General features: G+C 49.2%; 11 protein-coding genes, 1 long non-coding RNA gene, 1 other non-coding gene and 1 pseudogene across 40 annotated transcripts; 7 read left to right on the top strand and 7 right to left on the bottom strand.

Moving 5' to 3' along the window:
• Nucleotides 1–7,337: 7,337 nt before the first annotated feature.
• On the bottom strand, nt 7,338–32,194 carry CALR3 (calreticulin 3). Of its 2 annotated transcripts, XM_086408626.1 has the most exons (9): nt 31,800–32,194; nt 31,484–31,585; nt 25,653–25,856; nt 17,096–17,190; nt 14,092–14,280; nt 12,907–13,014; nt 12,696–12,824; nt 11,760–11,852; nt 7,338–7,515 (listed from the first exon to the last, which is right to left on the bottom strand). In XM_086408626.1, the coding sequence occupies exons 1-9, from the start codon at nt 32,014–32,016 to the stop codon at nt 7,372–7,374; spliced, it is 1,281 nt and encodes a 426-aa protein (XP_086264752.1). In that variant the 5' UTR covers nt 32,017–32,194; the 3' UTR covers nt 7,338–7,371. The 2 variants fall into 2 exon arrangements, with proteins under 2 accessions (XP_086264752.1, XP_086264753.1); XM_086408627.1 differs by lacking the exon at nt 14,092–14,280 and having other exon boundaries at nt 31,800–32,167.
• TRNAG-CCC (transfer RNA glycine (anticodon CCC)) lies at nt 20,619–20,691 on the top strand. Its single transcript has one exon. It is a non-coding gene; the product is annotated as a tRNA-Gly (tRNA).
• Nucleotides 32,156–55,483, top strand: C7H19orf44 (chromosome 7 C19orf44 homolog). Of its 5 annotated transcripts, none has more exons than XM_086408617.1 (8): nt 32,156–32,239; nt 38,524–39,268; nt 41,289–41,595; nt 46,207–46,280; nt 47,626–48,046; nt 50,394–50,489; nt 52,099–52,265; nt 54,182–55,483. In XM_086408617.1, exons 2-8 carry the CDS (start codon nt 38,525–38,527, stop codon nt 54,251–54,253), a joined length of 1,881 nt encoding a protein of 626 aa, XP_086264743.1. In that variant the 5' UTR covers nt 32,156–32,239; nt 38,524; the 3' UTR covers nt 54,254–55,483. The 5 variants fall into 5 exon arrangements, 4 of the variants coding, with proteins under 4 accessions (XP_086264743.1, XP_086264744.1, XP_086264745.1 ...); XM_086408618.1 differs by having other exon boundaries at nt 35,619–39,268; XR_015166534.1 differs by lacking the exon at nt 47,626–48,046.
• On the bottom strand, nt 36,584–37,081 carry LOC147368178 (large ribosomal subunit protein uL11 pseudogene; annotated as a pseudogene).
• CHERP (calcium homeostasis endoplasmic reticulum protein) lies at nt 54,726–74,014 on the bottom strand. Of its 7 annotated transcripts, none has more exons than XM_086408609.1 (18): nt 73,924–74,014; nt 73,443–73,616; nt 68,735–68,946; nt 67,534–67,671; nt 67,135–67,286; nt 65,421–65,565; nt 65,229–65,318; nt 63,767–64,016; nt 62,552–62,727; nt 60,454–60,889; nt 59,374–59,612; nt 58,385–58,518; nt 57,637–57,723; nt 57,147–57,290; nt 56,947–57,063; nt 56,364–56,458; nt 55,906–56,095; nt 54,726–55,284 (listed from the first exon to the last, which is right to left on the bottom strand). In XM_086408609.1, the coding sequence occupies exons 1-18, from the start codon at nt 73,946–73,948 to the stop codon at nt 55,209–55,211; spliced, it is 2,880 nt and encodes a 959-aa protein (XP_086264735.1). In that variant the 5' UTR covers nt 73,949–74,014; the 3' UTR covers nt 54,726–55,208. The 7 variants fall into 7 exon arrangements, with proteins under 7 accessions (XP_086264735.1, XP_086264738.1, XP_086264736.1 ...); XM_086408612.1 differs by having other exon boundaries at nt 65,421–65,532; XM_086408610.1 differs by having other exon boundaries at nt 68,735–68,919.
• A 4,842-nt stretch (nt 74,015–78,856) lies between these two features.
• SLC35E1 (solute carrier family 35 member E1) lies at nt 78,857–97,664 on the bottom strand. Of its 2 annotated transcripts, none has more exons than XM_086408633.1 (6): nt 97,133–97,664; nt 96,658–96,728; nt 94,240–94,377; nt 92,982–93,107; nt 82,353–82,598; nt 78,857–81,889 (listed from the first exon to the last, which is right to left on the bottom strand). In XM_086408633.1, exons 1-6 carry the CDS (start codon nt 97,557–97,559, stop codon nt 81,659–81,661), a joined length of 1,239 nt encoding a protein of 412 aa, XP_086264759.1. In that variant the 5' UTR covers nt 97,560–97,664; the 3' UTR covers nt 78,857–81,658. The 2 variants fall into 2 exon arrangements, with proteins under 2 accessions (XP_086264759.1, XP_086264760.1); XM_086408634.1 differs by having other exon boundaries at nt 94,240–94,348; nt 97,133–97,334.
• A 2,276-nt stretch (nt 97,665–99,940) lies between these two features.
• MED26 (mediator complex subunit 26) lies at nt 99,941–140,644 on the bottom strand. Of its 4 annotated transcripts, XM_086408623.1 has the most exons (4): nt 140,312–140,644; nt 137,232–137,326; nt 103,337–103,411; nt 99,941–102,662 (listed from the first exon to the last, which is right to left on the bottom strand). In XM_086408623.1, exons 2-4 carry the CDS (start codon nt 137,265–137,267, stop codon nt 101,010–101,012), a joined length of 1,764 nt encoding a protein of 587 aa, XP_086264749.1. In that variant the 5' UTR covers nt 137,268–137,326; nt 140,312–140,644; the 3' UTR covers nt 99,941–101,009. The 4 variants fall into 4 exon arrangements, with proteins under 4 accessions (XP_086264749.1, XP_086264748.1, XP_086264751.1 ...); XM_086408622.1 differs by lacking the exon at nt 137,232–137,326; XM_086408625.1 differs by lacking the exons at nt 137,232–137,326; nt 140,312–140,644 and adding an exon at nt 121,670–121,802.
• A 15,750-nt stretch (nt 140,645–156,394) lies between these two features.
• SMIM7 (small integral membrane protein 7) lies at nt 156,395–168,936 on the bottom strand. Of its 4 annotated transcripts, none has more exons than XR_015166535.1 (5): nt 168,282–168,571; nt 168,130–168,182; nt 165,785–165,878; nt 163,882–163,972; nt 156,395–157,489 (listed from the first exon to the last, which is right to left on the bottom strand). XR_015166535.1 is itself a non-coding variant. In XM_086408636.1 (5 exons), the coding sequence occupies exons 2-5, from the start codon at nt 168,365–168,367 to the stop codon at nt 157,474–157,476; spliced, it is 246 nt and encodes an 81-aa protein (XP_086264762.1). In that variant the 5' UTR covers nt 168,368–168,715; nt 168,798–168,857; the 3' UTR covers nt 156,395–157,473. The 4 variants fall into 4 exon arrangements, 3 of the variants coding, with proteins under 3 accessions (XP_086264762.1, XP_086264763.1, XP_086264761.1); XM_086408636.1 differs by lacking the exon at nt 165,785–165,878 and adding an exon at nt 168,798–168,857 and having other exon boundaries at nt 168,282–168,715; XM_086408637.1 differs by lacking the exons at nt 165,785–165,878; nt 168,282–168,571 and adding exons at nt 168,674–168,715; nt 168,798–168,857.
• Nucleotides 168,937–170,106: 1,170 nt separating this feature from the next.
• On the top strand, nt 170,107–205,743 carry TMEM38A (transmembrane protein 38A). Of its 4 annotated transcripts, none has more exons than XM_086408629.1 (6): nt 170,107–170,307; nt 189,277–189,433; nt 189,658–189,842; nt 192,277–192,364; nt 194,203–194,320; nt 204,306–205,743. In XM_086408629.1, the coding sequence occupies exons 1-6, from the start codon at nt 170,184–170,186 to the stop codon at nt 204,363–204,365; spliced, it is 732 nt and encodes a 243-aa protein (XP_086264755.1). In that variant the 5' UTR covers nt 170,107–170,183; the 3' UTR covers nt 204,366–205,743. The 4 variants fall into 4 exon arrangements, with proteins under 4 accessions (XP_086264755.1, XP_086264754.1, XP_086264756.1 ...); XM_086408628.1 differs by lacking the exon at nt 204,306–205,743 and adding an exon at nt 195,089–196,682; XM_086408630.1 differs by lacking the exon at nt 194,203–194,320.
• A 28,586-nt stretch (nt 205,744–234,329) lies between these two features.
• On the top strand, nt 234,330–316,551 carry NWD1 (NACHT and WD repeat domain containing 1). Of its 2 annotated transcripts, XM_086408607.1 has the most exons (20): nt 234,330–234,539; nt 235,860–235,993; nt 241,680–241,765; nt 244,191–244,307; nt 251,012–251,309; nt 257,638–258,910; nt 264,223–264,426; nt 266,029–266,188; nt 268,227–268,344; nt 269,700–269,858; nt 277,964–278,161; nt 281,107–281,229; nt 288,486–288,694; nt 295,712–295,984; nt 301,806–301,896; nt 305,086–305,240; nt 307,158–307,434; nt 309,102–309,652; nt 312,714–312,819; nt 314,380–316,551. In XM_086408607.1, the coding sequence occupies exons 3-20, from the start codon at nt 241,682–241,684 to the stop codon at nt 314,679–314,681; spliced, it is 4,698 nt and encodes a 1,565-aa protein (XP_086264733.1). In that variant the 5' UTR covers nt 234,330–234,539; nt 235,860–235,993; nt 241,680–241,681; the 3' UTR covers nt 314,682–316,551. The 2 variants fall into 2 exon arrangements, with proteins under 2 accessions (XP_086264733.1, XP_086264734.1); XM_086408608.1 differs by lacking the exon at nt 235,860–235,993 and having other exon boundaries at nt 234,425–234,539.
• A 10,690-nt stretch (nt 316,552–327,241) lies between these two features.
• Nucleotides 327,242–371,486, top strand: SIN3B (SIN3 transcription regulator family member B). Of its 3 annotated transcripts, none has more exons than XM_086408605.1 (19): nt 327,242–327,372; nt 327,614–327,720; nt 329,018–329,171; nt 336,432–336,632; nt 342,246–342,389; nt 349,898–350,020; nt 351,330–351,416; nt 351,847–351,965; nt 356,714–356,921; nt 359,169–359,285; nt 360,321–360,559; nt 361,181–361,364; nt 363,704–364,310; nt 364,460–364,629; nt 366,639–366,812; nt 367,099–367,191; nt 368,323–368,417; nt 368,620–368,824; nt 369,637–371,486. In XM_086408605.1, the coding sequence occupies exons 1-19, from the start codon at nt 327,265–327,267 to the stop codon at nt 369,865–369,867; spliced, it is 3,366 nt and encodes a 1,121-aa protein (XP_086264731.1). In that variant the 5' UTR covers nt 327,242–327,264; the 3' UTR covers nt 369,868–371,486. The 3 variants fall into 3 exon arrangements, with proteins under 3 accessions (XP_086264731.1, XP_086264730.1, XP_086264732.1); XM_086408604.1 differs by having other exon boundaries at nt 351,327–351,416; XM_086408606.1 differs by lacking the exons at nt 327,242–327,372; nt 327,614–327,720; nt 329,018–329,171; nt 336,432–336,632; nt 342,246–342,389 and having other exon boundaries at nt 349,900–350,020; nt 351,229–351,416.
• Nucleotides 371,487–374,570: 3,084 nt separating this feature from the next.
• On the top strand, nt 374,571–378,736 carry F2RL3 (F2R like thrombin or trypsin receptor 3). Its single transcript, XM_086408603.1, has 2 exons — nt 374,571–375,026; nt 375,315–378,736. Exons 1-2 carry the CDS (start codon nt 374,921–374,923, stop codon nt 376,346–376,348), a joined length of 1,140 nt encoding a protein of 379 aa, XP_086264729.1. The 5' UTR covers nt 374,571–374,920; the 3' UTR covers nt 376,349–378,736.
• Nucleotides 378,081–477,627, bottom strand: CPAMD8 (C3 and PZP like alpha-2-macroglobulin domain containing 8). 3 transcript variants are annotated; one of them, XR_015166530.1, is made up of 42 exons: nt 477,327–477,627; nt 471,707–471,858; nt 469,754–469,776; nt 464,051–464,216; nt 463,920–463,972; nt 462,037–462,054; nt 461,561–461,615; nt 459,980–460,093; nt 458,332–458,416; nt 457,168–457,276; nt 454,375–454,602; nt 451,953–452,123; nt 448,930–449,058; nt 443,527–443,710; nt 441,949–442,121; nt 441,217–441,366; nt 440,682–440,843; nt 438,632–438,774; nt 434,826–434,888; nt 431,524–431,755; nt 423,632–423,785; nt 423,100–423,230; nt 417,602–417,653; nt 412,115–412,413; nt 411,276–411,501; nt 409,505–409,681; nt 405,208–405,289; nt 396,960–397,116; nt 396,756–396,830; nt 393,206–393,371; nt 391,436–391,522; nt 391,225–391,361; nt 390,674–390,829; nt 390,490–390,552; nt 389,464–389,648; nt 387,175–387,262; nt 386,340–386,414; nt 385,242–385,347; nt 385,043–385,153; nt 383,978–384,187; nt 383,337–383,449; nt 378,081–379,128 (listed from the first exon to the last, which is right to left on the bottom strand). XR_015166530.1 is itself a non-coding variant. In XM_086408601.1 (42 exons), the coding sequence occupies exons 1-42, from the start codon at nt 477,557–477,559 to the stop codon at nt 379,107–379,109; spliced, it is 5,520 nt and encodes a 1,839-aa protein (XP_086264727.1). In that variant the 5' UTR covers nt 477,560–477,627; the 3' UTR covers nt 378,081–379,106. The 3 variants fall into 3 exon arrangements, 2 of the variants coding, with proteins under 2 accessions (XP_086264727.1, XP_086264728.1); XM_086408601.1 differs by having other exon boundaries at nt 383,337–383,454; XM_086408602.1 differs by lacking the exon at nt 390,490–390,552 and having other exon boundaries at nt 383,337–383,454.
• On the top strand, nt 476,946–498,660 carry LOC147368167 (uncharacterized). Of its 2 annotated transcripts, XR_015166532.1 has the most exons (3): nt 476,953–477,077; nt 481,837–482,105; nt 498,277–498,660. It is a non-coding gene; the product is annotated as an uncharacterized LOC147368167 (long non-coding RNA). The 2 variants fall into 2 exon arrangements; XR_015166531.1 differs by lacking the exon at nt 498,277–498,660 and having other exon boundaries at nt 476,946–477,077; nt 481,837–482,711.
• The last annotated feature ends 15,532 nt before the right edge of the window (nt 498,661–514,192 follow it).

The following is a 514,192-nucleotide window of genomic DNA, read 5'->3' as shown; positions in this document are numbered from 1 at the left end:
CAAGGTCCCTTAGCCCTCCAGGTTCCTGCTGAGTCTGGGCCCTCTGCAAGGGATGCCGTTGCCATTCCCGTGCGCCTGGCAAAAAGGATCCTCACGCTTCCCAACAAGGCGCCCTGTTCCTACGATAGGGTGTGTGTGTCTGTGTGTGTGTGTACACACCACCCTTCCCAACAAGGCGCCCTGTCCCAGGATAGGGTCTGTGTGTCTATGTGTGTATACACACCACCCTTCCCAACAACTGTTCCTAGGATAGGGGTCTGTATGTGTGTGTGTACACCACCCTTCCCAACAAGGCGCCCTGTTCCAGGATAGGGGTGTGTGTGTGTGTGTGTGTGTGTGTGTGATATGGGTGTCAGCTAAACTGGGCTGCAGTATTTTCACCTCTCTGCACCGCAGTAGCACCCGCAACACCTGGAATTATTTCCCCACTGCCACCTTCTTGATGTGTGGCCTCGGCAAGTAGCCTCTGCACCCCCAGCCCCTCTTCTGAAAGGAGGGAATGGTAATATGTGTTTGCTATCCTTCCACCTCTGCACTGGACCCTGCACAGAGCAGGCATTTGGTGTTTGCCGGAGGACCATTACTGGAGAGGCATTTATTTCTTTAGACATGTGTTGCCTTCTTTTTGCTATGGACACCTGCTCATCTGTGGCTCAAATGGTAAAGAATCTGCCTTCAACACAGGATAACGGAGTTTGATCCCTGGGTCGGGAAGATCCCCTGGAGGAGGGTATGGCAACCAACTCCAGTATTCTTGCCTGGAGAATCCCATGGACAGAGGAGCCTGGTGGGCTACAGTCCATGTGGTCACAAAGAATCAAACACAACTGAGCGACTAACACTGTCTTTCCACTCATCCTTAGCCGATTTCCACTAAAAGGATGACAAAGGAAAGTTCCACTGGGTACTGACCACAGTGACACAAGGCTTCTTCAGCACAGGTTCCCCTTACGTGGTCTCTTTTGTGACAGTGGCACTTCTCAGGCAGTCAGGCTGGAAGGTCGAGCAATCCTGAGGTAGTGAGGGCACAGCTTCCAGTCCATCTCCTCTACTCTGAAGTCTCACAAGCTTCCTGCTCCTGGGTCTTCAGCAACTTGATGTACCTCGTGCCACTCAAATGAGCACAACATGCTTTGTGACTCATTCAACAAACTATTCACAGTCAAGTGTTCACTGAGCACAGGTGCTCTGTTGGTGAGCTGGGCAGACACACGCTGTCCACAAATAGGTCTCACCCTGGAGCTACCCAGGTCTGCTAAACAGACTGGGTCTCTGATTCTGATTTATAGCTCTGGGTGGGACCTTAGTCCGTTGGGCTGCAAGGAGATCAAACCAGTCCAACCTAAAAGAAATCAACCCTGATTAGTCACTGCAAGGACTGATGCTGAAGCTGATGCTCCAGTACTTTGGCCACATGATGCAAAGAGCAGACTCATTGGATAAGACCCTGGTGCTGGGAAAGACTGAAGGCAAAAAAGGAGAAGGGGGTGGCAGAGGATGGCATCACTGACTCAGTGGACATGAATTTGAGCAAATTCCAGGAGACAGTAGAGGACAGGGAAGCCTGGGGTGCTGCAGTCCATGGGGTCAAAAAGAACTGGACATGACTTAGCGACTGAACAACAGCAAACAAATCCCCAGGAGGTGCTGAAGCTGCTGGTCTCAGGCCATTCCCCTGCCCCTGCCATTGTGAGAACCACAAGTCTAGAGGGGGAAAAAAAATCCAAAAGAAAAAAAAAATCACGTGAAGAAATAGATAACTATACATAGTGATAAGTGCTACATCATAGTCCAAGGGTGTGACACTTGAAGATTGAGGGTGCATTCAGTGATGGGGGGCGGCTGGGAACCACCACAAGCAAAAAGGAGCTGAAGCGCAAAGAAGCATATTTAGACTGAGACGCTGGAGCTCAGAGAGCAAGACAGAGGGCCTTGAAAGTGAGAGTGAAAGTCGCTTAGTTGTGTCCGACTCTTTGCAACCCAGGCCAAAATACTGGAGTGGGTAGCCTTTCCCTTCTCCAGGGGATCTTCCCAACCCAGGGATCAAACCCAGGTCTCCTGCATTGCAGGCAGATTCTTTATCAGCTGAGCCCACGAGAGTCTTGAGACAAGGCCAGATCACGTATAGTCTGATCGGACAACACTGTGGATAGAGCAGTGAAACAGGACCATATGTGATTCAGCCTCGTTTTGAGACCATCTTGCTCTCTGAGCTCCAAGTTCTCAGTCTCACAGGATCCTTCACTTCCTGTGCACAGAGAAAGGGGAGGCCCCCAGACTGTTTTGCACATGATCAGCTTTGTGTTCTAGAACAGTGGCTCTGGATAAGGCGGGCAAAGTGGATGGAGAGGGTAGAAGCAAGTGGAACAGCTGGAAAGATGCAGCAGTGGTCCAGGCGGGGGTGACAGAGGCTGTTAGCTGCCTTGGGTGCTTTATCAGTCCATGTTCCATAAGGAAAAGAGAAGCCGGCAATATCTGTATTTCAAACAGAAGGCAATTTGATACAGGAGATTGAGTACAAAATTGTTCGAAAAGCAGAGGGGAAGGCAAGGTTACCGAAGGTTAGTAACATGAGGAAACTGCTAGTCTCTTTAGGGTTAAAAGTCAAAAGGGAAAGGGTGTTATGCCAAAACCCACCACCACTGGGCGCTGATCAGGAACCCGGATGCCGGTTTCTGCCATTATTGCTTTCTGTTTTGGCCATGCCACACTGTGGGATATTAGTTCCCGCATCAGGAATCAAACCCACGCCCCCTGCGTGGGAAGCTCAGAATCCTAACCATTGGACCACCAGGGAAGTCCCTCTGCTGTTGTTGCTAAAGTCCTTGTTATTGTCTCGACTGACTAAGGGGCGGCCAGGAGCCTGGAAAAAAAATGGCTTCTCCTCTCTGCCTGTCTTCTGACGTCCTTCTCACAGAACATGACGGGACACTAGTGGGCAAGGGTGTCTGGGAAAGGTGTGCAGGCTTCCAGCCTGTCAGGCATCTACAAGGGCGACAACCACACAGAGACTCTGGCCTGGTCTTGACTGGAATCAGAGGCTCCATGATAAGAGTCCCACCAGGGCACTCCCTCTACTGCTGTGGTGGCCATCCTGGGCTGTGATCAACCACCCTGGGGTCTCTCTCACCAGAGTCTAGAGCTGCACCATCCAACACAGTGGCCACTCCACATATGGCGACATGCGTGCATGCTCAGTTGTGTCCGACTCTTTGTGACCCCATGGACTATAGCAGTCCAGGCTCCTCTGCCCTCCACTATCTCCCAGAGTTCGCTCAAATTCATGTCCAGTGAGTTAGTGATGCTCTCTAACCATCCCGTCCTCTGCCTCCCCCTTTTCCTTTTGCCTTCGATCTTATCAGGGTCTTTTCCAATGAGTAGGCTCTTTGCATCAGATAGCCAAAGTATTGGAGCTTCAGCGTCAGTCCTTCCAATGAATGTTCAGGGTTGATTTCCTTTAGGATTGACTGGTTTGATCTCTTTGCAGTCCAAGGGACTCTCAAGAATCTTCTCCAGCACTACAGTTCAAAAGCATCATGATGAGCTTTGGCGCTCAGCCTTCTTTATGGCCCAATTCTCACATCCGTACATGACTACTCGAAAAACCATAGCTCTGATTATACAGACTTTTGTTGGCAAAGTGATATTTCTGCTTTTTAATGTGCTGTCAAGGTTTGTCTTGAGGCTTCTCTGGTGGCTCAGACAGTAAGGAATCTGCCTGCAATGCAGGAGACCCAGGTTTGATCCCTGAGTCAGGAAGATCCCCTGGAGAAGAGAATAACTACTCACTCCAGTATTCTTACCTGGAGAATTCCATGGAGTGAGGAGCCTGGCAGGCTAGTCCATGGGGTTGCAAGAGTCGGACATGACTAAGTGACTAACACTTTCAATTTCACTTCACTAGGTTTGTCATAGCATTTGTTAGCCATAATGATGTCATTTTAACTTGATTACCTCTATAAAGACTTTATATATTTTTTAATTTTTATTTATGTGTTTTTGGCCACAAAGTATATGGGATCTTGATTCCCCAACCAGGGATTGAACCATTCCCTGAATTGGAAGCTGAGAGTCTTAACCATTAGACCACCAAGGAAGTCCCAAGACTTTATTTCTCATTTTAAAATGTATAGAAATACTGAATCACTATGTTATGGAATAGGAATTAACATAGTGTTGTAGGACAATTATACTTCAAAAATAAGCTCAGAGAAAAAGAGATCACATTTGTGGTTACCAGAGGCAGGGGGCTGGGAGAAGGAAATTGGATGAAGGCAGTCAAAAGATACAAACTTCCAGTTATAAGAAAAATAAGTACTAGGAATATAATGTACCACAGGATAAATATAATTAACACTGCTGTAGGTTATATATAAAAGATGTTGGGAGTAAATCTTGTGTTCTCAGTGCAAAGAAAACATATATTCTTTCCTATTTCTTTAATTTTATATCTATATGAGATGATGGACATTCACTGAGTTTATTGCAGTCATCCTTTCATGATGTGTGTAAATCAAATCATTATGCTATACACCTTAAAGTTACACAGTTCAGTTCAGTTCAGTTCAGTCGCCCAGTCGTGTCCAACTCTTTGTGACCCCATGAATCGAAGCACGCCAGGCCTCCCTGTCCATCACCAATTCCCAGAGTTCACCCAAACTCATGTCCATCAAGTCAGTGATGCCATCCACCCATCTCATCCTCTGTCGTCCCCTTCTCCTCCTGCCCCCAATCCCTCCCAGCATCAGGGTCTTTTCCAATGAGTCAACTCTTCGCATGAGGTGGCCAAAGTACTGGAGTTTCAGCTTCAGCATCAGTCCTTCCAATGAACACCCAGGACTGATTTCCTTTAGGATGGACTGGTTGGATCTCCTTGCAGTCCAGGGGACTCTCAAGAGTCTTCTCCAACACCACAGTTCAAAAGCATCAATTCTTCGGTGCTCAGCTTGCTTCATAGTCCAACTCTCACATCCATACATGACCACTGGAAAAACCACAGCCTTGACTAGACAGACCTTTGTTGGCAAAGTAATGTCTCTGCTTTTGAATATGCTAACTAGGTTGGTCATAACTTTCCTTCCAAGGAGTAAGCGTCTTTTAATTTCATGGCTGCAGTCACCATCTGCAGTGATTTTGGAGCCCCCAAAAATAAAGTCTGACACTGTTTCCACTGTTGCCCCATCTATTTCCCATGAAGTGCTATATGTCAATTATATATCAGTAAAACTGGAAGAAAAAATTAATTAATTACAATTAAGTGAGATTAAAAATTCTCTCCTCTGAGAAGGTACAGCACCAAGTGCAAACCCTAATGCACAGGACGGACTCTGGGTGATAATGATGCATCTGTGTAGGTTCATCAATTGTCAGAAACGAACCATGGTGGTGTGGGATGTCATTGTTAGGGCAGGGTATACGAGTGTGGGGACAGACAGTATATGGAAACTCTCTCAGTTCTGCTCAGTTTTGCTGTGGATTTAAAACTTCTCTAGAAAATGAAGTTTATTAATTTAAAAAATTATTTTATTTTTATTTTTTTGGTTGCACCTTGAGGCAACCAACCTTGAGGTGGGATCTTAGTTCCCTGAACAGGGATTGAACTCACGCCCCCTGCAGTGGAAACATGTTTTCTTAAACCACTGAACCACCAGGGAAGACCCAGTGAAGTTTATTAATCAAAAAAAAAATTCATCTCTCAGTCCCACCAGGCACATTTTAAGGGCTCACATGTGGCCAATGGCTACTGTATTGGCCATGAAGACGAAGAAAGTTCTCCAGGATTGTGCTGCTGCAGAAGATGAGTCCTGCCAGGTCTGAGCCGGTCTGACCCACCTTTGTTCAGCTGTTTCTGGCATTTTCCCTCGAGTTCTAGCACTGCTTCTTTCCTCATTAACTTTTCCCTTGTTTAGAGTTTTGAAAGGTGGGCAGTGTTTGAGTCCCACCCCTGCGCTTCCAGGGAGTGAGTCTTTAGCTTCTGAGACTGGTTCGTGGTTGTCCAGTTGCTATTAAGTGCCCAGCTCTTTGTGACCCCATGGATTGTAGCCCGCCAGACTCCTCTGTCCATGAGATTTCCCAGGCAAGAATACTGGAGTGGGTTGCCATTTCCTCCTCCAAGAGAACCTCCCAACCCACAGATTGAACCTGGGACTCCTGCATTAGCAGGCAGATTCTTTACCACTGAGGCACCAGAGAAGACCTCTGAGACTGATAACTCCTGATTACCTGGGAAGACCAAAATGATCTGGGAGCCGAAAAAATTCAAGGTCGCAAGTCTGCCAACTTCAACCAAAGCCAGAACAAAACTTGTCCAACCTTTACTTCCTGGTCAGACTTTTCACACCAATCATTTATCCACATGCTGTGTATCATTTCCAATTTTATTTGGCTTCCTTGTAACATGACTAAATTCCAAATTCCAAAATTGGTGTATTAAATTTGATTATTCCCAACACAAATTTCTGTGTGAAAACAGAGCTCTTCAAAACAGAATCCTCTATGTGTGACTTTTTCAAAGCAAGTCATTTGCTTTAAGGGAAAAAAAATTAAACTGCAAAGTAATCACTATTTTCACTTGAGAGAATGGATTTCATTGCTCTGTTTTACAGAGAACCAACGACCACAGAAGTGGGCCACAGAGTGGGGGGAAAAGCGTCACCTTCTTTATGGAATGTTAAACGTCTATACACAAGGCCTGGGTTCTCTGGAATAACCAGCATGCAAGGGAGGCATGCAAAACCTTTCCAGACCAAGGGTGCTGCATAAAGAGCCCATACTGGAAAAGTTTCCCACGTTATTAGGATCTTCCCAACCCAGGGATCAAACCCAGGTCTCCCGCATTGCAGGTGGATTCTTTACCAGCTGAGCCACAAGGGAAGTCCAAGAATAATGGAGTGGATAGCCTACCCCTTCTCCAGCAGATCTTCCCAACCCAGGAATCAAACCAGGGTCTCCTGTACCAACTGAGCTATCAGGGAAGCCCCAGTAATTTACAACCCAAAGCAATAAAGCATCATTTCTCCTTTCTCAAAGTAAGTTTTACTACCTTTTTTTAATAAAACATTTGAGGGGGATTAAGAAGAGGGTGTGGTGTTTTGGGCCAGAGTCTCACTGGCCTCGGGCTTCCTCCAGCACTTGGGTTTGTCCAGAGGAAATGTTTCTGGGTACCAGGATTGGGGGAGGTTGGAACAAGGGGGACCTGTGGGGAGGGGAGGGGAGGGGAGGGGAGAGGAGACTGCTCAGGGAGAACCATACCCACCCCACGGAGAAAAATAGGAACATTTTTCAAAGAAAACTAGACAATGACACTTTTAAAGGTAGAATAAAGTAAAGAAACAAGGTTTTTCCAGTCATCTTTATCTGGGGTGGGGATGACTAAAACTCGTTCCTTCTGTGGAATCCTTTGAAGCTATTTTCTCGCCCACTGAACCTGCCCATCAACATGTCGTCCTCATCTTCCTCCTGGGCCTTCTTCACTTCTTCCTTGGCCTGTATGGCATCCATCTCCTTTTCTGGGCCCTGGGGAAAAAAACAAAGAACCCGGTGGCCGGGGATTAGGCTTTCTGAGGGCTGACTGGGTGTCAGCATACAGCCTGCCTCTGCCTCCTGGAAGCCTCCACACCAGCTGGGGTCTGAAAAAGAAGCCCCCCCTAGGATATTCAAGTCCTCATTCCTGGAACCTGGAAATGTAACCTTAAATGGAGTAGGAGAGCGCTTCCCAGGTGGCGCCAGTGGTCAAGAGCCCACCTGCCAATCCAGCATATGAAAGAGATATGGGTTTGATCCCTGGATGGGGAAGATTCCCTGGAGGAGGGCATGGCAACTCACTCCAGTATTCTTGCCTGGAGAATCCCATGGACAGAGGAACCTGGTGGGCTACGGTCCACAGGGTTGAAAAGAGTTGGACACAATTGAAACGATTTAGCACGCACACACACTATGTAGGGGGAAAGAGCTTTCCAGATGTGATTAAATTAAGCATGCTGAGATAAGGAAATTCTACTGGCTTACCAGGTGGGCCCTAAATTCTATCACAGTGTTCTCATAGGAGAGGGGCAGAGGGAGATTTGACACAGAGACAGAAGAGGAGATGGCCATGTGAAGATGGAAGCAAAGATTGGAAGGATGTGGCCACAAACCAAGGAGCACCAGGATCCTTCAGAAGCTGCAAGAAATGAAATAAGGGTTCTCCCCTAGAACCTGTGGAGGGAGCAAAGCCCTGCTGATGCCCTGATTTCAGCCCACTGATATTGATTTTGGACTTTTGGCCTCCAGAATTTGGGAGAATACATTTGCCATGGACCTTTTTGTTTTTGACCAGCTTCATGGCATGAGGGATCTTTGTTCCTTGACCAGGGATCAAACTCACCCCCCTTACAGTGGAAGCTCAGAGTCTTAACCACTGGACCGCCAGGGAAGTTCCCATCTGTGATGTTTTAAGCCAGCGAGTTTGTGGTGATATTGTTATGGCAGCCCCAGGAAATAAATACCCTCTGCTTCTTCCATTCCCAGAGCACCTGGGTCTGTCTTTCAACCAGCTGACCAGTAAGGGAGAAATGAGAAGAGGCCTCAGAGCCTAAATGAGAAAATCCAAACTTTGGTAATTAAAAGAAAGTCCAGGACTGAGTGCAGATACGTCAAAGAGGTTCCCGAAGTCATTGCCGAAAAGAGTTTAGTAAGCCTTTGCGGCAGAAATCAGATTCAAGAAGAAATGGCTCATAAGAAAAATCCCTTAGTGATAACCACCTTTCATCAGTGAAGGGGAAGTTTCCCCCCGAAATGCCATGAAATGTTAAAAGTTTAAGCACCCACTTTGCAGCTGGTCCCAGGGTGATGGACATGACATGTTTCTATTGCTCTGACGTGTGGGGCTCTGCTGACCCAGGGATGGATGGATGGCCCTTCCAAGGGGACTGAGTCTTAGAGTCAATGCCTGAAAGAACTCCTTTCATATGCAAGCTACATCCAGAGCTCACATCCCTAACCACCTCAACTACTGGGCTTTTTATATTCAGGGCTGATATCTCATCTGAATTATCCCATTGCCAGGTGCTAGAGAACTAGTGCCCCAGGGCCCACAGAAATTCTTTAAACTAGCCAATCCTAAGCCTGTTTATCCTGCTTCATCTACTCCTTCCTGCAGAGACCAAACCAAAGTTTTTTGCTCACATCTTCCACCCTTTCCCTCTGCCTCCTGACCAAACCTGGTGCTTCCCCATATGGCCGTGTGGCCTGGCGTGGCCCCTCCTCTCAGGATCTGTTAGTAAAACAAACTATCTTTTTTTGATGGTGCCCACTTCCTGGTCTGGGAGTCCTGCCATACCTGACTAACAACAAAACTTACATCTTAACACACAGGTATTACATCTTAACACACAGGTATTACATCTTAACACACAGGTATTTCGGACTTCCCCGGTGGTGAAGACTCTGGATTGCCAGTGCAGGGGGGCTGGGTTTGATCCCTGGTTGGGGAAATAAGATTCCTCATGCCATGCAGTGGGGCCAAAAGATTTTTTTTTTTTTTAATTTAAGAACACAGGTATTTCACAAATGAGGATATCCAAATGGCCACAAAAGCCATGAAACAGTGCCCACGTCCATTCCTCATCCAAGAAATACACACAAAACTAGAGCGAGATACCCCCGACACACCTATAGAAACCCACGCTCCCCAGTGCTGGGGAGACTGGAGGAAGCGCAGAACAGTGCGGCCCCTCGGGAAACAGTCTGGCAGTTTCTCATAGAGTTAAAGACACATCATGCAGCTCAGCAAACCCCATCCTGGATTTTAACCAAAAGAAATAAAAGCGCTTATCTACACACACACACAAACTATATACGAAATTGTTCACAGCTTTGATCATACTGTGAAAAACTGGAAACAACCCAAATGTCCATTAGCTGGTGAGCAAATAAACTTCTCAGTGAGATGGAGAAACAAGGTACTGATGAAACCCCAGCAACATGGAGAAATCTTGGAGACACTGCACTTGGTGTGGAAAGCAGACTCAGAAAGACTCCATGCCTCCGGTGGTTAAGACTCCATGCTCCCAGTGCAGAGGGCACAGGTTCAATCCCTGGTCAGGGAACTAAGATTCCACGTGCCGCACAGTGAGGTCAAAAAAGAAAAAGACAAAAAAAGAAGACCCTATACTACATGATTCGATTTATATGACATTCTGGAAAAGGCAAAACTATAGGGGCATAAAAACAAGGACTTATTGTACAGCACAGGGAACAACTATATTCAACATCTTGTAATAACCTATAAGGAAAAAAGAATCTGAAAAAGAATACACACACACACACACACATATATATATATATAGAGAGAGAGAGAGCACTTTGCTGTATACCTGAAACTAACACATTGTTAATAAATTATACTTAAAAAAAAATCCAATAGGGACAGATATAAGATCATCAGTAGTTGCTGGCATAGGGGAGGGCTTGGCTACAAGGAGACTTCTGGGGGTGGTGAAATTGTTCTGGGCTTCCCAGGTGGCACAGTGGTAAAGAATCCACCTGCCAATCCAGAAGATCCAAGAAAATCAGGCTCGATCCCTGGGTTGAGAAGATCCCAGGAAAAGGAAATGGCAACCCACTCCAGTATTCTTACCTGGGAAATCCCACAGATAGTAGAGACTGGGGCTACAGTCCATGGGGTTGCAAAGAGTCAGACACGACTGAACCCACACACACAAAATTGTTCTACATCTTGATTTTTAGTGGTGTTTTCATAACTGTACGTGTTTGTCAGAATTCATGGAACTGTACATTTCATGGCATGTAAGTCAGCCTTCAATAAATCCGACTCATCAGCAATTGACAGTAACGCCTAGCATGGCCGAAGATTTGCATTCCCTCCTGCATGGAAATTCTCATCTGTGCAGAAGGGAATGTAAATAGGATGACACGCTGGAAACCGTTTGCGTATGAACTGGTGACTGCTCTGTCTACTCCTGGGCATGCGGCCACTGAAAGACAGGTACGGGAGTGATGGTACAGGAATGACGGGAACCAGCTTATCCCTGAGGCCACAAGCTGGAAGTCTCCCAAAGCTGTATCCACAGAGAACAGATGCATAGCTTCTAGAATATTCACAAAGGAAAGACAAGCTACTGCTCTATGGGAAAATACAAATGAGCCTCACAACATGGCCTGAATAAATAATGGGTAGCTACATTGATACAAATTTCAAAAGGAGGTCAAATCCATCTGCAGTGATGGAATAGTGGAAATGCCATTCCTTTGGGGATGAGTGCCGGCTGGGAGGGGACATGAGGAGGCTCCTAGAGCTCTGGTGACATTCTATATCTTGATCTGGATGGGGTGTTTATTATAGAAAAAGTGAAGCACCTTTTTCTATATGTGAGACTCAAGTATGGAAATAAATGAATAACAAAAGCAAAGTTCATCATGTTCATGGGCTTCCCTGGTGGTCCAGTGGTTAAGAATCCACCTGCCAATGCAGGGGACACAGGTTCAATCCCTGTTTCGGGAAGATCCCACATGCCGCGGGGCAAATAAGCCCGCGTGCCTCAGCTACTGAGCATGCGCTCTAGAACCTGTGCTCTGCAACAAGAGAAGCCACTGCAATGAGAAACCTTTGCACTGCAACGAAGAGTAGCCTTCACCAACCAAAAGTAGAGAAAACAAACGTCCGACAGTGAAGACCCAGCACAGCCAAATACACACATAAATAAATAAAGGGCTGTCTTCTTTAAAAAAAAAAAAAAAGTTCATTGTATTCATCGTACCTTGGTTTCACCCCAGGTGGCCTTGCCAAAATTCTCAGCATACTCTTCGTCATCTGTGATCAGGAAGTTGTCAAAGATGGTTCCGGATCTCACCTGTGGATGAAAATAAGTCCTTTGATACTGGTGTGGAAAATGAAACTTTCCACAAAGTAAAAACTGCTGTGATTTATTCAGTACTGTCACAGAGATTAGCTGTCGACATTAGCACATGCTGAAACCCTTTTCTGGAATGTCAGTTCCCTCCAGAGCACTGGTCCTCAAACTTGGCTGTGTATGGGGACCACTGAGAACATTGACAAGACTGCTGATGCCTGGTCTCACTCCCAGGGATGCTGGTTTAGCAGGTCTGGGGCATGACCCGACACAGAGGCTTTGACGGTCTCCCCAGGGACTCAAGCATCCAGTGATGTTTGAGAACCGTGATTGAGACCCTGCCTGGGCAAAGTGTGAGCCATGGATGGGCAGCATCAACATCACTAGGGATTCAGGATCTCAGGTTCCACCCTGGACCCACTACATCAGAACCTGCAATCTTATCCTAAAGCTGATAGGCACCACAAGGTCAGCTCCAGGCAGATTTCCAGGGGGTGTGGGGGGCAGACAAGAAGTGTCCAGCGGACAGGAAGGATGTCCATTTTACCTAGGGCTGTAAGTTTTGGGTCTGGGTAAGGGTGCCAGGTGCACGACAGGAGCAGGAGTTCAGGGTGAAGTTCAGAGTTACTAAACCAGAGCAAGTTTAAAACCCGGCGACTTGCACATCCCTCGCAGACCAGCGACTAAGAAGCCACCTGCCAACGCAGGGGACACGGGCTTGACCGCTGGTCCTGGAAGATTCCATACACCTCAGGGCAACTAAGCCCCTGCACCACAACTACTGAACCACACATGGCAACAGAGACCCAGTGCAGAAAACAGCAAAAAGACAAAATGAGCGACCTGCCAAAGCTCCAGTCCAACGGCACCAATGTTCTCAAATTCTGAGAGATCGTATTCGGTCAAATAGCTGTTTTTCATCTTCTGATGGAGCCAAACATCTTTGTCTATGCCCTCAGGTTTCAGGCCATCCTGCAACAACAAACCATATGTGCTGGTCCCCGGGGACACGGGTGGGGAGGGGACTGGCAGGAAGATGGTGCCATATACACACCTGGTATGGAGGCTTCTGGAGCATGGCCGCCTGCCAGTCCCCGTCCAGTTCGCCCTTCCAGTCACTCGGCTTGCTGGCGCTGGCATCCAGAAAATGCTTCTCCCAGTCCTTCAAATGCGTGCAGGGGGAAAAAGTTAGATTCTCAGCTTTGAGAAAGGAAATCTGCCGAGAGGCAGAGGCAGGCCTGTGACCCCGGGTGCCCTTTTCTCCTCCTCAACTTGATGGTGGAAGGGCTGAGTGCTGGGGTTCCTAACTTCACCAGGGGTTTCGACCACAGCCTGCAGTTTGAGGTCCTTTTGGTTAGACAGCATCACCAACTCAGTGGAAATGAATCTGAGCAAACTCCGGAAGGTAGTGGAGGACAGAGAAGCCTGGTGTGTTGCAGTCCATGGGGTCGCAAAGAGGGGGACAAGACTTATTGACTGAACAACAAGAGGAAACTAATACGCAGCTGTTACAGTCATGGATGCTTGGCTGCTGGTTACAAGCATGATGCTCAAAAATGCTATGTTCAAATGCAGAATGAAAAGAAAATCATTTTTATAAAGGTTGCTGCGGCATTTTCTTTTTTTTGGAAAAAGACATTGGTTTGGAACTTCTCTGGTGGTCCAGTGGTTAAGACTCCATGCTCCCATTGCAGGGGCCACAGTTTGATCCCTGGTCAGGGAACTAAGATCCCACATGCCGCAACTAAGGCCTGGCACAGGTGCAAGCATGCTCAGTCGTGTCCGACTCCCTGCAACCCCACTGACTGCGGCCCACCAGGCTCCTCTGTCCATGGGATTGTTCAGGCAACAATACTGGAGTGGGTTGCCACGCTCCCCTCCAGGGGATCTTCCCAACCCAGGGATCGAACTCAAGTCTCTTGCAGTGGCCAGCGGATTATTCTTTACCACTTGAGGCACCTGGGAAACCCAAGACCTGGTGCAGCCAAATAAATAAAGATTTTTAAAATATCAGTTAAGAAAACAAACCCTTCTTGCTTTCATCTCAAATACTTCTAACTCCTTCACAATACCGTGCAGTATGCAGCTGTGTGGCTGGTCTCAGCACATGCACTCTAGGGAGGGCTCCTTGTTTGACTGTTAGCACCATCACTACCAGCCAGGCAGCACTTGCACGGCACCTGGGCACTCACAATCTACGCTTTACACCTTCTAGCAGCTGTGTGGGAAGAATCCACACCTGGGATTTGTCCTTGGCAGCCTGGTCCCAGCCCTCAGCCTCTGCTGATGCCTTCTCCATTTTCTTCAGTGACGTTAACTGCCAGTCATACTCGATGCTTCCGGATTCAATCGACTGACCATCAATTTTCACTTCGTAAGTGAGGTCTGGTCTTAAAACCAGAGTGTAGAGGTGTGTAAAGCTATCAACCTGCGTGTTTTGTGGGGAGAAGAAGAAAAGAATGAGACCCTCGATGTTTCCTAACACTCTCCTGATGAGTTGTCCAACAACTGAAGCTTGGCTGGGGCAGGCCTGGTTTCTTTCTTGGGCATGGTTAAAAGCCCAGACTGGACATAAGGAAAGCATTTAACATTCAATAAAGGAGGTCTGGAGACTTCCCTGGTGGTCCAGTGGTTAAGAATCCACCTTGCAACGCTGGGGATGAGGGTTGATCCCTGGTCGGGGAACTACACGAGAGGGAGCGACAAAGCCCATGTGGGGCACAGCTACTGATCCCGGGTACCACAACTGGAGATCCGTGTGCCGCAATGAAAGATCCCAAGGATGCAACTAAGACCAATGCAGTCAAATAAATATATTTTTTAAAAAAACAAAAAAAACTCTGTGCTTCCACTGCAGGGGGCATGGGTTCAAACCCTGCTTGGGGAACTAAGATCCCTTCAAGCCACACAGTGCGGCCAAAAATAAATAAAATAAAGGAAAATTGGAAGGTGGGTGGGAGGGTGCCTAGGGAAGCTGGGGGTTCCCAGGACATGCCTGTCACCAGCAGAGGAGACCCCAGCACCATACCCCGGCAGCGTCAGTGTCACTGGGGGTACAGGGGCAATGCTCATTCCCAGGTCAGCCCTGATCTGCTGCGTTGGAACTCAGCCGACCCTCTGGTCACTTTCACAGGCCCTCCGGGGTCTCTGATACCACTCAGGTTTGAGAACCACCACCCCGGCATAAAGGCCCTGCCAGGAGGAGTCTCTCCCTGCTAAAAGCCAAATCCAAACACTTTCAGGGGCTTCCCTAGTGGCTCAGTGGTAAAGAATCCGCCTGCCAATGCTGGAGAAATGGGTTCAGTCCCTGGTCCAGGAAGATCCCACATGCTGTGGAACAACTAAGCCCGTACGCCACAACTATTGAGCCTGTGCTCTAGAGCCCGGGAGCTGCAGCTACTGAGCTTAAGTACCGCAACTATGAAGCCCATGTGCTCCAGAACTTGTGCTCTACAATGAGAGAAGCCACTGCAATGAGAAGCCCGTGAACCCCAACGAGAGAGTAGCCCCCACTGGCCGCACCTAGAGAAAAGCCCACCCAGCGATGAAGACCCCGCATGGACAAGAGTAAATAAATACAATTAAAAACATTTTTTCAGTATCACTCTGATCTGCCATACTGTGTGGCCGATAGCTCTATCCAGAATCGGCACTACAGTCTATTCTGTGTCCCCCTCAACCCTTGTGGTCCGCTCTGACAGCTGAAGGCATGATTCTTCCAATGCTCTCCCCCTGCTCTCTGCCTGCCTCTGTCTCCACTCACCTTTCTTAGCTTAGAGTTTGAGCTGGCTGGCAATGCAGGAGACCTGGGTTTGAACCCTGCTCAGGAAGATCCCTTGGAGAAGGGCATGGCAGCCCACTCCAGTATTGTTGCCTAGAGAATCCCAAGGACAGAGGAGCTTGGCGGGCTGCAGTGCACAGGGTTGCAGAGAGTGGGCACGACTGAGCACGCATTCACGTATGCTCCCTCTCCTTGCTGTCAATCATCTTGCAACACACTGGCCTCCTGCCCAGATTCCCAGAGGCTATGGGTGCTAGGGATTCCTCAGGGGCCAAGTCCCTACTTCCTGGTGCTAACCTTCAAAGTGGGGGCTGCACACTGGGGAGGCTACTTCTTCTTTCTAGGCCCAGACACCAGGGACTTAATGCAAGCTGCCTCTTTGGAGGAGCCCGGCTCAGGATCATTGAGTATAAACAGGCCCTAAGACCTAAAGGGTCATTTTCACAGGATCCTCTGGGTAAAAACGTCAAGGATGTATGCATTCATTTTAGAAATATTCCCATTTTAAAATGTTTTGGGGGCCTTCCCTGGTGGTCCAATGGCTGAGACCCTTTGCTCCCAAAGCAGGGGGCCTGGGTTCAATCTCTGGTCAGGGGACTAGATCCCACATGCTGCAACTAAGACCCAGTTCAGCCAAACAAATAAATATTTAGAAAAAAAATTGTTTTGGTATTTGGAAGATGAATTCCTCCAGAATGATTTTTCATCCTGAATACTTCATTCCTTAATGATGTGCATGCGTGCTAAGTCGCTCAGTCTGTCCAACTCTTTGGGACCCCATGGACTGTAGCCCTCCAGGCTCCTCTGTCCATGGGATTCTCCAGGCAAGAATACTGAAGTGGGTTGCCAGGCCCTCCTCCAGAGGATCTTCCCGACCCAGGAATCGAACCTGAGTCTCTTGCATCTCCTGCACTGGCAGGTGAGTTCTTTACCACTAGCGCCACCTGAGAAGCCCAATGATGATGGAGGCTGAAATGCCACCATTCTGCTATAACCATTATGAAGCAAATTATAAATGGGTGTCACAGCTCAGGGTGAGATGTAAGTGTGCCCTTCTGGTGGGAGGGGAGTTTGGGGGAGAATGGATACACACACACACACACACACACACATATGGCTGAATCTCTTTGCTGTCCACCAGAAATTATCACAACATTGTTAATCATTGTTAAACTATATCCCAACATAAGATAAAAAGTTTAAAAAAACTGTAAATTTAAAATAAAATAATTTTTCATCAAAAAAAAAAAAAAAACCCAAAAGACTTCAGAACCCAATCCAATCCAAGTTGTGGACAAGTGTCTCTAATGGGCCTGCTAAACTGGAAAGTGGGGACAGGAGAGACAAGGCTCACCCCCATGGTTCCCTTAAATATTTTAAGGTCAAAACTATTTTCTACAAACTTCCATTATCATCTTTTCAAGAGTTAACACGATCACCAATTTAATAGGAAAGCATTTACCTTACACCTGATTGATTTCTTGTTTGCATGATACTGATTCTTGAAATGTAAAATAACATGAACTGTCTTGATGTCAAATCCACAAATATCAGGTCCTACAAACAAACAAACAAAAATTAACCGCTCTCAAATTCCTTCCGTAATACATCACCAAAGCAATATCCCCACCGTTCTCCTGAAACAGTACACAAGACACAGGGAGCATACGTGTCTGGGAATAATTAGATGCCCCAGGGAGATTTTTTAAATGGACGGCGACATTCAGTTCAGGTCATGGTCACCGCAGCCACTTTGAACTCAAGGGTAAGCCAGCAGGTGAGGAAGAAAAGGAAGGTCTAACAACACTCTGGTAAGCGTCCCCGCCACATGCAGTCTGAACTTCAGACCCTCCCTCGGAAGCTCTGATCAGGGCTCCTGTACCCACAGGAGGGCTCCAGAGCTGGACTGACTGGCTCTGATCCCAGCCACCTTCCATGTTGAGACGTATTTGCAAATAACATATTTGCCTCTCCCGCCTCAGTGTCCCAGTCTCTAAAATGGGGGTGTTAATCTTGACTTCACAAAGCTAATTCAAGGGGCTAATGTATGTAAAGCTTTTAGTATGGCAATGCTCAATATTTGTTATTATTGTCATGCTCCAAGAAAATATACACATATATAGATATTCTTTCTTAACAATATCCCCACATCAGAAGCAAAAGAGACGTTAGGATCAGTATGTAGATTCTGCTGAATGGTGAAGTCTGTAAGAAGTTCTATTTAATGATTTGGGGATTTCCCTGGTGGTCAAGTGGTTAACACTTTGCCTTTCAATGCAGGAAGTGCTGGTTCCATCCCTGATCAGGCCAAAAACCATGGCCAAAAAACAAAGAAATGTAAAATGGAAACAATATTGTAACAAATTCAATAAAGGCTTTAAAAGTGGTCCACATTAAAAAAAAAAAACCCTTAAAAAAAACACAACAAAGTTAATGATTTTTAAATTGGTATGAGATCAAGTTTCAGTCACCAAGGAAATGGAATTCTGTAGGATACTCTATGGAGAAGACAATGGCACCCCACTCCAGTACTCTGGCCTGGAAAATCCCATGGACGGAGGAGCCTGGTAGGCTGCAGTCCATGGGGTTGCTAGGAGTCGGACACAACTGAGCGACTTCACTTTCCCTTTTCACTTTCATGCATTGGAGAAGGAAATAGCAACCCACTCCAGTGTTCTTGCCTGGAGAATCCCAGGGATGGGGGAGCCTGGTGGGCTGCCATCTCTGGGGTCGCACAGAGCAGGACACAACTGAAGCGACTTAGCAGCAGCAGCAGCAGCAGGATACTCTATTCCTTGCTCAAAGACTAGGAAGTTCTGAATATTCTAAGCAAGGTTTACAGGAGGGATCTAGAAAATCTGTCAAGCCTTCTGAGAATGTCTGGAATTACCCAGCTGTGCCTTCATTGACTTGAAGCCGTAGGAATGCATGAGAGTGTCCGCGTGTCTTTCTGTCTCAAATAGAACTCCATTACATCCACAGACCCAAAACTGTACCTACCCCCATGAAAAAACTCTGTAAACACAGCAGATGACTGCGATTTCTTCTAGAATCTGTAGAGATGAACCTCCAGATTAAATAAGAGATAACTAGGCTGCACATAATTACTTAAAGAATATTAACAATTTGTCAGAGTACATGCGACGTTGAACTTAGAAATAGCATCCTGCTGCTGCTGCTGCTGCTAAGTCGCTTCAGTCGTGTCCGACTCTGTGCGACCCCATAGACGGCAGCCCACTAGGCTCCCCCGTCCCTGGGATTCTCCAGGCAAGAACACTGGAGTGGGTTGCCATTTCCTTCTCCAATGTATGAAAGTGAAAGGTGAAAGTGAAGTCGCTCAGTCGTGTCCGACTCTTAGAGACCCCATGGACTTCAGCCTATCAGGCTCCTGTGCCCATGGGATTTTCCAGGCAAGAGTACTGGAGTAGGTTGCCATTGCCTTCTCCGAGAAATAGCATCCTACAGGAGGACAAAAAACACCACATCTATCTCCCAGTGGAGTTCCCTGAAGATGTGTGGTTTATGAAATTCTTTTATTTTTTTTTGTTATTGCTGGAAAAGAGTTTAATTTTTTAAAAAAACAAAAGCTATGTGAACTATTTGTATGAAAGTCTATTACCTTGGATAACCTCACATATGCAGATGACACCACCCTTATGGCAGAAAGCTAAGAACTAAAGAGCCTCTTGATGAAAGTGAAAGAGGAGAGTGAAAAAGTTGGCTTAAAGCTCAACATTCACAAAACTAAGATCATGGCATCCAGTCCCATCACATCATGGGAAATAGATGGGGAAACAGTGGAAACAGTGTCAGACTTTATTTTTTTGGGCTCCAAAATCACTGCAGATGGTGATTGCAGCCATGAAATTAGAAGACACTTACTCTTTGGCAGGAAAGTTATGACCAACCTCGACAGCATATTAAAAAGCAGAGACATTACTTTGTCAACAAATGTCTGTCTAGTCAAGGTTATGGTTTTTCCAGTGGTCATGTATGGATGTGAGAGTTGGACTATAAAGAAAGCTGAGCACCAAAAAGAATTGATGCTTTTGAACTGTGGTGTTGGAGAAGACTCTTGAGAGTCTCTTGGACTGCAAGGAGATCCAACCAGTGCATCCTAAAGGAGATCAGTCCTGGGTGTTCATTAGAAGGACTGATGCTGAAGCTGAAACTCCAATACTTTGGCCACCTGATGCGAAGAGCTGACTCATTTGAAAGACCCTGGTGCTGGGAAGGATTGAGGGCAAGAGGAGAAGGGGATGACAGAGGACGAGATGGTTGGATGGCATCACTGACTCAATGGACATGGATTTGGGTGGACTCCGGGAGTTGGTGATGGACAGGGAGGCCTGATGTTCTGCGGTTCTAGGTGAAATTGCTTAGTCGTGTCCGACTCTTTGTGACCCCATGGACTGTAGCCCACCAGGCTCCTCCATCCATGGAATTTTCCAGGCAAGAGTACTGGTGTGGGTTCCCATTTCCTTCTCCCATGCTGCGGTTCATGGGGTCGAAAAGAGTCGGACATGACTGAGTGACTGAATTGAACTGAACTATTACCTTGGAATTGGAACATGAAATTTATTTTTCCCTCAAAATTGGTCAGAAATTTCTTCTCTCTAAGTACCTACACGTTTTTACTATTAAATTCAGCTTCAGAATGTGCCTAGATCTGACCAGAAAAATCTGGACTTTTTCCATTAACAGCAATCATAAAATAATTATGCAGGAGTGGATTTTTGTAAAAAATGGAAGCATATGGGCTCTGAAGTGGGGCTGACCTGACTTTTGGGCAAGTATTTTAATCTTTCTGAGCCTCAGTTTCCGTATTTGCAAAATGGGGGCCACATTACCCATTTCTAGCATCTTAAACATAATCTAAGATCACATAGTTAAGGCCCCTGGAAGGGCCCAGTGAAACATACTCCTCTCTTCCTCTTCAACACCTGCAAGCTGCTCTCAAACCAAAAACTGCAGCTAAGGGGATTTCCCTGGTGGTCCAGTGGCTAGGACTCCGCACTCCCGATGCGGGGGGCCTGGGTTCAATCCCTGGTCAGGGAACTAGACCCTACATGCCAACTAAGACCAAATGTAGGCAAATACATAAATAAATATTTTTTAAAAAAAAACTGCAGCTAAGAAATCGCAGGAAGTGTTTTAAGACTGACACAATGGATTTGAGTGAAATGTAACTGATTTTGAGTTAAAAACAGTTTTCTGTATTAACAGAAAACTTTAAATATCTTCTTTACTCCAAAATATGCTGCTTTGCAATTTACATGTAGCAGACATGTTGAGTGTATTTAAAGGTAGTATTAGGTAGATATTTGCAGTTATTTTGTTTACCAAATCCAACTAAATCAAATATTTGTGAAATCATCTTTAATTCAACAGGTGGTAATATTTTTTTGCCAGATATCTCTGCTATCCTGTCTTGAGGGAATAATTACATAACCCAAATTGAGCCACTTAAAATTGTTTCTTAATCTAAAGAAAGACCTTTTTCATTCCAGATTTTAAATTCAAGAATAAATGTGAGACATGGCAGCATACCAGGCTTCCCTGTCCATCACCAACTCCCAGAGTTTATTCAGTTGAGACAGTGATGCCATCCAACCATCTCATCATCTGTCATCCCCTTCTCCTCCTGCCCTCAATCTTTTCCAGCATCAGGGTCTTTTTCAATGTGTCAGCTCTTCGCATCAGGTGGCCAAAGTATTGGAGTTTCAGCTTCAACATCAGTCCCTCCAATGAATATTCAGGACTGATTTCCTTTAGGATGGACTGGTTGGATCTCCTTACAGTCCAAGGAACTCTCAAGAGTCTTCTCCAACATCACAGTTTGAAAGCATCAGTTCTTTTTGGTGCTCAGCTTTCTTTATAGTCCAACTCTCACATCCATACATGACCACTGGAAAAACCATAGCCTTGACTAGACGGACCTTTATTGGCAAAGTAACGTCTCTGCTTTTTAATACACTGTCGAGGTTGGTCATAACTTTCCTGCCAAGGAATAAGTGTCTTTTAATTTCATGGCTGCAGTTACCATCTGCAGGGGTTTTGGAGCCCAAAAAAGTGAAGTCTCTCACTGTTTCCACTGTTTCCCCATCTATTTGCCATGAAGTGATGGGATCAGATGCCATGATCTTAGTGTTCTGAATGTTGAGCTTTAAGCCAACTTTTTCACTCTCCTCTTTCACTTTCAGCAAGAGGCTCTTTAGTTCTTCTCAGCTTTCTGCTGTAAGGGTGGTGTCATCTGCATATCTGAGGTTATTGATATTCCTCCGGGCAATCTTGATTCCAGCTTGTGCTTCATCCATCCCAGCGTTTCTCATGATATATTCTGCGTATAAGTTAAATAAGCAAGGTGACAATATACAGCCTTGATGTACTCCTTTCCCTATTTGGAACCAGTCTGTTGTTCCAAGTCCAGCTCTAACTGTTGCTTCCTGACCTGCATACAGGTTTCTCAAGAGGCAGGTAACGTGGTCTGGTATTTCTTTCTCTTTGAGAATTTTCCACAGTTTGTGGTGATCCACCCAGTCAGAGGCTTTGGCATAGTCAATAAAGCAGAAATAGATGTTTTTCTGGAACTCTCTTGGTTTTTCGATGATCCTACGGATGTTGGCAATTTGATCTCTGGTTCCTCTGCCTTTTCTAAATCCAGCTTGAATGTCTGGAAGCTCACGGTTCATATACTGTTGAAGCCTGGCTTGGAGAATTTTGAGCATTACTTTACTAGCATGTAAGATGAGTACATTTGTGCGGTAGTTTGAGCATTCTTTGGCATTGCCTTTCTTTGGGAGTGGAATGAAAACAGACCTTTTCCAGTCCTGTGGCCACTGCTGCTGCTGCTGCTGCTGCTGCTGCTGCGTCACTTCAGTCGTGTCTGACTCTGTGTGACCCCATAGACGGCAGCCCACCAGGCTCCCCCGTCCCTGGGAATCTCCAGGCAAGAACACTGGAGTGGGTTGCTATTTCCTTCTCCAATGCATGAAAGTGAAAAGTAAAAGTGAAGTCGCTCCAGAGTTTTCCAAATTTGCTGGCATATTGAATGCAGCACTTTCACAGCATCATCTTTTAGGATTTGAAATAGCTCAACTGGAATTCCATCACCCACACTAGCTTGATTTGACTTCACATTCCAGGATGTCTGGCTCTAGGTGAGTGATCACACCATCGTGATTATCTGGGTCGTGAAGATCTTTTTTGTACAGTTCTTCTGTGTGTTCTTGCCACCTCTTCTTAATATCTTCTGCCTCCATTAGTTCCCTACCATTTCTGTCCTTTATTGAGCCCATCTTTGCATGAAATGTTCCTTTGGTATCTTTAATTTTCTTGAAGAGATCTCTAGTCTTTCCCATTCTATTGTTCTCCTCTATTTCTTTGCATTGATCACTTCGGAAGGCTTTCTTATCTCTCCTTGCTATTCTTTGGAACTCTGCATTCAAATGAGCATATCTTTCCTTTTCTCCTTTGCTTTTCGCTTCTCTTTTCACAGCTATTTGTAAGGCCATTGTTTCTCTTCTCCTTATGCAATTCCCACAGTGCATACGTTGGTTTGTTTGATGGTGTCCTATAGGCCCCTTAGGCTCTGCTTGCTTTCCTTCAGACTTGTTTCTTTCTGCTTCTCAGCCTTAATCATTTCCACTAACCTGTCTTCAAGTTCTTGGATCCTTTCTTCTATATGCTCAAACCTGCCTTTAACTCTTCTAGTGAACTTTTCATGTCCGTTGTACTAACTCCAGAATTTGATTTTGGGTTCTTGTTAAGTTTACCATATCCTTGGCTTTCTTTCTTTCTTCTTCTATTTTTTTTTTCGCTTTTTTCCTATCTCCTTACTGTATTTCCATTTTCTCATATTTTTGACTTTCACTACATCTTCATTTAGTTCTTTGAGAGTCATTCAGACAGATATTTAAGTCTAACAGGTCTGTCATTAGGTCTTTTTACCAGGGACCGTTCATATTGATTTTTTTTTTTTTCATTTGAGTGGGCCATACTTTCTGGCTTCTTTGTATACTTTGTGATTATTTGCTAAACACTGGACATTTGAGGCTAATGTTAACTCTGGAAATTGGATTCTCCTCCTTCTGTAGGCTTTGCTTTGTTGTTTTTGGTTTTTTGCTTGATTTGTTGAAGGCTCACTCTGTACCAAGGGTCAGCCTGGGACATAAATAGGGTTTTCTCAGGCTTTTTTCTGAGTGTTTTCCTGGGTATGTGCAGTCACTTTTTAGTTTCCCTTGCATATGCATTTGTCTTTTTAATGTCCTAATCTTTAACGCCTAGTTTCCTAAAGGGGGAAAGGTGAAAAATGAAGAGTGGGAGGGGAGGGTTCTAGCCCTTTTAGTCCCCTGAGATTCATTTCAGGGGGAAGAGGAGAGGCTTACAACAATGTATGGAGATGTAACAACAATGGCTGGCCATCTGTTTTTCTGTGCCTCTACCATCAGAAGCAGGAATCAGCCATTGGACCTCAGATCTTTGTTATTTGGAGGACAGGATCCTTTTTGCCTACCCTGGTCCCAGTAAAAGCTGCTCCAGGAACAGGGTGCACAGCTGTCTGTCAGCCATGTGGCTAGAGGTGGGAGATGGGTAGGTACTACCAGGCAAAGAACTGAAATTCACCGCCGGTGACCTCCCCAGTCTTCTGCTGGGAGGTGCAATACTTCCACTGACTGCAGAGTTCCGTGATAGTTACATCAGAAAGATTCTGCCAGTGCAACTGTTGTCTAGGTGGGGAGACAGATTCCTGGTGCTTCCTTTTCCCCCATCTTCCCAGAATCCTCATTCTTAAAGGTTTTTGAATCCACACACTTCAGTTATGTCTGGTTCCTATAGCCAAATGTGGTCCCTTCCCAATTCCAGCACAGATGTTAATTACTCCTGGTGTTATGAGACATTTAATGTATTCTAGCAGTCACCACAGAGAAGGCAATGGCACCCCACTCCAGTACTCTGCCTGGAAAATCCCATGGACCGAGGAGCCTGGTAGGCCGCAGTCCATGGGGTCGCTGAAAGTCGACACGACTGAGCGATTTCCCTTTCACTTTTCACTTTCATGTATTGGAGAAGGAAATGGCAACTCACTCCAGTGTTCCCTTGAGAATCCCAGGGATGGGGGAGCCTGGTGGGCTGCCGTCTATGGGATCACACAGAGTCAGACACGACTGAAGCAACTTAGCAGTAGCAGCAGCAGCAATCAACAAGCTTTTTATGTAAGGAGCCAGACAGTAAATAGTTCTGGTTTTGTGAACTACATATTCTCTGTCATGACCATTCAATTCTGCCACTGCTGCTTGAAAGCCGCCATAGACAAGATGTGAATGAACAGAGTGAGGCTGCATTCCAATTAAGACTTCACTTGTGGACACTGAAATCTGAGTGTCTATTATTTTTATGGATCAAAAGTACTGTCCTTTTTTTAATCATTCAAAAATGTTAAAAACCTAGGAGTTCCTTGGGGACCTAGTGGTTAGGATTCTGGGCTTTCATTGCCGTGGCCAAGGTTCAGTCCCCAGTTGGGGAACTGAGACCCTGCAAGCCATGCAGTGTAGCCAAAAAAAGAGTTAAAAACCCATCCTTAGTTCACCAGCCATAATACACACAGGCTTTGGGCTGACATGGCCCATGGTCAAGGTATACATTCCTGAGGCATTCAAAATACCTGGGCTATATAAATGTTGGATAAATAAATTTCTCCCCAGAACAATAGAATGGTACAGTTGCCTTTCTGCTATATTAATTAAATCTGTGTGGGGGCATGCTAAGGTGCTTGTCATGTCCGACTCTGTGATCCCAAGAACTGTAGTCCGTCAGGCTCCTCTGTCCATGGAATTCTCCAGGCAAGAATACTGGAGTGGGTTGCCATGCCCTCCTCCAAATTAATTAGGTTTAACAGCACTAAAAACCTTTAGTTAGATTTTCTCAACACAACTTGAGCAAAGTCGATCTAAGGATCCTATAAGTGGAAAGGTTTTCAAAAATCACCAGAAATGGTTGTCAGTACTATCGAAACTCACCAAACATAATATAGTACTGGGACTTCCCATTCAGGTTCTTCTGATCCACGTCTGCAGGGAACAGCTTAATGTAGCCCCCTCCGCAGTCCATCTTCTGCTCATGTTTCACTGTGTACTGAATGATCAGAGTCTTCCCCTTATTGCTAAATGGTTTGAACCGTGCAGAGATGGCATAGAATCGGCTATTTTGCGTGGTTTGCAGACCTTTAAATAAAAAGTACTCATGAAGGAATAGGAATGACACCACTCAGCAAGACAGGAATTAAATGGCTATCCTCCCCTACCTAATAAACCTCCCAACCATTTATGTTGATCCTGAACCTATAGCACATCTCTACAATAATATGCAACGGGCGTGTCACTAACAGGCTCTCTGCTGCCACCGAACTTCTATCTCACATACCCATGTGTGTGTTTTTGTATTTAATATACCAGTTAGGTCTTAAGTTATAAAAACGCTTCAGTTCTCACTGACAGATATGCAGTCTAATTACAAATAAAAGATTCATTTTGCTTCCCTTCATTTTCCAAGGGGTGGGAATATACAAGGAAGCTTTGTAGCAACTGGGTTAAAAAATGGAGCATTCTGGGACTTCTCTGGTGGTCTAGTGGTTAAGAAACTGCCAGCCAGGGCAGGGGAAATGGGTGTGACCCCTGATCCAGGAAGATTCCTCATGCCGTGGAGCAACCAAGCCTGTGTACCACAACTACTAAAGACCGTGTGCTCCAGGGCCCACGCGCTGCTGGAAGAGAAGCCAGCGCCACGAGAAGCCTGCGTGCCACGACCAGAGTAGCCCCCACTCGCCACAACTGGAGAGAGCCTGCGCACAGCAACGAAGGCCCGGTGCGGTCGAAACTAACTAATCTTCTAAAAAATGAAATAGTGCCATCTGCAGCAACACGGATGGACCTTAGACTTACTAAGTGAAGTAAGTCTGACAGAGAAGAAGAGATGTCCTATGACAGCCCTTATATATGGAATCCATATTTTAAAAAAAAATCATGCAAATGAATTTACAAAACAGAGACTCACAGGCTTAAGAGAATGAATTTATGGCTGCTGGGGGTAAGGATATGGGGAAGGGATAGTTAGGGAGTTTGGGATGGACATGCAGACACTGCTACATTTAAAACGGATAACCAACAAGGACCTACTGTAGAGCACAGGGAACTCTGCTCACTGCTCGGTGGCAGCCTGGATGGGAGGGGAGTCTGGGGAAAAACAGATACTTGGGTATGTATGGCCAGTCCCTTCGTTACATTGTTTGTTAATTGGCTATATCCCAATACAAAATACAAAGTTGAATAAATAAATACATGGAGCAGTCTACTTCTTTACCTTAATTCTCATCATAAAACAGCTACTTTAGAGACACAATAGCTAAAGGAGAACAGAGTGCTGATCTGGAAAAAAAAAAGGTGCTTCACCACGTGGGGTGAGTTGGTTCGAGGTGTCACCTGTATAGCGGCTCTTTTTATGAAGACAACCATCCTTTTGTTGTGTGAATCATCTTATACAAGCCTAGTCATTTACTTCAAGACCAAACTCCCTTTTCAGCAGCCACATGGCCCTGAACCAACTCCTTACCTTTTACTGGGCTATAAGACAAACCTGACCACAAGGACCTACTGTAGTAGCACAGGGAACCACACTCAATATTTTGTAATAACCTATAAAGGAAAAGAACCTGAAATATATATATATATATATATATATATATATATATATAACTGAAGCACTGTGCTGTACACCTGAGACTAACATGATATTATAAATCAACTATCAACTGTACTTAAAACAAGAAAGACAAACGTGAAAACAGCCAGTCTTATTATAACCTACCCTTCTGTGCAACATAATCCTGTCCCCATGATTGCCTCTGCTGAGAGCCATCATTAATGAACCTGGCATTCTACATCAGTATGTCTAAGCCTGAATTCACCATTGACTTCCCACTCCCACACCTACTTCTCTCTTCTCCATTCTCTCCCCCCTCAACCTCTCTCAGGTGATCTGCAGTCCCTCCCGCTACCATCCAGGCAATTCTAAGGCCATCTGGTTATAGCAAACACCCTCTTCCAACAATACAAGAGATGATTCTACACATGGACATCACTAGATGGTCAATACCAGAATCAGATTGATTATATTCTTTGCAGCCAAAGATGGACAAATTCTATGTACTCAGCAAAAATAAGAACAGAATCTGACTATGGGTCAGATCATGAACTCCTTATTGCCAAATTCAGACTTAAATTGAAGAAAGTAGGGAAAACCACTAGACCATTCGGGTATGACCTAAATCAAATCCCTTACAATCATACGGTGGAAGTGGCAAATAGATTCAAGGGGTTAGATGTGACTGACAGAGTGCCTGAAGAACTATGAACAGAGGTTAGTGACATTGTACAGGAGGCAAGTTCAGTTGGTAAAGAATCCATCTGCAATGCAGGATACTTCAGTTTGATTCCTGGGTTGGGAAGATCTGCTGGAGAAGGGAAAGGCTACCCACTCCAGAATTCTGGCCTGGAGAATTCCATGGACTGTATAGTCCATGGGGTCACAAAGATTTGGACACGATTGAGCGACTTTCACTTTCAGAGATCTCTTCAAGAAAATTAGAGATACCAAGGAACATTTCATGCAAAGATGGGCACAAAAAAGGACAAAAATAGTATGGACCTAACAGAAGCAGAAGATATTAAGAAGAGGTGGCAAGAACAGACAGAATTATACAAAAAAGATCTTCACAACCCAGATAATCATGGTATGATCACTCACCTAGAGCCAGACATCCTGGAATGTCAAGTCAAGTGGGCTTTAGGAAGCATCACTATAAACAAAGCTAGTGTAGGTGATGGAATTCCAGTTGAGCTATTTCAAATCCTAAAAGATGATGCTGTGAAAGTGCTGCACTCAATATGCCAGCAAATTTGGAAAACTCAGCAGTCGCCACAGGACTGGAAAAGGTCAGTTTTCATTCCAATCCCAAAGAAAGGCAATGCCAAAGAATGCTGAAACCACCGCACAATTGCACTCATCTCACACACTAGTAAAGTAATGCTCAAAATTCTCCAAGCCAGGCTTCAGCAATACGTGAACCGTGAATTTCCACATGTTCAAGCTGGATTTAGAAAAGGCAGAGGAACCAGAGATCAAATTGCCAACATCCTCTGGATCATCGAAAAAGCAAGAGAGTTCCAGAAAAACATCTACTTCTGATTCATTGACTAAGCCAAAGACTTTGACTGGGTGGATCATGATAAACTGTGGAAAATTCTGAAAGAGATGGGAATACCAGACCACCTCCTGAGAGGTGCCTGCCTCCTGAGAAATCTGTATGCATGTCAAGAAGCAACAGTTAGAATCGGACATGGAACAACAGAGTGGTTCCAAATTGGGAAAGGAGTATGTCAAGGCTGTATATTGTCACCCTGCTTATTTAACTTATATGCAGAGTACATCATGAGAAATGCTGGGCTGGATGAAGCACAAGCTGGAATCAAGATTGCCGGGAGAAATATCAATAACCTCAGATATGCAGATGACACCACCCTTATGGCAGAAAGCTAAGAAGAACTAAAGAGCCTCTTGATGAAAGTGAAAGAGGAGAGTGAAAAAGTTGGCTTAAAGCTCAACTTCACAAAACTAAGATCATGGCATCTGGTCCCATCAATTCATGGTAAATAGATGGGGAAACAGTGGAAACAGTGTCAGACTTTATTTTTTGGGCTCCAAAATCACTGCAGATGGTGACTGCAACCAAGAAATTAAAAGACGCTTACTCTTTGGAAGAAAAGTTGTGACCAACCTAGACAGCATATTAAAAAGCAGAGATGTTACTTTGCCAACAAAGGCCCATCTAGTCAAGGCTATAGTTTTTCCATTAGTCACATATGGATGTGAGAGTTGGAATACAAAGAAAGCTGAGCACCAAAGAATAGATGCTTTTGAGCTGTGGTGTTGGAGAAGACTTTTGAAAGTCCCTTGGACTGCAAGGAGATCCAACCAGTCCATCCTAAAGGAGATCAGTCCTGACTGTTCACTGGAAGGACTGATTTGAAGCTGAAACTCCAATACTTTGGCCACCTGATGTGAAAAACTGACTCATTTTAAAAGATTCTGATGCTGGGAAAGATTGGGGGCAGGAGGAGAAGAGGACAACAGAGAATGAGATGGCTGGATGGCATCACTGACTTGATGGACATGAGTTTGAGCAAGCTCCGGGAATTGGTGATGGACAGGGAAGCCTGGAGTCCATGGGGTCGCAAGGAGGTGGACACGACTGAGCCACTGAACTGAACTGAAGGCCATCTGACTCACCCCACTCCTCAGCCATCACCATCACCTCTCAGCACCTCCCTTCTCTGTCTAGTTAAATTCTGTGGATCTTTCCATCCATGACTTCTATGTCATGATCCTGGGAGACCACAATGAGGGGTGGAATTAACCAGTATACTCAGTGTCTTGCCTGTATCTGCTCTCAGTAGACACGTGCTGGAGTGAATGAAATGCAGAGTCTAGAGCCTCAGCATTCCAGGTTGGAGGAAGGAAAAATATTATGGTGGAAAAAAACAAATGACAACTCTGCTCCTTAGACAAGCTTCATAGAACTTGTCATTTTCAACTCCATTTTTTCCATTACAGCCTGACAATTTGTAGCACCATGTATCTATGAAACAATACAAGTACATTCCAAAACCAGAGGTTGCCGGGTTTTAGGGCAACATTGCTGTAACAGGGCCAAGATGGAAGATGAATGGAAGGTGAATGGAAGGTGGTAAAGAGGGGAACTTTTCATCTAAATCAGGGGTTGGTAAACTTTTTTCTGTTAAAGCCAGGGAATAAACATTTTACACTTTTGAGAGTCTGAACTACTCAATTCTGCCTTGAGAATTGTAGTCCGAAAGCAGTCACAGACTGTATGCAAATAAGTGAGCATGGCTGTGTTCCACTAACCCTTTATTTACAGACTGTGAAATTTCAGACACTGCATGGAACGCTTCGTATAACTTTAACGCATCACAAAATACTATTTCCCTTTCTTTTTCCTCCAACAACTAAACAATGAAGAGGGGACTCCCTGGTTCTCCAATGGTTAAGAACTGGCCTTGTAATGCAGGAGACAGAGGTTAAGCTCTGTTCTGGAAACTAAGATCCCACATACCGCACAGCAACTAAGCCAGGGTGACACAGCTAGAGAGCTCGTGCATGGCAAGAAAAAGATCTCCTCGCCATGGAACGGAAGCTCCCGCATGCTGTGACTAAGCCCTGAGGTGGATTAAAAAGAAAATTTAGAAATCTAACTGGGTGTATAAAAAAACAGGCAGTAGTTTGTCTACTTTTAATTATTAGGAATGAGAAGCCAAAACGGAGGTTATTCTTGGTACCAGAAGGCTACTGACTTGGGGCCGGGTGGGGGTGGGGGATTTGCCTCTGGGGGTGGAAGTGGGGCCTGAAAGTTCCTATCTTGATCTGGGTGTGCAGTCATATACTATATTCATTCTACTGGACCCCCTAAGATCCATCCACTTGACAGCATATAACTTTTACCTTAATTTTTTTTTTAACTTGAAAATAAAAATGAGAAGTATCTTCTAATCTTTTTCCTTCTGGAGCGTAAGGCCCTCGGGTCTCCAAACCCATCTGACTAGTGCTTGTAAAGAGGCATCATCCTGGTCTCTTCTAAAGAGAGAAAAGACAAAACAACCCTACCCAGGCCTGTTTCCCGAATTGTGAAATGGGTTTTGGGGTGTGCCACACCTACCTTGAAAGGTTTCTATGAGGCGTTTAATATTCATTTAATTAATTTCACGTTTCCTACACTAACCTTTGTCTTTCTCTTTATGACCATAAAAATTCCCGGACGAAAGTCTAAAATGCCCAAATTGTGAGTCATTAGTGGAATGCACCCATCGGTTCCGCCAGCGCTCTGTAGGGGGTAAATAACACAGGTTAGGGCTGAAAACTGTTAATGTGTGTCGTAGGGAGAATGATGGGGACGCTCAAGGCTTCGAGGCTTCAGGGTTTTGATACCACCGATCCTTCGTCTAAAGGCCGGGCCAAATGGCAACTCAGGCCATCCGATGGGCAAACGGGGTATGCGGGAGCTTACACCCCCGCCACCATCGGCGTCGCCCCTTCACCTCCATCTAGAAATTCCTCTTGGAAGTAGACGGTGGCCAGTGCCACCCGCAGCACACAGATTGCCCAGAGCGGGACGCGAGCCGCTGCCATGGACCGTGCGGCACCACTTCTTCTCGTAACTGCCCCTTGGCGCGTCCAGCGGTCTCCGCGGCCCGCCAGGCCAGTCCCGGAACTACAGCTCCCGTCACGCCTCGCGATTATGACCCGAGAGACCATTGGGCTCGGACGCGCGGTGCACACCAGGCCCGCCCCAAAACTACCACTCCCATGAAGCCTTGCGATTGTGATCTGAGGCGCTATTGGTCCTCAGGGCGCGGGGTGACCCGGGAGATGTAGTCTCTTTCGCCAGGGCGCTATTGCCGAGGGCAACGGTCCCCTCTGGCACGAGTGTTCCACAGTGAGCGGCGGCAGCCTCCGCGGAAGGACTTCGCGGGAGGAGGTTGGCCGGGTTGGCTGGGCGGTGGCCGGGCTTGATGCCTGGACTCGGGAGAGGAATTGAGGGGAAAGGGGCGCGCTCCAGAGCTGAGTAGGTCGGGCAGCGGGAGGGCGGTTCAGGGGCCTGAAGCCTCAGTTTCCCCGTCTGAGGCGCACAGGAGAGATGGTCCGATGTGGGTCGCTCCAGGCCTTGGGGGAACAACCCGCTGGTCTGAAGGGCGCCCCTATTTTCAAAAATTGGTTTATCTTTTAACAGCTTTATTGATAACTCATCTACATACGGTACAATTCACCCTTTTAAGCTTACAATTCCCGTTATTTTACTAAAAATTTACCAAATGGTACAAACATCACCACCATCCAGCTTTCGAACCTGTGGGTCACCCGAAATGTATCTCTCCATCCCCGCTACCACCCGCAGTCCCAGGCAACCACCGATGGGCTTTGTGAGTTTGTGGACTTGGCTTTTCTGGACAGTCCTTGTAACTGGAATAACAGGGTGTGTGGTTTTTTGCATCATCTGGTATTTTCACTTAGTGTGGTGTGTTTGACACGTGTGCGTGTTGTGTGTATCATTATTTGTTCTTTTTTATTACTGAATAGTTCTCATCCATTCACTGCTGCTGCTTCTGCGTCGCTTCAGTCGTGTCCGACTCTGTGCGACCCCATAGACGGCAGCCCACCAGGCTCCCCTGTCCCTGGGATTCTCCAGGCAAGAACACTGGAGTGAGTTGCCATTTCCTTCTCCAATGCATGAAAGTGGAAAGTGAAAGTGAAGTCGCTCAGTCGTGTCCGACTCTAGCGACCCCATGAACTGCAGCCTACGAGGCTCCTCCGTCCATGGGATTTTCTAGGCAAAAGTACTGGAGTGGGGTGCCATTGCCTTCTCCGTTCACTAGTTAATGGCTATTCGGGTTGTTGCCACTTTTTGTGTATTATGAATAAAAACTGTTACGAACATTTGCATCCATTTCAGTTATCTTGGGCTGCAGGGGATTGAAATTGCTGGGTCCTATGGGAACTATGTTTAATTTTTTGAGGACCTACCAGACTGTTTTCCAGGTTGGCAGATGCATCGTTTTACAGTCTCCTCCAAGGGGTATAATGGTTCTATCTAATATCTTCACATCTTCACCAACCACGTGTTCCTTTCTGTACTTTTGATTACAGTCACTCTAGTGGGTGTGAAGGCAATGGCACCCCACTCCAGTACCCTTGCCTGGAAAATCCCATGGATGGAGGAGTCCATGGGGTCCCTAAGAGTCAGACACGACTGAGCGACTTCACTTTCACTTTTCACTTTCACGCATTGGAGAAGGAAATGGCAACCCACTCCAGTGTTCTTGCCTGGAGAATCCCAGGGATGGGGGAGCCTGGTGGGCTGCCGTCTGTGGGGTCACACAGAGTCGGACACGACTGAAGTGACTTAGCAGCAGCAGTGGGTGTGAAGTGGGATCTCATAGTGGCTTTGATTTGAATTCCCCTCATAGATAATGTTGAGCATCTTATTACATGCTTATTGGCCATTTGTATATTTTTTTGTGTGAAATATCAGTTCATGTATTTTGCCTATTGGTTTATTTTTAATTGTGAGTTTACAATGTATTTTTACAAAAAATACATGTTTCTGAAGCTAACACAATATTGTAAATCAACTATACTTCAATAAAAAATTTAAAAATACATATCTATTTTAGTTGTGGTAAAGTGTACATAACATGAAATTTACCCTTTTAAACATTATTATTTTTTTTTAATTCTTTTTTTTTGCCTGATCTGTGGGGCTTGCAGGATATCACTTCCCAGATCAGGGACTGAATCCCACCCCCTGGAATCCTAACTACTAGGCCACCAGAGAAATTCCCCCCTCCTTTTTTTTTTTAATAAAAAAATTTTTTAAATTACTTTTTAAATTTATTTTAAACCTTTCAGAAGAACTAGATGCCAGAAAACCTGGCCTGGTGGTCAGACTTGCCCTCTGACCAGCACGGAATGGCCTGGAGTCTTAACTACAAAAATATTCACAGAGATAGCTGTTGTTGTTCAGTGCTTTCTACTTCCCCTTCCCCATGTCCTTGCAGCTAAAAGTTAGCCCATTATGCAGGTAGTCCAAATACTGTCATTGTTATCATTTTGTTTAGTTGCTAAGTCATACCTGACTCTCTTGCGACCCCATGGACTGTAGCCTGTCAGCCTCCTCTGTCCGTAGGATTTCCCAGGCAAGAATACTGGAGTGGGTTGCCATTTCCTTCTCCAAGGGATCTTCCCCACCCAGGGGTTGAACCCGCATCTCCTGCAGTGGATGGCAGATTCTTTACCACTGAGCCATTTGGGAAGCCCCCCAATACCATCATGACAGCTATCTAAATTTTATTGTATGCCGTACTGAACATAGGATTCCTATGTTCTTATGAGGAATTCCTATATTCCTATGTTATTCCCTTTTTACAGATGACCAAACTGAGGTACAGAATGGTTAAGTAATCTGACCAGGGTCACTCCCTCTAGGAATTCTGCGTGGTTTCCCATTCACTGACCCCTGTGGTCAGGCCTATGCTGGGCACTCTTAGTGTATGAATTGTTAAGATGGGGATAAGAAAGCAAGCACACTAGTCAGAGAAACAGACAATAAAATAATAAAAATAATTCATTCTTCTCCAGAATCTTAGGGACTGGGTTAAATGCTTTGCCTAGCACAAAATTTGCAACCCACTCCAGTATTCTTGCCTGGAAAATCCCATGGACGGAGGAGCCTGGTAGGCTGCAGTCCATGGGGTCGCTAAGAGTTGGACACGACTGAGCGATTTCACTTTCACTTTTCACTTTCATGCATTGGAGAAGGAAATGGCAACCCACTCCAGTGTTCTTGCCTGGAGAATCCCAGGGATGGGGGAGCCTGGTGGGCTGCTGTCTATGGGGTCGCACAGAGTTGGACATGATTGAAGCGACTTAGCAGTAGCAGCAGCAGCAGCACAAAATATTTGAACTCAGCTTTAAAAGGTGTCTAACATGTAGAGTTGCCAAGTTAAATCAGAATACTGGACACCCAGTTGAATTTCAATTTCAGATGAATAATTTTTTAATATGAAGATATTTGGAACATAATGCTTTTTAGTATAAAATGTTCAGAACATTAGCTTTTACCATAAAAATATTTGTGTCATACTTAATTCTTAAAAATTATTTGCTGTTTGTCTAAAATTCAAATAACTGTCCTCTGTTTATTCTGGTAATCCTAATAAAGTAGTTTTCCAAGTGGATAGAGAGGGGGAAAAGGCTTTTTTGGGTCTCACAGTACTTTTTTGTTTTTTAATAAAAGTAACATATATAGTCTTGGTAGAACATTCAACAGTATTTTTTTTTTTTTTGGCTGCACTGTTCAGGATGTGGGATTTTAATTCTCTGATCAGACATTGAACCTGTGCCCTCTGCATTGGAAGCGCAAAGTCTTAACCCCTGGACCACCAGGCAAGTCCCACCATTCAAACAGTATGGAGCTGAGGCATGGTTCTACATCTCGTCTTTCCTGCCTCACAGACCATTATGCTGGAGATGTTACGCACACAGATTTCCCCCTTCCTTTAATGGCTGCCTAATATTCCACTGTGTGCCTGTGGTTGTCTGGACCTCACTGGGCCTCTGTTTCTGATTAGTACAAATAATGCTACCAAGACATTCCTTGGACATCTCTATGTGCCTTTGAGAATGTAATTGTAGGTAAATTCCCAGATGTGGAATTGTGGGGTCATGGTTCTGTGCATTTCATTGCCATTGCCAAGTTCACTAAAGGGCCTGCAGCAGACACCCACCCATGCCATACTTTTTCCAAGTCTTTAAAATCTTTTGAAACCTTGGTAAGTCTTGCAGTGGATTGTTCCTATTCTTTTGGGGTACACGAGAACTCTGAGAATACGATGAAAACTCAGGCCCTTCTCCCCAGAAAAATGTACGCTAGCACACACGCACAACACATGGCTGGCATTTTGTGCAGGATGGGAGGAGAGGGCAGCCTGTGTCTGTCCAAAGGCCCCAGTCCTGCTCCCGGGGCAGAGGTTCTTACACTAAGTAAAATAAGATTTCTGGGGAGCTCATTAAACATATAGATTGAGTTTCAAAAACAGCTTTTTTAAAAAAATAGTACAGCCAGTTTTTAAAACTATTTTTATTTATTTAGCCTCACTGTGTGGCATGCAGGATCTTAGTTCCTTGACCAGCGGTTGAACCTGGCCCTCCTGCATTGGGAATGTGGAGTCTTAACCACTGGACTACCAGGGCAGGCTCTCAACAGCTCTTTTTTTGGGGGGGGATTGTCAAATAATCCTTTATTTTTCTTTTCCCTTTGCCGTTCTTAACTGGCTGGGCACTCCACTGCACCACTGTTAATACCATCTATGATGTCATAAGGGTGGCGGCCATCAACATTGCAGCCCACAGACTGGGCGGTCCCCAGGATCTCTTTAATGGTTCCAGAAAGTTCCCTAGCTAGAGACCGATGCTGCATCTGCCAGGCAATGTTGACGATCTCATCAAAAGTGATGTTTCCACTGTGCTTAATGTTTTTCTGCTTCTTTCTGTCTCTTGGTGGTTCCTTGAGGGCTTTGATGATCAGGGTAGAAGCAGAAGGTATCACCTCAATCTGGGCTTGTCTATTCTGAATGGTCAGTTTCACTGTAATCCTCAGACCCTTCCAGCCACCAGTTGCCTTGGCAATGTCATCACCGACCTTTTTTGGAGACAGACCCAGGGGGCCAATCTTGGGGGCCAGGGCAGACTTGGCACTGACCTCCCCACCAGTGCACCTCAGGTACACGACTTTAATCTCGTTGGGGTCGAGCTTAGGTGGCATGCTGGAGGCGGCTGGTGTCAGATGAACCCAGATTCGGGACTATTGAAGAAAGTTGCACTTTGGCCTCCTCTGAGCCAAAAGCCGAGAGCTCAACAGCTCTTTTTTTTTTTGAGAGAACTGAAGACACTTGGATAAAGGCGGAGACTGGACTTGGGGTGCGACTGGGGAGTAGGACTGACTTGGAGTTGAAGTGGGGCATCTGGAGAGACTGTGAAGAACTCTGGGGGTGAGCGAGATCTTTGGAATCGGCCTAAGCTCCGAATTTGGCTCTGCTACTCACTGGCCATACAGACAAAGCTATGGTTTTTCCAGCAGTCACATACAGATGTGAGAGTTGGACCATAAAGAAGGCTGAGCGCCAAAGAGGTGATGCTTTTGAACTGTGGTGCTAGAGAAGACTCTTGAGAGTCCCTTGGACTGAAAGGAGATCAAATCAGTCAATTCTAAAGGAAGTCAACCCTGAGTATTCATTGGAAGAACTGATGGTGAAACTGTAATACTTTGGCCACCTGATGCGAAGAGCTGACTCACTGGAAAAGACCCTGATGCTGGGAAAGGTTGAGGGCAGGAGAAGGGACGACAGAGGATGAGATGGTTGGATGGCATCGTTGATTCAATGGACATGAGTTTGCGCAAACTCTGGGAAACAGTGAAGAATAGGGAAGCCTGGCGTGCTGCAGTCCATGGGGTCTCAAAGAATCAGACACGACTTAGCAACTGAGCAACAATAGCAACTCACTGATCAGGATCTAACCTGCTGCGGCCTTCATTTCCTTCCTCTCCTTCTATGAGAGAGGGATGACAATAACCAACTCACAGGGTCAAGTGAGGGTTAAATGAGATACGGCAGCTCTGAATGAAGTACTGGGGCTCCTGCTGGGGCCTGAGAATCGCTGACTTTTGTCTTTATTATGTAACGTGTCACTTAATACCTGGCAATTCAGTGTAATTGCCAGGTAATTCAGTGGTAACATACCAGGTATCTTATTTATATATTTTTAATTTATTTTTTGGCTGCCCTAGGCCTTAGTTGCTGCTCCAGGGCGCTCTCTAGTTGCGCAAGCGGGGGCTACTCTTTGTTGCGGTTCATGGGCTTCTCATCGGGGTGGCTTCTCTTGTTGGGGAGCACGCACGCTAGGGCACGCAGGCTTCAGAAACTGTGGTGCTCGGGCTTAGTTACTCTGTGGCTTCTGGAATCTTCCTGGATCAGGGATCGAACCTGTGTCCCCTGCATCGGCAAGCGGATTCTTACCCACTGTACCACCAGGGAAGTCCCAGGTGTCTTATTTTCATGGTGGTCATCGGGCTTGGTGGGGCGGCTCTGGCCAGAGGGCAAAAGGGAATGTGGTCTCTCCCAAGTGGTGGGAGCTGTTGAGAGATTTGAACTGGCAGTATGAACATCAGATGTTCTGATTCTTAAGTTTTCTGTCTTTACTCCCTAGAATGGCTTCGATAAGAAAACCCAGCCGTCCTGTGCGTGACATCTTTGGCGACCTCAGTGATATTTCCTTAGAAGATTCAAAGTTGGGGGACATGTGGAACTCTGATATCAGTAGACATCTTACCAAAATAGCACCCGGTCCCAGCAGATTTTTAAAAAGAAACCAGACTCTGGGTGGAAAACACTTCCTGCCAAAAGAGAACGCTGTCCTGGGGAGCGAGCACTGGCACTCTTCAAGTAGACCGTCAACCACTGCCTCCAAGGTCAGGGCCAACGCGGCGCTCACGAAGCTGGCACAGATAGAGACCAAGATCAGGAACCGGAAGGTGCGGGTGGATCCATCGGACGCAGAATCTGAGGACTGGCTCCCTAGCAGAGCTGAAGAAACTCCCCCTAGGAGGACGGCTGACCTTTCTTCACAGAACGCAGGACAACCCTCCCAGGAACAGGCCCTTGAAATTCCTGTCCCTGAGACAGACATGCCGAGTGGGAAGGTCAGTAGGTTTCTAAAGAAGAGAGAAGCACAGGTGGAAAAGATACCCGTGGAAGCCCAGGTTGGGAAGGAGAGGGATGCTCAAAGACCCAGAGAGAAACAACCTTCTAGAACACTGGATTCACCAGACAGTGATGAAGAGGAAATGAAAAAGTTGCTGGGGAGCTTGACAGAATCTTCTGGGGAAAAAGAAACAACCACCAATCAGGGTTTCACCAAAGCCACTGAGAAAGAACAAACAAAACTGGTCTCGGTAAGGTTTGCATGTATTTATCCATTTTTGTTTTTTATTTGTTTATCTGGCTGCACCGGGTCTCAGTTGTGGCCCGTGGGATCTTCCCTTGTGGCGCAGGGACTCTCTAGTGCCAGCACACGGCTCTGGAGCTCCTGGGCTCAGTAGGTGGCGACACAAGTTGCTCTGTGGCACGTGGGATCTTAATTCCCCAACCAGGGATCGAACCTGCATCCATGCCCTGCATTGCAAGGTGGATTCTTAACCACTGGCCCACCAGGGACATCCTGCATTTTGCACTTATTTATTTTGTACTTGTTTGTATTAATACTTTGCATTTGTACCTTTGTGTCATAGCACTAGAGTCTTGAGGAGTGCCATCACCTGTGAGCTCCTTGAGAGAGTGTTGGATGAGGAAGGGCTGGGTTTCAGCCCATCACGGGGCCGCACTCCTGGCCTGCTCTGTAAGGGATCGGGTTTGGACACGGCAGGTGTTTGCACCGTGCGGCACTGGGGACTGTGTACCCCGCAGGACGGCACTTTGCATGACTGAGGCAGCCCCGGCCGTGAGCACTGCCGTTAGTGACCCGTGCCCGCTCGCTGGTTGGACCATATGGGAATCACTAACTTGGGAAGGCTCCATTTCCATTTTTTTTTTAAATTGAGGTGAAATTCCTATAACCTAAAATTCCTAATTAACCTATTAAAAATGAACAATTCAGTGGCATTTAGTACATTCACAGTGTTGTATAACTGCCATCTGTCTCATTCCAAAACATTTCCATCCTCCCAAAAGTAAACCGTTACTGATTACTATCAGTCTTCCTTCTTGGCTCAGTGGTAGAGAATCTGCCTGCAATGCAGGAGTCACAAGAGATGCAGGTTTGATCCCTGGGTTGGGAAAATCTGCTGGAGGAGGAGGGCATGGCAACCCACTCCAGTATTCTTGCCTGGAGAATGTTGTGGACAGAGGAGCCTCGTGGGCTGCAGTCCATAGGATCACAAAGAGTTGACGAGACTGAAATGGTTTAGCACGGACACGTGCACCAAATAATCACTCCTTGTTTCTCTGTCCTCCAAACCCTAATAATCACTAATCTGCTTTCTGTCTCTGTGGGTTTGCCTGTTCTGGACATTTCTCCAGTGGAATCATACAACCTGTGACCTTTTGTGTCCAGTCTCTTTCCCTTAGCATGATGCTTTCGGGGTTCACTCACATTGTAGCATGCATCAATGCTCCATTCCTTTTTAGGGCTGAGGAATATTCCACTGCGTGGATGGACCACGTTGTGTCTATCCACTCATCCACTGATGGACGTCTGGGATGTTTCCACCTTTTGGCAATTATGAATAGTGTTACAAGTATCTGTTTGAGTCCCTGTTTTCAATTCTTTGGGTTTTTCCTAGGAGCAAAACTGTTGTGTCTTATAATAAGCCTGTGTGTAACTAATTGAGGAACAGACAAACTGATTCCCACAGTGGCTGCACTGCTTTGCATGAGGGTCCCAGTTTCTCCACATCTTCACCAACACTTGTTATTAAGGGAGATTACAGTAGAGGTACTTTGGCCAATTTTGCTTAGTCACTCTTGTGACTAACTTTGTCTGACTCTTTGCAACCCTTCTGGACTGTAGCCCACCAGGCCACTCTGTCCATGGGATTTCCCAGGCAAGAATACTGGAGTGGGTCGCCATTTCTTTCTCCAGCCATGCAGGCATCGTGGGTTCAATCCCTGTGTCAGGAAGATCCCCTGGAGAAGGAAATCGCAACCCACTCCAGCATTTTTGCCTGGGAAATCCCATGGACTGAGGAGGCCAGCAGGCTACAGTCCCTGGGCTTGCAAAGAGTCAGACACGATTTGAAAGCCAAGCAATATTTCTGAGTATTTCTTATTTATTTATGAGGGGAGAAGAGAGAAAAGGGCTGAGAACGGTAACGGTCATCATGAGGCCTCACACTGTCCACCAACCCCAATGTCGCTTGATCAGGACTTACTTAGCATGTTTGGTTAATTTCCCTTCTTTTGTTTCTGCCCACGTAGGGTCAAATCCCAACTCCACCAAGAGCCCTTTCACGGCCCAGTAAAGATCTTCCCAGCTCAAAGCCATTCGCCACTTCATGGCCGTCAACCTCACGGTCAGCAGACGGGTCCCTTCCCGGTGCCGGCTTGAGAGCTCCCTCCCCACAGACGCCTGCCTCCCGCATCGTGTCGCATTCCATCCCTGGTGCCTTTTCGAACTCAGCGCCCTTGACCTCGGGGGCCGACGAGCTCTCATCCTCCCTGAGAAGGAGCGAGCCTGGGCCTCAGGAGGAGCCTCCCTCAGAAGCCACTGATGACAGTCTGAACGGTAGCCTTCATCCCTGTGCAGAGTTGTCACCCTGGGCAGGGAGGGTGAGACTGCCTTTAGAGTCCCCAGCATGGTGGTCACAGGGTATTATCATGAGGGGTGCAAGGCACCCTCGGCTTTTCCACACCCTCTTTCCTAGTTGAGGGGCCAAGTCAGATTTCTTTTTCCCCTTGGGGACTGTGGGCTCTTAGTTCCCTGACCCCCTGCATCTCTGTGTCTGAAATGCAGTCTTAACCACTGGACCGCCAGGTAAGTCCCTGTTCTGTCTTTAAAGTCTTCATCTAGTGACCCTGCCCAGTGACAGAGCAAAGGCAAACCCTTCTCGAGCCTCATATGAGAGAAAGTTTTCCTTGTTGTAAAAGAGAAGTGTATTTCCTTTCCTTTTTAATTGCAGAAAACAAAACCAACCTCTAAGCAGTCACAGACATTTTTATTATTTCACCATCATTCAACATGATTTTTTATGTACTTATTTATTTTTTATTTTTGGCTGTGCTGCAGTGGCCAGGGTCTTAGTTCCTTGACCAGGGATCGAACCTGCATCCCCTGCCCTGGAAGCCAGGGTGGATTCATTTTTTTTTTTCTTCTCTTTATTGAACTCCCCAGATCTTTTCTTTTTAAAAAAGAGAAAATTTTTATTTTGTATTGGGGTATAGCCGGGAAGGAGGATTCTTAACCACTGGGCCACCAGGGAAGTCCCCAGCATGAGTTTTAATATTGTATGTATTTAAGAAAAGAACAGAAAAAGAAAACATGGATTTCTCCCCTCTGCAGTTGCCTTGCCATCAAAACCCAGTTAAATAACTGGGTTGAGTACCTGCTGTTTGCCAGCAGGTGCCAGGCGTGGTGGTGTCAGTCAGGACCACAATGAGAAACAGGCAAATCTGCCCTGCCCCGGCCCTAGTTCCCAGGTGCTAGGATGATCTTTAGCCAGTGAATCAGTGGTCAGGGAGGAAAAATAGTTTTTTCCTTGTGTCCTTTTAACTTCTCAGCTGGATCTCTGTAACCAAAGACAGGTTAACAGGAGAAAAGCATTCTGAGATTCAATAAAGATTTCATAGAAGTTTTATGTGACCCAGGAGCCTTCATAAGGAAATGAAAATGTAAAAGAATGGTGATGCCTCCTGCTAGGTGTGATGAGCAGTGGAGAGTCCTGGGAGAGTGTGATAGAAAAAGGATAGGAGTAGATGAGGGGAGACAGAGCGAAACCTGCTGGTGAGGGGTGGCTCAGTTCCCCCCATCCTGGGCATAAGGATGCTCCTCTCCCCCAGGTAAAGGGAAGGTGAGTCTTACCTGAGGGACAGCCTGCTTCAGAGGAGGTCAGGGAGTCCTTGCAGCCCCTTCTGTGTCTCAGATTCCTGCAGCTAAAAATATTCAAGATGCGGACTTCCCTGGTGGTCCAGTGGTTAAGACTCTGCACTTTCACTTCAGGGTCACAGGTTCAGTCCCTGGTCGGGGAACTAAGATCCCACAGGCTGCGTGGTGTGACCCTACCCCTGAAAAAAAATCCTAGATGCTAAGGCACCATGATGTAGGGGCAGGGAGGGGAAGCACAGCTGACCAAAGTCCCCTCCCTGTGCAGGGGGATGGGCTTGAGGGTGCGAGAAAGCCCCCTTGGAGTCCCCTCGGGGGTCACCACACGTGCCACGTGGCACCTCACTGCTGTTGGCTCGGATCTTCAGGCCCGAGGAAATGGTGATGGGTGTCCTAGCCAGCCTGGTGGGCGTGGATGAGAAGGTGGGCATACCTGCACGGGAAGCCTGTGAGGGTCAGGGTTGGCTGACGTGACAGCCGACAGGAACGCCAGACCTGGGTTCTGGCCCTCCCTGACTGCCCCTCCAGGCTGCGCCTCAGCCCCCTGCTGCTGGCCGGGAGGGGTCCCCTCTGTGTCCAGACCCCACCTTCCCCTCCAGATGCAGCTTCAAGAGAGGAGGGCAGCAAGGAGTGGCAAAGACAAGTTTGAGTTTGGGGGGTCCAGCCCATCTGGGGTGGGGGCTTCCTGGTGGCTCAGACAGTAAAGAACCTGCCTGTGATGCGGGAGACCCAGGTTTGATCCCTGGGTTGGGAAGAGCCCCTGGAGAAGGGATGGCAACCTGCTGTAGTATTTTTGCTAGAATTCCATGGACAGAGGAGCCAGGCGGGCTACAGTCCACGGGGTCGCCAAGAGTTGGATAAGACTGAGCGACTAACAAGCACACTACCTGGGGTGGACACGCTTGCCCTGCCGCCTTCTGGCCACACGGCCTCAGGCTCTGTGTCTCGGTTTCCTCATCTGTAGCGTGGGGCAGAGCTATGACAGTGAGCTAGTACACGTGGAGGGCTCCTGCACGGTGAGCCTGTGAGAGGCAGGGTTGGCCGACATGACAATATTACTAGTCCACGGTCTCCTGCTGTGCCTTGGCCCAAGCCAACCGTGATGGCTTAGTTCAGAGGCTTGTCCGTGAACGTATCTCAGGACCTGTGTGCCACAGGCATGCTGGCAACTGGCAGTGTCGGAGGAGTTCAGAGGCGGGGTGAGCCCTTAGCACTGAAGTGCTGAGCTAGGTTTTCATTTCCATCTAACATTGCTGGGCAGCCTGGCGTTTGGGATTGCACTCAGCTAGCCTTTCCAGGAGAAGGCAATGGCACCCTACTCCAGTACTCTTTCCTGGAAAATCCCATGGACGGAGGAGCCTGTGGCCTGCAGTCCATGGGGTCACTAAGAGTCGGACAGTACTGAGCGACTTCACTTTGATTTTCACTTTCATGCGTTGGAGAAGGAAATGGCAACCCACTCCAGTGTTCTTGCCTGGAGAATCCCAGGGACGGGGGAGCCTGGTGGGCTGCTGTCTCTGGGGTTGCACAAAGTCGGACACGACTGAAGCGACTTAGCAGCAGCAGCCTTTCCAGGAGGAGTGAGCCGCTTGGTCTTCCATCTCCCATTCACCCCCAGCTCTGTGCCTCCCACGTGGTGGGCGCTGCTCCAGCTGCCCCCGCTGACTGCCCCCTGTCTGTTCCTGGAATTGCGGGCACATCCTGCCTCCTCTGGGAGGCTCATCCTTCCAGCCAGCCAGGCTGCTCGGCGCCCCCTGTGGAAGCCCCTAAGACACCTTGGAGGCCCCACCAAGTGTCCACCCAGCTCAGCTGGGGTTGCATGCACCTGCTGGGGCTTTGAGGTCCCACAGGTGGACACCCCCGTCCCCCTAGCATCACACACACCCAACCTCTGTGCTTCAGTCATGAAGTGAGCCATGTGGTGGAGTTGCTCCTCACCCTGGCTGCCCGTCAGCCTTCCTCCTCCCGGGGAAGAGCAGGCCCACATGTTGATGGGGCAAAACCTGCTGGGGCACTGGAACTACGTGGAGCCTTCCTCTTCTAGTAACCTGCACTCATGGCATTCAGGCATTGGCAGCTGGCTAGCTGGCACCACAAAGTGGAAGTTAACCTGAGCTAGAAACGAATGTGTTAATCACTCACTCGTGTCCAATCCTTTGCGACCCCATTGACTGTAGCCCACCGGGCTCCTCTGTCCATGGAATTCTCTAGGCAAGAATACCAGAGTGGGTTGCCATGCCCTCCTCCAGGGGATCTTCCTGACCCAGGGATTGAACCTGGGTCTCCTGCATTGCTGACAGATTCCTTACCGTCTGAGCCCCCGGGAAAGACCCCCTGTGCCCTTAACTTGCTTTAAATGAGAACCTAGGATGAGGTGCCCTCTCCCAGTGGAGGGCCGGCCCCTCCTACCTCAAGCACGCTTACCACTGCGCTTCCCTCTTTGCATTGTGAGCTGCTCTGTGGAGGCCAGGGGCTGGGAAGCTTCTGGCCTGTTTTTCTTTTTTTCCTTGCTTCTCTATTTTTCAGATCTTCCTGAAAAAGGAAATGGCAACCCATTCCAGTATTCTTGCCTGGAGAATCCCATGGATAGAGGAGCCTGATGGGCTATAGTCCTTGGGGGTCAAAAGAGTCAGACACAACTGAGCAGCTAAACCACCCCCACCACTACGTTTTGGATCTGAGTTCCCTGACCAGGGATTGAACCTGGGTCCTTGGCAGTAAGAGCATGGAGTCCTAACAACTGGACCGTCAGGGAATCCTCCCATTGTCTGTTTTTAAATATGTATTTATTTGACTGCCTCAGCTTTTAGCGGCCACGTGCGGGATCTTCGCTGCAGGGCAGGGGCTCAGTAGTTGCAGTGCCTGGGCTTAGTTGCCCCACACCATGTGGATCTCAGTTCCCTGACCAGGGATCGAACCTGCATCCCCTGCATTGCAAGGTGGATTCTTAACCACTGGACCACCAGGGAAGCCCTTCCCATTGCCTGTTTTTATAAGTAAAGTTGTACTGGGACACAGCCACGCTCATTTGTTTATACACAGTCCTTGGTGGCTTTCCCATCATCACAAGGGCAGAGTTGACCAATGGTGAGAGAGACAGACTAGCCTGAAAAAGCCAGACTATTAATACTTACTACCTCGCCCTTTAAAGAAAAAGTGCTCAGATGCCCGGACTAGCTTTCTGAGGGCACTTTTGCATCTTCCCATCCCTAGCTCTTAGCCCAGTTCCTTCAACAGGATGGTCAATACCTGTGGAGTAAATGAGTAAATATTGCCATGTTACATTTTTAATTACAGATTTTAGAATAAACATTTTATCCCTGGATGACCTGGCTCCAGTTGTCAGTGAGAAATCAGACTTGGAATGGGAAGTAAGTACAGTGAACCGATTTTTTGTTTCTTTTTTTAAAAAAAGATTTATTTAATTACTCTGGCTGCGCCGGGTCTCAGTTGCGGCCTGCGGGATGTTCTGTCTTCATTGTGGGAATCTTCGGTTGCAGCATGTGAACACTTAATTGCAGCATGTGGGATCTTAGTTTGCAGACCAGGGATTGAACCCGGGCCCCCTGAATCGGGAGCTTGGAGTCTTAGTCACTGGACCATCAGGGGAGTCCCTGAACTGATTTTTCACTTTAGATCTTTATGCAGAACGGTTTGCAGCCATGGTGCTTCATTTAGGTCAGCGATTCTCACCTGGGAGCACTTGGCAATGTCTGGCAATATTGTGGTCATAACTGTGGTGCTGGAGAAGGCAATGGCACCCCACTCCAGTACTCTTGCCTGGAAAATCCCATGGACGGAGGAGCCTGGTGGGCTGCAGTCCATGGGGTCACTGGGAGTCGGACGCGACTGAGCAACTTCACTTTCACTTTTCACTTTCATGCATTGGAGGAGGAAATGGCAACCCACTCCAGTGTTCTTGCCTGGAGAATCCCAGGGACAGCGGGGCCTGGTGGGTTGCCGTCTATGGGGTTGCACAGAGTCGGACACGACTGAAGCGACTTAGCAGCAGCAGCAACTGTGATGCAGGGTGCTCCTGGCATCGAGTAGGCAGTGGCCCAGATGGCGCTCAGTGTCCCAGAGTGCACAGGGTGGCCCCCACTGCAGGGAATATTTGTGTCTTGAATGTCAACGTGTCAATGTGCAGCGACCCTGATTTAAGATGACAAGAGAGGAGTTATTTAACGTATCAGACAATTAGAGCAGGTCCGACTTCAGCCTCCCCACAGCAGTTCCTGCACTGACCTATATTTATTCCAGCGCCCTGTGGTGACTCTTGCTGTATTAGTAACCACCTCACCATCAGCATTCAGGATTGCCATGCAGGATCACCAGGGTTCCCCCACCAGGGTTCCCTGACCAGGGTTCGAAACAGTGTCCCTTCCAATAGAAGTGCAGATCCTTAACCACTGGAACGCCAGGGAAGTCCTAGCACAGGTTTTAATGGTACAAAAATGACACACATATTTCACCCACCTGCTGCTAACACACGCTCACACCATCATTGTTAAGTGCAGCAGCTTCGTGCCGAAGGGTTTCAAGAATTCTGCTCCCAATACTTGGCCTGCCCAAATCTAGAAAGGACCGTGTAGACCCTCACCTGCCGGGTCCCTGGGGCGCCTTCACTTCTAATGCAGTGGTATTTTGATCGTGTATTTTGATTGTGTTGCTCATTTGAAAATACTTTCCAGTTGCCTCTGCCATCCTTCATTTTAGAAAGAAGGTCAGGGGGGCAAGGCATCCAGCAGAAGGCCCTGGGCAGGGGATCCCCCCTCTGAGAGCGAGATCTCCGAGCGCCTGAGTGAGCCGTCGGCCTCGTCCCCTGGGCCCCAGGGCATTTGTTGCCTGGGGCCAACGTCTCCGGAACCTATGGCCAGCGCGGTGAACTCGACTTACTCAGAAGATTTTGAAAAATCCCCCAGTCCCACAGCATCCGAGTCAATGGCCCCTTCAGAGGAGTCTCCCTACAGGACGCTGGCCAGTCGGCCTGAATTTTCTGCAAGTCTGAAGTCAGACTTCCCTCCCTCAAGTCCCAAGTCCAGGAAGAAGCGGGCCAGGGGTGGACACCCAAGAGTCGTGGTGAAGGAAACGGCTGTGCAGACGCCCGATCCTGCCTTCACCTACCAGTGGGCTGAGGGTAAGGACGTGGCCCAAGGGTCGGAGGAGGGAGGGGGAGGCCTGCGGCTGGTGGGACCTCAGGCCCCTGCTTCCTCTTCCACAGAAAAGGGGAGCTCCCTGGGTATTCCCCACTGTCTCCCAAGCTTCAAAACACTGAAAGGTTTCAAACCAAAAACTAAAGCAGTGGTTGTCAGCGGGGCTGATCCTGGCCCCAGGGGACATCGGCCAGGGTGGGTGACTGACTCTCTGGGTGGAGGCCGGGCTGCTGCTCAGTACCCTGCAGTGGCCAGGAAGGCCCCACCAGAGTGCGACCCTGCCCGAAACATCAGGTGTGACAGGGACCGCCTCTAGGACAGCGCATCCTCAGATGCTTTGGGGTCCTTGAGCATGGCGGCTCCAAGAGCTGCTGCATCGCCGGTCCAGCTGGTGGTCTGCACTCGCCGAGTGTGTTTGGTGGATTCCCTTCTGGCATGCAGCAGGCACGGCTCATCATTTCTCTTGTTCTCAGCATTGGCCCATGTGGACGGAAAGGTCGCTTTCTTTTAGTGATTCCCCTTCTTTGTTTCGGGGCTTCCCCAGTGGCTCAGTGGTAAAGAACCCACCTGCAAATGCAGGAGACACAGGAGATGCAGGTTTGATTCCTGGGTCAGGAAGATCCCCTGGAGGAGGGCATGACAACCCCTTCCAGTATACTCGTGGAGAATCCCATTGACAGAGGAGCCTGGCGGGCTACAGTCCATGGGGTTGCAAAGTGTCAGATGTGACTGAAGCAAATTTCCATGCACACATGCACTGCTCCTTTTTCTCGTCAAGACCAGGGGTCCCCAACCTCCAGGCCACAGACCACGATGGGTCTGTGGTCTGTTCAGAACCTGGTTGTACAGCAGGAGGTGAGCAGGTGAGTGAAGCATCTTCTGTATTTAGAGCTGCTCCCCATCACTCGCATTACCGCCTGAGTTCCGCCTCTTGTCTGATCAGCGGCAGCATAACAAACGTAATGCGCTTGCTGCTGCTGCTGCTGCTAAGTCACTTCAGTCGTGTCCGACTCTGTGTGACCCCGCAGACAGCAGCCCACCAGGCTCCCCTGTCCCTGGGATTCTCCAGGCAAGAACACTGGAGTGGGTTGCCATTTCCTTCTCCAATGCATGAAAGTGAAAAGTGAAAGTGAAGTCGCTCAGTCGTGTCCGACTCTTAGCAACCCCATGGACTGCAGCCTACCAGGCTCCTCTGTCCATGGGATTTTCCAGGCAAGAGGACTGGAAAGAAGTTCAGAGTACTGGAAGTACTGGAGAAGGCAAAGGTGCCATTGCCTTCTCCGCTTGAGTCATCCCCAAACTGTCCCCCCACATCACCACCCCCACCCCAGTTGGTGGAAAAATTGTCTTCTGCAAGACCAGCCCCTGATGCCAGAAAGGTTGGGGACCAGTCGTCTAGACAACACCCACAATGCAGACAGAGCTTGTTCCCGGGCTGTGCACTGGGGTGTGATGCCTGCTTTTTAAAATTTACTTATTTATCTTGGCTGCATTGGGTCTTTGTTGAAGTGCATGGGCTCTTCATTGAGGCAGGTGGGTTTTTCTCTAGTTATAGCACTCAGGCTTAGTTGTCCCATGGCACATGGGAACTTAGTTCCCGGACCAAGGATTGAACCTGCCTTGGAAGGTGGATTCTTAACCACTGGACCATCAGGGAAATCCCTGTGGTTCTTGCTTGATCTGGTCCTTTGGATCTGGGGCTTCGTGATACTTCTGTCCAGACCTCGCACCTGTCCACGGGGTGTGACTGCTCTGTTTTGCAGGGAGGCAGGTCAGTCAGATGGGCCCAGCTGAATCACTGGAAGGTGTTCAAGAGGATTTTCAACTCTGGCTCTGTGACTCAGAAACCTGAGTCCCTGCCCATGTCTTCCTGCTCCCTTTCTTGCAACAGAGCCTTTGGGCAGCAAATGAGCACATGTCTGTTTCCTTCTTTGCAATTTAGAGATGCTTTCGTAAAACATCAGTGGTGCTGATTTCCTAGATTAGGCCTGACATCGAAAGGAGAGAGGAAAAAGGCAGCCTCTGAAGCTCACAAATGGCTGTCAGAGGAGGGCCCATCCAGGGAAGGGTAGCCGCCCTGAGCTGAGTGACTGCTTCAGCCAGCTCACCTGACCTGTGTATTGAACAAGGAGAACCTACCAGAAAGATGGAGGCAGGTTTGGGGAAACTTTAAGCAGCGGAAAGATTAAAAAAAGCAAGGAGAGTGGCCATCACATTCAGAAAGAGAAAAAGACAGACTCACATAGCCTATTTCAGCATCTTACCTGTTGATGAGAAGCTCATTGCTCTGGACTCTGCCCACTCACCTCTCCCCCTGTGTGTCTGGAGCAGCGGCCGGCATGGCGGCCATTGGACCAGCCCTGGGAGGTGCCTACGTGGACCCGGCACCCATCGCCAGCCATGTCATCGGTGCAGACGCCATAGAAGGTAACAGCCCAGCCCACCTTGTGGGTTCCTTTAGGTGAAGCAGACACATTTTACCTGCAGTTTCACATCCACCCTTGGAGGCGTAGGGCCACCCCTAGGTGCTGGGTTTGGAGAATCTGTTGGTGGGACGGTCACAGCCACAGGTAACTGCCACAATTTCTGGGCTCCCAGATGACAGACTGGGTGTCCCAGAACCTTTTCTGTCTTGCAATAGGACACCCATGTTGGAGAAAACAGGAAGGTTGGCAGGGACACACTGCAAGCCTCCTGCCCCGACAGGGCCGTCTTTATGTGTTCCCTCTGAGACCGTCTCTCCAGATTTCATAGCTGCTTTCCTCCAGCAGGCGCTCAGCCAGTGCTGAGTGGCCAGTCCCGTGGACACGGCCCTTGCCTTCTTGCTGAGTGTGGAGGGGTCACGGGGCCTTGGGGAGGCCCCGCCAAGCCTGGGGTGAGAGGAAGGTGCCAGTGAAGAGGTGACGGTCACTGTAGGAAACCCAGTCTGTGCCAGGTCCCCATGGGGCCACTGATGGCTCACACGACAGAAGCCGGGGGGCGTCTGGAACCTGTTCTTTTTCTTACCGTTTCAATTTTCTTACCATTTTTAGAAGATGAAGATGTTAAAATGTATTGGTTATAAGTAAAATGTTTATATCTTTAAAAAAAAAACACCCTCATCCTTTTTTTAAACATAATATTGACCTCAGTGACTTTTCCATGAGTATAGTCTTAGTAATGATCTTTTTTATTTTAGTAATGAGCATTTTTAACCATTGCAGTTATTTTTAATTGTACTTTTATTTTGTTAAAATTATATATAAATATTTAAAAAAAAATTTCTGGCCATGCCATGTGGCATGTGGGATCTTAGTTTCCTCCCCAGGGATCAAACCTGTGCCCTCTGCAGTGGAAACTCAGAGCCCTAACCACTGGACCATTAGGGAAGTCCCTAAAAATTTTATCTTAATTGCATTTTAAATTATTTTAATTACGTGTTTAAACATGCATGCGTGCCTGCTCGGTTGCTTCACTCGTGTCTGACTCTGCAACCCCATGGACTGCAGCCCGCCAGGCTCCTCTGTCCATGGGATTCTCCTGGCGAGAATACTGGAGTGGGTTGCCATGCCCTCCTCCAGGGGACTTTCCCCACCCAGGGATAGAACCCGTCTCCTGCATTTCAGGTGGATCTTTACTGCTGAGCCACCAGGAAGCCCCACATGTTTAAACATACGAAGTGTAAAATTTCCACTCTTGCTTATTTTGAAGTGTACAATTCAGGAGAGTTAGACCCACACCATGAGGCTGCACTGTCTGGAGAGCCACGTCGCTGGCCTTCCTCCCTTGTGTTGGACACTGAGGTTGAGGCTTCCAGTGGTGCCTGGGGGCCGATGGTGTGAGACCCACACACAAGTCAGAGAGCGCAGTTCATCTACCGCTGAGCAGAAAGGCACAGAACGAGGCGAGGCGGCTGCTGCTTCCGGAGGGGCAGTACCTGCGGAGAGCATCCTGCCACAGCCGAGGGGTGGGGGTGCAGGGCTGGCCGGGGGGTGCGGCGAGGGCTGGGGGCTGGGGCCCCGGGGGGCCGACAACTGACCGGGAGCCGGGATGGCAGCCCTGACTGCATACAGCCCGGCCGTGTTCGCACTCAATGATGTGCTGAAGCAGCAGCTGAGCCTGACGCAGCAGTTCATCGAGGCCAGCAGGCACCTGCACGCGTCCCTCCTGCGCTCCCTGGACGGAGACTCATTCCACTACCACACCCTGGAGGAGGCCAAAGAGGTGACCGCGGGCTGCCCCACTTCCATGGGGGGAGAGGGCAGGGGGCTTCCAGGGTCAAACCAAAGAGGTGACCACAGTGCTGCCCCCACTTCCATGGTGGGGAGAAGGCAGGGGGCTTCCAGGGCTCCCACTTCCATGGTGGGGCGAGGGCACGGGGCTTCCGGGGCCCCCACTTCCATGGAGGGGAGAGGGCAGGGGGCTTCTGGGGCTCAAACCAAAGAGGTGACCACAGCGCTGCCCCTACTTCCATGGGGGGAGAGGGCAGGGGGCTTCCGGGGCTCCCACTTCCATGGAGGGGAGGGGGCAGGGAGCTTCCGGGGCTCAAACTGGGGTGCTGGGGATGCTGGGGCCCAAGCCCCCTTCGGTCCTGGCCAAAGGAGCCCCTTTCTCTCCTTGGCTGTGACCAAGGCTGGGGCAGGGATGCCGTGTGACGTCAGAGCAAAAGTGCCCTTTTCCTGGGTGAGGGCCCTGCCCCTCCACAGACCCTTCCTGAGGGCCACCAGTCCCAAGGGCTGGCGCTCCGGGGATATCACACTCATCTCGCTTTTTCCCCTGCAAAATTCATTTCTTGTCCGATGACAAAAGGACATTATTTTATAAAAATCCTGTTGGACATCTGTTACTTATAAAGTTCTCCATAATTTCAGGGATAATTATTACCAGCTTGATATATATCCTTTAGATTTCTATGTAATATATAAACTGTTGAGCATGTATACAATATCATGTCACATATCCTATACAACGTATAAAATATATAGAACAGGTGTAGTGTTATACGTGATGTGACAGGTGTTTCTTTATAGAAATGGCATCCTACTATATGAATTGTTCATTTTTAGCATTTCAGCTACATATATTTTAGTACGTATTTCTTAAGAATAAGGACTTTAATAATCACAATACCACTGTAATACCAAAACCAAACTGACTTTTCTCAGTTACCATTACTAGGTGTCCAGTGTTCAGATTTTCACTCATCTCATAAAAGGTGTACATTTCATTCCTGTTTTCTTCATGTGTATCCAGAGTCCTACATCAAATTTACTTACTATTTTTTTAGACTCCTAACCTATATATATCGGAGAAGGCAATGGCACCCCACTCTAGTACTCTTGCTTGGAAAATCCCATGGACAGAGGAACCTGTTAGGCTGCAGTCCATAGGGTCGCTAAGAGTCGGACACGACTGAGCGACTTCACTTTCACTTTTCACTTTCATGCATTGGAGAAGGAGATGGCAACCCACTCCAGTGTTCTTGCCTGGAGAATCCCAGGGACGGGGGAGCCTGGTGGGCTGCCGTCTATGGGGTCGCACAGAGTCGGACACGACTGAAGTGACTTAGCAACCTATATATATAGCAGAGGTTCTCAGCCCTGAGCAGTGAGACCCCCGAAGGCCTGACCACCTGGTTTGCCTTGGCGGTAGGGTGGGCCTGGGAGTGGGTGTTCCTCCCATGGGCCCACTGGGGACCCACTCTGAGAACCGCTGCTTACAGGCCACCCCACCTTCCCCACCTCTTGTTTCCTTAAAGTTTATTGGTTGGAAGAAAACAGGCTGTCCCACTTTCCCACGTTTTGGACTTGGCTGATGGCACCCCTGAGGGGTCCTTGAACTTGTTCTGCTGTTGGACGTTGTTAGCTGAATGCAAGCTGAAGTGATCTGATTGCTTCTGCCTACAGCCCGAGTGGCTGGTGGCCTGCTCTGCTCCAGGCCCATACCCTGAGGGTGGCACCTGAGCCCCTCTCCCCAGCCTGTATCCTCTGGGCAGCCGGGTAGCCCTGCCCCTGTCCCCTTTACCACAACCCCTCTTCCTCTTAGCCCCTGGAGACAGACAGGTGCCATCCCCAGGCCCCAGGACCTCAGTGCACGGAGGCAGCAGCGGTGATGGCTTCCTTGTGTCCTCTGCCCCACAGTACATCAGACAACACAGGCCCGCCCTGCTGACCATGGAGGAGGCCCTGGAGGAGGTAAAGAAGGAGCTATGAGTGCCAGGAGAGATGGGCTCGAGTACCTGAGGAGCTGGTCCCGTACACCGGCCGTGACACACACCCCCGAGACCCCAGGGGGCATTCGGTGGTTGGGGTGCTCATCATTTCCAGCTGAGTAGCCATCTTGTTGGTGTGCCTGTCGTGGGAGAGGACACCACAGGCCAGTGAAGTGGAACCAGGTGGAGCCTGTCACCACGCGCACAGGATGGGGATGCCAGCATGCCAGGGGATGCCACGTGGAGTGGCTCCACCGGGCAGGTGCTGGCTTCTCAGGCTCACGAGACGGTGGGGGTGAAGAGCCCCCTCAACTAACGAGGGAGCAGGGCCACGCATCCATGCTGGGGACCCCCGTGAGACACCCAGGCAGAGCTCCGACCCAACTCCACGATTCAGACAGTCTGCACTCAGGACGCACCTCCGCCCTCCTCAGCCTGAGTACGCTTCTGATTTAAACACAGGGATAAAAGTCTTTAAAAAAAAGGTCTTTATTTGAAGGCAAAACAGTAAAATCCACAAGAAATTGTTAACAACACGTTTACATTTTATCCTGAATCAGACACGTTTGAACAATTCACAGCTACAGGAAATCTAGAACAAAAATCAAACAGTTTATCCTATCAGGTTGAAAAGTTGGAGAGGATTTTGCATCTTATTGAAAAGAATTTTCCAAAAATGTTTCTGTACAAATAAACGGCACCGCACCAAGCTGCCCGGGGATGCCAAGGAGGGCGGATCCCAGGCGGCTCCTGGCAGAGGCGGCCCCCTCTGGCCTTCCCGCCCTTTGGGGGCAGGCGGGGACCCGCGAAAGAAGTGACCGAGCAGGAGGCAGGGCCAGGGCTCGCGCCCCACACTCTGGATGAGAATGGGCCGTCTCACACGAGTGCTGGTGTGGGGGTTCCTCTCAGTGAAAAAAGCAAGTGGAGACGCCAAGGGTGCAAGTTCTCCGAGGGTGTCATTGTTCCGTGACCTGAAGATGCCTCAGGTGAGTTTCCTCAGAACTTTTTGTTTCTGCAGGTAACAGCAAATGGCTAATGTTCAAAAAAAAAAAAAAAGAAAAAAAATCCTCAACTTAAACAGCTAAGTAACTGAATTAAGGGCTGGTATGTCTCAGGGGAAATAGGTTTCAAATTATGTCCCTGGGGATCAGCCTAGATCAGTATTCTTTTTTCTAAAACTAAACCGCTTGGAATAAAAATGAAAACCCCATTTAACTCTGCAAATCAAAAAGGTTCTGCTTTTTTCCATTTTTAACGAGTGAGCAGTAGCAGCGCCTGGCCTGGCGTGCGTGCGCAGGGCCCGTGCACACACGCCCCCTGGTTTCAGAGGCTCAGGCTGAGGGGAGAGTGAGACGGCCGTGCCTTCAGACAGTGGGAGTTTTTATCCAGGGGTCTTGTGTCTCTTGCTTCACTGTCCGGGGAAATAAGCTTGTGGCCGCGTGGGCTGGGCACCCCTCGTGACGCCTGCTGCTACGTTAGAGCTGGTGTGCGGGTGGGGCCTGGGCCTTCGGCACCATCCAGCGTGGCACTGGTCACGAGACCCGCGCCCGTCTTCCTCCTCCTGTCGCTCCCACGGGCAGAGCCGAGGGGAGCGGGCTGCCCCTGCCATCCTCCACCAGCAGTGGGCCCAGCAGCGGGGCTCTGCCGGCCTACTTGCACTCCTCCCGGGCCTTCATGCGGGCGATGAAGGAGTAGCTCTTGTTCCTGCGGTAGTTCTCGTAGGGGTCGTCCAGGGCCACGCCCACACCCTTGTACTGGTCCCACTTGTCCCGCACGTCCCCCCCCTTGATGGGGTCCTGGATCCCTTGCTCCTTCACGCCGAGGCCACCGGATCCACTCCAGCCTGAGAGAGAGACGGATGAGTGGTTACGACCCAGGGGACCCAGGGGAAGCCCGAAGCGTTGCGCCTTTACCCTGATGTGAAGTTCAGTGCAAATGCCTACAGGGAGTCCACGACACGCAGGGCACACACTTGGAACTAACGCGGTGAGAAAGAGCACCGGCAGAAGCCCTGCAGGTTTCTGTTTCCAAGCGGGAACCTTCTGACTCCCTCAGCCCCCTCAAACCCCGAGTGCCCAGAGCGGGCTGTTCTGTCTTCCCCGGAAACTTACCCATTTTCACCAGCATCTGATGTCCTTTGTTCTCTTCCCCAAGCCTTGAATCAGGTATAGGAGGTGCTGAATTAGAACCCAGACCAGCCGAGGAACTAAAATTAAGACAGGTAACGTCTTTTACAAAAGAGCGGATACATTTATTGGAATGAAAACTTAGAGTATTACAGCATGTGGCTTCTATGAAGGGTCGCCAGCGTGAGATGGACACACACACACACGTTTCGGGTCTCTAGCCGCCTTCTTTATCCTCTTCGCCGGCCAGTTAAGGGGGTCCCCTAAGATGACGGTCCCTGCCCCACACTTGGTGGCAACGGCCGGCCACACCGAACCCGTCAATGGTTAGAAAACAGAGCCCAGCCCTGGCCTTGGGCTTCACAACGTGACCGCAGAGGTAAGAGCGAGGAGTGAGACGCGATGCCACCGTCACTGCGCTAGCGAGCGCCCAGGGGCCCCCAGGTGCCGCCTGGGCGCGGGCCGCCTAGAGAGGGTCTTCTAACGACACGTTTCAACATTCACAGCAAAGCATCAGAGGGTTCCAGTGCTACCAGAGATCATTGGACAGTTAAGACAGAAATCTTACGGCGGGGTGGGGCTCCTGGACCGTGACCGGTGCCTCCTTCCTGGGGAGTAGGACTTGGACCTTGAGCGCGAGCGGGAGCGGGAGCGGCTGCGAGAGGAGCGGGAGCGGCTGCGGCTCCTATGGGCCGGGGAGAGGGAAGGGTCAGTACGGCCACCGAGAGGCCCCAGGCCTCACACCCCGTGCAGCGGCGCCCTGCTCACCTGGATCTAGAACGGGAGTAGGAGCGAGAGCAGGAGCGGGACCGTGACCTCGAGTAGGAGCCGGACGACTTGGAGGACCTCGAGTTGGAGCGTGAGGAGGAGCGCCCTCGGCTTTTGGATCTGCTCCGAGACCTTGAGGGTCCACTGCGGGGAGAGGCCTGGTGAGCTGGAGGCACCCCCCAGCCCTGCCCTAGAGGACCCAGAGGAGCCCAGTGCGGGGGCAGACACACCCCTTCCCGCATGCTGCGCGCCAGCCGGTGCGTCCTGTCTTACTCTGGCCGTGTGGGCGGCGGCTCCCGGCACCCTTACCGTAGGGTGCTTCACCCAAGACCCAGGCAAAGACCAGAACTAACCCCATCCCTGCCCCTCGCCTTGGGCGTGACACCACAGAGAGCCCGTGGGCCATGGTGGAGCTGCCTGCAGGCCGCCCTGGGACGAGACTGTGGAGACTGGCTCTCCACGGGGGACGCGGCGGGCATGCGACTCTCACCTGTTCCTCTTCTCCTGGCCTTTCCTCCGCCGGGCCCGCATCTTTGCTCGGAAGAACTCGTAGAGACCGTTCTGCTCCCAGCCTTCGCTGTAAGACACAAGTGTCCCAGGGCTGAAGGGAGACCCAAGTCTCCCTCCTCAGGGACCTTCTGCCCGACAGGCCGTCCCTCTTTTGCTTGGGATCCTGAGCAAGGACCCAGCACGAAAGCCCTTGGGGGCTTGCCTCGACAGGCTGCCCCTTGGAGGAGGAGCCAGGCTGAAGGGCGGGCCAGCCCCAGGATGCGCCCCCAGCCCTGCATGGCTTCCTCGCCTTTCCAGGCTGGGGTTTCTCTGAACAGCTGAGCAGGTTACCATAACGGGGGCTGAGGCACTCTGATGTAGGCAGGTAGGCCTGTGCCCTGCCACACGGCAGGGTAACCACTGAAGTGAGATCACCAGGGGAGAGGCTCCTGAGGGACGCCTATGACAAAGCCTGCTGGGCGGCAGCTGGCCGTCTCTGAAACACACCTGCCCCGAGATAAGCGCTTGTCTGATGTGATAAAAGCTTTCTATCGAGGGCACTGCACGTGTGACATGCGAGCTGGGGGAGAAGTGGGCCCTCCTAGTCAGGCTCCTCACGCCACCCCGGGGCACAAGGTGTGCCTGCTGTGAGTTTCTGGTGAAGAAAGACCCGGGAGGACAGGCCGGGAGGGGACAGCAGCCTCCCCTCCTGCTGCCGGCCCCCCGGCGGGTCTCCGGGAGTGCCATACCTGTTCCTGGGCCTGTCATGGGAGGGAGGGCTGTAAAAGGCCTCCACGGCCGCCAGCAGCCTCTCGCTGGGTGGCATGGGGGGTGGGAGGCGGATGTCTTTAGGATCCAAAGGCTTGTACTCGTGGTCTTCCAGCTGCAACAGAGAACACGCTGTCACCACTCCCTGCCTCAGCGCCCCAGGCCCATCCCATCCAGGGAACCGAGGGGCAGCAGACAGCTGTCCTGGGCATCAGAGTGCCTCAGGCGGCCCTTCTTGGGAAACCCCATACTCTTGAGGGCTTTAACCACACCAATGACTCAGTAGCTACAGAATTCTCTCTCTACCAAAAATGCAAAGACCCTGATTATCCAGACCCTCCGTGGACCCCAGATGCCCTCACTTGCCGACCACTGAGCTGTGCCCAGATGCCCACCTCCGGGGCCCCGCTCTGTGCCCCCTTCTCTGCTCCAGCCCCTACCCCAAGGGCAGCCCCACTGGCACCTCGACCTTTAGCTCTCCATGCTGCCCCCGTGTAACCTGTCTCAACTTCCAGGGAGGGGCAATGACCAGAGTGCCCTGAGCCCTGGCCCTGGCTCCCTTCTGACCCCCTTTCCTGCCTTGCTTGATTGGTTGACCACCCCTTTTCTGAGAAACCCCTGTCCTCAGTCCCTGGACAAGGGGCTTCCAAGTCCAGGACCAAGAGGACCCCCCTTCACACCCAGCCTTCTCGAGCAGTACCAAACCTGCAGCCCAGGACGGACGCTCAGAGGAGCAGAGGGACATGGGCCTTGCTCACGGCCACGTGTGAGCGTGCAAGGTAGGGTCGTTAACTGAGGCACACCCTTAATGACAAGCTGATCAAGTTCATTGGGGTGCAGGAAATGGGGGGGACAGGGGCCTGGGAAACAACGTCTTGCAGCCAAGTGGGGAATGGATCCTACCCGTGACCGTCCCACCTGGAGGACAAGCATGCGTGGCGAGGCCTGGCGCTCAGCTCTGCAACGTTACCTTCACGAGGGGGGCCATGAGCCCAGCAGGGAGGTCGAAGTAGGGCACGTTGGGGACCAGGCTGGGGTCGTCATGGTTGATGTGCGGAGGGCCCTGTCGCCGCATGTGCGGGGGCTGCCCGTTGAAGCCGTGGGGTGGAGGGCCGAAGTCAGGGTGCTGGGGCCCACCCCAAGGCGGATGCTCGTTGATCCCAGGGTGAGGCATGCGGTGGCCGGGGTGGTGGTGAGGGGGTCCCATTTCTGCAGAACAGAAACTGCACTCAGGCCTGCTGGCAAGTCAAGAGCTGGGCAGTGCTTCGTTCACAGCCCCGAGGAATAGCTGGGGCTGGCAGTGGCCTGTCCTGCACACACAGCCGCACCTAACAGACCTCCGGGGTGAAAGAAGGAACCACAGGGAAATCACATAACCTTCAGAGAGCCATGTTATGAGCTCAACTGTGCAAATTCCCCTGCAAATTCACTCCTAGTCCTGAGAAACTGAGGTCCTGTGAGTGGGCCCTGATCCAATACTGACTGGTATCTCTGTAAGACGAAGACACTAACACATAGAGGAGACGCGGGGAGAGGTCGGCCATCTACAGGCCCCCAGGAGGCCTCAGGAGGCACCAAGCCAGCTGACACCCTGATCTCAGACCTCCAGCCTCCAGAACTAACTGTGGAGAAATCCTTGCTGTGGGAGGCACCCAGCCCATGGCCCTGTTACAGCAGCCCTAGAACACTTCACATAAGCAATAAACCTACTGGTTTCCCAGCTCAATTTATAGTCAAGAATGGATGCGAAAATCCAGGAAGAAGCTACGAGTAAAAACGAAATTTTTTTAGAAAACACAGAATCAGCCTGCCCACGTGTGGGAGGTGCCCACAACAAGGCTGCCAGTGTGCGCTCACCTGCCCCCTGTCCGGGCCTGGGCCGGGCTTCCCTGTCACCCTACAACCCCTCCGCCTGCCACCCTGGCTCAGGGCATGCCAGGTCACATGGCAGGCTGGCGAGTGAGCTGGCCTCGGGGATCTCGGGACAGGTGAGGATGTGTTCACTGGCCCCAGGACAGACCCCGCCCCCCAAGGCTGATCTCACACTCACCCGCTTGAAAGTCCCCTTGAGGGTAGTCGAAGCGGTGAGGGTAGGGCGGCCGCTCGAAGGGGTGTCGTGGGGGGAAGTCATCCTGCATGAAGCGGGGTGGGAAGCGGTTGAAGTTGTGGGGGTGTGGCGGCTGGTTGAACTGCGGGTGCTGCTGGTGGGGCGGGAAGGGCCCGCGGAAGTGCGGCGGCCGCTGCATGCGGAAGGGCGGCTCGCGCTGGCCCCCGCCCCAGGGCGGCTGCTCGTGCTGGCTGTTCCAGGGGCCCTCGAACTGGCTGTTCCAGTTGGGGTCAGGTTGGCTGTTCCAGGGGGCGTCGCGCTGGCCGTTCCAGCCGGGGTCCCCGCGCTGCTCGCCCCACATGCCCTCGTGGCTGTTGTTCCAGGGTGGGCAGTGGGGCGGCCCGCCCTGGTGGTGTGGGTAGGGGGGCTGCTCAGGAGGCTGCAAGGCAAAGAGCAGAGGTGAGTCCCGGCCCGTGCCGGGCACGCGGGGTGCGCGGCAGCCACCTGCCGACACTGGTGTCTGGCTGCAGGGTGGGCGGCCGTGAGCCCAGCACCTGAGCTGCAAGCCTACAGTCCAGCTGGGCATGACCGCCTTCACGTCACTCTGACCCGGGCGGAGGATGTGAGGTGCCTGCCTGCACCCCGGGCCCAGAATCTCAACTGCCGCACCCACATCAGGGCCGGGGAGCACCCCAACCTCATGCCTGACAGAAGCCGTGGGATGAACACCCGTCCACGAGCCCCTCAGCAGCACAGGGCAGGGGTGCTTCCCCAGTGCTCCCCGGGTGTGCAGGCTGAGCCATGGGGCCCCTGACCACACCCCTGCCTGCCTGTTCCCCCTTCCGTCGCGTCTCTCCCCAACACGGTTCTCTCATCCTGTCTCAGTGTCTGCTATGCCACCAGGAACTGTCTTACCATGAGTCGAAGACAGTAAGTTCCAGAGCCTGCCTGGCTGCTGCTCTCAACACTCAATTAAACAGGACTGCAACCCAGACTCAGGACCAGCATGAGGCTGCCCAGAGGGGCACCTCCAGGAGCAGGGCTGGGAGGCCAGCTCAGGCCACCACACCCTCAGGTCTTTCAAGAGAAACCCCAAAGCCAGATTTTCAATATAACAACTATTTCAAACGCATAAGATGCCACATGGGCAGGCCAGGCCGTGGTGTCCTACCGTGCATGGTAGGCACACTGCTAGCCTTCAGTGAGGGAGCCCCACTGTTGTGAGCCTAACCTGCTGGTCCCTAGAAAGACTGAGCCAGGAGACCTGAGGCATGTCTGTTTCCGCATCAACCGAATGCGCAGAAGCGCCTCCACGTGAGAGGGTGCCCATGACCTGGCTGTCACCGCAGGCACCCACAGATGGGGGCCGCTTTGTGCAGACACCCAATCCTTTGTGAAGCTGAGGGTAGGCTGGGGGAAGGGGGGCAAGTCACAGCCACAATCCCTTACTCGTCAGCCCAGAGCCATCTCCCTTACACACCCCGTCCAAACAGGATCACAAGGGAGGGCCACACCCAGCACAGCCGGCCCACAGGCAGATGGACGCCCAGAGCTGGACCTGGACGCTCTGACCAGGCCCAGGCCTGGACAGCAAACTGTGGGCTGCCTGCCAGTCATGCTCTGCCTGATGAGTTGCACCCGCCCTGGCCTATGAGTCTGACTCCAAGGAACCTGGAGGGAGGGACGGACCAGTGTCCCAGCCCCAGAAAACGCTGCCGGCCGAACGCTTTTCACTTCCTTCCCTTTCTAAGCACCAGGTTCTTTCTAAGGTGATGAGATGTTGACACTGCTGGCCGAACCAGTTAAAAAGGGAAGGAAGCACATCACCGCACTATACTCAACACGGTGAACCTTCCGAGCATTCACGTGAACGTGCGGCCTGTGTGAGAAGCCCAGGCAACCCAAGCGCCCAGGAAGGATGCAAAGGCCCAGCTTTCCTCCCCAGCTCCGTCCCCACACCTTGGGAAGATGACCACCCTCTGGCCGCCCCTGCCACCCCGTGCCCTGCTGCAGAATCAGTTAAAGGCCCATGAACCCACACAGGCGCCAGCACCCACCTGCCTGCCATCCACCTACCCCAGCAGCAAGTTCTAAGAGATACCTGCTGTTGGCCCCAAGGAGCAACGGGGTGAGGCTGGTCGAACCAGGGGGGCTTGTTAGGTGGGATCTGGTCATGGGGCCCAGGGCCACGGGGGCCGCTGGCGGCAGGGTCCTGAACCCCTCCTGAGGTGTCGTATTCGGAAGACCCGGGCATCTGGATGGGAGGCTTGCTGTCATCTAGAACCAGACAAAAGAGCAGTCAGAGAAGGGGGCGGCAGGAAGCACCACCAGAAATGATCTTCAGCAAGCACCCAGGGCCTAGCCAGGCTGGGCTTTACCGCCCAATAAACCCTTCATTTTTGACCCCAAGGAAAACTGCTACTGCCTCGGGGAAGGCAGCACAGACAGAAGACTTGTTCGGGATACACACCTCTCTTCTTTGAAAGCTTGACAGTAAGTATCCTACTTATTGACTGCTATACCATATGGACTTTAGCTTACTCAAAAATTTTTATCCTCATTTTATTAAATACACTTACTGCATCTAGCTGAAAAATCATTTCTTCCCAACTGTTATTCTGCTAGATTTTCTGGTATTTACAAAAAAAAAAAAAGATTTTGAATTTAGTTAGCTGTGCCGGGTTTTAGTCGCAGCATGTGGGATCCAGTTCCCTGACCAGGGGTGGAACCCGAGCCTCCGCATCGGGAGCACAGAGTCTGAGTCACTGGACCATTAGGGACGTCTCAGATTTTCTAGTATTAAACCACCCTTACGTATTCCTAAAACATACCCTACTTGATCATGATGTACCTTTTAAATCCTCGGCTAGACTTCACTTGCTGAGGTTTTATTTACTATTGTTCCATCTCTGCTCAGAAATGACAGTGGGTTAACATTTTTCTATATTATTACCACAACAGACCCAGATCTTCCTAGATTTTAATAATTCCTACTCTGTTGGCTCTCTTAGGTACTTGATATCTTTCAAAAAAATTTCTTTCCCTGCTCACGTGCATCTTGTATAAGTTATCCTGGCCTAGAAAATGACTTGGAGAGCCTTCCTCTCCATTCTCTGGGATGGTTTGTATTCAACTGTCTCAGGTGTAAGGGCTGGGTTGCATGTACCCGTGAAATCACCTGCCTGGTGCTTTTAAGTAGATTAGAATCTGATCCTAGGATTGGACCTGAGACTACAGAACCCGAGCCCTTCCTGAGGGGAGAAGACTGCTTTCTGGAGGCTGCCTCCGGGGGGTGGGTGCTGAGGAAGCCACGTACCAGGCTGGGTGGTTGGCGGGATGGCCGGGGCGGGTGTGGGGGCTGGGGGTGGGGCAGGCGGCGGCGGTGTGGCCTTGACGTCAGCTTCCATTTGCGGCATCTGGATCTGCTGCTGCTGCTGCTGTTGCTGCTGCTGCTGAGTCAGGCTGTTGACAAACTCCTCATGCTGGGTCTTGAGGGTCTGGATTTGCTGCTGGAAGGCCAGCTGCACTGGCTGGACCACTGAGGAGTATTCAGTGATGAGGGTTGCCTGGGGGAGAGCATGGAAGCCAGCGCTCAGCATGTGGGACTCAAGGTCCGAGACCCTCTGGAGCAGCACAGGGACAGCACCCAGAAGGTTGGGGCGACGCTGTAGACAGCAAGGTCCAGGGATCCAAGGCTGGCGAGGGATTGTCACGTAAAATAATCAGCTTGGGCTTGACAACCACAGAGCATCTCAATCTAGCCAGATTTGGTAAAGAACAGTGCTGCAGTAGCTTAGAATTCCCTCACAAAGGGAATACACAAGGACGGCCGTGCCCTGGGCTGACACACACCCTAGGACGGGCTCACAGGCCATATGGCTTTGAACAAGTCACCACCTCCCTGGGGCCTCAATTTCTTCATCTGTAAAATGGGACGATAACAGAACCTACCTCTGGGGACTAGGAAATAACACAGTGAACAGGACCAGGGCGGCTCAGTAACCATGAGCTACTGCCACCAACTCAAGAAAAGAAAAGCAGGGAATATCACTGTGGTATGGTGATGTGAGCCCGTTCTTATTTAGCAACCAAAAAAAGTGGGTAGAATTTTTTAAAAGCCTGAGATGCACTCTCCTCGTTTGCCTCTCTGAGCTCGAAAGCTTCTCCCCTGTAGGGAGGGCGGCGGTCAGGAGCATCACAGGGGCAACAGTCAGCATGTGGCTTCTGACGCTCAAGCTTCTGACACTTCTTGATGTGCAGGAAGACGACACCTCACGGCCTGACAATCAGGGGTGTGAGCTGTGTCTTTTATCCAGACAGCTGTTGCTGGGGTGGCAATGCCAGAGCCACGGCAGAGGGAACCAAGGAGATCTGGCCCTCCTCTCCCTGCCCTGCAGCCCTGTCCTCTGAGCAGATGCCCCCTCTGAGAAGCACACAGGGGACCCTGCGCCCAACACAATGACCATGGCAGCCTACTTAAGGTTTTACGCACGTCCCTATCATGCCTGGAGGACCAGGGCAGACGGACCAAAGACATCCCTGAGAGCAGGGCCCACACCAGGTAGCTGGTCATGGCAAGCCAGGAGACACCCTGACGGGCTCCCTTAGGGGGAGCTCACTGGCTGTTGTGGAGGGGGTGGGCCCCAGTGCTGCTCCTCAGACCCCGCCTCCTGCTGCTCACCACCACACCAGGGCACCCCTGGGAGTTGGGTTTGGAAGATGCTACCAGGACCCCAAGGGCACCACCCAGCCCCCCAACCTCAGGGAGCAGCGCCCACCTGGTACTGGCCGAGCCCCAGGGCCGGGCTCTGTAACTGCTGGATGATGGAGTCGTCGAAGTAGCCGTTCTTCTCCCAGAGCTGTAGGAGCTGGACGTGGAGAAGGGAGAGGCTTGTCAGGGGGAGACAAGCACACACGCCCCCAGCGTCTGTCCCCGTCCCCGCCCCGCCCTGCCCGGCTGTCCCGCGTACCCGGGCGATCTTCTGCTGCTTGTCCTCCTCCACGGCCAGGAAGCTGGTACAGTAGATGGGCACCACGACCTTCTGCAGGGCGGCCAGCAGCTCCCGGGCCTGCTTGCGCTGGCTGTGAGGGAGAGACCTTCCGCGCGTCAGGGCCCTGGGGCGGGACCCAGCCACGCGCCCGTTACCATTGCGGCTCCGGCCACAGCCCCCTCTGCCTTCTTGGGAAACGGGCCCCCAACCCGGCCAGGACAAGGGCTGGGCCCCCAACAAGAGCCGTGCTGGCACCTGGGCCCGAGGGACAGACGGCAGTGGGAAAGAACACAGCCCTGGGGCTCTCAGAGCACGGCCTGTCCCCCCCGGTCCCCTCCTCAGCACCATGACCCTTCCCTCCCAGAGTGGCCTGAGGACTGCCAGACATGGGCTGGTGAGAGCCCCTGCTGCCCACAAGGGCTGGGCTGGTGCTGCTGTGGGTGTGGGGCCTAGTCCCTGAAGCCTCGCTCAGCAGAGCTACCCTCTCTGCACAAGGCAATCTGGGCTGGGACCCTGCCTTCCACGAGGGAGCACGTGGGCTGTCAGGGGGCCTAGCAATCAGGTCCGCAGGATGAGGTGGCCTTTCAGCGGGGGCAGGGCACAGCTGCGGGTATACTCTGAGCGTGAGTGAGTATGGGGACTCCCCAGGCTGTACGACGAGGTGTCAGAGCCTGGGAAAGAAGCAGGGCAGCTGGAGCCCCTCCCAGAGGCGAGCCCACCCCAGGGAGCTCAGAGACAGCAGCAAGGGCCTGAGGCTGGGGGAGGGCAGTCCAGGCAGGAGGACAGGGCCGGCGGCACTGGGCTTCCCAACAGCGGGCTCAGGAAGGGCATGGCTGCAGAAGTGCCAGAAACAGGGCTGTCTCTGCCGAGCCGCCCTGAGTCCGTGGAGCGGCTGGTGGAGCAGAAGGGCACACAAGGTTCCGAGCAGCTGCTAGTTTCCCAGCGGCAGAGAAATAAGGGAAGGTGAGGCAGGGAGCGCGAAGTGGAAGCGGAACTGCCCACGTGGCCCAGGAAGCAGGGAGTGGCGGGCCAGCTGCATGCGGGCGCAAGTGGGCAAAAGCCGGGTCTGAGCCTGCTGCCCTCATGGGAGCTGTCTCTTCAGCCGGTCAAGTTCAAGGTCAAATGTGGCAGCCAGTCTTCACAGCGACAGGCTAGCCTCACTAGCCCCGTGAGCTTCCACCTGTCTTTGGCCCAGGGATTGGTTTCCCGACTTAACCTTTGTTGTAAGACACCAGAAAGGCCATGAGCAAGTACATACTGGCCCGGCCTTAGGATGGCTGGGTGGAGAGGGGAGGCAAGTCTCTGGGCTGGGACACAGGATTAGCCAGGAGGCCCTATGGGAAGACTCCTGACGCAGAGTGCATTCAGGGCAATGGAGTGTGTGTAGATCAGTGAAGAAAGGAAAATGAGTGGCAGGTATGAACAAGGCAGCCAATGGACACTGGAAAACACGCAGAAGTTGCCCTGAAAGCAAGGCGCAAGGGGACAGTGGCCTTGGGGGGACGCGGGGTCCAGGGTAGGGGCTGAGGGGTGTATGTGAGGGGAGAGGGGGTGGCTGTCCTCCCCGTGGGGGCTTGTGGTTCAGACCAACCCTCAAGAAGAGGGATCCCAAGACAGGCCGGGCTCCTGCGGGCAGAGCAGTGGCCGGGAGGGGGCAGAGGAGTGGGGGATGGAGGGGCTGGCAGGTGCTCACCAGTGGTGCAGCACGTCGTTGATCAAGTAGATGAGGTGCAGCCGCAGCTCGAAGTGCGCCCCGTCGGCCGTGATGCGGTTGCGGAGGTGGCCCGCCATCAGTTCGCAGTGCGGCGGGGACTTGGCGTTGCTGAACATCCAGTTCTTCCCGGCCTGCAACGGCCAGGACAGCAGGTGAAGCGGGGCTGGCTTCCCCAGGCCCGAGGGTGTGCGGGTACCTGGAGTGCCCAGGAACCTCCACCCACCTTCCCTCTCTCTCTTGGCGGGAGAGCCCACGGAAGTACTCAGGCAGAAAGCAGAGGGAGAAACGGGGTGCCCCGAGAGTAGCCCCAGCCCAGACCGGCCGCCCACCTCGTCAGGAGCAGCAGATTCTGGAGCACGCCCCGCCCCCGCCCCTCACCGAGATGGCGTCCTTGGTGCAGGTGTCGATGATGGGCTGCAGCAGGCTGTCAAACTCGTTCATGTCCAGCTGCGTCTCCTCCAGGAGCTTCTGCATCTGCTGCTCCAGTGCGTGGGCCACGGCTGCCGTCACCTGCTCCTGGAAGGCAAGGGGACGCCAAGACTGTGTGAGGAGGGACCCCGGCCCAGGCACACCCAGGCTGGCCCATCCGTGCCCCGCCCCCAGCATTCACACCGGAAGCCTGAGACACGAATTGGAGAGTCACGCCGCAGTACAAGAGTAGGCAGCGGGGGTAGCCAGGCAAGACACAGGGGGAGACATTTCCCCCCGAGAGGTGACAGGTGGAAACGTTAAGGCCCAGAGGAACAAGGAACCTCTGCACGTGAACTCACCAAAAAAAGAAAGAAAAATGAGTGGCGGTGTGAACAAGGCGTGGGGAGGATGCACATAAACAGACACCAGTCAATAAACGCAGGGCCATAGTGCTGGCAACCAGGAGTCCAAAATTAACACGCGGTGCCAGACTTCTGCCCATTAGACTGGCAGACTGAAGTATGGCTGAGACCCAGCACTGCAGGGGGACAAGCGGTCAGCCCAGGGCTGGCTGAGGCTGGACTGCTCGGTTTGTGAAGAGTTTCATGTGCAAACTGAGAGTGAACATTCTGGAGTGTCTTGTTTCCAATACATCAATTTGCGTCTCAACTCCAGTAATAAAATTGGGGCTGGTGTTTCAAGTGTCCTTATCCACCTTGGGTTTCCAGCAGTTGATCCTACTGTATCTGGCCAAAGTACCAGGCTGTGATGGACTGGGACAAAAGGGTCCACCTCACAAGAGCCTCCTCCTAACTGGCAAGAACTGTGCGAACGGCACCAGAGGCCACCTGGCGTTCTCTGTCACACCATTTCCGACGTGCAGGCTCACTTGTCACACCTGCTGCAGCATGATGGGGGCATGTGTGTCAAAGCCTATGCAATGAGCTCACTGGGAGGAGACCCAACCTTAGGGTCCGGCGTGAGGGGTTGAGCTAAACACAATAAAGGCGGTGGCAGCGCGGGAGGAGCGACGACTGTCTCGCTCCAAGCCCTGGGCAATGGGACAGCCCCGTCCTTAGCGCCAGTGCAGACGTGAAACCCGAGGCACAGAGGTGAGTGCCAGGTGCCCCTCGGGAGGAGGGGTGGGGCGGGAGGAGCGGGCCCGTACCTGTCTGAGGGCCAGCAGGTGCTGCTCCTGCTGCTGCAGGTTCCACTGGCTCTGCTGGATGAGCTCGTCCATGGATGGGGTGCCCTGGGCTGGCGCGACGGGTGCCGCAGGGGCCAGCGGGGGCTGGGGCAGGGGAGGCAGGGTGGCAGCCGGTTCCAGCTCCGGGGCCTGCTGCTTGCAGATGACTGGCAGGAGAGGAGGAGAGGCAGCCCCTGTGAGGAGGCGGCGGGGGTCCAGGTATCCCCTTGGCGGCTACTTGGGCAGCTCCCCTCCGTATACTCACCCCCCAGCAGAGAACTCCTATGACCTGTCCCAGCTATGTTCACCCTGTCTCATAGGGCCTGGCCCTGGGCCCTTTCCACTTGCCCTCTCCTCGGAGACCTTTGGGATGGTCTCCACTCTCCAGCTAACACCATCTGGCCTTGCCCACAGTCCATTAGCCCAGAAGCCCAAAGCCACCCGCTTCCACCCTCACCTGGGCCTGAACAAACAGTCCCTCCCCAAGGGGTTCTCTTGACTCCAAGCATCCTTGCCTGCTGTCCCCCAGTCTACTCTTCCCTTCCCAGGTAACAAAGCTACCGAGCCTCTGGAGGGCCAACCAGCAAGGCCAAACAACTGTGGCCCTGTGGCAGGAGCGCGGCAGTGACCCGACACACGTGGTGGCCTCTGGACACTGGGCCCCTCGCCTTCCCTTCCACAGACTCTACTCTCCTGTATTCAGGGGTCAATCCAGATTGAGGCAGCATAGGCTGCCCCATCCTGCTGGCAGGAGACAGGATGGGCAAGTGCAGGCCCCGAACCTTGCCAGGTAAGACAGGAAGGGAGGACTTGGGGAAGGGTCCCGGGACAGATGGCTGCCCTCTCTGCCTCTGGGCCTCATCTGGTCTGAACAGGACCATACTCTGCTGGAGCCCTTCTGAGTCCCACCCTCAGGGGGCCCAGCCAAAGAAAGAACAATGGGGTGGAGTGTGCTGCCCAGGGCCCGCCAGGGCGCCTAGGTCTGAGGTGGGCCTTCTGGTCCTTGCACCCAAGGGCAGCCCATGGGACCACCCCGACGTGCAGTCTGGATCGCGCCCCTCGATGCTTCAGCACGTGTCGCCTTGCTGTCTTTCATTTTCTGTCTTTACTGGCTCCTCCCATTAGCATCTAGTCATGGTGGAGTCTTCAGTCTTTACAAACTCCCCCTTCAGCCTGTGCCTCCCCATCCAACAATTTTAAAGCCAAAGTTCATCTTCAGTTCTTCTCTCCTTTATCTCAACCCACAGAAGCCTGGGCTCTGCCTGCCCACCCCACCCTCAAAGCCACTGCAGTCATCCCCACTCAGCCAGATGGCCCCGTCTCAGCTCCTTGTCGCATGTGGCTGGCGTGGCTGTCCCCTTTCTCTGTCCGACTCTTACATGCTGGAGGCCTGGACTGTGAACTAAATGCTCTTCTCTGAGCAAGCCTCTAGGGGAATGTGATGTATTGCTGTGGCTGCAGTTACAATCTGCACTCTACGACAGGGAGCCTCCAACCCTTGGCCTGTGAGGAAACCAGCTGCACGGCAGCAGGTGAGCAGTGAGCAAGCGAAGCTGCATCTGTATTTACAGCTGCTCCCCATCGTTCCCATTATCGCCTGTGTTCTGCCTCCGGTCAGGTCAGTGGCAGCATCAGATTCTCACAGGATCATGAACCCTACTGAGAGCCACGCATGTGAGGGATCCAGGTTGCGAGCTCCTTATGAGAATAATCTAATGCCTGATCTAATTATGGTGAGTTGTGTAATTATTTCATTATATATCACAATGTAATAGTAATAGAAATAAAGTGCACAAGTATAAGGCACTTGTATCATCCCAAACCAGTCCCCCCCTGCCCCCACCATCGTCTGTAGAAACGATTCATTCTGTCTTCCATGAATCTGGTCCCTGATGCCATAAAGTTTGGGGACCACTGCTCTATAACCCCTAAATCTACCAGTGGCACCCTGGATTCCTCAGGCTTTAGGTCTTAGACCAAATAGCCACTGTTTTCTGCAGATGCCCCAAACAGGTATGGTTTCCTCTCGCCCTGTGCCCCACCCCTTCCAAAGCCCCACTCCTGATCCATGGCTGGCACAGCCACGCCCACTTACCCAAGCCAGAAGCGAAGTTCGTGCACCTCTCTCTCCCTTGCACCCCACACTAACCAGCTGCCCCACGTAGTCAAGTCACCCTTCTAGATCACACACCACTCTGCGCGGCCATCACTGCCACGACTCTGGCTTGACTCGTCACCTAGGTTTCCCTGCGCCCAGTCCTGCCCCCTTTCTTTCCTCTTCTCTACCCCATGGCCGTAGTGCTGCTGATCCAAGTGGGGTCCAAGGGGCCAGCCCCAGGTGACACCGAGACAAGCACAGAAACAGCAGAGGAGTGTTTGGGCGCTTTCATGGCAGTTTGATGTTTCATGGTTTACATTTTTGGGGGGCTGTGCCGTGCAACTTGCGGGATCTTAGCCCCCTGTCCAGGGACTGAACCCAGCCCCTGGCATTGAAAGCACTGAGGTCCTAACCACTAGACCACCAGGGAACTCTCATAGAAGTTCACATTTTTATTGTACTTTGCAAAACTGTACTTTCTGCAACAGATTGGAGGGAAAAAAACAAAACCAGTTTGCTGTGTAGGGTGTAGGAGTTTGTAGGGTATAATTCCTGAGTGGTCCCGGAACTCAGTCTTCTCAAACCACCAGGCTGGCTACAAAATGGCTAGCCCTGCTCCAGAACACAGTACCAAAACCCTTCCAGAGCTTCCCTAGAGCTTCCAGAATTTCTAAGTCCTTTGCAAGCCAGCCCTCCCTGCTCTGCACTTCTGGCCACTCCAAGAATCACTCGTTCTCTGGGGTTTGGGAACCCTAAGCTTCTGTTCCCACTACTCCTCAACCCCTCCTAAGGTTCCATCTTCTGTCTGAACACTCTTGTCTCCTCAATTCCTACTTGGTTAACTCTGTCACAGACTTTAATGGCAACGGAGATACTGTTACCTGCAGAAAGGATTCCCTGAGCCCCGATCTTCGCCTGCTAGAAGCACCCCAAGCTCCCCACATTATGGCACCAAGTCCCAAGCCACCTCCTACTGCTGACCTTCCAGAGTGGGAGTGGGCTCCCCTTGAAGAAGTATCTCTCACCTCACGGTCACTCAAACCGAAACACAGTCCTCCCTTGCCTAGTTACATCACCCACATCAATATCCAACTGGCATTTCAGTTCATGTATTCTACCCCTTAACCCTAGCTGTCCCCAGGCCCACTTTCTCTACTCTACTCACTGACTTAATCCAGACCTCATCACCAGCTGCCAGCCTCACTGGTCCTGGTCTCCATTCATGCTCCCTCCAGCCTGTCTGCCACATAGGCCACGCAAACCCAATCCACCTCTTCCTGTTTCAGCCTCTCTAGTGGTTCCCTACTGCCTATATCAGGGGTTTCAAACCTGATGGGCTGAGGCGAAGGAATGGTTTGCTCCAGAAACACATAGGTAAGTGAGTACATTTTGTCTACAATTTCAGGCAACAAATCTCCCCTAATCACATATCTAACCTAAATAGGCAAGACTTCCTTGGTGGTCCAGTGGTTAAAAATCAACCTCCCAATGCAGGGGATGTGGGTTCGATCCCCAGTTAAGAACTAATATCCTATATGCTGCAGGCAACTTAAGTTCTCACAACACAACTACCGAGCCCCTGAACTCTGGAGCCCATGAACCACAACTAAATAAATATTAAAACAAACGAAAAACCTAAACAGGTACCAGAAGAACCCCTGAACAAAGGAAGAAAACCCAAACTTTCCCCTTGGAAACTTTCCCACTCCAGAGCAAACTCTTCTGTCTACACATGTCTAGGTGCCATGCTGGATCTCTTACGCTTTGGTTTCTCTCTCGGCTCTCAAAACACACTGTGCCTGTTCAAGCCACTGTACTTTTGCCATAAGAACACCTATTACATGCTGCCTGTTAGGCACAATAATGTCCCAAACAAGGTCTGGTTGGCCTCGAGGAGCTTGTAGTCCAGGGAGCATTCACCTTTCAATGTCCAACTGCTTGGCAATCTGCAACACAAAGGTATCTAGAAGCTAGGGATTTGCTATTGAACAAGACAGACGTGAGCTCAGGGACTATCAATCTGGTGTTTACATTTGTTATTCATAGGCTAGCTGTGATAACAAACTCCATCTTAAACTCTTTAAGGTCAAGGCCTGGTTTCTGAAGCACTAAACCAGTGAACATAAACAGTTACCAAGTAATAAAGTCCACAGGACAATTCATTTTGATCTGGATTGCAACCACCAGAAATGCACAAAAACCCTGCTGGACGCCCCAGAGAGCCCGCAAAGAGGGCTGGACGGTATTCATCCGGAGGGTCCCACTCAGGCTGGCTTCTATCACTTCCTCTCTGTAAAACACTGAAGCACTCTACTCGGTGACATCAGTCATCAAGTTTGCAAAACAACAGGAATCCTTGATTCCGAGCCCAGAAGGAAGATCAATAACCTCGTTCTCCGTAACACTCGGACCCTGCAGCCTCAGGGCTGCAGGACTCCAGGAACAGCGGGAAAGATCATACATGCCGAACTAACCCATTTTCACAAAGAAATAGCATGCGACCCCAAATAAGGCGTTTAGTGGTAGAGCCCGAGATGGAATCGGAGAAAGGAAGGGCTAGAGGAGGGGGCCCGAGAGCTGGAGAGGACTCACGCTGCTGCTGCTCCAGCGCCAACTTGCACTTGTAGTAACTGTAGAACTCGCCTCCGAACAGAAAAGAGAATTTCGGGTTGTCCTTCTGCTTCTCCATCGTCATCTTTTCAAACTCGGGCCCGTTCCGAGCCACGAACTGGGCCAGCTTGTCGATGACATTTCGGAGCTCCTGGTCTGGAGGACGGAGAAAAGGCCACACGGGGCATCAGCTAGGACCGCCCAAATCCGGGGGCCCTGGTTTCCCAGCCCGCGTCCGCCGGTCGGGTCCCTAGGGGTGGGCCCCGGAGAGGCCGCCCTTGTACGGGTCCCGATAGGGGCCAGAAGCGCGCCGGGAATGCGAGGACCCGCGGGAGAGGCCGCGGGCAAACCCGGGAGGCCGAGCCCCGCCCCTTCCTAGGCCCGGGGACCCTAGGAGGCGGGGCGGGTCAGCTGGGGGTCCCGGGGAGAGATCAACGGGCCCCGAGTCAGGGCTGGGCCTCACCGTCTGGCGGCAGCGGCATCTCCATGGCTCCGGCCGCGGGGAACGTCCTCCGGCGCCTCACGATCGCCCACCAGGGCCGTCTGCGGAAGCCGGCCGGAAGTGGCGCGAGGGAGCCTTTTACGGCTGGCCTCGCGCGCTGCTTCCGCCCGCCACTTACGGCCGTCGCCAGGAAACCCCGGAAGTGGGGGCACGGGGTGGGCGGGAAGAAGCCTCGCGTGGCTGAGCGCGCGGGAGGGGCTAGCGATGCGTACGTGCGATGGCTTTTCCGCGCATGTCCAGAGTGGGCTCATGATGCGCGACGCCGGGCAACGGCTGGAACGGCGCAGACGACCGTTAGCCGCGGGCGTGCTTGTCCGCGTTGCAGTCCTAAGGCTTGACTGGCTGAGTTCTCTGCGGGAGTAGGGAACCTGGGGAATTCCTGCCCATGTCAGGGCCTCTTTTCTCCTCGCGGGGCCACGGTGAAGAAAATACGAGGTGAGGTACGTCCGGGAGGCTCCTGGACGCGGCGCCTGTCACATCTCCCCGGGCCCGCCCGGAGGTAGAAGCCGAACCGGGAAGCTACGGGCTTCGCAGGGATGGAACTGGCTTTTTGAGGTTCAAGAGATCTTCAATTCGGTTTCTTCTTCTCGATCCAGCGGTTTGATAAGATATTAAGGCGAGGGAAACCCCTACCTCCGCTAGCCTCCGAGTGCGCCCCTCTGGGGCTCCCGTGGCTTTTGTGCAGTCGTTTAAGCAGCGGTGATCGAGCGAGCGCCCAAGACCTGCGGGTGCTGGGCCCTCTACACCGCGCGTCCAGAGGCCACGGCGCCATCCTGAAAGATGCAGTTACAGTGCTTCCAAAACGATGATGTTAATGTATGCCAATTGTGGGGAAAGGTAACAAGCTGCAGTATGCATTAGACATGTAAACTGTGGACTTGCCCGGTAATCTGACGCTGAGATAGCTTTGTTCACATTAATACTTGGTTGGCTATACGGTATTTTATTTTATGGAAATGGATGTCTGTGTGTTTAGATACGTTTCTTTTTTGTTGTTTCGTAATTTCTCCCATCTGACGCTTATGGTTTGTCTCCTGTACGCGAAATATTGCCTTAGACCAGAAGCCGGCAAGCTTTCTATAAAGGGCCAGATAGCAAGTATTTTATAGGCTCTGATGGCCAAGAGCCAAAAACGAGGCTTTTATGTAGGTGCTTATATAACCAAAGATAAAAACATCCAGAGTACTTGTTGGTGGAATTTAAAATATAACAATTGAGTACAGTTTTTAAAATATAGGTCTAATGAGAAGAATGCAGTGCTGTTTTTGAAGATTGCAAGTCAGTCTTTGCTGTCCTCAGTTGATTACAAATGTTCACCTGTAAAGACCATCCTTGGCTCACAGAAAGGCAGGTTGGATGTAACTTGTGGATGAAACAGTGAACAAGTCCAACCTAATCTCTGCTCTCATGAGCCCACTGCTAAGATAGGCAGACCCCATAAATCAGTAACAAATATATCACCTCAAAGGTGTTATTGAGGAAAACCAAAGGGTGTGAAGACTATGAGAAGGGAGAAGGGCAGTGTCTACACTGATAAGGTTATCTGAGAAGGCCCTTGGGAGGTAAGGTTTGATTGAGATCCCCACTCCGAAACCAGCTATGTGAACACTCCAGGCAGAGGGACTGACTATCAAGGGGATGTTCTGTTTCTTATAATGCTCAGAAATCTAGATAGTGTGATTGCTCTGTATCGGTCAAGATCTGTATCAAGTAGCTTTAACCTGGGGTTTCTCCAGTGGTCCAGTGGTTAAGAGTCCACCTTGCAGTGCAGCAGACACCGGTTAAATCCCTGATCTGGGAAGATCCTACGTGCCATGGGGCGGCTACGTCCCTGTGCCACAACCACTGAGTCCACGAGCACTGGGGCCTTGCTCCACAAGAGAAGCCACCACAGTGAGAAGCCTGTGCACTGCTACTAGAGAAAGCCTGTGCGCAGCAATGAAGACCCAGTGCAGCCAAGAAGAAACTTAACCTGTGATCACCACAGCTGGACCACAGAGATAGCCCTGTTGCACACATGTATTTTCGTGAGATGAAAATACTCGGCACTGACCAGATTCTTAACAGGATCTCTGAACCAAACAAATTGTATCCTTTTTTCTTTGGTTGGCTGCACCTTGGCATGTGGGATCTTAGTTCCCCTACCAGGGACTGAACCCGTGCCCCTGCAGTGGAAGTGCAGAGTCAAACCACAGGACCACCAGGGAAGTTCCCATGTGGTCATCTTTAATGACTGCATAGGACGACGTGGTGTGGATTTACCATACCTTAGTGAAGCCAGTCTCTGGAGTCTCTTGGGTTGGTTGTGCTTTTAAACCACTGTTAAAAGTTTTAGCTTGTGCACAGGTGTTGAGGTCAGAGAGTTTGCACTTTCAATGCTGATGTTGCTCAGCTACCACCAAAAAGGTTGTATACCCTTGACCAGTGTGTCGTACATTCATCTCATAGTGTTTAAAATGCTGTTTGAGACTGAAAATTTAAGCATTACAAAGCCTCCCCCAGGCTTATTTCAGTGGGCCAAATCAGAATCCACTTGTCAGGAGAAAGCAGGAGAGAGTTGCGAGAAGTCAAGGCTGCTGCAGACAGAGATGATCTTCAAGGACCTAGAAACAGAACTCTTTAAGAAAACAAGTAGAGTGCACACTCCTTGGTGAGATGAACTTGCCGAGGGGACCATGTAACAAAAAGGCAAGAATTTAAGATCCATGTGCATGCCCATTTTTGTCCTGCAAATGTGCTGGAAGGAATTTATCCTAGATCAGAAGCGCGTGCAGCGTTGTGCACTGCAGACTTATCCCATTAAAATAGTACTTAAGATGCAGCAATAGGGGTTGGTTAATTGTAGCACATCCTCTAATACCATATACAGCAGACACAGAATCAAGGAAGAATATTTAGTAACACGAGGAAGTGTTACTAAAACGCAGCTTACAAAATATTATGGGCAATATGCCACTTTTGAAGAAAGTACATATGTCCTTCTTAAAGGCAACGGCTATGTCTAGCTTCTTGTGTACCTTTTCAGAGATCAACTGTTCACAAGCACCTTTATATCTATATAAAACAAGTTGTTTTCTCTGTCTCTTTCTTTTTGACCTCTGTATATTTGGCTTTAATATTTTTTTCCAAACTTAAAAAATTATATGTAGACTATAAAAATTGTTATTAAAAAAAGTAGTGGCTGACTGAGGAAGTCTAGGCCCATCTAGATCCATGGTTTCAATAAAGCCAAAGCTTTGTGTGGCTATAGCCTCATCTGCAATAACTGAACGCTGTGTGGTCAACAAGCTGAAGCCACGGCAGGAAGAATGTCTTGTGGGAACTGAGAAGATCCTTTCATGTCCTAGACAATGAGCATTCCTTGGGCCTGATTGCCTGTCACCAAACCAACCTCTAGTCACAAAGGAGCTGCCCTGGGGTGACAGAGGAAGATTCCAGTGTCTGAGAGAGGACATCTCTGAAGAGGGGTTCCAGCTCTGGGGTCCGAGCAAGGAGGCCATCCTTGAACCTGGCTCTGCCTGACTCACAAGACGGTGGCACTACACGTGGAACTGCAGCAGACAGCTGCCAAGCTGCGTGGTCACCTGGCCATCAGGGCTCCTCCAGGGTCTTCCTGTCACAGGGGGCCCAGGCGAGCGAAATGAAAGGATGTACCTTTGACTGTGTGAGGCAAAGGTGACAAAAAACAGAACTGCTCACTTACTGAGGCTGTTTTGCAGGGCAGAGGGCCCTGGGCCTGGAGTCTGACACTTGGGTTCCAGCCCTGTTCAGTGGGCCAAGCCTGACTTTCTGTTGCCATCTCCCTCTGTAGAATGGGGCTAATATCTGTCTTTTGGGTTCTGATAGTTAAATGAGACGTGTATCAAAAAATGTGTGGATAAAATATTCTATGAATTGAAAATGTATGTCAGCACATCCCCACGTGCCCCTCAAATAACCCTGCACTTTAGCATTTTCTCCCCCACCTCTAACACAGCACCTGTGTGCTCCTTAGTCACACATCTAGAAATTGAGCTGAGTGCTCAGAGGGCAGGAGGCTTATTTGTTTCCTGTTTTGGGCACCACCTAAGCACAATGGCACCCGACTCCAGTACTCTTGCCTGGAAAATCCCATGGATGGAGGAGCCTGGAAGGCTGCAATCCATGGGGTCCCTGAGGGTCGGACGCGACTGAGTGACTTCACTTTCACTTTTCATTTTCAAGCATTGGAGAAGGAAATGGCAACCCACTCCAGTGTTCTTGCCTGGAGAATCCCAGGGACGGGGGAGCCTGGTGGGCTGCCATCTATGGGGTCGCACAGAGTCGGACACGACTGAAGTGACTTAGCAGCTTAGTAGCAAGCACTCAGTAAATCACTGAACAGAAGGATGTAGGCAACTGTTTTAGAAGAAACTTACCTATCCATTGCGATGAAAAGAAACTGTTGGCAGTGGTTTCTGAGTGATATGGGGGGAAATGCAGTACCTGTGTGATCCTGGACAAATTACTTAACCCGTCTGGGCCCCATTTTCATCTGTAGCAAGGCAAAGGGTAACTGTTTGTGGAGTGTGTATAAAAAGCCCACATGTATCAGGTACTCACTATTATTCCTTCACACAGATGCTGGATAAGCATAGCTGTTGCAACATTCTTGGATTTTCCATGTTACTCTGTTCAATAAAGACACGTCATTAACTGTGATGCTGTGATTTCTACTTTTATCCTACTGTCTCACAAATCCATAAATCACACATCTAAATTTGGGCTCAGAAAAAATAAAAAGGTTGCAGTATACCTGGATGTGGGGACCAAGTTGGTGTGTTCTTTCTGCCTCTTACACATTTTGTGGCTGGACACGCTGATGACAGACTGACTCAGAAGGGGCCCTTCACCGACAAACTGGGACCAATCTTAATTCCCTGGAGACCATCATTTATTTTTGGTAAATGCCATCCAAGAATATACACAGTATCATTCCTGCAGAACAGTCTATAGCATGAAAAGTCCTGAAAACACGGTGACATAAAGAGTTCACGATTTTCAGATTCTTCAATAATGTTCTCTGCCTTAAGGCTGTTAGACCTTAAGGGATCCAGGTCTGGTTATGTCCCAGTGATAACACAGGACCTGCTGTGCGATGCGTGCCACATACACAGCAGAGTTCAGAAATTCCAGGTGCTTCTTCATTTGAACCTGTTTGACTTCTCTCCTTTGTAATAGGGGTTTGATTTTTCCAAATAATGAATGACTTAAAATAAGGTGCTTAAAAATTCTACACTGAGTCTCAAGATAGTGAACAAACACTATTTAAAAATGCCCTCTGAGCCTCAGTTTCCCCTTCTGTAAAATGAAGGGGTTGGGTTTGAATTAGTTTTGCAGACCACACCGTGGATGGGTGAACTAAATTTGCTGTTACAAACCCCAGCAGGGAGGAGGGTGAAGCAACCCAACTGCAAATGTGGATGTGAGATGAGGAGTAGTGGGGGCTGAGCCAGGGCAGCAAGTGGCTGGAAAACCAACCTTCAGGAGGTCAACGTCCACTCTGAACTTTCAAGTCTCAAAAGTATGTCTTTGTCTTCTGATCTGATCGAATATGATTGTCTCATTCCAGTGTATGTACTCACTGTAGATTTCTGTACAGAACTAAATATTTGTTTATTCATTTATAAACCGTAAAGAAACCAGTCAGGTATCTCCCCTCACCAGCAGATCTTGCTTTAGAAAAACAAATACACAAATTCCAGCAACCTCAGAAATTTCATTAAACCTGCAGAGAAGCATAATTCATTTTGGAGTTCAATTTTATGTTCAAGGAATCAGTTCCTATCATAAAGACAATTACTGTAATCTCTTTGCCATGCAAAACTATCTCCATTTATTGTGGACCAACTGCAGGTCCAACTCCTGCCTCTGGTGAAGGCACTCGGCAAGTTCACGAAAACATCCTTGAGGACGGCCCCTTCCTGTTTCGCACAACGTAGTCTCAGAACTTGAGGCCAAAGTAAGGAAAAAGCAAGCCAACGCCAAATGGGTTCTCCTGAGGCCAGTGGTACTAAACAAGCCAGAAGGCGACCTCATGACCTCTCCAGGAGCGGCCCATCCAGGAGTGACAAAATGTAACCTCTAGGTACAAAGTTCCCATCATCAAAAACAAACAGGAGTCGAGCATAAGCCATGGTTGGCACTTCCTCTCGGAGCAGAGAACCATCTCACATGCCAGAAGGTAAAAGGTGACCCGAGGTCCCATCTGCTGATCAAGCCAAGTGCCTGTTGAAGAGGCTAGGTGCAGGGCAGAAGGAAGAAGGCAGCCAGCAGTCAAGGGAGGGTCCTCTCTGAGGCCACAATCTCTTATGCCAGTGTCCCAACCTGGACCTCAGCACACGGGTTACCCTCGGAGCTCACATAATCTTCCTGGTGATGTGATTCTGCTAAAACGCAAACTTCTTGACCAAAGACCGATTTGGCAAACCAAATCCTAGCCTGGTGCTTGCCCCTTCCCTGGGACATGATTCATATCCTGACGGAAACATCACTAGAGCAGCTAACAGAATCAGAGCGCCAAGCTCTGTGACACAAAAGTATGGAGATGACCTTGATTAATCTCACTTTCAGAGGTTGTGGTCACTAGAAAAGCGCTTCAGAACACTTCATTCCTTCCTACTAAATGCAGACATGTGCTGAGACAGGCATCGCCAGCAACCTTTCTTGTTTTTAAACGTTTAAAAACCAAAGGGGTTTCCAACCATAAGCCAATCTGCATGCATCCTGCATCCCCTAAGAGGGGGGTGAGGGGTGGGGGACCGAGGCGAAAAACACAGACAACTACAAAATATGCCCTAGAAAAATGCAAGATCCTCATAAAACCAACATCTCACCAGATACCCTGTTAAGCACAGAGTGTTGAAGGCTCATGAGAACAAATTGAGTATTGTGGTTGAGCTTGAAACGCTGAACATGATTTCGAACGATCCTTCTCGCTGCTCCGAGAGGAGGGTCGTTCCACTCCAGCAAAGGAAGAGAGTCAGGAGTCAGCAGCCGCCCTTCCCTTTCGGTCGGCACACCATCTCTGACTTGCGGGTCAGAGAATTAGGCTGTAAGGATTCAGTGCTAATTGCAATTGCTCTGCACTGAGGGACGTTGGCCAGAATTGCAAACCGTCATGGGGCTGACCCAAAGCTGAGTCTACCTTTGTGGCTGGAGAGGTTTTCGTAACCCTTGCACTCCTCTGCTCCACACCTGCTTCAGTCCTGTGCCTGCCTGAGAAAGTGGCCAGTCACAAAGCACCACCCTAGGGTCCTTTCCTTGCCACCCTCCCTGCAAAGCACACTTCGCCCGCTCTGAGGTCTGTGTCCTTTCCAGAGAGGGTCCTGGCTGGAAAGCAGAAAAAGAACTCTGAAGACCAGACTTGGGGAAATAAGTCTACACAGAAAGGTAAAAACCTAGACAAGGTTTCCAGAGTGACGCCGCCCTCAGAAGACAAGGCTCCAGGAAGAAAGGGCGTGAAACACCGGAGCTCAGGGGTGGTCCCCACGGCAGGGTCTGCTTCCTGCTGCCCCTGGGCGGGCTGGGGGCCAGGGACCCCAGGGTCTTCTGCTGGTTCCGCACCATCCCCCCGTGGCTGGGTTGTACATTCACTGGTGGTCAGGAGTTTCTGATGCTGCTGGGGGCGGGGATGGAGGGGAGGACTGGCAGAACGTCCTGCCCAGCTCGCTAGGCTCTACACGTCATATCGGTTCAAAGTATATGAGTTTGGGTAGCTCGGCCGGCCGTACTGGAAGTGATCTGTCAAGATGTTGTTGCGGCCGTACTGGTAGTCACTGTGCGGGGGAAAGAGCGTGCCGTTGTGGGGCTTCTCCAGGGGGCTCCGGTGGTGCTCCTTACTGCTCAGGTCCCCTGTCGTGACGGGGAGGAGGTGCTTCCGGGCTTGCTGGTTCGCGTCATACTTGGTCTGCAAGGTCAAAAAAGCAGTGACGCCATCAGCTTCATGCCTGGGACGCAGAGGACACAGCGGGGGCTCGAGATTCATGGCCAAGAGGCCTTCAAGGTGACACAAGTGTCACCCCAAGTGGAGCTGGGGCACGCTCACTGAACGGTTAATGGAGCAGCCCTCCCTGTCAGCCATCCCGCAGCTTCACGGGAATACACAGAACCTTCGCAAGGAAGGAGTGAAATTCCCAACAGAGCTGCGGTAGAACTGAGCCAAAACAGAGTGAGGCGTGAGCCTGGGGCATCCGTGAGGGAAAACGGAAGCCCAGGGTGGAGGGAGCGGAGCCAAGACCGTAAACCAGGCAGTGGCAAAGCTGGGAGCTGGAACCCCTGCCTCTCAGTTCCTGGTGAGGCTCCATCCTCTCCACCAATGCTTGGTGCCTTCTTGGGTGTCAAGGGGACACCCTCCCCTAGCCCAGACTCACCTTGTTGTACAGAAAGACTCCGAGGATGGCCGTCAGCATGCCCAGGACATTGGTGCTGGTGACGGGGTTCCGCAGCATGATCAGGGACACTGTGATGACCATGATCCGCTTGGTGGCGTTGGCAACTGAGTAGCTCAGAGGGCTGATGAGGTTGAGGATGCTGAAGGCGATGACGTTCTGGGCAAAGTTACAGAAGCCGCTGACGGCCAGGAGCAGGAGCGTCCAAGGCCACTGGGACACATAGGTCTGCAGAGACGGGGGAGCGAGAGCAGCACTGAGGTCAGAACAGCACGCCCGCCCTGGGGGGTGACACACAGTGGTTTCTCGGGGGCCACACTCCCGGTGAGGGAACAGGCCCGGGCAGGCCATGCTGTGATACCAGGTGCTTATACGTACAACCTCCGTCCTTCACGACGCTCTGCACGGCACAACAATAATAATAATCACCACCCGTCCCTGCCAAGGAAGTGGAGGTTCGGGGGGGACATCAGGTATTTAAGGGGTGCAGAGGACATGAACCAGAGCTTTCCCCTGTCCCTGGGCAGGGAGGGTTGGGGCTCTGGGTTAGCAGAGCAGGGTCTACATACTGGACATCACCTGTTTGAGCTGCTGTGACAAAGTACCACAGGCCAAAGGGGTTACCAAAAAATGTTGATTTCTCACAGTTCTGTGGGTTGAAGTCCAAGATAAAGGCGCTGGCAGACTCCATATCTGGTGAGCGCCCTCCTGGTTCAGTGGGTCTCACTGGGTCCTCACAGGGCAGAATTGGCAAGGGAACTCTTTGGGGTTTCTCTCTTTTTAAAAATAATTTTATCTGTATATGTATTGGCTGTGCCAGGTCTGCACTGCTGCGTGGGCTTTCCTCTATTTGCAGGGAGAAAGGGCTACTTTCTAGTTCCAGTATGTGCGTTTCTCTGTGGTGGCTTCTCTTGTCGTGGCGTGCAGGCTCCAGGGCTTGTGAGCCCTAGAGTACAGGCTCAATAGCTGTGGTGCACGGTCTTAGTTGCTCCATGGCATATGATCTTCCTAGATCAGGGGTCAAACTCCCATTTCCTTCACTGGTGGGTGGATTCTTGATGCTGAGCCACCAGGGAAGCTCTGGGGTCTCTTAGAAGAGCACGAATCCCATTCATGATGGGCCCCACCCTCATGTCCTAATCACGTCCAAAAAGCCCTGTCTCCAAACACCATCATGTTGTAAGGTTTAGGTTTCAACATATGAATTTTAGGGGACACAGACATTCAAACCATGGAGACATTTTGCATTGTAGCAAATGGGGAAGTCCTGGGGTGGCAGCCTCTGGGTGTGTGAAGAAGTTCCCCCACAAGGCAGAGAGCCCAAGGCTCTAGTCTGCCCCATCACTGGGAGTCCCCAGGCAAGCTGCCCAACCTCTCTGGCTTCATCTCTGCAATGGGGAAGATTGATCCTGATGAGTCTGTACAACACTGCTGCTGTGAGGACCAAATGCAATCATGGTTTTGAAAGTGCTCTAAAACAATCCCAAGCCAAACGAACAGAAAATGATGTTATCATCAAAACTTTAGTTGCTGACTTCCCTGGTTGTCCAGTGGTTAAGAATGCACGTGCAGGGGACACGAGTTCAATCTCTGGTCCAGGAAGATTCCACATGCTGCAGAGCACCCATCATGGCAAGGAGCTCGGCATGCCACAACTAGAGAAAGTCTGCATGCAGCAACAAAGACCCAGCACAGTCAAAAATCAAATAAAATTTTTAAAAAAGGAAGTGAAAATCTTAACAAACAAAATTTTACCATCCGACTCTCGCCAGAATGAAGCCACCATAATAAAGGGGGCCTAGAAGTAAAAACTAAGATCACAACACCCAGCCCCATCACTTCATGGCAAATAGATGGGGAAAAAATGGAAATAGTAACAGACTTTATTTTCTTGGGGTTCCAAAATCACTGCAGATGGTGACCAGAGCCATGAAGTTAAAAGACATTTGCTCCTTGGAAGAAAAGCTATGACAAACCTACACAGCACAGTAAAAGCAGAGACATTGCTTTGCCAACAAAGGCCCATCTAGTCAGAGCTCTATTTTTTCCAGTGGTCATGTATCAATGTAAGAATTGGACCACAAAGCAAGCTGAGCACTGAGGAACTGATGCTTTCAAACTGTGGTGCTGGAGAAGACTCTTGAGAGTCCCATGGACAGCAAGGAAATCAAACCAGTCCATCCTAAAGGAAATCAATCCTGAATATTCATTAGAAGGACTGAAGTTGAAGCTGAAGCTCCAATACTTTGGTCACCTGATGTGAAGACTCAATTCATCAGAAAACACTCTGATGCTGGGAAAGACGGAAGGCAGAAGGAGAACAGGGCAACAGAGGATGAGATGGTTGGATGGCATCACCAACTCAATGGACGTAAGTTTGAGCAAACTCCAGGAGATGGTGAAGGACAGGGAAGCCTGGTGTGCTGCAGTCCATAGAGTCACAAAGAACTGGACAAAACTGACTGGCTGAACAACAGAAGAAACACCAACTAGCAAACATTAGGACCACAAACTCTTCAAAGAGCCTGGGCTGATCTCAGGCCAATTCCCAGACTGCTCTGACCTCTCACACAGGAGGACACAGCTGGATCTCTCAGACAGTGGGGTCTAGTGGCCTTGCCAGGAAGAGAGCTGCAGCAATCCTCGGGCAGTGGCCTGATTATATCTCCAGCACCTTCTGATAGGGAAGGATCACATAGTCCTCTTAAAAGTGAGGGAGATCCAAGTAGGGACCTGCTCAGAATTACCTTCAGGGTGAGCTGGCCTGTTCCCCCAGGAATTCTTCCCTGAGGTGACCCACAGGGACTTACAAGCTATTTTTACAAGGCAGCCTGCTTGCAAAGCAACCCAGCCAATCCAGCGTTTTAAAAGAACTGACATACAAAAAAGTTGAGTGTTTCTTCCTTCTGGTGGATAGCTCCATGTGTATTAACACACATATATTGATTTGTGTAGCCAATACCACAGTCAGAGTTCAGAACAGCTCCATCACCCCATGGCACTCTCCAGGGCTTCTCTGTGCACCCTCCCTCCCCCACCCAGGCAACCACTGAGGTGTTCTCCACGATAGGTTTGTCTTTTGGAAACAGTCCTCTAACTGGAAAGATGCAGCATGGAACCTTCTCAAACAGGTTTCTTTGATTCAGCATAATGCCTGTGACATCCACCCAACTTGTAAGGGATGACAGTTGGTACCTTTGTTCTTGCTGAGAAATATTCTGCTGTACAAACGCATCGAAGTTTCTTTCTCCATTCACCTGTTGAAGGACATCTGGGTTGTTTCCAATACTCTGTGATCATAAACAGAGTTGCTAAACATTTGTGCACAGGCTTCTATGTGAACCTGAGTTCCATTTCTCTAGACACCCAGGAGTGAGACTGCTGGGACATGTGGTCAGTGTATGTTTAACTTCAGAAGAAACTCCCAAATGTTTTCCAGAGTGGCTGCGCCATTTTGCAGTTGCTCCAACAACAGGAAAATGCCAGCTGTGCCCCATCCTTGACAGACACGGTACTGTCAGTACTTTTCACTGGAGCTATTCAATCAGATACAGAGCGGAATCTCCTCATGGTTTTAACTGGCTTTTCCCTAATGACTAATGATGTTGAACATATTTCACATCTGCACAATCTCAGTGGTGAAATTCAAGTCTTGGGCCTATTTTTAAACTACTGTTGAGTTTTAAGAGTTCTTTATATATCCTGAACACAAGTCCTCTGTCAGTATCTCAGTGGCAAGTATTTTTTTCCCAGTCTGTAGCCTGTCTTTCTTTAGTAGTATTTTGGGAAGCAAAAGCCTTTAACTTTGATGAAGCCCCCATTTAGCAATTTTTTTTTTTAATGGACTGTGCTTTTGGTGTAATGTCTACAAACTATTTCCAAGTCATGAAGATGTTTCCTCTGTTTTCTTCTAAAGGTTACCATTTTTGCTCTTATATTTAGGCCTAGAATACCTGATGAGTTAAATTTTGTATAATGTGTGAGGCTGAAGTCAAGGCTCAGATCTTGCATATGGATGTTCATTCGCTCCCACACCATTTGTTAAAGAAACCATCCTTTCTCCATGGAGTTGCCTTTGAACCTTTGCAAAAAATCAGTCACCCGTATCTGTGAGTATACTTTCATGCTGTCTATCTGCTCACTGATGGACGTCTTTTTCCACCAATATCCATAGCTTTATACTAAGTCTTAAAATTATGTGATTCCTCCAACTCTGTTCTTCTTTCTCAAACTTATTTAGCTATTTCAGTTCTCTTGCCAGTCAATGTAAAATTTCCAATCAGCTTTTATTAAACAAATTTTAATATCTATAAATATCTATCTCCAAATATATACACATAGGGAGATAGTTTCTCAACTTTTTTTCATTAATGCCTTTGCCCAGCAGAAGTTAAAATTTAAGTAATGATTTATAGCTGAATGTAAGAAGTATAAGATTTTGTTGAGTAGAAAGAATTTTATTTCTTCCTTTCAAATCTATTTCTTTACCTTGTTTATTGTTCTGGCTACGATGTTAAGTATCATGGGGAATGGGCCTATTGAGAGTGAACATCTTTACCTTATTCCTGAATTTAGGGGAAAAAACTTTCAATTTCTCATCATTATGTTAGCTATGTATGCCTTTGGTCAAGTTGAGGTAGTTTCCTCTATTTCTAGTGTGTTGACTTTTTAAAACTCATGACTGGATGTTGCATTTTCTCAAATGCCTTATCTGCATGAGTTGGTATGACTATGTGTTTTTTATTAGGCTATTACAGTAGATTACATTGATTGATTTCAAAGTATTGAATTAGCCTTGCTTTCTTGATTTAAATCTCACTTTTTCATAGTGTAGTATGTTTCTTAACATATCCCTGCATTTGATTTATTCTAATATTTTATTATTTATTTGATTCTAATATTTTATCACAATAAACTGTGGGAAATTCTGAAAGAGATGGGAATACCAGAGCACCTGACCTGCCTCTTGAGAAATCTGTATGCAGGTCAGGAAGCAAGTCAGAACTGGACATGGAACAACAGACTGGTTCCAAATAGGAAAAGGAGTACGTCAAGGCTGTATATTGTCACCCTGCTTATTTAACTTCTATGCAGAGTACATCATGAGAAACGCTGGACTGGAAGAAACACAAGCTGGAATCAAGATTGCCGGGAGAAATATCAATCACCTCAGATACGTAGATGACACCACCCTTATGGCAGAAAGTGAAGAGGAACTAAAAAGCCTCTTGATGAAAGTCAAAGTGGAGAGTGAAAAAGTTGGCTTAAAGCTTAACATTCAGAAAATGAAGATCATGGCATCCGGTCCCATCACTTCATGGCAAATAGATGGGGAAACAGTGGAAACAGTGTCAGACTTTATTTTTTGGGGCTCCAAAATCACTACAGATGGTGACTGCAGCCATGAAATTAAAAGACGCTTACTCCTTGGAAGGAAAGTTATGTCCAACCTAGACAGCATATTCAAAAGCAGAGACATTACTTTGCCAACAAAGGTCCGTCTAGTCAAGGCTATGGTTTTTCCTGTGGTCATGTATGGATGTGAGAGTTGGACTGTGAAGAAGGCTGAGCGCCGAAGAATTGATGCTTTTGAACTGTGGTGTTGGAGAAGACTCTTGAGAGTCCCTTGGACTGCAAGGAGATCCAACCAGTCCATTCTGAAGGAGATCAGCCCTGGGATTTCTTTGGAAGGAATGATGCTAAAGCTGAAACTCTAGTACTTTGGCCACCTCATGCGAAGAGTTGACTCACTGGAAAAGACTGATGCTGGGAGGGATTGGGGGCAGGAGGAGAAGGGGACGACAGCGGATGAGATGGCTGGATGGCATCACTGACTCGATGGAAGTGAGTCTCAGTGAACTCCGGGAGTTGGTGATGGACAGGGAGGCCTGGTGTGCTGCGATTCATGGGGTGGCAAAGAGTCGGACACGACTGAGCGACTGAACTGAACTGAATATTTTATTAAGGACTTTTGTCTCTATTCTCACAAGGGATATCTGTCCTTTTTATGGTTTGTTAATATGAACCAAAAGTCTTCTTTTCCACTTGTTTTCCAGAGGAGATTGTGCAGAACTGGTGTTTATTTTTCCTTAAATGTTTGGTAGAAATTACCCATAAAACCATCTGGGCCTGATGACTTCTTTCTAGGAGGCTTTAAACTATGAATTCAATTTCTTTAATAGTTATAAGATTCAGGTTATCTTCTTCATCTGGAGTGGGTACATTCTGATACTGTGTGGTTTATGAGGAACTGGTCTATTTCAGCTGTCATTGATTTTATGTGTGTAGAGTTGTCAGTAGTATTTTTATGGTTTTAAGTTCTGTGAGTTTTGCAGTACTGCTCCCTTTTTCATTCCTGATTATTTGTATTGTCTTATCCCTCTCTCTTTTTTGGAAGGGTCAGTTTTGCTTCAGTTAAAATTTTTTTTCTTTTCCCTTGAGACTTCCTCTTTGGTCCATGGATTATTTAGAAATGTGCTGTTTAGTTTCCAAGTGTTTGGAAATTTTCCTGTTACTTCTTTGTTATTTACTTTTAATTTTATTGTTCTCTTAAGGTTTTTTTGACATACAATATGATCTATTTTGGTGAATTTCCACATATACACTTGAAAAGATGTCTATTCTGCTGCTGCTGGGTAACATATTCTATAAATGTCAATGAGATTTCCAGTTGGTTGACAGTGGTGTTCAATTCTTTATTCCTGATCTATAGACCCAGTGATTTTGGAAATTCTATATTTGCTGGATATAGAATTACGTGTTAACAGTTCTTTAGTTTTAGTACTTTACGAATGTTATTCTACTTCATGGTTTCTGATGAGAAACCCACAATTGTCCAAATTTCTGTTCTCCTATAAATAATGCATCCTTTTTCTGTTTTCAAGCTTTTTTTGTCTTTGAATCATTTTCTTTCTGTGGCTCAAAGTAGACACCTTCAGCTGACTTATCTTCAAGTTACGGACCTCCCTCTGTCATCTCTATTCTGCTACTGAGTTCATCCAATACCATCCAGTGAGTTTAAGTTGTTTCTTCCATCCTGAAATTTCCACTTGGTTCTGTCTTCTATTCTTCCCATTTGTGTCAAGAACATTCTTGGAGCATGATTATAAATAATTGCTTTAAAGGCTTTGTCCAATAATTTCAATATCTGGGTCATCCCAGTACTGGCATCTGTTGATTGTCTTTTCTCATAAGACTTGAAATTTTTCTGTTTCTTTGTATTCCCAATAATTCTGGATTATATCCTGGACGTTTAGAATATTATACGACTGTGCTGCTAAGTCACTTCAGTCGTGTCCGACTCTGTGTGACCCCATAGACGGCAGTCCACCAGGCTCCTCCGTCCCTGGGATTCTCCAGGCAAGAACACTGGAGTGGGTTGCCATTTTCTTCTCCAGTGCATGAAAGTGAAAAGTGAAAGTGAAGTCGCTCAGTCGTGTCCGACTTTTAGCAACCCCATGGACTGCAGCCTTCCAGGCTCCTCCGTCCATGGGATTTTCCAGGCAAGAGTACTGGAGTGGGGTGCCATTGCCTCCTCCATACGACTGTAGGTCCCATGGATAATGTTGATACTTGGCTTTAGCAGACTCAGCTAGGTTCAGGCTACAAGCCTAACCAGCCTCCAGTGGGCTGTGGTTCCAGCACCAGCTGTTTTCAAGCCTTTCAGCGGCACACAGCAGCACACAGTGACCCCACGCAGCGGTCAGCCACGGGCCTGGGCAGTAGACTGTTCTGTCTTTGTGTGCTGTTAGGATCAGATCCTCACATGTGCAGCTCAGAATTTTGTTGTTTTATTTTTAAAATGGTAACTTTGTCTTTCCAACTTTAACTGAATTTCAGATTTCTGCTTGCTTTTCCATTTTGGCTCTGCCTTTTTTGTGTTTTTTTTTTTGGTTGCACTGCATGGCATGCAGGATTTAGTTCCGTAACCAGGGATTGAACCCATGTCCCCTGCAGTGGAAGTGCAGAGTCTTAAGCACTGGAACACCAGGGAAGTCTCTTTTATGGTGTTTTATGAGATCATTTCCCCCAGGTTCCTTCTTTCCATGTCTCCTTGGTATTTTCTGGTTTCTGAGGTCTCCCTCTTTCAATTATCCACTTAGAAAGCTGGACTTAATAACCCCACTCTGATTCCTTCCTACAACTCTACCTCCATTCGGGGCCAAGCAGTGGGAGGATGAAGAAAAGAAAAAAAGTGCAACAGGGGCTAATCCTGTCCTGCGATTGCAGAGGGAGGTTCCCACCTGAGCATCTCAGGGGCCTATGGGACCTTGCTGCCACCACCAAACGGGACTGCTGGGGGCCTGGGACGTGAGAGGACAAGGGAAACAGAAACAGAGGATTCCCCCCGTGCTCTCAGAGCACCACGAATCTCCTTTCCCCTCAGCAAGCCAGTAAAGAGGGCTTTTCACTCTCTTCCTCCCCCAGTGCCCACTTCTGTGTTTCCAGATGCTTTAAGTCCAGGCTGAAGACACAGGAGGCAGAAGAAAGCAAACCCACAGCTGGCTCAGTGGTGCTTTGTAATCTGGTTTCTCCATCAGCCTGCCTGTCCCCATTTACTTTTCAGTTCTCAAGTACTGGCTTCACCCATCCTGTCCAAGCTTTAAAACTGGGCCACCTGCTTCAGAGTCTGGAAATCCATACCTGGCTACAGTTGAGCTGTTGGCAGCAGGTCTGGATATGTCTGGGAACTGTCTGCTGTAGCCTTTGATTCTTGGAAACATGGTGAGTAGCAGGCCCAGATGATGTGTCTCCAACCTGAGCTTTCTCCCTTCCACTGTGGAGCACAGCACCAGGACACACCTAACTCACCTGGCTGCTGCGGGAAGACACGGGAGGGCGGGGGAGCCCCACTAGGAACCCCACTTTTGGGGGCAGCAGTGTGGAATACTGTGCGCTGCTAGGGCTGCTGTTAAAACACACAAGGGTCCCATCAAGGCAAACAATATACGGCTTCAGGGCTTCCCTGATGGGCCGATGGTTAAGAATCCACCTGCCAATGCAAGGGACACAGGTTCAGTCCCTGGTTCAGAGCCCACGTGCTGTGGGGCAGCCAAGTCCATATGCCACAACTGTGGAGTATGCATGCCAGGGCCTGTGAGTTGGCAACTACTAAAGCCTGCACACCCTCGAGCCATGCCCCGCAGCGAGAGAAGCCACTGCAGTGAGAAGCCTGCACACCACAAGTAGAGCAGTCTCTGCTCACTGCACCCAGAGAAGGCCTGCATCTAGTGACGAAGACCCAGCCCAGTCAAAAATTAAAAAAAAAATGACCTGACGAGAAAAAGAGATCACCAATGGCAATGGAAGTAAGTTTATTACTAAAAGAAAATAAAAAAATGTCCTAAATGCAAGAGAAAGCAAAGCAAAGAGAGCAAGGAGAGAGCAGAACACAATCTACACATGCCTGTTTGTGAGTGTGCACAGAGACACCAGTGCGTCAGAGCAGCGTAGCAGCGCTGACGCCAGACCGACAGGCAGTGCGAAGCAGCAACCAGAGGAAGGAGGACCTGACAGGCCAGTATGGAACGATCCCCACGATGCGTTATTGAGTGAAAACCTTTTCTCCCTTTTCTAAATATCTAAAATGTCTAAAAAGTCACTATTTGTATAAGGAGGGTGGAGGAATGAACACACTTGGCCCTCAGTACCTGTGGGGGATTGGTTTCAGAAGCCCCCAGATCGGAGGATGCTCAGGTCTCTCATATAGTAAGATGGGGTAGTGCAGGGACTTCCCTGGTGGTCCAGTGGTTAAGAATCTGCCTGCCAATGCAGGGAACACAGGTTTGATCCCTGGTCCAGGAAAATTCCATATGCTGTGGAGCAACTAAGCCCGTGAGCGGCAACTGCTGAGCCCATGCACCTAGAACTTGTGCTCTGCAGCAAGAGAAGCCACTGCAGTGAGCAGTCTGGGCACTGCAATCACGAGCAGTCCCCACCTGCTCCAACTAGAGAAAGCCCAAGCAGCAATGAAGACCCAGCGAAGCAAAAAGTAAAATAAATTTTAAAAATAAGAATTGATACACTGATCTTTAACAGAAGAATCCAGTCAGACCTCATTAAGCCCTACATTGACTCCATCCAGCTCAGACCAGGAAGAACCATGCCCACCTCCTTATCACTACTGCTTGCATTGGTTTCCAGTACCTTCTCTGGAGGCTGGTCCTGTAGGCCGTGGGTGGGAAGATGCTCTCTCCTGGGCTCAGCTCAGAGAGCTGTGGGTACATCTGGAGTCAATGGCAGTACAGACAGAGATGACACCAAGAAAGGACTTGAGCAGTGCAAGCAGAGTTTCTAAAAGGCCAAGTGAGACCTGAACCAGACCGTCAGGGTGGGAAAGTTGCCTGTGCTGGCATTTTTTCTTCCTTGAATGCACTGGCACAAATGCAGCAGTTATCAGCAGCTGGGATCTAGCACGACTGAGAAGAAAACGCATAAGAAGCCGACTTCCTTGACTGCACTCAATGTTGAATCATCAAAGAGCTGAGAGCTAAAAGGGCTGGCAGTCAGAGGCCCGATGCCCCAGTCAACACAGAGGCATAATTCCCTGACAAAGTACCTACTTCGGAACCAGCTAAGAAAAGGGCATGTTCTTGGCACAGGCCAACTCACCAGGTCGCTGCTGACCAGGAAAGCCGAGAGATCTACCAGGACCCACGTGGGGATCATAAAAAAGACGGCATGGCAGCCCAAGATGTTCAGCAGCCGGAGATGGTGGATCCTTGAATCTCTTAATACCTGAAGAGAGAAAACCTCTTTAAAGGCTGGTTGTAACTATAAGTGGCAAGAGGGGCTCCGCTTACCCAGGCCCGAAACATGGTGGCTGCACATTATCCCTGGTATCTGACCTTGACTGCCAAACCTGCAAGTGCGCCCATGACGAGACACACAGCCCATGGTGAGGCACACTGCCCATGACGAGACACACGGCCCATGGTGAGGCACACGGCCCCTGATGAGGCACACGGCCCATGACGAGACACACAGCCCATGACGAGGCACACTGCCCATGACCACAACAAGCGCCGTGTTTCATATGCAAAGGACCGAGAGAAGAAAAAACAAAACCCAGCAACACTCAATTGCTGGTAAAGCTACAGTGAAACAGGCACTCTGAAATGGTGCTGGTTCGTGTCTAAACTGGTATATAGTTCCAGAAAACAAGCAGGAAAAGTATATCAAAAGCTGTAAATATCTCATACCCGCTGACCCAAGAATGGTAAACTCATCAAAAGGAAATAACCCGAGAAATAGAAAAATGTTTTGCACAAAGATGTTCATAAATTGTATTATTTGTAGGGATTAGTTGGAAATAATCTGCATGTGCAGTACGGAAACCAACTGTGTTAATTATGGTACCTGCAAAGAATGTGATTATTATGAGTTAGGAGCAATAATTTTTAATGATATGGGAAAATGCAATGTTAAAATAATAAATGAACAAAGCAAAACTTAAAAAGTATGTGTAATATTGCAACTCTAAAAACCATGCAGGAAAACCCCCTAGCATTAACAGTAGGGAACAGCACTGCGGCTTTCCTCAAGAAAGAGGAAACCCTGAGCCAGGGGGCAGGTCTCTGTTGAGTCTTGGGCCCCAGCACCTACTACAGCGCCTGTCACACAGTAGGTGCTCAATAAAATTTCTGATTTCTTTTCACTGCGCTTTTCTCTATTTTTTCACATTGAATGTAAGTCAGCTTCCTATATGATAATAATAAAGCTATTTATAAAACAAAACAATAGAAAAGCAGCAGAAAGGCGACAGGATGTTTTTGTCCCAACACTGAAGAAATCGTTACCTGGCTGCTTTCTTAGACGCCACCCACCCACCCCAGAAACAGCAGGTGCACCCTGGACAGTGTCCCAGTACCTTTTTGGAGAAAATGTTCTGAAGCGAGAAGCACAGCGTGGCCGCAAGGGCGCTGACCAGCCCCCACATGTCGAAGGACAGCTCGGTGACGGTGGCCAGCAGGACGCCGCTGATGATGGGGATGAGGGACAGGTACACCTGTGAGAGGACGCAGCAGTGGCCGCCAGGCCGGGTGGAGCTGGGCCGCCCAGCGCTGACGCCTGGGGGGGCCCGACTGCTCTCTCCTCCCCAGAGGGGCACCACCTGCCACTCTGCATGCCGGTGTTAGCTGGGACCGTAACACTCTGGGGGGTCAGGCAGAGGCAGATGGTTCTCAGAGTACCCGAGGGCAGGGCCGTGTCACTGTGGGCGCCCCAGCCATGCCAACACCCCCATTACATTAAGAGCCACAAGCCAGGGCTGGTCCTAACAGGATCTACCCAGCTGCCGCCACCAACACCAGGATCTGAAACTGTAAGCCTCTGATGGGCTTCCTGGGTCCCTTTTATTTTGCACTCTTCCAACATGCAGTTATCCCTAGTGAGGACACTCCCCCTACACCTTCTTCAGCTGGAGATCTCCGTTCCCTTCAGGGGTCACAGTTCACAAAGGCCAAGAACTTTCCCTGACCCAGTGCCCCCTAGACAGGGTCAGGTTGCCCAGCTGTGTGTTTTGGGAACAGCGCTCTCCACCCACTAGAAGCACCCTTTACATCGTCTGCATCCCTGCACTCCTTTAGGGCAGCTCTTTGTTCACTGCTCTATGCTGGTACCTGGCACTTAGCGGGCACCCAACAACTGCTGGCTCCAAGAACGAGTAGTGAGTGCTGTGACCGGGGTCTTCCAGAAGGGTCAAGCATTTCCGGGCCTGGAAAGTCCCTGGAACTCTCACAGCTAAATAGGCTCCCAACTTCCAGAGAAACAGGGTCCGTCCCCAACATTTGGCTTTCCTTACTCCTGGCTCATCCTTCCCCTACAAACGATACTCATAAAGCACTCTGGGGACTTCCCTGATTGAGACTCTGCTCCCAATGCAGGGGGCTGAGGTTTGATCTCTGTTCAGGGAACTAAGATCCCACATTCGGCACAGAATGGCCAAAACAAACAAAGAGATTAAAAACAAACAAAAAAATACTTCAGAGATTTGGGAGGGGGTGGTGAAGCTCCACCCCCATCCCCACATACACAGGGTAAGAGAGCTCTGAAGTCCAGAATCCCTGCCCCTCACTACTGGCTGGTCCTCAGGCTCTTCCTTTTGAAGGCTCATTGCTTTCCCCGAGATGAAATGATCACCAGCCTTACCTGGAAAGGGTGGGGCCACAACTTAATCTGTCGTCATCACCATTAGTCTCCTGCCTAAGCCATTCCCCTGTCTCTCCTCCCTGTGAAAGGTTCTGGCTCCCTGCCCAAGCTGGGTACAATGACCCTTACCACAGGAAACCTGATAAACACAGTGTGATACTGAGAGAGGCAAGACACACACCTCCTGGCCAACTCCGACCTGGGGAGACCAGGCACATCTGACAGCACCTTGGGGGTGGGTTGCAGGGCACACCAGATCTGGCAGGGGACAAGACTGACCGAAAGCAGACACCAGCCAGGGGTGGCCCCATTTCTATAAGCTGATCCAGGGCACTGCCATTCTAAGTTACATAAAATACAGGATGCCAGAAACCAACCACATAGAGAAGAGGCGCTCTGTCCAGCATGAAATGGATTCCAGCTGGGACAACAGGAATCCCACTTCCACTTAAGGACACAGGGCAAGGCTGTCTCTGGCTGAAGCCACAGCTTCTCTCACTCCAAGCCAGGAAATACCCTGGCTTGGCATCTCGAACAGACCCTGGATTGTGCCCAGAGCATCTTCCCCATGCAGCCCTGGGCTCTGCGGGCTGCCATCACTTCCATTTCCAGACATTCACAATTCCTGGCTGTTTTTATTTCGAAGACTTTGCTGGGCTTTGCCAAAATCAGATTCCTCTGACTAGCTTCTCACTTCTGACCCCAGAAATCCTGAGCCTGACCACTATCTCTTACAAAGATGTAAAACTCTGTCAGAGTTCCGTTCCAGCAAAGAGTCAGATGTTCCAACCCTCATTCCACTGGAGGGGGTGGTCTGGTCAAGATGGGACCAAGTTATCCAAGTTGCCTACCAGCAACCCCAGGATGGGAATCCAAACAGGGAGGAAGGCTGGATCTGAGATGGGCAGCAGCATCCTGAGGCCACACATCAGAAACAACTCAGGAACACACACCCCACTTGCTACTGCCCCGGGGGCTGATTCCAGAACGTTAGCAGCAAAAGAGGTCTAGAAGATGACTTCCTTATTTGACAGGAAGCCAGGCAGCCTGCAGACCAGGAACCTGGACCACGTCACCAGCTCAGCAACAGCTGGGAAGCCTCTGGGGCCCCCACCGGCCCAGAGCCCGCCTAGGTTACCTTGGTGCTCTGTTTCTCCTTCATGATGATCCGGGACAGGAGGACCACCCAGATGGGCATGGTGGCCTTGACTGCAAAGAGAGGGTAGGGGTATTCAGGGAGCTGCGCTAGTCCCAGAACCCACTCTGGGACCTGTCCCAACCCCACTAGGGGGGAGGGGTGAGAAGGCTTGGCTGCCCCTCAAGCCACTTCAGCTCTTCTCTATCTGTGGGCCTTCCCCGAACCCAACACTTATGATCCGCCCTGCTCACTTCCCAGCTTTCTTCTCAGTCCCTTCCCTCCCGGAGACCCCTGTGCGTGTCCCTCTCTTGCTAAAAGCTTTGGCGGCCTCCAGCGCCTTCTGGACTGAAACGGACTTCTCAGCCAGACATTCCAGACCGTCGAGGGCACCCCAGCCGGCGCACTCCGACCCAAGCGTCAAAGCCCCAGGTGGCGTGCGCCAGCCGCCGCCCCCTAGGCCAGCCTGGGCACCCACCGGTGTGCGCGTAGGACACGGGCACCTTCCATATGCTGACGTGCGCGGACACTGATGCGAAGTACTTGCCGAAGGCGAGCGGCAACACGTAGCGCGGGTAGAAGCGCGGCGGTAGCAGCGGGCCGGACGACTGATGCGGACCCGGCCCAGGGCCCGAGACGGGCGGCGCCGGGGGCACGCGCCAGGCCCGGAGCAGAGGCGGGAGCCCCGCGCACAGCGCCAGGATGTGGCACAGCGACACGGTCACGGGGAATGGGAAGGCGCTCAGGATCACCTTGTTGACCACATTGCCGCCCGCGCTCAGCGCGTACCACAGCAGGCACAGCGCTGCCACCCGCGCGCCCTCGCGCGCCCCCCCGCCGCCGCCTCCGGCGGCTCCCGAACCCCCGGCGCCCGCGCCCACTCCCACCGCCGCCGCCGCCGCCATCCTTCCCGAGCGGCCGCCCCTTCCCGCCTGTCCGACGGCCGGACGCCGGGCGGGGGCGGGGCAGGACCGGGGCGGGAGCGCCAGCCAACGCGGCTGCCTATTAGCCACCGGCGCTTCCGTCACCGCCACGCGCCGGCCGACGCGCCCGCCACCACGTAGCGAACGTAGGCTCCGCCCTCCTTTCGATGGGCTTCCTGGAGGGCGGGGTCTATCCCGGAAGCGGAAGGAAAGGGGACCGTGAGCCCCGAAGGGCTCTGAGAGCAGTAGGCTGTCCTGCTGCTGCTGCTGCTGCTGCTGCTGCTGCTGCTGCTGCTGCTGCTGCTGCTGCTGCTGCTGCTGCTGCTGCTGCTGCTGCTGCTGCTGCTGCTGCTGCTGCTGCTGCTGCTGCTGCTGCTGCGTCGCTTCGGTCGTGTCCGACTCTGTGCGACCCTAGAGACGGCAGCCCACCAGGCTCCCCCGTCCCTGGGATTCTCCAGGCAAGAACACTGGAGTGGGTTGCCATTTCCTTCTCCAAGTGGGCTGGCCTGAGGGAGCCTAACTGGGTCCCGGAGCACAGACAGGAAGGGCGGGAGGGACCGCTATGTCGGTGTCTGTGAGCGGGCGATCGAGTTCGCGGGTCAAACCTCGATATCCGGGCTTCATTGGCGCCCTCCAGCCAGATTCCTGATGGTCGGAAGACAAAGGTAAAAGACTAGACCTTACGGGAAGAGAAACCGAATGGTGAAAACCTCTCCATGGGCTAAATTCTTTCTGCAAACCGGGAGCGAACTCCCGTGGCCGCACTCCAACAAAAGGACCAGCCCAGAGCGCCCTGGAGCACGTTCTGGGAACGCGCTGTGCGGTATTACTGTCTTCATTTCACCGACTGATGGACCGAAGCCCAGGGAAGGGAAGCGACGTGGCATGGGTCCTCTGGCAAGTTTGGGAGTCGCAGTAATGGCAACCTCCTCGGGCACCTGTCTCTAGGGATCTGCAGGAGGGAGGGGCGTGGTGCTGACCCCTACTGCTGATGCTCAAGGACCGGTTGGGATAGAGCAGCCCAAAGCCGCAACGGAAAACAAAGTGGTGTTTTCAGCAAGATGATCTTACACTGCAGGACTTTGTTTCAAAAATCATGTACTTCCAACTTTGGGGGCGATAGGGAGTGTAAAATTTTCCTTCTACTCTATCTTTACTTGGCAAATTAAAAAGTGGCAACCCAACTTGATCCGCAAAATGTTGATGGGAAGTCACAGCTTAACCTTGTGTTCTCAGTCAGGCAGTATCTGTACCCTAGGGCTTACTAGATACTCAGACACAGGAGAGGTGGGGCCTGCAGGGGGTTAAGGAGCAGTGACCTCCCTCAGAGCCCAGGTCTGAGAAAAGGAGATGCTCATGGGGCGCCAACCTGCACCTTAATAGCTTCCAGCTGTGCCTCTGACCCTTTGTCGGGAGGATGTCATCCTCAGGATGCCCACATGTCAGCTGGCCACAATACATGTGAGAAAACAGGCACAGTGGACTGAGGAAACTAGTTATTCCCCAGCACAAATGGTCCTGATGACAAGCTTTTTGCCCCCCCTCCCCACCGCTAAATTTGGATCATATAATTTAATCCTCACAGCTTTGGGGTATCATTTATAGCTCCCAAATGGGGACAGGTGTATAGGAGTAAAGTGATTAGCCCAGCTCCATACAGGTGGTAGATGGCAGGGGCTGCCCTCAAAGCTACTTCACCCTCTTGTAGGAGAGGGTATGCCCTGCACCAGGGCTATGTCAGAATTCCCCAAGGCTCTGCAACTGTGGCTCTGGGTTGATTGCATGTTTCTGGACCTCCTGATTTGCCTGGTGGGGCTGCTCCTCTAAAGGGGGAGTTGATTCTTCATCTGACATCAAGTAAATATGGTCAAGATGACTTATTATTCCAGACTGAAAAAAATAGAAAGCCAAAGCTTATGGTTTCAGAGATGAGGGAGAAGAATTAAAAGATCATCACTTTATAGTTAAGGAAGAACTGCAAATATTTCAGGGGTAAGACAAGGTCACTTGAGACCTGGGTTGTGGAGCCTGCTTGGGAGGGCAAAGCTGTTTCTAGGGAAAGTGAGGTCTGGAATGGAGACAGATGTGGTCTCTCCGACTCTGTCACCCAGAGTTAGCAGATGACTCTGGAGGTGGGAGAGGCATTGTGACCCTGAATGAATGAAAGGCAAGGTAGAGGTCAGTCTCCATGCAGAAGGCTAATAGGCTGGACTTGGTGACTGCCCTGCCCACCTCCCCACAGCCTGGCTAGCTATAGGGCCTGAACCTTGGATATGGGGTCCAGGTTGTCTTGGCTAATCCAGAATCCAGAGAGGATGAATGTGGCTATAAAGGACCAAATTAAAAAACAATTCTCAGACTGGTTTGTGCAAATGTTTTTTTTTTTATTATTTCCACATTTATATCACAAGGTGTCCACTTACTGGACCAAATAGCAAAGTTGCTCCCTTCTGCGTCCTGAGAACACAGAAGTCTAGGTACTGTACATTCACTAAGGCTCCTTGTTTTTGCAAATCGCGTTTATGACAAATAACCATAAGGCAAACGAATCTAAAGGAATGGTTATGAGTGTTTCCAGCATACAGACAGGTCTCTTCTCGCCCAACAGTACAGCTTACACACCAGTAGCACCCGCGGTTACTTTTGTGTTTTGAAGGGAAGGGAAGTCTAGAAAGGTGAACTTTTCTAGATATGTGTGGGAAGGGGAAACTGAAGAGGGAAGAACAAAAGGCAAGTTACTCGTCTGGTGGTCAGATGGAAGAGGGGGCAAAATAAACTTTAGAAAACAAATTTCTGCAGCATTTCTTTAAAAACTGGGCTGTAACTGAAACCAGATACAAATGTGTGGACGCCCAGGGAGCATGGGTCGAACTGGGTGGCCAGCCGGCCTGCCTGATGCCAGCAGCTCACTACAGCTGAGGCACCGTGATGGGAAAGCTGGCCAGTGGGGTGCAAACCGAGGCCACAGTACTGCCCACTGCCTCAGACGCTTAGGGCCATGTTAAAAACAGAAAATGCAAAGATGAGATGCGTGCTTCTGTCACTGTGTTAAAGGTAACCTCTCCCACAGGTTTTCTGTGCCTGCCTGCAACTGAGGTCCCAGCTCAGCAGGGCTGGGAAGCATCCGCACCTCTTCTGGGGTGGGAGACTAACGCTTTTTATAGCTGGTTTGCTATAGAGTTCTGAACTCACTTTGCTGGCCTTCCTTTCACGCGGTCCTTCCTTTGCAATTTTGTTAGTAAACTGGTAGCAGCATTTCACAAAAGGAGAATTTAGAGGGACGAGTGCAGAGAGACCTAGAGACTCTCGCCCCCTCCCTCCCGCCCCGGGCCGGACCCCCCGGATTCCCAACCACTGGAGGCGGCGGGCCCTGGCGCCCGTCCTCCCTGGCTGACTGCAAGGTGGGAATGCACTTAGAGCCCGAAGGGCCGGTCAGTCCAAGCAGACATAAGGCAGAATGTTCAACCGCCCGTCGTCGCCGTGCGGGTCGAGCGATATGCACTGCGTCCAGTCATACCAGTTACCCTGTGTGTCCTGACACCCGTTCACCCCTGGCCACTGGTGGGCCTGGATTTTGTCCAGATCGTCCCGGGTGACCTCGCGGCTCAGCCCGGGGAAGTCCGTGGGCGGGCCATGAGGCACCAGCACGTGCGGCTTCCGGGCCCCGCGCCGAGTGCTTTCCTCCTGCTTCAGGTACTCAGACATGAAGTGGTGAGCGCCCGGGGTCTGTGCGCCCGACGACGAGAGCAGGCTGCTCTGCCGGCTCAGGTAGGACTGGATGATCTCGTTGCGCGACAGTTCCTTCCAGTTCGTCTGTTCAAAAGGGCTCTGGAGGCTGGCCTTGGCCTCGGGCTTGTCCAGCTCTGTCCTGGGCTGCTCCGTGTGCACGGGGCTGTCGGCCCGCACTGGCTCTTTCTGGGTCAGAGGTTTGATCTGTCTCGTCATGGGGTCAAAGGTGAGCTTCCGCTCTTTTAACCGGACAGGCTTGACACCAGCCTCAGCCACCTGCCCGTCCAAGTTAACCGTGTAGTCACGAGGCCGGTACCTCTTCTTCTTTTTGCTGTCTGACCCACCGGAGGAGGCAGCATCGCTGTCCGCCTTGGAGGAGTCTGGGGAGAAGCCTGCCCGGGGCAGGAGGGGCTCGGCCGGCGGCAGCCCCGCCTTGCAGCCCAACCCTGCAAGCCGCTGGTGGCCCTCTGGCTGCTCCAGCCAGCGCACAGGGCTCTCTGCGCTGGGCAACAGCTCGAGTCGCCGCACAGGGGGTGTGGACGGCTGGGCCAACGGAAGCGGTGATGGCACCTGCGTGGCATCCAGCGACTGGGGCCGAGGTGACGGGCTGGGCAGGGAGCCCTTGTATGTGTACGGGCTCCGCTGCCGGGCAAAGGAGCCCTCGTGCCGTGAGTTCCGGGAACCAAGAGAGCAGCGAGGTGGCCCCTTGGGGTGGGGGGGCCCTGGAGTCTCGTCCACCTTGTCCAACTGCTGCAGCACCACAGCCTTCGTCTGCAAACAGGGCCCGGGGGGCTTGCCCAGGCCTGGGGAGCTGGTGTGCGGCCTCACGGCATTGACGGGGATCTTGCCACTGTGCTTGTCGTTCTCGCCGTGCTCCAGGCGGTTACCCTCAGGGCCCACGTGCCCACTGCTGTCCAGGGGGCTGGGGAAGCTCTCGGGACTCCCGCTGATCCCATTGGTGGGGAGCGGGGATGAGTTGGGTACCAGGGAGTCATGGCTCGCCTTGGAGACCTTGGGAGGTGGCCCAGGGTGACCAAGGTCACGCTGGTCTCCCCGGCGCTTGCGGCTGCCCAACCTGTCCAGCCGCTGCCCGCACAGCCTTGGCATGTCATTGCGGTACTTCAGGTCGTGGACACTCTTAGGCGGGCCGGCCGCCCCTGCCTCTGGCCGGCAGTTATGGGCACCGCCGTTGGCCGAGCCAGGGGCACCCGCCAGCCCCCGCAGCGCAGCCTCATTCTGGTGCACGGGCTCGATGAGCTTCTGCCAGCTCCGCAGCAGCTTCTTGGCCCGCTTGGCGAGCTCCTCGTTCTTGGTCTTCTTGCGGACGTCGTTGATGAGCTTCCCAAGGCGGGTTTCCTACAGCCAGAGAGACACAATGACACGCTTTTAGGACAGGGACACCCCGTGAAAAGAGAGCTGGGCAGAAATGGAGCTTCCCATGGAGCTGGGGGAAGGGCTCCATATCTTTGTAATGACCCCACAGGCCCCCTAAACCACTGGTCTCCCAGACACAAAACCTATCAAGATTTTGGGTCCCATGTGACATTTAAATTCTCAAACCCAAGTCCTCAGATCTTACAGTCCATGGGACAGACAGGGCATTCTCAGAAGCATCATCTCACAGGTTCCCAGCTCCTGAAGGCCGCGGACCATTCACGGCCACCGCGAGGACACTTTGCCAGAGGAGATTTCTAGGTGAGAGTACACTGTGGCAAAGGCAACAGCACACGGGACCTCGAGCCAGCATCACTCACTGGAAGCCCTGCTGCGCACTGCAGTGTGCAGGGCCTCCTGCAGAGAAAGGGGCCTCAGCTCTGAACTAAAGCCTCGTATTTCCTGCAGTGCCTGTGTGCTGTGGACTGGCACAGTGCAGGCCAGGAGGGCATGCCCCCCTCACTCTTCCCTTTAAGGCCTTGCTGGGCCAGTGAGCAAAGTCTCTGAGGCTCTAAGAAGTCAGGAAAGCCCAGGGTTGGGGCAGCCCAGGCCCCGCCCTCACTGCCCGCCCTAGTGCTCAGACCTGGAACGCTCACCTCCAGTGCCTCTTTGGTAATGGGGTATTTCTCCAGGCTGGAGATGACTTCCTGCACCGCCACCATGTTCCGGATCTGTAAAACAAGAGCCACTGTCAGACCCTAGGCACCTCTCCCTTTCCCAAGAGCCAGTGGGGCCAGCATCACCAGAGACCCACCTCCTGTAGCCTCCTACCTGCTCCCAGGGGCCAACACGACACCTAGTGCGCACCCTCCCATCTGCCTCCTCCAGTGCACGGTGAACAGGTGACTGAGTCTGTCCACGGACACACCCATCTGCCCAAGTGGCTGCGCACAACTGAAATTCACATTTATGAAACAAGATTCACTCTTGATGTGGGAAATGCACTTAAGTCTGCCATCTGACAGGAGGTTGACTTATTGAATAAAATGCGCCACGTTTAAAACAGCTGTGCATAATAATCTAATCAACTTAGTTGCATTAACAAGATCTTTATAGAGTTCATCTAAAGACATCACAAGGAGAGCAGAAGTCACAAAGTGGGAGGAGATCAATGCCACAGGCCCCCCCCGGTCTGTGTTTGAGCCCACAGAGAACACGGGCGGGGAGACACTATTGGGGACTGGGCATGACAAAAGATCGTGCAGCAGTGCTCAACTCTCCTGGCCATCAGGCGAGGCAGACCGAACCCACAAGCGGCTGCAATGAATACACACCAGACTGCTGGAAATGGCATCTGACAACACCAGGTAGTTCTGGGGTGCGGCCAATTCTGGGGAGCACTGGGCTGTGTCTGGTCAAATCAAACACTTATGTGTCTTGTGACCAAGCAATTCTATACCCCGGATGACACGTGCTATGAGCCAGGCCCTGTTCTACCAAGGTCTGTTTCCATACAGCACCACTCCACTGAATTATCACAACCTCAAGTGGAAGGTGTTAGCTATTATTACATCACATTTTATGAATGTGATGTAAAGGAGTGGGTCATGTGGCCGTATGTTGTAATGACATCACTGTAGTCCAAAAGCTGAACAGACTAAGAAATTCAAGAGCTCTAGAAATGAGCACACTGCAGCTTCAGTACATCAACAAGATGAACTTCAAACCACGGTGGATGAAAAGTCACAGGAGATACACACTGGGTTGATTCCAACTACACTAAGCATCACAGCATACTCAAAAATTAAAATGAACCCCAGATCTAAATGTGAAAGCAAAAACTCTAAGGCTTCTAGAATAAACAGGAGACTATCTCTGCAACCCTGGGGTAGACAAAGACTTTTTTGGAGCCCCAAAGCAATGATGTCTAAGAAAATATCCTGACAAACCAGGCAGTGAGGAGGCTGGTCCCACAGGAACAAGGCCACCTGCTCCCTGTCCCCAGCCCTGGGATTCTGGCCCTGACAGGGTCCTGGGCTTGCCACATGGCCTCTCTCCACCCCAGTGACCTCACCCTGGTATATTTAGAGCCCTGGGTCCCTACACACTCCTGAACCAGCAGTGCCCACAGAGCGAGCCCAGTGGCACAGAGTGTCCTTGTCCTTGGGCAGACGCTGTCCTGCTGCCAGATAGGAGGGGGGAGCCAGAACACCTGAGCAACCCTGGGGGTTGGAGCAAGCTGGCACTGTAGACCCTCGCACAGCCAGAGACCCTCCTGGAAGCTGCACAGGGTGGGGCTGGGGAAAGGCCTGTCACCCCACCGTCACAGCCGAGCAGCCCCTACACTCAGGCAGGTATCCAAAGAGGCTTTCGGCTTTGAGGAGGCGCTCAGGCTCTCCGCGCTGTGGAGAGCACTGTCTGCTGCCTTCCTCAAGTTCAGGGCCGCCCGAGGGCTCATCCCTCTGGTTCCCCTGCTTCAGCCATGCTAGCAAGGGCACTGAGCCTGTGTAGGGAGCATTATCTGGGCATCTGGAGGCAATCAAGCCCTAAGGACCAGGGAGCAGGCCAAGTTCTGCCCTCACCACAGCTAACAGGCAGGTGTCCTGGGCTCTATGCAGTGCGAGGTTGGGCTTTCAGCCTCAGATCCAGCAGACAGTAATAGCCTAGCAGCCTGCAGCCCTTGCCTCCACCCTCAATGAGAGGGCCCAATGCACAGCAGAGACGCCAAGGCTCAGATATAACCAAGGGGAGGCTTCTAGCCAGGCTCCAGGCCTGTGAAAAAAACCCAGTACAGGACTGCTGGGGCAGGGAGGTAGGTAGGCGTCAGGTAAAAGGCAGGCCAGGGGTGCCTGTGGTGAGAGCAGTATCTAAGCTGGGCCTCCAAGGTGGACAGCAGAAGCCTCAACACATCCAGAGAAGGTGAGATGGTATCAAAGCCCTGGAGAGGGGAGAGAAGTCCAGAGCAAAGACCTTGGCGTGAGCCAGGATGCCAGCAGGAAGAGCAGACCTGGGGAAAGCAGGCTGACTACACAACGGCCTTCCATTAACCTTAGCCACGGTGGGAGCCAAACTGCTCCCACTACCCTAACAGACCACCCTGTTTTTAGGTCCTGCCTGGCACCTGTCTGTCCAAAAATACATTCACCCACCATCACAGTAGAGACAGTATGCCACTGTTGCGCAGGAAGGAAGCCTCTGAGCCACTCCCAGACGCTGACCCCAAGGGGGACTTTGGGGCAGCTCTACAGGCCAGAGAGCCCAAGGGTCATTCACAGCCTCCTGCTCTCAGGAAGAGCCTGGCACATACATGGCCTTTGGATATCTCCCCTGGAATTCATTGCCATGGAATGAAACCAAAACAAAACTACTAAACAAAAAACCACCTCTCAAAACCACTTGCCAAACAGCTTTCCCAAAAGGAGCAGAATTCACATGCAAGGGACGTCTGAACACTTGCAGCCTCATCTTCTCATTAGGACTCCTTCAACAGCTACAGATTCATCTTTATTTCCTTAATAATGAATGAAGCCAAGTGCTACCTACCCTTTCTACTAATGTCGACTTTTCCTGTAAGTTGTTCACTGTCCCAGCCCACATATTTTCATTATTTGATTGGCCTCTTTATTGCAAGTAAATATCCTTCCAGGTGATGATGTCTGCCCCTGTGCATGGGGATGCCTAAGTGTCCCCAGGGCAGGCGCCAAGGAGCAGTGTCAGGAGCAGGGAGGGCTCCTCTGGAGAGGCAGGCATCAGGCGAGGTGGGCCAGGCAGCAGCGGAGCACTCCGAGGAGCAGAGGCAGGGCCGGAAGTCCGTGGGAGTCAGCGGGCAGCCCCGGGCGAGGCCCAGGTGAGCACGGTCACTTGGTGACCAAGGGTGGAACTGCCTTCTCCTCTACCGCGCCAAGGGCTTGCAGATTCTAGACTCGTGATTCACGAGGGATAACTGGGTATCCATGGTCAGACAGGAAAGTGAACCAATATCCATCCTAGGCAGAAAGGAGGGGAAGCAGCCCCCTAAACTGGGTTCCTCCCAGCCGGGCTCAGGCAGGGAGAGAAAGAACCCTTCCCAAACACGTCCCCATTTACACCTCAGGGACGCCCCAGGGCACATGCTGGCAAGCGAGGAGGGGACCCTCCTTACCAGCACCAGACCCCAGGGTTCTTATGCGGACCTCCCGTCGGGAGAGGACCAAGAGCACAGGGGAAGCAGCCAGGCCTCCCTCTGGAGAGCCCCGCATCGAGTGCTAGGTCACGACTGCAGCCAGTCTAACCCACATTTGCTGCGTGACTCACAGTGAATGAGGAGGAGGAAGGGGCACTGGCTGCCCACAAGTGACAGGACCAGGGGAGGGCGGCGGCCCTCACAAGCAGCTGGGTCAGAGTTCAGACCATCTAGTGCAGGATGTCACTACCTCCTCGGCACATGTCTGAGAGCTGTTCTGCGGCTGGGTCACTGCTCTGCATCTGGATCCATGTGCGGAGGTGGGGCCAGCCCAAGGGGGCAGATTCACCACTGCTCAGCCTCCTGCTAGCAGTAATTCAGGGCAGAGGTAGGTAAACCTCAGGCCCTGAATAATTACCGCCCTGTGGGGGATTTCCAGCCCTGATGTGAAACAAGGAACTGAGACTTCTTTGGCGTCTATCCGCTCACTGCTCCCTTTTCTCCACGCATCAACGGTTCCCACTCCACTCGAAATCCCCAATCTCTTGGCAGTGCAGCTAGATGTGTGCAGCCCTGGTGGCAAAGGGGAAACCCTGTACTCCCCAAGTTCAAGAACTGGTGAGACCCAAAGGCACTAGAGTAAGCTAGTAAGGCATTTCAGCCTGACTCTCACAGGACCACTCCTTGTTGGGTTCCTGCAGGCACCGAAGTCTCTAGCTTCTCTTTCTTGAAACTCCACTTTACAGATAAGAAATCTGAGGGTCCAGAAAGGCAACAGAAGCCTAGTGCTCACCATGCAGCTGAAGATGGAGGAGAGTGGCTTTACACTAGCCTGGCACGGGGCCTGCCCACCATACACAGCCCAGCTGGTGCTTTACTGGGGGGGCTCCCAGACACCACCAGGCTGGTGACAGCCTCCCACCCACATACTCTCATCAACCTGCCACAGTGGGAAAATGGACAGGTTACAGAGTTCCTGGTAGCCACACAGGGTGGCTTCGTGCCCAGAGCACCAATGGATGATGGTCTCTGGGCTGCCTCTGTCTCCCACCTAGGGTGCTCTAGAGCTGAGAGGTCTCCAACAGCAGGGCCTTCAGCCCATCCCCAGTGCTTGCCCTGAGCTGCAGACCACTTGGTAAATGACAAAGGCACTGCAGTCTCCCTGCCAGGGCCTGAAATGACACACACTGAGGTGGGACTCACCCCGCCTGTCTAGCCAGCCCGTGAGCACACTGTGGCCCTGCACCTATGCAGCACAGCCCACACCAACTCCTTCAGGGGCTTAAAGCCCACCACGTCAGTGGTAAAAGCTAGTTCACTTTAAAACCAGCCATGTGGAAGTCACACTTTTTTTTTTTTTAAAGCAGAATAGTCTAGACTAGAATTTACAAAAACCAATTAGCTCAAAAGGCTTTGGAACTGTTCATCAGCAAGCAAGCTGTCCTTCCAAACCAAAACACGACACAGATGGCACCCAGAAGCAAGCAAACCTCGAGCTTTTCGACGTGCTGAGCATCCTAAGGTCATCCTTGGCTGAGTCACCATGCCCTGCCAGCCCCATGGCAGGTGTCAGTCGTGTTTGCTGAGGGTGTGCACGCTGGTGAAAGGGGCTTTGCCAGGCGAGTGTGTGTCTGTGATTTGGTCCCAGCCTCACTCTTCAGCCACAGCAAGTCTTCCCGCTTCTGATGAACTTTACACGTTCCCAAAACGGGTGCCGTTCTGTGACTCAAACTGCCTCTACCACAAGTCAGTGCAAGAGCTGAGCCTGGTGGTGACCAGCGTGTGTCCCACCCCACTTTCCCGAGTGAGGAAAACAAGTCGATGTGCCTTGAGTCTACCTCTCAGCTCTGCAAGGTGCAGCCTCCTGGCTCCGCTCTGCCTTGCTCTGTCCCACAGCCAGGCAGGCGCCAGGGGAACCTTCCTCAGGCAGATGCCCTGTCAGCGCCCTGCCTGGCTTTCAAAGGCGCCTCCTTCTGCCAGGACCCCATGGGAATCTCACACCCACAGGAGCTAAGTCACTCTCATTCACGGCTGCTGAGAGGAAGAGCGACACTGGGGCGGGGGCTGTGTCTCAGCCGCAGTCGCCAAGCTCACCACTTGCAAAAGCACAAAAGCACTTCCTCATCAGTGGGGCCCATCTGCTCCCCGGGAGCGTCCACAGCTGGAGGGTGGCCGCTGCCTGCGTGGCCCTGCCTGCTGTACACTCACAGCCCGCAGAGCACCCGCGGCCAGAGCAGCCGACTGCAGCTGCGACTTGGCCCAGGAAGCCGGCAGAGAACACTGCCTGCACCTCATGAGCAGCCCAGGAAGAGGGAGCCCAGGGCCGCTACCATGAACGGCGGCCAACCAGGGGACCTCTGTGAGAGGCTTGCGGAGGTGAGAGAGGCTTGCAGACAAAGCGGGGGAAGTGGGGGGAGACCAGCACTTCTCTCCACAGTGCTGGCCCTCAAGCCCTTCTCTCATCTGTCCCAGCAGCGCTTCCCAACAAAACCACAAGCTTCAGCTCTCCTGACCTCTGAATCAGGTCAACGCACAATTCCTGTTGTAACTTGGCCCTTTCAGAGAGTGTAAGAGCTCTCAATGTGTCGTATCTGGGAGTTGGTTCATTCCTACAGTTTGCAGTTGCAAAGTCAGAAAGCCAAGCAGAGTGTTTTCTATCTGCATCCATGCTTGCAGAAGGGTCCGGTTGTCAGTGCCTGTGACAACATACAGCACACCATGTGGGTTCCTCCCTCCCAGCCGTGCTCTCGTGGAAACAGCCAGTAAGAATACCAGCTGTGTAAGACGAAACGTCCGATGCCCGTGGGAGGGGCACACAGTGCTCGGCCCACATACACCCAGAATACCGGCAACCCCAAATGAGAACCAGCCAGCTTTTCAGGAAGCAATGGGGCCAGCCTCCGAGAGAAGGCTGAGTGAAGCCGCAAGGGGACGGCAGGGCACTCCCGCACTGCAGTGAACCCCACTGCAGCTCAGGGCAAGCACCGAGCCGGGCAGAGAAGCAGCCGGGCCGGACCTGGCTTCCAGTGCCGGCCCAACCAAGACTTGAAGCAAGACCAGCCACCAACCCGAGCCCAGCTCTCCTTCCAGGAGTCAGGAAGCCTGCGTGGAATGTTGGGAAATTCACAGATCATCTGTAGACATTGAGGCACGCTGACTACCCTCTAGGGAGACTGTGCCCACGGGGGTCAGGCCAAGCTGGTCCTATCCACTGCCCACCAGGCCATTCTGTGGTTTCTAAGATCCTTTCAAGACAGTGCAGTGCCCAATGTGCCATGCCAAGAGTCTGCCAGTCTGCTCACCTGGGCTGCTATGGGAGTCCTGAGAACAGGGGAGAGCCTAAAATTTCCCTCAACAAGGCACCAAACACAGGCCAGGGAGATAATAGGAAGGGCTGGTTACGGCCCAGTGTTGAGGCATGGGTAGAAATGGCCGAAGGCAAGGACAGAAGCAACAGGTGAGGCACTGCAACTGAGGCTGAACTGAGCCGCCAGGAACACCATGGTGGCAACACCCAGCAGGCTCCTTTACGACATCTGAAGGACTATGGAGAAGAAAGCCAAGGCCGTACCCCTTCTCAGAGGGCCTCAAGCCCAAACTAGCCCCAGAACCTGAGGCTGCACCGCTGACGACCAGGCTGCCTGGGGTAAGCACTGAGGGTGAGTCACGGACATGCGACAGACACGCAGCCCTCACCTTCCTGGGTACTCCACACGGGGTCACCATGTCTGTTCTGAGAGCAGAGTAACAGGAACTGCCAGTGCCACAGCAGATACATCACTTGGCAAGTCACAGGTTAGGTATAGAGGAGCCCTCGTCTCCTTCCACAGAACAGGATCTGAGATCTGCAAACTCACCAGGCCCTAAAGGTAACTGAGGGTTGGGTGAGCCTGTCCTACGTGATACAACAGCCACCAGGCGGGACACGGCCTAATGGGCTGCACCACACACTCCAGGGCAAAAAGCATGAGCGAACACTGCACACGGGAGGTGAGCAGAGAGCTCCGAGCCCACCCACCTAGCTCACTCAGTCATTCCTTCAGCCACGAAGTGGGAGGATGACAGAAGTGTCCTACAGGCTCCTGGGAGGGGAACAGGAGACACACACGAACACCCAGGACCTGGCCTGACTGGCTCACAGTAAGCACTCAAGAAAGGGGATCACCACGGAGCCGTCATGGGACTACACTTGAGAGGGGTCAGGTTCAAGGCCACCTCTTTCCCCCACCTGCTGCCCTGAGCTTTGTGTGGAACCAGAAGACCAGCAGTGGGTGTGGGGACTTTCTCAGTGGGCATTCCTGCAACAGGGGAGGCATTCCTGCAACAGCCGCTGTGGAGAAAACCAAGGACATCATCACGTGGAGCACGAAGGGAAGTCTGTGCATGGTATCAAACACCATGTAAGGATGAACATTCACACCCCAGGACCCAGCAAATCCTACTCTGGGGTAGGGACCAACAGAAACCTGAGCACATACGTGTCGAGAATGGTCAGGGCGGCCGTATTCAGAACAGTCCCATCTGAAAACCATCCACATGGCCACCAACACTAAACAGATGATGAAGTCACGATCCAGCTGTTCAATGTCAAATGAAGACAGTACTGCTATACATAACATCGAAGATAAAACCTCAAAACAAGTCGAATGAAAGACTGGAAGCTCAAAAGCTGGCAAAATTTGTCCATGGTGACAGAAGTCAGGGGAATTGGGGGTGGGGAGAGGCTAGGAGAGGGAAGAAGAATGGCTTCTGGGGAGAAGCTCTGTTCCATGACCTTGGTGGGAGTTACTGGGGTATGTTCACTTCACAAACACGCACTGAGATATAAACTTAGAACTTACGCACTTTTCTGGGTATATGCTATACTTTTAGGAAAAACTGGTCTGAGAAGCCATCCCATCCTAGAAACAGATGCCAGAGCTACTGGAGTTGAAGAGGAGGGAGAGGTACTGTCAAGCCAGCCCCTTGCCCCCCCATATGGGGGGCAAAGACCCTCTGAGGGTCCCATAGAACAAGGTCTGAGAACGTGGACCAGGAGCCCAGGCTGCCTCTGAGATACCCAGCATGTGCTATGTTTCACAGCTCACAGAGAAAGGCATCCACACCACTCCCACCCCGGGCAGAGGCCAGTCTGGGGAAAGCAAGGGCATTCTGAAGGCTCTACAGCAGGAGCACTGAGCAGGCCAGTGTTCCCAGGAAGGAGCAAGCTCTTCAGTTACTGAAGAGAGGCAGGCAGGCAGTAACCACTACCTGGGCATCACCAGCTGGCACCCCGGTTAGGTGGGCCTCTGGCTCCTACCACTTAGGTTCTCTCCTAAGAACACAGACCTCCAGAGGAGGTGTTATGCCACTTCCCCAACGAGGAAGCCAGGGTGCCCGTTATACACCTGGCCACAGTTTCAATACTAACCTAACCTTCTAATCCTGTGCAGTTAGCCCATGTCTGCCTCCACTCAATGGGCCACCAGCAAGTCGTATTGATGCCAGGAACAGAGAGCTGGCTCAAGGGAGGACAGTGCAACAAATCAGATAAGGGAAATTCCACATGCCTACACCAGGAATGAAGACAGAAAACAAAGACTAAAAATTAAAGTGGGGAAGGCAGATTAACATTCAAAAATCAATGTAATCCTTTTCTAAAAAGGAAAAGCCCATGATCATTTCAACAGATGTAGAAAAAAAACTGACAAAATTGAACATCCATTCCTGATGAAAACTCTCAGAAAGCCAGGAACAGAAGAGAACTTCCTTGGCCCAGCAACACCCACAGCAAACATCACACCTGGTGGCGAAGAGTCGAATGCTTTCCCCCAGGAACAGGCACAAAACCAAGGATGTGTGTCACCACCTCCACTCATTTTTGTCAGGAGATTCCACGTAGTTCAATAAGGCAAGGGAAAGAAAAGGAAGAAAGAAAAAGAGGGAGGGAGGGAGGAAGAAAAATCCATCTAGATTGGAAAACGAGAAGTAAAGCTGTCTTTATTCATAAATAACAGAACAGTCTATATGGAAAATCTTAACACAAATTCTACAAAAAAAGTGAGTTTAACAAGGCTGTAAGATATAAGTTCAATATAAAATTCTATGATATTCCTATACGCAAGCAACATTCAGAAATTGAAAAATTTTAAACCAATTCTATTTACAACAGCAATTAAAAGTATGAAGAACTTACAGATAAATTTGACAAAAGGCCTCAACACTGAAAACTACAAAACAGGGCTGAGAGACATTAAGAGGGGCATCCGTTAATGCAAAGATGGCTGCTGTCTAGTCGCTAAGTCGTGCCTGACTCTTGTGACCTCCATGGACTGCAGCCTGCCAGGCTCTTCTGTCCATGGGATTTCCAAAGCAAGAATACTGGGGTGGGCTGCCATTTCCTACTCCTGGGGATCTTCCTGACCCAGGGATCCAACACGCGTCTCCAGCATCAGCAGGCAAATTATTTACCACTGAGCCACCAGTGAAGCCCAATGGAAAGATATACCAAGATAATAGCTTGGAAGAGTTGATATTGTTAAGATGTCAGCTCTCCCCCAAACTGATCTATAGATTCAATGCAATTCCAAATGGAATTCCAGCAGGGTCTTTGGGAGAGATTGACAACTTGATTCTAAAATTTATACGGAAACATAGAGTTCCTAGAAAGGTAACAAACTTGGAGAAAAAGAAAACTGGAAGCCCGTATTACAAGTGTGGTACTGGTGCAAAGACAAACTGACCAGAGCAATGGAACAGAACAGCCCTTCAACAAACCCACACGGGCAGCCAGCCGACGCTCAACGAAGATGGTAAGGCAATTCAGTAGTGAATGAGTAATCTTTCAACAAACAATGCTGGACTAACTGGGTAGCCATAGGCAAAAAACAACACTGAAAGAAAATATCAAACCTTGACCTCTATCTCACAAGATACACAAAAATTAACACAAAATAGATCATAAACCTAAGAGTGAAACTACAGAATGTCGTCTTTTCTACAGAAGAAAACAGGAAAATCTTAGTGACCTTGGGTTTAAAAGGCAAAGATTTTAGTAATTATACACAAAAAGCACAAACTACAGAGAAAACAAACTGAATTTCATCAAAATTGAAAATAATTTGCTCTTCAAAAGATGACACTGCTATGAAAATGAAAAGGCAAGTCACAGACTGGGAGAAAAGATACACAAATCATGTATCTAAGAAAGGACTTGTCTCTAGAATATATAAACACCTCTTTCAATAATTACACAAAGAACCCGAGGGAGGGAGGAAATGGGCAAATGATGTGAACAGATATTCAAATCTTTCACCAAAGAGATACGCATGGCAAACACAAATACTTCAAGAGATACTCAACCTTATTAGTCATAGTGAAAGTCGCTCAGTTGTGTCCATGGAATTCAGGCCGGAATACAGCAGTGGGTAGCCTTCCCTTCTCCAGGGGATCTTCCCAACCCAGGTCTCCCGCATTGCAGGCGGATTCTTTGCCAGCTGAGCCACAAGAGAAGCCCAAGAATAGCCTACCCCTCCTTCAGCAGCTCTTCCTGACAAATTCAAATTAAAACCATCGTGAGATATCACTATACACCTATTAAAATAGCTAAAGCTAAAAAGACTGACCATACCAAGTGATCACCAAAGTGTGGGACAACTGATACTCTCATACACTGCTGGTGGGTGGGGTGGCAGTATAAAATGGTATAATCACCTCGGAAGACATTCTGACAGATTATTAAGCAACCCAAAAGTCCATCAACACATGTATGATAAATTTTAGGATACTCATAAAATGAAACATTACTTAGCAACAAAAAAGAACAAACTATTGATATACACAACATGCATGAATCTCAAAATAAGAAGGAAAGAAGAGCCTAGATTAAAAAAAAAAAAGAGTACACGATTTTACAAAATTCTAGCAAAGGCAGATTAATCTACACTGACTATAGATTAGCAGTTGCCTAGGGATGGGGGTGGGCTGAAGGGAAGATTACAATGGGACAAGAAAAAACTTTTGGAAATATGTTTAATACCATGATTGTGATGATGATTTTTCAAGTGTATTCACAGATCAAAATATATCCGATTGGGTACTTTAAGTGTGCACAGTTTATTATATGTCAATTATACCTCAATAAATTTGTGAAATGACTATGGAGGCAGATGACAGATGCAACAGGTCCTGGAAAAAAAGGAGAGGGTGGGAGGCAAGAGAAGGAAGGCTTCTTTGTTGGAGGTTAGCTCCCCCTGGGGTGGAGGGCGCAGCATGAAGGCCTTTCTCCCTTCAGGAAAATGAAGAAGGCTGTCATGCCCAGGCCCCTCACGGGTATCATAAGGCCTGTGTGACAAAGGCACGTGTGTGTGATGCACTCCTCATAACAGACTGCGCTCCAGTCTGCCTAGGCATTATCTCAATCCATATGCGCTGTGCCCCCCCGCCCCCACCCATTCTGCTTGCCCTGCAACACCTGTGCACCAGCAGACTGCACAGCCTGCCTGCGGGCCGGGTAAAGGCGCAGCAAACGCGCTGTGGCTGGAGCTGGGTGCCGGTGTCTTACAGGTTGTGAAATGACAGGCTCACTAGCTCCCCGGGACTGAGCTTCAGGACACGTGCTCTCCTCAGCCTGCCTGTGGGGTTTTGTCATCCTTCAACTGGAGACCCTGGCGAGGGAGCCAAACTCCTGTCCTCACATGGGAAAGGCCAGTGGCCACAAACATCTACAGAACGTCTTAGGTAAACAGCAGTCTGTTCTCCTCTCCAACAGGTGGTGTGAGTGATAACCTATTTCCATCCTCCTGACGAGAAAACAGCCTCTGAGCATCTGACAGCTTCTTTCTCCCCCTCACTCTTCAGTCTTCTCCAATGTATTAAGCTCCTGGGCATGAAAATGTCTGAAATCCTGCCCTCCCCCTCCCCCGAGACAGCTGAGCTAGACCCTTACTACTCTCAAGCGTGAGTGAATGAAGGACAGATGGATAAATGAAGTCCCACCTTACTGTCCTCAACAGCTGGCACTGTGTTAAGCCAATGTTATAAACTTCTCAGGGGTCTCCCTCTGTAGCAAGCTGGGATCTGCAGTCACCAAGTTAGCATCTGGAAAGCAAACAGGCCTTTCCTGTTGCCAGCTGTCACCTGCACCAGCCGCCCCACAAGGGTCACAGGGAACAGGGAGGTGACTCTCAGTGCCGCTCACACACAGCCCCATGGAAGACAAGAGGAAAAGCACCATGCCTGGGTGGCCAGCAGAGGGAAGGCTGGGACAAGAGCAGCAGAAGGCTATGACCAGGGTCGCCACGTTGGTCAGTAGGACCCAATGGCTTTGGGGAGAGTCTTCTATTTTAAACACAGTGGTCCTAGAAGTTACCACAATGACAAAGATTTTTTCCAAATTACCTTGGCCACCATGAAATGATTCCAAAGGATTACATAAACAGGGGGAAGGAAAGCCAGGTGAGGTTTTTGCGAAGGCAACATTAAAGCAAAGGGGACGTCGAACACCACAATCCAGTGTGCTAATGCAGTGACGGCAAGATCTGCGAGGTGGTAGCCCTGCCTGACATGCAGCTGAGCGGAAGGCTGCTGGCAGAAGATTAGGGCGCTGGGGAGGACCTCGACGGCTCCCGAAGCCATCTACTACCAAAAGCCAAATCAACTGCTTCCTCCCAACCTTCCCTGATGGGGACCCTTGGGAAAGCCTGACCACTCAACAGTCGTCCCCACTGGGCTGGTGTGGACCCCATCAGCACCATCTGCCTCACCCCAAACCACCTGCATCCCACAGGGGAAGGGTGGTAAAATTGATCCCGAGGATGAGCGCCTACCCCATGGCTGAATGTCAGAGGACAGCCCTGCAGTGAGACATGACATCCCAGTCATCAAACATTTGAGGCAAGGTGGGACCCAGCTCCAGGAGAAGCACCACAGCAGCTTTTCCTTGCTTTAAATGTACCAGGCAAAGAACACTGAGGAGAACTGGGAACACAGAAGACTTCGCTTTTTACTGTATTTCCCTCAGTATATAATTTTTCTATTATTATTTTCTCACTACTTTAAACCAGTTTTTTAAAACTTTTTTAAAAAGTTTATTTCTTCCCTTTTCTGTAGCCACCATTACAGGTGGATACCAAACAGAACTGACAAGGCAACTAGGTGAAGAAACAGCACAAGTTTTCACTAAAACTTACATTAACACTGAAACGGAAATTGAGAGAGAGGTCTAACTGGGCCTCCCAGGTGGCGTTAGTGGTAAAGAACCTGCCTGCCAATGCAGGAGACTGAAGAGATGCAGGTTCAATCCCCGGGTTGGGAAGATGCCCCGGAGGAGGGCATGGCAACCCACTCCAGTATTCTTGCCTGGAGAATCCCATGGACAGAGGAGCTTGGCAGGCTATAGTCCATGGGGCTGCAAAGAGTCAGACCTGACTGAGCATGCAGGCTGTCAATGCACCCAAACTGCTCTGCCCAGGTAAGTTTTCACCAAAGTCGAGGACCTTTCAGCCCTGCCTTGCCTCATCTCTTGGACCCTGGGCAGATCCTGACATCCCTCTGCATTCAAGACCTCTACATCCTCCTCTCAGAGCTCTTCAAGGCACAATCTCAGTCCCTTTCCTTCTCTCACCGCACTTCTCCACTGCCTGAGTAGTCCCACCCCCAGGCAGCATCACAGCTGCATCTGGGGCCCAGGCATCACCTCTGGATGCACTTAGAGGCACTTGTGCACTTGACAGGTACTGAGGCTTTCTAAGCACCACCGACTGACTCCACTGCTCCCCGCCCTCAGAAGTGGGCTAAGACCCTTGGTGCAGGCAAGCCTCCCTTTCTCTCACCTCCAAATAAACCCACTCACACTAGCCCCATTAGACATATGTTCTTTTTTAAAAATGTATTTATTTTTAATTGAAGGATAACTGCTATACAATACTGTTCTGGTTTCCGCCATCCATCAACATGAATCAGCCATAGGTATACATATGTCCCCTCCCTCTTGACCTCGCCCCCACCTCCCTCTCCATCTCACCCCTCTAGGTGGTCACAGAGCACTGGGTTTGAGATCCCTGCTTCATGCAGCAAATTCCCACTGGCTGTCTCTTTTACATACGGTCATGTATGTTTCAATGCTACTCTCCCGATTTGCGCCCCCTCTCCTTCCTGCCACGTGTCCACAGTCTGTTCTTTATGTCTGAGTCTCCACTGCTGCCCTGCAAATAGGTTCATCAGTAGCATCTTTCTAGATTCCATACCTATGCATCAATAGACAGTATTACTTTTCTCTTTCTTACTTACTCCACTCTGTATAATAGGCTCCAGGTTCATCCACCTCATTAGAACTGACCCAAATGTGTTCCTTTTTATGGCTGAGTAATGTACGTGCCACAACTTCATTATCCATTCAAGATGTTGATAGACATCTTGGATTTCTTCCATGTCCTAGTTATTGTAAATAGTGCTGGGATAAATACTGGCGTACACGTGTCATTTTCAAATATGGTTTCCTCAGGATATATGCCCAGTAGTGGGATTGTTGAGTCATATGGTAGTTTTGGAGAAGGAAACGGCAACCCACTCCAGTATTCTTGCCTGGAGAATCCCAGGGACGGGGGAGCCTGGTGGGCTGCTGTCTATGGGGTTGTACAGAGTCAGACATGACTGAAGCGACTTAGCAGCAGCAGCAGCAGCATGGTAGTTTTATTCTTAGTTTTTAAAGGAATCTCAATACTGGCTGTATCAATTTACATTCCCATCAACAATGCAAGAAGGTATCCTTTTCTCTACACCCTCTCCAGCATTTGTTTGACGATGGGCAGATCTGACTAGTACGAAGCGATACCTCACTGTAGTTTTGATTTGCATTTCTCTAATAATGAGTGATACTGAGCATCTTTTCATGTGTCTATTAGCCATCTGTACGTCTTCCTTGGAGTAATGTTCGTTTAGGTTTTCTGCCCACTTTTTGACTGGGTTGTTTGTTTTTCTGGTATTGAGTTGTATGAGCTACTTTTGCATTTTGGAAATTAATTCTTTGTCAGTTGTTTCATTTGCCATTATTTCCCCCCATTCTCAGGGCTGTCTTTTCACCTTGTTTATAGTTTCCTTTGCTGTGCAAAAGCTTTTAAGTTTAATTAGGTCCCACTTGTTTATTTTTGTGTTTATTTCCATTATTCTAGGAGGTGGGTCATAGAGGATTTTGCTGTGATTTATGTCAAGTAGTGTATTGCCTATGTTTTCCTCTAAGAGCTTTATAGTTTCTGGCCTTTCATTTAGCTCTTTAATCCATCTTGAGTTTATTTTGTGTGTGGTGTGAGGAGGTGTTCTAGTTTCATTCTTTTACATGGAGCTGTCCAGTTTTCCTAGCACCACTCACTGAAGAGGCTGTCTTTTCTCCACTGTATAATCTAAGGCATGTCTTCTTTGGATCCTGATTTCAACCCTGATATGGTGGACCTGAGCTTACCTTCTAGCCAACTTGTGACGGTTGCTTTGTCTGAGCACGCCTAAATCCAGCCCCATAACTTTTTACACAGACTGACCAGGCTCAGTGATGAGGACCTGAGGCTTGATGGTGCCCAAGCTCCTCACCCTCAGTTCTGGAGTTTTCCTCCACCCACTCTGGTCTTCCTTTCCTCTGAGAACATCTTCTAGGCCACTACCTACATCACTCTTGAACCCCAACAGCCCCAGGAGGCAGATAACAACAATATGGCTCAGGTCTGACCTCAGAGGCTAAGTTCTGCCTTAGCCCCTCAAGCCACAACCAGCATGAGCCACGGCAACGTTTCTCTGGGTGACTTTCCTGCTCTTATCCAGAGTTTGCAACAATTATGTAGTTGAAACTGCATCACAGATACTGGTTTTTCTTTTTTTCATTGAACACTTCTTCCTGTTGCTGCATACTCTTCATAATGGTCTTAACAGCTAAACATCCCATTTATGCGTCATAATTTCCTTGACTTTCTCCACTGCTGGGCATCCCATCTCCTTCTGGGCTCTCCTACTGCAACCAATGTTGTAATGATCATCTTCACAACTTCCTTATCTCATTTTTCCCTAAGAAATAAATTCAGGTGTTCAACTCTGCCCTAGGGGTCCAAATACTTTTATGGCGACTGGTACTGCCTCAACTGGTTTTCACTCTCACCCTGGGCAATGCAATGACCCCACTACAAAGAGGAAGAAGAAAGCAGAGCCAAATCTGCTGTACCCTGCACAGGGTCCTGAAGAGGCAGGCCCAGCTGTCTGGCAGACTGGACTCAGATGTCAGGGCTGTTATCTTTTCCTGCCTTCGTCACCTATTCCATGACTCCACCAGCAGGAAGGGAGAGAGCACCCAGTGCACACAACTCTCCAGGACCAGCACTAAGGCTGCTCTGCCCCCGCCGCACCCCACCCCCCCACCAACTCCAAGGCTGCTGAGAAGACAGGTGAGGATCAATGGGACCGTCACTCTACCTGGGGAGATCAGCTGGGATAGAAGCAAATATGGCATTAATCTTGCTGAAACCTAGAGCAATTTTTACAGCTCAGTGGTGAGATTATCAAGAGTAACTGAGATCTGCCAGGAGAACACAGCCAGAAGACAGAGCTGCCACTTCCGAGGAGAAAGGTGCCCTGCATACAGAGATGGAATGGCTGTCTCCAAAATCAGGAAAACCGTGGACGTGGGAGTCAAAACCATTCAGATTGCATACTGAAACAGCTGCAGCTCACAGAGAGAAGACACCAGAATTCATTCAGTGGCTAAGCATTTACCAGGAAAATCAAAATGTGTTTGTGCTGAGGAGGAACTCAGGGAGCAGGGGGAGCTGGAGAGACTTACAGTCATGGCAGGGAAGAAAGGAGACTGACAAGGAAACAGGACAAAGTGACTGTATGCAAAGCTATGAAGAAAATCACCAACGCAACACACTAGAGGAAGGCTTCCTCCCAAGCCCTGGGCCAAGAGAGGTGGTCACCTCAGCCTGGAGTCCCAGAGAGAACCCAGGGAAGCAAAGGGTCTGGAGCAGAATGCTGGACCCAAACCATCTTCAGAATAGCTGGCCTCCAAGACACTCCAACCAAGAGAACCATCCCAGGAGTCAGCTGCAAAGGCACTGACGCCATCTTGGACAAGGAGCCTGCGGCCCGCAGCCCAGATCCAAGCAGGACAGGGGTAGGGTCTCAACCCCAGAGTGTGCTGCATTCAGCTCTCGCCAGCCAGCACTCAGGAACCTTGGGAGCCAGCTGTTATACACAGCCACTGTTAAAACATGCGATGATCAATCACTTGTGGTACAGTGGATGAGACTCCATCTGCCAACGCAGGGGACACGGGTTCAATCCCCGGTCCAGGAAGATTCCACATGCCTTAGAACAACTAAGCCCATGTGCCACAACTACTGAAGCCTGCGTGTCTAGAGCCCGTGCTCTGCAACAAGAGAAGCCACTGCAGTGAGAAGCCTGTCACTACAACGAAGACCAAAAAGAAAATAAGTAAATTTTTAAAGAAATGCTACAATAAGGGAGTGGTTGGGACTGCCAGCTGAAGGCTGCTGTGGGCAGGCAGTTATCTCCTGCCTGGTAGCATTCTAAATTTTCTAGAAAAGTCACATATCTGGATTTTTGTAGGAAACCTCCATTTGTATTTTTGTGGCTAATTACAGTTTTAAAAATACTGTACTAGGAGATGTCACAAATCCTTGAGCTCTACCCAGCTCACAAATCACCTCTACTTATGCTCAGTGTCAGGTAGACCGCAGACGCTAAGAGCGATAAAACTGCACAAGCAGGCCTGTGTGTCGGGTGGACACGACATGTATTAACTCAGTGAATCCTCAAAACCACCCCAGGAGATAGGTATTACTACTACCTCTCATCTTCTGCATAAGCACAGTGAAACTCCAAGGTGTTAGGTAACTCGCCCAAGGCCACACAGTCACGGAGCCAGATCAAGTCCAGGCAGTGTGGCTCAAGTTGGTGCTTGTAAGCTTTGTTTCTAGTTCCTGAAAAACAAAGGCACCAACATGCATAACAGAGACAGTGTCTAAGGGAGTAGGGAGGAATGAGTTCAGAGCTCCTCTGACAAACACTCTGGTGAAAATAGATATCACTTGAGATGTTCCTCTGAGCAGCAAGGATGGATGTCACCTCTGCGTTACTTCTGTTGTATTCCTGGGGTCTGGGGTGACTACTATCCTAGATCACTTGAGTTCCTATCTGTTTTATAGCACATGTCCTGGATTTAACATTTTTTAAACAAAGTTTTAGAATTTCATTAAGACTAGCTTTTAAGTGGAATCTTTATTGCTTCTTAATTTATGGTTTAAAAATGTGTAACGTAATTTACTTTAGCACTCCCTTTCACTTCTACGGGATATCTTCATTTGGATAGCTTTTTTTGTTTTTAATTGATGTCTAGTTGATTTACAATGTTGTGTTAGTTTCAGGTATTCAGCAAAGTGATTCAGTGTTAAAAAGGCTGAAAGAGACAAATATCATGATATCATTTATATGTGGAATCTAAAAAGTGATGCCAATCAATTTATTTACAGAATAAAAACAATTCACAGACATAGAAAACAAACTTACAGTTGCCAAAGGGAAAAGGGGAGGGATAAATTAGGAGTCTGGGATTCATATACACTATGACATAAAATAGGTAAGCAGCAAGGACCTACTGTATAGCATAGGGAACTATACTCATATTCTGTAATAATCTATAGCGGAAAAGAATCTGAAAAGGGATATATGTGTATGTGTGTGTGTGTAAAATTGAATATAACTAAATCACTCTGCTGTACACTTGAAATTAACAACACTATAAATTAACTATACCTCAATTTTAAGTGTAACGATTTTTTAAATTTGAAAACAAAGGTGATGAAATACTCATTTTTCCCCCACAGTTACTATTATTTGGGGCTTCCTAGGTGGCGCTCATGCGAAGAGTTGACTCATTGGAAAAGACTCTGATGCTGGGAGGGATTGGGGGCAGGAGGAAAAGGGGACGACAGAGGATGAGGTGGCTGGATGGCGTCACTGACTCGATGGACCTGAGTCTGAGTGAACTCCGGGAGTTGATGATAGACAGGGAGGCCTGGCGTGCTGCGATTCATGGGGTCGCAGAGTCAGACACGACTGAGCGACTCAACTGAACTGAACTGAGGTGGCGCTAGTGGTAAGGAATCCACTTGCTAATGCAGGAGATGGGGGTTAGATCCTTGAGCTGGCAAGATCCCCTGGAGAAGGTAATGGCACCCCACTCCAGTATTCTTGCCTGGGAAATTCTATGGATAGAGGAGCCTGGCGGGCCACAGTCCACAGGGCAGTGAAGAGTCGGACACGGCTGAGCACAGCATTATTATCTGGGTTTTCGAGTTTGTTCATGACTACCATATCTTGGCCATGTCTACTACTGCAACATGTCTTCCCAACTTCACGTTGGGTGACATCATGCTAGTAGCTTGAAATCAGACACAGTGAAAGTATTTATACCATGGAAACCGGCAAACACTACAAATCAGGGCTTGATTTATTCTCAAGTTGGTGGCCTCTGTAGAGTCCTGGGCTGCATCCAGACCAATGCTTGTTTTCATAAAGAGTTTTAAAAGTTTCATTTTATATATTTTTTATTGAGGTGAAATTCACATAACATAAAATCAGCCATGTAAATAAAGTTTTAATGGAATACAGCCATGTTTGTTTGTTTACAAATTATCTGTGGCTGCTTCTGTGGTATGCATAAAGGCGGAGTTGTGACAGAGACGGTATGAGCTACAAAGCTGAACTGAAAACATTTACTATCTGGTCCAGAAACAGCTCACCAGCCCCTGGGATTTAGACTTAAGAAAATACTGATTATGCAGGTTAAACTTCAAAGTGTGCCGCCGGGAGGAATAGCACAAACAACTGAGGAAATATTCTTCCAGTATTTGAAAACTATTATCTGATTTTGCAAAGATGTTACTTCACTCACTAACATAACAATTATCAGTCAGTGTTCATGTCAAAATTAAACTCTTAAGTTAACTATGGATACAAAACTTCAACAAAATACAAGCAAAGCAGTCTGGGTGAAACAACTGGCTACATCGAACTGAAAATAAAGTGTTGTGTTTCATGATTACTTGTAAACTGTCTGCTACCTATCCTTTCTATGAGTATATCATGTATGTACATATAAGGCATTTTTCCTGGAAAGCCAGCTGTCAAACATTTATAAGCACACCACATAGAGTAAATTAGAGTTCCCTATTACTTCAAAGTGCTTAAAATAAAGGCTGAATAAAACTAAAATCCATTTGCATTACTATAATTCAGCATAACATATAAATGAAAAGAGGAAAGAACCTGCATTCTTTAGATGCTAACTCTTATAAATTATGGCGTACTTAAAAAATGGTTCTAAGTTTTATCATCTCTGCAAGCAAACTGAACTTCTCCATGGTGATTATCAATGTCAAGGAAAAACAAAAAAACCCAGCTAACACATAAAAGTTGTGTTCAAGGACACAGTGCTCCCTTTTAGGAACATCAATAATGTTACTGGGAGATTCAATAAAGTTCAATATTCAGCACATCCCCTAACACTTTACACTTTATTTTTCTCAAAACTATACTGAAGAAACGAACTGCTCGCCCCTCATTCCCAGCTCCAGTTTCCCAGTGCCCTGCCTGGACACCCTATTTCCTATGTGTTTCGTGAACTGACAAGAGTCTGGAGACAGGCAGTGTGACAGCAGGGAGGGGAGGGGAGGGAGCTCTTTACAAAGGCTGGACAAGAGAAGCCTGAAGGAATCTGAGGTCAGATCTAGGGAGGTGTCCTACACAGCCATGAATGAGGGAGAGGGAAGTAGAAATGAGACAAGAAAGGAAAGAAGGGGCCAAGCCATACAGCACCTGTCATTGTTATTGTTCAGTCGCTAAGTCGTGTCCAACCCTTTGCAACTCCCTGGACTGCAGCACACCAGGCTACCCTGTCCTTCGCTATCTCCCGGAGTTTGCTTAGATTCATGTCCATTGAGTCGGTGATGCTATCTATGGTGTACTTATCTACGCCTCTGTAGGGCGTACATCTCACCCTCTGTCGCCCGCTTCTCCTCCAGCCCGCAATCTTTTCCAGCATCAGGGTCTTTTTCAATGAGTCAGCTCTTGGCATCAAGTAGCCAAAGTGTTGGCGCTTCAGCATCAGTCCTTCCACTGAAATTCATCGTTGATTGGTTTGATCTCCCTGCTGTCCAAGGGACTCTCAAGAGTCTTCTCCAGCACCACAACTCAAAAGCATCAATTCTTCATGACAATAGGAAAGGGGATGCCTGTTCTAATCACAGAGGATCTTAAGCCAATGGTGTGATCTGATATCAGTTTGGAAGGGGCAAGACAGAGAAAAGATGATGAAAGGAGAATATACATTTTGGTAGTAGAGTTACCAAAGTCATCTGTAGGATTTGCAGGTGGATTGGGCGCATTAAGGTAGAGAAAAGCGTGGCGCACAGATGACCCCAGGACTTGAACAGAGCCACAGCTACTGCGGCACTGACTGCAATGAGGAAAACTTCATACACGTCTTCTCTGTCCTGGTGGGCTGGACTCCTGTGCTCTGAGAGCATGAAAAGCATGATGGGTGGGCTTGACTGGGGTAAGGAGCTGCACACTCCTGTTCTGAACCTTCCAAAAAGGCACGAGAGAAGAAAATAACCCTCTTCTCGCCGCTGGTTGCAGTACACAGAGGCCCCATGATCCACTCCACATCTTGATTGCTCTCAATAGTTTAAGTACTCTTCAGGCTAAATCAATCTACTTTTTCTTCTTCTTCTTTTTTTTTTTTTAACTGTTTAATTGAAAAAAAACAATAGGAAAAGCAAAAACAAAACCATTCCTATTGCCCCAATACAAATGCCTCCCATTTTACCCTAAGTTCTAGTTTTTGTGCCTTTCCTAGTTGTGCGATGCTGACCAAGAAAAAAAAAAAAAAAAGCCCCTTTTCTTCATCACGACAAAGCGTGTCCACTTCCCTGCCATCTTCAGGGTCAATTTCCACAGCTCTCTGCTGTCTGACTCAGTGGATGCACCATGTTTCCTAAGCCTCTCCCATGCCATTTAATTAATGATACTAACAATTACTATTGGATAAATATATTCACTAACATTGTTATTAAAAATGATCATGTATCTGTAAATAAATTTCCAAGAGTTAAAAAATGTCTAGATCAAAGGACATGACCAAAGCTACACCTCCTGTCAATAAGTATTTCTCAAAAGGAAGAAGTATAAAGTTTTCCTGGGTCCTGCCAGCGGGGCTGGGTGGGATGAGGGGGGAGAGTAGGAGATGTAAAATAGCAACAGGACGGTTTAACGCCCAGTCTTGCTTACCTGCCAATGCCATTTTACCTACATATTTGAGTATAAGGTATGCATTTCTCAGTTATTCATCACATTAGTATTTCCCTATCTGGTAATGTCTCTGGGAGGTTGTGACTGTTAGCTCTGAGTAAGTTCTCCACATTTAAAGAACACTGCTTAGTAAATTAGGCGATTTCACACACAGAAATCTGTATTTTGATCCCTTCCCTCCCCTGGTCTGCACTGCAATATAGAGGGATTCGGAGAAGTTCAGGCAGGTGATAAGTCCGGTTGGGAGTTCCAACCCTAGCACTTCTTCTAAAGAAGTGTGTCTTTCCGTCTACAAGCCTGAGATTTTGTTCTACAACCAATTTCTTCCCACTTCCCCCCAGGGAGCTTTCAGAAATGTGCAAAATTATGCAATGTTGTCTGGTAACTGCTCACACTAAAACGAAGACTATCTTTGGGAAAAAATACCATCTGTGAAAACCAAAGTTAAATATCTACAAACTCATCCAGGAGGAAAACTGGCCCCAGCCCCACCCGTCAAGAAAAGCAGGGGTGGGGGCATGTACTTGCCTGTGTTCAGTGTCTCCGATGTACCCAGCGACTCCCTTGGGCGTTACTTACCCTTTGGCGGGCAGGGTCTGTCTTCACTTTACAAGAGGACAGCAAGTCTGACAGACTGTCCGCAGTATCTGCTGCGATTTGCCCAGAGACAAGCACCGCAGAAACAGAGCTATATAGATTTGAACCCAGGTCTACCTCCAAAACCCCTGCATAGGAAATACTTTTCTTTCTATCTGCCCATCCATTCGTCTTTTTCATTTGGCGGGAGGCTCAGACAATTTTGCACCCATCAACCTGTAGTTAAGAAAAGGGAAGAAGGCTTTCTTCTCCAAAAGACAAGACCTCATGAATGGCACTGACACGGCTCAGAGGGCCCAGAGATACCAGAAAAACCAGGAGGTGCGAGGGGGTGGGGGTTGCTAGGAGGGGACGGGGGCTGTGCTCTGCACCCTTAAGCTACCCCATGCCCCATGTGGAAAAACACAGCAAAGGCCTCAGTTCTTACCCAAAGCACAAGGGATGAGGCCCAGAAGCGCACTGGCCAACTGAGGTAGGCATTAAAATTAAACCCACATCAGGCAGGTGCTCCCGAGGCACATGTGGCTGGGGTTGCCACATGCACGGGCAAGCAGAGACCATCTCCATCAGCACCAGTGCTCTGCCAGGAAGCAAAGAGCTCCACAGGGATTCTCACTGTCGCCTCCCCTCCTCGCAGAGGCTCTGAGGTCAGTTGTGCGGTGGCCAGCTACTTACCCTGGCTAAGCCTGAGTCTCATCTGTTAGATGGGATACTATCTATCACAGAGTGAGCGTACAATGAGTTGCTACTGTCCTGCTTCTGTTATAGTCCAAAGATAAAGTCCTTACAAACATACAACCCTTAAAAGATGACATCAAAAGACACTGAACACTTGGATTTGTTAAGTAGGGTTGCTTACTAGACTGACTGAGATTCAGTCCCTCCAGGCTGACTCCACCTGCAGGTCTATTACCCACTAATAGAATGAAAAATCCGCTCTCTGCTCCTTCCAGCTGCAAGGCCTCAGGTAAGAACAGGCTCCCTCACTCTTTTCCTCATCTTTACCACAGAAACAGCAGCAGCTCCCGCCCTCCTCTAGGTGACTAAGCCCAAGTCAGACATTGCACCAAGCACCTAACACACTCAACCCCTCAGGACAACACCGCCAGGTGATGGCACAACAGCCACACATCACAGGTAGAGAGACTGAGGCCCAGAGGCTTTAGGTGATTCACCCTGAGGCCACTCCGGCAGAAGCAACTGAGGAGGACCTGGAGCCACTGCTCTTACAGCACAGCAGGGCTTCAGGGTTCAGAACCCTCTTCCAGGGGGAGTCCAGGTGGCCCAAAGGAGAGAGGAGGTATGCGCACTCCTGGGTGGGGGGTTGGTGCTGGGACTGAGGGATCATCACACCACAGAAGAGGCTAGGCAAGTGCTGCCAGACCAAAACTGCCCACCTTCTCGCCTGTCCTGTTTCCAGCCTCTAGAATCTCCAGACTCCCTAAAACTGAGCGGCACACACAAGACACACTCAATGCCTGAGTGCTGACCATGCCACTATGGCTAGAAGGGAACTGACGCACCATAGGAGGACCCCAAACAGCTGAGGTCTGGAGAGGGCCAAACAGTCAAAGAAGAGGGCTGCCCTTTGGGGAACCAGCCACCCCAACCCCAGTGCTTGTGAGCCAAGCAGCTGCCCTGCCCAGTCCCCACCAAACCTGAACTCTTTCTACCCTGAACCCAGCTTGGTGCTGCCAGATTAGGCAATGCTTGTGCTCACCCACAGCTTGAAATCAGAGATGGACCCACAGTAAGCTGGTCATTGGCCCTAAAAGAATTAACTATATGCAACAGCAAGAAAGGGACCAAAGCAGAAGGGGACACAGGCACGCCAGACAGGTTAAAGGTGGGCAAGATCAGACCAGGGTGCCAGGAAGAGAAGACAGTGCTCCTTGGACAGCTGGCAAGGGCCTTGCTGTGGGAGGAAAGCCGCACCTTGAGCCCAGAGAAGCAGGTAGGAAGGAAAGAGAATGGAGGGCAGACTATCCAGGTGGGGGTGCAACAGCAGGTCAGGAGCTGACAAGCAGCTGAGAGAGGCTGGAGCAGGGCAGGAGAGAGGAGGCCAGAGACCAGACACTGTGCTCAGCTGGCTCTCTTGGTTGCAAGTGACAGAAAGGTCAGATCAAATAAATGGACTTCACCAAGAAAAGACGCCACCAACTCACCTAGGGCCAACTGAGCCCCAGCAACTTATTCCTCCCCATCCCTCTGGGCCAGTCTTACTCCTGGGCAGGCTGTCCTCACGCAGCAGACCCTAGCAGCAACCTGTTCACATCCTTCCCATTTAAGTCTCCCCCAAGTACCCCAGCAAAGCATTAAAACTTTCAAATGGTCACAGGTCCGTCCCTGAACCAATCATTGGCCAGGAAAGATGTAGCCCCATGACTGGCTAGACCTCAATCACCAAGCACCCTAAGGACGTCCACCAAGGGATGGAACCTGGGTGAGCTGCCCACCGACAAGTCTGTGAACTGTCAGCTACCACCCACACATCAAGACCCAGGATGCTTCAGGCCAGGGACCACAGCCCACTCTCAGCAGAGGATGTCCCACTAGCACATCCTCCAAGGAAAACTAAGGCTGCAAACCTAACTTCATCCAAAACTACATGGTGAACAGCAGAGTCACAGTGCCATCTCAGTTCTGCCCAACTCTAAAGCCCAAGTTTTCCACCTGGAGAAAGACTGCCTTCTTCACTATGTCATCTACAGAGCTCCCACGCTACCCAGTCAGCCACATGGCCCCAACAGAGAGAGTGAAACATCCCAGTCTGTTTTTGAACACTCACTCTGGGGCTGGCACACACAAGAGCTGGATGCAGAAGACTGGCTGGGAAGAGGCTACATCTCCCTAAGGTCCCATTCACAGGAATGGGGCGACCAGGGGAGGCAGCCAGCAGAGCAATCGATTGTGGCACCACCAACCAACAGCACAGCATGCCGAGGGCAGTAGCTGGCTGGCCTGCAAGCGCCCAGGGCTCACCGGAAACCATGGTGAGACATCTGCAGAAAGTCTTAAAGGCCAGACAGGGGTCCTCAAAGCAAAGTCAAATATTCGAAGGCAAGGTGGTACAATGAGGTACAAGGAGGTCTGGAGAGAGCAGAAAGGCCAGTGCAGTACAGTTCAGGGGCCCAACCACAGCAACTTCTAGCGTTAGTCCTCAGGCTTCCTGAGTTCCCAAGCAGCTGCATTCAGCACTGAGCCTGCGGTGGGTCACTAAGGACAGCATAACACCCAGGGAGACGGCCTCAAGTGACAAGTGTCAGTAATGCGTCCTCATGCCCAAGGCCAGCTCATCTCACAAAGCAGATGATGCCACTTCCTATTTCCTGACTTGGGGGCGCCCACCACCGACAGGACAGAAAACCATGCCGACTACACTCCTGACAAAGGAGCATCATCCCCAGGGCAAAAGGCAGACGCTTACTCCCCTAACTCTGAGGGGGGCCAACAAGCAGGTCCACCAGCAACCCAAAGACAGCCCCTACCTCCTGGTCCAGACCAGTGTCTCACTGTCTCTGCCCTGCCACACGGGAGGGCTACAGCAGTCAAGGGACACCTGCGGCTTCTGTCTGCACAGCAGAGCTGCTGCTTCTGCAAGCTCCTCCCCGACTTCCTGTGGACATTACCATTTTCACCCCACCCCCAAGCCAAGCCAGAGTTAAGTCTCCAGGAGTTTTCAAGCTGAAAGCGAATCCAACCTTGTCCAAGCCTTCAACAGTTCTAATCCCAGAGCTACTACGTTTCCCACCACGTGGAACAAGTCTATCCACATAACACACAGATGCACGTGGTGTCGAGGACAAAAAAACAGAACAGTTTCCCTCTCAGTGCTCCCACTCCAATTTTAATCCCAAACAATATTTTGACTCAGTGGTGCAAGGAGAAACCTTACAAACAAATGCAGGATGAGCTCACCTCATTAAGGAGGGTGATGGTGAGAAGTGAAGCTCCTGCATGCAGCAGCAGCAGCTTTGGCTTGCTGACCAGCCTTCAAAGGGAGAACTTTAAATGCTTAAGAATAAGAAGCTCCTTTAAAATAGAAGCGAAAGGGAAATGTCCATTCACAAACCTCTCTGCCCCCAGACACACCTCAATCTTAACACGTGGCCCACATTTGCCACTGCCCAGATGCCAGCATCCAGCCAAGGGGGAGCAGACATCACCAACTTTGGGTGCTTGTCAGAGCTCCCCAGACACATAGGAAGGGGAAAATGAAGGGCCGTGAAAGATCACCTGACCCGCTCTATCTCAGCTAACCTAAGTGAAAGAAACCAAACTCTGAAATGCAAGCAGGTACCAGCTTCTGTTAAGCAGGGGAAGGGGACAGTTAAGAGGAAATGGACACAACAATCAGCTGTGACCAGACCTCCCAGGAGCCATCCATGCTGAGCCTGAGAGAACACAAGGCTGGAGAGCTCGGCTGCTGCTTGGCCATAGGCACCGCTTCCTCCCACCCAGCCCCACGCAGGCAGGAGAGGTGACGGCGTGCGGGACACAGCACAAGCAGGACCGTGCTGAGGCTCCCCTGGACTCCCAGAGGGCTCCTTAGCCCAGGATGGGGCCAGAAGCTGCAACCAGGCACCTGCGCTAATACAAGGCACCCAAGTGTGACTGCAGGCAAATCAGAGTCTGCAGTTCAGCCAGAACAAAGGGGTACTTAGAACCCCATGCTGCGATCTGACGCCATGCAAACCACCCGTTGCTTACTCCAGAATTCATATTTCAGTTATGTCCATTCTGTTACCTGGACCCAATCCCGGGCCCAGCAGAACACTCAACTACTTGAAGGCGCGATCATATCAAAATTTTAATTTAAAGAGGTGACGAAAGCAGCACCTCAAAGGCATCACCCAGGGTCACTACCAGGCAACTCCCACCCTATTCTCCCATGAACAGTGCCCTAATGTTTCTTGGGGACACCTCCTCTACTCTGGGTCAGTCCACCATGTCCTGATTTAGGGGTGAACCAATCAACACAGTCTGCTAATTCAATCAAAGTCCAGACAAATTCAATCAAAGGACCAGAAAACGTCTGCTCGGCCTTCTGGGGAAGAGGTACCTTCCTCTTCTGCCCTGGATGATGGTCGGTAAGAGTGATTCCCAAAGCTACAGGGGCTGGGGAGACGATACCCACTGTGCAAAGGCAACACAACCAAAAACAAAACAGAGAGATGGAGTAAAGCCAGGGTGTCACCTGAGAAGAAATCCACTTCTGGGCCTCTGTGCAACACAAGCCAATGCAGAAGTCATAAAGGTGCTTTGCCTGCAACTATCTAACTGAATGCTTGAAGGAAACAATGTGAAGTAATTAGCAGAAACCATTGTTCCCATTTTACATACCTCCACATCAGTGTCACTCACCCCCCTCCCCCCCACAGCACTAAAAAGCTGGCTTGCCAACTATCTGCCTGGCACAGATCCCAAGGCACACCAAGGGGGTAAAAAAAAAAAAAAGCTGGGACGTGTTCACTGGAAATGGCTTTCAAGAAGGACTGGCCTTAAGGACACAGATAGCTATGTTGGGGATCACCCTGTGGCCACCAGCCCACCACTCACCCCAAGCTGGACCAGGGACCTGATGGCAGAGGGGTCCAGAGAGCTAAGCTGGAATAGGGGAGGGGGGATATCCAAGTAAGGCATCGTAGGGACAAGGGAACCCCAGCCCGCAGGTGTGTGCCAGGAGAGCCAAGGCCAGCTTAGCAGGCCAGGTGCTCTGCAGAGCCAACTGTGACCGGGGAGTGTGTAGGGGACGCAGCTGAAGGTACAAGCAGGAGAGCGGGGCCACTGGCACCTGGAAGAGGACAGCCAGGCCACCAATGGCCTCTCGGTGTGAGCCATGGTCACGTGCAGCTGAATTCTCCATCAGTAACTCTCCTGACTCCACCACAGAACCCCCCGGGCACAGAACTAGGGCCAGCCACCTACAAAATCACTTTGCACACAGTGGACAAGTGGACTAGAGTCTCCATAGCAGCCACCAGGCTGGCCTACCATGAAGTGTGGCCTGGAAAAAGCATCACCCACTTTCTGGCCCTGAAGAATGAAATCTGTGAGGGTAGGGGGTGGGGGTGTCCAGAAAGGGTTTGGTTTGTCAATGTCAATGATCAAAAAAGGCCAAAGAGTCTCTAGGTGGCATTTGATCAGTGTCTCTAGGGATCACATATAGACAGGGATCTAAGATCGAGAGCCACCTTCTCTATCAGGGGTGAAAAATGCCAGCCAAGAAACAAAAAGTGAAAAATACCTTTTTCTCAGCTGATTCAAGAGAAAGCAGAGTATCCAGGTACAACTTTCCTGCTGAATAAGCATAAAAATGCTGCACAGAAGAATCCAGCCTAAGGATCCAAATCTAGGCAGGAGAGTGGACTGCCTGCCCTGTATCCACTGCCCTCTCCCAAGTGACATGGGAGGCAGCAGCAGATGGGTGAGGACCAAGTGGGGAGGTTCCAACCCGAGCCATCCCTTCTAGCACTGTGTCCACGGAGCCCCAGTTTCTACACTGGTACCTGCCTCACCAGGTTGCTGTACTGCTGTACAGGTTAAATGTGTAAAGTACTGGCAACCTGCACCTACTCAGTAAATGCTGACAGCTGGCTCTGAAGACCAGCCCTTTCACAAGAACATCATCAAGCATCTGAGCACCCACTCACTGAAGAAGTTCTTTATGGATACTTGGGGAATAACTCTGGCTCTGTTACCAAGGAACTTGCCATCCCATGGGAACAGATCTAGTCTCAGCAGGAATGTAGAATTTTTAAGTTCTGTTAGGTGCCTGAAGGAGACTGTCTTGGATTAAAGTGGGAAAGGTTTCTGGAAAAGGGAAGAGGTAGGGATGACAGGAGGCCCCAGCCAGAGGCAGTGCAAAGGGTCCGATCCAATGTGCCACACACAAACAGGGAGTCAGCTTGTAGGTTTCCGTAGATGCTGTCTTGATGACAAGCTATAACTTTACTTCAAAACATTACTGGATTAGGAGCAGCTTCTGTCCTTGAATTTTTTTAAAACAAAACAAAACAGTACACCTGATCAGTGTACTGATGGCATCAGGTGGACGTTCCTGAATGTTTCTGATCATAAAAATGGAACTTGATATCCCAAAAGGTTAGGAGCCAGTAGGCCAGAAGATTTTTAGGGGGGAAAGGCTGTAGGAACTGGGAAGAAAATGGAAAGGCAAAGCTTAACGTTTAAAAACACTTCACATTTAAGGTAAACCTCAGAAGATGCACTGGACTTCAACTTTCATTCTGGGCACTGCTTATGTAACAGGTTGTTAGGCCCACTGGCTTTGGAGCCAACCAGCACTGAGTTTGGGCATCGAGCTTTCCCATATCCACCTCTGTGACACTGGAAAGATCCCTCAACCTCTGCTGCTGCTAAGTCACTTCAGTCGTGTCCAACTCTGTGCGAACCCACAGACAGCAGCCCACCAGGCTTCCCCGTCCCTGGGATTCTCCAGGCAAGAACACTGGAGTGGGTTATTTCCTTCTCCAATGTATGAAAGTGAAAAGTGAAAGTGAAGTCGCTCAGTCGTGTCTGACTCTGTATGACCCCATGGACTGCCGCCTACTGGAGTGGGGTGCCATTGCCTTCTCTGCCCTCAACCTCTGCTCTTCCCTAAAATGAAGATGGAGCATCCTTGTGTAAGAGTGGTTCAGAGAACCACCCAGGATGCAAAGCACACTACACATCCCTGGCACACAGTAAGTGCTAGTAAATGGCAGCTCTTCGTTTTATAGTCACCAATGGACGAATTTCCAGGAAACTCTGTTGCAGTCCCAGGAGCATTTGAAGGCTTTTAACCCCACCCACCTGGCTGGGACACATCTGACATGACCCTTCATTTTAACAGGATCCATATATAATCACAGAACCTCCAGGAACTCACAGGTCAAGAGTCTGAGTCCTGACCAAGGGCCCAGTCCTGTGCGACACCCTCCTGGCACCCTGGCCCTGGACCCTTGAGCCAGGTCTGATGATCATCAAGAAGAGCTCCCCCGAGTCCAACAGCACCTACCTCCCATGAACTCCTGCCTTTCGAGTCCTAAGTTTGCCTCCAGAAGCCACACAGAGCCAACCTAAACCCGTACTGTAAACCAGCCTCCAGGCCCTTCACCAGCCTTCTTCCTATCCCATTGCTGAGAGGGTAAACTGTTCAATGACTTGCCAGTGATTCCTCCAAACACTCCATTCCCCTCAGGTCAGAGACAAACCAAGAAATGACTTCCTTTTCCTTCTGAAAACATAAATGATGGAGGAAAAAATGATTCCACAAAGTCATTTTACGTTCTTGAGAATTCTGAACCATCTCTGAATAAGACACATGAAGAACTGTTCCATTTGGATCTAAGAGCTGTAGCCCTGTGAGGCTGCCCCAATCCCAGACCATCCATGCGCACACTACACCTGCTCCAGGTCCCTGCAGGGTAGTGGCTGGGTATCCCCAGGTCTGCCCCCGCCACAGCCAGCACCATAAACACTCACTAGAAGTGTTTACTCCACAGCTCATCCACTTTTTCCAGTTTTATCATATATCTCCATAAACAGCGTGAGTCGAGTTGATGATTGAAATGTAGGTGTACTGCCTCCCAAGAACTGAAATTCACTCGGAGTGTACTTTTAAATCCAGCATGCGGAATACTGGTAGGCCCTCCTTATGCAGGAAATGCTCTCCAATTCATGGAATCCCTGTGTCAACACCTGCTCAGTCTGGAGAATGAAAAGGAGCAGTGGGAGAAGGGGGTTCTAAGTGTGGGCACTCACAAGGCTGGACTGAAAATGCACTGCCTATGCAGCCAGCCACTGAGCCACAAACTCAGGCACCCAACCTGACAGCCAGCTATGTGGGCCCCACAGGCACCAGGCAGACTCAGGACAGCCACCACCAGGAATAAAGAGAAAAAGCACGACTTCTGCTGAGAGACAGAGAGCCCCCAGCTTCCAGAAAGCAGCTGACAGTGGTGGGGTGGCAGGAGACCACTGGAGGCAGTCACAGAGAGGTCATGAAGGGTTAAAATCAGTTCTGGATAAACCAGAACTCCATCTGCGAAGACAGACACATGGACAAATTGAGGCAAAGTGAGCAGAGCGCTCCTCCTTCACAGAACGCCAAGCCTGGCCCCTTGGAGGGCATGGCCCACCACTCAAAGCGGTGTTGTGAGCCCACATGGCCACAGTGCCTGTGCCTGTTTGTATCTGTATCAGGACAAATGCCTCTCCCCTAAGCTGATCTGAACTGTCTTCCAGGCCTCTGTGACCTGCAGCCAGGACAACATCCCCTGATGAGAGCCACCTCTGAGGACCTCCATGAAGACAGAAAGCAAAGTCCACCTTCTTCTGAGGAAGAGGGCAAGTCACAACAAGGACTTAAACCTGATGACAACCAACACTGTCACCTGTCCACTTCCCAAAGCCACAAAATGCCATCCTGCTGTCCTCACACATCCTGGCCACAACAAAAAGAGCAAAGACAGGAAGGCTACTGAATCTGGGCCACCGGCGTGATCAGGAAGAGTCCACATGTTTCGATTTCATATGTTCTAATATATTAATGAGAATTGGAACTAACAGCCTTCCATTTTAGAACTTAAAAGATTCCTCTTTTCTGCAGGATCAATGGTGTTTTATAAAAACACCAGAAGTGCTGAAATCTTGAAGCAGAAAAGAAAGCTGGAACACCAGACCCACGACAAGTTCCACATCAGTTGGCAGTTACCACATCACAGTGTGGTCTGGCCCAGGATTCTGTTCCCCGGACAGAAACCTTCAGATGTTTCCGGGACAGGTTGTCTAATGTCATCATCCTGTTGGATCTATCACAGGTAAAGTTGTAATCTCTTATAAACTTGTGTGGGAGAGAAGAGGCACCCACATCTTTTCTTACCAGCTCAAGAACACTGCCCTCATGGCCTCTTCTGAAGCCGTCTCTCCATATTTGAGATCACTACAGTGCATTTAAAGTTGGAAACATTATCGCTTAATAACTCTGGGTAAGTCCCTAACTTTAGGGCAGTCACCTCACATTAAGTCAGTAGGAAACAAAGGCATTTTGTCCTCTCCAGACCATGGAAGACACTAAACAGCACCTACTGTCATGATGTCGGCTTCTGCACCCACAGAAAGGGGAGACTGGCCACGCACCCCACCTCCCTTTACAGGCTGTTAGAAGAAAGTAGGAGATTTTGCTGAAGTGTTGCACAAAGTCAGATAAAGCATACATCTCTGTGCAGAAGTGTGTTAGTATTTGTTATTCAGAAAATTCACACAATAGATACTGCATTAAAAGACAAAACTTCTCGAACAATTCACGTTAGCGTCTGATGCCCAGGTCCAGAATCTGAACCTGGATCTAGAAGGAGCTTTATGGGGCAAACACACCAGTCCCCAGTCCCAGATTGTGGATGAGGAACCCACAGCCCAAGGAAGCTCACTGGTATCCTCACCTTCCAATTCCTAGGTGGGAAAATGATCTTTTCCATGTGTCTCTCTGAAGAGGCCCCTTGGTCATCTCCCCTTGGCACCTGAAGTCTGCAGAATACTGAGGAAGAAATGTAGTCCTGAGATTTCCTGCTGGAGAACCCAAGAAGGAGTCTAGGGTTCAGTAGTTTAACCAGCACTTAGAAAGTACGCCTAACACTTCTGCTCTAGACAGAGCAGACAGAGAAACAAACTCCTCCTGAAGGCTGTCCTCTGGAAGACAAAGCCCGAACTTTAGCAAAATAAGGAGTGTCCAATACAAAAGGGAATCTAATCACTTGCTGATGAGGAACCTAATCACTTGCTGATGAGACTATGCTTGAGTGGACTGACTCCGATTTCTGGGCAGGAAGAAGACAGTCCTCCTCAACTTTATCCATGACAAAACAAGATTAACAAAGGCACACACTGCACTTCAGAAAGATTTTTAACACCCTGGGCTGCCATACAACGGTAAGAGTAAGGCTTTCACTGTTCTAAACAACTTTTAGTTGCTTCTTGAAAAGGAGTGTACAGAATTTTTTTACTGAGTTGGCAAAAATTATTAAATCAAAGCCTGATGCTATAGATATTCAAGTACTCCAGAGGCTAGAATTTAGAGCAAAGAAGTTTCCTCTTAAGAACCCTCTTTGTCAGTGAGATGATCAGAAAATGTTACTTTGTTACTTCCCTAACTTTTTAGATACTTGTGGATATTAGGTCAGCTCCCTGACATTGACTTTTCAAGCAAAAGTTAAGTTTGTTATCATAATTGCATGCCCATAAAGGTAAGCATTAATGACACAATTCTCTATTGCTTCTCTCAGAAGAGGTTTAATTTTAGTGTTGGCTCTTCAACAGTGTCCCCATTTTTATTTTCCAGGAGCATCTTAAATATGTGTCAACTAACGATGCAGAAGTGGAGTTTCTACTTGGTTAAGGCAGAGAAGAGCATCTGTGTGATGGCAATGCCTTGATGAAGCCACCTAGCTCTCACCTGAGCCCAGTTCAATCAAGAGAAACTGCAGAAATATGGTCACACCATCTCTACCAGCAACCTATTCCTCCACGGCTCAGAGTTTCTCTGTGGAGTTTGCTCCAAGCCACACTCCCGTCAAACGGCTTGTAACAATACTCAGGAACATCACTGACAACAGCAGCATTTAAAGGAGGCACTTTCTCATCACTCATATTCAGAGACAATACCCTGATTTCGTCCACTATACTTACATCAGTATGACTCTAAGTCATCCCAGATAACCCACGTGAAATGTGCACTCCATGATACGTAACACAACCATAGGCTTGGACCCTCTTCCTCTTGTTCTCCTAGGAACCCTTTAGAGTCTTACAAAACAGTGGAACCCCTGAGGTCACCGCCCCACCTAATCTACAACATGGTGACTGCCTGTTAAAGCGCCTCCTGATCCCAAAGCTCTCCTAGGTGGTATTAGGATCAGGGCTAATATCTCAGCAACCATTCAGAATCTCTGGAAAGCAAACAAGCACATGGAATTCAAGAAATTACACTCTGAGGTGAAAGTCACCAAGGCTCATTTTTCATTTCACTTGTTTTATCCTCTAATTTTTCAGTCTTGGGAATTGCTGCAGCACCAGTTACTGCAAACATTCTGCAAGGTTTTATATAGCTTGTGCCTACTCCACCCCCAAAGTCATAACAAAAATGTATACATTTGTTAAAGACAAGTACCACCAAGTCTATCTTCATGGGGCCTGAAGACCAGGAATGACAGAATTACTTATGATACAGAAATCGGTCTCACAAAGATCACAACTCCTCTCTTTCTACCAAATCTGTACAATCCAACCATGAATAATTCCCAGAGTGCTGGCTAAAACCTACTGCTAAAAGTAATCCGCAAAACTCATGTAAAGGAAAAGCAAAAGTCCCCACAGTGACAGAAACCTAAGTTACCTGGCCAAGCCAAAGATGATTTCTTCCATCCCCAGCACATTAAAGTGGTTTCAATGGCCACTTCCTGGTCTCCCAGGAAATGCAGGGACTCACTTCATACCTGGATGCTACAACATCTTGCCATTGCTGAACTTACTCTGGCCACAAGGGAAAATGACCCCTATCACGGACAACCACTCAGAGAAAACATGAGAATATAATGACTCTTTCCCAACACACTCGGTGGGGGGCAGGGGAGATCCCTCCACAAACAGCAGCCTCGGTGGAGCACCACCTGAGAAAGCGACACCCTGGGGTTAACCCTGACTGTCTAGGTCACAAACCAACAGGCTAGGGCCCCACGTAGGGGGCAGACGAAGAAGCGCTCTGGGTGGAATGGGAGAGCACACAATCACCTCTACTTCACTGCCAAAAAGCGGGGCTCTGCCTTGGTCTGAGACGCAAGGAGTACTTAGGCCCAGAAAGGTAATAGGAAGAATCCCACTCTGCACAAGATTATCTTCCGTCGGCAGCGACCCCAAGAGAGACCCAGCGAAGGCAAGTCCACTCTCAGAACCGAAAGGGACTCTCCACGCGCCTTGGGCACCCGGCTAGGTGTAAAGGAGGCCGGGGGGGCTCCCTCCGAAGCCAGAAAGGTTCTTCCAACCGGGAGGAAAGGTAAACAAGACTTCCCTCATCACCGAGAAGGCCGAGACACCGGCGGCACGGGCTCCCCGAGTCCTACCCCGGACACCAGTTGCTCACAGCCTTTCCCCCTCCCCTCCCCCCCGCCGGGAGGGCTTCCCGGGGGTCGCGGGTCCTATGGTAAGGGCGAGGCGGGGAAGCACCGTCAGGAACAGCAAGGGTCGTAGAATTAGAGTGGATGAGGGGGAAAAACTCTAGTCTCAGCTCCCATCTGCTCCCTTCGCCCAGGCCGCACGAAAGCCTCGGCCTCACGTACCGAGCGCTGCCGGGCTGCCCGACCAGCCCCCGGCCCGGGCCCGGGGGAAGAGAGACAGGGATGGCAGCGGCCCTCAGGGGAAGCTGGGTGTCCGGGGGATCCTTCGGAGCCCGGCGGACGAGGAGCACTAGGGAGGGGGAGGGTCCTGGGCCCACGCGGCCTCCACCTAAACCCGTGTGAGGAGCACTTACGTTGCTCTGAGGGTCGATGGCCTGCAGCAGCCGGTCCCTGATCTGCTGCGGAGACGGCGGAGCCGCTGTCATTGCCTGGGCGAGGCGGGGGGGGAGCGGCCGGGCCAGCGGGCGGGCGGGCTGAGGCGGAGGACCGGGGTCACTCACTCGCCGGCCTCCGGGAGCGGAGCCTCATGTTCCCCGCGGCGCCGGGGAAAGAGGGGGCGCGCGGGGTGACGGAGAGGTGAGCCGGGGCCGGGGCTCAGGCCCGGGGCGCCGCCACCACCAGAGGAGGAGGAGGAGCCGCCGGAGCCGTCGCCGCTGCTGCCGCCGCCTCGAGAACCAAACTCCAGTGAGCTACCCCCGCGCGAAGCACTCTGGGTAACCCGCGCCGCACGCAGCGTCGGCGCCACGCTGAGGAGGTTGGGAGATAGGGCGGGCAGAGACGCCGAGTCTGGGCGGGGCCACTTGCAGGCCCCGCCCCTAGACTCCACGCATGCGCGCGCAGGCGCAGTCACCCCCCACCTCTGTTCCGCCCAGTCGCTTGGCCCAGGGAGCCGTTGGGAGGCGGTTGGGCGGGGCAACGGCCGCCGCCTGGAGGCCCCGCCCCCACCCAAGTCGGGAGGTTGAGGGGGTGGCGGCCAGAGGTTTCCGACGGAAACGCTAGGTGAGCGCCGAGTCCTTGAACCCTGGCGCTCTGGGCGGACGCCCTCAGGGCAGCGAGGCGGAGAGGGCAGATGAAGTACCCCACTCCTAGGGTAGAAACGCTTTCCCCATTCTGACGAAGATGACGGGAATCGTGGGCGGGAGAAGCTGCCAAGTTTCCTGAGCCCCGGGGTCCTTCCCAGCTCCTCTGCGTTCGGGGAGGCCAGGAGGCAGACGTCCACGTTGTAATTCTGTGCACCGAAGGGTCAACTGAGGAGCGCTGTGGGACGCTCCAGAGGGGGTGGGTGCGAGTCGGGGGTCTGCAGCGCCTCGGGCTACTATCCCCAAAACATGAGACAGCAAAGTGTCTCACGGAGGAGCCGCTACCGCAGCTAGGAAAGCCCCGAGGCCGCATGAGTTGACACCAACGTTGCAATCCTGTGTCCACGCGTTTCTCAGCCTGGGCACCAGTAACATTTGGGGCTGGATCACTCTGTCCTGTGCGTTGCAAAATGTTCGGCAGCATCCCTGGTCTCTGCCAGTAACACCCTTTTCCTGCAGGGGACCAGAAATGTCCCCAATCACTGCCAGAGGTCCCCTGGCTGGTAGACTCGACCCCTGTTGAGAATCACTGGTTTAAAAAACCCTCCCACCCTGCTTTGAATGGTGGTGCTGGAAAACTGAAACGCCCTTACAAGGGAGGAAACTGAGGCCCAAGGTCACCCAGAGTTATCGGTCGAACCCAGGACTGTTAAATGTCAAGTCTAAGGGCTTCTCCCCGCCCCTAGCCTCATCATTGCCTTCTTTCATTGCCGGCTCTCTCCGTGGAAGCTCTTGTTAAATATACGGTTATGCAAAGGGGTAAAAAAGGCAGGCTGAGTGGATCATTAGCCGCAGCCTCGAGAGAAATAACTTTTCTTCTTGTTACAGGAAGACCTACATTTAAAACAGGAGAGAGGCAGCTGATGAGAACCACATGCGCGCCTCGGCTCTGTGCTACACCTGTTAGTCTTGCATTTGTCATGCTTCTGGGAAGCATTTTTATTTGCAAAAAACGGCTGCTTCCCCACGTGGTTGTGGTTGCCTGCTCCTGCACGTGTGAAAAGTTTTACATCACACTTGTAGGAGAAAATAAATACGGGCAAATTACCTCTCTTTATTCACTCTCCCTCCTAGAATGAGGTGCTTTGTGTACATGGTGTCCAGGTTGGAAACCAGCCCATTTGGAGATACTTTTTATCTCACTACAGATAAGCAAAAGAAACAAGCCCTCCCCCGAGTATATTCGGGTTCTGCCATTATTTTTAACCTCAGACTTGTCTTTTTAAATCAAGGTTCCTTAGAAATAAGCTGCTCCCCCCCACCCCCAGCATGATTCAGATTGTTTAAGAAAAAAATCTAGAAAACACTCCATTGACCTGCTCTTAGTAAACTAAGAAGAAACATTAAGATGACTGTGAGCTCTGTTAAAGGTACGGATTCTGTGTCCCCAGTAGATAAAAGTGCATGTGGATGTGCTAAGTCGCTTCAGTTGTGGCCAACTCTTTGCCACCCTACGGACTGTAGCCCACCAGGCTCCTCTGTCCTAGGGATTCTCCAGGCAAGAATACTGGAGTGGGTTGCCATGCCAGTCCTCCTCCAGAGGACCTTCCCAACCCAGGGATTAAACTTGTGTCTCTTATATAAGTCTCCTGCATTGGCAGGTGGGTTCTTCTACCACTAGCACCATCTGGGAAGCCCAGTATATAGAAGTGAAGTGAAAGTTGCTCAGTCATGTCCAACTCTTTATGACCCCATGGACTATACAGTCTATGGAATTCTCCAGGTCAGAATCCTGGAGTGGGTAGCCTTTCCCTTCCCAATGCAGGGATCAAACCCAGGTCTCCCACATTGCAGGCAGATTCTTTACCAGCTAAGCCACAAGGGAAGCCCAAGAATACTGGAGTGGGTGGCCTATCCTTTTCTCCAGCAGATCTTCCCAACCCAGGAATTGAACTGGGGTCTCCTGCATTGCAGGCAGATTCTTTACCAATTGAGCTATCAGAAAAGCCCAGTAGACAGAAGAGTCCTTATTAAATACATGTGAAGTAAGTGAATGAATGTCTCATCCAGATACATGGTGGTTGTATACACACACCCAGACATATTTATGCAGATCTGTCACACAGTGGAGGATCAAATATTTAATAAATGAAGTATTGCATTAAATATACACGAGGATGAACATGGGCACACACAGACGTATGGAGAATATGTAGTTACCCATTTGAAACATTTATTTGGCTGCGACCGGTCTTAGTTGTGGCACTCAGGATCTTTTGTAGCCATGAGCGGGCTTCTCTTGTGGCGTGGGGGTGAGCGCTTAGGTGCTCTGCAGTATGTGGGATCTTAGTTCCCCGACCAGGAATCAAACCTGCATGCCCTGCATTGGAAGGCAGATTCTTAACCACTGGACCACCAGGGAAGTCCCCTGTGGAGCTAGTTTTGAAGCCAAGTCCTAAAGACGGGTTAGGGGCTCATTAATACAGTACCATAATTGCACTGTCCAGGCAAAGCGTAGCAGAAGCACAGGGAGGGGAATCCTGAAGTAACAGGATTGACAGACGCAGCATGTCAACTGAGAGCTACACATTCACACCCCCTGACTCAGGATTTTGCAACTTTTAGAAATGTATCCAGAGGAAGCAGTCAGATACAAATGTGTCCGTACAAGGAAGATCAACGCAGCAGCATCTTTATAAGGGCAAAAGGTTGGAAGCCACCTATGTGTCCAGTAATAAGGTTGTATATAGATAAACTGGGAATCATTTCATGAAAAAGGGATGGTTATAGACTAGAAGAGATCAGAGGATCCTGTAATTCCATTTGGGTGGTGGCCTTGTCTTATGAATGTGTGCAACATGTAGAAATTCACCAAGCTGTGTCATTATAAACTTTCCAAATTACTAAGTAAAAGGACATAGAGCTAGCTAGATCATGTAGCCATTATAAACCAATACTGAATAATATGGGAAAATGCTCCTAATTTAATGTTAAATGATAAAATGCAACATATAAACTATGTATCTTACAATCTAGTTTTATTAAGATATGCAATATATGCTTACACACATAATTCATGAAAAAAATACTGGAAGGAAAGAAACCAAAGCACTTATCTCTCACAGGTGCTTTTTATTCTGACGATTTTGCCTGAAGTTCCACATTTTCTGGAATGAATATGGGATGCCTCCTGATGATCTTGTCCAGTGCTGGTGGTCACTGTGACCTCTAGTAGCCTCTAGTTCTCACTTTCCGACTCAAATACTGTTAATCTGTAATCATAATCTCCAAAATCCTGAGGACGGATCTGCTGTCAGGCTGACTGATGGTTGTCAACCTAAGTCCTGACAGTTTGTTTTCCCTATGGGCCTCAGTTTTGTATTATTCTTAGTAATCAAGAGAATGACAACAGGGAGTATGTAATATTTATCAAGTACCTCCTATGTGTCAGGTTCCACTCTGAGGGCTTGACATGAGGGCCCTCATCAAGCCCTTTGGACAGTCAAGACCCTTGTAAGGCTCTTCTCCTTGACTCTGTGTGGAGGTCTGCAACTCACTTTGGTCTAGGGGATGCAGTAAAAGCCACACTCTGCCTGATCCAGAGTAAACCTTTAAGAAGGTCTTAGTTACTATATAACTCAGCAATTCCACTCCTTCGACCACCACAGGAAAAATGAAAACATACATTGGCATGGACGTGTACAGGTAAATGTCTATAATAGTTCTATCCTTAATAGGTTCAACATGCAAATACCAAATGCCCATCCACTGATGACTGGATAAACGAAGTGGATGGCTATACACTGCAATATTACTCAATCATAAAAAGAAGTGGAAGGAGGGCAGTATAGGGGTAGGGGAGTGGGCAGTACAAATTACTGGGGATAAGATAGGCTACAAGGATGTATTGTACAACAGGGAATATAGCTAGTAATTTTGTAAAAGAAAAGGAACCTTTAAAAGTTGTATAATTTTTTTAATCTTATTAAAACACTGTTTAATCTATTGAAATGCTCAAATAACCTCATCTTTTGACTGTGATGATCGAATCATCTGTTAGAGTGAATTAGAGGCTATTCTTTTGTTTACTATAGTTTCCTGTTCTCTCAATTACTTTCAGGAACAAAGAAACAAAATCAGTCACTCCACTAATTCTCCAGTGAATTGTTTTATTTTAGTGTCTACAAAAGTAAAATAAGTTCAGTGAAGGAACTGCAGGATAAAGGATAACAGTATTGTAGCTTTTATCCATGATTGGCCTTTTCTACTCCAGGCAGCTGTAACATAGGGTTTGAATCTTACTGTTCTGCCTGCTCTAAAAATGCAGTGGTCTCGTAGTTCATCTTGCCTAAGTCCTTGGCCTACTGAGGTCCTCCTATCACACACCACATGTCACACACTGGTACACACCATACACATGCATTTCCCATGTTCCTGGCCAGCCTTATTTCTCGCCATCGCTAAGTGGGTTTTCTCCACTCCTGTCTGTCATGCTGGTCACCTAATTCTCCAACTGGGTGACTTGGCTCCTCAGAAGACCTGGTCAGAGTCATGTGGCTGGACTGGGAGTGAGAAATGGAGTAGTCCTGCCATATCAATAAACAAGGGGGTCACAATCAGTGAATTTCTGAACCCTAAGGGCAACCAGGAAAGAAAACAATACCTGTGACCCTGCAGCCATGAGGCAGCACTGGGGAACTTGGAATGTAAAAAAAACATAGGACACTGGCCCCAGACAGCTGAGACACATATTCAGTTCAGTTCAGTCACTCAGTCACGTCTGACTCTTTGCGACCCCATGGACTGCAGCGTGCCAGGCTTCCCTGAGATACTTAGAGAAGGCATGATTTCAGTGAGCCCAGACTCTTGCATCTTCCCCTTCATAGAAAAGCGCTAAATTCCTTCACTTTAGATAGCAGGTTTCCTTTAATTAACAATAATCTCTTTATGTTCAGGCTACGTGTCCATTGTTGTACAACTTCATAACCTGGCTCCTCCCCTTGCTTCCCTGGAGCTGCTCTCTCAGGGTTTCTTGAGAGGCTGTCTCCCGGGCTTGAAGTCCTAAAACTTCCCATTGAAAAAAACATAACTGTCAACTTTCAAGTTGTGACTATTTTTAAGTTGAGAGGGGCAAGATGATGACTGTGGTCCAGAGCTCAGGGTTCCCAGACTCATGGGGAAACACAGGAACCTAATCAGGTATAAGCCATTTCCCTAAAGAGCAGATGACGGTCAAGGGGTTTTGTGGAAAATCAAATGAGGAGACTGACCTCTGGGGGTGGGGCGGCAAATGGAAGCAGATGGAAGCCAGGAGGAAAGATTCCCAATGTAACTTCTCAGAAACATACACACAAAAACACATGCACAGGACCAGGTCATTTATCAAAATTTCTTCTGGCCTTTCCTGAACCTTCCATGCACTTTTCAGCTTTTCAGCATCGCTGAATCACAAACTCCCAAGTGAAAGTACAATTTTGATGCAAAGTGGTCAAACCTGGGATCACCCATCCCCCATCCCCACCCACCATCCAGGCAACTATAGTCTACTTGCCTTAAAGCAGAACTGAATTATTGCATCAGATGGCCCAGACAAGAATCTCTTATCTCAAAGCAACTTTGAGGGGGAAAGGTCAGGGGACAAGCGCAAGCAGGTTCTATTGGAAGGGTCTGACCTACCCAAACCGATATGATTTGAGATCTCGCTTGCCCTGAGAACGCCTGATCTCTGCCTACCACTCAGGCTCACGGGTGATGACTGCAGAAAAGGACGGAGGTTCTAATAAGCTCTATTTGCATCTTTTTCCTTTTTAACCTCAAAACGCAGTGTTGGTTTTCCTCATGTTTCCTGGATGCTCGGATGTTTACTTCTTTGTGGTTTTTCTTTTCTTTCCTGATTACACGAGTAATAGATATTTGCAGTATAGACAATTAGTCAAGTACAGCAAAATATAAGAACGACTTAAAAATCATCCCCTGATGGGTACACGGAATCTCTGCATTGGTCTACTTCTGTGTGCATTTGAAATTTTCCATGAGTTTAAGACAAAAAAAGGGAAAAAAGAAACCACTCACCCAGGCCCATGTGTTTGTGTGGTTTTGTGTGTGGCAAATGCAAGTTCTGTAGTTAAGAGATGGTGTTGTCTGCAAAACCAAAAATTTTTACTGTCGGACAGAGTAACACCCCATGCCTCAGGCCCCCACTGATTTGATGTGATGTGTTCTGTCTGAATCCTTTACAAAACCCATGGATGGTAGCGCCTCTGTCCATGGAATCTCCCAGGCAAGAATACTGGAGTGGGTTGCCATTTCCTCCTCCAGAGGATCTTCCCGACGCAGGGACTGAACCTGTGTCTCTTGCATTGGCAGGCAGATTCTTTACCGCTGAGCCACCTGGGAAGCCAGCCCCCAAGACAGCCCTGTCCTAATCCCTGGAACTTGTAAATAGTGTTTGATGTCCAGGGAGAATTAAGATTGCAGATGGAAGGAACGGGGCTTCCCAGGTGGCCCTAGTGGTAAAGAACCCGCCTGCCGATGCAGGAGACATGAGAGATACAGGTTCAGTCCCTGGGGCTGGGAAGATGAGGAGGGAATGGCAACCCACTCCAGTATTCTTGCCTGGAGAATCTCATGCACAGAGGAGCCTGGTGGGCTACAGTCCATGGGGTTGCAATGAATTGGACACGACTGAAGGGACTTTGCACACATGCCTAAAAGGAAGGTTGCGACTCTGCTGACCTTAAGATGGAAAGATGTTCCTGGTGTAGCCACAGCCGTCTTAAATGGGGAAGAGGGGAGGAGAAGAGTCAGAATGAGAGAGAAGGCATCATGAGAAAGATCAGACCAGCCCCTGCTGGCTGGGATGACAGAGGAAGGGGCCATAAACAAGGATGCAGAGAGCCTATAGAAGCTGGAAAAGGAAGGGAAACAGATTCTCCCCTACAGCTTCCAGAAAGAACCAGCTCTGCCAACACCTTGATTTTAGCCCAGTGAGATTCATTTTGGACTTCTAACAACATTCAGAAAACTAAGATCATGGCATCCAGTCCCATCACTTCATGGCAAATAGATGGGGAAACAGTGGCAACAGTGGCTGACTTTATTTTTGGGGGCTCCAAAATCACTGCAGATGGTGACTGCAGCCATGAAATTAAAAGACGCATACTCCTTGGAAGAATAGTTATGACCAACCTAGACAGCATATTAAAAAGCAGAGACATCACTTTGCCAACAAAGGTCCGTCTAGTCAAGGCTAAAGTTTTTCCTGTGGTCATGTGTGGATGTGAGAGTTGGACTATAAAGAAAGCTGAGCACCGAAGAATTGATGCTTTTGAGCTGTGGTGTTGGAGAAGGCTCTTGAGAGTCCCTTGGACTGTAAGGAGATCCAACCAGTCCATCCTAAAGGAAATCAGTCCTGAATATTCATCAGAAGGACTGATGTTGAAGCTGAAACTCCAATACTTTGGCCACCTGATACGAAGAGATGACTCATTTGAAAAACCCTGATGCTGGGAAAGATTGAAGGCAGGAGGAGAAGGGGACAACAGAGGATGAGATGCTTGGATGGCATCACCGAGTCGATGGACGTGAGTTTGAGTAAACTCCACGAGTTGGTGATGGACAGGGAGGTCTGGTGTGTTGCGATTCTTGGGGTCGCAAAGAGTTGACCACAACTGAGCAACTGAACTGAACTGAACTGAACTGAACCTCCAGAACTGTGAGATAATAAATGTGCTGTGTTAGGGCTTCCCTGGTGGTTCAGGGGTACAGTCTGTCTGCCAATGCAGGAGACATGGGTTTGATCCCCAATCCAGGAGGATCCCACACACTGTAGAGCAGCTGAGCCTCTGCACCACAAGTTCCGAGGCCTGTGCTCATAAGTGTGAGGTGATAACCTCACTGTAGTTTTGATTTGCATTTCTCTAATAATAAGCAATATTGAGCATTTTTCTCCCATGTATTTATTAGCCATCTGGATGTCTCCTTTGGAACAAAGTCTGTTAAGTACATCTTCTACCCATTTTTTGGATTGGGTTGTTGGTCAACACACCAGAAAAACAAACCCAAAAAAATTATTTAAAAAAAAATTATTATTTTTTTTAATGCCTCAAAGCATACTATTTTAGCCAAGTAGATGAACTAATAGCTGTTGAGTATCTACTACAGCCCAGACCCTTGACCATCTATTATGGACTGAATTGTGCCCCTGTCCAAATTCATGTTAAAGCTGTAAAAGGCTACGTCAGGACACAGCAAGAATGTGGCAATCTGCAAGCTGAGGAAAGGGGCCTCACTGGGAGTAACACTGCTGACATCTTGCTCTTGGACCTGCAGTCTCCAAAAGCTATGAGATAAGAAATGTCTGTGGTTGACGCCACTCAGTCTGTGATATTTCGTTACGGCAGGGAGAGAAGACAAAGACCTCATCTCAATTAAGCCTTACAAAACCCTGTTGAGGATGTCTTTTAATAAATGTACTGGACTTCCCTGGTGGTTAAGAATCTGCCTGCTAGTTTAGGGGACAATGGTTTGATCTTTGGTCTGGGAAGATTCTACATGCCGTGGGGCAAGGCTTTGTGCCACAGCTACTGAAGGTCAAGTATCTAGAGCCAGTAAGAGAAGTTACCACAGTGAGAAGCCCACTCCCCTCAGCTAGAGAAAAGACCACTTGCAGTAACAAAAACCAAATTAATACATAAATATTAAAATGATTACTTAAAATGTGCTGGCCCTAATGAAATGACCACATCATTCCACTGAGTGCCTGCCCCACATCAGGCAGGTTACAGACACGTGTCAAAGCTCTCTCCTTTGCTGTCTCCGTATCACAGACAAGGACGTGGGGGCACAGAGAAGCCAAGATGCAGCCCCGAGTCACGGTCTGTCAGTGCCAGAGCCAGGGGCTCAGCCAGATCTCCACCGTGCTTTCCGCTGCAACCTTCGTTACCATCTTGTTTCTGACTCACACAATAAACTCTAACTAAATGCACCATGCTTTACTCCCCCTAAAGTAACTTCTACAACCTTTCCAGCACAGTCACTCTTGCAGCCCATGTGTGCAAAGTCACTTCCGTCATGTCCAGCTCTTTGTGGCCCCCATGGACTGTAGCCCGCCAGGCTCCTCTGTCCATGGGGATTCTCCAAGCAAGAATACTGGAGCGGGTTGCCATTTCCTCCTCCAGGGAATCTTCCAGACCCAGGGACTGAATCCAAGTCCCTTACGCCTCCTGTACTGGCAGGTGGGCTCGTTACCTCTAGCACCACGTGGAAACCATCTATACCACTAACAGCCACTGACACTAATGCAGACTAGACACAAACGAGTAAGAGCCACCCATGATACATCCTTTTTGTTTTTAATTGTCCAGTCCCGGGACGGGCAGGCAACCCTTCTGTAAATGGTCAGCCAGTCAACATGTTCAGTTCTGTGGGTCAAATGGTCTCTGTCTCAAGGACTCAATTCCGTCCTTGCGGTTTGAAAGCATCCACTGATGATACACAAACAATTGGGTGCGACAAAGTTCCCATAAAACTTCATGGATGAAAAAACATGAATTTCCTTTCCATTTCCGTCTTGATTTGCTTTTCAACCACTTAAAAACATACGATTCCACCTCCTAGACCACGAAGAGACAGGTGGCGGGCAGCAAGAGGACAGGAGGGAAGCCAGGTGTGGGAAGCAGCTTGCCAAGCCCTGGCCCAACCACAAACCAACCAACTGATCGGAAAGAAAGCCATGGGCCGACACTGATGAGCTCTTGCTGTTTTTTACTGAAAAATGTAGATTTTGAATTTCCAGTTTGCTACAGATCCTTTCGCCCAATTTCTCATCCAGGAACACTTGCTATTAACCAGACTCCTTTCCAGGAACTCTCAAGTGCCAAAAATGGGCTTGAAGGGGATAAAGTGCCTTCCTCTGCATAATGAAAATCAAGGGAATGGTGAAAACAAACCCCCAGGTAGAATTTATATCTTTTCTTTAAAATATTTATGTTTTATTTTTATTTATATGGCTATGCTGGGCTTTAGCTGAAACATGTGGAATCTAGTTCCTGGGCCGGGGATCAAACCCAGGCCCCCTGTGCTGGGACCATGGAGTCTTAGCCACTGGACCACCAGGGAAGTCCCCCCCCAACCCCTTTTTTTAAATAGCATGCTTTTTGCTTTATACACAAACAGCACATGTCTTGCATCAACATAGGAAAACATCAGGTAGTTTGTCAAATCTTTCATGAACTCAGATTTGGTTAAGAAGGAGCTAGTGAAAATGCTTGACATGAACAGGAAATGCCTCCCTGGCTTTGCAAATCTAACCACTTCAGAGGAGGGCCAATCTCATTATCACATCTCCTGCAGCTGCTTAAGAGGAATCCCAGGGAACCCGGCAACGATTTACCCCCTAACTATCCAGGGAACTAAAATTGGGTCTGCTCTGTGAACCACCAAGGGAATATTTCATGTAAAGATGGGCTCCATAAAGGACAGAAATGGTATGGACCTAATAGAAGCAGAAGATATTAAGAAAAGGTGGCAAGAATATACAGAAGAACTGTACAAAAAAGATCTTCACGACCCAGATAATCACAATGGTGTGATCACTCACCTAGAGCCAGACATCCTGGAATGTGAAGTCAAGTGGGCCTTAGAAAGCATTACTACGAACAAAGCTAGTGGAGGTGATGGAGTTCCAGTTGAGCTATTTCAAATCCTGAAAGATGATGCTGTGAAAGTGCTGCACTCAGTATGCCAGCAAATTTGGAAAACTCAGCAGTGGCCACAGGACTGGAAAAGGTCAGTTTTCATTCCAATCCCAAACAAAGGCAATGCCAAAGAATGCTCAAACTACCACACAATTGCACTCATCTCACACACTAGTAAAGTAATGCTCAAAATTTTCCAAGCCAGGCTTCAGCAATACAAGAACCGTGAACTTCCAGATGTTCAAGCTGGTTTTAGAAAAGGCAGAGGAACCAGAGATCAAATTGCCAACATCTGCTGGATCATGGAAAAAGGAAGAGAGTTCCAGAAAAACATCTATTTCTGCTTTACTGACTATGCCAAAGCCTTTGACTGCATGGATCACAATAAACTATGGAAAATTCTGAAAGAGATGGGAATATCAGACCACCTGACCTCCCTCTTGAGAAACCTGTATGCAGGTCAGGAAGCAACAGTTAGAACTGGACATGGAACAACAGACTGGTTCCAAATAGAAAAAGGAGTACGTCAAGGCTGTATATTGTCACCCTGCTTATTTAACTTATATGCAGAGTACATCCTGAGAAATGCTGGGCTGGATGAAGCACAAGCTGGAATGAAGATTGCCAGGAGAAATATCAATAACCTCAGATATGCAGATGACACCATCCTTACGGCAGAAAGTGAAGAACTAAAGAGCCTCTTGATGAAAGTGAAAGAGGAGAGTGAAAAAGTTGGCTTAAAACTCAACATTCAGAAAACTAAGATCATGGCATCTGGTCCCATCATGGGAAATAGATGGGGAAAGTGGAAACAGTGACAGACTTTATTTTTGGGGGCTCCAAAATCACTGCAGATGGTGACTGCAGCCATGAAATTAAAAGACGCTTGCTCCTTGGAAGAAAAGTTATGACCAACCTAGACAGCTTATTAAAAAGCAGAGACCATTACTTTGCCAACAAAGGTCCGTCTAGTCAAGGCTATGGTTTTTCCAGTAGCCATGTATGGATGTGAGAGTTGGACTATAAAGAAAGCTAAGTGCTGAAGAATTGATGCTTTTGAGCTGTGGTGTTGGAGAAGACTCTTGAGAGTCCCTTGGACTGCTAGGAGATCCAACCAGTGCATCCTAAGGAAATCAGTCCTCAATATTCATTGGAAGGACTGATGCTGAAGCTGAAACTCCAGTACTTTGGCCACCTGATGTGAGGAACTGACTCACTGGAAAAGACCCTGATGCTGGGAAAGATTGAAGGCAGAAGGAGAAGGAGACGACAGAGGATGAGATGGTTGGATGGCGTCACCAACTCAATGGACATGAGTATGAGTAAACTCCGCGAGTTGGTGATGGACAGGGAGGCCTGGTATGCTGCGGTCCATGGGGTTGCAAAGAGTCAGACACGACTGAGCGATTGAACTGAACTGAACTGAACCGAGGATGGTTAACTATCAAGGCAAAGGTGGAAAGCCAGCTGGTATGAGGTCAGCTGCTGTTGCCTAAGACAGTTATCTGGGTGGAGCTGAAAACCTCATCCTGGCTCACAGATTAAGCAAATTTAATCTGCTTAAGTGCCAGACACTGCTCCCAGTCACAGATGACAGGGACTTAGAACCAAGTTCTTTGGTATGTATGTTAAGTATTATGTATGTATGCATAAACAATACATACCATAGGAGCAAATGAATATTAACAAAAACAAGAAGTAAGGTGCCTAAGATGCATTTCTGGGGGTGGGGGCGGTTCTTAGCCTAAAGCTGTCAAAATGTTTGTGTTTTTTTATATGTAAGTTGCAGCAGTAGCTATAAGTTTAGTCATTTTACCATCCTATCTTTTTTGATATCTGGGTTTTTAATTGAAGCATAGTGAATTTATAACGTTGTGTTAGTTTCCAGTGTACAGCAAAGTGATTCCATTATATATATATTTGTGTGGTTTTGTATGTGTATTCCTTTTCAGATTCTTTTCCATTATAAGTTATTACAAGATATGGAGTGGAAATTCTTTTTTAAAGTGACTCCAAAAACCCACTAGGGATGATACACTGAGATGTCCACTGCTGTGTTATTTATAATACTCAAAAACTAAAGACAACTCAAGTCTCCATCAGCTGGGGACCAGTTAAATTAATTATGGTATGTCCACACAATGGCTTACTTACAATTAATAAGAATGGTATCATGGGGAAAAAAATGCAGAAATGTGGTCATATTATTAGGTGAGGAAAGCAGGCCAGAAGATACACAAATAACCATTTGTGTAGAGTAAAATGTATCCACCATACCCAATGCACATGTGTGGAAAAGGAGCCAGAAGAATGCATACCCAGAGAGATACTCCCTGGGGGAAAGTGATTATGGGTGATTTTTCCCCTTATAGCAAAGCTGTACTTCATAATTTTTCTACAATGAACGGGCATTGGGAGTAAGAAACTTTAAAAGAAAATAAAACAAACAGAAGCTATGGTGGTGGCACCTGACAAGGGAGCCCTCCTGGGTGCTCTGGGAATTAGCAGTGAGAGAAGCCAGCAGAGCCACAACAATGGTGCCCACAGTGGCGTTTATAACGGCGGACACAGCACAAGTTCAAAGTACATGTGAGAGGGCCAAGGTTAGAGAGATTTATTGAAGCTCCATGGGAATTAAAAACGAGAACAATGAGACCTCTCTGGCAGCCCAGAAAATATGAAGGAAATGATGCTGAAATGAAAACAGCAGAGGCTCAGAGATACAGAAAACAGAATTATGGTTACCAAGGGGGAAAGGAATTAATTAGGAGTTTGGGATTAACAGATACATACTACTATATACAAAAGAGATAAATAACAAGGCCCTACTGTATAGCACAGAGAACAACATGATGGAAAAGAATCAGAAAAAGAATGTATAGATACGTATACAACTGAATCATCTTGCTATCTACCTATAACATTATAAATCAACTGTACTTAAAACAGCAGAACCCAAACTGCCTTATCCACTGTAGAAACTACCAATATGTATAAGGAAAATGCTAGAAAAGGAATGGGAAGACATAAAAGGTCTTCCATGCTGGACGTTGTTCCCAATTGTTTGAAATCATGTGGGTGCTCTTTTCACAGTCTGTGTGGGGCTGTCTGAACGAGACAAGAAGGGGGAAACTCAGGCGGCGAGGGCACACGTGTGCTGAATGCCGACCGTGCCGCCAGCCCAGCACTTGGCCCACCTTCAGGTCGACCGCACCTGACAGCTAACCCGAGAGCACACCGCATGGCTTGGGGGACCCGCGTTCCCCAACTAGGGATTGAACCTCGGGGCACAGTGGTCAAAGTGCTGAAAGTGGTCAAAGTGGTGAAATCTTAACCACTAGACTGCCAAGAAACTTCTCCCCCTTTTTTTTTCCCCCAAAGCCCATTTTCAAGATGTAAAAACTCTTTAAAATGGCTTAAGGGAAGGCTTACAGGCAAGAAGCAATCAGTCAAGGAAGAAGGAGCTTCCAGGGAAGCTTTCATGGAAGAGGCAATCAGTCAAGGTCCCGTTAGCAAGACACAGAGATTGGATTTGAACCCACATCTTCAGACTCAGAACACCAGCACTTGCATGCTGTAGGGTCCTATGCATCCTAAACTCAAACTCAGGTAACCTTTGGTGCTAACGTGGGTTCCTGAAAAGCTTCCTGAAGATACAGATCCACGAGCTGCCACTTTAAAAATGTATAACAGCCTTTGATGTGCGTCCCCCAAAGCTCCATTGCTCATAAGAACTGAACAATGAGATAATAGTTCTCCAGAGAAAAATACAACTATTGAAGCAAAATCTCAATGACAGCATTCTCTTCTCTGAGTTCGATTCATCTCCACGATGCACAAATGCCTCGCTTCATTGAAACCTCAGCATCGGGTCTGAATAAGGCAAAGAGGTTTCCTCGCACCATTCATATGGCTTGAGGACTGACCAGCCAAGATCTTGGCACGTCTGTTCCTGCTGACGAGAATACCAGCCTGGGTGAAGCTCAATTCAGCAGCCCCATTCCCCGCAACTTACAAACCATGGGATGATGCTCAGCCTGGATTTGATCAGGGAATAAATGACAGAAGCAATGAAGTATTGAAAGTGAAAGTGAAAGTGAAGTCGCTCAGTCGTGTCCAACTCTTTGCGATGCCATGGACTGTAGCCTACCAGGCTCCTCCCTCCGTGGGATTCTCCAGGCAAGAGTACTGGAGTGGGTTGCCATTTCCTTTTCCAAATGAAGTCTTGGGATGGCCAAAAATGAAGTCTTGGGATGGCCAAAAAGTTTGTTTGGGTTTTTCTGTAAGATGTTGTGGAGAAACCTGAAAGAAACATTTGGCCAACCCAACAGAATGAATTAGCTAAGCAACAGAATAAGTGATTGCGACCTGGCCTAGCAAAACCCCTCCATCATCTCTCACTCATTCTACTCTTCCAGGTGCAACCCATCAAAATCTTAATCGCCCAATTCTTGCCCAACATATACTGAACAAAATCTGAAAAGGAATATCTAACGATGCTTCTCTAACTTTTTGAAAGCCTCCATAATAAAACAAACCATAGGTGTTTCCCAACAACTCAAACTGAAAGTCAACTTCTATAGTAGAAATTAATACAACATTTTAAATCAACTCTACTTCAATAAAATAATTTTTAAACAACCCAGTGACAGTGACAAAAAAATAATGAGTAAAATACAAAAGTCAACTTCTTGGTTAAAAAAATGTATAAACAAAAGGCCCTTTTTAGAAATGAGCTTTATTTTCAATCCAACTTAGTTCTAAAAGCCTGCATATTTATTTTTTCCTCCCACCAGGTTACCTAGAAGCTTGGATTTCACACATCACAACAAATAAATCAAACACCTGCAGGATCCAGGTGCTGACCACCAGACAGCCATGTTGGTGATAAAATTCGCACTCGGATTCAAAGAAGCTTCTGTGCAAAATGCTGTATTTCCTCAAATGAGGCTTATAGTTTGTCAATCTTGATATCATCCACTTAAAAAGCAGACCCCCCGAAACCAAGCTTTCAGAACTGGATCCCAGTACCACCACATAAATCACTCTCATTCTAAAAACTCTACAATTAATGGTCCCCAAAAGTTACTTTAATAGAGGGCTTCCAGGCAAGGCAAAGTTTCTCATAAAACCCCCATCCACCCTGCCAACTGCTCTGCACCTCTCTTCCATGGGAACCAATAATACTTCACCCTCGAAGTCCTGGGGCAACCTTAGTGGTACCATGTGGCTGAGTACGTCGAGCACAAACCATTGTGATGGGGAAGGAATCTGGACACTGACCCAGCAACAATGAACTTGCTCAGTCATCACAAACACAGTCCAATAAGAGGCTGCATCAAACCGAAAAGCGAACCTTTCTGCTTCAGATCCCTGGTAAGAAAGATTTTTACAAATCCATATAACTCGAACCAAAAAAGGATGGTTATTGAAAATAAACCAAGAAAGACACAGAAACGGGTTTCCAGGGAAAGCCTGGTAGAAGAGAGATTCTGCTCTGATTAAATAGGTTCTTTTATCTTTGGGGAATGCAACATTATCCCAGCCCTCTACATACACTCTCCTCAGACTCCTTAAGTAGACAGCATTTCAAGGCAGCGATCAAAGAAAACATCTTTGTAAAGAAAACAGCGATGTGGCTGGGAAACCATGAGCATCTTGGCGAACATCTTTTCCACCCACCACAAGCTTGGACTTTCTGGGAAGGTCAGTCGGTTTCTGGTCAGAAACATTCTTGAAGTCGTCAGGAACGGAGCAAGAGAGACTCAGAAGGTGTGTTCTCGGTTCTGCATCTGGAGCTCAGGAACCAAACAGCCTGGAAAAATTAGAGGGCAAACCTCCATGAGGATGGGAAGCTGTAGGCCTGAAAACGCTGTCAGGAAATATTTTCTGGTTACCATTACTATGGGCTTCCCAGGTGGCACCAGTAGTAAAGAACCTAGCTGCCAATGCAGGAGACTCAGAGAGGCAGGTTCAATCCCTGGGTTAGGAAGATCCCCTGGAGTAGGAAACAGTAACCTACTTCAGTACTCTGGCCTGGAAAATTCCATGGACAGAGGAGCCTGATGGGCTACAGTCCATGGGACCGCAGAGTCAGAAACACACTAAGATTATTTTATACCATTTTCTGATTTTACAAGTAACTCTATTACACAACAATGTAAACACACTTAACACTCAACTGTACACTTTAAAAAAAGTAACTGTTCTAAAAAGTACCTACATTTTATTTGAGCCCATGCTCTATCACTGCAAGTCAGTGGTGACTTTCATAAATGAAAAAGACCTTTGAGTAAACAAGTATTAGAGAACTGTTAACTGAAAAACTCTGGAACAAGAGACGCCTAGAAACTGTATAAATGTTCATGAAGTTTGAGAATGGGTATATAGGTTATGATACAGGCCTACAGGGGAAAACTACAGAGTTGTTAAAAATATACACAGCTGACTCTTGAACAACACAGGTTTGAACATGTACCAGACCACTTATACGTGGGTTTTTTTTTTTCAATAGTTTCAATAGTTTTTTTCAATATTGTTTTTTTTTTCAATAGTAAATTCTGCAGTACTCCAGGATCTAAGGTTTGGTTGACTGGATTTTTCAACAGGAAACACTGCACTGCTACATGACCCAAAGCTGGTTGACTGGATTGTTTTCAACAGTAAGGACTGCAGTACCACACGATCCAAGGTTGGCTGACTGTGGATTTTTTTCAACTGTATTACTGCAGTACTACACAATCCAAGGTTGGCTGAACCTGTGGATGCAGGACTGCCGATATGGAGGGCCAACTGTAAAGTTACACTTGGATCTTCAACTTCGAGGACGGTCAACTCCCCTAACCCTTGTGCTGTCAATGAATAGTATAAGGGAATTCTCTGTATTATCTTTGCGACATTTCTATAAACCTAACTCTTTCCAAGATAAAATGGTTATTTGAAAAACTAACAGATGGGGAAGGAACAACTGAGTCACACCACATACAAACGAGAGCAGCTGGATCCCCACTCCACACCATACACAAAAGTTAACTCAAAATGGATCACAGACCTAATTATTAAAACTATAAACGTTTACAAGAAACTTGTAGGTGAAAGTCCTTGTGCCCTTGGGTTAAAAAGTGAAGTGAAAGTAGTATCTGACTCTTCTCGACTCCCGGACTGTAGGCTCCTCTGACCCGCCTCTGTCCACGGAATTCTCCTGGCAAGAATACTGGAGTGGGTTGCCATTCCCTTCTCCAGGGGAATCTTCCCGACGCAGGGATCGAACCAGGTACCCCGCATTGAAGGTGGACTCCTTATTGTCTGAGCCACCAGGAAGCCTTGGATGAGGCAATGACTTCGAGGCTATAACACAAAAAGTACAAGCGACAAAACAAACAGACACGCTGCTGCTGCTGCTGCTGAGTCGCTTCAGTCGTGTCCGACTCTGTGCGACCCCATAGACGGCAGCCCTCCAGGCTCCCCCCTCCCTGGGATTCTCCAGGCAAGAACACTGGAGTGGGTTGCCATTTCCTTCTCCAGTGCATGAAAGTAAAAAGTGAAAGTGAAGTCGCTCAGTCGTGTCTGACTCTTAGCGACCCCATGGACTGCAGCCCACCAGGCTCCTCCATCCATGGGATTTTCCAGGCAAGAGTACTGGAGTGGGGTGCCATTGCCTTCTCCGAACAGACACACTGGACTTCATCAAATTTGTAGAATTTTGCGCTTCAGATGACACCATCAAGAAACTGAAAAGACAATTCACCAAATGGGAGGAAATACTTTCAAATCATTTACCTGATAAGGGACTGGTATCTAGAACGTAAAAAGAACCCCTACAATTATAACTTTAGTAATAATCCAACTAAAAACTGGTAAAAGATCTAAACAGGCATTTCACCAAAGAAGATATACAAATGGCCAATGGTTCAATGTCATTAACTGTCAAGGAAATGTAAATCAACCTTCATATCCATTAGGAAGGCTATAATCAAAAAGATTGACAATAACAAGCATTAGCAAGGTCATGCAGAAATTGGAACCGTCAGACACTGCTAGTGGTAATGTAAATTGCTGAGCCACTTTGAAAAAGAGTCTGGCGGTTCCTCAAAAGGATAAATATAGTTACCATATGACCCAGCAATTCCACTCCTGGGTATATACCAGAGATTTGAAAACTTAAATCTGCATAAACACTTGTACACAAATGTTTGTATCAGCATTATTCAAAATAGCCAAAAAGTGGCAACATCTCAAATATCCACCAACCGATGCACAAACTGCGGCATCTCAATACAATGGACTATTATTCAGTCACAGAAGGAAATGAAATAGTGACACACGCTACAACATGAAGAACGGAGAAGACGTTATGCTGAATGAAGGCAGCCAGACACAGACAGCCATAATGACCCCACCAGTGTGAAATATGCACGACAGGCAAATCCAGTAGAGACAGAAAGGAGATCAGTCGCTGCCTAAGGGTGGGAAAGGGAGGAATGGGAAGGAACTGCTTAATGGGCAGTGGGTTTCCCTTGTGGCAGGTGAAAACATTCTAGAATTAGAGGTTATGGTTGCACAACCATATGAGAGTACTACCAGATACTGAATTGTGAAGACTGACTTCCACTTTTTACTTAAAATCTTTTTCCATGGTTTGACACTTTCCTTTTCTCCCTATCTTCCCCTGCCCATAATTTTTTTACGAATATTTCAACATAAAGAAGAGTTAAAAGGACAGTTCAGCAAACACCCACAAACACACGACCTACATTCTGCAATTACACTTCACTTTACCATGTATCTATCCGTTTATCTACCCAATTATCCATCTACATAATTTTGGATATGTTTCAAAGTTGCAGATATCAGTGCCCTTGGTCTCTAAACATTCAGACACCTTTCTCCCTGTGAAGTGAAGTGAAGTGAAGTCACTCAGTCATGTCCGACTCTTTGTGACCCCATGGACTGTAGCCTACCAGAGCTCCTCTATCCATGGGATTTTCCAGGCAAGAGTCCTAGAGTGGGGTGCCATCGCCTTCTCCACTTCTCCCTATATTTCAAGCTTTTTGTTGTTGTCGTTCAGTCACTATGTCATGTCTGACTCTTTGTGACCCCATGGACTGCAGCACGTCAGGTTTCCCTGACCTTCACTATCTCCTGGAGTTAGTGCAAACTCATGTCCATTGGGAAAAGGCAATGGCACCCCACTCCAGTACTCTTGCCTGGAAAATCCCATGGGCTGAGGAGCCTGGTAGGCTGCAGTCCATGGGGTTGCTAAGAGTCGGACACGACTGAGCGACTTTTCACTTTTCACTTTCATGTATTGCAGAAGGAAATGGCAACCGGCTCCAGTGTTCTTGCCTGGAGAATCCCAGGGACAGGAGCCTTGTGGGCTGCCGTCTATGGGGTTGCAGAGTCGGACACGACTGAATCGATACAGCGGCGGCGGCAGCAGCATGTCCACTGAGTCGATAATGCCATCCAACCATCTCATCCTCTGTCGCCCCGTTCGCCTCCTGCTCTCAGTCTTTCCCAACATCAGGGTCTTTTCCAGTGAGTCAGCTTTGCGCATCAGGTGGCCAAAGTATTGGAGCTTCAGCTTCAGCATCAGTCCTTCCAATGAAAATTCAGGGTTGATTCAAACTTTTTAGGACTTTTAAAAAATTTCCAACTGAGCTCAGCTCCAATAATTACAAAAGTGAGTGCACAGAATACTGAACCATCCCCTTGGACCCGCTGACTTCCTCAGCAGTCACAGCACGGTTACCTCAGTGGACAGGCTGGACTAGATCCTTCCGATTCCTCACTGGCAGTTGCTTCCCCCACTCACTCATTCAGCATTTATTCAGCGTTACTGTGTGCAAGTCACAATGCCAGAGTGTGACGCTAGAGTGTACCTACAGGTGATATCCCACCTTCTTTACTTTCTAAACATTTTCCTGGGTGTGCGTGTGGGTGGCAGTGGGGAGGCAGAATTCCCTGACAGTCCAGTGGTTAGGACTCTGCACTCTCACTGCCGAGGGCCCAGGTTCTATTCTTGGTTGGGGAACTAAGATCCCACAAACCATGGAGCATGACCAAAAAGAAAAAAGAAAATTCTTTGTAGACATGTTATCAATGATGGTGTCATCACCATCGGTCATATGAGTATCTTTTGAGCTACCTGACTCTTCTCCTATTCTTGGAGATTTAGGTGATTTCCACTTTTCAACATCCTGGAAAAGCTGGTCGCTACCTCCCTGACAGAGCCCTTTCTGGAGAGAAGCTTCCCTCACTCAGAGCACAGGCTGAAAAGAGTTGGCCTAGGTCAGGGATCTATAAAAAGCCACAATCAAAATCAGGATCCTGGGCTACTGGCTAAGCTAGCCTTGGGCTGAGCTGAGAGGTTACAAAGCCTAAGGCTACCATCCTGATGGTCACAAGCCAGCAGGCAAGTAGTGAAGAAAGCTGGTCAGGTAGGAAAGGACGATGAAGCCGATGGACAGAGAAAATGATGAGAACATAGTGAGCTCTCTTCTGCCCCAGAACCTTCACATGCTACTTCCGGCACTACTGTGCCTCTCTCCAGCTCTGTAAATGGCAGGTTTCCTCTGGTTCTTTAGGTCTTGATTTCAACGGCATCTTCTTAGCCTCTCCCTGACCATCCTAAACCAGGAGCCTCCCCCTTCAATTCTCCACCTCGTAATTGATTTTTTTCCTATTTTCTTGCTATGCCCCTGTTATTCTGTGCATTCGCTGAAAGAAAAATGTTAGTCGCTCAGTTGTGTCTCACTCTTTGCGACCCCACGGGCTGTAGGCCGCCAGGCTCCTCCATCTGTGGGACTTTTCAGCACGAATACTGGAGTGGGTAGCCATTTCCTTCTCCAGTGGATCTTCCTGATCCACAGTTTGAACCTGGATCTCCTGCATTGCACGCAGATTCTTAACCATTTGAGCGACCAGTGCGTTCACTGAAGGCAGGGACTGTGGCTGTTTCGGTCTCAACTGTAACCCTGGAGCACAGCCCTCAACAGACACTTGTGAATAAATACTAATAAATGAATGAAGGAGGAGCTCCCCAACACTTCTACTTTCTGTGAGAACTTAGTTATACTTCCTACACTCCTGCAAATTCCTTGATCTCTTCATGAGCCCTCTTTGTACCCAGGTAGGCCTCATCCAAACTCCCCAAAAGGGTCTTTCCAAGCATATTTTTGGGCTTCTCTGGTGGCTCAGACACTAGAGAATATGCCTGCAATGCAAGAGACCCGGATTTGATCCCTGGGTCGGGAAGATCCCCTGGAAAAGGGCATTGCAACTCACTCCAGTGTTCTTATCTGGAGAATTCCATGGACAAAAGAACCTAGCAGGCTACAGTCCATGGAGTTGCAGAGAGTCAAGACACAAGTGAGCAATTAATACTTGTCAGGCATACTTTACAGTCCTCTTTCTGGCCTCTAAAATACTTTCTAATGCCACAGAAACCCCTGCTCACCGGACCTCCTACACCCTGGAATCATCCCCTTAAACAGCTACTTGGTTGACACAAGGACCACCCAGCAACCGCAAATTCAGCATCTCAATGACTCAAGACAGCCAACTTTTCATTCTCTTCCTCTTTAGAGAAAGGACACAGGGGTGGGCCCAGCATGCCCCAGAACCCCTGATTCTCTTGTTTTTTTTTTTTTCCCTTGAGTCTCATAATTCATTAACAGCAGTATTGGAATTATGGCCCTGACACTGACAGGAAAACCAATCCAACTGGATATTTTTCACCTAATGAGAAAAATATAAATAGGCATAAAAAACAGAAATAAATTCTGAATACACTTCTGCTGGCTTCCAGCAGGGTGGGAGCAAAACCCAGCAGCACACTGGTCTCTCAAGCCATATTTTCCACTTTGGCCAACGCCAAGCATAGGCTAAGCACAACAGAGCTGGCAAGAGGTGACGGAGCCACAGGCTCCAGGGAAGGCATCTCTTGGCAGCTCCCGCCAAGGCCCCGGGCATAGCCAGGACTTGGAGAACGCCATGTTCTAATCAAAGCTTCAGCCTGGACTGCAGGGACATAGTCTAACTCGTGTAGACCCCAGTTCCCTCTCAAGCATAGACAGTTACTTTGAAAGCACAAAGTATGACACAGAAGTGCAGACTGGGAGGACAGAGAACGACCATCAACGGGATCATTCTAGAGGACGACACTGAGGACAGTAATGACAGAGGAGACAGGCGGGCTGGACTTACACGATCATGCAGAACATCATGAAGACATTCCACAGGGCGATGAAGACTCGAAAGTATCTGAGGCTCAGCAGGAACTCCCGGATGTTGTCACCTGGGAAGTCAGAAAGCATTTTCACAAGCAGTGCTAACACTTCTGTTTTCACCACTGCAGTGTACTTCTGGGGTCCCTGCCCGCCCCGCACCCACTGCCCCCGTATTCCAGCAGCAGCATGGCTTTTCCTTTGGGCCACCTCTGTTCCCCAACCCTGAGCATGCAGGCTATAGATGCCACTGACCAACCCCCAGAGAGGACCAAGCCCCCAGCCTCTGAGTGGCTCAGGGAAGAGCACATGACCCAAATCTGTCCAGTGAGAGGTGGCCCTGGGACTTTGGCCCCAACTACTGGGAAAGAGGCATCTGCTTTCTGCCAGGGTTGCTGGGCTGTGAAGATGGAAGCCCAATTCTCTAAGGCAAGGGTTGGAAAACCATGGCTGGTCCACAGGCCAAAACTGGCCTCTGCTACCTACTTCTGTATAGCCCATGAGTGAAGAAATTTTTTTTTTTAATAATTAAAAAAAAAAATCAACAAAGCGTTTAGTGAGACACAAGAAATTACATGAAATTCAAATTTTCATGTCTGTAAATAAAACTTTATTAAAATACAGCCATGCCTATTTATTTACATATTGTCCACGGCAGCTTCCAAATCACAGAGGTGAAGTGTTGCACCAGAGACTGATGGCCCACAAAGCCTCAACTGTTCATGATCTGGCCCTCCACAGAAAAAATGTGGGTCAAGGGTCATCTTTATCAGCACAAGCCAGCCTGAGAGTAAAACCAACCCAGGAGGAATAAGAGCTGGGGAGGGTCACGTGCTACAGGTCTGGTGTAAGCCCTGAATACACATGTGTCTGAAGACCATGCTACCCTGGGATGTTTCAATTCGATTTACACATTTTGAGCTGGTTTCCAGGATTTACAACTGAAGTGATAGTGTTAGTTGCTCAGTCATGTCCAACTGTTTGTGACTCCATGGACCGTAGCCTGCCAGGCTCCTCTGTCCATAGAATTCACTAGGCAAGAATACTGGAGTGGGTAGCCAGTCCCTTCTCCAGGGGATCTTCCCAACCCAGGGATTGAAGCCTGGTCTCCTGCATTGTAGATGGATTCTTTACTATCTGAGCCACCAGGGAAACCCCTTACAACTGAAAAAGCATAGTAGTTCAGGCAAGTAAAACGACAGTTCTGCTTTGGTGACGATTTACTCTAGTACACACTGATGCCAAGGAATAGAAACCACTCCAAGGTGAGGGAATTTGGTACATGAAGACTCCAGAGGGACTTCCCTGGCAGTCCAGGGATTAAGAATCTGCCTTCCAATACAGGAGATGCAGCTTAGATCCCTGGTTGGGGCAAGAAGATCCCACATGCCTCAGGGCAACAGAGGCCGTGTGCTGCAACTACTGAGCCCATACAACACACTAGAGAGAAGCCTGTGCACAACGAAAGATCCCACATGCCACAGTGAAGACCTTGTGTGCCACAGCTAAGATCTGACACAACTACAAAACATAAATATTAGGGGAAAAAAAAGATTCCAGAGATCTGGATTCCAGAACCTTCCTCTGGGGTTTTGAGTTGATTACCCAGCCTCTTAAGGCCTCCAGAATGAGATGAACAGATCCAGATGAGGTGCTCCACAAGGGTGGCACCCCAAGTGCCATCCATAGATCAGGGCTGTCTGGGAAGTATGGAATACCGGGCAGGAGCTTGGAAACTTCCAGAGCAACCCAACATGATGGCCACTTCGCGCTGCTGCACCATCCAAGCATAGAAGCAGCACAAGGGCTTGCTCAACATAGTTTAGACAAGTCCAGCACCGTCCAAAGGGGCTTCCCTGGTGGCTCAGTGGTAAAGGACCTACCTGCAATGCAGGAGCCGCAGGAGACGTAGGTTTGATCCCTGGGTGGGGAAGATCCCCTGGAGGAGGGCATGGCAACTCATTCCAGTATCCTTGCCTGGAAAATCCCATGAACAGAGGAGCCTGGTGGGTTGCAGTCCATGGGGTTGCAAAGAGTCGGACCCAACTGAGTGACTAAACAACAGTGTTGTCCAAGTCATGGGGTTAGTGACATGAAACACACCCTCCATAGTGTTGGCCCAGCACGGACTGCAAATGTCAGAGACAGGTCCATCCCCAGGATGTCTGCAAGGCAATGCTTGGTGAGGCCCTTCTCTGAGCCCAGGATCATAAAAATGGCCTCTATCCCTCTCAACAAAGGCTGATTAAAGGCTACTAGTCTAGGGGGTACAGGGAGGAATGAGACGGGTATCCCCGCCCCAAGGACCTCACAGGTAGGACAAACACTAAACAAGTAACCACATAACTGATAATTCACTATGAGTGCCGTGGAGCTATAATGGGGTTCCCAACCTGACATGCGTCAGGAGGGGGGTGGGGTCAGAAGTCTCACTGAGAAAGTGTAGAGGCTCGGATGTTAAATATGGGCAGAAGTTTGCTGCCCTTCCGCATAGGTGACTTGGGCCTATGTGTGCCCCAGTTTCTTCCAATGTAAATAGGGGTGATGCGGGACTGGGAAGTCCACTGCACAGTGCCCATTATATAGCATGCTCTGATAAATGCAGTCACTATGATATCAGGGGTCAACCAAGCAGACGATGGAGAGAGAGGAGCATTCTCTGTGGGGGCAACAGCCCACACAGAGTCCTAGCTTGAAGGAGCCTTGCAAGAAGCCCCCAGTCAGAGGAAAGTCGCTGTTCTGACCATCCTTGTCATCAATGCTCCTGCTACCTCTAAGCTAGAATAGTGCCTTCCACGTAGTGGCGAGCAACGTACACAACTGCTGAATGAATGATGCATGTATGAATGACTGAACAGACGGACGGTCTAGTGACTGAGGGGACAATCTCTGGAGACAGAAAAACCCAGGCTCAAATCCTCATGCTGTCACTGATTTGCTGGGTAGCCACAAAAAAGTTGAGCTACACTTCTGAGCCTCAGTTTCCTCATCTGTAACACAGGAAATGCTCCTTGCCTTTTAGAAACAGAGGTGGAATGAAATACCTGTAGGAAGAACCTAATAAGGCGGCCACCACCAGGCAAGCCCCCGATAAAGGAGAGCTGTCAGACTGTCTGTTCAGATTCACAGCTCCTCAGGGTTCCTGCTGTCCCCATGCAATGCTCCATCATAGCACCCATGACCTTGGCTCCACACAAGGAAGCTGGAGCAGCAACCCCATTGCTATCCTACATCTTCTCCTTTACTGTCTGTTCTTTGTTGAGGAACTGTTTGTCCCACTCTGTGTGACCACAACCCAAAGGCAGGAATTACCTCTGTCTTGTTCCCTGCTGTGTTCCCAGCATCCAGCACAGTAGCTAGTATATAAGAGGAGCTCAATAAATGCTAGGTGGATGAATGGATGAATGGATATAACAGTCAGGTACAGGTCCCATTAGACTCCAAAGTTATACGAGTCATTTTAGCTGCAAGTATACATTCGAGGACCACCAGGGGCCAGGTGGGTAAAATGCTATAAAGATAAGGGGCGGAGGCTGGGATAAGCTAGAGTCCACAGGCCCCACTTCGATGGGGTCCTGCTTCTCAACTCCCATTCAACAGATGCCAAAAGGTCTCTTGATCTCCAAGTAGTAGAATGTTCTGATTTACATTTGAATTTTTATATGATATCTCCTGGCTTATTTGAAAGCTAATCTACTAGAAAATTAATCTAGTTGAAAATTAAACAGGTCTACAGCATTCTGAACCCACTCCAATATTCTTGCCTGGAGAATCCCACAAAAAGGGTCTGTGGGGGCCCTGTGGGGGCTCTGGTTCATGAGGTTGCAAAGAGCTGAACACAGCTGAACGACTGAACAATAACAACAGCATTCTGAAGGTAATACTTATTTGTGAGGATATTCACTCATTCACACTGGAATGTTGGAACTTCAAGGACACAAGGAAGCCAAAACAAGCTGGAACCTCTTTTCTGGAGCTTAAGATCAAGTGTGAGAAGTAGATATTAGCCAGATGATAGCACAGACAGAAGAAAATTATAATTGTAAAAAGTGATATGAATGCTGATCTACGCAAGGAGGCCTGGTAAGAGAAACAAGTGGATGACAAAGATGGGTAGAAGGAACAGCACAAACTCAGGCCACCCCCCACCACACACACTTAAAACTGATGAGAAAAAACTGTCCTCTCCGAAATGTACCAATTTCAGAGTCCTGATAGGAGGCCTTACCTGTGCTGGGCTCCCTCGACTCCTCCCCAAAGCCCTGCGTGTCCTTCTTTTTCCTACAAAGAGAAGCAGACAGCGTCCACTTTCAATAGGACAGACACATCACTTGGTCCCCAGGCCCTGATCCCCAGCTCAGAGGAGAGTTCTAGCCCTACCGCTGGTCTACTGTGACTTCGAGCAGTTCAGTGATCCTCCCTGGACCACCACTTGCCCCGCCAATCATAGCTATGACTACAGCCATTGACGAGGTGGAGGTGGTGGTCCGAGGGTGCCAGATGTGGGGCTGAGGATACACGTTAGGGCTAAGAGATTCTCGGGGGATGGGCCTGAGGCTCTCATGGGTGCGAGCAGAGGGATACCGGGGGAACTGAGAGTCTGGATTTCAAGTTGCGGTGGCGCAGAGGATCTTAGAAGACGGACCAGAACGGAGGCGGAACTAGAGGCCGGGACTTGGGGGCGGGGCCGGGGTCCTAGGGCAGGCTCACGCTTGCAGGGGCGGGGCTACAGTTCCCCCGGATGGAGCCACGGTCCAACGCGGCCTACTCACAGCTTAAAGTTGAGCACCGCCCCGGCGTTCATCAGCAGCGTCCTGCAGAGGAAGAATACGGTTACTTATACCGCCCCCCACCGTAAAGGGCCCTCATGTCCCATCCTCTGGTCCCCCTAATTACCCAAACAGCAGGATGTCCCCGATCATCGTTACGGCCGGAGCGTCCGTCAGAACAGGAAGCGGAAACCTCGGGGAGGGAGGGGAGAGACACATGAGCCAGCCAATCCGGAAGCAGCTCTGGCGAGGGCTGAGCCAATCAAAGACCAAGACGGTCAGGGTCCCGCCTTCTACAGGCCAAGCCCCTTAAAGGAAGAGCCAGCGCCGTTCCTTGCTTGAAAAGTGTTAGTGAAAGTGTTAGTCGCTCAGTCGTGTCCCACTCTTTGCGACCCCATGGACTGTAACCCTTCAGGCTCCTCTGTCCATGGACTTCCCCAGGCAAGAATACTGGAATGGGTTGCCATTCCCTTCTTCCGGGAACCTTTCCGACCCAGGGCTCGAACCCACATCTCCCGCATTGCAGGCATATTCTTCACCATCTGAGCCCCCAGGCCTTGAACGTACCCAAGAAAGGGCGGGGCGAGAACCAGACGTCATCCAACGGGAAGGAAGCATATGAGGGCAGGATTGGGTCACGGATTGGAAGCCTATCGCCCATGTGTGAGTGACCAGCGCTCCACACCACTAGCGCAGCAGCTTTTCCTTCTGCTGGGCTAGGCTCTCAAAGGATGCGGCCTTTGGAAAAACGGGATTTTTTGATCATTAAACTGCATAAGGGAATGGATCCCAACGCAGTGGGCTCTCCCTGACATGTACATCCCGACTGTTGGGTTCCAAAAGGGCCTCCTCCTGGGCCCCACGGAAGGCAAGATCCCCACTAGCCCTGGGCACTATCGAGGGCGGGGGTTCCCACTGAGCGGTTCCCTCGGAGGACGTGATTCCTCGCGGGGGACAGAAGTTATGACTTAGAGCTGGGATCATGACAGATCGATAGAGGACGAGGGATCTGACCGAAAAGACCCTATGGGGCACGGGAGTATGAGGTTCACAAGTGATCCGGTCCCACGGGGGGATGGAGGTCTCGATCCAAGGGCTCCACAGAGGATGTGGGTCCTAACCGAGCCCCACAGGAGTGGGGTCCTGAATGATCCGTCCTGCCTTAGTGGGCTTGAGGAACGGATATCGCCCCCCTCCAAGGAGAGATTCCGTGTCCAACTCACAGTCCATAGCGACCCCGCACCCGGCATCATCCACCCACCCCACTCCCCCGGGCTGGGCTGTATCGGGTCATGATGGCTCGAGAGGCAGAGTGTGGGATGCTGGACCGATCGAGCTCCGTGGGACAGGACGGTCCCACGACCCGCCGGGAGGCCAGCGGTCGCTCCTCCTCTCCCGCGGGGGCCGGGTTGGGGCGGCGCCTGGCGGGCGGGGGCGGATCCAGCGGCGGGGGCGCAGTTGCCAGCGACTGGACGCACCGGGCCGGGGGCTGGGGTGGGACCCGGTGGGCGCCATGGAGCTGCTCTCGGCGCTAAGCCTGGGTGAGCTTGCGCTCAGCTTCTCTCGGGTGCCCCTCTTCCCTGTTTTCGACCTTAGCTACTTCATCGTCTCCATCCTCTACCTCAAGTATGAGCCAGGTGAGCCAGGGCCGGGGTGCTGAAGAGGGCTGGCATTACGGGGCGGGAGACGGAAGGAAACCCAGGGGTCTGGAGGAGGGGAAAGGCCTGGATCGTGGGGAAACAGTCCCAGGGGTCGGTTCGGGGACGCCGGCAGGTTCTGGTATCGTGGGGGCGGGCAGAGGGGACAGATGTGAGCGAGGACAAGGAGAGAAGCCCCTGGGATTGTGGGGCTGGGGGAGGGGAAGCAGATGCAGGAGAGGAACGTGATTGTTCAGAGGAGTGGGGAACAGGTGCTGGGGAGGATGCGGGGAGAGAGGTCAAGGATCCTGGCAGGAGGGGGTCGGATGAACTTGGGCGAGGGGCTAGGTCGTGGTGAGGGCGCAGGCAGGGGTCGGCTCTGCTGGCCAGGTCACAAGTCCTGGCTGCCTGCAGCCCTGACCTCTCTCCTTGCCCTTGGCGCCGGGAGCCAAAGCCGCAGCTGAGTGTCTATATAAGGGCCGGCAGTGCTGGGGGCTGTGATCAGGTTCAGAGAAAGTGACACCGATGTCGCTTCCCTGCTGTGGCTCTGGGGCAACCTCCTCCCTTTGCCTGGGCCGAGGCTGTGCTGGAGCCCAGCGGGAATTCTTCCAGCTCTGGCCAGGATCCTTTCCACTTCCTGAGCAGGACCGGCCCTAGGGCAGGGTAATTTGGGGTCAGCCTCCTCCCACCAGCTCCAGACCCTTTTGGAGAATCTCTGGGGGAAGACCCAGAGTCTTGGATTTTTTTTTTTTTTCCCAGTAACGGTAAATGGCCTCCTTAGAATGCAGCCTATTTTTATACAAGGCTTAGGGAGTGTTTCTTATTCATCTCCTCCTGTTTTAATAACTCTAGCACAACAGCAAACTAAAGGGATAATAGAATTTTAGCTTTAGAAAAAAGACCAATCACCTGAAACTTTGTGATCTGTTCTCCCACTTAGATGTAAATTACTCCTGTATCCTCTCAGAAATAGCTTTTCTTTTTTTTTTTTTTAAGATGATAAAGATAGCAGCCGCTGCTAAGTCGCTTCAGTCGTGTCCGACTCTGTGCGACCCCAGAGACGGCAGGCCACCAGGCTCCCCCATCCCTGGGATTCTCCAGGCAAGAACACTGGAGTGGGTTGCCATTTCCTTCTCCAATGCATGAAAGTGAAAAGTGAAAGGGAAGTCGCTCAGTCGTGTCGGACTCTTAGCGACCCCATGGACTGCAGCCTACCAGGCTCTCCGTCCATGGGATTCTCCAGGCAAGAGTACTGGAGTGGGATGCCATTGCCTTCTCCAAAAGATAGATGCTAGTGTACATTAAAGAGAAAAATCAAATTGAAAAGCCTAAAGGAAAAAAGAGATAATTACAGTCGATGTTGTGGCCGCCTTCCAGACCTCACTTCTCTGCATTTATACCCCTGTAGTTATGGATGTAAATGCGCAGTCTTATGCAAATAGGATCATACTCTGCCTGCAGAGTGTTTCTGTTCTGTTTTATTTTAGCTCGTCCACTGCCAGAGCCTATTTCTTTATAAGGGCTTTTGGAAAGCAGTTACTTTGCAAAGCAAAATAAGCTTTGTGTTGTCTTAGCCTGAACGCAGGGCTGTACTTCCTGTCTGCAGATGAATTGCTGGTGGCTCATACCAGGTCTCTTGGGCAAGTACAGAGCCTAGCACACATTGGGGAATCTAAAATTGTGGAGGGCAGGAGCCCGGTAGTGATGTAGGACACAAGTGTCTGGAAGGAAATCTGTCTCTGGGCTGGCTGGGAGCATGCAGTAGGGGTTGAGACATTCCTGCTGGAGTCATAGAGTAAAACTTCTGGACTTGAAGTGCTGGAGCCTGAAGGTTCTTGAAGGTTGAGAGGGTGCCTTAGAGGCTCCCCGGGGCCCTTCTTCCCCTATCTCATCTCTGCTGCTGCTGCTAAGTCACTTCAGTCATGTCTGACTCTGCGACCCTATAGACGGCAGCCCACTAGGCTCCTCTGTCCCTGGGATTCTCCAGGCCAATTGAGTCAGAAAGTCTGGGATAGTGACCTGGCACGCTCCTGTTTCAAGCTCTTCTCCCCTAGGGATGCTGAGGAAATAGAGGCTAAGCTAATTTACATATGCAATGAACCTGTGGTCCCATAGCTGGAACCCAAGAATGACTACAATTGTTCCGGAGGACTCGCCTACCCTTAGAAAAGGGAGGCATTGGGCTTAGCTGTTGAGCCCCCAAGTTTGGTGTTCCTGCTAAGCCTCTGTAAAGGTTTCTTCTCAGAGTCTGTGTGCTGTTTGCAGGGCCAGCTAGAGAATGCATGGGCCCCTAGGAATTTTGTGAACCTGAGAGCCAATCTGGCTTAAGGAATAATCTTCAAACTAGAAGTCAGTTCTGCCTTTAGCAGTGAGTAAACACCAGGCAGGTTGTTTTGCTTACATGAGCATCAGTTTATTCATCTGTGAAATGGGCTCATTGGTACAATAATCTGGATTCCCTTACCTGGCTCTTGTGAAGATCTGTAGAGAACTTGGTCAGTAGTCAGGTCTAAGGCACTTGTGAGAAGTAGTAGAATGATTTGTAAGGCATGGGGCGATGTGTTTCCTGGGCTGCAGGCATTTTCTGGGTCAGGCTTTCATGAGAATCCTGAATGAGGATGAAGCACAGCGTGTGGTCCTCAGGTGAACAGCATCTGTGACCCCTGAGTTAAGAAATGCAGAATGCCTGACTCCCCACTCAGACCTACTGAGACAGACTCTGCATTTGAACAGGATCCCTGCAAGCATACTAACATTTGAGAAATGATGGACTAAAAGAAGCTGGAGCTCCTCAATAGGGCAGAGAGGGCCAAATCTGACTCACCTCTAAGACCCCTAGCTCTATGCAAGAAGAGAAGAAGAAGCTGTGGATGCTGGCTGCATGATTGAAGGAATGAGTGGATGAATGAATGACAATCAATGGCTACTTTAAGACCTGATCCATGCAAAGAGCCTTCCAGACTAGTGGTTCTCAAGTATGACTACACATTAGAGTCACCTGGAGAGCTTTGAAGATTCTTGTTGTCCAGGGAGTACCCCTTCATCATGAAAATCAGAATTTCAGGGGATGGTACCAGCATCAATATTATAAGTTCCTCAGATGAGATCCAGCTTTCTGCACCAGTGTTTCCCAACCTCAACACTAGTGACAGTTAGAGCCAGATCATCCTCTGTGGTGGGGGCCATCCTGTGAGTTTCAGGATGTTTCACAGCATCCCTAGCCTGACCCACTGGAAGCCAGCAGCACATCCCAATTGTGACAACCAAAAATGTCCCTAGACATTGCCAGTGTCCCTTCAGGGGGGCACAGCTACCTCCAGTTAAGAATCATAAATCTAGACTGAGTCTTAAACTCTTGTGCTTCCAAGGGCCTGTCAGGTCACATATAGAAAGCAGTAAGACAGCCAGGTGAGGACAGTCCCCAGGTGAGATCCAGCCACGTGCGTCACCACCTGATTGGGGCTGGAACTAGCAGAACTAATTTTTCAAGGGAAGCTAGAAATGTGATTTGCAGCTTCCTATGTTTATATGTTGGCTGTTTGAATATCTTCATTCTTTTTTTTTTTTTAATTCATAGACAATTTTTTTTAGAGCAGTTTTAGATCAGAGCAAAAAAATGAAAGTAGTTTTCCATATAGGCTGACTACCTCCTCCACATACAGCCACTCCTACCATTAAGGTTCTGCACCAGAGGGGAGCGTTTGTTATAGTCGATGAACAAACACTATTGTCAACATCATTATTGTCCTATTAGCATTATTGTATTGCATTATCAACATCATTATCTACTGGTCTATAGTTGACATACGGGTTCCTTTGTGTCGTACATTTTATGGATTTTTTATATAGTGACATGTATGCATCATTATGGGGCCTCCCTGCTGGCTCAGTGGTAAAGAATCTGCCTGCCAATGCAGGAGAAGTGGGTTCGATGCCTGGGTCAGGAAGATCCCCTGAGAAGGAAATAGCCACCCATTCCAGTATTCTTGCCTGGAAAATCCCATGGACAGAGAAGCCTGGCAAGAGTCAAACAATACTTTCTGTAACTAAAACAACAACAACATCCATCATTGTAGTATTGCACAGAAATGCCTCACTAACCTAAAAATCCCACAAGCTCTGCCTATTCATCTCTCCTGCCTCTTCTCCCCAAATCCCTGACAGCCTCTGATCTTTTTACTGTCTCTATACTTCTGCCTTTCTCAGAATGTCACAGTGTTGCAGTTGTACACTATGTAGCCTTTTCAGGCTGGCTTCTTCCACTGAGCGATATGCATTTAAAGCTCCTCTGTGTCTTTCTGTGGTTTGATAGCCCATTTCTTTTTAGTGCTCAATAATACTCCATGGCATGACCGTTCCAAGGTTTAATTATTCACCTATTGAAGGACATCTTCGTTGGAGTTTGAGCATTTAAAAATTACTGGGGGAGCTCAGCAGAACCACAGTGAGGAAGAAAGCTGAGCACAAAGGCTTGGGGGAGGGAGACTTGTCTTAGAGAAACTCTGCGCACACTTCCCATGTTCGGACCTCACACTAAACAGCACAGAAAGGCAGCAGCGCCAAGAGTGCCCTGTGGGGACTCCCTTGGTGATCCAGTGGTTAAGACTCCTTGCTACCAATGCAGGTGGCCTGGATGCAGTCCCTGGTCCAGGAACTAGATCCTGCATGCTGCAACTAAGACCTGGTACAGCAAAAAAAAAGTACACCGGGGAATCTTCTAGCACTCCCCAGCCATCCACAGACAGGACACTAACCCCCAGAGAGGGAATGTGTGGAGCCCATCACAGATCAGAAATAGGGTCAGCATCAGTGCTTCTTCCTTAGGCAGATCTGATTTTTATTATCAGTCCATCCACTAAAATCTCCACCCACAGGTACTTTCCATTTCAGCCCAGTTCCAGAAATAACCCTCACATAATTGCTAAGCACTAAGCTTCATTTCTTTTCATCTTTCACAGATGAAATGAATAATATCCCTTTGAAATGAGTAATAGCCCTAGGTGACCACCTCACCCAGGTTTGCCCTAGACAGACATCCAAAGCCCCAGAAACCTCTCAGCCCAAGCAAACAGCGACAGTTGGTTGCTCTAGACAGCATCCCCATTCTACAGATGACTAAATCAAGGCCCAGATGGGGAGTGAGCCACCAGAGCTCACCCTTGAGAGGGGAGTGCTTTTGTGGCAAACCTGAAATTGAAACCCACATTCTTCTGCTTCCTGGCACTGCTCTAAGACCCAGCAAAAGAAATCAGAATGAAGCATGGCAAAGGGAAAGAGCCAGGGGGACAGTTTCTCCACCACTGCCTTGCTGTGGATCCTTAGGGCAGACTGTCCCTGCCAGCCTCAGTCTTCTCATGTGGTGATGGGGAGACTCGTCCTGTCTTTCCAGTGTTGCTGGGAGAGTAGTGATAAAGATAAAAAGCTCACAGACATAGAAAACAAAATTGTGATTGCCCAAGCAGAAAGGGGAAGTATAAAATAGGGGTATGGGAACAAGGATACACATGGTTGTGGTGGTTTAGTCGCTAAGTCACGTCTGACTCTTTGGCGACCCTGTGGACTGTAAGCCTCCATGCTCCTCTGTCCATGAGATTTCTTAGGCAAGAATACTGGAATGGGTTGCCATTTCCTTCTCGAGGTGATCTTCCCCACCCAGGGATCGAACCCATGTCTCTTGCATCTCCTGCATTGGCAGGCAGATTCTTTACTACTGAGTCACCAGGGAAGCCACAGATACATATTGCTATATATAAAATGGATAAACAACAAAGCTTTGCTGTATAGTACAGGGAACTATATTCAATATCCAATAATAATCTATAATGGAAAAGAATCTGAAAAAGTATGTATTTATATATGTATAGCTGAATCACTTTGCTATATATCTGAAATTAACATGATATTGTAAATCAAGATCCTACAGTTCAATTTTATTTATTATTTTTTTGGCCACACTACGTGGCTCGTAAGATCTTAGTTCCCTGATCTAGGCCCTTGGTAGTGAAAGCACAGGATCCTAACCACTGGACTGCCAAGGGAATGCCCTTTAATTTTTTTAAAAAAGCATAATTATGGTAATAAACAGCATTGAATCATCAGGATAACTCAGTGAAGGGAATGCTCTCATTCTCCCTTTGACAAAAGAGGAAACAGGCTGGAGGTGAGAGGGGGTGGTGGTCATCTGCCCAAAGCCACTGCAGAGTGAGCCGCAGAGCCAAACCCCAGACGTGTGGCTTTTCTACCAGGCTTCCCCCATAGTGAGGAGCCTACGGAGTTCCTGCAAAACCCAAGCTCCCCACACCCCCACTCCACCTTATCGTCCCAGCAGGCAAAGGAAAGATCCTGGAAAGAATTCAACCTCTGGGGGTTATTTTTAGTTGCAGAGGTATCCATTTCTGCAAAACATGGGGGCCTCACCTGACCCAGCCCCTATAGGACCCACCAGCTGCTCCCAAGGATTAACTCTCAGCTGGCAGCGTTTTAAATAGATGCCCGGAGGAGAGAAGAGGGCACTGGGCTTCATAATGGAGGAGCTTAGTAGATGCAGAGAGGATATACTTTAGGCTTCTGACTTCAGGGTGAGATGGAGGAGGGAAAATTTGATTCCAACCCCTGATAGGAGTTAGGCAAAGAAGGGATTAGGGTTCCCACCTGACAGAAGGAAAGAGATGGAGGAAAAAAAAAGATGGTTTGTTCAAGAACATGTGGTTAGTCAATGAGGGTGTAAAAAGAAAGGGAAGTGTGTTGCTGATTTAATCTGAAACGACTTTTATGAGGCAGGTTTCTGATTATAGTATGTATTAGTATATGCCAGAAAATGGATAAATAACTTGTGATCTGTTCCTATGATGGCATATAGTACAGCAGTGGAAATGAATATTCCCCTTGAAAATACTGAGCTCAGTGAAAGAAGCCAGATGCAAAGGGCCATATTATATGAGCCCATCTGTATGGAATGTGGGCCTTCCCCGGTGGCTCGGCGGTAAAGAATCCACCTGCAGTGCAGGAGACTTGAGTTCGATACCTGGGTTGGGAAAATCCCCAGGAGAAGGGAATGACAATCCACTCTAGTATTCTTGTCTGGAGAGTCTGGCGGGCTACAGTCCATGGGGTTACAAAGAGTTGGACACGACTGAAGCGATGGAGCATGCACGCATATGGAATGTATAAGTTCAAGAACCACCTTCATCACTTGAAAAGGAAACTCCGGTCCCCGATAGCAGTCGCTCCCCACCCCCTCCTCAGTCCCTGCGTTCTGTCTGCATGGCTTTTCCTTTCCTGGATATTCCACGTCAGCAGGGTCACAATGTGCGTCGTGCCGTGCCTGGCTTCTTTCACGTGGCGTGTTTTCAGGATTCACCCCTGTTGTAGCACCTGTCAGTGCTTCATTTCTTTTCAGGGCTGAATAGTACTCCGTTATGTGGATGGACCACATTTAGTTTGTTCGTTCATCTGCTGATGGACATTTGAGTGGCTTTCACCTTTTGACAATTGTGAATAGTGCTTCTGTGAACATGACCTTTTAAGAGTCTTCTAGAACCTATTGGTGGGTTGTTGTGCATAAAACCGTGTGCTGCCCCACCCTAGGCTGTGAGACCTCCTGTTCCTGGGTCCCCGTTCACAACCACTGGGGAGGGGGCAGGTAGTGGGGGCCCCCCAGGGGGCTTGGTGTGATAAGGCAGGAGAGCACCAATCCCAGTTCACAACCATTGGGGAGGGGGCAGGTAGTGGGGGCCCCCCAGGGGGCTTGGTGTGATAAGGCAGGAGAGCATCAATCCCCGTTTACAACTATTGGGGAGGGGCAGGCAGTGATGAAATATTTCAAACATACAGAATATGCATGACACAGATACCTCTGTGTTCGCTACACACTTACCAGATGTAAACATAGATTTGCTTCAGATCTTTCTTTTTTTTTAAAGAAATAGTGACAAAGCCAGTCCCCTCCCTTTCCCCTCTTTCCCTCTCTAGCTATGTTGTTGTTGTTCAGTCGCCAAGTCGTGTCTGACTCTTTGTGACCCCATGGATTGCAGCAAGCCAGGCTTCCCTGTCCTTCACCATCTCCTGGAATTTGCTCAAATTCTTGTCCATTCAGTCAGTGATGCTATCCAACCATCTCATCCTCTGTCACCCGCTTCTCCTCTTGCCTTCTGTCTTTTCCAGCATCAGGGTCTTTTCCAGTGAGTCAGCTGTTCGCATCAGGTGGCCAAAGGATTGGAGCTTCAGCACAGCATCAGTCCTTCCAATGAATATTCAGGGTTGATTTCCTTTAGGATTCAGTGGTTTGATCTTGCTGTCCAAGGGACTCTCAGGAGTCTTCTAGATATGATCACTGCCCTAAAATCAGCCTATATTATTCCCATGCCTGTGTGCATACCTTCACTGATGTACATATGTCTATGAACTGCATGGAGCAGTTTGTGTTGTTTTACATATATATTATACATAGAATGTACATAAACATATCATTTTGCAACCTAACTTTTTTATTCAGCAGCAGCCTTATGGGATTTATCAGTATTGATGTATCTGGAGTAGGGGTTCTCAGCCAGAAGATCTGTCCTCTGGGGATGTTTGGCAATATCTGGAAACATTTTTGGTTGTCACAACCAGGGTGAGGTGGTGGTTTATGCCCACCACACTAGAAGTGTCTTGACTCTTTGCGACCCTATAGATTATAGCCAGCTAGGCTCCTCTGTCCATGGGATTTCCCAGGCAGGGATACTGGAGTGGGTTGCCATCTTCTTCTTCAGACTGGGGGTGGGCTATTAGCATCCAACAAGACAAGGCCCGGGATGCTCCTTGACATCCTACAAGGAGCATCCCGGGCCATCCTACATCCTGTGGAGGGGCCCCACCACAGCAGAGAGTGATCCAACCTCACATGTCAGCAACGCTGAGGCTGAGGAGCTCAGATCTGGATCTAGTGTGTTGCTGGTGTTTGTTTTGGCCACGTCACACGGCTTGCAGGATCTTAGTTTCCCAGCTTGGGATTGGAGTCCTAACCACTGGACCACCAGAGAGTTCCCTAACTGGTTCATTTTTGTTCTTAAGGTTTATTTATTTGTCTATTTTTGGCTGCACTGACTCTATTGCTGCAGGTGAGCTTTCTCTAGTTGCAGTGAGCAGGGAGGCTACCCTTCATTGAAGTGTTGGGTTTCTCACTGTGGGGGCTTCTCTTGTTGCAGGACCCAGGCTCGAGGTGTGCAGGCTCCGTAGCTGTGGCACACAGGCCTAGTTCCCCTGTGGCATGTGGAAGCTTCTCAGACCGGGGATCGAACCCTTGCCCTTGCATTGGCAGTGAATTCTTAACAACTGGACCACCAGGGAAGCTCCTTGTTCACTTAAAAATAACTATTCTGTGGTACTCCATTTTGTATGACTCTGTGTTCACTCACTCAGTCGTGTGTGACTCTTTGCTGCCCCATGGACTGTAGCCCGCCAGGCTCCTCTGTCCTTGGGATCTGCCAGGCAAGAGTACTGGAGTGGGTTGCCATTTCCTACTCTGGGGAGAGGGGGATCTTCCTGACCCAGGAATCAAGCCCACGTCTCTTGTGCCTCCTGCATTGGCAGGTGGATTCTTTACCACTAGCACCGCCTGGGATGCCCTTTGTGTGGCTCACCCCTTAGCAAGAATCGGTAGACTCTGCTTTTCTCCTGCTGCCACAGTGTGGCAGCGAAATGCATCCCCACCCCCATGTCTCTTTGTTCACGTGCATGAGTTTCTCTCTTGGGCAAATAGTGAGGAATGGAATTGCTGGGGCCAAGTGACTCACAGGTGACTCGTTTCCTCAGTGTTTCCAAATTGCCTCTCAGCTGGTTCTGCCTATTGATCCTCCCAACTGTGTACCTGCAAGGGAAATGGGCTTTTTTCCTCTGTAGGAGGGGCCGATATTCCCCTCCCCAACCTTCTCTCTGAGGTTCACTGATCTGAAAAGAAGGCAGCTCCTTCTATAGAGTAGAGTGAATTCCATGTTTCTTTCCCCAACATGAGCTTAGAACACTGGACACAGGACCCGGAAAGAGGCTTGGATGCTGACAGTGTATTGTTCGGGTTTTGTGTGTGTGGGTGTGTGTATTTCTTTGTTTCTAAGATGTTTTTGATGTGGACCAATTTTTAAGTCTTTATTGAACTTGTGACAATATTGCTTCTGTTTTTTATGCTTTGGTTTTTTGGCTGAGAGGCATGTGGGATCTTAGATCCTGACCAGGGATCGAACCCCCACCCCCTGCATTGGAAGGAGAAGTCTTACCCGCTGGACCCCCAGGGAAGTTCCCTGAACACTGTATCTTGTGCCGAGTGTCCCTTAGCTCTTAGCTTCCCTCTCTCCCCTTCTGACCTTCTCCCATGCACTCTCTTTGCCTGGGTCATCTTCTCTCTTCCACCCCTCATCCTCTAGGAAATCCTTGCTCATTGTTCAGATCTCAGGTTAAGCTGCTGCTGCTGCTGCTGCTGCTGCTAAGTCTGACCTCCTCAGTTAAGACAGTTGCTGAATTAAACCCTTCAAAGCACCATGTGCCTCTCGTTTATGAGTTTTAACCTCCATTTGTGGAATTATTTAACCATTTTGCCTCCCTACCAGACTACGGACCCCACAAAGGTAACCCCTGAGCCAGCTCTTGCTATAGCTGCTTCTCTGGTGCCCAGCAAGAGCCTCGCACATGGTCAGAACTCATAAATCCTCACTGAAGCCTGGGTGATCTTGAGAAAGCCACTCAAGATCTGTTGCCTCTTCTGTCCGGTGCTATGTTAGTCTCCTAGGGCTGCCATAATGAATGACCACAAACCAGAGGGCTTGAAACAACAGGCATTTATTCTTTCCGTGTTCTGAAGGCTAGAGTCCAAAGTCAAGGTGTCTGGGTCCTTCTAGACACTCAGGAGAGGAACCATTCATGCTTCTCTCCTGGTTTCTGGTGTCTTCCAGCCATCCTTGGCATTCTTTGGCTTATACACAAATCACTCCAATTTTTGCCTCTGACCTCATATGGCTTTTTTAAAAATTATTTTATTATTCTTATTTTATTTAGTTTTTGGTCATGTGGCATGTAGGATCTTGGTTTCCTGACCAAGGATCAAACCTGCACCCCGTGCATTGGAAGCATGGAGTTTTAACCACTAGACATCAGGCAATCCCCCTCATCTGGCTTTTTGTATAAATTTCCTTTGGCTGCCATAATGAAGTACCACAGACTGGGTGGCTTACAACAGAAATGTATTGTCTCACGATTCTGGAAGCTGGAAATCCAAAATCAGGGTGTCAGCAGGGTCATCCTCTCTGATGGTTCTAGGAAGGAAGCTTAGGAAAAGCTTCCGGAGGTGGCTAGCGTCCTTGAAGTTCCATGACTTACAGCTCCATCACTGCAGTCTCTGCCTCCTTGTTTATACAGCCTTCTCCTCTGTGATCCATCTCCTCTTATCAGGAACACCAGACACTGTATTAAGGCCCACATAATGATTTCATCTTAAATTAATTACATCTGCAAAGACCGTATTTCCAAATAAGGCCCCATTCACAGATACCAGGGGTTAGGACTTAAACATATCTCTTTGTGAGTTTAACTCCTAACACCTTCTTATCTGTGTCTACATCTCCTTTTCTGCCTTTTACAAGAACACTCATTGGATTCAGGACAAACCCAGATGCTCCAGTATGATCTCATCTTGAGACCCTTACCTTAATCACATCTGCAAAGACCCTATTTCAAATGAGGTCACTTTCTGAGGTTCTGATGGACATGAACTTGAGGGGAGAAGGGAGTACTGGTCCCTCCTGTAACTCACTGTAGGTAGGGATATCAATCCCTATGTTACTTGGGGTGGAAGCCTGGGGTGTGAGGCTGAAGCCTTGAGGATGCTAAGAAGGTATGTAGTTGCCTAGGATACAGTAGTAGGGACAGGGGAGCCTGGTGGGCTGCCCCCTATGGGGTTTTACAGAGTTGGACAGGACTGAAGGGACTTAGCAGCCCAGGATACAATAGTAACTCAATTAAAACAAGGAACTCAGTAAGTAAAGAGAGCAGGGGAGGTTGTTGTTATAATGTAACTAAAAGTGCCCAACATAACTGCAGTGCTTAAGAGTGTTCAGTCCACATTTGCTAGAATGTAACAATTATTATTGGCTACCATGTATCAGGACAGTGCCCAGCATGGAGGAAGGGAGGAGGCTGGGATGGAGGGTTCCGCAGCAGTTAAGATGGATAAGGTCCTTGTACTCACCGAAGGATTAAGATCAAGTCAACTTGATGGGGGTGCTTCCCAGGTGGCGCTAGTGGTAAAGAACCTGCCTGCCAATGCAGGAGATATAAGAGATATGAGTTCAATCCCTGGGTAGGGAAGAATCCCTGGAGGGAGGGCATGGCAACCCATTCCAGTATTCTTGCCTGGAGAATTCTATGGACAGAGGAGCCTGGTGGGCTACAGTCCATAGAGTTACACAAAGTTGGACATGACTGAGTAACTTAGCATGCATGCATGCAACTTGTTGAGTGTATCAACAGTATATAGTTATTTATATCAAAAGCTTCACACTTAGTACATGGCCTAAAGAGGTCAAGCCTTCAGATTTGACAATTTTAAATTTTTTATTTATTTTTGTTTCTTGGGCTGCACTGGTCTTTGTTGTAGCATGCAGGCCTCTCTAGTGGCAGCACATGGGCTTCTCTCTAGTTGTGACCCGCAGGCTCAGCAGTCGCAACACACAGGCTTAGTTGCTTCAAGGCATGTGGGATCTTAGTTCCCTGACTGGGGATTGAACCCTCATCCCCTGTACTGGAAGACAGATTCTTAACCACTGGACCACCAGGGAAGTCCTAGATTTGACAATTTAGAGACAAAAGTCATCCAATCTCTAGATATAAAGAGAAACTTTCCCTTTAAAATCCCCAGAGCTGGACTGACTATATCTTTTGATTAGTCGCCTGATTAACAGATCATATATTGTAACCTTGTTATCTCACATCCACATTGAGTGGAGTTTTCATTGGATTTAAGTAAACCATTTAAAGAGAGCTACTGGGGGAATACTACTCAGCCATAAAAAAGAATGAAATCATGCCATTTTCAGCAATGTTGATGGACCTAGAGATTATCATACTAAGTGAAGTAAGTCAGAATGAAAAAAACAAATACCATATGATATCACTTATACATGGAATCTAAAATATGACACAAATAAACTTAGCTACAAAACAGAAAAAGACACCCGTAGAGAACAGACTTGTGGTTGCTGGGGTGGTGGGGGAGGGAAGGAATGGGAATTTGGGATAAACAGATGCAAACCATAGAAGGATGAATGTCTATATATATATATACACACACGATGGATAAACAACAAGGTCCTACCATATAGCACAGGCAACTCTATTCAGTATCCTATGACAAACCATAATGGGAATGGATATGAAAAGGACTGTATGTGTATACATAACTGAATCACTTTGCTGTACAGCAGAAATTAACACCACCTTATAAATCAACTATACTTTGATAAATTTAAAAATAAAATTTACAAAATAAATAATAAAGACAGTCATTGGTACCACCTCTGGCTATGAGAGCTAAGTAACTGTGTCTTACAACTTCATTCTAAATTCATTCTCTGGAAGATGAAGCTAGTGGGGGAGGGAAGGAATCAAGATGATGAACTAAGTTGTCACACCAGAAGACACCTGAGTTCCAAGCTGGGGGGGTGGTAACTGGAAGATTATGACAATAACAGTATAAAGATAGACCTGAACTATTTCAAAAGATTTGCGAGACTTTCAGTGGGTAGTACAAAGTGTACAGTTTGACTAACAGACATCAGTCTTGTACCTCTAGTGGTTTTGTAAACATGTTTTTAAAGAACTAGACCCCACACACACACACCTTCATTTTAATTTGGGATCTTAAAATAGCTTTTATCTTGAAAATGTTCAAGACTCATAAGTAATTTATTATTTATTGTGCCTATGCCACACAGCTTGCAGGATCTTAGTTCCCCTACCAGGGATTGAACTCTCCACAGTGAAAGCACCAACCAAGTCCAACCTCTATGCTGTGCTGTGCTGAGTCGCTTCAGCTGTGTCTGACTCTTTACGACCCTATGGACCATAGCCCACCAGGCTCCTCTGACCATGGGATTCTCCAGGCAAGAATACTGGAGTGGGTTGCTGTGCCCTCCTCCAGGGGATCTCCCCGACCCAAGGCTCAAACCCAGGTCTCCTGCACCAGTAGGCGGATTCTTTACCACTAGCACCACCTGGGAAGCCCCCCTAACTGCTGTACCACCAGGGAATTTCCAGAAGTTGCAAAAATGAAGCAAAGAGTTTCCAGCTTTCCCAGCTTCATCCAATGACAACATCTTACCTGATGATAGCTCATTATGAAAAAAAAAAAAAAAAAAACCTGAAAATTGGGACTTCCCTGATGGTCCAGTGGTTAAGAATCTGTCTTCTTATGCAGAGCATGCAGGTTCAATCCTGGGTCAGGGAACTAGGTCCTACATGCCACAGGGCAATTAAGGCTGTGCCCCACAGCTAACCCCACTGGCTAACCACAGTGAAAGATCCTGTGTACACAACTATGATCAGACACAACCAAATACATATTAAAAAATAAAAACACTGGAGATTGACACCAGTATTATACCATTAACACCTACTATAGACTTTACTCAGCTGTTTTTCCTTGCACTTTAAAAAAATATAGTCCTTTGAAATTTTTCTTACATGTGTAGATTTGAGTAACCACCACCACAGTCAGGATATAGAATGGTTCTGACACCCCAGGGAAACTCCCTTGTGAAAAGAAAGTGAAAGTCGCTCAGTTGTGTCTCAAGGCTAGAATACTGGATTGGGTAGCCTTTCCCTTCTCCAAGGGATCTTCCCTACCCAGGAATCGAACCCAGGTCTGCCGCATCGTGGGTAGATTCTTTATCAGCTGAGCCACAAGGGAAGACCAAGAATACTGCAGTGGGTAGCCTATCCCTTCTTCAGCAGATCTTCCTGACCCAGGAATCAAACCAGGGTCTCCTGCACTGTAGGCAGATTCTTTACCAACTGAGCTATCAGGGAAACCCCCTATAATTAGATCTTCTTTAGAAGCCTAACCTCTGGTAACCACTGATCTGCTCTCTGCCACTCATCACTATGGTTTTATCCCATGGAGAATGTTATATAAATGGAATCATTCAGTACATAACCTGAGATTGGCAGTTTTCACTGAGCATTATACTCTTGAGATCTGTTCAGATAGTTTTTGCATCCCTGGTTCGTTCCTGTTTCATTATTGAATAGTATTCCATGGTACAGATATACCAGGGTTTGTTTATCCATTCACCCATTAAAGCCATTTAATTGTTTACAAATAAAAACTGCTATGAACATTTGTATGCATGACTATGTGAATACCAGATTCTCCTTTTCGAACAAAATCTTATGCCAGAGTCTGAGATGAAGCAGTAAATGAAATTGTGCTCCATTTTAACTCCAGCATACCCACCTGATTTCTCTTTTGCTCCTGCAAACCCTCACGGTTCCCAGGAACACAGTTTGAAAACCATTGCTCTTGGGAGCCCAACTTCTCAGCCATGGATGGAAGCTTTTGGGTTATCAGGGCTGCAGGATGTCAGGACATGGACCAGCTCATTCCCCTATCTCTGTGTGCTCGACTATGTTGCACAGAAGAATCACTCAAGAGCGTTAAAAAATCCACAAGCCCAGCCACACCCCAGAACCACCAACCAAGACACTTGGCTGGGGCAGAGGGATCAGGTGTTTGTAAAGTCCCCAGGTAATCCTGATGTATAGTCAAGGTGGAAACTAACACACTGAGCCATCTTCCTTAAGGATGGGGTCCCTGTTTCTATTTGCTAAGTAAGTCCATTGTTTCACATTTTCTTTCTTGGGTTGAATAAGAAGACTCAATTAGTATCATTTGTGTGTGTATGTATCTTCAGCTGTGGGCTTCCCTAGTGGCTCAGTGGTAAAGAATCCACCAGCCAATGCAGGAGACGCGGGTTTGATCCCTAAGTCAGGAAGATCCCTCGGAGAAGGAAATGGCAACCCACTCCAGTATTCTTGCCTGGGAAATCCCACGGACAGAGGAGCCTGGTGGGCTTACAGTCCATGGGATCACAAAAAGAACTGGAGGTGACTGAGTGACCAATAACAAAGCAATGATCTTCAGTCGCAGAAACTGTGAAATATATTGCATCTTTTCTTTGCTGGCCTTTTATTTTTTTTAACAGCTTTATGGAGGTATAATTCTTGTACTACCCATTTAAACCATCCCATTCACTGGTTTTGAGCGTATTCACAGCATTGTGCAACCGTCACCTCTCACAGAAACCCGGATCCTTGAGTTCTTACCTTCCCACCTCCCGTCCCCTCCATCCCTAAGCAACCACTAAGCTACTTTCTCTTATTCGATGTGAAAAAATTGCATAAAGTACCAGTAGCATGGAGTCCACAGGGGAGTGGAAGTCCTCAGGAGTGACTGGCTCCGTAGAGCCAGGAAGCCTTCCTGGAGGAAGTGGCATTTGTGCTTGGCCCGTTTTGCTTTGTGTCTTTGTCCCTTCTATGCTACTAATAGGGTTGCTCTCTCTCCCTCCCCACTCTGTCGGTATAATTCTATAGTCAAGGACTCCCTTATCCAGCTTTGCTCATTGCTCTTTCTGCACCCTTCCACACACATGGGCCTGTCTGCACTGTCCGTCTTGGTACCAGTATCTGGTGACTTCCCTCTGCCCTGATGGCACTCTCCCAATAAGACAAGACTTGGAAGCAGGACTTCAGATTCTCCTTTCAAATTTCTTCTGTACCTTCCTATCTGGGGCCAGTCAAAGCAAGTAAACCTTCTCCATAAGAGCACAACTCAACAACAGAGGGACAGCCCAGTGTTTTCAAAAATGCACAAAGGACTTGAATAGACATTTCTGCAAAGAAGATACTGTAATGATCAATAAGGACCTTCCCTGGTGGTCCAGTTGCTAAGACTCCATGCTCCCAATGCAAGGGATCTGGATTCAATCCCTGGTAAGGGAGCTAGAGCCACACGCTGCAACTAAGATGCAGTACAGCCAAATAAATAAGTTAAAATATTTAAAACAATGGTGGTGCAGAGAAAAAAAAAAAAGACCAATAAGCATTTGAAAAAAGAACTCAGTATCACCAGACATTAGGAAAATGCAAATCAAAACCACAATGAGATACCACCTCCCACCCATCAAGATAGCTATTCCTAAAAAACAAAACAGTAAGTGTGACCCAGGAGGTGGAGAAGTTGGAACCCTTGTGCATTGCTGGTGGGAATGTAAAATGGGGTGGTTGCTGTGGAAAACAGTGGGAAAGTTTCTCAAAAAGTTAAAAATGGAATTAACCTTTGATCTGGCAAATCCACATCTGGAATTATACCCCAAAGAATTGAAAGCAGGAACTCACATATATTCATATGCTCTTGTTCTTAGCTGTCATATTCATAATAGCTAAAGGATGTAAGCAACCCAAATGTCCACTGACAGATGAATGGATATGCAGAATGTGGTAGACGCAGTCAAGGAAATATTACTCATTCTTAAAAAGGAAGAAAACTCTGACACATCCTATGACGTGGATGACCCTTGAGGATTTTATGCAAAATGAAAGGATCCAGTCACAAAAATGCTGTATGATTCCACTCACTTGAGGTCTCTAGAATAGTCAAATTCACAGAGATGGAAAGAAGAGTGGTGGGCGTCAGGGGCTGGAATGAAGGGGGGAATGGAGAGTTAATGTTTGATAGGCCAGAGTTTCAGTTTTGCGAGGTGAAAAAGCTATCAATATGAATGATGGGGGTGGTTGTGCAATAACATAGATGTGCTTAACGCTATTGAACCATACCTTTAAAATGGTTAAAGTGACACATTTTATGTATATTTTACCACACCCACTTATTTTTTCTTTTAAATAAGGAAAGACCAAATGTACAGGCGTAGGCTTACAGGAATCTTGGCATCCTCCCAAGGCTGCATCAGATGTTCTCAGCTGCGTGTTGCCCTCTTCAAGCTTTAGTCTCCTCATAATTCCCTGGTGGTCCAGTGGTTAAGACTCCACACTTCCACTGTAGGGGGCACGGGTTCAATCCCTGGTCAGGGAACTAAGATCTCATGAGCTGAGAGGCATGGCCAAGCGAAACAAAACAAGTTTCGGTCTCCTTGGGCAGGATAATAACAGTGATCACTTGGCTGCAGTCATCAATGAGGATTTAATGAGTCCTTCCTATAAATTCTAAAACCCAGTGTCTGAGAGGGCTTCCCTGAAAGCTCAGTGGTAAAGAATCTGCCTGTGATGCAGGAGACCTGGGTTTGATCCCTGGGTTAGAAACATCCCTTGTTGAAGAAAATGGCAGCCCACTCCAGTATTCTGGACTGGAAAAATCCCGTGGACAGAGGAGCCTGATGGGCCACAGTTTGTGGGATCACAAGAGCCGAACACAACTTAATGAGTAAACCACCACCATCACCACCTCGGACCCAGGAATGCTTGCTAAATATGAAAGTGAAAGTGAAGGTCACTCAGTCGTGTCCGACTCTTTGCAACCCTATGGACTTTACAGTCTATGGAATTCTCCACGCCAGAATACTGGAGTGGGTAGCCTTTCCCTTCTCCAGGGGATCTTCCCAACCCAGGGATCAAACCCGCATTGTAGGTGGATTCTTTACCAACTGAGCTATCAGGGAAGACCTGCTAAATATGATTTGTTTTAATTATCATCCTCTCTGAGCTCAGAGGAAAGAGCCCCAACCTGGTTCTGCCTTCTCTCTGTGTGATCTCAGACACATGTACAGTCTCTCTGAGCCTTGGTTCTTCCTCTGTAAATGGACGAACTGCAAGGCTTTGGGCGGACACTCTGAGAAGGTGGCTGAATTAGGATGGGCTGGTCAGAGGGCATGATGGTGAAGCATGCCCTCAGCGCCCTGGTGATGGTGGGGACACCCCCGTACCCCTCAGGAGCAGTTGAGCTGTCCCGGCACCACCCCATGGCATCCTGGCTGTGTGCCATGCTGCATTGCTTTGGGAGTTACATCCTGGCTGATCTGCTCCTTGGGGAGCCCGTGATCGACTACTTCAGCAACAACTCCAGCATCCTGCTGGCCTCAGCAGTCTGGTGAGCGTCACGGGTCCGGCGGGATGTGGGAGAGCAGAGCAGGCGGGCAGGGCGATCCCACCACCCGGGAGGTGGGAGGAACTAGGACCTGCCAGCCAAACCTTCACAGTTAGCCCTGACTCACCACCCTCTCCGCCCAGCTGTCCTGAGTCTGGACACAACCTCGTCTCCAGGGGCCCCTAGGGTCTAGCTCCCCCCTGATGCTTGGCATTCTCTCCCCAAAGGTACTTGATTTTCTTCTGCCCCCTGGACCTCTTCTACAAGTGTGTCTGCTTCCTGCCAGTGAAACTCATCTTTGTGGCTATGAAGGAGGTGGTGAGAGTTCGCAAGATCGCCGTGGGCATCCATCACGCCCATCACCACTACCACCACGGGTGGTTCGTCATGATCGCCACCGGGTGGGTCAAAGGTAAACAGGACCATGACCAGAGCAAAGGGAAGCCACCCCACTGAGAACCCCTTCTCTCAGCCATCTTATCCAATCCCATGTGAGAGCTAAGACCCCATATGCCTTGGGACCAAAAATCAGAACTTAAACAGTAGAAGCAGTATTGTAACAAATTCAGAAGAGATTTTTTTTAAGTAAGTAGGACAATGAAACATTGATAGCTAATGTCTCTGGAGAAAACTTTCTCAGCTGCACCCTACTCACACGTGGGGCTGGACCCTTCTGTGTGTGGAGGCCGTCCTGTGCATTGTAGGGTATTGAGCACATCCCTGGCCTCCACCCACTCGATGCCTGTAGCACCTACCATCAGTGCAACAACCAGAAATGTCTCCAGACGTTGTCAAGTGCCTCACAGAGAGGAAATCATACCCCTGTTAAGTTTTGTGGACTATGGCCCTTTTGCCAGCCCAGTAAAGCCTACAGACCTTTTTATGTTTTCTTAAGTGCATAACATAAAATATATAGGAGAATAAAGGAAACCTAATCTTTTAAAGTAGTTATAAAGTGTTTTAAAATAGGCTTTAGTAGTTTTATGCCTATTTGTTATTGCTGTTTGTTGTTTAGTCGCTCAGTCGTGTCTGACCCTTTTTTGATCCCATGGACCATAACCCACCAGGCTCCTCTGTCCATGGGATTCCCCAGGCAAGAATACTGGAGTGGGTTGCCATTTCAATCTCCAGGGGATCCTCCCAATCTAGGGATCAAACTTGTGTCTCCTGCATTGGCTGGTGGATTCTTTACCACTGAGCCACGTGGGAAGCCCTTTATGCATATTTACTATTGATTAAATAGCAGACTTTCCACTGACTTCTAATAAGTCTCATGCTCTTGGAGCAGTGTTGAGCACAAATGGTATTTGAAATCATCTACAACAATGATAATGTGAAAAGAAAAAAATCCGTTAGTTCTGTTGATGACAGTCATAGACTTGCAAATCCTGCCGAGGTAATTGCCTCCCTTCATGATAAAAGGAAAGGCTGTGTTTCAGTGAAGGATGTGAAAATGAATATGTAATTCTGTTTCCTCTCTGGGTTCCTAGACTCTAGGTTAAGATCCCTAAACCAGGGTAAGTTTTGAGTTGAGCTCATTGTGCTTCTTACTTGACCTTCTTTAGCAGAAAGTTAGCATCACCCCTTTCTACTGACGAGGGGAATGAAATGACTTCCCCAAGGTCATGAGGCTGTGGGGGCACAGATGGGGTTTGAGGCCATGTCCTCTGAATGCAACATTCACATTTGTAACTATTTTGAAGCCCCCCTTTTCCCCCTCCTCCATCTATGCTAAGAGGCAGACCAAGATAGACATTACAACCAAAACAAAAAGTTACTAAAATTACATAGGGACAGTTTATAATGGTGGGTCAGTCCACTAGGATGATATAACCATTTTAAACAATTATCACCTAAAAACAGAGCACCAAAATACATAAAGCAAAAACTGAGAGACGTTAAAGGAGAAACAGACAATTCAACAGTGTTAGTTGCAGAGGTGAACCAGGGAGTGACGAGAAGGCAGGGAGAGAAGGCTTGAGCAGGTGCTGAATACCACTAAGCTCTGTGTTCCTGTTTCCTGACAACCAAAGTGGGTACTCCCAAATGCCTGGGAGTACCCTCCAGCGAGCCAGTGTCCTGAGGCACCTTTGACGCTTAGGGCTGGATCACGCTCTGGTGGGGGCTGCCCTGTGTGTTACAGGATGTGCAGCATCTCTGGCTTCAACCCGCTAGTTGCCAGTAGCAGCTCCCTCCCCAGTGGTGAAGTAAAAAATGTCTACAAATATTGCCAAATGTCTCTTTGGGGCAAAGACACCCCAGAAGCAAACTCCTGGGCCAGTGGTACATATTGGGCACCCCAGTTGGCACAACCACTCCTTCAGTGAGTGTCTAAGCCTCTTTAGCCAATACATTTGGAGTAAATGGGAAGATTCTTCTAGAAATTCAACCAAAAATCTTGATATGGGTCTCCTTATTGTCTCTCTAGGAAGCCTGTACTAAAGAGAAAGGTCCCCAGGGGTATACCATGCCTTCCAGAGGGCAAGTGGCTCAAGAAAGGTTGAAAGCTCAGAACCCAAGGCAGGAGAGAGGCTGGGGTGCCTCTTGCACAGTTCAAGGTCCTGGATTGAAAACATCAGGGCAGACAATCCAGATTTGATCAAGACATATCTTGCAGGTGGGATATGACCACCCCACCCCCTCTTACTTCATGCTGGTTTTGCTCTGAATATGCCTTGTGATCCTTGGGAAGACTGTCCCTTCTTGGCCTCAGTTTCCCCACCTGCAACACTTTAGGCTCAATATACCTCTGGAGAAGACTCCAGAAACTTCTTGCTTGGGAATTCAGCCAAGAAGAATGGGAAGCTGGGGGTGGCAGGCTTGTTCAGAAGTACCCTGTCCCATAGGCTCTGGTGTCACCCTCATGTCCAACCTTGAGCAGCTGCTCCGAGGGGTCTGGAAGCCAGAGACCAACGAGATTCTGCACATGTCCTTGTGAGTATCCCATCTCCCCCACCCCCTGGGCCTGACCCTGGGTTGGATACTCTGGTAACTTAGGAGCCTTGGTTCCTTAATTCTCCTTCCAGAAGCTTCCAGAGGCCATGGCTGGGGGACCTCAGAGGCAGAGCCTTGATACTACTCAGAGGGTAGGCAGAGCTTCAGGGAGATAAGACACTCCTTCTTCTCCCATGTAATGGGTTTTGAAGATTGAGTAGGAGTTTTCTGGCAAAGAAGGAGACTCTGGAGAGAGGCCAGTGCTTCTGCCAACTATCAAGTCAGAAAAGATTCTGCCCGGTTCTTCAGGGCCAGGGTACAGATTTTGGGTGGGAAGTGAGGGTGTGGTGGGGAGTGTGGCTGGGGTTAGGTGGAGAACAAAGGGTAAGACCAGATGGTCATATACAGGACTCAACCAAGGACCCCATGAGGCATTAAGTCTAATACATTTTTAAAAGACCTGAAAGGATCAGGCTAGTTAAATTTTCTTCCATAAAGTTGTTGCCATTAAAATATGACAACATTAAAAGACTCACCCGTGTGCCAATGATGCTTTTGAACTGTGGTGCTGGAGAACACTCTTGAGAATCCCTTGGACTTCAGGGAGATCAAACCAGTCCTAAATCAGAAAGGAAATCAACCCTGAATATTCACTGGAAGGACTGATGCTGAAGCTGAAGCTCCATACTTTGGCCACCTGATGTGAAGAGCTGACTCATTGGAAAGCCCCTGATGCTGGGAAAGATTGAAGGCAGGAGGAGAAGGGGATGACAGAGGACGAGATGTTGGATGACATCACTGACTCAATGGACATGAGTTTGAGCAAACTTCGGGAGATAGTGAAGCACAGAGGAGCCTGGCATGCTGCAGCAGTCCATGGGATTGCAAAGAGTCGGACACAATTTAGCAACTGAACATCAACAACATATGCCAGGTTAAACTACCTCCCATGTCGTATGTTGCAAAACATGGCATGATCTCATTTTATCCTCATGAGAGGTGTGTTCACACCCTCAGCTCATGGGCAAGTCAAAATATCGGAAGCCTATTCTTCAAAGAAGAAAAGGAAAATCAATAAAAATTGTGTGTTATAATCCCACATTCCAGGGGAGTGCATTGTTCAGGAGTCCCCAAGACCACTCTCAGGTGCAACGATTTGCTAGGAAGAGGCATAGAACTTGGCCAAGCTGTTATACTTAGGGTTGTAGTTTATTAAAGTAAAAGGGAACATTAAAACTGGCAAAGGCAAAAGGCACAAGGGATAGAATCCAAGGAGAGACCAGGTGCAAGCTTCCAATTGTCCCCTCTCCGAGGAGCTGTGTGGATAGTACCTGTTGCTCCCAGTATCCATGTGTGACTGTGTGTATTTAAGATTGCCAACCAGTAGTGTTCCCTCAAGCCCTGGTGTTCAGGGGTTTTCCTGGAGCTTGGTCACATGGGCCTAACTGACACCCTGGATGGCCAACCTCAGTCTCCAGTCCCTCCAGAGGTTCAGCTGATACCATGTGGCCCTAGACCCCACCCTAAATCACATCGTTATCATCTGGTGTGACCCAGAGTCCCCAGGTGAACAAAGACATTCCGATCAGGCAGAACTTAGTGGGTACCTCTCAGGAGCAGGCCAGAGGAGAGAGCTTTCTTTGCACCAAATTACCTCTTTACTGCCCAGGGGGGCACTGTCTCGTCCGTGTCACATGGGCATCTTCCCACCGTGCACCCCGGAGAAGCTGGGGTGGGAGCTGGGCACAGCAGGGGCGGGTGGAGAAGGGGCTCTGGGCCAGAGGAACAAAGCCCTGAGCCATGTAGACCCCCCGGATAACCAGAGCCACCCCGTGCAGCCCCACCAAGGCCAGCCTGTATGGAGCCATCCTCTTCACCCTCCAGCAGACCCGCTGGCTCCCGGTGTCCAAAGCCAGCCTCATCTTCATCTTCACCATGTTCATGGTATCGTGTAAGGTAAGTCCTCCTGTCCTGGCTAAAGCTGACCCATGCTTCCTGGGCTGAGGATGGAAAACTTAGGCTGATAGCCTTGGGGGGTCTGGGGAAAGGACAGCCCTAAGGTCGAGGTGTTGGGGGGAGGAGCTTGTCAGCAGGTTCATGCCTGAGAGCAGGGTATGAGATCAGGGTCCAGCAGGTGGGGGTGAGAGTGAGCAGAACAAGGTCTCCCTGGCAGAGGGTCCCATAAGGCCAAGATGGGAGCAGGAGAGTATGGAGTCTGTTTGGAGTATGGGGGCCTGTGCCTTGGGCATGGAGAGTGGGCTGGACCAGGAATGGTGCGAGTTGCAGTCACTTCCTACTCAGGAAAGGTCTTTCAGGGCCACACACCCTTCCTTGCCCCGTGGAGCTGGGGAACTTCATTGCTGGCTCCCTAGGAGGGGACCACACTGAACAGAGGAAGGGAGTGAGTGACCCCAGACCAAGCATAGCTCCTCTCTGATCCCAGGTGTACGTGTGGTGGGTGGGGATATTCCTGGGGAAAAGGCAACCAACTGATTCGGTATGGCTGGGATTTTAAGCACCAAAATCTTTGCATCCTGGAAATGGCAGGATAGTTGATCACCTTCTTGGGGGTGCATGCCGCCAGAAATCTGAGTCTAGGCTCCCTCTGCCCTTGACCTTTTGACCTTCTCTCTCTATCTCCCCTCCCCCCGCCCCAATCTGCTTCTGCCTCATCCTCCCGCTGGCTCTCTCGCTGTCTCCTGTACCTCTGTCATCCCACCTCAGGTGTTCCTGACGGCCACCCACTCCCACAGTTCCCCTTTTGATGTCCTGGAAGCCTACATCTGCCCTGTGCTGTTTGGGTCGGCCTCGGGGGGCGACCATCACCATAACAACCATGGTGGATCCCAGGGTGGCAGTGGGCCCGGCTCCCCACACTCACCCCTGCCCACCAAGTCCAAGGAGGAGCTGAGTGAGGGCTCCAGGAAGAAGAAGACCAAGAAGGCAGATTAGGGGGCAGCCCAGGGGGTCTTCAGGGCACCAGGGAGAGGACCCAGACCCAGGACCTGGGCTCCGTTCTCCCCTCTCCAGGCCTCTGCTTCCCTGTCTGCAAACTGGGGCCATCAGCCCGCCCTCCAGGGCTGATGTGGGGGGTTAAATGAGATATGGGGGGTGAAGGGCATTTGTAGGAATGGGGGGTCCCTTTCTTCTTCTGCCAGGTCCCCATAGAGTTACAGTTTTGGGGGAGCGGTCCACAGAATCCCAGCAATCGCTCCAACAAGAAACCTTGGCAGTTATGTTCTTGGTCTTGTTACTCCCTCTCTAAAATGACACCTTGACTCCGAAAGAATGTCAAGCCATGTTGACGCTCATCCATCTGATGGATGTTTACTGTCTGCTGTAAGGTAGCTGCTGTGATCTCCACGTTTCTTCCTATCAACTTCTCCTGGGCATCCCTGGGCAAGCTGCCACCTGCTCTGAGCCCTGCATGCCCATCAGTATAACGGCCCCTCACCCCATTCTGTATACAAGGGCTGCTGTGAGGCTGGATCTGACAAACCAGCTTTGTAAGCTCAGAAGCACAATGCAGTCAGGAGGTGAGGCCTTGATGGGTGTTCATCATGCTTAAAAAACAGTTTTGCAGTTTAGATCTTTTGTGTTTGTGGCTTGGAGAGCCCCACAAGTTACCTGGAACAAAGGAGGCCGTCAGTAGATGTGTCTAGGCCAGACTGGGGAGCCTGGAGGGGTGGAGGAGGCTTGTTCTGATCCTTGGCTTCAGGTTGCCCCCTAAACCAAAGAAATGCAGCTGGCCGGGCGGGGGTGCCAAGATCTGGCTCTAATCCAGGGGCTTCAGCCCTCACTGTCGGACTCCAGAAGCTCCATGAGACCTCCCTCAGTGCTGGCATCCTTCATTGCCACTCGCTCAGTCATTCAACAAACACTTGCCTACTATGTGCCAAACCTTGTACTGCTACTGGATGGGCTGGGAACTTGATTCAGGGTGAGCAAGGGGGATGGGAGCTGAGCACCCCTCCTGGCCACCCTCACCTCAGCCTAGGTCACCAGGGTATTTGACAGGGGTAGGTGGGTTGGGCATGGCCAGTCTCAGGTGGGATTTGGGCCCAGAATTGGCCAGCTTGGGACTGTTCTTTGCATGTGGGTGCTCAGGGCATGCTCAGGGCATCAGCCTGTGGCTGTGTCACATAGGCCTTGGGTTGTTGGGGTCCCAGGTTTTGCCCAATTATTGGGAAAGTGCCTTGGTCTGGTGATGCCCGGGAGCTTGGTGGGTCCTGAGGCTGTAGGGCCCCCAAATTCCTCCTCTTGTTTGTCTATCAAGGCTCAGCGTGAAGGATCGGCAAATAAATTTGTTGTGAAAGAATCCTGAAGGCTTGTCTGGTTCCTTCTTGCTCTTTTGGCCTCAGGGCACAACGGGAGTGTGTGAACTTAGAGACACATGGAGGTTCTAGGAGAATGAAGCTCACGGTAGCCCTTAGTCACCAGGGGGAGATGGAGGCGGTGGGTGAAGTCTGTAGGGATTAGGTAGACTTAGGTTTAATCCTCACTGTGCCATTTGCAGGTCATTGGGCTTCCCCTTCTCTAAGCCTGTTTGCTGCTTGGGAAAAAGGATGATGGCTATCACTACCCTTCAAAATAGGCTGGATGATCAATGGGATTAATGGTTGGGATTTGCAGCTAAGAGTCTGTGCAAAACCCAGTTAATGCAAGTCAAGCCACAGACTAGGAAAAAATCTTTGAAAATCACACATCTGATAACAGGAGTGGATCCTGCATATATGAAGAATTCTTAAGCCTCACTGACAAGGAAACCCCTCAACTTAAAAAGGAGCAAAGGATTTGGGCGGACATTTCGCCGTAAAGAATATACAGGATGGCATAGAGATAAACACAAGAAAGATGCTCAACATCCTTGGCCATCAGGTAAATGGGTGGAAAGATACCACTTCACACCCGCTAGAGGACTAAAATTAAGGAGACCGACCACACTAAGTGTTAGCAAGAACACGGAGCAACTGCAACTCTCATACATGGCAGGTGGGAATGTAAAATGGTGCAGCTGCTTTGGAAGACAGTCTGGCAGTTTCTTAAAAAGTAAAGTTAAGAGAGTCTGGCAGTTTCTTTAAAAATTACTGTATAACCTAGACATTCCACTCTTAGGAATTTGTCCAAGAGAAATTAAAATATGTGTCCATACAAAGACATGCACATGGATGTTCATAGCGGCTTTTAAATAATAACCTCAAACTGGAAACAACAAACGAATTTCCATCAAAAGGTGAATGGGGCCTTCCCTGGTGGTGCAGTGGTTAAGACTCCATGCTTCTGATGCAGGGGGCTTGGGTGTGCTCCCTGATAGGGGAACTAAGATCTCACATGCCACGCAGTGTGGCCAAAAGAAAAAGAAACAAACTGAATGAATAGTTCAGTAATAAAAAGGGACAAACAATACCATGAATGAGCCTCAAATGCATCATGATGGGGGAAGAAAGCTGTACCAGAAAGTATGCACATGGGATGATTCCCTTCATAAAAAATCATAGAAAAGGCAAATTCATCTATAGTAACATCTAGTCATGGGTACTTGGGGGGAGAGAGAGAGATGGGGGTGGGGTGGGAGGGATGGCAATGAAGTAGAAGAAAACTCCAGGTGATGGAGGCCTTAACCTTCCTGATTATGGTGACGGTTTCACGAGGCTATATACCAGTCATGTGTGTGTGTGTGCTAAGTTGCTTTGGTTGTGTCTGATTCTTTGTGACCCTGTGGACTGTAACCTGCCAGGCTCCTCTGTCCATGGGATTCTCCAGGCAAGAATACTGGAGTGGGTGACCATGCCCTTCTCCAGGGGATCTTGCCAACCCAGGGAATGAATCCCTGGGTCTCTTGAGTCTCCTGCATTGGCAATCGGATTCTTTACCACTGGGAAGCCCTACTGTGCAGTTACCTATATATCAATCACATTTCAATAAAGCTGTAAAACAAATTTAAATAAAAAAACTTGATAAAAAATGATCAAAAGATTTGAACAGACAGTTCACCAAAGAGAATAGATGTATGACAGTGTCCATATAAAAGAGAACATTAGAACACAGACATGCACAGGGAAAAGATCATGTGAGGCCACAGGGAGAAGATGGCCATCTACCGGGAATGGAGAGAGGCCTCAGCAGAAACAAGTGTGCTGTGGACACCTTGATGTCTTGCTGCCAGAGCTGTCAGAAAACAAATTTATGTTAAGTCACTATATCTATAGGACTGATGCTGAGGCTCCAATACTTCGGCCACCTGATGCGAAGAGCCAATTCACTGGAAAAAGACCCTGATGCTGGGAAAGATTGAAGGCAGGAGGAGAAGGGGACAACAGAGGATGAGATGATTGGATGGCATCACTGACTCAATGGACATGAGTTTGAGCAAGTTCTGGGAGTTGGTGATGGACAGGGAAGCCTGAAGTGCTGCAGCCCCTGGGGTCACAAAGAATCAGATATGACTGAGTGACTGAACTGTGTTCGGTGTTCAGACTGTGAATAGTGTTCTGCTAAGTCAGCCCTAGCAAACGAATACAACACTGTTGAGAGTGAGTAAAATAAAAATAACTCAGAATGTCAGGTGCTGGTAAGGATTTGGCACTGCTGGAATGCTCACGCACTGCTAGTGGAAGACTTGGAAGACAGTAGTTTTATATAAAATTTAACATCACTGACCAGATAACACAGCAATCCCATTTCCAAGTAAAGCAAAAACTCAAGTTCAAGCAAGAAAATTGATAGTGGCTGCTTTGGGTAATCAGCAAAACCTGGAAATATCCCAAATGCCCTTCAGCTGGTGAGTGGCTGAACATCATACAATGACTCCATCCCACAATAGAAAACTACTCAGCCAAGAAAAGGAACGGGCTTGTGACACATGCAGCAATGTGGATGAATCACATATGCATTTGTTCACCGAAAGAAGTCAGACTCAGGCTACATCCTGTGTCGCTAAGCTGTGTCCAATTCTATGTGACTCCATATACTGTAGCCTTTCAGGGTCTTCTGTGCTTGGGATTTCCCAGGCAAGAATACTGGAGTGGGTTGCCATTTCCTTCTCCAGGGGATCTTCCTGACCCAGGGATCGAACTGCGACTCTTGTGTCTCCTGAATCGGCAGGCAGATTCTTTACCACTGAGTCACCTGGGCAGCCCCATAGGATGCTATAGGAAAGGCAAAAGCATAGAGACAGAAAACAGACCGGTGAGTTCCAGGGTCTAGGAGTGGGAGGAGAGATTGTCTTCAAAGGGACCAGGGGCATTTCAGGGGGAGAGGGTGGCAGAACTGTTCTGATTCTTGATCATGGTCAAAACTCACAGGACCTATGCTGAGAATTCTACTTAACCCAAAAGAAAAGGAAAACTAGAATAGGCTCTGAAGCTTCTCAGACCTGTTCTTATCCTGTCTTTTCACCTTCAAGAATGCGTGGCTTTGGGCATGTGAACCCCCTTCTCAGACCCTCAGTTTCTTCCTAGGACTACCAGTAGGAGTCACCAGAGTTGGATCACAAAGCCAGCTCTGTAGGGTCCCCAGAGAGTCTGCTGTGCTCATCTAGCGCCTGCCGGGGGCTGGTAGTAAGCCAGCTCCCTGCAGTCCAGCACGAATGTTCTGGGATCTCATTTTATGAGAGAACAGATTGTACCAAAATAGCCTCTAGGCCTATTTTGGGAGGGGGATGGGCAAGCCACCGGCTGGCTGGGAGACGATTGGCTGGGCAAGCTGACTCTGCCATCTGGGGTAGTGCGGGAACTCCGAAGGCTGGCTCTCAAGTCCAGAGTAATTTTAGCAGCAGGAGTCAGGCTCCATAGTTTCTTTGGTCTTGAGAGAAAAGTTATTTTATTGCTATTACTATTATTCTGCATGTGCTCAGTTGCTCAGTCATGTCCAGCTCTTTGCAACCCTTTGGACTGTAGCCCACCAGGCTCCTCTGTCCTTGGGGATTCTCCAGGCAAGAACACTGGAGTGGGTTGCCATTTCCTGCTCCAGGGGATCTTCCGAACCCAAGGATCAAACCCACAGCTCCTGTGGCTCTTGCGTTGGCAGGCAGGTTCTTTACCACTAGCACCACCTGGGAAGCTTCCATCACTATTATCATTATAAAATCCACAACATGGTATTATTATTATTGTAAAATGCACAACATGGTATTATTATTGTAAATAAACAACATGGTTTTATTATTATTGTAAAATACACATGGTGTCATTATTGTAAAAGACACAACATGTTTATTTTTTATTATTACTGTAAAATGCACAACATGGTATTATCATTATTGCAAAACACACAACATGAAATTTGCTATCTTAACCTTTTTTTTTTTTTGCTGCCCTGGGCAGTTTTGGGGATCTTACACCCTCAGTATGAAAGCCCAGGTCACAGGGAAATTCCCACCATTTTAATAATTTTTAAGTACACAGTTCAGTGGCATTAAGTACACACTCACATTGTCATGCAACCATCGCCATAGTCCGTCTCCAGAACTTGCTCACCTTCTCATGCTGAAACTCTATCCTCGTTAAGCATGAACATCGCATTTCCCACCCCCAGCCCTGGCACCCACCGTTCTACTTTCTTTCTCTAAGACACTGGCTGTTCTAGGGGCCTCACAGAAGTGGGATCATACAGTACTTGTCCTTTGCTGACTGGCTTATTTTACTCAGCATGATGTCTTCGAGGTTCATCCGTGTTATAGCGTGGGTCAGAATTTCCTGCCTTTTTCAGGGCAAATATTATTCCTTTGTATGGACATACCTGGTGGCTCAGTAGTAAAGGATCCACCTGCAATACAGGAGACGTAGGAGACGTGGGTTCAATCCCTGGGTTGGGAAGATCCCCTGGAGCAGGAAATGGCGACCCACTCCAGCATTCTTGCCTGGAGAATCCCCAAGGACAGAGGAGCCTGGCTGGCTAGAGTCCATGGGGTCACATAGAATCAGACATGACTGAACACGCTCATGGACATACCATGTTTTACTTATCCACTCATCCGTTGACGAAAACTATGGGTGGCTTTTACCTTTTTCTTTTGTGAAAAAGTACTGCTGAAACATTGGTGGACAAATACCTCTTAGGTTTTTGTTGTTTAGTCGCTAAGTAGTATCCAACTCTTTGCAACCCCATAAACTGCAGCATGCCAGGCTTCCCTGTCCATCACCAACTCCCAATGCTTACTCAAAGTCATGTCCAAAGAATTGGTGACACCATCCAACCATCTCATCCTCTGTCGCCCCCTTCTCCTGCCTTCTGTCTTTCCCAACATCAGGGTTTTTTTCCAATGAGTTGGCTCCTTGGATCAGGTGGCCAAAGTATTGTAGCTTCAGCATCAGTCCTTCCAAAGAATATTCAGGGTTGATTTCCTTTAGGATTGACTGGCTTGATCTCCTTGCAGTCCAAGGGATTCTCAAGAGTGCTCTCCAGTGCCACAGTTTGAAAGCATCAATTCCTCAGCGCTCAGTCTTCTTTATGGTCCAACTCTCACATCGGTACATGACCACTGGAAAAATCAAAGCTTTGACTAATATGGACCCTTGTCAGCAAAGTGATGTTTCTTTGAGACCCTGCTTTCCTTTAAGAGGGAGATTGTTGTAGCGAAGATGATGGGGTGGATGCAAAGCCACTGGGTACCAGAATCCAGTTCTACAAAGAAAGAGAACAGTGACCACATTACAAGGCCTTTATTTCTTGGTACCACATCTTTTGGCTAGAAATGTACATGCCTTTTGTTGGGGGAGGGTGGTCATTGCAGGTGTATGAACTTCCTGTGGCTACTCTAACAAATTACCACAAACTTGGTCACTTGGAACAACAAGAAATTATTCTCTCACAGTTCTGGAAGCCAGAAATCTGAAGTCTGGGCGTGCTCTTTCTGAGGCTCTTTGCCTCTCCCAGCTTCTGTGGCTCCTTGACTTGCCGCCGCCATCACTCATATCTTTGTCTCCATCTTTACCTGGTGTTTTGTCTCTCTCTTTCCCTTTCTTTTTTTAAGGACACTGCCCAATACAACAGTATAGTCAAAGATCATTGATCATAGATCAGCATGAAGAGTATAATAACAATCAAAAAGCCGGAAATAGTACAAGAATTACCAAAACGTGACAGAGACATGAAGTGAGCAAATGCTGTTGTTAAAATGGTGCCGCCCAACTTGCTCAAAACAAGGTCGCCACAGGTCTTCAATTTGTAAAAACAACACTCGGCCACACAGAGTATATTGTACTTTTCCCCAGTAGGGAGAAACCTGCAAAATCTTGTCTGTCAAACCATGAAGTGATACCTCTACCCACTCTTCACCTAAGAAAGGGAAAGAGGAATCAAAAGAATATTTATCAGGCAAACTACATTAGATGTTTGTACCTCCAACAGATGTTAGGTGGGATGAACAGGGGTTCAGTCTCGGAGAAACTGATTAAAAATGTGACCTGAAACCAATCAATTTATCTCTTTTTTTTAAAAAATTGTTATTATTTTTATTTAATGCTTAAAGTTTTAAATAATTTTTGGCTGCCCTGGGTCTGCACTGCTTTGGGCAGGCTTACTCTAGTTGTGGCAGGTTGGGGCCACTCTCTAGCTGCAGTGTGCGGGCTTCTCACTGCAGCTTCTCTTGTTGCAGAGCACAGGCTCTAGAACATGAGGGCTTCAGTAGCTTCAGCAGTCAGCCTCAGTAGTTGTGGCTCATGGGCTTAGTTGGTCCACTGCATGTGGGATCTTTCCAGACCAGGGGTCAAACCTGTGTCCCCTGTATTGGCGGGTGGATTCTTATCCACTGCACCACCAGAAGTGTCCCTCTTGAAATTCAAGCATCTTGCCTCTACAATGGGCTATATTAAGAATTGACTAAGGGTGGTGAGGCTGTGGTCTCATCCTAAGGCTTGACTGGGGAAGAATCTGCTTTCCGAGTCCACATGGTTGTTGGCAGAGTTTTGCTTCTTGTGGTCTGTTGGACTGAGGACCTCAGTTTTTTACTGGCTGTTGGCAGGAAGTTGCCCTCAGTTTCTCAGCCATGACAGCCTCTTCAGTCCAGCAAAATTCATCAAAGCCAGCACCTTTCCTGTTAGCAAAATGGAAGTTGCAGTTTTTTTTTTAATTGAGGTGAAATTCACATAACGTAGTGGTTGGTTAGTTTTAACTAACCACTTTAAAGTAAGTAGTTCAGTGGCAGTACAATCACAGTACTTTATACCCATAATTTCTATTTAGTTGCAAGACATTTTCATCCCCCAAAAGGAAACCTCATGCCCATTAGCAGTCATTCCCCATACCTAATTCTGCAGCCTCAGGCAACCACCAATCTGTTTTCGGTCTCCATGGATTTGCCTGTTTTATAAATGGAATCACACAATATGTGCCCTTTTGTGTCTGGTCTCTTTCACTTGCTGCTGCTAAGTCGCTTCAGTCGTGTCTGACTCTGTGCGACCCCATAGACAGCAGCCCACCAGGCTCCCCTGTCCCTGGGATTCTCCAGGCAAGAACACTGGAGTGGGTTGCCATTTCCTTCTCCAATGCATGAAAGTGAAAAGTGAAAGTGAAGTCGCTCAGTCATGTCCAACTCCTGGCGACCCCATGGACTGTAGCCTACCAGGCTCCTCCGTCCATGGGATTTTCCAGGCAAGAGTGCTGGATGATCTTTAAGACTCGAAATCCCCAAATCTGATAATTAATAGAAAAAATGAGCAGTACAATTAACTAGGTAAAACCAAAGCAGTTTGTATCAAACTTGTGCCACCCCACAAAGGGACATCTCACTATCCCTCAAGTATTCACATTTCCTCAATAAAAATCTACCATAATTAGGTTGGGCTGCTATAACAAATTATCACAGACTGGGCTTGTTAAGCAATGTTTATTTCTTACAGTTCTGGAGGCTGGAAAGTGCAAGATCAGGTTGTCAGCACATCCACTGTCTAGTGGGCGCTCTTCCTAGTTTGTGAATAGCTGTGTTCTTGTATTTTCACAGGGCCAAGAGGGAACCACTTTCATGTCCTCTGCCTGCCTCTTGTTTGTAGAAAAAACTTAGTCTTCTAGGCCTTCACCAAGTTCCAAAGAACACATTTGAATCAGAAAAACGAGAAAATGCAGAACCAAAGAAAAACAGTCAAGCAAGACAAGATAATGATGTGTTCTCAGTTGCTCAGTCCTGTCTGACTCTCTGTGACCCTATGGACTGTAGCCCATCAGGCTCCTCTCTCCATGGGATTTTCAAGGCAAGAATACTAGAGTGGATTGCCATTTCCTTCTCCAGGGGATCTTCCCAACCCAGGGATCAAACCCGTGTCTCTTGTGTCTCCTGCATTGGCAGGTGGATTCTTTACCTCTGCACCACCTGGGAAGGCCAAAACAAGTCAAAGACTTTCAGTTCATCCTTCAGTTCAGTTCAGTCACTCAGTCGTGTCCGACTCTCTGCGACCCCATGAATCGCAGCACGCCAGGCCTCCCTGTCCATCACCAACTCCCGGAGTTCACTCAGACTCACGTCCATCGAGTCCGTGATGCCATCCAGCCATCTCATCCTCCGTCGTCCCCTTCTCCTCCTGCCCCCAATCCCTCCCAGCATCAGAGTCTTTTCCAATGAGTCAACTCTTCGCATGAGGTGGCCAAAGGACTGGAGTTTCAGCTTTAGCATCATTCCTTCCAAAGAAATCCCAGGGCTGATCTCTTTCAGAATGGACCAGTTGGATCTCCTTGCAGTCCAAGGGACTCTCAAGAGTCTCGATAGTATCCTGAGCCATATTCTTGAGCTATTTTGCAGATACTGAAACCCCCATTCAGGAGGAAGGAGTTAACTGTATGTTGACCCCAAACATAGACCCACAGATCAGTTGGAACCAGAAGGTTGATCATGTTGACTCGTGAGTATTTCACCATCAGTCACTCAGAGGAATGCCTGTGAACTGATCATGTACCCTGAAAACCTCTCCCTCATCCCGTCCTTAAAAACCTTTCCCTGAAAGACATTGGGGAGTTTGGGTCTTTTGAGCATTAGCTGCCCAGACTCCTCACTTGGTGACTGCAATAAACACAGTACTTTCCTTTGACATAACTTGGTGTCAGTAGACTGACTACACTGTGTGCTGGTGAGCATACTCAAGTTTGGTTTGGTAACAACCCCCCACACAGAAAAAAAAACACAAATGAAGAGAATTCTGAAGATGAGATGCAAAATCATGCTTGGAACATAACTGGGGGAGGGTGCAGGAATCTTTCAAGCATTGGAAACGTTCTATTTCTTAAGCTCGTTTAGAGTCACCTGATTTTGTACAACCCCTGAACTAAGAATGGATTTTACATTTGATTAATGACAGGAGTGGGGAGAGAGGACAATTGTCTCATGCCATGTGAAAATTATGTGAAATTCAAATTTCATGTGCCCAGAAATAAAACCTTATTGGCACACATTCATGACCATCCGTTTATGTATTGTTTGTGGCTGCTTTCAAAGAAGAATGATAGAGCTGACTAGTTGAGCCATAGGCTGATCTGCAAAACTGAAAACATTTACTCTCTGGACTTCAAGAAAGTGTCCATTATGTTATTTGTTATATCTAAATGTGTTGTATCTTATATGTCATATGGAACCTCTCCAGATGATGCAGTTTCTTGAACATGCTATGCTCTCTCTCAGAGCATTTGCACGTGCCACCCTCAAGGAGAGAATACCTCTTTGTTTATTCTAGCTTCTGGTGGCTCCATTCCTCCGCTGGGGCTGCTCTACTCCAATCCCTGCCTCCATCATCATATTGACTGCTCCTCTGTGTTCGTATATTCTCGTCTTTCTCCTACAAAGATACTTGTCATTGGATTTAGAGGCCATCTGGGTAATCCAGGATGTTCTCCTCTTGAGATCCGTAACTTAATTACATCTGCAAAGACTCTTTTGCCAACTTTAGGGTCACATTCACCTGTTCTGGCAGTTAGGGCAGGAATATATCTTTCTGGCAGTCCCCATTCAACCCAATAGGCTTGGTTACATTGAAATTTTGGGTTTGTCCGAATGGACCTCCTATGAACATGGTAGCATTGGTCCCTTGGAAAATATCAGTTTCCTGAATTATGCAGAGGTTGTCGTGCTTTCTTATTCAACAACAGAAAGCTACATTCATTAAGATCACCACCATTCTGTTGCAAGAAAAAAAGCCTTTTAAAAATGTCAGGAAGTGGTAGACATGGGATTTCCAAAATTTTTATTTCCCTTGAAAGCTTATATCTTACCATTGGCAACAGCACTGACCGTTGTTTTCCTTGAAGTAACAGGCTCCTTTTGTTCATTTTTGAGGAAAAGTCTGCCAAACAGCCAAGTCTGAATCATACTTTGTCAGATATTTCAAATAAAAATGGTGTTCCCTGAAAAAGGATGCCAGCTGGATGCCAAAATGTGTTCAAGTGCTTTTCTTTTGGAGATGATCATCGAACTTCATGCTCAATAGGAGGGCTTTATGTGTATTTCCCATTTGTCACACAAAATATTAAAAAGACATGGACTCACCTATTGTGTGGTGAATTGTGTCCCCCTAAAAGGTGTATAGAAGTCCCTAACCTTCAGTATCTAAGAAAGTGACCTTATTTAGAGATAGGGTCTTTGCAGATGTCATTAAAATGAAGCCACCAGGCTGGGCCCTAATCCAGTAAGACTGGTGTCCTTACAGGAAGAGGAAAGCTACATTTAATGTCTGAACTCAGACATTAAAGAGGAAAAGGCAAGGTGACGATGGAGCCAGGAACTGGAGTGATGTGTGTGCAAGCTGTGTGTGTCCCAGTGATGTGACACAAGTGATGTGTGAAGTGGGTCACAAGGACTGAGCCATCACAGATGCTGGCAAAGACAAGGAAGACTTTCCCTACAGCCTTGGGAGAAAGTGTGGCCCCTGTGAATGCCTTGGTTTTGGCTTTCTGTCCTCCAGAAGCCTGAGGGAATAAGCCTGTATTATTCTAAGTCCTCCAGGCAGGCCCAGGACACTAATCCATCATCCAAATATGCTGAGTAGATAGAGACTGATGGAAAAGAAAGTGAAAGTGTTAGTCAGTCAAAGAGTCTGACCCTTTGCCACGCCACGGACTGCAGCCCATCAGGCTCCTCTCTCCAAGGAATCCTCCAGGCAAGAATACTGGTGTGGGTAGCTATTCCTTCCTCCAGGGAATCTTCCTGACCCAGGGATCAAACCTGGGTTTCCTGCATTGCAGGCAGACTCTTTAACATCTGACCTACCAGGGAAGCCCATGATTCCGTTTATGTGACATTCTCTAAAAGAACTTATCTTTTAAAAAAAATGTAATGTGGACCATTTTTAAAGTCTTTATTGAATGTGTTACCTTATTACTTCTGTTATTTACGTTCTGGTTTTCTGGCCATGAGGCACGTCAGATCTTAATTGCCTGACCAGGGATCTGAACCCACTCTCCCTACATTGAAAAGTGAAGTCTTAAGCCCCAGAATGCCAGGGAAGTCTCCAAGAGAACTTACCTTGACAGAGAAATGGGAACATGCCAGGAGCTGGGGAGGGCTGTCCAAACCGACAGCCTAAGGGAGTTTCTTGTTGTTCAGTTGTTCAGTTGTGTCCAACTCTTTGTGACCCCATGGGCTGCAGCACACTAGGCTTCCCTGTCCATCACCAACTCCCAGAGCTTTCTCAAACTCGTGTCCATTGAACTGATGATGCCATCTGACCATCTCATCCTCTGTTGTCCCTTTCTCCTCCCACTTTCAATCTTTCCCAGAATCACGGTCTTTTCCAATGAGTCAGCTCTTCACATCAGGTGGCTAAATGGAGCTTCAGCATCAATCCTTCCAATGAATGAATATTCAGGGCTGATTTCCTTTGGGATTAACTTGTTTGATCTCCTTGCTCTCCAAGGGACTCTCATGAGTCTTATCCAACACCGCAGTTTGAAGGCATCAATTCTTTGGCCCTCAGCCTTCTTTATGGTCCAACTCTCCCACCCATATATGACTACTGGAAAAACCATAGCTTTGACTATACAGACCTTAGTCAGCAAAGTAATGTCTCTGCTTTTTAAAATGCTGTCTAGGTTTGTCATAGCTTTTCTTCCAAGGAGCAAGCATCTTTTAATTTCATGGCTGAGGTCACTGTCTGCAGTGATTTTGGAGCCCAAGAAAATAAAGCCTGTCACTGTTTCCATTGTTTCCCCATCTCTTTGCTATGAAGTGGCAAAGATGGGACCGGATGCCATGATCTTTGTTTTTTGAATGTTGAGTTTTAAGCCAGCTTTTTCACTCTCCTCTTTAACCCTCGTCAAGAGGCTCTTTAGTTCTTCACTTTCTGCCAAGGAGTTTGAGGGGTTGATAAAGCTAGTTGGGTCAGTATCCTGATTGTGGTCATGGTAATATTAACATGCACATGCACCAAAGTCTGCTAACCTGCACATTGAAGAGTCAATTCAACCATACATGAATTATAAAATAGTATGAGAAAGTGAATGAGGGGGAAAATATACTCAAGGGTTGAAATTTTCTTAATAATTTTTACTGTTTCACCAAGCTTCAGAGATAAAATCAAGTGACTATGGCTCCCCCCAACCCCTTTTTCGGCACAGGTGCTATGATAAACAGTATCACGACTTCCAGTACATTTGGTGCTGTTGCTGATTTCTGCTAAGGCACCAGGAGGATGCCTGAGTACCTTTAGGGTAAATGCCAGCTGAGAGAATAAGGCAAATGATGTAGCATTAACGTCATGGTCAGGGGTCTGACATTGTGGGTCCTGGAGAGAATCTGGGGGACCTCAGGGGTGTGCTGGACACATTTGGAGAAGTGATTTCTAGCACCCGGGAGGCATGGATAACCTTCTCATTTTGCAGATGAGGAAACTAACATTTGGAGAGGTGAAGTCATTTGCCCAGAGAGACAGGAAAAGGCTTAAACACCAGACTTCTGGACACAGAGTAGGTGCAACTGTCCAGGGAGCTGGACAGTCTAGTGCTTGTAAAACTTAGGAGCATGGAGGCCTTGAATAATTTAGGACAGCTAAATTATATTTAGTATCATTAGTATAACAGTACACTATGATATAGTCTAGGTTTACACAGAGAAGGTAATGGCACCCCACTCCAGTACTCTTGCCTGCAAAATCCCATGGACGGAGGAGCCTGGTAGGCTGCAGTCCATGGGGTCGCAAAGAGTCGGACACGACTGAGCAACTTCACTTTCCCTTTTCACTTTCATGCATTGGAGAAGGAAATGGCAACCCACTCCAGTGTTCTTGCCTGAAGAATCCCAGGGGCGGTGGAGCCTGGTGGGCTGCCGTCTATGGGGTCGCACAGAGTCAGACACAACTGAAGCAACTTAGCAGCAGCAGCAGCATAAATAGCACAAGTACATTAATGTACTGTGAAAAAGTGAAAGTGTTAGTTGCTCTGATCTTCCTGACCTAGGAGCGAACCTGGGTTTCCTGCATTGCAGGCAGATTCTTTACCATCTGAGCCACCAGAGAAGCCCACTAGTGTATTGTATGCCATTTAATTTACTATGTACTATAACAGCATATAATAAATTAATATACTATATATAACTTGATTATGTACTATAATAGCATATGGTGAACATAGTATATGTCATTTAATTTGCTATGTGCTATCACACAGCACACAAAAATATATGTGATTTAATTCCTACACACTATAGCATAACATACAGTAAATTAATATGCTGTAAGTAATTTACTAAACTGTATGCATTCATCATATATAACATGTTATGCGTGGGTGAGTGCTAAATCATTTCAGTAGTGTCTGACTCTGTGCGACCCTATGGAGTGTAGCCTGTCAGGCTCCTCTGTCCATGGGACTCTTCAGGAAAAAATACTGGAGTGGGTTGCTATGCCCTTCTCCAGGGGATCTTCCCAACCCCAGGGATCAAACCCATGTCTCTTATGTCTGTTGCATTGGCAGGTGGGTTCTTTACCACTTGCATCACCAGGGAAGCCCATAACACACTATATACAGAGTAATAAATACATATATTTCTAAAAAAAAATGTAACCTCATTACAGAACATCTGGAGAAAGAAAAATAACCCTTAATTCCAGATGCAGGTTGTATTTTAGTCTATTTCTTGTCATTCCCGCCCCCTCCCCCCGCCCTTGTACTTCTAGCTGTTTCTTTAAAAAAAAAAAACAAAAACAAAAAAACATAATATCTACCAAATTCTACCTCCACTTCTGGACCTGGTTGTTTTCACCCAATATTTAATCCTAAAATGTTGTCTGTCCATGATGCTACACAGCTGCACTGTCCAATTTGGTAGCTGACAGCCATTTAAATTTAAATGGATGACACTTGCATAAAACTGACAATTTCCTTTCTCCATGGAACTAACTCCATTTCAAGCACTCAGCTGCCATGTGTGGTAGGTGTCTACCCGTATTGGGAAGCACAGAGAATATTTCCATCATCTCAGGAAATTCTATGGGGGCAGCACTGCTCCAAAAGCTAAAAAAATTTTTTTGGCTGCAGAGGATGGAGGATCTTAGTTCCCTGACCAGGGATGGAATCCATGTTCCTTGGAGTAGAAGTACAGAGTCTTAAATACTGGGCCTCCAGGGAAGTCCCCTAACTGGCATTTTAAAATAAAGACTATCTCTGTGATAAAAGATGCAAAGATTTCAAAGGGTGAGCAGTGTTCGTGTCTCCTCCCCCATCCCCAACTTCTGTCTCTCTCCCCAGACACCACCATGGCCTCTTGCTATCCTCCCTTTAAAAAATATTCTTTCCCTATGTGAGCATGTGAGGGCTTCCCTAGTGGCTCTGTCAGTAAAGAATCTGCCTGCAATGCATGAGAGCTGGGTTTGATCTCTGGGTCCGGAAGATCCCCTGGAGGAGGGCATGGCAACCCACTCCAGTATTCTTGCCTGGGAAATCCCATGGATAGAGGAGTCCAGCGGGCTACAGTCCATGGGGCAGCAAAGAGTCAGACAAGATTGAGCGACTAAGCACAGCATATGTGAGCATGCATACATATATATGTCCCCATCTTCTCTATATATATTTTTAAATTTTGTTTTGGCTGTGCTGGGCGTGCAGGCTTTGTTGCGGCATGGGGCTTCTCTAATTGCAACACATGGGCTTAGTTGTCCTGTGACACGTGGGATCTTAGTTTCCTGGCTAGGGATTGAACCCACATGCCCTGCATTGAAAAGCATGTTCTTAACCACTGGGCCACCACAAGTCCCCACATCTTCTTTTTTAAAAATACCTGCTATTTCGTACCTTGTTTTCCCCACTATGTCTATTGAGAATTGTTCCTCGTTAGTACTATAGAGCTCCCTCTGAAAGCCCTAGGGGAGGATGTTTCCTTGTCTCCTCCAGCTTCTGGGGGCATCAGCATTCCCTGGGTTGTGACTGCATCACTCCAGTCTTTGTCTCTGTCTTCACTGGGCCTTCTCCTCTTTATCCCTCCCAAATTCCATTCTGCCCTTCTCTCTTAAAAAAAAAAAATTTTTTTTTTAAATCTAGTTGCAGAGAACAGAGGCTCCTCTCTGGTTGTGGGGCATGGGCTTCTCATTGAGGTGGCTTCTCTAGCTGTGGAGCACAAGCTAGGGCACATGGGCTCAGTACTGGCAGCTCCCAGGCACTAGAGCATGGGCTCAGTAATTGTGGCACTGGGGCTCTGTTGCTCACAGCATGTGGAATCTTCCTGGACCAGGGATCAAACCTGTATCCCCTGCATTGGCAGGCAGATTCCTATCCTCTGCGCTAACAGGGAAGTCCTTTGCCTTTCTCTTATAAGGACATGTACTGGATTTAGAGCCCATCCTAACATCGGAGCTGATCTCATTCAAGATTCTTAATTATGTCTGCAAAGAGCCTTTTCTCAAATAAGGTCACAGTCACATGTTCCAGGGGTGAGGACTTGGACACACCTTTTTTGGGGGGGTTCTATTCAGTCCTCTACCATGAGTCTATGATACATAGAGTGACTGATGAGGTCAAAGAGACAGGTAGGGTCTTTTTTTAAGAAGACTAGATTTTACTCTAAATGTTGGGGAAAGAGACTAAATAGTTTTCAACCGGAGATGCCACCAGCCGGCTGAGACAGGGAAAACAAACTTCAGTGGATCAAGCTGGAGACAGGAAGATGAGCGGAGAGGTGATGGTAGAGCCTGGACTGGGTGGGAGGCTCCTGAAGGGTCGAACTGGGGACAAACAGGAGGAATTGAGAATAACTCTGGGTTTGGGGCCTGAACAACTGAGTGAATGAATGACCATTAATGAGATGGAGAATACTGGGGGCCAGTCAGATGGGCCAGGAGGGAGGTATTGGTCATCACCCCCATACTGTAGCTGAGTCTCAGAGAAGGAAGGGCTTGGCCAAAGTCATGCATGCATGCTTAGTCACTCAGTCTTGTCCCATTCTCTGCAATCTTTTGGACTGTAGTCCACCAGGCTCCATGGGATTTCCCAGGCAAGAAAACTGTAGGGGTTGCCATTTCCTCCTGCAAGGTATCTTCCTGACCCAGGGATTGAACCCGTGTCTCCAATGTTTCCTGCACTGTAAGCAGGTTCTTTACCCACTAAGTCATATATATATACACACACACATATATATATATATCACTAACTGAATTAACCACCTAGTGTGTGTCCTCCAAACCCATGTATGGTGGCTTGAATTGTGTCTCTTCATAGAGATGTTTGATTCAAGTCCTAATCTTTGTTACCTGTAACTATGATCTGACTTGGAAATGGGGTCTTTGCAGATGTTAATCAAGTTAAGAAGCGGTCATAACTGGATTAGGGTAGATGATGTCCTTGTAAGGGAAGGGAAAGCTGGACACAGGCGCATAGGAAGGACATCATGTGATGATGGAGGCAGAGCTTGGGTGATGTAGCCCCAAGCCAAGGGATGCCATGGAAGCTGGAAGAGGCAAGAAAGGACTTCCAGCATCTCGAACTGGAAAAGAATAGATTTCTGAGAATGTTCATGGTGGCCCAGTGGCTAAGACTGTGCACTCCCAATGCAAGGGGTCTGGGTTTGATCCCTGGTCAGGGAACTAGCTCCCACATGCAACTAAAGGTCTGGCATGACCCTGCACGCTGTGACTGAGTCCCAGTGCAACCAAGTTAATTGAATAAATAATAAATATATTTTAAAAAAAGGAATAGATTTATGTTGTTTTAAGCCACCTTGTCTGTGGGACTTTGTTATAACAGCCCCAGGAATCCAGTTCACCAAGCTTTGTCCAGGGGGCTCCACCATGATGTGACCTGGAGCAGCGAGCTCCACGGCTCAGCCTGCTGGCACTGTGACAACCAATATGACAGAATGTAGAGGCAGAAAGCCCAAGAACAAGGTGCTGATCAGATTTGGTGCCTGGTGATACCCCAGTTCCTGACTTGTAGACAGTTGCCTTTTTGCTGTGTTCTCACACGACCTTTCTTCTCTGTCTTTCTCTTAGAAGGACACTGATCTTATCATGAGGGGCCTACACTTTTGACCCAATCACCTCCCAAAGGCTCCTAGTCACCTCCAAACACTATCACAAGACAGGTAATTTTATGTGTCACCTCAGCTGGTTGGAGGGATGGCCCAGGTAGCTGGAGAAAGGGGTGTGTCCATGAAGGTGTTTTCAGAAGAGATGAGCATCTGAACTGGTGAACTGAGTAAAGCAGATGGCCTTTGACAACACACTTGCGTCTTTCCAATCAGCTGAGGCCTTATTCAGGTCAGTTCAGTTGTTCAGTCATGTCTGAAGCTTTGTGACCCCATGGACTGCAACATGCCAGGCTTTCCTGTCCATCACCAACTCCTAGAGCTTGCTCAAATTCATGTCCATCGAGTTGGTGATGCCATCCAACCATCTCATCCTCTGTCATCACTTCTCCTCCTGCCTTTCAATCTTTCCCAGAATCAGGGTCTTTTCCAATGAGTCGGTTCGTCACATCAGGTGGCCAAAGTATTGGAGTTTCAGCTTCAGGATCAGTCCTTCCAATGAATATTCAGGACTGATACCCTTTAGGATGGACTGGCTGGACCTCCTTGCCATCCAAGGGACTCTCAAGAGTCTTCTCCAACACCACAGTTCAAAAGCTTCAATTCTTCAGCGCTTAGTTTTCTTTATACTCCAACTCTCACATCCATACATGACCACTGGAAAAACCATAGCTTTGACTAGATGGACCTTTGTTGGCAGAGTAATGTCTCTGCTTTTTAATATGCTATCTAGGTTGGTCATAGATTTTCCTCCAAGGAGTGTGCATCTTTTAATTTCATGGCTGCAGTCACCATCTGCAGTGATTTTGGAGCCCCCCCAAATAAAATCTCTCACTATTTCCATTGTTTCCCCATCTATTTGCCATGAAGTGATGAGACCGGATGCTATGATCTTAGTTTTCTGAGTGCTGAGTTTTAAGTCTACTTTTTCACTCTCTTTTTTCACTTTAAGTAGAGCAAAAAAATAGGAAGGGCAAATTCACTCTCCCTGCTTGAACTGAAATATCCATATTTTCCTGCCCTTAGATATTAGTACATCTGACTTTTTTTTTTTTATTTGCCACATCCTGCAGCATGTGGAATCTTACTTCCCTGACTAGGGATTCAACCTGTGCCCCTTGCATTGGAAGGAAGTATGGAGTCAACCACTGGGCCACTAGGGAAGTTTCTGATTCTTGAATAATTTGTTATGACAGCCTCAGAAAACTAATATGCCCACTGAACAAAATCCTAAAAGGACCTTCCCTCCACACCATGACCCTGGAACAGAATTGCAACTAGATAAGTGAATGACAGGCCTGTTCTGTCTGAATGCACACATGGGCACTTGTCAGTGGGCAGTCACACATTTTTTTTTTAACCAAACGTTCCAGACTGCTTCCTGAAGGGATGCACATTTTTCAAAACCCTATAAAGCAAAGGCTTTTGTTTGTGTATCTTTCAGATTTTTTAAAATTACAAAAGTAATACAACGTGGATAAGTGAATCACTTTGCTGGGAGCCCAAAATAAGAAATCTAAAACAATTAAAAAGGAAAAATGAAAACTACAGGGAATTCCTTGGTGGTCCAGTAGTTAGGACTCTGCACTTTCACTGCCGAGAGTGTGGATTCAATCCCTCACTGGGGAACTAAGATCCCACAAGCTGCATGGTGTGGCCAAAAATGTAAAATGAAATGACATAATATAACGTCACACAAAATAAAAAGAATCTGTTATTTAAAAAGGACTTCCCTGGTTGTCAGGAAGCATTTAACAGGAGGCTTCCTGTGTGCTGTTTTGGATCTGTCAGGAATCCTCTGCTCCTTATTAATTCCTGAATATTCAGGAATTAAGAGGAGAGGCAAGCCTCTCCAGGGACTGAGGAATCCAGGCATTTCCTTCATTAGCATTTCTATATGGTGATAAATACCCTCCTCTTTCCTGTGAACCATACGGTAAAAGTGATTGTTTACAAATCTCTCTCTTTAATATGGATCGCCTATGTTTTGTAAGTCTTGAATTTTAATCTTTATCTTTGCTGAGAATAACTACTTTGTAAGACAGTATATATGCCCACATCATGTTGATTAAAACACCTTTGCTCCATCAGAGCTCTGGTCCCCGTGTCTGTCTTTCTCTCTCTCTCTCTCCCTCTCCCTCCCTCTCTTTTTCAGGCTGATCCCCTGGAGCGCAGAGGCTCTCTGAGTTCACTTCCCTGCCTGGGCTTCTAAGACCCTCTCGAGAAGGTGCTCTTCGCCTTCACCCCATCGAGAGGGCGTCTGAGGCCTCCGTGAACAGAGCAAGCCCCGTGCAGGGGCTTCATTGGCTTTCTGTGTAAACCAAGGAATATCAGCCTCTTTCTCTCCTTTACTTTCTTATCGTCTACTCCAGACCACCAAGTTCCAAGGTCCATTAAAGGACCTCAACAAGTGGCACCCAGAACAGGGACTTGGTACACATAGGCAGATTCTCGGACGGAGTGACCCCAGGGCCTATTGAGGCCGGTAAGTACTAAGACATGGATAAAAAGGCTGGAAAGCCCCATCACTTTTCTACTTTACTTCATCACTTATTTAAAGTTTAGGGATCTAACGAAATGCATGCTGATTTTTTAGCTAGATTAGAAACTGCTATTTCCCGTACTGTAATTGGAGAAGAAGCCAAAAGGCAACTAGAGAAATTACTTGCTTATGAAAATGCAAATCAGGAATGTCAAAAAGCTATAGCTCCAATTCGTGAGATAGGGACGATTATTGATTATTTGAAGGCTTGTCGCGATCTAGGATTAGAAACTCAAAAGATGCAAATGGTAGCTGAAACAATCGCTGCTGCCTTAAGAAAGGGAAATAAAGGATGCTTTACATGTGGAAATAAGAACCATTTAAAAAGGGACGGCCTTAAGAAAGCTAAAAAAAAAAAAGAAAAGAAAAAATATATAAAAATAAAAAACCTCCAAAAATCTGCCCTCACTACCATTGAGGAATGCATTGGGCCAAAGATTGTAAGTACATTGAAAGAAAACCTATTCCGGAAGACTCCAAGCAGGGACCCCCAGGTCCCCTTCAACAAAAACCTGGGGCAAATTCCATCTTTTACCTGAAACTCTCAACATCTGGCAGTGCTGCCATCAATACACCAGCTTTGTTTTTAGAATGAGCTCTATTTAAATTCAAATTCTCATGAACTGAAAAATATTAAATATGTATAATGTTTATTTAAATACAAATATAATTTAAATGTAATTGTTTGCTAATCTAATTAAGACATGTCTTAAGTCATCAACATTATATAATACTTTTATTATGCCTAGGTTTAAGGTAAACTAAATTTTTCAACAAAAAGGTAACTCTTTTTATATATATATATATATATATAAATGCATAAATGAGATAAAAACTTTTAGATAAACTCTATTAAAAATAATTATATTTTTAATAGAATAATCTATTATTATAATCTAAAATAATCTCTTAAGGTTGGGATAACTTAAATTTCTAGAGTTGTAGTAAACTAAATAATAAAAGTTTATTAAATAGCTAGGTCATTTCCAAATAAAATAAGATTTTAAAACATTAATTAGTAAACATTAACTTCCTCTTACAAAAAGTTTTTCTTACAGAAAAACTGAAGAGATTTTAAAATATTAATAAATATATAATGTATTCAGTTCAGTTCAGTGGCTCAGTCATGTCTGACTCTTTGCGACCCCAAGAATCACAGCACGCCAGGCCTCCCTGTCCATCACCAACTCCCAGAGTTCACCCAGACTCACATCCATCGAGTCAGTGATGCCATCCAGCCATCTCATCCTCTGTCGTCCCCTTCTCCTCCAGCCCCAATCCTTCCCAGCATCAGAGTCTTTTCCAATGAGTCAACTCTTCACATGAGGTGGCCAAAGTACGGGAGTTTCAGCTTTAGAATCATGCCTTCCAAAGAAATCCCAGGGCTGATCTCCTTCAGAATGGACTGGTTGGATCTCCATGCAGCCCAAGGGACTCTCAAGAGTCTTCTCCAACACCACAGTTCAAAAGCATCAATTCTTCGGCACTCAGCCTTCTTCACAGTCCAACTCTCACATCCATACATGACCACAGGAAAAACCATAGCCTTGACTAGATGGACCTTTGTTGGCAAAGTAATGTCTCTGCTTTTGAATATGCTATCTAGGTTGGTCATAACTTGCCTTCCAAGGAGTAAGCATCTTTTAATCTCATGGCTGCAGTCACCATCTGCAGTGATTTTGGAGCCCCCAAAATAAAGTCTGCCACTGTTTTCACTGTTTCCCCATCTATTTCCCATGAAGTGATGGGACCGGATGCCATGATCTTAGTTTTCTGAATGTTGAACTTTAAGCCAACTTTTTCACTCTCTACTTTCACTTTCATCAAGAGGATTTTAAGTTCCTCTTCACTTTCAATATACAATATATTCTAATGTATAATATATTGATGTATATATAAATATAAACATATATTTATATATATAATAAATATATATTATAATATGATATAATAAATATATTCACCAATCTATAAAATGCTAATATACAAGACACTTCATAGTTGCTAAGGAAAAGTAAGATATATGATTTTAATAAAAAGATATAAGATATGACAAACTCAGATATACATTCCACATTTTTCCTGGGGACCACTGCTCATTTAACAAACAATACAATTATTAAAATAACCTGGAAATATGACAAGCCTATTTGGACAGAGTAGTGGCCCCTCATGAAAGAGAAATTACAGGCGGCTAAAGAACTTATAGATACACAACTAGAATTAAAGCATATTGAGGAATCTTGGTCTCCTTGGAACTCCCCTATTTTTGTTATAAAAAAGAAATCTAACAAATGGCGTCTCCTAACAGACCTTAGAAAAGTTAATGCATCTATGAAACCTATGGGTGCATTACAACCAAGAATCCCATCACCTACCACTATTCCTCAAAATTGGTATATTATTATTATTGATTTACAAGATTGCTTTTTAAATATACCTTTACACCCTTTAGACCGAGAGAGATTCGCTTTCTCTCTCCCTTATCCTAATCATATTGGACCTCATAAACAGTACCAATGGAATGTACTGCCACAAGGGATGATGAATTCTCCCACCATGTGTCAGTACTACGTAGCCAAAGCCCTTGAGCCTGTGAGAAAGCAGTTTCCTAACTTTCTTGTTATTCACTATTTGGATGGTATATTATTTTCGGCTCCATCTATCTTAAAAACTGAACACATGTTTGATATAGCTCAACTATGCTTTAAAAACTCTAATCATTGTCCCTGAAAAAATTCAAACCTCTACACCTTACCATTACTTGGGGTTCGTTGTTAATAGGCAACGCATTACTCCCCAACTAACTTAGATCCATACTGATAAATTATCAACCTTAAATGATTTTCAAAAGCTCTTAGGTGATATTAATTGGATTAGACCTTCTTTAGACATTGCTAATCATCAACTGAATAACCTATTTAATACTTTAAAAGGAGATCCTGATTTAAATAGCCCTTGTTCACTTTCTCAAGAGGCACGAGAAGAACTCTGGTGCAAAATAAATTACAAAAACAATTTCTTACTCACATCAAACTAGATTTACCTCTAGAATTGTTTATACTCCCCTCTCCTATATTTCTAGACACTTTAAACAATTTTTACAATCTTTTCCTATTATCCATTTACAAGTATTCTTTATAATCCACAGACACAAGACATAGTCAAACAAACACATCACACACTAAAGTTACAAATAAAGAAATTAAATAAGGGGGAACACACGGGAACACTACTGTCTTCGTTATCTAAAGCAGACTTCACTAGATTCCAACATATTTCCTAAACCTATAACTATTGTTAATACAGCTTTATTTGTTTTAAAGTTTTTAACCTCTTCTTAAGATTCGACCCAAGGGGGCCCCCAGTGTTCAAAATGGAGATGAAACAAGAACCCCTGGAAGAAGAAATTCCAATATGGGCTATATCTGCTTTGAAGATCTCCAGAAAGCACCGCCCTTGGGGGCATCACCACAATGATCTTCCCACTTGGGGACAAATCAAAACCCTTACTAATCGAGCTGAAAATTTGGTCTGTCACAGGGATTGCCTCCAAGTCCTGAATACATTGTCCTGGCAATGCTCAGTCTTTTGGCCTGTACCTCCCCCCGGCTCAAGCTCGGACTAATACCCAACCGCCCTCTATTACTGGTGGTCGAATGGACAGAGAGAGGACCAATTGTTTCAACTAATGATTCTATACATATGCCTTCTCCCTAGTACAGGAAAGGGCCCTCACACCCTGGGCAGGAAAGAAAACTAATTAACATTTCTTTAGGTTATGAAGTCCTTCCCTTGTGCATGGGCACAGCAGAATTGTGCATAAACATCAGCCGACAAACTTGGGCTTTCCTCCTGCCTCCAAAAGAAGATTTTCAGACATTGCTTGGATCATTTACTGCCCTTTCTTTGTCTGTAAACCATGTTTATACTACTGAGACTTTAGGGAAAGAGTTAGGGAAAGAACAAAGAACATTATGCAAAGGGTTTACTTATAAAAACTTTACTTATACTCCCGTTTGTTGGGACAAATGTCAAACCAAATCAAGAAAATCAATGTTTGTGGCTAATCATACAATTGTTGATTGGGGACCCCATGGTATGTGGTTATCTGACTGCTCAGAGGATATTACCAACACTGTGTGTGATATGGAAGGTCACGGACACCACGATGGAACATTACTATGACAAAGGACTTCTTGAATGGCTTGACGGTGGATTAGCCCCACCTCGTCCTAGGATCGTCCTCGATAAACAGAGTGGGCCTGAACAAAGGGACATTTGGAAATTTGCTGCACGCACCAGAGCATGGAAAAACTTGGGACTTGGACTGGACATTTCATAGGGACCAGTCGTGGTCATAGTAACTATTTCTTTTGCTATAATCAGTCATATTTTATACAGGCCTGTGTCTCACTTCCTTTTGTTATAGCCATAGAAAATTTACAATTTAATAAGACTTTTACATTCTGTAACTTGTATTAATTGCAAACTATACACATGTCTTAACCCTTCTATTTCTTTAAGCTACTCAATTTTGTGTTATTCCTGTTCAATTCAATCATAGTGCCTACAACTGGGAACAAATCAAATTTCATTTACAAAATATACATGATAACACCTCTCTGAATGTACAATTACTGCAAAAGAAAATCTTTAAAACTTTTTCTAAAAATCTGCTCTCTTCCCCCAATTTGGAAACTTTAGCTGAACAAATTAACTGGGCTGGACCCACGAGGATGGTCTCAAAGTATTATCCACAGTATCAGGTCTGGAACTGTAACTTTGGTGATTGTCATGATAATTATATTTGTTGTTTACTGTCGCTTTTCTATAAGGTTGGTTAATACTAACCAAACTCATTTGGTCAAGACCTTTTTTTACAAATATAATAAAATAGGGGGAATTGTCAGGAAGCCTTTAACAGCAGGCTTCCTGTATGCTATTTTGGATCTGTCAGGAATTGTCTGCTCCTTATTAATTCCTGAATATTCAGGAATTAAGAGGAGAGGCAAGCCTCTCCAGGGACTGAGGAATCCAGGCATTTCCTTCATTAGCATTTCTATATGGTGATAAGTACCCTCTTCCTTCTTGTGAACCATACGGTAAAAGTGATTGTTTACAACTCTCTCTCTCTTTAGTATGGATCACCTATGTTTTGTAAGTCTGGAATTTTAATCTTTATCTTTGCTGAGAATAACTACTTTGTAAGACAGTATATATGCCCACATCATGTTGATTAAAACACCTTTGCTCCATCAGAGCTCTGGTCCCCGTGTCTTTCTTTCTCTCTCTCTCTAACCCTCTCTCTCTTTTTCAGGCTGATCCCCTGGAGTGCAGAGGCCCTCTGAGTTCACTTTCCTGTCCAGGCTTCTAAGACCCTCTCGAGAAGGTGCTCTGCGCCTTCACGGAGGCGCCTGAGGCCTCCGTGAACAGAGCAAGCCCCGTGCCGGGGCTTTATTGGCTTTCTGTGTAAACCAAGGAATATCAGCCTCTTTCTCTCCTTTACTTTCTTATCGTCAACTCCAGACCACCAAGTTCCGGTCCATTAAAGGACCCCAACACCTGGTGGCTTAGATGGTAAAGAATCTGCCTGCAGTGCAGGAAATGAAGGTTCAACCTCCGGACTTGGAAGAGGTTTTTTTAAAAATGCAAAGTATAGAGAAGCGTATGAAGTAAAAGGAGAGCGAGACTTACTTCCTCTCATCCATAATGTGCCTTCCTGGAGGTAATCACTATGAACAGCCTTATTATTATGCACATATGAACATAGGTGAGGCTTCCCAGGTGGCGCCAGTGAGACTTGGGTTCAATCCCTGGGTTGGGAGCAGCCCACTCCAGTATTCTTGCCTGGAGAGTCCCATGGACAGAGGAGCCTGGTGGGCTAGAGTCCATGGGGGTCACAAAGAGTCAGACATGACTGAAGTGACTTAGTATGGATGCATGAACATATGTGGAGAAAAAGTTTCTATTTTGACCAAAATGGACTCATCCAACATGCACCCTTTGGCATCTTGCTTTTGTCGCATAATAATATAACATGGACACCTCAGGGCAAAGCCTTGAAGATCTAGTTCATTCATTTTCATGGCTGCATTGAATTCTATCAAGTGAATGGTTTATACTTTATTTACACAGTTTCCTAAGATGGATGTCTACACTGTTTCTAACTTTCCATATTACAACTTAAGTTGGGCAGTGGAACCAGACTACCTGGGTTCAAATCCCACCTCTGTCCATTTCAAGTTGGTTGATTAGTTATTCACTACTGTGTAACTAACGTCCCCCAAAACACAACAACTTAAAACAGCAAGTACTAGTTATCCACAGTTTTAGGAGCAGAAATGTGGGAGTTGAGCTCGGTAGTTTAGGCTTGGGGTCTCTAAGGAGGCTGCAATCAGATGTCAGCCAGGGCTATAGTTATGGAAGGCTTCAGTGGTACTGGAGTATGTGTGTGTGCGTCTTAGTCGCTCAGTCGTGTCCAACTCTTTGTGAATCCATGGACTGCAGGACGCTAGGCTTCCTTGTCCTTCGCCATCTCCCAGAGCTTGCTCAAACTCATGTCCACTGAGTTGGTGATGCCGTCCAATGATCTTGTCCTCTCTCACTCCCTTCTCCTCCCGCCTTCAATCGTTCCCAGCATCAGGGTCTTTTCAAATGAATCAGTTCCTCACATCAGGTGGCCAAAGTATTTGAGCTTCAACTTCAGCTTCAGTCCTTCCAATGAATATTCAGAATTGATTTCCTTTAGGGTTGACTGGTTTGATCTCCTTGCAGTCCAAGGGATTCATAAGAATCTTCTCCAACACCACAGTTCAAAAGCATCAATTCTTCCACGCTCAGCGTTCTTTATGGTTCAACTCTTATATCCACACACGACTACTGGAAAAACCATAGCTTTGACTATACTTACCTTTGTCGGCTTTCCTGGTGGCTCAGATGGTAAAGCGTCTGCCTGCAGTGCGGGAGGAGAAGGCAATGGCAACCCACTCCAGTACTCTTGCCTGGAAAATCCCATGGACGGAGGAGCCTGGTAGGCTGCAGTCATGGGGTCACTAAGAGTCAGGCACGACTGAGCGACTTCACTTTCCCTTTTCACTTTCATGCATTTGAGAAGGAAATGGCAACCCACTCCAGTGTTCTTGCCTGGAGAATCCCAGGGATGGGGGAGCCTGGTGGGCTGCTGTCTATGGGGTTGCACAAAGTCGGACACGACTGAAGCGACTTAGCAGCAGCAGCAGTGCAGAAGACCCAGGTTCGATCCCTGGGTTGGGAAGATGCCCTGGAGAAGGAAACGGCAATCCACTCCCATACTCTTGCCTGGAAAATTCCATGGACTGAGGAGCCTGGTGGGCTACAGTCCATTCGGTCGCAAAGAGTCGGACACGACTGAGCGACTTCACTTTCACTTTCACCTTTGTTGGCAAAGTAATATCTCTGCTTTTTAATACACTGTCTAGATTTGTCACAGCTTTTCTTCCAAGGAGCAAGTGTCTTTTAATTTCATGGCTGGGGTTGCCTTCCGCAGGGATTGTCAAAGTGAAAATGAAGCCACTCAGTCGTGTCCAACTCTTTATGACCCCATGGACTCTAACCCAACAGGCTCCTCCATCCTTGGGATTTTCCAGGCAAGAATACTGGCTTGTGTTGCCATTTCCTTCTCCAGGGGATCTTCCCCACCCAGGGATCGAACCTGGGTCTCTCGCATTGCAGGCAGACTCTACTGTCTGAGGCACAAGGGAAGCTAAAGCTAGCACAAGGAGCCGGGATCGTTTGGGGTGACGTGCAGAGGCAGCAGAAACCAATGAAGTGAAGAAAGGGGCAGGAAGGCGATCACCTGGGGCCGGACTGCCCCGCCCCACCTGCGGTGAGGACGGCTGACAGCCCATGCTTGGCCCATGAGGGGCACGGCGGAGGCAGTGGTGGCGCGGAGGAAAGAGGGGGAGACCCCAAAATAAAGTCTGTCACTGTTTCCACTGTTACCCCATCTCTTTGGCATGAAGTGATGGGACCGGATGCCATGGTCTTAGTTTTCTGAATGTTGAGCTTTAAGCCAACTTTTTCACTCTCCTCTTTCACCTTCATCAAGAGGCTTTTTAGTTCCTCTTCACTTTCTGCCATAAGGGTGGTATCATCTGCATATCAGGTTATTGATATTTCTCCCGGCAATCTTGATTCCAGCTTGTGCTTCATACAACCCAGCATTTCTCATGATGTACTCTGCATATAAGTTAAATAAGCAGGGTGACAATATACAGCCTTGATGTACTCCTTTCTCAATTTGGAGCTGGTCTGCTGTTCCATGTCCAGTTCTAACTGTTGCTTCTTGACCTACATGCACGTTTCTCAGGAGGCAGGTGAGGTGGTCTGGTGGTATTCCCATCTCTTTAAGAATTTCCCACAGCTTGTTGTGATCCAACAGTCAAAGCCTTTAAGCATGGTCAATGAAGCAGAAGTAGATGTTTTTCTGGAACTCTTTTGCTTTTTCTATGATCCAGTGGATGTTGGAAATCTGACCTCTGGTTCCTCTGCCTTTTCCAAATCCAGCTTCTACACATGCACACACTGTTACCTCTGCTTTATTCTGTTGAGTAGAAGCTGGTCATTAAGTGCAACCCACACTCAAGCGGAGGAGAATTAGTGTCTACTTTTTGAGGGGATGACCATCAAAGAGTTTACAGTCAGATTTAAAAACCACCGCACTGTGCATCTGGCCAAGTTATTTCGCCTTTCTTTTGTCCACTTCTCCTGCTGAAAATGGAGATAAAAACTAGCACCTGATTATTGAATAGGTTAGAAAGAGTGACAGGTTAGTATCTGTCACTAGGCAAACACTCAGGGAGGGACAACTGTTTTATGTGCCTGGAATATGTCCCTTCTGCGTGTGAGTGAGTGTCATTTTCGTAGCAAATTATGCTGCTGGTTTAAGAATGGTTGAATCTCACTAGGGAATGGGAGAAGAAATTTGCTGGTGAAATGACTGACAAGAGATTAATGCCAAATAGTTCACACAGTACAATTTTAAAAAAAAAGCAAACAAATAAACAACAACAAAAAATGGGCAGAAGATGTAAACAGACATTTCTCTGGGACTTCTCTGGTGGCTCCATGCTAGAGACCACAATGTAAGAGACCCCTTGCAACTCTGGAGATGAATGTTCAGCACCTGCAACAGGACAATCCCCTGGAGGAGCAAATGGCAACCCACTCCAGTATTCTTGCCTAGGAAATCCCATGGACAGAGGAGCCTGGTAGGCTACAGTCCATAGGGTCACAAAAGAGTTGGACAGGACTTAGGGACTAAATAACAGCAACAACATGGGAATTCTGTGTTTAACTCTGTAATGAACTGTCACAGCAGCTAAAGCATTTTACATTCCCATCTAGCAGAGCTCCAAGTTTTCCATATGCTCATTCACACTTGTGATTTTCTACTTTTTTTATTACAACTGTCCCAGTGGTTGTGAGGTGGTGTCTCACTGTGATTTTGATTTGCAAATAAATGCTATTTTTAAGTAATTAAAAAATCAAAATCAATGCAAACAAAAATCCGTGATGAACAAAATATCAGAATCTTAATGAAAACAGCATTCTGCATTTGTATACTCATTTCACTCACCTCACTGTTTTCTGTTTGTTGGTTTATTTTGTTTTTTGTTTTGGCTTTTTGGGAGGGTCACACTGCCCCATTTGTGGGATCTTAGTTCCCCCACCAAGATCTAACCTGGACTCCCCGCAGTGAAAGTGCAAAGTCTTAACCACTAGACTGCCAGGGAATTACCACCTCTCCGTATTTTAAATTGTGATATTTAATTTATGTAGGTTTTTCTGTGCTGATTTTGATTTCCTAAAAACTTTTGCATGGAAATATTTTTATCCTTTTACGACAATTTAAAAAATATTATTTACCTTTACCACTTTGTTCTTTTTTTAATTAAATTTATTAATTTTAATTGGAGGTTACAGTATTGTATTGGTTTTGCCATACATCAACATGAATCCACCACGGGTGTACACGTGCTCCCCATCCTGAACCCCCCTCCCACCTCCCTCCCCGTACCATCCCTCTGGGTCATCCAAGTGCACCAGCCCCGAGCATCCTGTATCATGCATCGAACCTGGACTGGCGATTCGTTTCTTATATATTATACGTGTTTCAATGCCATTCTCCCAAATCATCCCACCCTCTCCCTCTCCCAGAGTCCAAAAGACTGTTCTATACATTTGTGTCTCTTTTGCTGTCTCGCATACAGGGTTATCGTTATCATCTTTCTAAATTCCATATATATGCGTTAGTATACGTATTGGTGTTCTTTTGGCGTCCCTGAACCCAAATGCTGCACCCGGAGCAGCCGGCATCTCTCATGCGTTCTCAACCCACTCCGCACCCTGTTCAAGTTCATGAGGCAGGCCCAGCTATGACCTCCAGGGGGCGCTGCTGCTCTGCTCAAGCTCAGCCCAGCACCTTCCACGCTAAGCGCTGGATTCAGTTTATTGACGTCTCCTAGTGGGAAATAGATGGGGAAACAGTGGAAACAGTGTCAGACTTTATTTTTCTGGGCTCCAAAATCACTGCAGATGGTGACTGCAGCCATGAAATTAAAAGACACTTACTCCTTGGAAGGCAAGTTATGACCAACCTAGATAGCATATTCAAAAGCAGAGACATTACTTTGCCAACAAAGGTTCGTCTAGTCAAGGCTATGGTTTTTCCTGTGGTCATGTATGGATGTGAGAGTTGGACTGTGAAGAAGGCTGAGCACCGAAGAATTGATGCTTTTGAACTGTGGTGTTGGAGAAGACTCTTGAGAGTCCCTTGGACTGCAAGGAGATCCAACCAGTCCATTCTGAAGGAGATCAGCCCTGGGATTTCTTTGGAAGGCATGATTCTAAAGCTGAAACTCCAGTACTTTGGCCACCTCATGCGAAGAGTTGACTCATTGGAAAAGACTCTGATGCTGGGAGGGATTGGGGGCAGGAGGAGAAGGGGACGACAGAGGATGAGATGGCTGGATGGCATCACTGACTCGATGGACGTGAGTCTGAGTGAACTCCGGGAGTTGGTGATGGACAGGGAGGCCTAGCGTGCTGCGATTCATGGGGTCGCAAAGAGTCGGACACGACTGAGCGACTGATCTGATCTGATCTGAGACCAGATTCCTCCTCTGTAAGATGGAAATGATAACGTTAGGCTTGCGGGATGGCTGAGCAGCCTTTGAAATGCCCTGCCCAGGACTCAGTCCAGACTCAGTACACAGTGATAATCACGACTATTTCCTCAGAGTGCAGATAGAAGAATATTTTACAATTTTACTACAGAGAATTTGAAAACCTCATAAAAGTAGGCAGACTGGTATAATGAGTTCCCAGCCCCAGCCCTGACCACCATCACCCCCTGGCCAACTGTACTCCATCCACCTCGCCTAGGATTATTATTTCAAGGCAAATCCCAGTCCTTCTGTAAATACTTTGAGTCTCTAAAAGATAAAGACTTGCAGGGAAGGCGGGGGTGGGGGGTACTAACCACATTACTATTATCATGCTTTAAAACCTTTGCCAAGAATTTTTGAATACACAGATTCCAATATAGCCGGAAAAGGAGGGGGATGCCTCTCAGTTCCATCAGCCTCTTGTCAAGAGAATGTGGGCAAATTGTTGAACTTCTCTGGTTTATTTTCCTCATGAGGCAACCAGGGTAGCATGTGCCTTAGGCCCGTGTGCCACAGCTACTGAGCCCACAGTCTAGAGCCGGTGCTCCACAATAAGAGAAGTCACAACAATGAGAAGCCCGCGCACTACATCTAGAGAGTGCTGCTGCTAAGTCGCTCCAGTCGTGTCCGACTCTGTGCGACCCCATAGACAACAGCCCACCAGGCTCCCCCGTCCCTGGGATTCTCCAGGCACGAACACTGGAGTGGGTTGCCATTTCCTCCTCCAATGCATGAAAGTGAAAAGTCAAAGTGAAGTTGCTCAGTCGTGTCCGACTCCTAGCGACCCCATGGACTGCAGCCCACCAGGCTCCTCCGTCCATGGGATTTTCCAGGCGAGAGTATTGGAAAATCCCGTGGACGGTGGAGCCTGGTCACTTATCGAAACTAGAGAAAGCCTTCATGCGACAGTGAAAACCAAGCATAGCCAAAAGTAAATTTTTTAAGAAAAGAAAAGCAGAGTAGCAAACTGAAGTCCTCAGGTCACTGGGAATATTGGTGACAGTATGTGTATTAATACCTGCAACTTCAGAGTCCCTCGAAATACATTAATATGACTATGTACATATGTAAAAACAAACTTGTGCTTCAGTTCAGTTCAGTCCCGCAGTTGTGTCCAACTCTTTGCAACCCCATGAACTGCAGCACGCTAGGCTCCCCTGTCCATCACCAACTCCCAATGCTTACTCAAACTCATGTCCATAGAGTCAGTGATGCCATCCAACCATCTTATCCTGTGTTGTCCCCTTCTCCTCCTGCCTTCAATCTTTTCCAGCATCAGAGTTTTTTCAAAAGAGTCAGCTCTTCGCGTACGGTGGCCAAAGTATTGGAGTTTCAGCTTCAGCATCCGTCCTTCCAATTAACAGGACTGATTTCCTTTAGATGGACTGGTTGGATCTCCTTGCAATCCAAGGAACTCTCAAGAGTCTTCTCCAACACCACAGTTCAAAAGCATCAATTCTTTGGTGCTTAGCTTTCTTTATAGTCCAGCTCTCACATCCATACATGACCACTGGAAAAACCATAGCCTTGACTAGACAGACCTTTGTTGGCAAAGTAATGTCTCTGCTTTTTAATATGCTATCTAGGTTGGTCATAGATTTTCTTCCAAGGAGTATGCATCTTTTAATTTCATGGCTGCAGTCACCATCTGCAGTGATTTTGGAGCCCAAGAAAATAAAGTCTCTCACTATTTTCATTGTTTCCCCATCTATTTGCCACGAAGTGATGGGACCAGATGCCATGATCTTAGTTTTCTGAATGTTGAGTTTTAAGCCAACTTTTTCACTCTCCTCTTTCACTTCCATCAAGAGGCTCTTTAGTTCTTCGCTTTCTGCCATAAGGGTGGTGTCATCTGCATATCTGAGGTTATTGATATTTCTCCTGGCAATCTTGATTCCAGCTTGTGCTTCATCCAGCCCAGCCTTTCTCATGATGTACTCTGCATATAAGTTAAGCAGGGTGACAATAAACAGCTTTGATGTACCCCTTTCCCAATTTGGAATCAGTCTTTTGTTCCATGTCCAGTTCTAACTGTTGCTTCCTGACCTGCATACAGATTTCTCAGAAGGCAGGTCAGGTGGTCTGGTATTCCCATCTCTTTCAGAATTTTCCACAGTTTATTGTGATCCACACAATCAAAGGCTTTGGCATAGTCAATAAAGCAGAAGTAGATGTTTTTCTGGAACTCTCTTGCTTTTTCCATGATCCAGCAGGTGTTGGCAATTTGATCTCTGGTTCCTCTGCCTCTTCTAAATCCAGCTTGAACGTCTGGAAGTTCACAGTTCACGTACTATTGAAGCCTGGCTTGGAGAATTTTGAGCATTACTTTACTAGCGTGTGAGATGAGTGCAATTGTGTGGTAGTTTGAGCATTCTTTGGCATTGCCTTTCTTTGAGATTGGAATGAAAACTGAGCTTTTCCAGTCCTGTGGCCACTGCTGAGTTTTCCAAATTTGCTGGCATATTGAGTGCAGCCCTTTCACAGCATCATCTTTTAGGATTTGAAATAGCTCAACTGGAATTCCATCACGTCCACTAGTTTTATTCGTAGTGATGCTTCCTAAGGCTCATTTGACTTCACATTCCAGGATGTCAGGCTCTAGGTGAGTGATCACACCATTGTGATTATCTGGGTCATGAAGATCTTTTTTGTATAGTTCTTCTGTGTATTCTTGCCACCTCTTCTTAATATCTTCTGCTTCTGTTAGGTCCATACAATTTCTGTCCTTTATCAAGCCCATCTTTGCATGAAATGTTCCCTAGGTATCTCTAATTTTCTTGAAGAGATCTCTAGTCTTTCTCATTCTGTTGTTTTCCTCTATTTCTTTGCATTGATCACTGAGGAAGCCTTTCTTATCTCTCCTTGGGTATTCTTTGGAACTCTGCATTCAAATGGGTGTATCTTTCCTTTTCTCCTTTGCCTTTATTTAGCTTCTCTTCTTTTCACAGCTATTTGTACGGCCTCCTCAGACAGCCATTTTGCTTTTTTGTATTTCTTTTTCTTGGGGATGGTCTTGATCCCTGCATTCTGTACAATGTCACGAACCTCCATCCATAGTTCATCAGGCGCTCTATCAGATCTAGTCCCTTAAATCTATTTCTCACTTCCACTGTATAATCATAAGGGATTTTATTTAGGTCATATCTGAATGGTTTAGTGGTTTTCCTTACTTTCTTCAATTTAAGTCTGAATTTGGAAATAAGCAGTTCATGATCTGAGCCACAGTCAGCTCCAGGTCTTGTTTTTGCTGACTGCATAGAGCTTGTCGATCTTTGGCTGCAAAGAATATAATCAATCTGATTTTGGTATTGACCATCTGGTGATGTCCATGTGTAGAGTCTTCTCTTGTGTTCTTGAAAGAAGGTGTTTGCTGTGACAGCGTCACAAAACTTGGCAAAACTGTTAGCCTTTGACCTGCTTTGTTTTGTACTCCAAGGCCAAATTTTCCTGTAACTCCAGGTAGCTCTTGACTTCCTCTTTTTGCATTCCTGTCCCCTATAATGAAAAGGACATCTTTCTCTGGTGTTAGTTCTAGAAGGTCTTGTAGGTCTTCATAGAATCGTTCAACTTCAGCTTCTTCAGCGTTAGTGGTCAGGGTATAGACTTGGATTACCGTGATATTGAATGGTTTGCCTAGGAAACAAACAGAGATCATTCTGTCATTTTTGAGATTGCATCCAAGTACTGCATTTCGGACTCTTGTTTACTATGAGGGCTACTCCATTTCTTCTAAGGGATTCTTGCCCATAGTAGTAGATATAATGGTCATCTGAGTTAAATTCACCCATTCCAGTCCATTTTAGTTCACTAATTCCTAAAATGTCAATGGTCACTCTTGCCATCTCCCGTTTGACCACTTCCAATTTGCTTTGATTCGTGGACCTAACATTTCAGGTTCCTATGCCATATTGCTCTTTACAGCATCGGACTTTACTTCCATCACCAATCACATCCACAACTGGGCTTTGTTTCTGCTTTTGCTCAGCTTTTTCGTTCTTTCTGGAGTTATTTCTCCCCGATCTCCAGTAGCATATTGGGCACCTACTGACCTGGGAAGTTCATCTTTCAGTGTCCTATCTTTTTGCCTTTTCATACTGTTCGTGGGTTACCAGGTAACTTGTGGTTGCCAGAGTAGAAAATGGGGTGGGGTATGTGAAATGGGAGATTGATATATACACACTGTGATGGTGTTATTTGCAAAGTTGTGTCCAACTCTTGTGACCCCATGGACTGGAGCCCACTAGGCTCCTCTGTTCATGGAATTTCCCAGGCAAGAATATTGGAATGGGTTCCCATTTCCTTCTCCAGGGGGTCTTCCTGACCCAGGGATCGAACCCATGTCTTCTGCATTGCAGGCTGATTCTTTTCCACTGAGCCACCAGGGAAGCCCAGCACACTACTATACATAAAATAGATAGCTGGTAAGAATCTACTGTCTAGCACAACGAACTCTACTTGTGCTCTGTAATGACCTACATGGAAAAAAAATCTTAAAAAGAGTGGCTTTATGTATATATATATATATATATAAAACTGATTCACTTCGCTGTACAGCAGTAATTAACACAACACTGTCAATCAACTATGGTGCAATAAATATTAAAAAAATAAAAGGCAAAAAATAATTTAGAAAATAATATGGCTATGGTAACATGAGCTTCCCAGGTGGCACAGTGGTAAAGAATCTGCCTTCCAGAGCAGAAGATGCAGGAGATGTGGGTCTGATCCCTGGGTTGGGAAGATCCCCTGGAGAAGGGAATGGCTACCCACTCCAGTATTCTTGCCTGGAGAATCCCATGAACAGAGGAGCCTGCTGGGTTGTGGTCCACAGTGTCTCAAAATCTGCTAACCCTCTGAATGGTAACCCACTCCAGTATTCTTGCTTGGAGAATCTCATGGACAGAGGAGCCTGCTGGGTTGTGGTCCACGGGGTCTCAAAGAGTCAGACACAGCAGTGATTGAGCAGGCACGCCTGCAACATGGGTATAGTCACAGAGTGGAGGGATGGCTCTCAACCAGGAGCAGGAGGTGGGGATGCTACCACACAGGGCGTACTTGGCCAGGTCGGAAACATTTTTGAGAGGGGTGGTGCTACCGGCATCTAGTGTGTGGAGGCCAAGGATGCTGTTCAATATACCACAGTGTACAGAATGGCTCCCCAACAAAGAATGATCCAGCTCCAAAGTCAGTAGAGCCAAGGCAGAGAAACTGTGTTCTAGAGACTTGGAGTTCGTTAACTGTTGCTGAAACTTTGACAGTTGGAGCCTTTGATTCCTGACTCTGCCACTAGTTGGGTGGACGAGGTGGTAGTAAAAATATTGCAGAAAGGGGAACCCTTTCGAGGGCCCGAGAGTGGGCTCTTGTTAACACTTGGGAATGAGTTGTCCAGGAGATACACGTGCTGACAAAACAAGAGAATTTATTGGGAAGGGGCACCCTGGAGGAGAGCAGGAGGGAAAGGAAAAGTTGAAGGATTTCTCTGCCATATGGCTCCCCCCTTCAAGTTTTGTGATGATGGAATTAGTTTTGGGGTTATCTCTGGCCAACATTCTGAGTCAGTGTCCTTCTTGGTGGTGCCTGCATTACTCAGCCAAGATGGATCCCAGCGAGGTGGATTCTGGGAGGTTGGTAGGACATGCGGGCATCTCCTTTTGACCTTTCCCAAGTTCTTCCTGTTGGTGATGGCTTGTCAGTTCCATGCTCCTTACCAGGACCTCCTGTCACAGAGTAACTCACACAAATGGTTACTATAGTGCCTGGCCAGGGTGGGCGTCTCAGTTAGCGTTTCCCCTACCAAAAACAGCCTTTAACAGGATCTCTCCGGTGGTCCAATGGCCAAGATTCCTTGCTCTTAATGGGATGGGGCAGGGAGGGGCCGGAGTTCGATCCCTCGTAAGGGAACTGGATTCCACGTGCCGCAAGCAAGAGTTCAGGAGCTACCACTGGAAATCCTGCATGCCACAACGAGGCTCAGTGATTTCCTGTGCTGGGACTAAGGCCTGGCACAACCAAATAAAAAATAAATAAATGAAAATAGCAATTAATCACACCAGGCATGATGCTAGCCTCACAGTCTCTGTAAGTACATTTCATTCTCTCACCCTCCAGGAAGGTGGTTGAGAAAATTTAGGCCCAGGGAGGCCAAGTGGCCTGAACAAGGGGCTGCATCTCTTTGGACCTCATTTCCTTCATTGGCGGCCTTCCCTGGTGCCTTAGACAATAAAGAATCTACCTGCAATGCAGGATACCCAGGTTTAATTCCTGGGTCGGGAAGATCCCCTGGAGAAAGGGAATGGCAACCCATTCCAGTATTCTTGCCTGGAGAATCCCATGGACAGAGGAGCCTGGCAGGCTGCAGTCAACCGAGTCACAAAGAGTCGGACACGACTGAGCGATGAATACACACACTCCTCATTGGTGGGACGTGATTATGATGTGTGCCTCTCGAGGTTGTTGGGAGGACTGCCCTCCACAAAGGGCATCTGCTAGGGATGAACCCATTAGCCGGCACACAACAGTTAACCACCAAGTCTGGCTAAGTGCCCAGCCTAGCTAGGGCTGGAGAGCCAAACAATTTCTTTTATTATCCTAGTTGCTGGGGGAATTGGCAGAGACCTGTGAAGTGTCTAAGACAAAAGTTACTAGGGTTGCTGGGGGCATGCCTTTCAGGCAATGCAGAGCCCAGGAAACTTTCTTCTCCAGCCTACTTCCCCAGAAGATTATAAATTGGCCCTTTCACCACCAGCAGGAGCTGGAGGAAGGCTGGAGCCCCCAAGGCAAACCTCTGTCCTTCCTGGGGAATCCAGGCTTGCTTAGCTGTCTCCTTATGTGACCAACAGGAGTTGAGAAAGATGGATAACTGGTGATGAGCTGACTGATTGGACAGTTATGGACTCAGCACCTGCTATGTGCCAGGCACGCTGACCTTGGCAGACGCAGACGTCACGTTCTCTTAGGAGGAACAAACAGTAAACAAAGAAGAAACATCAGCTGGTGGTGAGTACTGTGCAGAGAATTAAAATAGGGTGATGGTGCGGGGAGCAATTTGAGACGTCAAGGAGTAGTGGCATGGTCAGAGAGAGCCTCTCAGGAAATGGCGTTTAAGGTGGAATGTGTATAACTTGAAAAGGTGCAGCATGGGAGTTCAAGTATGGCATATGCAAAGACCCTAAGGCTGAGAGCAATTGGCCAGCATTAGACCGAAGGAAAAGGGCACAACAGAGGATGAGATGGTTGGATGGCATCACCGACTCAAGGGACTTAAGTTTGAGCAAGCTCTCGGAGTTGGTGAGGGACAGGGAAGCCTTGTGTGCTGCAGTCCATGGGGTCACAGAGAATTGGACATGACTGAGTGACTGAACTGAACTGAAACTGGCTTCCCAGGTGGCTCCGTAGTAAAGAATCTCTTTGTCAATCCAGGAGATGCAGTAGATGTGGGCTCAATCCCTGGGTCAGAAAGATGCCCTGGAGAAGGAAATGGCAACCCACTCCAGTATTCTTGCCTGGAGAATTCCATGGACAGAGGAGCCTGTCAGGGTTATAGTCCGTGGGGTCGCAAAGAGTTGGACATGACTGAGCAACTAACACTTTAACTTTTTGCTGTAATAAACCGTCAGGGTGAGCGAAACAGCATTTGTGAATCCTTCGAGTCCTCCTAGGGAATCCTCCAAACCTAGGGTGGTCCTGGGACCCCTGAACAGCAAAGCCTTTCTGGATGGACAAAGCAGGGAAGGGAAGTTGGGGCAAAGAAGAAAAAGATGAGCAAAAATTCAGGCTGTTAGGTAAAACTATTTCTTGAGTGCCTGTATGTAAAGTGGGGCCTTTTAAAAAATATATATGAACAAATGGAAAAGCATATCATATTTTTATTCTTTCTTTTATTTTTTTGACCACACATGTGGGATGTGGGATTGTCATTCCCCCACCAGGGATCGACCCCGAGCCCCCTGCATTAGGAGCATGGAGCCTTAACCACTGGCCCACCAAGGAAGTCCCTTTTTCTTTATTTTTTTGATTGGAGTATCATTGCTTTACAATGCTGTGTTAGTTTCTGCTGTACAGTGGAGTGAATCAGTCATATGTATGTATATAAACCCTCCCTGCTGAGCCTCTCTCCCGCTTCTCCTTCCCACCCCTCTAGGTCATCGCAGAGCAACGAGCTGAACTGAGGCGGGTACTTACATACCTCTCTCCCAAAGGCCTTGTTTGCATTTGCTTCCTCATGGAAGTTTGGGAATTTATTTTGGTTGTCAGGCACATTGTGCTTTCTTCCTTATGTGTTGTTCCTGAGATGAGAGCCTCCTCTTCTCACCCTAGCCCACCCGGGAGTGGTTCTCACTCCCATTTCCCAGAAGATGGCAGCTGACGTCCCAGGAGAGAGGCTGTTGGCTTAAGTCCTCCAGGAAGGCAATGGAGGAGTCAGCATTCCAAGCAAACCCATGGACACCAAGGTATCCATTCCTCCAATCTGTGGTTTGTCAACACTGAGAGGTGGGTGAGGCAGGAGTAAGGTCACCAAAGCATCTTCTGTAAGGCCAAATCCTGAGAAAGTTTTTTCCTGCTCACTTTTTTTTTTTAATTGTTCCCCAGGCTTTATTGAAATACAATCGACATATAACATTGTGTAAGTTTAGGGTGTATCATGTCCATATGATGCACTTCAGGATGGCTACCCACAGTAGCATTAGCTAACAGGTGTCACATAATTACCATTTCATTTTTGTGGTGAGGACACTTAACTGTCTTAGGAACGTCCAGGTGTATAACACAACATTGCACAGTACTGTTAACTGTGATCGTCATGCTACATATTAGATCCTTGGACTGACTCATAACTGGAGGCTTGTAGCCCTTGGCCAACCTCTCCCCATTTCCCCACCTACAGTCCCTGGCAACCACCATTCTCCTCTCTGTTCTGAGTTGGGCTTCTTTTGTGCGGTTGTTTGTGCTGGGTCTTTGTTGCAACACGTGGGCTTCTCTGTTGGGCAGCACAGGCTCCAGGGCACGCAGGTTCAGTTGCGACACGTGGGCTTCGTTTCCCAGCAGCATGTGGGTTTTTAGTTCCCTAACCAGAGATCAAACCTGCATCTCCTGTCTTGGAAGGTGGACTATTAACCCCTGGACCACCAGGGAAGTCCCTGAGTTGGACCCTTTTTGGATTTCACATATAAGTGAGGTCTTGGAGCAGTTATCTTTCTCTGACTTGTTTCACTCAGCGCAATGCCCTCAAGCTCCATCCATGCTCTTTCAAATGGTGTATTTGATTATTTCAAACAGCACATCTCGGTTGCTCAATCAGGGATCAAACTTGCACCCCTGGCATTATAAGCGTGGAGTCTTAACCACCAGGTCATGAGAGAAATCCCTCAGTCAGTTCCAGGTGGGTAGGTACTTAACTGCCCCTCCGGAGACTTGCTAATTTCCCTTCTTCTCAAGGAGAGCAGGCCTCAGGTTCCACACCTCGTGCAGGCAAGCAGATTCAGCTAGAGTTGATTTAAAGTTGGTGTCCCAGTTTCTCAGCACTGCTGACATTTGGGGACAAATGGTTTTCCATGGAGGCCCTGTCCTTTGCCTTGTGGGGTGTTGGGCAGTATCCTCGGACCCTACCTTCTAGATGCCAAGAGCTTCTCCTCCCCCAGTCGTGACAACCAAAAATGTCTCCAGATATCGCAAGTGTCCCCTGAGGGGGGGTGCAAAACGGCCCCCAGTTGAGAACCGCTGGCTTAAATAGTACACCTTGTGCCCATACTTCACTGGAGGGCATGGTGAGCACAGGATGATGGGGGTTCCCTCGAGTTTGTCCTTCTTGCCTGCCCTGCCAGGGCTTGGCACCGCGCCCAGCATCACACAGCCTCCCACTGCACACCTGGGCCAGGGCTCAATTTTCATTGAGCCCCAGGGGACCCAGGTGTTCAGGAGGCTGGTTGGTCCCTGGACTCCAAAGCTGAGTGCCAGGAAACCACAGTTACTGTGGCTACCGGTGAGCTCCTGGGGCGAGGAGCTATTGGTTGAGGGGGAAAAGGCTCGGGTGCCTGGTGGAGTCAACATCCAAGGGATGTCGGCTGGGAGGCCACTGTCCAACATCTCTCCCCATTAGCTTTCGCAGACCAAGTGGAGCCGTGAAGAGCCACTGGTTCATCTCCCCAGGGGCCCTGGAGGTGACAGAGGCTGCGGGTGGTCAAGAAACCTAGGAGGGTGAGACAGGTACCCCACTGCAGATGGCCCTGCCCGGCTGGCCTCCCAGGAAGGCCATCTGGCCACTGGTGTGAGGTGTCTGAGGCCCCGGCCCTTTCCTGGGGAAAGACTGTCCAGGTAGGTGGGCAGCGTGAACTGCAGCCCCCTCAGCCCAGGCACCCGCCGGCGGCTTCTCCACGGTCAGGCAGGCCCCCTCCCAGCGCCTGCATCCAGAAGCGTGGCCATCTTCATCAGCTCTACGGTCTCAGGTAAGGGACAGGGCTGGACTTAGAGCTTGGTGGGGTGCCAGGGCCAGTGGGCATGGCTCACAGCATCCTCTAGGAGACCTGGATGTGAACACAGCCCGGCCAGTGACCCACACACATAGGGACTGGTGAGGGAGAGCCTCCCTGACCCTTTGCTTCCTCCCCTATAAGCCAGCCTTAGAGCCTGACTTGAGAGAGTTGTCAGTAGCAAATGATACTACAACTAATATTAATGATGAATGTTCTAAGCTAGGCTTAAAAAGTGCCCAAGTCTTCCCACAGCTACAAAGCTCTGTATGACAGGATCTGGTTTACTCCCCAACTTTATCTGGTGTAACTCTCACCTCACACCCACACCCACCCACACTGCTCCAATAGGTCCAGGAACCTACAAAGCCCCAAGCCCCATAAACTGTAGTTATTCAACTGATCTGTTTATCTAATGCATGACTCCTCCAACCAGGCTATAAGCTCCATGAAGGCAAAGAGTCCACAGTGTGTGCCGGCAAGGGTTTAATAACCCGTTCTTCGAAAATTAAAACAAAAACCCCTGATTCATACTGTCTGCCAATTTCTGTGGTGTAAATTCTCCCACCGTGGTCAATTTCAAGCTGTCCTGGGTGACCTCATAAACATGCAGCCAGATATGTTGGGTAGCTCACCATCCTCGAATATTTCCCTAATGCAAAATCAATAGCTGTAAACAAACTCAAGAGCAGAAACCAGGGTCAAGGGTAGTAAAATAGTTCGGAAGTGATGAGGTTTGAGTATTTGCAATCTCCACTTTCACTGTCATGTATTCCATCCCAAGTTCAGACAGTTTAATGTTTCACGTTATTGTTATTTAGTTAAGTCATGTCTGACTCTTTTGCGATCCCATGGACTGGAGCCGGTCAGGCTCCCCCGTCCGTGGGATTCTCCAGGCAAGAATACTGGAGTGGGTTGCCATTTCCTTCCCCAGGGTATCTTCCTGACCCAGGGAATCTTCCTGACCCAGGGATTGAACCCGAGTCTCCTGCATTAGCACATGGGTTCTTTACCACTGAGCCACCTGAGAAGCTAATTTTTCACAGTGGCTGTTTTAACAAAATCCCTGATGATTCAGCCATCGGCTCTCCCAGGACAGCAGGGGCTGGCTCCAGCATACTGCATTGTCTACATATGCATTGTTTGCCATTGTATCCTTGATGCTTTTTTTTTTTTTTTTTTGGCATTTTTGTCTTGCGGGATCTTGGGGCTTCCCAGGCATTGCTGAGTGGTAAAGAATCTGCCTGCCACTGCAGGAGACATAAGAGATTCGGATTCTATCCCTGGGTCAGGAAGATCCCTTCGAGGAGGAAATGGCAACCCACTTCAGTGTTCTTGCCTGGAGAATCCCATAGACAGAGGAGCCTGGCTAGCTACAGTCCATGGGGTTGCAAAGAATTGGACTTGACTCAAGTGACTTAGCACGCATGCAAACAGGATCTTAGCTCCCTGACCAGGGATTGAACCTGTGTCTTAACCACTGGACCACCAGAGATCCTTTGTAGTGTTTGGACATAAAGTAACTTCACAGAGGACATTTTATGGACAAATATAAATAACCTGTGGAATTCATAGGACAGGCACAGGAAGGGAGTAGGAGGCAGGTCCAAGATTGGCATTCAGGTCAGTGCCTGTGCTAGGACCCCGGCAGCTTCTTCGTACTAGCCGCTTTGGGAGTCTTTTCATGGACACTAAAGTGACCCTCCCCTGGCTACATGGAGAAAACAAATAATTCTTGAATGCTTACATTACAATAGGTGCAGCCTCAATGGTTCCATCAACATTTATTCGGTACCTGTGTTGAGTGCTGAGAAATTAGCAATGACTTAGACAGAGCAGAGGTTTTTGACTTTGGGGAGCTTGTAGCCCTGCAGAGTAGAGGCATCACCCACTTTTTACAGAGGAGGAAACCAAGGATAGCATGATGCTTGGCACAAGGCCATACAATGAAGGCAAGTGGTAGAAAATAATCTTAGAATCCAGATTTACCCTAGGCAGGGCTGCCAGATTTATCAAAAATAAGAAACCAAACCACCACCATAACCAGCAAAACCAGGACACCCAGCTCAGTTTGCGTTTGAAGTAAACAACCAATGATCTTTTAGTATAAGATAGTGTGCAGAGCTGGAGAAGGAAATGGCAACCCACTCCAGTACTCTTGCCTGGAAAATCCCATGGACAAAGGAGCCTGGTAGGCTATAGTCTATGGGGTCGCAAAGAGTCGAACACGACTGAGTGACTTCACTCACTCACTCAGCGTGCAGAGCGGCTTCTCTGGTGGCTCAGCAGTAAAGAATCTGCATGCAGTGAAGACTGCCTGCAATGTAGGAGACGTGGATTCGATCCCTGGGGCAGGAAAATCCCTCGGAGAAGGAAATAGTGACCCAGTCCAGTATTCTTGCCTGGGAAATCCCACGGGCAGAAGAGCCTGGCAGTCCATGGGGTCACAAAGAGTCAGACACGACTGAGTGAGTAATCCACCACCGCCAGTGTGCAGAGAGGGACATACTTATGCTAACAAGTGATTTGTGTTACACATGGAACAGGGCTTGTCAGAAATGCACATTCTGGAGTTCAGGGAGTGGGCTGCACTTATGCTACCAGGCTTCTCATTACTTATCTGAAATGCAAATCAATGGGGTGTCCTGTATTATATCTGGCAACCCTAACCAAAGGTGAACAACCATACTGGTTAGCTGGGTCTGAGGGGTTTCCTGGGATGTGGGATTTTTAGCACTAACACTAGGAAAGTCTCAGGCATAGTTGGTCTTTCTGGCATGCCTCCTATTTTTTGTAGCTTTTGATTCTTCATGAATGGTCCTAACCTTTGTAAGAGTTGTTGTTGTTCAATCACCAAGTTGTGTCCGACTCTTTGCAACCCCATGGACTGCAGCATGCCAGGCCTCCCTGTCCCTCACCATCTCTTGGAGTTTGCCCAAGTTCATGTCCATTGGGTCAGTGATGGATCCATCCAACCATCTCATCCTCTGTTGCCCTTTTGTCCTTCTTGATCTTTCCCAGAATCAGGGTCTGTTCCAATGAGTCAGCTCTTCACCTCAGGAGGCCAAAGTTTTGGAGCTTCAGCTTCAGCATCAGTCCTTCCGATGAGTATTCAGTGTTGATTCCCTTTAGGATTGGCTGGTTTGATTTCCTTGCAGTCCAAGGGACTCTCAAAAGCCTTCTCCAGCACAATTCAAAAGCATCAGTTCTTCGGTGCTCAGCCTTCTTTATGGTCCAACTTTCACATCTGTACATGATTACTGGAAAGAATATAGCCTTGACTATACAGACCTTTGTTGGCAAACTGGCGTCTTTGCTTTTTAATACACCGTCTAGGTTTGTTGGTGCCAGTGGTAAAAAACCCACCTGCCGATGCAGGATGTGTAAGAGACGCAGGTTCCCTCCCTGGGTTGGGAAGGTCCCCTGAAAAAGGGCATGGCAACCCACTCCAGTATTCTTGCCTGGAGAATCACCATGGACAGAGCAGCCTGGAAGGCTAGGCTACGGTCCGTAGGGTCACAGAGTCAGACACGACTAGAGTGACTGAGCACACACACTAGGTTTGTCACAGCTTTCCTTTGTAAGAGCACCTGAGGCTAAAAGCAGAGCTGTGAGGCAGGGACGAGTTCTGAGTTTGTCCGGTTCCTAGCCTCCATACCGTTCGTTGCAGATATGGACGCAGAGAGGGAAGCCCTCCAGAGCACCGCCTACCCCGAAGTGCAGACCTTCTGCCAGAAGCACGGCCTGATGTTCGAGGTAATTGCCCCCCGACCCCTCACTGTCTCAGCAACCCGGGCAGGCATACGGGCTCCTTGCTCAGAGGGGCTCCACACCAGAACTACAGATGAAAGTCCTCTGAAGAAGGCAGGCGGAGAGGTCGTGGCCATGGGCACTGCAGTCAACCCTGGTGGTGTGCCAAAGTACTGGGAGTGGATGCCTTGCAACTCTGCTCCTTGGGCATGCCACTTTTTTTTTTTTTTTTAATAAGATTTACTTTCTTCTTCTTTTTGGCTGTGCTGGGTCTTCGTTGCTGTACGTGGGATTTCTCTAGTTGCAGAGAGCAGGGGCTACTCTTCGTTGCTCCCAATGCAGGGGTCCCAGGTTTGATCCCTGGTCAGGGAGTTAGACCCCACATGCTGCAACTAAGAGCTCACATGCCACCCCTAGACCTAGCACAGCCAAATAAGTAAATCAATAAGAAAAAATACTTTACAAAATGACGGTGGGGGCTGTGGGTGTGATGGATGACGCAGGCTTCTCTTGCTGTGGAGCAGGGGCTCTAGAACATGTGGGCTTCAGCAGCTGTGGTTCCCAGGCCCTAGAGCATTGGCTCAGTAGTTCTGGTGCAAGGGGTGAGTTGCTCTGTGGCACGCGGGATCTTCCTGGATCAGGGGTCAAACCTGTGTCTCCTGCATTGGCAGGCTGATTCTTTACCCCTGAGCTACCAGGGAAGCCTTGCATGTCACTTTCATCGTTGCTTTGTCCTGTTCTCCAGCCCTCCCGACACTGGAACAGCTTTAGCGGGTATCTATGAGGGCTGTGGGATATTTGGGTGGGTATGCATGTGAGACGTGCACCAGCTGGGCAGTCCCCATGGGCCCTAGATAGAGGGCACCGATCCCAGGGTGGGGATGTAGATGGCTGCATGTTTCTAAGCGGAAACTGATAAACCATCTTTGGAATCTCAGCCTCAGTTGATGCTGTCTCTTTGCCATTTACAACAGTCATCCAGAGAGCCTAGCCACTGGACTACCAGGAAGTCCCTCTACATTACTAAGAAAGAGGCCCTCACTGATCATGAGACATGATTCAGTGGCAGAGATGCTATAAAGGAAGACATAGGTGCTGAGCACTGATGAAACGCCTCGTGTGCATCCCTTTAATGTGCGACTAAGGCAACACCCTCAAGATGCAGGCTGGGAGACAGTGGCCTAGAGAGATGGAGTTTCTTGTGCGGACCCAGTGGCTGAGCCTTTTTCCTTTTCCCTTTCCTCCTCCAGCCGCATCCGGTACTGTAGTCCTTTTACCCCATGCCGTAGTTTACTAGGAATTTTATGTCCTTCTCTCTGGACAAAAGAATTGAGGGAGACATGGCCTGTTCTGAGTCCCACCCACTCTCTCCTCATCCCAGCTTTCTGCTTGGTCAGCTTCACTGCTTGAATTAAACCATTCTACTCAGCCCCACCTCCGGCCAGTGGGCCAAAATAGACCGAAAGCGTGCAGTTGCCCAGGACACTTGGCCACGTCTGATTCTGGCCAAGTGAAAACCCTCCTTTGCAAAGAAAGCTCTGCAAACAAGGGTGGACATGTCCTTGTTTAAAAGGAACAGTTTGAAAATGCCCAAGTTCTTTAAAAATGTTTTAAAATATTTTTAAGTAAACGTTTGAGTTTGGAATTCAGATTTGCAGGAAAATTGCCTGTAGGATAGAGTCTCCATATGCCCCCACCCACCCACTTTTTCCCCTGTTGTGAACATCTTCTATTATCGGAGCATGTTTGTTATGACTAAGAAATGGACATTGGTACATTGCCTTTAAGCAACCTCCAGACTTTCAGACTATCACCATCTGTGTCTCCTTTCTGGCTGGAGAACTCGGTTGCATTTAGAAGGCCAAGGAACTCTTACATTGAGTTGTCCCAGCTCCCCAGTCTCCTGTGGCTGGGACAGCTCCTTGGTCTTCTCCTTCGTACTCATGAGCAGTACAGTTGTGGGAAGATTGCCTGGGAGTCCTGTAGCATACCTCCAAATTGGGTCTGTCTGATATTTTTCTCATGATTACACTGGGATTATGGGTATCATTCAAGTTCTTTTAATCCAGACATCCCTCTTTGAGGAAAGGTTGTCAAATTACTGAAAGAGGGCCTTCTCTGGTGGTCCAGTGGCTAAGACTCTGAGCTCCCAAGGCAGGGGGCCAGGGTTGGATATCTGGTCCAGGAACTAAGATCTGGCATGCTGCATGCTGCTGCTAAGTCGCTTCAGTCGTGTCCAACTCTGTGTGACCCCATAGACGTCAGCCCACCAGGCTCCGCCGTCCCTGGGATTCTCCAGGCAAGAACACTGGAGTGGGTTGCCATTTAAATAAAAAATGACTGAAAGAAACTTTATGCCTTTATCAAAAGGAATTGAAAAACATCACCCATCCTGCCACTTTCCTGACAAACCCATGCTTGTCATTTCCAGGTGGTTGACCTGAGGTGGGGTATTCGGAACACTGAGGCCACTAACCACATGACCACAGAACTCTGCTTGGAGGAGCTTGACCGGTGTCGGAAAACATCCATAGGGCCAGCTTTTGTTGTGAGTCTCTTGGGAGGGACAGATGAACTCTTACTTCTCATTCTAGCCCCAGGATATGGCCCTGTTTCTAGACCAAACCCGTCAATGGAGGGAAGTGGGTGGCATGTCTGCTGTCATGCTCAATCTTCATAGCCTGCCCATGGCAGACATTGCTAATTGATCACAGCACCCATTTTTCTGGAGAGCTAGCCAGAATCCAGACAGTAGCAGTCAAGTGGAAGCAGCAGGTGAGTGGCAGAACAGAGTGCTGAAGCCCAAAGGCATCTTAGAATTTGCTCTGAGCTTTCCCACATCATGAGCTTTGTTTGGGGGACTTTTAGATCCTAGAAAACCATAGAGAAGGTGAAAATCTACAGGGTATGCAAATTTTTTTCTCCCATGTGCCCTGTGTTATTGGGAGCAATCTCTGTGTCCCTTTTTTGAGCATGCCTCAGGAGCTAACTTCTGATCCTAGGCAAGACTAACCAGGGTCTTCTCTCCTCCCCAACTAAACTTTCTCTGATACCAGAACAATCTCCAGCTCACAATTAAAGGTTTATGTTATAATCAGCATATGATATTCCAAAACTTTGATTTATTACATCACCAAGTTTCAAATATACCAAGAACTAGAGAATTTTGGCTCGTAAATCCTAGAGCAGGGATCAGCAAACCACAGCCCATGGGGCAAATCCGGCCTTCTACTTGTTTTTGTAAACAAACCTTTATTGGCACAAGCCTTTATTTGGCCCTTGATGGAAAGTTTGCTTAAACCTGTCCTAGAAAGTAAAGAGAGAAAAAGTCAAGAAAGTATCTTTGCCCAATACATCTTAATCAAAAACAAGCTTTGAGCAGCTCCCCAAAAAAACTTCTGGAGACAAGCATATAGCAAGTAAAAGGTAAAAGAAGGTTTATAAAAGCTGTTTTCTAGAGAAACAAAGACAAATAAATGAAGCCCATTTGGACTTAAAATTGCCCTGCCCAGTCAGTGTGCATGCATGCATGCTAAGTCGCTTCAGTGATGTTCGACTCTTTGCAACCCTATGGATTGTAGCCCACCAGGCTCCTCTGTCCATGGGACTCTCCAGGCAAGAATACTGGAGTGGATTGCTGTGCCCGCCCTCTCCAGGGGATCTTCCCGACCTAGGGATCGAATCCATGTCTTTTACGTCTCCTGCCTTGGCCGGCAGGTTCTTTACCACTAATGCCACCTGGGAAGCCCACTGCCCAGTGTAGTAGCCACGAACCACATGTGGTGATTTAAATTGATTAATATCAGGCAGAATTAAAACTTCAGTTCCTCGGTTGCACCAGCCGCATTCCAGCGGCTCAGTGGCCGCATGTGTCAAGTGGCCACCGTGTTGAACAGCATGGGTATGAACACTTCCAGGGTTGCTGAAAGTTCTAGTGCTGCTTTAGAGATCAGTTCAGTTCAGTTCAGTCGCTCAGTCATGTCCGACTCTTTGCGACCCCATGAATTGCAGCACGCCAGGCCTCCCTGTCCATTACCAACTCCCGGAGTTCACTCAAACTCACGTCCATCGAGTCAGTGATGCCATCCAGCCACCTCATCCTCTGTCGTCCCCTTCTCCTCCTGCCCCCAATCCCTCCCAGCATCAGAGTCTTTTCCAGTGAGTCAACTCTTCGCGTGAGGTGGCCAAAGTATTGGAGTTTCAGCTTCAACATCAGTCCTTCCAAAGAACACCCAGGACTGATCTCCTTTAGAGATTACATCTCCTTAAAAAAAACAAAAACTAAGATCTGGGTGACAGATGTGAAAAGCTTTACTATGTATTAAGTTTTATCTGTACACTTACCACTGTGTTTTCATGCTTTCCTCCTATACTTTTCTTTGTAGGTTGACATCAATTTTTCTTTCTTCCCTGCTTTGTTGAGCTGTAACTGACATCCAGCACTGTATGGGTTTAAAGTATACAACATAATGACTTGATTTACATGTATCGTGAAATGATTATTAAATAATATTAGTTGACACCCAGCTGCTTATATAGATATGAAAAAGGGAAATGGTTTTCCTAGTGATGAGAATGTCTAGGGTTTACTTTCTTAGCAATTTTCAAATATGCCCTACAGCGGTGTTAACTGCAGTCACCATGCTGTACACTACGTCCCCAGGACTTACTTATCTTATAACTGGAGGTTTGAATCACTTGATTTCATGTCTTTATTTTTTATTGAATTCTTTATTATTTTTATTTTATAGCTGATGTTCAACTTGTGTTGGTTTCAAGTGTACAGCTAAGTGATTCCGTTACATACATCCATAACGGCTCAGCAGGTAAAGAATTCATCTGCAATGCAGGAGACACAGGAGGCATAGGTTTGATCCCTGGGTGGGGAAGATTCCCTGGAGCCTTGAAGAAGTGGTAACTCATTCCACTATTCTTGCCTGAAATATCCCACGGACAGAGGAGCTTGGCAGGTGTACTTCAAAGAGTCGAAAAGAGTCAGACACGACTGAAGCAACTGAGTACAAATGCATATATATGTTTAAACTTTTTCAGATTCTTGTCCCTTAAAAATTTGTTGCCAAGTATTGAGTATGGCTCCCTATTTTAATCATTATTGTTTTAAGTACAGTCTAATATTTTAAAGGCTCTACCCTCTGAGTTGCTTCCCTTGTGACTCAGTGGTAAAGAATCTGCCTGCCAATGCAAGAGATGTGAGTTTAATCCATAAGTTTGGAAGATCCCCTGGAGAAGGAAATGGCAACCCACTCCAGTATGCTTGCCTGGGAAATCCCACGGACAGAGAAGCCTGGAGGGCTACAGTCCATGGGGTCACAAGGAATCGGACACAACTGAGTGATTAAGCAACAACAGCAAAATCCTCTGATTTACGTATCTCCTTTGCGATTCCCCCCCGCCCAGTTTTCTGCTTTTGCTGATGATTGAGACTGATGATTGATCATTTTGTTGCGTTTCAAAGAAAAAAAGAAAAGGCAAAAGTTTCGTAAAGAAAAAAAGGGAGATGGGGAGAAAAGGAACTCCAGGAGGACTTTCATTTTGCAACCGAAATTGCAGGCAGCCAAAAGCGCAACGCAGCTTCCAGGTGGCATGGGGGATGGTGGATGGGAGGGAGGGTGATCTCGGAGCTTCCCCCAGGCCTGAAAGGCCCAGGGACCTCACAAATCCTTCCGGAAGGGTTCCTTGGGCGGCAAGCTGACCTTTAGCCACTTCCTGTGTTCCTCCTGAAACAGGTGTCTCCCCTCTAACTCTTGAGAGTCACGGCTTCATTCTCCTTCAGTGGCTCTGGTTTAGGGGGCTTTCCACCAAACTCAGAGATGCAGTGGAGGCCCTTGGAGAGGCATCTCTCTGGTAAATAAGTCATTAGGCAGTGCGGCAGGGGACAGCTCCCCATGGCTCTTCCTTCTAGAAGCTCTGGGTCTCTCGGGCCACCTGCAGCTCCAGCATCTCCAGAGAGTTGCTCCTGGTGGTGGCAACTTGAGCTTCTTTCAAGCTCCTCCCATTCCTGTTGCTCTGGTCCCACAGACAGGAGCATCTTGTGTCTTCTGTCTCCTTCCTGAGAGCTCTGGTTTGTGGTTGGCTGGCTGCATCTTTTCCAACTCCTCTTGCTTGTCCAAGGCTCTGCCTTCAAGAAAGGCAGTTGGAGAGTGGAATCCTCTTCAACACCTCGTTGTTACCAAACCAAACTTGGATCCGCAAGCCCATGCAGAATAAAACCAATCTACCAACATTGAGTTGTCATGAAGGAAGGCACAGCATTGACTGCAGGTGCCAAGCAAGGAGTCCAGGGCAGCTAGTGCTCAAAACCCCTGAACTCCCAGATGACTTTTAGGAAAGCATTTTTAAAGGCCAGGTGAGGGAGTAGAGTTGCAGGGTATGGGATCAACTCACACAATTCTCTGATTGGTTGATGATGAGGTAACAGGGTGGTATCACAGGGGTTAACGTTACCAGTCCTTAGGTGCCATAGGTCTGGGGGCTATGTGTTCATGATCGTCACAAAGTGAACTTCTTCCATTTGGTGAGGGTTTTCACACTGGGCTTTCCTGGTGGCTTATACAGTTAAGAATCCACCTGGAATGCAGGAGACTTGGGTTTAGTCCCTGAGTTGGGAAGATCCCCTGGAGAAAGGAATGGCAACCCACTCCAGTATTCTTGCCTGGAGAATCCCATGAACAGAGGAGCCTGGTGGGCTACAGTCCATAGGGTTGCAAAGAGCTGGACACAGCTGAGCGACTCACACTTTCTTTTTTTGCAAGACAACTCAGGAAATGTGCATCAGATACTGTTTTCTATGTATTTCAGGGCGGAGCTAAAGGTGAGGATATGGGGCAGGGGTCTGTCCCCTAGGGTCCTCTCCATTACACCATCATCACAGATTCAAGTCATTCAGGTTTCCCAGGTACACACCCCCTGGAATATTCTGGTATGTCCCAATGAAGAAGGGAGGGTTGATTGCTTCCATTTTACATAGTGAAGAAATTCAAGACTTTGGGTCCACTGTCCTAGGCCTTCTCCAGCCTAATTCTCTTGAATTCCAGTTTGCACTTTCTTCATGCATGCTGAAGGTGGAAAGAGGGCCTCCTATATTCTTGCAATAAGACCCAAATCTTAGGGGCTCTGCAAGCCCTGCAAAATCATCCCAGGGGATGGCCTTATCCCCCTTTACTGCCCCTTCCCTGTTGGTTCTGTAGACCCTGTCTTTCCCGCACAGTATATCCCAGGGCCTTTGCATGTACCGTTCCCCCTGCAAGCCCTCTGCCAGGGGCATTCCTTCTCCTGTCTTATTCTTTAGCTTGATCCTCACTCCCTCAGGGGAATTTCTCTGACTCCACGGCCCTCGTGTGACCTAATTTGCCTTTTCCTCTTAGGACGATGAGCAGCTGAAATACTGACACTGGTGCAATTCTCAGACTGAAGCCTGTTTCTCCTGTTAAGACTCCAAGGTCCAGGAAGGCAGGGCCCAGCACTGTCTCGGTCACTGCTGTCTGCTGAGCAGCTGTCATGGGTTTGGCTCAATATATATATTCGGGGAAGATATTCTGCATGGGGATCTCACCATCTCCCTTTCCAGATCAACTCTTTTTTAAAAAATTTTAATTAGTTTAGTTTTGGTTGCTCTGGGTCTTTGTTGCTGCACGTGGGCTTTCTCTAGTTGCAGCGAGCAGGGGCTACTCTCTGAGAAGCTACTCACCAGCTTCTCATTGCAGTGGCTTCTCTTATCACAGAGCTGGGTCTCCAGGGCACGAGGGTTTCAGCAGTTGCAACACGTGGGCTCGGTAGTTGCAGTGCGCAGGCTTAGTTGCCCGGAGGCATGTGGAATCTTCTCAAACCAGGGATCGAACCCATGTCTCCTGCATTGCCAGGCGGATTTTTTACCACTGAGCCACCAGGGAAGCCTGGAAGGACTTATCACTTGCAACAAGTCAGGAAAACACCAGAGACTTTTTCCAAAGCAGTGTCTCCCTGAACAGCAAAACTGAGAAAATTTTAAGCCAAGGGGGCATGCATATTCATGAAGTGATTTGAGCAGAGGTGAATTCAGCCTAGAATTGGGACAAAGGTTCACAGCATCCAAGCTTTGGTTGATTGAAGTCAGGAGGGTCTACACCATCATCCTATATTCCACCTGGGCAGGAGTCTTAGTTCCTGCAGAACTCAAAGACGTATTATATCTATATCCTTTGAAGTTTAACAAGGAGTCTGTTTTATCACTGTGTTGCAAGAAGGGGAACACTTTCCAGGACCCAAGAGCAGGCTCCTGTCCAACACTTAGAAATGAATTGTCCGAGGAGACATACATGTTGACAAAGCGAGAGACTTTATTGGGAAAGTATGCCTGGGCAGAGAGCAGTAGTATAAGGGAACCCAGGAGAACTCCTCTGCCACGTGGCTCCCAGCCCCCAGTATTACGGTAATTGGCTTGGTTGCTGGGTTGTCTCTGGCCAGTTACTCTGACTCCGGGTCCTTCCTGATGGTGCATGCACCACATCAGCCAAGATGGATCCCAGCAAGAAGGATCCTGGAAGGCTGGTAGGATATCTGAACTAGAGTCTCTTTCTGTATTGTTTCGTTGCTAAGTCACGTCTGACGTTTTTGCGACACCATGGACTGTAGCCCTCCAGGCTCCTGTGTCCATGGGATTCTCCAGGCAAGAATACTGGAGTGGGTGGCCTTCCCCTTCTCCAGGGGATCTTCCGCAACCAGGGATGGAATTGCATCTGTTGTATTGCAGGCAGGTTCTTTACCGCTGAACCACCTTTTGACATTTCCCTCCTCAGGGGATTCTGCATCCCTTACCAGGACCCCCTGTTTAAGATAACTCATGCAGGTGGTCACTACTGGGCCTGGCTAGGGTGGGTGGCTTTAGTCAGTGGTTCCCCCTAACAACTGGACTATTCGACTGTTTCTTGACTGCTTTTCCTTTATTCCTGCATTGTCTCACTTCCCTTAAGATAATTAATTACTTAGATGTGTTCAAGGGCAAGCATTGAGGCCAGGCTTCAATCACAAAATGGCTCAGGCCAAAATGGTTTCTCTTATGTCAAGAAAGCCATTACTGGTTCCCTTACTCTGGGGACCCCTAACCGATCTGCTTACATTAATCTAATTATCTCTGTGGAACAACCACCAGGCTCATTTTAAGGGCTCGGCATGCCTCACCCAGGGTCACTGAGCTAAGTGCCTGAGCCGAGACTTGAGCCCAATACCACCCCTCTCCAACTCTCTCTCCTCCAGGCCCTCGTGGGTGACCAGTACGGCCCCTGCCCCGTCCCCACGCGGATTGAGGAAAAGGAGTGGGAGGCGCTGAAGGCTCAGCTGACCGCCAGGCCCCGCGACCTGGAGCTGGTGGCACGATGCTTCTGGAGAGACGAGAACGCGGTGCCCCCCGCCTACCTGCTGCAGGCCCTGGGCACTGGGGAGGCCTCTGGGCCTGAAGAGGCCACCCTGCTCTCTGCACTGCGCTCCGGAGCCCAGGAGGCCCGCAGGCTGGGGCTCATCAGCCAGGAGCGGTGGTACCGCTACCACCGGTCAGGTGAGGCTGCCAAGACTCCCCTAGGGGTCCCTGGGAAATGCCCAGGGGTTCAAAATACACGTCACGCTTTATCCAAACACCACCGCCTGCATTTCTATAAATGCTAAACCAACCTAGCTCCCGGAGGCCCAGTTCTGAGAAAGATTATTCTTCTGATCCAAGAGAGTGTAGTCACATCCTGGTTAATTTCAGCATCTTAGGGTTCTTCTCTTCGGGCTCCTTCCCTTCTCTCAGGCAGGCTCCTGGCTCTGGGGGACTTGTCCTAGGATGACCACCATCCCCATACACCTGGGACCGAGACCCTCCCAGGATTCAGGGTTCTTAGGGCCAAACCCAGGACAGTTCTGGGAAAACCGGAAGAGTGGGTCACCCCGGGCTAGCTGAGAGCCGGCTTCTACTGAGGAAATCGTCCTCCATCAATGCACCTGCCTCTGAAAACTGAAGCGAAGGAAGAAGGAGTCTCTGTTGCCCAAGGAGGGGAGAAGAGTTTCCCCTCTGTGCTGAGTTCATCACCTGCTCCCTCACCTCTCACCTCGAGCCTCGTCCTCTGCCCCTTCCGTCCTCCACACCGGGCTAGCAGAAAGGTGTTTCTAAAAAGGCAGTGAGATCAAGCCATTGCCCCATTGCTTGCTGACTCAGGAAAGAAATAGGTTCTTTCAGTAGGAAAAAGGTTCTTATTATTTATGGATTAGTAAGTAACACACAGACTCGGACACGACTGAAGTGACAGCAGCAGCAGCAGCAATGTCAGTTTACGCCTTATTAGTATGACAGTTTACATCACCCACCTTATTTTTTATATAATTTTATTTGTTATTTTGGCCGTGTGGAGCCTTCTTCCTCGCTGCGCGGGCTTTCTCCAGTTGCAGGGAGTGGGGGCCGCTCCTCAGTCGCGGTGCACCAGCTTCTCATTACGGTGGCTTCTCTTGTTGCAAAGCAGAGGCTCTAGGGCACGAGAGCCTCAGTAATTGCAGTGTGCACTCAGTAGGTGCGTTTTCCGGGCTCTAGAGCACAGATTCAATAGGTGTGGGGCACCAGCTTAGTTGCTCTGGCGTCTGGGATCTGCCCGGATCAGGGATCTAACCCGTATCGCCTACAGTGGCAGACAGATTCTTTACCACCAAGTCACCAGGGAAGCCCTCACATTATTAAATATATGAATTTATATTATCCAAACTATTAACTATATGAATTCATGTTATCCATACTATTAAATATATGAATTTATGTTATAAAATATTAAATATATGGATTTATATTACCCACACTATAAAATATATAAATTCATTTGATCAACATATTACATATATTGATTTATTAAAAGGTATTGAATGTAGTAATTTATACTAATAGTATTTTATTAAAATATATTGACTGCTATTTACTGTATATATAGTAATTCTAGTAAGGAGATAATCCATTTTTAAAAATTTTATTTGAGGATAATTTTAGATTAACAAAAAAGTTACAACGTTATAAAGATACAAAGATAGTGTAGATTTCTCTTACTCATATAAGAGTAAGTATGATCGAGGTACATTTACTGGAACTCAGAAATGAACATCAATATTTACTATCTGTACATGACTAGTAACTAGACTCCAGACTTCATTTGGATTTCTACAGTTCTCCCATCAATGTCTTTCTGTCCCAGGATTCCACACTTGCATTTCATCCTTTGTCTCCTGAGGCTACTCTGGTCTGCAACAGGTTTTCATGACTGTTTTGAGGAGTACTGGCCAGGTCTTTTATAGAATGTCCCTCAGTCTGGGCTTGCTTGGTGCTTTCTCATGATTTGACTGGGATTATAGGTGAGGGGGCAGAGAAGGCAATGGCACCCCACTCCAGTACTCTTGCCTGGAAAATCCCATGGACGGAGGAGCCTGGTAGGCTGCAGTCCATGGGGTTGCTAAGAGTTGGACACGACCGAGCGACTTCACTTTCACTTTTCACTTTCATGCATTGGAGAAGGAAATGGCAACCCACTCCAGTGTTCTTGCCTGGAGAATCCCAGGGACGGGGGAGCCTGGTGGGCTGCCATCTATGGGGCCTCACAGAGTCGGACACAGCTGAAGCGACTTAGCAGCAGCAACAGCAGCATAGGTGAGGGGGAGGAAGACCACAGAGCTGAAATTCCCTCCCCATCCCATCATATCAGGAGCACCTGAGGCCCACCTGGCATCACAGGTGGGGCTAACCTTGACTGGTTAAGACTAGTCATGACGGACCAGTTTTGGATACACCGTTTGTGTGTCTAACAATGTTGAGTCCACTGTTTGTTGAGCACTTACCCTGTCACTATAGCTTGCCGGAGTCCAGCTCCAGCAGCCAGGGATTCAACCTAAAGGGGTGAGCGGTGTTGGCGAGAAACTGAGGCAGCCTCTCATTTTTCTTGGACTGCCTGTTTATTTCAAGCTTATGATTCTCTTTTATACTTTTACAAAAGCATTAGGTTAGAGGTTTGATATTTTTAGTTCCCATTGACCCAGATTTATTTTTCTCCAAAAATCATTGTTGCCCCTCAAAAGGGGTTCCTTCCTCAGCGATTCTCTTATCTACTTTTTCTCATGTGTCCTTGTGAATACCCTGTAGCTCATGCTAATGTCTGGGCTGCATACCACATCCCTCAGTTTAATTCTTATCTTTCTAAGTCCTGTTTACCCCTAGTATCCTAAGCTCACTATTTCTTAGAAAGGGCTTCTAGCTAATAATATCTCTAAAGTCCCTAATCTCTATAAACTATAGTAGAATATGCTAACATTACAGCATCCCTTAAATCTTTAGCTTCTAACTATTTTAATTATTCCTAAGCCCTAAATTCCTGGTGGCTCCGACGGTAAAGCATCTGCCTACAATGCGGGAGACCCGGGTTCAATCCCTGGGTCGGGAAGATCCTCTGGGATTCCTTCTCCTCTGGAGAAGGAAATGGCACCCCACTCCAGTACTCTTGCCTGGAAAATCCCACGGATGGAGGAGCCTGGTAGGCTACAGTCTATAGGGTTGCTAAGAGTCGGACACGACTGAGCAACTTCACTCACTCAAGCCCTAAATTCACCAAACTCCTTTGCCATAACACTTTCCTCACAAATGGGCTTCAGATAGCAATCCCTCCCATGGTCTCAAGCTGTGGCCTGTGTGCTCACCCTGGAACACTTTTTTGTAAAAGTCCTTGAACAAATGTCAGTGATTAACTTTATGAATTATTCTTTGAGCACAGCTGCAGAAGGCTTTATGCCTTCTTATGCTCCTCTCAAAAACAATAAGCACCTTAATATTCTCTTCAGTCAACTCAGCCGAGGAAAGGAAAAAACAAGTCAGAATCACAAAGCCTAACTCCTTCATTCCGGGTCCGTGCCTACGGAACAAAGGGAGGGGGTTTAGGGCCATGCCTCCATTTTGTCAGTAATGCCTAACTCGGCTCCCGACAACAGCTTGCTCTACGACACAGAGCCAAGTGTGCCAATTGTTCTCAGAGAGAAATCTGACCCTGAGGTCATACTCAGCATCTGGGGTCTGTACTTTGGGATGGGCCCAGATTAGCATCTCAGCCCTGCCCCTTTCCAGCGCATGACCTCTGGCAGGCTTGCAGCCTCTCTTTCTTCATCTGTAAAATGGAACTGCTGCTGCTGCTGCTGCTAAGTCGCTTCAGTCGTGTCTGACTCTGTGCGACCCCATAGAGGACAGCCCACCAGGCTTCCCCGTCCCTGGGATTCTCCAGGCAAGAACACTGGAGTGGGTTGCCATTTCCTTCTCCAATCCATGAAAGTAAAAAGTTAAAGTGAAGTTGCTCAGTCATGTCCGGCTCCTATCGACCCCATGGACTGCAGCCCACCAGGCTCCTCCATCCATGGGATTCTCCAGGCAAGAGTAGTGGAGTGGGGTGCCACTGCCTTCTCCCAAAATGGAACTAGTCAGAAGTAGTACCTAGGGGAGTCGTTATGGAGATCTGAAAGGTCCTGTCTCGGCCGTGATCTTATTCAACAATAAGATCACTAAGCAATCATGTCAAACCTCACCCACTAGTAAGCCCCTTTTGAAAGAACAAATAGAAATTCCTAGACATCAGCAGGGATAAGGCAGTGGCACCCCACTCCAGTACTCTTGCCTGGAAAATCCCATGGACAGAGGAGCCTGGTAGGCTGCAGTCCATGGGGTCACACAGAGTCGGACACGACTGAGCGACTTCACTTTCACTTTTCACTTTCATGCATTGGAGAAGGAAATGGCAACCCACTCCAGTGTTCTTGCCTGAGAATCCCAGGGATGGGGGAGCCTGATGGGCTGCTGTCTATGGGGTCGCACAGAGTCGGACACAACTGAAGTGACTTAGCAGCAGCAGCAGCAGCAGAAAGCACAAATGGGTGTGGAGGTCAGAGGCGTGTATCTTTAGACCATATTATTTTTCAGGCACCTTGCTAAACTTTCTTAAAAAATTTTTTTTTTATCTTGAAATAGAGTTTCATAGGAAACTGGAAAAAAAAAAAAGAGGAAGAGGTTTCATGTATCCTTTACCCAGATTTCCCCAAAGGTAACATCTTGCATAACTAGGGTACAATATTATAACCAGGAAGTGGACATTGTTAGAATACAGAGAGAGTAACAGAAACCATTTGTGCATGTGTGTGTATGAGCCTTTTCTTTCTCTGCAATTTTATCACCTGTATAGCTTCAAGTAACCACCATGGTTGATACACAAGGACTGTTCCCTGACCACAGGGTCCCTCCCACTGCCATTTAGAGCTACACTCACCCCTCCCCACAAACCCCAGCCTTGGCAGGCCCTAACCCAACTCCATCTCATTTCTTTTATTTCGACCATGTCACAGAAGATAAAATCGCAGACCGAAACCTTTTGTTCCTTCAGCATAATATGCTCAGCTTTTCACAAGCATTATTTCATAGAAAATCCCCATAGCAGCCCTTTCAATTTTGGGATTAGTACTCTTGTTAAAGGGAGGAAACAGAGACTCAGAGAGGTGCAGTGATTTTTCCCAAGGTCACACAGCCTATTGCTGGCAGACAGATAGTCTTGGATTGGTTCATGCCAAAATGTGTCCAAGAAGCATCCCATTTAAGGACTGCGAGTTGCCTTCATCTCTGATCTCCATTCATGAGGCTAAAGGGGTTGTGGGGTCAGACCAAGGAGGACTTTTGAGTGGCTCTTGTCTTTGGCTCTGAGACTGAGTCCTGTCTCCAAGGTCCTGACTCACTCATCTGCAGAGATCTGGGAGCCTCTGATGAGCCCAGAGCAGCTTCAAAAATAACTCAAACCTGATTGCTATTTCAAAACAAAGGCCTCCAAGGAGAAGTCAATGTGGGCTCTTGGCTCTAGAAGATACAGGTCCTCAGGGCAGCTGCTGCATGCTCTGGGACAGGAGTCAGCAAACCATGGTCCAAGGCCCAAACCCAGCCCACTGCTTGTTTTTATAAATAAAGTTTTATTGGAACACACTCAAGCACATTAGTTTGTAAGTTATCTATGGCTGCTTTCACATGGCATGACATTAACCTTTTTGAAATGAACAATTCCTGCATACAAGTGTTTGAGCTTTTGTTTTCAGTTCTTTGGGGGCCATACCTAAGAGCTGTATAAACTCCATATTTAACTATTTTGAGTTTGATGGTATTGTTTTATGATGAGACTGCTTCACATACACACTGCTTCACACAATCTGTGTGTTGCCTACACCAAGGTATCTTTGATTTTGTTGTTGTTGTTCAGTTGCTAAGTCATGTCTGACTATTTGCAGTCCCATGGGCTGCAGCATGTTGGCTCCTCTGTCCTTCAGTATCTCACAGAGTTTGCTCAAACCCATGTCCCTGGAGTTGGTGATGCTATCTAACCATCTCATCCTGTGCTGCCCCATTTTTGCCTTCAGTTTTTCCCAGCATCAGAGTCTTTTCCAATGAGTCAGCTCTTCTCGAGTAGTGGCTAACTCAATGCCACTCTTGGTGTGGCCTCTGAACCCCAGCCTCAGCATCACCTGGGAGCTTGTTGGAAATTCAAACCATAGGCCCTACCCCGACATGCAGAATCAGAACTCCTGGAGGCAGGGTCCAGCCATGTAGGTTTTTGTGAGCCCCCAAGTGACTCTGGCAAACTGTGGCCTCAAGGCAAACCTGGCCCACTGCTTGTTTTTATGAAAAAGTTTTGTTGGAACACACTGGAGCCCATTATTTCGGATGTTGTCTATAGTTATGCCAAGTAACTCTGGCCCACGTTAAGCCTGAATTCCAGTGTTCTCATTCCTGGAATGTGTCTCCCAAGTGTCCCCATTTGAGCCAGCTGATGACATAATGCTGACCGCACTCTCTTCTACTTTTGCAGTCATTGAGTGGGAAATAGAACGGGCCTTGCTGAGCTCAGCGGTTGGGGATCACGGGGCAACAGTCTTCCTGAGAGAGATCCAAGACCTCAATAAACACATCCTGGAAGACTGTGCCCTCAGAATGGTGGACCGTCTTGCAGATGGTTGCCTGGACACGGATGCCCAGAACCTTCTCAGCAACCTCAAGGGGCGCATCGCTGACCGGCAGCCTGGAGTTCTCAAGGCCCACCACCTAGCGTGGAGCCGAGACCTGGTGAACCCCAAAAACAAGGCTCATGCCCGATACCTGAAGGAGCTGGGGGAGCAGTTTGTGGCCAGGGCCAACCATCAGGTTCTTGAGTGCCTCCGGGAGCTGGAGGCAGGCAGGCAGGAGTTGGCATGGCTCTACCAGGAGATCCGCCACCACCTGGGACTCAGTGCCGAGGTCAACCGGACCTTCTGTGGGCGCCAGGAGCTCCTGACCCAGCTGGGGCAGCGACTGCGACAGAGTGATGGCCACCCCCACCCACCCCTGGTGCTTTTTGGACCCCCAGGGATTGGAAAGACGGCTCTGATGTGCAAGCTGGCTGAGCAAATGTCGGGGCTGCTCGGCCGCAAGACAGTGACCATTCTGCGGCTTCTGGGGACGTCACAGATGAGCTCTGAGGCCCGAGGCCTGCTCCAGAGCATCTGCTTCCAGGTGTGCCTGGCCTACGGGCTGCCCCTGCCCCCTGCCCAGGTCCTAGAGGCCCACACCAGGCTGGTCCAGTTTTTCCACATCCTCCTCCACACCATCTCCAGCCGAAACTTTGAGTCCCTCGTGATCCTGCTGGATTCGGTGGATGAGGTGGACTCTGTCCACTGTGCTAGGAGGATCCCCTGGCTGCCTCCCAAATGTCCTCCAAGGGTCCACCTCATCGTCTCGGCCTGCTCTGGACAGCGGGGGGTTTTAGACACCATTCAGCAGATGCTCACGGACCGAGAGGCTTACTGGGAGGTGAAACCCCTCTCCGGAAACCAAGGGCAAGAGATGATCCAGCTCCTGCTGTCTGCCTCGAGGAGGACACTGAGTCAGGTGCAGAGGGACATGCTCTGGGCCAGCCTCCCAGAGTGTGGACACCCAGGGCGGCTGAGGTTGGCTTTCGAGGAGGCCCGCAAGTGGGCCTCCTTCACTGTGCCAGCCCCGCTGGCCTCCACTGCTAAGGAGGCGATGCAACAGCTGTGTGCCCGCCTGGAGCAGACACACGGGCGGCTCCTGGTGGCCCGCGTGCTGGGCTACATTGTGTCTTCCCGGTGAGTCTCTGCTGGGTTCACTCTGTTTTGAACTGAGATAGTATGCGTGCGTTCTTCTCCAAGGGCTGCCATAACAAATCACAACCTGGGTGCCTTAGAGCGATGGAAGTAGTTCTGGGGGCCAGAGTCGGAATCGAGGCGTCAGCAGAGCCACACTCCTGGAGGCTCTGAAGGAGAGTCTGTTCTAGGCATTCTCCTTCATTTCTGGTATTGCTGGCCATGCTCAACGTTCCTTGGCTTGTAGAAGCATCACTCCAGTCTCCACCTCTGTCATCTTGTGGTCTCCTCCCTGTGTGTCTCTCTGAATTTCCCTCTTTCTTGGAAGGACATCACTCATTGGATTAGGGTCTACTCCTATCCGGTATTGTTACTGACCAGGGTTCTTGGCCTTCTCAATCAATAGAAATTGATCAGAGGCCAGACAAGAAATCCAGGCAAGGATTTACTGGTACTTCTGCTGTGAGCACAGGCTTTCTAGGTGGCACTGGTAGTAAAGAACTTGCCTGCCAATGCAGGAGAGGCAAGAGACTCTGGGTTCGATCCCTGGGTCAGAAAGATCCCCTGGAGGAGGGCATGACAATCCATTCCAGTATTCTTGCCTGGGAAATCCCATGGACAGAAGAGCCTGGTGGGTTATTGTCCATGGGGTTGCAAAGAGCAATTTAGCATGCATGCATTGCTGCAGCAGTGGGGAGGGAGTACAAATGACAAGCTCCCTTGCTGCCTGCTCCCAGTGAGCTGGTTCCTTATTTGGGTGAAGGTAGGTGTCAGGCTGGAGGGGTAGCTTAGGTGGTTTGTCCACCCCTTTGGTGGTGTGAAACACCCTGCTTTTGCTCCCAGCTCTTCAGAAGTGGCAGTTGGGTTTTTGGTCTTTTTCTGTCTTATCCATAATTTCCCCAGTGGTGCATGCATGAAGCTATTTTCAGTTCTTCATAGTTTGTTTGTATTCTGTTGTTCGAGGAGACGTTTGTCCAGGTGCAAGCACCACAGCAAAGGGCCCCCAAGTCCCAGGTCCCAGCCCGTCTCAGTGGGACCTCATCTTGACCACTTCCCCAAAGACTGGTTTCAAATAAGGTCCTATGCACAGGGTCCCCATGGGCATGAATTTTGAGGAACACTTTTCAACCTAGTATCATTCACATCATAAAGTGCACTCTTTTGAAGTGTCTGGTTTGGCGGCATTCAGTACATTCGCAGGGTTGTGCTACCACTAACCGTGAGGAATGGGTCCTCACCCTGCAAGGGAGGCCCTGTCCCTGTCGGCAGTCACTCCTCCTCCTCCTCTCCCAGTCCCCGGCAGCCATGAATCTGCTTTCCGTCTCCATGCATTTGTCTAGGTTATCTCCCTTTCCTTCTGCCTGTCTATGTATCTGTCTATGTCGCATCACCAGTTCAATGGACATGGACTTGGGTGAACTTCAGGAGATGGTTAGGGACAGGGAGGCCTGGCATGCTGCAGTCCACAGGCCTGCAAAGAGTTGCAAAGAGTTAGACGACTTAGTGACTGAACAACTACAACAATACATATCTATCTATCATCTGTCAGGGCTTCCCAGGCGGCTCTAGCGGTAAAGAACGCTCCTGGCCATGCAGCAGATATAAGAGATGAGGGTTTAATCTCTGGGTTGGGAAGATCCCTTGGAGAAGGGAGTGGCAACCCACTCTAGTATTCTTGCCTGGAGAATGCCATGGACAGAGGAACCTGGTGGGCTACAATCCATGGGGTCACAAAGAGTCAGACACGCCTGAAGTGACAACACAGCACGTCACATCATCTCTCATCTGTCTATCATGCTGCTGACACCTAGTGGTTGGAGGCTAGGAATTCCACTAGCATCCTAGATGATCTGACCCTTAGCATCACGGTGGGAGGCTGAGAAACTCTGTTAGGCATGCATTGTGGCCTTTTCAAACACCCTCTGTACAGAGTGGGTAGCTGAGTGTCTGTTGTATAGGGCTGCTGAAAGAAAGAATGAGACTATACTTGCAAATAGACATCACCTGGCCAAGGTCCCTCAGCCAGCACCAAATGCAGAGTGGTGTGACCTCACACACAGAGCTTGTCTGCAGTGCAGGAAAGGCAGGTCCCATGTTGGGGGGCAGGTGAGGTGCCTGCTTTGGGTCCACATTGTCACAGGGTTGTCTCTGGGGATGGAGAAGGGCTCTTAACCTAGTGGTTCAGTTGTGACCTTAGGCACACCCCCCAGCGCATATCTCTAGCACCATCTGGTAGAATATTGGCAATGAGGGCAACGCTCTATATCTCATTGTCCACCATGGTAACCATGAGCCACGTGTGGCAAATAGACACTTGAAAGCCAGCTTATCCATCCCAGAAACCGGATTTTAAACTTCATTAATTTTTACCTTTCAATGACTGTGTGTGGCTGGTGACAACTATACTGGACATCGTGGCTCTAGACTCGATGAGACACAACATCTTCAAGAGCAGGGATGGAATTGAATTCCTCTCCCCCTGGCCATCCAGGACCATGAATATGCAAACCTCAGTTTCCCCATCTGACAAACAGAAGAAGGCCCCCTCCTGCACAATTCCAGCTCTCGAGGGCACCTTATCAGAGGGACTCACATGCTCCGAGAACCATCTCTCCCTGCCACTTACCTTGTCTCTCTCCTTCCTGTGAGTTGGCTTATCTTCTTCCTAGCAACTGGTGTTGCTGTTTCTTTTTTCCCGGTTATTTTCTATGTGGCTCTCTGCACTGGAAGATCAGCTTTGTGGGCCCCGAGCTCTCTGTCCTCCAGGGGGCAGCACAGACATAACACTCCATGAACAGGGGTTAAGCAAAAGTACCCATGCTTTACTGATGTCAGTGGCCTTCCAGAATGCAGCCCTCTGCTTCTCTGAGAATGAATGCACTGGCCTGGTCCCTACCAAGAGGGCCCGGTGCAAGGGTGTGATGCCAGAGAAGTGTGGGGCTGTGCTTCCCTTGGATATCCAGGGTGAAAGCCTCTTAGGATGTCCCATTTTTTTGATCTGGTGGACAAGTCATTCATTGTGCCCAAAACCGCAAAGAGAGAATCTAAGCCTGCAGAGTACATCATGAGAAACGCTGGGCTGGAAGAAACACAAGCTGGAATCAAGATTGCTGGGAGAAATATCAATCACCTCAGATATGCAGATGACACCACCCTTATGGCAGAAAGTGAAGAGGAACTAAAAAGCCTCTAGATGAAAGTCAAAGTGGAGAGTGAAAAAGTTGGCTTAAAGCTCAACATTCAGAAAATGAAGATCATGGCATCCGGTCCCATCACTTCATGGGAAATAGATGGGGAAACAGTGGAAACACTGTCAGACTTTATTTTGGGGGGCTCCAAAATCACTGCAGATGGTGACTGCAGCCATGAAATTAAAAGACACTCCTCGGAAGGAAAGTTATGACCAACCTAGATAGCATATTCAAAAGCAGAGACATTATTTTGCCAACGAAGGTTCATCTAGTCAAGGCTATGGTTTTTCCTATGGTCATGTATGGATGTGAGAGTTGGACTGTGAAGAAGGCTGAGCATCGAAGAATTGATGCTTTTGAACTGTGGTGTTGGAGAAGACTCTTGAGAGTCCCTTGGACTGCAAGGAGATCCAACCAGTCCATTCTGAAGGAGATCAGCCCTGGGATTTCTTTGGAAGGAATGATGCTAAAGCTGAAACTCCAGTACTTTGGCCACCTCATGCGAAAAGTTGACTCATTGGAAAAGACTCTGATTCTGGGAGGGATTGGGGGCAGGAGGAGAAGGGGACGACAGAGGATGAGATGGCTGGATGGCATCACTGACTCGATGGACGTGAGTCTGAGTGAACTCCGGGAGTTGGTGATGGACAGGGAGGCCTGGCATGCTGTGATTCATGGGGTTGCAAAGAGTCGGACATGACTGAGCAACTGAACTGAACTGAAGCCTGGTTTGTTTCGAGAGTATACTGAAGATTGAGAAAGAAGATTTTATTCTTTTTTTTCCTTATGGCTGCACCTCGAGGTATGTGGCTTCCCTCATAGCTCAGTGGGTAAAGAATCTGCCTGCAATACGGGAGACCCTAGTTCAATTCCTGGGTTGGGAAGATCCCCTGGAGAAGGGATAGGCTACCCACTCCAGTATTCTTGGGCTTCCCTTGTGGCTCAGCTGGTAAAGAATCCACCTGCAATGAGGGAGGCCTGGGTTCGATCCCTGGGTCGGGAAGATCCCCTGGAGAAGAGGAAGGCTACCCATTCCAGTATTCTGGCCTGGAGAATTCCACAGACTATATGTATTGTCCATGGGGTCGCAAAGAGTCGGACACGACTGAGCGACTTTCACTTTCACTTTCGAGGTAGGTGGCATCTTAATTCCCCACCAGGGATCAAAGCTGTGCCCCCTGCATTGGAAGTAGAGTCTTAACTACTGGACTGCCAGGGAAATCCCAGAAGATTCTATTTTGAAAGAGTAAATGTTTGAGGAAACACTGGACCACCCCATGTAAACCCTCGTGTTGTGGCTCCCAGGAATATTGGTTTGGAAAGACCTGTCAAGAGGAGAAAAGAAGATTAGGGAGATGGCCTGGCTACTCCAGTGGGGAAATTGTGGAGAACACCACCATTGACATAGCTGTGACTGTCAAAGATGAGATGAACTCAGTGGAAGAGATCTCAGAGAATACTGATGTTAACATCTACCTCGTTGGACAACAGAAAATTCCAAGTGAGCAGGCATTCTGTATGTGTAAAGAATGTGGGAAGCATTTCCAGCAAAATGAAGACTAATCAATATCAGGGAATTAAACGCACACACACAAGGTGTTTGTATTCTTTGTAAGCAGAAGCCAGCCTCTCTCTCTCATCTGCTTTGAAATGAACTCTGCTTGTTCTCCAACCCAGAGGAAATTTGTGGACAAGTCCCTTAGTTTTTCCAGGCAAATGCTTGCAGGTATTATGAAGTCCATTCCAGTCCGATGCTCATCGTGTTTAAAGCCACTTCCTTTTTCAGGCAAGAACACATGGGGTGGTTTATGCATTATTTTCACAAGTTACTTCTCTTCCTGTGCTACTCGACTCATCTGAGATTGGGGGAGGGATGGTTCAGGGTTCTGTAGGTGTGAGAAGGAAAGAAAGATCAGGAAATGTCTTACTTGATGGGTACAGCTGGAACCAGGTATGAGTACCAGCTAACCGTGGGCTCTGTCCAAACGCTGATCTCCATGGTGAACCCTTCAGTGATGGGCAGGATGCCATAGAGCTGGTCACATCTGTCCCTCGCTCAGCTTCTGCCTTCTCCAAGTGCAGGAGACACAGGTGTGCCCCCACGCCCGTCCGTCCTTTCCACAGGCATGGGCTCTCAGAGGCGGAGTTAAAGGATGTTCTGTCCTTGGATGATGAGGTCCTGCAGAGCGTGTACCAAGACTGGACCCCACCCAGCAAAGAGCTTCTGCGCTTCCCACCCCTGCTGTGGGTGAGGCTTCGTCGAGATCTGGGTAACTGCTTGGCCAGGCGGCCCGTGGACGGCTTCACCCTTCTGGCCATTGCTCACAGGTGAGTCGAGCAGGTTGGTGACACTGTCTGGGTGGGACGCCAAGAGCAAGGACTCCCTGATCGGGTTCCTCTTCGTTCCAGATCCTTCTTCACTCCCCATTCCCAGGGAATCAAGTCCACTTAGCACAGCAAGCAAGGGTCTCCCCACCACGAGCTCTAACACAGCTAACTTGTTTGTTATCATTATTAGTCACACCACACGTCTTGTGGGCTCCTAGCTCCCTGACCAGGAATTGAATTCGAGCCCTCGGCAGTGAAATGGCAGAGTCCTAACCATTGGACTACCAGGGAGCTCCCACAATGAACTGCTTCTTTAAAGTGAGGAGAAATTCACACGAAATTCATCATTTGAAAGCAGAACAGTTGAGTGGCATTTGGCATATTCACATGTTGTACAACTATCACCTCTACTTCCAGAACATTCCCACTGCCCTAAAAGGTACCCCATCCCCATTAGCAGCCACTCCCCAGTCCCTGCTCCCCCAGTGCCTAGCAACCCTGAGCCTGCTTTCTGTGTACGGATTTGCCTGTGCTGGACATTTCATATGGACGTGATCGCACGCAGTGTGGTCTATTGCGTCTGGCTTATCTTACTCAGCGTGACATTTTCATGGTCTGTCTGTGTCACAGCACGTGTTAGCGCTTCATTCATTGTTATGGTTGAATGATATTCCCCTGCAGGCATGGATCACATTCTGTTTATTCGCTCATTCGTTGACGAACACGTGGCTGTTTCCACCTTTTGGTGACTGTGACTAGAGCTGCTGTGAATAGGCATGCACAAGTTTTTATTTGAACGCCTGCTTTTCCATTCTTTGGGGGGTATATAGTCTGGAGTGAAATTTCTGGATCATACAGTAACTTGTTTTATGTTTAATTATTGAGGAACCCAAATTCTCCGATTTTAAATTGGAAATCCCATGGACAGAATCTGGAAGGTTATAGTCCATGGGTTCCCAAGAGTCAGACATGACTTAGCAACTAAACCACCACCATAGTTAATTCAGTTTTGTGTTAGTTTCAAGAAAACAGCAAAGTGATTCAGATATATACATATATTATATATGTTATATATATATACACACACATATGTTATATATAAATAACATATATAAAAACATATATATTATATATGTTTTATATACAAATTAGTACTTATATATACATTATCTTATATATTATTATATTATATAAGTTTTTTGTATATAAATTATCTTATATATTATTTATACTTATATATTTTGTCTTATATATTAATATATATTTATATATATCAGTATATTTTTATATATATTCTTTTTCAGATTCTTTTCCATTATAGATTATTATAAGATACAATTCCCTGTGCTATACAGTAGGTCTTTTTGTTTATCAAATATTCCTTTTTAAAGTAAAATTACTTAAGGAAAAAGGTAAGATGGGCTGATTTAGAGCTAAATGGTAGGTACCAAGTAGTGCAGGCAGCCAGCTGAGCCAGGAAGCATCTAGAAGGAGTTTAGGATGGACTGGCACTTGGGAACCACTTCCTGAAGTGGTGGCCAGTCACCACCTCTGAGCCCAGCCTGTGCCCCAGGCCCATCAGCCCATGTCTTCTCTCTGCAGACAGCTGACCGAGGTGGTCAGAGAGCTCTACCTGTCTGGGCCTGAGAAAGCCAAGAGTCATGGAGTCTTGGCCGACTTCTTCTCAGGGGCCTGGAGCCAGGGCATCAAGAAACTCATCACCCTGCCACTCGTGGGAAAACCCCTGAACCTGGACCGCAAGGTGAGGTGTCCGGGGGCCCCTGTTCCCCACTCTCAGCCTCCGCACTTCTGTGCCCGCAAGGCTGGAGCCACGTGCCCCCTTCCATTCCCTATTTCCAACCCAGACACACTCTGCCTCCTTTCCTTCTTTGCTCACAAAGGACAGAAAGTCCCCAAACATTATTTGAAGGGTGGGGAGCAGCAGATGAGGAATTGATGCTCCACTAACTTTCAGGATGAGAAAACAAAATCACAACATTAAAAGCTTATCTCCAAAGTCATGGCATCCCAGAATTTTAATTCCTTATGCTCTGATTCATCCTGAAACACACAAGTTTCCTCCTTGTTTTGTGTGTGTGTGTGTGTGTGTGTGTGTGTGTGTGAGTGGTGGGGGTGTTGATGTTTTCCTTGTGAATCCCCTGATACAATTCAATTTTCAATCATTGGTTCTCCCAAAGTGTTACTCATTTTAAAAATAACACTCATTTCGCTTCCCACCTAGGAGAGTAGTGTGTAATTGTTGGAGAACACAGAGAGGATCAAACAGTAAAATAAAAGCTAAACCCACAAGTCCCTGCTCTGAAGAGCTGCTCCCAGACTTCCAGTCACTATTCACGTATTTCCTCCGTCTTTCTTTTGTACTCAGGAGCTCTAAGACTTGGGTCCTTAGCTTACAAGTTGCCACCTCCTTTTTTTTTTTGCCTTTCAAATACCTCGAGGCCCAGCTCAAATGCCTCTCCTTCAGTAAGTCTTCCCTAATTTCCTTCCTTTTGCTTATTTGTTCTTTTTCTTTTTTTTGCCATGCCACGCAGCTTATGGGATCTAGTTTCCAAACCAAGGATCAAACCCATGTCCCTGCAGTGGACTGCCAGGGAATTCCCTTGACTACTTGTTCTTTACTCCATGTGCCCTTCTCTCCGAGTCAGAACTCAGACTGTGTATTTATTTTATTCTTGTCTGTGCTGAGTCTTCGTTGCTGCAAGCGGTCTTTCTCTAGTTGAGGATCATGGGCTTTAGGCGTATGGGCTTCAGTAGTGGCAGCACTCGAGCTTAGCTGCTCCTCTGCACGTGGAATCTTCACGGACCAGGGATTGAACCCATGTTCTCTGAATGGGCAGGCAGATTCTTAACCACTGGATCACCAGGGAAGTCCAGAGCTCAGACTTTTTAAAAGAAGCTTTTAGTTTCAAGATCATTTTAGAGTCACAGACTAGTTGCCATGAGTGTAAGAGTTCCCGTGGACACTTCTTTTAGACTTCCCTATTGTTAACATTTGCCCTAAACATAGCACAGTGACTACAGCTAGGGAATACACTTTTGAGTCTTTTATTATAGTTTGATTTCTCTTTTGCGTTTTCCCTCCTGGACAGGGAGGCCAGAGGCAGGGCCAGGCCTGATTCTTTCCTCTCTCTGGTTTCTCATAGACGCTCTGCTGTGCACCCAGAACTCCTGCAGGCTCAGCCTCATCTCTTTAGGATGTGGCTTGCCCCTCTTCCTGGTTTCACAGCCTCAGGACCCCCCACTCCAGTCCCTCTTCCCCAGCAATGCCCCTGACCATCCAATCTGATCATGTCTCTCCTCTAATATCTCCCATGGCTCCCCAGCGCCCTCTGTCTCCAGTCCAATCTCCCCAGCCTGATGTTTGGTGCTTTTGTTATCTACTATCGACATCCTCCCTAGTCTCATCCCAACCATGATCCTTCACTCTGTCTTATAATTCAGCCTTCCCAAACTCTGATCCTGCTCTCTCCCACCACTGGGCACATGATGCTCCCTTGCTCTGAAATGCCATCATTTCCAATGTATTTTGCCAGACAGGCTCCTACTTACCCTGTGAGACCCAGTTTCAATGCCCCTTGGATTCCCGGAGCCCCAGACCCCGCCTATCCCAGCCTGTGTGTGGGTATGTCCTGTGTGTGGGTATGTGTGGGTGTCCCCATCTGAAATCGTGTCACTGTCCCTCCAGCATCACCTGGTACCTGGCCTGGCCCATGTTTGTGGAGTGAATGAATGAGATTGTGTCTTAGTGGCCTGGCTGCCAGCTCTCTCCTCCTCTGCAGGTGGCCCCTCAGCCCCTGTGGTTCTCCGACACGGTTGCAAACCTGAGGAAGCTGAAGGAGTTACCCTACCACTTGCTCCATGCCGGCCGTATCGAGGAGCTGAAGCAGGAGGTTCTGGGTAAGGTCTCGGAGGGGCTTGCGTGGGTCCCTGACCGTCTGGTGCTCCCACTTTCTGGAGCCTGACAAGGTGGAAGGGTGAAGGTTAAAATCTCTGGCACTTTTTAAGGCACTAGTTCTCACCAGGGGCGGTTCTGCACCATCACCGCCCCGACATACACACCCACCAAGGGACCCTAGGTGATGTCTGCAGATACTTTGGTTGCAGCTGGCATCTAGGGCTAGCTGATAGTATAGAGGATGAGAAACTGCCTTAGAATGAGAGAGACCCTGTCTACCTGTCAATCTATCACCTACCATCTCTATTCATCTACCATATACGGCTGTCTATCTAGTATCTATCTACCGCCTATCTATCTGCTGCTGCTGCTGCTAAGTCGCTTCAGTTGTGTCCGACTCTGTGTGACCCCAAAGACAGCAGCCCACCAGGCTCCTCCGTCCCTGGGATTTTCCAGGCAAGAACACTGGAGTGGGTTGCCATTGCCTTCTCTGCCTATCTATCTGCATCTATCTATAATCTGCCATATCTATCATCTCTCTCTCTCTCTCTATATATATATATATATATATAAACATAAAATCTCATCTAACATATATATCTCCTTCTACCATCTGTATCTATCATCTTTATATTTATCTATCCAATATCTATCATAACTATCTACCTACCAACCTACCTAAATTTCTCTCTCTCTACCATTATATCTATCATCTTTATATCTATCTATCCATCCATCCACCTATTTGCCTATCAATCTACCGTGTGTGTGTGTGTGTGTGTGTGTGTGCACGCTCAGCTGCTCAGGTGTGTCTGTCAGACTCTTTGCAGCCCCATGGACTATATAGCCCGACAGGCTCCTCTGTTCATGGAATTTTTCAGGCAGGAATACTGGAGCAGGTTGCCATTTCCTACTCCAGGGGATCTACCCGACCATCTACCATCTATGTCTGTCTATCTGTCTGTCCATTGTCTATCCGTCCATCCATCTTTCTATCTATCTATCCCTCTCTTTCTCTCTCTCCCCATCCATCCATCCATCTCTTCATTCATTCTCATCCATCCATCCATTCCTATCATTCTCAACCAGGGATGACTCTGCTTCCTAAGGGACACTTGACAATATGCATCTTTCCAACGGTCATCACTTGGGAGGCGTCCCTAGCATCTAGTGGGTGGAGACCAGGGACACTGCTCGTCCACCCTACCTAATGGCCCCACCACGGAATACGACCCAGCCCCGAATGTCAGTGAGGCTGCGAGTGAGAACCTCAGAGAAAGGAGGAGCTGAGAAGCCACCTCCCACGATGCGCTGAAAGAAGCTGCAGGCTCCCCACAGCGCCCCCTTCTGCCCACAGGCAGCATGACCTGGATTTGCTGCCGGGGCCTCTCTGGGGGCATCGAGGGCCTGCTGGAAGACTTTGACCTGTGCGCCCCATACATGGACTGCCCTGAGGTCAGCCTGGTCCGGGAAGCTCTCCAGCTGTGCCGCCCGGCAGTGGAGCTCCGAGGCATGGGTGAGTGGTGCGGAGACGGCGGGACGGGGGAGGTGCGGTCTAGTTTGCACCCACTTCTAGAAGCCCAGTGTCTTCACTGAGTCACTCACACACCTTTCCTGTTATAGCTGAGGGCTTTCTCCTAGCTCCAGCTTCTAGAACTTTGAATTGAATCTGGGAGAGTTTAGGAGTAAAAACTACCAAGGCAGAGCCCTTCCTCTCACCTCAGCCCAGCAATGTATTCTATTTAAAAAATTTTTTTAAGTTTATTTTTATTGTTTTAGCCTTGCCATGCAGCCTATGGGATCTTAGTTCCCAGACCAGGTATCAAACCCAGGCCCTCAGCGGTGAGGTCACAGAGTCCTAACCACTGGACTGCCAGGGAATTCCTCCAGTATCTTATTCTAGAAAGGGCCACATAGGAAACATTTTAGGCAAAATTGAGGAAATTATGTTGACAGTATAGATAGATGGTGTTCAGTCGTATCTGACTCTTTGCAACCCCATAGACTGTAACCCACCAGGCTCCTCTGTCTATGGGATTTCCCAGGCAAGAATAGTGGAGTGGGTAGCCATTTCCTACTCCAGGGGATCTTCTGGACCCAGGGATCGAACCTGCAGGCTCTTTACCACTAGCGCCACCTGGGAAGCCCATGACATTTAATATAACAAGGGAGAAAACGTTCCCACAGATTTTTTTTTTTTATTGGTGAAACTCATATAATGATAATAACTGAGCACAGCTTTTTGTAAGTTAGGTCTACTCATGAGAAAGCAGGGGAAGTCTTGATCAGGCAGATAACATTTAGGGCTCAGTTGGGGTTCAAAGTCGGCATTTCCTGTCATCCCACTAATTACGCATATCAATTTAAAAACATCAATGGTTTTACAAAAACCATTCTTAGCTCTCAGGGAAAGTCGTTGAGCAGGGTTTGGCCCACGCTCTGGCCTGGAGTTTGAAGGATCTCTTGTGTCCTCAGGTGATACTCTGTCCAGGATGGAATTTTGTTTGTATTTTTTTAAAGTGTGGCAAAATGCCCGTAACATAAAACGAACCATTTTAATTGTCCAGGTCAGCAGCATTAAGTCCATTCACACCCCGTTGCACGACCATCAACCCCATTCATCTTCGTAACTTGTGCGTCCTCTCAAACTGAACCTCCGTCCTCATTAAACACTCGCTCCTTTTTCCCCCTCCCTAAGCCCCTGGCACTCACCCTTCTACTTTCTATCTCTAGGAATTTGACCATTCTAGGGACCCATGTAAGTGGACTCGTGCGATATTTGTCCTTTTTGTGAGTACTTATTTCACTTAACATACAGTCCTCAGTTCATCCACGTCAGAATATCCTTCCTTTTTAAGGCTGAATAATGTTTCGTTGTGTGTATGTGTGTGCTAAGTCACTCCAGTTGTGTCTGACTCTTTGTGACCCTATGGACTGTAGCCTGCCAGGCTCCTCTGTCCATGGGATTCTCCAGGCAAGGATACTGGAGTGGGTTTCCATGCCCTCCTCCAGGGGATCTTCCTGACCTAGGGATCCAACCTGCATCTCTCGTGTTCCATCGTGTAGATGGGCCATTCTTTGATCATCCATTAACTCTTCAATGGACTCTTGAGTTGTTTCTACCTTTTGTCGATTGGAAGTAATGCTGCTGTGAATATTAGTTCCATTCAGTTCAGTCACTTAGTCTTGTCCGACTTTGCGATCCCATGGACTGCAACACTCCAGGCTTCCCTGTCCATCACCATCTCCCGGAGTTTGCTCAAACTCGTGTCCATCACCATCTCCCGGAGTTTGCTCAAACTCGTGTCCATCGAGTCAGCGATGTCATCCAACCATCTCATCCTCTGTCATTGCTGTGACTATGGGGGTACAAATATCTCCTTGAAACCCCACTTTCGGTTCTTTTGGATATATACTTGGATGTGGAATTGCTCAATCATTTGGTAATTTTGTGTTTAATTTCTGAGGAACTGCCAGCTCTTTTCCCACACTGGCCGTGCCGTTTTACATTCCTACCAACAGCACACAAAGGTGCTAGGTTCTCTATATCCTCTACAACACTTGTTATTTTCTGATTAAAAAAAAAAAAAAAAAGCCATCCTATTGAGTGTGAAGTGGCCAAGATGTGCTTTCTTTTCTTTCCCCTGCTATGTTCGGTCTTAGCTGTGGCATTCAGGATCTTTGCTGTGGCTCGAGGGCTTCTCTCTAGTTGCATCGCAGGGGCTCAGTAGTTGTGGCACGTGGGCTTAGCTGCCTGACAGCATGTGGGACCTTATGTCCCCAACCGAGGGATCGAACGTGAGCCCTGTCCTGTGCAAGCAGGATTCTTAACCCCTGGACCACCAGGGAAGTCCCCGTGATGGTTTTTATCATACATTTCCCAACTGGATTTTTTGTTTGTTTTTGTCTGGCCACACTGCATAGGTTGTGGGATCTTGGTTCCCCAACCACGGATACCTGGGCCCTCGCACTGAAAGCGCCAAGTCCTAACCACTGGACCACCAGGGACTTCCCATTCCAGTTGGTTTTGATTTGAGTGTTTTTACAAGTGATTTTATAAGGATGCTTAATTCCTGTATTCCTTCCATGGTTCATTCATACCTGCAACTGCTGGTTGTCTGAGAAGCCTACCTGGCTACCACTGAGGCTGGACACCCCTGGCCCCCACACCCCTGCATATTCCATTGCTACATGCTACTTCCACATATCTTAACTTTTTAGTTATTATTTTCTCTGGCTTTCTTTTGCATCCTCTATCTGCCCCTATGCTATGCTAAGCTGCTTCAGTCATGTCTGACTCTTTGCACCCCTATGGGCTGTAGCCCACCAGGCTCCTCTGTCCTTGGGATTCTCCAGGTAAGAGTCTGTCTGCCCCTGCTCCCTGCCAAATGTCCACCCCTATTACATAGATCAGTCCAAGTGCATGGATATTGGTCTCACCAAGTTGACTTAAATCTGGGCTCTGGCATTTACTGGCAGTGTGACCTTCAAGTCCCTTACTACCTCATCACCTCCCTCACTCTCACCCCTCCCCGTGCCTTGCAGCCTTCAGTTTTCCCATCTGCAAAATGGGGGATGTTGGTGAACCCTCCCACCTAGGGCTGCTGGGGAAACTTTGCAGTCAATTCACGCAGAGCCTGTCCCCATGGTGCCTTCCGAGGAGCCTTTTACTGTCATGTGACAGCACTGATGCTGTTGACCTGAATGGCCTTGGAGGGGCCATTTCTGCCCCGAGCCTCCGCTTTCATCATCTGCAAAATGTTGGATAGCGCTAAGGTGGTGTCTACACGACTGAGCGACTTCACTTTCACTTTTCACTTTCATGCATTGGAGAAGGAAATGGCAACCCGCTCCAGTGTTCTTGCCTGGAGAATCCCAGGGACGGGGTAGCCTGAGGGGCTGCCATCTATGGGGTCGCACAGAGTCGGACACGACTGAAGTGACTTAGCAGCAGCAGCAGGATCCCACCCAAGTGGATGATGCTTTTGCCTTCCTCTTCTTGCATTCATGCTCACCAGAGGTTTTAAACCTCAAAGGGACTGATTTCCCAGGAAAATACCCTTGGGCCAGTTTAAGAAAAGATTTCAAAGCTCAAATCACAGTATGTTCTTTGCAGCGCTCCTTGACTGACAACCTGTGGCTGCCCGGTGCAAGGAGAAGGTGTAGAGAGAAATGTTGCCACCAGATGGTGCAGCTGAGCAACCGTGCATTCTCACAACATTCCAGTACTTCCCAGCAAGCTCCTAGAAACCAGTCCTATTATGGATATCTCCCGTTGCCTCAGGCTCCAGGATGACTTGGCGTGGTGCCATTCCTGTTTGTTTTTATTTAAAAGACTGATATTTTGTTCATCATGGATCTGGGGGCATGCTTTTGATTTTCTTAAAAAAAAAATTGCATTAAAGTAGTGTTTATCTTAACAGTTAAGTTTGTTAGCACCACCTTAACTGCTACGCCTGTGGTGAGTGGGACACTTGCTCCTGTTCCTGGCCTTACCCGATTTCACCCACCAGCAAACCCAGGCACAGGGCGTGGCCACCCTTGCCCCAGGCCCCACAGTTCCTGTGAGCTGTGTAAGCCGCTGAAACCTCGTGTGTGTGTGTGCTAAGTCGCTCAGTCATGTCCAGCTCTTTTGCGACCCCATCAGCTGTAGCCCACCAGGCTTCTCTGTCCGTGGGGATTCTCCAAGCATGAATACAGAAGTGGGTTGCCGCTTCTGAACCTCACCATGCCTCAGTTTTTGGGGTGATAGTGATGATACATCTAGACTGCCCCCTCCCCAAGATGTAGTTACTTTTAAAATACATATTTATTTATTTATTTAGCTGCATCAGGTCTTAGTTGCTGTGCATGGGCTTTTCCAGTTGCCGTACATGGGCTCTCTAATTGTGGCATGCAGTCTCAGGAGTTGCCACACACAGGCTCTCTAGTTATGAGAGCTCAGTAGTTGTGGTACATGGGCTTAGTTGCTTTGAGGCATGTGGGATCTGAGTTCCCCAACCAGAGATGGAACCTATGTTCTGTCCTGTTCATTGCAGATTCTTAACCACTAGACCACTAGTTCAGTTCAGTTCAGTCGCTCAGTCATGTCCGACTCTTTGCGACCCCATGAATCGAAGCACGCCAGGCCTCCCTGTCCATCACCAACTCCCGGGGTTCACCCAAACCCATGTCCATTGAATCGGTGATGCCATCCAACCATCTCATCCTCTGTCATCCCCTTCTCCTCCCGCCCTCAGTCTTTCCCAGAATCAGGGTCTTTTCTAAGGAGTCAGCTCTTCGCAGCAGGTGGCCAAAGTATTAGAGTTTCAGCTTCAACATCAGTCTTTCCAATGAACACCCAGGACTGATCTCGTTTAAAATGGACTGGTTGGATCTCCTTTCACTCCAAGGGACTCTCAAGAGTCTTCTCCAACACCACAGTTCAAAAGCATCAATTCTTCTGCACTCAGCTTTCTTTATAGTCCAACTCTCACATCCATACATGACCACAGGAAAAACCATAGCCTTGACTAGATGGACCTTTGTTGGCAAAGTAATGTCTCTGCTTTTTAATATGCTGTCTAGGTTGGTCATAACTGTCCTTCCAAGGAGTAAGTGTCTTAATTTCATGGCTGCAACCATCATCTGCAGTGATTTTGGAGCCCAGAAAATAAAATTAGCCACTGTTTCCACTGTTTCCCCATTTATTTGCCATGAAGTGATGGGACCCGATGCCATGATCTTCGTTTGCTTAATGTTGAGCTTTAAGCCAACTTTTTCACTCTCCTCTTTTACTTTCATCAAGAGGCTCTTTTAGTTCTTCCTATCTGCATATCTGAGGTTATTGATATTTATCCCAGCAATCTTGATTCCAGCTTGTGCTTCCTCCAGCCCAGCGTTTCTCATAATGTACTCTGCATATAAGTTAAATAAGCAGGGTGACAATATACAGCCTTGACATACTCCTTTCCCTATTTGGAACCAGTTTGTTGTTCCATGTCCAGTTCTAACTGTTGCTTCCTGACCTGCATACAGGTTTCTCAAGAGGGAGGTCAGGTGGTCTGGTACTCCCATCTGTTTCAGAATTTTCCACAGTATATTGTGATCCACACAGTCAAAGGCTTTGACATAGTCAATATAGTCAAAGGCTTTTGGCATAGACCACTAAGGATGTCCCAATATAGTTATTTCTTAATCCCTGGTGGTTGTCACTAAGTTATGTTTAACTCTTGGCGACCCTAGGGACCATAGCCTGCCAGGCTCCTCTGTCCATGAGATTCTCCAGGCAAGAATACTGGAGTGGGTTACCATTTCCTGCTCTAATCCCTAGAATCTATCACTATCACTTTATATGGTGAAAGAAAATGTGATTAAGGTTCTTAGGATGGAGAGTTTATCTTGGATCCTCCAAGCAGGCCCAAAATGCAATCACAAATGTCCTTATAAGAAGGCAGAATGAGATTTGAAACCCCCCCAAAAAAGGGAAAATGCGGAGACACACAGACGAGAAGGCCATGTCAAGACACAGGCAGAAATTGGGTGGATGCACATACACGCTGTTGGTGGGAATATTGGTGCAGCCACTGTGGAAAACAGTATGGAGGTTTCTCAAAAAAACTGAAAAATAGAGCTACCTTATGACCCAGTAATTCCATTCCAGGGTAAACAAAACAGAACAAAAACGCTGAAAGATACATGAGCCCCCGTGATCATAGCAGCAGTATTTACAATTGCCCAGATATGAAAGAAACCTAGAATGTCCGTGGACAGATGAATGAATAAAGATTTGCTACATATATTCAGTGGACTAGTACTCAGTCATAAAAAAGAATGAAGATTTGTCATTTGCAGCCATGTGGATGGACTTATAGGGGATTGTGCTAAATGAAATAAGCCAGACAGAGAAAGACAAATACTGTATGATATCACATACGTGGAATCTAATAGAACAAACTAGTGAATATAATAAAAAAGGAGCATACTCACAAGAATAAGCTGGTGGTTACCAGTGGGCAATGGCACCCCACTCCAGTACTCTTGCCTGGAAAATCCCATGGATGGAGGAGCCTGGTGGGCTGCAGTCCATGGGATTGCTAAGAGTCGGATACGACTGAGCGACTTCACTTTCATTTTTCACTTTCATGCATTGGAGAAGGAAATAGCAACCCACTCCAGTGTTCTTGCCTGGAGAATCCCAGGGATGGGGGAGCCTGGTGGGCTGCCGTCTATGGGGTCGCCCAGAGTCAGACACAACTGAAGCGACTTAGCAGCAGTAGCAACCAGTGGGCGAGGGGATGGTGAAGTGAACATCGCTCAGCCGTGTCTGACTCTTTGCAACCCCATGGACTGTACAGTCCATGGAATTCTCCAGGCCAGAATACTGGAGTGGTGTTCTCCAGAAGGTGTTCCCTTCTCTAGGGGATCCTCCCAACGCAGGGGTCAAACACAGATCTCCTGCATTGCACGTGGATTCTTTACCAGCTGAGCTACTACGGAAGCCCTTGAGGGAATGGAGGGGGCAAAACAGGAGTGGGGGAGTAAGATAGACTACAAGGATGTATTGTACAACATGGGTAATATGGCTAATATCTTGTAATAAGTGTAAATAGAGTGTAACCTTTTTAAATTGCATAAAAAATTAAAAATAAAAAAAAGAAATTGAGGACTTCCCTGGTAGTACAGTGGATAAGAATCCTCCTGCCAATGCAGGGCACGTGGGTTCAGTCCCTGGTCCAGGAAGATCCCACATGCCACAGAGCTGCTAACCCCACAAAGCACAACTTCTATAGCCCTGGCACCTGGAGACTGCTCTGTGACAGAGAACCACCACGAGAAAAAGCCCGTGCACCGCAACCAAGAGTTGCCCCTGTTTGCTGCAACTAGAGAGAGCCCACAGCAACCAAGACCCAGTGCAGCCAAAAGAAAGAAAGAAATACTTTAAATAATAAAAAAAGGAAGTTGAAGTGATGTGGCCACAAGCCAAAGATGCCTGGAGCCCCCAGAAGCTGAAAGAGTCAGGGAAGGATGCTCCCCCAAAACCTCTGGAGGGAGCACAGTCTTGGCCACACCTTGATTTCAGACTTATGGCCCTCAGAACTGTGAGAGAAGAAGGTTCTGTTGTTTGAAGCCCCCCAAGTTGTCTTGTTTCCAGCAGCCACAGGACACTAACCCACTCAGTAACTATGAACTGCTGGTGAAATGATCCTACACATTGGTTGGGTGCCTGGGTTTCCCTGTAGGCTCAGACAGTAAAGAATCTGCCTGCAGTGTAGGAGACCAGGGTTCAATCCCTGGGTCAGGAAGATCCCCTGGGGAAGGGAATGACTACCCACTCCAGGGTTCTTGCTTGGAGAATTCCAAGGACAGAGGAGCCTGGTGGGCTACAATCCATGGGGTCACAAAGCATAGGACACGACTGAGTGACTTACACACTTGGCATTCAGAACGTAGCCATAAGCAAGACAGGCATTGTCTTTGTTTTCAGGAAACCCAAGGTCTAGGATGTGAGGTGGGGATCCTCCTGGTGCACTTGAAGTAGGGGCGAGTGGGTGGAGAGAACAGAAAAGGAGGCAGAAGTGCGGAGGGCTCCAGCTGGGGGAGCAGGGCCCCTCCCCTCAACCAGCATCCCCTCTGTTGCAGAGAGAAGCATCCTGTACACAGAACTCCTGGCCAGACTCCATTTCTTCAGCACTTCACATCCCGGGCTGGTGGGACAGCTGTGCCAAGAGGCACAGAGCTGGTTCCGGATGTGCCCACAGCCTGTGCTGGTGCCCCTCGGAGGATTCCTCCAGCCCCCTGGAGGGCCCCTGCGGGCAACCCTCAGCGGCTGTCACAAAGGTAGGTGTCCCCAGCGCAGTCCCTGTCTGCCTGGGGGCAGTGGTTGCAGGCTGCTCTCTGGGGCTCCCCTCTGCCAGTTGGGAAGCCCCAAGGGTGCCAGCTGGGCCTGGCCCTGCTGTCTCATGCTGACTTGACTCCATCTGTCCCCCAGGGACTGTAGACGACTAGTGTAAATACGGCTATTGAGCCCAGAGCAAGCAGATGCTGACTGCCTCTGGGGTCTCGTCACTAAGAGTTCGGTGCCCATCTCACCATAGCTTCTGTGATTTTACAGCCTCATGCTAGTAAGTTTGGAAACTGGAGACTGGCTCCTGCCTGGCCCTGGAGAGGCTGGTGGGACTTTTAGGTTCTCCATGAGACACCAGAATGTCAGGATGAGAGGGTTTTGTTCTCTCCATCCATTTCCAACCCATCTTTCCGTCCGTCCACCCATCATCCCTCTCTTCCTTCCATTTGTCTGCCTTTCCATCATCCAAACTCCTTCCCTCCCTCTCTTCCTATCTTCTAACCACTCAGCTATCCATCCGTCTTTCCATTCATCCACCCCTCCCTCCATCTGCCCTTCCTCCCTTTCATCTATCCATCTGTATGTCCTTCCATCCTTCCTTCCCTTCTTCCTTTCCACCCATCCACCCATCCATCCACCATCAGTTGTCCATATTTCCAATAGTCATCCTTCCTTTCACCATTCTATCCACACCACTTACCTTTCATTTTCCCCAAATTGCCACCTTCTATTTGCTCAAATACTCCTCCTCCCATCCAGACACTCAGCCATTCATCAACTCACCCACCCACCTATCAAATTCATCTACCCTTCTAATACCCATCCGTTCACTAACCCACTCATGCAGCCAGTCATCTACCTGTCCACTTACCTGGCAGCCCACCACCACGCATGCAGCCCTTTATCTGCCCACCCACAGCTTCACATTAATCATGAGGCTACTGAACACAAATGGCTTGTTGTTCAAATACCAGCCATTATAACTTGTAGGGAAAGCTACACTCTCAAGGCACAGAGCTTCAAAAAGAGAAATTCTAAGAGACACTTGATACAATGCATGGAAAAAAAAAATGATTTAGGGACAGCTACCAGAATACTGTGTTGAGAAGGATTATAAGACTGAGTCTAACAGGAAAGAATGTACATTTATTACGATACTGATTCTGATGCTGTAACAAAAGCCAACATAGCAATGGCTGAAATAAAAAAGAACTTCATTTGTCTCACACACAACGGTCCATGCATAAATAAAGGTAATATGGTGTCTCCAGGTTGTCAGGGACTCAGACATTTTCAAACTTTTTGCTCTGCCATTTTCAACGTGAGGTTTGCATTTAATGGCCCAAAATGGCTGCTCCAGCCCTTGCCATCACAGCGGCATTCCAGCCGGGGAAGAGGGAAGAAGTAGACGGCAGTCCCCTTCCCTTCGAGGACACAACCTTGAAGCAGAACTTGTCACTTTTGCTCCTGTTTCACTGGAGAGAACATGGCCATCTTTGATTATAAGGGAGCCTGGGAAATATGCTCTTAGTCTGGGTAGCTACATACTCAATGAAACCTGTGGGCTGTGGATTTTATTACAAAAAGAAGTGTGATATCAATAGAATGGCTACTGTAAGGGGTGCGGCCGATCACAGAGCGTGGTGATTGATTGGTGAGATCTGTCCAAGCATAAGGAAAGGCAGTCACAGCGCACAAGTTTTTTGGTTTTTCTCATCTCAGTAGGAAAATGTCTTGTGTTTCAGACCCACTGTGCCAGTTGCATGAGCTCTAGTCATGTCGCCCGGTGGTGCTGGTGGTAAAGAATCTGCCTGCCAGTGCAGGAGACATAAGAAACGTGGGTTTGATCCCTGGGTCAGGAAGATCCCCTGGAGGAGAACATGGGAATCCACTCCAGTATTCTTGCCTGGAGAATCCCACGGACGGAGAAGCCTGGTGGGCTATAGTCCACAGGGTCGCAAAGAGTCGGACACCACTGAAACAATTTAACACATACACACACACGACATGTTGAGGTTGGGAAGCTTCCTACCCACTCTGGGCTTCAGTTTCTTCATTTTTATTTATTTATGGATGTACCATGTGGCTTGCAGGATCTTAGTTTCCTAACCAGGGATGGAACCTGCATCCTCGGCAATGAAAGTGTGGAGTCCTAACCACTGGGCCCCCAGGGAATTCCCAGTTGCTTTGTTTTTAAGATGAAAAGTTTGAGTTTTCATTTCCAAGGTGACACAGCTCGTGAGTGATCACAAATTTAAAAAATAAAAATAAAAAAATAAGGAAAGAAGAGAAAAATCCCACCCCCTCATATCCTGTCCCAGTGAGGTGGAAATACAATCCTGGATTCTCAGACCTGGACTCTGACTTTAACACCTCCCCCACCATCTTGGCTTTCCTGGTGGCTCAGCAGTAAAGAACCCGCCTGCCAATCAATACAGGAGACACAAGAGAAGCGGGTTTGACCCCTGGGTTGGGAAGATTCCCCTGGGAAAGGGAATGGCTACCCACTCCAGTATTCTTGCCTGGAGAATCCCATGGACAGAGGAGCCTGGTGGGCCACAGTCCATGGGGACAGAGTCGGACACAACTGAGTGACTGAGCACGTGGACACCCCAGTTGTAATGACCAGAAATTTCTCCAGACATTTCCCAGTGTGCCCTGGGCGTGTGGCACAGAATCACCCCTGGGTAGGAATCGCTGAACTAGAGACACTTATGACTGAACAGTGGTTTAGCCCATCTTCCTGCCTCAGAGCAGCTCAGAGTCTGCATCTGGCGTCTGACAGTGCTAGTTTTAAAATCCCAGCTCTGCCACTTCTAGATGTGTGACTCTGGACAAGGAACTGATTCTGTGCCTCAATTTCCTTATCTGCGAAGTGGGGGAGTATTTCATGGCTGAGAACTCAGACCCATGAGCTCTTGTTTCTGTGTGGCTGCAGGCATCACTGCCATGGCATGGAGCCTGGAGGAGAAGCTGCTGCTGGTTGGCACGCAGGAGGGCATGGTGGCTGTGTGGGACATGGAGGAACAGCAGGTGATCCACATCCTTCCTGGACACACAGGTGAGGCTTGGAAAATGGGGCTGACGATCAGGCTCCTCCTAGAGTCCTGCAGTGATCAGCCAGTTTTCAGGGTCCATTTACCACCAATTCACTTCTCTGTATAAAAACTGTGGTCTTTGTTCCTGCATCAGCTAGCTACAGCCATGTAACAAAACACCCCAAACAAGAATGCGAATCAGAACAGCCACTATGGAGAATAGTAAGGAGGTTCCTCAAAAAACTAAAGATTGTTGCCGTATGATCCAGGAATCCTATACCTGGGCATATATCTGTACCATAATTTGAAAAGATACCTGCCTCCCTATGTTCATAGCAGCAGTATTTAAAATAGCCAACACTTGGAAGCAACCATCAATGGATTAATAGATAAAGATGTAATATATACAATATATATGAATATTAGCCACAAAAAGAATGAAATAATGCCATTTGCAGCTACACACATGGACCTAGAGATTATCACACTAAGTCAGAAAAAAGACAAATTCTGTATTGTATCAGTCATATGTAGAATCTAAAATATGATACAAATGAACTTATATACAAAACAGAAACAGACTCACAGCAAAGAGAACAGACGTGGTTGCCAAGGGTGGGGGCTGGGAAAGGGCTGGACGGGAGTTTGGGGTGAGGAGATGCAAACGTGTGTGTAGAGAAAGGATAAACAGCAAGATTCTATTCTATAGCATAGGAACTATATTCAGTGTCCTGTGATAAACCATGATGGAAAAGAATACGAAAAAGGAAAATGCAAAATCAAGATCACCCCAAACACAGTAGCTTCAAACAATAGCTTATTTAGCTCACCTCTGTAAGTGGACACTTCCCCGGTGGCTCAAACGGTAGAGTCTGCCTGCAATGCGAGAGACCTGGGTTTAATCCCCAGGTCAGGAAGATCCCCTGGAAAAGGGAATGGCACCCCACCCCAGTAGAATCCCATGGACAGAGAGGCCTGATGGGGCGACAGTCCATGGGGTCGCGAAGAGTCGGGCACGACTGAGCGACTGACACACAGTGTGAGTGGGCGCTCCAGCCCCGTGGCAAGTACTCATGTGCTTTCTGAGGCTGTAGATTTGTGCTTTTGGGACATTTCTTATACGTGAAATTGTATACTATGCCATCTTGTGCGTCAGTTTTCTTTCTCGCCACTTAACACGTGCGCAGTTCATTTGTATCGTTACAAGCATAGATAGTTTGTTCGCTTGCATTGCTGAATCGTATTCCCTTGTATGCAAGCGACAGGTTTTCAACCATTCGTCACTTGAAGGACATTTACACTGTTCCCAATTTGGGGCTGTTGTGAATAATGCTACTCTGATTCATTGTATTGTCATCTTTATACTGTTTAAATGCACTAAAAATATTTCATTTATCTTAATAGATCATATTCCAGAGTTTGTTAAATGTTTAAAATTATTTAAACATTTTGTGGCTATTTAGGCTTTTTTTTTTTTTTTGGATCTTCCCTGGTGGCTCAGACGGTAAAGCGTCTGCCTACAATATGGGAGACCTGGGTTTGATCCCTGGGTCTGGAAGATCTCCTGGAAAAGGAAATGGCAACCCACTGCGGTATTCTTGCCTGGAAAATCCCATGGACGGAGGAACCTGGTTAGGCTACAGTCCGTGGGGTCGCAAAGAGTCGGACACGACTGAGCAACTTCACTCACTCACTTCACTCAGGCTATTTCTAGTTATCTTCTATTTGGATGATACTGGGATGAATCTGTTTTAACTCTTGGTCAGTATTTTTTTCATTCTGTTTAATATTTCCAGTGAGTGGCACTCTTGACTTGGAAGGTATGAACATTCCTATAGGTTTTGAGAAGTGTCATCATATTGCTTTCCAAACAGGCTGCAACAGATTAAAACACTCCCTAACCCCAAAGTTCTCAGCATTAGATACTTGAATTTTATTCTTTTTGTCTAAGGGGTTGCAGTGGAGTACGTACTGATAGAGTATTGACAAATGAGTCTCTTTATTTTATTATTTTCATCAGGATGGCTATTTTTCCAGAGGATGATTCAATCTCTGTACAGTAGCTGACTCATGGCGACCTTGATTCATTTTTTAAAGTCTTCAAACTCTTATTATTTGTAATCAGAAAAACTCAGTAATCAATTTACTGAAAAAAAAAACAAAAACACTGTGTGTGTGTGTTAGTTGTTCAGTCATGTCCAGCATTTTGCTACCCCACAGACTGTAGCCCCACAAGGCTCTTCTGTCCATGGAATTCTCCAGGCCAGAATACTGGAGTGGATTGCCATTCTCTTCTCCAGGGTATCTTCCCAACCCAGGGATCGAACCCGGGTCTCCTGCATTGCAGGAAGATTCTTTACCATCTGAGCCATGAGGAAAGCCCTGAAAACACTGTAGACCTAAGTAATAGGAAAAGTAAAAGTTTCCCATCACATGGTAGGGTGCTAGAGGTCTTTTGTTCTGGCTTCTGAGAGTCAACTGTGAAATTTTCAAGAATTAGGAGAGGTGGTCATTCTTTTTCTTAAAAAATTTTTTTTTATTGAAGTATAGTTGGTTTACAAAGTTGTGTTAATTTCTGCTGTACAGCAGAGTGACTCAGTTATACACATATATGTGTTCTTGTTTACATTCTTTTCCATTGTGGTTTATCCCAGGAAATTGAAAATTGTTTTCTATGCTCTACAGTAGGACCTTGTTGTTTATCCATTCTGTATGTAAACAGTTGGCATCTACTAATCCCAAACTCCCAGTCCATCCCTTCCCTGCTGCTGCTACTGCTAAGTCGCTTCAGTCGTGTCCGACTCTGTGCGACCCCATAGACGGCAGCCCACCAGGCTCCCCCATCCCTGGGATTCTCCAGGCAAGAACACTGGAGTGGGTTGCCATTGCCTTCTCCAATGCGTGAAAGTGAAAAGTGAAAGTGAAGTCACTCAGTCATGTCTGACTCTTAGCGACCCCATGGACTGCAGCCCACCAGGCTCCTCCGCCCATGTGATTCTCTAGGCAAGAGTACTGGAGTGGGGTGCCATTGCTTTCTCCGCCATCCCTTCCCTACTCCTTCTCTTCTTTGGCAGTCACTAGTCTGTTCCCTATGTTCAAACAGCCATTCTTAAATGTTAGATTATAGAAACATACAATTAATCAATTCTATTAAAACAAGGTAATAAATACTCAAAACTCATCATTTTCTAAATATTTCACAACACTCTACTCTTATCTCTCTTCTTGGTTATTATATCTGTGTGATATATATGGTTATATATAGACACATAAACTTGCGCAAACTGTTTTTTTTTTGCCTCTTTTTATATCATGTATATATCTCTAGCTCATTTTTATTCATTTTCTTTTTGGCTGTGCTGGGTCTTTGTTGCTGCTCATGGGCTTTCTCTAGCTGTAGTGATCAGGGGCTAATCCACATTGCGATATGCAGGCTCTTCACTGCAGTGGCGTCTCTTGTTGGAGAGCACAGGTTCTAGGGCGCGAGGGCTTCAGTAGCTGTGGCGTGTGGACTCAGTTGCTCTGTGACACTTGGAGTCTTCCTCGACCAGGGACTGAACTCATGTTTTCTGCACTGGCAGGTGGATTCTTAACCACTAGACAACCAAGGGGGTCCACTAATTCATTTTAACAGCAATATACTGGCCTATGTATGGGAAGTATTATAAAGTGTTATTATTTATAAAAACTCTGGTTGAAAACTACCCCAATCTCAAGTAATAAAAATCACTCCAAATACTGGTGACATGTGAATTCTAAAACAAAATGCCCTTCCTTTACTGTCCCTCGATCCTTCAGTGTTCCCCCAAAAGTGATCAGTGCACACACTCTGTTATATGCCATTAGCAATTTTTTCTCTAGGCTTATGCAGACATAGCTCTGTCTTTTGAGCTCCTGTCAAAAATCACATCGTGCTGTTTTATACACTGGGCTGCAGCTTGCTTTTGTCACAATGTACGTGTATTAGTCTCTCAGTCGTGTCTGACTCTTTGCAACCCCATGGACTGTAGCCCACCAGGCTTCTCTGCTCATGGAATTCTCCAGGCAAGAATACTGGAGTGGGTTGCCTTTCCCTTCTCCAGGGGAATCTTCCTGGCCCAGGGATCGAACCCAGGTCTCCAGGCAGATTCTTTACCATCTGAGCCACCAAGGAAGCCCAATAGATTGTATCAATGTTTTGTAGAGATTGAGAGTCTGGGCTCCTGGCTGAGATCCTGGCTCAGTTACTTATTAGCCATGTGGCTTTGCATAAGTTACCATCCTAGGCTATGACTCAGTTTCCCCATCTATACAATATGAAAGTGAAAGTCACTCAGTCATGCCCAACTCTTTTTGACACCATGGACTATGCAGTCCATGGAATTCTCCAGGCCAGAATACTGGAGTGGGTAGCCATCCCCTTCTCCAGTGGATCTTCCTGACCTAGGAATTGAACCAAGGTCTCTCGCATTGCAGGTGGATTCTTTACCACCTGAGTCACAAGGGAAGCCCAATGTGATAATAATATTATCTCAAAGAGTTGTTATGAGATTAAAGGAGTTTAATGCATGTTAACAGCTATGCTTGGCACATAGAAAGCACTCAGTAAATATTGGCTATTGTAGTAATAATGACTATTATGGTCAGGTCAGTGCATATATGTATATATGTGTGTGTGTGTGTGTGGTCAGTCCATGGCATTTTCCCAGCAAGAATACTGTTGTGGGTTGCCATTTCCTTCTCCAGGGCATATATATATATCTCCTTCCTTCTTATTATTTTTAATTCTTGCATAATATTCTTTATATGGGTGTACCATATTATTTGGGCTTCCCTGGTAGCTCAGATGGTAAAGAATCTGCCTGCAGTGCAGGAGACCTGGCTTTGATCTCTAGGTGGGGAAGATCTCCTGAAGAAGGGAATGACTATCCCCTCCAGTACTCTTGCCTGGAGAATTCTATGGACTGAGGAGCCTGGTGGGCTACAGTCCATGGGGTCCCAAAAAGTCGGACGTGACTGAGCAATTAACACACACCATATTATTTAACCAACTCTCTTTTCATAGGTTGTTTTTGGTTTTTTAAATATTTATTTGTTAATTTCTTTATTTTGCTGCGTCGGGTCTCAGTTGAGGCACACAAGATCTTTGACCTTCATTGCAGCATGTGGGATCTGGTTCCTGGACAAGGGATCGAATCCTGGCCCCCTGCACTGGGAGCATGGAGTCTTAGCCACAGACCACCAGGGGAGTTCCAGGATGGGCTTTTCAGTTTTATATTTCTAGTGGAAAAAGAGAATTATCTTCTTTCAGGCTGCTGTTAAAGAGGAAAGATTAAACAAGAAAAAACCTTGAAACGAGGTTCTCTTTTGGAGACAGATTAACCAGGACCCTGAAGCTTTGGGGCTGGATCAGCCCTTTAAATCCCCCCACACCTGAGAGATCCCAGAACCCGATCGACTTCAGTGTGTGTGACTGCACGTGTTTTTCCCTTTGGGTGTTTTCTTTAATAAAAATTAGAATGGCTTCTGTGCCCTCAGGGTACCCCCCCCATCCATTTTGAACATTAAAAATATACATTAATTTATTTGACTGCACTGGGTGGAATTTTTAGCATGTGGAGTCTAATTCTCTGACCAGGGATTGATTGAACCCGAGCCCCCAGTTTTGGGAGATCGGAGTCTTAGCCACTGGGCCACCAGGAAAGTCCTCAGTTTTTTTTTTTGTTTGTTTTATTTAGACAATATTGCAATTAAAGTCCTTATCCATCTTCACACACTTATGCTATTATTTCTGTAAGACACCATTTCTAGAAGTGGGATTTCTTAGTCAAATCGTATGCACATTTTTCATGTTTTCTCTCTTTTTCTTAGCTTCTTGTACTAAAAAAAATCTATAGACTCAGAAAAACTTTTGAAATAGTACAAAGAGTTCCCATGTACTTTTATACACCTTCCCAGACTAGCAATGCCTTGTACAACTATAGTATATTATCAAAACCAAGAGGTTGCACATTTTAACTTTAAAAAAATGTCACCAAGTTACATCTTTGCAAGTTTTTTTATCAACTTATACTCTAATTGGAGAAGGAAATGGCAACCCACTCCATTGTTCTTGCCTGGAGAATCCCAGGGACGGGGGAGCCTGGTGGGCTGCGGTCTTTGGGGTCGCACAGAGTTGGACACGACTGAAGCGACTTAGCAGCAGCATACTCTCATTAGTGGGGTATAAGAATAACTGATTTCTTGTATCTCTGCCAGCACTCCAGCAAGCAATCCATCAAATTTTTGCCAATACAATGGATAATAATAGTACTGGTATTTCATGATGGATTTTTGTGGTTACTAGTGAGGTTGAGTATCACTTTCAAATGCTTATTGTTCACTTGTACTGTTTCTGTAAATTTCTTGTTTATATTCTTTGTCCCGTTTGTGAGTAGGTTATTTGCATTTTTCTTGCTTATTTGTAAGAACTATTTGTTTATTAGGGAGGGTCTTCACTTATCTGTTATGGACTGCAAATATTTTCTCCCAGTGTGTGATATCTTTCAAGTTTATCCTTCTGAAGTTTTACATTTTTATGCAATCCAATCGGTCAATTTTTCCCCTTTATGTCTTCCAGATTTCATGTTTTTTCCTAGAAAAATATCTCTCCACGAGTATGACATTTTCTATAATCTCACTTCGGTTTTTTTGTTAGTTTATTAACTTTAAATACTCCCTAGATGATGAACTTTTATACATTTTAATGATCTGTTTAGTAGCGAGTCAACATTTGGGCAAATGATTTAATCCCAACCAGTTGTTTCATTCAGTTTAGCTTCGCCACATTCCGTTATGGTTTCTGATGTGTTCACGTGTGCATGCATTTATTTTTGGCTGTACTGGGTCTTCGTCGCTGTGCAGGCGTTTCCTCTTGTTGCGGTGAGCGGGGGCTACTCTTACGGCAGAGCACGGGCCTGAAGGCACACAGGCCTCAGGAGCTGTGGTGCCAGGACTCGGTAGTTGCCGCTCACGGGCTCTAGAGTGAGGAGTTGCGACTCACAGGCTGAGTTGCTCCGCCACATGTGGAATCCTCCTGGACCAGGGATCAAACCTGTGTCCCCTGCGTTAGCAGGCAAACCCGTAACCTCTGGACCACCAGAAAAGTCCCCACATTCCATTATTTGTAATTCAGACGTGTTCTAATCTGTACATCTCTTCTTTGGTAAACCAGGGATTTCCAAGCCCATAGATGTTTTAGTAGTCAGAAGGTCGAAATGTTCCCAGCTAATGTGCTCTCCTCCACCCTGGTCTGTTGCAGGAGAGGTGAGGTGTGTGGAAGTGTTTGCCCAAGGGACACATGCCGTCTCTGCCTCGAAAGACCAGACCTTGCGCTTGTGGGACTTACTGTCTGGCCAGGAGAAATTCACCATTTGGGATGGAGGTTCAAAAGATCCCACTGAATCTCAGACCTGGAGCCTTCGTGTGGATGAAGCAAAGAAGGTTGTGTATTCAGCTTCAGGCTCAAAGGTAACAAATACCTGCCCTGTTGGCAAAGGAAGGCTGAGACCAGAGCAGTCAAAGATGGCACATTGTGTTTATAAGAGGTGTTCCCTGAAATGAGGCTAAGTACACCACCACTTGAGAGGGTGCCATAAGGGGCTTCAAAACTTAGAGTTCTGAAGATTAGATAACCTTGATAGTTCTTTCTGACCTTAAGATTTGAGACCTTTCATAGTATTTAATACAGTCATTTTTAGTGCTATAAATTTCCCTCTGAGCACTGCTTTACCGACACCCTGCAAACTTTGATATGTTATGTTATTTATGTTCTGTTCTAACTATTGCTTCTTGACCTGCATACATATTTCTCAGGAGACAGGTCAGGTGGTCTGGCATTGCCATTTCTTTAAGAATTTTCCAGTTTGTTGGTACATAGTAAGTACCAAATAATTAATAGCTATTAATTGTTCTACAATGAAGTAATAAAAGTAATTGGTACTTGTTAACATGTGAGTAATATTGGTAGTTTATAAGCTCTGCTGTCCAATATGGTGACCACCAGCTATATGTTGCTATCGAGCACTTGAAATGTGGCTACTCCAAATTGAGATGTGCTGTACACAAAGGCCTCCTCAGACAACCATTTTGCCTTTTTTGCATTTCTTTTCCTTGGGGATGGTCTTGATCCCTGCCTCTTGTACAGTGTCATGAACCTCCATCCATAGTTCTTCAGGCACTCTATCTATCAGATCTAATCCCTTGAAACTATTTCTCACTTCCACTGTATAATTATAAGGGATTTGATTTAGGTCATACCTGAATAGTCTAGTGGTTCTCCCTGCTGCTGCTGTTACTACTGCTAAGTCGATTCAGTCATGTCCGATTCTGTGCAACCCCATAGACGGCAGCCCACCAGTCTCCTCCATCCCTGGGATTCTCCAAGCAAGAATACTGGAGTGGGTTGCCATTTCCTTCTCCAGTGCATGCATGCATGCTAAGTCGCTTCAGTCGTATCCGACTCTGTGTGACCCCATGGACAGCAGCCCAACAGGCTCCTCCGTCCACAGGATTCTCCAGGCAAGAACACTGGAATGGGTTGCCATCTACTTTCTTCAATTTAAGTCTGAATTTGGCAATATGGAGTTCATGGTCTGTTCCACAGTCAGCTCCCAGTCTTGTTTTTGATGACTGCATAGAGCTTCTCCATCTTTGAATGCAAAGAATATAATCAGTCTGATTTCAGTGTTGACCATCTGGTGATGTCCATGTGTAGTGTCTTCTCTTGTGTTGTTGAAAGAGGGTGTTTGCTATGACCAGTGCATTCTCTTGGCAAAACTCTATTAGCCTTTGCCTTCCTTCATTCTGTACTCCAAGACCGAATTTGCCTGTTACTCCAGGTGTTTCTTGCCTTCCTACTTTTGCATTCCAGTCCCCTCTAATTAAAAGGACATCTTTCTCAGGTGTTCATTCTAGAAGGTCTTGTAGTCTTCAAAGAACCATTCAGCTTCAGCTTCTTCATCATTACTGGCTGGGGTATAGACTTGGATTACTGTGGTGTTGAATGGTTTGCCTTGAAAACGAACAGAGATCATTCTGTCATTTTTGAGATTGCATCCAAGTACTGCATTTCGGACTCTTTTGTTGACTATGATGGCTACTTCATTTCTTCTAAGGGATTCTTGCCCACAGTAGTAGATATAATGGTCATCTGAGTTAAACTCACCCATTCCAGTCCATTTTAGTTTGCTGATTCCTAGAATGTTGATGTTCACTCTTGCTATCTCCTGTTTGACCACTTCCAATTGCCTTGATTCATGGACCTAACATTCCAGGTTCCTACGCAATATTGCTCTTTACAGCATCGGGCTTTACTTCCATCACCAGTCACATACACAGCAGTGTGTTGTTTTTGCTTTGGCTCCATCTTTTCATTCTTTCTGGAGTTATTTCTCCACTGATTTCCAGTAGCATATTGGGCGCCTACCAACCTGGGGAGTTCATCTTTCAGTGACCCATCTTTTTGCCTTTTCATACTGTTCATGGGGTTCTCAAGGCAAGAATACTGAAGTGGTTTGCCATTCCCTTCTCCAGTGGAACACATTTTGTCAGAACTCTCCACCGTGACCTGTCCGTCTTGGGTGGCCCTACATGGCATGGCTCATAGTTTCATTGAGTTAGACAAGGCTGTGGTCCATGTGATTAGATTGGTTAGTTTCCTGTGATTATGGTTTTCAGTCTGTCTGCCCTCTGATGGAGAAAGGTAAGAGGCTTATGGAAGCTTCCTGATGGGAGAGAGTGATTGAGGGGAAATTGTTTTGTTCTGATGGGCAGGGCCATGTTCAGTAAATCTTTAATCCAATTTTCTGTTGATGGGTGGGGCTGTGTTCCCTCCCTGTTATTTACCTGGGGCCAAACTAGGGGCCTCCCTGGTGGCTCAGACGGTAAAGCGTCTGTCTGCAAAGCGGGCAACCCGGGTTCGATCCCTGGCTTGGGAAGATCCCCTGGAGAAGGAAATAGTGCCCCACTCCAGTATTCTTGCCTGGAAAATTCCATGGACAGAGACACCTTGTAGGCTACAGTCCATGGGGTGTCAAAGATTTGGACATGACTGAGCGACTTCACTTTACTTCACTTCAAACTATGGTGGAGGTAATGAAGGTAATGGCGACCTCCTTCAAAAGGTCCCATGCCCACACTGCTACACGCAGTGCCCCCAGCTCTGCAGCAGGGCACCGCCGACCCACGCCTCTGCTGGAGACTCCTGGACACTCACGGGCAAGTCTGGGTCAGTCTCTTGTGGGGTCATTGCTCCTTTCTCCTCGGTCCTGGTGTGCACAAGGGTTCTGTTTGTGCCTGCCAAGAGTTCATTTCCCAGTCCCATGTAAGTTCTGGCAGCTCTATGGTGGGGTTAACGGCAACCTCCTCCAGGAGGGCTTATGCCATACCCTGGTCTACTGCACCCAGAGCCTCTGCCCCTGAGGCAGTCCACTTAGAGTCCAAATTAGAGATACCAAGGGAACATTAGAGTCCAAATTAGAGATTCCAAGGGAAGATTTCATGCAAAGATGGGCTCAAAAAAAGGACAGAAATGGTATGGACCTAACAGAAGCAGAGATATTAAGAAGAGGTGGTGAGAATACACAGAAGAACTGTACAAAAAAGATCTTCATGACCCAGATAATCACGATGGTGTAATTACCAACCTCGAGCCAGACATCCTGGAATGTGAAGTCAAATGGGCCTTAGGAAGCATCACTACGAACAAAGCTGGTGGAGGTGATGGAATTCCAGTTGACCTATTTCAAATCCTGAAAGATGATACTGTGAAAGTGCTGCACTCAATATGCCAGCAAATTCGGAAAACTCAGCAGTGGCCACAGGACTGGAAAAGGTCAGTTTTCATTCCAATCCCAAAGAAAGGCAGTGCCAAAGAATGCTCAAACTACCACACAATTGCACTCATCTCATAGGCTAGTAAAATAATGCTCAAAATTCTCCAAGCCAGGCTTCAACAGTACATGAACCATGAAATTCCAGATGTTCAAGGTGGATTTAGAAAAGGCAGAGGAACCAGAGATCAAATTGCCAACATCCATTGGATCATGGAAAAAGCAAGACAATTCCAGAAAAATGTCTGTTTCTGCTTTATTGACTATGCCAAAGCCTTTGACTGTGTGGACCACAACAAACTGTGGAAAATTCTTAAAGAAATGGGAATACCAGACCACCTGACTTGCCTCTTAAGAAACCTGTATGCAGGTCAGGAAGCAACAGTTAGAACTGGACATGGAACAACATACTGGTTCCAAATAGCAAAAGGAGTACGTCAAGGCTGTATATTGTCACCCTGCTTATTTAACTTATATGCAGAGTACATCAGGAGAAACACTGGGCTGGATGAAGCACAAGCTGAAATCAAGATTGCTGGGAGAAATATCAATAACTTCAGATATGCAGATGATACCACCCTTATGGCAGAAAGTGAAGAACTAAAAAGCGTCTTGATGAAAGTGAAAGAGAGTGAAAATATTGGCTTAAAACTCAACATTCAGAAAACTAAGATCATGGCATCTGGTCCCATCACTTCATGGCAAATAGATGGGGAAACAGTGGAAACAGTGGCAGACTTTATTTTTTGGGGCTCCAAAATCACTGCAGATGGTGATTGCAGCCATGAAATTAAACGACGCTTACTCTTTGGAAGGAAAGTTATGATCAACCTAGATAGCATATTAAAAAGCAGAGACATCACTTGGCAAACAAAGGTCCGTCTAGTCAAGGCTATGATTTTTCCAGTAGTCATGTATGGATGTGAGAGTTGGACTATAAAGAAAGCTGAGTGCCAAAGAATTGATGCTTTTGAACTGTGGTGTTGGAGAAGACTCTTAAGAGTCCCTTGGACTGCAAGGAGATCCAACCAGTGCATCCTAAAGGACATTAGTCCTGGGTGTTCTTTGGAAGGACTGATGTTGAAGCTGAAACTCCAATACTTTGGCCACCTGCTGTGAAGAGCTGACTCCTTGGAAAAGACCCTGATGCTGGGAGAGATTGAGGGCAGGAGGAGAAGGGGACGACAGAGGATGAGATGGTTGGATGGCATCAGCAACTCAATGGACATGAGTTTGAGTGAACTCTGGGAGTTGGCGATGGACAGGGAGGCATGGAGTGCTGCAGTCCATGGGGCCACAAAGAGTCGGACACGACTGAGCGACTGAACTGAACTGTATACAAAGGGCACCCCAGGTGGCGCTAGTGGTAAAGAATCCCCTTGCCAACGCGAGAGGGGTAGGAGATGGAGGTGAAATCCCTACATCAGGAAGATACCCTGGGGGAGGAAATGACATCCCATTCCAGTATTCTTGCTGAGAGAATGCCATGGACAGAGAAGCCTGGTGGGCTTCAGTCCATGGGGTTGCAGAGTCAGACGTGACTGAGCGTCTGAGCATACAGGCACAGTAAGCATAAAACACACTGGATTTCAAAGACTCAGTATCATAAAATATAATGTAAAATATTTCAATAATAATTTTGTATTGATTATATGTTGAAATGACAACATTTGAATATATTGGGTTAAAAAGGTATATCATTGAAATTGATACCTCTTGTTTCTTTTTACCTTTTTAAATGTGGCTTATAAAAAATTTAACATCATGTGTGGCTTACATCGTATTTTTATTGGACAGTGTAGGCCTAACTATTACAGAGATGTGGGTTGTTTTCAAAACTGATTCTAGAAATCAGCTATGTTATCAGCAAAAGTTGGGAAAATATAGTAAAGGAATAGTATATAATAAATAACTGCTAACCTAACCATTATCATAATTTTGCTTTTTACGGTGTGCGTGTGTGTATATATGTGTGTATGAAACAAAAGGGGGATAAAACCATATGTACAGCTTTATAAAAGGATCTTTGCCCACAACCTTAAAAATTCTTCAAAATCAGCATGTTTAGTGATTTCATAAGATTCCGTTGCATGGCTCTGCTGCAGCTTATTTAACTAATCCCTTAATACTGGACATACAGGTTGCTTCCAGTTCTTTGCATGTTCAAATAGCTGAGGTAACTTTCCTTATACATATATACACATGTATATATCTTTCTGTGTATCTTTTCCGAGTCCTTTAGTGTAAACCCCACAAGTAGAATTAATAGAATTATTTAAATGATTACTTTTGATGAAAAGATACTTTTGGGGATAAGGTTAAGGATGAAACTTCTCTAATTATACATCAGTAATTACTTGGAATGAACATATATGCATATGGCACGGCTGTTTTTCTATTTTTTTAAAGCTGTATTTTAGAGCAATTTTATTTATTTATTTTTTAAAAATGATTTGAGAAATAATACCCTTTTTTTCCTAAAAATATATATATTCATTTATTTTTGGTTGTGTTGGGTCTTAGTTGCAGCTTGCAGGATCTTTTGTTGTGGCTTGTGGGCTTCTCTTTAGCTGTGGTGCCCGGGTTCCAGAGTGTGTTGCCCATGGCATGTGGGATCTTAGTTCCCTGACCAGGGATCAAACTTGTGTCCCCTGCATTGAAAGGTGGATTCTTAACTGCTGGGCCACCAGGGAACTCCCAGCAGTTTTAGATTTGTAGAAAAACTCCAGAGATAGTAGAGAGGGTTCCTGTATGGACTTGTTCCAGCTTTCTCCAATGCTGTCTTACATAACCAGTGTACATTTATCAAAAATAAACATTAATATGGACAATTACCATCAATTCAACTCCACACTTCATTTGGATTTTATCAGTTTTTCCACACATGTTCTTTTGCCATTCCAGAATCCATTCCAGGATCCCTTCCACTTCCCCACTCCTTTTTGCTTTTTAATCAAATTTTTAAAAACGTTGCCGGTTACTTCTTTTTCAATTGATTTACTTGTTTTTGGTTACACCAGGTCTTCGTCGATGTGCTCAGGCTTCCTCTAGTTGTGGTGAGCAGGGGCTACTCTTGGTTGCGGTTCACGGGCTTCTCATAGCAGTGGCTTCTCTTGTAGCAGAGCTCTGGCTCTAGGCGCACGGGCTTGAGTTATTTAAACATATGGGCTCAGTAGCTGTGGCACATGGGTTTAGTGGGATAGAACCCATGTGCCTGCATTGGCAGGTGGATTCTTACCCACTGTACCGCCAGGGAAGTCCTTCCCTCCTTTTTCTTTAAACTGATGGAGCGTTGACAATAAAATGCATAAACTCTAAAAAAGAGCAGGTTTTAATATTGTCAATATTTTGTAGTAACTATAAATGGATGGCATCACCAGTTCAATGGACATGAGTTTGAGTGAACTCCGGGAGATTGTGAAGGACAGGGAAGCCTGGCGTGCTGCAGTCCACGGGGTTGCAAAGAGTCGGACACGTCTGAGCGACTGAACAAAAACCAATAAAGGGAAAGGAACCATTAAAATTTGTATAAAGATAAAAAGACTTCAATTGCAATGACCAAAAAGAAAAAAGAACAGGTCTTGCATTTGACTCTGGCAAACTTGCGATCTAGGTCTCCCTCTGACATGGCTCTGTCTTTTCATCATTCTGTTAGATCAGTGCTTGGAACCTGGAAACTGCAGAGCTGATTTTCCGTATCCTGGGGGATGCCTCTGACCCCTGGGTATGCATGGCAGTGCTGGCTTCCCAGGCCACACTGCTGACTGTGTCCCAGGGTGGCGTGATCAGTCTGTGGAGCTCAGCCACGGGAACACTGCACAGGAGGCAACGTTTGTCCAGCATCAAAGAAGATACACTTGCCTGTGGGGTCTCAGTCCAGAAACGAGGAATGATGGTTACTGGGTCCAGCATGGGCTCCATCTCTTTGGTAAGCAACTAATGTTGACTGAGTCAACATTAATTCAGCTCCAAAGTGCTTAGATGTCCTAGAAGTTGGGAGAAACCATCTCACCTTTGATCTGTTTTTTTTTTAACCTTCTATTTCATATTAAGAGTATACCTGATTAACAATGTTGTGATAGTTTCAGGTGGACAGCAAAGGGACTCTGTCATACATATATGTGTATCCATTCTCCTCCAAATCCCCTTCCATCCAGGCTGCCACATAACATTGAGCAGAGTTCCCTGGGCTATACAGTAGGTCCTTGTTGGTTATCCATTTAAATATAGCAGAGTGTACATGTCATTCCCAAATTCCCTAACTATCACTTCCCTATATTCTCCCCCCATCATAAATTCCTTTTCTAAATCTGTCAGTCTGCTTCTGTTTTGTAAATAAGTTCATTTGTATCATTTCTTTTTAGATTCCACATATAAAGGATGTCGTATAGATCCACCCATGTGCTGCAGATGGCATTATTCCATCACCTTTGATCTTTTAATGAATGACACTAGGCTTCTTCATTCTAGGGGTTTGCAATTCAGCACAGTCCAGGAAACATCTCTTGGTGTCTTCTGGGGGCTGGCCAATGCGCAACTGTTGATGCTCAGTCTTTCTGCGGATGCTCTGGGAGAAAGTATAGAACATGTATCAGAACTGTCCCTGATAAGGGGATAGGACTTGGGTTTCTATCCACCAGCTCCATCAGTGGTTAGGTGAGGGCTGCTCCAAGGAGCATTAACACAGGGGCCAAGTGTATGAGGGAATGAGGTCAGAAAAACAACCTCCCAGCACCGAGTTGCAGGTGTGCAGTGCGCACCCTTCAGGGATAGAGGAGTGCATTGAGGGGACATGGATGGGGCACCAAGATTGCGTTATATCGGAGTTGCAGGTGGAGGAGCAAGGGCACCACGCCATGCATTAGAGTCTAACCACATCGTCAGTCTAGGGAGGAATTCAGTCTAGGGAGGGAGCCAGGCTCTCCAATGACTCACAGTCATACTAAGAGGAACAGAGTCTGTTTTCAGTAGAGGTAGAAATAGCATGTTCTTGCTTGGGTGAAGGAACAAATGCTTCTGATAGAGGCAGTCTTGGAAGGTTCCTCTCCAGGGAGACAGCCTCAGAAGAAGAAAGGATTACTAAGATGAATAAGCAAAGATGGAGGGAATAGGGGGTTGCGTGGTGAGGCAGTAGGAACATGCTTGGTGTTGTGGAGAAAAGAGAAGTGGAATGGAAATAGATCACAGAGGGTTTTGCATGTCCTATTGAGGAGGTGAGAGTTTCAGGAAGGGAGAAATATGGCCACTAAAGAATCGTCCCATAACCAACAAGGACCTACTTTATAGCACAGGGAATTCCGCTCAGTGTTGTACAGCAGCCTGGATGGGAGGGAGGTCTCTGGGAGAATGGATACATGTATACGTATGGCTGAGTCCCTTTGCCGTCCGCCTGAAACTATCACAACATTGTTAATTGGCTATGTTGTTGTTGTTGTTCAGTCGACCAGTTGTACCTGACTCTGCTACCGCATTGACTGCAGCACAGCAGGCCTCCCTGTCCCTTACCATCTCCCGAAGTTTGCCCAAGTTCCTGTCCATTGCACTGGTGATGCTGTACTACCATCTCATCCTCTGATGCCTTCTCCTTCTCCCCTCAATCTTTTCCAGCATCAGGGACTTTTCCAATGGGTCAGCTGTCCGTATCAGGTGACCAAAATACTGAAGCTTCAACTTCAGCATCAGTATAGTGTATTGGCTATACTCCAATGCAAAATAAAAGGTTTAAAAAAAGAATCACCCCCAAACTCCAGATTTCTGGACCTCATGCCTCGTAGCTTCCCTGAGCAATCAAGGCACCAACCATGATCATGGAAGATAATCCCAGTCCTTTCATCAGGTCTCTTGGTTGCTTCCCATTACTCCTTCAATCACTGATTATTTTCACTAATATCCTGCAGCCTAGCAAGGAACATGAACTCTAGGGTCAGACTCACTGAATTTGAAAACCCCAGTCCTGAATGTAAGTTGGTGCAGCCACTATGCAAAACAGTACGGAGGTTCCTTAAAAAACCAAAACTAGAGTTGCCCTGTGATCCAGCAATCCCAGTCCTGGGCATAAATCCAGAGAAAACTCCAATTCAAAAGGATCCATGAACCCCAATATTCATTGCAGCACTATTTACAATGGTCAAGACATGGAAGCCACCTAAATATCCTTCAGACAGATAAATGGATAAAGAAGATGTGGTACATATACATAAGGAAACACTATTCAGCCATAAAAAAGAACGGAATAATGCCATTTGCAGCAACATGGATGGATCTAGAGAGTATCTCACTAAGTGAAGTAAGCCAAAAAGAGGAAGACAAATACCATATGATATCACTTATATGTGGAATCTACAAATGAACTTATTTAAAAAACAGAAACAAACTCACAGACAGATAACAAACTTTTGGTAACCAAAGGGGAAAGAGGATGGGGGGTAGGGATAAATTAAGAGTTTGAAATGAACAGATCCAAGCTACTATATATAAAATAGATAAATAACAAGGCCCTGCTGTACAGCATAGGGAACTATATTCAATAACCTGTAATAAACTATAATGGAAAAGAATATATATACTGAATCGCTTTGTCATAAACCAGAAATTAACACAATGTTGTCAATCAACTATGTTTCAATAAGCAAACAAACAAAGACAAACCAAAAAAAAGGAAAATCCCAGTTCCACCTCTACCTAGTTGTATTCTTGGGCTACTCAGCCCTTTGCTGAGCTTCAGTTTCCTCATCTGTAAAACGGGGGCAAACAGGGAGCCTACATGCAGGGCGCTGAAAGGGATGCACAGACGGGCACCTCTCCAGGCTTCCAGTCAGCCAGGGTAGGGTGGGAGCACTGGGATAACAGTGGAGTAAACTGAACATAATGTTAGTTGAGTTCAGGTTTCTCCCTGTGTAACTCATCTTTGATGCCCCATGCCAATCCCCTCGATTCAGAAGGCTATTCTGTCGGTCCCCTGGCTACTGATGGTAATGCCCTCGGTTAGGAATGCCTATGGTGCTTTCCTGGGCACACATCACTCATAGGGGGCTCTAACACGTTTCTCCCACGGAGCCCCTATTTATGACTGGGCCGGCTCTTGTGGCTCTTTTTTTTTTTTTTTTTTTAATGATCATGGGATGCACTTCAGCTAAAACCCATCAGAGAACTTTGAGGAAGGTAGATAGCATGCCCGAGGACCACACAGATTTGAGGGTAGGGTGCCAAGCCTTTTGTGGATCCAATCTTTACTGGAAAATTTAAAACACATGGGGAGGAGTTAGGATGTAGGAAGGGGAAGGCAGGGTCACCCACGTGGTCAGTTATCTAGGTTACCAGAGTTTTCTGAAAGAGGAACCTTCATGGTGGGCAGCCTGGTTCCTTATCCAGTGGTTTTGCTAGCAGCTGCCAGCTTGTTTATTCAAGATGGGTGTCTTTAGAAATGGATGCCTCAGCAGTCAGAAGGCTTGATGTCAGGCACTCATATTACAGTTGCACATCTGTGACCCTGCACCTAGCTGAGTCTTTTTTCTTTCCTGCCCCTCTCTCCCCGCACCCACACACTTGGTCTCGGCATTGCTGCTCCTGGGAGCAGCCTCTTCCCAATCTGAAATAGAGGTGGTGGGTAGAACCCCACCCAGCTCTTGATCCCTCAGTGGGGGTAACTCTGATGCATGCTCTACTCTCTCTCAGGGCATCCCCAGCAGGACTCACGTACATTTGCCTGCATTGGTAACTGCTTCTTGAGCCACACTGATTGGCTGCCTTTCCTTCCTTGTCTCAATTCTCCACACTATACCAGTGTTTCCTAGGATCGACCTCCAAATAAACTAGTTGCACTCAAATACTATTCTCAGTGTCTTTTTCTGGCAGAACTCAAACTAGATTCCTAGAAACATGTATATCGGGGCAGAAAACTGTTGGCGTGACTGGACGACAATCCCCAGCACCCCCAAAAAGCGGGTGGTCAGGCTGAAGAGAGATCAATTCTGCTATTTAGAAGGATGGTGACTGGGTTGTAAGAACTAGGGGTCTCTAGAATCTCACTAGTGTTCAGATCCTAGCCCCGCTGGGGAGAAAGTCTTGATTCTACTTTCAAAACATGTGAAGACAGTGGTAAGATCAGCTTAAACTAAAGATGCAGTCAAGTCCAGGCCCACTCAAAGTACAGATTAAATTGATTCAGACCCCTCCACTAGAGGCTCGAAGGAAGCATCTTCTTTCTAGGTTAAATATTATTTAGGTTCTACTCTGCTTTTCGAGGGGCTTGCTAGGATGTTGCTAGCAGTAAAGAACCCGTCTGCCAATGTAGGAGACGCAGGAGATGTGGGTTTGATCCCTGGGTTGGGAAGATCCCCTAGGGAAGGAAATGGCACCCTACTCCAGTATTCTTGCCTGGGAGATCCCAGGGACAGAGGAGCCTGGCGGGCCACAGTCCATAGAGTTACAGAGTTGGACATGGCTGAGCGACTGAGCACACACACATGTATAAAATAGATAACTGGCAGGAAGCCACTGTGTAACACAGGGAACTCTGCTCAGCGTTCTGTGGTGACCGAGATGGGAAGGATATCTGAAAAAGAGGGGATATATGTGTGCGTGTGTGCTAAGTCGCTTTAGTTGTGTCCGACTCTGTGCGACTCTTTGGACTGTAGCCCTCCAGGCTCCTCTGTCCATGGGATTCTCCTTTCAAGAGTACTGGAGTGGGTTGCCATGCCCTCCTCCAGGGGACCTTCCCAGCCCAGTGATCAAACCTGTGTCTCCTGTGGCTCCTTCATTGTACGCAGATTCTTTACTGCTGAGCCACGGGGAAGCCCTCTATGTATACGTATGGCTGATTCACTTTGTTGCACTTCGTTTGTTAGCAGAGACTAATATAACACTGATTGAGAGACTGGGATTGACATATATACACTATTATATATAAGATAGATAACCAATGAGAACCTTAAAAAGACTCTCCTTCACAGTGAAATATCTATGGAAAAGAATTACTCGTACTACTATCTCCATTTCCCTCAAAATTAAAGCATAAATTGTAAAAAGAAAAAGAAGAAGAAAGGAAAATTCATCTTTGTGGTTGAGCAGGCACTCCCATCTTTGAGGAGAGCTGGCTACTGTGTCAGGCAGACGCACACTACCCCTTAGGGAGGGAGAAGGCCCAAACTAACGCACAGAGAGAATTTTATGTTTAGTTTCTTCTTGTCCTGCCTTAAAATAAAAATTGTATTTCATCAACAGCCATTGCAGAAATTAACTTCCTCCTGCCCCTCTTCAGGCAAAAACAACCAAAAATAAACCCAAACCTTCCTCTAAGAGCTGAACAAAATCAGTTCATCTCTGCAACTTGGGAATGGGGAGAACGGTACTGCCGTCTTCCAGCTGCAATCTATCTTTCAATCTTATTTATGATCTCTGAGCTCTTCTTGGGGCAGAAAACTAGAGTGCTGTGATAGTCGCCGGGTCCCTGAGTTGGTTACAACAATAACATCAACAGTAATAATAATAACAGCTACCACTTTGGGAGGGTTGATTATGAGACAGAAGGCTCCATCCCATGCACTTCTCACCCCATGATAGCCCCGTGAGGCAGTCCTGGGATCATCGCCCACTTAACAGATGAGGAAACTGAGGCAGCCTGGGGCTGAAGGAATTTACTTAGGATCATAGAGCTGGTGAGTGGCAGGGCCTTGCATCACACGCAAGCCCTTGACCTTAAACCCTTAACCTGGTGGAAACGCTCGATGGGCATCCTTGATTCTGCACAGGTTTCCTCCGAAGGAGACAGCCTGCTGGAAAAGCTTCCGGAAGCTGTGGGGTTCCTGGTGGTCTCTGAAGACGAGTCTCTTCTCGCTGCAGGTAGCGTTTAGCTCTCATTTGGAGCCATGAGGCAGCAACTCTGGGTTTGGTTGGCAGTGGAGAGGGGCCTGGGGAAATGGGGACGTGGGTGGGCAAACTCTTTCTGCACAGGGCCTCATAGTAAACATCACTGCTGGTCTCTGTCATAACTATCCAACCCTGTCCTTGTAATGCGAAGCCCACCATGGATGAGATTTCAAGTGAGTGTGGCTGTGTGCCAATAACATTTGCATGGATGCTGAGAGACTTCCCTGGAGGTCCAGTGGTTAAGACTCCACACTTCTAATGTAGGGGACAGGGGTTCAATCCCTGGTCAGGGAATTAAGATCCTATAGCTATGCAGTGTGGCCAAAAAGTTTAAAAAAGTACTTTCATGATGCTGAAATTTGAATTTTATACCATTGTCATGTGTTATGAAATAGTAATCCTATTTAGTTTCTTCAAGGATGGAAAAAACTTAAAAACTACTAGCTCACATATAAAAATAGATGACCAGCCAATTTTTGCCCACGGGCTGTAGTTCATCAACCCCTGTTCTGGATAAATCTCTGAAACATTCTGGACTTCTGTTCCATTACCTCTGAAATGAGAGTGGTTATTCCTGCCTGAGTTACAGGGATAGAGAGGCATGGGGTGAGAGGAGAGAGTACACCCAGCCCACACAACCCCTCATATCAGGAGATATGAGTGATTAGGTAGCCACAGGAAAGGCTGGTTGGTGCCATGTTCAGACAAGAATCAGGGGGTACAGGAACCTATGACTTAGCCTGAAGTAGTCAGGGAAGGCTTCCTGGTAGAGGTGACAAACAGGTGCTCCATATCCTGATTTTATTTTTAAAGAAAAACATTTTAGAGTAGTTTTAGGCTCACAGCCAAACTGAGCAAAAGGCACAGAGAATTCCAGGTACCTGCTTGCTCCCATTAGCCTCCCCCGTTTTCAACATCACCCACTAGAGCGGCACGCTTGTTGCAGCTCCAAGTTTGATGAAACCCCACTGACACAGCATCCTCATTCAAAGTCTGTGGCTCACATTACGGTTCACTCTTGGTGCTGTGTATTCCGTGGGTTTGGACAAATGGGTAATGATGTATATCCATCACTGTAGCATCATACAGATCGCTTTCACTGTCCTTGAAAGGGAAAGGGTATCCGCTCAGTCTGTCTGACTCTTTGCAACCCAGGAACTGCAGCCCGCCAGGCTCCTCTGTCCATGGAATTCTCCAGCAAGAATGCTGGAGTGGGTAGCCCTTCCCTTCTCCAGGGGATCTTACCAACCTGGACTGAACCCGGATCTCCCACATGGCGGGCAGATTCTTTACCGTCTGAGTCACCTTAGATCAGTCTAATTTTTTTTTTAATATTCATTTTTATTTTTTTATTTGGCTGTATCAGGTCTTAGTTGCAGCATGTGGGATCCTCCTTCCATCGTGTGAGATCTTTTATTACTGTCATGGACTCTCTAGTTGAGCATGGGCTTAGTTGCTCTGCGTCATGTGGGATCTTAGTTTCCCAACCAGGGATTGAACCCTTGTCCCCTGCATTGGAAGGTAGATTCCCAACCACTGGACAATCAGGGAAGTCCCAGTCCAATTTTTTAAAACTAATCAGTTTATTTTTTTGGCTGCACTGGGTCTTAGTTGCCACAGGCGGCACCTTTGATCATTGTCGCATGTGGGATCGTTAGCTGCAGCCTGTGGGGTCTAGTTCCCTGACCAGGCACAGAAGCCAGGCCCCTGCAAAGGGAGCATGGCGTCTTAGCCACTGGACTACCAGGGAAATCCTTCAGTCTGATTTTTACAAAGCCATTTCCAGGGTTCAAGACACTTTAGACCAGCGCTGTCCAGCAATGAAAACTACAAATGTGAACCACATTTGTATTGTGTACGTTCTCGTGACCCCATTTAAAAAGGTAAAGAGAAATAAGTGGCATTTGTGTTATTAATACATCTTATTTAATGCAATAGACCCCCAAACCCAACATGAAATCAACATGATTTTAATGGGGGCCTACCCTCCAGATTGTCACAGAGCCTCGGTTTGAGTTCCCCAAGTCACACAGCTATCCCACCGGCTATTTATTTTACATACGACAGTGTATATGTGTCCCTGCTCATCTCTCCAATCGTCCTGCCCTCTCCTCTCTCCCACCCCCCACCCCTGCAACCTCGTGTCCGTAAATCTGTTCTCTATGTCTGATTCTCCATTGCTGCCCTGAAAATAGGGTCATCAGTACTACTCAAAGGCAGGTTCTTAACCACTGGACCACTAAGGAGGTTCCTGTTGCTGTTTTGCTAAATCTACCTCCTCCTTCCTCTCCTTCACCTCCTCTTCCTTCTGCTCCAGCCACACTGGCTTCCATGCTTCTCTCAAACACAGCTGGCCTTTCCTTCCTTCCGGGCATCTCATGCTATTCCCACCCTTCCAGTGCTTGCCACCTCTTCATCTCTCTAAAGGCAATGCAAATGTCCTACAATAAATTACCGCACAAGCATGGTGGCTTAAAACAATAAGAATATCTTTATTCATGGTTCTAGTGTCAGGAAGTCCAAAATCAAGGCATTGGTGGGACTGGCGCCCTCCAAAGTCTTCTGAGAAGTATGTTTTTTTTGGTTGTTTTTTTTTTTACGCTGTTGTTTTTTCTTCACGTGTTTGTTTTTTGCTTCTTCCAGCTTCTGCCGGGATTCCTTGGCTTATGGCCACATCTCTCCAGTCTCTGCCTCCATCTTCACGTTGCTTTCTCTGCTATGTGCGTCTCTGAGTCCTATTTTTCTCATGGCATCCAGCCCCTGACTTCATTGCCCTTAACACAAGCTGTAATCATTTTATTTTCCTTCCTTCCTCCTGCCCTCCCACCCCTCCTTCCATCTTCAAAACATGTTTACCATGTGTCTAGCTTTGTTCTGGGAGACCATGAGCAACCCAAACAGGCAGAATCAGCTCTCTGAAAACTCATAGCCTTGTGATAATAAATAACTTTACTGTTTTCTATGAGGTTATTGATCACTGGTGTGCTCACCCTTCCCCAACTGTAGGCTCTATGAGGAAGGAGGCCTGGTCTATCTTGTTCACCACTGTATCCTTTCTACCTGTGTATAGTAGGTGCTCAAAAAAAAATTGTTATTGATTGAATTCAATTACTCTCAAATTCCTCAAGGAGTGAAAGGTATAATCTTTGTCTGCTGTTTTAGGTTTTGGAAGGTCCGTGAGGATATTTTTGGCAGATGCACAGGGATTTCATCGATTCCTGGCCACTGACCTTGAACATGAAGATGTGGTAGAGACAGCCGTTTTTGGTCCTGAAAACAATCTGATTGTCACCGGGTCCCGGGATGCACTCATTCAGGTGAGGGAGAGATGCATGGCCCATCGTCCTCACCTTCACCTCTGGAAGAGAAAGTATGATTCTTTTTCTAAACAAAAATATTTATTTATTTGGCTGTTCCAGGTGTTAGTTGCAGTATGTGGAATCTTGTAGTTGTGACATGCAAATTCTTAGCTGTGACACATGAGATCTCCAGGTCCCTGCATTGAGAGCAAGGAGTCTTAGCCACCAGACTACCAGGGAAGTCCCAAAGTATGGTTCTTTAGGGATCATTTGGCTTCAAAATACAGAAACCCACAAAGACTAGTGCAGGCAAAACAGAGCAGGTCATTGGATGACACGGTGGGGGTGGTCTTCTGGGACTCAGAGACAGATCTAGGGGGAATTATTAAAGCACTTAACAAAAGAGAGAGCATTCCTGCTAAACATAAAATACTGGGAAGAGTTTGACTTTCAGAGGAGCAGGGTTGGGGAGATGGGGAAAAAATCCTATTAAGCTCAAAGTTCTCCAAGCTGGGGAGAAGAGCATGTGATACAGTAGCAGCAACATTCTGGTCTTAGGACCTCTTTAGATTTTTAAAGGTTATTGAGAACCTTCAAGGAGCTTTCATGTATGTGGATTATATCCACATGATTCATATATTTTTTAACAAATTATCTATTTTGAAATAGTTTTAGGTTCTTACAGAAGAATTGTGAAGAGAGCCCAGATAGATCTCATACATATATGTGTGTCTTAGTCACTCAGTCATCCACCTCTTTGTGACCCCACGGACTGTAGCCCACCAGGCTCCTCTGTCCGTGGGATTTTCCAGGCAAGAATACTGCAGTGAGTTGCCATTCCCTTCTCCAGGAGATCTTCCTGACCCAGGGATTGAATCCGGATCTCCCACATTTCAGGCAGATTCTTTACCACCTGAGCCACCAGGGAAGCCCCATATATATGTGTGTGTGTGTATATGTATATATATAACTTTCAGAGGAGCAGGATTGGACATATATATATACACACACACATATATATGTACATATATATGTATATGATTATACACACACATATATACATATATATATGATTATATACACACAGACACACACATATATGAGTACTCTCTGGGTCTCTTTGCAACTCTTCCGTAAAACATAAAACTATACATATCAACTCTTCATCCAGCTATCCTCAGGGTTAACATCTTATATCACATTGATCTCATTATCAAAACCAAGATATTAACATTGGGACAATATCATTTGGGACAAAACTCATCTACAGACCTCGATCCTATTTCACCAGTTTTTCTACAAGTGTCATTTTTCAGATCCTGTATTGCATTTAGTATCTACTGATACTTACCATGTTAAATTTTTAAATGCCAAAATCTAAAAATACTTCTCCATTAATTCCTCAACATGACATATGAATATAATAGCATAATTTTGTGAAAACAGTTATTATTTTCTGAAACACACACACAAATCATGAAAAGTGTTATCATTTCATACTTTGGCAAATCTCTTTCTTGTCTGGCTTCATAGAAGACAATCAGATTCTCATATTTGATTCTACATTCTCCCATCTGTTCTGATAACATATTCCATAGTTTCTCGAAGACTATTGCTCATTTATGAGAGGAAGAATGTGTAAAATGACCTCTTAAATAACAGCAAAAATAATTGTGTTTTTGTAGAACTCCCTGAAACTCCCCTTTTGCAGAACCACCTGGAGGCTAACTTCCAGGGGTTCCCCAGAACACACTTTGAGAACTGCCATGGTAGCTGATTGATGAGATGTAGGAAAGTTTGAGGGGGTGAGGAAATGTGAGGGCCCTTGACCTCCAGCCTGAAAGTTTATCTTGGGCAGACAAGTGAGCTTAAGAATATTCCTCCTGAACTGCAGCAGCATAAGGAGAAGTTCTGCCGCTCTGCTTCCATCCTCAGGTGTGGAGTCTGTCAGCGCAGGGGACTCTGCTGGACATCTTGGACGGTGTCGGGGCCCCTGTGAGCCTGCTGGCCCGGGGTGGGGCCTTGGTGGCATCTGCTTCCCGTCAGTCCTCATCTTTTAAAGTCTGGGATCTCACCTGTGCTCAGAAGCCGAGGGCCTCTAACCCATTCTTGGACCGCACTGGCCTCACAGCAGTGTCACACAACGGCAGCTATGTCTATTTCCCTCAAACTGGGGACAAAAACAAAGTCAGCATTTGGGACTTGGCAGAAGGTTTGTAAGACTTAAGCACAGCCATTTGTGTGGGTAAGAACTGAAGCCCCTGTCTTGGTCTGTTTGGGTTGTCATAACAAAACACCATAGACAGGAAGAGGAGAAGATTAAAGAACAGACACTTATTTCTCATGGATCTGGAGGCTAGAAAGTCTGAGATCAAGGCCCTGGCAGATCAATGTCTGTTGAGAGCCCACTTCCTGGTTTGCAGATGGCCACCTTCTCAATCTGTCCTCCAATGGCAGAGAGCAGAGAAAGAAGCAATCTCTAGAGTCTCTTCTTACAAGGGCACTAATTCCATTAATGGGGACTCCACCCTCATGACCTAATCACCTTCCAAAGGTCCCACCTCCTAACACCATCACATTAGGGGGTTAGGACTTCAACACCTCTTTGGGGGTAGGACCCAAACATTCAGTGTGTAACACCCCAGTTAGGTTAAAAGTGGCTGATAGAAAACAGGACTCGATTTCATAAATTTCTAGCATATGGTCATTGACTATTTGATGGTCAATTCCTGTTTTAGTTGAGGCTTCCCTGGAGGCAGGGTTCCTGATGGGGATATTTGCACAAGTGGGGTACAGAGGAGAGCTCCCAGGAGGAGAGAGTGAGGAAGCAGGCTGGGTGGCAGCAGTGTTGAACATGGAGCTGGTCTCAGCTTGATTCCACAAGGAGCCCAGGAACACGAATTGCACTTCACAGTTGTCCCATCTTGAAGCAAAGGGACCAGCCTTTTTACTCCCATATCAGGCAGTCACTGGCCATCCTAGGTGGTGGGCTCAGCCCCTAGGCATTGCTAAATGAGGTGCTTCCTTCACTCAACAGCCATGAGGTCTTAGATCTGGGTGAACTGACTGGTAAAGGGGATCTAAGCATGTCAGTAGTAATACCTGCCCAATCCCCACTGGGTAGACGGAGGTATAGAAATTCCTGTTGTTGTTCAGTCACCAAGTCATGTCCATTGAATCGGTGACGCCATCCAACCATCTCATCCTCTGTCATCCTTTTCTGCTTCTGCCTTCAATCTTCTGCCTGGCTGATCATAAAATGAGAAAAGAAATTCACTCTCAAGTTCGTGTCTGGATTCGACAGACATTGGTTTAGTGCTAGTCTTGGGGCCAAACTCTGGGCGTTAACAGTGAGCAAGGCAGATGAAGTTGCAAAATTTGAGGTGCTTGCCTGCTAGTCATGGGGGTGAGTAGGATGTGAAGAAACAGAGCAGGGTGGTGGGCAAGGTGATAGGAGTCAGTAAGCCACAGCCCAAGGGCCAAATCCAGACACACACTTGTTTCCATGTTGTTTGTGGCCGCTTTAGGGCTGTGCCAGCAGAGTTAAGTGGTGACAGCAGAGAGCATACGGGGCAAAAATATTTACTCTCCTACCCTTTACAGAGGGTGGCAAAAGGAAACATTTGGGATGAGAGGTTCCAAAGACCTGAGAAAGGCATGTATATTGGTTCTGGGAAACCTTCAGAGGGTCTGAGGCAGGGCAGTGAGATGTTGTGATTGTCATATTTTAAAGCTTGGATGATTGGTGGGCAGGAGTGAAACCAGGAAGACTGGCAATAGCTAAGTTGAAGGGTAACAAAAGCATTTTTTTAAATCCTTAAAAAATGGGAACCACTATCCCTGTGATACATTCTTGATGCGGTCTTGTCTCTATGACAGGTGAGGAGCAAGATGCTCTGGATACCTCCAACGAGGTCAGGTGTCTGGAGGTTGCCGAGCAGGCCAATCTCCTTTTCACTGGCCTCGTTTCGGGGATTGTCCTGGTGTTCCCCCTGAACTCCAGACAAGACGTGATGTGTATCCCTCCTCCAGAAGCCCGGAAAGCCGTCAACTGCATGGCTCTTAGTAAGGACGAGGGGCACCTGGCCATTGCCTATGACAGCACCGTCCTGGTGCTGGACATCAGCCCAGGGGACCCCTGTCCAGTCATCGACGGGCCAATATACACCTTCTATACCCAACTGCCTGACACCATAGCCAGTGTGGCCATTCTGGCTGACTGTCGTGTCATCTACGGCATGATCAATGGTGACCTCTTCCTTTACGAGTGTGTGAATTCCAAGGTGTTCCCTCTGGAGGCCCATGGGAGCCGAGTCACCTGTGTGGAGGTCAGCCACAAAGAGCAGCTGGCAGTCAGCGGGGCCGAGGAAGCCCTACTGTGTCTCTGGGACCTGCAGGTGTGCAAGTGGAAATTCGAGATGAGCTACACGGTGGGTAGCCTACCACACCATGTGCATGTCCTGGCATTAGAAAATGGATGATGGGCATCATTTATTAAGGGTACACCACATGCAGCCAACCAGGGTCGGAACTGGTGTGAGTCAAGTGAGAGAGGTCCTCGCCTCCAGAAGAGAGTTTTAGGGGATGCCAAAAAACTTGGCCATCCAGAGAAATAATGGTTTAGTTCAATGTTTAAAAAATAAAAATAAATGCAAAAAATACACACAAAATAAAATATCAACACTTATTTATTTTCAAATGTTTTATTTATGTATTTATTTTTGGCTGTGCTGGGGCTTCATTGCTGCACGGGCTTTTCTCTGGTTGCAGCAAGTATGGGCTACTCTCTAGCTGAAGTGCTCAGGCTTCTCATTGTGGTGGCTTCTCTTGTTGCAAAGCATGGGCTCTAGGGCACGCAGGCTTCTGTAGTTGTGGCTCCTGGGCTCTAGAGCACAGGCTCAATAGTTGTGGTGCAAAGGCTTAGTTGCTCCATGGCATGTGGGATCTTCCAGGACCAGGGATCAAAGCTGTGTCTCCTGCATTGGCAGGCTCTTTACCAATGAGCCACCAGCGAAGCCCAAAATAGCAACATTTAAAATAAAGACAGGATGGGAACTTTTCTGGCAGTCCACTGGTTAAGACTCCGAGCTTCCAATGCAGGGGGCCCGGGTTCGATACTGGTCAGGGATCTAAGATCCCACATGTTACACAGCACAGTCAAAAAGTGAAAATAAAGACAGGATCAAATCCTGCACTGGCACAGTCCTGCCTCACTCTTCTCACCCTGATCCTGTCTGGCCTTTCTTTCACCCAAAGGTTTTGACTGTATGACCCATGCCAGGGTTCTTTCTAGTGCCGAGGAAGGTGCTTGACCATAGCAGACAGCGTCCCACCTCTTGGAGCCACGTTCTAGTCGGGGAGACACTGTGAGCTCTGTGAGGGCAGGATTTTTATGTGTTTTGTTCACTGAGGTGGTACCTGTCCCTCGGAGAGCTCCTGACCATTAAATGTTTGTGAAATTAAAACAAAGCAGCATATACATGATGTTTGGGGTGCAACAAGACCTTTGAAGAAAAATAGGGCAAGAAAAAGAGGTAGAGCGTGGCAAGGGCTGCTATTAAGAAAGTCAGGTAAGTCTGGTGGAATAGCATTTTAGGCAGAAGGAACAGCAACTGGGAAGGCTCTGAGGAGGGAAACTGATGACTCCTTTACATACAAAGTGTTCAAGAGTTTTCACATCCATCTCTTAAGAAGTTATAAATTTTGTATCAATATGATTGAGTGATATCATATATTTACATATTCATATATATTATGCAAAATTGTTCAGTCACTACTGCCGACTCTTCATGACCCCATGGACTGCAGCCTGCCAGGCTCCTCTTCACTATTTCCCAGAGTTTGCTCAAATTCATGTTCGTTGAGTTGGTGATGCTATCTAACCATCTCATCCTCTGCCATCTCCTTCTCCTTCGGCTTCAATTTTTCCCACCATCGGGGTCTTTTCCATGAGTCGGGTCTCCACATCAGGCAGCTAAAGTACTGGAGCTTCAGCTTCAGGATCAGTCCTTCTAATGAATATTCAGGGTCGATTTCCTTTAGGATTGACTGGTTTGATCTGCTTGCAGTCCAAATATACATATTAAAATACCATTCTATAATTTATTCCTCACAACAATCTTGTAAGGTTGTGCTAATATTCCAGTTTTCTCAGATGGGGAACAAAGATAGTACCTGAGGTTGCAAGATATAAGCATTCTTAATAAACTAAGGGAGACAATCTTGTAACTAAGAGAACAGAATATAGGCAGTTTTATCTCAAAATGCCTTCATCCCCCCTGACTTATCTTGATGAAGTCACTATAAGGCTGAGATATAAGTAATCTTTTGCCTTGTTGAGTTGGGAAATATCACCACAGCAGTTAAATACACCTAGCTTTTTCTTTTTAAAAAAATAAACTTAAATTTGGAATAATTTTAGATTTACAGATTAAGTTGTGAAGATAGTTTGAAGGTTCCCATTTACCTGCTCCTGACCCAGCTTCCCCTGATATTAACATCTTACATAACTAGAGTATGTTTGTCAAAACTAAGAAAGTAACATGGGAACAATATGATTAGCTTTCAACTGTATTGGCATCATATGTTGTTGGTTTTTTTTTTTTATTTGTATCTTTTTAAAAATTTATTTTTGGCTGCACTGGGTCTTCATTGCTTTGCGTGGGCTTTCTCTATTCGCAATGAATGGCGCTACTCTCTGTTCAGATGCCCAGGCTTCTCATTTCTGAGGCTTCTCTTGTTGCAGAGCACAGGCTCCAAGCACACGGGCTTCAGTAGTTCAGCATGCAGGCTCAGCAGTTGTGGCGCACAGGTTTAGGGGCTCCGTGGCATGTGGAATCTTCCCGGACCCGAGATTGAACCTGCATCCCCTGCATTGGTAGGTGGATTCCCACCCACTGTGTCACAAGGAAGTCCAGGATCATATGTTTTTCAGTGAGTTCCTTTTTTCTGTTCTAGGATTCCTAATTTCATTTAGCATATAGTTTTTAATTAAATACAATTGGAGCTAATACTTGTATGACCAAGATCATTTAAGAAATTAAATCCTATAGTTCCTGTTCTCCAATGCAAAATGTCACTAATCCTCTCAAACCAATCTCTTTGAAGATGTATTTTGGGCCAAGGAATATCAATGCGTAGCATCTCTCCAGGTTTTAACTTGATCCATCTCGCAAGAAGGAGCTTCCCAGGTGGTGCTAGTGATAAAGAACCTGCCTGCCGATTCAGGAGACATAAGAGGTGCAGGTTCAATCACTGGTTCAGGAAGATCCACTGGAGGAGATATTCTTGCCTGGAGAATTGCAGGGACAGAGGAGCCTGGTGGGCTACAGTCCATAGGGTCACAAAGAGTCAGAGATGACTGAAGCGACTTAGCACATATGCATCACCCAAGAGGTGTTTACAAGTCTGGCTTCCTATACAAGTGCCTTGGGGCTGGATTCCAAGGTGTCTTTCAGTCTGAAATAAAGATCACATTGCCTTTTTCTACAGAATTCTTACTGTATAGGAGTCCAATGTGCTTGCTTCTCCAAGGATGACAAGTATGTCTACGCAGGCTTGAAAGATTGCTCCATAATTGTATGGAGTGTGCTGGATGGTGAGTCATTTTGCTTTGAGGGTAGGACTGAGCTTAGGTCTGGAGACAAAAGACCCTGTTCTGGATCCTTGACATTAGAGGGCTCTGCTCTGACCTCCCTTCATTGGGTCCATCTGCTTGGGGGGCAGGTATCTGCAGCTTCAGGGAACAGGCCCAACTGGAGCTATACCTCTTCTTCTAGAACCCATGCTCTGAAAACCTGGAACTCCAGAACACCCTCCCCACATGCCCCAGAAGTCCTCTTTAGGGGCTCTGTGGGCCTCTTTCCCAGGTCTATCCTTCTGAAAGTGGGCTATGCCTTGAGCGTGCACACCCCCAGGCTGTGAAGGTGATTGTGGAATGGTGTGCGTGGAGTCTGGATGTGTGACCTGGGTGGGGATTCACATGTAGGTATCTGAGGCCCCTTAGGGATGTAGGATGGAGCTGGATGTGGGAAGAGAAGGGGAAAATCGCAGACATCTGGGGTCTCCCATACTGTTATATTCAGACATGGAACTGAAGAGCCTGAGAATCCTCAACCCAAACCTGACCTTCCAGGTGTTCTGAAGGTATATCAACCAATGTAGAAGGATAGAATATATTTCACTTAATACAACAGTTTATTAGCTGGGTTTACAGTGTTTACATATTGTATCTTATAGGACGTTGACCATTCATTCTCTTTCCTCAGGCCCTGTAAATGTTTGGGGAGCCTTGTTTAAGATCAACCACTTTGAAAACTCCACATTTCTCATTCTGTTTAACATCACACTAAGGACATATTAACAGAAGTTAACATTTCTTGTGTACTGGATACTGTCACCAAGTCATTTCATTATCTCAGTACACACCCGCCTTTTATAAAATTTGAGGCTCTGAGAGATGGGGTGGGCTGTGGTTTGAAGCTGGTCTACCTGCTCCCCATGGTTACCTTTGTCACATTCTCCTATAGAGAAAGGAACCCTTATGACACTGGCAGGGAGGGGTAGGAGTTATTGCTATCCCCATTTGACAAATGAAGAAGCTGAAGTTCAGAGTGATTAAGAAATTTTCTCAAGGTCATAAAGCAAGTAAGTGGCTGAATGAATAGCAGATAGAGTTGAATATATTGTAATCAAATACATTATAACTGAAAACACTGTGATTGAATCAGTATAATTGAATAGTTATGTTCTAATACATTGCAACTGAATACATTGTATTCTAATACAGAGTAATAAAGATGCTAAAGTCTGTGGACTGTGGCCTTAAAAGCCCATCCTGCACAGGTTCACAACCTCTCTTCCCGCTCCTTCTCCAATAATAATATTGACTGAATTCACTTTGGGATGAAACTGATACTTAGCACTTGACATGCATAACATCTTCAAATCTTCAGAATTCCCCTCAGCAGGTAGGCTCAGTTATCATTTCCATATTGTGGATGAAGCAAGAGGGAATGAGAATTTTGCTGTCATGCCTAAGCCAGTAAGGGGGATAGAAGAAATTTGACCCCACGCAGCTAAGTCTCAAATGTGTGAGATTGGATCTCTGTGGCTGAATTTTTATCATTTGTGCCCATCCCACCACTTCTCCCTACAGGCACACTGCTGGCTGTCCAGTTTGTGCATGCCGTGGTGAACAGAATCATCCCAACCTCCAATGGCTTCATTGCCCCCTCCAGACACGGCTATCTCATCCGTGAGCGTTTCCAGTGCCCTTCATCAAGAATCTCACAACAGGACCCTCTCAAGAACTTCAAGAAAGCAGTGTGGATGGTCAAATCCAGGCAGAGAGAAGAGCTGGCAGCTGCTGCAGGAGCACTCCAGGACTTGAGATCGGAGAGTGCCCAGGGAAATGAATCCAGATCAAACAAACGCTCACAAGTCTGCCTGCTGGTGTAAAACCCCCGATGGAGCCAAGTGAGTTAGTCCCATTCAGTCCAACTGAAGCAAAAAGAAAGTATGTGTTGATATATATCTGGACTCGAAGCCTCCAGTTATGTGACCAGACCTTGTTTCCTACCATCTTTCCATTTTTTTCTCTCCTCAGCTCTATTCTCCGGTCCACCCCCAGATTAGCATCATGACAGCCAAGTTCAGCAGAAAAGAAGGTCTCTTTCCAACAGTTTGAACCAAAGTCCTGGTTCTAAATCTGTTAGCCCCAATTAGTTCATACACCCATCCCAGAACACAAAGCTATCTTTGAGGAAAATGCAGCACTCTGCTTGGCGGTCCTGACCCCACGTCCATCCAGACTGAGGTTGGAGTCAACACCACCCAACTCTGTAGACTGAGAGGGGGAGAGGCTACTCCCCAGGGTAACTGGGGTGCTAGCCAAGATGGGGATGGATGGATATGAGACCAACCAGACCACAGACATGGATCACACAGCCAATTTATAAAGCACCAGTTGCTATGGTCTGATCCTTATCACAGCCCATACTTCAGAGAGGGCAGGAGTTTCTGCTTCCATTTTACAGATAAGGAAACAGCCTTGCAGAGTTAGTCGTGATTTGCTCAAGATCACGAGCAGAGAGAACTCTGAGAAATTAGAATCTAGAGCCTTCCTGTTCCAATTTTTGTTGGGACCACCTCACTCTAATTTTAGACCCAGAAGCACAACCATCAATTCCATGGGTGGCACATTCAAATGCCCACAGGCACCAACAAGTAATCAAGATAATTGCTGTGCACTGGGGTGACCAGCAGATTATGATGGTGACCATGCAAACATGGAGGGCATTGCTCTGTCTTGGCACGAGACATGAGAACCTTGACTCTACCCCTGAACGGCCCTGGGGAGAGCAGCCCACTGGTGCCAGAGCTTCCTGTTGTCATAAGTAAAGCCAGAAATCTGGATTTTTATGAGAAATGTCCTCATTTTAACCAAGTTGGCAATGGGTTCAAATTTGCACTTATAGACACACTTGGCTCATGTGTCTAGTTCATTGTGACCCAACTTGGCATTAAAACAGTAAACCTGTTATCATTCTTCCATCTATACTCCTTGGCTCTCAAACTCTGAGGCTAGAGATGCTTTTTATCTTAGAAACTGGAGGCTCTTGGAAGCAGATGGATAAAGCTGCCGACATCTTCCTACCATGCTTTTGAACCATCTCTGCCTTGTGCAAGTTCAAAAGTCTGACTGTTTCTGCTCCACTTAAATGGCTTTTTCTTTTATGCCTGCAGCCTTCTAAAAGCCCCCACTTGCTTCTGGGGCTTTTGCTGTAAGGATAGCAGAGTCCAAACCTTCAAGGTGCTATTCCATCCTCTCCTCCTCCCCCACCTCCAGCTGAATTCCAGACAGAAAAAAAACAGCCTTAGAAATAGAGGCTTTTGAGCTGGATGTGACCTGACCAATGGTCTCATTCAGCCATTTTTAAAACTAGTGTTCCAAGGAGGGCTTTGACAGTTCTGCAAATGTCACTTAGCATCAAATTTCACTTAAAAATGTTTTATAACTGTAATTTAAAAATACACATTGGGTAGCAGTTTTTAAGGTGTTGGAAATGACTAGCATAGGATTCTCCTGCCATCCCCATTTAACTTAGAGGGGAGGGGAGCCCTTGAAAAAAAATTAAAGCTACTCTTTGCACCATGTCTCTGTGAATCAGGGTTTACCCAATGCATAAATAAGATTTAGCTACAACTTCTGGTTTAAAATATGAGTGCCCATCTCAGCAGCCTCAGTGAAAATCAGTTGCTTCATATGTAAACACTAATTTGCCTATAGGAAAGAATTTTTTTTTTACTAATAAAATGCTACTTTGAATTGTTGCTTACCGTGGTATTTCTGTAAAGAGTCTTCATTTAAGAAAGTGTTCGGTTGCTATGAATGTTTGACAAGCACACTGCTTTGTAGCGGAGTGACTTGCTTGAGGTTCCCCAGCTACGGTGGAGCCAGGGTGAGAGCATGGTTATTGTGCCAACAGGACTGTATTAACATACTATCCGAACTGAAGCACTTTTTGAGAGTGAAACGGAGTGATCTAAACAATTACTCCAGGACAACTACAATAAGCTGACTCTCCCAGGACAGTTGGAATATATAGCTCCTCTAGTTACAGCAGGGATTGCTGCTGCTGCTGCTGCTAAGTCGCTTCAGTCGTGTCCGACTCTGTGCGACCCCATAGACGGCCACCTACCAGGCTCCTCTGTCTCTGGGATTCTCCAGGCAAGAACACTGGGGTGGGTTGCCATTTCCTTCTCCAATGCATGAAAGTGAAAAGTGAAAGGGAAGTCGCTCAGTCGTGTCTGACTCTTAGCGACCTCATGGACTGCAGCCCACCAGGCTCCTCCGTCCATGGGATTTTCCAGGCAAGAGTACTGGAGTGGGGTGCCATTTATATTAAATTCTAGACAGTCCTTTTAAAAATTAAACATGACATATAACATTGTATTAGTTTCAGGTGTACAACGTAAAGATTCGATATTTGTATATATTATGAAATGATCCCAAGAAGTGTAGTTAATATTCAATACTGGGCTTCCCAGGTGGATCAGTGGTAAAGAATCCACCTGTCAATGCAGGAGAGGCAGGAGGTGTGATCTCTGGGTCGGGAAGATCCCCAGAGGAGGAAATGGCAACCCATTCTTGCCTGGGAAAATGCCAAGGACAGAGGAACCTGGTGGGCTACAGTCCATGAAATTGCAGAGAGTCAGACATGACTGAGTGACTACACACATACACACACACACACACACACAGTTGATTTACAATAGTGTCTTAATTTCAGGTGTACAGCAAAGTGATTCAGTTATATATAGTGGGTTGGCCAGAAGGTTCACTTGGGATGTTATGGGAAAATCTGAATGAACCTTTTGGCCAACCCACTATATATATGTGTGTGTCTGTATTCTTTTTCAGATTTGTTTCCCTTACAGAATATTATAAACTATTGAGTTTAGTTCCCTGTGCTATACTGTAGGTCCCTGTTGGTTATCTATTTTATATATAGTAATAGTAGTTGCTGCTAAGTCACTTCAGTCGTGTCCGACTCTGTGCGACCCCATAGACGGCAGCCCACCAGGCTCCCCCGTCCCTGGGATTCTCCAGGCAAGAACACTGGGGTGGGTTGCCATTTCCTTCTCCAATGCATGAAAGTGAAAAGTGAAAGCGAAGTCGCTCAGTCGTGTCCAACTCTGTGCGACCCCATGGACTGCAGCCTACCAGGCTCCTCCGTCCATGGGATTTTCCAGGCAAGAGTACTGGAGTGGGGTGCCATTGCCTTCTCCGAGTAATAGTAGTATGTATATGTTAATGCCAAACTGTGGGCGAATTTCTGTTTTGTATATAAGTTCATTGGTATCTTTTTTTTTAGGTTTCCCATATAAGCAATATCATATATTTGTCTTTTTTCTGTCTGGCTTACTTCACTTAGTATGATAATCTCTAGGTTCATCTATGTTGCTGCAAATGACATTATTTTCATTCTTTTCTTGGTAAGAACTTTTAAGACCTATTGTCCTAGCAACTTTCAAATATACAATTCAGTTCAGTTCAGTCACTCAGTCGTGTCCGACTCTCTGCGACCCCATGGACTGCAGCACGCCAGGATTCCCTGTCCATCACCAACTCCGGGAGTTTACCCAAACTCATGTCCATTGAGTCAATGATGCCATCTAACCATCTCATCTTCTGTCATCCCCTTCTCCTCCTGCCTTCAATCTTTCCCAGCATCAGGATCTTTTCAAATGAGTTAGTTCTTCACATCAGATGGCCAAAGTATTGGAGTTTCAGCTTCAGCATCAGTCCTTCCAATGAATATTCAGGACTGATTTTCTTGAGGATGGACTGGTTGGATCTCCTTGCTGTCCAAGGGTCTTCTCCAACACCACAGTTCAAAAGCGTCAATTCTTCGGCACTCAGCTTTCTTTATAGTCCAACTCTCACACCCATACATGACTACTGGAAAAACCATAGCTTTGACTAGACAGACCTTTGTTGGCAAAGTAATGTCTCTGCTTTTTACTATACTGTCTAGGTTGGTCATAACTTTTCTTCCAAGGAGCAAGCGTTTTAATTTCATGGCTGCAATCACCATCTGCAGTGATTTTGGAGCCCCCCAAAATAAAGTCTGTCACTGTTTCCATTGTTTCCCCATCTATTTGCCATGAAATGATAGGACCAAATGCCATGATCTTAATTTTCTGCAAGTTGAGTTTTAAGCCGACTTTTTTACTCTCCTCTTTCACTTTCATCAAGAGGCTCTTTAGTTCTTCTTTGCTTTCTGCCATAAGTGTGGTGTCATCTGCATATCTGAGGTTATTGATATTTCTCTTGGCAATTCTGATTCCAGCAAATATACAATACAGTATTATTAACTATAGTCACCAGCTTGTACATGACACTTCCAGGACTTATTTATCATAAGTTATTTTTGGTGAGAAGTCAGCTTCCTTATTAGGTGGTTACACAAATAATAATTCATTATCATGGCAAGCAATCAAATAGAACAGAGGCTATAAGGTAAAAATCAGAAGTAGGGTGATCATGGTGACTCTGTATACAAGACTTTCCAGTAGTCATGTTATGGATGTGAGAGTTGAACTATAAAGAAAGCTGAGTGCCGAAGAATTGATGCTTTTGAACTGTGGTGTTGGAGAAGACTCTTGAGGGTCCCTTGGACTGCAAGGAGATACAACCAGTCCATCCTAAAGGAAATAGGTCCTGAATATTCATTGGAAGGACTGATGCTGAAGCTGAAATCCAATACTTTGGCCACCTGATGCAAAGAACTGACTCCTTGGGAAAGACCCTGAAGCTGGGAAAGATTGAAGGCAGGCGGAGAAGCGATGAGATGGACAGAGGATGAGATGGCTGGATGGCATCACTGACTCAATGGACATGAGTTTGAGTAAACTCTGGGAGCTGGCGATGGACTGGGAGGCTGGGCATGCTGCAGTCCATGGGGTTGCAAAGAGTCGGACATGACTGAGTGACTGAACGAACTGATGCCACTTAAAACAAAAGCTCTATGTTATGGTAACTGTTCAGTCACTGGCAAATCGGGACATCTGGTCACCTAAACAGCTCTTAGTCCCCCAATTCCTGCCCCCTAGAACTATATCTTTTGACCAACTTCATCCATTTCACCCAGCCCTACCTCCTGCCTCTGGCAGCCATCAATCTGCTTTCTGTATCTATAAGTTTGAGGGGGGGTATTTTTTAAATTTATTTTTAAAATATTTATTTATTGGGCTATGCCAGGTCTTCCTTGCGACATGCAGGATCTTTAGTTATGGCATGAGAACTCTTAATTGTGGCATGTGGGATCTAATTCCCTGACCGTGGACTGAACCTGGGCGCTCTTCATTGGGAGTGCCAAATCTTAGCCCCTGGACTTCCAGGGAAGTCCCTGGGCAGGGTTTAGTTACTTGAAAACTTTTAACTTTAAATTCTAGAGATTTTTTTTTTTTTTTTTGCTAAACTCTGTGAAAACATTCAAACCCACAGCAAAGTTGCAATATTGAGGACAATGAACATGTGTTTATTGAGATTCCCTGATTGCCCTATTGCTGCCAATCTCCTGCTAAACCAATTCAAAATGACACCGGGACTAGGGTGAGAAGAGTGGAGGGAGCACTCAGACCAAAAATAGTCAACCATCAAAACAGACATTGGGTTACCATAACTTTTAAATAAAAATGAATAAAAATGCATATTGAACAAAATACCAACATTTTCAATAAAACTGGATTCTGATCCTGTATTTGCACAGACTCCTCACCCTAATTCTGGCCCTGGTGATATCAAGACACTTCAGCGCTTATGTAAGGAGGCATTTTTAAGGAATAAGGTCATTCTCCTACATAACTGCACACACCTGCCAAACTAACAATAGGCATTCCTAATTTTTCTAATTAGTCCTAAAGCATTCCTAATTAGCTATTTCTTCAAACTAAACTAGGATGCAATAAAGATTTGTTCACCCATTGCACTGCATTCGTTTGCTTTGTCTCTAGTCTCATTGTAGAGCAGGAGTCAGCAAGCCACAGTCTGCATGTTTGTTTTTGTAAATAAAGTTTTATTGAAACAGCCATGCCTCTTCATTCTCATATTACCTATGGCTGTTTTCATGCTGCAGTGACAGAGAATGTATGAACCCAGAGTGAAAAATACTTACAATCTGGCTCTTTGTACTTATTTATACTGTATACTTTAATACTGTAGGTATTATACAGACATACAATAAACATATATATTTATATTGTATATAACATTTATAATACTTTTATTATATAGTTATTTGTTTAAAATATAAAATATTGGGACTTCCATGGTGATTCAGTGGCTAAGGCTCCATGTTCCCAATGGAGAGGGCCTGGGTTTGATCCCTGGTCAAGGAACTAGATCCCACATGCAGCAACTAAAGAGTTTGCATGCTGCAACAAAGGCCAAAGATCCCACATGCCACAACTAAGACCCCGCACAGCCAAACAAATAAATTTTAAATATATATATATATACAATTTACAATCTGCCAACTCTGGTCTTAAATGACTTGATTAGATTTAGAGCAGACATTTTCTTAAATGGACTGTTTTTAGAGCAGTTTAGATTCACAGCAAAATTGAGTGGAAGGCACAGCGATTTCTCATATCCCCCCTCCACCCACACCCGTGTCATTTCCTCCATTATTAACATCCCCACCAAAGCAGTCTATTCGTCACACCTGAAGAACCTACATTGACACCTCATCATCACACGGTAAACGGTTTTGACAAGACTACTTCATGGGGTATTAGTGAGCTATTACGGAGTAACAAATCACCACAAACTTAGCTGCTGAAAAGAACAGCCTTTTATTCTCTCACAGTGTCTGTGGGTCAGGAATCTAGGCATAATGTGGCTGGATTCTCTCTTCAGGGTCCTACAAGTTGTCACTGGGGCTGGGATCTCACTGACCAGCTCAGAGCCCTGATCCATGCTCCTTTCGAGCTGAGCTTCTTGCAAAGCTGTAGGCCTGTGGCTCTTGGCTCCCAGAGGCCGCCTCTTTCCATAGGCAGATCATGACGTGGCTGGTTCCTCCTTCAAGGCCAACAGAATCACACATCTCTACTGCTTCAAGACTGACTTCCAGACTCTTCTAAAGAGTGCCCCTGGGACTTCCCTGGTGGTTCAGCAGTTAAGACTTCTCCTTCCAAGATACAGATGTAAAGAACAGACTTTTGGACTCAGTGGGAAAAGGAGAGGGTGAGATGATTTGAGAGAATAGCACTGAAACATATATATTACCATATGTAAAATAGATAACCAGTGTGAGTTTCATGTATGACACAGGGCACCCAAAGGCGGTGCTCTGTGATAACCTGGAGAGATGGGGTGGGGAGGGAGGTTGGAGGGAGCTTCAAGATGGAGGGGACACATATATGCCTATGGCTGATTCATACTGATGTACGGCAAAAACCATCACAATATTGTAAAGTAATTATCCTCCAATTAAATAAATAAACTAAAAACAACAACAACAAAAAGATTTCTCTTTCCATTGCAGGGGGGTGATCCCTGGATTCAGGAAACTAAGATCCTACATGCCTTGTGACCAAAAAAAAAAAAAAATCACATCATAAAACAATAGAAGCAATATTGTAAAAAATTCAATCAAGACTTTAAAAATGGCCCAAATATTTTTAAAAATCTTAAAAAAAAATTTTAAATTAAAAAATAAAGGGTACCCTTGATTAGGTCAGGTCTACCTACATAATCTGCTTTCTGATGAATTCAAAATCAACTTCATTTGGAATCTTAAATACTCCTGAGAATTCCCTTCACCTTCACCATGTAGACATAGACATACTGTAGGTGTGACATCCATGATGTTCCTGGGACCACCTATACTCCAGGAAGGAAGACAAGGCAGGGCGTTCACACCAGGGCATGAGGACTTCTGGCAGCTTGTAAAATTCTACTGCTGCTGCGGCTGCTGGTGCTAAGTCGCTTCAGTCACGTCCAACTCTGTGCGACCCCATAGACGGCAGCCCACCAGGCTCCCCAGTCCCTGGGATTCTCCAGGCAAGAACACTGGAGTGGGTTGCCATTTCCTTCTCCAATGCAGGAAAGTGAAAAGTGGAAGTGAAGTCGTTCAGTCGTGTCCGACCCTCAGCAATCCCATGGACTGCAGCCTTCCAGGCTCCTCCGTCCATGGGATTTTCCAGGCAAGAGTACTGGAGTGGGGTGCCATTGCCTTCTCCGAAAATTCTGCTACAAACTGTGATTCCCAACTTCAGCGAGTTTGATCCTAATGTTTGCCACCTGGGAAGACTTACCTAGTTCAAAATATACAGGATTTTTGATCTTCTTAATTTTGCCAAAATACTGTCCAACAAAAGGCCTACCAGAGAACTTACTTTAATGTCATTAAATTAGACAAATGATAAGGAAATTTGTGTCCCAAATTTATCTAAGCTGTCTATCCAAACTGTCATCTCTAAGGTTTTCCATTTTTTCTAATTTTTTAAAAACTACTTTTTATTTTCATATAAAATCATTTTAACTTTTTATATTGATGTACAGTCAATTTAAAATGTTGTGCTAGTTTTAGGTATATACAGCAAATTGATATATATATATATATATACACATATATATATATATTCTTTTTCAGATTCTTTTCCATTATAGGTTCGTATAATATATTGAATATATTTCCCTGTAGGGAAATACAGTAGGGGCTATACAGCAGGCCCTTGTTGTTTATCTAAAAGGTTTTCAACTTAATCTGTGTAGATGAGAATAGTAAAGAAAAAAATTAGCTTAGCCACTTTGTATGCTTTATAAGGAGAAGGCAATGGCACCCCACTCCAGTACTCCTGCCTGGAAAATTCCATGGACCGAGGAGCCTGGTGGGCTGCAGTCCACGGGGTCGCTGAGAGTCGGACACGACTGATCGACTTCACTTTCACTTTTCACTTTCATGCATTGGAGAAGGAAATGGCAACCCACTCCAGTGTTCTTGCCTGGAGAATCCCAGGGACTGGGGAGCCTGGTGGGCTGCCGTCTATGGGGTCGCACAGAGTCGGACATGACTGAAGTGACTTAGCAGCAGCAGCATGCTTTATAAAAACAAGAATGAAAAGATGTACACGTCCTGTTGCCTACATATTGAACACACACACAGACACACATGCACACACGCATATATTCATGTATCCTTCAGAACTCACACCCGTGCCCAAGGTGGCACTGACTTGTGGTTGCCTGTTCTCCAGTTGAGTGAGGGCTTCCTCTGATCCTAAGAGACCTACTAAAAGAATAGAAAACCTAAAGTGATCCTTGTGGGAGGGGGAGCAATGTAGAAGGTCTCTGGGGCTTGTGAGAAGCCCACATGTGCCATTGATTCTCAGGGGAGGGACCTCCCCCAGGAGGTGCTGCTGTGGATAGGACTGGTAGCCTCAGAATGTGCTTCAGTCGGCCTTAGCTTCTGTTCAGGCAGAAATGCAATGAAACCGAGCAGAATACCTTTGTGGGCTGGGAGCTATGAATCCTCACACTTCCTTTCTCCTCAACCCCACGTCCACCCTGTGCCTCGTCCTCTCTGCTTTACTTTCTAAATATCACTCCCTTTCACCACCTTCTCTCCACCTCCCCTTCTCCTACCCTGGTCTAAAACCACCATCATCCTTTGCCTGTCTAAACGATGAAACAGCCTCCCTGCACCCTCCCTGGCTCCCCTCCAATCACTTCCCTGCAGAACAGTCAGAGTATTTGCTTCCAACTTCCAAGCTTCTGAAACAGTTCCTTGTGTAGAACCCACACACAATTGCTACCAGCACTAAATGCCAAGTCCAAAAGCCTTAACTCATTTCATAAGAAAGAGTGGCCTGCCTTCTCTGTTCCCTCTACACTTATCCTGCTCTCTCTCTTTCTCTCTCCCTCCCATTTCTCTGAAATCCAAGAACACTGGTTTCTTTAAGTTCTTTAAATATGCCACACTCATTCCCACCACAGGGCCTTTGCACAGCCATTCCTTCTGATTTTCACAGTGAACACCTACATATCATTTAGGACACAGCTAGAATATCACTACCTCTGGGAGGCCTTTCTCATCCCCTGACTGGGTTAAGTCTGTCTGGTGACAGAAGATATTTTCCAAAAATGGTCATGGCAATAATTCCTATCTCCCCATTCTATTCCTGGGGCTTCCCAGGTGGCTCAATGGTAAGAAATCTCCCTGCCAATGCAGGAGATCCAGGTTCGATTCCTGAGTCGGGAAGATCCCCTGGAGAAGGAAATGACAACTCATTCCGGTATTCTTGCCTGGAGAATTCCACGGACAGAGGAGCCTGGTGGGCTACAGTCCATGGGGTTGCAAAGAATTGGACACGATTGAGCACACAGGCATCATGCATGCTATTTCAGAACCTGGCCACTCCCCAGGTTCTGGAGTCTGTTGGCTCTCCACTTGAATTTGGGAGGGACTTCTGATTCTGTGTGACTTGCAAAGGTAGATCAGAAAAGGCTATAAGGCTTCCACCTGGCTCAGTTGTTCCTCTCTGTGTGATTGGGCTTGGAACCTAGCTGCCATACTGTGAGGAAGTTCAGGCTACATGAGGCGGCCACATGTGGGTCATTCTGGCAATAGCCACTGGCCTCAACCTACAGCCAGAAGCAACTGAGACATGTGAGTGAGTAAACCTTCAGAGGATTCCATCCTCAGCCTTCCAAATACCCAGCTGACACAGAGGGGACAGGGATGAGCTATCCCTTCCAAGCCTGGAGGTTGGAGAACAAAATAAATGTTCTTATCATGTAAACCTCTAAATCTGGAGATGGTAGAGTAACTGGAACAGAGTAACTATTACACTTGTAATTTCCCTTTGAAGTATCTGTCACAGTTGAAACTTTACATCTGTGTATGTGATTGATTTTTATCCTTCTTGAAAGACTGATGACACTGTGGGGGTAAAAGCCTTGTTACTTTTGCTCACCATTCTACTTCTGCTGCTGGAACTCCCCCTATAGTCGTGTCCGACTCTTTGTGACCCCATGGACTGTAGCCTGCCAGTCTGCTCTGTCCATGGGATTCTCCAGGCAAGAATACTGGAGTGGGTGGCCACGCCCTCCTCCAGGGGATCTTCCTCACCCAGGGATTGAACCTGGGTCTCCTTCTTTGTGGGCAGATGCTTTACTGTCTGAGCCACCGGGGAAGTCCCAATTTTACTCATGACCCCTGGCAAATGATGCACCCGTTGCCAATATAGTCTCAGCTTTCCTGCACCTCTTCACAAATAGAGATACCAAATGAAGATGACGTACAAGAGACTGTGGGACGGCAGAGAAGTCGGGCAGTTTCTTGAGAGAGAGGATATTTGGGTTGTATTTTGCAGGATATATAGGGTGCTTTTTGTGTAATGAAGAGATAGAATAGGACTTCCAGCTGACACATGGGGTCAGGGAGCAGCCAGGCTAAGCAGGCATTGACAGGAGTTTCTGCACAGATAGAAGGCAGCTTACTTGGGTGAAAAATTCTGCAAGAAAAGGTTCATAAGGGGCAGGTTTTTATTGCCTTCCATGCTGCATACAAATGCTTAGATTTAACTCATAAGAAATAGGAAGACCTTGGAGATTTGGAAGCAGTTGTGAAATGATCTCAGTTCTTGATAGCACTGGGACTGGAAAAACTGGTTAAGAGGCTCCCAAACTGGTCCAGTGGGGAAGTGATGGGAACAGGACTAGAGAAGTGAGGAGAGGAGGATCAGGACTAAGTCAAGAGCAATTTAGCAGGGACTTCCCTGGTGTTTCAATGGCTAACACTCTGTATACGCAACACAGTGGGCATGACTTCAAACCCTGGTCAGGGAGTTAGATCCCACATGCCACAGCTAAGAATTTGCATGCCACAAATAAGATCCCACATGCTGCAATTAAGACTTAGCGCAGCCAAATAAATTAATAAAAAAATTTTTAAAAAGCATTTCGGCAAAACTTCAATGCAGGGCCTTGTATGCGGGGCGGTGTGTCCCTAACCCTAATCCCAGTTGTTACATCAACCCTAGAAAGCAGGGGTCCAGAACACTATTTCAGTAAATATATCAGGCTGTGTAGATCTTAGCATCTGTAGAAGCTATTCACTCCGCTGCCGGAGCGCAAAAATAGCCAGAGGTGCCCAGTAAAAGAGTGGGCATTCCAGTGTTCCAGTAAACCTTAAGTTTGCAGACACTGAAACTTGAATTTCATAGAATTTTCACGTGGCGCAGAATAATCTTCACTATCGGAGTTTTTCCAACTTTTAAAATTGTAAAAAGCATTCTCAGCTTACTTGTGGGGCCGGACAAAAGCAGAGGGCAGGCCTTGGTTTGCCCACCGGTGGTACTTTAAGCGTTAGCAGCATTTCAGTTTTACGGATAGGATCCTACAGCCAGTCCCTCAAGGAGTTTTGCTGTCCCAGCCGCCGCCAGGCCACGCCCCCTCCGGGCGGAGCCAGCGCATGCGCGGCCGACCCTCGGGCGGGGGGCGGGGCGGGCCGCGGCTCCGAGTTCCAACATGGCGCACGCTGGCGGCGGAGGCGGCGTCGGCCCTGCGGGCCGGGGGCTGAGCGGCGCCCGCTGGGGTCGCTCGGGCTCCGGGGGCCACGAGAAACTGCCGGTGCATGTGAGTGGTGCCCCAGCCGTCCCTGGGGAACCCCGTCGTCCAGTCCCCGGAGGTTGGCGCCCCCTACCAGGGCCCCGCCCGACCCTGGCCCTGCGTCGGCCTCCGCTCCTCTGGGCCCTGGACCCGCGACTCCCTGCCTCCGCCCCTCGGAGCCCGGCCTGTACCCCTCCCGCCAGGGACCCCCGGCCCCGTCCCCTTCTACGCCGACCGCGGCCCACCAGGACCCTCCCCCTCCCCGCAGGTGGAAGACGCCCTCACCTACCTGGACCAGGTGAAGATCCGCTTCGGCAGCGATCCTGCCACTTACAATGGCTTCCTGGAAATCATGAAGGAGTTCAAGAGCCAGAGGTACCTGCGGGGCCCCTGCCCAGGGGGACGTCCCAGGGTACGCCCTGGGCCGCAGTGGGCCTGAGCGGAGTGGGAGCCACCACCCCCCGCTGACCCTCAACAGGGTGACCTTGCGCAGGTTATGACTTCTCAGAGCCTCAGTTCCTTCTTCCAAAAAACGGGACGGAAGGGTACCCTCCTTGTGGAGCTATTGTGGGGATTCCTGGAAGGAGGGCAGGGATGGGGTGAGGCGAGTGAGGCAGTCAGGCAAGCACAGGGTGAGATCCTGTCTTTACTCAGAATGTTGGGTTTTTTTAAGATAAATTTTGTTCGTTGGGGATTTTTTTTTAAATTTAGATTTTTTTCCCCTCCGCCAAGCACTACATGAAAATGTTACTTATCCTGATTAAGGAATGTTTTGGCACTCTCTCCCCCTCAAATCTTAATCCCCAAGGTGAGTGCCTCACTAGCCTCGCCCTCATCCCAGGCCTGCTTGGGAAATAACGCACATAAAATGCTTCATAAGGAACCTGGCACTTAGAAGGCATTTAAAACACATTAGCTGTTTTCATAGGCACAGAATCAGGGGGGTTAGAGATACATCGGGGACCTCCCGATCCCCTATCTTGTTTGACAGGGGGCTTGCTGAGACTTAGAGTGGGCCAGGGGTTCACCCAGATTCACGTTAGGAGCAGAGACGGGACCAGGACTCCATCCCTTCTGACTTAGATTCGTGAGTATCAGATCCACACTGTGCAGCTTTCCCAGAGGAAATAATAACGACAGGCCTCACCTGGTTTCCTTCCACAAGACCTTGGCCCTGACTGCAGCCCTGAGGGAGAATCCTGTCTCCTCTCTCCGTGAGCTGTTAAGCAGTTTCCATACTTGCAGGGCCTTTGACATTTATGCATTACCGTCAGTTGCTGGGAACAACTCCTGTGTCACAGCAGATCGCTAATTCGTATGAAGTGAATTTATCTCCCCGTTTAGAGGACTTGGCTTCCTGTCTCTTCTTGGAGCTCAGGATGTGCAGCTGGCTCTCCTGACATTTTCAGAACCTAGCGCACGTGCTTGCGGTTTTTTGGGAGCTGTGCTGTGTGCCTGTTGTGTGGGTTTTTGCCAGGAAGATACAGGGAGCCCAGGCCTGGCTGCCTTGGTGGTGGACCACTGTCTGCAGAGTCACACAGAGCACAGTTTAGGGTGCTTTGTTGTCTGTTGAGCAGCCTGTGTCCTGGGACGCTTAAGAGAGTCAGAAGTCAGCTCAGTTCCCAGTTGGCCGCTTAGACTCTCCTGCCACTCCTGGTCTTCTTTGTTCCAGCATCGATACACCTGGCGTCATCCGACGAGTGTCGCAGCTCTTCCATGAACACCCTGACCTCATTGTTGGATTCAACGCTTTCCTTCCTCTTGGCTACAGAATAGACATTCCCAAGAATGGCAAGTTAAACATACAGTCGCCTCTGTCGAGCCAGGTATGCAGTGGTGTGAGTGATCTGGCCTCAGCACCGCCCACCCTGGCACTGGGGTACTCAGGCCAGGCAGCGTGTCTCGTGTGTTTTTCATTGGCAGGGAAGCAGGTGAAGGGCCGGTCTTCTTGAAATGCTTCTAGCACAAATCAAAATAAATCGAAACACCTTCCCCAGCAGCCTCTGCATCCCAAATTGATCCATTTGGCAGATTTAAATCAAGAGTGGGTGTGCCTGTATATGTTAGGGAGGCATTCTCCGAACATAGTTTTATGTCCAGTCACAATCAGAGATGTGGATGGACCTAGAGTCTGTCATAGAGAGTGAAGTAAGTCAGAAAGACAAAAACCAGTATCGTATATTAGTGCATGTGTTAACATGTGGAATCTAGAAAAATAGGACAGATGAACCTAGTTCCAGGGCAGGAATAGAGACTCAGACATAGAAAACGGACATGTGGACACAGTGAGGGAGGGGAAGGTGGGGTGAATTGGGAGATTAGTTTGGCATAAATACATTACCATGTGTAAAACAGACAGATACTGGGAACTCTGGAATATAGCACAGGAGCTCAGCTCAGTGCTCTGTGATGACCTAGAGGGATGGGATGGGGCTGGAGTAGGAGGGAGGTCTAAGGGAGGGGATATGTGTGTGTGTGTGTGTGTGTATAGCTGATTCACTTGGTTGTACAGCAGAAACTTAACATTGTGAAGCAACTGTACTCTGATTAAAAAAAGATAATGGCAATCGGAGCCACCAAGGTCTGGGTTTGCGGCTCCCCCTCAGAGCGCTAGGCAGGCCATACTCGTGCTTGGGCCCGTGATCCCTCTGATCACCCTTGGCAGCACACGGAATCGAGCGGTGGAGATGCATGTGTGACCAGCCATCTTTATTGTTGATGTGCTTCATTTCCCTGCGGGCAGGACCATGGACTCAGCTCAGGCTTGTGGTCCCTTCTTTAAGTGACAGGTGGCACCCTCTTCTGTCTCTGCAGTCCTTTCTTCTTTGAGCTCACCAGACCCCCTGAGAAAAAGACTGTTTGAGCTTTACTTTTATAAGGTAGCCATTATCTTTTTCTCTCCTCGGTCCTGTTGCCATTTAGGGCATAACACATTGCTGGTGGTGTTGCTGGCCAGGGCATTGTGGGTGTTCAGTGGCATCCCCGGCCTCCACCCATAGGCCCTCACCCAGTCGAGACAGCCAAAAACAGATCTCCAGACAGAGCCACATGTCTCCTGGGAGCAAAATCACAGCATTGAGAAGCCCTGGTGTGACTGAACCAGCTTTTTGAACCACCTCCTCCTCCATCTCTGCCCGAGGGGTTTTTGCAGGGAAGCTAAAAATCTACCGTGAAGCATTTTGTAGGTTTCTCCTCTGTTGAAGGAGATTGCAGTTTCCTATCAATTAGGGAGTCAGGATTTGAAAAGAGAGCAGTGCAAGGCGACTTGGCAGTGGCGGGTCCCTCTCCGAGGGGGGCTAGTGCACACGTTCTGCCTTTTCTCTGCAAGGCAGTCTTGTCAGCACGTCAGCACCATAAGCAAGTCATCTCATTAAAGCTGAGGAGTGCGCCTCACTTTTAAAAAGGTACTTGAAAGCCTGGGGCCAAAAAAGCTACTATTTCATGTTTGCAAATGAAATCCCAGGATCCAGAGGTAGTGCTTGTACCTCCAGATGATAAAAGCCTTAGCAGGGATTAACCTTCGGAACAGTCCCGGCTGGCGAGAAAAGCGAGCTCTTTGCAGCTGTGTGTGCGGGGGCACTTTGCTGATCCGAGGCGCTTTGTAAACACTGGGTGTTGAAGAAAAAACTGGTGACCAAGCCCTAAATTGCACTCCCCATGTGGAATTTGCCTTTCTCTAGCCCCGTGGGAGTAACTGCTCCCAAGGCCGGATCTTCACTCGAGCCTCTCCTCTTCAATAGCCGCAGGGCTCCTGCTGCTCCCCAAGTGACTTCCAGACCTGTTGGAGAGATAAGGAGAACCGACCAGTCTTGTCTGCCCCCGGGGTGGATTTCGTGACTGCAGGCTTATTAACTCTGAAGAGGAGTTTGATGAGAACGTTCCCTTAACAGCTGCCTACCAGGGCTTTTCGGTCTTGCTGCAGCCTAGGAGCCGCCATGTGTGGGGCTGCCCCCCCCCCCCCCCCCCCCCCCCCGCCTGAGAGGTCCGTGCCCTTCATCCCCTCCGGTCACCCGCTGCCGGCTTGGTTTCAGTCATTTCTGTTTCCAGCCCTGCTTCCCGCCAGGCCCAAACCCCATGTCTTCTGAGCTTCCTAGAGGCCTTTTCAAGTCAGTGGTAGCCTGAGAACTTTCCAGGGCTCCCTGCTCACTAGTGCCATGGTGATTTTTTTTTTTAACTGGTTTTTCTGGCTTCACTGTACTGAAGAAACTTCTGTGTGTGTGTGTGCACGCGCGCATGTGTATGTGAATATTTTCCATTTCTACATCTCGTCATTAATGCTGTCAGCTATAGACAAGGAGAGAATGGTGGTTAAGCGCTAAGGAAGAGAAGTGGTAGCCTGTGGGGAGCCTTTTGTGCAGGGCTTCTCAGCCTTGCCGCTGGGGCCAAAGTGTTGTTCTTCATGGGCATGGGGCCCATCCCACACTCTGCAGGCTGTTGAACAGCATCACTGGGCTGCACCCCCCTGATGCCAGTAGCACCCCGACCCCCACCCCCCGCCAGGTACGACAACCTTAAATGTCTCTTGATGTTGCCAAGTGTCCCCTGGGTTGGGAACAGAATCTCCCTGGTTGAGACACTGGCCTAAGGGAAAGATAAACAGATGTGCCATGATGTGGGCAGCCTGCCCAGGAAGACCATCCCCTGGCTGCGGCCTTTGGGGCCAACACCATTTTGGATCTGGTTGACTTTAGTTATAACGTCACCTCCTCAAAGAGCTCCCCCTCCACCAATTCCCATCCCCAAGTCATTTTCACAGCATCCCGTTTTACATATTTCAAAATAGCATAGGAGAGCTAAGAAATAAAAAATGCACTGTTTCCTGTTGGTTTGCCTTCCCTGGCAGGTGGGGTCCTCCAGATCAGGCCTGACTTGTTCATGACTGTCCCCGTTCTGGACACCTGAAGGGCGAGGCCCCGGGCGAGAGTGGTGAATCTTGGCTGCCAATTCTGCTCAGGATAGACCCTGCCTCTCGGGGCGGCTCCTCTGTACTTGTCCAAGGTCACAGCTGCTTAGATGAACCTAAGAGATAAACCTTGAGGTGCGGTTTATAGTTTAGTGTTCCCTCTACATTCAAAGGGAGCCAGCTGACTTCCCTCTGGGAAGGGTCATGCAGTGTCCATTCAGTCTCGAGGAGGCCACCTCTTGGCTTTATGTCTTAGTCATCCATGGGGCAGAGGTAGGCCACCTCCTCTGTGCCAGGCACTGGGGTTTGTTCAGATTCCTGGCTCTCCGGGCCCTTGCATGGTTAAGGTGGGGGCTCATGCGAGACACGTACGGATGGGTGTGAGACGTGAGAGGGAGTTCAGCGCCACAAGTGAAAGATAGCAGAAGCCAGGCCTGGGGAGGCATGATGGGCGGAGGAAGGGGAGCAGGGGCCACGCCTGTGTCCTCTGGGGGAGGCTCTGTGGTAGGAGCGTGAAGGCCTGAGGTGGGAACGATTGGGTGTGCCTGAGAAAGCCAGGAAGCCGGTGGGGTCGGGACCTGAAGCAGAGGCTATAGGGGAGAGAGCCAGGAGCGTGAGAAGCCAGGGGAGAGTTCTGAAAAGGCCCCTCCAGCTGCCATGCCAGAAGTGGACTGGGGGAACAAGAGAAGATCTGGGAGGCTAGAGGGGGCCCTGTGTGAGCCAGATGGAGTGGAGGGTACTGAGGACCAGGGGCGAGGTATCGGTGAAAGTGGGCAATCCAGGTGATGGCAGGATGCCTGCGGCTCTGGGTGGACGCAGCACCCGCTGAGATGAGCAGTGGGGCGGGGGGCGGAGGGGGCCGCTGCTCCCTGTTGGGACGTCCCCTTGAGGGTCTCTTCAGTGCCAGGCAGGGCTGTGTGTGAGCACTCGGATGGACCAGGCGGCCGCGTATGACAGTTCCTTAGTGTCCAGCAGGCGTTTCTACTGTGCCTGGTCAAGGCCACCCACGGCAGGCAGAGCACACAAAGGCCTGGATTGTTCCAGAAAGTTTAGACCAGGGGTTGGCAAACTGTGGCCCACGGATCGAGCCAGCTTATGTTTGTATGGCTGGTAGCTTCTACATTTTTAAGATTGTGGTTAAAAAAATTTTTTTTAATTGTGGTGATATTTATGTAACATAAAATTCAGCATTATAACTATTTTAATGTGTCCAATTTAGTGGCTTTTTAGTAAATTTACAATACTATGCAGCCACCACTAATTCCAGAACATTTTATTACCCCAGAAAGAAACATGGACCTCCTCAGCCCCATCTTTCACACCTCCCCGCCCCTGGCAGCCACTAATCTGCTTTCTGTCTATATAGGTTTTCCTGTTCCGAATACTTCATATAAATGCAGTCATGCACTGTATGTCTTTTTGCGTCTGGGCTTCCTTCTCTCAGCGTTGTGTTTTTGAAGGTCATCCATGTTGTATTGGGGCTTCCCCAGTGGCTCAGCGGTAAAGAATCCACCTGGAATGCAGGAGACCCTGAGTCAGGAAGATACCCTGGGGAAGGGAATGGCAACCCACTGTAGTGTTCTTGCCCGGAGAATTCCATGGACAGAGGAACCTGGCAGGCTACAGTCCATGGGGTTGCAGAGAGCTGGGCATGACTTTAGCAGCTCACAACAGCAGCAACATGTTGTACCAGCACTTCATTCCTTTTTAAGGCTGAATAATATTCCACTGCATAAACGGAACACATTTTGTTCATTCATTCATCACTTGATGGACACGAGGGTTGTTTCCACCTTTTGACAATTGTGAACAGCGCTGCTGTGAACAAACATAAGGATTTGCTTGAGCACTTGTGTTTGGTTCTTTGGTGGATACCTAGGAGTGGAATTGCTCAGTCACCTGGGGACCACGTTTAACTTGCTGAAGAATCACTGGACTGTTGGCCGCAGTGGTTGGACCATTACCGTCTGACCTTTCTTGTGGAGCCCTGGTCTGCAGGGGTGGTTCTCTGTCTTGTCACCGTAACTCACTTCCAAGAACTGGAGGAGGCACATGGTGCTTAAAAATGCCCCCTTATACTGGTGGGAAAGGAGCCCCCAGTGAACACACAGCCTCCTCTGAAACCATCCTGGGCTCCACGGCTGCTCCCTCCCCCTGTCCCTGCTCAGCTATTCCCACCCACAAACCTGTGTACCACAGAGGAACACAGGATCAGATCTCTGTTAGTTTAAGTGAAAGGTGATCAGGAGGAGCATCCCCAAAGTGATTTAGAACCAATTCCAGTGCCGGGGAGAAACAGTACTAAAGAGTTGTGACTGCTCTAGGTCTCTTGTGTCTCTGTTTTCCTTGGCTTCCTAGAGTTGCCTCTGCACCCACCCCAACCCCACATTCACCCCCACCCGAACCCCAGATTTGTATCTCAGAGTTCTGACCCTCAGTGTCTCAGAATATGATTGTATCTGGAGATAGGATCTTGGCAGAGATGATTAGGTAAAATGGGGCCGTTAGGATGAGCCTTGATGCAGGCTGACTGTGGTCCTTACAAGGAAGAAATGTGGACACGGGGAGTACCCTCAAGGATCTGTGCGCGCAGAGGGGCAGCCCTGTGAGGACGCAGCAGGAAGGAGGGGCAGGTGTCCAGCCAGGAGGCCTCAGGAGAGGCTGCTGACCCCTTGAGCTTGGACCTCCAGCCTCCAGAACTGTGGGGAGGCGGTGTCTGTTGTTGCCGCTGCCCAGCAGCCCTGGTGCACCAGTGGACCCACTCGGGTGCTGGCGGTGTGCCTGCTGGAGGCGGCGGCAGTGTGCCTGGAGCCCCCTGGAGTCCAGGGTCAGCTGCAGGTGCCAGGGGATTTCACCTGGTCATCCCCAACTGTGGATGAAGCCCACTCTCTTCGAAGCACTGCTCCAGGCACTGGGGATACAGCCATGTCCAAAAGAGAATCCCTGCTCCCCTGGAGTCTCCCTGCAGCTCAGGGCTGGACAGACAGTAAAATAAGTAAAATGTGTCACCTGTAGGAAAGTGGTATGTGCCATGGAGAAAAAGAGCAAGAAAGGGGCTCAAAGTGCTAGGAGATGAGGTCTAGAAGATTCCCTGAAAGGGGTTGTGTATGCAAAGACCTAAAGCCGAACCAGAGGGTTCCGGACCTGCCCGAGACCCGGGCGGGGACCCGCAGGAAGCCGAGGGTCAGTTCTGACAGCCCAGCTGTGGTCAGTGGCAGAGCGAGGCCGTCCTCAGGTGGTGGTTCAGTCGCTAAGTCGTGCACGACTCTTCGACCCCACGGACTGCAGCATACCAGGCTTTCATGTCCTCAGCTATCCCCTGGAGTTTGCTCGGGTTCCTGTCCGTTGAGTTGGTGATGCCATCCAACCATCTCATCCTGTGCTGCCCTCTTCTCCTTTTGCCTTCAGTCCTGACATCCTCAGGACCACACGTGAAATTCCAGTCTAAAGGCGGAAACGTCGCCTCCTTTGTGGGGTGGTCCTGCCCCGCTGTGAGTTAGGATTCCAGCTTCTAGGAGAGAGGGACATGTGTCTGTTTTTTATTTGTATTTATGTTGACAGAAAAGCATGTAAATGGAGAGCATGCTTGATGGCTGCTCAGGGCCCATCAGTCTTCTCTCATGTCTTGCCCCGGGCTTAGCACCGGAAGTCCCACAGCCCTGGGCAGCCTGGACAGGGGGCCTCCCCCACCTGCGGGGTCCCAGTCTCCTGCCTGCTGACAGCGAGTAGCTTTCACACCTGAAAACAGTCTTGCTGGAATGGACTGGCCAGAGGTGGGGGAAGACTGTTATAAACGGCCCAGAATTGTGCTCTGAAAAGGATTAAACCATCCACTCTTCTTAGTTTTCTCGTGAATGCTAATTTTTCAAAGTGTGGAGTGTGCATCATGGTTTCGTGGTCTTTGAGTCTGTTAGAAGGGTCAGGCAGAGGTGAGTTAGTGAGGCTCCCAGGAATGCACGGGCACTCGGAAGGCTGAGGTGGGGCTCCGTGTCTCCCCGTTTGCGTGCCCCGTCTCTGCTTCCCTCTCCAGGCTCCCAGAAGTAAACTTTTTCTGTATCGAAGGAAAAGACTCGGCCCTGTGCTAAGTTTTGCCTGCTGCCGCGCACAGTGGCTCAGTCTGGTGTTTCTCACAACCTGCTCCCCTGTCGGGCCCGACAGTAACTCGCTGTCGTACTGTTGCCAGGAGAACTCGCACAGCCACAGTGACTGTGCGGAGAGCGTGAAGCAGCAGACGCTGTACAAGGAGGACAAGCCCCAGGTGCCCTTGGAGTCCGATTCCGTGGAATTCAACAATGCCATCAGCTACGTGAACAAAATTAAGACCCGCTTTCTGGACCACCCGGAAATCTACAGGTCCTTCCTGGAGATACTGCACACTTACCAGGTAAGAAGACTTGGGCCACGCTTCTCTGCGGGTGTGGGCGTCATCGTTCAGTGTCACGTGCGTCGGAAGCATTCAGATTTTCTCTATGAACTCCTGTAAAATTCTGATTAGCTCTTTTTTTTTTTTCTGAGTTAATTTTATTTTCTGCTGTGGTAGAGTATATATGTAAAAGCTAACCGTTTTTAAGTGTACGATTCAGTGGTGGTAAGTACTGTACAGTCACACTCTTGTGCAGCCATCAGCGTCAATAATTTCCAGAACGTCTTCATCTTTCTGAATTGAAACTGTGTCCCCATTAAACTCTTAGAACTCCCCCTTCCTCCCTCCCCAGCCCCTGGCACCCAGCCTTCTACTTCCCGTCTCTGAGTCTGGCTCTGCCGGGGCCTCCTGTGAGTAGCTTTGTATCTGTCCTTCTGACTGGCTCGTTTCGCTTAGCGCGACGCCCGTGAGGTCTGTCTCTGCTGTACATGTGTCAGAATGGCCTTTTTGAGGCGGAGTATTACTGCATTGTATGGCCTGGCCTCGTTTTCTTTCTCCATTCATCCATCAGCGGACACTTGGGTGGCTTCCCGCTTATGGCCACTGTGAATAGCGCTGCTGTGAACAGGAGTGTACCTGTTGGTGTTCTGTGTAGGTCTGCTTCTAATTTGCTCTCTGAGGCACCTCTGCAGCCTCTTTGGGAAACACACATTAGAGGATTAAAGAACCGCCACCCCCACCCCTGCAAGAAGACAGTTTTCCTTTTATAAAATGGCTTAGTTATTATTTAGACAATAGAACTACCCTTTATTTATGCTGATTACAACTGGGCCTTGCGCCAGGTACTAGGTCAACAGAGACGAATGGTTGCCATTGCCTAGGAGTTCAGTTTAGTGCGGAGGAGAGGTTTGTCAGCGCTGAAGGTTGCTGACCCCATGAGGGGTCAGGGAGAGGCTACTCAGGTTGAATGTCTTTTAATATTTAGTTAATTACTTCGGCTGCATTGGGACTTGGTTGTGGATCTCGGTCTTCAGTAGGATCTATCACTGCCGCACGCAGACTCCAGTTGCGGCCTGCAGGCTTGGTTAACTCTGTGGCAGGTGGGATCTTAGTTCCTGCATCACAAAGGGGATTCTTAACCACTGGACCACCAGGGAAGCCCCTCAGGTTGAATCTTAACAAATCAGTCAGAACCATCAGGTGAAAGACAGAGTCTCTCGGCCCTGGGCACGGCCTATGCAAAGGCCCAGGGGCCTGAGCGGGCAGCTGGCTTCAGGGAAATTGGCAGGGAGTACAGGCAGGCCAGTAGCAAGGGGCATCGGTGTCATGCAAGGAGTTCAGACATCATCTGTGCGCAGACATGGAGTCTCTGCTGCTTTTTGTTTTTCTAACCAACAGAACCCATTAAAAAAAAAATGTTTATTTTCATTTATTTATTTGGCTGCGCCCTGTCGTAGATCTTTGTTGTAGCGTGTAGTTGCGGCATAGACTTTTTAGTTGTGGTTTGTGGGATCTAGTTCCCCGACCAGGGATTGAACCCCGGCCTCCTGCCTTGGGAGCACGGAGTCTTAGCAATTGGACCACCAGGGAAGTCCCAAGGACTCACTTTTAAAAGTGAAGTCTTACGCACAACCTTAATAAGAGAAATAAAGAAGTGAGATTCCTTTCCGCGTAAATGTTGATGAGATGAACAGCATTTGCTTCCTGCAAACCCAGTGGAGCTACTTCGACGGCCTAAACATACGCGGGCACTGGTGCTGACGTCATGCGTGGCCTGCAGCCTCACATCCAGCGTCTGCACGGACCTTGCACAGCATCAAGAACTTCCTGCTTCCCACAGAGAGGTGGTTGCACGTGGCAGCTCTGAACACCGGTCTGTTTGCAACCATGGGGGTTTATGGGTCTTTCACAGATTGCGTGGGGTCCAAACATCTCAGGGGCAAGAAGGATCATTAGAGGGAAGGCCAGGAGATATCTGTTCTGTTGATGAGAGTTGAGCAGAGACGTTAGACTAACTTAACCAAGGTCGTAGCGAAGGGCTGCAGGTTGATTTGGAGAATGCGTGAGGGGGAAGGTTACAGCTCAGCCTTCTCCAGCCACAGCCACAGGAGTCAGTTGGAAATGCAGCCGCCTGGGCCTCCACTCCAGGTTCTGCCTGGCACCGGCTTTTCCAGCAAGCACCCTGGCAACAGGGACCATCCATTTCTTCAAGAGGAGCTGGCAGTGTGACTTTCTATGTGAGTTATTCTGATTTTAGAACATTGGCTCAGATTTTTTTTAATTTACGTAATCTGTCTTTGGCCGCCCTGGTTCCTGGTTGCCGTTCGGGCTTTCTTGGGTTGCGGTGAGCGGGCGCTGCTCTTCGTTGTGGTGTACGGGCCTCTCATTGAGTGGCCTCTCTCGTTGCAGAGCACGGGCTTTAGGGTGCTTGGGCTCAGTAGTTGCGACCCGTGGGCTTCGTTGCCCCACGGCATGTGGAATCTTCCTGGACCAGGGATCAGACCTGTGTTCCCTGGATTGGCATGCAGATTCTTAACCACTGGACCGCCAGGGAAGTCTGGGTTTGAGTTTTTTTTAAGACATTGTGAGGCCAAAGTGGCTCTAGAGTAAATTTAGCCACATGTTACTTTTTTTTTTTTAAATCTGTTGAGCCTTGATTCGAATCTTAGCTGTGACCCCTGCCCTTCAGAGCCCTTTTGCTCACCACCCTGAACCTTGGGGTTCCAATCCATAAAATGGCTATAAAGCTGGTGGTGCCGACCCAATTAAACGTGGTTCACTGAGGTCACTGATTGTAGCACAGTGCTTGCCTCAGGTCACTGGAGGGGAGTGGGTTCCCTGACACAGCCTCCTACATGGGTTGTGTGCCTGGACAGGCACAGCCAGCTCTGCCCTGACGTCACCAGGGTGACCGCACTCTGTACATACGCCCCGGCCACAGGGCTTTTGGGAAAATGGGTTCAGGGCACGACACTCAAAAACTGTGTCGGCCACACACTGACAAAAAAAAGGTACTGGGCCTTTTCTGGTGGTCCAGGGGTTGAGAGTCTGCCTGCCAGTGCGGGAGACACAGGTTCAACCCCTGGTCCAGGAAGATCTCACATGCCCCAGGGCAGTTAAGCCCGGGTGCCGCACCTGCTGAGCCCACATGCCTTAGAAGCCCGCGTGGTCCACAACGAGAAAAGCCCCTGCCATGGAAGCCAGAGTGCCGCAGCTAGAGAGGAGCCCCCGCCCGCAGAGGCTAGAGGATGCCCATGCGCAGCAACAGAGACCACAGCCAAAAAATGTATGGACACAGGCACCTACTAGGAACCGGTAGCAGCGTGTACTCGCCTTAGATGGCGAAGAGTGATGCGAACACTGTGACACTTGACCTTGGAGAAGACCTGAGGTTCACCTGTGGACATGGGTGGGGGAAGGTTGCAGCCTGCGGGTCACTGTGAGGTACCAGGAGGGAGTTTCCTAAAATGTGATGGGAGGATGTCGCCCCAGATTGGAAGGGTGGCTCCTGACAGTAGAGGGAGGGTGTGTGCGTGTCGGGTGGCGTGCGTTTCCCGCATGGCCTGGCTCAGCCAGGTATACTTCTCCACACACCCCTTGTTACTCCTGGGCAAAATCCTGTCTTATTAGCGAATGCAGAATCCACACCACGCTCAGATCATTCTTTAGCATTTGTCCCAAACAGATGTCTGTTTAAAACAGGCCTTGGAGCATGGCTGACTCTTTCTGTGGGAAAATTTACAGGCAGTACATCCCCACATTAGAGAGTGTGCCCCCGTCACATGATCGTAGATGGCGCCAGGCTTCCCTCTGCCAGTGGCACCAGGCTTTCTTTGCACCTTGTAATGAGAGCGCCCAGCTCCCCACCGCCTGCACAGAGATCACCATCACTCACTCAGTCTGATGAGCAAAAATGCTCTCACCATGTTGTGGGCGCTCAGTCGTGCCCGACTCTTGGTGACCCCATGGACTGTAGCCCAGCAGGCACCTCTGTCCATAGAATTCTCCAGGCAAGAATACTGAAGCTGGGTTGCCATTTCCTCCTTCAGGGAATCTTCCCCACCCAGGTATTGAACCCTAGCCTCTTGAGTCTCCTGCATTGGCAGGAGCCACCTGCTGTGATGCTGTTTTAAATTGTATTTCTTCAAACATCACTTAGTCTGATCACTGTTTTATGTGCATAGGAATGATTTGTATTTGTCCTCTGAGCTGAGTGATCTTTGCCTGTTTTTTCCTTTGGTCTTCAAGTGTCCCGGTGACTTGGGGCAGGGTAGGGTGGAGGCAGTTTTTCCTCCCTCCTAACTAGGTGCTCTGTGTGCCAGGATTTGGAAAGTACCTCTCCTCGAGGGGTGGAGCGGGCCGAGAGGGGAGAGCGAGCCGAGGGCTCCCATTCCTGTCTCTCCCCCTTTGCAGCTCCGGCGGGGGATGTCGAAGCCTTGTCGTGCTGCTTGCTCTGTCATGTTCCGGCTGTGAAGTTGATAGGGACTAACTTTTTTTTTAATTCACTCTTTTTTTTTTTTTTTGGCTACTGGGTTTTTTTGTTTTTTTTACTTTTTATTTTAATTGAAGGAAAATTGCTTTACGGAATTTTTTGTTTTTTTACTTTTTATTTTAATTGAAGGAAAATTGCTTTACGGAATTTTGTTGTTTTCTGCCGAGTATCAACACGAATCAGCCATAGGTATATACACGTCCCCTCCCCTCCCTCATGACCCACTCTCCCATCCGGGTTTTCGATGCTGTGCCCAGGCTTTCTCCAGTTGTGTGGGCAGAGGCTGCTGTCTAAAGGCGGTGCGCTGGCTTCTCATCATGGTGGCTCCTCTTGTTCCGGAGCATAGTCTGCAGGCGCGCCAGCTTCAGTGGTGTGCCGCACAGACCTCACGTAGGGTTTTCCCAGGTCAGGGATCAAAGCCGTCTCCTGCATTGGGAGGCGGGTTCTTACCACAGCGCCAACAGGGAAGTCCAAGGACTGACTTCTGACGGCCGACTTGCGTTCTCCTTGCCCCTTCCTGCCCTCCCAACCTGCAACCCCTCTGGTCTTTATCCTGTTGTCTTAAGCTCCAGGTCAAGCCATCTCCTTTCCGGGGCCTTGGTGACCCTGGGAGAACAAGTCCCTTAACGTGCAGGCTCTTCCTGTCCTTCTTCGCCCTCTGCCTCTTCCAGACCCACCGCTAGCTCATTTCCCCTGCCCAGCAGGACGAGGCCCCTTGCCCTTGGGAGCACTGTGGGTTCGCCGTTGACCTTGCCCTTGCCCAGCCTCTGCTCAGCAGTGCTGCTCGAGGGCTGAGGCAGGGTCCTTCCCTGACCTTGCCTCTCCCACATTGCCTCCACGTTCCCAGCTCTGACCCCATCCATGGATGGGGCTCAGGCCAAGTTGTGCAGCAGGGTCAAGATGCAAGCACACGGGGCTGTTCTTCAGAGCCGGTGGAAGGGGAGTGGTTGGGGAGTAACCTGAGGTGGCAGCGGGCTGGGCCCGTCTCTCCTGGTGGCAGCAGTCAGGGGCTCTGCCCGCCGAGTCTGTCTTTTGTGAATCGTCTCTCTCTCCTCCACGATGGGATGCCTGAATGTCCCAGCCTAGGGTGTCTCCTGGCTCCTTGGCTAACGACTTGTTTTCCTTTTCCTGAAAATCGACAGAAGGAGCAGCTGAGCACGAAGGGCCGTCCCTTCCGAGGCATGTCTGAAGAGGAGGTATTTACTGAGGTGGCCAACCTTTTCCGCGGCCAGGAGGACCTGCTCTCCGAGTTTGGACAGTTCCTGCCTGAAGCCAAGCGGTCCCTGGTGAGTACAGAGCACCCACCCCCGTCTGGGGCCACGTTCCCAGCCAGAACCCCACACCTCAGTGCAGCCTTCAGGCCAGGCTGGGTTTATCCACTCCCCAGAGACACTGGCTTGCCCCTGAAGCCACACCCAGTGCAGCCGCCCATGGGCCCCGAGTGCAGGCTCCAAGCCCTCATTGACCTGGAGCAGGTCCTCCGGAGGGCTTCTCTGGACTGAGAGCAGCGGGTGCTGAGGGTGGTTTGGGGGGCAGAGAGTCTTCCGATGGAGACCTGCCCGTAACCAGAGCCTGTGGTGCAGGAGGGGTCAGGCTCACTGCCTGCCTGTGCGGAGGGACCGAGTGGACGTGGGCTGAGGCTCAGCAGTGCCTGGGCGGGGGCATAGACCTGGGAGCGGAAGAGGGGCCTGGGATGGGGAGTTCGGGAGCGCAGACTGCACCGTCAGCCTTTCCCTCTCTGCTGTGGCCTGAGGCCTGCCAAGCTGCCTTTTCCATTTCCTTCTCTTCTTTTTCTTTTCTTGCGAACTTAACAGGTTTCAGAAAAAAATTGAAGGAAAGTTCATGTAACACGACGTTCACCGTTTTAAAATGCTCAGTTCAGTAGTGTTAGGGTTTTCATAGTGTTGTGCAGCCGTCACCTGTGTCTGGTTGCAGAACGTTCCCAGCGCCCGTTAGCAGTCACTCCCCATGCTCTCCTCTTGAGGCCCCGGCAGCCACCAGTCTGCTTTCTGTCTCTCTGGATTCGCCTGTTCTGGACTTTTCATGTATTGGTAGATGGGATCACACGACATGTGGCCTTTGATTGGCACATGGCTTCTTTTTGCTCAGCATCATGATTTGAAGCTTCATCCGTGATGTGTCAGCACTTCATCACTTCTGTAGCCAAATAGTAATTGCGTCGTGTGGCCGGGTCACCGCTGTTCATCTGTCGCCCACTGGTGGACACCTGGGTTGTCGCCACCTTTGGTCACTGAGTAGTGCTGCTGTGAACACACGTGTATAAGGTTTTGCTTGAACACGCGTGTTCGGTTCTTTGTCTGTACCTGCTGCTGCTGCTGAGTCGCTTCAGTTGTGTCCGACTCTGTGCGACCCTATAGATGGCAGCCCCCCAGGCTCCCCCGTCCCTGGGATTCTCCAGGCAAGAGCACTGGCGTGAGGTGCCATAGTCTGTACCTCAGAGTGAAATTGCTGAGTCATACGGTAACTGTATGTTTAACTTTTGAGAAACTGCCAGACTGCTTTCCACAGTGGCTGGACCATTTTCCGCTCCCACTGGCAGTATACTTGGGTGTCAGTTTCCACGTCATCACCAATGCTCAAGATTTCCTTTTTTTTTTTTTTTTTTTAAAAGACAGTCTTTGAGTTGGCCTGAAATGGTATCTCGTTATTTGTGATTTGCGTTTCCCTGCTGACTCATGATACTGAGCATTTCATGTGCTTACTGGCCATCTGTTCGCCTTTGGAGAACTGTCTTTTCAAGTGCTTTGCACAGTCTTCCGTTTGTCTCCTGGCTGTTGGGTTTTAAGGGTTCTTTATATACCCTTGTCATCAGTGCCTTATCAGGTACTTTCCTCTGTTCCGTAGGCTGTCTTTTCGCTTTCTTGCTCGTGTCCTTTGGTCAGGTCCCGTCACCTATTTTTTTCCTTCCGTCGCCCATGCTTTCACTGTCAAGTCTGAGAATCTGTTGCTAATTCTGAGGTCATGAAGGTTTACTTCTGAGTTTCCTTCTAACACTTGTATAGTTCTAGCTCTAATGTTTGGGTCGGTGATCCAGTTTGAGTTAATGTTTGTATATGGTGTGAGGTGGGGGTCCAGTCTGGTTTGTTGAGGGAAATTGTTCTCTTCCCGTTGTATAGTCTTGGCACTCTTGTCAGAAATCAGATGGCCAGTATTATGGGTTTATTTCTGGACGCGGAGTTCTAACCCGTTGATCTCCATGTCTGTCTGTGGCCAGCACCACATCGTCTTGATTACTGTAGCTTTGTAGTAAGTTTAAAATCAGGAAGTGTGAGTCCCCCAGTTTGGTTCTTTTTCAGGATTGTTTTGACAAGTCAGGGCCCATTGCAGTTCTATATGAATTTAAAGATTGGATTTTCCATTCTAGCAAAAAAGACCATTGGGAGTTTGAAAGTGATTGTATTGAATCTTCCAACTGTTTGGGGGAGTATTGCCATCCTAACAAGATTAAGTCCTCTACCCAACAAATAGGCAGCATTTCTCCCTTTATTTAAATGTTTTATTTCTCTCAGTAGTGTTTCATAGTTTTTTTTTTTCCCCACTGTGTAAGTCTTGACCCCTTTGATTAAATTTATTTCCAAACACTTTATCCTCTTTGTTGTCATGGAATTTTTTTGTGTATAACTTGATTGATTGATTATTTTTGTCTGTGCGGGGTTTTCTTGCTGCTCGGGCTTTTCTCTAGATGTGGAGAGTGGAGGCCACTCTAGTTTTGCACGGGCTTCTCACTGTGGTGGCTTCTCTTGTGGCGCACAGGCTCTAGCATTAGGCTTCCGTAGTTACGGCATGTAGGCTCAGTAGTTTAGACTCCCTGGCTCCAGAGCACAGGCTTAATAGTTGCTCCGAGGCATGTGGGATCTTCCCGGATCAGGGAACAATTCTTTACCGCTGAGCCACCGGGGAAGTCCTGCCATTGTTCTCTTAATTTCGCTTCTGGATTATTCATTGCTCATACGTAGAAACAGCACCGCTTTTTCGTGTTGATTTTGTATGCTGCAGCTTTGCTGAACCCGTTTGTTTGCTTTGCTAGTTTTCGTGGATTCCCTAGGATTTGCTAATAATATAGTTTTTCCAGTTTGTGTGCCTTTTGTTTCCTTTTTTGGCCCAGTTGCTCTGATAGAACTTCCAGTATTGTGTGGATTAGAAGTGGTGAGAGCAGGCGTCCGTTTCTCGCTCCTGATCTTAGAGGAAAAGCTTTGGTCTTTCACCACGAGTGTGATGCGAGCTGGGGGCTTTTCGTAAGCAGCCTGAGGTTGAGGAAGCCCCTCTATTCGAAGGTTGATGAGTGTCCCATATCCTGTCTCCACACGTTCTCTTTGCCCTTGACGGCAGCTTGGGGGTGAACACAGAGAGTCCCCCTCCCACCCTCCTGCATCACCACCGCCTCTCCTGGGTCTGCTTCTAGAGTAAGGGTGCAGTGGGGCACGGGGCTGCAGGACAGCAGGTCTCGCAGGAAGGGGCTCACAGGGCAACAGCAGTCCGAGTTTGGATGCCTCTTGGTTGATCAGGTGGACTTCGGGTGGGCAGCCTGGGGCTCATCCCCAAGTTACTGTCTCCAGGACACAGAGCACCATCCCTAAGTGTAGAGTTTCCATGCAGAAATACTTCCTGACTGAGCCAGAGAAGCTGGCTCTGTGGCACAGAGAGTTCTGTGCCTGTCTGTGGGGCTGACGTCAAGTCTGGGAGCTGTGGCCAGTCCTGCCCACCCTCTTGGAGTCTCGGGTGTCCTGGGGGGCTGGACTGAGCCCAGTGAGCACACAGCCCGGACCTCCTTGGGCTCTGGGTGCTGCAGGGGGCCTTGAGCTGGCCATGTCACCTCCCAGGCTTCATTGCCTTCTCTCTTATGTGGAACTGACCACCCTTGCTGCTCAGGCCAGGACTAAGGTATTGTCCTTCAAGTGCTTCTTGCAGGGCCCAGCTTATACTCAGTGCTTTGGAAAGTGCTGCTATGGTTGTGTTGGAAAATCCAGCCTAGAATCCAGGCTGGTCGTCCCATCTCCCGCACCAGCAGCCTGGCCTGCTGGAAGCCCTTGGGGAATGCCTGGGCGGGTCAGGGAAACAAAGCCCCTGTCTAGACCCCCCACGGACAGAGAACTCACATGTACACTGGGCCTCTCAGCCCGGCTGCCTCCTTATGGCCCTACCCTCGAGTCTGACTTGCTTCTTTAAGCCCATTGTCTGCATCATGTGTCTCTCTGAACTTCAGAATCCTGACTTGTTTTTTACTCCGTGTTCCCAAATAATGCCCTTCGCAGTCGCAGCTTCATTGCCATCTTCCTTCTCTGTGCATGTTCCTGCTCATCAGAGACCTCCCTACCTGGCTCATGACCGACCCTCCTAACTGGCTCCCGGGGCCATGTGGCTGAGGAGCAGAGGGATCTCGGCACCTCCTTCCCACTACATACCCTTCTTCTGTTGGCTCAGCCCAAGGTTGTGGGCCCTTGGGCCTCTGTGTCCCGGGAACTCGAGCTGTATCGTGCCCCCTGCTTTGAAGCTTTTGTTGCTCCCTCGTATACTTGGTGGATAGTCTTTGGGTCTCATCCTCTTGGATCTGGGTCTGGAATCTCAGCTCTGACCCTGGTGTTGGCGGTTCTCTTCCTGAACCGTTCCTGCAGGGATGTGCACCCAGCGGCATCCTCCAGTGGCCTTCCCAGAGCCGTTGCTGTCAGCGCCGTGTGGTCCAGGGGCAGCCCCCCCTGTGGCTTCAGGAAGGAAAGGCCTACCCGAGTCCCTGGCCACCTCTCACTGTTCTGGAGGACATGCCCTGCTCGGGAGGCTCGAGAGCATAGCCCCCACTTAGAGAGGAGGTGGGGGTGCAGCACCTAGAATAGGGCTTTGAATTACATACGTGGTCCATGTCTCGCTTTGTCCCCTCCTCTCTGCAGAAGCCTGGCAGGTCACCTCTCGTCCCTCAGCTCCCTCATCTAAATGTGCTGAGAATGTCTGTCCCTAGGCCCGTTGTAAGTTTCCTAAGCAAAGTGTCTGGCCTTGGTGAGCCCAGGGCTGCAAAGCAGGGTCCTGCCTTGGCGGAGCAGCCATCAGACCTGCTTCAGGGGTGGGTGGGAAGCCCCGTCTACTGGAGTTGTGGGATGGTGCACAGCAGATGCTTGGTAACTGGTTACACTGGCCGTCTACGCAGCTCACATGAAGTCTGCAGGCCTTGGTTCCTGAGTTATCTTGTTGCGTCTCTGTGAGGGGTGAGTAGAGCCTCTTGTTCTCTGAGGGCTGTGGTCGCAGCACCCCCTGGCAGACACAACTTGGCATTTACCGAGCTGGACTCTGACAAAGCCCACCCTGGAAAGATAAGCATCTCCCTCAGAAAAGCACCTACTCAGTTTCTTTAAATGGTATTTGTTTTCAGTCCAGCAGTGTTTTTTTGAGTGTACATTGGGTGATTAGAGCTGTTTGTGCTTTTTAAAAGATTTCATCAACTTTTAAAAATTATTAAAATACTCATATGTATATATAATTCATCTTATAAAGTGACCTTACATTTATGTTTCCACTAAAACGGCAGGAGAAAGAAATCAAAGGTAAAATTGGATATTGTCCTAATTAAACTTGACTATTTGGCCTAGATCGGGGCTCAGCAGTTTTCCTGTTAAGAGCCAAACAGTGAGTGTCTTAGGCTTTGCAGACCGCACAGTCTCTGTGGCAAAGGCATAGCTCTGCTGTGGTGGCAGGAAAGCAACCACAGGCCTTCCACCAGTTAGTGGGCGTGGCTGTGTGCCAGTAAAACTTTATTGACAAACACAAACTGAGCCAGCCCCTGCCTAAATGGTTTCTGGGGGCCTTCTGCCTCAGGCATTTGCACACTGGGACATTTAACTGAAACCTAAGAACTGTCTGAACTGTTAGGGGAAGATTGGTGATACTGAGCTTGCTTTCCAGCTGGGTGATCTTGGCTGGGCGAGCAGTGGGTATCCCCCTCACTCCCCACTCGGCCCGCCCCCGCCACCAAGTCCTACTCAGCATGTCATTCTGTCCCCCCTCTAAGAAGTGATGTTCGCACCAGTTCTGGGATCTACGGCAGATAGCAGTTGAGGATTTTTCTACTTTAGCTTCTTGGAATAGTCTTGAATCTTTGGATGACTACTCCTCCAAAGAAATGCAATCCCCTAAGGGATAAGGACAGACTGTTGGACAGGGACAGGCTTTGCGACCGCGTGGACTCGAGCACGCCAGGCTCCTCTGTCCTCCGCTGTATCCGGAGTTTGCTCAGACACATGTCCATTGAGTTGGTGGTGCCTCCAACCATCTCATCCTCTGTTGCCCCCTTCTCCTTTTGCCTTCAATCTTTCCCAGCATCAGGGAGTTTTCCAGTGAGTCAGCTCTTTGCATCAGGCAGCCAAAGTACTGGAGATTCAGCTTTAGCATTTGTCCTTCCAATGAGTATTCAGAGTTGATTTCCTTTGGGATTGACTGGTTTGATCTCCTTGCTGTCCAAGGGACTCTCAAGAATCTTCTCCAGCGCCACAGTTCGAAAGCATCAATTCTTGAGCACTCAGCCTTCTTTATGGTCTAACTCTCACATCTGTACATGACTACTGGAAAAACCATAGCTTTGACTATATCCATAGTTAAGTAGTAGATCTTTATCATTGTAATTATTTATATAAAAATAGTGCATACTCATGGAAAAAAAGCGTTAATGAGAGCATCAGCTATGAAAAGTAAATTTCCCTCTTTCTTGCCTCAGTTTCCCAGTCATTCTCCTCAGAGTTAAACTTACAAATGTCTTATATATCTTTCCAGAAACCTCTGAGTACAAACAAATGTTTATCCTTTAAAAAAAAAAAACGGCATCCTGTTTGTTCGGGCATGCCCCTAGGGGTTTTTTCCTGTTTGGAATAGCAGTGTATCAGATATGCCTGTCCCTAGCAGCAACACAGAGCTGACTCATAGCTGACGTTTGCCTCTGTTTTGTTTGGAGGCAGCATGATTTATCCACCTAGCCACCCCTTCGTGTGGTGTCTCTGCATAAAGGCCCCATGGTGGGGTGGGGGTGACTGCTCTGTGCCTCTGCAGCCTAGCCCTGCAGAAGAGCTACAGTCTATCCACCTTCTCCCTTGCTAGACTTCCATACAGATAACAAACGCTGACTAGATTCTTCCAGAACCATTCTTCATAAATATTGCCAGCACCCTGACCTGTTAATCCGTGCTTGGTGCAGAGAACCAGCAGTGAGCATCCGCCCCCCCCCCCCCCCCCCGCCCCCGCCCGCCGCCCATGATGACATTGCCTCCAGGATGTGTTTTCTCATTCATAGGAAAGAACACAGACTTGGCTGGAAGGCCCGCAAGTCACCTGGCAGCCGTCAGCAGCTTCCTCTTGCTGCCAGGGCTTTGCATATACTGGTCGTCTCACCTGAAATGCTTTTCCTCCCTGTGGTGCACCCAGACACACAGGCAGACACCCTGTCGGTGGTCTGCTGGGTGAGTCCCGCACCAAGGCCCCACTCAGTGTCTCCCCGCTGAGCCTCCCTCCCTCGTCAGGACCCTCGTCCTCCTAGGCCTTCCATGAGCCTTCTCGCAGTCTCACAACGTGCAGCTGTGGTGAGCTGGGCACACAGGTCTTCCTGCAGTGAACGTGAGCATCTTGAGAGCCAGGCTCGGCTCGCAGTAGGACCAGCCCCTGGCCCGTGGCAGACAGTGCTCACTGGGGTTGCGAGCTGAGTCTCAGGTGGTTCCCTGTGCTCAGGTGCGTTGAGAACCAGCCCTGATGGGTCCGGCCGTGTCTCACCAGCGCTGATCACCTCCTGTGTTTGTGTCCTTAGTTCACAGGAAATGGGCCGTGCGAAATGAACAGTGTTCAAAAGAGCGAGCATGAGAAGAACCTGGAGCACAGCAAAAAGCGCTCCCGGCCCTCCCTCCTCCGTCCCGTGTCTGCACCAGCGAAGGTAACCGTCAGCTGTGCGCCTAGACGTGTGTGGACAGTCAGCAGCATGGCCTTCTTTGTAGATGGCCTGGGGAGCAGCATGCGGAGGCCGTGAGCAACAGGCTTGGGGCCCTAGTCCAGCTTGAAATTCACTGTCTGTGGGGGTTTGGGAAGATGGCTCGACTCTTAGGTGGCTGTTCACCTGTTCCCCTTGGCTTACAAGATTGTACGAGATGTGGTATAATCTCCTTCCGCATAAACTGGAAACCCTGCTCAGCCTGCTGCTTCTCACCTTCACAGCTCTTTCAGGGCAGGACGCCTGTGCACAGCTGTGCAGGTTGGTCACTGCACAAGGCGTCCTGCCGAGGGGCGAGAGGCTCTGAAGTTCCTCTCCTGTTGTGCGCCTCACCCTCACGTGATGGTGGTTTTCTTATTCCATCATCCCTTGTGTATTTGCTAGTTGGCTTTCTGCTGGAAGGGAGAGCTTGTTCTCCATCTCTGTTTATTTAATGTGTGTCTTTGTGGACTCGGGTTATAATCTGTTACTATCATGTTCTTTTTTGTTTTTTTGCCTTGTTTTGCTTTGTTTTTCTGGGCTGCACCTTGCAGCATGCAGAATCTTAGTTGCCAGACCAGACATCGAACCCATCCATGCCCCTTGCAGTGGAAGCGCAGTATAATCTGTGACTATCATTGTCTGTCTTGACTCTAAACTGCCTCAGATCTGGCCAGTAGGGCCCCTCTAGGTTGGCTCTTGTGTCCTTTTGACACATGCTCATCATTCTTCAGGCGTTTGGGAGATGGTTTGGTAATATCCTTGATGTCTCAGGAGTGTGGCCAAGTTCAGGTCCAAGTCCAGCCTAGAGAGAACAGTCTTCACAGCAATTAAAAACCCAGATTTCCCCAGGATCTTCTCGTTGCCATCCCCAGCCCCCTTCCTCCCCTCCCCCGCCCCAGTCACAGTCACAGCCCATGGGAGGAGCAGCCAGGAGAAGTTCCTGATACTGTATCTACGGGCATGACTCCCTTGCTATTCTTACTCTGTGATGCCCCTGCCTGATAGCAAAAGCGCTCAGTTGCTGAGATTTAGATCCCAGATTGTGGGCAGGGTGGTTGTGTGACTTCCACTCTACACTCAGTCCTGGAGGCCGAGGTGGGTGGTCCTGAGAAGTTCATCCGTGGGGGTCCTGGGCAGATCGCCAGCCAGCACCTGATGACGGTTCCTGTCAGGAAAGCTCGTGTTGGCGATGCTGTGACTCTCACAAAGATGGACACAGGCCACCTGTGAGACGCACAGAGCGTCCGTGGCATGGACTCTCTCTCCGCAGAAGAAGATGAAACTCCGTGGCACCAAAGACCTGTCCATTGCCACCGTGGGCAAGTACGGGACTCTGCAGGAGTTCTCCTTCTTTGACAAGGTGAGCGGCGGGAACAGTGACCTCCAGGCCTTGCCTGGTCCAGGCTGGCCTCTCCCAGCTCGGATCTGAGCAGTCGAAGTGAGGGGAGGTGGCAGGGGGCTGGTGGCAGGCGGTGGGCAGGAGGTGGCGAAACACGTGGGAAAGGCTGAGCTCAGAGCCCATGCCACATTTGGGGACACACGTCTGCTGCTCAGAAGCTGTATGGCTTCTCTGAAGCAGGGGTGGTCCAGGGCCTTCCTACCCAGAGTCAGTGGGCAGAGCCAGTGAGCTGGCTCTGGGCACGTGCTGTGTGAGTGGAGAGCAGTCCCCTGCAGACCACAGCTGCCCTCCAGAGCCTGTGCTTGTGGCTCTGTGTGCGCCTGGTAGGGTCAGGCCCGGTGGGCTCAGGAGCGGGTGCGGCCGGTGGGGCCCTGACCCCCTCTCCCTGCAGGTGCGCAGGGTGCTGAAGAGCCAGGAGGTCTACGAGAATTTCCTCCGCTGCATCGCCCTCTTCAACCAAGAGCTGGTGTCCGGCTCTGAGCTCCTCCAGCTGGTTGGCCCGTTCCTAGGGTGAGTGGCATTTCCCTCCCTTGCATTTTGTTCTGTAAATGCTTTTCAGCCATCTTTTGGCTGTTGTATTTGGAAAACGGTTTTTTCCAATTTTTTTAAGTTGAAATTGTTACAGACATCACAATAGATTCACCAGCAGTTGTAAGAAAGAACACAGGGAACTTTGGGGAGCATTCCCCCACGGTCACATCTGTAGTCAGCGTCACAACCAGGATGTTGGCTTTCAGATACCACCCATCTCTGTGTGTTCCCGTTGTGTGTGTGCGTGTGTACAGCTGTATCACCCGTGAAGGCTGGTGTGTCCACTGCCGCTGTCCAGGTACAGAGCAGCTTCAGAACCACAAGGAAGCTGGTGTTGGCCTTTGATACTCAGATCCATATCCCTCCTATGCTCTGGGCCCCTGGCAACCCCTCAAACCTGTGCTTCTTCTCGGAAGCTTACATGGCAAGAGAATTACGTGGAGTCATACACCGTGTGTTGTGTAACCTTTCAGGATCAACGTTTTTCCACTTAGCATAATTCCCGGGAGATTCATTATGATTTTTAAAATTCTATCAGAAATTACCAGGAAGAATGAAATGACTGGTCAGCATCCTGGTGCCCCAGGAGAAGTGCTGTTAGCAGGTTACCGACCCACTTGCATCCCGTGCCGCTGCCCTGCGTGAGCCGCCCCAGGGCCCGGCAGCTTCTGAGGGGATGGCGCGGGCCTGGGGGCGCCGTGTGGGAAGGGCAGTGTGCTGGCTACCAGCACGCTTCCTGCTCGCCAGCATGGTCATGCCCAGCCTGGGGCTGAGCCCCATGTGAGCCTGTTTCCATGCTGTCAAAGGGGGTTATAAACACACCTATGCAGTTTTCCAAAAAGCTCCAAGTGGGCTTGCATGAAAACTGTTAACATCTCACACATGGTGAGTCCTCACTACACACGACTTGCTTTTTTCGTCGCAGTGTGTGTGCATTAGTCACTGAGTTGTGACCCATGGACTGTAGCCACCAGGCTCCTCTCGCCATGGAATGCTCCAGGCAAGAGTACTGGAGTGGGTAGCCATTCCCTTCTCCAGGGGCATCTTCCCGACCCAGGGATCAAACGCAGATCACCTCCTGCATTGCAGGCGGATTCTTTACTGTCTGAGTCACCAGGGAAGCCTGCCTGTATAGGCCCCAAGAAAACTGCAGGGGCTGCTGGGCTCTGGGGGCAGCTACCTGAGCCTTCCTAATAATTTTAAAAGTTTTTAAATTTTTTTTCTTTTTAACATAAAATAGAACCCAGGTCCAGGAAACCACGTAACTGAAGAATGGCTTGGTAAAATCATTTTTAGGCCAATCCCTTGTACCCATAACCCATGTCACAAATGGACCTTTGCCAACCTCCAGGAGCCCTCCACGTGCCATGTCAGTCATGCCCCCTTCCTCGGCTGAGGAGTGACCGCCTCTGCACTAATTACGATGCAGCCAACCCAGGCCGACACCACCAGACACACAGCTCAGGCTCCTACTCCGAACACAAAACTGGTCTGGGTTTTGTTTCTGGTATGGCTGTAGGCCTCTCTTCACGCCTGGGTTCTCCCTCCAGGTTTATTCTTTACCATGTCCGCGTCGGCATCCCTGTGGCAGGGCTGCACTTTGCCAAATGCATCTTCACGGTCCCCCACGTCCCTCTGTCCATCAGGAGGCAAAGCTTTCCTCTCTGTGGCTTATTCACTCACTGCAAGTTGCAGGAGAGAGCATCTCAGCAACATTTATTACAGTGCCAGGGTCATGAGTTGCTTTCCTTTCGCATCAGGACCAGTTAGAAACTGAAAAGGGGACCAGTTTTTTATAGCCTTCTATGAACTCAAGAATGTAAATGCATTCGCTGCGTCTCAGTACATTTTACAGCTGAGGAAACTGAGGCCTGAGTGGATAGCTCTTCCTTTCCCCGGGGCAGGCTCTCATAAAAGAGGCATTGTGTGGTGGTGGGCGAGCTCAGGGAGATCAGACCTGGAAGCTGGCCCCTCACTCTTCGCCCTCTGTTCTCTAGACCTGGAAGCCCTCCCCTCACTCCCCCTCTGTTCTCTAGACCTGGAAGCCGGCCCCTCACTCCCACTCTGTTCTCTAGACCTGAAGCCGGCCCCTCACTCCCACTCTGTTCTCTAGACCTGAAGCCGGCCCCTCACTCCCGCTCTGTTCTCTAGGCCTGAAGCCAGCCCCTCACTCCCCCTCTGTTCTCTAGACCTGGAAGCTGGCCCCTCACTCTTCGCCCTCTGTTCTCTAGACCTGGAAGCCCTCCCCTCACTCACCCTTGTTCTCTAGACCTGAAGCCGGCCCCTCACTCCCGCTCTGTTCTCTAGACCTGGAAGCCAGCCCCTCACTCCTGCTGTGTTCTCTAGGCCCGAAGCCGGCCCCTCACTCTTCGCCCGCTGTTCTCTAGGCCTGAGTGTGGCTGCTGAGTTTCACGTCAGTGACACCACACTGTCAGGCTGGCCTGCAGCCTTCTCTCTCTTTTTTAAACTCAGCAATTCTCAGACCCACGCGATCACTTTTAGTGACTGCATAGTGTTCCCTTACTTGTATGTATCATGAGTTTCTCAGCAGGGTCTGTTTCGGTGGACATTTGTCTCGGTTTCTCCCTGTGGTTGGTGCCAAGGTCACATTCTTGGACTGGGATACTCAGAGGTCCAGTTAGAGTCATCAGGAGGTGCTTTTCTGGCGGTTCTGAGAGTGCACACGTCAGGCTGGTCCTTTCCGTTGGGTTAACTTTCTGGGCCTGCTGAAGATCTGTTAACGCTCTGGAATGCCGCCCAGAACAGGATGGCAGGATCACACAAGTCTCAGCTAAAACGTGGCTGGTTCTTTGGGGTTTTTTTTTCAGTTTTATTTATGTTTGGCTGTGCTGGGCCTTTGTCGCTGGGCGGGCTTTTCTCTAGTTGCAGGGCACAGGGACTGCTCTGGTTGTGGTGCTCAGGCTTTTCATTGCAGCGCCTGCTCTTCCTGCAGAGCGCAGGCTCGAGGGCTGTCAGGCTTCGGTAGTCACGGCGTGTGGGCGCGATAGTTGCAGCTCGCAGCCTCAGTAGCTGTGGTGTAAGGGTTTAGTTGCTCAGCGGCAGGTGGGGTCTTCCTAGATTCAGGGACTGAAGTCATGTCTCCTGCATTGGCAGGCAGGTTCTTTACCCACTGAGCCACCAAGGAAGCCCCCCGCTCGCTCATCTGGATCTGGTGCCCAGCTGAGTTACTGTTCGTGTCGCATCCTTCCCCCAGGAGGCCTCTCTCTGCATGTGTGAACTGCTTTCCGGGTTTGCACGTTGGGGGCAGCCGCATGCAGTGGTCTGGAGAGCTTCTCCCTGGTGATGGTGTGGCGGAGTTGGAGGTGCAGCGTCGCCACCCTTCAGAGTGGTTTGTCCCACCGTGACCTTGGACATCCTGTGCACCGATGTTGTCGTCTTCCTTGCCTGCGTTTCCATTGGCCCATGGGCTTTTCTTGTGAGCCAAGTTGAGGGGTGGGGGAGGCGGTCCTTAAAGGTGGGCTACAGCAGATGGCCGTCTTGGAGCACACAGTTAAGGAGGGGAGACTGCTTGACTTAGTCACGGGGCAGAATCACCAAACCGGCTGTCAACATATCTGCATCCTTTCTGTAGAATTTGATATTCATTTAAACAAGCCAGATGACGTGGGGGTCAGTTGCTTTAAAAGCTTCCTGTCGACATGCATGACCATTCTGCTATGATTCCTGAGAATTTGTCCAGGGAGAAGGGGGGAGGGAGCAGGGAAGCAGACTTTTTCTGTCAAGGACCAAGGGTCACAACCACGCAGCTTCTGACACCATCATCCACAAGCAAATATGCACAAGGAAATACTAAGGGAATGGGTGTGACCATCCACTGGTGAAACTGTCTGCAGATAGGCCTGGCAGGTTGACTGGTTTGCCAGCCCCTGGCCTGGTGCTCGGCCTCTTCCAGTCAAGGCACATCGCTGACTCCAGCTTCTGCCGGCCTGGGCCAGTCTTGTCTTGGGTGCTTCAAGGACGTCCTGCGAGTGGTGGGGCCTGGTTGGTGACAGAGGGATGGCGGGGGGAGTCACACACACGATGACTTTACCACGTTGGATGCTAGTTCTGCCTCTCACCCCTCCTTTCTGAAGTTGATTCTGACCATTGTTCACTACCTGCTTCAGCACAGAGCCATTCTGATATCCCTGGATCGTTCTCAGAAGCCCTCAGGAGGCTGACTTACATTTGTCTTCCCTTTTTTTTTTCTTAAATTAATTTTTTAGGGGCTGTGCTGGGTCTTCACTGCTGAGCACAGGCTTTGTCTAGTCGCAGCAAGTGGGGGCTCCTCTCTAGTTGCGGTGCTTGGGCTTCTCTTATTGCGGAGCATGGACTCTAGGGCTCAGGAGCTCAGTAGTTGCTGTGCAGTGTGTGGGATCTTCCCAGAGCAAGGATCAAACCCACCTGCCCCGCTTTGGCAGGTGGACTACCAACCACTGGACCCCCAGGAAGGTGCTTAGGCTTTTTTTTCAATGGAAGTGTAGTTGATTTACAATCTCATGTTAGTTTTTGGTATACAGCAAAATGATTCAGTTAAACATATGTTTATTTTTTTCTCAGGTTCTTTTCTATTATAGATTATTACAGATTACTGAATGTAGTTCCCTGTGCTATATAGTAGGACCTTGTCATTCATCTGTCTTATGTATAGCAGTGTGTATCTGCTAATCCCAAACTCCTGATTAATCCCTCCCTCCCCCCCATCCCATTTGTCTTCGTTTCTGAAGGAAATTTCCAGAGCTCTTTGCACAGTTCAAGTCCTTCCTGGGGGTGAAAGAGCTGTCCTTCGCCCCACCCATGAATGACAGATCCGGGGACGGAATAAGCCGGGAAATCGACTATGCCTCGTGCAAGCGCATCGGATCCAGCTACCGGGCGCTCCCCAAAACCTACCAGCAGCCCAAGTGCAGCGGGAGGACAGCCATCTGCAAAGAGGTAGCGTCCCCAGGGGCTCCGTCAGCTTACATGGTGCCCGTGCCCTACCTCTCCACAAAACTCGTCACCTGTTCCAGATGGATGGAAGGGTGTTGATCCCCCCGGGCACTGGGTGGTAGATGGTCCTGGGATGTAGCAAAACAAAACGCCTAGGCAGAGAAGATGGTTTCTTGCCCCGCTGGTGGCTCTGGCAAGCCGCAGAGCGCACACTGCTCGCACACAGGTTTCGGCTTCCTCCTCCATCCTTCAGACTGAGATTCATCTCTGCCGTGAGCCCGCTCTGTTCCAGGCTCACTCCCTCAGCAAGTTTCTGTTCAGCTTGACCACTGGATGCTTTTTTGAAGTTAGTAGACAGTCTTACTGCATTTCCAGAATTCAAGAGTGGCTGCTCGATTCCAGGATATATAGTCTGAGAGTCAGCAGAGCATGGCCCATGAACCGCATCTGGTTCACAGCCTGTGTTTGTAAGTAAAGCTTTATTGGCACACAGATGGGCCCTGTGCACATACATCCCGCAGCTGCTTTACCGGGACAAAGGCAGAGTGGAGTCCAGGCGTGTGTGGGTGTGCGCACGTGTGCTCAGTCCCTCGGTCGTATCCGACTCTTTGTGACCCTATGGACTGTAGCCCGCAGGTTCCTCTGTCCATGGGATTTTCCAGGCAAGAATACTGTAGAGGGTTGCTATTTCCTTTTCTGAGGGAGCTTCCTGACCCAAGGATTGAATGCACATCTCCTGCCTTGCAGGCGGATTCACTGAGCCATCAGGGAAGTCCCATTACCTTGCAGATACTGTGGGTTTGGTTCCAGACCACTGCAATAAAGCAAATACCACAATAAAGCCAGTCACATAAATTTTTTGGTTTCCCAGTGCATATGGAAGTTATGTTTATGCTATACTGCGGTCTGTAATATTTAAGCGTGCTATCAGTTCAGTTCAGTCACTCAGTTGTGTCCGACTCTTTGCGACCCCATGAACCGCAGCACGCCAGGCCTCCCTGTCCATCACCAACTCCCGGAGTTTGCCCAAACTCGTGTCCATTGAGTTGGTGATGCCATCCAACCATCTCATCCTCTGTCATCCCCTTCTCCTCCTGCCCTCAATCTTTCCCAGCATCAGGGTCTTTTCATATGAGTCAGCCCTCCGCATCAGGTGGCCAAAGTATTGGAGTTTCAGCTTCAGCATCAGTCCTTCCAATGAACACCAAGGACTGATCTCCTTCAGAATGGACTGGTTGGATCTCCTTGGAGTCCAAGGGACTCTGAAGAGTCTTCTCCAACACCACAGTTCCAAAGCATAGTGTTATATTGAAAAACAACAACAGTATATACTTGATTTGAAGCACCTTATGTCACTAAACACGCTGACCCTCCGAGCCTTTGGTGAGTTGCTGATCGCTGGCCCCTGTGACAAGGGCAGTAACGATGAGAAGAGTCTGCAGTACTGTGCGAGTCACTGAGATGTGGCACGGGGACACAAAGTGAGCAGACACTCTTGAAAGTGGCCCTGACGGACGCCCTCAGTGCAGGGTCGCTGCAGACCTTCACACTGTCTTTCAAAAAGGTGACATCTATGAAGCACAATAAAAGGCTATTCTCCTGTAGACCCAACAGACCCAGTGACCTGCACAACCCAAAATATTTGCTACGTAGCCCTTTATAGACAAAGTTTCCCAACCCCGAAGTAGCAAGATTTGTTCATGTGATCAAAGTCACGTTTTCTCTTAAAACCACTTTTAAATTAATGTTACCATTAGTATGATTTGCTCTTCCCTGGTGGTTCAATGGTAAAGAATCCGCCTGCCAACGCAGGAGACACGAGTTCGATCCCTGGGCCAAGAAGATCCCCTGGAGGAGGAAATGGAAATCCACTCCAGTATTCTTGCCTGGCAAATCCCATGGACAGAGAAGATCCTGGCGGGCTATAGTCCATGGGTTCACAAAAGAGTCAGACACAACTTAGCAGCTAAAACAACAACAGAATTAGTGAACTGAAGTGAAAGTCGCTCAGTCGTGTCCCGCTCTTGCGACCCCATAGACAGTATAGTGCATGGAATTCTCCAGGCCAGAATACTGGAGTGGGTAGCCTTTCCCTTCTCCAGGGGATCTTCCCAACCCAGGGATCAACGTAATTTCCTGTAGAATCAGGATTGTTCCTTATCCTTGGCTCTTCTACGCTGGACCACACAATAAAGCCCTCTGGCCACGGGGCCCCTGCCTCTCCAGCCACGGCGTTTCCTCTTGGCTCAGGTGCTGAATGACACCTGGGTGTCCTTCCCCTCCTGGTCTGAGGACTCCACCTTCGTCAGCTCCAAGAAGACGCCCTACGAGGAGCAGCTGCACCGCTGTGAGGATGAGCGCTTCGAGGTGGGTGTGGCACTGCGGCCCCCGGGGCCCCTGCTCGGCCCTCTCTGTGTGCCTCCACCACGGGATGCATCCTGATCCTCCTGAAGCCGTCTATTCTCCTCTGGGGTGGCGGCGAGTCCAGTGCCTTCCAGCAGTGGGCAGCTCCCAAAAGCCTCCCTTCTCTGCCTTGCTGCCCCCCAGGCTGGCTCCGCGATGCTGCTTTTTCTTTCTTTTTTTAAAGTGTGCGTGTATTTCATTAACTACAGTTAGGGTCACTTAATTTTGTAACAGAAATTTTTTACTGAGACCATTGTAGATTCACATGCAGCTTAAAAAATAACAGAGTGCTCCAGGTACCTTTGCCCCAGTGGAAGCAGCTTGTAAATCTCTGAGGCAGTGTCACAGCCGGGGTGTGGACCTTGACCCCGCCCGTGACCTTACTCACGTCTCCCCAGTTGCACTTGTATCCGTGTGTATGTGGGGAGGGCGGGGAGGATCTTGTGCCTAAGTGTTTGTCTTGTGCGTGTGTGTCTAGCTCTGGATTCTCTCCCCTGTGGAGGCCCGTGTGCCCACCACCAGCCAAGACCCCAAACAGGTCCCCCACCAGTCGGATCTGTCACGCTGCTCCTGTACAGCCCCTCCTAGATCTCAGCAGCGGCCAGTCTGTGCTCCACCTGGTTAACTCTGCCCTAAATGGAAGCAGTCACGTGGCTGTAGCTCTGGGGACGGCTCCCCCTCCCCCGCACGTGATCTGGGGAGTCTCCTGCAGGCTTTGTGTACTGTGCCTCCCTTCCTCAGTGATGAGGGTAACATGCGTTCGATGCCTGTGAAGAGGGCCAGGCCAGGGCCTGTCCCCCTCCTCAGATGGGTCTACCAGTGGGGAGGTCCAGGTAGCACCAGGGCCCGGACCTACAACCAGCCATGCTTGCCCCAGTCCCCCGGGCCTGCATCCATCACCCCTTCCCAACCTCTGTCCCAGCATCCCTTCTGCTGGCCCGGGCTCATCCCTGGGGGATGAGCTGACCCGCTGACCTCTTTCTGCCTTCCTGTCCATAGTTAGACGTTGTCCTGGAGACCAACCTGGCCACAATCCGGGTGTTGGAGAGCGTCCAGAAGAAGCTGTCCCGCATGGCGCCGGAAGACCAGGAGAAGTTCCGGTTGGACGACTGTCTGGGGGGCACGTCGGAAGTGATCCAGCGCCGCGCTATCCACCGCATTTACGGCGACAAAGCCCCAGAGATCATCGAGAGCCTCAAGAAGAACCCTGTCACCGCTGTCCCCGTTGTCCTAAAAAGGTGCCCTCACGCTTCTGACCGCACCACCCAGGGGCTCATTACTGCTGTTTGTCCCAGGTGTAATCTGAGGGGGGCCTTGGGGACTCAGGCTGGCTGGTTGTGTTTTTTGGTCTTCCTTTCTCTCCCTTTTCCATCCCCAAGACAAAAGTACAGCCGTTAGTGATTATTTGTGTCCTCAAAAATTCCACTCTGCACGTGATCATGCCTAAACATGAAGAGTAATTATCTTAAAGCACAAATGGGACTGTCCTGTATCATGGCTTGCCTTTTGTTTAATCACACATTTTGGGGCCCTCCCTGTGCTGTGAACAGTTATTGGTTAAGTGGCTGCCCTGGGCTGGTTGTACGCCCAGTGCTGGGGCCCCAGTCGTGAGCAGCCCGACAGTCCCATCCACCGGGAGCGCAGCAGCCGCACGCAGCGCAGTCAGTGCCGCGGGCCGGGACGGGGGGGCTGCAGGGCAGTGGCGTTTGAGCGTCCGTAAAGCCAGCTCCAGCGAGGCCGCCAGCCGCTCCCACCGCCCTCCATCCAGCACAGAGCCTACCCCCGTGCCTGCAGCAGGCCGTCCGGGCCTGGAACGGGTCCGTGGGTCTGAGGTGGAATGAGCCTGCTTGCCCCCACAGGCTGAAGGCCAAGGAGGAGGAGTGGCGGGAGGCCCAGCAGGGCTTCAACAAGATCTGGCGGGAGCAGTATGAGAAAGCGTACCTCAAGTCCCTGGACCACCAGGCCGTGAACTTCAAGCAGAACGACACCAAGGCGCTTCGCTCCAAGAGCCTGCTCAACGAGATCGAGAGCGTCTATGACGAGGTGAGGCCCCCTCAGCCGGGTCTGGCCCTCCCGGCCTCCGTTGCCCTCTCAGGGCTGCGTGGGGATGGGAGGGGTGTCCCCTTGGCCCCGGGCCGACCCAGGAAGGTGCCCTGCCGTTGTCAGCAGAGGGCTGACTCCTCAGCTCCCCGCGCCTCGCTGCACCTTCCTTCAGCTCACTGGGGCTGGCAGCTTTCCTGTGCTGCTGCTCGCCCTGGGCCTCGGAGTGTTACGGCCTTTGGGAGGAAGGTCCCATCTAACCCGTACTTGCCGGTCTTACTGTGTAGTACTGTTACTGTCCCAGTTTTAGCAGTGGGGAAACTAAGGCACCGGAGCTGGCCCCTTGCCCAGGCTGGCCGCAGCAGGCGAGGGCGCCACCTGCCGCCACCACGCTGCCCTCTTAGTGCCCTGCCAGGCTTTGGTGTGGTCCAGCTCACGGGGCCTGAAGTGAGGCCGGCCAGGCCCTGGGCTTGAGGAGCTGGGCTTTGAACAATGCCTGTGGGGAGAGCGTTACTAGCAGGAGCCCGAGACAGGAATCCTGGCGGGGGCGGCTCACTGGGCGTTGGCTGTCAGGGAAGGGGGGGGCTGCTGCTCGGTGGCGGAGCCCGGGTCAGGGAGCAGCGCCACTGACCGAGTGCCCCGCTGGCCAGGGTCACTTCCCCCCCCTCTGCCACACATAGTCCTGAGCAGCAAGCGGTGGGGCTTGTCTTACCTCCAGGCCCTGGAGCGGCCCCGCTAGGAGGCTCACCCTGCCCAGAGCTCGTGTTCCTCCACACGGCTGCAGAGACCACTGAGCGAGCTGGCCCCAGACCACCTTCCCTCCTGCCTCCCTGCCCCGCTCAGTGCCCACCACTCAGCCCCAAGGTCCACTCTGTGATCTGGCCTCTGCACTTCAGGCTGCAGATGCTTGAGGCCTGAGACCCCCACCCCGACCCCAGAGTCGGGGGCGCAGCCGCTTCCGCCCTGCTGCCACCAGCAGAGTCCTGCAGGGCCTTCCCTGGGGTCTGAGGGAGAAGGGCTGGGGCCTGGTGAGCTTGTGTGTGCGGCGCCTTGCTGCTTAGGGCAGGAGACCCTTCTCCTATTGCGTGGCTCACGGAGGACAGTCTGGTTACGAGCTCCGACCCTTGCCTGGAAGATTCTGAAGGGCGTTTGTGACATACACAAGGTGGGGACTCAGAAAGTAGTAGGAGGAAGGCCACGCTAAAGAGCCGGGAGCAGGACTGAGCTGCAGTGCCCGCACCCCGCCTCTGCCTGCTGGGACCCACTCAGACGCCGCCCATCCCTCCAGCGAGGAAGGAAGGAGGCCTCTGGACACTGCAGATTCCACAGTGGAGACGGGAGCACATGACTTGCCCTTCCCAGAAAGTGAAGCCCCTGGCCAGGGGGCAGCCTGAGAGGCCCTGCCCCTCTTTCCCTTCGGGCCCTCATTCCAGGGGAGTCTGGGGAACCCCTCAGGGCCACTGTTGAGCGCGCCAGGGAGGGCTCGTCCTGACCTCGGGAGCTCCCCGCTCACAGGGACAGCGCACACGCTCACTTCTTCCTGGAACCTGGTGTGTCTGCCTCTGTTGACTCATGCAGGGGACCAGCGTCACCAGGAGAGAGTACAATGTGGGGCAGCCTGTGCAAGGCTGCGGGGTACTGAGGGTGTTCGGGCTCGTTGGGAGGAGAGTTGTTGACTGGGTAAAGGTAGCAGGAGACGGTGAGCCCAAGGATGAGGTTTTCCAGGGAGAAAGATCCAAGGCGCGTGTGAAGGTCTTGTGCACAGCAGGACAAGCTCAGCACCCCCACAGCATCAGAGGAGTGTGGGGTGGCGTGCCAGGGCCAGGGTCCTCTTCTGAGTCATGTGCGAGGGTGGAGGAAAGGGGCAGCTCGGGCTGATGGAGCTCCTGTGTGGCTCTAGACTCCGTGTGGGGAGTTGTAGAGTGGGCTGGTAGACAGGGACGAGCAGGTGGGTGGCCCGTGCTAGTGCCAGGTAATGGGAACACCGTGGAGGGCTCGTGGCAGGTGGGGAATGGACTGTGGCAGGAGACGTGAGGGTGGTGTCAGCCAGGCGGGCAAGGCTGGAGGGGGTGGAACTGGAGCGGGAGCAGTCACAGCCTTGCAGGGTCTGGCTGAGTGTGAATGCATGACGGTGGCGGAGGCCCGTGCTGCACTGGGCCTTCGTCACCCCCAGGCAGCCTGGGGCAGCTGGAACTGCATGCCCAGACAGCGCTGCCCGCATTCCCCCAGTCCCTTGGCACCGTTGGAGGCCTTGGTGGAGGGAGTGTGGCCTCCTTTTGGCCCCAGAGTTGGGGTTCTCCGCGCGGGTCACTCCTGTTCCAGTGGCTGCCCTGTCTCCCCAGCACCAGGAGCAGCACTCAGAGGGCCGCAGTGCCCCCTCCAGTGAGCCGCACCTCATCTTCGTGTACGAGGACAGGCAGATCCTGGAGGACGCGGCCGCCCTCATCAGCTACTATGTGAAGCGGCAGCCAGCCATCCAGAAGGAGGACCAGGGCACCATCCACCAGCTGGTGCACCAGTTCGTGCCCAGCCTCTTCTTCTCCCAGCAGCTGGACCTGGGTGCATCTGAGGACTCTGCCGATGAGGGCCGGGCCAGCCCCCAGGGGCAGGCTGCAGACCCTGGCGGCGACCGGAAGAAGCCGGCGCCTGGGCCGCAGAGCAGCCCCCCAGAGGAGAAGGGGGCCGCGGGCGAGGCGCCGGCCCCGGAGCCGCAGCCACCGCAGCACAAGCCCCTGGACGACGTCTACAGCCTTTTCTTCGCCAACAACAACTGGTACTTCTTCCTGCGCCTCCATCAGACCCTGTGCTCCAGGCTACTGAAGATCTACCGCCAGGCGCAGAAGCAGCTCCTGGAGTACCGCACGGAGAAGGAGAGGGAGAAGCTGCTGTGCGAGGGCCGCCGTGAGAAGGGCAACGACCCCGCCATGGAGCTGCGGCTGAAGCAGCCGAGTGAGCCCCAGGGCCTGCCCCCTGGGCGCCGGGAGGGGAGACGCCTGCCCTGAGGGAGCCTGGGGCGGGAGCCGCGCGTGTGAACCCCGCGGCCTTCCCCGCGGCAGCTGTGTGAGCCGCACCCGCAGTGACCAGGGTGCCGCCCGCAGGTGAAGTGGAGCTGGAAGAGTACTACCCAGCCTTCCTGGACATGGTGCGGAGCCTGCTGGAGGGCAGCATCGACCCCACGCAGTATGAGGACACGCTGCGCGAGATGTTCACCATCCACGCCTACGTGGGCTTCACCATGGACAAGCTGGTGCAGAGCATCGCCCGGCAGGTGAGCGGGCAGCCGCGCCGGGCCCTTTCCTTCACTCCTGTGCTGCGGTTGGCCCCGTGATTGGCAGCTTTTCTTCACTTTCAGTTAAGGTAGAGTTCATGTAACGTAAAATTCACCATTCTTAAGTGAATCTTTCAGTGGAACTTAGTACATTTATAGTGTGCAATTGTTACCTGCCTAGTTCTAGAACATTCCCGTAGTCCCCCAAGGAAACCCCGTCCCCACTGGCAGTCACTCCCCACCCTTCCTCTCCCAGCCCTTTTCTCTCTGCGGATGTGCCTGTTTGGACATTTCACGTAGACGGACTCGGGCAACAGGGTGGCCTCTGGCGTCTAGCTGCTCGCTCTTGGCATTGTGTTTTCAAGATTTATCCACGTTGTAGCACGTGGCGGTCCTTTTTTTGAATACCTGTTAATTTGGCTACGTTGGGTCGTAGTCGTGGCACACAGGATCTTCACCGAGTCTCCGGGACTCCCTAGTTGTGTTGCGTGGGCTCAGTTGCTTTGAGGCACGTGTGATCTTAGTTCCCCGACAAGGGATCAAACCCACGTCCCCTGCATTGCAAGGCAGATTGTTAACCACTGGACCAGGGAAGTCCCAGCGCGTTCTTCGTTTTTATGCCCAAATGGCATTTCATAATGTGGATGGAGTGCATTCTGTGCTCCCATTCATCCATCAGTGGACACTAGGGTTGCGTCTGCCTTTCGGCGGTGGTGACCAGTGCTGCCGTGCACACGCGTGTGTGCGAGGAGATGTTGGCGCTCCTGTTGACAGACCTTTCGTGAGGGGAGTTTAGCAACCTGTAAAGAGCCTTAGCTCTCTTCTGAGGGGACTGGCGGTGATGTGCCTCAGCATCGCCCACAGCTGAACGACAGCAAGAGGAAATTGGTCACATAATATAAACAGCAAAGCCCCGGGCTAGTCCAGTGTGGTCCTGGACCGTTTTGGGGAGCACTCTTGTTTTTTGCCGTGACTTTGGTTTCCTGGTTGTCAAGTGAGGCTGTTCACTGTAAAGTGGGAAAGAAGTGGAGGAAAGAATCGCGTCATTCCTCTGCCACTCAGATGCAGTCACTAGAAACGTTTTTAACTCATTATTGACTGGGGGATTTTTGCAGGAACTAACACCTGTGGCTGGCAATTTGCTATGTAAGTGATCCTGAAACTTTTCCAGTCAGTAACATTTGAGTAGCGAAGGATGTGTTAATACATCTCTGGCCTGTCTGGGCTGCAGCTCAGTGCAGAGAGACGACTCAGCTCCGTCTGACCCTGCAGCTCAGCTGTTGCCAGGACTTGTCTCTTCATAAACTTAAAGGTGAAGTTTGTTTATAGGTACATTAAGTATGTTTATAGGTACTAAAGGGATTATGTTTGTAACTGAACATTGTTGCTGTAGTTCAGTCGCTAAGTCATGCCTGACTCTTGTGACCCCATGGACTGTAGCCCACCAGGCTCCTCTGTCCATGGGATTTCCCAGACAAGAGTACTGGAGTGGATTGCCATCTCCTTCTCCAGGTGATCTTCCCAACCCCAGGGATCAAACCTGCGTCTCCTGTGTTGGCAGGCGGCTTCTTTAGCCCTGAGCCACCAGGGAAGCCGTGTAACTGAATGTTGGGGAGAGAGAATCATTTGCCATCACGGTGATTTTCAGTGATCCCCACACCCATTTGGGCACGCTGTTTCTGTACGTTTCTCACGCCCAGGCAGAGTTTACTGGTCTGCTGTGATCTGGTCTGCTTTGGTTAGCTCTGCTTTTCTCTGGCCTGGCTTGCCCTGGTCTAGTCTGGTTTGCTTTGACTTCGTTTGCTCTAGTCTGGTCTGGTTTGTGTAGCCTGGGCTCATTTGGTCTGGTCCGCACCTGGCACGGAGGTCGCCCTGCACAGCCTGTTGGACACTGACCTTCACCCCCTACCTCGTGGACTTTGCCACGACCCCTCTGAGCAAGGCGGGGGCTGTGCCTCCCCGCTCCTGGGGGGCTCACGCCCGGCACCAGCCAGCTCTTCCGCCCGCAGCTGCACCACCTTGTGAGCGACGACGTCTGTCTAAAGGTGGTGGAGCTCTACCTGAACGAGAAGAAGCGGGGCGCCGCGGGCGGGAACCTGTCCTCCCGCTGTGTCCGTGCCGCCCGGGAGACCAGCTACCAGTGGAAGGCCGAACGGTGCATGGCCGACGAGAACTGCTTCAAGGTGAGCAGCCAGCCCGGCTCAGCCCCACACGAGGCCGGCCGGCGGGAGAGCGCGCCCCCCACAGGAGCCCAGCGCCCTGTGCGGCTTTCGCAGGACCTCTGGGTGTGGCCCCAGCCCCGGAGGCCCCACAGGGCTGGTGAGGTGGGCACCCAGCAGTGGTCCCTCAGGGAAGGCTGAGGCTTGGAGGCTGGGAAAGCGAGGGGCATTGATGACCTTTCGACCTCATCCTGTGCCAGCCTGGGCTGTTCTCGCAGCTTCAGGCTGTTTGTCCCCCGCCCTCCCCCAGGTGATGTTCCTCCAGCGCAAAGGGCAAGTGATCATGACCATTGAGCTCCTGGACACCGAGGAAGCCCAGACGGAGGACCCTGTGGAGGTCCAGGTGAGGACTGCAGCCCTGCACTCTGAGCCCTGCGCACACCTTGGGAGCTAAGGGCAGCCACAGGCAGCATCCGTCTTGTGGCTCCCACCCCAGGAGCCTGTGCACACGCGGGCCACGCACAGGCCACAGAACGTCCACAGGGTGCCTCTGTGCCGACGGAACACTGGCCACGGAGCCCCAAGAGGAGGCGGGCTCTCTAGGTGTTCCCTCAGAGCCCAGGGCTATGTCCCAGGCAGGAGGGTCACGTGGGAGCCCATCTGGCCTCTACCAAAACCCTGGCTCCTCCCGCCTCCTGCCGGTGCCCGGCCATCGCCACGGTACCCACGGCCAGCCCAGTCACTCAGACCCTGTGGTGTGTGACTGCTGCACACCTGGTGCCTGAAGCTCAGAGCTCTGGGTGTCCCGCATCACCAGGAGAAAGCGCTCCTGGCCCACACTGACACGCACCTTCCCCTTGCTGTCCTTGAGCCGGGAAACAGGGCCTGGAAGCCTCCAGCTGCCTTCACAGAGCTGGGGACGCCGCCCACCACAGCCACCAGAGCACCCCTCCGCGTCCTTCACGGGACACACTTTCCATAACAAGCGAGGGTGGGGGCCTGCACACTCTTTCCCTTTTGGACATTTCCAGCAAATGTGCATTTGTTAAGTTTGAGTCTGGAACAGCCTCCTGCTTTAACAGGGTGGTGAGCAATTGAGGCGTCCCTTGGGTGCTGCAGGCTGTGCCCGTCCTGGACCTAGTGCCCCTGTGAGCCCTGCCGTCTGCTCACCCCCGACTCCTACCTGTCTCTCCCTCTTCCATCCTGCTGCTTGTGTCCCGCTCTCCCTTCCCGTCCACCCATCCCCCGACCCCGCTCTCTCCATGTCAGGGGCCTCCCGTTCCCCGTGTAAACTTACCACATGGCAGGTACAGTGAAGCAGTTGTACAGCAGGGATTTATTCACTTAAGCGTGAAGCTCCATAAACCATCTGAACCTCGGCCTGGGTGTACCTGCCCCACCGCAGCTGAGCCCTGGGCACTGCCACCTTCTGATCTCCAGCACACATCCGGGTCCGCCTGGAGCTTTGGGAGGGATGCAGATGAAGGGCCCCGGAGCCACTGACGCCATGGGCCGTCTCCCTCTGTCCCTCCAGCACCTGGCTCGGTACGTGGAGCAGTACGTGGGAGCGGAGGGCGCCTCCAGCTCGCCCACCGAGGGCTTCCTCCTGAAGCCCGTGTTCCTGCAGAGGTGAGAGGGCCCGGGCCCCGGGGGCCTCTCCCACGGTCACCAGCGCCCAGCGGCCTGGGTTTGAGTTCACGGGAGCCAAGGGGTCGGGTGGGGGTTTCTGTTGCCTCGGTTTACATTTCTCCAGCCCTGGAGGTCAGGCGTCCTCCCGCTGTCTCTGGATTGTGGGGACCTCCTAGCCTGCGGGTCCTCCTCTTGCCCCCAGGAACCTCAAGAAGTTCCGCCGCTGGCAGTGTGAGCAGGTGCGTGCGCTCCGCGGCGAGGCCAAGAGCTCCTGGAGGCGGCTGGTCGGGGTGGAAAGCGCCTGCAACGTGGACTGCCGCTTCAAGCTCAGCACCCACAAGATGCTGTTCATCGTGAACTCCGAGGACTACATGTACCGCCGAGGGACGCTGTGCCGGGCCAAGCAGGTGTCCTTCTCTGCCCGAGCCCCGGGAACCTGGGGCCTGCCCACAGCTGTTTGGGGGTATCTGGGCCCCTGAGATCCAGCCCATGGCCCTTTGGGGTGCCTAGGCCCCCAAGTTGCACTCCATGGCACTCTGGGGTGCCTGGGCCCCTGAGATCTAAGCCATGGCTTTCTAGGGTGTGTGGGCCCTTGAGGTCTGAGCCATGGCCCTCTGGGGTGTGTGGGCCCCTGAGGTCTGAGCCATGGCCCTCTGGGGTGTGGGGGCCCCTGAGGTCTGACCACGGCCCTCTGGGGTGTGTGGGCCCCTGAGGTCTGACCACGGCCCTCTGGGGTGTGTGAGCCCCTGAGGTCTGAGCCATGGCCCTCTGGGGTGTGTGGGCCCCTGAGGTCTGACCACGGCCCTCTGGGGTGTGTGGGCCCCTGAGGTCTGAGCCATGGCCCTCTGGGGTGTGTGGGCCCCTGAGGTCTGACCACGGCCCTCTGGGGTGTGTGGGCCCCTGAGGTCTGAGCCATGGCCCTCTGGGGTGTGTGGGCCCCTGAGGTCTGAGCCATGGCCCTCTGGGGTGTGTGGGCCCCTGAGGTCTGAGCCATGGCCCTCTGGGGTGTGTGGGCCCCTGAGGTCTGACCACGGCCCTCTGGGGTGTGTGGGCCCCTGAGGTCTGAGCCATGGCCCTCTGGGGTGTGTGGGCCCCTGAGGTCTGAGCCATGGCCCTCTGGGGTGTGTGGGCCCCTGAGGTCTGACCACGGCCCTCTGGGGTGTGTGCTTGGCCCTGGGGCGCCTGGGCCGTCCTCATCGCTGCCCCCCCACCCCGGCAGGTGCAGCCCCTGGTCCTTCTGCGCCACCACCAGCACTTTGCGGAGTGGCACAGCCGCTGGCTGGAGGACAACGTGACAGTGGAGGCAGCCAGTCTGGTGCAGGACTGGCTGATGGGGGAGGACGACGAGGACATGGTGCCCTGCAAGACGCTCTGCGAGACGGTGCGCGTGCACGGGCTGCCCGTGAACCGCTACCGCGTGCAGTACAGCCGCCGCCCGGCCTCGCCCTGACGCCCCCGCGCGGGCACTCGGCAGCGCACCGCAGAGTGCGCGCTTCCTGGGCCTGCACGCCCCTTGGGCGTTCTCATGAACAACGTGAGGGGCGCAGAGCGTCCCCCAGCCTTGCTGCTATGGGCTGAGCTCCGGAGAAGGGCGGGTGGCGGCAGCTCTTGGCCCCACGCTGTCATCCCTCTTGGCTTCCCCACTTCCTTTGGGCCCGTCCTGTGCCAAACCTGCCCTCCCTCGCACTTGAACTCCAGGGGTTTGGTCCCCGCTGGCGCGGGGAGGATCAGTGCACTGGCCAAGGCACAAGTGAGCACGTTCACACGCCTGCGGGGCCACTCCTGTCATGCGTGCCAAACCCCCAGGCCTGGGGCCGCAGTCCTTTTCTGCACGTGGTGAAAGTCGGCAAAGAGCCGCGCCAGGCCTCACGTTTGGGAGGGAGCAGCCTTTGAGAACCCCTGGGCACCTGAGGAGTCAGGCCTGGGTGGACTTGCTTGAAAAGCGTGTCCTTCCCGAGGGGTTGTGAGAGCTTCTAGAAACATTCCCCAAGCTGGACACCTGCACTGACGGCTTTGAAAATGAGATGAGCCCTCTCAGCTCTTGGGGTCCCCTTGGATGCCCAGATGTGGAGTTGGGTGGGCGGTGCCAGGACTGCCCGGAAGACCCTCCTCTGGGAAAGAGGCTCAAACCCTGTATTGATCCAACAGCTGCGCTCTGTGCCCTATGGGGAGGGGCCCCCCTGGCGCGTCCGCTGAGCTCGAGTGCCCCCTCCCTGGGAGGGCCTGGGGTGCACTTGTGTACCGAAGATGGACATTCTAGAAGTATATATATGCACACACCTATTTATTCCTCTATGCTCATAGTGGTTGTAACTTCTACAGCGGCCAAGTGCCACAGCTTCTCTGGGGGTAACTGCCTGCCTTGTTGAATTCCGCCCACCCACCCCAGCGCCTCCATTCCTGCAGCCGCCACCCTGGAGTGGGCACAGGTGTGGGGGGCGGAGGGCTTTCTGTGCCAAGAATGCCAAGTAGTTCGGGCCAGGGACCAGCCCTTTGAACCATGAGACAGCTCTGGCCAGGCCCCTGGCATCATCAGACACGGGTGGGCTCTCCCGACACACGAGCCCGGTAGCACCCCTGTGCAGCCGCCGCCTCCAGCCGCAGCACTCGCCTTCCTGCAGCTGAGCTGTGCCAGACCCAAGGTTCCGGAAATTCTAGAAGTTACCTGTGGAACTCTAGGTTTGCGAGGCCTTAGACTCCAGCCCCGGGCAATTTCCAGGCCAACCCGTCCTGCCCGGGTGTCTCCTCACCCGTGTTTTCTCAAGTGTAATTCACGCACTTTGTACTCATCCTTGTTTTATAAGAAGGACATCCACCAGAATTCCTGACCCAGACCCTCCCAGCAGCCGTCCTCCTCAGGAGCCCGCAGCCCCCCACCTGTAGCTGCACCCAGGCCTGGGGTGCAGGCCAGACCCCACCGAGCCCCTGCCCTGCATGCTTCTAGGGAGCATCTCTTCCGTTTTTGAAGAAATTTATGTTCTGGGGCTTGTACTTCCTTTGCAGCTGTTTTGAATGTAGTTTTCCTTTTCTATTTATTTGCACATTAAAGTTAAAAACTAAATACCTAAAGCTGTGAGGTTCAGTCAGTCATTTCCTGTGAGCACATCTTGGGGTGACCTCTTGCTGCCAGGGGAGCTGATCTGACCGCAGGGCGTGCGCCTGGGTTTGTTCCCTTAGGGTGTAGCCCTGTCTGCGGAGTATTTTCTAGAATATTCATTCCCACCTCAGTTTTCACATGGTAGGAGTGAGACGTCTCCTCTGAGTGTGGTACATGGGGAACATAATTTGAAGACTGCAGTGTTTGCTGTGAACCTTCTGCACCCACCCACCCACCCACTTGGGACACCAGGTCCAGAAGCCCCAGGTGGGAGGGGCTGCAGGTCTCCCCCTGCTCCGGCCCTTCAAAGCCACCCTCCCTGCTTCTACAGCTGCCCCCCCCGGCCCACCCTTCCTCTCACTCACCTGTCCCCGAAACATCCCCACGACCCCCTTCTGCTGAGGGGAGGTGAGGCTGAAGGACAAGGAATTGAGGACTAGCTGCTGGCTGAGGTCTGTTTGCCACTCTTCTCACCGTTGTAGTAAAGTACCTGTGCCACAATGTATCACGTGACCATTTTAAGTGTACAGTTCAGTGGTAAAAAGTCCACACACACTGGGAATTCCCTGGATCCCAGTGGTTAGGACTCCACCCTCTCACTGAGGTGCACGTGCAGTTTTGATCTCTGGTTGGGGAACTAAGATCCTGCAAGCCCTGTGGCTTGGCAAGGAATGAAGGAACCGAGGGAGGGAGGGAAGAAAGCACATCCATGTGGCTGTAGAACCGTGCCCACCGACCATCTCCAGAATTTCCTCATCTTCCCACACTGAAATCCTGTCCTCAGTTACACACTCACTCCCCATCCACCCTCTCCCAGCCCTGGTACCCAACTAGTCTAGTCTTCTGTGTCTCTGAATGTGGCCACTAAGGACTTGATATAAGTGGAATCATATACTTTGGCCAGGCTTCCCAGGTGGCACTATTGGTAAAGAACCTGCCTGCCAATGCCGGAGACCTAAGAGATGCAGGTTTGATCCCTGGGTCGGGAAGATCCCCTGGAGAAGGGCTTGGTAACCCACTCTAGGATTCTTGCTTGGGAAATCCCACGGACAGAAAGGAGCCTGGTGGGCTACAGGCCACGGGGTCACAAAGAATCAGACACGACTGAAGCGACTTAGCACACACGCACGCATACTTTGACCACCTGATGCAAAGAGCTGATTCATTGGAAAAGACCCTGATGCTGGGAAAGATTGAGGGTGGGAGGAAAAGGGGACGACAGAGGATGAGATGGTTGGATGATGTCATCAACTCTACATGAGTTTGGGCAAACTCCGGGACATAATGAAGGACAGGGATGCCTGGCGATCTGCAGTCCGTGGGATCAGAGTCAAACATGACTGAGTGACCGAACATCAGCAATATGCAACATTTGTCCTTTCGTGACTGGCTTACTTCACTCAGCACAGTGTCTTTGAATGAAGCCCATCCATGTTGTAGCCTGTGTCAGAATTTCCTTCCTTTTACAGCCACTACTATGCCTTTTTTTAAGCATAAAATTTTAAGCATAAAAATTAAGTTTTTATGGGAAGTGATGCACAGTGCACAAAGTTCCAATAGTACAAAAAAGCACACAGAGAAAAGCAGGCCCCCAAGTCTCTCTGAAGGCAGCCGGCCCCCAGCATCCCCCAGGGGGTGCCTCCATGTGGCTTGTCGTTTTTCTGGGACAGCCGCCCTGAACCATCACATACTGTGTTTGGGGGCCCTCTCCTGTGGGACAGGGCTGTTTCCATGGTGACTAGTGGGGGAGGGGGAGTTATTTATGGGCACCTCCTACACCCCCCCCACTGCTGGAAATTTCCCGGCACAGACGTCTTCCTGCGCGTGTGTATCTGCCATAAATTTCTAGACACGGAACTCCTGAGTCAAGCCACCCTCCTCAGGGCGGGGAAGAGCTGCCCCTGCCGTCCCCAGCTTCCCCTGAGCAGGCTTCCTGCTCTCTCCTGAAGGGGCGGCAGGGGGTCCCCGTCCCCACTTTCCTGTGCGGTGAGAGTGTCCCCATCATCACTGGTCACGTGTGCTGTGAGACGCAGGCATGGGGCTGAATGTGTTACTGGTGTTGGAGGAAACTGCTCAGAAATGAGGGAGAGGCTCCTGGCTGTGACCCCTGCTCCCGCTGAAGCTCCCCAAGCCTCAGTATCTGCCCCCCCAACCCTGGGGCTGGGGGCAAGGACCTCGGCATCTCAGCCTCCAGCTGAACTGACTCTATCATGGACTGCTTGGTCATTTCCTGGCTGGTCCCCGTGTCCCCAGCTGTGTGGCTAGATTAGGGCTTGCCATACCAGGACACCGTCTCATCCAATCCCCTCTCCAACCCCGAGTTCTTCTTTCCTCCCCACGGTTCCCACAGGATGCCCCTGCTCCCCGACCTTGCCCCACCACTGTGGCCCAGCCCTGACCACACAGAAACCAAGAACCCCTAGGGCGGGTCCGCCCCAGGGTAGGATGGGATAGCTCCTTCTGACGTCTGGAGGGGGATCTCATTCAGGAGAGAGGAGCACCTTCCCCTCTGGGTGGGACATGGAGAGGTCTCTGGGGTGAAGGCCTGAAGGAAAGGGGGCTCGGGGTGCTCTCTGGCCTAGCTGGCTGTCTCCCTCCAGCTCAGGCACGGCCGTAGCCCCTGGTCACACCTGGGACCCCAGGTGGAGGGTGGGCCCAGGACAGGAAAAGAAGGGGCTTTGAGAAGAGGAAGCAGTTCCCTCCCAGAGATAGCCGCTGCTGGGCTCCCCTAAGACCCCCAGGACAGTACGTGGTCAGCACTGGGGGCTCTGGCTGAAGACCAAAACCTCCTCAATCCTCAGCAGACCCCAGGCTCACCAGGCTTTCTGCTCTCTCCATCTTCCTCTGCATCTACCTGAGGGCTTGTGTTGCGTTAAGCAGCATGACGTCCGGCAGCCCCCACAGAGGGCCAGGGGCATTTACGGGGGGTCCACTCCCCTCTTCTGACCTCTGACCTGGTGTCCTGCCTGCCAGAGCCGGGGGTGTGGATTTGGGAGGAGAGGGCTTCAGGAGGGGCCAAGAGCTCTTGACTGGGGGGTAGGGATGTCGTGCAGAGGGCTGGTTCCAAGAAAGGGAGGGACGTGGTTCCAGAGGGCTGGAACCGAGATGTGACTGGCCAGCAAGAAGTGGCCACTTGGCCCCCGGGGGCTTCCTGGGCTGGGCCGGGGCTGGAGGTTCCATCTCACTGGCTGAGCACCTAGAGCCAGAGTGACCCCAGCTGCCCGATCTCCTTAGGCCAGGCCTGGGGCCGCCCACCCACTCGTGAGGACAGGGGCTGGCTTATCTCACACGGCCCTGTTAACTCCTCCGCGGGCACTCAGGAAGTTGGGGGTGGGGGTCCAGCCAGGCAGGAAGACCGAGGTCAGCCGGCCACAGCCCAGAGCAGCGAGCACCCAGCTCCACCAACATGTGGGTACTCTTGCTGCTGTGGCCTCTGGCCCTGGGGTTCAGTCTGGGTGACACCCTGACCCCCATCGGCTTTGAGGACACGGGGAGCGCAGCAGAAGGCGATGGTGAGTGACCTTGGGCCCTGCCTTGGAACTGAGAGGGAGGTCGCCCAGAGCCAGCAAAGACAGCGAACTGGGGGTGTGGGGGGCGGGTCTTCCAGCCCAGCCTGGAGTCCACAGGGGCTGGGGTTGTCTGTGTCCAGCTCTGTCCCGGGGGCTCCTGAGAACTGGGGCCCACTCCAGTTTCTCAGGAGGTAGCACCATCCAGTCGGGAAACCAGATGAGGGATCGGTGGGTGGGGGTTAGGGGTGGTGATGCTTCTATCCCCTTCCCTCTGGATCGCTCTCCCCACAGACATCACACAGAGGCCCCACCCCCGCAGCTTCCCCGGCCAGCCCTGTGCCAATGACAGCAACACCCTGGAGCTCCCTCCCAACTCTCGGGCCCTGCTGCTGGGCTGGGTGCCCACGAGGCTGGTGCCTGCGCTCTATGGGCTGGCCCTGGCAGTGGGGCTGCCTGCCAACAGCCTGGCGCTGTGGGTGCTGGCCACGCAGGTGCCCCGACTGCCCTCCACCATGCTGCTGATGAACCTGGCGGCCGCTGACCTGCTGCTGGCGCTGGCGCTGCCGCCACGGATTGCCTACCACCTGCGGGGCCAGCGCTGGCCCTTCGGCGAGGCCGCCTGCCGCCTGGACACGGCCGCACTCTACGGCCACCTGTACGGCTCCCTGTTGCTGCTGGCCGCTGTCAGCCTGGACCGATACCTAGCCGTGGTGCACCCGCTGCGGGCCCGCACCCTGCGAGGCCAGCGCCTGGCCAGCGGGCTCTGCGTCACAGCCTGGCTGGCGGCGGCTGCCCTGGCGATGCCCCTGGCGCTGCAGCAGCAGACCTTCCGGCTGTCACACTCTGACCACGTGCTATGTCACGACGTGCTGCCCACCGGTGCCCAGGCCTCCTACTGGCGGCCCGCCTTCATCTGCCTGGCGGGGTTCGGCTGCTTCCTGCCGCTGCTGGCCATGGTGCTGAGCTACGGGGCCACTCTACGCACGCTGGCGGCTGGGGGCCGGCGGTACGGCCACGCGCTGCGGCTGACCGCGCTGGTGCTGGTCTCCGCCGTGGCCCTCTTCGCGCCCAGCAACGTGTTGCTGCTGTTGCACTTCTCAAACCCTGGCCCTGACGCCTGGGGGGACCTGTACGCCGCCTACGTGCCCAGCCTGGCGCTCAGCACCCTCAACAGCTGTGTGGACCCCTTCATCTATTACTTCGTGTCTGCCGAGTTCAGGAGCAAGGTGCAGGAGGGGTTGCTCCGCCGGGGACCTGGCACAGCCACGGCCTCCAGGGAGGGCGGCAGCCGGGCGACGGGGACCCGGTCCTCCTCGCTCATGTGACAGGCCCTTCACAGGCTGGATGAACAGGAAGGGAGTCATTCTGGGTTGAATAGGGTCCCCTCCAGATTCACATCCACTGGGAACCTCCCAAGTTGAGCTTATTTGGAAACAGGGTCTTTGCAGGTATGATTAGCTAGAATGAGGTCACACTGGAGTACAGGGTGGGCCCTAAATCCAATGTGACTGGTGTCCTTACAAGAAAAGGATGCAGAGACATACAGAGAAAGCCACTTGACAGTGGGGGCAGAGGTGGGGTGACGTGGCCGCAAGCCACAGACTGCTGGCAGCGACTAGAAGCAGCCAGGGGAGCAGCCTGGGGCAGTCTCCCTCGGAGCCCCCAGAGGGAGCAACGCTGCCTACACCTTAATCTTGGACTTCTAGCCTCCAGAACTGCCAGAGAATAAACTTCTGATGTTTGAAGCCACCTGGTTTGTGGTACTCAGTTATGGAAGCCCCAGGAAAAGATGGGGATTCAATGTAGTTTTCTGGGTCTGATCAGCTCCCTTGTGACTGAGTCCAAGGTAGGGATGCTGCCTTAAGACCTGCTGTAGGATCCCACCCAAGAGGAGGCTTGGGCCCCTGACACCCCCGGGGGCCAAAGCGGCTGGGAGCCCTGTTGGCTGTCCTTCTCATCCCCAGAAGCCAGGCTCCAGCTTTGGGATGGGCTTTATGGCTCTGAGGCTCCCACCTCAGTCCCCCAAAGCCTGGTGCAACCCATCTTGGGAGCTATGGAGTTCAGCCTCCTGCTGTGACCTTGGTTACCAGACATCACCTCCTGCTCCTCACCTGTGGTCTGATTCCTCTCTGTCAGCTCCCCAGTGGAGCGGGTGGGTGGGCAATAGGAGTAAGATTTAGGGTGTGCACCCAGGCTCAGGGGGCTGCAGCTCTGCAAACCCCACCCCCAGCCACTTGAAGGCTGCTTTGAATCGAGTTGGGGGACACCACATGTGGAGGGGCGACCGCAGCCCCAGACACACACACACATACATAACCTGCTGCTTCCCACCCAGGCGGGCAGTGCGGGGCACGGTGTCGGGAGCCACTGAGGCATCAGCTGTGGGGGTAAGCAAGCCATCCCCAGAAGCAGAGGGAATGGGCACCATTTCTGGGCTCCCCATTGAGTTCCTGTCTCAGGTCTGGGGAAGAGTGACCAGCCCCAGGACACACACACACACATGCTCACCCACGTAAGAGGGAGCCTGCGGCCGTGTGAGTAATGTCAATGAAGCATATTGTGTCACTAACCTGGTGTGAGGAGGTACTGGAGCATCCCAAGATGTTACCATTGGGGAAGTTGGGTGAAAGGGTACGTGAGACCTCCCTCTGTTGTTATGTTGCTGTTGTTTAGTCGCTCAGTCGTATCCCACTCTTTGCCACCCCATGGACTGTAGCCCGCCAGGCTTCTCTGTCCATGGGATTTCCCAGACAAGAATCCTGGAGAGGGTTGTCATGTCCTTCTCCAGGGGATCTTCCTGACCCAAGGATGGAACCCACGTCTCCTGTATTGACAGCCGGGTTCTAAGCCCCCATATTGGAATGATTCTTTACAAATGCACTGAATTTATGATGATCTTGGGGTTCAGGTGTTCCAAAGCCTCCTCCCCATCCTCCTTGGAAAGGCTGGGCTGTGGATGAAGGGATGGAAGCAAAGGGCCAGATGAGAGCCGGCTTCAGCCCCTGGAGCTGCCCCTCAGCCTCCCCAGCCCACAGGAGGTTCAAGCCTGCCAGGGACTTGAAGGAAATGAGCTTTTATTACACCAGCAGCCTCCATGGCAAGTGGGCAACAGGGCCTTGGCCAAGGGAACTGTAACCCTGTAGGCTGGTGGGGGTCAGGGATCAGCACTGCATGTCGGGGACCCCCAGGCTGGGCCGCCCCCTCAGGGTCTCCGTACTGTCCCGAGATGAGCTGTGTGGGCTGAAATAAATACCACCGTGGAGGGAGAAGACAGGCCAACACAGGGGAGGAGCAGCTCAGAGGCAGGTCTGCGCGCACGGCTTCGGTTGGTCCGGAGCTGGGACACCCTCCAAGGTTGCTAGTGGGAGTGACAATCCTCCAGCTGGGGTCCCGGGAGAGCAGGGGTTCAAGGGGCGGTGAGGTCCAGAAGCAGGAAGATGAAAGTGCATCTTCTTAGAGCCCAGAACTTCCCCACAGAGCCTGGTGCCATCCAGACCTAACATTCAGGGGGCCCCTGAGGCTAGATGGGGCTGCAGGGGCTGGGACAGATCTGGGGCAACTTGGGGTTCGGGTCCTGGGGCTCAGCAGCTTGGGTGGCCCAAAGGGAGGCTGGGACTTCTGCATTTTGGAGAAGAGGGGCCTGTTTTGTTTCCAAGTTGCTGACGCTGTGTCCGAGACTTGGCCAGAGTTGTGTCCCCTCAGAAACAGGCCTTTGGCCACGAGTCCTTCCCAGAGATGTCCCTTCTCTGGGGAGCAGCGTGTCAGGCTGTGAGAGCTCCTCCAGCTACCCAGCCTGTGGGCTACGGGGTGGGGCGCCTGGAACTCCAGCTGTAGCTGGGGAGGAGGGGGAAGGGGCCTCCAGCCACCCCACTGACTGTCCTCCCTGTTGAGGTGGGGGCTGGGCCCCCGGGAGGCCCACCATCCATCAGGGTAGGTCTCTGCCAGTCCACGTATCGGGTTCGACTGGAAGCAGGGGTCACCTGGGGTGGGGTCTACCAGCCCCTAAACAGTCAAGTCTTCTGTCGCCAGCCCTCTTTCGGCAGGTAGAAATCACGGCCTGATCACGTCTTCCAGCTTGGAGTTTTAGGAGGAGAAGCCACTCTGACTGATAGGAGAGAAGGGAAGATGCCTGTGGGCTGCAGGCCTTGGGGGAGGGGCTGCAGACCCCTCCGGCGCACTGGCCGCCAAGGGGCACTCAGGATGGCTGCTTCCACCCACTGAGACAGGAGCACCCCCCTGGAACAGAGGTGGGGGTACATGGTCCAGCCAGACCCCTCACAGTGGCGGGATGGGGTGCTCACTTTTGGTAAGAATGAGCATAGCTTGCGTGGGACCACCGTTCAAATCGAGAACGTATCCGTGGAACTCGATCAGCTATGAGAAGCCAGGAACTACTGATCCGACACCAGCCACGGATGCGCTGTCAGTGGTTCACTTTTCTCACTCACTCTATTGAGTGAGAAAAGGCCAATCTCGAAAGGCTACATACCCCGTGATTCTGTTTACAAAGCAGCCCTGAAGTGACAAAATTATAGGGTGGGAAGACAGATGAATGGCTAGGGGGAAAGCAAGGTGGACATGGCTATAAAACAGCAGCTAGAGGGATCCTTGAGGTGATGGGCTGTCCAGGAGCTTGACTGCAGTCATGATTACAGAAAGGTACCAGTGCTGAAAGGGGCTTCCCTCATGGCTCAGCTGGTCAAGAATCTGCCTGCAATGCAGGAGACCCTGGTTTGATTCCTGGGTTGGGGAGAAATCCTCTGGAGAAGGGATAGGCTACCCACTCCAGTGTTCTTGGGCTTCTCTTGTGCTGGTAAAGAATCAGCCTGCAATGAAGCAGAACTGGGTTCGATCCCTGGGTTGGGAGGATCCCCTGGAGAAGGGAAAGGCTACCCACTCCAGTGTTCTGGCCTAGAGAATTCCATGGACTGTATAGTCCATGGGGTGGCAAAGAGTCGGACATGACTGAGTGACTTTCACTTTCACGTGTGCGGGAACTGCAGACTCAACAGCCGCCGAGTACACGTAAATGTGGCGAAATGAGTGAGAAGGGCAGACTGCACTCATGTCAGTTTCCTGGTATGACACTGTAACTTGAATTCTTGGTCATGTTACCAATGAGGGGAACTGGATGAAGGGCACCTAAAGCTCTCTCTGTTATTTCTTACAACTGCCTGTGAGCCTACAGTGGCTTCAAATTTTCAAGTTTAATAAAAATCTCCCCTTCCATAATGAAAATAAAAGCAGATCTGTCTCAGAAGACACTGGAAACAATGGGCAACACCTGGGAGACTTTAAAGGTGTTATCATTCAGTCGCTAAGTCGTGTCCGAATCTTTTGTGACCCCATGGACTGCAGCCCTCCAGGCTTTTCTCTGTCTGTGGAATTCTCCAGGCAAGAATAGTGGAGTGGGTTGCCATTTCCTTCTCCCAAGGATTTTCCCCACCCAGGGATCGAACCCGCGTTTCCTGCATTGATAGGTGGATTCTTTACCACTGAGTCACCACTGTGCTGCTGCTGCTAAGTCACTTCAGTCGTGTCCGACTCTGTGCGACCCCACAGACGGCAGCCCACCAGGCTCCCCTGTCTCTGGGATTCTCCAGGCAAGAACACCGGAGTGGGTTGCCATTCCCTTCTCCAATGCATGAAAGTGAAAAGGGAAAGTGAAGTCGCTCAGTCGTGTCCGACTCCTAGCGACCCCATGGACTGCAGCCCACCAGGCTCCTCCGTCCATGGGATTTTCCAGGCAAGAGTGCTGGGGTGGGGTGCCATTGCCTTCTCCGGAGTCACCACTGTACATATGACAATTATAGCATGAGGGACGGGAGGGGACAACACATGGACATAACCAGCTCCAAAGTTGCTACGTTTTGGCGAAATGGTTACCATACTCCCACCAAGTAGGCTGTGAAAAGTTTAAAGATGTATATAGTTTGGTTCCTCAGAGCTACCACGATAACTGAATTAAAGTGGAATTCTAAAAGATATTCAATTAATACAAAAGAGGGCATGGAGCCGACTTCCCTGGTGGTCCAGTGGTTAAGAATCTGCCTGGCAACAGCAGGAGACATGGCTTCGATCCCTGTTCAGGGATCTAAGATTCCACAGGCTGCGGAGCAACAAGGCCCACACACCACCCACCACTGCTGCTGCTGCTGCTGCTGCTGCTGCTGTATCGCTTCAGTCATGTCCAACTCTGCACAACCCCACAGATGGCAGCCTACCAGGCTCCCCTGTCCCTGGGATTCTCCAGGCAAGAACACTGGAGTGGGTTGCCATTTCCTTCTCCAGTGCATGAAAGTGAAAAGTGAAAGTGAAGTCGCCCAGTCGCGTCCAACTCTTTTCGACCCCATGGACAGCAGCCTACCAGGCTCCTCCGTTCATGGGATCTTCCAGGCAAGAGTACTGGAGTGGGGTGCCATCGCCTTCTTCCCACCCACCACTAAAGAGTCCATATGCTGTAACTACTGAAGCCCGAGGGCCACAACTACTGAGCCTTCAAGACACAACTGGAGCTTGAAGAGCTTCCGTGCTCTGCAATGAAAGAGCCCCCACACTGTAACTAAAATCCAATGTAGCCAAATAAATGAATTAAAAAAAATTTTTTTTAAGAAATTTGATTAGGAAGGAGAGAAGAGAGAGAATGTGTGAAGTGGAGGTGGGGGGAAAGAGGGCACGGAAGGGAAAATGAAACAAAATACTGCAGCAGTAACCCTAGACCCAGCTCCACCAGTAATTACACGCGTGTGAACTAAACCCAGTGCCTAGTGCAAGACGGTACACCCTCAAGTCTCCAGGACTTTGGTGAGTGCTGGTAGAAAAGTTTTCCTACTGGTTTGCTGAGTGGGAATATAAACCAGCCTTTGCCACCAGCATGGGGTGGAGAGACCCTTTACCACCCAGGAAGGCAGGGCTCTGAGGCTTGCCAGTGCAGCCAGTCTCCAGGGCCTGGCACTTACCTAAGCTGATAGATCAACCTGTTGTTTAAACCACTTGAGTTGAGTTGGCTCAAACCAAAAGATTTGCCTCCTCCAGGAAGCCCCTTCCCAGCCTCCCCACACAGAGCTCTCTGGTGACATTTCCTCCATCCTTCCCAACTCCACTTGGGCTCCTCTGAGCTCTTTGTCACCTCAGTCTCAAATTCCAGGCTTCCGTGTTCATCTTGACACTGTCCAGCTGGAGCAAGAATCTGGCTAACGTATCAATTTAGCCAGAACCCCATATCCTCCATATTGATCCCTCTTGATATCTGATTGGGTTCTTCATCCTGCCCTGCTCCTCCCCATCTCTCAGGATCTCTCAATCAACCTGGCCTGCCATCAGCAAGAATAAGGTTCAGTCTCTTTAGCTAGAATATCCCCCCTCCACCCCCTATTGTTTCCTCTCAGTAATTTTCCATTCACTGACTCCCCTTCCCCACTCCTTGGCTATGCTTACTATGCTCAGTCATGTCTGACTCTTTGCAACCCCATGGACTGTAGCCTACCAGACTGCTCTGTCCATGGGGATTCTCCAGGCAAGAATACTAGAGTGGGTTGCCATGCCCTCCTCCAGGGGATCTTCCCAACCCAGGGATCAAACCCAGGTCTCCCACATTGCAGGCAGATTCTTCATCGGCTGAGCCACCAAGGAAGCCCAAGAATACTGGAGTGCAGAGCCTATCCCTTCTCCAGGGGATCTTCTCGACCCAGGAATTAAACCAGAGTCTCCTGCATTGCAGGCAGATTCTTTACCAGCTGGGCTACCAGGGAAGTGCTCCTTGGCTATAAATTTCGCCCCCCACCTTTTTTTTTTTTTTAGGTGTGTGTGCTTAGTTGCTTTGCTTAGTCGAGTCCAATTCTTCTTGACCCCGTGGACTGTAGACTTCCAGGCTCCTCTGTCCATGGGATTGTCCAGGCAAGAACACTGGAGTGGGTTGTCATTCCCTTCTCCAGGGGATCTTCCCAACCCAGGGATCGAACCCAGGTGTCCTGCATTGCAGGCAGATTCTTTACCGTCTGAGCCAGTTGGGTACAATTTCAACCCCACTGCAAGACTCCATAGCACCCCCTCTTGAAAAAAACATTCCTTGCATCATGAATAACTTTTTTAAAAGGGTGAGTGGGTCTCAGGGACAGGTTTGTCCTGAGGTCCAGTCCTTGGGAGGGCTTCTTAAGCTCACCTTATACATATAAGCTGCTCTCTGATATGCACTGAGTGGATGCAGGTCAAGGGAGAACAGGTTATCCACCTCATCCCCCAAAACCTTGCAGGTCGACCCTCCATCAGTAGCTTCCACAGTGGAGGGAGACTGGGGGCAGATTCAGCTCTCACCTGTCCTCTGCTTCCTTATCCAAGTCCACCAACTCATGGCCAGCTGCCAGGTGCCCGGTGTCCAGGGGACCCAAGTCATACTCGTAGCTGTACAAGGCCAAGGCTGGTGTCGGCTGCTCTGGAAGGAAGGACTGAGTCAGTAGGGAAGGCACTGGAGAGAGAGGATCTGAATGACCAACAGCCCAGGGGGCTTGAGGAAGGATGTGTGGCCCAGAGCAACAGATAGGAGGTGAGGTCACAAGGTGGGGAAGGGGACACAGAAATCAGAGATGGGGAGACTCAGAAAAGCACCAAGTTGGGATGGGGCTGGAGAGAGACTGACCAAGACGGAGGAGATGCAAAGGGTTCTTGTTGCTAAGACTCTTGCAACCCCAGGGACTGTAGCCCAATATGAGATTTTCCAGGCAAGAACACTGGAGTGGGTTACCATTTCCTCCTCCAGGGGATCTTCCCCACCCAGGGATCAAAAACGTGTCTCCTGCATTGCAGGCAAACTCTACCACTGAGCCACCAAGGGAGCCCAGTGCAAACGGACCCAGACGCAAAGAGGTGATGAGAGGAGATGGCACGATGGAGAAGATGGAGTGATACATTCCGGGATGAGGTGGAGCCCCGAGGCCGGCCCTGGGGTGGGTCCTCACCAAGCGCGCAGCGGCCAGGGGGCGCGGGCTCCAATCTCACGCGGCGGCGGCAGGCGGCCTCCTGCAGATGGCAGGCGCTGGCGTAGACAACGCCGTCGGAGCCACACACCGGCTCCCCGCTGATGCTGCAGGCGCGGGCGCAGCCACAGCGCGTGACTGTCACCCCCTCCTCCGGAACGGCCACGGGACCTCGCTCTTCAGGGGACCAGCCTGGCGGGCGAGGCGAAGCTGTCAGGGCCCTGGGAACTCCAAGCTCCCCACTTGGCCCTCGCCTCTGCCTGGGCCTGGGATGGAGAAGTCCCTAGGGGCCAGGACCACGCTCCACAGAGTGGAGACAGTGCCCGGGAAGCCCTGAGCCCTGACCTGGTGGAATTTCACGCGAGTATTTGCCTAGTATTTATGAAAACAAAATTAAAAAATAAAACTTTTGAACTAAATGCAATCTAAATTCAAGAAGTTTGGAAAATAAAGAAAAGGGTTCCCAGTAATTCCACTCCGCCCTTCGCTGCCGCCAGTCTGAGCTCACGGCTTGGGTCCCTGGATCTGCCTTGTGGGGGAGGGGAGGCAAGGGCTCCCTTCCGGGCCTCCGGCTTCTATGCCCGCCCCGCCCACCCCGCTAGACCCCGCCCTCATCATTTCCCACTCTCCCTTGGCTCCGCCCCCTCACCCCTGCCCACACCCACCCCTCTAGGCCCCGCCCCTCCTCACTGCAATCCCCACCAGGCTAGGTCCCGCCCCCTCACACGGCCCACACCCGCCCTTCCAGGCCCCACCTCTTCACTGCCCACCCCACCTCGATGGGCCCCGCCCTCATCCAGCTAGGACCCCGCCCCCTTCCTCTGCTCACTCCCACCCCTCGAATCCCTCCTTCTTCCCCGCTGCCTGCGCACTTGAACCGCCTCGGCTCAGGACGCGCGCCCTTGACCGAGCCGGGCCTTCCTCCTTGTACCACGCTGTACGCTCCCCCGCCTGACGACTCCCTCCAAATGGGCAGCCCTCCCACAGGCCCACGGGTCGTGTTGGGGTGGCGGGTGCTCGGAAGGGGCAGTGGCCTCGCGCACTCACCGGGGCCCTGGGCCAGGGCGCGCTCCACTTCGTTGCACGCAGGCCCCGCGCACAGCTCCCGGGCGAGCGGGCTGCGCGCGCTGACATTGTAGAAGCGCGTGGCCTCGAAGGCTGCGGGACCAAGAGAAAAGGGTGACCAGGTGATGGATGACAGGGTGAGGGACCGAGCTGGGGTTGCGGGTGGCGGACGTGGGCCTACCAGGCTCATAGTAGTCGTACACCAAGATGGGCAGCGCCGACGTCCTGCCCACGACGTGCTCCCGGAGCGCCCGGAACTGCACGCACGTCAAACACCGGCTGGGGATCTGCAGGGGCAGCGGGCAGGCTCAGGCTTGGCTGGGCCCACTAGGGCTGGAGACTGAGCTTCGGCCTCTGTGCTCTATGATGCCCCAAAGTGTGAATGCAGAACTGGTTGATTGCGGGGTGCCCCGGAGGCGTGAAACAGAAACCCGATCTTATTTCGATTTTGTGGGTCCTTCCACCCACGTGGGAAGGGTCTCAGCTGGTCTTTCATCTCCCACACTCACCATGCCAGATGCCCTTCCTCCCTGTGTGTGTGTGTGTGTGTGTGTACATTCACAGTCTTGCAATTGTGCAAGACAGGGTGCAACCACTGTCTGTAGAACTTTTCCATCTAGAAAAATGGTACAGATGAACCTGTTTGCAGGCAGGAATAGAGATGCAGACGTAGAGAATGGACATGCAGACACAGAGCAGGAAGAGGAGGGCTGGACGGATTGGGAAAACAGGACTGACATAAACACACCACCATGTCTACAGCAGATACTAGTGGGAGGCTCAGCTCAGTGCTCTGTAGTGACCTAGAGCGGTGGGATGGGGGGCGAGGTGGGAGGGAGGTCCATGAGGGAGGGGATATATGTATACATGCAGCTGATTTACTCCCTTGTACAGCAGAAACCAACACAGTTATCCTCCAGAAAAAAAGAATAAAAGAAACGGGATCCCCATTTGCACCCACTGCTTATCCCCCCAACCCTGGAAACCACCAATCTGCTTTCTGTCTGTTCAACTCAGCGTGTTTTTGAGACTCAGAAAGTCAGTGCTTCATTCTGATGCCTGGATACTATTCCACACCCCTCCTAACTTTTTCCACCAAAGCGAGCTGGCTGAGGCACAGAGCAGGCAGCCGTGCCAACTCCTCATGGATTGACTCTTCTGGTTTCTTTTTCTTGGTATGAGAACATTGCCAGAACCATTAACAGGCCATGGCAGCTATGCCCTCGCCAATGCGGCTGCTGTGGAGGCCTCTGCCCACCGCTACCCCAGCCCGCAGTACCTCATCAAAGTAGAAGAGCACTCTGCGGCCAGCCAGCTCGTACCTCTTCAGTGCCACGTGCTTGTCAAGGAGCAGCTGGCAAGGAAGCCAGAGTCAGGATATGCCCAGCCCCTCTGACCCCAATACTCTCGTCCTCTGATCTCCAAGGGCCCAAGGTGGGCTGGACCCATGAGGAGCCGAGGCCCCAGAGGCTGAGGAGTTTGCCCACAGGCATCCAGCAAGTCCCCATGGTCTAGGCCAAGGAGGTGGCAGCCAACACGCCTGAGAGGGCATTCAAGGCTGGGTATCACTGTCCTGAGTGCCTGCCTCCACTTCCCTGCCACAGTCTCCCCTGATCAAGTCTCAGTCCCAGGCCAAGGCCCCAAGGCACCCACTGAGCCCTGCCACCTGCTCCTGCTTCACCTGCACCATTCACCCCCAACCCCTATCCAGCGTGCTCCACCCTCCCCACATGGCTGACCTCCTTGGCAAGGCTGCTTCCCCTCTTGGTGACCATCTCCCCCACATGCAAAATGGGGCTGGTCTCTCTTTAAGCGGACGGTGCTGGCAAGTCTCTGGAAGCACTCCCCGGCACCCCATGTCATCCCCAAAGTGTAAACATCCTCAGTCGCATGGGTAACAGCACAGATGGCCTAGTGAGCGACACCTTCTGGCGGAAAGACCCAACCCCTCCCCACCTGCCCCTCCGCAGATGGCCAGTCTCAGAGCACCAACTTTGCCAGGAGAAAGTAAGGCAAAAACAAAAGCACAACCCCACTTTATGAAGGGCTAGGAATCTGCAACCATGGCAGGTCCACAGACCCTGTCCGGCCCCTGCCCACCAGCGCCCCCTCACCTGCTCCAGGCTCTCGATGTCCGCCCGGAACCCTGACAGTAGGGGCACCTCCAGGACCGCCATGTTGGAGGACCCTGCATGCAGCCACCTGTCGATGAAAGGAGACAAAGAGGGGCCCTTGAACTCAAGCCCCTCAGTGGAATTCATGGTCTGCTCTGTCCCTACAGCCCTCTAGCCTGCCCCGGGTCTGGCTGCACAGACACCCTTGGGGGGGTCACTGGTCATTCCATTTCATAGCTGAAAGACTTAAACCATATGGAAAAGGCTTTGCCAAGTCTTCTTGGCCTGACCCAGGTCAACCCTAAAGGAAATCAACCCTGAATATTCATTGGAAGGACTGATGCTGAAGCTGAAGCTCCAATACTTTGGCCACTGATGCGAAGAGCCAACTCATTGGAAAAGACCCTGATGCTGGGAAAGATTAAGGGCAAGAGGAGAAGTGGGTGACAGAGGTTGAGATGGTTGGATGGCATCACCGACTCAACGGACATGAGTTTCAGCAAACTCTGGGGGGGATCGACTGGGTGGCGCGGTGGTAAATATTCTCCCTGCCAGTGCAGGAGACGCAGGAGGTATGGGTTTGATCCCTGGGTCAGGAAAATCCCCTCAAGAAGGGAATATCAACCCGCTCCAGTATTCTTTCCTGGACAATCCCATGGACAGAGAAGCCTGGTGGGCTACAATCCACAGGGTCACAAAGAGTCAGACATGACTGAGTGAACGACAACCATCATGTGCCTCCCGTGTGGGAAACGGCTCTGTGGGGCCAAGGGAGCCCAGGCTGCTCGCCAGTGCCAGCCCCGTTTCCCCTTCTGTGACGTGGGGGAGGTGGTGGGTAAATACTGCCTCTAGGGCCTGCCTCGTGCCAGGCCCTCCCTGTGCTGGGTACTGGTGACAGGGAGGCTGGTATTCAGTGAGGGCCCTGCAGACCGTGGGCACAAGGGGACGGGATGACCAGAGCCCCTGGGATGGGCAGAGCAGGCTTCTGTGGAGGTGGGGCCTAAGAGATGCCATACCCAGCTGGCACACGGTTAGTTTCTTCCCATCTGAGAAAGGAACAGAGGTGTCCCCAGAGGACGTGCCAGGGCCAGTCCAGCTGCTTCTTGTTCCTCCACCCAATTGGATGGTGGTCACAGCCCTGCTGAACGGTACCACCCCAAGTCTCACTGCTAACCAGAAATGGTTCAGGGACCCGCTACTCTGGGGCTTGGGCCCAGTTGGGCTTGTTCTTCAGAACGTCCCAAATTGGGGGTGGCCTTGGGCACGTGAGGGTTAAGGGTTAAGGTTAAGGAAGGTGCCTGGGCAGCTCTGATGGGTTTCAGCTTCATGGCTACCAACCACCTTTGGGTTCCCCCATCATTGCCATGGCAATGAGCATCCTTTGTGGGCAGCTGCGTGCACTCCCACCTCCTGAGGACCCTCAGTGAACTGGTTCTAGGGTCACACCTGGGGCGGGTGGGTCATGGAAGGGCCACAAACAGCCGTCCCTCCCAGCCCCACCTGCCACTGGAGTCTGCTGCACCCATTCAGAAGCACTTCCATTTATTTCACTCATTTCAGAAATCATCTGTAGTGTAAGCCTTTGATTGCAAAGGGATCCATTTCAAAGACATTCATCTTGAATAAAGATATTGACAGCTACTAACACAACAACCAATAAGGAAACAGGCTGCCCCCACCCATGAATATCTCTCTTTCAGAGCCCTGGGTAGGGACTTCCCTGATGGTTCAATGGTCAAGACTCTGCGCTTCCAACTGCAGGGGGCACAGGTTTGATCCCTGGTCAGGGAGCTAAGACTCTGCATGCAGTATGTGGGATGACCAAAATAAAATAGCCCTGGGTTATTTAAATAACTGACTACTTGGGTCACCCTGCCTTCCCCTTCCTGCACCTCAATTACCGTTCTTATATTATAAATTCACCAATAGTGAACCCACAAAACCCTAGGCACACCCCTCCCCTCAGATTTCAATAAAGGTAGAACCGCAGTTCCATAACTTCTCTCTCTCTCTCTACCGGTGACCTCACTGGGTGACCCCCAGGAGGGTCAAGTACCCTCCAGGACCTGTGAGTAAGAAATCTTGTCCTTCATAGCTTCCTGATGGGTGTTGCTGAGGTGTGTCTTGTAATCAGAATAAGGAGCACGGGGGCTGGTCAGCCACAACTTTGGCTCTAGTCGGGAAACATCTATGGGGCCAGGTAAGTCCCCCAGACGTTCCTAGCTGAGAGCATCACTCTACAGAACATCACCCAGGCGGGGTGCCAGCCAGCGGGGCAGGACGCCTTACCTGGTGCACACCTCCAGGGTCACCTGGTACTCCTGCTGGTGCTGGTCAGCTGCTGGGTCATCATCATCAGCTGAGGAGGCAGGTGAGGGGGGTCGCTGCTGCTCAGCCTCAGGCTCCTGGAGGTTCACAAGCAGCTGGAAGGATGGCTTGGCCACCGGGTCGGGCACATTGTAGGTGACATCAATCTGGGAGATGGGGGAGGACAGAGGCTTAGGGGCCGTGGGGGTGGAGAGGGGAAAGACAGGGGCAGGAGAAGGTGGGGGACAGCTAGAGCGATGAGGTCAGGGATACTGGAGACAGTCCTGGGCATGGTTGTCATTCCCTTTAACCCTGATGGTGTAGGTACAACCATCATCCCATTCTTCCATGCTTCAAGCCCAGGTGTGTCTGCAAACCGGGCTCCCTCTCCTGTTAACTACTGTGTTGTCTGGGCTCCATTTTTCAGATGGAGAAGTTGAGGCTACAGGGTTCTCCTGGCTGACTTGCCCTCTGACCATTGGCCAAAGCTCAGGCAACCAGTCTCTCCCAATCAGAATACAACTAAATCCTGAGCCTGCTGACTAAGGGGCCTCAGGGAGGGCCAGGCTGAGTCCAGGCTGGGCATCTACATTCAGACTTGGCTGAGAGAATAACCTTGAGCCACCAGGCAAGTCCCACGGTGGAGGGTGGAGCACAGGGTCAGAGACCACCAAAATGAGAATCAGATGCGGTTTCACCCAAGGGGACACACTGCCATCTACCTTGGGTTCTGCCTTGGGCAGGGGTGGTGTGGTTTAGTCACTCAGTCGTGTCCGACTCTTTTGCTAGCCCGTGGACTGTAGCGTGCCAGGCTCCTCTGTCCATGGGATCCTCCAGGCAACAATACTGGAGTGGGTTGCCATTTCCTTCTCCAGAGTGGGTGACATCTCAGGGGGCTGACAGGCTGTCTCAGGGTGGTTCTCACACACACAGCCACCCCACCCAGCCTGGCCAGGTACTGAGCCTCCAGCGTCCCCTGGGAGCACTCCCCTTTCCCCGAAGCCTCACCTGCATCAGACAGCAGCCTTCACCCCTGGCGCTCACAAACAGCCCCGTGGGGAGGCTGGGGATCTGGGGAGAGAAGAGGCTACGGTTCCCCTCCGCCCACCTGCAGACACACAGGGACAGACAGGCAGCGAGGAGGGGCTGCTCTCGCTGCCCTGCCCCCAGCCCTGGTCATGGGAACACGTACCGCGGCCATCTGCAGAAGCTTCTGGTTGCCCCTGTGCAGCTCGAAGGTCTCCTGGTAGTCCAAGTTGGTGGAGGCCAGGGAGACGGTGAGGTTGACGCCGCCCGCATAGGACAAGATGGCGTACTCTGCCAAGGCCTGCAGAGCCACGCAGGTGTCCTGGGGACAGAGCGGGAGACCGAAGTCAGCCCCAGAAGGTGCCTCCACCTGTGCCAGAGGTCTGGCCCAAACTGGGGGTTCCATGGACCCTCACTGAGGCCAGGGACTCATGTGGCTGGAACGGAGAGCAGATCTGGTGTAGACACCCACAGAGTTGGGGACCCCAGGAAGCTGGGGGGCATCTCCACAGAAGGAGGGGCTGGTCCCTATCCCAGAGCCTGCCGCCTCCATCCCTCAGCCCCATCCTCCCATCCTCTCTTGGACTTCGTGCTCCCAGAGGTGCAGGTAAGGAGCCGTCCTAAGACTAGAAGCACTGGGTAACTTCCTAGAGGGCTCTGAGTCCCGAGTCTAGGCCACCCAGACCTGAGCCCTCCCTTTGGCTCTGCCTGGCGCACCTGAGTAGAAGAGAAGCCCCCGAGGGCGTTTCGCTGCTGGGACAGCCACTTCACCACAGGCAGGGCGGTGGCCACGTCTCCCAGGAGGGTGTAGGTCAGCAGGGCATAAGCTGTCATTTCCACCTCGGCCGAGACCACTGCAGTGGAAGAGACCGGCTGGGACCCAGGACCCAGTGCCCAAAGCAGGCACTGGGGGTGGGGTGGCCCATACCTGTCTGATAGACCCCGTCACTGAAGCTTAGGAATGCATCCTTGTCCACATCCCGGGAACCCGTCAAGCTCCAGTGGGTCACCCCATCTGCAAGGCCAGAACAGATCAAGGCTGGACCCCAGTGGAAGAGGGCACCAGGGAAAGATGGCGGAGACAGTAAGGGCCTTGGGGCTACATCTCAGATCTGCAACTACAGGGTCAAATCCAGCCCCTCCTGCACCCCTGGTTGCTGCTGCTGCTCAGTCACTTCAGTTGCATCCGACTCTTTGCAACTCCATGGACTGTGGCCCACCAGCCTCCTCTGTGTATGGGATTCTCCAGGCAAGAACATTGGAGTGGGTTCCCATGCTCTCCTCCAGGGGATCTTCCTGACCCAGGGATTGAACCCACATCTCCTGCGTCTCTGGCACTACAGGCAGATACTTTACCACTGAGCCCACAGAGGAAGCCCTGGCAGACATTACCAATCCATGGCTGCTTTTCTGAACCCTCAACAGACATCACTAATCAATGGCTACTCTTCTGCATCCCTGGCAGACATCCTTAATCAATGGTCTCCCTTCTGGCTGGGGCCCTGATGCAGGCCCGGGGGGTTATCCTCCCTTGGGGCCCAGGAAGTCACTCCCTATTTCCAAAGACACCAAGGATTCTAAGCTCATATGAAGTATAAAAAGCCCTCAAAACACAGAAAAATCAGCCCTCCCAGCCTCAGATCTTGAGCATTTAGTTCTAAATTGACACCATCATTCAACTGGGTGGTTTTAGAATTTTGCTTTTGAAATATTTTTTTCCTTCTTCTTAAGCAGAGAAGGTGATGGAAGCTTGATTCCAGTGCAGCTGCTGGGGAAGGCCAAGGGGCAGGGGGAGGGGACCGATTTTGGAGACATTCCAAGAAGTCACGGCTTGGTGACTGGGGCTCCCCAAACACAATGGGGAATCACTTTGTAGTTGAGGAGATGGACACCACCAGAGGAAAGAGGCTTTCTGAGGCTCACCCAGCAATGGGGGGCAGGGTGGGGTCTGGCTGCAGCCCTCCCCTGCCTCCCAGCACTCTGCCTCAGGATGGTTTCTAGGAAGTCTGGGGGATCTTCTACCAGGGATCCCTGAGCACTCTTCCGCCCATTGGGGGCTGGGGTAGCATCCTTTGTTTCATTAGGGAAGAAAATGATGCTCAGGCTCAAGCCACCTTATCAAATGAAGTCATTAGTAGATGCGATAATGAGTAAGTAATAAATAAGGGCTTCCCTGATGGTTCAGACAATAAAGAATCAGTCTGCAATGCAGGAGACCCAGGTTTGATCCCTGGGTCAAGAAGATCCCCTGAAGAAGAGAAAGGCAACCCACTCCAGCATTTTTGCCTGGAGAATCCCATGGACAGAGGAGCCTGGCGGGATACATTCCATGAGGTAGCAAAGAGTCGGACACGCCTGAGAGACTAACACACACACCAGGACTTCCCTGGTGGCACAGTGGTAAAGAATCTGCCTCCCAAAGCCAGAGATGCAGGTTCAGTCTCTGTGTGGGGAAGACCCCTGTAAAAGGAAATGGTAAGCCACCCCAGTAGTCTTGCCAGGGAAATCCCCTGGACAGAGGAGCCTGGTGGGTGACAGCCCATGGGTTAGCAAAAGAGTCAGACACGACTTAGCAACTAAACAACAACAAATAAATGAGTAAACAAAACAGAGTGAGCCAAGGACGCCTCCTTAGTTTCAAGCACGTGTCCATGAGCTGCTTCCTGTGTCTGCTGGGCTGGTGGGCAAGGGCACCTACCCTGGGTGATAGCCAGGCTGCGGAGTTTTCGCAGAGCGGCAGGGGCTGCAGGGCTGCGGAGCAGGGTCAGCGCGTAGGCGGTCAGGGCACTGCTGTAGGGGTCCGTAACCAGGGATGCGCTGGACTCCAGGAAGTGTCTGGCTTTGGTAATGGCACCCCTCTCCTCCTGCAGGGTGGGGTGGGAGTAGGGTGGGAAGTGGAGCTCTGGGAGGCTGCTCAGCCTTCACCATGCAGACCACCCTCCCGAAAGTCCCAGGGGCATGCCTGGGAAACCACTGGATGGCTTGCAGCCCCTCACTTTGTATACTTCTGGTGCATGATTGCCTACAGCCCCGGCTTTCAAAACCCCCCATTCCCTTTCTTTTATTAATATGGTGGTGCCAACGTTTTCCAAATGAAGTCTGAGCATAACCATTCAACTCAGAGACACTCAGGAGGAAGCAGGGAGAGCCCTGGCTGCCCTGCCCCATACCACACCATCACCAGGCTGGCTTCTAAGACCTCCCAGCTCAGGCCCACCTCATCCTCCAAGCCTCACCTCAATTGTCACCCCCTCCAAGAAGCCCACCAACCCTGATCATGCTCTTGCCCCACAGTGTGAGTGGTTGGAGGACAGAAACCAAGTTCATTGTCCAGTGATGGCCTTAGTTCAGAGAAGCTGCCCAGTAATATAGGTTAAATGGAAAAATGAGTGAGTCAAAACATTCATGAATTTAAGGACTTCCCTGGTGGTCCAGTGGCTGAGACTCCGCGTTCCCAATGCAGGGGGCCCGGGTTCAATCCCTGGTCAGGGAACTAGGGCCCATGCTGCAGCTAAGAGTTTGCATGCAGCAGTTAAAGATCCCAAAGGCTGCAAAGAGGACTGAAGATCCTGTGTGCCACAAACTAAGACCCAGAGCAGCCAAATAAATGAGTAAATACTGTTTGTTTGTTTTAAAGTAGACATTTCTTGTCTTGTGGACCTGGAGGCCAGAAGTCTGAGATCAATGTGTTGGCAAGGTCGGTTCCTTCTGAGGGCCACGAGCAGAGGATTGGCCGCAGGCCTCTCTCCTGGCCATCTCCTCCCTGTATCTCCACGGCGTCTTCCTTCTGTGAGGGTCTCTGTGCCCTAATGTCCTCCTTTTCCCAGGATGCTAGGCATATTGGATCAGTACCCACCCTAAAGTCCGCATTTCAACACGACTACCTCTATAAAGGCCTTGTCTGCAAACACAACCACATTCTGGAGTCTTGGGCTGGATCTGTAGCTCCCCTTCACAGATTTGTATCTTGAAGTCTTAACCCCCAGTGGTTGCGGGGGGGGGGGGGGTAGCAGGGGACAGGCTGGTGCTTTGGGAGATTATTAGGTTTAGATGAGACCAAGAGAGTGGAGCTTCCCTGGTAGCTCAGCTGGTAAAGAATCCACCTGCAGTGCAGGACACCCCAGTTCAATTCCTGGGTCAGGAAGAATACCCACTCCAGCATTCTTGCCTGGAGATTTCCATGGACTAACACACACACGCAAGAGAGTGGCGCCCCTATAATCAGTTAGACTGCTTATAAAGGAGACCACAGTGGTCTCTCTCTCTGTCCTTCTCTCCCCTCAACCCCATCCCACCTCTCTTCATGGTGAGACACCAAGAAAAGGCCATGTGAAGACACAGAGAGAAGAGATGACTGACTCCAAGTCAGGAAGAGACCCCTCATTAACAATGGAACTGAAAAAAAAAGACTGAATCAACCAGAACACTGACCTTGGACTTTCCAGTCTCTAGAACCATCAGAAATAAATGTCTTCTCTAGGACATAGAAGCAATCTAAATGTCCACTTATAGAGGAACGGATAAAGGAGATGTGGTACATATATACAATGGAATATCACTCAGCCTTAAAAAGGAACAAAAGTGTGCCATCTGCAGACAAGTGGATTTACCTAGAGACTGTCACACAAAGTGGGGTAAGTCAGAAAGACAAAAGCAAATACTGTACGTTAACACATATATGTGGAGTCTAGAAAAACGGTGCAGATGAACCTATTTGCAAAGCAGAAACAGAGACACAGTGTAGAGGACAAATGAACAGACACCAAGGAGAAAAAGGGGGATGAATTGGGAGGCTGGGATTGACATATACACACTATTATGTATAAAACATAACTAATGAGAACCTACTATACAGCACAGGGAACTCTACTCAATGCTCTGATGACCTAAGTGGTAAGGGAATTCAAAAAAGAGGGGATATATGTACATGTGGGTTTCCCAGTTGGCGCTAGTGGTAAAGAACCGACCTGCCAATGCAGGAGATGTGGGTTCGATCCCTGGGTCACGAAGATCCCCTGGAGGAGGGCATGGCAACCCACTCCAGTACTCTTGCCTGGAGAATCCCATGAACAGAGGAGCCTGGCGGCCTACAGTCCACGGGGTTGCAAAGACTCAGACACAACGGAAGCGACTTAGCCCATATGCATATGTGTATGTATAGCTGACTCACTTTGCTGTTCAGTAGAAACTAACGCAGCACGGTAAAGCAACTACACTCCAATACAAACTTTTAAAAAAGAAATAAAGGTCTGTGGTTTAAGGCCCTGGTCTGTGGTATTTTGTGACAGCAGCCTGAGCTGACTTAGGGGGTTGGGGTTTTGGGCAACCCAATTCAACCTCTTAACACATGGCAAGTGAGGGGCCCTCTGGGCAAAGCATGTGGAACATGGAGGGTCTTAGGTCACAGCAAACTCTAAACACAGCAGTTGCAAATCTGCATTGTGAAGTGGAAAGATCTGAGAAGCACCACAAATCATAATTCATCATCAGAGCTTTTAGCATTGGCACAGATGTGAGGAATGGTGGAATCCCTAGCCTGGCGGCTGAGATCTGTCTATCCTGGGAGCTCCCTCTGCAGGGGACATGCCACTCCCACTTGGGACAGCCTCACAAAAGTGACACAAGCCTTGGGTTCCTTGGGACATCTAAGCCCTGCTGGGTCCAGTACTAACTGTCCCCAAAGGTTCTAGACCTTTCTCCCCCGAAGCATTCATAAGTTAAAAAAAATTTTTTTTTAATTTTTTGGCTGCACTGCACGACATGTGGGATCTTAGTTCCCAACCAAGGATCAAACCCAAGACCCTGCATTGGGAGCACGGAGTCTTTAACTACAGGACTGCCAGGGAAGTCCCATCCAACATTTTGTATCAGGCTTCCTAAAGTCAGCCCACAGGTCACTGTCCAGGATAATGACTGAGCCTCAAATGATTCTCCAAATGGGAGCTGGGGGCTATGGACAGTCCTGGGAAGGCTTGAACTCAGGGACACATGCATGCCCCTCATGACTACTGCCAGAATCTCTCATGCATCTGCTTAGGTCACAAGAAGTGGTAAGGTCACAAGAAGTGCTTAGGTCACAAGAACTGTGACCATTGGAAAGCATGAAAATGTCCCATTAATGAACAGAAGGAGGACAGCAAGGAAGAAATAGAAGCTGAAGATGGCCAGAAGATGGCCAGCCTGGCTGGCAAGGGGAAACTGCTCACTCGCTCCTCCAGCCCAGCATCTCCCGGGCCCCGTGCACTTACCTCCGAGGCTGGGTCCACTTCCAAGAGCGCAGCCACCACGTAGGCTGTCAGTGGGACTGTGCCGTGGATCCCACCCTGTAAGAGGATTTGTGGGTCTCACCCCAACCAGAGGGGACAGCCTCCCAACCCCACTGGCCGCAGACAAACCCGGGGAGCAAGCAGCACAAGGCCAGGGCTCCCGGAGGAGGCTGAGAAGCTGCTGACCTGAATGTCCTTGTTCAGAATCCTGCCCACTGCCGGGAAGGAGCCATCTGCCTGCTGCTGCTGGACAATCCAGTCCTTGGCGGCCTCCAGCTCCAGAGGGTCGATGAAGATGAAGCTGCGAGCCTGGGCGAAGGACTTGAGGACAAAGGCTGTGAGCCTGAAACAGGATGGAGTACAGGCTGAGAGAGCTGAGACAGCAAGGGCCGGGCTGTCCCAAAACAAAGTCACCTCCCATGTGCCCCTTGAGGGACTGTGGTACACTCCCCACTTCACCCAAGACTCTGCTTCCTTCTCTGTAAGACACGAGGGCCCAGTCTGCCCTGTTGTGAGCACTTGATGGAAGTGTGTGGGCACCCAGCAGGGCCTGATGATACAGCCTATCTTCCCTGTTAACTCCCTCCCACCTGGGAAGCACCTTTTTCTGAGCCTGTCAAGTCCCCTACCACCACCATGTGTGAAAGACCTTCCTTGTTGCGCCTCCATAACCATTTCCCAAGAGATCCTCAGTTTTGCTGAGAGATCCCAGGGAAAACCAGCAACCAGGTACCCTGGACACTTGGGCTCCTCTGTAGCCCTGGTCAGCCACAGCCATGAACATTCCAGTCCCCAGGTCTGCAAATAGCTTTGGAATGGGCACATGAGGTGATGCCCGGAGCAGCTGCAGCCATTTTGCTACCACAAGAAGAGCAGCCACTGTGCTGAGGAGGTCCACAGGGACCAAGGGAAAGAACCAGGGGCCCAAGTGCATTGTCAGGCTGCCAGGCTGGCCAGTCCCGGAGACTTCTCAGCTCTGCGGTGTGAACTCATGTTCAGAATTCCTTTTTCAGTCATTTTTATGTTGTTTGCAGCTGAAAACATCCCACAAACCCATTCAGTCACTCAGTTACCCAGGTCCTGAATGCAGAGTGCTCCTACTTCCTTTCTTTACAGGATGAAGTCTTACTTGTTGTCCTCTCAGTATTCATTGAGAAGTCTTCTCAATGTTCAACCCAGGGGTGTCTTCTCAGAGGAAGCCTCCCAGCACTTCCACTAGCATTCAGCACCTCCACTCTTGGATGAGCTGGTTGCTTCTAGACTCCCAGGCCCTCCCTCTGTGTATACCCTCATCTCTGCAGCCTGTCCCTTGCTCGCCCCATCCCCCATCCCAGCTGTTGCTAGTGCACCCTGAATGGGAGATGATGGGGCTGGGGGATGAATGAATGAAAAAAAAAATGAACTCGGAAGAACCACCGGATGGAAACCAGGGAGCCAAGAGGGACAAACAGCAGAACTGTTAGCAAGGGAAATGCCCCAACTCAAGATGAAAGAGTAATCCATCCTCTTCAAAATCGACTGGTTCCCCTACTCCACACCCATCAGGACGGCTACTGTAACACAAAAACAAAACAGCAGAAGACAGCCAGTACTGGTGAGGATGCAGGGAAACTGGAGCCCTTGCGCACTGCTGGTGGGAATAGAAAATAGTACAGCCACTGCGGAAAACAATACAGTGATCCCTAAAATAAAATGGAACATAGAATTGTCATGTTGTTGTTGTTGTCAAGTCACTATTTGATGTTTGCTTCTTTTGTGACCTCAAGGACTGCAGCCCACCAGGCTCCTCCTCTAGACAAGAATACTGGAGTGGGTAGCCATTTCCTTCTCCAGGGAATCTTCCTGATCCAGGGATCGAACTGGTGTCTCCTGCACTGGTAGGTAGTTTCTTTACCACTGAGCCACCAGAGAAGCCCTTAGAATTATCATATGATCTGGCAATTCCACTTCTGGGCATATATCCCAAAGAAATGAAAGCAGGGTCCCAAAGAGATATCTGCACACCCATGCTTGTAGAAGTGTTATTCACAACAGCCAAACTGTAAAAGCAACCCGGTGTCCACTGACAGATAAATGAACAAGAAAATGTGGTACTGAGGTAGGATGCAGATGGGCCCCTGGGCTGAGCAGTTGCAGTCTGTTAGATTGAGTAAATTGGAGCTTGTTTTCTCCTGACATTTCAAGGAAAAAAATCAATGGTAGGAGCTGAGCCCTGCTGGAGTAAGAAGATAAGAAGATCACATCTCTCATTCTTGAGGTCAGGAAGTCCTCCCTAGCTGCACATGCATGAAACAGCTCCTAGGGGGTCATAAAGGGAGGAGGCACTAACCCATAGCCTCTGCTCCGTCGGGCTTCCAGAGACCTCCTCACTGGAATCCACTGTGGTTAAAAGATTCACGTGCGTATCAGGAAGGGCCCTGGGTCAGGACAGATGTGGGAAATGAAGCATGACTGGCCACAGGAAAACAAAAGCCCAGAAAAACTACCTCTGTGTAAGTGACTTAAATCACTTCTCTGGCACACTTCCCATCAAGGAGCATGCCCGCATCGTTCTCTGGGTGTGTATTTCTGCTTTGGTTCTGCTCTAAATAAACTGCTTCTTTGTTCTCTTTGCACATACTGTGGCTCCAATAAACTATGCCTGCTTTACAGACTCTCTTTGTGGGGTTCTTTCTCCAAAGAAGATGAGGACTGAGGTCCTCTTACCTGCCAACATCAGTATATCCATACAATAGAACATTATTCAGCCTTGAAAAGGAAAGAAATCCTGAAAAATGCTTACATATGGATGAACATTGATAACATGATGCTAAGTGGGATAAGCCAATCACAAAAAGGCAGGTACTGTATGATTTCATTTCTATGAGGCACTTAGAGTAGCCAGAATCAGAGACAGGAAGTAGGATGGGGCTTCCAGGGTCTGCAGGGGGAGGCAAGAATGGGGGGGTTAGCGTTTAATAGGTATCAGTTCAGTTACACAGTTGAGTCTGACTCTTTGCGACCCCATGGACTGCAGCACGCCACCCTTGCCTGTCCATCACCAACTCCCGGAGCTTGCTCAAAACTCATGTCCATCAAGTCGGTGATGCCATCCAACCATCTTGTCCTCTGTCGTCCCCTTCTCCTCCTGCCGTCAATCTTTCCCAGCATCAGGGTCTTTTCCAGTGAGTCAGTTCTTCGTATCAGGTGGCCAAAGTATTGGAGCTTCAGCTCCAATTAGTCCCTCCAATGAATATTCAGGACTGATTTCCTTTAGGATGGACTTGTTGGATCTCCTTGCAGTCCAAGGGACTCTCAAGAGTCTTCTCCAACACCACAGTTGAAAAGCATCAATTCTTTGGTGCTCAGCTTTCTTTATGGTCCAACCCTCACATCCATACATGACCACTGGAAAACCACAGCTTTGACTAGATGGACCTTTGTCAGCAAAATAATGTCTGTTTTTTAATGTGCGGTGTAGGTTGGTCATAGCTTTTCTTTCAAGGAGCAAGTGTCTTTTAATTTCATGGATGCAGTCACCATCTGCAATGATTTTGTAGCCCAAGAAAATAAAGTCTGTCACCGTTTCCATTGTATCCCCATCTATTTGCCATGAAGTGATGGGAACTGGATGTCATAATCTTAGTTTTTTGAATGTTGAGTTTTAATAGGTATGCTGCTGCTGCTGCTGCTAAGTCGCTTCAGTTGTGTCCGACTCTGTGCAACCCCATAGACGGCAGCCCATTAGGCTCCACTGTCCCTGGGATTCTCCAGGCAAGAACACTGGAGTGGGTTGCCATTTCCTTCTCCAATGCAGGAAAGTGAAAAGTGAAAGTGAAGTCGCTCAGTCATGTCCGACTCTTCACGACCCCACGGACTGCAGCCTACCAGGCTCCTCCGTCCATGGGAGTTTCCAGGCAAGAGTAGTGGAGTGGGGTGCCATTAATAGGTATAGAGTTTCAGATTTACAAGATGAAATGAATTATGAGGATGGATGGTGGTAACAGCTGCACAATAATACGAATGTATTTAATACCACTGAACTGCACACTTAAAATGGTTAAAATGGTAAATTTTATGTTATGTATACATATTTTAACACAATAAAAAAAAAAAAGAAAAAGAAAATCAAGTGACTCCAAGGTCTGTTTCTGCAAATTGTCAGAATCTGAAATATTAACCTTAAAATGTACCCCAAGCCTACGAACCAGCTTGTCTTGGTCACTTTCTTCCCCAGATACCCCAAATCCATCCTCTTCCTTATATTCCAGGCCCCTGTGTCAGCCTGGCACCTCATGGCTCCCACCGCCCCCACCAGCCCGACCCTGTCCCATCACATGCTCTGTACACAGCAGCCAGAAGGACAGTTCAAACACTGCAGGATCCAGATGGAACTTAGTTGCCTCTGCGCTGGCAACTGTGAAATTCCCGCATTCTGCTACACTGTTCTCTTTACTTTTCCATTTTAAATCACCAACAGGGATAAATAAACTGTGGTGCATTCTCACGACTGAATCTTATTCAGTAATAAAAAGAAACGAGCTATCAAGCCAGGATAAGACATGGAGAAAATTTAAGTGCATATTCCTTAGTGAAAGAAGCAATCTGAAAAGGGCTGCATGCTCTGTGATTCCAGCTCTGTGACATTCTGGAAAAGGCAGAACTACAGGACTAGAAAAAGGACCAGCGGTGGCCAGGGGCTGGGGGTAGGGAGGGACGACTATGCAGAGCCCGTGGGGTTTTTAGGGCAGAAAACTGTTCTGTATGATACCTTAAAGGTGGGCAGGTGACAGTGTACATTTGTCCAAACCCATAAACCATGCGACACAAAGGGTGAGCCCTAATGCAAACAGACCTCCGTTAACAACAATGTAGCAATACTGGTCCATCGATTACAACAAATGTACGTCATTAATGCAAGACGTTAATACTGGGGGAAAACTGCATCGAGGGAAGATGGACTGCATGGGAACTCATTCTATCTGCTAAAAGTTTTCTATGAATCCAGAACTGTCCTAACCAATTAAGTTTATTCATTCAATATGCACATAGCCCAGCATGACTCAGGTTACAGCCATGCTTTGCACCAAGCCCTCTTGCTCCCTCCAGAATAAAACCCAAACTCCTCTCCTGCTCAGTCTGGCCCTGGCAGCCTCTCCTCCCTCGTGGCAGGCCACTTTCCTACTGGCCTGTGCTGCCAGCCACACTGGTCCCCTTCTCTGGCTCAAACTTGTCAGGGCTGCCTCAGGGCCTTTGCACAGGCTGTTCACACTGCCTGGAATCCTCTCCCCTTGGATTTTCATACAGCTGTCCCTCATCTCCTTTGGAAAACCTTTCTTGACCACCCCATACAATTGTGTACCTCATCATACACTATCCCCTCAACAAGTTTTATTTGCTTTATAGATATGAGAAATTATATACTTGACATAGTAGCTTTAAAATATATCCACAAATGCCTTGCTTCTTCTCCTTTCAAGCAGTGGAATAGTGTAGGCTGTACCGAGTGACTGGATTCTAAAGACTAGAATCTGGTGGGGGTGACAGTATGACTCAGGAAATCAGCTGATAAAAGGCATGTGGCACTCTCCTTACTTTCTCTCTTTGATTTTCATTCCAGGGGAAGTCAGCTGCCATGCTGTAAGGACATGAAGCAGCCCTATGGAATGGTCTTCAGTGAGAAACTCAGGCCCCCTGTCCACAGTCGTGGAAGACGACCAACTTGGAAACAAATGCTCCAGCCCTAGTCAAGCCTTTCGACGATGGCAGCCCCAGCCAATACCATGACTGCAACCTTGGGAGGGATCACGAGCCAGCAGTGCCAGGTAACCCACGTCTGAATTCCTGACCCACAAAACTGAGACAATAAATGTTTGTTGTCTTAAATGGCTGTGTTTTGGAGGTAACTTGTTACACAGCAGTAGCTAACTATTACATCTCATGAAGGGTCTCTCTTTCTCTCTTGGAGGCAGGGACCATGCCTTTCTTGTTCCCTTGGAACTAGAACAATAGCCTGGCAAATATTAAACATTTGAATGAACAAACGAATAAATGAATGAATGTACATTGGATGCACAGGCCCTGAGTTTAAAGGAAGCTGGACTGGATCCTGGACTTCCCACCCAAGTATTTAGGCGGTGCTGGTTTAGTTGCTAAGTCATGTCCAACTCATGCAACCCCATGGACTGTAACCTGCTGGGCTCCTCTAACCATGAGATTCTCCAGGCAAGAATACTGGAGTGGGTTGCTATTTCCTTCTCCAGAGGATCTTCCCAACCCAGGAATCAAACCCAGGTCTCCTGAATTGCAGGCAGATTCTTTACTGACTGAGCTATGAGGGAAGCCCTAAGTGTTTAGGGAGTGGTGCTAACAAGGCATCCATCCCAGTGGGTACCTGGCACTGTAATGAGCATGCCTTCACCCTTATCCCACTGTCTCTTAGATCCTGGTCTTGAGACGGATGTGTGGTGAGGAAACAGGTTCAGAAAACTTGAACAGCTGGTCTAAGGTCACACAGTTCACACAAGACTGAGACTGGGTTTGCTCAGCTCCAGGGTGGATGTCCCGTGGATTGCTGTTGCCAATGTCCTGTGCATCCTGCAACTTTGATCTGTGAGGAGGTTTTACAAGGCCAAGGAGGAGAGGCAAACTGCTGGGTGTCACGTTTCCATGACCACAGCAGAATTCATCTTCTCTTGTTCAGTGTGTGTGTGAACTGTGGGAAGGCGTTCACAGATCACAGCTCACTATTTCTGACTGGTGGAGGCCTCTTGGAACTGTCGGGACTTGGCCAGCTTTCAGAGAGTGACTCAATGACTTTAGCCATCCCCGAGAGTGGGTGGGGGCCTCTGCTTGCTAGAGCATGACTGTGGCTTTGCCTTAAGCGCTGTCAGCAAGGCAGGGTCCTGGGACAGAAATGGGGCAGACTTCTGGGGACTGGGGAGCTGAGCAGGTCACCAAGGCTGGGCCCCTCTGGAGCCAAGTGAGTGACTCTGCACTGCAGTGCGGGCTCAGCCAGCTGTGCCCCTGGCCCTGGGCTGCTGCTGTGCAGTGGACACTGTTGATTTAAGGACAAGACACTTTCATGCCCACAGGCGCTGCAGGTGCCACCCAGGTGTGACACTGAGAAGAAGGCCCCACTAGAAACAGGAAGTTGGGGGTACCCTACTTCCTCAGTAAGCCCCAAAGTGGATGAGGCAAATCCCTGATGATGCCAAGAACTCCTACGGAATAAGACATAGGTGTATGCAGGTCCTCCCTGCCCTGGCTGACCCTGAAAGCCAGAGGAAGCCACTCACAAGGGAAATCTGACCCCAGAATGCTCCTCCTGAACTCTCCAACCCAGCCTCAAGGCAGTGGTCTGGCCTCTCCCAGTCCACCCCCTCCTGCTCAGGGTCACCCCATTCCTGGGTCCAGTGGCCTCTGAGGAGGCTCAGAGAACCCAGGACTCATCCACAAGGGGCCAGAGAGCAGGGGTTTCAGTTCCTGGGCACCGAGGCAACAACAACAGCAGGAGTAACAGTAACAGCCACTGCTTCCAGCTCCACCACACGCAGGCCAGGCAGAACTCCCCCATCCAAACCAAACCTCTAAACCCCAGGGGCTAGGACCATGGCTGTCTCCATATTCCACACAGACTCCCAGCACCCTGAAGGGAAAGTGAAGTGAAAGTCTCTCAGCCGTGTCTGACTCTTTGCAACCCCATGGACTATAGAGTCCATGGAATTCTCCAGGCCAGAATACTGGAGTGGGTAGCTTTTCCCTTCTGCAGGGGAACTTCCCAACCCGGGGATCAAACCCAGGCATATTCTTTACCAGCTGAGCCACAAGGGAAGCCCATCACCCTAGGGACTAAGAAATCGCATATTTCCTGCCATATCGGTAAACAAGGATGTCACAGGCATCAGCCACTGCAGCCCTCCCAGTGTGAGCTGGTGAGCCCTGAGGGAACTCAGGAAGGAGAAGAACAGGGACCATCTAGCAGCCATCAGACTGTAGCCACTCCCTACGGTGAGCCCCGAGGAAAGAAAGCTCAGGATGTGGGAACACAGGATGCTGGCGGTGGCCCCAGGTAGCTGTGGTGAAAGAAACTGTCTCAGTGAGCCCAGGTTCTTGTATCTTCCCACACACAGAAAAGCACTAAATTCCTTAACTTGGGTTATTTGGTTTTCTTTAATTAGTAATAATCTTTTGATGTTCAGACACCTGCCCTTTGTTACAAAACTTCTATGTAAAACCTGGCTCCTCCCCTTGCCTCCATGGAGCAGTTCTCTCCCAGGCCTGAAGTCCTAAAAGTTTCTGCCAAATAAAACATAACTCTCAACCTTTAGGTTGCATGTACTTTGTCAGTCGACAGGATCAAGCCCCAGGGGTCCTGGCTATGCTGTGCTGGATGTGAGGCTGTGGCTTCACGTGGGGGAACTTCAGTAGCCGTGCCCGGGGCATGAGGACTCACCACATACTCCCCGACTCGTCCCGCTCTCCAAAAGCACTATAGGAGCCGTCCTGGTGCTTGTAGGTCAACTGTCTCTGGTAGCCTGCGGGGCAAGAGGGGACAGCACCCTGGTGAATGGCTGGCTGGCCAACATTCTACCCCGGGACCCCCAAACTAATACTACACCCACATGGGGGGGTCCCTGAAACTGCCCCATGCCCACATCTGAGGTCCTTGAAACTGTCTCACAACACTGCTGGGGTCCTTGAAACTCTCCCACGTACACAGCTGGAGAGATTGAAACCTCTACTTTATTCCTCTTTTGTTTCTTGATATCACCCCTTTATGACTCCTGGTAACACACTGGCCTTCAGCCATGCCTGGTGGGGTGGGATGGTGAAATGCATTATCTCCAGGCAGGGCCCTTGGCCACACACCGTCACCCACCCCAGGGCCTGAAGAGGTTGTTGCTCTATCCCCTGGAGCCAGAGCTTGGTTTGCTCAGATCAGCAGGGGATTGAGGAGGACAAGAAGGCAGAAAGTCAGGGGGGCCGGGGCCTCCAAAAGAGGGCCAGGCAGTTGGTCTTATTGTGAGGGCAGCAAGGGGCATGAGAGGAGGGGGTGAGGGGGCAGAGGTAGTGGGTGGATTGCCAGGTCAGGAGAGGAAGCAGACACTGGGGAGGTGGGGACAGTCTAGGCGACCATGACCACGGGCTTGGACTGGGGGTGGCGATGGGCAGGGAGGGGTTCTGCAATATAGTCAGAGCTACCTTAACTGAACAAGATGTGAAGGAAAAAAGGAAGAATGCAGAGGCTGCTAAATGCAGCGGCCTGACCAGCAGGACGCACCGATCTATGTCCATGGAGCCCGGGGAAGAGGGAGCAGGAGCTCACACCGGGGTAGATAGTATTCCCCCCAGTCACGTCCACCTGGAACCTCAAAATGTGACCTTATGGGGAATGAGGGTCTGTACAGATGGAATTACATTTCTGAATCAGGCTGGGCCCTAAACCCAATGACTGGTGTCCTCAGAGAAGAAATGACACAGACTTGGAAGGGCTTGTGACGATGGAGGCAGAGGGTGATGTGTGAGCGGGCGTCACCAGAATCCCGCCAGAACAAAGTCCTGGGATAGTCGCTCCCCCAGAGCCTCCTGACAGAGTCAACATTGTTGACACCTTGATTTTAGTCCTCCAGCCTCCTGAATCATGAGGGAACTGAGATGTGGAATATTTCCTGCTGTATCAGTAACAAGGATGCCGCGGTTGCCAGCCACTGCAGACCTCTAATATGAGCTGGTGAGCCCTGGGGGCACTCAGGAAGGAGAACACTTGCCATCTAGATCCAGTCTACCGTCAGAATGCCACTGCTCCCTGCAGTGAGCCCCAAGGGAGCTCGGGATGTGCAAAACAGGATACTGGCCCCAAAGAGTGGAGGTGCACGTCAAAGGAATGATTTCCGTGAGCCCAAACTCTTGCATCGTCCCATACAGAAAAAAGCGCTAAATTCCTTAACTTAGAATATCTGGTTTACTTTACCAATAACCTTTTGATGTTCAGACTAGCCGCCTTTGTTGTAAAACTTCTATGTAACCTGGTGCCTCCCCTCTAGGAGCTGCTCTCTCAGGATTACTGGAGATGCTGTCTCCTGGGCCTGAAGTCCTAAAAATTCCCACCAAGTAAAACATAACTCTCAACTTTAAGGCTGTGAATACTTTTCAAGTGGACAGAATAAAGTCCTGTGGATCTACCCAACTCAGTTTGCGGTACTTTGTTATGGCAGCCCAAGGGAACTAACACCAGAGATTTGGAGGAAAACCAGGGGGTGGGGGTCGATTTGGGGCTTGTTGAGTCTGAAAGCTGTTGGGCACCAGATCTGGCTGTCTGGCTAGAGGGGAGGTCCAGGCTGCCACTCACCCCGATAGGTCATCACACTCTGGATGGCGGTCAAGGACCTGAGTCCGGATGGGTTCACTGAGGTGTGCCTGGCCTTGGGAGGCCAGGGCTCACCCACATCCTAGACTTCCACAGCCTGCCAACTTGAGCCCTGCCCCTCCCCCTCCACCATGGACCAAGCAGACTTAAGGTTCCGGGTAGTCTGTGGTCAGCCTTCACAAAGCCGGACCTTCAGCCCACGGCAACCTCTGACTTCTCTTTCCATCCGAGAGTTGCACGTTTATTTTAGTTTTTTGGCTGTGGCCCGTACAGCATGTGGGATCTTAGTTCCCCAACCAGGGATTGAACCCATGCCCCTGCAGTGGAAGTGCTCAGCCTTCTGGGCCACCAGGGAAGTCCCTCAGAGAGCTATACATTCTTCAGCGTAAGTTTTTCCTTTCTCATCCATGAGGACAGATGGTTCTAGATCATCAGGACTGCCTTTGGAACATAATAACGGGGAACCACCACAGGCCAGGAGACAGGGACTCCAGATTTGTCTTAGGAATTGAGATTTTCACATGCCTCTGTTTCCCCATCTCACAGGGGCCAGCATCATCTGAGCCAGGCATTCTTGAATCCTTTTCGGTAAATGTCCGTGATCGTGACGGTGGTTTCTCGTCTCTCTCTGGCTTGGGTCTAGTGCCCTGCCTGCCCCTTGTGCCCCAGTCCAGAGGAGCCTGGGGTCTGAGAAGCCCCCGCAACTGGCCCCTGTGAGGTCTTGGGCGCCTCTTCACTCCCAGGAAGGAATGATGCTAAAGCTGAAACTCCAGTACTTTGGCCACCTCATGCGAAGAGTTGACTCACTGGAAAAGACTCTGATGCTGGGAGGGATTGGGGGCAAGAGGAGAAGGGGATGACAGAGGATGAGATGGCTGGATGGCATCACTGACTCGATGGACATGAGTCTCAGTGAACTCCGGGAGTTGGTGAGGGACAGGGAGGCCTGGCGTGCTGCGATTCATGGGGTCGCAAAGAGTCGGACATGACTGAGCGACTGATCTGATCTGATCTGATCACTCCCAGGAGGCTCACTTTGCTCATCTGGGAAACGAGGACCATTAGCACGGGGGCTGCAAGGAGGGAAACTCAGGGCAGCGTGGATGGAGCTGCACATGCCTGGCACGAGGCAGATGCCAGCTTCAGAGCTAGGTTCAGCCTCCTCCATGCTTTCCTTTCACGTTGGCTCCAGTGTAAGGCTAGAAGCAGAGCCCAGGAGGCCCCAGAATTTGGGTATCAACTGACTAACTCCCTTGTTATCTGGGAAGGAGCAGGTCCTACCCAGGGACACAGAATGGGAATCTCTGACAGAGCTGGGACCCCATCTCCAGCCTCCCTCCTTCCCCTCCTTGCGAGGCTCAGATGTGCAGAGGGTAATTCAGGGCCCTCCGAGGCCCTGTACCCCACCCCCAAACAGGACTGTGCCTTGCCCTAAGGACTTGATTCATGGCAATGGAAGATGTCCAGTGCTGTGTTGTTTATCTATGAAGATGCTCACTGTTGTGTTATTTATCTGTGAAGATGCCCAGTGCTGTGTTATTCATTTCTAAAGAAGTTCAATAGGGCTTTGTTTATTTCTGAAGTTCAGTACTGGTGGTTTACTTCTGAAGATGTTCAATGCTGCATTATTTAGGGGGAAAAAACTGGAAATAAAACACATAAATAAATAAAACTGGAAATAAGAGGAGAGTTCAGTATGTTGTGTTCCATCGATGCATGTGACAAAAAAAACAATGTAGCCTCCCAAAGTGATTACAAACTGAACCCATCCTAAGACCCAACGGTTTCACCCCACAGAAATCTGGATGAGTTTTCACCAAGTATGCAAAGAGGACAATTACCAACAGTTCTGTTCTAAAAGCCCTGAATTGCAAATTGCTCCAAAGCCCATCTGCAGACACGCCCACTGCTGTCTCCACACAGTAATGGAGGTGAATAGACAACTGCTGCCCAAAGCCCAGTGGATGAATCTTACGCACACAGGACAGGGTTGGGGGGAGGCATGCCACAGGAAGCTGTGCTATGAGACACCAAGAATGGCAAAGCTAACCTGTGCTCCTGGAGGGTAGAGGGGTCAACACAGAGCATGATGGGAAGCTTATAGGGATTTCTTTTCTTTCCCCAAATGTTTTTATAATGCTATTATATTGCCCTGGTTGTTCAGAAAAATTTACATTTTCAGAAGATGCTGTTCCTCTCCCCATGGCTGATTACCAGCAATCAGATCGGTTTCCTAACAGGTGCAGAGGCCAGGCTCCGACTGACAGGGGCCAGATCAGGCCACCCAGATTGGCCTCTTTCAACGTCTTTGCCTTCTTCCCCATCCTCTGCACGTGGCATGCGGGCTGCGCCCCGTGCGACCGAGGCTACTGCACCCCAGTACCTTGTACCAGGTGGTCGGTGGTCTCCCTCTCCACCTCAGGGCTGAGCTGCCGGGTTTTCTGGAGATACTTCAAGACAAAGACATTAGGTGCGAAATGAATCATATTCTGCTCTCCGCAGCCGAAGGGAAGCCGGAGGAGGTTGCTGAGATGGTTCAGAGTTGGCCCCATGACGTCTCCTGGTGAGAAGGAAGAGGAAGAATGGGCTGAGGACTGGCCTCATTCAATGCCCTGGCATTGTTCTAGGGACAACTTTCCTCAGAGGGAGCCCACCCATGGCCCAATACCAGCATCCCATTATCTGACTGCCAGTGCTGCCCTTGGAGACTGGGAGGCATCCATGCCCATCCAGCCTGCTTGATCGCTTGGCCTTGGTGGGCACTTGCAGGCCCTACCTTACATGCTTCCCTCCATGTTCTTTAGTTGTAACTCAGGTGTTCTTTCTACCTTTTCATTATGTTATTATTAGTAAATGCTTTTTCCTTTCTAGATTTCTAAATAGGTGCAATTGAGACTATACATTTTCCTCTTAGAACAACTTTGGCTGCATCCCACAAACGTTAAGATGTCAATCCAGTCATTTGACTCCCTTCTACATATTTTTTTCTAACTTCCAATATGAAATGTGGTTTTCTATTTAACCATGAGTATTGGGGTTTTTCATACAGTTTTCTTATACGTGTGGTATTGTTGGTGTGTTTTTGAAAGTTCTTTTCTCCTGTTATTTCTGACTTACTGTGCTCTCATCCCTTCTGTACTCTGCCTCCCTCTCCCTGGCCTTTATGCCCCCAAATACTGCTGATACACTTTCTGGACTCCCTGCTGACTGCACCTCCCTTCCTCTGCCCCCCTGAGGCTGCTGCTGCTCCTGCAGCCTCCTCCTGTGGCGGGGCCTGGCTGGCTACTTTCTCGCCGCCTTTCTCTGGGCTTTCCAGTTCTTCTTACACTTCCATCCTGCTGCGCTGACGGCACTGGCTGGCACAGAGTTACCTGCCTGCATCTCCCCTCCATCCCTGCCCGTCTGTCTTCTCCCCTATACCCATCACCTCAAGCTGGGCCATCATCCCCAAGGCCACATCTGAATTGATTTCATGCTTCAGAAATCATAAACTCCAGCAATCATCCGATTTGGTGACAACCACCAACCTGCCCCAGGCCCCAGGGCTTCCATTCTCTGACGTCACAGAGACCCAAGACCCCTCCTTCGTGTCTGTGTGCCTCTTCCTGGCCTTTTACGCCCTCTCCACCCTTCCAACATCCAGCACTAGATGGATCACACAGTCCCCAGTTTCTACTCCTGTGCCTGGGCTACAGGAGACAATCCAGTGCTCAAGAAGTCCCTGGCCACAGCCTCTTATCCCTGCTCAGTAAGCTCTCTAAGCATTTGAAATGGTCCCGCCCCTCTCACCTGGACCCCCAGAGCCCCTACCCACCACCCCGTACCTGGCTAACTTCACCTGGTCTTTCAGCCTGCTTGTATATCACCCCAGACACATTGCCCTCATGAAGTTCACACACCCCTTGGGGTCACCCCACAGAGGGCAAGGACCCGTCTCCTCAGCCAGACTTGAGCCCCCAAAGGGCAGGCTTGGGGTCACCTCTGAGTCTGGCCCCAGCACAGAGAAGGCACTGGAAGTTGCTTGCCGGTCAGGTGAGTGGGTGTCTGGCCAAAGGCCCCAAAGGCACGTGCCCCCAGCAAAACCCAGAATGAAAATGAACCGGAAGTGACACTTGCCCCCATCCTCCCCAAGCCAGGCTGCCGGGCAGACACACCTATGATGGAGGCGGCGGCACGCTCAGACCCGGGGATGGCGCTGTGCGGGACCCCCAGGGTGAAGGCTTCGCTGTAGCTCTCATCTGCTTCCACCTTCCTCCAGATTCGGAACTCGCCCACGGAACCCCAGCCAGTGGAGAAACCGATGAACTGGACCTCTGGCGGTTTGGGGAGGGTCCAGGCCATGATGACAGATTCATTGGATGGCTCTGGACCATGGCCAACCTGGAAAAAGAGGCCAAGGCTGCTGGGTGCTGGCAGGAAGCTGGGTTCAGACATGGTCAGAGGCCTTGGCCACATTCATGGGGGTGGGGGGGCATTCTCAAGGCATCAGCAATGAGAGAAACTAGAAACCACGCTGTTCACTGAACACCCAACAGAGACACAAGTGGGGCATCTGCAGGTTCCAAAGTCACTGGGCTCCCTGGAACCTTTGCATATGTAGCTCCCCCTGCTTGAAACAGCCTCTGCTTCAGTTTGCCTGGCGAACTCCTATTCATACTTCAAAACACCACCTGGCTATACCCCTCCTCTAGGAAGCTGTTCACACTGACTTCTTTTCTCTCCTTTGCTTGGCCCAGAAAGTGTCCACAGTCCTCATCTTACCTGCTCATACCCACTTCCTTTCTCCCTGGCCTCCCAGATCCCTGGGCACCTCCTCTGCCACAGCTCTCACTAGTGTTTTGGAAGCAACACCAGGCAGACTGTAAGTAACTTGAGGGCTGCCTTGAGTTTTCCCCCTCTTCCCGCCTTGCCATCTCATCATATGGATCAGGAAGCAACAAGTGCCAGAGGACCAGGTGGTTCCCATGCCCGCCCCAGGCAAACCCAGTCATGCCTGGATGAGCCCGCTGTGCCAGCTGATCCAGAATGTTCTGAATTCATCCCAGGAGAGGATCTTGGCTGTGGGTGTGCTGGCCACCGGCTCACCCATCTTGCTGGTGGAGATCCAGGACCTGGTGTTCTGGTGCCCCCCCAGAACAATCTCAATCATGCCCGCTGTGTCCTGGGGTCCTGGGGACAAGGCCACACGGGCATCGTTGTGGGCTCGCACGGCCACGTCGAAACGGGTGAGGCGCAGTGGCCGCTGCACATACTGGAACTCGTACTTGTTGGGCGTGGAGATGTGGACTCTCTCTGGATAGAGGGAAGGAGATGAGGTGTTGAGCGGGCACCAGAAGCATCCTTCCTCCCCCTGCCCATGCCCAGAGCTGAGCATCGGGACCTCAGGGGACCGGTCCCAGTGTGGCTCCCCACGAAGCTGCGGGAAGCACGGAGGAGTGGAGCTGGTTTGATGACCTCTTTGTCAACAGAGCACAAAAGATGAAACACTCACAGAGATAAATCCTACAAAAGATGGGCAAGACCCGTACGCTGGGAACTGCAAAATGCTGCTGAAACTAAAGAAGCAAATCAGTGGAGAGCTAGACCGTGTTCGTGGGTGGGAAAATAATATTATGAAGATGTTAATTACCCCCCCAAACTGATCTATAGATTCGACGCAATCCCAATCAAAATCCCAGCAGGGTCTTTTGAAGAAATTGCAAAGCTGATTTCAAAATGTATGTGGAAACTCAAAGGATCCAAAAGAGTCAAAACAACTTTGATAAACAAGAAGGACTCACACCATCTGACACTGAGACTCTAAAGCTGCGGCAATAACAGGAGTGTAGCATCGGTGTCAATAAAGACAAATGCTCAGTGGAACAGAAGAGGGAGTCCAGAAAGGGACCCATACATGTATAAACAACTGATTTTCAACAAAGTTGCAAAAGCAATTCAACAGCAAAAGTCCTCAACAAATGATGTTGAACAATGAAATCTTCAGATGAAGAAAAAGGAACTCTGATCCATACTTTGCATGGGCTCCAAGAGTTAACCTGAAATGGATTATTTTACAAATGAAAAGCCTAAAACTATAAAACCTTGAGAAGAAACTGTAGGATTGAGCAAAGATTTCTTAGCTACAACAAGAAAAAATAATCCATAAAAGGAAAAAGTGATAAGCATCATTAAAATGAAAAACTTCTGCTCTTTAAAAGACACTATTAAGATAATGAAAAGATACAGACTGGGAGAAATATTTTTGCAAAGCATTCATCTGATAAAGGACTTGGACCCAGTATGCATTTTTAAATACTCTCAAAAACCAAATACAAATAAACAATCCAACTTTTAAAAAGCTAAAAGATTCCATCAGACACTTCACCCCCGCTAAAAAAAAGATAGCAAATAAGCATATGAAAAGGTGCTTAATATCGTGAGTCATGATGGAAATGCAAATTAAAACCATAGTGAGATACCACTAGACATCTATTAGAATGACTAAAATTAAACAGACCATACTAAGTGTTGGTAAGAATGGGGCAGAACTGGCTTATCCAGTGCCTGTGGGAATGCAAAATAGTACTGTCATTTTGGGAAATAGTCTGACAGCTTCTTAAAAAGTTAAAAAACACACTTACTATATGCGTTAGCTATTCCACTCCTAGCTATCGACTCAAGAGAAAGGAAAACACCCCACCCGTACAAAGACTTGGGCACAGATTTTCATAGTAGCTCATGTGAAATAGTCCCAAACCGGAAATAACTCAAATATCCCTCAACAGGTGAGTAGATAAAAAGTGTTATGCATATATCCAACGGAATCCTGCTGAGACTTAAATGACTGAATTACTGATACACACAACGTGGTCAAATCTCAAAATTCTTCTGTTGAGTAAAAGAAGCCAGACAAAAAGGAGAACGTTCTGTATGATTCCATTTACACAAAATTCTAAAAAGTACGAAGTGATCTACAGAGACAGAAAGCAGACCAGTGGTTCTCTAGAGACAACAGTGGAGAGGAGTGAGGAATTTCAAAGCGGCATGACTTCAGAGTTAATAAGAACCTTCATTACCTTGATTGTGGTGATGGCTTCACAGATGTTTCTCAACATTGATTAAACTACCCTTAAAATATGTCTAATTTATTGTATGTCAATTATACCTCAATAAACATGTTAAAAAATGTTCCTGATCTTACTTTGAATACAAATATATCCAGCTTAGTGTGGATTATAATATAAAAACTACAAACAATATGCAAATGTTCAGTAATGTTTCAAAATGTTCCGTAATGATCCAATTATGGGGCAGTCATTTAATGGACCATAATGAAGCTGTTTTGAAGTGCTGTTTATAAAGACTTTATAAACAATACAATAACAAGGAAAAGTGCTGAGGATGTATTAAGTGAAAAAGGCAAGACATAAAACTATACACCTCCTGAGTCATAGCCATGCTAAAACAAATTATCAATCCTAGGAAAGTGAATACAACGAAATGTCTTCGTACGTGAACTAGAGGAGACAGTTTTTGTATTTCTATTTTTGCACATTTTATCTAGTACATAGGTATGGTTTTTTCCTTTCCCAATTTTAAAAACTGTGATAAAACACACACAATGCAAAACTTGCCATCTTAAACCATTTTTAAGTGTACAGGTCAGTGGCATTAAATACATTCACATTAAAAAAAGTAATTAAAAAAAAATACATTCACATTGTTTAAACATCACCAGCATCCACCCCAAGAACTCTACTCATCTTGTAAAACTAAAGCTCTGTATCCATTAAACAATAAATTTTAAAAAACCAACAACAACAAAAGCAATAAATCTCCATTTTCCTCTCCCCCGGTCCCTGAAAACCACTACCCTACTTTCTGTCTCTAGGATCTTGACTGCTCTAGAGAGATCATATAAGTGGAATCATACAATATTTGTACACATGCATTTTTTAAGATTTATCATGGGGGGATTTTGGAAGTCTTTATTGAATGTGTTACAGTATTGCTCCCATTACAAGTTCTGGCTTCTTGTTTGCAAGGCATGTGGGACCTTAGCTCTCTGATCAGGGATGGAAGCAAAGAGTCGGACGTGACTGAGCGACTTCAATGTCAATGTCAATGCTGACAGCATGTTGTTTTTTTAAGTCATCAAACAGTTCTAAGAAACCACAGTGGCTGTACCACTTTATATTCCCACCAGCAATGTATGAAAGATCCAACTTGTCTACATCCTGGCCACTTTTTCACGTCGTCACTATACTTTTTATTTTACTCATTCGGATAGGTGTGCACTGATAACTTACTGCGTTTCAATTTGCATTTCTCTAAGAGCTTCCCTGGTGGCTCAGTGGTAAAGAATCCACCTGCCAATGCAGGAGACATGGGTTCGATCCCTGATCCAGGGAGATCCCTCATGCCACGGAGCAACTAAGCCTGTGCGTCAGAGAGGGTAACAGGCAGGAAGGCTAGTGGTACCCAAGAGGAGGAAACAGACTGCAAGTGTCAGACGTGTTTTTTCTCTCTTAAGTGGCAGGAAGAAACAATACACAAGTGTCAGACGTTTTTTCCTTCTCTATACAAAATTAAAAGGAGCTTTCTTTTAAAATTCTGTGTTGCCAGGATGACGCCTGGTTCCACCTGAACTTAACTTTTCTCAACCTTGAGCTAACCAATGGGAATGCATTGGTTATGAAATGCTAACCAATGCATTTTTCTTATGAAAATGTTTTTCTTAAGTTGCGTTAATGAACTATGTATCTACCTTAGACTCTGTCTTTCTTCAAGTCGGTTCTGCCTAAGACTCAGAACCGATAAGGGCTCAACAAACCAGCATGTTTTACTCGTGGAAATGTTCTCTTGAGCTATGTTAATGAAACTGTGTATTTGCTTGGAAACCTGCCTTTCTTCAAGATTCATATCAACAGTTTTATGGCCCGGGATGATTCACCTCGTGCCGATGTTATCTCAAAATTTATGTTGTGGGTGAGGGGTCTGGTGCAACTGAGTTTTGAGACATTTCCTTTCTTTAATTAGCAGCTTGCGAATAGGCATATAACTTCTTGCTATAAAGTAGTGAGGAGGCACTCTTTCTGCCCTCTTCTGATGTCTGTGTCAGAAGCTTTCTCTATCTCTTTTATACTTTAACAAAACTTTATTACACAAAAGCTCTGAGCAGCCTCACCACTGGCCCTGGATCAAATTCCTCTCCCTGGAAGGCCAAGGATCCCGGCGTGGTTCACGGCTCACAGCAGCAACCTTTCACCACAGCTACTGAGCCCATGCTCTAGAGCCCGGGAGCCGCAGCTACTAAAGCTCCCGTGCTCCAGAGCCTGTGCTCCGCAGCAGGAGAGGCCACCACCATGAAACGCCCGCACACCACAACTAGAGAAAAGCCCGCTCGGCAATGGAGACCCAGCACAGCTGAAAATAAAGTCGCTCAGTCGTGTCCGACTCTTTGCGACCCCATGGACTGTCCATGGAATTCTCCAGGCCAGAATACTGGAGTGGGTAGCCTTTCCCTTCTCCAGGGGATCTTCCCAACCCAGGGATCGAACCCAGGTCTCTCGCATTGCAGGCGGATTCTTTACCAGCTGAGCCACAAACAAGGAAGTCCCCCCAAAATAAAGACATATAATTATTTACAAAATCATTTGAGCATATATGTGATGTCTTGCTATTTACTGAAAAAAGGGGAGGGGGATGTCAAAAGGAAGCCTGGGTCCAGAGTGTGATGTGAATGCCTTGGCAACAGGGAGGTGGTACACCTAGGGGTTGGCATCACCTGGGGATGCCATCTCAGATCCTCTGCTCTGCCTCTTGGCAAAACCTGCCAGATGAGCGTCCAGTGCCAGGCCCAGCCCAAGCTCCAAAGTGGAGGGCTCTTTGAGGAGGGGTTGGATGGGGTAGGGTCAGACCCTCCCATAGGCAGCTCAGGCTCACGTTCGTCCCAGCACTGACATGGCCCCACCAAGGCAGAGGCGTGGAAGTGTCTTTCTCTGTCCACTCCACTCCCTGTGCATTCTGTACCCACTTCCAGATCATGGGCAGGCTTAATGTCAATTTCAGGGGATCAGGGTGGACCCCAGAGCTCACACTTTCTGGAACCTATCTTAATTTCCCACACCCTCCTCTGCTACCCTTGGGTTCTGGGTCACCCTCATTCTCCCAGCTTTCCCATGTTGTGACTCTAAGACCTCCCTTCCCCAGACCATCAGTTCCTCACTCGGGACTCCAAGTTCGACAGCCCCTTCCCCTGACGGCAATCTCTTTTCTCGTTGGCACCAGCAGTCAACCATCATGACATGCTTACTTCCTGCCTGGCAGAAGCCCAGTCCTCACTCTGGCTTACATTTGTCCCTAGCTGGGACATTTCAGTGGCTTTGCTGTGGTGTCCCCAGCCCCGAGGCAAGACAGGTGTCCACTTGGCAGCAACGAAGTTGCACCAGTGTAGGTGTAAGGGCCGAAGTCTTTGGCAGGATGTGCGTGGGAGACTCACCGTTGGGACAGAAGAAAGCGCTGTAGGTGTATGATCGGGGGGCTCCTTCAGGCTGAAACAGAGAAACGGGGAGAACTGAGCACCAGCGGAGGCAGTCACTGCACGGGCCGCTGTCCCACGGCTGCAGACTCGGACCTGCAGTCTGGACCCCGCAGGACAATGCCACAGGTGCACGGAGGTGGACCTGGTCTCCTACCTCCTGTGTCCAGATGGGGAAACTGAGGCTCACTTCCCTTTCCCCGGGCTCTAGTCAAACTCACCAACCACGCCTAGAGTTATCAGGCTTCTCACACCCCCACCCCACCCTCCTGACCACTCCTTCCACCCAGATCCCAGCCCGGCTTCTGGGTAAAGAACACAATGACTCGAAGGCTGCGGATCCGAGGCCCTATCTGGCCTCTAAGAGCGTTGAGAACGGGGCGCCCAGGTCTGCCAAGGACGGGGGTCTCTGTCCTACTGTCTAGTGCCTCCTCTGTCTCCTGTCTCTCATGCTCCTGCTCCCACCCCTTCCACAACATCACCCAGTAGGCAGGTGGCTTGTTCTCTTCAAAGGGAGCACTCAAGAACCTCCCTCGTGGTCCAGTGGTTGAGAATCCGCCTGCCAATCAATGCAGGAGACACAGGTTCGATCTCTGATCTGGGAAGATTACACAGGCCACGGAGCAGCTAAGCCTGTGCACCACAGCTCCTGAGCCGGCGCTCTGGAGCCCATACACCGCGACAAGAGAAGCTGCCGAATGAGAAGCCCTGCCACTGCAGCTAGAGAAAGCCCGCGCGCAGCAACAAAGACCCAGCACAGCCAAAAATGAACAATGTTTTTTAAAAAGGGGAGCACTCGAAATTTAATGGGATACACCTTGTGGGGTTTCACCTGACCCGTGGGATTCCAACTTTTCCAGGTCTCCTTTAGCAGTGTCAGCAGATTGGTGAGCTGCGGCCACTTGAGGCCAGACCTTAAAGGGTTAACCTTTGACCACTGCAGCCAGACAGCCTCCTGGGGTCCCAATTTCTCCCACTGTGATGGTTCACTTTATTTGTCAACTCCAGACATCTGATCAAACGTTACTTCTGGGCGTGCCTGTGAGGGCATCTCTTAAAGGAGCCAGCACTTGAACGGATGGACTGTGATGTAAATGGCCCTCCCCAGTGTGGGTAACACCCAAATACTCTACTGAGGACCCAAATACAATGAAAGGCGGAAGAGGGATGAGTTCTCTCTCTGCCAGATAGCTTTTGAGTTGGGGCATCGATCGTCTCTGCCCTTGATGCTCCTGGTTCTCAGGCCTTCAAAATCGCAGACTGTGGATTTCTCAGCCTCCATGATCGATTTCTCAGCCTCCATGATCGATTTCTCAGCCTCCATGACCTTGTAAGCTTTGCAGGTGGTGCTAGTGGTAAAGAACCCGCCTGCCAATGCACAAGATGTAAGAGACACAGGTTCGATCCCTGGGTCAGGAAGATCCCCTGGAGAAGGTCATGGCAACCCACTCCAGTATTCTTGCCTGGAGAATCCAATGGACAGAGGAGCCTGGTGGGCTATACAGTCCATGGGGTCGCAAAGAGTCGGACACAACTGAAGCAACTTAGCACACATGATCGTGTAAGCCAACCGCTTATAATAAATCTCTTTCTAGAGAGAGACTTATGTCCTACTGGCTCTGTGTCTCCAGAGAACCAGAATACACCCACTGCTTGCTGGGTGACCCAGGGCCACTCACTTAACTTCCCTGGGCCTCTATTTGTTATCATTGGAAGGACTGATGCTGAAGCTGAAACTCCAATACTTTGGCCACCTGATGCAAAGACATGACTCATTGGAAATGACCCTGATGCTGGGAAAGATTGAAGGTGGGAGGAGAAGGGGACGACAGAGGATGAGATGGTTGGATGGCATCACTGACTCTATGAACATGAGTTTGAGCAGGCTCTAGGAATTGGTGATGGACAGGGAAGCCTGGCGTGCTGCAGTCCATGGGGTTGCAAAGAGTCGGACATGACTGAGCAACTGAACTGAACTGAGCTGAAGATGGAGGTGATGAAGGCATTGACCTCGATGTGAGGGCTAGGTGTACTTCAGACAGGGCTGGCGTCTTCTCAGTGCTACTGAACAGTCAGTTCTTGTTAGATCTTCTCATTGCCCTCCCTCCACCCCCTGCCCCCAGTCCTCCACAGATGCTGCAAAGATGGGCATCATCCATCCAGGGTCTGTACTGATGAGTCCAGGAGGCACCTCTCAAGCCACAACCAGATGTCCCCACTGAGCAACTAGCTGACAAATCTTCAGCAAAATGGCCCATGGTTGGCACCAAGAGGCCAAGCACACCCTTGTGGATGACACTGAGCTGTCACCAGCTGGACTGTCATCTCACACCCAGCACACCTGACATGGAGTCTGCAGGCTATCTGCTCAGCCACAGGCTCCAAGGTGAGCCCCCACGGTTCTGCTTGGGCCTCAGCAACCCTCTTACCAGTCTATCAGCTCGGTCTCTTGTTGGCCCTGGACAGGGCCTGGCCATTGTAAACCCATGATAGCTATACAGTCATAAAAATGATTCATAACTCAGATGTCTACCAATGGGTGAACAGATACAGTGGAACATTATACACCATGAAAAGGGATGAGGCACTGATTCCTGCTACAATACAGGAGTTATATGTGGGGAAAGAGAGTCTCAGTAGGGCTAATATGGATATGAAAGACAGTAGATTATAGATAGGGCTTCCCTGGTGGCTCAGCAGTAAAGAATCTGCCTGCAATGCGGGAGACTACCTGCAATGCAGGAGACGTGGGAAGACCCCCTGGAGGAGGAAATGGCAACCCACTCCAGGATTCTTGCCTGGAAAACCCCATGGGACAGAGGAGCCTGGGCGGGCTACAGTCTGTGGGGTTGCAAGAGTCAGACATGAGTGAGCGACTAAATTACCACCACAATGTAAGCAGACCTCAAAAACATCATGCTAAGTGAGAGAAGCCAGAGAGGAAAGCCCACAGAGTGTATGATTCCATTTACACTCAATGTTCAGAACAAGCAGATCCAGAGACAGCCTCTGAACCCTTTCTTTGGCACTGAGCATGGCCCCTGACCATCCAGGGTCTCCTGGACACACCCCCACCCCAGCATAGCCTTTGAAATAGCCCGTGGGGCTGCTCCCGGTCACTCAGCCCTATCTCCTCTTCCAGCTTAACTCAGAGGGGACTCTGGTGCCAGCATCTTGCCTTCACGCTGCCCTGGCTTTTAGCTGATCTTGGGTTCCAGTCTCCTTTGCTTCTGTGCTCGAGCCAGCTCCCAGTCAGGTTCCAAAACAAGGTCTCTGTGAAATGTCAGTTTTATTATCTCTGGCAGGACTTTTCTGCAACCTTATAGCACATAACAGTGCTTGATTCTTGACTTTCTAGGGATTTATCTATTTGCATATTTCATATACATGGGATCATACACTATGCAATCTTTGGTGTCTGGCTTATTTCACTCAGCATAATGTTTTCAAGGTTCGTCTACATTGGAGCACAAATCGGTGCTTCATTCCTTTTCATGACCGAGTAATATTCCATGATGTTGGGAAACTGTATCCCTTTGCACCATGTTTATTGATTCATCAGCTGAGGGACATCTCCTAGAATGGAAAAAGCATCCCTGGCTTGTGTCCAGGATCCCCCAGTTGACCATTATAAATGCCTGGATGACAGCAGCTCCCATTTCTGTAGCACTCAGGCCAGGAACTCAAGAGATGCCTTCCACACACACTCTCATTTAACTGCCCAGCAGTTCCCATCTGAACTCAAGGCTGTCACTCCAGAGCCCAACTCTGGCCAAGAGGGCAGACCCCCTTTCACTCCCATGATGCCCGTGAGGCTCTCCTTGTGGCTCTGAATTATGTCGGCCTTCTTTCTGATTCTGTGAACTCCACTGAGACATGGTGGGGTGATCGAAGGCTCTCCAGCAAAAGTTCTAAAGGTCATAATCCCCGGAGCCAGCTGGGTTGCCGGGTGGGATGGCAGTGGCCTCTCTTCCACTTGACACAGCACTCATCATGGTGCAGCCATCACTTCCTCCCTACCACGTGCCTCTCAGGAATGGCCTTTCTGTTGTATTCGGCCTCCGACCTGGTAGGTGGCATGTGATGTCTGGTCAGGGTCCATCGTGTAATAGAGCGAGTGAATCGTGCACCCAGAGTTCCATGGTGGGACAAGATGGGAGAAGCCGCACACCCAGCACTTCCTGTTTCATCAGTCTATATCTCTAATTCATGCTTCAGTCTTTGCATCGACATTTCAGGTCTTCTGATGCCTACATCATACCTCCCGTCTCCTAGAGCTGAGCGTACATAGCTGGACCAGTGGATGCTGCAGACATTGGATATAGCTGAGCAGTGCGAGTGGGAGGAACAGGAGAATCCTTCTCTGTACATCTTAGAAATTCCTCTTGCAGAGGAAACAGACAAGCGCTCCAGGCCTCCAGGTCGGAGGGAGGGCAGGCTGTGGCTCAAGTGTGCACAGGGCTTTGCAGCAGGTCACCAGGGATTTCTGCATTTCCTGTCGAGGCCATCCCATTCCTGTTGGCTCATGGAGATTGTATGCCTCATCTGATGACACACGGGTCCCTGAGGACTCCATCACGTCATGTCAACAAAGCTGCAGCAATGACCCGTCTGCCTCCGGGAGTTCCGCCCAGCTCGCATGTGACTCGTGGTGCTGATGGAAAACATTTGTGTTCAGCTCCACCAGGACTGCAGGGGAGGGAGGGCAGCTGTTTGCAGCTTGGCCACTGGGAAGGGGCAACACTCCGGGCTTCAGCCCTTCAGCAGGGCTGCCGCGTGCTCTCCGAGCAGCAATAAACAGGAGTCTGACCAGAGCTCTGGGCTCTAATGCATCTGAGCAGCCCCAGAAAAGATGGGGCATCATTGTCCCCACAAGCCCAGCACTGTGAGATGAGATGCCATGTACGTTCTCCCACCTCCCCGACGCTGTGGGGTGAGTGTGAGCACCCAATCCTTCAGAGCAGACTGGGAATCACAAGACACTTGATGAGCCCCAAGGACAAGTGGCAGATCCCAGATTCACAGCTGAGAGGGGAGGCGAGGTGGGGGTGGGGCGTGTGGGGGTGGCAGTCCGGGCCCCTTGGCTGGAGGCTCTGCATCCTTCCCGCACGGGCATTCCAAGGACAGCCCTCCAAATGCTGGGCCACAGTCTCTACAATTGTCTATGATGAACGGACAGCCAGGAGAGAAAGGCACGCCACCCTCCATGGCGATCGACCCCGGGGGTCAGGAGGACACTTCCCTGCAGCCTTTGAGAGCCCCACATCACTGCACCAAAGCCTGTTCGGCCACTTGGAGAGGGGATGGCTGCCACGGTCCTTCAGCCCGAGGCCCCAGAGCAGGACTGGTGGGGGCTGCCCTGGCCCTGGCATGGGGAAGGCCCACACATCCCCGTCCCCACCTCACTGGGGAGCCAATCAGGCCCTGGCCAAGTGCCTTGAGCAAGGACATGGGCTTACCTCGACCATCACACTGCACCGGATGTGGTCTCTTCCAATGGGGACCCTTCTGTCAGCGTAATTCTCCTCTGGGGGTCTGACGGACTTCCCATCGCGGCAGCAGCTCGTTTCTCTGTAAGCCAGAGCTTTGGCTGCGGAGATTTGAGTACTCAGTGCTGGTTCTCAAAACAGGACCCCATCTGCCGCTCTTCTGTCCCCCACTCTTGTCCCAGGCTTCCCAGGTATGCATGCACGCATATCTGTGTGCATGATGCATGTTGCATATATGTGAATGCATAGATATGCATGAGTGCACATGTGTGCAAGTGTAAGTGCATGCTACACTGGTGGGGCACTTTGAGAGCCTGGCTTCCCCCAGATGTGGCCCCCCACCTCTTGGTCACTCTGGACTGATCCAGACTCCTCCAGTAGCTCTCTTGTCCCTCAACCTCCTGTTCTGTCCTACTGACCCTTCCCCCGTGCCTGGATTCAGCACCTGGACCCCTTGGTGTCCTGGAGAGGGGAGATGCCCCAATAAGCACTTGAATCTCACCTGTGATGTTGCTAAGACCCAGGTCGCCGAAGGACAGAACCACCCACATGGGCTCCGTCTCCCCAGAGGCCACACACGTCTTCTTGGTCAGATGGCGTTTGCCAGGGTGTCCGACAAACTGGATGCCCTTGGGAACTGAGATCTTCATGTAGACCTGGAGAAGGTGGCAAGCATCCATGGTACCCGGAATCTGCACACCCTCCAGCACGCCTCACTGCCCATTATACTCCGTCCACCCTGGAAGCCTTCTCCCCAAACCACGCTTTCCATGAGAAACCCCCTTTGCATTTCTTATCAGAACCAACTACTTGGGCTTCCCTGGTGGTCCAGTGGTTAAGAATCTGCCTTGCAATGCAAGGGACACCAGTTCGATTCCTGGTCTGGGAAGATCCCACATGACGTGGAGCAATTAAGCCCGCGTGCTGCAATTACTGGGCCCACCTGCAGCAACTGTTGAAGCCCTTGAGCTCTAGAGCCTGTACTCCGCAGCGAGAGGCCACCGCCATGAGAAGCCTGCATCCTGCAACTAGAGAGAAGCCCCTGCTCTTCCCAACTAGAGAAAGTCCACGTGCAGCAATGAAGACCCAGCACAACCAAAAATAAGTAAATGTTAAAAAAGAAGAACCGACTCCTCAACACTGTCCTGCTTCCCTCAACCCCCCATACCCTCACTGGTCCAGCTCCCCTTGGAGACCAAGGTCGATTCAAGGGCTGCTCATCTAGCTCCAATCCTCCCCAGCCAAGGGATGAGAGAGGCCACTCCCCACGCAGGCCTCACAAAGCACTTCCTCTGACCCTCCATCCGTGGAGGTCCACTGCATCCTAACAGAGCTTGGTGTACACACGTGCGTGTGTGTGTGTGTGCCGTGCATGCACGCACCTCTGTGTGCACATCTACATGTTTAGTAGGCATGGCACTGCCAGACGTGTGAGTGCACTTGTGTGAAGGCAAGCGTCTCTGCATATGTGTGCAAGCGTAAGTATACACATGCGTGTGTGCATACCACGTATCTATGTGCATGCTGTGTGTACATGTGTGTACACCCCTCGATCTACAGCATGCTCTTTGCTCTGCATCTACTTGTCCAACCAGTAGATGCACAGCGCCTAATGGGTCCAGGCGTCCTCCTAGGAATTCAAGAGCCAGATCTCAGCAAGACATACGAGCGATGCCTGAGCCTCAGTGCACCTAAGTCACACACACAGTCCAACGTGTACAAGGGAGCTTTACAGCAGCAAGTGTGACAGGGGTTTGAATACTGCCTACGGGCAGGTCCAGCCAGACCTGAGTGAGAATGGTTGGTCCATTCGGGGGCTCCCCCATCCCCCTCAAGACACCAGTCTTCCAGAAAGTTCTTCCAGGGAGGCAAGAAGAAATTCAAGCATCAAGTATTGATGTGATCCATTTTCTGGGTCTTGGGAGGAACCAACTGTCCAGGCTGAGGGGTGGGATCAGCCTGTTGTTCAGGCGTGTCTGACTCTTTGTGACCCCATGGACTGTAACCCACCAGGGTCCTCTGTCCATGAGGCTCTCCTGTTCCTAAAATTGAACACGTGGACAGACCTGTTGCCCAGCAAGGATGCCTTCTTCCAGCCAAGAGGCCAGCCTCCAGGGCATGATCAGAGCTGAAATGGGTACCTGGGGGCCTGCCTGCAGTCCAGGAGAGAGCGGCCTTTAGGGGCCAGCCTGTGATTAGGAACCAGCCTACACTTATCCCAGCTTTTTGAAACTAGAATCCTATTCCTCCTAACCATATGTGCTCAGTCACTCAGTTGTGTCCAACTCTTTATCTCTGAGACCCCAGGGACTGTAGCCCGCCAGGCTCCTCTGTCCTGGGATTCTCCAGGCAAGAATACTGGAGTGGGGTGCCATGTCCTTCTTCCCAACCCAGGGATTGAACTGCATCTCCTGCATCTCATCTCCTGCATTAGCAGGAAGATTCTTTACCACTGAGTAGTGGGAAACCCCCTCCCAGTGATAAACCACATAAAAAGGATGAAGGAAGGCTTCCCTGGTGTCCAGTGGTTAAGAATCTGCCTTGCAATGCAAAGGGCACCAGGTCCATCCCTGATCCAGGAAGATCCCACATGCTGCTGGGCATTTAGCCTCTGTACCACAGCTACTGAGCCCACCCACTTAGAGCCTGTGCTTTGCAACAGGAGTGGCCGCCACAGGGAGAAGCCTGCACGTTGCAGTTAGAGAGTAGCCCCCACGGGCCATAACGAGAGAAAGCCCGCACACAACAACGAAGATGCGCCCAGCCAAAAAAAAAAAAAAAAAAGATGCATGATAAAGGTCTGGGTCTTGGGGCCCTACTCCCAGCTTATTGCCCTGAGCCCTTCACCTGTCTTCCTTAACCCGCTCTGGGCCACCCATGGCCACTGCCGTGGTTGCTGCTGCAGCGGTTCTCACTCAGACTAACGCACAAGCCTCCTCCTTCTTTCCCGCTTTCCCAACCAGAGCCTAAAATCCAGCCTGGCTGTGTCACAGGCAGCTCTTGGGACAAGCCAACCTGCCTCTGCCCGTCGCTTGTGTATACTGTTCCGTCTTCCAGGAATGCCCTTCCAGGCCCAGTGCCCAGCTTAAACATCGCCCAGAGACTTCTCTGCATTCAGAGAAGCCAACCTCTCTCAGGGTTTTCTTGGTTCCCTGTAGGCATATAATTTTTTTTGGCTGTCCCACACAGCATAGGCTTGTGAGATCTTAGTTCCTGGACCAGGGATCAAACCTGTGCCCCCTTCAGTGGAAGCATACAGTCCTAACCACTGGACCACTGGGGAACTCCCGACACCTAATTCTAACACAGATCTGCCTCTCAGTCCCTGGGGGACCTTGAACATAATGCTTCTCTGAGCTTCCCGTATGGGAATGATACCAGCAAGGACAAAGTAAGTGATTAAATAGTTAATCCCACTAGGGGACTGTAAGCAGAAAAAATACGGGAGACCCTGTAAGTTAACAATTACTCAAGAAAGTAGGGTTGCTTAACCACAAAACCAAGCAGACTTGTTTAGCAACAGAACCACAAGGCATGCCCCCCAGCAATAAAACGGTGGTGGCGTGAAACCCACATCCTGCCCTGCGAGCTCACTAAGTCAGGACATGCTCTCTGCACACATAAAAAAACAATAATTTGTGGACCCAGCTTGACCATGTAGGGACGGAAAAACTCCCCTGGCCAACCTGAAGGGGGAGCTGATGGTGGAAGCATAACGTTTACTTAAGGACGACAAAGACTTCTTCGCCCCCTCCCTACTTTTCCTGTGATAATAAAACTGTAGCCCAGTAAGTCCTTGGGGCATGGCAGTCTCTTCTCTGCCTGCTTGTAAGCCTCACAAGCGTCCTACTCTAATAAGTCACTTCATATCTACCACTTCACCTCTCACTGAATTCTTTCTGCACTGAGACATAAAGGACCATGCTACTGGAGCTCCTCAGAGGCCCCAGAATGACATCAAACCATTTCAGTTCCATCATAGTTCCTCCTTTCCCAGCCCTTTGTGCACTGGATAATAATACGGGTAAAACCATCCACCCAGCGCCAGACACAGAGATGTGTGCCCAAGAAAACCGAATCAGCAGTGTCAGAAGTCCAGGTTGAGCTCAGGCAGACCTCATGTCCTGGGCATTTGGGTCTTCAGATTCCTGCACATAGCCTGGCAAACCTCCGGGACCTGGGTGACTGCTTTTGAGTGAACGAATTCGAATTACTAACATTTTACACCTGGGAATTCCTTCTGGTAGCCTCTGGGTGTTCCATTTCTATTCTAGACCTGTGCTGACCATTTTTTTCCTATTGGGGATTTTCTTTCCATTAAAGACCCAAGAAAGGAGAAATTTCTATGTGACAGTACATGGTGTGTGGTTATTCCATAGAGTCAAATAAGCATCAGAAAGCCAAATGCAAATACCAGCCTCAAAACTGGGCCGTGCCAGGCAGAGGGCATGGGAGGGGTCCTTAACTGGCCTTGAGGCCGTTATAGGCATTCCATGCAGTATGTTCTTGGGTTGATTTAACTATTCAGTGGAGGTATAGCATTTACAAAGGAAAAAAGGAGTAAAGGATTTCATGTAAGTTCAAGGTCACCCTTTGAGCCAAGACTCAGAGACTCGGAACAATGCGGTCCCCACTCTGGACCAGGCTCAGAAATGGCTCTGACACAGCATCTAAGATCAGACTCACAAAGGAGCCTGAAACCTGCTCCCTACCCCCTGCCCCAGAGCAACCTGTGCGGGCAGAGGGGGTGAGGGGAGGGCAAGTAGATCTCTCACACTCAGATAAGGAAATGGAGACAAAGCGGCCTAGTGAATGGAACACCAAGCTGAAGTCAGAGGGTCTTTTGGAGACAGTGAGGCAAGGACATGCTGAAACTGTAGCTGAGCTATGGGAGTTCTGCCAGCCTCCCACTCAGGACTTCCATCCCCAGCAGCCTCGACACCTTTCAGGTGGCAAATTCCAATCACTCCAAAAAGCCTTGTTTTTCGAGAAAAGTGGGTAGTGGTTGGATAAAAGTGGGTAGTGGTTGGATAAAATCTCGGTTTCTGGTGACCTTGGCCTGGGGCTGCAACTCATATCTCTGCCCTTGGTGGGAATGTGCCAGCAGCCTTGGGAGGCCCCATTCACATGGGTAGGGCCAGGATGAGGTCAGCTGCCTCGCTGGGCTGGCTAGGGTGAGGCTGAGACCTGCAGCCTCACCTCCATGCTGACCTGCAGAGAGCAGGCTTGCTCCCAGCTGGACCCCGGGCCCTGCCCCCAACTCACTCGTCCAACTGTAGCCTCGGCTCCCAATCCCCAATCCCTGAGGGCTGCCCCTAACCCTGGGAGTCCACCTCCCGTCTCTTCCTCACACTCGCCAGCCAGCCGATGTCCAGGCTGAGATGGTACACAAAGGGTTACAGAGGTGGGGGAGGGCGGCCCTGACATCTTGCAGCCACACTGAGGCTCAGCCCCCAAACGCTTCTTCCCCATCCCGCCCCCACCTGATCCTGGTCCTCACGGCTCCCTCCACGTTGTCTGCCGTCCCTCCTCATCATCAGGGTCTGAAATCACCAAGCCCACCTCCTTGGGGTAGTGGTTATGGGTTGAATTGTGTCCCTCCAGTAAGATATGCTGAAGTCCTGGCACTTCCCTGGTGGCCCAGTGGCTAAGACTCTGCTCCCAGTGCAGGGGGCCTGGGTTCGATCCCTGGTCAGGGAACTAGATTTCCACTAAGAGCTCACACACTGCACTAAGAGCTCACACGCTGCACTAAGAGATGCTGCATGCCAAAACTGAAGAATCCACATGTGTGTGTGCACTCAGCCATGTCTGACTCTTTGCAACCCCATGGACTGTAGCCCTCCAGGCTCCCTTGTCCATGGGATTCTTTAGGCAAGAATTCTGGAGTGGGTTGACATTTCCTCCTCCAGGGGATCTTCCCAACCCACGGATAGAACCCGAGTCTCTGATGTCTCCTGCCACAACGGAAAGACCCCTCATGTTGCAACTAAGACCTGGCACAGCCAAATAAATAAATTAAAAAAATATTTTTTTAAGTATGTTGAGGTACTAACCTTGGTACCTGTAAATGTGACCTCATTAGGAACTACGGTCTCAGCAGATGTCATCAAGTTCCAAGAAGGTCATTGCATCAAGCCTGCAATGCAGGAGACTGAGGTTCGATCCCTGGATTGGGAAGATCCCCTGGAGAAGAGAATGGCAACCCACTCCAGTATTGTTGCCTGAGGAATTCCATGGACAGAGGAGCCTGGCAGGCTACAGTCCAGGGGGTTGAAGAGAGTTGGATACAACTGGGCCACTAACACTTCCACTTTTTCTAATCCAACAAGACAGGGGCTCTTCTAAGAGGAAATTTGGACAGAGTCTGTGCAGAGAATGAGGATGATGTAAAGATACACAGCGAGAAGGCGGCCATGGGAAGAATGAGGCAGAGACTGGAACAAGGCTGCCACAAGCTAAGAGAACGCCAAGGATTGTGGGCAGCTCCCAGAAGCCAGGAGAGAGGTCAGGGACAGACCATCCCTCAGAGCCTCCTTCTGGAGGAGGCCAGCCTGTCCATACTTTGACCTTGGACTCCAGCCTCCAGAACTTTGAGAGAATACATCTCCATTGTTTTAAGCTGCCCAGTTTCTGCTACTTTGTTACAGCGGCCACAAGAACCTGATACAGTAGCCTTTCCACCTCCTCTGAGAAGGAGTCATCTCCCCCACCACATACACACCCTGCAGGCCCTGGGACCCCAAGAGTTGGAAAAGTACCAACAAGGTCCGTGGGACACTCACAGTCACCATTCTTAGCAGCTATGTGGACTGACCCATTTACCCCTTGAACCACCTGTAAGACTCCTGTCTGCTTGATGTTTGTAGAAACTGACACACCAACAGCTGGAATAACGTGGACAAGGTCAATCAGTTTTTTTCAGTAGAAACTGAGATTCAGAGTGCCTGCTCTGGGGGCCACCAGGATTCCTCACTTCTGTGCTGGGGTCAGCACGTGTGTGCATGCTAAGTCGCTTCAATCAAGTCCGACTCTTTGTGACCCCATGGACTGCAGCCTACAGGCTCCTCTGTCCGTGGGGATTCTCCAGGCAAGAATACTGGAGCAGGTTGCCATGCCCTCCTCCAGGGATCTTCCCAACCCAGGGGTTGAACCCATGTCTGTTATGTATCCTGCACTGGCAGATGGGTCCGTTACCACCGGCCCCACCTGGGAAGCCCACACCCCGACCTAAATCCAATCCATCACCTGTTTCTGTAAAGCCGGGCAGCTAATGGGTTTTACTTTTTTTTTTTTTTTTTAATGATTGGGATGAAGTAGGGAAATTAAAAAAAAAAGAAAAAAAAAGAATGGTGGTCCAGTGTTTAATAATCCACCTGAGTTTCCAGGTGGCACTAGTGGGAAAGAATCCTCCTGCCAATGCAGGAAATGCCAGAGACATTTGTCCAGTCCCTGGGTGGGGAAGATCCCCTGGAGGAGGAAATGGCAACCCACTCCAGTATTCTTGCCTGGGAAATTCCATGGACAGAGGAGCCTGGCAGGCTACAGTCCATGGGGTCACAGAGTCAGCCATAGTGAGCACACACACACACACACACGCGCGTGTTGCAATGCAGGGGACGCGGGTTCGATCCCTGGTCAGGGACCTAAGATCCCACATGCTGAGGAGCAGCTAAGCCCACAACTATAGAGTCCATCCGCTGCAATGAAAGATCCCACATAATGCAATGAAGACCCTGCGTGTGGCAACTAAGACCCAACGCAGCCAAATAAATAAATGAAAAAGAATTACATTCTGTGATGCATGAAAGTTAAATGAAACTCAAATTTCAAGTATCTAGAAATAAAGATTTATGGGAACACGGCCAGGCCCATTCATGGACGTGTTATCTGTGACTGCCTTCCCGCACAATGGCCAAGTTGAGTAACTGCAACAGGGACCCTCTGGCTGGCAAAGACTGAAATATTTACTATCTAGCCCTTTACAGAGAAGGTTCACTGACCCCTGACTCCATGTCATTACATATGACACTCATCCCCACAAAGCCCTGAGGGGCCCGGAGTCAAGGACAGTGGCTCCATCCCATCTGTCAACCTCCAACCCCGCCATGCACTCCCACCCACAACCTGCCCAGGCTTAGACGGCGGGTGAAGCAGGACCTGATCCATCCAGCCCCTGCTTCACTAATATCACAGATGCTAACCTCACAGCCCTCCTAGATGACTCCACCTCCCCCTGCCTACCCAACATCACAGGTACTGTGCCCCTCAAACCCATCCCCCTCCAAAGGACCACAACTCTCCCTGCCTCCTGACCTTAAGGATGCCGCCCCCTTCCCGCCTCCCCGCCAGCTGGTAACGGGAAAGGCAATATATGGAGGGCGGCTCTGGTACCTCAGCACAGGTGTCCATGTAGTTGTAGATGCTGAGTGGGATCTTGGCCTGTTCCCCACGGACCACGTAGGGGGGCAGCGTGAAGTCTATGAAGAAAGGCTTGAAGGTCTTCAGCAGGGTGGGCTCAGCAATGCCCAGGCCCCTCCCGGGGGACAGACCCACCGCCTCACCCACCCAGCTGGTGATGGAGTCAGGGACCTGCACGCTGAGTGTCTCCTCGCCAGATGGATCACTGCAGAAAGAAGGGCAACCATGAGCTGTTATCCAGGGCTGTGCGGCATCAGCCCAGTGGGAGCTGAGGAATCCAGCAACATGGCCTTGGGTTTCAGGGAGACGCCTGGCTTTTCCTGTCTCCTCTACCTGCACTCTCCATGCCCTTCCCAGAAGCTTGACCCAGGTGCCCTCACTGGGTGACAGGACACTGCCCTGCAGCATCTGGGCATCTATCCTTGCCTCTGTGACGGTCACAGGTGTCACCATGGCAACAATTCAAGCTCAGCATCTTCCATTTGGAAGAACTTTCATCAGCTCCGGATGGTCTTAGCCAATTGTTCTGTGCACACCGAGTGCCAGCCAGCCAGCCGGCTGGCCAGCCACCCACCCCGGGGAACATCCACCCTTCCTGGCCTGGCTTCCTTGTCCTGTACGCTCCTGTGGCGCCCTGCTCCCTGTCTGTGTGATTTTCCACGCCTGCCGAGGCCATTACAAAAGCTTCACCTGGGACTAAGGAGAGCGAATCAGTGATCAAAATCTCCCCCAAAAGGGAAGCACTGGATGTGATGGCTTCACTGGCAAATTCTCTTCAACATTTAAAGAATTCTCGTGCACTGCTGGTGGGGATGTCAAACGGTGCAATCACTGTGGAAAACCATGTGGTGATTTCTCAAAATATTAAATACAGAATTACCATAAGATCCAGCAACTCCACTTCTGGTATATACCCCAAAGAATCGAAAGCAGGGTCTCGAAGAAATATTTGCACACCAATATTCAAAGAAGGATTATTCATAATAACCAAAAGGTGGAAGCAACCGAAGTGTCAACCAAAGGCTGAATGGATACACAACACGTGGTCCATCCAGCAACTCCCTTGCTGGTCCAGCGGTCAGGATTCTGAGCTTCCACTGTGGACAGCGCAGGTTCCATACCCAGTTGGGGAACTAAGATCCCACAAAGTGCACAGCGAAACCATAAAAAAAATTTTTAACGGGGTCTATCCACACAGTGGAATGTTATTCAGCCTTAAGAGGAAAGGACATTTTGATACATGCCGCAACGTGGATGCACTTTGAGAACATCATGCTAAGTGAAACCAGCCAGACGCAAAAGGACAAAGGTATGATTCCACGTGTATGAGGTCCCTAGAGCAGTAAGATTCACAGAGACAAAAAGAAGAGTGGATGCCAGGGCCTGGAAGGAGGCAGGGATGGGAATTAGTATTTAATGGGCACATGGTTTCAGTTTTGCAAGATGAGAAGCGTTTTGGGGATGGGTGGTGGTTAACGGTAGCACAGTGATATAAATGCCACTGAGCTGGATGCCTAAAAACAATTAAGATGGTACATTTTGTGTTAATGTTATTTTACAGATTTTAAAAATTAGGGAAAAAAAAAACAAAGAACTAACCAGTCCTTGCCTGGGCCCAGCAAGAACCTCCTCCTTAGTCTCAGATCCACACTCTCCGACTCACCCTTGCTCAAGCCAACAGAGGGAGACAGAACACCTCCAATGCCAAATGCCTCCCAGCAACACTCTGGGGCTCTCCACATGTACCATCACAGCCCACTTGGCCTTCACACTCCCTGCCTCCTCCTCTTAGCCCCTTCTGCCTCTCTGATGCCCCAACTCTTGCCCACATGGGTCCCACCTCCTGGACTCCTTTACCCCTTTCTTGTTTATCCTGTGGGATTCAGCTTGGGCTCCACCTGCCCTGGAAGTCTCTCCAGCTTTCCTGAAGGGTCCCTCCACTTCCTCCCAAGCCCCGGCCCCAGACCTCCATGAGAACACTGGCCCTACTGAAGCATGAAGGCTTTAAGGGCATAAAACCTAAATTCTATGAGTGAGGAGACTCTATCTGCCTTGTTCAAGGTGCCATTCTTGGCACCAAAACACTACTCTGCTTAAAACATCACTCTGCACACAGAAAGTAGATACATTTCTACTTTCTGTACATCTCTGATGATGGACAGACAGCACATCTTAAATATGGACTCCCATTACAAAATGCAATAATCAGCAACCTGGGCTTCCCTGGTGGTCCAATGGGTAAGAATCTGCCTGCCAATTTCAGGGAACATAGGTTTGAGCCCGACTTCGGGAAGATCCCTAGTTTGGGAAGATCCCACATACCGTGGGGCAACTAAGCCCGTGTACCACAACTACAGAGCCCAAGCACCTCGACCCTGCATTGTGCAACAAGAGAAGCTGTTCGCAACGAGAAGCTTGCACTGCTGCTAGAGAGTAACCCTCTCGCAGCAACAAAGACCCAGCCAAAAATAAATAATAATAATAAAAACTTAAAAAAAAAAATCAGCATCTGTTCTGACCAGCAGGGAAGATTGCCCATAATGGGGACACAAGCGGTGAGGGCAGCCTGAGAAACCCCCGAGTGTGTGCTTGGTTCTGTGCTGACCATGGCATCGCATGTTGAGAAGGGGAGCCCAGCTCAGCAGTAGGTCCACCCACTGGCCCACCCACTGGCCCTCGGTGTCTGAACTTTCATGCTTAACTGGTTTCCCTGGCGGGTCACCACTTACCTTCTGACACTAAGCATCCAAAGAAAATGCTTAGTGTCATTGGTGTTCTGACACTAAACCCTGGAAGAAAAAAGCCAATTGCAACTGGCAAGAATTTGGCACAGCGCTGCTGCTTCAAGGCAAACGAAAGGAGAAAACAGTGTAGAAAGGAAATGTGCTGAGAAAAGCAGCCTGTTTGGCGGGCAGGAGCCCAAGTCCCCTGAGGAGTGAGGAGGGGGTGGGTGGGTGGAACTGAGTTCGTGTTTCAGGGAACTGTAATCATTTTAATGAGCTCGTTATATAAACATAGTGGATAGAGTTACCCCAAGAGGGAGTTGTGAGAGGCACGAAGCCCTCGCATTTCATATTTCACGGGCACATGTCCGAGGCTGCGCTGGGATTTGGGGCTGACTTCATAGCTTTGCGTTTTATGTGTTAGAAAAGGATGCCCAATGGCTTACTCAGATGTTGGTGTCCGATCTCCAGGCAAACCCACTGGGAACAATCTTTCATGAGTGCCTTTGAGTCAGCCCACAAAGGCAGCGAAGGAAAGAAATCTTACTGTACCTGATGTTGAGACAGTGCCAAACCCATGTTTCAGGGAAGAAGGTCCTTTTCCTCTTCTCTGCTCTATGAAAATTTTTTTAAAAAGAAAAGATTAAAGTTCCATAACTTTAATTCTGTTACTTGGTAAGTTAACATTCTACTTGATTCGGCTATAATATGTTCATTCTCTTACCCAACATGTTAATATGCTGCATGGTTTATTTAATTCTCTTACCTGGAAAGGTTAGCATTCTACTTTACAAGGACTTGACGTGTTAATTCTTTCACCTGGCACAATTTTAATCAACATTCTACTTGATTACAGCTAGAAAAGTGAGGCATCGAAGGCTTGGCAAGACTTGTTAAAAGGAGAGTGGTGCCTCACAGCCTGAGCTCAGAAGGTAAGAAGGGCCACAGGGACCACCCCGAGTCCTCTCCTTTGTTAATTTCCCTCCCTGGGTTTGCCATGTTTTTCTGCATCACGACATGGAACTCTTCCCCCCACTTCCTCTGTGCTTTCCTTGTTTTAGTTCTTTTTATTACAGGATAATTGATTTACAGTGCTGTGTACATTTACATTCTGATGTACACCAAGTGATTCAATTATATGTCTGTGTGCGTGTGCGTGCGTGTGTATGTATTCTTTTTCACACGCTTTCATTCTTGGTTTATCCTCAGAAGCCTCAGAGCCCACAGTCCTCAGGGACTGTCCTATTCTTTAAGAAAATAATATTACCAAGCCCTACTTGACATTTGGCAAATCTTCTCAAGATTAAAAATGCTCATATCCCTTTCAACTTGCAGTTGCCTCTCTGAGGGGTGAACACTGAAATTAACCACAGACACATGTGCAAAGACAGTGTGGTTAACTGCAGCACTGTGGGAATTAACTAACAGCCAGAACCTTCACCAGCGGGGCACTTGGTTTACCAAACGGTAGTACATTCACACAAGAGAACATTACACGTCAGTGAAAAGCGGTGAGGTAAGCACGCATGTACTGATACGGAATGGTCTCTAAGGTTTATTGTTGACTTAAAAAAGAAGGTAGAGAACAGGACTATTCTCCCATTGTGTGTGTTTATTTTTAAGTCCTATGTATACACATTGGAGAAGGAAATGGCAACCCACTCCAGTACTCTTGCCTGGAGAATCCCAGGGATGGGGGAGCCTGGTGGGCTGCCGTCTATGGCGTCGCACAGAGTCGGACACGACTGAAGCGACTTAGCAGTAGCAGCAGCATACACATTGGAAAAGACCCTGATGTTAGGAAAGACTGAAGACAAAAGGAGAAGAGGGCAGCAGAGGATAAGATGGTTAGACAGCATCACTGACTCAGTGGACATGAACTCGAGCAAACTCCAGGAGACAGTGGAGGACAGGGCAGCCTGGTGTGCTGCAGTCCGTGGGGTTGCAGAGAGTCAGACACGACTTAGTGACTGAACAACAAATTTACACAGAAAATTTCTAGAAGGAGAGTTAAGGAATTAGTAACCGTTTTTGCCTCTTAGAAGGGAAAGGAGGATACACCCTTTCATACTCTTTGAAAAAGGAATACACCCTTTGTATATATGAAAGGATACACCCTTTCATACTCTTTGAAAAAAGTTTAACCACATGCATATGATTAAGAAAAATACCTTGTCTTCAGAATAAGGATGCATCGTGTGTGTCAGTCACGCAGTCGTGTCTGACTCTTTGCAACCCCATGGACTGTACCCGGCCAGGCTCCTCTGTCCATGGGATTCTCCAGGCAGGAATACTGGAGTGGGTTGCCATTCCCTTCTCCAGGAAGGATGCATTATCCAATTACAAAAAGGCACAGACACTTGCTTTTAAGGCCTTTATTGTGCCTTTCTGCACTGGAATTTACAATTGCCTTTGTGGTTTGGGGTTTAGAGACTGCTTACAGACCCACTCCAGGCCAAGTTCTCCGGAGGCATGCACACAGGAGGCTCCAGGTTCCCGGAGAGGGATGGCTGAGGGATGCCCAGGGGCCAATATTCCATCTCCCTCATTCAACCACATCTTGGAAATGCCTTCGTGTGCCTCCAGCATACCGCAGGGGGAACCTGATCTGTCCATGCCATGATGTGGAGTTTGAAAACTAGGACTCTCGTGGGGTTATCACACTCCTGCTAAATGTGTGACTCAGGCAGGAAGAAGCTGGAGGGTTCAGGTACCCAGGAACCACTGCAGAGGAGGCTAGGGGATTGGGAAGGCTCAATCCTTCCCAAGGATTTGGGATGGGGGCAGAAAGGGTTTGAAAGAAGAAGACTATCATGGATAGCCAACCCCCGTCCCCAAGACAGATCCTCTGGGTCACTTGTGGCTCAGAGCAAGGACTGAGGAGTCTGGGTGCCACCCTCAAGGTCTCCAGAGACCCAGTTACTGAGGCACTGATGACCACCAGACCCTATCCCTGGCCCACTTGGTTCTATGCCTCTCATTGAATAAGCTGGCAAGAGAGGGTACATCCAAGGCCTGCCTCCCCTTTCCCAGCTTATGCACCCTTACATCCAGAGGGAGGGAGAGGGGGCAAGGTCTTCAGAACACCCTCTCCCTTCCCTAGTTGGCTGGCTGCCACCTGGAGTTGAGGAGCTACTGGGAGAGGCAGAGAGAACAAAGAAGGTGGGAAGGAAGACAGTGAGTGATGGAGGAACGTAAGAGGGGCACAAAGGGAGAGACATGAGAGAAGACGAAACATCACCTCCCAGGAAACAACACTTTCCATGAGACAAGGGACAAAGCCACAAATCCCGGGGGAGATGGGAACTCTTTTCTCTCGGTAAGTGATAAGTTAGCAAACAGACAAGGAAACGAACATGAGTGAGGATGTAGAGGATTTGGGTACCACCATCAAAAGTACACATAGAGACTCCTATACCCAATGACAGGGGCTTGGATATTCTTTTCAAGTAGATGTGAGCATTTACAAAAGCTGACCATATAGCCAGTCTCTAAAATAAAAACCAGGCAATGGATATCATAGAGACCATGTTTGCGGGCCACAGGGGATATCATGCAGACAGTGCTCACTGGCCACACGGCCCATCTGACCCACATTTATAAAACACATAAAGGTAGTCATTTAAAAAATTACCTGAAAATTGAAAACATATCTGGGCAAGTCACAGCTCAAATAGATAACTGTTCCACAAGTTACAACCTATTTGGAACCCAGCAATCATGGAAACACTTCCTAGCACAATTTAGACGCAGCCAAAGCAACACTCTGGAGGAAAATTCATAACCTTCAAAAGGCTTAAATGCCTGAGTTAAAATAAAAAAGGGCTTAAAATTAATTACTTTGGTGTCTAACTCCAAAAGATAGAGTCAGAGGGGAAAGGGAAGGAGAGAGGAAGTAAAGGAAGGAGGAAATGGTGGGAGGGAGAAAGGGCAGTAGAGAGAATTTTCTAAGCAGTCTCGGAATGAAAGGATCAAACTCCAGCTACCCACCCTGCCCCAGTTCTTCTGTTCCCAGGCAGATCTACTCCCCCACAACACCTTCTCTCTTCACCCCCAAACCCCCAACCTCAAGCACGTGGGTGGGGGCGAGAACTGGGGGGAGAAGAGTCAAAGTGCCTAGTGCTCCCACCTGCTGGGCCAGTAGGGATTCTGGCCCCCTGGGGACATTGGACAATGTCTGAAGACAGTTTGGGTTGTCACACCCAGAAGAAGGGGGGTGTTATTGGCATCTGGTGGCTGGAGATCAAGGATGCTGCTCAGGACTCTATGGTACACAGGATGGCCCCACCACAGAAAATGACCCAGCCTCAAATGTCAACGTGAGTTTAGACAACCCTGCTCAAGGTAATGGCAATTACCTGGGGGGCTGTCTGGAGGACACAGCTGCCATCAGGCTCCCTGTGTGTGGCTGGAAGGCGGGGACAGCCTCATCAGTGTACAAGCCGCCGTCCTGCCGGTGGTTTAGGCTCACCAGGTCCGTCATCACCACCAGGCCTGTTTCCTAGGCAACAGACAACGCCCAGACCCACAGTGGGGAAGTGGATATGTGGCTCCAGAAGCCACTGGCCCAACACCACTGTTGCATAGCCCTGGGGAAGTCAGTCCTCTCTCTAGGCTTGGCGACACGGACCAAGAGGGAGACAAGACCAAGTGACCATCCAGGGCACAACAGAGTTGGGGTCAGAATGCTTGTGGGCTAGGCTCAAAACGGAAATCAAATCCTCATCTCTTAGGATTCCGTTTATATGAACTGTCTAAAACCATGGGCAGATCAGTGGTTACCAAGGGCTGGGGGAGGGTGGATAGGGTGTGGCCGCTGATAGGGACGGGATCTCCTTTTGGGGTGATGAAAATGTTCTGGAGCTAGACAGAGGTGCTGGCTTGCACAACACCGTGAATGTACTAAATGCCGCGGGATTCTTCACTTTAAAATGGGTTAATTGTGGCTTCCCTGGCAGTCCAGTGGTTAAGACTCTGTGCTTCCAGTGCAGTGGGGCACAGGTTCAAACTCTGGTCAGGGAACTAAGATCCCACGTGATGCCCAGTACAGCCAAAAAATAAAGAATAAATTTTTTTAAATGGGTTAAATGTCTGCTATGTGAATTTCACCTCAATTAAAAAAAAATCAATTGGTACAGTGCTTAATCCAGACCCAGAGCCAATGACTGTGAGTTTCAATTATTACTGTTGTAATATACGGATATATTTAATGGGCTTCCCGGTAGCTCAGCAGTAAAGAATCCACCGGCAATGCAGGAGATGCCATTTGATCTCTGGGTTGGGAAGATCCTCTGGAGGAAGGCATGGCAACCCACTCTAGTATTCTTTCCTGGAGAATCCCATGGACAGAGGAGCCTGGTAGACCTACAGTCTAGGGATGCAGAGAGTCACACAGGACTGCAGAGACTGAGCACATGTGCACGCACGCATTTGATATAGCAAAACGCTAACTGTGGCACCAAGGTGGTGGATCTACAGGTGTTTACTAATTTATTCAACTTTTTATATCTTTGAGAAATTTCCATAATAAAAATGGGAGGAAAAGGATGTCTTTTTTTTCTTTTCTGGCTGTGCCATGAAGTTTGCGGGATCTTAGTTCCCTAACCAGGAATTAAACCTGGGCCCTCGCCAGTGAAAGTCTGGAGTCCTAACCACTGGACCACCATGGAATTCCCAAGGATGCCTTTTAAATGATTTAAAAACGGGGATGAAAAGTGCCCTCATGCATTCAAGTGGAGACCACCAGAACGCTCATGTGGGCTGAAATGACGCTTGGGGATACTGCATCCCCAGCAGCCCCCTGGTCCCTGGAGCCAGGACGGAAGGCGATGGATGAGAGCTATAAATGTCAGCAAGGGTAAGGCTGCCAACTGACAACACAGCACCCACACACATCGTGAAGGTGTGCACGCATGCTAAGGCTGCTTCTGTCGTGTCCGACTCTGCAACCCTGTGGACTGTAGCCTGCCGGGCTCCTCTGTCCGTGGATTTCCCAGGGAAGAAAACGACTTGGTTGCCATTTCCTCCTCCTGGAGATCTTCCCGATCCAGGGATCACACTCACATCTCTATGTGTCCTGCATTGGCAGGCGGGTTCTTTACCACTAGCGCCCCATGGGAAGCCCTTGTGAAGGTTTTGCTTCCACCAAAGCACTTTCAAGGTCATCGCTCCAGAACGATGTTCTAGTTTGATCCAGAACAAAGCTGAGGTTATCAATGAACACTCATTCTGCTCTCATCTGTTCTGCAAATTGGGAAGGTCTGCATCCAAGCTTCCACTGGGGAGAATCAAAAAGATTCTGCAGCACTCAAGAGTTTGGAAACTTCCACCCTGTACCCCGAGACCCTTTGTTTCAGAGGAAGAGGAGCTCAGAAGGGGACGATGGGGTTCAAGACCACCTCTCCTTACAGCAAAAGCAAACCCGGAATCCTTGGTGACGCCCCAGGGCCACAGGAAGACAGAGGAGCGCCGGCGTCGTCGGGCCGTGAGCCCAGTCCACCAGAAGGGTCCATCCTCCCTGGACACCCCAAAGATATCAGAAACATCATAATCTTCCAATTCCCGGAAAACCTACAGGCAAAGGGCAACAGGGACTGGTCAAATGAAGGTTTCTTTTCAACCCCAGTGGGTCTGTCACGCTCCCATCTCAATCTCCTCTCACATGGATCACTGGGAACCAATCTTAGAGGACACAAGAGTTGGGGAATTAACCCATTTTAAAGATGGGCAAACTGGGGCTGAAGAGGTGGGACCCGGACAATGTCACATTGGATTTGACTCCAAGATCTTTCAACTATACCCAAGCAACAACAGGGGTGGGGTTTGCTGAGAATGAACCCAGCGGAGAGAGAGAAGCTGGGTTTATATCGATTGTGTTCAGTTAATGAAAAGGAAGAGACCTCCTGCAGGTGCCAGAATGCAGCGTCCAAGGGCCCCAGTTCACCTGGGCGGGAGTCAGGCGAAACCCAGACCTGAGCAGGTAAACGCTCTTGTCAACCGCAGCAACACACACACAGCTGCCCCTTGCAGCCTTGAGCCGCAGGTCGACGACTTCCCCGGGCTGGGTCTCATTTGCTGAATATGTCAGTGAAACCTGGACCCAAACACAGCAGAAGAATCAGGAGCTTGGCCAAACTCTCCAGACCCACCCACCCTTTCCACCCTCCAAGGAGAGTCAGAAGCCTGGCTTTGCTACCCAGGTGAGGACAAGGGCGGAGGGTTGGGTGACAAGAAGTAGGCTGGTACAACTGGTACATTCTGTGCAGATGGGAGTGGGGAGGGCTGGGGAGACAGGTGGCGGCAAAGGACATGTTGCAGCCAGTTCTGAAGGGTGCATGGTGAGGGCAAAGGAGGCTGAACCAGGTTTGGGGGACATAAGTGGTGTCCCTGAGGTCTGGAGCCCAGCAGGGACAGAGAAGACTGCCCACTTTTCCTGTGTGTATGAATGCAATCCCATCTGGGTGACTTCTGGAGGATCTCCCAGTCAAGATGCAACTTAGATTTCCTTTATTCCCAAAGGTAGGACAGTCCTTACAAGTCCTGCCTGTCACATCACCTGGAGTCTGACTGGTGACTGTCCACAGTCCACCCCAGCCTCAACACCCTGGAGCCTCCAGCCCCGATGGCGCTTACCTATCCTCCCCTCCCTCCCCCAGTTTGGTTCCCAGTGCCCTACCTGGTTTTCAAAGAAGGTCTCAACAGTAAACTGGAGGCTGTCAGCCACCCCTTCTCCATTCTCTCTGACGTAGAAGACTAGCAAGCGGCCAAGGGGGACCATGCTGGGGGTCACAGGCAGCTGGAGAGAGGTCATGCACACGCTGACCTCTGCTGCTGGGGCTGGAGGAGGCTCTAAGATAAGTGAGAAGAGACATGAAAATGCAGCGTCTCACAGTAGGACCAGCGATGCCCCAGTTGCCCAGCTTTACCATGAGGGCTACCATGGGGTGTAGCATGAGGAGGTGCCAGCCCAGGCCAGGCCCAGGGTAAGCACTCCATGGATACTCACGTTCCCTGTTATTTCACCCAGAAAGGATGATAAACCCAGCACGACGTGGGTGCACAGTGTCAAATGCACTGATCATGCCGGTGGTTCTCAACCAGAGCAATGCTGACTGCCAGAGGACATTTGGTAATTTTGGTTGTCACAGCATACGGGTGTTACTGGCATCTAGTGGGTAGGAGCCAGGGATGCTATTCAACACCCTAAAATGCACAGAACAGCTCCACAGAGAATAACCTGGCCCCAAACACAGTAGTTCTGAGGGTAACAGAGTGGCTTAGAATCAGAGAGACTGTCTACCTGTCTCCCTATCTATCATCTGTCTATCCATCCAACCATCTACTCACCCATCTGTGACTTTATCTATCCATCCATCTATCCATTTATCTATTGATGCTTCTATTTATCTATCCATGAAGCTGTTCATCCATCCATGACTGTCCATCCATCTATCAATTTATCTACTGACGATTCTATACATGAATCTATTTATCTACTTATCCATCCATGGGGTCACAAAGAGAGGGACACGACAGAGCAACTTTCAGCTTTACTTTCACTTTTTCATCGATCCATGACTCTATCATCTATCTCTCAATTTATCTATTGATGGTTCTATGAATCTATCATCATCTATCTCAGTGATTCTTACCCAGGAGTCTCTTTCACCCCCAGAAACACTGGCAATATCAGGAGACATTTTAGGTTGTCATCCTGCGTGTAGGTGGATTGCCACTGGTATCTAACGGGTGGAGACCAGGGATGTTGCTCAGCACCCTAGCGTGCACAGCACGGCCCCCATCACAACGAATACCCTGCAAGTGTCCACGGTCCTTAGTTTGGGGATCCTGCTCTGGGCAGAGAGGCTGTGAAGAAGAGAGGGATGGGAAGACCCAGGGGAGAAAATGGGTCTTGTGGGGAGCATGTGGCATCAAGGAAAGCAGGGAGAAGGACTCCTTGATGGGGAATCAGTCTGGGCAAAAGCAGAAGGGGGTTGGCAGAAGGCAGCATGGCATAGTGCAGACCTGCTCAGGGGCCCAGGCTACGGCAGCCTCAAGAGGAGCTGGCTCCAGCAGCTGGTCACTGCCCACCCTCCTGGTCCTAGTCCAGTCTTGCCTGGCATATGTGCCCTTCACCCTGAAGCAGGCTCCCCTCCGGGATGCACTCTGCTTACCAAGCCTTGCTGGGATGCCCATCCCAGTCTCAACGGTTCAGAAGGAAGAACAGGAACCTCCAGCCTGTGGATGAGCTCACCTGTCTCAGAAAGGTGCATTAAGCGAATGGGTTTCTCCAGGACTGCCCGCTTGCTTCTCTGCTGGGTGACGTGGGCAGGCTGCTGGCCTGAGAGCACGATGTTGCCCCTCGCAGCCACCTCGTAGTACAAGGTGAAATTGCAGGGACACGTGGACTTCACAGGGAAATAGGCATCCTCCCCAACCTGTGGGAGACACGCAAGCATGGGGAGCCCTGCCTGGCACTCACAGAACAGCACCAATGCCACAGCTCACCCCAGGAAGAAGGCCACTCTGGGGCCACAAGGAGGCCAGGAGAGCTGGGGAGGAGCACTGGCCGCAGAGCAGAATGCTCAGTACCTGTCCCTGGCTGTGACTACATCATCATAGCGACCCCAGCTGATGCTCTGAAAACGGAGCTGTGATGTGGGTGAAATGTCATAAGGGCATGGAAGCTCTCAGTAAGTGCAGTGTAGTAAGTAACTGAACCTAGCCTCCCAAGAGGTCTGGCCTTTGGCCACTGCTCCTGGGAGTGATCTCGAAGGCCTTGAAATGTTCTGCCTGATGAGTCTTTGTTTATCTAGGGTCTGGGACCACACCAGATACTAACAATATAATTTATGGTGGGGACCTTGGGCCACACTATATAAGTTTGACTTACAGAAGGATTAAGACTGGGGCCAGCCAGGCAGGTAGTCAGCCATGTCTATATGACTGACCCCCAACAAAAACCTTGGACACTGAGGCTCAGGTGAGCATCCCTGGTTGGCAGTACACCACGCATGTAGTCACACATCATTACTGGCAAAGTAACACTATCCTTGACTCTGTGGGGAGAGGACAACTGGAAGTTTACATTCAGAACTCATCTGGCCCCTGCCTTATGATCCTCTTGCCTTGCCTGAGTTCAATCTGTATCATCCACTGTACTAATCGTAACTGTGAGTATGACAGCTTTCAGAGATGCTGTGAATCCCTCTAAAGACTAAAGAAACTGGAGGTGGTTTGAGGACCCTCAAATTCAGCAGTTGGTGTCAGGTGGGGGGGGATGGTCTTGGGGACTAGTCCCTAACTTCACAGGTGCAAGTGCTGGAAGGGGGCTGAAACTTCTCACTGGATAGACACTGATGAGCAGGTTCTATCATAATCTCCAAGTTTCCAGAGTGGGGAAACTGAGGCTTGGTCCATTCTCAACATTAGTGAGTTGTAAGAAGAGGACTCAAATCCCAAAGGGCAGAAGCCAGAGCCCCATGCTTAACCTCCAAGTTGCCCTCATTCTTTGTGATACAACCAAAGTCTCCCAGGTCCTGTGACCTCCCCAAGGGCTTAGAGTATGACCATATCCCACACTGAGGCAACAAGTTGCATGAGAAGTCTTCCTCTGGGTCTTTGCCCCAGAGGTTCCCTCCTATGCTCTATGATTTACAATTCATGACTCTCCCCAAACATCTGGGCCACCCTGAATGCTCAGACGAGGAGTGGTGAGTGGTGAGTATCATTCTTGCTGTGGGTCCTTGAGTAAGTCATTTCACCTCTCTGGTCCTCAGTTTCCCCATCTGTAACATAAGGTTAAATCTCCTGGAGAGAAGGTCCTGAGGATCCAATGAGATGATAAATGTAATAATGAGTATATTATTCTCAACACTGAACCTGTTCACTGTGAGTGGTTAATAAATGTCATTCTACCTCCCACTGAAGACAAGAACTTACTTGTTTAAGGAGCTGGCCCAAAGGTGTTCCCACAGCCAAATTTGGGGAATTGGAACAGCAGAAAGAAAAGTGAACCTTTCAAGAATATCAGGGTCATGAAAGACGAGGAAAGACTGAGAAACCATCAGACTGGAGGAGAGAAGTACAATGCATGATTCTGCATGGGATCCTGGACCAAAATAAAGGAATCCCTGGAAAAACTAGGGAAATCAAATGAAGTCCAGAGTTTAGTTAACAGTCATCTCCAGCGCTCATTTCTTAGTTTTCACAATTGTACCATGGTTTGTACATGAGATGATGACATTAGAAGGAAGTGTGAGTGGCCTTTTTTGCCAAAATGCAAAGGCCGATTCTAAAATTCATATGGAAACGCAAACGATCCAGCATTAACCAAAACAATCTTAGAAAAAGAACAAAGCTGTAAAACTCACACTTGCCAATTTCAAAAATCATCTTCAAGACACTGTGGTCCTGGCAAAACGACAGACATACAGATCAATACGATAGAACTGAGAGTCCAGAAATAATCATCTATGGCACACTGATTCTCAACAAGGGTGCCAAGATCATTCGATGAGGAAAGAATAGTCTTTCCCGCAGATGATTCTGGAACAACTAGATCTCCAAATGCAAAAGAATGAAGTTGAACCCTACCCTCACACCATATAAAAAAATTAACTCAAATGATTCAAAGACTTAAATGTAAGAGCTAAAACTATAAAACTCTTAGAAGAAAGCATAGGGGTAAACTCTCACGACCTTGGCTTTGGTAATGATGTCTTTGAGACAGGCACCAAAAGCAAAGCAACAAAAGAAAAATAACAAATAACTTGGATTTCACCAGAAGTTTAAAATCTTTGTTGCATCAAAGGACACTATCAGGAAAGTGAAAAGACAACACACAGAATTGGAGAAAATGCTTTCGTGTCATATATCTGATGAGGATGGAGTGTCCAAAATATATAAATGACTCTCACAAAAACAAAAAGCAAACAACACCTAAAAAATTTAAAACAGTAAGGGAAGCTAGAGGGAGGAGATAGAGGGACTCTCTGCACTGTATGGGCAACTGTTCTGTAACTCTAAAATTATTTCAAAATTTAAAAAGAAAAAAAAAGGAAGTATGATGGTAACCGATTATAACAAAGTGGATACTTTTTTAGAAGTATATAAGATGACAGGCACTCTAAAAACAATCACACAACTAAAAGACTGGTGGAGAAAATTCTTCACAGAGGAGCACCACCTGGTAAGTGCAAAAGGGATGCAAGAATCGTAATAAATGCATAAATCAGAATCTTTATCATGAAGCCCCAAAGTGATAACTGATTACAGCAGGAATCATCAGAGATGCTAAAGGCGGGACTTCCTTGGCAGTCCGATGGTTAAGACTGTGCACTTCCACTGCAGGAGGCGTGGATTTGATCCTTGGAAGGGGAACTAAGATCCTGCATGCCATAACACACACCCCACTCCAAAAGAAGATGAAAAAAGCATTGGGCGAAAGGTTGCTGAGGGTCAGAATACTGTGGCAGGGCCTCCGTGTCACCCAGATTATTTATTAGCCTCGCCTGCAGAAGAGCTGGTAGGAACTAGACTGGGACCGAGGATAAGATCAGCTTCAGCAAGGGTGGGGCTGCCCAAAACTCCGCCTCCTGACAGAAGGTGATAAAAGTAGCATGTCCGTAGTAACATTACCAAAACAGTGCTTCAGCCTGAATCTCATTCAGAATGTGGGATCATCTACAAGACCACAGGCTTGGATTCTTCACAAAAGTCACGGTGATGAAAAGGTCCCAGCTCAGGAGTGATTACAGACACAGAAGAGCAAATGCAACATATAAATGTATCCTGAATAAAATCCGTGCACACACACACACACACACAGGTGAATACACACAAGCACACTCACACACGGGTGCACATGACTATGCAGACAAGCATGGGTGTGAATCCACACTATAGACACTCTATATCTTGAGGACACCTTTGAAAATCTGATGATTGCTGGTGAATTAAATAACATGATTAATACAACTTTCTTAGATAGGATGACTGAAAATCAGGTTGAAGAATGTCTTTATTTTTAAGACTGGAGAATTTAAGAGGGAAGTATCAAGATATCTGTAACTTACTTTCAAATGCTGCAGCCAAAAAAAAGTGGAGAGAAATGGATGAATGGGTGAGTGAATGGATGGGTAGATGGATGGGTACGTAGAAGATGGATGGGTGGATGGATGGATGGGTGGGTGGGAAGGGGAGGATGAATGGATGGGTGAGAAGATGAGAGGATGGGTGGATGGGTGGATGGATGGATAGATGGCTGAGTAGATGGATGGATGGATAGGTGGGTGAATGGATGGGTGGGTAGATGGATGGAGCAAAATATCAATTCATAAATCTAGGTGGAAGGAACATGGTTATTATTCTGTTTTTTTCTATTTCTCTAAATTTATAAACATCTTCCTTATAATGACACCCAAACAAAAGTCTGCTCCGGTTTGAGATGTTGCAAAAAAACAAGGAAAGAGCACAAACTTTTTTCTTCTTCTCATGAACTAACCCTATGGCATCAGAGTCACCCTGAAAAACTGGGGTGACAGCCCCCATTTGCAGAGCAGCTCCTCGCTGCACATCCCTTGGTGCTGGAGGAAAGGAAGAGGACCCCGACACAGAGCCTGGACTGGACCAAGCACAGCCACTCTTGCCTCAAATTCACACTCAGGGCCCCTCAATGAGAGTCTGGGACAGGGAGAGTGGGCGCCTGCTGATCTGACTCAGGCAAGACAGAGGTGTCCCTCCCAGGGGGATGTCTGAGCTGCCCTGCCAAGTCCTTGCCTACTGGGAACACGGGTCCCGGCAGCTGGGACACAGGACTCCTTCCTGTCCACACGGGAAGGCAGCCAACGCCAGCCTCCCCACGCTGCACCGCTGATTGAACAGCATTAAAACCAGAACAGCGTGTTCAGCCAAGTTGGGTACGATCTCAGTGGAGTTTCTCATTCTCATTACCCCCACAGAGGGCCACTCAGCCCTGGTGCACAGGCAGCCCCAACTCCTCAGTCCCTGCATCCCAGGGACCCCTTGAAGACTCAGGTTTCGGCAGAACTCCTAGGGTAGGGAGTGTCAGAGGTTTATGGGACTGGTAGGGTCTGGGAGACCCATCATCAAGTGGCTTCCACAAGAGACAGTACTGGCGAGCCTGTCACCACCACGGCAGCTGGGCTCAGCCTCCTGCGCTCTCAATTAGGAGCGTTAACAGTGTGCTTTATAAAACACGCGTGCAGGCATGTGTGCATGCTAAGTTGTTTAAGTCGTGTCCAGGTCTTTGTGACCCCACGGACTGTAGCCCACCAGGCTCCTGAGTCCATGGGATTCTCCAGGCAAGAATACTGGAGTGGGTTGCCATTTTCTTCTCTGGGGGATCTTCCCGACCCAGAGATCTAAGCCAGGTCTCCGGCACTGCAGGCAGATTCTCTACTGTCTGAGCCACCAGGGAAACCCTGTCACTTATGTTATATATGGACCCTAAAAATGAAAACGAATGAACATGACAAGACAGAAACACACTCATACAAACAGAGAAAAAACTGGTGGTTACCAGTGCGCAGACAGAAGGGAGGAGCAGCGCGCGCAGGTCCCCTGGGGGCAGGTGCGTGCTGCTTGCTTCCTGGGCCCCCTCCTGCCTGGGCAAGGGCGCGCCTGAGAGCCTTACCTGCAGGGGATGGGAGGGCGGCTGCAGCTGCAGGTAGCACTGGCTGGGGGAGTACCAGCTGCTGAGGGAGAGGTAGCTGGGCAGGTACTGGGCCCCCACGGGCTTTCCGCTGAGTGCCGTCACCTTGGTCTGAAGAAGACAGGGTATTCGGTCAAGGTTTGGAGGCTTGGTGTAGGAAGGAGGGTCCTGGGGATGCTTCCACCTGCCTTGTTCTGCAGCAAGACCCTCTCATGCTCCCATTTCCCTCTGGAGAAGCCCCTCCCCAGTTCTCAGAGAATGGGGTCCTGTGTGGCGAGCTCGTTCTCTCCCATCTCCACAGGAAGCAAGTGTCAAAGACTGGCCACAGGGTGCTGGGTGCTGGCTCAGTCAGGGGTGGGTGGCCCACTGAGAGGCAGTTCCATCACGTATTAAGGACCCCCACGTCCTGGGCTTGCCGGCAGCCACAGGGGCTTCTCGGAGGGTACAGCCTGCTTCGGAAGTGAGCACAGGGGAGATGGCGGTCAAGAGAGGGGGCAGCTGTGTTGGACTGCATCCCTGGGCTCTGGATGCAGCTCCGCCTGGAGCCCTCAGACCCCTCTCTGAACACCCCAGGGACTGGCAGTTAAACTACTTTTGCTCCTTTGGGAGTTCAAACCTGCTGCCTTCACTTGCTGCTGGAAGAATGCAGTTAACACAAGGAAGATGCCAGAAGCAGGGCATGGGGCACGGGTTTGTCTAAGACCTCTCTGTGACACAGAATAAAGAAGCTGGCCTGCCTTCATCCCAATTACTGGGAGATAGCCTCTAAGCCCCTGGGATTCTCCAAGAGATGGGAGTGTCTGTGTTACTCACGGCAGGTCCTCATAATGCGTGCTAAGGAGCAATTCAAGATGGGGACAGCCAAGCCAGAAAGACCGATCATGGGATTAGAGGGTAGGGGCTCTGAACCACGTGATGTGGTATCAAGTTGACCTCAAGAGAGGGGAGATGGCTAGAGACTGAGTTCAGTCATGGGGTCAATGATAAATCAGTCAAGCCTATGTAATGAAATCCCAATAAAAGCTGTGGACCCTGAAGGTGAGTGAGCATCCAGATGGGCAGTGCTTTCTGTAAGTGTTGTGGGGAGGGCGAGGTGTCCCAGATTCACAGGGACAGCACACAAAGCCATAAATTTGGGACCCTCCAGCTCTCGTCCTATACGTGTGTGTCTCTCTCTTTGGTTGGTCCTAATTTGAATCATTTCGCTATATAAAAAATATATTTGCACATAGAGAAAGTTGCTAAGAGAACAGATCTGGTGTGCCCAGTCCCTCAGCGTGTCTGACTCTTTGTGGCCCCATGGACTGTAGCCCGCCAGACTCCTCTGTCCATGGAATTCTCCAGGCAAGAAGACTTGAGTGGGTTGCCATTTCCTCCTGCAGGGGACCTTCCCCACCCAGGAACTGCACCTGCATCTCTTGTGTCTCCTGCATTGGCAGGTGGGTTCCTTACCACTAGCACGATCACAGATCTTACAGATTCTCATCACAAGAAAAAAAAACAAGTGTAACTGTATAGCAATTGAACACACTGTGGTATCATTTCATAGTACCTACATATATTGCATCATTACACTGAATGCCTGCAATGACTATGTTACATGTCAATTATATGGAGAGACACACACACATATATATGTCAACTAAAAGTAAAGTTTAAAATTCATCCTTCTTTTTAAGAAAACAATTAATTAAAGACCTTTTCTTAGGCAGTATTTGGTCACAGAAATAGACTGTCTTTCTATTAAAGTGACATTTTTGGGAAATGCTGATTTTTGGTTATATGTCCATGAGAGACAACATTATTCTGCTAATTCTAGTATTTGGAGTCACTTGGGTTTTGCTGCCACCTAATTCTTAAAAGACTAATGGAAATTAAGGACTGTCTTTCAATCATTAAGAAATCCGTCCTTGTTAGGTCCTGGGGTAGTTGGAACCCCAAATTTGTAGCCAGTTGGTTAAAACTGTTGGTGGCCTGGAGACCTTTGGCTGTTAAAAATCTTTAGGGACATGCTGCCCACAGGGGACACAGTGATCCCAAGTGTCCTCGGCTCCCACCTACACACTGACTCTCAGCTGCCCCTGTCTCCACCACCCCAGCGTCCGTGGGGCCACCGTGCCCACCGTCAGCCACAGAGACGATGGCTGGGACGTCCTCTCTGTTACTCCTGCTCCTCCCGTCCCTGACAAGGGGACACCAGGTCCTGCCAATTCTGCCTCCACAGCCCCGTCATTGCCTCCCACCTGCACACCTGTGACCTCACCCAGACACCGCCCCCAACTATGGACACTGGAGTGGGGTATGCGTGTGCGTGTTCAGTCACGTCCCATTCTGCAGCCCCAAGGACTGTAGCCAGCCACACGCCTCTGTCCACAGGATTTCCCAGGCAAGCATACTGGAGTGAGTTGCCATTTCCTCCTCCAGGGGATCTTTCCTGACCCAGGGATTGAAGGCTTGTGTCTCCTGCATTGGCAGGCAGATTCTTTACCACTGCGCCATTTGGGAAGGCCTCTGGAGTGGGGAGAGGTTATAAAAATCAGACCATTCAGTCCACCTGACTCTAACACTGCCTTCTGGGTGGACCCTAAGCAACATCCTTTGAGGTAAGGGGAAGCCCCACCGGCTCCCTCCTCCATATCTTCCTGCAATGGCTCGGCCAGCTGGGCACTGCAGAACCTAATTATACTATGATTGCAGTTCTCTGGGCCTCTGCATATGTTGTTCCACCTTCTGGGAAGCAGCCTGGCTGAACCTCCCCCTGGTCAGGAGTCCACCTGGGAAGATCCTTTGCGGGGAGCCAGACACCCTGACACTTTCTCAGCGTCCTGCCTCCCTCTGGGGTGTTTGGTTTATCTGACCTCCTGGCCAGCTCTCCCATCAGACTGAACTCACTCAGGGCAGGTGCCAGACCCAGGAAGACTGACCCAGTGCCTGAGCGTGGCCTGGAGGAGGGACCAAACCCATGTCTGCTGGCTGAATGACAAGGGTCTAGGTGACTCACGCACCTCCAGCCACACATGCTGGGCTGACATAGGGATGGAGGGGATTTCAAACTCCACCAGCCCACCCTGGGACACAGACTCCACGGTGTAGATGTTGTCCTTCGGCGTCAGTTCTGCCCTGATCTGGACGGTCACTCCCTCCGCCGGGCTACCATCCGGGTACGACAGCTCCACCTGGAATGGGTCACCAAGGAGTCACTGTGGTTAGGCTGGTGACACCCCCCAAACTGATCTACAGACTCGGCCCAATTCCCCAGCAGAATCCCAGCCAGCTCCCTTGAAGCAATCGACAATTTGATGCTAAGGGGCCCCAAACAGCTAAAGCAATCCTGTTAAATAATCAAGAACTCATACATCCAATTCCAAAACTTGCTACAAAGTGCAGTGGTGAAGACGCTGCACCTGATGGAACTCATGTGAGGACAGATATGAAAACTGATGGATCAGAATTGACGGTGCAGAAATAAGTCCAGCCATCTACAGCCAATTGATTATCGAAAAAGATCAAAACATGGCGAAGGGGAATCCCCTGGCAGGTTCAGTGGTTAGGGCTCCTCCCTCTCACTGCAGGGGGCACGTGTTCAATCCCTGGCCAGGGAAATAAAATCCCGCATGGCACATGGCATCGCAAAAGAAAAGGATTACAGTCAACTGACTTTTGACAAGGGTGCCAAGACCATTCGATGGGAAAACAACAATTCCTTCACCAAATGGTTCTGGGATAACTGGATCTCCAGATGCAAAAGAATGAAGCTGAACCCCAACCTCACACCATGTGCCAAAATTAACTCAAAATGAATCAGAGACCTAAATGTAATGGTTAGAACTACAAAATACTTAGAAGATAACACAGGGGAAAGCTTTTATGACCTTGGACTTGGCAAAGAAGTCACAAGGCACAAATCACCAGCCATTTACCTGGTGCCCCAGCCAGGAAGGAACAGCGTGAGCAGTGTGGTGGAAACAGTTCCATGTGACTCTTAGACCTCACTCATTCTAGCAGGTAGAAAAGGCAGTCAGAGAGAGGGGTTCAAAAGACATGGATGTTGTGAAGAAATATGGTCAGTGGTTCCTGAAAGATCCTGGAGCACCTCTCAACTGTGCAGGTATCTGGTGATGGGGTGACCAGTTCCATTCTTTTTTTTTTTTTTAATGTGGACCATTTTTAGTCTTTATGGAATTTGTTACAGTATTGTTTTTGTTTTCTGTTTTGGTTTTGGCCACAAGGCATGTGGGATCTTAGCTCCCCAACCAAGGATTGAATCCGCACCGCCAACTTGAAGGCGAAGTTTTAACCACTGGACTGCCAGGGTATTCCCAGCTCCATTCTTTAATGCAGATATGAAATGAGTGCTAAGTCGCTTCAGTTGTGTCCGACTCTTTGCGACCCTATGGACTGTAGCCCGCCAGGCTCCTCTGACCATGGGGATCCTCCAGCTGAGAATATTGGAGAGGGTTGCCAAGCCCTCCTTCAGGGGATCTTCCCGACCCAGGGATTGAATTCATGTCTCTTAGGTCTCCTGCACTGGCAGGTGGGTTCTTTACCACTAGTGCCACCTGGGAAGCCCCTAATGCAGAGAGTGGATGATTTCCTGGGTGTAGGTGAAACACTCCCCTTTCACTGAATGGACAGCCCCAAGTCCACTCATACATATTCCGTATGGTGCCTTAGCTGGGACCCTCAAACCCAGGGGCACATGAGCCATGCCTCTCCGCATGGAACAGAGAGCTGGGGGTGGGGGCTGAGATCTCATCATGGAGGAGGGAAGGGAGGTCCCAGAGCAGAGCAAGAGGAGCAGGAACAACACGAAGACAGGCCTCTAGGACCCTGTGGGTGACCCATGGGATGCAAAAGGGAAGAGGGGTGTGGGTGCCAGGCAGAGGCAAGCGTCACCCTGGGGTGACACAAGGCTCCACTGATCTTGCCCTCCCTTCCCCCCAAATTCCACTTGAAACCAGATGCCCCAGTTCAGCATCTCGAATCTCTAGTCATCTCAAATTTTACTGTGTAGAAGAATGGTGTAGTAGGTGGAAGGGAGGCAGGGGCTTGTTCTAAATGCCACTCCCCACAAGGGAGCTGAATCAGACTGTCTCAGAGACGGGGATCTGCCTTTTATGAACTTAGTAGTTAAGTCCTCTAGACATAAAGTCAACCCAATTAAAGAAGGCGATACCATCATGGAACTGATTTAATAAGTGGATACATAGCATTGGGTTTGGTGCTCTAGGTTTGGAAATGTCTAACTATGCTCAGCAAAGCAGCCCCTTAATCCCAAGACGGCAAAAGTTCTTGGTTTTCAACCACATCACGGCTGCAGGGCCTTGCAGGGGTAACACAGTGGTCCTCGGGCAGGAGTTAGGGTGGGAGGCGGCACAGAGCCTGTGACCTTGGCAGGGCCTGCTGGGCACCATGCCTGGGGCTTACCTTCCCCACGTAGGACAGCCCCGGCTTAAACTGCTTCCTCGTGTCCTTGGAGTACCGGACATCCACCAGCTGCCTCTGGACCGGAGTGGAGTCGTCGAAGGCCACCTGATGGCTCCCGTCCGCAGCGGTCACCGTGGCCCAGATGCTGATGGTGCCCCGGAAGTGCTCGGGGACGTCGGCCGGAATCATGTCCTTCACACAGATGCTGAAGTCCTGGGAGCCATGGATCTGGAGGTAGGAGACACACAGGTCGTGCTCAGCCGGAGCTGAGTGGCTCTGAGAGATAACTCACAAACACACAGCTCAAGAAGGTGCCCCTCTGGCCGCTTGGAGGACCAGGGGGACACTCGATGACCCATCCATTCTATGCTGTGCATCACTGCATGGAGGCTGAGTCCCCGGCTGGATATGCATTGTTTTCTAGGAGGAACGAGGTCAGCTCTTTGGGCAGAAGCTGAAACAACCCCTCGGGCCAGACTGCAAGGTTGGGACTTGAACCTGGTCAGCCACACGCTGGAGCACTGGTTCCCCTCCCATGCACAGGGTACAGACCTCACCCCCCCACCCAGTTAACTCCATCTCAGGACTGCTCCCAGGGGCAAATAATCCATGTCCGTAAACAGCTGTGGAGTGAATTACTCAGTAAAGAGAACGTTAAGACAAGAGCTACCGGGGCAGCTTCTAGGGAGAATGGCTAGGATAACAAGGGTACAAGCACCAGGCACAGAGGAGGTGAGAGGCCAGAGTGTCCACTCCACAGAAGAGAAGCCACGGTGACACAGAGAGAGGACGCATCCCGGGGGCAAAGGGATGAGGAAGTTGGTTCAGGTGGAGGTAGAGAGGAGGTGGGGATGACAGGACTCAGCCCCAGAATCTCCAGGACTGCTTGTATATGTTGCATAGTGGCACGCGCACAGTGGGATTTTAAGTTGAAGAAGAAAAATAAAAACCAGATTATGAAATTTTACATGCAAGGGGGTGTGAAATCATGTAGCCACTTTAGAAAAAAAAAATCTGGGAATTCCTCAAACAACTAAACATAGTCACCACTCAGAGACTGAACATCCAGATGGAGACTAATTGGAAAAGACCCTGATCCTGCGAAAGATTGAGGGCAGGAGGAGAAGAGAGCAACAGAGGATGAGATGGTTGGAGAGCATCACTAACTCAATGGACATGAGTTCGAGCAAACTCTGGCAGACAGTGAAGGACAGAGAAAACCTGGAGTGCTACAGTTTATGGGGTTGCAAAGAGTTGGACATGACTTAGCGACTGAACAAGTACAGAAAAAAATAACTCTGACTCAAGATCTGCAGGCACCAGTGTAGGAAGCCAACCCATTACAGTCAGCTCTCCATACCCACAAGTTTCACACCCATGGATTCAACCAACTTCGAAGAGTTTCTGTGCGAGGCTGGTTGAATACTAGGATGCAGAACCCACAGACGTGGGAGAGCCAGCTGTATCTACAAGTCAGGCTTGTAAGAAGTCAGACCTCTATCTCTATAGCAACCCAACAACAACCCCTATAACAATCAGCCCCAAATGGCCAGGACCTAATAATTGACTATTTCCCTGATATTTGCCCCCACTTCCATCTTAGAAACAATTGCTGTTGTTCAGTCACTGAGTCGTGTCTGACTCTTTGCAACCCCATGGAGTGCAGCACACCAGGCTTCCCTGTCCTTCACCATCTCCCAGAGTTTGCTCAAACTCATGTCCATTGAATCCGTGAGTCATCCAACCATCTCGTCCTCTGTCGTCTCCTTCTCCTCCTGCCTTCAATCTTTCCCAGCACCATGATCTTTTCTAATGAGTCGGCTCTTCACATCAAGTGGCCAAAGTATTGGAGCTTCAGCTTCAGCATCAGCTTTTCCAGTGAATATTCAGGGTTGATTTCCTTTAGGATTGCCTGGTTTGATCTCTCTGCAGTCCAAGCAACAATTGGAAAAAGTCAAATATGCACCCCTCATCAGTTACATTGGATGCCTGCTTCTATTACCCCATGACTTCCACATGCCAATAGCCTCCCATCATGGCACACCAGAAGCCTTTTCCATTTTTCACTATAAATCTTTTCCACTTCTCCACCTGCCTTTTGAGTCTCTGCCAAACACAAGTGATGGTGGCTGACTCCCTTGCTGCAAGCTATGAATAAAGATCCTTTGTTTGTCCTTATTCAGGTGATCATATTGATTCAAACCATAGAACTCAGGAATTCCAAATCCAAGAGATACATCACACAAAAATATACATGAATGTTCCTAGCATTATCCATCAAAAGTCAAGAAGAAGCAATAACTTGTGGGACTGCCCTGGTGGTCCAGTGGTTAAGCCTCTGTGCGTCCACTCCAGGGGCATGAATAGTATCTTCTATATGGATACCTGAATTGCATGTTACGTGAATTATGTCTCATTAAAACGTTCCATACCTGAATTGCATGTTACGTGAATTATGTCTCAATAAAACGTTCCATACCTGAATTGCATGTTATGTGAATTATGTCTCAATAAAACGTTTCCTTTACCTACAATAACATCCTAAGAAGAAAGATATCAAAATAGCAATACTGGCTATGTCTGTCTATCAGAGGACAAGTCAACTTTATTATTTCTTTTTTATATGTTCTAGCCTCTACGTTCAGCCTGTAAGAATTTTATCATCAGGAAAATTCCCACCATACAAACTGTTCTGGAAACTAAAATAAAATGGGTGATCACAGAGCCGAAGCCAAGAGCAGGCGCTGTGGGAAGGGACCTACTGGGTTACAGATCGAGGTTCCTGCTCCTCACCTTGGTGGTCCTAAGGATGGGGCGCCCCACCTCCTGGCTGTAGTACCCCACACCATTCACAGTCATGTTGACGGTTAAAGTTCCCGAGACAGGTTTCCCAAAGGTATACCTGGAACAAAAGGACGAAGAGTAGTAAGTTTCACAGCAGGGGCCCAGAGGATAGTGGGGAGGGGTCAGTCTCAGAAAGGCCCTGAGATCCTCTACACCAAGCCTCATGTTGGACAGAAAAAGAGACCAAGGGTCAGAGAGGAACTCTGGACCCAAAGAAGCGGGGTATGTGAGACAGCTGTTGAGGTGAGGCACTGGAGTAAGGCAGAACGGAGTATCGAGCAACGGTAAGCAACAGGAAGGCCTGGCTAGGCTTAAGTGCCCAAGGAGTTCAACTTTGAACCAGGGATCTGATTTCTTTGAGCTTCGGTTTCCTCACGGAGAATGAGAATAAACCATCTTCTCAAGAATGTAGGTGAAATACTTAAATGTATGTATGTCATGCCTGATGCAGTGGAGACAACTGCTTACTGGGACACAGGAGCAAGACAGGAGCAAAATTGAAAAAGAAAAAACAATAAAAAACGCCCAGAATTTTTACAGTATTTTCTGGACTATAAAATGGGCGTGTATCCAGCGCGCCCTTGTATTTTTTTCGGGGAAGAAGCGCAAGGGAGACGTCTCAGCCACAACCTCCGGCAGTTGGCAGAGCTGGGGCGGGAACACGGGCCTCGTAGAGCCCTCCCAGGGGACAGAAAGGAATAGCGCCTCTTGACATCCTCTGGTTGACCCTCACGTCGAGCTCTGTCAACAGCCTGGTCATTAGGGTCGCAAAGAGTCAGACACAACTGAGCGACTGAACAACAAGTGCTCAAGAATATCCCTCTGGGGTCAGCCCACGCGCCATGGACGCCGTCTGCGGGGGAATGCGGCATTGCTGAAGGGGTGTGCCCTGCGGAGGGGCGTGTCCTAGGGGCGGGGCGTGTCCTGGGGGCTGGGCTGCCCTGCGGAGGGGACTCTTCTAGGGGAGGTGCAAGTCCAAGGAGGAGAGGATGTGTCCGGGAGGAGGGGTGAGTCCTAGGGGAGAAGCATGCCTGGGAGGCGGGGCGGGGGTGTCCTGGGCGGGGCGGGCCCACGGTTGGAAAGGCTCGAATATAGTGGCCGCCTCTTTCTCACCTGGCTTGCACAGTGCCGGTTTCACATGTGTCCAGGTCCCGGATATAAGCGGGTGGGTCAATAAGGAGCTCAAACTTCGGCAGCACTGAAGGGAGAGAGCAGAGAGGAAGGAGGCAGGGTGCCTTCCACCACCGGGGTGGCTCCAGAAGGGTGCTGGAGGTGAGCGCAGCAAACTGAACTCCAGGGCCTCACTGCTGACATGCACAGGCAGCTCTCTGGGGATTCTGTGGGCCACACCTATTTTCCATCTTTGAGGGACCAACACGCTGTTTTTCTCAGGGGACCATATCTCATCACTTTTAGGCCATCTGCATGGAGTGTAGCCAATTGCAGCCCATCCCAGGGGTGCAGAAGTAGCCAGGCTTCTGGACCAGTTATGGGCATTCTAAGGGTGCTTGTGGCTGGGGACAGTCCCTTCCTTGCTGCCCTGGGCACACCCACCCATCTCATCACCTTGCACAGCCCACAGAGACATGGACACCAGGGAGCAGAACAGAGGAAACATGAAGACTCTGGTCCTTAGAGCTTGTTACATGAGCCTGTAAATCCCTTTTCTTTTCCTCACTGAGTCTGTACCAGGCTTCTGTTGCTTGGAACTTATAACCCTTTCCTCTATGGCTTTTCCTTTCAAGACCTTCTTCATGAAAGGAAGAGAAACCCTTGCCCCCATAAGGGAGAACTTTAGCACAGAAGCCACAGTATGGGACTCTGGCCCAGGTAGACTCCCCAGCTCTTGTTCCTTGAGCAGTTTCCTTAATGACTCTCCCAGCCTCAGTTACTCCATCTGTAAAATGGAGATACCTCATAGGTTCAGGATGAGGATGAAAGAAGAGAAGGAAATGACAGACTTTAAAAAAGAAGGCCATTCTGACACATGCTGCAACATGGACGAACCTTGAGGCATTATGCTCCATGAAATAAGTCATTCACAAAAGGACAAATATTATGATTCTACTTATACGAGGCCATATATTTTACCATGATTTATTTTGAAAGGTCATGACAGGGACTTCTCTGGTGGTCCAGTGGTTAAGACTGTGCTTCAAAGGCTGGAGGTGAGGTTTCAATCCCTGGTTGGTGAACAAAGATCCCACATGCCATGTGGCATGGCCAAAAAAAATCATAAGGAGGACATGAGAGGGGCTTTCCTGGTGGCTCAGTGGTAAAGAATCCGCCTGCCAATGCAGGAGACACAGGTTCGATCTCTGATGCGGGAGGATCCCACATGCCGCGGAGCGACTAAGCTCACGTGCTACAACTACTGAGCCTGTGCTCTAGCTCCTGGGAGCCACAACTGCTGAGCCCACGTACTGCAGCTCCTGAAGCCCATGTGCCCTAGAGCCCCTGTTCGGCAACAAGCGGAGCCACCACAATGAGAAGCCCATGCACCGCAACTAGAGAGTAGCCCCTGCCCATCTCAACCAGAGAAGAGCCCGCATGCAGCAACGAAGACCCAGCACAGCCAAGATAAATAAATAATGATTAAAAAAAGACATGACAAAGACCCAGCCTTCCACTTCATGCCTGGCCTGACTGAGCCCCTAGTAAATGAGGCTCCTGCCATCTTCTTCCTTATTATCTGTGTCATCACTGGGACTGTGGTTCCCCCAGGTCTAAAATCTTAAGAGCCTAAGATTCTCCAACTTACCATACTTCTGAACTTCAAAGGACCTGTTGAACACGTGGCCTTGCATTTCGACAAAAACAAACCATTCTCCGAGTACTGGCTGGTCAGACAAGGGGAAGGTCATGTTGGTGATGCCTGTGTGAAGAGAGACTCCCCCTCATCCTGGGGCAATTGTGTGGGCAGAGAGCCCAGCATCTGGTGGTGAGGTGCCCTGGGGACCTGGCCTCTCTCCCTCCCTGCACGGCCCCTCAAGGAAGCTCAAGGCCACCCCGAGGCTGGCAAGGGTTTGTGCAGAGCCAGCACCTCCTCCATAGACTAAGTTGGGGAAGCAGGGAGAGGGCACACTTAGGGTTCCTGGGGGAGCCCTGAGGCCAAAGCCAAGTGCAGCTGCTGCTGCTGCTAAGTCGCTTCAGTCGTGTCCAACTCTGTGCGACCCCAGAGACGGCAGCCTACCAGGCTCCCCCATCCCTGGGATTCTCCAGGCAAGAACACTGGAGTGGGTTGCCATTTCTTTCTCCAATGCATGAAAGTGAAAAGTGAAAGTGAAGTTGCTCAGTCATGTCTGACTCCTAGCGATCCCATGGACTGCAGCCTACCAGGCTCCTCTGTCCATGGGATTTTCCAGGCAAGAGTACTGGAGTGGGGTGCCATTGCCTTCTCCAAGAAGCCAAGTGCAGGCCATGAGCCAAATGAACCAGGGAAACAGGCCACCCAGCTGCTCCACTCTGCTCCACCTGAGTCATTCCCTCGGGGACAGAGAGTCGCACAAGCCCTGTCCCTACTCAGCAGCCCTCCCCAGGCATCTCAGAATCAAGAAGAGGGACATGGAGAGGGGTCAAGGCCAGGCCAGGGGACCTGGAGGTGTGTGTGATGCTGCACCAACCACCAGGACCCACCATGTTGGCTGGAGGCCCGTTCTCTGCGTTTGACTCACAGAGGACTCAGGGCTCTGCCGTGCTTATGCATCTCCCAGGTCGAGGTGCAAAACTGTTCACAGTCTCCCCAAATCCCTGCTACAGCTCTCCTCTCATGGGACTCCACTTCCGTTAGGGCCAAAGCACAAAAGGAGATGTCAGTTACACGGCCCTCGTGGTCACAGGCATGCGTGCCTACTGAGTTGCTCAGTCGTGTCTGACTCTTTTACGACCCCATGAACTGTAGCCCGTCAGGCTCCTCTGACCATGGGATTTCCCCGAAAGAATACTGGAGTGGGTTGCCATTTCCTTCTCCAGGAGATCACTGTCATAGAGAAAGAAAAAAAAAAAAAAAGCCAGTTCCTCAGCCAAAGCAAAGCCTTCTGACTCCTAGCTGGAAAAGAAACGTCTTGTGTTGGGTGGAGGGTGAAGATGAGGAAGATCTGTAGTGGGAAGAAGTTAGGGATGCTAACAAACAAGGCCCTGATATTCCAGAAAGGTCTCAATTTATGGGAGGAGCCTCAGTTGGGATCCCAGAGACAGAAAGGTGGGCAGAGGGTCCCATGCTCCAGGAAAGAAGTGGCAGGTGTCAAGGCAGAGCACATCCTATTTTCCTGGAAGCTTTATCACATCTGCCACCCAAAGGTGCAGCCCCCAAACCACAGAAGGAATGAGAAGAGAGACTCACCACAGCACAGGGGCTCCAAGTGTCTCCACTCCATCATCCGCGAGCCTCGGGGGTCCTGCAAGATGACACACACGATAAGCTCAGGACAGCCCTAGTGTGCCTGGCACGCACGAGGACCTTCCAAGCCCCCTCTCTAGGACAGGACACGTGTCAAGACAGGCCCCAAGATTAGCTATTTGTGATGAGCAAACGGAAGCTCGGGGCATAGAAGGGACATGTCTGAAGACAAGAGGCCAGAAGAGGTCATCCTGACTCCCCATTTAGGGAGGTGCTTGAAAATCGACAAAGAGATGGGCAGACATGTACTCAGCTTATCCCAGGTTGAGTCAGGGACAGGGCTGGACCCGGTCTCAGCGTGTGGGGCACTGGGTCAGGCAGGGATCAACCCAGAGGGGGAGTAGTGCACAAAGACAGACCAGGTCTTGCAGACAGCAGGCTGTCCCCAAGCCAGAGCTGCAGAGGGGCAGGACACTCACCAGGATGTAAGCTTCCAGCTGCAAATGAGACAGACAGAGGCCGTAAGCAAACGCTCCTGAAAGACCGAAGCCCTCTGTACACGCGGAGTGTTCATCCCTTGGGACAGGCTCAGGTGCTGTAATGGGTTGAATGGTGCCCCCTTCTCCCCTAATTCATATGTGATGTCCTCAGCCTCAATTCTCAGAACGTGTCTATATTTGGAGATGGTGGTGATTTCAAGGTCCCTAGCACAGGTCCTGGGCTCTCCTGGTGGCTCAGTGGTAAAGAATCCGCATGCCAATGCAGGAGACGTAGGTTCAACCCCTGGATGGGGAAGGAAATAGCAACCCACTCCAGGATTCTTGCCTGGAAAATCCCACAGACAGAAGAGCCTGTCAGGCTACAGTCCATGGGGTTACAAAGGGTAGGACACAACTGAGTGACTAAACAATGACAAAGCATCGGTCCCAGTCCAATAGGACTTGTGTCATAAGAAAGGAAAATTTGGAAACAGATGGGAGTGAAGGGAAGACAAAATAAAGATGAAGAGAGATGTCCAGTTACCAGCCTAGGAGGGAGGCCTGGAACAGATTCTTCACTCATGGTCCTTGCTGTTGTTGTTCAGGCACTCAGTCGTGTCTCTCTGCGGCCCCACGAACTGCAGCATGCCAGGCTTCCCTGTCTTTCACTATCTCCCAGAGTTTGCTCAAATTCATGTCCACTGAGTCAATGATGCTATCTAACCATCTCATCCTCTGCTGCCCTCTTCTCTTGCCTTCAATCTTTCCCAGCATCAGGGTCTTTTGCAATGAGCTGGCTCTTCATGTCAGGAGACCAAAGTATTGGAGCTTTAGCTTCCGCATCAGTCCTTCCAATGAATATTCAGGGTTGATTTCCTTTAGGATTGACTGGTTTGATCTCCATGCAGTCCAAGGAACTCTCAAGAGTCTTCTCCAGCACCACAATTGGAAAACGTCAGTTCTTCTGCGCTCAGCCTTCTTTATGTCCAGTTCTTATATCACATGGTACTTGGAAGGAATCAATTCTACTCACACCCTGATCTTAGACTTCTAGGCTCCAGAACTGGGAAAGAATGCATTTCTGCCCTGTAAGTCGCCCAGCAAGCTCACGCAGTTGCCAACGGCAATGAGGGTGGCTGAGCCCCATTTAGTGGTCTCTGTGATCTTTGCTCCCGATCACAGCCCTGCCCTCCCTCGCACCCCAAGAAGGACAACCCCTCCAAGCAGCCCTCGCAGGTGGCAACTGGGTTGTTTCTAGGGATGCCAGGTTCCTTTCAGGCCTGGGATGCACGCTTTTCTCTCTGAACCTCCAGCACCAGCCTGGAGCCTGGCTTCCAGCTGGTGCCCATCAGTGCCAAACTGAACACTCCACACCAGCTCCAGGGAAGGACAATTGCTTGCACACCTGTGCCTCCTGAACCCAACATCACGCTCTGCCGGGTCCCATGCGTGGCTGACCCTGTGCACAGGTACACAGCCTGTGGATACAGCCCCACCAGCTCGGGGTTGTCCATATTGCATCCAGGGGCACCAAGAAACTTTGTACTTTGAATTCAACATCCTGTGATTTATCCTTCTTGGACTTCACCCATTTTAGGCCCTCAACCAACCTCCAGAAGAACACAGGCAGCTGCCCGTATGGAGGGCCACTGGCCACCGTGGGGACCTCTGGAAGAAGCACTTCCACTAATGCCCTGGCCTCTCTCTGTCACACAGACCTCCCTCCTGGCTCCCCCAGCAGATGTGGAGCCCCAGGAAGAAACCAAGAATGCAGGTAGAAATTGGAAGAGGCAGGAGGAAAGGCAAGTTGTGGATGATGGCCCTGGCCAGGCCGGACCCCGGTGGGTGAGTCCCAGGCACACGGTTTTAGAAGCCAATCTCACCTTTTCACTGGTGGGCCTCAGGTCTGGGGTGACGGTGAAGATGCTGATGAGCACTGGAAGAAAGGAGAGAGGGGTGTGGCAGCTCCCATCCATGGCCATCCCTCCCCCCGCAGCCCGCGCTGGCCGCCCACCTCGGTGCTTGGGTCTGTACACCGGCTTGTCAGTCTGAATGAATACGGAGGCTCCCCGGCTGTCCACGGTCACTGAAGTTTGGTTGTGGAAGAGGGGACCCTCCTCCACCCGCCAGTCACGGCCCCACACCTTCAGGAGAGCCTGGCCCCGGAGGCCCGTGGGCACCTGCAGGCAGAGCATGGAGCTTTGGGCAGGGAGTGTCGCCCTGGAAGGGATCCAGGTATTGAGAAAGCAGCATGGAGGTCTAAGTCAGGGGAGCACACCCGGGGTGACTGTTCCCCCCAGGAAACACTTGGCAGTTTCTGGAGACATTTTTAGGTGTCATAGTTGCAGGGAGCAGGTGCTACTGGAGTCTTGGGGGTGAAGGTCAGGGATGCTGTTCAAGACCCTGAGATGCAGAGGACGGCCCCACAGCAAGGAATGATCGGACCCCAAATGTCAGCAGTACCAAGACTGAGAAATCAAATGAGAAATGCTGGTCTACCTTGACATGACAGACCTTCTCTCCTTGCACTGCAAGCTTGCAAAAATATCCTTAGCCCTGTAGAATTAGCCTTGGAGTTACTGTAAGGGCTAATGTAGAACATCTTACCCAAATACGGTCCTCGCTGGTGAGTTGGGAAGAGGTGGCGATGGAGACCCCAGCCCCTTCATATACACGAATACTGACTCTTTGCAACCCCATGGACTATAACCTGCCAGACTTCTGGAAATGGGTTGCCATTTCCTTCTCCAGGGGATCTTCCCGACCTAGGGATTGAACCCATGTCACCTGCATTGGCAGGCAGATTCTTTACCGCTGAGCCACCTGCGAAGCTTCATATATATAAACACGTGGTACACGCACATATTTTTTATATGTCATATATATAAATAATATGTGCCTCTGCTTTGTCTCACTGTAAGCACTGCACACACATTTATCCAATCCCATTTATATGAAATGTCCAGGACAGGCTAATCCATAGAGACAGAAAGCAGATCAGTGGGTACCAGGAGCTGGAGGGAGCTGGGAAGTGGTGACACCTAATAGGGATGGGGTTTCCTTTTAGGGTGACAAAATAGTTCCCTACTCTGGAACTAGATAGGGGTGGGGATGGCACAACAGTGTGATGTGCTAAATGCCACTGAACTGTCCACTTTAAGATGGTTAAAGTAGAGGGGGATTCCTTGATGGTCCAGTGGTTAGAACTTGGTGCTGTCACTGCCAAAGGCCCGGGTTCAATCTCTGGTCAAGAAACTAAGATCCCACAAGTCTCACAGCATGGCCAAAAAAAAACCCAAAAAAACCTTTTTTAAAATAATAAACAGTTAAAGTGGTTTAAAAAATTCTTTTTTGCCCCCTGGACAGATAAAACAACAACGATAACAAAGCTCCACTGCAGTCTTAAGGATTTGCCCAGGAGTTCACATTTTTCTTGGGCAAAATTTCCAGTGTTCTAGGGATGGAAGCCACCCTTTATACGGCCTTTTTTTTTTTTAAGTAATGAGCGGAACAGCCATGCATGTGACTCGTAACCTATATAAGCCCCTTTTGTGGTTAAAACGAACGGAAGTCATGGCTCCCCGGGTGTGGCCAAGCACCGTGTATGCGATGCTATGAACCCCTGGGCGCCCGCCAGGTGGGCAGCCAGCGGCCAGCAGTCCTCACTGTGAGCCACACGAACCACCAGTCCCTGAGACCATCCGAACACGGGTGTTCCTCTTGCGGTTGTCAGCAGCCCCCTGTGTAGTCCCTCAAAGGGTGAAAAGGCCCTTGTCACCATCACTGGGAACCCCCTAAGTGGACTGCTGAATTATCGGACCATCCTCATGCCAGTGTGCCCACCTGGTGGATGAGGGCGGGTTGTGGCAGGGCCTTCTGTGTTCCTCCAGCGCCTTTCTCAGGCTGCCCCTCTTGTCTTCTGTGAACATCATCTGAGAGACCCTCCCTGCCTGCCCACCTGCCACCCTCAGGAGGGCGCACCTTAGGACTGTGGGGTCCCTCCTAACTGCAGTTGATCTTCAGGACCAACCTGAGGATAATCCACTTGCTCTGACCCCAAAATCCTTACCTGCTTCTGTTTCTGGAAACCTCTCAGCATTGGCCAAAGACCTTCATGCAACGAGGGAAAATTCTCAGGCCACCCAGGGGAGTGGGCATGGACAGGTAGGAGGGAGCTGGTGGGGGACGTCGGGGGGCTGTGTGCCATCAGGTGGTTTGGAGGTGCAGGGACCAAGAAGCTGCCCCTGAGGACAGACAGGATCAAATGTGACCCTTGGGGACATGCAGTGAACCTGCCCCAGGTCTCGAAAGCCACAGAGCCACCGTTTCCACTTAAAATCTCAGCTTTAAGCGGCAGGCTTCCCTGGTGGCTCAGACAATAAAGAATCTGTCTGCAATGCAGGAGACCCAGGTTCAGTCTCTGGGTCAGGAAGATCCCCTGGAGAAGGGAATGGCAACCCACTCCAGTATTCTTGCCTGGAGAATTCCATGGACAGAGGAGGCTGGTTGGCTATAGTCCATGGGGTCACAGAGTCAGACACAACTGAGCGACTAACACTTTCACTACCTGCCAACCACCAGAGGTCTTTCTAGAATGTTCTAAACTGAGTTGATCCCCTTCCCCACCCCTGACCTCCATCATTCACATTCACTCCTTCAGCATCAGTGACAGCCAAGGACTTGGGGCTGAGATCCAAGCAGGGGAGATGGCCAGACAAAGCTGGTGCTGTGCCTCCAGCTGAGGGTGAAGGTGGGGGGCCTGGGGTCTGGCTAAAGCACGAGGCTCCCTGAGACTGGCTACCTGCAGCCTGAGGAGGGCTGTGTGGAGGAGACAGTTCTACCGCAGGCCTGTCCACTACCCAGATTAACGCCCAGCACCCCACCCCTCCAGGCCAGGGAGGCCGCTGGGGCCCTGGGTGTGGGTCCCAGGCTCCTGGACTCCGTGGGCATGCAAAACTCATCCTGGGAGAGAAGCCACCAGACTCACTGGACCCTCTGAGTTTCCAGCACATCGTAGTGCAGATGGGTGATCACGACTATAACACGATACACAACAGGCACCATGGATGCTGGTGACAGGCACCAGGGTTCCTCTCTGAAATGGAAACCACCCAATGCAGAGGAATTCGGGTCATGGCCGATTCTACAGGCTGGGGATCTAACTCCCACTGTTTATTGGGGCTCCTAGCTGGCTCTACTCCAGGCCACTGGCTGCTTTACTTTGCTTCCTTCCTGTCCCGGGACCTTTGCACTGGCTGTTCCCTCCATCTAGAATGCCCTCCCCTGCATGTCGCTTCCTGCCAGTTTCAGCTCAGAGGGGCCCTCCTGCCATACAAAATGTGATTCTAGATTCTACCCCGACTCCTCAGCATCTTCTTTCCCTGAAATGTTTTAAAATAAAATAGGATGCTTGCTAGTCTCTGAAGTGATCACACTTATGTAATTGGGGGCTTACTGTCTGACCTACCCCTTTACCCACCACCAATGAGGCTGGAGGCTGACAGCAAGGAATGTGTCCCACTTCGTGCTTGGGATTTAATGGGTCTTGGTTACACAGATGCATGGGTAAGTCTGAAAAACTGGAATAAAACATCATGAGGTTTTAGGCATGTTTGCCTGAAAATCCCATTAAAGACCTCTTATCGTCATCCTCACTGCATAGGTGAGAAGACGAGACACAGACTGGGCAGGGCCTGCCCTTGGTAGCCAGTGATAACACAAATGTGTCCCTGGAAGCACTCAGGTCCCCAAGGCAGGCAGGGCTGGGGAGTGGGTGGGGGAGTGGGTGGAGGGGGCGGATCCAACACCCACAAGAGTAGCTTCTCTCATGTCTGATGCCCAGACGGTGTTTCCACAGAGCAGACTTTCTCAACCTCAGAACTACTGATGTTTAGGACTGAGTCATCCTCTGCAGGGGTGGGAATGGGAGCATCCTGTCTCTCTAAGGTGTTGAGCAGCATCTCTGGCCTCCATCCAGGATCTAGCCTGTGAAGAGTGCCTTCTTAAGTGCCGTTGGGCAGTCAGGGACAGCACATAATCTTAACCCGTCAGGAGAGCCTTGCTTGCTTTCTTTTTTTCTGATGAGTAGTATGCTTTACTAAGGGGCTTCCCAGGTGGCGCTAGTGGCAAAGAATCGGCCTGCAAATGCAGCAGTTGTGACAGACTTGGGTTCAGTCCCTGGGTTGGGAAGATCCCCTGGAGGAGGGCATGACAACCCACTCCAGTATTCTTGCCTGGAGACTCATCATGGACGGAGGAGCCTGGTGGGATACCGTCCATAGCATCACAAAGAGTTGGACACAACTGAAGCAACTTAGCAGGCGCACATGCTTTATTAAAAGTACTTCTCTAAATAAAATATACAAGGCTTCCTTTTTTTCCTAAGTAGTCCATCTATCAGTGGATATGACAGCCCCACTTGCTGATTCAAAAGAAGCAGATCTGCTCACAGGAAGCCAGCAAGGGCGGCTCTAGCCTATTTATCCTGAGTTTTCCAAATGCTGACATCTGGCTGGTTCATTCTCAGTGGAGGGGCCGTCCTGTGCATTTTAGAATGTGGAGCAGCATCCCTGGTCTCTACCCATTAGAAGCCAGTAGCAACCCCATTCCTGCTCCCCAAGTTGTGAAAACCAAAATTGTCTTGCGATATCACAAGCATCACCCCCGCCACCTGGAGGGAACTCTTTCTCTAAAGAATTCTATTCTGACATTGACAAAACGGCAGGAAGACCACTGCCCCATGGCAATGAGACACTAATGACACATCCCATACCTTGGAAGAGGAATCGCCTAGGACTTAGTTATAATAACTGGGGAAGGGCACAGGGGAGGGGACATTATAATTTAGAACAAGTCTCTATTTAGCCCATCCTTTCAGGGACTCCTTGGAGCATCTGGTAAGCGTTAAGGATGAGCTAACCCAGAAAATGCCGACAATTTCAAGGCTTACGATCGCCTTGAAATCTAAGGACTCGAGTTAAAAAGTCCATGTCAGAGAATGACCTACATGCAGTTTGATATGTCAAATAATTTTAAAATAATAACATTCAGTGTCAACAAGGCTGCAGGAAATCTGATCTCTAATGCATAGCCGGTGATGCCATGCACAGGCACTGCTGAGTCTTCTAAGACAAAACAGGACCCAGAAAGAGCCTTGGATCCTGATCTGATAGTTCTTCTTTCAGGGTGTTCAGCCTAAGGCAGGCATCCAGAAGGTTAATATAGCTTCATGCACAAATATGCTCTCAACTTTTGGATTACATTATCAAAATCCTGAAAACAAGAAAAAAATCTAAGCATGTGTATGTGAGGGCGGGGGGTGTTAGTAAATTAGTATATAAAAGAGATGCAGTGGGATGCTATTTACAATAGGAGGCAAATTATAATTATAGAGATGTGGAAACATGGAAGTATGTTTATGCAACATGTTGAGAGAAAATACCAGGAAAGACCACAATAGACCCTTTAATCGCAACTATGAAAGAAAATGTCTTTATGTGGACAAAGATTTATGGGAAACATAAAAAAGTGAAAAGTAGGAGGCATGAGATTATGGGTGGGTTTTCTCCTTTTCTAATCTTTCTTTCCCTTTGTTATTTATTTTTAACATCACCATTAATGATTTTTCTCGCAACACATGCAACTTCTCTTGTTCCATTCCAATTCAATTCTTTATTCCCAAAGTAGGGCTTCTGATTTTAAAAATTCACAGGCTTACCTTGAGTTTGATGGTTCCTTTATCTAAAATATAAAAATAAAATGAAAACAGTTACATCAGGAGCTGTGTTTTTCTGCCTCCTTGAGACGCAGCCTTACAAACAAGGGTTTTCTCAACCCAGAGGGATTTTCTGTGGACAAACACACACCCTGGGTCATGCTGGTCTGGCCTGGGCTGGGTTGGGATTGGCAGAAATGAGAGGTTTCCTCCAAGCTGGCGACTACTGAAGACCAGAGGAGATGGACAAAGCCGAGCTATTCAGGGGGAGGTTGGCCAGCCTGCATACTTTATTCACTTCACCCCAGCCCTTGCCCAAGGTAAACTGTGAAGGGAGCAAAGAGAAAACTCCATGGGAGAGGACCAAGGAGAAGGGTGGAGAGAGAGGAGTCTGAGGTCCCCAGTGGACCTTACTCCAATGCATCTAACTAGTCTCCCATCAACTTCTCTCTTCTACCCAAATGACTCATTTGTTGTCTGACACTTGTCTGGGCTCTTTGGCCTCCAGGACTAGCTGGAATCTACTGCTTTTGCCTTCCAGTGTCCATTCTCTGCTTTCTTGGAGGAGCCAACTGCCCAGCTCCTAGTGGGGCACTGCTCATCTCTCCTGAAGCTCTATGCAAATCTACACAAGATTTCCTCTTAGTCATAGCGATTTGTTTAGGGTTGAGCATATGGCCTAAAATGGGCCAATCAGCATGGTCCACTTGGTCACAGGGATTGGGTCTGAGTTGAGCACATGACCCAAAATGGGCCAATCAGCATAGACCTTCCCTCTGGTCACAGGGATTGGTTCAGGATTGAGCACATGACCCAACCTGGGCCAATTAGAGGGGATCCCGGAACTTTCCCGGAGATTCTGGAACTGCTAGTCCCCCGGAGCTTTGGGGAGACACAGGTACATCCACAAGTGGAGCTGGGAGGCTGGACCACTGATGCCAGAGGACTTTTCCAGTTACGAAGAGCCCATAAACTCTCTGTGCTGATAAAGTGTTAGTCACTCAGTTCTGTCCAACTCTTTGCAATCCCAAAGACTGTAGCCCACCAGACTCCTCTGGTTGCTACCACGGTAAAGAATCTGTCTGCAATGCAGGAGACCCAGGTTGGATCCCTGGGTCAGGAAGATCCCCTGGAAAAGGGAATGGCAACCCACTCCAGTATTCTTGACTGGAGACTTCCATACACAGAAGAGCCCGGTGGGCTACAGTCCGTGGGGTTGCAAAAAGCCAGACACAACTGAGCGACTAACACTCTGTTGCTGAAGCCAGCCTGATTTGGGTTTCAGGATTGGCCCCTGAAGTCAGGACAGCCTGCACTTCTTCCCCGCTCCCCTGGGGGACAGGAGCTGCCTTATTGGCCTTGGAGACCTGACATCCTCTCTCGGTATCTCCTGTGGCCGCACCTCATTCTGTATGACGAATGAGTTACCTGCTCAGCTAGACTTCAGGCCCTGAGGCTGGAACCTGCTCTCCACACCTCTGTCCAGGAGGCCAGCACCGCTGTTATCTGCAGTTTATGGAGGAAAGTGGAGGAGCAACTGACTAAGGGGCCTAAACTCAACTCAGTGGCAGGCTGGCTGTGAGCCCAGGTCTGAATCCAACACCTCAGGGGTGCTAGAAGCTCAAAAAAAGGTCTGAAAAGGTCACAGGTTCCCTCTGGGCCCCCACTCCACCTCCAGCCAAAGCTGACTTGAAAGGGTGCCCAACTCTACCCAGATGGGCACCCACTGAACCTGAGCTGCTGAGGAACAAGCACCCTGATTTTCCAGACTGGACAGGGGACTGCCCCTCCTGAGCCTTACTCTCTCTCCATCTGTAAAGTGGGGAGAAGAAAACCTGCCCTCCTTCCCCTGACAGTGTCCCAGGGGCAGAGTGGGAAGAAGCCGACACCGCCTGATCCCTTAAGACCACTCTGCAGAGGGAGAAGAAGGCCTGGTCAGGCACCCCAGGGACCTACCCTGGATGGCTCCCTGGCTCTGCGCCACCGCCTTGCCCAGGGCCACCAGCTGAGCCTGGACCATGACTTCCCTGGGGGAGTTAAAGATGGTCACACTGATGGCTTCCTCCACTCCGGAGCGGAAGACGGAGGGTGCGGCGATCAAATAGCCCCTGCAGAAGAGGAGAACGTCAGTGAAGGCCAAAGGCTTCTGACCCATTCCTAGCCTCAGGGTCACCTGGCTGAATTAGGGTGCAACCTGGGTGGACTCCCGCCTAAGCCTGACCACACCCTGATGGCACCGTCACTTTATGGGTCTGTGTCCCCTACCAACCTGTGAACTCCTTAAGGCTTGTTCACCTCTGAAGTCTCCCCTAGTAGGTAAGAATCCAGTTTCTCTGGATCTACCTAGCACCATACTCCCTCTTTGATCTCGATATCTTAGCCTCTGGACTGTTTTTCTCAGCTTCTTCTGCCACAGGACCTTTATGCATGCCGCACCCACAAACTAAAATACTCTCGCCCGGAGGCTCAGTAACTGGCAGGATCCCACAGGGTCATGAGACCCTTCCCCCATGAGAAGTGGTAACATCTCCCATTTACAGAGTCAGAAATTAAGCCCCAGAGAAGCCAAATCACGTGCCTGAGTCAGTGAGAGATTAGGATACAAAACCAGGCAGCTCTAGAACGCAGTGGAAAGAAGCAAGGAGCCACTTGCAACACAAAATTAGTATTGAACTAGTATAAGAATAAGACCCTGAACACAAACTAAATGGCATGAAACATGAAAAGCACTGTGAACAGTGAAATCAAAACAGTTCTCCCTTTCTGAAAAGTCCTCAGTTTGACCGAGGACTTTTCTGGAAGAAAGGCGTCCTTATCCTGTTTTCCAGACGGGAAAGCTAACGTTGCAGAAGGAGAAGGAACACCCACCAGATCGCACAGCCGCACCTGACCTGGAGGCCCAGGTCCTCCCCACCTCCTGTTACTTTGCAGCATTCACTGGAAAATCACAAAGGCTCATCCAAAACCACATGACCCGCTCATGATGCAATGGCAAATGCTGAGAGCCTGGCAGCACGATCCCAACGGTGCAGAACTACAGACAGCAGGGACTCACCTGCTGATCCAGTGATTAACAATCTGCCTTCCAATGCAGGGAACGTGGGTTCGATCCCTGGCTGGGGAACTAAGATCCCACATGTCCTAGGGCAGCTAATTAGAGAAACCTGCCATTTGCCACAACTAGAAAAACCTGCGTGGTGCAATGAAGCTCCTGCCTGCTGGTAAGCAGCTAGACTCCAATATAAATTAAAAAACAAAAATAAAAAACCCCACAGGTACCAGAAGTAAACAGGAAAAAGGGAAAAACAGTGGGCCAAACATTGAGATCAGGAGAGATTTTTTATTTCTCAAAATCCTTTTTGGGAAAAAACCTCAGGTCCACACACAGAAAGAGGCATTTAGACTCTTACCACATACCACACGGGCTTCCCTGGTAGCTCAGACAGTAAGGAATCCGTCTGCAATGCAAGAGACCTGGGTTCGATCCCTGGGTGGGGAAGATCCCCTGGAGGAGGGCATGGCAACCTGCTCCAGTATTCTTGTCTGAAGAATTCCATGAACAGAGGAGCCTGGCGGGCCACAGGCCATAGGGTCACAAAGAGTTGGACATGACTTTCACATACCACACACTATGAGGTCTGTGGAGACACACCATGTACTATAGGACTCCAGCACGGAAAAGTGTGTGCAAAGACCCTAGTTTCGTGGGTGCACTGCCCAGCGTGGATGGACATAGTGATAACCCTGGGGTCCCATGATCTGTTTGACCTCAGCACCAAGAAGTACCTGCAATGGCTGGGCTCCTGTGTGCAGTGTTTGGCCTCAGCCATGGACAGAGTATGCCCTGATCCTGTGGATGGAACTGCGCCAGCTGGAGCATGCAGTGCCCCTGGGTTTCATGGATGTTTCGTCCAGATCCAGCGCCAACGGTCATGTGTACTGACCCCACATCCCATATGTCCTATCTGACTCCAGCACCACACAGAGCATGTGGCGATACTGGGATGGACAGGAGCTGTCTCGAGCGAGCCTGGGAAGACCCTGGCTTCATATGTGATGGGCAGCATCTGGTTCCAGCACTGACCAGCGGGTGCAGTGACCCTGGAGTCCCTTGTACAGGGTCTGGCCTCAGCAGTGCACAAGGGCACGCGATGGTCCTGAGTTACGATCCTGAGTACGGTACGGTTGTGTACCATCTGGAGCACACAGTCACCCCAGAGACGTGCTGCAGACTATCTAACTCCAGTGCGGACCGTCACCTGTGTGTCCTGTCCCACTGCCATCTGGGGATACGGCCACCTTCAGGACAGAGCATGTCCAGCTCCCAGATGACTCCCAGGCCCTCTCACAAAGCACCTGCTGAGTGTGGAAGAGCACTTGAGCAATTTGCCTGTTCATTTTCCTTGCGACTTCTTTTTTTAAATGTTTATTATCTATTTATTTGGCTGCGCTGGGTCTTAATTGTGGCACTCAGGATCTAGTTCCATGACCAGGGATCAAACCCAGGTCCCCTGCATTGGGAGCACGGACTCGTAGCCACTGGACCACCAGGGAAGTCCCTCCTTGCACACTTCTAAAGCCCTTATCCAGATCTGAGTTAGCATCTTCACCCAAAGGTGCAAAGAACCTGATGGAACTAGATTAACTTTCCCTGCACCTCAGGAGTTGCAACTGATGACGTGTTTGCCAGTCGATCCCTATCTCCCTGATATGCCCTGACAGCTGGGCTGATCTTGGCTTCTCATCCGTTGCTCTTGGAAGGTCCCATCCTGAGAAAGGTGGTATTTGGCAAAGTGTAGACAGTACGGGTCTTACAACAGTATGCAAACCCACAGAGCTTTCTGGCACCAGACAGTGCTGCTGCTGCTGCTGCTAAGTCGCTTCAGTCGTGTCCGACTCTGTGCAACCTCATAGACCGCAGCCCACCAGGCTCCCCCGTCCCTGGGATTCTCCAGGCAAGAACACTGGAGTGGGTTGCCATTTCCTTCTCCAATGCATGAAAGTGAAAGGGAAGTCACTCAGTCATGTCCAACTCTTAGCGACCCCATGGACTGCAGCCCACCAGGCTCCTCCATCCATGGGATTTTCCAGGCAAGAGTACTGGAGTGGGGTGCCATCACCTTCTCTGGCACCAGGCATTCCTCACAAAAATCACATGGATCAGAGAAGCAGGTAGCTGAGGCTATTCCTAAAATGGGATCCTTCAGGCTGGTGGGTCACAGCTCTGGCTTATATCCAGAATTAATCTGGAACCCCAGGTTGGTCATTGCATGTCTCCCATGAGGTTCCATTCCTCTCACAGTAGGTAAGACCCGCCTCCCTCCCCTCCAGGGAAACTTTAGTCAGAGGCGAACATTCCTGAGAATGATTTCAGTTCAGTTCAGTTCAGTTGCTCAGTCGTGTCTGACTTTGCGACCCCATGAATCACAGCACGCCAGGCCTCCCTGTCCATCACCAACTCCCAGAGTTCACTCAAACTCATGTCCATCGAGTCAGTGATGTCATCCAGCCATCTCATCCTCTGTCATCCCCTTCTCCTCCTGCCCCCAATCCCTCCTAGCATCAGAGTCTTTTCCAATGAGTCAACTCTTCGCATGAGGTGGCCCAAGTACTGGAGTTTCAGCTTTAGCATCAGTCCTTCCAAAGAACACCCAGGACTGATCTCCTTTAGAATGGACTGGTTGGATCTCCTTGCAGTCCAAGGGACTCTCAAGAGTCTTCTCCAACACCACAGTTCAAAAGCATCAATTCTTCGGCACACAGCTTTCTTCACAGTCCAACTCTCACATCCATACATGACTACTGGAAAAACCATAGCCTTGACTAGACGGACCTTTGTTGGCAAAGTATTATCTCTGCTTTTGAATATGCTATCTAGGTTGGTCATAACTTTCCTTCCAAGGAGTGAGTGTCTTTTAATTTCATGGCTGCAGTCACCATCTGCAGTGATTTTGGAGCCCCCCAAAATAAAGTCTGACACTGTTTCCACTGTTTCCCCATCTATTTCCCATGAAGTGATGGGACCAGGTAGTTTAAAGCTCTGCAACTCGGGGACTCTGAACTTGGTCCTTAGAAGGCGGGGTCTCTCATGGAGGGCAGGGTCATGCTTTGCGGTGGAGGGCTGTCCTGTGCCTGGTAACATCCCTGCCTTTAACCCAGTAAAGTCCAAAAGCATACCTCCCTCTAGATGGTGGTGGTGGTGGTTTAGTCACTAAGTCGCATCTGACTCTTGCAACCCCATGGACTGTGGCCCGCCAGGCTCCCCTGTCCATGTGATTTCCCAGGCAAGAATACTGGAGTGGGTAGCCATTTCCTTCTCCAGGGGATCTTCCTCACCCAGGGACTGAACCTGGGTCTCCCAGGTGGCGCTAGCAGTAAAGAACCTGCTTGCCTAATGCAGGAGACATAAGAGATGCGGGTTCCATGTCTGGGCTGGGAAGATTCCCTGGAGGAGGGCATGGCAACCCACTCCAGTATTCTCACCTGGAGAATCCCCATGGACAGAGGAGGCTGGTAGGCAGCAGTCCATGGGGTCACCAAGAGTCAAATACGACTGAAGCGACTTAGCACACACGCACACTCCTGCGTTTCAGGCTGATTCTTTACGGACTCAGGCAGGTACTAGGGAAGCCCTCCCTCTTTTTGTGACAACCCAAAATACCCCTGGACATTGCTGAATGACCCCAGGGAGACAAAAATCGCCCCTCAGCTGGAAACGGCTATCCTAAGGGAGCAAGCTTTGAAAGCATCAGGTCAAAAGTTTGCTGGGTTCCAATTTCACGGGGCCCAGGGGAGGTAATCCCAAGGCTCGAATTGCAGTTTGGTGTCTTACTTTTCAAAGCATTGAATCAGAGGAGGAGCGCTGGAGGTGCCCCCGCCCACCTCGGCTCACTGTTGACCTGTTTTCTGGGAACTCCTATACAAGGGCTGTTTGAACAAGGCTCATAAAGGCAGGACTGGACTAAAGACTGAGCCCGGGCAGCTAGAGGCAGGCTCCCTGAGCCCACAACCCCCCGCAGGGCTCACCCAAACTTGGCAGGTCTGGGACTATTCCCTGTGAAGCCAACTCATGGGCAGTTCTCCTTAGCAGCTAGTGAATTCCCCTCCTCACTGTGTCAGCTCACCAGAAGCTCTGTAAGTAAACTTCAAGAAAAATGTGGAAGCAAAACAAACACTTCCTCCCCCAGCGCCACGCCCTCCCAAGGAAAAAGAACGGTAGGTCTCTCCTTCCATTTCTCAGCCAAGACACGCACCTCTTACCTTCAAGCCACGGATAACTTGAAATCGCCACCCAAGAAGCCAGCCCTGGTCACACCAAGGGGGCGAGGTGAGCTAGGGGTGGCCTCCCCGCCTTAGCTCTGGGGGGGGTCCCAGTACCTTCCGGGGGACGCTTCTGAAGTCTCAGGCTGCCCCTTTTCCAGTCCTACTCTTGGGGCTAGGGGGAGGTCAAGACTCAGGTCCCGCCCAGGTCGGAGGCTGTGTGGCCTTGGACAGATCGCTGAACCTCTCTGAGCCAGACCCCGCGTCCCCCACCCCGAGAAGGCAGCCAGCCTTCTCTCGCCCCGGGGCTACTCACGGGGCCTGGGGCTGCTCAGCGCGCACGCCGTCCCGCGGCGACAGCAGCAGCAGCAAGAACCGGAGCAGCGGCCCGAGCTGGGCGCCCCACATTTTCCCGCTCCGCGGGGGCGCCGCGCCGGGGGAGGGGGCCTGGCCAGGGCCAGGCCAGGGCCGGGGTCCGAGCGCGGCCGTCCCCGCTTCGCCGCCGGGGGCCCTTTGTTCGCAGCCCCCGCGCCGTGCGCCTGGCGCCATGCGCCCCCACTCAGCGCCCGGCCAGGCTGGGGCAGCCGGCGACCAGCCCCCTCCCCGGACCCGCCTCGTCCCCAGGCCCGCCCCTGCCCGGACCCGCCCCGCTCACCCCCTCCCGGTCTCCGGCCCCGCCCCCTCTCCGGACCCATCCGCCCACCCACCGACTCTCCCCCAGTCTCTCCTGGGACCGCCCCGCCCTCTGCCCGGATGCACCCCAAGACCTGGCCCAATCTGTCCCCTTCATCGGACCTGCCCTGCCCTCCTCTTCGCACCCCCCAACTCAGCCCCGTTCTCTCTCCGGACGCGCCCCTCCCTGGATCTCTCCCTTTCTACTGCCGTCCCTCATCCCCCCACCCCAGGGACCAGCCCCGCCCTGCCCCACTAGGGTGCCGCCTTGCTCCGCGCCGCTTGCACCCCACACCCTGCAGGGCCCCCCACCTGCCCCTGCCTTGACCGGGCAACCTGTTCAGTGCGCACACAGGAGGGGCTGAGCTCTTTGGGGAAACTGAGGCGGGCCAAGGGACGAAACTTCCAGACCCGCAGCTGCCTCCAGACATCAGACTGTTGGTCCTTTCCCCACCTCCTCCATCCACAGATGCCCTAGGCCAGGCCCCTGCCTCTCTGGGCCTCACTTTCCCCTCTAGCAAGCAGCAGGGGTGAGGAGGACCCCCTCCCTCTCTGAGAGCAGGGTGCCCCCTCCTGCTCTCCCAGGTTGCCCTCACTGTTGCAGTTCCCTCTGCCTGGGGCACTTCCCTTTCATACCATACCCAGCTTTTCCAGGCGGTCTCTCTAAGGGGGACTCCTGCGGCCATCAGGACCGTCAGGACCGTACTTCTAGTACTCTAGAACTGACCATGTGCCCCTCCTGCCCCAAATCCTCCTGGCTCTCGAGGCTTATTGAGGCCAAGAAGTCCAAACCGGGGGGTGCCCTGATGGCTCCCACCTCACCCTAGTTCCTAGATGCCCTGTGCCACCCTGTGCTGACCTCCACTGCTTGCCTTTATTAAACTCTTTCCCTCTGTCTCTGCTTTTGCCTGCCTGACTCCTGCTGCTTCCAGAAGCTTCCCTTGTACCCTCCCTGCCCCCCAGGCATAGTGGGTCCTCCAGGCAGTCTCTCCCACCAGTCCATTCCACAAGCCCTGGTCACCCGGTGAGCACCAAGGGGGCAGGCAGTGGGGGCTTCAGGAGAGGTAGGACCTGCTGCCGCGGACGGTGGAAGGGGGTGTGCAGGGGCCACAGTGGACCGGAGGGCAACAAGGGCAGCAGCAATGCTGAGAGACCAGGAGGAGTTGCCTGCCTCCTGTCCCAGCCAGGCTGGCACCAAGCAGGGCTGCCTAGTGAAATCCTTTTAATTCACATCTGCCCACCCCTCCACACCCCCTCTTGCATGCGTGCTAAGTCACTTCAGTCCTGTCCAACTCTTTGCGACCCTATGGACTGTAGCCTGCAAGGCTCTTCTGTCCCTGGGATTTCCCAGGCAAGAATACTGGAGCAGGGTAGTCATGCCCTCATCCGGGGGATCTTCCTGACCCAGAGATTGAACCAGAGTCTCCTGTGACTCCTGCATTGCAGGCGGATTCTCTAGCACTGCGCCATCTGGGAAAGCCCACGCCTTCCCTTTCTCCTCCATAAACCAGGCTCCACTCCCCAGTCTCGAGGCCAGCCTCCTGCCCCTCCATTTGCTCGCTCCTCCACTGGGCTCTGGTCACACATGCCTCCGGGGTTCCATGGACCCCAAACTCACTACCACCACCACCCCACCCAGCCTAAGTGCCAGCTGCCCCTTCTTCCTGGGGTGTTCTTCCTCCCATAGCTGCCTTTCCTCCTTCCACCTTCAGGGGTACCTCTACCGTCCCTCCTTCCCAGACTGCCTGTCCCATAAGGCCTCAGATTTCAGGTACTGCCTATGCAGGTCCCCAAAAGCCTAGCTGAGTTCACTGCTCTCGCTGTATCTGGCCTCCACTTGGCAAGAGAGGCTATACCCCACCTGGCTGCTTTCCCTGGTAGCCAAACCAGCTGCCCCCCACCCAATCTTAGCTAGCAGATCTCTCTTTCTTGGTTTTTTCTCTCTCTTTTTTTTTTTTTTTTTTGGCCACACCACCTGACTTTTAGGATCTTAGTTTCCCGATCAGGGAATATGCCCACAGCAGTCAAAGTGCAGAGTCCTAACCACTGGACCGCCAGGGAATCCCCTCACTTTCTTCTTGTTAAGATAAGCTGATTATGCCCTCCTGCGGAAAGCAGGGGCACCCCGCCCTCTGGTTACTACAAAGCCTGCCTCCCACAGCCTCTGGCGGTCCACTCAGCTCCCAAGTGTGGGTCCTGCATGACCAGCTGTGTCTTGCCCCCACCCCAACCAGAGCTGTGAATATACATAACTAACAGACTGCTCTCCATCTCACCTGTTCAGTGTTGGGTGTTTCGTGTTTGGCTGTCTTGCACTATTTAGCGTGAGGCATCCTCTGTCGGCAGAGACATCACTTTGCTGACAAAGGTCCATACGGTCAAAGCTGTGGTTTTTCCAGTAGTCATGTACAGTTGTGAGAGTTGGAACATAGAGAGAAGGCTGAGCGCCAAAGAATTGATGCTTTCGAATTGTGGTGCTGGAGAAGACTCTTGAGAGCCCCTTGGACAGCAAGGCCATCAAACCAGTCAATCTTAAAGGAAATCAACCCTGAATATTCATCGGAAGGACTGATGCCGAAGCTGAAGCCCCACTACTTTGGCCACCTGGTGAGAAGAACCAGCTTATTGGAAAAGACCCTGATGCTGGGAAAGATTGAAGGCAAAAGGAGAAGAGGGCAGTAGAGGATGAGATGGTTAGATAGCATCATTGACTCAATGGATATGAATTTGAGCAAACTCTGGGGGATAGTGAAGGACAGGGAAGCCTGGCGTGCTGCAGTCCATGGGGTCACAAAGAGCTGGACACGACTTAGCGACTGAACAACAACAGCAATCCTCCCTTCACTAATGGGGTGAATAGGAAGCGAACAGCAGACCACTGTGCCTCAACATCCAGCCCTCAACATCGCTCTGTGGTGCCCAGTACCGAAGCCATGATCTTATTATCCCAGTGAACCCGCTTTCCTGTCTGACTCCTCTGGGCCCTGAGCACCATTCGCTGCCGGATGCTGGGCCCCTGGTTGGGAGTGGGCATCAGTACACACATGTGACAGCCTCCCCGTCCCCGTGAGCTGCAGTGGGACACTGCGAAGAGTCCCACACTGACACATTTCCAGCACTTGTGTGAGCCGCTGGGTAACAGACCCACGCGTGCTGCAGTCCCTGGGTTTGCAAAGAGGTGGACACAACAGAGAGACTGAACAACAACAACTACTAAAAATTAAGTTATACCAACTTTCTATTAAAAATCCATATTAAAAATAAAAGCGAAGTGTGCAAAAGTGATCAGTTCTTCATTATTTCACTACATCATCCTATTCTCTGCGCTCTTGGGAGTATCCTTGACCTTTGAATCTGGTGGTGAAAAGACTCTCATGATGTGTCTCTTCCCACGTAGTGACTTCCTCCTGGCAGCTTGAAGCTGGCCGTGGGGGGAGTACAGCCAATTCTGCCCTAAAGCTTGTTTTGAAAACAAAAATTTGTTCCAACACAATGGATGCATAAGGGAAAGATTTGAACATAATTTGATGGAATGTGGTCTTGCTAATGCAGGATTTGGTCTGTGAGAAACCTGGAGTGAATTCAGGAAATAGCACCACGCTGGCCACAGCCACATAGGAATATACAAACCACACACACACACACACACACACACACACAGACACAGACCCTCCACATCTAACTGCCTGAGCTGTTAGGAGCCACCCTGCCCAGCCCCAGTTTCATTTCAGAAAACCTCTTTCTAGCACAGCGACCCACAGTCTGCAGCCTTCCCACATCACATGCACACACAAACCTCAGATATTTTCCAAGGTCAAGTGCCGTATGCGCCCTAATGCATGTCATTTCGTGCCATTTGGTGCGTGGGCAACGGTGCTGTCAGCAAGTCCCTATCTTTTCTCAATGCGTCGCTGGTAACGGTTTTTGAGGGTGCTGTCCTGCCTCCTTTTTCCCATGAGCCCTGTGGTTGGTGTGAAGAACGTGGTCATTTTCAAGCATGTGTCAGGGCAGAACTGGCTGCGTTTACCCCACTAGAAGAGATCATTAAATAGGTCCCAGCGCACCAGTGATGAGTGGCGTGGCGGTCTGGGTCTGGGTGTGGGTGGGAGGACGAGATAGACAGTCCAATTGTAAGAAGTGTTTTGTTCTTCCAGAAAGCCAGCAGGTCCTGGGGCCACCAAGCACCCAGCAGTCGGGACATGGCATCTGATGAGCTCACCGCCGGCAGAAGATAGAGGATCAGCACCGAATGGCCAGTCCCTCCAAGCCAGAGGGGGAACAGGGCAGGAGCAGCTGTGGTGAGCGACATTTGCTGCCCAGGAGGACACAGCCAGGTCATCACCAGTGGTGTGGCCAGTGATGTTAATGAAGCTGAAACTGCATGTGACCCTTGACCCTGCTGGAAGGACACGGATGCTTCAAGGTGACCTGGCCAAGAGCTTTCACAGTTGTGTTATTCAGGGGCGGTGAAAAGTGAGAAGCAGCCTGTGTGTCCATGCAGGGGATGAAGGACAAACCGATAAAGGAAGGAGGGGTCGTGGGTGATTCCCACATATCAGGGAAGATCGGGTATGGGGTCAGGGGAGAAGAGTAACCAGGGAGAGGGATGCAGGAAGGCGATTTCAGCAAGACCCAAGCACTTTCACCTCCCGCTGCCTGGGAAGCAGGAGCCTGGAGGGGAGGGAAGGGTGATTGGGGGATCTTCCCACACCTGTGTGATGTCATTCACCCTGTGTCTGCTGTGCCCCCAGCGTGTGAGGACTGGGGGTGCTGGCTCGACAGAGAAGCAGAGGGCTCTCCATCTGGTTAGTGTGAGCTCCCTCCCAGGGCGGACTTTGGGGAAGGATCCCAAAAAAGATATACAAATGGCTGACAAGTGCATGAAAAGATATTTTAAAACTGGGTTGTCATGATGTAAAATCTGTAAGTTTATGAAGAACGTTGATCTGTATGCTGAAAACAAGTAAATTTGATGGCGTGTCAATGACATCTCAATAGAGCAATGATGGCATATGGAAACACACGCAAATACACTCGTTTGCGTATATATTTCTGAAAAGCAAACAATGTGCTTTGGGAATGCCCACGCTGGCAGGTCTTGGCTTTCTTTTTCTCCCTCCCTCTCTGACTCTGTATTTCCAGCATCTCACAGAAGCCCAAAACAGCTCACTTCCACTTTGCAGTGGAATTAATAAAGATCAGTAACAAGAAGGTGGATTTCACGCACCTGACCTTAAGCTCAGTCCAGGGCTCAGCAGAGATCAAGGCAAACACTAAGGACGAGATCTCTGCCATGCAGATTCCCCAAAGCCAGCTCCCCCTGACGCTGCTTATGTGCACGCCATGTCCTGCTCTTTTGCATCGTGAAAATGTCCAAGCAATTTCACAGCAGTGTAGGGCGCAGAGGCACGTTGGCAGAGGGCTTTCCAGTTGTTATTTGCAGTTCCAGTCCATGGCAGAAATCCATGCTGTTTGCAGATGCAACAACCACTTCTGGGGTCTTTATTAGTGTCCTGTAGCTGCTGTAATATAAGACCACAGACCAGGTGGCTTAAACAACAAGAACTTGTGCCCTCACAGTTCTGGCGGTCTGAAATCTGAAAATAAAAATGTTGGCACGGTTGGTTCCTTCTGAAGACTGTGAGGAGAATATATTCCTTGCCTCTCTCCCAGATTTTAGTGGCTGTTGGCAATCTTTGGTATACCTTGGCTTGTTGATATACTGCTCCAGTTGTTCCATACCAGGGTCCTTGGACTCTTTGGTGTGTGTGCTCAGTCACTTCAGTCGTGTTCAGCTCTTTGTGACCCCATGGACTGTAGCCCACCAGGCTCCTCTGTCGGTGGGATTCTCCAGGCAAGAATACTGGAATGGGTTGCCATACCCTCCCTCCAGGGGACCTTCCATCCTAGGGATCAAACCTACATCTCTCACGTCTTCTGCATTGGCAGATGGGTTCCTTCCCAGTGCCATCTGGGAATCCCTCTGGACTCTTAAATCAATAGAAATTGATAAGAGTCCAGAAATTCAGGCAAGACTGCAGTACAAGCAAGTGAGAACAGGAAACAGGTGCTGAAATTTCCTTGGCTGTCCAGTGGTTAAGAATCCACCTTGCAATGCAGGGGATGCAGGTTCAATCCCTGGTTGGGGAGCTAGGATCCCACGTGCATTGGGCTAACTAGGCCCATGTGCCTCAGCTAGAGAGTCCATGTACTGCAAAGAAAGATCCTGAGTGCAGCAACTAAGACCCGATGAAGACAAATAAATAAATATTAAAAAAAAAAATTTAAGAAGAAAGAAACTGATGCCTTTGGTCACTCTCTGAGATGGGAGTTGAGATAGTTCCTTAAATGGGGTGGGGGGTGGGGGCAGATCAGTAGGTTGGGCAGGAGGTGTAGCTCAGGTGGCTGCCCACCCCCTTCTTGGTGCTGGGCACAGGGATCATGCGCAGTACTCTGCTTTTGCCCGGGGCACCTCAGAAGAGGCAATCGGTTTGTAGCCTTTTGGTATCTTATTGTGCATTTGCTGTGCTATGCTAAGTTGCTTTAATCGTGTCCAACTCTTTGCCATCCCACGGACTGTAGCCTGCCAGGCTCCTGTGGCCATGGAATTTTCCAGGCAAGAATACTAGAGTGGATTGCCATTTTCTCCTCCAGGGGATCTTCCCAACCCAGCGACTGAACCTGAGTCTCTTGTCTCTTGCCCTGGGAGGCAGATTCTTTACCACTGCACCACGTGGGGAAGCCAATAGGAAGTCTCCAGATTTCCCTCTTCTCACAAGAGCACCAGCCCTATTGGATCGAGGGCCCACCCTAATCCAGTATGACCTCATCTTAATTAGTTACATTTGCAAAGACCCAAATGCATTTGGATTTATGACTCAAATAAGATCGTATTCTGAGATTCTGGGTGGACATGAATTATAGGCGGATCCTATGTATCCTAATATAGGGACCTGTCAGCAAATAATCTAAAGTGATTTCTTAGGCACTGCCTAGGAAGGGAATAATAGCTATATAAGTTGAAGTCTGTGCCTAAGTCCAGTTCATCACTTCCTTGGCCTAAGTTAGCTTTGGCCCCACTGGGTCATTCTGATAGCGTCAGAGTCCAGATCGCAGCAAGTGAAGGGCTGGGTCTGGGTGGGGGCTTGGAGTCAGACCTAGGGGTCCCAACCCAGCTCCACATCTGGGGCAGTGCTGATCAATCTGGACTTGGTTTTCCTTGTCCATCACACAGGGATAGTCATAACCCCACCCTCATACATGCTGCTAGGACTAAGCAAGACTATGGTGTGTGCAGAAAGCTCAGCTCTGGGCCTTGTTCAGCGACCGCACCCAGGAAACCAGAGCTGTTTCTGGGCTCCTCTCCCCTGTGCACCCACTTCTAGGTCTCCTTCCAAAATCTGGAATCCGGAGAATGTGGGCCTCATGCCAGCAACAGTATCTCATCCTGGCTAATGATGACGGCTGAAATATTGGGTCAGTCATGAATTGTGGGTCAGTCATGAGCTGCAGCCCAAGAGGGGTGCTAGGATTCAGTGAGCATTCCTGCAGAGAAGAGGGTCCCATTGAACCTTGTGGCCTGAGAAGGCTTCCTGCTTGCCCTCCCCCAGTTCCCTCTGCCACCCTGTGCTCCCCTAGAAGGTTCTAGAGCCCATCCAAGTTGGGAGCAGGTTTTGTCTGCACTGTGGATGCCTGTGGCACCATGGCAAGTCTAGCTAGGCTTTTCTCTGTCCTCTTCCTGCCCGTGTGCATTAACAAAACAAGGATTCCCTCCCCTTCAGGACTAAGGTCAAGACCAAGGTCATCTCCTGCTGCTCCAGCCTCCACCAGGCCAGGTCCCACCGCCCAACCTTTGCTCAGGCTGTGTCCACAGACTGCAGGCCCTTCCTCCAGCTCTCTGCATAGCCATCTCCTCCTGGCTAGTCTCTAAGTCTCAGCTTAAACATCATCTCTTCCAAGGGGACCTCCCAACCTGAAAGGACCCTCTAGTCTTGTTCTATCCTAAGGCCTTGTTACCAGGTGGATATCTGCAATATCCAGAGACATAAAGATCACTATTTAAATTGCCATTTAGTACATTCTCAACACTGCATAAGCATCACCTCTATCTAGTTCCAGAACATCTTGTCACTCTGAAAAGAGACCCTGTGTGCATTAAGCAGTCATACTCCATCCCCACCCCACGCCCCCAGCTGTTGGCAACCACTAATCTGCTTTTCTATTTCTGTAGATTTGTTACTTAGTCCAGGCTCACTCTGCTTGCCACATAAGCCAATAAGTTGGGAGACAAGGTGTTGAGGCGAGTAATAACAACTTTATTCAGAAAACCAGCAGACCGAGACGATGGCAGACTAATGTCTCAAAATAACCATCTTACTGAGGTCTGGGTGCCAGTTTCTTTCACAGAACACAGAAGGGGAAGCAGTGAGGAAGTAAAATTTCAGTTCAGTTCAGTTCAGTCGCTCAGTCGTGTCCGACTCTTTGCGACCCCATGAATTGCAGCACGCCAGGCTTCTCTGTCCATCACCAACTCCCGTTTAAAAAGACATTAATCTTGCAAATATCTCCTGGACTGGCCAGGCTTGGGGAAGGGATGTGTTCATTTATTTCTTCCAGCCATTCACAGATGAACAGAATCAGAATGTTTCCCTGAACAAAGGCACTTTAGTTTAACATTCAGGCAGAGAGGAAGGTTTCTCCAGGCAGGACGTTATGTGTAGACAGTATCCTTTTACTGAACAAAAGCAATGGGAAGCAAAGGTTAAAGTCACAGGTCCAACCTGAAGTCAGGTTTTGTCCTTCCCCATAGCAGATTTGCCTGTTCTGGACGTTTCATATAAATGGAATCACAGACTATGTGGCCTTTGATGTGTAGCTTCTTTCACTTAGAATAATGTCTTTAAGATTCATCCATGCTGTAGCATGAATCAAGTCTTCATTCTTTTTTATGGCTGAATAATACTCCACTATATGGACATGCCGCAGTTTGTTTATCCATCCACTGGTTAGTGAACATTTGGGTTGTTACACCTTCTGGCAATGGTGAATGTTCATAGTTTGGCTATGAACACTCATGTGCAAGGCTTTTTTTAACACCTGTTTTCAATCCTTTGAGTCCGTACCTAGTAGTGAAATAGCTGGATCATGGGGTAATTCTATTTCACTTTTTTGAAACCACCAAACTGTTTTCCACAGCAGCCACACCAATTTACAGTCCCACCAACAGTGCACAAGGATTGCAATTTCTCCACACCCCTGACAATACTTATTAATGTCAAACTTTTTGATTCTGGCCATCCGGGTAGGTGTGAGGAGGTATATCATTGTGGTTTTTATTTGCATTTCCCTGATAACTCAGATTTAGTCTAAAGAGTTGGGGTGGGGAGGGGGGGCAAAGGGAGAGTGCCAGGCATGGATGTGAACATCTCGTTGTGGTTTTTAAGAAACTGCAGTGGGGACTTCCCCAATGGTCCAGTGATTAAGACTCTGTGCTCCCACTGTAGGGGACCCGATTTCAATCCCTGGTCAGGGAACTGAGATCCTGCATGCTGCATGGTGTGACCAAAAAGAGAGAGAGAGAGAGAGATGGCTCTGATAAGAGGAAGGACTTTTGAGAATCAAGAGAGAGAGCAGAGAGACCAACACAGGGCTTTGCAACATTTTGCATCTCACCAAAGGTACCCAAGTTCTGGCCAGGATTTGGTGGGACATGCAGGAGGCAGAGAGAAGGACAAGCCTGTCTCGTCTGAACTTCTGCCACTCACCAGCTGGGTAATTTCATGGACCATCCTGGAGGGCCGATTCTGGCCCTACAGGGTTTGTTGAAGAGATTGAGCAGACAGCACAGCGTGACAGTGTCCAGCCCTCAGTTGGTTGTACACTCATGTGCGTCCCCTCTGTGCCCACTCACGTCTTCCGTAGCCCCTCAGCCCAGAACAGGACGGGCATCCCATTGTCAGAAAATGGCTTCGGTTGCAAGCCACCTGCTTTTCCAAAGCCAGTGAAGGATCGGGGGCTGGTTCCTGAGAAGAACAGCGATCCAGGTGCAGCATCTCCGTGCAGGGCAACACACCTTTCAGAGCTCCCACTTAGACTCGCGAAGAGAAGGTCTAACTGTAGAAAGCCAGTGAGGGCAACTCTAAGGCTTTATTCCTGGATTTCTGTGCCCCAGCACTGCTGACATTTGGGGCCAGATTATTCTTTGCCATGGCGGGTGGCGGCTGTCTATGCTATTCTTGGGCTTCCATGGTAGCTCAGATGGTAAAGAATCCACCTGCAATGCAGGAAACCTGGGTTCGATCTCTGGGTTGAGAAGATCCCCTGGAGGAGGGCATGGTACCCACTCCAGTATTCTTGCCTGGAGAATCCCCATGGACAGAGGAGCCTGGCAGGCTACAGTCCATAGGGTGACAAAGATTCGGACACAAATGAGTGACTAAGCACAAGCAAACCCAGCAGATGCCAATAAAACCACACCCAGCTGAGAATCACTGGTTTAGAAGATCCCAAGTTTTTCACTTTGGAAACCAAATTCTTGGTATTTGCACAAAATACCCGTTTCCCAAGAAAACCATGTTTGGAAAGATGCCACCATACTATGAGTTCTATCAAGTAATGATTCATAGCCCATTTTTATGAGCTGTCACTCACCAAGAGAATCAGTGGTATAGACTATCTACTAATAAACTGAGACAAGTAACAGGAACACAGAAGTGCCCTTTGTCACCCACCATGGAGATAACTAGTTCAGGCAGGATCATAATAGATGCTAATGATGATGATAGGAGGGTGGAACGAACAGGTGATTGGTGTGGACACAAAGGATTTGACCACAAAAAACCTCCCAGTGCAAAAGGGAACACAGGGCCTTGTGGTGGAGACTCTTGGTGTCAAAGTGTGAAATTAGGAGGCATAAGACCACCCTCACTTCTGACACCAAGAGCAACCGGCATCACTAACTCAACGGAGGTGAGTCTGAGCAGGTTACAGGAGTCTGTGATGGACAGGGAAGCCTGGTGTGTTGCAGTCTATGGGGTCACAAAGAGTTGGATACAACTGAGCAACTGAACTGAACTGAAGACCTCCCTCAGGTTCAATAATCTTCTAGAAGGATTCACAGAACTCACTGAAAGTTGTTACATATGACAGTGAAAGGATATAGGTTAAAATCAGCCAAGAGAAGAGTCTAGAAGAAATCCAGACATGGGCTTCCAAAAGGTTCCCCCACCCAGTGCAATCAGCAAAGAGTTATGTTCCTGGCAATGTGTGACGTCACACACGGTGTACCGCCAACCGGAGATGCTCACTCAATGTCCAGAGTTTTCATTGGAGGTCCGAGGTCAACTGCCAATGTGCCTGACCTTTAGTCTCCAGGCCATCTGGGGGTCAACCTGAGACCACACAGCCCGAGGTCCCCATCGTAAATTAGATTATTTGGGGTGGCCCAAGTTTCCAGGTAAACAAACACACTCTTCTCAGGCAGAATATCCCAGAGGTTTAGAGGGCATGTCCCAAGAGCCAATAGCAAAGTCCAGACTCTCTTTGAATCGGGTTCAATTCTTTACTACACACAAGATAATACCCAGTGAAGGGACCAGATGACAGGGGAGCTTCCTGATGTGGTATCCTGAGAAGAATACATCATTGATTCTGTGGTCCTGCCAAGAATTCGGGGGCCTGACTCTGGACATAGGGTCTACTGATAGCTCCAGGTTGAGAGTCATCCACAGACTGAAAGGGTGTGTGTGTTTTTCTTTCCCAGCAGTTTTATTGAGATATAATTCACACACCATACAATTTGACCATTTAAAGTGTCCAACTCAATGGTGTTTTCAGTATGTATACTATAGTGTATACACACACATGTATATATATGTATGTACTTCCCCAGTGGCTCGGCAGTAAAACTGCTGCAATGCAGGAGACGCAGATGTGGGTTCAGTCCCTGTGTTGGGAAGATCCCCTGGAGGAGGAATGGCAACCCACTCAAGTATTCTTGCCTGGAGAATTCCATGGGCAGAGGAGCCTGGTGGCTACAGTCCAGTGGGTTGCAAAGAGCTGGACACAACTAAAGTGACTGAGCATGCAGACACACGTTTGTGTAAGTGTCATCATAGGCATTTACAGAACATTTTCGTGATCTCAAAAAGAAATCCCATGCCCGTTAGCTATCATACCACCCCTCCATCCTCTTCTGTAACCACTCATCTGTCTTCTTTCTCTATTAAGACCCTATTCTTTAGGACTTCCTTGAAGGTCTAGTGGTTAAGAATCCATCTGCCTATGCAGAGGACATGGGTTTGATCCTTGGTGGGGGAAGATCCCACATGCTGCAAAGCAACTCAACCCTTGAGATGCAGCTCCTGAGCCTGAAAGCTGTGATTACTGAAGCCTGCATGCCCGGAGCTCACGCTTCACAAGAGAAGCCGCCGCAATGAGAAGCCCACACACCACAATGAGAGAGTAGCCCGCCCTTGCCATAACTGGAGAAAGCCCACGTGAAGCAACCAAGACCCAGCGCACCAAAAATAAATACATTAAAAAATTTTTTTTTAAACTCTATTCTTTTAAACCATCAGGACCATGAAGGAAAAGGAAAGACTGAGAAATGTTCAATGTTCTAACTAAACGGTCAGCCGGAGTCCAGATGGCACCTGGTGACTGCTGGCGGCACCACCCTAGTGTAATGGTGGATTCATGCAGTCGCAAGTGGGTTTTGTAGGAGAGTGTCCTTGTTTGTGGGATAGTGTCAGGTGAGTGAGTAGCATATGTGTCAACTGCTCGGGGATGATTCAGAAAATAAAGCACTGTGATGAGTGGAGATCTAGAAAGCAAGGGACCGGGGCCAAACAGGACCAAATGTCCACCTTCAGGGAATCCATCTGAAAGGAGGTTCTTGGCCATTTATCTGTAATTCTGAAATTATTTCAAAAGAAATTATAAAAAGGATTTAAATTTTAATTAATTACTTTAAGTTATTGAAAAATTTTAAAAATCATTTAAATTTTTATCTTTAATTATTAAAAATATTTTTAAAAATTTGACCATGTATTTACCAAATATATTAATATTACTTTTTCTCTCTTTCATTTTTCACATACATTTGCAATCATTGCAAATTGTATCACTACCATATAGCATTTCTTGTTTTCATTTTTTTTTTAATTTATAGATTTTTTTTTTTTAACAGCTTTAAGTTTCCAGAAAAGTAGACTGGAAAGTTCACAGTTCCCCTTGCAACAATTTCCCCTATTATTAACATCTTGCACTGGGGTGGTACATTTGTTAACAATTGATGAATATGAATATTGATGTATTACTATTTAAGTCTGCAGTTTATAGTAGGGTGGTGCACATTCTATTTTCAGAAAGTGCGTGCTGAGTCGCTCAGTCATGTCCTACTCTTTGCCATCCCATGGACTGTAGCCTACCAGGGTCCTCTGTCCATAGAGTTTTCCAAGCAAGATTACTGGAATGGGTTGCCATTCCCTCCTCTAGAGAATCCTCCCAACCCAGGGATCAAGCCCCAGTTTCTTGCATCTCCTGCATTGGCAGGTGGATTCTTTATCACTTCACCACCTGGGAAATCCATTCTATGGGTTTTAACAAATGTATGATGTCATATATCCACAATTGCATGATCCTAAGATTAGTATATTCTTTTTCAATTATAAAAAGAAAGAGAAAGAGAGAGAAAGAGGGAAGAAAAAAAGGGAAGGAAGAAAATCTAGGTCAGTCTCCTGGTCTTTCCCCTTCTTGCCTTAGCCCCAGCCATCACCCTCTCCTGCCCACTGTCAAAAGGTGAGCTCCACAACAGAGGGCAGAGGGAGGGGGTGTGACTTGATCACCCTGCCCATCGCAGAATACGATCTGGGACAGGAGCCCCTGCCCCACCCCCTCCTGAGTCATCCGTCCCCAGAGATCCCTCAGCCTAGGACCCCACTTGGCAGACTCACTATCCATTTTATTTTAGATATGATGCTAAAATCAAAAGCAACAAAAGAAAATAGATTAAAACTTTTGTGCATCAAAGACTGTCAAGAAGGACTCCCTGGCAGTCCAGTGGTTAAGACTCCACTTGCAATGCGAGGGGCACATGTTTAATGCCTAGTCAGGGAACTAAGATCCCACATGCCATGTGGTGCGGGGTGGGGAGTGAACGATCAAGAAAGTACAAAGACAACATGAAACGGGATGAAATATTTGCAGACAGTATAGCTGATGAGGGATCAATACCAGAATATATTTAAAAAGAAAACTCTTATAACTCAGCAACAGCCAGAAAAGGACAAAAAACCTCATTGAAAAATAGGCAAAGGACTTGAATAGACATTTCTTCAAAGATGATACACAAATGACCAATCAGCACATGACAAGTTGCCCTAAATCTCTAGTCATCAAAGAAATGAAAATCAGAACCATGATGAGATACCTCCTCGAACCTGTCAGGATGGCTACTATCAAAGCAGCAGAAACTAACAAGTGTCGAGGAGGACGTGGTGGAATTGGAATACCTGCACACTGCTGGTGGGAATTTAAAATCGTGTGGTAGCTGTGGAAAGTAGTCTGGCAATTCCTCAATAAGATAAATACAGAATTAGCATATGATTCAGCAATTCTACTTGTATATACATACATATATATATGGGCTTCCCTTGTAGCACTAGTGGTAAAGAACCTGCCTGCCAATGCAGGAGACAAGAGATGAGGGTTTGATCCCTGGGTCGGGAAGATCCCGTGGAGGAGGGCATGGCAACCCACTCCACTATTCTTGCCTGGAGAATCTGCATGGACAGAAGAGCCTGGGGGACTATAGTTCATAGGGTCTCAGAGACTGAAGAGACTTAGCATGCATACATATATGTGTGTGTATATATATATATATGTATATAAATATATACCTGAGAGATTTGATAATATGGACTCAGATAATTGTACAAACACAACCACAACAGCACCAGTCACAAACGCCAAAAGGTGGTAACAGCCCAAATGTCCATCAATAAATAATGAAATGATGAATAGATAAACAGAATGTGATCCATTCACACAGTGGAACAGTCAGTTCAGTTCAGTCGCTCAGTCATGTCCGACTCTTAGCGACCCCATGAATCGAAGCACGCCAGACCTCCCTGTCCATCACCAACTCCCGGAGTTCACCCAGACTCACGTCCATCGAGTCAGTGATGCCATCCAGCCATCTCATCCTCTGTCATCCCCTTCTCCTCCTGCCCCCAATCCCTCCCAGCATCAGAGTCTTTTCCAATGAGTCAACTCTCCACATGAGGTGGCCCAAGTACTGGAGTTTCAGCTTTAGCATCATTCCTTCCAAAGAAATCCCAGGGCTGATCTCCTTCAGAATGGACTGGTTGGATCTCCTTGCAGTCCAAGGGACTCTCAAGAGTCTTCTCCAACACCACAGTTCAAAAGCATCAATTTTTCAGCACTCAGCCTTCTTCACAGTCCAACTCTCACATCCACACACGACCACTGGAAAAACCATAGCCTTGACTAGAAGAACCTTTGTTGGCAAAGTAATGTCTCTGCCTTTGAATATGCTATCTAGGTTGGTCATAACTTTCCTTCCAATATTACTCAGCCATAAAAAAGGGATGACGCACTGACACATGCTAATACCTGGATGAACTTGAAAAACATCATGCTGAGAGGAGGAAGTCAGACACAGACAGACAGTGTATGATTCTATTGATGTGAAATATCCAGAAAAGACAAATCCACAGAGACACTGTTTATATTATTAGTTATGGATAGTTAATCATAATATAGGGTCCTAGGTTCTATATTATTATATACTAGGGTCCTCATATCTGCTGCCACCCTTTAACTAAAGAGTCTTAGCTTGATGAAGGGAAAGATGTGTTTTATGAACAAACTTCTGTAGCACATTTTGTGGGGTGCTTTATTGGCAGGACCAATAAAATCTAATATTTTCATGACTTTTGGATGTTAAAAGAGAACTTTGGGAAGTTTTGTTCTCTTTGCAGTCACATTAAAATAAAAACATTTTATTCAAAACAAATTTCACAGAGACGACAGACAGCAGATTAGTGGCTTGGAGCAGGGGTGGGGGTGCGGCTGCTGTGGGAGGGGACAAGAAATAACTGCTCATGGCCATGGGGTCTCTTTTTGGAGTGAAGTGTGTGTTAGTTGCTCAGTCATATCCGACTCTTGGTGACCCCAGGGACTGTAGCCCACCAGGCTCCTCTGTCCTTGGGGATTCTCCAGGCAAGAATACTGGAGTGGGTTGCCAAGCCCTCCTCCAGGGGATCTTACCAACCCAGGGCATAGCAGGCAGTTTACCATCTGAGCCACCGGGGAAGCCCTTTATGGGGTGATAGAAATGTTCTAAAATGGGCTCTGGTGGGGATTGCCTAACTCTGGGGATATACTATAAACCATTAAATTGGGCCCTTTAAAATGGGTGAATTGTGGACTTTCTTGGTGGTCCAGTGCATAAGACTCTGTGCTCCCAAGGCAAGGACCCGGAGTTCCATCCCCAGTCAGGGAACTAGATCCCACAAGCCACAACTAAAGATCTGCCTGCCACAATTGAAAAAAAAAAAAGTCATGCCCCAACAAAGATCAAAGATTCCCCATGCCACAGCTAAGACCTGGCACAGCCAAAATAAATAAATAAATAAATATTTTTTTAAATTCCATTTTTTAAGAAAATGGGTGAAATGTATGAAATCTCTCACTAAATCAGTTACTCAAGAAAATGAAGCTCCATATATCCTTCTAATTCTCTGTATATTCATTCTATTAATGTTTGAGAGTTTGATATTGAAATTCCCGCTAAAAATCATCTACTTAAAAAAATAATTGTAATATATGGAACCTAGTTCTGTACTTCCAAAGTCTCCTGGAAATGTGTTATCATGCTTTCATAATGTAGAAAAATAAAAATAAGCTCCAGGCATGATCTTCTGCCAGAGTGTGGCAGGGTCTGGCGCTGTGGCCACCCTCTGGCCCTGCGTGCCTGTTGGGCAGCAACCTGAAGCCCCAGACGGCGCTGCTGAATTTGCTTTGAAAATTTGGATCTAAAAGTCTATCCTGGCTCTGCGTCCCTGTTCTGGGAATGGCTTCTGTCCACCCCCACCCCCACCCCCGGCCCCCGCCTCGGGAGGCCGAAGTTTTTCTCCATCGTGCTGTTCCAAGAGTGACAGGCTGTGCTTGCTTCAGCAGGAAAATAGGCTGAGATTTCAGCATCACTGGAACCTGGACAGGCCACAGGAGATGGTCTGTGCCGAGCAGGAGAGCTGGCTCTGGGCCAGCAGGCCTCTGCAGACACAGGAGATCCTTAGGAAGTGGAAGCCCCAAGGCAGGAGAAAGGATTTCCTCTCTAGCTCTGGTCATGCATCGGGCAGGGGGCAGGAGACCTCCACTCACAGAGCCTGGGCACCTTTTCCCACCCATACCCGCTGGGCACCCTGCCAGGGTGGGGGTGAGGGGGAGTGAGGTAGGCAGGCACACCTTGACCTTGCCAACAGGGACAGATGCCCTGGGGAGGGGGTCGTACTGGAAATTTGATTGCTGGCTGCTTTCAGGATTCAGGGGAAGTTACTGCTAATGGGTACAGGGGCAGGGTAGTGAAAAAATGTTCTAGAACCCGACAGAGATGAGAGTTGTACAGCTTCTTGAATATATTGAATGAAACTGAATTGTTCCCTTTAAAATGGTTACCTTTATGGTATGTGTGAATCTCATCTCCATTAAAGAAAAGAGAAGGGACTTCCCTGGGGGTCCAGTGGTTAAGAATCACCCCACAGTATTCAGAGAAGGCCAGTTCAGAGGTTTTATTTCCTGTGGGTATCTTTTAATAAAGAAGGAAAAGCAGGAACGGTGTATCTTTAGAGTACATGCAAAACAGAAGTGTCTGATTAGAAATAATTTTGAAAAAAAAAAGTGAAAGTCGCTCAGTCCTGTCTGACTTCGCAACACAATGGACTAGTCCATGGAATTCTCCAGGGCAGAATACTGGAGTCAGTACCCATCTCCTTCTCCAGGGGATCGAACCCAAGCCTGCCACATTGCAGGTGGATTCTTTACCACCTGAGCCACCAGGGAAGCCCAAGAATACTGGAGTGGGTAGCCTATCCCTTCTCCAGTGGATCTTCCTGACCCAGGAATCGAACCAGGGTCTCCTGCATTGCAGGTGGATCCTTTACCAATGAAGCTATCAAAGAAAAAAAAAGTCTGCCCTGAAATGCAGGGGATGTGGGTTCAAACCTTGGTCAAGGAACTAAGAGCTCACATTCTGTGCAGCAACTAAGCCCACTCGACACAACAACTGAACCCCTGTACTCTGGTCTCTGTACCACAGTGAAAAATCCCATATGATGCAAGGAAGATGTTGCATGCTGCAAACAAGACCCGAGGCAGCCAAATAAATGTTTTTTAAAAAACATAGAAGAGAAAGAAAAAGAAAAGAGAAAGAAAAAGAGAAAAGACGAGAAAGAAAAAAAAATGCATCTTGCTGCTGAGGAACCCAGAACACTCAGCGTGGCCAGGATTCCAGAGGGTCTTGATTTTAAAAAATAAAAAATTCACATATTGGGATATAGTGAAGTCATTCTGCCTTATGCATAAGTTAACTTGAATTTTATGCTAACTAAACTAGCCTGTTCGTGGCCTATCATAGATACATTGTGTGTGTGTTCAGGTGTCCGACTCTTTGTGACCCCATGGACTGTAGCCTGCCAGGCTCCTCTGTCTGTGCGATTCTCCAGACGAAAATACTGGAGTGGAGTGCCATTTCCTCCTCCAGGGGACCTTCCCCACCCAGGGACCTAACCCTCCTCTCCTTCGTCTCCTGCATCAGCAGGCAGATTCTTCACCAGTAGTGTCACCAGGGAAGCTCACATACATTGTACATCCGCTTTATTTATTTAAGGAAAGGCCACGTTGACCGGAAGTAAAGAATGTCCACGATAGAAAATAAAGATTAAATGCCCCTTCTCCTGGAGTGACAGTGCTAGTCCTCCTTTGATGATAAGACTCCGTTCCCAGGTGCCCGGCCATGCCTACTCGCTGTGTGCGTGCTAGCCTGTTCTTTATTTTGGACCACTAAAGAAATGTAACCCTGACTTGTTTAATGTTTTTTGTTCTTTCAAGATATAAAAACTGTGCTGAAAACCCTGCTTCTCCAGAGCAGCTTCTCAGAGTGATCTGGAAAGATGACTTCTGGGCTGGTCCTTGCTGCTGCTGCTAAGTCACTTCACTCGTGTCCGACTCTGTGTGACCCCAGAGACGGCAGCCCACCAGGCTCCCCCGTCCCCGGGATTCTCCAGGCAAGAACACTGGAGTGGGTTGCCATTTCCTTCTCCAATGCAGGAAAGTGAAAAGTGAAAGTGAAGTCACTCAGTTGTGCCTGACTCTTAGCGACCCCATGGACTGCAGCCCACCAGGCTCCTCCATCCATGGGATTTTCCAGGCAAGAGTACTGGAGTGGGGTGCCATTGCCTTCTCCGTGGGCTGGTCCTTAGTCTGGCTCAAATAAAACTCTTTCCTATTCTTATTATGCACAGAGCAGACGTCCAGTGGAGCAAGTGAATTTTGGAGCCAGACGTAAGTTCAAATTCTGACTCTTGCATTTACCAGCTGTGTAAGCTGGGAAAAGCTGAGTCTTTTAATTACCTCAGCTGTCAAGTGGAGATCACAACACTTCCTTTCAGACCAATTTGGGGATTAAAACTCAATTTGCAGATTCAACTCACTGGGACCTTGTCTGGCATGTGGAAAGCACTTGATAGAAAGGAATCATGTTCACCCTGTGGAACACAGTCCCTGAGGCAATGAAAAGGAAAGATATACGGACACATGCAATGACGTGGACAAATCTCAGAATAATAATGCTGATTGAAAGAAGACAAAGAGTACATATTATAAAGTTCCACTTATAGAAAATGCAAACTATAGTGACCCAAAGTGGCTGCTTGAGAAAGAGGGGGAGGGACAGGCAGGAGGGATTAGGAAGTGTTGTTATTTTTTAGTTATTATAATGTAATAAGAAATATATACCTGTTCAGGAACACAGCTCCTAAACCCGCTGTTGTTTCCTAAGTGATAAGAGCAACAGGAACATATTTTGCTAAAATACTTGGTTTCAGTCCCGTTTCTGAAATAGAAAAGTGTCTTTTATTGTTTACACCCTTTTCTTTAAAAAAGAATAACGTCAGATTTTTTTAAATTCTGTTTGTATATTTACGGCCGTGCTGAGTCTTCATTGCTGCACAGCAGGCTTTCTCCGGCTGTGGGGGTGGGGAGCTTTGCTTCTCACTGCGATGGCTTCTCTCGTTGCGGCGCACCGGCTATAGGCTTCAGAAGTTGAAGTGCGTGGGCTCAGCAGTTATGGCTCTGGGCTCTACAGCACAGGCTCAGTAGTTGTGGTGCTCGGGCTTAGTTGTTCTGTGCGCAGTAGTTGTGGCGTATGGGCTTAATTGCTCTGTGGCGTGTGGACTCTCCCCGGACCAGGAATTGAACCCATGTCCCCTGCATTGGCAGGTGGATCCTTACCCACTGGACCGCTAGGGAAATCCTAAAATAATCCCTTTTCAATCACACCTGAATTTCAGGTGCTGAGATGACCTCTGGAAAGCACCTGAGGATGAGGGCTGGTTGCCTTGGAAATGAACCACGTGATTGGAGAGTCGGATCTTTCGGTTCCACCCCTTTGACCTCCAGGGAGAGAAGGACTGGAGATTGACACTGAATCACTAAAAACCAACGGTGAGTCAGTCGTGCCTATGTCGCGGAGCCTCCATAGAAACCCAGAAGGGCAGCGTTCAGAGAGCTCCTGGGTTGGTGAACACGTGGAGGTGCTGGAAGGGTGATGTGTCTGAAGAGAGCATGGAAGCTCCACGTACCTTCCCACAAACCTTGCCCTGTGTGTCTCCTCTGTCTGGCTGTCCCTGAGTCCTACACTTTATTAAAAACAAACAAACAAACAAAAACAGTAACAACAAGGAATGTTCTTTCCTGAGTTCTATGAGCCATTCTAGCAAAGCATTGAAGCCGAGAAAGGGATCTTTGAAATCCACGATGTATTTCAGGTCTTTCAGAAGTCCTGGAGGCCCGGCCTTGGCCAGGGCATGGAAAATGGGGATGGTCTTGTGCAACTGAGCGCTCTACTGTGGGGTTTACACTAACTCTGCGGAGTTAGCGTTGAATCATACTGCGGACAGACTGGTGGTGGCCAAGGGGAAGGGTGCTGGGGGTGGTGTGGAACAGGAGGTTGAGGTTAGCAGATGTAAGCTTTTTAAAAAAATATGTATTCATTTATTTGGCTCTGCCGGATCTCAGTTGTGACATGTAGGGTCTTCGTTTTTTTTTTTTTTTTTCTTCAGTTGCAGCATGTGGGATCTAGTTCCCTGATTAGAGATTGAATCTGGGCCCCCTGAATTGGAAGCATGATATCTTAGCCACTGGACCACCAGGGAAGTCTCGAATGTAAAGTTGCATTTATAAGATGGATAAACAATAAAGTCCTACTCTACCATACAGGGAACTATATTCAATATCCTATGATAAACCATAATGGAAAATAATGTTTTAAAATGTGCATATGTTCCCTGCTGGCTCAGCAATAAAGAATCTGCCTACAGGAGACACAGGTTCGATCCCTTTGTTGGGAAGCTCCCCTGGAGAAGGAAATGGCAATCCATTCCAGTATTCTTGCCTGAAAAATGCCATGGACAGAGGATCCTGGTGGGCTACAGCCCAGAGAGTCACAAAGAGTCAGACACAACTGAGTGAGCACACACACGCGTGTAACTGGATAACTTAGCTGTACAGTAGTAATTAACACAACAGTGTAAATCAGCATACTTCAATAAAAATACAATAAATAAAAACACAGCTTACTTCTTAAAAAATAATGGTAAAAGAAAAAGAATTGTTAGTGTGGAAAACCCATATGTTTGGTGTCAGAAGTGCTGAGTAGAGGACAGAAGACAGTTTTCTTTTAGGTCCTGAGGGACTTAGAGGGGTGATGGTTGTGTTCACTGTCTCGACTGTGGTTATAGGTCCACGGGCCGGTATATGTATCCACACTTGGCTAGTTAAGGGCTTCCCTGGTTGTCCAGTGGTAAGGAATCTGCCTGCCAATGCAGGAGACATGATATAATCATGATTTAGTCCAGGAAGATCCCACTCGCTGTGGGACAACTGAGCCCATGCATCGCAACTACTGAGCCTGTGCTCTAGAGCCTGGGAGCCTCAGCTAGTGAGCCCGCGTGCCCGAGAGCCCGTGCTCTGCAATGAGAGAAGCCACGGCAGTGAGAAGCCCACGCACCAAAACAAAGAGTAGCCCCCCTCACTGCAGCTAGAGAAAAGTCCTAGAGGCAACAAAGATCCAGTGCAGCAAAAAAATTAATGAATCAAAATTTTAAATGGCTAATCACAAAAAAACAGCTAAATACTTCACATACGTGCAGAATGTCAGGTATACCTCAATCAATCTGCTTATAAAAATAGAAACATGCTTTTTTGGATGTTTAGAACGCACATAATTTTATTTGTTGCTGTTTCATTTTCTGCTTCAGTTTCTCAAATTATTTTCACACAATTTTTAAAGGTGATACTCTGTTTAGTTATTAGAAAATGTTAGCTATGTTCCGTTACATTTTTAAAACAGGGAATACTTCCCTGGTGGCCCGGTAGTTAAGACTCTACACTTCTACCACACTTCTACTACAGGTGGCGTGGGTTTGATTCCTGGTCAGGGAACTAAGATCCCACATGCCGCATAGCCACAGTCAAAAATAAAAATTAAAGATACATTAAAAATGGAGACGCAGGAGAATGGGATGCAGGGCCAAGACTTTGCAAGGAAGCAGAAGCATCTCAGAGCTAGCAGGACAAAGGGGTCTGCAATGTACATTTCGACTCCATCCACTTTGGGTTTGGGAGAATCCAGCTGTCCCAGATGCTCCTGTGTGCCTCAGAAATGGCACACACGGTCCTGTCGACAGGAAGGAGCTCCTGCCCACTCCAAGTAGCATGAGGAAATGGTGAGGGGACGCGTCCAGTTGCCATCTTGGGGTGGAGGGACCCAGAGATCGAGCCAGGCTCCTCTCCTGGCCCAACAGGGTCCATCCCATCTCCCTGGAGCTGGAGGGCAGTAACGGGCAGGCAGTCCCCAGGCAAGCCACATCTGGCCCATCAGTTCTCAGGTCAGCTGTGGCAGAATCCATATGGCCTTGAGGGCCTGCAGGGATGTCGCCTGCACTTCTGAGCACCCATTGCAGCCTCAGAGCAGAAATGTCTGGTTGTATGTCCCCAGAATCATTTCCTGGAAACCACAGTTTCCCGGGTTTTCATCTTCAGAGCAAAAGACACATCCTTCATCATCATCAGACGCTCGACTCTCTCCCTTGGGGCCTGAACACAGCCGCACTGTCACTGGGGCAGACCCCTGGCATCCCACTGTGGGCCACCTGCGTCCGGGGGTGGGGGCGCCCATACTGATGCACCGTGTATACCCCTGCGGCTCCTTCTTCCTTTCACGTACTGTCCAGGTGCTTTAGCATTGTTGTGGGTTCCTTAACAAGATGGCAGCAGTCAGGCTCTCTCGACCCACCCTCTTACACACTCTCGCCCCCTGTTTTGTAAACAATGACTTTGCACAATAGTGCTGTGGCTGAGATCTCTTATGGCACTGCACACGCATGGCACAAGGTACCCGCTTGGCCCCGAGCTGCTTTGTGTGGTATGCCTGTATGAACTTCACCATGAAAGCGCTGGCTGCTGCTACGCTGGGGCTGCACTGAAGCAACATCATGGTTGTGTTATATGAGGTTACATTAAGGCTACATTATAGCTACATTATGGTTATGTTAGGGCTTCCCTTGTAGCTCAGTCGGTAAAGAATCTGCCTTCAGTGCAGGAGACCTGGGTTCGATTCCTAGGTTGGGAAGATCCCCTGGAGAAGGAAATGGCAACCCACTCCAGTATTCTCACCTGGAGAATCCCGTGGACAGAGGAGCCTGGCAGGCTACAGTCCATGGGATCACAAGAGTCGGACACGACATAGCGACAAAACCACCGCCACCATGGTTATGTTATAACCGCTGCGTCAGCCAGGAGGGAGCCTGTGTTATGGCTGTCGTGCCGTGTCTGCAGTTTCTACGGCTCCTCAAGTCTCCTTCCAGCCTCTTAGCTTGTGTCTTGCCTACCCTGGGTTCAGCGAATAGGGTTCAGCAATACAGTTGCTAAGCCCCTCCTGGGGGACTCCCCCAACTGGGCAACTATGCCTCCGAATGAGTCCCCGTAACATGTGCTGTGTGCACCTGCCCACCTGACCTGGGGGCTGTCCACATCCATTTGCATCACCCAGGGCTACACATTTTCAGGAAGATCGCCATGCAGAGGCATTGCATCTGTCCTGGGAGGAGTGGAGGGCATCACCTGCAGCCCTTCTTACCAGCACCAGAGCCCTCGGCATGGCCCAGGGTCAGACTCCTCTAGGCACTGGCATCTAGGTGGCTGGCACCTTTGTCTGTCCCCTGGACTTCGACCTGGGCTTAATCATTCATTCTTGGGAGATCCTGAGAAGTGAGAGCAGGAACCCGCTTCAGATGGCATCCCTGCTCTGAAGTTTGATGGAGGAGAAAACTGAGGGCCAGACTATCCAGCCCCACATGGGCATCCTGGCTGGTTCTCCCTTCTGGGCAAACAGGCTGGAAATAAAAGTGCCACTGTGAATGCCCTGGCCCTGCCAGTCAGGCTGTTTCTGTCCTGGGGAAGATGCCAGCTCAGTGCCAGGAAAGTTCTGGACACACCCTGGGCCAGGAAGGAACTAAAGAGTCACCAGATCACCAGCAGTTCCAAGCACCCACTCCTCTGTGGGTGGACTCACCTCACTGTGCAGGAGACTGAGTCTGCAGGGGGCAGAGCCTGAGATAGTCCCTGGGCCAACAGCACCTCTGACGCAGTCCCCAGTTGGGGGGGGACAGAGACACGGCCCCTTGGGTGAAGTGGGCAGGTGGAGACAGCTTCCAGATGAGGTAGACGGGGTAGACAGTCCCCAGGTAAGGTGAGGAGGTGTAGACAGCCTCCAGCTGAGGTGGACAGAAATAGACAGCCTCCAGGTGAGGTGGACAGGTGTAGACAGCCCCCAGGTGAGGTGGGCAGGTATAGACAGCCCCCAGGTGAGGTGGGCAGGTGTAGACAGCCCCCAGGTGAGGTGGGCAGGTGTAGACAGCCCCCAGGTGAGGTGGGCAGGTGTAGACAGCCCCCAGGTGAGGTGGGCAGGTGTAGACAGCCCCCAGGTGAGGTGGGCAGGGGTAGACAGTCCCTAAGTGAAGTTAGACAGTCCCAGATGAGGTGAACATGTGCGGACACTCCCTAGGTAAGGTGACTGCTCCTTCCCATTCTTCCTTTCTCTCATCAAGTACTATGGACCCCATTTACCGGGCCAGAGAGCAGAGTGTTTAAAGACGCACCAGGTTAATCCAACTTTCAGCAGCTCATTATGAAGATCTGTTTTGACAGGTGAGTTCCAGAACCTCGGAGACCAGAGCTCACATCCCAGGGCACCAGGGGGGACCAAAACCCAGATGTAAAGCCAGCCCAAGCCCAGCGTGTAGTCCATGGTCTGAAGAGGACACCTCTTCCTGTGGTGTGGTGGGTGGCTTCCCAGGTTTGACACAGACAGCGTGGGAGCAGGACGGACCAGCTCCCAGGAGGGCTGCTTTGCAGGAAACAGTTCATTGTGCTTTTCTGGACACCTTCTGAGGCTCCCTCAGCATCCTGGCTCCCAAGCCCATGGCCCACCCGAGCCTGAACACTCAGCCTCCCACTGTCCTGTGAGCCAGATGGTTCACGCTTGCCTCCCGCAGCTGGTCCCGCCTCACCCGCCTCGTCTCCAGCGGGTCTCAGCTACAGGGTTAGGCCTTACCCTGCTGCTGCCTCTGTGTGCTTGCCTCCTAAGTCACTTCAGTTGTGTCTGACTCTGCGACCCCAAGGACTGTAGCCTGCCAGGCTTCTCTGTCCACAAGATCCTCCATGCAAGAAAATTGGCATGGGTTGCCATGACCTCCACCAGGGGATCTTCCCAATCTGGAGATTGAACTCACTTCTCTTATGTCTCCAGCATTGGCAGGCGGGTTACCTGAACGTAAGACAAGATACTACAAAACTCTAGAGGAAAATATAGGCACAACACTGTTTGACATAGATTGCAGCAAGATCTTTTGGGGGTCTCCTAGAGTAATGGAAATGGAAACAAACATAAACAAAGGGGCCCGAATTAAAAGCTTTTGCACAGCAAAGGGATCCATAAACAAAATGAAAAGACAACTGACATAATGAGAGAAAATATTTGCAAATGACGCGACCAACAAAGGATTGATCTTCAAAATACACAAACAGCTCATCAGTTCAGTTCAGCTGCTCAGTCATCTACGACTCTTTGTGACCCCATGGACTGCAGCATACCAGGCCTCCCTGTCCATCACCAACTCCCAGAACTTGCTCAAACTCATGTCCATCACGTTGGTGATGCCATCCCACCATCTCATTCTCTGTCATCCCCTTTTCCTCTTGCCTTTAGTCTTTCCCAGCATCAGGGTCTTTTACAGTGAGTCAGCTCTTTACATCAGCTGGCCAAAGTATTGGAGTTTCAGCTTCAGCATCAGTCCTTCCAGTGACTATTCAGGACTGATTGCCTTTAGGATTGACTGGTTGGATCTCCTTGCAGTCCAAGGGACTCTCAAGAGTCTTCTCCAAAACCACAGTTCAAAAGCATCAATTCTTCAGTGCTCAGCTTTCTTTATGGTCCAACTCTCATATCCATACATGACCACTGGAAAAACCATAGCCTTGACTATAGGGCCCTTTGTCGGCAAAGCAATGTTTCTGCTTTTTAATACACTGTCTAGGTTTGTCATAGCTTTCCTTCCAAGGAGCAAGCATCTTTTAATTTCATGGCTTCAGGCACCATCTGCAGTGATTTTGGAGCCCAAGAAATAAAGTCTGTCACTGTTTCCATTGTTTCCCCATCTATTTGTCATGGATGCCGTGATCTTTGTTTTTTGAATGTTGAGTTTTAAGCCAGCTTTTTCACTCTCTTCTTTCACCTTCATCAAGAGACTCTTTAGTTCCTCTTCACTTTCTTCCATAAGGGTGATGTTATCTGCATATCTGAGGTTATTGATATTTCTCCCAGCAGTCTTGATTCCAGCTTGTGCTTCATCCAGCCTAGCATTTTGCATGATGTACTCTGCATAGAAGTTAAATAAGCAGGGTGACAGTATACAGCCTTGATGTACTCCTTTCCCAATTTGGAACCAGTCCGTTGTTTCACGTCTGGTTCTAACTGTTGCTTCTTGACCTGCATACAGATTTCTCAGGAGGCAGGTCAGGTGGTCTTGTATTCCCATCTCTTGAAGAATTTTCCAGTTTGTTGTGATCCACACAGTCAAATCCACACAACTGCAGCAAGATCTTTTGGGGCCCGTCTCCTAGAGTAATGGAAATGAAAACAAATATAAACAAAGGGGCCCGAATTAAACTTAAAAGCTTTTGCACAGCAAAGGGATCCATAAACAAGATGAAAAGACAACTGACAGAATGAGAAAATATTTGCAAATGACGCGACCAGCAAGGGACTGATCTTCAAAATACACAAACGGCTCATCAGTTCAGCTCAGCCGCTCAGTCATCTCTGACTCTTTGTGACGCCATGGACTGCAGCACGCTAGGCCTCCCTGTCCATCAAAGGCTTTAGTGTAGTTAGTGAAGCAGAAGTAGATGTCTTTCTGGAACTCTCTTGCTTTTTCGGTGATCCAGTGGATGTTGGCAATTTGATCTCTGGCTCATCGGCCTTTTCTAAATTCAGCTTGAACATCTGGAAGTGCTCAGTTCATATACTGTTAAAGCCTAGCTTGGAGAATTTTGAGCATTACTTCGCTAGCGTGTGAGATGAGTGCAATTGTGCAGTAGTTTGAGCATTCTTTGGCATTGTCTTTCTTTGGGATTGGAATGAAAACTGACCTTTTCCAGTCCTGCTGCCACTGCTGAGTTTTCCAAATTTGCTCGCATATTGAGTGCAGCACTTTAACAGCATCATCTTTTGGGATTTGAAATAGCTCAGCTGGAATTCCGTCACAGCCACTAGCTTTGTTCATAGTGATGCTTCCCAAGGCCCACTTGACTTTGCACTCTAGGATATCTGGCTCTAGTTGAATGATCACATCATCATGATTATCTGGGTCGTGAAGACCTTTTTTATATAGTTCTTCTGTGTATTCTTGCCACCTCTTAATATCTTCTGCTTCTGTTAGGTCCATACCATTTCTGTCTTTTATTGTGCCCATCTTTGTATGAAATGTTTCCTTCTTATCTCTTAATTTTCTTGAAGAGATCTCTAGTCTTGCCACCTCTTAATATCTTCTGCTTCTGTTAGGTCCATACCATTTCCGTCCTTTATTGTGCCCATCTTTGTATGAAATGTTTCCTTCTTATCTCTTACTTTTCTTGAAGAGATCTCTAGTCTTTCCCACTCTATTTTCCCCCCTATTTCTTTGCATTGATCACTTAGGAAGGCTTTCTTTTCTATCCTTTCTCTTCTTTGAAACTCTGCATTCACATGGATACATCTTTCCTTTTCTCCTTTGCCTTTCACTTCTCTTCTTTTCTCAGCTATTTGTAAGGCCTCCTCAGACAACCATTTTGCCTTTTTGCATTTCTTTTTCTTGGGGATGATTTTGATCACTGCCTGCTATACAATGTCACAAACCTCCATCCATTGTTCTTCAGGCATTCTGTCTATCAGATCTAATCCCTTAAATCTATTTGTCACTTCCACTGGATAATCATAAGGGATTTGATTTAGGTCATACCTGAATGGTCTGGTGGTTTTCCCTACTTTCTTCAATTTAAGTCTGAATTTGGCAATAAGGAGTTCATGATCTAAGCCACAGTCAGCTCCTGGTCTTTTTTTTGCTGACATACAGTCAGCTTCTCCATCTTCAACTGCAAAGAATATAATCAATCTGATTTTGGTGTTGACCATCTGGTGATGTCCATGTGTAGAGTCTTCTCTTGTGTTGTTGGAAGAGGGTGTTTGCTATGAGCAGTGCGTTCTCTTGGCAAAGGTCTGTTAGCCTTTGCCTTGCGTCATTTTGCACTCCAAGGCCAAACTTCCTGTTACTCCAGGGATCTCTTGACTTCCTACTTTTGCATTCCAGCCCCCTATGATGAAAAGGACATCTTTTTTGGTGTTAGTTCTAGGTCTTGTAGGTCTTCATAGCGCCGTTCAGCTTCTTCAGCATTACTGGTTGGGGCATAGACTTAGATTACTGTGATACTGAATGGTTTGCCTTGGAAATGAACAGACATCATTCTGTCATTTTTGAGGTTGCACCCAAGTACTGCATTTCAGACTCCTTTGTTGACTATAAGGGCTATAGCATTTCTTCTAAGGGATTCTTGCCCACAGTAGTAGATATAATGGTTATCTGAATTAAATTCGCCTATTCCTGTCCATTTTAGTTCACTGATTCCTAAAATGCCATGTTCATTCTTGCCATCTCCTGTGTGACCACTTCCAATTTACCTTGATTCATGGACCTTATATTCCAGGTTCCTATAAAATATTGTTCTTTACAACATTGGACTTTACTTCCATCACCCGTCACCTCCACAACTGGGTATTGTTTTCACTTTGGCTCAGCCTCTTCATTCTTTCTGAAGCTATTTCTCTGCTCTTCTCCAGTAGCATATTGGGCATCTACTGACCTGGGGAGTTCATCTTTCAATGTCGTATTTTTTTCCCTTTTCATACAAACCAATCAAAAAATGGGCAGAAGATCTAAATAGACATTTCTCCAAAAAAGACATACAGATGGCCAAAAGGCACATGAAAAGATGCTTGACATTGCTAATTATTATAGAAATACAAATCAAAACCACAGTGAGTTATCACCTCACACTGATCAGCTTGGACATCTTCACAAAATCTACAAATAATAAATGCTGGAGGTGCTATAGAGGAAAAGGAACACTCTACACTATTGGTAGGAATGTAAATTGGTGCACCCACTATGGAGAACAGTATGCTGCTGCTGTTGCTGCTAAGTCGCTTCAGTCATGTCCGACTCTGTGCGACCCCATAGACGGCAGCCTACCAGGCTCCTCCGTCCCTGGGATTCTTCAGGCAAGAACGCTGGAGTGGGTTGCCATTTCCTTCTCCAATGCATGAAAGTGAAAATTAAGAGTGAAGTCGCAAAAAACTAAAAATAGAGCTATTGTACGATCTAGCAATCCCATTCCTTGGCATATGTCTGAGAAAACTGTAATTTGAAAAGATACATGCACTCCAATGTTCGTAGCAGCACAATTTCCAATAGCCAAGACATGGAAGCAACCAAAATGTCCATCAGCTGATGAATGGATAAAGAAGATATGGTATAGTTATGCAATGGAGTATTACTCAGCCATAGAAAAGAATGAAATAATGTTATTTGCCACAATATGGATGGATCTAGAGATTATCATTCTAAATGACGTCAGGCAAAGACAAGTACCCTATGATATTGCTTACATGTGGAATCTTTTAACAATGATACAGGACTTCCCTGGTGGTCTATTGATGTAGAACCCACCTGCCAATGCAGGGGACATGGATTTGATCCCCGGTTCAGAAAGATTTCAGAGGGCAACTAAGCCCTCGTGCCACAACTTCTGAGCCTGTGCCCCGGAGCCCGAAAGCAAGAGTAACTGAAGCCTGAGCGCCTAGAGCCCACGTTCCACAACCAGAGAAGGCCCCGCAGTGAGAAGCCCGAGCACAACGAAGGGCGGGCAACTCCCGTCACAACTAGAGAGAGCGCGCCAGCAGCGAGGAAGACCCCAAATCAATAAACAAAAATCTAAAAAACGATACAAATAAACTGACGTGCAAAACAGAAATACAGCAGATTCACAGACATAGAAAACAAACCTATAGTTACCAAAGGGGAAGGGAAGAGGGAGTTTGGGATACACACTGCTGCTGCTGCTAAGTCGCTTCAGTCGTGTCAGACTCTGTGCGACCCCATAGACGGCAGCCCACCAGGCTCCCCCGTCCCTGGGATTCTCTAGGCAAGAACACTGGAGTGGGTTGCCATTTCCTTCTCCAATGCATGAATGTGAAAAGTGAAAGTGAAGTCGCTCAGTCGTGTACAACTCTTCGCAACCCCATGGACTGCAGCCTACCAGGCTCCTCCGTCCATGGGATTTTCCAGGCAAGAGTACTGGAGTGGGGTGCCATTGCCTTCTCTGATATACACACTACTATATATGAAACAGATAACCAACAAGTACATACTGTGTAGTACAGGGAAGTATACTCAATATTCTATAATAACCTATAAAAGGAAAGAATCTGAGGAAAAAAAAAGATGCATGTGTGTACGTAAAACTGAATCACTTTGCTGTACACCTAACACAACATTGTGAATCTACTAAACAACAAAAATAAAAATTTTTAATTAAACTTTTTATTTTGTATTAGAGTATATCCGATTAATGGGCTTTCCTTGTGGCTCAACTGGTAAAGAATATGTCTGCAATGCGGGAGACCTGGGTTCGATCCCTGGGTTGGGAAGATCCCCTAAGGAAGGGAACAGCTACCCATTCCAGTATTCTGGCCTGGAGAATTCCACGGACTGTATAGTCTATAGGGTCGCAAAGAGTCAGACACGACTGAGCACACACACATAGCCAGTTAACAATGTTGGGATAGTTTTAGGGGGACAGCAAAGGGACTCAGCCATCCCTACACATGTATCCATTCTCCCCCAAATCTCCTCCCATCCAGGCTGCCACATAACATTGAGCAGAGTTCCTTGTGCTATGGAGTAGGTCCTTGTAATAAAATTTTTTTTAAAGAGGAAGTTCACTCATTCCAAATGTACAATTCAGTGGGTTTTTTGTATTTTACAGTTATGCAATCATCACCTTAACCTACTTTCAGGGCATCCCCATCATCTCAAAAGGAGACCTGTTATTCACTCTCCAATCCCGCTACAGCCCCTGGCAACCACTAATCTGTTGTCGCTATAGACTTGCCTGCTCTGAATATTTCATGTAAATGGAATCATGCAACTCGTGGGCTCTGGGGCCTGGCTTCTCTCACTCAGCATCACGTAATCAAGATTCCTTTCTGAGGTACCCTTCATAGCTTATCCGAGTTGGTGGAGTAAGCCAACCATGGTTCTGCTGAGGACCCCAAGGGGCCCCACAAAGTCTCAGACATAAAAAAAGACTACCACCATCAATAATGGCATTAATAATAATAACGGTTAGAGCTTCCCTGGAAGTCCAGTAGTTAAGACACCACCCTTCCTCTGTAGGGAACATGGGGTTCAATCCCTGGTCAGGGAACTAAGACCCCATTTGCAGTATGGTGCAGCCAATGAATAAATACTAAAACCTTCCTAAATAATAATAACAATGGTTGGCCTTTGTGACTGTGGTTGAACCTCACATACCGGGTATGAATCACATCATTTTTCTTTCTTCTCATAACTACTTTGAGCAAGGTCGACTGTTGTCCCCAGTCCTCAGATGAGGAGGCCATATCCAGGGGACCCCAGCAGCCCAGTATCAAAACCAGGATCCCACCACCCTCCTTCCCCCATACCCGTCAGCAACATGCCTCTCTTCAGCTCCCTGCTCACAAGTTCAGCTTGGAAGGCTTTTTGCAGCAGCCTTTCATGCCCAATCTCTTCCTGGGAGTGTGCAGGCATGCAACCCCTTGTACTCACAAGGGAGAAGGAAACAGCACCCACTCCAGTGTTCTTGCCTGGGAACTCCCATGGACAGAGGAGCCAGGCAGGCTACAGTCCACGGGGTTGCAAAGAATCGGACATGACTGAGCGACTAAGCACGTCCTTGCAAGGATTCCCCGGGGTGGCAACCTTGAGTCTGGGCACAAAGCAAAGAACTTGACTCTTTTGTTCTCGTCAGAAAAAAAGAAAGATAAACAAGGAGCTATTTTTCAGTTGGATGTGCTAATCTGTGAGCCTCTTAATTTTTTTTATAATCCTCGATTGGTATTAGTGCGTGGACTGAACTCTGCCTTTCATATCGTAGCTTAAGTCAGCTGCTGATCATTCACTATATCATAATAGCATAGCTCAGTTCCTAACTTAAATCTACACTGCTTTGATTAAGACACAAATCTCTAAGAGAAAAATCTCTTTTTTCCCGTGAAACCATAAAGGATCTGTTTCATAATATTGAGATTAATTTGCTGTTATAAAAATTTAATCAGTTAAAAAAAGAAGTAAGCGCTGGGACTTCTCTGGTGGTCCAGTGATTAAGAATCCGCCTTACAATGCAGGGGACGGGGATTCAGCCTCTGGTGGGGGAACTGAGATCCCACATGTCCACATGCTGCAAGTAAACCCCACATGACACAGCAAAGATCCTGCATGCCTAAACTAAGACCTGATGCAGTCAAATAAATAAGTAGTAAGTGCTGTGAAAATCGGAGGGAAAAAGAGCTTGGCCACTGTAAGTGAGTTGAAGTATGTCCCCCGGCCAAAAATTATATCCTAGTCCTAATTCTTGTCCTGGAACCCGTGAACATGATCTTCTTCGGAAATAGGGTCTTTGGTGTCAGGTGTCACCTGGATGCTTTGCTGTCAAAGGAGATGCAGAGACATTGCTCAGGGCCGTGGAGGGTGGGACGTGGAAAAGCATCATAGGAAACAGCTCACAAACAAAGATCAGGATGTACCCCAAATCATGTTTCCCCTGTGTGACTTCCCTCTGATCCGATCACTGGCAGTTAAAAAAGACAGCACATAAATAACCCTGATGCTGGGAAAGATTGAGGGCAGAATGACAAGAGGGCGACAGAAGATGAGATGGTCGGATGGCATCACTGACTCAATGGACATGAGTTTGAGCAAGCTCTGGGAGATAGTGAAGGACAGGGAAACCAGGTGTGCTACAGTTCATGGGGTCGAAAAGAGATATGACTTAGCGATTGAACAACAACAAATTCGAAGGTCATCATGTAATTTGACAAGTCATTTTGCATAAAATGTCTTCAGAATTCTTGAAGACATGTCCTGCTCTGCTTCGGAATTACAGAATCATTGCAAATTGCTTTGGCTCAGTCACTGCTGGGGCCCCCCTTGCACCTCCACAGATCTGCGCCCCCACCCTGTTCGTCCCTGATGCCAAATCTGTGCACGTTGATCCCCACGGCCTCGTGTTCCCGTGCCTCTCAAGGCAGCTCTGGGAGGCAGATGCAGAGGCGGCCGTGTGACTGCACAAATGGCTGGCGCGTGGCCAAGTCAGCTCTGGACCCGAAGGCCAGAAGCTTTTAGCTCTTCAGGGGCAAATGTGGCGCTGACAGGAAAATGTTTGTTTGGTTTGTAAGTTGAGCTGGCCCACTGTGGAAGGGATGATAAAGATGGAAGCCCGTGTGGTCATGGTGTGGTCAAGGCTCTGAAGTTGGCTTTGATGGGCAACGCCACAGGCGTGATCCTAAGGGGGCTCAGCAGAGAGTTGACGGACGTGACCTGTGACCCTTTCCCTTTCTGAAATCATCAGACATCTGCTGAGTGAGCTGTTTGGGAACTGGTCCCAGGCCAATGTCACGGAGGGAGCAGAGTGTGGGGTGGGGTGGTGGGTGGGGGGGCAGAAAATCTCCAGGGCCCTTTTCATCAGGAACACACATGAGTCATTTTTAATCAATCAAAAAGAGGAAACGAGACCAAATGCAGTTAATGAAGGCTCGAGTACCACGCTGTGAAGAAACTTCCAGGAGTTGGACAGGCAACAGTGAAACCTTGGAGACAGCTTAAAGGGCCATCAGGAGGGAGAGTGGTTAAGTAATTAAGGTCCCCTCTGCACAATGCGATATCAGCAAGTTGATAAAAAAGAGCAAAGGAAAGCTATGTATGCTGACATGGAAAGATACATGACATAGGGTTCAGTGCAAGAAAAACCTGCGAGATAGTCTGTATTTGTTTCCTACACCTGCTGTAACAAATGACCACCAGTCTGGCAGCTTAAAATCACACATACTTATTCTCTTGCAGTCTTGTAAGAGTCTTGTAAGAAATCTGAAAATAGTGTCTTCAGGCTAAGTCAAGGTATAAGCAGGGCTGAGTCCTTAGAAAGACTCAAGGGGAGAACTTTTGTTCTTGACTCTCTGAGCCTCTAAGGCTGCCTGTGTTCCTGGCCATATGACCCCTTCCTGACCTCTTCTATTTCTGTGGGAGAGTACCCTCTGCTTCCCTCTGAGAAGGACACTTACCTGTGATTACCTTTAGGATATACCTGCGAATCCAGAATTATCTCACCATCATCTCAAAATCTTTAACATAATCACACCTGGAAAGTCCATTTCATCATAAACCTGATATTTACAGGTTCTGAGGATTAGGACATGAACATCTTTGCAACGAGGGAGAATGTTATTCAGCCTTGAGGGTGGCGGAAATTGTGTTCTGGTTCTATGGATGTATCACAGTTTATTATGCATCATAACGTAATGTATCACTCAGGGATTAAGGCAGGAAACAGAAGTCACTTGAGGTCTTTTAACAGAAAGGGCTTCAATACAGGAAATTCACAATGCCTTGACTCTGCAATTGGAGCATGAAAGCGGCCACAGACAATATATAAATGAGAGTGATTGTGTGCCGATAAAACTTTATTTATAAAAACAGGCTGCAGGCTAGATTTGGCCCTGGGGGCTTTAGTTTGCCAACTCTGGGTGATATCACACCAAACGGTGCAAGCAAATGGCATAGTCCTCACTCCTCTGCTCCAAACCCCCTGAAGGCTCCTGGTCTGGCCATAGCAGTCTTACCCCAGGGGCTTTGCGCTGGCTGTTCCCTCTACCTGTAACATACTTCACCTGGATACTCCCATGGCAAAACTCACCACCTACTCAGTAAGAGACACAACTGCTGTTCTGATTCCTTGATCTCCTCACCCATGTTGTTGCTATTGTTGTTTTTACTTTTTCCCAATATGATCAGCTCTTTGTATCTGAGGATGTGGAACCCACCAATAAAGAGGGCTTACTGTGCTACACCATTTTATATAAGGGACTTGAGCATCTGCAGGTTTTGGTACCCGTGGCGGTCCTAAAACCAACCCCCCTTGGATATTGAGGGACAACTGTGCAGGAATACCTCATTTTATTGTACTTTGAAGATACTGCACAAGATTTTTCACAGATTGGAGGTTTGTGGCCACTTTGCATTGGGCAAGTCTATTGAAGCCATTTTTCCAACAGCATTTGCTCACTTCATGCTGTGTGCTTAGTCTCTCAGTTGTGTCTGACTCTTTGTGACCCCATGGACTGTAGCCCACCAGGATCCTCTGTCCATGGGATTCTCCAGGCAAAAGTACTGGTGTGGGTTGCCATGCTCTCCTCCAGGGGATCTTCCCAACCCAGGGATTGAACCCAGGTCTCCCACATTGCAAGTGGATTCTTTACTGTTTGAGCCACCAGAGAAGCCCTGAAGGTCCCACCGA

The sequence above is a fragment of the Bos grunniens genome, chromosome 7 (genome assembly GCF_055505025.1).
Source record: "Bos grunniens cultivar Pamir isolate PY7600 chromosome 7, Bosgru_T2T1.0, whole genome shotgun sequence".
Classification (NCBI taxonomy): Eukaryota; Metazoa; Chordata; class Mammalia; order Artiodactyla; family Bovidae; genus Bos; species Bos grunniens.
Note: the sequence above shows the minus strand (reverse complement) of the source record. Positions and strands in the feature narration are given on the sequence as shown.

Excerpts from the sequence above, each read along its gene's own strand:
- MED26 (XM_086408622.1), bottom strand. The coding sequence starts at position 140,383 with ATGACAGCGGCTCCGCCGTCTCCGCAGCAGATCAGGGACCGGCTGCTG. Across the intron at positions 103,412-140,311 it reads CCATCGACCCTCAGAGCAAC|ATCCGGAACATGGTGGCGGT; the intron begins GTAAGTGCTCCT and ends CTTGTTTTACAG. Across the intron at positions 102,663-103,336 it reads TTACCAAAGAGGCACTGGAG|GAAACCCGCCTTGGGAAGCT; the intron begins GTGAGCGTTCCA and ends CTCTGGCTGTAG.
- SLC35E1 (XM_086408633.1), bottom strand. The coding sequence starts at position 97,559 with ATGGCGGCGGCGGCGGCGGTGGGAGTGGGCGCGGGCGCCGGGGGTTCG. Across the intron at positions 93,108-94,239 it reads AGAACATTTTCTCCAAAAAG|GTATTAAGAGATTCAAGGAT; the intron begins GTACTGGGACAC and ends TTCTCTCTTCAG. Across the intron at positions 82,599-92,981 it reads TCCTGGTCAGCAGCGACCTG|ACCTATGTGTCCCAGTGGCC; the intron begins GTGAGTTGGCCT and ends CCGTCTCTGCAG.
- SMIM7 (XM_086408635.1), bottom strand. The coding sequence starts at position 168,889 with ATGTGTCTCTCCCCTCCCTCCCCGAGGTTTCCGCTTCCTGTTCTGACG. Across the intron at positions 168,716-168,797 it reads GGGGACATCCTGCTGTTTGG|GACGCTGCTGATGAACGCCG; the intron begins GTAATTAGGGGG and ends CTTCCTCTGCAG. Across the intron at positions 168,183-168,673 it reads GCGGTGCTCAACTTTAAGCT|GAAAAAGAAGGACACGCAGG; the intron begins GTGAGTAGGCCG and ends TTCTCTTTGTAG.
- TMEM38A (XM_086408628.1), top strand. The coding sequence starts at position 170,184 with ATGGAGCTGCTCTCGGCGCTAAGCCTGGGTGAGCTTGCGCTCAGCTTC. Across the intron at positions 189,434-189,657 it reads CTGCTGGCCTCAGCAGTCTG|GTACTTGATTTTCTTCTGCC; the intron begins GTGAGCGTCACG and ends CTCTCCCCAAAG. Across the intron at positions 192,365-194,202 it reads GAGATTCTGCACATGTCCTT|CCCCACCAAGGCCAGCCTGT; the intron begins GTGAGTATCCCA and ends CACCCCGTGCAG.
- CPAMD8 (XM_086408601.1), bottom strand. The coding sequence starts at position 477,559 with ATGGCGCCAGGCGCACGGCGCGGGGGCTGCGAACAAAGGGCCCCCGGC. Across the intron at positions 463,973-464,050 it reads GTACAGACCCAAGCACCGAG|TGCTCATCAGCATCTTCACC; the intron begins GTGGGCGGCCAG and ends CCTTTCTTCCAG. Across the intron at positions 391,523-393,205 it reads CAGCCTGGCTATCACCCAGG|ATGGGGTGACCCACTGGAGC; the intron begins GTAGGTGCCCTT and ends CTGGCCTTGCAG.
- C7H19orf44 (XM_086408617.1), top strand. The coding sequence starts at position 38,525 with ATGGCTTCGATAAGAAAACCCAGCCGTCCTGTGCGTGACATCTTTGGC. Across the intron at positions 46,281-47,625 it reads AATCAGACTTGGAATGGGAA|AAAGAAGGTCAGGGGGGCAA; the intron begins GTAAGTACAGTG and ends CCTTCATTTTAG. Across the intron at positions 48,047-50,393 it reads CACCTACCAGTGGGCTGAGG|CGGCCGGCATGGCGGCCATT; the intron begins GTAAGGACGTGG and ends TGTCTGGAGCAG.
- NWD1 (XM_086408607.1), top strand. The coding sequence starts at position 241,682 with ATGGACGCAGAGAGGGAAGCCCTCCAGAGCACCGCCTACCCCGAAGTG. Across the intron at positions 244,308-251,011 it reads CCATAGGGCCAGCTTTTGTT|GCCCTCGTGGGTGACCAGTA; the intron begins GTGAGTCTCTTG and ends TCTCTCCTCCAG. Across the intron at positions 266,189-268,226 it reads CCCTGAACCTGGACCGCAAG|GTGGCCCCTCAGCCCCTGTG; the intron begins GTGAGGTGTCCG and ends CCTCCTCTGCAG.
- CALR3 (XM_086408626.1), bottom strand. The coding sequence starts at position 32,016 with ATGGTCTCTCGGGTCATAATCGCGAGGCGTGACGGGAGCTGTAGTTCC. Across the intron at positions 14,281-17,095 it reads AGAAATCAATCAGGTGTAAG|GTTGATAGCTTTACACACCT; the intron begins GTAAATGCTTTC and ends CAAAACACGCAG. Across the intron at positions 13,015-14,091 it reads CTGCCAAGGACAAATCCCAG|GACTGGGAGAAGCATTTTCT; the intron begins GTGTGGATTCTT and ends ACGCATTTGAAG.
- CHERP (XM_086408609.1), bottom strand. The coding sequence starts at position 73,948 with ATGGAGATGCCGCTGCCGCCAGACG. Across the intron at positions 67,287-67,533 it reads GCACCAAGGACGCCATCTCG|GCCGGGAAGAACTGGATGTT; the intron begins GTGAGGGGCGGG and ends TGGCCGTTGCAG. Across the intron at positions 59,613-60,453 it reads TCAAGGGGACTTTCAAGCGG|AAATGGGACCCCCTCACCAC; the intron begins GTGAGTGTGAGA and ends TCTGTTCTGCAG.
- SIN3B (XM_086408604.1), top strand. The coding sequence starts at position 327,265 with ATGGCGCACGCTGGCGGCGGAGGCGGCGTCGGCCCTGCGGGCCGGGGG. Across the intron at positions 351,966-356,713 it reads CTGGTTGGCCCGTTCCTAGG|GAAATTTCCAGAGCTCTTTG; the intron begins GTGAGTGGCATT and ends TCGTTTCTGAAG. Across the intron at positions 361,365-363,703 it reads TCGAGAGCGTCTATGACGAG|CACCAGGAGCAGCACTCAGA; the intron begins GTGAGGCCCCCT and ends CTGTCTCCCCAG.
- F2RL3 (XM_086408603.1), top strand. The coding sequence starts at position 374,921 with ATGTGGGTACTCTTGCTGCTGTGGCCTCTGGCCCTGGGGTTCAGTCTG. Across the intron at positions 375,027-375,314 it reads GAGCGCAGCAGAAGGCGATG|ACATCACACAGAGGCCCCAC; the intron begins GTGAGTGACCTT and ends CTCTCCCCACAG.